Below are 576716 nucleotides of genomic sequence, written 5' to 3'. Positions count from 1 at the left end.
TAGTTGCCTTTGAGCAAGGACTTTGGTGCCAGGTTCCTTTCTGGGTTCAGCTTTGGGCATGCCACCGTTTTGACAATCTCACTCATTCTGATAAATGCGCATGGAAGCAGTTTTACTTTTCAGCAATGATATACTCATCCTGGAACAAAATTAGGAGGCAATTAAACTTTTTTAAAAATCCACTTTTCACATGCATCTCCGAGTGGTTTAAGAAGAAAAAACCAAATCATATAATGTACAATGTTTGAAACGAATGCTGCATATGGACCATACATTTAAAGCACATGACCTCTCCCAGATAATCCTAGGAACAGTAGTTTTCCCCCACAGAGCTTCAGTCAGGGATATCATTGGGGACCGCCTCTTGGTTTTAGGTTTGGGCCCTTATATCTCAAGGTCAGAAGCGTAGCAAGCCCAGGTGGCACCCAGTGCGGAATTTTTTTGTCACCACCCTCCCCCCCCCACGCAGCTCTGGCTCTGGTGAAAAGTGAAAAACATGAATTGCACAAAAACTAGAGCTTACAGAACAAAACCGACTTCAGATATGAAATCAGCATTGAAAGAACATATAAGAACAGTTGAAAAATCTCATGCAACAGGGGTGAAAATTGTTCCCCAGTGGGGGGACGCCGAGTGTCACCCCCCTACAGGGTGGCACCCGGGGCGCACCGCCCCCTTGCTACGCCACTGCTCAAGGTCTGAGATGTTCCTGACCAGGCCACCTCTATTCGTTGGTTAGCTGCTGCTTCACAGGTGGTAGAGGGGGAGGCGCTACATTGGCCTCATCTTGCTCCTTCCTCTTCTACAGCAGCAGCAACGTGTCCCACCAAATCATCTGTTACTGGGTGTAGCCAGTTTTTCTGAATGATAATAGCTGCCAAGTGCTGAGAAAGTAGGTAGTGTGGCATTGGCACACAGCAGTGTGCAGTGACAGGCACCAGTACCACAGGTTTTTCCCAATGCTACTGTGTGCAGGTGTGAACAGGACTTTAAGAGGACATAATAACTGCTTTGCTATAGCAAACCATGAACCATCCAGTTGAACATTCAGTCTGTGCCCATACTGACATATTCTTCTCAGATGTGTTGAGGTGTTCCCCATGCAGAAGCTCATAGGTTCAATCTGTAGCATCAAAAAACACCACCGGCAAAGAACTCTGTCTGATACACTGGAGAGCCACTGTCAGTCTAAAATTAGTACAGTTAATACTAGATTGAATGGACCAATGGCTATTAGAGTGTAGCTCTCCCAATTCAATGTAGAACAGCCAAAGACCTGGTAAACAATATGTAACCACGTCTATGCTTGTCCTGATTATCATCTCAAGAATTTTAACACACTTAACCTCTACTTGAGAGCAATATATAAATAATAGACTGCATTAGATTGTAGTGTTAATCTTTATTTTGTTTGTTTATTTAAATTTCTCTCCAACCCTTCCTCCCCAAGAAAGCCCATATGTGTGTGTGCGCATGTGCAAAGAGCCAAGAAATTAAAATGAAATAAAATAAAAACATATTTTAAGAATTTGAAAACATTAACAACATCTTCTTTTTTTAAAAAAAAAGTCACATAGACATTTCAAAAATGCCAAGAACAGTCCGTTTCAGCCATCACATGCCTGGGAATGTGATGGGAATGTTTTTAATACCTCTTTGAAGGTTGATGATGATGGGGAGAAACCCATTTCATCAAGGAAGGCATTCCACAAATGGGGAACCACCACTGAAAAGGCCCCGTAACAGGGCCTACAGGGAGTCAATACAGTTAAACTAACTTAAAAGGGCTGTTGATTTGTGACTATCACATACACATTCCAGTTCCCCACATACACATGCTCCAGTGCTCTCTCTCTCTCTCTCTCTCTCTCTCTCTCTCTCTCTCACACACACACACACACACACACACACACACACACACACACATGTGTTTGTATTGTACCATGCATGTGGATCAACCTGTGTATGTAGATACACACACACAAATTAATGATCAGACCCAACAAAGCCCCACAATTCCACAGATCACACCTCCTCCCCAACCGGCACACTGACTTCTACCTACATATGGTACTATATGAAGCATGTAAACCTTTTCCTGTTGAGAAAAGTAAATATTGGCTTAGTGTGCAGGCAAAGTAATACAAGTGGCATTTGTCCCAACAAAGAAGCCATTGCTTCTCCCCCACCCCACCCCACTACAAACAGAGACAAAAGGGACAGAAAGTAATGTGTCACACAACCACTGAAGCCTTGGGCAAATAAGCTCAGCTTGTTATCACAACAGTTTGTGCAACGGTGGCGCAGGCATCTTGGAACATGAGAGAAGGACTGTTGTTGTTGTTTTTTTGTCTTTATGGAGGTCCTTACTGATGGCCTGATCTGTATGGCAGATTTAAGAAAGCAAGAAATGAATCCAAGTATGACCAGAGGTGTGCTCCTTATTATTGCTCCTTATTATTGCTCCACATATCCTGAGCAGGGCTGGATGAGGCCCTAAGCTACTGAAGGTACCGTAATGGGGCCCTTTATATGTCCAGCTGTCCTTTGTCAACAACAAAGTGTTGCTGTTTCTTGTGCTGAATATATGCTATATGGTAATTTATGGACCTGGTAGGTATCTAAAGCCATTTGCACATAACAAAACACACCGTTGCTGTATGTAGGTTTTATTTTATTTGTTTTTTTATCTTATGTTTTTGGAAATGTACATCCAATTTTGTTCTTTTTTAAAAAATGGGGTGGGCAAGAGAGTGGGGCCCTAAGCTATAGCTGGTTTAGCTTATACATGAATACGGCACTGGTCCTTAGGCTGATCTCTGCCACTGAAATGAGATTCTGGGAATGAGATGTAGGAAAAGGCTCTGCTCCCACATAGCCTGTTTATTTTCTGGTGCTGATCTAAGGCCCTGCACTATCCTCAAGGCTGATTCACACATTGCAGGGGTTTGGTGTCCTCCATAGATGCTTGAGGGTATACCCATAATTGTGAGTGCAAAACCCTCATGTCTGCAACCTTGGTATGAGTGTACGGTCACACTTGGCAGTGAGCTGGGACTGGAGCTCTGTTGAAGCTCAAGCCAAAACCTGGGTTTGCTGCCATGCAATGTGTGCCACACACAAAAATGGGCAAAAGAAGCTTCACCACACAAACCAAGAGGTACCTCCCAGAATTCCTTATGGTGGTACAGATTGTGCTCCATGGTATCCATGAGTGGCACCATCCCAGCATCATCCAGTGATGTGGCTCAGTTGTAGAGCACATGATTTACATCAGCAATGGCCAATGTTGTCTCCTGCTGCAGAGGCTTTGAACTGCTGCACAGCACAGCTGGAGTGGTGAAAGTTGCAGTCTAGCAACATCCGGAGGGCACTAATGTTAGCTGACTGCTTCACATACAGATTGCGCCACACACTTAGTCTGAGTTCAGTCCCTAGCATCTCCAATCGGATGCTAAGACTGCTAGTGAAGACTATGCTCTGGGCAATCTTGGGCAAGGTGAACCAATTGTATAATGGCAGGTGTCCTTAATGCAGCATCTTCAAGTGGTCCAAATATAGATAGATATAGATGTGGATAGAGATAGATGGATATCTATCACACACACACACACACACACACACACACACACTCCTGCCGAAACAAGAGCAAAGGCAGCAAATGCAATCAGGACTCAGTCCTAGCAGTATGCCATAAACAAAAATGGAAATTCCATACATTCTGTCTTTCCAGTCCATCATTAGGGGGTGATGAGTGTCATGTCAATGAGGTTTTGAATAATAGCGAGAGAAGATGGGTTCCCATTACTGTTATCAAATTCAGGGTCCCTTTCTAAGAAGCCAGAGTGTCCCTGGTAGGCAAATAATCTGAAATCTCAGCTGTGACCGGACACTTAGCTATCTCATATGTTTCACTTCCTTTCCATCAAAACTGCAGGGAATTGACCATTTTCATGCAACAATGCAAAGCCCCTCATTACCATCTCCTAAATATGCATGAAGAAAATGCTGAATAATGACCAGCCAATTGTCACAGGAGATTGGCCTTTTACTGTCCAATACAGCAACAAATTCATCTCTCCCAGCTATGGCATATAAAAACTTGAAGCCTAGAAGGTTTTTTTTTTTAATATATAGAAAAATAGACAGGTGGAAAAACTAAGAGGGAGGAGGGGATTTCGAAATGCTAAATAAAATAAAGAAAATCCGTCATGTTGACTGACATTTTTAAACTCCATGCATCTTATCCAGGGTGAGATATGATTATCTGACTGTCATAGGATATGACATGACATATCCACCAGCCCTGCATAAGGAGGTGGACGGTGACTGTATTGCAGGTGGCTGGGTGACAATCTTGCATGTGATTTGATTCCTTAAAATATAAATAAATAAAGTATTGGCATTCGGTGCATTCCCAAGCAAATGGGGGGGGGTGTAATCCAGAATTAATATCCAACCCATTGTAATCAGCCCCTGAAGTGCTGAAAAGTCAAAACAAGTAAACAAGCTTTAATCTTTCTGCTTACACACCATTCCAGGCTATTGGGCCATTTTATTATTACTATGTTTTTATCAAGCACAAGCCCAGCATTCAGAATAGATGGATAGGGGTTCTCAGCACTATTAATTATTATAAATACCGTTATTTATAATAACTGCACCCCATAGCTGCACTCCAGTTTTAATTGCAAGAGGAAAACCCATTGATCTGGATTTCAACTGAATTATGGGGTGTCCAATTCTGGAGCAAGTTGTTTGACATTTTTGATGCACAAAAGATCAGGTCCAGATTTTTCAGCAAATGCAAGGTTTTCACACCTGGAAAGCTGCTTTGCCTAACACCCCAAATTCCATGTCATTTGCAACCATTTTCATATTCTCACATTTAGTAGTTTCATTATTCAATGACCATTCTGGAAAAGGATTTCTCCTTCCAAAGCCTCAACATATGAAAACACGGTCACATTATGGGTGCAGTCACATTTGAGATGCGTGCACAGCCCAAACATTTCTTTAAATTCAAATGAAAGGGAGAGAAGGGGAAATCTTCTAAAGAAAATTAATATATATTTATATTGAAATTTGCAAAGGGAGGGGGAGAAAAATATTTCCTCTGCCAATCCTCTTTCATTCTATGAACAATGATTTCTGTTTGTTTATTTTTCTGCTTTGGGAATCCACTTCACAGGTCCGCCTTGTCAGGATTGGAGGGGCGGGGGGGGGATAACACTTTGCCTCCTTTTCCCCCAAATCAAAAGCGAGCATTTGAAACTCATGTCCAAAGAGCTTTGATATGCTCAGAGTCCCCCTCATACGGCAGTATGAAGGGGAGGGGAGAGAAAATTCTCAGCTCCATTTAAGTCTCATGCAAAGAGCTTACAACTGTAATTAAATCATTAAATTCTTGTCTACGCTTCACAGAGCGTAGAGAAATTAACTTCCCACCAACCTCATTTTCTATTTGAACATGAAATAATGATTTTCTGCCAGTCTAATTACAAAGGCAACATCTGATCAAGCCAGCATCCAGAGGGGATTATCACGTGCGCGAGTATTAGACCTCATTACTAGCTTGAGTGCAAAATTATTACATCTTGTAATTGGATGGTGAGATTTATATACAGATCGGGCCGGTTTCTGTAAGATTATAATTACAAGCTTCGTTGGTTAGCTACTTATCAGAACTTTGCAGGAAAAAAACAAAACAAACGACTGGGCGAAATGAGGATTTCATTAACCTGTAACCCTACCATGGGGGGAAAACGAGTGTAACATTCATGTTATGCATTAAGGAAAATGGGTTCATCCATTTCTCGGTTGGCTTTGTGATGGCTGAGCAAAACAGTCTGTTTCATTTATTTAACCTGGATAATCTGGCACTGGAAGAAGGAGGGGAAAAAGAGTGAGAGAGAGAGAGAGAGAGAAATAAATGAATGAGCTGTCTCTTCTGCTAGGCTGGGCCCAATGTATCTATTACTTAAGGGTAACTGGCTGTGAAGCCATCCATTTTTGCAGGTTGCAAGGGGTTGCTTTTCTGCAAGCAGGAAAAGGGGAGAGAGAGGGCCATTGATTGCACACTGCTGGTTGGAGGGAGGGGGAAAAGGAAGGGAGGAGGAGGAATTAGATTTATGTCACAGAAACATTAACACAAACAGATTATACACACACACACACACACACACACACACACACACACACACACACACACCAGATTAGACAGAAAGACAGGCAAGTATTGTTATACTTGGAGGTTTCCAAAGCAGCAAAAGCAGAAAATGATAAGTCTCTGCCCCACGGAGCTTACACACCAATATTAGCATAAGGGTCTAAGGGATTTATCAATGAGCCGCGGCTTTACTGCATATGAAAAGGGATAATTTCTCTTTCTGCTGTTTTCAAGTCTCCAAAGAGCACTAGAGTTTGAGGTTTGGGCTGTATGCAAATGAATTTAAATTAAATCAGTTAATCGATGAGTTGGTTGAAAGGCCAAAGTTGAATCCATTGGAATATCTTTGAGCAGATGGCAGTCCTCAGACAAACAGTTCAGCAGGCAGACTGCAGATAGTCCAAATCAGCCGCCTTATCCTCACCCTCTCGCACAAGGAATCTAACAACAGGATTCTACCTGACTGTCTGGGGCTTACACCCAAGTAAGTATGGTTCGGAGGTCTGAAGCCCTCATCAGTGCTTCAGCTGATCTGATACCTTGAACTAAAATTTGAAGGTGCAGTGAGGGTGAGGGTGTGAGATGTAGCCAGCAGTTAGTCCCTTGATTCTGCTGTTTCTACTCTATAACCCCCAACATATAAAGGTGCCTAATCAATGCATCAACTGATCTGATGCAGAATGAGAGAGAGAAGGGGGCAGCAGGTTAAAATAATAAATAAAATTGTTCAATTACCAAGCAAACACAGGTTTTCTCCTTCCCCCCTTTCTTCCACCGCCCCCTTTCTATTCCGCCCCCTCCCCTCCTTAAACAAGTGATTCCACTGCGCAAATCAATGTTGGCAGGGCAGGCAGCCCGCCACTAATCTTGGCATTACGAGTCTCCAATCACAACCTGGCAGGTAATGGAGTTGTTATTGAACTTCATAGTTCGGATTAGATCCTCTGCAAAGATCAATGTGCTTCTAAAATAGGATTGATAAACCCTTGATAGAAATCTGAATCCCTGAAGCCACGGAGGGTGCCCTGGCCGTTTATATACAGGCTAGAAGGGGGGACGGGGACGTAGTGGAGGGGAAGGGGAGAAGGGACTGGAAGGATTGGAGACCCTTTTAGGAGAAAATGGATTCTTGAAGCTGTTGAAAGGGGTGTGTCTCCTAAGGAAAGTGTGTGCATGGGCATTCATGGCTCTGTTGCTTTAAATTTTAATGTACTGTCAGTCTATCACTACAGGGGGGATGCAATCTTAAGCATGCTTACCAAGAAGTAAGGCCACTGCAGACAGTGGGGCTTACTTCTGAGAAAACATGCATAGAATCAGGGTCCATGTGAGCTGCAATGGGTGGCATCTAACTAGCTGGTCCTACTGAAATTAGACTCATTGAAGTCAGTAGACATTAGTCATTCGTTTCAGGGGGTCTACTCTGAGTAGGATTTAGTTGGCTCCAACCCTATGCCCCTAGAGAGAGAGAAATGCCTCAGGAAGACCAACCTGATACTTTACATGTTTACTCAGAAGTAAGAGTTACTTACTCCCAAGTCATTGTACAAAGATGTTTGTATTGTTAGCGATCCCTGCCCAATTCCATAAGTGTGGGTGAACATCCTTTGGAGAGTTCAGACTGAGCGAAGCAAAAAAAAAAAAAAGGCTACTCTGTGCATGCTTAGATGCCCTTAATTATTATGTTCCTTCCAGCGCAGTGATTTCAGTGCACTGGGGTAAAGTTATCTTATAAATATTATAAGATATCTTATATATGCGCTCCAAATGGGCTGGGGCGTGTTTGTTCCTGTTATCACAACAAGGTAAACCTCCAGTTAAACCTATTGAGAAGTCAATTCCATTGTGTACAGTTTGTTTGTTTGCTTGCTTGCTTGCTTGTTTTAACTCCTTAGATGGGGATGCTTAGAGCTGCAATCCTCATTCTAGAATTCAAATAGAATAACTCCACAACAGCCTGAACCCCGGACTCTTTATCACTCGCCTCTCTCAGCAATTCGGGCGAATGTGGAAGAGAAATAGGAATCCTGGTTTGGAAATAAATATTATCTACCAGGCCGAAACTAAAGATTCCTAAGATGTGTATCTGTGGGAGACCGGCTCACACGTGCACGTGTCTGCGCCTTGCCTTTGCCTTGCGGTACCCGTGAAGACGGGAGGCTGAATGTGTGAATGGACTCCACCGAAAGGCATCGCGTTCAGCATCAGAGCGTTCTCAATCAACTGCGCTGTTCAGAGTTCTGATTACGGGTTCACGCTGGCTTGCAAGTCAGCACGTGATGTTGTCTTCAATGTGAACGTGTGAACCAACTCAGTAATCTCTCTCTGTGTGTGTCCCTCTCTCACACACACACGCACGCGCGCGAGAGATATTTGGGTCTCACGTTCATACACAACACACATACACAAGCAAACTGAACAAGACCCAAACAAAGCCGAGCATTTTAATGTCTCGTTACTTTTCAGAGGGACTGAACACATATTTCTCGTAGAAATCAATCGACTATAAAAGTAATCAGTGTTGGCTAAATCACACCCCGTGCCAATTGCTGTTGTTGTTTTAATATAGAATAATGATATCCGTCTTTTACACGCACCTGCAGGCACAATTCAACACAGTACCAGCACCCGAATCCGGATCGACATAATTCGGAGCATACTGAAGATCCCAAATCAAAAGGGCGCGATCTTATACGAGTCTACTCGAACGTAAGCCGCATTGATCGCAGAGGAGCTTGCTCCCAGGAAAGTGGTTCTAGCGCTGTAGCCTAAATATCTGATTCTCCAATTTCCTCCTTTCCATTTACACTACTAGTTCTGAGACTTCTAGCCGAGGCTATCAATGACGGGTGTCTTGCCAGGTTGAGAAACGCCTTTCGGTGTACAATGCATCCATTGTTTTAAAAATAAAATAAGAAAGATTATTTGGATTAGACAAGGGCCAGCCCCGTTTGGCAAAAAGTTCTTAACCTTTGCTTTAAGGGGGGGGGGGCAGCAGGCTGACTTGAGGGTAAGCCTTATTGAACGGAGTGGGACTCACTTTTGAATGCATTCGGCTGGAATCGGACCGCAAGACTGCAGCTTGGAAGACTCCGGCTAAAGGTGAGGTTCCTCTGCCTCCTTAGGGAACGCAACGAGTTTGCTTTCAAGAGAAATCTGCAATAGGATAAGGCTAGTAAGAACCTAGAATCTCTCCTTTTCTTCTTAGCTTCGGCTAAGTGGCCTTCACAGATTGCCCTGCCCTTGAAGGCAGGCGATTGAACGTGTGAACGGGCTGTCTCGAAAAGCCTCTCATTGGAGTTGATCAGAATGTTCTTTATGTGGTGCTCTAAACTGGGACAGAGAGAGGTGGTCCATCTAACATAGAACAGGCTCACTGACAATGACTTTCCAGAGTTTCAGACAGTCGTCTTTTTCAGATCTTACCTGGAGCTGTTAGAGATTGAATTTAGGACCTTCTGCGATATCTCTGAAGTTCTGGGTGCCATCTTCGGCTGAAGAGTGGGCTAAAAATCCTTTAACTTAAACAAAATACAGGTAAAGAGATACATTCCTATATGTGCTTCCTCATAAGGGAATCCCATTGAATTCATTCCTGCTTACTTTTGAGCAGAGGACATGCTAGGGCTGGGGCAAAGTCCATGCTTCCCACCAGCACCCATAAAACTGCATATTATGGGAGCAGCAGTAAACAATAGTGGTTAGAAGGTTGGACTAGCATTCAAATCCATGCTCAACTAGGGTTGCCAGACTCAATAGAGGACAGGACTTCTCTGCCTTTAATTGCCCTGCTCTCTTTTGAGTCTGGAAAACTTAAAGAGAAACCAGCAGACCCTTTGCTTGGAAATTAAACAAAGGGTCTGCTGGTTTCTCTTTAAGGTTTCCAGACTCAAAAGAGAGCAGGGCAATTAAAGGCACAGAAGTCCTGTCCTCTATTGAGTCTGGCAACCCTATTGAGTCAACCATCATAGGAGCCAACTCTTAGCCCCCCCCCAAATAAAATATTTGAGGGCCTTGGGCCACCCCAAAGTTGATGGGCATTGCCATTCAAATGGTGTGCCTGCACCACATCATATGATTGATTACCGGTATGTATGGCAGGGCTTGCCTGCCCCCCCCCCTCAATATTTTATTCAAGTTGGCACCCCTGTCAACCATCAAGCTGACTGGATGGTCTTGGGGTGGTCACTATCTCTGAGCCTAACCTACCTCACAGTGTTGTTGTGAGGATTTAAAAAAGGAGCCATGTTCTTAAGCTTATTGGAGGAAAGGTGTAATCGTCCTCTCTAGGCTGAGGCCTAGTGGCAATGTTAGGCCTACTGGTTGACACCAGCTTCTTTTGTTCTTATTTTAAAAAAAAATATTTAGACAGCCGGGCATGTATATCATGCTTACAGACTGCCATTTTATTATATGTATTTATTTTAAAAATAAACTATCGTTTTCTACAAGGGAATGGTACTTGTTTGAATTCGTAAGTAAATGTGCTCGCAGAAGCAAGCTCTGTTTTATTACTATAGTCATGGTGGTAATGCTATGATTTAAGTGAGCTTCCAATATGAAACTGCACATGCTCAGAGTCTGCTGTGTTTTAAATATCAGTGTTGGAAAACTGTTTTTATTTCTTAACATATCAAGACTGCAGAAGCAGATGTGAGGCGTGAAAAGCCTGGAGAGGAGGAGGAGGAGAGAAATGTTAATTGTTTGCTTCACAACTAAAGTGATACATTTGGTCACCTAAAATGGGGGGGGGGGGCGCACTCCATAAGGACCATTATGTCAAAGGTCTAAAATAACTGAGTAACTATGCACAGGATTGCAGCCTTAAGAAAAGCAACCCTCTCTGAAACCCACCCACTCACACACCCTTAAAACTGCAATATGAGGATGAGAGGCCAACCTTAGAGGGATGTTGTAAGGATTTCTGGAATATGACACATGACACCATTTGAACTCTGCAGCATAATTACTATCAGGTGGTATCCAATATCAGCTCTACTCAAAGAAAACCCATTGACATTACTATATTGTGTTTCATCAAAAGACCACAGGGTGGTTTATAACATGGAACACAACTGTCATCTATACAATATAAAAATCAAAATTGCTACATATATAATCAGATACTGTTTCTCATAAAATACAGATTCTCATAACACCGATGGCATATACAATAAGGGGGGAGACAATTCTCATGACAGTGTACATGACTATGTTGTTGGAAGCTGCCCAGAGTGGCCGGGGAAACCCAGCCAGATGGGCGGGGTATAAATAACAACAACAACAACAACAACAACTTGGGTCCATCAATTTCAACAGGTCTATTCTGAGTACAAATTTGTTGAATACAGCCATTATTATTATTCCACTTTATCCCTTATATACCCAGAAATTCTTCTGTGGGAGAGCAGAAGAGTTTCTCCCTGAAGTCCCTAAAAATATCAGAAGCCCACACCACTATTACTCCAAGTGGGGCCTTCTGTATGGCTGCCCCTCTTCTGTGGAACAACAACTCTGTTGAGATCCAAGAGGCACCCATTATCTGTACATTCAGAAACAGCGGAAGACATTTTTGGTTTGGACAAGCTTTTCCAGCTAGGTGAAAAGGTCTCTGTCTTTAGTGATCATTTTGTATAGGTTTTGAAACCTCTCATTTGCTGCTTTATGGTGTGCTTGTAAATCACCTGTAGACTCATTAGGCTGTGGGTACACACCATACATTTAAAGCACATGCCTCATCCCAAAGAATCCTTGGAAAATTTTTATTTTATATTATTATGTGTGAATCACCTTTCAGAGGAAGCTGCCTCAATACCATACCCTTAAAGCACACTTAAAGTGCATGGCTCCTTCAAAAGCATCTAGTTTCTTAAGGGTGTTGGGAACTGTCACTCTGTGAGGAGTCAGCTACAGTTCCCAGCCATCCTTTTGAAGAAGCCTTGTGTTTTAAGTGTGCTTTAAAGATATAGTGTGGAGGCCCCCTCGCCGGAAAGGGGATCCATACATTAATAAAATACTCAAAACAATTTGACAGTGGTGCCCTCACAAGACTTTTATGGATAAGTTTAATGTTCTGTTTTTAAAAGAGGTTTTGTTACAATCAAGTGGTATGTAAAAAAAAAGCAGCAAATAAATAAATGGTTGCAATTTAATTAGTGAAACAGCCGCATAAGGAAGAAGGAACCGTTCGCTTCTCCCGCGTCCTTTTTATAAGGGAGCAGTTTCGGCATCTGGAGGACCATTCGTGGGGAGATCTTTTCTCCAGAGCCTTTTCGGGAAACGTGGTGGTTGTGCCTGTGTCTCTGTGTGTGGATTTAAAGAAGCCATCGCGGTGAATGAAAGAGGCCCCGGTGAGCCGTCTGTCTCCTTCGTCTCCCTGGCCAGAGCCCCCGTTCCGCCTCCCCTCTTTAGCGCTTGTGCCAAGCGAGACAGGCTGGGCGCGCCTTGGCGGATCGATGGGCGATCGATGCGGGAGGCAAATCAATCACGCGGGTTTTCTTTACGAAATATTTAATTAAATGCGGTGGCAAATAACTCCAGGATTTATGGCTCGACGCTAAGAGCTCTGCCGATTTCCGCGCTGCTAAATTTCCACACGGGGACCCTCTTTCCTCGGTTGCGCCAGCTCGGGAAGGGATTAGCAAGGGACGAGGGAGGCCGCCCAAAGACAGATTCCCGATATATAATAACTTGTCTATGTACATGATTATGGACTCACGCGCCGCGCTTTAAATAAATCCCTTCTGCTGCCGATGACTCATTCCATTAGCGCAGAGAAATAGCGCGCCCAAAAAGTGCAATCCGGTTCAGAAGATCCTCAGTGTCGTTGAGGTTCGACGCTGACATTAGAGGGACTAGGAAATCCTCAACAGTGACAAGGAATCCAGAAGGTCAGGGCAGGGTTCAAATCACCGCCCCCCCCCTCATAAAAGTTCATGGGATGACCTCAGGCCAGTCAGTGCCTCTCAGCCTAACCCACTCCACAGGGTATTTGTGGGGATTAAGTGAAAAAAGGGTAGAACCATGTTGGAGAAATAGGTGGGATATGACTGTAATAAATTTCTGTTTATTCTGAAACATCTATACCTCTCCCTTTAGCAGAAAAAGCTCCCAGAGTAGCTTATTTATCAATATAAAAAACAGCACAGGCTTTGCCCTCAGGTTAACCATCTAAAGAGACATGACATAAAAAGAAAAGAGGAGGGGAGGGAAGAGGAAAACTAGCAAACTCACCTCCACAATTTCTTAATGTTGTAGTGACCACCAGTTTGGATAGGAAAGGGCTATTTACTGTTGTTGTTGTTGTTGTTGTTGTTGTTGTTGTTGTTGTTGTTGTTGTTGAAAAAAGAAAGAAAAACAGAATGAATGGCTTTATGGAAAGATATGTGCTATTTTCCTGCTTTGTTATTTTGTGGGAAAGCCGGAATGAAATATCTGCCTTCATTTTTCTTCTGTTTTCCATGCTGCTTGTCTCATCTGGATCGAATCTGAGATTGCAAGCTACCAGAGACAGAGACCTGTCCTTTTGTGCTCTTCAAACATGAAAGAGAGAGCAAAAAGACAGAGAGAAAGTGTTAATGACAGGTAAAGATACACTTCCCTTACATTTTCTGAGGAGAGAAAGAGAGTGCACTGGGGTTTAAAGGACAAGTAGGTCATTTTAGATGGAATCTCCTTGGGAGATATTGCTGCACTTAATGCCGAGGCCTCATCCATCTTAAGAGCGATTTAGTGAACGATTGCTTTGTAAGGAAAGAAACTTCAATAGGAGGGGAAAGTGCTCTCCTGCCGTCTGCATCATCTCCACCAACAAGCATGAGAGCCACCAGTGTTGAGCATTATGTGTCAGTGTCTCCAAATACGGAACAAGGAACTGTCCCACTAGAGAAGGCCAGAGCTTGGGCCAATCAGCTTTGCAGAATGACTGATTCAGTTCAGGCCTAGGTGGCAGTGGTGGGAATAGGACTACGTACTACAAATCATACATGTAGAGCAGATTTCTTTTCTCCTCACAAAGACCCCTGGAAATTGTGGTTTGTTAAGGGTGATGGAAACTGGAGCTCTGTGAGGAAGTAAACTACAATTCCCAAGAGTCTTTGGAGGGGTGTTCTTGCCATTTATTTGTATTTATTACCTTTATTTATTGTTACATTCCTTCATGATCAAAGATGTATCCCCTTCTCTGAGGCACCTTCTCCGAGGCACCTTCTCCGAGGCGCACAGCTCCCCCTTGCCATTTATCATCGCAACAACAACCCTGTGAGGTAGGTTAGCCTGAGAGTTAGTGGCATGCCCCAAATCATACGAATGAGCTTTATGGGTGACTGGGAATTTGAATGCTGGTCTCCCAAGTCCTTCTAGCCCAGCACACTAACCACCACACCACACTGACTCGAGGGGGGGGATGTTATCCTCACAACAACCCTGTAAGGTAGGGTGCACTTTAAACATGTGCTGTGTACTGTTGTTCACCTTGACAGGCTACTGCCAAGTGACTTCCCTTGTATGCCCTATTTGTAGTAAAATGCCTCCACTGTTCCTCCCAAGACACACGTACTCTTCCCCCCCACCACCACCTCACTTTCTTTCAAGGGAACAATCCTCAGGAAGAGCAGAAGGGAATCAATAGCACCTAACGATCTCATCTGACCTGCTTAAGAAAACAGCAGTAATTGTTATCAGCCACCTTCTAAAAAAAGAAAACCAGGTTTGTTTGCATATCTTATTTTAATGAACAAAATAAACAAAATTTTAAAAGCCATTTTAGAATCAAAGTGCTCTAGAGAAGGAAGGAGTTCAGGGTGGCCTTTGGGTGTGTCAGTGATTCCACCTGGATAAGTGGCCTTGATACTTGATATGAGAGAGAGAGAGAGAGAGAGAGAGAGAGAGAGAGAGAGAGAGAGAGAGAGAGAGAGAGAGAGAGAGAGAGATCTGCTTCACAGCAGGCAAAGCATTGCATGAAAGCAAGCCACAAATCAATACAGTCTGGGAAATTAATCTTTTTCTCCAGAGCCTACACTGAGACTGTCTTAAGGAGGTAAGGTGAGTTCAAGGGTTAGCAGCAGCTGACTGGTAAATAATATGCTCTACCAGGGGAACCCTTTGAGAGGTGAGAAGATGGAGAGAGGGAGAGCAAACTAAACTGACAGAGGCAAATAATAAAGAAATTACAACAGATAATATAAATACAGAGTAGATGGCTAAGGAGCAGAAATGGGAGAGGGATAGAGAAAGAGAATCACTGTGCTTAGTTTTACATAGGTTATAGCTTTCATAAGAAGATAGAAAGAGCCCTGCAGGATCAGGGGAAGAGCTCATCCAGTCCAGCATTGAGTCGCACAGATGCCTATAGGAAGCCTGCAAGCAGGAACTGAACACAGCCAGTGTGCTCAGAGCATTGGACTAAGACCAGGTTTGAATCCGCCACAGAGCCATGAAGCTCACTGGGTGACTTTTGGCCAATCACTGCCTCTCAGCCTAACCTACCTCACAGGATTGTTGTGAGGATAAAAGTGAGAGGATAACCGTGCACACTAGTTTCAACTCCTTGGAAGAAAAGGTGGCAAAAGAGGCATGTTTAGGGAAGCTTTTAATCTTTAAGAAATTAGTGTACAGTATTCTAATATTTCTGTTGGAAGCCGCCCAGAGTGGCTGGGGAAACCCAGCCAGATGGGCGGGGTATAAATAAAAAATTATTATTATTATTATTCAACAAACAACACACTGCAGTACTAACTGAGGGCACTCCCAGATTGGAGGCGGGATTTGCCACTGCAAAGGGTCCTAGAGAGGTGGACAGTCGAGGTGCCATTTTGAATGCCAGTCATGTCGTATGGATGCTACAAAAACACTTGCTTGCAGGCAAGTGACCCCATCTCACAATAAACAGCCACTTGGTTGCTCTCTGAGTTGGTGGGGGGTTGAATTTCATGTCCTTTGACCGTACTGCTTGGCACTCCTATTTCCCCTCACCAAAAGGAAAAGAAATGGACGGATCTAGGCAAAGAAGCTTAGAAAATAAACAAGAACTGGGTTAGATGAATAGAGAAGAAATCTTAAAAGATGAAAATTTGAGAATGGGGAGATTTGGGGGGTAGATTTTGATTTAATTTCTTTAAAATCTGCCCAGACTTTTCAACAATAACATTCAAGTGGATGGGTGGATATAGCTGGATCAAGGAAGGAAGGGAGGAAGATTGTCATAATTTCCAAGTATCACCTCCATTGCAAGATTCCCAGCAAAGCTGACCATAGCATGGGTCTTCCCAAATCCTTTCATGTAGTAACAAAGTAGTTCTGAATAGCCCAATAAAATCAGAGAGAGAAACTAACTTGAGTTTAGCACTTGCACCAAATTCTGTTCAGTAAGATGGAGAGAGGCAGTTCACTTGGCAGCAGAGCATTTTTTCTGCATGCAGACAGTCCCAGGTTCAGACCCCAGGCAGGCCTGGGGAAGCCCCCTGCCTGAAGCCCTGGTGAGCCACTGCCAGTCAGTGTAGACAATCCAGACTCTGCTGGAGCCCAGCTGCAGCAGGAACAGCATTCCAGCTGATCCCTTTGGGAAACCTGGGCAGGCAAGAAATGCAGCATGCTTGCACAATATCAGGTGCTTGAATGCCATGACTCCATGGATGGGAATCTTCCTGCCCAGGCAGCACAAAACAAGCCTATATTTTTCTGATGCCATTTTGGTGATGGGAAACAGATGGTGTGTGTTTGCGTGTTTGCTCTGCTTGTTATTGACATCACACCTGACTCCCATCCTAGAATTTTGTATAATTCAAGGCCTTCTTCTTCCTCCCTCCCTCCATGCTGCCCAGGCTCCCCTGCACCTGCTGAGGTTTCTTTCACTCGGTAACCTGCTCTGTCTTCCACTGCCTGCCTCTCTCTCCCTCCCTCCCTCCCTCCCTCTTTCTCTTTCTCCCCGGTTGGAGGCAAAAATCTCTATTGGAAATCAATGTGGGTCACGCTTTCGTTAATGATGGTGAGCCTATAAAAATTAGCCATGGAGAAAACAGTGTGGAGACTGGGGCAAAGGGCATCCACAGAGGCACCGTGGCTCCTTCCCTAGCCCATCTCCTAATCCGATTTGCTGTTCAGCATGTCAACTAGACCCTTTCCCTTCTCCTTGTACCTCTTCCATAGAGACAGGAGACAGAAATTCTGTACCATGTACAGGCCCAGTCCTACCAAGAATTGTTGAGTTGGAAGGGGTCCCTCAAAGATCATCCAGCCCAACCCCAGGGATTAGGCATCCCGCTGGAACACCATCCAGCCTCTACTGAAAAAAGGAGAGTTCGCCACCTTTGGAGGCAGTGTGTTTGCCTGTCAAGCAGATCCTAACATCAGAAAATTCTTCCTAATGCTTAGCCTCAATTGTTTGTTTGTTTGTTTGTTGTTATCTGAACCCAGAAAGTACTACCCTCTGAAGCACCTTGGGGTGAAATCCTCCACCATCAACATGGCAGCCCTTGAAGATGTTTGGGGGGCAGGCAGAGGGCCTTCTCAGTAGTGGCGCCCTCCTTGTGGAACACCTTCCCTTCAGATGTCAAGGAAATAAACAACTACGGGTATCTGACTTTTAGAAGACATCTGAAGGCAACCCTGTTTAGGGAAGTTTTTAATATTCTGTTGCGAGCTGCCCAGAGTGGCTGGGGAAACCCAGCCAGATGGGTGGGGTATAATTATTATTATTATTATTATTATTATTATTATTATTATTATTATTATTTGGCGGAAGGGCTGTAGCTCAGCGGTAGAGCATCTGTTTTGCATGCAGAAGGTCTCGGATTCAGTCTCTGGCTGAATCTCTCCAGGTATGACTGGGAGAGACACCTGTCTGGATCCCTGGAGTGCCACTGCCAGCCAGTGTAGATAATCTTGAGCAAGGTGGATCAGTGTTCTGACTCAGGCAGCTTCCTATGTTCCTATGCTACCTTACTGCCTTTTAACCGTCTCTTCTTCAGGTGAAATTTAGTCAACTCTTTCCAACCATTTTGGATAGCGCTGGATAATATGGGTTCCTTCTTAAACCACAGTGCCCATTACTGGACACAGATCTCATGATCTGACACTATACTTCCATTGATGCAGCTTAGAAGTGTATTACCCTGTTTAGCTGCTGCATCACACTGCTGGCTGATGCTTCTGGTTTGGTCTTTAATTGTCATGAGCTGCTTTGAGCTCAGCTTGATAGCTGGGAAAGCAGCATACAAATATTCATTCAAACAAATGTTTATTAAACACTGCTGGTTTTTATTGGGGGATTCGGTTATGCTGGGGTTTTATTTATTTTTAAAAATGATTTTTTTAATTATTGCTAGCTGCCTCATGGATTTTCTGAACTGCAAAGCTTTAAATAAATGTCACTCACACCAGCCCCCTCATTCCTTCAGGTCGACATTAGAGACCCTACTCTGAGTGCTCATACTTTCAGTGGATGACAGCTGGGGAAAAGAGCCTTTTCAGTGGTTGACCCCTGATTTTGGACTCCGCATTGAAGCAGTGGCGAAGCTGCATGCTCCGCTACCGGGGGCAGAGAGCAGGCGGGGGCGTGGCGCACATTCTGGGGGTGTGACACGCCGCCTGTGGGGGCATGGCGCCCAGCGCTTGGGGGTGCGTGTCCGTGTCTGGGGGGTGCGCCGCAATGGCACCCTACCAGAATAGTGGTACCGGGGGTGGTCCGCTCCCTCCACACTCCTGTTCCTCCACCAGTGCATTGAAGGGCTGCCTGCTAAGCACCTTCTTTAATAAACTTCAGGTGCCAAGCTAAGGGTGGTATCCAATGTGAATGGAGTTCTGCTCACACAGGATAGCTCTGTCAGTAGAGCATGAGAATCAGGGTCATGAGTTCGAGCCCCACGTTGGACAAAAGGATTCCTGTATTGCCAAGGACTAGATGACCCTCATGGTCCCTTCCAATTCTGTGATTCTGTGATTCTATTATTCGAAGGTGCCACCAGGATGTGCAAGGGGCTGGAGGGGGCAGGAGAGGAAGATGATGTTTGTGTACACAAAAGTATGCTGCATGAGTGGATATAGCCCTAGGATTTTTCTCCACCCCGGGTTTATTACTGCTGCTGCTATTACTACTATATATATTTTTTACTCCAAGGAGTTCAAGGCAGTGTAGGTTTTTCTCTCCCCTCTCCATTTTATCATGGCTCAGACAGCATCCTCCTGTTGGGTGGCCTCTATATATTTTGGACTACAAGTCCTATTTGCTCATGGCTAGGAATGATGGGGGCTGTAGTCCAGCAACATCTGGAGGGCACCAGCTTGGGGAAGAATATATTTAACCACGAAGCTCACTGGGTCACTTTGGAGCAGACACTGTTTCTCAACCTACCATACCTCAGAGGGTGGTTGTGAGGATAAAATGCAGAGGGAGAGAACAATGGATTCCACCTTGAGCTGCACAGCTTATTGTCATTGCTGGTTTTAAAAGTATTTTCAGGAAATTCTGCAAATATTGTGTGTGCATGCATGTGTCCATTTTGTTTGTTTCTGGTTGATTTCTTGGAGAGATCATAAGCCACCTTTAATTATAGGATGAGTATAGAATTCTTCTTTTTTAATGAATGAATGAGTGAGCTGTGCTGGTCCTCTGTACCTGAGCATACTGTGCAATCAGTTCTGTCCCTTATATGAGCAGCAGCACCTTGAAGATATTTCATGCAGCCCTGATATGGATCCAAGTCCTCGCCCGCCACACACACAAACACAAACACACACACACTCCTTCAACCTTGCTTTCTGCTAGACAACAGATGCAGCCTCTAATGCAAATATTGCCATTTCCCTGCTGAATTAGCCTTGTCACTTAGCCCAGAAGCTGGCAGTGTTAAGCCAGCTTGCATTTTAATTTGGCCCTGAAGTTACTTATTTCATTATTGATCAAACATAATGCTGAATCAATGTTCATCTTGTTACCTGGGCCATTTCCATGTAATACAGTGATAGCACTGCCTGGAGTTACTCATTCCCATCCCAAAGTGACTTTACCATAAAATCAATGCTTGTTTGTTACTGATATAAGGGGGCAGCATCTATGGAATGAAGTGAAAACCCAGCGCTTATATAGAGCAGGTGAGAAGGTCTCTGGCAAAGCCGCCCCCAGACAGCTCTGAGATGCAAACAGCAGCTTATCAGCATCAGAACCACCCAGGCCCAGCATCAAAGGCTTCAAAAATGAGAAATGTTGAGCCCCCCCCCTTGAGTGTTGCCCTGCACAACATGATGCACCCCCAGCTTGGGAGAAAATGTTTTCTGAGCCAGCCTGGCCAAAGCCTAGCAGATCATGTGGGATGGCAAAATTATGGGGCAAGGAATTGCTTTTCTTCACCTCTGAATAAAGTGATAAGTGAGAGTGAGTCCAAAATTCTGCATATATATATTTTTTTGTTTTTTTTGGGGGGGGGGGATACCAGATCCGGCATATATATTGAACTGGAGTGTTTTGCAATTCCATCTGCAAAATCTCCCACTGAAGACACATTTTCACAACTACAGTACCAGGGATCTCTAGGGGGCAAATAAATTTGCTTTTCGGCAGGGTGGAGTCACATTTGGCCCCTAACCAGTTGGCCAAGCCCAAGACAGACAATACAGCAGTGAAAGTGCAAGGTTAATGGTCACATTTATTGTAATGATGAAAGTGATATACTAGCAATCTCAGTTTTCACTATACACACACAGAAAGGAGAGATCAACAGGTATGGGGTAAACCACTGCTAACAGAAGTACAAAAGAACTTTAGGGGGGGAATTCAAGGAAAACAACTCCCTCAAATAGCAGCCAATGAAGAATGAGCATGCTCAGCTGAGGGGAGGGGAGAGAAAACTAGGAAAGTGGAATAAAATGCGTTGTCTGAAATCCAGAACAGAACAAGATATTCCACAATTTGGAGGCCACTGCTGAAAAGGCCCTGTTTCTTATACTTGTCCATCTGCTCTCACTTAATGGTGGAATGGAAAGTGATCCCAGGGGTCAGCCAAGGGTTCTCAAACATTTTTTTCTCTGGGCCACACTTGGAGAATAAAAATTTGCTCATGTTACACTAAATTTTTAATTGATAAGAAATACAATACACTGGAAAACAAAAAGAAACAACTCCCAGCAGTGCTTGATTTATAAGAGACAACACAACTACTTTATAATATATGATGGTGGTACCCTCAGGAAGTAGAAAACAATGCAGCTGCATAAGAACATGAACCATTCCCAAAATATAATACATGTACTGTATTGGTTTTCCTTGAATCTTCCTGCCACACTTGTCATCCTCTCCTGCCATACCAGTGTGGTATGCCACACCCTTTGAGAACCACTGTCCTAAGCTTAAGTCCAGATGCACACACAAAACCTTTTATGGGTTTATCTACAAAATGTGAACATGTGAAGCGGTCAGCAGCTGGAGGAGTAGAAGAAGAGAGACAAGAAGAAAGTTCTTAGGGGACGCCAATTCCCTTCCCAAAGCTACAATTCCCTCTTCACGGGGAACTCTGGGAACTGTAGCTCTCTGAGGGGATTCTTGGAGTCTCCTAACAACTCTCAGCACCCTGAACAAATAACAGCTCCCGGAATTGGGGGTGGGGCATGGCTGTTTAAAGTGGTCTCATGGTGCCTTAAATGTGTGGTGTGAACATGGGCACAAGAGCAGGAAGACTCTTGTAGAATTAGGTTTAGCTTCCAGTTGCTGTTGAATCCTGACCGCTTCTTCTAATCCACATCATTGAGTTGGAGCTACTGTTTAAACAGCAGCACCTGCATGGGAGCCAGCCTGAGCAAACAGAAAGCCAAATTTTGGAGGGGGCAGCGGCTGTTGTTGTTTTTTGTGGGGTTTTGCTTTTCATGCTTTGGTTTCAAAAGCCTCCCATTCCCCTCTTAGGGCCCTTGATCTCAAGGCTGGAAAATGAGTTTATTATGCCGGCTTCTCCAGATGAGTCCATAATGGAGGCTCAAGAGGCCTCAAGCCACTACCCTCTCCTCCCCACCCCAAGGTTGTGTTTACATTGATTAATTAACACGTCCCTGCAGTATTTGGCTAGAGCTGGCATTGAAGAGGGGAGAGATGAGAAAGAGAGTCTTCCTCTCTTTCCATTCCCCATGCGCACGCACAAACACACACACACACACATGACCATGTTCAACTCAGAGCAAGCATTGGAGTTCATTGGGGACACACAAGGGTAAATACCAAAATGGGGAGCTGTGAGGAGGAGGCAAGGCACAAAGAGAATAATCGGATTTAAAAGGACCTAATAAACCCCAAGAAGCCCAGCTCAGCCAAGATCAACAAGCTAATATTGACAAAGAAAGAGAATGTAGATGCCCAAAAGGGCATTCACCATACAAACACACACACCTACTGTCTCCATCAATACTCTCTGGCTTTGGCTTTTTGGTGATTGAATGCATTTGTAGGAGTTGTTGGGGGGGGGCAGTTCTGGGACTTGGGGTGAGCTGATCACTAAGCAACTTTCTCTGCTCCCAGTGAGCTCCTGGTTCACCCAGGCCAGAAGCATGGCCCTTGTTCCCATAGGGGGAATTGTGGCATTGAACCTGAATGAATTGCATGTGTTGTGTGTGTGGTCTGAAGGCACAAAGCACAGAAGATTCAGATCTGGTTTGTGCCTAGAAGGAACGCAGGGCGACCATGTGTCCTACTTTACAGAGGACAGTCCTCCACTGAAGAGCTGTCCAGTCTACATCCAGTTTAGATAGCAAAGGATGAACAGGATTGCACAGCAACAGTTAGCACCTGGGCAGCAGATGGAGGAGCAGCCTTACAGGTCACACCCTATCCATGGCAGACATGGGGAACCTTTGGCTCTCCATCTGTTGCTGAACTAAAACTCCCATCAGCCACACTTCCTGGGAATGGTGGGAGCTGTACTTCAGCAGCATCTGGAGGGCCAAGGGTTCTCCACACTTGAGCTATGGTCTTCTCCACTACAATGTGTTGTTGTTGTTTAGTCATTTAGTCGTGTCTGACTCTTCGTGACCCCATGGACCATAGCACGCCAGGCACTCCTGTCTTCCACTGCTTCCCGCAGTTTGGTCAAACTCAAAAGACTCCTGCTTCTTGGGAGAAAAGCAATGACAAACCTAGACAGCATCTTAAAAAGCAGAGACATCACCTTGCCGACAAAGGTCCGTATAGTTAAAGCTATGGTTTTCCCAGTAGTGATGTATGGAAGTGAGAGCTGGAGCATAAAGAAGGCTGATCGCCGAAGAATTGATGCTTTTGAATTATGGTGCTGGAGGAGACTCTTGAGAGTCCCATGGACTGCAAGAAGATCAAACCTATCCATTCTGAAGGAAATCAGCCCTGAGTGCTCACTGGAAGGACAGATCCTGAAGCTGAGGCTCCAATACTTTGGCCACCTCATGAGAAGAGAAGACTCCCTGGAAAAGACCCTGATGCTGGGAAAGATGGAGGGCACAAGGAGAAGGAGACAGAGGACAGGATGGTTGGACAGTGTTCTCGAAGCTACGCACATGAGTTTGACCACTACAATGTATTTCTGTTTAAACCACGGATAGGGAACCTGTGGCTCTCCAGATGTCATGAAACTCCAACTCCCATCAGTCCCAGTTAACATGGACTCCAAATGGTCAGGGATGATGGGAGTTGAAATCCAGCAACATCTGCAGAGCCACAGGTTCTCCATCTGATATAAATTGTAGCAATTATTTATAAAGCTAAATAAAAATCCATTAAATATTACATAGACCAGGCATCCCCAAACAACGGCCCTCTAGATGTTTTGGCCTACAACTCCCATGATCCCTAGCTAACAGGACCAGTGGTTGGGGAAGATGGGAATTGTAGTTAAAAAACATCTGGAGGGCCGGGTTTGGGGATGCCTGACATAGACATTTTAAAAGTTGTAGGGAGCTTCTGGTGCCTAATGAAGTCATTCTTATTCCAGCAAGCATTTTAACTGGTTTGATTTTATTTTTTTAACTGACTAATGATGGTGATGATGAATGATTATATTGTATCTTTGTAAACTGCTTAGAGACTATTGTACTTTACCAGTATATAACTTGTTAAAATACATAAAACTATAAATCACCTTCAGGGTCAACAATCAAAAAGTTTGATCAGAAAGCTGTTTCGAGGGGCTTCCATTTACTAAGAGTTATACAATGATTTTTAAATGAAAACCTTTTTTTAAGAACAAACTTCAGTCTAATTGGTGGGGGGATTTGGGGGTTTTTCTTCGTCTCTCTCTCTCTCTCTCTCTCTCTCTCTTTCTGCCTTCAGACTCTTTCCAGGAAAAGAATAAGTTTATACCTCTAAAGCAGGCTTCCCCAAACTGCAGCCCTCAAGATGTTTTGGCCTACAACTCCCATGATCCCTAGCTAACAGGACCAGTGGTCAGGGATGGTGGGAATTGTAGTCTAAAACATCTGGAGGGCCGAAGTTTGGGGAAGCCTGCTCTAAAGTTTAAAATAAAGAAAGGCAGCAGAAAAGAGGTGAGGAAAGACAACCTTCAAGGCCTTGTTTTTCCAAATCAGAGAAATATGCTTCCTTTGAAGTACTGAAGCTATTGGTCAAATTCTCTTATGGGCAAACTTCTGAGGGCTGCATACTGGCAATGGGTGGAGCCCTAGCTAAAAGTGGGTGGGGCCATCATTTTTAGCTTTACCTTCGTAGAGTAGGCTGATTTCTAAACATATGTACCTCTCTGTCCTCCACTCAGAGTTTGCCTGCAATGCAAAGCAGGGTGGGCAAGGAGTGTGGGAATGTTAAGGTAGGTCAGAGAGGATATATTGTTTTGATATTATCCCTCCTCACTCACGCTAGTGAGTAAACAGCAGAGCACATTCCCATTGCAACATACTGGAAGCAAGTTGATGATTTGTTAGAATCCTTAATTAAGCAATCCAGTCTGGCTTGTCCAGTCTGGATTGCTCCTGGTAAGTTTCCCCTTTATTTGCCCCCTTAAAATAATAATAACACAACACGGTCTTCTTTAAAAGTAAGAATAAAGGTTTCTCACATTCAGTTCACAGCAATAATCTGAAGGCAGGCTTTATATTGTGGTTGTGGTGGAAAGTAGTCTGAGCTACACCTCGGACTTTCTGTTCATGGGCTCCATCCTATGTGAAGGTTGAGCCATGCGCTGGCTAAGAGCCAGGAGACCAAGAGTAAGAGTCCAAAAGACCAAGAGAGAAATGATTGTGTGGCCTGCCATTTTATCTGGTCAGCCATCTACCTGGTCACACACAGGGGGAGGAAACTCCAGAGCAGGGAGGACAGAAAGTCCTCCCTGCCTGGAGCCCCATTCCTCTGTATGTCCATTCTAGGCAACAGGAAAATGTTGTACTTGACTGCTCTAGTAATAATACATCCCACAAGGAGTGAGGCCTGGGGAGAATTCCAAGGGCCAGGTTTGCCTCATTTGGCCCCTAGTCCAAAGTTTTCCTATTCCTGCTCTACTATGACAGACGAGAAAAGGGGACAAGAAACAGAATAGGCAGAATGCCCAAAGAGATCGTCTTTTGGGGCCTTCTGTACAAAAATATTTCCTTCAAAACAATTGTTTTAGTCGTATGTGCAGATTTAATTATTGCTCACTTTAGTCATCTATGCAGATTTAATTATTGCACTGTCCTTCTTTTGTCCAACTTTTAATATATTGTTTACTTTATTGCACTGCATTTGCAGGCCGTATCGCAACACTGATGCATGATTTATCACTGTCACATAAGACAATGCATCCATGCCCACGGATCTGATCACAAGCTCAAACATGCCATATGTTGAATGGGTACACATGTTGTACCTTTTATTAGGTACACAGGGAACCACCCTGGATTATATCCTCATCCCATTGGCCATATCTAGCTCTACTGCCAGGGCAGCTGCTCTCCAGGATTCCAGGCAGGAATCTTTCCCTGGTCTACAGGCTGCTTATGTTTATTAGATTTTAAGAAGCACTGGTCCTTATATTATGGCAATATTGTGGGATATGGGAGTGTTAAGAGCCAGCAGCAATATTACTTGCAATAGGGGAGAATAATACACACAGAACTTAAAGATGCTTTGGACATCTGCACATTTTTCTTGTAACTTGCTTTTTCTCTGTACAGGTACTTTGGCTCCCTTCTTCTCCCCCCCCCCTTAAATGGCTTAGAAAGCACTTAAGACTCCTGGAGCCGCTGTTGGCGAGTGTTTCCAGATTAACTAATTTCACTTCGATCCTATTAAAATGGAGGCTTTATAACCTTCAATTGAACTCCCCACCTCCAAAAGAAAATCCTTTTGCCTTCACATTTAATGACAGTGAGAAGCGCATGCTCTCTCTTTCCAGAAGGCTATCACACCATCTGGTTCCGGTCTCTGCTGCCCTTATGTTTTGCAAGATCTAAGGCGCACTCGTGAAAATGTAACAGTATGTCTTCTTCCACAAAGGAAGAAGGGAGCAGGAGTTAGCTCCCCTCAGATCTGATTGTTTATAATTTGAGGGTTTCACTTTGGAATTTGCAATGGGGTAGCAGGCATGGCAGGGCTTCTGAGAATGTGCAAAGGGCCTTTTCCTCACCACCTAGTTGTCACTGTGGTGATCTGCTCGTTCTGAGGCAATACCACTTCGGACTACAGCTTATATGGTGTAATGCAGGCACCCCCAAACTTTGGCCCTCCAGATGTTTTGGCCTACAACTCCCATGATCCCTAGCTAACAGGACCAGTGGTTGGGGAAGATGGGAATTGTAGTCCAAAACATCTGGAGGGCCAAAGTTTGAGGATGCCTGGTGTAATGCTACACACACAAGTAAACATTCCTATCAGGTGTGCCACACGTTTAAAGAAAACTTAATCCATTGATCAAAGGAGCTTTCACCAACTGAGCAATAACTAAATCTGCATATACGACTAAAGCAATTGTTTTGAAGGAAATATTGTTGTACAGAAGACCATATTATCATATGAGCATTCAATATGCAGTGAGGCCTCTTTGTGATAACTGGGCCAGCGTTTGTGAAGAGAAAGCAGAAGTCACCAACATTTGGGGGGCATGGGAAAGGCTGTTGTGCACACACACCACAACTAAGCACACACTGCTATTCAAGCTATTGGCAACAATGGGATGCTTTTTTCAAGTCTCATTTCAGTAGGGAGAAGGCATTCCACAGGCACCGGGGAAAGCCTCTGTGGGCCCCGTGTTAGAACCCCTTGAGAAAATGTGGTTTCCATGGTGGAAAGGGGGGCAGAACTGAACTGAACATTCTTCGGGATGCTTCCTTGTTTTGACTATAGTGAAAGACGTGGCAACAGGACCCTCTGAAGTCCCAGAATTTAAGTCTGAGAACTCATCTGCTATGATGAACCAGAGAGTTCAAATCCCTCCTTATCACAGCCCCAAATTATATTGTTTTGATATTTGATAAATTTAGATGCGGCATATAGAGGGGAGAGAGAGAGATTCTCTAGTGAAGGATATCAAAGCAGGGTACCCCAATCAAAGCAACAAATCCAAAAAACACATTGGAAGTGGATTTTCTTTCTTTTCTCTCCCCTCCCTCGCTTTCTCTTTCTTTAGGTTTCTCCTTTCTTCTTTGTCCTTTACTTGCTTCTAAGAAGACTAAGTAGCTGTTTTATCTCAGTGTAAAGATACTTTGTAATGGGTATGTATTTTTGTATATCTTTGAAGTACTGTATGTGTATGTGTTGGGGGGAGGAGTGGGTAACAATAATAAAGAATGTTATAACACAAGTGACAGTAATTACAAATTTAACAATGAGAGAAACAATTACTAAGCACTAGTAAATAACCAGGTTTTAAACTGGTGCTGAAATGAAAACAAGGTTGGCTTCAAGTAAATATCAGTTTGAGGGCATTCCACTATCTGGGTGCCACTATCAAAGAAGCACACACACCCCTTCTAAAAAACACTTCAGCAGGGCAGGCCCCCTCTGCCCTCTTACAATTTGAGCACTGGTCCCTACTCATCAAGTTCATAGGGCTATTCATTCATTCATATGGTTTTGAATACTTGTATTCCGCTTCATAGCTCCCAGAGGTTTTCAAAAGCAGTTTACAAAAGGTTACCAAACTCAAATCTACCGCAAATCTTCCATCAAGGTGGTGTAGATCAGGTGGTCTCCCACCCAAGCACTGAGTAGATCTGGACCCGCTTCAATTCAACAAGGTGGTAGCTTCAAATACCTTTAATGTGGTTTCTATATGGACTCATTTGGGACCTAGGAACTGGTTATAACAACAGTGGAAGAGCAAATCTCTCCCTCCACCTCAATTTATTGTCAAGACTCTTAAGTAAATTGGAGTTTATAGGCCCTTTGTTATTATTGTCATTAACTACCAACTCCCCGCTATTTCCCAGGGGACCCTTGCAGATTTTATAAAAACGAAGAGGAGGAGAAAAAGAAATCAACTGCAAAGGAGCAGCAGTAGACACAACAACCACAAACGTTTTCAGCGACGCCTCAGTCCTAATCGCTCGCAAATGAAGCAAAACCGTATTTGTTGGGGAATGTTGATCTCCGGTGGAAAGAGATCGGCAGCGCCCCCTTAGCCAAGAAAGGGGGACCGTCTCGCTTTGTGCTGGCTGTCCCGGATCAGACGTGACCGCAATTAACGAATCGTTGATCAAGAAGCCGAGCGCAAGATTGATCCCATATGGGATAAAGGAATGCAGAGAGCGCTATCTCTTCGGTAGCTTAAGAGAACGTCGGCGGGGCCCGGTTTTTGTTGTTGTTTGTTTGTTTTGAGAAGGAGGGCTCGAGCAGAAGCTAGCAATTGGGAAGGTGTTAAGTGACACCTCCCCGTCCCGACCTTCCTTTTCTTTTAATTACCTGTTGCTTGGGATGGCTTAATTAACACCTTTTAGCTTCACGTCGCTTTGGGGCGTTTACAGGGTGGATCAGGAAGCTGTGTTCCCTCCCCTCAAAGTTGTTAGAGTCCATCTCTTATCGCCCGCTCCAAGCCAGCATGACCAATGGTCTCAGAGGTGATGGAAGCTGCTGGAGGCCGACAGGAGCCCCGCGGTCTAGTTCAAAGCAAATTCCTCTTCCTCCATTATTATTTTTTTAAGGTGGAGCATGGACTTTTCCTTACTTACATATACTGTATACCGGTAGTCCGCCTTTCCTCCCAGGAGCGCAAGGAGACCTACACGGTTCTTCTCTGCCATGTTATCCTCACAGCAACCCTGAGAAGTAGACTGGCGCCAAGGACACACCCACTGAGCTTCAGAAGACTGAGTGGGGATTTGAATCCTTGTCCTCCAAATGTTTTGGACCACGGAGCCCATCATTTATGACCATTGGCTGCTGGGACCTGCCGCCCGAAACATCTAGAGGAGGATCTCACGTCGACTGCATCTGTGATGCAGGACCTCCGCTTAGCTCATGCTTGGCGCGCCAGTCCCGTTGCCTGAAACGTGTTTTTACTTCCGAGTAAACTTGCGTAGGCTGGAGCTGAAAAGCTATCATTCGGTGATCATTTGCTGATCACTGAGTGCAGAGGCATTTGTTTCATAGGAAACAAATAGGGCATGGCTGCAAATTAGCGATCTGAGCAGGATCCAAGCAAAGTTCAGCCGCAATTCTTATGTACAATTGTTAAGAAGTGTGCCCCAGTGAACAAAAATCAGAGTGTGGAGGCTGCGTTTGAATGACGTTTTGATAGAGAAGACAGAATGGCTGGATTTTGTAAAGGGGGGGGACAAATCCACCTTATTCGCCCATCTTCGCCCTGTGAAATAGACTCAACTCGCCTGCGACGGATTCTTTGTAGAAGAGCCTCCATATGCAAGAGCAGTATACCTCTCAACACCAGATGCTGGCATCGCTTCCTTGAGACATCTGGCTGGACGCTGTTGGAGGCTGGAGGCTGGAACAGACGGGCACCTTAATCTAATACTAACGGATCTCTTGACGTCTTGGGTGCCAACTTGAATAAAATATTGTGGGGGACCACGTAAACCCCGCCCCGCATAATCGATCACATGACGCAGTGCACACACACCATTTGAATGGCAATCCCCATCCATTTTGTGGAGGCTAGCCCCCCCTCAAATATTTTATGGTGGGGGCCGAAGCCCCCACGGATTCTAGCAGTTGGCTCCTATGCTTGACGTTAATGAATAGCTCAGTACCCCCGGCGAGATTTCCCCCCCCCATCCCCCGCTCCCTTCCTCAAGTATAGCAAGGGACATAGGAGCCACTTCCTAGGGGCTGAGGTCACTGAGGGTCTCCCCAATAAAACATTTGGGGGCGGCCCCCCAAAGTTGATGAGTGTTGCCATTCAAATGGTGTGTGCACACCGTGTCATGTGATCGGTTTTGTGGGCCTCCCAATATTTTATTCAAGTTGGCACCCCTGGGAAGGGTTGCTAAGTTAGGGCACTCCCGATGTTGTTGTTATTGTTTTTGGGAATTTGGATCCCATCAGTCCCAGCCAGCTGGCCAATGGTCAGGGCCCGGGGATGATGAGAGTTGTAGTCCAACACCTGGGGACCCCAGTTTGAGAAACACTGGGCTAGGACCTGGGAGACTAGAGTTCAGATCCTCCCCTCGTCTGTGAGGTTCAGTGGGTGACCTTGGGTCAACTCTCAGGCTAACCGACCTCACAAGGTTGTTGTGAGGATCATCTGGAGGGGCGGGAGAGAACAATGTAAGACATCCTGAGCTCCTTGGAGAAGAAGCGGGATAAAATGCCATCAAATAAATAATAATGTTAGGATTGTGCCAATTCCCTCCCCTATTTGCCAAATACCCACATTCATCGTTACAAAAAGTAAACAAAGCATAAATGTGTGGGGCTTGGGGGTGAAGCTTAGGGGAAGCATCTAAAAAAAACCCCGAATGGACTCCCCACTACTACCACCACCCATCCAAAGGCTATTTTTAACGGTTGCAGATGCAGGCAGGAATCCAACAGGTATATCTTTCATCTCAGCAGGGAGATGTTAACTAAGCAATTGGGAAATAATGAGTTCTCTGTGGAAATCCCACCAGCTGTTAAAAGCAGAGGAGCCCTGCGGGAAACAGACCCACAGGACGGCAACCCCTATAGAAACTGTGCCGCGCGAGGAGGGAGGACGGTAAAGAAAAAGGCTTTTCTCTCTTTGTCCCTCTCCCTCCTCATGCCCCCTTCCAGGGAGGAGAAGGCCTTAATATTTGAGCAAGTGCTTAAACCCGGGCGCCTGCCAGGACTCAGCTCCGCAATAAGAGGAGCAAAACGAGAGTATTTTCGAGCACGCACAGAATGCACTTCATTCATGGTCGAATAACCCTGACCTCTCCTCATGTCTAGAACTGGGGTGCGAAAGGTGCGGGAAACGTCCCCGCCCCAGACCCCAGCTCAGGTATGTAGAAGTAGCAATAGATAATATTATTACAGTTGGCAAATGAAGCCCTTAAAGTGGGAGGAGTGGAGGAATAAAAGTGGCTTCTTATTTAGTCCAGGGATAACAGATCAAGAAGCAAAGCTCTTGGCTTTTGACAGATCTCAGACGGAAGACACGTGTCGTCGGAGGGAGTTAGTGGCTCTGCCCGGGCTGGTTTTCCTTTTCTTGGCAGAGCCCGTGGCCGAGAACGGGGGAGGCCTCCTCTTCTCCCCGCCTCCTTGGCTCGCTTCTCTAAAATTTGCAGCTTGTGGAGGTTTTCTACAAACGCTTATCCCGTCAACACGCAGACATGACATTGACTCTGCCACCTTCCACGCCAGGCGATCGTTACCTTTGGCCCTCTGGTTGTTGCGGAATTACAACCACCACCATCGGTCATTCTCTATGAGGTTGATGGGAGTTCAGCAACATCCGGAGAGTCGAATGCTCCCCACGTCTGCTTCACAGGTTCCATCTTGCGCCTCCATGCATCTTCTCCACGTGCAATTAGGATTGCGGATCTTTCCCCTGCTGGGATCTTTCCACCCTCCACTCTAGCCTCGCCACCAGTCACCCTTACCGGCCTTCTGAGATTTCCTTCCTCTCTTTGCTCCCCGATTCACACAACCTCTAGGTACTGGCTTGTCCATTCCCTGCGCTCCCCATTCATTTTTCAACACTACAATGCCACTTCCTCTCCTCTCCCACCCCACACTTGCCACAGTCAAAGAGGGGTGCTGGTGTCCCCTTTTGATCTGGGAATGGGGAGAGACGAGAGACGGAAGAAAAACGGTTGGGTGGCGAAACTACAGTTCCCTTCTATCTTTGCTTCTGCTAGAAGCGTCCCGCCAGGCCAGCTGCCCCTCTCTTCCCCCGGGACCGTGAACCGAGGAAGGGAGAGGAGGGAGGTCGCTCAAAGTCCCAAGCCCTGCACAACACGTGGCTCTTTTCCTTATTAAGAGGCTCGACCTGTATTGAATAATGCTGTTTATAAAATTAATCACCCCCCCTTTCTTGAGAAAACCAAGCAGGGAGGGGAAAGTAGTGGGGAATTTCAGAACCCCGGAGGTTTGTTTCCACCTAGATGCTCTGGAGATTATCCGGGAAAAGAAGGGACCGTGGTGGCTCAGTTGGTAGAGCATCTGCTGCGCAGGCAGAAGGTCCCAGGTTCAATCCCCGGCGTCGCCAGGAAGAGGCGGAGGAAAAACTTCTTGTCTGAGAGCTTGGGAGAACCTCTAGCTACCTGTCCGCGTTGGCAATGAAACAGAGATGCTAGGGTTGCAAACAGGCACACAGGCGGGCTGTGGATCGCTCCCATGAATGAAGAGGTTGAGGATCACAATGCGTGCGTGTGACTAAAATCGCATTATTAAAAATTCGTGCACGATTTAATTTTAATATACCTCACCCATGAAGACACACACACACTTTTGACATATATAAAGTACACGTGCAGGCTTGCAAATATTCACACACACACACCTCCTCACGTTGCTCGTTTTTTCAAGCAATTAAGAAGGCGGCTTTTTTTAAAAGAGGAAAGGTTGACTGGAAAGGAAGGGGTTAATCGTCACACCACCGCCCGCCGGTCTTCCTCCTCCAGCTGACTGCTTTTCACTAAAGGAAAGACGAGGAAAGCCGTAGCAGAGAGGCTATTACGCGCATCTCTCGGGCACAGCGCCCGTTGGGCTCCGAAGCGCCCCACCAGCACCTCTCCGCACCCCGCTTGCAAGGCAATCTGGCCAACTCTTTTCCCCACGCGTCTGTTGTATATTGGTTTTACACGCCACTGAAAGGCGCCTGTAGTCAAGCGAAGGACGGCTGAACTCCGGTCAGGGCCCTTTCCAGGGTTCAAAGCGCCCCCGCCGATCCGTACGACAGTCCTGCAATGCAGGACAATGAGACGGCGGCTGTGAGAGGGGAAACACAGAATATCTGAAGATTTGAAGGAAAGGCGCGTGTGCGCCTGGACTATGGTATCCACAGCACCTCCAGGCTTCACACGTGTGTGTGTGTGTTTAACCTTCTAAGATTTCTTTAGGGAACTCCAACTTGAACGAGCTGAGGTCCCAATCCCAGTCTGATGCCAAGAAACAGAATCGGCAAAACCTTTTGCCCACCGCTTATTCTTCTTTGGGGAGACTGTCCCTTCTCGATATTGGAAGAGGAGGCAAAAGTTACTCGCGAGTAAATTGCACCGAGGAATAAGGTTTTCGACCGTTTCTCCCTTCCGGTTCCCCTTGGTCTCTAACCGACTTTTCCCGTCCTAACTCTGCCAGATCACCACCATCCTAACCCTATGGAATATACTAAATTCTTGAAAATAATATAGAACAAAATAGCAAGTAAAACGGGGAGCTGGCGTTTTCTCGTGAGGGTGCTTCTCTGTCTCTCTCTCCTCCCCCTCCCTCCCTCCCATATTTAATCATTATAATGATAATAATATCGAAACTCAGTTGAATATTGGGATATCCACCCATCACACGGCACTTCTAAAACTCCAAGAGGAATTTTTAAAAAAAATATTAGGGATGGGATACAGAGAAGACTGCATTAGATTAGCAGATAGGGAAAGCTATCAAGAGGAGCGTAATACGATTAGAGATGTTTCTTCGAGATTGCTCGCTATTGATTCCGAGAATTTTAATTCTGACTCTTGCTATTGGATATAATCCGCGTTTATTACAAGACGGGAGAGGTTTACGAGAGGAAGCTATCAAGGTCGATTTCTTGAACTGTATAATCCAACATGCACTTCATTTTAAAAAAAGGATAATAATAATAATAAATAGAGTTATAAAATTAAACCCAGACAGGACTGGAAGCTGGGGGGGGAGGAATGGGACAATGGACGATTATCTGAGAGCACTCAAGATATATTGTGGAAGAAGTTATATATCCGGCGGGAGCCGGGAAACGGAGGAGAAATTGCGATGCCAAGTTAACTTTAACTTTGAAACGCTTAGAAACTTTGTGGGATATTCCACAAAGTGAAAACGCATGTCCTCAGGTGGGTTCTGAGCAGAACTTTTTCTGCCGGACTTACTTCCCGGTAAAGGTGCGTAGGGGCTCCTAAACAGATGGCCAAAACTATAAATAGGTCCTGTGATGCATCTAATGGACTGTAGCCCACTAAAGGCTGACGCCAATGTTGCTAGCCCTGAAAGTGTCGCAAGACGCTTTGCTGATGTGTACGCGCGTGCACCGAGGCGACCATGTCCAGGCAGACGTGCGTGTGCGTGTATACTAAACTATGCGTAAATTAGGGCATGACCGTAAACTGAAGGCTGGAAAAGGCTGTCAAACTACATATGCATAATAACATATAAGAAATCTACACTACAGGAAAATTTGTGTGTGTGTGTGTGTGAGAGAGAGAGAGAATATGAAAAGGTTAGTAGAGTCTCATGAACAGCAAAATATTCTTCTCAAGAGAAGAAGCAATTTTGCCATCGCTGGGGGGGTGAGAGTAAATTAAGTCAGTGCGGTTGCAATATTTATATGTGGGACTCAGCCCCACTGAGCTTACCTCTGAGTAAAATACGTGCAAGTTCGCCCTGCCCAAGTCAATTAAATGCCCACGCATTTGCGAAAGAAAAATGGTGGCGATTTTCGGAACAACGTCCGATTATAACATCCAGCAATAATTGAACCAAAAGGGGGTCTTTCTCCCTAAAAGTTCCCCCGTCTCTTATGCCTACACACCCTCTTTCCCTCCTGCGATTTTCTTACAGTTTTGTCTGGTTCAGGTACTCAGGGAAGTGGTACCTCGCCCTTCCTTTGCGCGCACCGCTAAAGAACCCAGGGACCGAGCAAAACGATCATAAATTTCCTAATTAGAGTTTTAGCACCAAGACAAAAAGCTCTTAATGAGTTCCATTCAGATGCCTGTCATTGTCTCCTTGTCTGCATGTGTGGTGTCTCCCACCCACCGCCCCCACCCCATTTTTTCACACCGCTTATTTACCAACGGCCCACGGGGCTGTCCCTACGTCTCTTTTGTTAAAATTTTAATTTGCCTTCTTTTCTCGCCTTTGATGTCAAAATTCTGACCTACAAGCCTTTGAAGTTTCTTATTAGGAGGGAAATTAACTTCGCTAACTCCCCCGTCTCACTTTATTTCCCCCCTCCTTTCTCTCTCTCTCCACCTCTCTACTGCATTTTGCCCTACTGTGTTAAAGAAACTACTTTAAAATTCGGTGCGAAAAGAGAAATTCACCGTGGGGGGGGAGGGCGGTTCGCGAAAGAAAGAGAGTGAAAGCAGACTTTTAAATCTATATTAGTGTTCAGTCCAACAGCTCCAGGAATGAATGGGTTAATTTGCGCGAGGGAGGGGAGAGTCGAGGGAGTTTGGGAGATTAATTTTGTGGATATAATCAGCAAAATAATAATAATAAAACAATAACAATGGAGGGAGTCTGCGTGTGCCACAATTCTTCACGGATCCCTGTCTTAACTCTAGTTGATACATTTTGTTCTGAAGGGAGATTATTTTAATAATAATAATAACAATAATAGCAATAATATTTTTTATTATTATGTTTTAAGCAACAACTCTCCTAGACTGAGTTGAATCTTTGAACAAACCCCGAACTGATTGGCGATGGCTTCCACCAGATTTGAAAAGCACTCAAATAAAAGACGGCGACGTCAGTAAATGGAAGGCGTGAGTGGCGGGGGGAGGGAGTGAGAAAAGAGCCGGAGTGAGAAACCGAGAGCGAGAGCGAGAGACTGACTTAAAAGAAAGAGGAGGAGCTTCGAGAGAGAGACTCCGGCTGTCAATCAAAGGCGGGAGTTCCAATAATCTCCAGCAATCTGTTAGGACCTGACCTGGAGTCCACTCAGATCAATAGGAAAAGTGAAGGGAGAAAGAGACGGAGGATCGTTACGCAGCAGCGGCTGGAGGAGGAGGAAGAAGAAGACGAAGAAGAGGAAGAGGAGGAGGAGGCGGCGGCGGCAGGAGCAGCGGCAGTCCCCCCCCCCGGCCTCGCCTGGTCTCCCCACCCCGCTAACCCACCCGGCACCGCCAATGCCTGGCAGAGTTTCTGAGACGCACTAAAAAAGTGCAGGCGAGGCGAGCAAAGGGCGAACTACCGGGCTCCTTTTCTTCGCTTCTGCGCCTCTCTCTCTCTCTTTTTCCTTCCTTCCTCGCGCTCTTTCCTTTCGCTTCTCTTTCCTTTCCTCCCCCTCCCTCTTTCCCCTCCCCTCCCCTCTTTCCTTCCCCCCTTCCTTTCCCTCTTCCCCCCTCCTCGCCTCTCCCCCCACCCCCCTACCCCAACCACACACCACCCCGCCATGGCATTTTCCCAGTTGGGATACCAGTATATCCGGCCGCTCTACCCGTCGGATCGCCAAGGGAACAGCAGCTCCCGAAGCGGGGCAGACCTCAGCCCGACGGGGACGCTCTCCAACGTGCTCTCCTCCATGTACGGAGCGCCGTACGCGGCAGCCGCGGCTGCTCAGGGATACGGAGCCTTCCTCCCCTACACCGCCGAGCTACCCATCTTCCCGCAGCTGGTAAGGAGACGAGTCCACAGATTGCGCTCTTCTTTCTCTCTTTCTCTTTCTCTCTCGCTCTCTGCCACACACACCCCAACTCCAGATTTCCCTCTTTAAAAACCCGCAGTCCTCCTTTCCCCCCTTTCTTTCTCTTCTTGGAATCTTCAGCTTTTCTTTCTCTTCCAACTCCGCCTGCGATGTGACTTTGCACAGCTGCAGGCGTAAAGCGAAGACGCAGGGAAAGGTGAAATTGGCTGGCGGTGGTTTGCAAGTGAACATCTCGGTCTCTTGTCCCCCCCCCTCTCGATCTGGGCCCGGGGGTGCGCTAGGGGGCAGAGCAGACGGGGGGGGCTTAAAAAATATCTCTTCTGCAGATTAAGAGAATGCAAAAAACTCCTGCCTCGGCTTTATTTTTTATTTTATTTTTAAAAAAATAACTCTCAGAGTTTAGGACGCAGTTCGCGGCCGTCCCCCCCCGTGACTTTTTAAATTTTTATTTATTTATTTTAAAAGAGGCACCCGGATCCTTAAACCACTGCTTAGTCGGAAGTAATGGACCGTTTTAATTTCAATGCAGCTTGCAAATAATTCCGGGTGCGTGGAGAACTGAACTGAAGCAAGGGCAGCGGAGGGGGGGGGAGAGAGAAACACCTCCGCGAGTGCCTTTGATCGTCTTTTCTCAACTTAAGAACAATCGCATATTGTGCCTTTTCCTTGTGAATAACACGCACTGGATGTGACGGGGAGGGGGGAGTCGGAATCCCGCTTTAAAAATCAGTAATCATGTTACTATTAATAAGCCTTTGAAGCCAAAAGATCTGCTGTGGGGATCCAAACCTAGCAGAAAATAAAGTGTTTGGGTTTTTCATAATATAAGGGAGCCTGATTTCAACAGAGAGTTGTAGGAAGGAGTTACTGAGTCCTTTTGTTGTCCATATATCTTCGAGAGTTTGAATATAGTTTCAGAGCGCCATTCCTAGGCCCGTGTTTTCCCAATGAAAGTTGAAAAAGGGAAACAATTTCCCCAATACGGACACACATCAAAACACAAATGGGCGCCGGTATTCTCTCTCTCTCTCTCTCTCTCTCTCTCTCTCCCCCCTTTCCGTGAGGGGTTGATTGACAGTTCCATCTAGCGCACGGAGGAATCGTCAGGCAAAGGGGTGTTTTGTTTTTTATTTAAAGGGGTTTTAGCAACAACACCTCCGTTGTGTAAGTTGCGGGGCGGGGGAAGAGACGCGCAGAGATTTTGTCAAGTTAAGCCTGAGCGTTTCTTTAAAAAACAAAACAAAATCCAACTTCTGCAAAGTTGCAAGCGGTGAATTAAAAACTAGAGCCCCTGTCTAATAATACCCTGATCTGTTATGTTTTCTCTCAAGGAAACAAAACAGTGTAGGATCTCCCATTAAATGCACGCCATATGCTGTGCATCCCCCTCGTCTCCCCACACCACGTCTCATTTGGGGGGTTGTGTGTGTGTGTGTGTGTGTGTGTGTGTGTGTGTGTGTGTGAGAGAGAGAGAGAGAGAGAGAGAGAGAGAGAGAGAGAGAGAGAGAGAGAGAGAGAGAGAATATATACCTATACCTATTTTACTTCTGTCATATACATGATAACGTCCAGCTACTTTTCGAGATTGTGTTTCCCGAGTTCTGGAGGAGAGGACTGCATGCGAATGGCCCAAGAAGTTTAAAAAACGTGAGCGGGGTGCGCGTGTGTGCGCGCGTTCAACTCGCTATTGAAAAGTACTTTTCAAAAAGGACTGAGTGAGAAACTTGGCTGGGACACCTCTAGACCCTGTGGATTTAAGAAATAACAGACAACCTCCCAGCCCTCCCCCGCACACACATCAATCCCCTTTATAACTTTTGAAATGAGAAATTATTATGAAACTGCGGGCGGAATCGCACTTCTCCATATATATATATCGAACTTAAAAGGGCAAGCTTCTGAGTCTCACAGCGTTCTTCGTCACCCGGCAGAATGACAGCCGCGCAGCCCTTGATTCATTTGATCCTGTCGAATATATTGCTCGGCTTATCTTCCACCCCTTTGGGAGTCAAGAGGGCTACTGAACCGGAGTGGGGGCTATCTCCTCCTTGAAAGAGCCCATTTCCATGCCTAACACACACCCCTCCCCATTTTTTTCTGTCCTTCTCCAGGGAGCCCAGTATGAGCTGAAGGAGGGCCCCGGCGTCCAGCACCCGGCTTTTCCTCACCACCACCCGGCTTTCTACCCCTATGGGCAGTACCAGTTTGGCGACCCGTCGAGGCCCAAGAACGCCACTCGCGAGAGCACCAGCACCCTCAAGGCCTGGCTGAACGAGCACCGGAAAAACCCTTACCCCACCAAAGGCGAGAAGATCATGCTGGCCATCATCACCAAGATGACCCTCACGCAGGTCTCCACCTGGTTCGCCAACGCCCGGCGGCGCCTCAAAAAGGAGAATAAAATGACCTGGGCTCCGCGGAGCCGCACCGACGAGGAGGGCAACTCTTACGGCAGCGAGCACGACGAAGAGGACGGCGAAGGCGACAAGCGGGACCCCGACGACGAGGAGATCGACCTGGAGAACATCGACACCGAGAATATGGAGAGCGGGACGCCAGGGGCCAAAGCGGGGCAGCTTCTCCTGGAAGGGGAGGACGACGAGGAGGAGGACGAGGAGGAGGAAGAGGACGATGAACCGCCGGATGATTCGGTGCTCCTCCATTCCGACGCCAAAACCACCGACTCGGAGGGCTCCGACGGCTTCGAGGACCTGCCGGGAGCTCAGGAGCGCTTCCTGAAGGCTATGGAGGCCCGGCAGCGCGCCTCGTCGGGCGAGCTGCCTTCGCCAGCGGCTCTCCAGCAGCAGCAACAGCTGCAGCAACAGCGCCATCCTTCCTCCCCAGCGTCCCCCCCAACGGCTCCCAGCTCCGCTTTGGCACAGCAAGCGCAGCCTCCCAAGCCCAAGATCTGGTCCTTAGCAGAGACGGCTACCAGCCCGGATAACCCGTCGCGGAAATCTCCCCCCGGCGGAGGTTCCCCCCCTGCGGCAGCGGCCACCCCCCAGAGCCTCCAGCTGGTGGGAGCCCCCGCACCGCCGCAGCCTCCTCCGACGGCCCCGGGCCCCGCACACAGACTGGTCGCCTCTTGCCCTCTGGGCAAATTCGCTAACTGGTCCAGCCGGGCCTTCTCGGCCCACCCCCATCATCACCACCACCACCATCCCCACCCGCTCACTTTACTGAACACTCCCCACCTGCTGGGACTTGGGGGGTCGAACCCCAGCGCGGCCCCCAGCGCGGCGGCTATCGCGGCTTTCTCCAGACCCGCGGACCAAGCGCAGAGCGCGGAGTCCTCCGGAACAGGTAACCCATTCGATGGGAGGGAGGCGTATACCTGAGAGGGGGGAAAGGCAAGGTGGGGGGAGCAACTCGGCTGCAACCCTAAGATCCATGGGACTTACATGGGGGAGAGAAGTTTGAACTAGGGTGGGTTTGTATGTGAGGCTACACGTTTATTCCCTGAGACTTACGGTATGTGGCATTCAGTTAAGTTTCCTTAGACAACACTGAAATGAACCTGAAGAAATTTGAGTCCATTCATTTCAGTGGTTCTACTCTGATTAATACTAAGCTGGCTACCACTAAAACAACTTATAAGAACGCAAATGGTAGAAGGGAGGGGGGACTTAGAAGGAAGCTCCAGAATAGAGTAGGTGGAATAAAAAACGACGAAAGCGGGAGGTATTCCTCGAGGGTTTGAAGCCCAAAGAAGCGATTCATTATGGCGGGGAAAGACAACCAGACCCTCACTGTTCCCTTTTCTGGACTCTCTATATCTCTTTTCCCAAAAGAGGTCCAGGCTTTCTATTTGGCCTAAAGATTCAGTTTATATTTCCGACAGAAACATTGGCTGGGTCTCCCCACAACCCACGAACATGCAAGCCCCCCCCTTCCAGGCTGGATCAGTTTCTGTCTCCTATTCTATCGACTTCAGTGCCAGGCTCCCCATTCAGAATCACTTGGTAATAAATAAATCAGAAGGCCTTTACCTGGGGCCCTTTCTTTTTAAAACAACAACTTCCACAAATATTGCCTTCAAAACTGGGAGAGTTTTTTAGTTTTTTAAAAATGTATTCTCCCAGTTAGGGATACCCTAGTTGCTGTGGTCAGAATTGGTGTTCTCTGTATGGATGGTATCATCTGCCTATTTTAAAAAGCACATTTAACACCTCCACAAAAACAAAACAAAAAACCCTCTTATATTTGCTAGGAAAGAAATCCCCAAACTGAAATCAAAGGTGTGGGTCTTTGGTTTGTTTGTTTTTTTACTTCCATGTAAAATGGGTTTGGCAATCCAGGTGTTCTGTGACCTTAAGCACACACTCTGAAGTGATCAAGAAAATCCCACTGAAATGAAGCATTTTTATTTTAATACTGGACATGGTTAGGATCTGGGTTCTCTTTAACAGGTTTTCATTTTTTCATTTTTTAAAAAAGAATGTACTGAGCTAAGTTCTTAAGAGTGACATGAATTCAGGAACCTTAGAGAAGCAAATCCAAGGTGGGTTTTTTTTTAAGGAACTTTTTTTTCTTTGTTTGCTTTTGTTTGTTTTAGATCGATCTAGTGCCTTGGAAGTAGAGAAAAAGTTAATAAAGACAGCTTTTCAACCAGTTCAGAGGCGGTAAGAGATTATCTATGTCCTAGAGGGTACATTTAAAAAGGGAGAGGTATTTGCTTGTAGACCACTTCCCATTGACATCAATGGGACTTGCTGTCCTGCAAGATGCAATCTCTTGCAGACTTACTTGGGAGTAAATGCCAAGACTTGGACTTTCTTCCAAGTAAAGATGTGAGGCATTTGGGCACCACCATGTATATTTAGGACTGGGGAAGAATTATAAATGGCCAGTTTGGTTCCAGTCCCTCTGAGATTCATTTTCCAAGCCAGCTTTAGTGCACTTTTGTGATATTAGATTAGAGGACCAAGGAAAGATTGCAGAGTCAGTTTTCTAGAATTTGTAAACTAGTCCTTGTGAGATACAAAGGTCTCCTCTGCAACTCTTTAGAGTCTTGTTAAAATCAATATAGGGAAGCAGAAAATTCCCAGTCTGCTCAGCTCCTTTTTAATCCTCCAGTTCAAAACTGGCCAAATTGAAATATTGGTCTAGTCAATGAAATAAGGTGGACAGGCCAATGTAAACCTGTGGAGTTTAGGTGTGTGATATATCTGCATATATTTATTTGCACATGCACACCTATATGTATAATCTATCCTGGTTATGTACAAGTGTGCATTCACAAATGCATATAGATGCACCCTAATGAAATGAATAGCTTTAATTGTGTGGTTGATGCGTATACATACGCACATATATTTCTTTGGATATAATATCATGCACTGTGTCTGCACGTTGACTAGAAAGAATGTGTCATGATTGCATGTGAGAGAGGACACATGCCTGTGCATAAATGTACATATATTTCATAACTTGCCTTTATCAGTGAAATAGAGTTCAGTGCAAGGTTGCTTGATAGTGCTTTAAAAATGCACAGCACTTTTGCCTAAATAATAAAAAAATAAGTAAAAGGATTATGTCCCTAACATATTAGAGTGGCTATAAAACTGCACAGGGTTAGCCACGTGAATCTGCTGCAGCAAAACTAAGAAAAGATTCTCCTGGCACCTTAAAGACTAACATATGGATTGTGGCATCAGTTTTTATGGACTAAAGGCAAAGGAGCAGGCGGGTTAGTGCATTTCAGAACTCCGCAAAAGCTTATGTTGCAGTCAATCTGTTAGCCTTTAAGGGCCACCCCCCCCACTCCGCATAAAATTGGAGTAGTTTTTGCTCATGGCTTTTGAATGTTTTCAAAGACTTTTTGTTCCACGTTAAAGAAAGCATAAGCTCCGCTGCAGTCTCCAGTTCTGGCTGCATATTAGATGATCAGAGAAATCAGTATTCAATATATATATCTATCTATATATCTTCCTTTTTTTTTCTGTGTTCCTTTTCTTCCAGGCCTCAGAACCAACTTGATGCAGCTATGGTTCTATCTGCGTTGTCATCATCTTAGTTAATTTTTTTTATAATTATTGTTCTAATGATTGTAAAATAAAATTCTCTGTATAGTTACAACTTGTACGCATGTCCATGTATCAAATGAAAAAAATTACAAAAACCAAGAAAAAAACCCCCTGCTTCTGTGCTATCATCTGGATTAGCTGAATTCGTGAGGTTTTTTGGAAGTCCAGTGCGAAATAGGCGTCTTCATTTTCTTTTTTGTATATATAGTAAAAAGAAAAAAAATATGTACATATGTGTGAACCAAATTGTACAAGAAAGTATATATTTTTGGCTAATAAACTGTTGCCACTTTGACTACAATTTTCTGATACTTACGTGAATTATTATTATTATTATTATTACTATTATTATTATCATCACCATCACCATCAGCATAATCATTTCCTTTTGTCACTTTGGGAAACTTTTGAACTAACTTTGGAAGATTACCCACTATGCTTAGATTTACAGAAGGGTAGCCATCTTTAGAGGCTTCCAAATCCTGATTTTCTATAACTGCGAGAACGAAAACCAGTAGCAATCCTAAGTACATAATGCAACTGTGAGCTAGCTAGAAGAAAATGTGAACAGTGTGTGTTTGTGTACAGGGAAGAGAGGAGTGTGCGTATTCATTTGAATTAAAGAGAGCGGGGGCAGAAATCTGCATTTGGGACTTTCTGGTTACTTTGCTGTATTAATTTTTAAATATATTTTGGAGGGGGGGGGGACCCGCGTGTTTTTGTACTGTATTAGGAATCATTGGTGGGGCCATCGCTGCAGATCTGATCAAAACGCCTCGCACTATCCTGTTTTAATTTTGTGTGTGGTTTAAGAGGTTTCTGCTTGAGAGCAAAGTCCGCTGGTTTAAATGGCCCATATTTTTCAAAGTTGCAAAAAGAAAAGAAAAGAAACGTCCTTAGGAGATCGAATCGTCTTTTCGCTTTGCGGCTGGAAATCCTGGGCAATTTCAGGGGGTCGTTCAAAGCGCGCTCGCGTCTGTTTGAATTGCTAAGCGCTACGGGAATTTGTTTGTGTGTGTGATTTCCACCCCCCCCCCGGCCGCTTCTCCTTCCACGTTAGCGTAAGGATCGCACTGTATATTTGAGACAGCTGTTGGCTAGATCAAGTCAGGGGCAAGGCAAGTTGGGAAAGTCAGCCCCGTCGTATTCCTCCTTGTCCTTTTTCCACGGCTAAAGAGACACAAGGTCGGAAGGAGGTGGGCGGAGAGACGAAAGGCCCGAGTAAAGAGAGGAAGAGGAGAGGGGGTCTCTCTCGCTCTCCAAGGATATGTGGATTAAGAAGGAAAAGCTATTGCTGGCTGAGCTGGCAGCGCACGGGAGGGAAGGAGCAGGATCGCTGTCTCCCGTGATTATTTTATATTCATTATCCGGCCGTTTCTATTTATTAAAGGGGGGAGAGAAATCAGAAAGTGAGAGGGGGACGGGAACCCGCAGTCTCGGCTTCGGAGCGCGAGTGAAATCTGGAACTCGAGCGCCCTCTGCAGGCAGAAAGCCACATGTCTAGTGCGCATTACCCTGCTGGGAGCCAGCTAGCGTGTGTGTGTTTACTCGGAAGTAAGTTTCGCTGAAACCAGTGGCCACTTACTCCCGGGAAAGTTCGCATGGGAGTTCGGCTTTTTTCTTTTCTTTGGAGGAAGGCCTGCTTTGTTCGTTTCCCTTTCTTCTGACTTCCCTGCGTTTTCCCCCCGCCGCCTTTCACGGAAAATATGGGTTTTCTATCAGGCTCCAGCATGCATTTAAAGTTAACCCTCTCCCTAAACGTCCCTGGGAACTCTATAGTTTAATCGCCACGGAACTACAATCCCCAGCACCCTTCACAAACTCTTTGCGTGGGTGCAGGTGCTTTAAATATATGGTGTGCTTGCAGCCAAACAAAACCGATACATACCTTTAAAGCACATTCCAAGCAAATTTTGCCCTCTCAAAGAATTCTGGGCAATGTAGTTTGTCAAGCCCTGCTGGGAATTGTTACTCTGTGAAGGGTAAACTACAATGCCCTGGATTGTTTTGAGAAAGTGAATATGTTTCAAATGTGCTTTAAAGGTATAGTGAAAGCCTGGAGTCACATCAACATTCAGTTATTTTGGCATAAGCTTCAGTGAACTCCATGGGGCTTACTACAGAGTAGACATGCGCCCTTTTGGTCTATTTCTGGAGTGGTGGTGGTAGGGGGAATAATCTGGTTCAGGCTACCCCAATTAGGTGCCTTTCAGTTTTTTTATTACTACTACTACTAGTACGGTGGTAGTAGTAGTATTAGTATTTTGCCAAGCTACATCTCCCATCAACCTCTGGTCATTGGTCATTGCTGGCTGGGGCTAATGGGAGCTGGAATTCAACAACATCTGGAAGGCACTGGGCTGCTCTGGTTTGTACAATGCAGGGCAGGGGAACATTTTTGGGCTTCTAGAGCGAGCTTGGTAAGCGATGGGAGAAGTCAGCAGCAACTTTGACCTGCCTGCAAAATAATCTATGACGCCCCAAGGACCTTATTACCCCATGTTGTAGCTATTGATTAGCTTTTTGGTTAACCCACCTCCAACCCCAGAAATGGAGCAGCAGGCTCCTGGGGGGCTGGACTGGCGGGGTTGGGGGAGTGGGGAGAGAAAAACAAAACTAGGAATTTAAAACCAAAACAAAAAAGATTGGAGGAGAGAATTATCTTCTTAGGGTAAATGATATGGTGGTTTTAAAAAGTGCAAATGGTACTGCTTTGCAAATAAGGGATGCTAGCAATATTCACCATGTCTTTAAAGAGCGCAGCTGCCCCACCAAAAAAGAGAATCATGGGAACTGTAGTTTGTGAAGGGTGCTGGAAGTTGTAGCTCTGTGAGGGGGAAAACTACAGTCCCCAGGATTCCTTGGGGAAAGCCATGTGCTTTGGATATGCTTTGAATGAGTGGCACAGACCTGCGTTTCTATTGCAGTTCCTGTGGAGGAATGTACACAAGTGATGTATGGAAGACAAAGGCTGGGGCAGGGGGAACAACAACAACCACCCAAATGTGGGATTCTGTCAGTGTCACTTGTGAATGTGCATCCTACAATCCCTTTGCAAGAAGTGGTTTTTTTTGAAAGTTAATATGTAGAGGAAAACCCTACTGGGAAAAAAGCTTAAGGCCAAGGCTGCGTTGGTGCACACGCTTATTTGGAAGTTAGCCCCATTGAACTCGGTGGGGTATACTTTTGAGTTGAGTAAACATGGAGAGGTTCTCCAGCTGCCCACTTTGGAAAGGAAACAGGGTTAAGGCAATGATTTTAGTCCTCCTTAGGTCCGGCGTGATCAGTTGGAAAATGCATGGTTGGAACTTGTTGGGAAGGTTCCATTTGCCGAACACAATTGGCTAGGATGGAAAAACCTCACAGATTTTCATTCATTAGAGTGTATTGCATCAATTTCACTAGTTTGCAGAAAGGTGTATAGGGAAACAAATCTAATCTAGGGTATTACTTGTTACAGATACCCTTTAAAAACAAAACAAAACAAACAGCAACTATTGAGCTGCATTATCCAAAGTTAACACCCCTTCCTTAGTTTGTTAAGTGTGATGGGCATTGTGGCTTTGTGAGGGGTAAGCTACAGTTCCAGGAGTGTTTGAAGGGGTGTGTGCTTTATACGTGCTTTACATATATGGTGTGCATACGGCCTTGTAAGTCTTTTTATCAAATTTCTTCCAAGGAAGTTGCAGCAGGACACACAGGCAAAAAAGAGGGACCTCTCTCACAGCAAAAACCCTATGCCTATTTACTCAGTAGTAAGTCTCAGCTGCATTCAATGCAGCTTACCGTACTTCCAAGTAGGAAAAGTTACTCTCCTGTCATTTCTTCTACTTCTTCCCCTCCACCCTTTTTCAGAGAAAAAGCCTCCTAAAAATCTGGAAGGGGAAGAAAAATATAGGAAACACCCCTTCCAAATTTGATTGTAATTGGAAAAACCCACAAAGTTTTGCATGCGGATCTTTGCATGAGGTAGAAAAGAAATGAAAAGCAACAAGGTGGCGAATCAGCTCCATTTCCTTAGCAATGTTGAAAATTGGCCAGCTTTGCAAGAGGTCAAGCGGCTTAGAGTCACTTCAGTTTTACCTGCCGGTTTGAGGAGGGAAGGGAGTAATTTTTTTCTCAGTCTGAAAGAAGCATGGGTTTATACAAGGTGGGGGATTAAAGCCGAGCTGCCTTTGCCCATTAGGAAAATTAAAATTAAATTAAAACACACACTTTCCCCGTAACTTTTGACTCCTAGCTTCAGAATTCAGGAAGCTTAGCACAATCAAACCACAGCCATCCCATCTCCCCATTTGCTGTGGGTCCCTCCCCCCTCCTTTCTTTGGCAGTTAACTTCAAAAACTGTACAATTATGGGATATTAAAACTAACTACAAGTCAGGCCTGTTATGAGGTTGGTGCAGGGCCCTCTCAGATCTAACAAAGCAGCTTTTGGTGTGAACAAAAGGTTGCAAGATTATTATTATTTTATAAAAAAATCAGTTTAAAACACATAAAAAAGCTAGTAGTTGTGTTAGTCAGCAGAGCGAAAGGAGATCAAGGAACAGAAATAATAACCTCTTTTACGGGTTAACCAATTGTTGCAAACTTTGAAAGGCAGGTAACTTTCACCAGCGTAAGGACAGCCAGTCTGTTCATGCAGGCAAGCGTGTAGGAGATTACAAAGTGGGGTTTGCATTGTGCAATGAGGCTGACATCCAGCGGTTTGCTTTGGAGTAAGCATGCACACAGGATTGCATTGTAAGACGGACAGGGTGTGTGTTTGCTGAACTTTCTTTACAGCAGGACTCTTGTCATTTTAATTTAGGGTAGGTTGCTGGTGCGCGCGCTAACCTGTGACTCTTCAGAAGTTGTTCAACTCCCATCATTCCCGACCATTGATCATGCTAGCTGGGGCTGATGGGAGCTGCAGTTTAACAACATCTGGAGGACCAATGGTTAGCCCTCCTGATTTAGGGTCAATTCACATCCAAGGCAAAAGCTGTGTGCACATTTACCATTTATTCTGTCCCCAGTGTGCTCCCACCACAGGTATTGAAGCTAAGTACACATGACATGAATCTAGGGCTTGATGATCAGAAGGTCAGCGGTTCGAATCCCTGCAATGGGGTGAGCTCCCGTTGCTCGGTCCCAGCTCCTGCCCACCTAGCACATCAAAGTGCAAGTAGATAAATAGGGACCGCTCCGGCGGGAAGGTAAACGGTGTTTCCGTGCGCTGCTCTGGTTCGCCAGCAGCAGCTTTGTCATGCTGGCCACGTGACCCGGAAGCTGGCTGCAGACAAACGCCGGCTCCCTCAGCCTATAGAGCGAGATGAGCGCCGCAACCCCAGAGTCGGACACGACTGGACCTGATGGTCAGGGGCCCCTTTACCTTTTACCTTTACACATGACATTAGCCACAACCCATCTTTAACTTGTAGTTTCTTGAGAAATACCACCCGTTGATGTGTTTACCCTCAAAATGGCTCACATCTAGTTTGAAAATGTAAGCTGTGGCTAAGCTGAGATGTGCATATTCCAGACATCCACTGCACATGCGCAGATGATCATGCATGCACAAAAGGGTTCAGGAGGTTGCATGAGCAGGGAAACAAATCAGGTGATCTGTTAATGGTGGGCACAGGAAGGCAAAACATGATCATTGAAGCAGCAGGGGGAAATGACGTCGCTGATAGGGTTGCCAGACTCAATAGAGGACAGGACTTCTGTGCCTTTAATTGCCCTGCTCTCTTTTGAGTCTGGAAACTGTTTAATTTCCAAGCAAAGGGTCTGCTGGTTTCTCTTTAAGGTTTCCAGACTCAAAAGAGAGCAGGGCAATTAAAGGCACAGAAGTCCTGTCCTCTATTGAGTCTGGCAGCCCTACTCGCTGAGTTTTAAGCTGTTCATGTGCCCTAAGATGGAGTCGTGCATTGCCAAGAATGTGGAGCTATCAGCGGGAATGACATCTCTAGGTGGAATCCCCTCCTTCCATAATAAATAGTAAAAATTTCACGTTGAGTGTTTCCCCATTTTAATTTATGTGTTAGTTTATACGTCACTTTGAGTTACATTGGTAAAAAATGACCAATAAATTTAATTAATTTATTTATTAAGTACTGGTAGGTAAGTAAGTAATAATGACATTGAGACTTAGGTTTATGCCGGGTTTTTTTTAACTACACATTGCAGAAAAACTCAATATATTGATGCCATTGTCAACAACAGGCACATTCTCCTTGTAATACAGGCAACTCCTCATTTGTGCAGGACCGGTGATGCACAAGCTGTTTTCGGCACTGGAAGGGGGTGTGGCAGGACTGGAACAGGACAGGCTTACATGCGTCCCACTGGCACGTGCGGTGACATAGAACCTCCACCTCCCACGTAAATGGGGAGTTGCTCTACAACACCTCAACTTGCTATTAAGCCTCTTTGATACTATGTGAATGCATGTGTGGCTATTATTGATGCAGGATAGAAAGTCTGCAGCGTGTGTCCATTGTTAAATGGCATGTGCTTCCCAGGCTCTATGGGAATCTGTGGTCCCCCTGCAGATGCTGGCGGACTCCCACCAGCCCCAGCAAGCATGGCCAAGGACAATGGGAGTTGTAGTTCAGCAACATCTGGAGGGCCAGAGGTCCCCCACACCTGCTCTATGGGTTTTACATTAGCATTTTAGACATAGGAAATGCAACAGACAAAAGTCTCTTCTTGTTTTGTGCAAAATCTTTCCAAGAATGCATTTTAGGCTGGGTTATGCCCCTTGCAAATGTTGTTTGTGAGAGGCAAAACAGAGCCATTTCCCAATCAAATGTTTGGGAAATCTCAGTTTCTTAAGTTTGAATTGCAGAGTTAAGTAATGCAGAATGCCAATATTAGCATGGGGGGGCGGGGCGGCGGCTATAGTCATTCTTTCTCTCCCTCCCTAACCACCACTCCATCTCCCTATGCTTTCCTTGTGTGTTGTATAAACAAATGCCAATTTGGAAATTCAGTTGGGTTGCTGAATTTCAGTCGGATTGCATTCTCAAAGTACCCTGGGAATTGTAGTTTTGTGACTGGAGAGAATTTCCAGAAAGGACATATCTGCACGGCGAATTAAGACACCACCTTTTCAGAGATGTGGGAGGGGGGAAGGATCAAGGAAGGACTTAGAGAACATGGGGGAATACAGGAAGCTGCCCTATACCAAATCAGACTGATGGTCAGTATTGTCTATACTGATTGGCAGCGGCTCTGCAGAGTTTCTGATAGGATTCTCTTTCAGAGCTATCTGGAGATGCCAGGATGTGAACCTGGGATCTTAGGCATGCTCTACCACTGACCTATGGCCTTTCCCTATGAGGGGAGAAGGACAAGGAACGAGTGAGAAAGATGGGTGCTCCAGGACTCTGTGGAGGTACAGGCAGCTTCATGGGCAGAAGTTATTTTTACCAACTTTGGCTACTTCACCAACAATAGTGTTATTGGAAGAAGGCAGATCTTGCCTCAGTTAATAACATGTTTTGGTTACCCCCCCCCCCAGGTTAGATTACTGCAATGCACTCTACAGGGGCTGCCCTTGAAGATTATTTGGAAAGGTCAGTTAGTGCAGAACTGGGCAGCTAGAACACTTGTAGGGGACTAGGCATTATGTCCAATCCATGCTAGTTACATTGGCTGCCTATTTGTTTCCAGATCCAGCTGAAGGCGCTCTGTTATTGACCTTTAAAACTCTTGTAGTTAGGGGCCAGGCTCTTCCTGCACTTATATGAGCCTGCCCTGGCCTTAAGAACATCTGATCATCTGCCCTGGCCTTAAGATCATCTGAGGCCTTGCTCTGGTGAGAGTTTTCAGGCTGGCAAGTGTCAGAGACATTTGTAGTGGCTTCACACCTCTGGAATACCCTCCCTGAGGAGATCCATACAGCCCTTTCTTCACTGACTTTGCAGGAGATCCTTAAAGCCCTCCTTATTCCAGTCTGCATATAATTTTATGTAGATCTGTTTTAGCACATCTTTCTCTGGTGCCTTTATTTTCATTGTGCTTAATGCTAGTGCTTTATGCAATTACAAATTATTTTCAAAACATGGGGATTTTGTTGTACTGTGGTATTTCATATATATACAGTCATACCTCTGGTTGCATCCGCTTCAGGTTGCGTATTTTCAGCTTAAGTATGCAGCGGACCCGGAAGTAAACACTTCCGGGTTCTGCCGTGCGTACATGTGCAGAAGCGTTCTGTGCGCTTTGCGCATGCGCAGAAGTGCTCTATTGGCGCCGCATGCGCAGAAGCGCCGCTCCGGATACGTACTTTTCGGTGTGAGAACAGCACCCCGGAACGGATCAGGTACGTATCCAGAGGTACCACTCTGTGTGTGTACACACACACATATATACATATACATATACATATACATATACATATACATATACATATACATATACATATACATATACATATACATATACATATACATATATATATATACATATATATATGACATCACCTTGTGAGGCTATATAACTTGAAAGGTGGAATAAGCATCTCTGAGGCCCCCTCTGCACTATACATTGAAAGTAGTATCATACCACTTTCAACTGCCATGGCTTCCCTAAAATAATCCTGGGAACCGTAGCTCATTAAGAGGGCTGAGAGTTGTTCCGAGAGTCTTATTCCCCTCAAAGAGCTATAGTTCTCAGTGTAGCTTAACAATCAAACCCTCTTCCGAGGGCCTTGGTGGGTCCTCAAAGTTCCTGGTCTTGGTCTGACCTCTGTGTTTCTGTTGTAACTTCTGAATGGAATCCACATGTCTACACACTGTACATTTCCACAAATTACTGACTGTGCAACACAGATCCACTTTGAACATGTGTAGACTCTGTTATGATGAGCACATAAGAACATAGGAAGCTACCAGTCAGACCACTGGGTCATCTACGTCAGTATGGTCTTCACCAGGTGCCTCCAACCTTTTCAGACCCAGAACCCACATGAATGTGGGGACCTATTTCTTAACCACATATTTGAATGGTGGTGTGACCCACTTTGCATCAGGCCATGACCCAATAGTGGGACATGACCCACTAGCTGAAGACCAGCAGTCTACACTGACTGGTAGTGACTCTCTGGGATTTGGGGCAGGGAGTCTTTCCCCAGCCCTATCTGGAAATGCCAGGATTAAGTCGGGCCTTCTGCATCCAAATAACCGGGTGCAATCCTGATCCCTGCCCCTCCAATGTGTGTGTGTGTGTGCGCACACACACACACACACACACACAATCAAGTATTATAAATATGCTGTCCATACACATACTTTTCTTTGAAGAGAAGCAAAATGCAGACTAAAGTTAAATTCAGGCTAAAAACACAGAGGTGCCTTTTCTTGCTGTATAATTCTTAGGGCAGCTTTCAACAACCTGGCACCTTCCAGATGTCTTGGACTATAGCTCCCATCATTCCCCACTCAGCATGGCCAAAGGTCAAGGACGATGGGATTTGGAGTCCAACAACGTTTGGTTGGGGAAGGCTATCTTATGAGAATCGCAGAGAAGCTTCATCAGAAGAGCTGCGGTAGATTTTATTACCACTATCCTTCCTACGCTGCATCTCCTGCAGAACCGATAAAAGCTGCCGGGTGCTAAGAGTTAACACCAAGTTAAAAGTACCAACACACAGGAGCATCCAGGGTGACATGCTTCAAGTTGAGACAGTACAAGTTATGCAAATGCAAAAGGGGTGTGCGGTATTGACATTTTGAGGTCACAGTGATAGGAATGTATTATTTATAGGCCTGGGTTGCAGGAGGCCGATAAACTACATTTGAAATCCTCGAGGTTTGTAAAGCTAGAAGAAGAGTCCCCCCCCATTTCCTCTTTCCCTTTTTAAAGATGCACATTAGTAGGTATGAGGTCAACCTACCTAAAAATTCTCTATTTAGGCAGCCTTTTCTGTAAGACGGCTGGTTCTGTACAATAAAGGATGTGATGTAGAAATAAAAGTTTTTATATAAAAAAAATAAGAGGAAAACAATTGTCAGGATGCTTGCTTTATCTCTTGCTACCTTATTTATTTATTACATTTAAACAGAGGAAGCCTCCAAAGAGAGGGCTGTCCTTTGTGAAACAGGACACCCAGCTGTATGGGGAAGGTCACACTTTTGCTTAACTTAGGGATCGCCGATGAAGCACCGGTGACCTTGCCAGTCTACTCCGTGGCAGCCACAAACAGCTTCAGTAAACATCCCCTTCAACAATCAACAGTGCACGAGAGACTTTAGGATCTTTTATTTTTTTTGCCGAATTCCTGTGTGCAGCAGCTTGGCCACTCCTGCCCTGAGCACGCCCCCATGCTTCCATTTTGCTGGATGCTGGGATTAGACACCCACCTTCCCTCCTGTTCTGAACAGAGGAGAGGTGCAAAGAGCTTCTCTATGTAAGTGAGCTCTACTTGGCGATGTAGGTTACTTTTGATCGGGGGCAGGCAGGCACACACACATATATACATATACATATACATATACATATACATATACATATACATATACATATACATATACATATACATATACATATACATATACATATATATATATACATATATATATGACATCACCTTGTGAGGCTATATAACTTGAAAGGTGGAATAAGCATCTCTGAGGCCCCCTCTGCACTATACATTGAAAGTAGTATCATACCACTTTCAACTGCCATGGCTTCCCTAAAATAATCCTGGGAACCGTAGCTCATTAAGAGGGCTGAGAGTTGTTCCGAGAGTCTTATTCCCCTCAAAGAGCTATAGTTCTCAGTGTAGCTTAACAATCAAACCCTCTTCCGAGGGCCTTGGTGGGTCCTCAAAGTTCCTGGTCTTGGTCTGACCTCTGTGTTTCTGTTGTAACTTCTGAATGGAATCCACATGTCTACACACTGTACATTTCCACAAATTACTGACTGTGCAACACAGATCCACTTTGAACATGTGTAGACTCTGTTATGATGAGCACATAAGAACATAGGAAGCTACCAGTCAGACCACTGGGTCATCTACGTCAGTATGGTCTTCACCAGGTGCCTCCAACCTTTTCAGACCCAGAACCCACATGAATGTGGGGACCTATTTCTTAACCACATATTTGAATGGTGGTGTGACCCACTTTGCATCAGGCCATGACCCAATAGTGGGACATGACCCACTAGCTGAAGACCAGCAGTCTACACTGACTGGTAGTGACTCTCTGGGATTTGGGGCAGGGAGTCTTTCCCCAGCCCTATCTGGAAATGCCAGGATTAAGTCGGGCCTTCTGCATCCAAATAACCGGGTGCAATCCTGATCCCTGCCCCTCCAATGTGTGTGTGTGTGTGCGCACACACACACACACACACACACAATCAAGTATTATAAATATGCTGTCCATACACATACTTTTCTTTGAAGAGAAGCAAAATGCAGACTAAAGTTAAATTCAGGCTAAAAACACAGAGGTGCCTTTTCTTGCTGTATAATTCTTAGGGCAGCTTTCAACAACCTGGCACCTTCCAGATGTCTTGGACTATAGCTCCCATCATTCCCCACTCAGCATGGCCAAAGGTCAAGGACGATGGGATTTGGAGTCCAACAACGTTTGGTTGGGGAAGGCTATCTTATGAGAATCGCAGAGAAGCTTCATCAGAAGAGCTGCGGTAGATTTTATTACCACTATCCTTCCTACGCTGCATCTCCTGCAGAACCGATAAAAGCTGCCGGGTGCTAAGAGTTAACACCAAGTTAAAAGTACCAACACACAGGAGCATCCAGGGTGACATGCTTCAAGTTGAGACAGTACAAGTTATGCAAATGCAAAAGGGGTGTGCGGTATTGACATTTTGAGGTCACAGTGATAGGAATGTATTATTTATAGGCCTGGGTTGCAGGAGGCCGATAAACTACATTTGAAATCCTCGAGGTTTGTAAAGCTAGAAGAAGAGTCCCCCCCCATTTCCTCTTTCCCTTTTTAAAGATGCACATTAGTAGGTATGAGGTCAACCTACCTAAAAATTCTCTATTTAGGCAGCCTTTTCTGTAAGACGGCTGGTTCTGTACAATAAAGGATGTGATGTAGAAATAAAAGTTTTTATATAAAAAAAATAAGAGGAAAACAATTGTCAGGATGCTTGCTTTATCTCTTGCTACCTTATTTATTTATTACATTTAAACAGAGGAAGCCTCCAAAGAGAGGGCTGTCCTTTGTGAAACAGGACACCCAGCTGTATGGGGAAGGTCACACTTTTGCTTAACTTAGGGATCGCCGATGAAGCACCGGTGACCTTGCCAGTCTACTCCGTGGCAGCCACAAACAGCTTCAGTAAACATCCCCTTCAACAATCAACAGTGCACGAGAGACTTTAGGATCTTTTATTTTTTTTGCCGAATTCCTGTGTGCAGCAGCTTGGCCACTCCTGCCCTGAGCACGCCCCCATGCTTCCATTTTGCTGGATGCTGGGATTAGACACCCACCTTCCCTCCTGTTCTGAACAGAGGAGAGGTGCAAAGAGCTTCTCTATGTAAGTGAGCTCTACTTGGCGATGTAGGTTACTTTTGATCGGGGGCAGGCAGGCAGGCAGGCATGCTTGCTTCCACCATTTTGTGGTCCTGTTTCTTTTTCTGCTCTTTCAGATGTGACACCCCTTTTGTGCTTTGCCATGCCCCAAAGGAAGCTATTTTGTGTCATGCCACACATCCACAGCAGCCATTTTGTGGCGGGCACCCAGTGTACGTTCTGCGGGGTTGATGTGCCATTGGCTCCCTTGCATCACCTGACACACCAACAAATCAGAAGCCCGGGCATAGCACTACAGCCTCCAGATGTGTTGTGCCTGCAATACTGCCTCCTCGCCACTTGCCTTGGCAGTGCCCAAGAGCAGTCGATAATTTTCAGCATAGCTATGGCTCCCTCTCCTGGCAACCTACCTTGGTGACAAGGAACTTCAGTTGGCAGTGCCCCTGGTTTATCTCCAAGTGGCTGTGTAAATTAGTCCTCGTGATTTATGCCTCTGTTTTCATTGTGAGGCTCACCCTTTAAATCTTTCTCCTTCAGATGATCGCTGGTTTGCCAAAGCTCTGGCTAGCCAGAGAAAGCTTTTAGCCTAGCCCACCTGCCCCCCCCCCCGCTTCTTGGCTGCTCTTTCCCTGTCTAATCAATTATCTTCCTAGCTAGTCCTTCTCAAAGGTGAGAGCTCATTATGCATATTCATAAATCACAGTGCCCAGACCTGACACTGATTGATGTAATCATCTCTCTTCCTCCACAAGGGCTGGGATAGGGAAGAAAGGGAGCAGGGCTGTGTTGGGGGGGGGGCGCAGGAGATGGCAAGCGATTGAGATTTGCAAATTGTCAAACCAGGGTCCTCTCCAACTCTCTTTCCTGCTTCCTATTGACTGCAGAGCAAGGGACCCAGCACAAGCATCTTGAAAAGGCAAATGAAGAAATGCCAGCCAGTTGCCTTTGGTCATTTGTTTGACTTAGAATATCTGCAGGCTGCTTTTCATCAGTGCTCTCTGAGCAACTTACAATAAATAGAATGAAACCGTAACTGGGATATGGTGCGAGTAGGGAACCTTAGAACTGGGGGCCAACTGTGGCCCCTAGGCCCCTTTATCTGGCCCTCGGGACTCTTCCCAGAAAACAGCTCTCATTGGCTTTGTGTCTCACCCTCCTTGAGTGTTTCTGTCTAGATGAAATGTGTCCTTGAATGCTCATAATGCCTTTTGCTTGTCTGAATGGGGGGTCGGAGGGGTGTGTGTGTGTGTGTGTGTGTGTGTGTGTAGAAACCAGGCTACTGTACAGAGGTAAATTTTACATTAATTGTTCCAGCCACATTTATCTCTGGCTCCGCCCACCAGTGACATGTGCCCCTTGGAAGAGAATGCAGGCCTAGCACTCAGAGAATATGCTTGTGGTTAGCATGTAGATTGCCACCATAGAAGGCTATCAAGAACTACTAGCCATGATGGCTGTGCTCTGCCTCCTTGGTCAAAGGCAGTAATGCTTCTGTATACCAGTTGCTGGAAAGCATAGGATGGGAGAGAGGGTTCTTGTGCTCAGGTCCTGTGTGCAGGTTTCCCAGAGGCATCTGGTTGGTTATTATTATTATTATTATTATTATTATTATTATTATTATTATTATTACCTCCTTATGTTCTTAAAACCTTCTGAAGAAGTTTAAGACTTGGGCAAACATCCGTTTCCTCCTGGTGCTGAAAAGAAAACCAGTATGGTATTAGGTGCACCTCTTTGGGGAAGGGTTGCATGTTTTCTTCCTGCCACCAGAAGCCTGCCAAATCATGGCTTCTCTTGAAAAATCCTGGAGACTGTAGGTTTTTTTTAAAGAGTGCTGGGAGTAGGAGACCCTTATCTCTCCCCCCCCCCCCGGAAGAGTTACAATTCCCTAACATTCAATCTGTATTCCCAAGGAAGTCAAGTACTTGTAGCTCTGTGGAGTCTCCTAACAACTCTCAGCATTCTTAACAAAGAAGCCATTACAGTGGTACCTTTACTTACGAATTTAATGCGTTCCGAACGCACATTCGTAACACGAAATAATTTGCAAGTCGAATCCCATAGGAATGCATTGGGAGAAAAAATCCGTAAGTCGAAGCAACCCTATCTAAAAATTCATAAGTAGAAAAAATCCTATCTAAACTGCAACCAAGATGGCAGATGGAGCTCCGTTCGTAAGTAGAAACATTCGTAAGTAAAGTTATTCGTAAGTAGAGGTACCACTGTACTATTAAAGTGATGTGAGACTGCTGTGAGATGCAGATGTGGCTTCCATTTGTTTCAGTGTGGATGTGGCTTCCATCTGTTTCAGTGTTTCTTGTATCTATTAAGGGAGAAACCGACACTCCCAAAGAAATGCTGAATCGAAGAAGAGAAAATGCTCAAGGACCAGCCTGCTAATAAAAAGAAGAAGCTGAAACTTATTTTACCAACGACCTTGCTATTTTGGATGCTATATGTATTCCTTTTGAGATGGGGATAGAAACAAGCTTTCCACAAGGTTTGTTTCACAGCTGAAAAGCACACTCTTCCCTTACACTCCTTCATAAGATTACACTGCATTCAGGCTCTGCAGTTACGGTGCTGTGCTCAGACTCACAACAACAAGAACCATATTGTGTTGATTAAGGCATGGGCAGTCAACAAGTTGTCCTCCCTATGCAGTTGGACACCAGCTCCCATCAGTCCAAGTCAATGTTGCCAATAATCAGAAATTATGGACCGGGGGGGGCAGGTGTGGCCTGGGGAGCTTCCTGAGGGTCCGAAGAAGCTTGGAGGACAGCATTTACCCCCTCGCTGGCCTTCACCTTCTCATTTTTGGTACAGTACAGACAAAACTATGCTAGATGGACCAGTGGTCTGACTGAGTATAAGCCATCTTCCTATGTCCTTAAAGCATTAGGTCTATTATTCCAAAACAGATCCATTTACTTTCATGCATGACTCTGGAGGAGAAGGTTTCCATTCAACTTCTTCAAAAGATGTGCAGGTTAAAGGACTAAAAGTCACTGATGTTAGTGCGACTTACTTCTGAGTAGGCATGAATAGGACTGAACTATATTATAGACTATATTATAGAACTATATTATTGCCGACAAAGGTCCGTATAGTTAAAGCTATGGTTTTCCCAGTAGTGATGTATGGAAGTGAGAGCTGGAACATAAAGAAGGCTGATCGTCGAATAATTGATGCTTTTGAAATATGGTGCTGGAGGAGACTCTTGAGAGTCCCATGAACTGCAAGAAGATCAAACCTATCCATTCTGAAGGAAATCAGCCCTGAGTGCTCACTGTAAGGACAGATCCTGAAGCTGAGGATCCAATACTTTGGACACCTCATGAGAAGAGAAGAATCCCTGGAAAAGACCCTGATGTTGAGAAAGATTGAGGGCACTAGGAGAAGGGGACGACAGAGGATGAGATGGTTGGACAGTGTTCTAGAAGCCACCAACATGAGTCTGACCAAACTGCGGGAGGCAGTGGAAGACAGGAGTGCCTGGTGTGCTCTGGTCCATGGGGTCATGAAGAGTCGGACACGACTAAACAACTAAACGACAAATATTATAGACTCCCTGCTCACCATATAAACATTTAAGCTAGCAGTGTGTTTCACGCTGATGGTATTATTCATGTTTGTTCGAGCATAACCATGTTCAAACTTCAGTTTCCATGCTGAAAGATTCTACCCCCCCCCAAAAGGTTTGGGGCTTCTTCCTTTTCTTTGTTTTGGAAAAAAAGGAAACATGATTCTGATCAGGAGTGTAAGAGATGTTACCAAAGACCAATAATAAATCCAATAAAAGATATGTGCACCTCAAACCATGCCAGGGATATTACCAAAGAAAGTAACCGCTAATCAAGTGATTTTGAATGCCTTATCTCCCCTGTTAACAAACAGCTATAAGAAAATTAAGGCTTATAGCCTGATTGCTTTTTAATCTAAGAAAAACCAATAAAGATATCAAAGGTTCTTTATACTGAACGCTCTGAATGCAAAGCAGACTAACAAGGGCCTTGCTCCGCTTTAAGTAAGATTCTCCCCCCCCCTCTTTAAACTGCACAGATGTTAACCCTTACCTTTAAACAAAAATCCTCCAAACGTCACATTCCATAGCACAGCTGAGGAGAAATATTTAATTTTTATGGACAAAGGCCTTTGGAGAATACTGCCAGGACAAAACCTCCTTTTATGAAATGCCGAACAGGCGACGGCGCCCACAATGGCTGCTTGCTAACGACGTATGTCCAACAGGCCTCTTTAACTATTCAGCAAATGAAGGATATTAAACAACATTTTGCTTTAAGGTATGCTGAGGCCATCCCCATTAGGAGATGGTGCCATTCATTTATCCACATGTTAAGTGAATGTCCTTGTGGCTAATGAGCAATAATCAACAGTGACTCCACTTCATTCCTTCGCTTGCAGCAATGTTAAATACTCTGATGGAGCCTCTTTGCTCACACACACACACACACACACACACACACACACACACACACACACGAGAATATGGTTAAAGAAGTGCTAAAGGACATTCTTAGCAGTGAGGAGAGGAGGGGGGGGGGGAAGAATAGCCACACATCAGCAGACACAGGGAGAGATATTCCTTTATTACATAGCCTACCTTTCTTAGGTCCAGCACTTAGAGGCAGGACTGCGCAACTCCTTTTACGCCTTTCACTATTATTGTTCTTTATTAAGCTTATTTGTTGCCTTTTTGGCCAGATGCAACCCAAAGCAGCTTACAGCAATAAATAAATAACGCCATCATAAAGCAAAGTGTAGAAAAATCTAAAATGCATTCATATTTTTAAAAGGCAGAATAATTAAAACCAGGATAACTGAAAGCCAGAGGAAAATAAATGTTTTTGCCTGGTGCTTAAAGATATGTAATGATGGCATCAGCTGAGCCTCCCTGGAGGGAATGTTCCGCAATTGGGGGGGCCACCATTGAAAAGGCCCGTTCTCATGTTGCCACTGATTGCAGGGGCACTGTCCAGGTTCCACAGCATCTGTAAGGCTGTTGGATTGTTGCTGTTAACAGAGAGTTGTCTGTTCCAGGCCCGGCCCTACGTGCAGGCTGGGTGGCGCAGGGCACCATGGCGCCGGCCCGCCAGGAGGGCGCCGCGAGCTGCGCCCACCCGCTGGCCGACCGGTCCGCCGCGCATCTGCGCCTGCCTGCCCGCCTGCCGTGCAGCAGCACCTGTTGCACCCGCGCTGCGCGCGGCGCCCACCCACCCACCGCGCTGGGAACCGGGGTGGGAGGGCGCCGGAACGGGGCGGAAGGGGGCCGGAGGATCCGGCACACCACGGCGCAGGGAGCGCTTAAGACGGCACTGGTCTGTTCAGCTTGATAACTGGGGGGGGGGAGCTCAAAATGGTAAGTAGGATACGGGACATGCCATTTAATATAGAGACAAGGGATGGTCTCCAGGGTTTCAGGTAGGGGCCATTCCCAGGTCTATCTGAAGATGCCAGAGATTGAACCTGGGACTTTCTGCATGCAAAACAAGATGCTTTACCACTGATCTGGGGCACTTCTTCAAAGAAGGGCTCTCCTCCTTTGCACTCCAAGCAAAGATATTCCATGCATACTCTGAGACTTCCTATTTTTACAGATTTTAGGGCTGAACAAAGGCAATAAGGCCGAAGAAGTGACAGATTGAAATGCTCACGAGTCCTTGCTCAAATTAAATCCTGGCTGTTTAATGTTTAATTTACTCCTTCCTCTGCAATAATATATACACATCCAATCTGACACATCTTTTAGAAGAGAATGTTACTTCCACAGCACTTAATGAATCTATTTTATTGCAACATCCTCGGCACTTTCAGTAGGTCCATAAACTTAGTTAATATTATATATAATGCTGTATATCTATGTGCAGTTTTGCTCAGGCAACCTTCCCCATTGCTCAGTCGAGTTGCCCATTGCCTGGTTGTCTTCTGTGTCAAGTTTCGAAAGTCCGGGAGGTGTAAATGAATCATTTCTTTGCCATGATTAAGCTTAAAGTTAGAAATAAAATATGTCAATCAATCGGGTTGGAAATGTTCCTGCTGTCTAAGCTGGTTATGCAAAGCACTCGCAGGTGCATAGCTACAATCAATTAGGTCAAGGAAAGTGATGGCACTCGGAGCCATCAATGGGTGTCACTTGAATTCCTCATTATTTTTAGCACCGGTGGAAATGCGTGTCAGTAGGCCAGCATGCTGGGATGGGAATACAATTACTTATGAGCTATGCATTCAACTCAAGCTTCCGCCACATTAACATCTCAAAATTAAATTTTATTTTCAAGCAAAACAGCCAAGGTGGAGGGTATTTTTTTTAAAAAAGGGGGGTTGATGGTGGTGAAGAAATGCCTTCCATTCTATACGGTTGCACCGCTAGTCACCATGCAGAATGCCTTGATAATGATGAGGGCAACCATCCCAAAACAGCCGGATAATTGCTGCACTTAATCTATGACTGCCTGCATAAATAATCCAAGCAACCCCCCAAATGCTGGTGGAAAGGAAGAACAGGAATGCATGTGATATAGGAATTCAGAATGCAACCAGGTACAAAAAAAAAACACCAGCGAGAGGGCCATATATAGATCCCTCCTGCTTCAATGCATCATACTAGAACACAGGGTCAAATAATAATAATAATAATAATAATAATGAATATGATGGTGATGTCGCTCATCTGACTGGGTCATCCCAGCCACTCTGGGAGGCTTCCAACCAATTAGAACACAGTAACAAATTAAAACACAGTAATAAAACTGACTGGATAGTAGGTTCTTCATACAACAATCACAACACAATATTTACCACCCAAAGAAGTGGTAAATATTAGCATATGTAGATGATTGTTAAGAGGGTTAGACAAATTCGTAGTGGTTATCAGCAGCTACTAGCATCCTCCTCAGCTTTCCCAATCAGGGCACATGGCTATGAAGCTCACAAGGCCAATCACCACCTCTCAGCCTAACCTACCTCACAGGGCTGTTGTGGGAAATAATGAGGAGTGAGGAAACAATGTACACCACCTTGAGTTCCTTGGATAAAAAAGCTGGGATATAAATGCAATACATAAATAATACTGCAACTTTTGGCGGAGAAAAGCAGCTTTTGATTGTTACAGTACCACTTGGGATTGCCAGTGCAGCCTCCACCAAAAGACCAAGTCTAGGAAATGCAGGTCCATATTTTGTGAGCTCATCAGCAAGTTGCACCCATGATTATCTTTCTTTAATCCAGAGATTTTGCCAATTTAAATTTTGCTCAAATTCAAATTCAAATTGGTTTCATCTGTGTTCCCGTGTTGGAGCAAATGTTTGTCTCCTTGAATCTGTTTTCCAATTCCTGAGCACAATGGTCAATAATGCTGTTATTAACACCATCACTATTGCTGTTGGAAAACCTTTTGTGTGAGTTTACCAGGATGTTTTAAATGGTGCTTCAAGGTCCACAGATTCATATGACTTTTAGACTGCTTCAAAAGTGTTGTTGAAAACAACATCATTTCAAATTCCTTGCAACTCCAAACATTGTCAATAAGAGTTTCAATGCTTCCTTGACATCTAGATTCTTCTTCTGCAGCAGTGATGTTACAGGTTTAAACTATCCCAGCAACTTTAGCATAATTTCAGTAAGACAGGAAAAAGGAAAAACTGCTGATCAGATTGAGCAATTTAATAACCTCAGTTTTTAGATCACCAAATTTGTCACAAGGGGAAGATGCGCTGATTAATTTGGGCGTGGACATAATGAATTCCTTATCTGAAATGTAAACTGTAACTAATCCAAGCGTCCAGTCCATCATTGAACCAGCAGGCGTTTTAAAGAACTGCCTTTATAAATCTGAGCAACACACCCTTTCTTCAAAAGGTGTGTGCAGTTCACATGAGTCAAAATATTCCTTCATCTCAGGTATAGTCTCAGCTGCAGGTACTATTACAAAATGGAGCGGGTGATTAACAGAATGAAGAAGCAAAACATTTCGGTCAAGTTATTTTTAGAACCAAGCTTGAACAACACCAGATGTGCGAAAGGAAAGGAAAAGCAGGTGGTGAGGGAAGAGGGAAACCAACTCAGGCACCAGTTTTAACCTTGCACACAATGCTCTTACAAGAAGCAATTTGGCTGGAAACAGTTGAGGAAGGAGAGGAGCCTGATAGAAGTGATCTCTCAGCAGAGTTGCTGGAGTGGCCCTACTTCTCATCTCTCCCTCTGCTGCAGTCTGATGGAGTGGCTGCCGCCAGGTGACTCTGTTCGCTCTGAACCCAACCTGTTCTTCCCTCCCCCTATAGTGGTTCACGAGGCTTCCTTTCAATCACAGTTTGATGGTGGGGCACAAGAACTGATGCCTACCAGTGAGAACCGCTGTTTAGGTACATGGTTGGATGCTGCATGTTGTGAAATTAAAGCCAAGGCTGGCAGCAGCCTTCCTTCAAACAGGCGACTCCTCTGAATTTCACAGTGCAGTTCTTCAGCCAAGTAACATGTACAAAAATGCTTACGCTGGGCCAAAATGTGCAGTAGAATGCACATATAAATGAAAACAACATACAAAAATGCATTTTATTAGTGGAAATTGCTTTGCAAAAATGTGCATATTATAATGGTAATTATGATTATTAAATGTATTACCTGCCCTTGACCAGCAAGTCCCAGAGCGGGTTGCAGCAATTTAAAATTCAGAATTATTATGGAGTACAGTCACAGGAATTGGGGAGGCCCTGTAAACACACATCTCGAGTGTGAAAGATCAGAGTAAAGAGGGGCATCTTCAGCATTCATAGAAGCATAGAATTTTAGAGTTGGAAGGGACCCAAAGGGTTATGCAATTCAACCCCCTACCACTATTCACTGAAAGCTGTAAAGTTAAGAAGGTAGATCTGTGTGGAGGGAATACCACAGCTTAAGGGCTGCCATGGAGAATTCTCTCTCCTAGGCCAACCACGGCGCACCAAACACAGGAGCAGACTGCATCCAAAAATGGGAGAAATTCACCCTAAAATGCTGGTGAATTATCCTGAGGACTTAAAAGTAAAACACAAAACCCTCAAACTGATGTGGAAATGTGGAGAGCTGAACGTGGAAGTGGAGAAATGCAAAGAACCTGAAACTGGGAGGGGGTTGTTTATATGCTGGTTGGAGCAAGGCAACCAGCCATCTTAGGTTGTGTTGCTTCTTAAATAGTGCAAAGGCCTCTTGCTCATGCTGCTTAGAGTGGGGCAGGCCAGCCAGCTGCCACAGGTGAAGAGCCTTGAGCGCTTACCTTGCTGCCTTCTGCTCCTGCTCTCAGTTGCAGGTGGCATCCCGATGAGAGGCACGTTACAATAATCCAGGCCTTGAGGCCAGGAAGACAGAGATCCATCCTGATAAGGTCGATGCCTGGAAGTAAAGGTCTCACATTTTGAATTCTTTTGAGATAGTTTCAAGGGGAGGGGAGGGGTTGGGTTGGGGAGGAACAATCCAGTTTTTGATGGAGGCAAAAGATTACTGCCAGAAGCCAGTTTTCCACAGTCAGCTTTCCTTTGGTGACTGACCTCATCTCTCCGTGTCTGTCCAAAGGCGAAAAAGCTTCTTGCTGGGCTCCAATCCCATCTCCAGATAAGATAAATCAGCAAGAAGAGAGGGGAGCCCTGTCCCTTGAGGGGATCCTTTTCATCCGGCAATGGAAGCAACTAATTTTCTTGCGGCTGCTCCATTCAAATGGGTGAGAGACTAGGGGAAGTTTAATTCATCTGAATGGTTTCTACAAGGAGAGGAAGCCTGCCATCCTCCTGTAGACCCCTCTGACATTGGCATCTCATATGTGAGGTTTTGCACCCAAATCTGCTGTTGACTGCACAGCTGGGAAGCTATGGAATATTTCTGCACTACTCTCCAGTGTGTCCATCCATTTGAAAACAGATGCAGGAGGTCCTGGCAATGAGGGCTGTATCCACACTTGTCCAATGATGTTGTCGGTGGGCACATTTCAAGAGCACAACCACCACTTCCTTCTTCACTCACCTGGAATGTGTGGGTAGGGAAATGCTAAAAAAAAGGGGAGGGCTTTCAAATGTACTGTGTGTTCCCAAAAGCTTCTGTATCATTAGTCTGAATCAACATGAAACTGATGAATAGTGACATAATTTATATCCATCTGCTTGCTTAACCTCATTCCTGAGAGCAGGACTCCTCACCCCACTCTTTGGCCACTCATTGGTCTGAATCTTCTCCTGGAGACACTGCATCATTGAACACCAGCTCTCTGGAAGTCTAGGTTCAAGGTTTGCCACAATGGCACCTCTCAGATGTTGTGGTCTACAACTCCCATGTCCCCAGCCAGAGTGTCCAGTGGTAGATTCCCAGGGCGGTTTAACCATTGATCCCTCTCCACAGGGAACTATGGGACTTGTAGGCCTCTCAGGGCCATAGGGGTGTCCTTTAACATGCTAAACTTCCCAACATTCTTTGGGGGAAGCCATGACTGATATGATGCTGCTTTAAACATACAGCACAAGGCTGAGCCTAAGAATGAAGTGTGGCTTTGATTTAAATTGGGGCCAGGAGAGAGAGAACCAACCCAGGCCTCAAGAGTTTGGGGAAAACTTATATCGACTACGTGTGCTTGTTTGTAAACATATTTCTCTCTCGCTTCCCCACTCCCAAGATGTAGGTACCCAAAGCAGTTAACAAGAAGAAACATAAAATCAACAATAAACAGTGATGAAAAAATTCAGTTTGTAAATATTTTTTTCCCACTCTTAAGTCCAGTTCATCACATTTCCACATCAGCTTGCAATTTTAAAAAATCCTCATGAAAATTCATTAGCCAATTTCTCCAAATATACACATGCAATTTTGTCCGTAATGCACATGTTAAAAATGCAATTTAAAAATGTTATTTTACCAAAATATGCACATTTTGCCCCAGTATATGCATGTTTGTACACATAGCTCGTCTGGAGTATGGCATTGTAAAATCCAGAGAAGTGCAAATTTCAAAGGATGGCTGTCTTTCTGTTTGTGTATTTTTTTCAGAAAGTGCGAATTAAGAAGCTTCACTTTTAAATGAAAACTGAATCTCCACCATCAGAGATCACCAATGTCATACCCTCCGGATGTCACTGGTCTATAACTCCCATCATGCTTGACCACTTGCCATGCTAGCTCAGACTAATGGGAGTTGTAGTACACCACACCCGAAGGCCACCGCTTTGACTACTTGCTTAGACCATGGTTTACTATAAAAAAGCATTTTCTCCACTAGCTCTTTGTTGTTGGTGGCGGTGGTGCTTTGTGTATGTTTTTAAGATGCAACTGCATGCTAAATTAAACAACACTCGTGTGCTGAAAGGGCAAACGTTCTGTGCTCAGTGAGCCATTTTTTAACATACCCTTTATGAAAAGTTTCATAGGGAAAAGGATATCGCAGGAAGCCCAACACAGCTTTCTTGATAGACCAGAGTTGTAAAGTGCTTAGTTACAGTAGTCTCACCAGGGTTTTCAAGAAAGAGCTAATAGGGATGGTAAGTTAAGGGACTCTTAGTGAAGCCAGTGTGAACACCTGGGATGCCACTGATGGGATGTGACCTTGGCACATCTCTTTCTCATCTTTCCCTTTAAAGTGATGGCTGCAGCAGGGTACCATGCAGGAGACATTTCTTGTCCCCTTCAGCCCAGTTGCATGGATCTCAATTTTTACCAGGCCCAAGTGAGTGGCAGAATTGAGCCACATGAGATGCAGGGCTGGACTCAGGCAGAAAAAGAAGGTGGTAGAACAATGCTGAGGAGGTAGACTGGAACGCAACATTGCAACGGGGAGGGATATTGCCATAGCTGCCAAGTTTTCCCTTTTCTCGCAAGGAAGCCTATTCAGCATAAGGGAAAATCCCTTAAAAAAGGGATAACTTGGCAGCTATGGATATTGCATATTTACTTAAAACATTTTAGCCCCAAAGAAAGGCTCCTGGGGTGGCATAAAGAGGCGAGTCAGTAAGACAGCCCCTGCTCTAAGGCTTCCAATCTAGAAGACACGGCACAAAAGGGAAAAGGAATGGGCAGGGAGGAAGAAGAGAAGGAGAAGAGTTTGGATTTGATATCCCGCTTTATCACTACCCGAAGGAGTCCCAAAGCAGCTAACATTCTCCTTTCCCTTCCTCCCCCACAACAAACACTCTGTGAGGTGAATGGGGCTGAGAGACTTCAGAGAAGTGTGACTAGCCCAAGGTCACCTAGCAGCTGCATGTGGAGGAAGGAAAAGCCAGGCACCAGTTCTTAAAGTGACAGTTCTTATAGGGACCACTTGGGATGGAAACAGCCCAGGCAGACCAGAGGTAAGCAACAAGGTGTTGCTGGACTCCGACTCCCATCAGCATAGCTAATGGACAGAGAAGATGGAAGCTGTAGACCAACAATATATGGAGGCAGTAGCTGTCAGTGAGGCAGCATGTGCAGGGCATTGTCGCTCTCCTGGCGGCTTTCTAACATGGAGAGGGGAGGACAAGGCGAAGGGAGTACAGAGCCAGGGCTGGCCCTAAGGCAAGGCTGGGCATTGCCAGGGCGCTGGGCTGCCAGGAGGGTGCCGCGCTGCACCCGCCAGACAGCCACACTGGGAAACGGGGCAGGGGGCGCCGGAGGGATCTTCGCACCATGGCCCCAGATATGCTTAAGACGGCCCTGTACAGAGCAGAACCGTGTAGTGCACAGGGGCAGGAGTGCCCAGTTAGATCTGTGAACCATACTCTACACTGCACCAAGCTCCCTGCACCTCCCCTCCCCTCTGAGTAAGCACCAGTGACCCACCATATTGAGAATTTCGTGGTAATACCCACAGCACTCTCTCAAAATTGTGAATGTACCCATGGAATGAAAACCTCGAACGCAAGAAGAGCCTGCTGGATCAGGCCAGTGGCCTATCTAGTCCAGCATCCTGTTCTCAGAGTGGCTGACCAGATGCCTGTGGGAAACCTGCAAGCAGGATTCGAGTCCAACCCATTCCTTCCTCCTGTGAGTTCCAGCAACTGATGTTCAGAAGCACTGCTGCCTCCGGCTGTGGAAGGAGAGCAGAGCCATCGTGACTAATAGCCATGGGTAGTCCTCTCCTCCAGAAAACTGTCTAATCCTCTTTTAAAGCCATCTAGGTTGGTGGCCATCGCTGCCTCCTGTGGGAGTGAGTTCCATAGTTTAACTATGCACTGCATGAAGAACTATTTTCTTTTATCTGGCGAGAGAGAGAGAGGTCTCCAAGGAGAATCTTAACGCGCAGGGAGTTTTGTTGCTAAATTTCATTGCTAAATTTCATGATGATCTGTTTTGTGCTGGAAAAACAGCTAAAATGTATTAATAAATCAACCTTTCTTTGCCCCCCAATGCCTCTTTTTCTTCACAGGGACCAAAACCACACTTTCCTTGTATTTTTTTTTAAAAAAAATGAAATGAAATAAAAAGAGACAGTTGGGTAGAACTGTCAACTCCCCTTTTGAGGGAAGAAGAAGTAAATGGTTTGAGTTTGTCGTGGTTTCTGATTGAGGAGCCTTTGAAGTAATGATAGCTATAATTTAAAGCAACAGTTACCATATTTTCATCTCTCCCTCCCCTCCTTGCCCATGACAGTCTTTTATGCTGTTAAGTATAAACCTACTGAAAACTGTTGCTATGCTTGAACATACTAGCAGAACCCTTAGAGGTTCTGTCTCTAATTGCCATCATATGTAGCTAATATTGCAAACATAACTGCCTAATGATAAGGTTACTGCACATAATTTCTTGACAGAGGAAAGGGAGAGAGAGAGAGAGAGAGAGAGAGAGAGAGAGAGAGAGAGAGAGAGAGAGAGAGAGACTCAGCTTTTCTTTTTTCCTTACTGTTTGCTCGAAAATATCTTTTGAAAAGAAATTATTTCTCTTTCTGGAAGCAAGATTCTCCAGGCCTGGCAGTGAGAGTGAATTAGAGTGAAACGGGGTGCTATGTGGTGGTTTCGGAGTTGTTGTTTTAAGCTGTCTGTGCCAATCCATCATCCATGATCTGGGCTCATGAAAGGGTTTGGAGAACCTACTTGTGGCCTTCAGTGCATGCCCATGTGCCCTGCTTTGGGGAGAACAGTCTTCTAATTGAAGTGCTGCCTGGTCTAAGTTTGGTTTGAAGATTAGGCATCACAAGGAGGGAGAAGTGCAGGTGATTTCAGGTTGCCCAGCCACAGTTAGCACCTGGAGAACAGACTAAGGTGGCACACAGATCAACAGGTCATCATATTCATATGTCAAGATGGGCAAACTTGTCAATTATTGTTTCAGTTTTTCCAGTCTTAAATTCAGTTCTCCACATTTCCTTGCAATTAAAAAATATCCTTGTGAACATTCCATCTGATTTTAGTGCAAATATATTAGGATATACATAGGTTCGTATGCAATTTTGCCCAATAAGCACCTTTTTTGCACACTTTATGCGAATATAATGCATTTCATACGCTGTTGTCACACGTATGTATTTTAATGCGTCCTGTCCCCAAATATATGCATTCTTGTTTCACAGTTTTGGTTAGAGACCAGCTGCATCACAATATCCAGAGTTTGAATTTGGACAGATAGCTGCATTTTGGTTTATGTATGGTTTTGGGAAGTGCCAATAAGATGGGTTCTCAAACCGAGCCAAATTTCTCCCTCATCCCTACCTCAGAGGAAAAAAACAACCTGCACCCAAAACAAGCAGTAGGTCTGTATCTGGAATGTAGAACCTGTGGCCCTTCAGATGTTGTTGGATTCCATCAACCCCGGCCAAAAGAATGTGAGAAGAGCCAGCTGGATCAGGCCAATGGCCCATTTAGTCCTGCATCCTGGTCTCACAGTGTCCAACCAGATGTCCGTGGAAAACCCAAGCACAAGAGCAGTCTCCCCTCCTGTAGTTTCCAGCAACTAAAGGACCGAAGGCTGCTGTAGAACATGCTGAACTTGATGGACAGCCTTATTCAGAGTGAAACCATAAACTGGCCAAACCTTTCTCAGCATTATCTACACCAGCCTTCTTGAACCTCATGCCCTCCAGATGTTGTTGGGCTACGGCTCCCATTATTCCTGACCATTGGCCACGCTCATGGGAGTTATAGTCCGGAACAATTGGAGGCCACAAACCAAGATCATGGCCACTGGTCCCATCACCTCCTGGCAAATAGAAGGGGAAGAAATGGAGGCAGTGAGGGATTTTACTTTCTTGGGTTCCATGATCACTGCAGATGGTGACAGCAGTCATGAAATTAAAAGATGCCTGCTTCTTGGGAGAAAAGTAATGACAAACCTAGACAGCATCTTAAAAAGCAGAGACATCACCTTGCCGACAAAGGTCTGTATAGTTAAAGCTACGGTTTTCCCAGTAGTGATGTATGGAAGTGAGAGCTGGACCATCAAGAAGGCTGATCGCCGAAGAATTTATGCTTTTGAATTATGGTGCTGGAGGACACTCTTGAGAGTCCCATGGACTGCAAGAAGATCAAACCTATCCATTCTGAAGGAAATCAGCCCTGAGTGCTCACTGGAAGGACAGATCGTGAAGCTGAGGCTCCAATACTTTGGCCACCTCATGAGAAGAGAAGATTCCCTGGAAAAGACCCTGATGTTGGGAAAGCACAAGGAGAAGGGGACGACAGGGGACGAGATGGTTGGACAGTGTTCTCGAAGCTACCAACATGAGTCTGACCAAACTGCGGGAGGCAGTGGAAGACAGGAGTGCCTGGCATGCTATGGTCCATGGGGTCACGAAGAGTCGGACACGACTAAATGACTAAACAACAAGGTTAACGAAGGCTACTGTGACCCATTCATTCTTGACTGTTCTGTTATTTTATGTATTTCAGTTATTTCCTTTAAGCCCTTTTTGGATATGGTTTTCTTGTAGAAAATCAAGATACAAATATATGAAGCACAATAAATTCACATCAGGCTGCTTTGAGAGCCACACGACATACAAATCCTAGGTCAGATATGAATATATAATAACATTTATTTTCCACTGACAGCTGGCTAGTTAGTTATCAGTGAACAGATGAAGCCACTTATAACAAGCCAGCATTTAACAAGCCAGCATTTCTATCAATATCTGTCTGAGACAGGACTCTGCAACTAGGTGCTGATATTTCCCCTCACCCCAGTGCTGTGACCAGCTGTCCACTGCAATTGGTGATTGTAGTGACTGATACCCAGGCAAGGTTGAGCAATATCGATAGCAGATCTATAACATTCTACCGATGGAAGAATGGAAGACTTGAGCAAAACTTAAATGGAAAAGAAAAGGAGAAAAGGGTCATTAGCAACATAAATGAAATCTTTCTCTTTAAAAAAATGCATTAAAAAGGAAGTAAAGATTAAATCTTGGGAAACACTTAGGCTTTAGTTTTTAAAAAAAGAGGGAGGGAGGGAGGGAGTGAAGCAGGTGGAAGAAAATGGCTTTCCCTGTGGGAATAATGTACTCTCTACATCTCATAAACCAGCGCTTTTATGGGAAGTTCAGCCCCCCATTCGTTGCAGATATGCAGCAAGAGTGTAGGTACTTTATACAACATGAGTCCCTACAATAAGTCATGCAGAATCCAAAAGGTTGCTGACATTTTCGGTTATGTGTCTTTTCATTAAAGGTAACTACCACTTTAAGCAAATTGTTTCAGGGATTGGAATGTAGCAATGGCTGATCTAATTAGTGTAGGCTGTAATTTAGGAGGGTTCATTATGTCACAGACATTATGACTCCTGGGTATTACTAAAGGACTCATTTGTAGTACTCGAAATGAATTTCTTGTGAACGCATATAATGTCATCCATATACCTAGGATGCAGATTTAAGATGACTTGACATGTTTTAAAATCTCTTGAGTTTTCAGTGGAGATTAAGTTTCCAGACAGTTGTAAACAGATCTTCAAACAGCACAGATTTATTATTTTGCAAAATGCATTAAAGATGTTCACACAGTTTCCCATACTTTCTGGATGCAGAGGAAGAGGAACTTCACTTCTATATACTTCTGAACAAGATGCTCAGGACAGGTCAGGAAGGAGTTTCTACAACGAGAAACTTGCAACTGCCTCTAGACCCCTTTCCTCATAGCAATCACCTCTGGAGCAGGAATGGGGAACGGGGAACCTGTGGCCTTTCAGATACTCTTAGATTCCAATGAGCTTCATCCCCAGCCTGCATGACTAATGGTCTGGGATGGTGGGAGCTGTGGTCCAACAGCATCAGGATGGCCACCCCTGCTCTAGCAATGAGACTTGCATTTTTCCAGAATGCTGAACTCACTCACTGTTTAGTGCTAAAGGGCTCAACTGAGAGCATAGAACAGATGTGACCCGATTGTCACAAATGGAGTTGCTTTCATGCTGGAATTCTGTGGCAGAGTTTTACGTCTGTAAACCAAATCTACATTGACCCTGGAAGATTTGGTCTGTCTCCTGAGAAATCTCTATGTGGGACAAGAAGCTACAGTTGGAACTGGATATGGAACAACTGATTGGTTCAAAATTGGGAAAGGAGTACGACAAGGTTGTATATTGTCTCCCTGCTTATTTAACTTATATGCAGAATTCATCATGCGAAAGGCTGGACTAGATGAATCCCAAGCCGGAATTAAGATTGCTGGAAGAAATATCAACAACCTCAGATATGCGGATGACACAACCTTGATGGCAGAAAGCGAGGAGGGATTAAAGAACCTTTTAATGAGGGTGAAAGAGGAGAGCGCAAAATATGGTCTGAAGCTCAACATCAAAAAAACCAAGATCATGGCCACTGTCCCATCACCTCCTGGCAAATAGAAGGGGAAGAAATGGAGGCAGTGAGAGATTTTACTTTCTTGGGCTCCTTGATCACTGCAGATGGTGACAGCAGTCACGAAATTAAAAGACGCCTGCTTCTTGGAAGAAAAGCAATGACAAACCTAGACAGCATCTTAAAAAGCAGAGACATCACCTTGCCGACAAAGGTCCGTATAGTTAAAGCTACGGTTTTTCCAGTAGTGATGTATGGAAGTGAGAGCTGGACCATCAAGAAGGCTGATCGCCGAAGAATTGATGCTTTTGAATTATGGTGCTGGAGGAGACTCTTGAGAGTCCCATGGACTGCAAGAAGATCAAACCTATCCATTCTTAAGGAAATCAGCCCTGAGTGCTCCCTGGAAGGACAGATTGTGAAGCTGAGGCTCCAATACTTTGGCCACCTCATGAGAAGAGAAGAATCCTTGGAAAAGGCCCTGATGTTGGGAAAGATTGAGGGCACTAGGAGAAGGGGACGACAGAGGACAAGATGGTTGGACAGTGTTCTCGAAGCTACGAACATGTGTCTGACCAAACTGCGGGAGGCAGTGCAAGACAGGAGTGCCTGGCGTGCTTTGGTCCATGGGGTCACGAAGAGTCGGACACGACTAAACGACTAAACAACAACAACAAGTAGGTGTTGCATTTTTTTCACTGGACTATTCCGCTGTGGGACACGTATAGATATTTGTCTACAGCTACATTATTCTGAGAAGACGGAAGTCAACAGAGAGCCTTGTGTGTAAGGAAGTCAAACCTTTTAAAAAAAGAATAAAGTTTGTTGGATTCATGTTGAATTGTGTATTAGACAATGTTTGTTGAGGCCAGCACAGATCCAAGTGGACGTCTACCTTGATTGTAAAACACCACTGTGGGATAAGAAAATTCAACATTAACTATATTGGAAGAGCATGCATGCATTCTCTGTATTCTGGGGAAACCCACCATAAACAGACAAGGTGAACTTTAACATTGGCAAGATCATATGTTGGGATGAATCAATTATTGGATGTAGCTTTGACATCTGGGGCCACTATTGATCCCTTTGTTGCTTGATTAGCTATCCCGTAAGCTTTGTAACATGTACAAAAGAAGCAATTAGATAAGCTGCTTTGATTTCATGTTATTTTTAATTAATGCCCTGGCAGGCTTTCCTAATGCAATGCCCATATATTAAGACAAGACATCAGAGTGTGTTGAGAGTATTAAGAGGCTGGCTATAGGTTCTTTTGGTGCCCTGTTGGGCATACATTGAAATGAGCAATAAATTTTCAGGAGCAGATGGTGCAGGTAGGGTGGTACAGCCACCCTCCCAACACTGGTGTCATTACATGAATGCTGCAGGGCAGAGGCAGGGTGAGGTCAAAGTCAGGGCTGCGCAGGCACACTGGCACAACTATTCCAATGTTCTTGCACCCACATAGCCCACACCATACCACCACCTTGCCCATATGACCTCCAGGTAAGAAGCAGCAATGCCAGCACTGGAAGGGCGGCACAGCCGCACCCGCCTTGCTCACTTTGGTTCCTCTCTGTTGCTTCTAAAATAAAAGAGACTCGTCACCCACATGACTTGGCAGGGCTTGGGCTGCAGGCTTGAGGGGGGGGGTCCCCTAGCCACATGCCATTTTGCAGGTCTCCTCCTTCATCAGCAGGCCCCACTGGTGGGCTTATGGAGCAAGAGTGTGCCAGCGGCAGGTGCTTCACCATAGCAGCCCAAGCATTGCAGCACTCTGGAGGTTGTGAACTGACCCAGAGCCTGCGATCGTCACCTGAGCCAGGAGAGCGACAGACTCCATGCTACCTTAGTGCCAGAGAAAGTGCTATGATGCACCATCCCAGCTAGACAAAGCAATCTGGTTAGCCAGTAGAGGCTTGGCTAGTCTTGTACGTTCTATCTCTTCTGGGCAACCCTCTGGGAGCTGTGTATTTCAGGGGAGGATGGGACCAGAGAAAAAAAGGGGGTGATACCAATAATGTAAATTTTACCTACACACTTTTCCTATCCTCCACCCAGACAAACAAGAGGCATTATCCTGGCCAAGCAAAAATGCTCTGGGTGTGAAGCAGGGTCTGCGAGGGGGTATGGCCAAGGGAGGGTTGTGTGGCCTAGGGAGAGTTTTAAGAGCCAGATACAGGGGCTTGGTGGCAGGGCTGGATCTACTATGATGCTTAAGTTTCAGGCCCCCTAATCCTGGAGGGCCCCCAGAAATTACCATATTTTCCCGTATATAAGACTAGGTTTTTTTCCTTAAAAATAATGTCAAAAATTAGTGGGCGTCTTATACTCTAGGCCAGGCATGTCAAACCTGCGGCCCTCCAGATGTTTTGGCCTACAACTCCCATGATCCCTAGCTAGCAGGACCAGTGGTTGGGGAAGATGGGAATTGTAGTCCAAAACATCTGGAGGGCCGCAGGTTTGACATGCCTGCTCTAGGCCATCTCCCCGCCATTTTCTTAAATCTGAGTCCCCCAAATTAGGGAGCATCTTATACATGGGGGTGTCTTATAGATGGAAAAATACAGTACTTTAGTCCACATTGCTTTAAAATGTTTGCTCTAGTAGACCCAATTTGAGTGGCACTACTCAAAGTGATTAGTTATTTTCGTTGCATATTTTTCAACAATGACAAAGTTTGAGAGTCAGTAGCACAGACATTGTAAAGGTGTGGTAATCTGTTGTGCAACAACCCCATTAACAGTGGTTAGCCAGAAGATTAACAGTGGTTAGCCAGGCATTGTTGCTGGTTGCGAAGGGCCCCCCAGTCAAGCTTCAGGGTCCCCAAAATGTAGGTCTGCCATTCCTTGTTAGGCCAATTTTGTCCTGTAGACCAGAGGTTCCTCACCTCTGCCCCTCTTCAAGGTGGCATTTCCTATACCTACGGATTTTCAAAGAGAAGAAGCTGGTCTACTAAACTGGACAGAAGAAACCCCTTCTATTTGTTGCAGTAGCAAAATCCCTGTCTACTGCAAAATAATAAAATAAAATAATCTGTCCTAGACAACAGCCTAACTCTTGGACAACTGCCTACAGTCCTAGACAACTTTTTACAGTGGAGTATTGAGAAGGTCAACCTTGGATTTATTTATTTATTTTCTTTATATATATATAAAAATCTCTTTGGCATTTAGGATCTCATAGAAAGTTAAAAAACCTCCCTCGGTATGCATGAAACGTAAACCAATCAATTGTCCACGGGATGTGGTGGGTTTGCAAAAGTCCATTAAACTGATTAATAATTGGTTTGCTGACAAGTTAAGTGTCTCGTTGCCATTAAAACTAAGTATATTTTTAACATATCTGACTTCCTCCTATTATCTGTCATCTCCTCTGAAAAGATGGTCAAGTTAAAAAGGCTGATAATTGGAACCATGTCAAAGCTTCTGTATCATTAACATACTCAAGTTATTACATTAGACTTGCTCTCTTCCACTTAGAGCAATCTCACATGGCCCAAATCAGTCCCTGGCCAGCATCACCTGCAACAAAAAGTTACCTTTCCCCTCTTCTGTTCCACCCCCCCAAAAGGTACAACTCTGTGAGGCCCTCAGATTATCAAAGAGGTCTCACAAGAGGCAACAAATTGACTGTGGTCAAGGATGGCCAATGATTTGGGTGCAGGTCAATGCAAGTCCACTTTCCCCTATGTACGCCCATTGAAGAACTGCTTCTATCTGCAGAATTGGCACTGTTGGAGGTGCCACATAATACTTGTTCTGCATTTGCACAAAACCAATCTTCTCTTGTGGCAGCACCACACTTTGGAACTCCCTGCCTTTTGACAACAGGCAGACCCCTTCACTGTACACTTTATGGCACCTGCTAGAAACATTTTTGTTTAGACCAGCCTACCCGATATGTAGAATGTTGACAAGTGTTTTAATCTCCTTTCAGCTTATCACTATTTTTAAAAAAATGTTTTAAATTGTTGCTTTTAACTTTTTTTTTACCAATACCTGTATCATTTTATTCTTTTTGTAAACTGCTTTGAGGGTTTTTAATTTAAAAAAATCACGCAGTGTATAAATTTTATGAACTGACTAAATGAACACTACAGGTGTCATTTTAGTTTCAGAATTTTTTGGCCAGAAAAAAAAACTTTCTTTGCCATTCCCCACTAAACTTTTTAATACGTGCTTTTAAAAAACAACAACAAGTGCTGTATTTGTTTTAAAATGTTTGTCAAGAAAAATGAATAAATGTACATAAAAAGTGTCTGTCTCTGTGTGTTTTCTATTTATGTTACATGGGAAACAGAAAAGCAGCAGCAGCAGCCATGGAAAAGAGAGGCTATTTGAATTAAACTATTCTTTAAATTGTTTTCACAGCATTTTTCCAAGCTTAAGTTTGGTTCTCCTAGAGTTGCCATATGTCCGGAATTTCGCAGACATATCGGAATACTGCAGTTGGAAGCAGTGTCTGGGCAGAAATTGGCAAAAAGCTCAACAAAATTTCTGTCCGGATTTTCACCTTTTGAAATATGACAACCCTAGTTCTCCACATTTACACATCATTTTGTGATTTATTTATTTTTAAGTCCTCATGAAAATTCACCAGCATTTCTGTGTAAATTCCTCCTAATATGCACACATTTGTATATAATTTTGCCTGATATACCTATTTTTTTGTGTGCAAGAATTTCCCCCAAATATGTGGGGTTTTTTTGCATGCTATTTTCACTTATACATGCATTTTTATGGACACCACAGTATATGCATTTCTGCACACAAAACTTGACTCCAGTGCACTGCACCATTCTGAGAAGTGTGAATTTTGAGAATGTTTCAGTCCACACATTGTTTCAGAAAGTTCAGATTAGGTAAATTTGCCTTTAAATGAGAACTGAACCAAACCCCCTCCATCTTTAGTTAGGAATGAAGTCTGCATGGGCAAAAACAGCACACCTATTGCCTCCATCCCTCCTTGGGGTTCAACCACTCTCGGAAACTGGATACTGTACAAGTTGGACCTTTGGCCTGATCCAGTGGGGGCTCTTCTTATTGCAAGAAAAGGAAAGGGATGTCGCTTTTTTCAATAGTGAGAAAGTAAAGAAAACCATGGGAAACATTCAGTGCAGAAAGGCCCTCTTTTAAAGTCCCCATTTTTCACTTGTAATGCAAGAATGCTGATGTCACCCTCCCAGTAAATGAGATTGACAATTGCAGAAAGGAAAGAGAATGGTATTCTGTAGAGCAGACGGTCATGAGATACACTGGCAGGAAACTGTTTAGAGGTTCAAGGAACTTCCAGGAGACATGATGAATCCTCTGCTCTGAAAACAATCGTAGATTTGTTTTTCAACTGCCTTGTAGAAACATCTAGGTGTCTGGGCCCTCACGCTGTGCATCAATTTGCGTCCAAGCCCAGTGCTCAACCCCCCCCCCCTGCCACTTCTGCACATATTACTTTCTGTGCAGTTCACACCATAACAATACTCAGCCTCAAAGAGCAGTCTGAAAGATAGATCATGGTAGTGACACCACAAATATCTTGAGGGGGAAGGATCGAGTGACACCCTGCCTGGAGACCCAGTCTCCAGTTAGATGTTGCAAGGTAGCAAAAATTAAATTTGGCTCATTGTTCCCCCCCCCTTTCACTGTACCTATTCCCCAAACAGAATGACTGCAGCAATAGCTATTGCAAATGTGGAAAAGACCCTTTACTCACCCATATGGTGGAGTGTTTATCCCAATCAGTCTAGCACCTTCCTCCACCCCACCAGACAGGGACTATCACAAAACCACTTTGTGCATAATGGCTACAATCCATTATGAATATGGTGCTGGCTCAATGGAAGAAGACAACAGTCCGAACTAGAAGAGGTTGTTGCTATGTTGTCAAGGGCAATGTCTAGGATAGTTGTCCTTTTCTGTTAAGCCCGTGGCTTCTTCACACAACACACAGTTAAACTATGGGCTTTCCTACAGCAAAATGTAGCAATGTCCACCAAGTTGCTTTAAAATGGCATTAGAAAAATTCACAGAAGATAAGGCTACCAATGACTATTAGTCCTGTTGGTTGTGGAAGCACTATGTATCTAAACACCACTTACTGGGGAGCACAAATTGGAATTGTGCTCTTACACTTGGGTCTTGCTTGTGAGCTTCCCACAGGCATCTGGTTAGCCACTTTAAGAACAGAATGTTGGATCAGAGGAGCTTTGGTTTGATCCAGTAGGGTTATTCTTATGTGGAGGAGGGACATGCATGGAGCAGTCTTTTTCTAAACAACAACAATGAAGCCGCTTGCTGCACAAAGGATTGTGCCCCCACAATTCCTCTACTTTGTGTTGTCCTTTGCTCCCCTCTCCTGCCTCTCTCAGCTTTCCTGTTTCTGGTTCCTTATCAAGTCCACATCTCTCCCTCTGCATTTCTGCTTTATCTCTGCTGTGCGCTGACAGGAGAGGCATGCCTTCAAACCTGACCAGGCTTATTGCTGTCAGGGATTCCTTACTGAGGCATGGCACCCCCTCGCTTTCCTCTTCACAACTAACACAAGGCTGCAGTTTCTGAAAGAGCATGCCACAATAAAATCGTTAGTTTTTAACAGGATTGGTGTCCTGAAAGGTGGGGTGCAGCATGTGTGTGTGTGTGTGTGTGCGCGCACACACACACACACACACCAGGGTGATGACTTTTTTACAACCTCATTTCCCTGTATCATAATTTGATGAGCTTTCATTAAAGATTAGATAAAATCTTACTTTCAAAGAGATTTGATAAAAAAAACCCTCACGAACAAAATGATTTTTAAAAATTTATTTATCAGTTTTTTGACCATTTTTGAAGTCACTGTAAGCAGATATAAAATTGAACCCAAGCTTTAGAGTCACATATATACAGTACAACATTATATAGGGTCATCAAACACACAAGGAAGCTTTTTTTAGCTGCAGTAACAGTATAGACGCCACTAGAGGATGATGTTTTGCTACCACTCCTGTAGGTTCTTTTCCCAGCATGCCCGGCAGGGTCTGCTGGCTGAGTTTTTAGGTCCCAAAAAGGGGCTTTTACCTTTTGCAGGTGTGACATTTGTATACCCTATGTTGCTAAGAACACTCCCCATTGTGGAATGTGGTGTTGTGTCTAAATTTGATACAATATATATATAGAATTGTTAATACAATTTCATGAACCCGGCCAGATGGGCGGGGTATAAATAATAAATTATTATTATTATTATATGAAATGGTAAAACGGCATACAAAAAAATTAAAAAAGGTTTGTGCGTAACCTTTTTAAATATTTCAATGGAATATACCTCAGTTTAGCCATTAATAGGCAAAAGTTCATCCATTTGTGCTACAGGAAATAATTTTTGAGGGGAAAAAATATGAAAAAGTCATCACCCTAGTGCGCACACACACATCTATGGAAGCATAAAAGCAGCCTGCATTATTTGAGCCATGCTGGAGCATATTCATTTAAGGTAATATTGCTCTGCGGCCAGGGTGGGAAAGCTCAGGTCTAGCGGCTGAATGTAGCCACCCTGGATGAAGAATGGAGAGGGCTGTGTGTGTCCGTGCAGAAACCCGCCTACTATTCAAATATAAAGTTTATATTTGCTGCTCCACCCACTCTTGCCTCAAGCTCCACTCACCACGGGTTTGTGGCCCCTGAAATGTTGCTCAGAAGGGCATGTGGCGCTGGGCTGACCTTCCCCCACCCCCACCCCCTGCTCTACAGGAAATGGTTTTAGAGTTTGTAGCTTGCACCGAAGAGACCTTGCCGAAATATAAATCTATTGTACACACAGACCAAATCTATTCTCAAGAACTTGTCTCTTGTGCCAAAGACCTCACCAACAACTGTCCAACTTAACTCCTATCCAATCTGTTTAACATATACAACCCACTGCAGCTAACACAAATGATACGGCCTGCAACTTCCAATGATATGCCAAGACAAATTTCCTCCAGGATATTATATATATACATATGTAGAAATATATATCTCCTCAACATCCAACACAAACTAGTACTGTCTTCCAGATTTCTCAGTGCATGAAAGAGATTAGCTTCTGGGTGAAGAACAGCTGGCTCCAACTGAACTCTGGAAATCTAGGAGATTAGTCTCGATGGAAGAAAGGATCGCTGTCAGGAACTGATGTTTGATCCCAACCAGTCATCAGTTAGGGGGCCTTTAGCCGGTGCGCTGCAGTGTGGTGGTTAAGAAACTGAGCTATGAATCAATCTGGTTCAGATTTCACTGCTGCCATGAACTCAGAAGCAAACCACTTTTTCAGCAACTATCCCTTTCCCCCGCTCCCTCCGCCATATGGGAATGACAATCCGCACCTGCCTTACAAGATTGTTGTAAGGATTAGAAAGACATTGTAGTTAGAGTGTTGGACTCAAAAGGGGGTGCTGCAAGTTCAAGGCACCGCTTGATCATAAACTTCACGAGGTGACTCTGGGCCATTTGCTGCCCTAACTCTCAGCACAGCTCAATGGGGATTTCATGGGGATAAATGTTGTGTGTCTGTGAAAGATGCCCTGAGGTCCGAGGCGTACTTACTCAGAAGTTTGCAGTATTCAATGGGTCTCTCTTCAGGTATGTGTATAAGATTGCAATCTAACCATGTTTAAATATAATTAGGTACCATTGACTTCAACGGAATTTGCTCCTAAGTATGTATATTTAGGATTGCAACCTGAGCAACTGAAGTAGGGTCATCTCCTGTTCTCTAGAAATTATTAAGACTACATCTCCCATCAGCCCCAGCCAGCAGTGTCACTGGCCAGGGAAGCTTGGAGTTTTAGTTCAGCAACACCTGGAGGGCACCACCACCACGTTGGCTACCCTACCCTAAGTTATACAACACTGCTCTTTCTCTTGCTACCACACAAACTAACATCATTATTCCTCTTGAGGGAGGAGACAGAACTGTTATTTTCGATATTCTTTTTCAATCCAAAATGGATATATTTCTCCATCCCTTGTCTATAATCACAGTTTCTATGGAATGCTTTTCTAAGAAAAAGAAAAAGATGCCTTAAAGTCTTCTGGGCCAGTTACGAAACATGAAATGTATGCACGAGGTTTTGATTCAACCAGGCAATCCTGGAAAGCTTAATTCCACTCCCTATCCCCCCAAAGTATATTTACTGCCTCATCTGATAGATGGCTTGGGAAGCAGTGTTAAAAAAAAATTCTCCGTGGATTTTCAGAGTTTTCAATGCTTTTGCCAGATTATGATCTAACAACAGCAGGGACAAACATATAGCCACTTTGAGTCCAGTTTTAAAAGATTAAACGGCATTCTGCTGTTTCATCGGTAGCATTGTGGGCCCAGCTTTAGTGCCTCTGTCTTAAAACTAGATTTGCAACCTGATCTATGAAGTCCCAATTTTATTATTTATCTTTATTATTTATATAGGGCTCTCAACCGATTCAAGAAAAGTTAGAGTGCAATCACATCCATGATTATTGGGCCACAGCTTGCGTTGTGTTCAATAGTAAGCGCATTTAGGACTGCGTCCTTAGTTGATTAATCAAATTAGTTCTAACCAATTCATCAACAATTAATTGATCAAACCAGTGTGCATTTACTTCAATGGCCGCTGCTTCTCGTCTTCATGCTGCCACCGCTGGCCTGGAGCTGCTTCCAGCCTCCTTTCCCTCTGCGGCAGGAGAAGGAGGAGGAGCCAGAGCTATGGCCATGGCCATTGAGGCCACAATTTGATCGACTTCATGCTTAGCCTCCTTGGGAGGCCTTGGGGGGGGGGTGGCTCACTCCCAAATGTAAGGGGGGGAAAGGGCTCAGCTCCTAGGAGATGACACCCCTTTGCCACACTCATTCTGTTTTTGTAAGAAATTGATCTTTAAGGGGAAACTTTCTGACAGTAAGAGGCGTTTGACAGTGGAACAGTCTCCCGCAGGAGGTTGTGGAGTCTCTTTCCTTGGAGGTTCTTAAGCAGAGGTTGCATGGCCATCTGTCATGGATGCTTTAGCTGAGATTCCTGCATTGCAGTGGGTTGGATTGATGACCCTTGAGGTCCCTTTCCAACTCTTCTATGATTCCAAGTGTGGCAGTAGGAGGTATGGCCTGAGACAGGTCCCAAGGGATTGGAGGGCTGCATTTGGCCCCTGGGCCTGAGTTCCCCCACCTCGACCTGTACTGAGGACAGAGGAAGCTATCCAGCCATAAAAGCTATGCAATCATTTCCCCTTTCACCATGGAGAATTGCCTCCTTTGGCTTTTGGCTTTCCTGCATTTCATACACAGCAGCTCATAGGATCAGCCCAAGAATGTTGCGTCAATATCGTATGATCTTAGCTAGCATCCACCTTAATAGAGGTGTTCGGCCTGAGTGAGAAATTTGAGACGAAGACCATAATGCTTGCATCTGCGAGGCACAGAGAGAAAATGCCACAGGGTATGAGGACAAATCTGAAGAGAGAGAGAGAGAGAGCACAAAAATCCATGCACATTAAGTCAGGCATATAAAGAGACTAAGTATAAAAGACAGTTCCCTTGTAATATCCAGCTGTTTCATCTAAATATTTCCAATGAATCCACATATGTACATTTTCAGAAATATACCGAGAGGGAATATCAATACTTATGTCTGAAATAAAGAATTAAAATCCCCTCAGATTACCTCATGTTCTTTCTCTCCCCCCCCCCCCCGTCTTCTTATTCTACAGCTCACACTCAAAGCTGTCCAGATTGGAGAGGTGTTATTTCAGCACCATCCTAAATAGCTTCCCTACTGCCTTGCAGTGGACTAATCCGTTCCTCTTTTTTCCACCCTTTCTTGCTTTCCTATGGTCCAGCACAGATGTAAAAGAGATTAAGACTGTGTAGGGAGGGAGGTGGGGGAGGAGAGAAGAAAGTAGAAACCCGGAAGATTTCACCAAGCTCCTCTACAATAAAACTCGGGGCAGTGGATAAAACGCCTCAGGAGACTGTAGCAAAACGACGAGGGTCTTGACTGATCGCTTCAAGGGAATGACAGCTCAGCAAGTTCATTGTGTTTTGTTTTCCCTTTCGCATCTGTGGCATGGAAACTTCTGTCCATCCACAAGCCAAAACATATGTACAGTCAAGAAGAACCGCCGGCTTGTTTGTCAAAGCTCGCCTTCCTTGCTTTGACCACTTTCGAAGAGAACCTTGCCAAATAATTCATTACTTTGTCAAAAAGAAAAAAGAAAAGAAAAGATGCACAGAAATCAAAGTAGGTTGTGGAAAGGCCTCCACTTGTTCATATTTGCCTCTCAATTAGTTCTTAAACCTCCAAACGGCATTTCAGATAAGTTTGTTCTGGATCCTGGAAAGTTGTAGCTATCCCCAAATCTATATATTTAAAATGGTGACTTGGAGAGCAACCCTATGCACAGGAAGCTGGCATAAAGGAAGCCTGTTTAAGTTCAGCTGGTATAAAATACACTGGATCCAAACTCCGTTCAGGAGTGGGACTATGGCTGGCTGCGCTGTCCTAAGCCTGGCAGTCATGATTTAAAAATAATGTTTGAGTCACACCACCCTTTTTCTTAGTTTAACTTATGCCAGGTTGTGTGCCCAAGACTAGGATCTAGTCTAAGCACACCTGCCCAGTCCTGCCCCCACTGCACCTCTGGAAGGCACCTTTCAGGGCTTACACCTGTGTAAGATCCACTAGGCTCAGCCCAGCTACCTGGATCCCGGCTGAGCCATGACTGGAGATATACACCAGTGTGTCTCTGACTGTCTTCTAGAAGGTTTAAGCCAGGGGTCCCCAAACTAAGGCCTGGGGCCTGGTTGCGGCCCAATCACCTTCTAAATCCGGCCCGGCAATCAGCATGTTTTTACATGAGTAGAATGTGTCCTTTTATTTAAAATGCATCTCTGGGTTATTTGTGGGGCATAGGAATTCATTCATATTTTTTTTCAAAATATAGTCTGGCCCCCCACAAGGTCTGAGGGACAGTGAACTGGCCCCCTGCTGGAAAGGTTTGCTGACCCCTGGTTTAAGCAATGCCATGCCAATCCTCCTCCTCCTCCTCCCAATTATTACCCCACTGTTCTTCCCAAAGGAACCAAGGACAGCAAACACACAAGCCATAAATCAATTTAAACCTCTACAAACAATTCCAGTATAGATGCAGACTGGGACAGATCCCCACTTTAAAGGCTTCTCGGAAGAAGATCTTCAGCAGGCACTAAAACGATAACAAGCCTAACTAGTATGTAATGGGAGGGAATTCCTGCAGTGATCAATGGGGTATATAAGGGGTGAAACAATGTTTCAGATATACAAGGTAGAGCGTGAGACTTGTAACCTCGGGGTTGTGTGTTCAAGCCCAGCGTTGGGCAAAATATTCCTGTATTGCAGGGGGTTAGGCTAGATTAGGCTCATGGTCCCATCCCATTCTATGAGTCTATGATCCTACAATTCTAAGGGGTGAAATGTTTTAGGTATCTTGGTTCCAAGTTGTACAGTATGTTATACACCAGACCCAGCACTTTGACCTTAGCCACTAGCTAACTGACAGCCAGAGAAAACTTGAGAACAATGTTTTCAGATAGACAGAATACAAGTATTTAGGAAAAAATATGGCTCAGCTCCATTTGATATTTGGGGATATATTGTTAAGCATTTTCACTTTGTTTCCTTCCAGTGGCATATTATGCTGGTATAAAAAATATCACCACTGACCGCACAGTGTACACAGAGAGCCAAGACACTTGAGAATGGTATGTGACCACATCAGTAACCTCAAAATACATATTTTGCTGCCCACAGCTCTTGTGTGGCATGTTCTACACACACACACATACACACACACACCAACCAGACAACAACCCAGAGTATTACCAATGAGCGAGTGGGAGAGAGAATAAAACCAAGCAATAGTACAGGGGTCACCAACAAGGGTCCCTCTTGAGGTCATCCTCTGGCATCCACCATTGTTAGGCTGGCGGAAAATAGACTCCCAGAAATGCCTATCAGAACAAGCTGATAATATAAATCAGTATAACTGGATGCCCCAGTGTGAAGCTACAATGCAGGCATTTGGTACTGACTTCTTCAAATGTAGAAAACTGGAGCCTGGAACAGGGATGTAAAACACAATTTAAAAACATACACAAAGCAACCTGGGTTGTGAGAGTGCAGCACATGATATGGAGCTGATTAAGAGGTAGTTTTTATTTTATTTTTTACCAAATCTACATTTTTAAAATAGATTTGGCACCTTCTTTTTACAAAACGTCTTCCTTGCAATATCATTTCAAATTATCATCTTGGTTGTCCTCCTCTGTGCATGTTCCAGCTTGTCAAGATCCTTATGAACTGGAAACAGTGGTCCAGGTGGGTTCTGAGCAGGGCAGAATAGAGTGGTACTATTACTTCTCTTTATCTGGACACTAGACTTTTGTTGATGTGTGGCCTATTATTGCATTAGCTCTTTTTTTTTTTTGCCAACTCGGTCAATTTAAGAATGTAAAATAATCCAAATCTGAGAACTTCAGTATACGAGCAAAGGTACCGGCCTGCGTCCAGACAGTTGTGAGAACAGACCCAGATTCTTCTACAGGTCCACATTTCAGTAGAAATGTCCCTGGCAACATAGTTGACAGGAAGTCAAAGGGAAAGCTTTACAACAGCAGACAGCTCAACTTAAACAGGATATTAATATCATCATTAAAAAGGGGGGAAAGAAAATCTGCTTAAGGAAATAATATTTCCTTTCAATTCACTTTTTATTAGTGCCTTAGCACCAAGAAAAAGGCATCAACGTATAATTCCAGTGGCTCATAAGGGTCTCTAAATTTTAATCGCACTGTACAGAAAGTCACAGCTGGTGGAAAAATGAAGTTCTCCAGCTGTTTCACACCCTCCCTTGCCTCCTTCTTGCCCTCCCTTTTCTCCATGCTCCAGCTCGTTTCTTAAATACTGAATATTAGCTGACTGGTGATCAGCTAGCATATTCAAAGAATCAGTGGATATTAGCTTCTCCTTAGGCACCAGGAGGGAATGTTTTATTTTCTTTTTCTGATATGATCCGTCTTCCACTTGATGGGCACAAAGATTTTCTCTCTCTTTGCTGCAAAGGAGAGACTTAAGCACCTCATTCCCATTAGCCTTAACATGAATTACCTGTGTAAATCCCTAACACATTGAATGGAAAAAACAGACTCCAGTGATTTTGCACTTTCTCTCTCTCTCTCTCTCTCTCTCTCTCTCTCTCTCTCTCTCTCTCTCTCTTTTCACAGGGGAGTAGTATTAATACAATTGAGCCTGTTTAACATTAACAACTTATTGGTAAGTTCCTCCAAAGTTCTTCCCATAAATCTTCTCTTTTCTATGAGACAGATTTTTTTTAAGGGTTCTGGTTTCACTGATCTCACAGAAGAGACTTTTTAAAAAAGGGCAATCCAGAGTTCTGGGTATGATGATGTCTTTTAAAACCTTGCCACAGGAAGTACCTCTTTAAGGAAGCTACACTTCCTCTTTCCCCATTATGGAAGGGCAACGGGGCTTGCCCAGACAAACTGCCCAATGTGCATGACTTGCTGGAAACATTTTTCTTTGTGCTGTCATCTGCAACAGAGATAATCTAGGGGATTTGAAATTTCATTAATATCCCTTGCAGAGATGTAGCAGCATAAATTCCAGTTCACTCACATTCCAGATTCACACCACCCATTTATAGCACCACGATACCACTTTAATCAGTCATGACTTCTTCCAAAGAATTCAGGGACCTTTAGTTTTGTTTTGGGTGCTGAGAGTTGTTAGGAGTCTCCTCTTTCCCTTCCAGATCCACATTTCCCAGAGTGGATTAACAATTGTTCCCTCTTCACATGGCACTAATTTCATTCTTTCCCACATTTGGACCTTGTTCTTTCTTTTGAAGCAAAATAGCACAGGTACAGCAGAAAATCAGAAAGGACAAAATGTGACAAGAATGCCGTTGCAAACATTTGTGGTTGTCCAATATTACTGTATTATAGATCTCCAAATGGCTATAAATACACCAGTCTGCGTCTGTGTCTTTTGTTTACATTTCCCTCCTCCCTTTTCTTTTTGGAATCAATATAAATCACTGTGCTACATGGCAAAACCACGCTTCGTTGACAGTACATATGTAAGGCCTCAGTTAGTGGTTGATGTGAAAATGAGAACATGCTGTTGGCATTGCCTCAGAATGCCAGCCTTCTTAACCATAAGAACTGGCTTATAAACTCTTCACTCAAATGCATGTGTGAGAGAGAGTGAACCAACTTCTCCAATCAACTTCTTCCACAACCAACTTCTCCAATCAGATGCTGCTCTTTGAAAACCAGAGGCATATATGCATATTAAGTGCATTATGACCCACCATTACGAATAAATTATATTGTGGCATAGCTAACCTTTTGTCCACTTTTCAGCCATAAACCTCAGTTTTACTCTTTACACCCCTGATTTTTAAATTTACACCCCTGATTTTTTAAAAAATAAAAAACAACTCATTTCCACTGGAACATCTTGATGGCTCTTCTTCTGAACCCCCCCCCCCCCGCCCTTTTGTCCCTTTAAACATTTACACGTTGTTTAGGTAGCTCTGTTTTCACTTACAGCCACCACAATAGCCATAATTATGGACTACTTATCCTGTGCCAAGCACCTCTGATTTAACTTGTGAAACCCAGTTGGGTTTCCACTGTAGTTAATATCCCCAAACACTCCACAAGTCAAACATGCTCAATTAAATGCCATAGTTGAGGTATCAAATTTGGAGACAACCTTCTATTCTTTTCTAGAGGCGAGATCTAGATTTCCAGGCTACATGCCCAGCTTTGTCTGCAGGGATATCTTTTGCCAACTTCATGAAATGGCTGTGATTATGATCGGTGACTGGTTAATGCACCTAAAGTATAGGGTAAGATGAGTTTAAATGATGTCCTGGGGTCTTTAAGAGACAAGGCATCCCTCTCCCCCTCATCTATACCCTAAACCACAGGTAGGAAACCCTCTTCAGTCTGAGAGCCACATTCCCTTCTGGGCATCCTTGCAGGAGTAAAATACCACTGCTGGGCATGGCCAGAGGCAAAAGTGTCTGGAGCAATTAATGTGAGTCTTACCTCAGTCCATGAGGCTATTTTCTACACACACTCACAAACCCCTCCCTATCCTCCATCTAAGCATGCTCAGAGTTAAAGGACACATTCTAGGCAGGCATAAACACTCAAGGATGATGCAAAGTAGGGTCAGGAGAAGGTGTGGCTTGGGGAGGGGGTGTGGTACAAAGAGAATCCTGGGAGCCAGCTGGAGAAAGTTGCATTTCCCCCCCCCCAGGACCAAGGCTCCCCACCCCTGCCATAAATTAATACCAGCTGTTAACTACCATGACTTCCTCCCAAAGAACCTTGAGAACTTTTGCTTGGCAAATGATTCTCTGTTGTTATGCTGCATCCTCAAAATACAATCCTCAAGAGAGGTTGTATCCAACTAAATCCTCCTTAGAATAAGGTAAAGGGACCCCTGACCATTAGGACCATTAGGTCGCAACTGACTCTGGGGTTGCGGCGCTCATCTCGCATTATTGGCCAAGGGAGCCGGCGTACAGCTTCCAGGCCATGTGGCCAGCATGAGAAAGCCGCTTCTGGCAAACCAGAGCAGCACACGGAAATACTGTTTACCTTCCCGCTTAGAGCGGTACCTATTTATCTGCATGCACTTTCACGTGCTTTCAAACTGCTAGGTGGGCAGGAGCTGGGACCGAGCAACGGGAGCTCACCACGTCGTGGGGATTCGAACCGCCGACCTTCTGATCAGCAAGCCCTAGGCTCTGTGGTTTAACCCACAGCACCACCTGCATCCCAGTTCTCCTTAGAATAGCCCCATTGAAATGAATAGATTTATTATTATTATTTATTAAATTTATATACTGCCCTTCAAGAAACCACAGGGTGGTTTATAGCATAAAATCTAACCATAGATCTAAGCTAGTCATTTTAGTGATTAAGCTAGTGATTTTAATGAGTCTATTCTGAGTAAGTCTAACATTGAATACAATCCAAGTTTCCCCAAGCAGTTATGTGGCACCTCTGGCCATCCAGATGTTGAACTGCATTAGTCACACTGGTTAGCAGTGATGGCAACATCTGGAGGGCACCATGTCAGGGAATATTGCAGTAAAGCGATCTGTGTGTAGTTTGGTGTATATATAACTGGCAGTAGATTGGATCCAATAGTTTCCTTCTCTGAAGAGAACCTTTGGATCCAGCCCAAGAATGCTAACAAGAGAACCAAGTAAAGTTTTTGGCTGCATAAGGAATCTCCCATTCATAAACGCTAAATGCAAGTCATAACATTTGGACAGTTCCTAACAGCATTGGCTGAGATATAAATCATTATTGTCTAACTAACCAAAAGGGATGAAAACTACATTATAAATGGAAAAGGCACTTCAGTGATCCTGCCATGGAGTCTTCCTATTCAAGTATGAATGCCATGCATAGATTATTTACCGTTCCTCAAAACAACCCGTCCCTTTTCAAACAAGAAGCCTTTGCTTTCTTGGATTTATAATACCCTAGACCTGTAAACCTCATGTCAAAACAGATTTTATTTTAAAGAAAATATCCCTCAGTTGATGGTGCATACCAGGTTTCAACCATGAGGAAATGTTTATGCATGAATTACCAAGCCTAGAAAAAATACAGAGTTACAAGCGAAATGGAAACATATACAGGCTATTAACTGTAATGGCAGCACCAGGGCAGTGCTTAGGCACATATACATCATATTTATTGACTAGTTACAGCATCTTACCAGTTTCTAAAAGCTCCCAAAGTTGGAAAGTTTGTCATGTGATGAAGCCAAAGATTAAGGGCAGTATTTCACTGCGGAATTAACTTTTTAGAACCCAAGAATTTAGTGGGCAGGGTTTTACCTTTCAAAACCTCATGGAACCAGAGCATATCAGTGACCAGGAGTTTCAGGCCACACAGACATACTGTATAATAAAATTAGACATCCAGCAGCATTCAGGCCAAGCTAAAACAGTTTTTCTATATAGGCAAGCTACAGGTATTACCAAGGGCATTCTCCCTTGGCCATTGATTCTGAGAAGGATGAAAGATGATTCAGATGACCTCATTCTCTAGGACTACATTCATGCAATTCTCCAAATCATGTTTTTAAAATAATTTGCCTATTCTGAAATGTCTCCCCTTCTGGCTGATGTTTGGACACTACTTCCTCTACTTCTCTTACCATTGGCACACAATGGAAGAAAGAATAAAAGCTTTGGAATGCTAGTGAGCATCAAACCATAGTTCCTTGTTGTAGCCAAACATGGTAAACTATGGCTTAACCATTACTTGGTTTGCAGATGAAATGGCAAACAATGGTTAGTGTTTGATCATTCTGTGCTTTTTCACTAACATACAAATGAAGTGTAAAGCTCACTGCAGCTCATTACCAAGGCTCTAAACATAAAATCTTGCAGCCTTTGTGTGAAAGTCAATAAGGGACCATTGCTCAGTGGCAGAGCACATGTGGGGCATGCAGAAGGTATGAAGATTCAATCTGAGAGAAACCAAAACAGAGAGAAACACTTCCCTAATATTGAACTGAGGCCTAGAAACTCATTGCAATGTTTGTCAGTTGAGTTCAGCAGATTTGCTTGGGCTGGCAACTTTTTAGTGGGGCAAGAAAGTTATATAGGATCTGAAAATTGCACAGCAGTGCCTTCTTCAACAGGATCTCAAAGTGTGCACTTCTTGGACTGCACAGCACAGGGACACCAAAATGTCCAGCCCTTGAAATTAAATCTGCCCTCCCTCCTGTCTATTTGCTAACAGATGACAATATCCAGGAAGACTGTACTGAATTAACTTCAAAATAACCACTAAATGGCACAGGCATAATTTAGCAGAAGAATCCTTAAATATGTCACATTCCTTTCTCAGGGAATAACCTGTCTTATGTGAGACTTGAGGGTCTCCTTCTAACCAGCACCAACTCAGAGTAGGTGCCTAGCTAAAGCATACAAACTAGTTAAAAAGGTAAAGGACCCCTGATGGTTAAGTCCAGTCACAGATGACGCTGGGGTTGTGGAGCTCATCTCACTATACAGGCCAAGGGAGCCAGCGTTTGTCTGCAGACAGTTTTTCCAGGTCATGTGGCCAGCATGACTAAGCCGCTTCTGGCACAACGGAACACCGAAACCAGAGCAGCGCATGGAAACGCCATTTACCTTCCCGCCGGAGCGATACCTATTTATCTACTTGCACTTTGGGGTGTGCTTTCAAGCTGCTAGGTTGACAGGAGCTGGGACCCAGGGCCGGCTCTAGCTAGATTCCCGGTGGCGCAGTGTGCCAGGGCGCTGGGCCGGTAGGCAGGGTGATGCGCGGTGAAGCCGCGCGGAAACCATGCTGCGCCCTGCAAGGGTGGGGGCGCCGGAGCGATCTCCGCCCTTCAGCGCCAGGGCGCCCGACCTGCTCGAGACTGCCCTGCTGGGACCGAGCAATGGGACCTCACCCCGTCGCAGGGATTCAAACCGCCAACCTTCTGATTGGGAAGCCCAAGAGGCTCAGTGGTTTAGACCACAGCGCCACCCGCATCCCTACAAACTAGTTAGTTATAGATATATCACATGCACTATTGCTCCTGGCCTGCAGTTGGGACTGCAGGGCTCCTTCCCTCCTACAATCTGCAATAGCTTTACCATGTGATCTGCTGTTAGCAGTGACAAACATGGTGGGGTGGAGGAGGACATTCTTCTGTTTAGTTAGTTGTTAGGTAAAGGTAAAGGGACCCCTGACCATTAGGTCCAGTCGTGACCGACTCTGGGGTTGCACGCTCATATCGCATTATTGGCCAAGGGAGCCGGCGTATAGCTTCCAGGTCATGTGGCCAGCATGACAAAGCCGCTTCTGGCAAACCAGAGCAGCACATGGAAACGCCGTTTACCTTCCCGCTGTAGCGGTCCCTATTTATCTACTTGCATTTTGATGTGCTTTCGAACTGCTAGGTTGGCAGGAGCTGGGACCGAGGAATGGGAGCTCACCCCGTCACAGGGATTTGAACCGCCGACCTTCTGATCAGCAAGCTCTAGGCTCAGTGGTTTAACCACAGCGCCACCTGGGTCCCTAGTTAGTTGTTACCTATTTGCAAAACAGCAATACATTTGCAAGGGAAGAGGATGCAGAGAACACCAGAAGTTGAACACACCCCTGTAATCTTGCATTGGACACCCCCCTATGATTTCTTAGTAGCCCACCAGGTCTAGTGGGAATAAGCCACCTCTGGTGCTGAGACAACTCTTAGGAGACCCTTCTTCCCAACACAGCAGCGGTGTTTGATGGGATCAGTAGGGCGAAAGGCAGAGTGACCAACAGTAAGTATTGCCAGAGCCAGTGACAAGCAGAACCAAATGATTCTAGTTTTGTTCCCATCCTCATCCCTGCTGAATTCTCTAAGGGCAGCACTGAGGCTAAATGCATAGTGTAGATGGGCCTTACGTGCATTACTTACAATGAGCCTGCTCTCAGAAGAACTTAGTTGGCCATCACCCAAAATGTTAAAATGATATCTTTCTCTCATCTTCTCCCCCACCCAAGGAAGAAACACAGCACTCACACAGTTAACGGCTTAAATGCCATTTCTAATAAAAGACACTTCCATTTTTAAAGAAGTCTTTTGTGTGAGTTTAATAAAATAAATTTTGAATATCAATAAAGAACATTCTATTTTTCTTGGCATACCTTTGCTGCTCTATATCCTTCTGTTGCAGAAGCTGCCATGCCATGGGGCGGATGGCTCCTCCGTACTCCATTGAAGTCATGCCATAAAAGCTGGAGATGGTTTGCTAAAATGCTCCAAAGGTATTCAAATTTCTTTCAAGAAGAAATTCAATTTATTGCATTTATATTACAATGTCTGTCAGGAAGAAAGGTTATAATCGCCAGCATATTTGCAATTTACATTTTCTTCTTTATATGAGGTAATGGTATTAGAAGTCAACTCTGAGATTTAAAGCTGAATTGGGTGTACAGGCCTCTCTCTCTTTTTGCTCTCTCTTTGCCACTAAAATAGCATTTTTAAGCTTTTGCGGAAAAGCATGAGTTACCAGGTGTTAAAGAAATGCCAAAGGCCGGATGCCAGGTGGCTTAAGGGGCTGCAAAAGGCTTGTCCTGGTTTCCTGTAGTTATGTGTCAACTGGATGGGACAGACGGAGACAAGCTATATGTGCTACTATTTCTTGTTTTAGGAACATAGGAAGCTTCCTTATAGAGAATCAGACAGCCCATTTACAGTTGCACATGTGTTGACTGAACACGCTTATATATCATGTGTGAAACGATGAATGCATGATAACTTTTAGTCAGGTAATTGGCCCCTCTAGGCCACATCCACACCATACATTTAAAGCACTATGGCACCACATTAAACAGTCATGGATTCCTCCCTAAGAATTCTGGAAACTGTCATTTGTTTAGGATGCTGAGAGTTGTTTAGAAACCCCTATTCCCCTTCCAGAGCTACAATTCCCAGAGTGGTTTAACAACCAGTCTCTCTTCCCAGGGAATTACTCTGAAAATTGTAGCTCTGAGAGATAAATAGAGGCTTCCTAACAAGAGACAAGCAATGACAAACCTAGACAGCATCTTAAAAAGCAGACACATCACCTTGCTGACAAAGGTCCGTATAGTTAAAGCTACGGTTTTCCCAGTAGTGATGTATGGAAGTGAGAGCTGGACCATAAAGAAGGCTGATCACCAAAAAATTGATGCTTTTGAATTATGGTGCTGGAGGAGACTCTTGAGAGTCCCATGGACTGCAAGAAGATCAAACCTATCCATTCTCACTGGAAGGACAGATCCTGAAGCTGAGGCTCCAGTACTTTGGCCACACCATGAGAAGAGAAGACTCCCTGGAAAAGACCCTGATGTTGGGAAAGATGGAGGGCACAAGGAGAAGGGGGATGACAGAGGAAGAGATGGTTGGACAGTGTTCTTGAAGCTACCAACATGTGTCTGACCAAACAGCGGGAGGCAGTGGAAGACAGGGGTGCCTGGCGTGCTCTGGTCCATGGGGTCACGAAGAGTTGGACACGACTAAACGACTAAACAACAACAACAACAAGAAGAGATAATACATAGCCCAAATAGAAGAGAATTCAGTCAATCTTTACTGGGAAGAGGAGTTGTCTACCTGAACCTCTGCTTGAGGGCTACAGTAGAAGTGCTGTAAGTCAATGCATGCTGTATATGCAAAAGATTCAAGTTTCAGTTTCTGGCATCTCCAGGAGGAGTGGGGGAAAGACCCTTGTCTGAAACCCTAGAAGTCCATATAGACAATACTGAAGCGGGCAGGCCAATGGTCTAGGGCACCTTAAGAACATATGACAAGCTTGCTTCATCAGGCCCTTGGCCAGCATACTGTTCTCGCAGTGGCCAATCAGATGCCTGTGAGAAACCAGCAAACAGGACCTGAGTGCCACATCCCTCTCTATTTGTGATTCCTAGCAACTGGTATTTAGAGGCATAATGGAGTTAGTGCATAGCCATAATGGCTAGTAGCCATTGAGAGCCTTGTTCTCCATGAATTTGCGCAATCGTCTTTTAAAGCGCCCAAGTTGACGGCCATCACTGCCTTCTGTGGGAGCAAGTTCCATAGTTTAGTTCATGTGCTTCATGAAAAAGCATTTTCTTTGGAATCTTCCGAAATTCAGCTTCATTGGAAGTTCGTGAGTTCTAGTGTTATGAGAGAGGGGAGCAAACTTCTCTAACCACTTTCTTCAGGTGCTGGTCCATAGCTGATGATGTAGAAGAATATGCTTATTTTTACTTACTTATTCATATATCAAGTCAGTCCACACAACACAATCTATGCACTTAAACATAAAACACCATTGAAGACAGTATAAAAGAATCATTAAAGTGACTGGCTAATCATGAAAATTTTAAACAACTGTATAGGCCTGTCAGCATTAAAGCATCTTCAGGAGAAGCCTGGAAGTCAAAAGCTGGAAGAGTTTTCCGCAGTACTGGGCCACTAACACAAAATATTCGACTTTTGGTTGAGGTCAATTGGGCCTCTGCACCATGGGAGTCTACTACCAGTGCTTCTTCAGACAATCTCAGTGTTCAGGTTGGGATATCAGGATTCAGGTGCTACTTGAAGTATCCTGAACCCAAATTGCTCAAGGCTTTGCATATCATCACAAGAGCCTTGAACTTGGCCTGGTAACATAGGGACAGGCAGGACAGAGGTTTCAGCAAAGTTGTCACATGCTGTCAACCATTTGCCCCCACCTGCAGTCAAGCCCAGACCCTCCAAGTGTTCCTATTTTCCAGGGATACCCCCAATTTAGAGAAGCCTTCCCGGTTTCTGATTTGATCCCGGAATGTCCCACTTTTTCTTAGGATGTCCCTATTTTCATTGGAGAAATGTTGGAGGGTATGCTAGCCGCTAAATTCTGAACAACCTAGACCTTCTGGAACTTCTCTTAGAAACCTGTAGAAGGTGTTACTTAGAAGATAGAGGAAATCTGCAGTTCAGTAATGGGATATTACCTAGTACATTTCCATCATATGCATACATCCGTAACAGCATCAGTGATGCTTGCCTAAGTTAAACAAACTTACTACTCAGCAACGACTCATGCCTAATTTAGCTCCCTGTGTGTTGAATTTAGTACAGCAACTTTGTTTTTGTTTTTTTTAAAAGTAGTAGTTGTATAAAACAGGACTTTACATCTTTCCTGTTCTACACATATTTACCTTGAGTTTGTAAATTCATTTCAGATGATGACTTCAGTTTTTGGAACCTCTCCCAGTTATAGAAGCATTAAATCTCTTACATGGTTTATTTCCACAGTGTGCTAATTTTTCTACACCTCCTTGCCGCTAGTGAAATCAGCTATAGCTCCTCAGTATTTCAAGCAGATCTTTTGCTTAGAATCCTAAGCTCTTACCTGCACTGAGTGCTGTTGGTATTAAATGGTCACAAACCCACAGCAATTGAAAACTTCTTCTGAAGTAAGGCAGGGGGCTACTGAAGAGAGGACATTTTCTTGGGTGGCCTCCAAATCATAAAACCAGGTTTTTGATCATTGGGTTATAGTCTGTCACTTCTCCTGGACTTCTTGTGTCCTCCCACCCTGCCTAACTTCTTCTCTACTGGCCACAGATGGTGGTAGCTCCAGATGAATGGTATGGGGGTAGCTGACCACTTCTAAATTAAGAATGGCAATGGCCTATGTCCTTGTGCAAAAACAAACGTTTTGAATTATTGATCCTGCTGTAGTATTTGATAATCTTGAAAGCAGACAGATGCTACGAATTTCCCTGCAATGCATCCAAACAAATGGCAGTTGTTGTTTTTTCCTTTTGTGAAATCTGACTCGGTACATAAGTAACACAGTTGGAATTCAAGTCATGGCTTTGATTCTTGCTCAGTACATTGTCACAGAGTAAAGTCAGGCCTGAAAGTGAAACCCTGTGGATGAGTCATGCAGGCACTTTCCGTGCTATGTATGCCTGTGTTATTGCAGTCCCACATGCAGTATGAAGTGATTTTGTGGGAAAGCTTCTGTATGTCTCCTGTTAAGAGCAATTAGGCAAGTATTTTCGGCTGACCGGGAATACTTTTAGATATCAGATGGATTAATCCAGACCTGTGGCAATGAAAAATAAAGCATGGGGTGGGTGGGAATACTCCAGAACGAATTACTCGCCATTTCTCTTGTAGCTTGACATGGAGTGGATCTTAGTATGAGTGAGCAAAATGGGTTATAGTTGGGGATGGGGAAATCTATCTACTCCAGTTTCTCATCCTCCCCCCCCCAATCTTCAGTTCAGTTCTCCACATTTCCACTGTTAGTGCCAATTTCACAGATCAAAGTGGTCAAGTGGGTTTGTAGTTCCTAGCACTGGGAACCTAGTGCAGCTAAACTGGTTCCTAGTTTTTAAGGGCTGTAGATTTGTTGTTTCTCAAGGTTTCACTTATTTTCTGCTTCTTCTCCAAGTCAATTGGTGTTACTGTTAACTTCATGACTCCACGATGACCATGTGTAAGCTTGTACTCAGAATGGCTTTGTTTGCCATACATAATAAACTTTAAGTTTCTTCATTCTTCCAACCAGCAATCTTAACAGACTATTTATCTCTGCACTTGGAACAGTAGATATAGGTAGATAGATATAGATCACACTCCAACATTCTATATATGCTCTATTTACAGGAAAAAACGATGGGGGATTCAAGATAACGGAGTTATCAAAAAATTAAAGGAGTGGGGATACCATTGGGTCATGAGTTGGATGTGGTCAATGGGGCTCCCTATCCAGCCTGCAGCTTTGCCTCCTCCCTCAAGTGTGGCTTGAAAATAGCTTCCTATTTGAGGAAGCCTACTTGCAGCATGGAGGGGGGGGGGCATTTCCAGGGCAGTCACAGTCAGTGTGAGAAGGGTTAATGTCCACGACCCTGTGTACTGCAGTCTTCTTGCCAAAAGCCACCCTCATGCATAGACACATACGCCAATTGCTTTGGGGGGGGGGAGGAATTCCATCTACCAGCTCCAAAAGGTTCTCAGCAGGATATACCTCACATTAAAGCTACGTATGTGTCTGTTTTCAACAAGCAGCAGAACTCAAGCTGGAAATGGAAATGTTACATGCGTTAGGCATGTTCACCAGAGTTTCAGGCATCTGTTTAATAGAACTGTAATGAGGGAGCCTTTTGGTGACTCTTCCTTTTAAATATATAATAAATGCTCTTTGCAATTGTCTCTGGGCATGCAGCATGCATGCAACACACACACACACCTGTGATGCGTTGATCAATATCTGCAGAAATAGATTACCTGCTGCATAAATCATGTTTATATGTAACTGACAATCCATCCCCATTGGGGAAAAGAGATGGAAACTTAGATAGGCCAGGTGTGTTGGCTGTTAGGTCGCAGCATGCAGCTTGTAAGTTATTAGAGTCAGATAGGAAGAACACCAGTGTTTCCACTCTGCCTCCATTCCTAGAGGAGTGGCACATTCTAGTGGGCTGGCAGTGGGCCTGTGCCAAAAATGTACCAGGAGTCACATTATGGGCATTTGCATGCCCCAGAAAGAACTGGATGTTGCACAACGACTGCATCTTGGGATAGCTATCATTACCACACGCTTCCATCTCAAGATTGGAGAGCTACCGCTGTGTAGTAGTGCAGGCCACTCCTGGGCTGGATCCAGACCCAGACCCAGCTAATCACACTTGGGTCCCACACTTGGACTTAAGACCTCACCTGAAGTATATATTTACAGCACTATTCTACCCCTCACAGAGCTCCAATTCCAAGACTTGTTTAACAGTCAATCCCTCCAGGCCAGGCACCCCCAAACTTCGGCCCTCCAGATGTTTTGGACTACGATTCCCATCTTCCCCGACCACTGGTCCTGTTAGCTAGGGATCATGGAAGTTGTAGGCCAAAACATCTGGAGGGCTGCAGTTTGGGGATGCCTGCTCCAGACTGATGTATTTTTGCAGGTGTGTTCTGAAACATGCCATTGATTCAACAATTGCATTGCATTGGTGCAAAGGGTGTTGTTTATTCCTGTTAATACTGACTCCCCAAACTGGACATTCCCAAAATCATGTTTCTATTTTTGCATTAGGGATGCTGCATCTTTTTAAAGCAGTTTATGTGGTTGCTCCAGTCTTTCATGCTAGCATCACAATAACCCCAAGAGGAAGATAAGCTCAAGGTCACCTCCCATGATCGTGTGGCGATTCGAACTCAGGCCTCCATAGGTTGCCTCCAGCATTCTAATCACTCCATCACAATGGCTTTGTCAATCGTCATGGGCCAAAAACCTGTGTTCCCAATCGGATGGCATCCCATGAGCAAGCAAGGACCAGATCATAGGCACACACATTGTGCTGTCTCAGACCCTTGGTTCATTTAGCTCAGGACACTGAAAACAATGGCCCCTCAGGGTTTTAGGCTGGGGCTTTCATAGATCCACTTGAAGATACCAAGGATGGAAGCTTCTTCATGCTAAAAATGTACCTGGCCAATAGGAAACTGCCTTACAAAACACATTGTGGGCCCACCTAGTTCAATATTGTTTTCACTGACCAGAAGCAGCTCTTTATCGTTTCAGCCAGGGGTCTATCCCAGCTGGACCTGGAACTGTTGGGGACTGAACTTAGGGCAGTCTGCATGCAAAGGCAGTTGATCTAGCACTGAAGTGCAGCTCCCCTCCCAAAGTAGAAGGGGGAAGAGAGACACAGGGTTACAATCAATGTTTGCCACGACATTATACTTTTCACTGCATTCTGTTGAGTCTTCACATACAACTGTTTCTGTACATGAGTTTGCTCAGTGTTGGAACAGGGAGATTTTTTGTGACATCTTGTACAAACAAGATGCAATTTCTTCTTCTCGCACAACCTGTTGGATTTCTGTCCTCCACACCACTGCTTCTGCCTTGCAGAGGTAGGAGAGAAGCAGCTTTCACTTTCTTTCACATATCTGCCTTTCGTTCTAAAGGGGGGGGGGAGAGAAAAGAAAAGGTGAACCAGCAATGCTTTCCCTAACGTGATTTGTTTTCTAATGCACTCTTTTTTCTTTAAAAAAACAACCCACAAAACAACACAGTCTAAATTTAGTCACCTAAACAAACAAGTAATCTGTATATTATTTTTCATAAAGGTTTGCAACATCCTTCAATGTCTGTTCATTTTTTATTCTGTCTGGTTACTCAACAGCGAAGTCACAGGGGACTCTTATTAAAATTCAGTTCAGCTCCTCTTTCGCATCATGTTAATGTTGAATTTATACTTCCACAGAGCGTCGTGGATAAAGAGGGTAATGATACTTGTTTAGTACTTTGTCCACGTATGAAATTGTTGGCTGTAAAAATTCAAGAAGTATAAAAAAGGGATTGGGTCATTTAAAAGAGAAGCATAAAAAAGGTGAAAAAATTATTGAACTTTGGGGAATAGTCTGATTGCATGCTGCTGCTGTTTTTGCTTACAATGTACTCAAGACCACAAGTCTAGATAACTATATAGGAGATTATGTAGATTTCAAAATCTGCCCCATGCCATCTTCAGGCTCCTGATGAAACTTGCACAAGATCTATGTGGGATACTGAGCCCCTTAATTTATGAATGAACCAGAAATGATCCAAGTGCTTTGGTGCTAGAGGTGACAACCGAAATGCCAATCCTCCCTTGGAAAATAAAACAATATATTAAGACTGCATTCCCAAAAAAACAAATCTTAGGCAACATGTCCCATTGAGCACTATGGACCTTTCTTTTGAGTAAACATGCACAGCATTACACTTAGGGATAGGGGGAGAAATTCATTTCACTTCACATTTTAATGCAGAATTTCACACTTCCTGACATAATGTGTGAACCGAAATGCCCCTATCCTTCAGAATTTGCCTTTCTCTGAATTTTGTACAGTTCCCTAAAGGAAACTAGAACCAGAACCAGCATTTATTTGTAGGTGCCCCTTCCATAGTATACTATGCTCAGGGCGGTTCACAACACGAAGAATATTACATTATTCACTAAGATACAAAGTTCAACAAAATTTAAGTCGTCAAACAATAAGTGAATGGAAACATCACATTAAGAAATATGCAATTAATTTAAAGAATCCCCTTAAAATTCATAAGGCTGAAGAATATAATAACTTAAAACAAACATAATTTGAATAACAGCAAATTTAAGCCCTTTGTAAATTAAATCTTGGCCCCCAACAAAAGCCCAGAAACACCCCACCTTTATCACCTCTACAAAACTGAGGCGCATTAATGTAAATTGTAACTGTGATCTTTCTGTAATTCAGCTTGGGACTGTTTGGCAAAGGGGAGGGTATAAGTACAAATGGTTGATAAATAGACAGCTAGAATGAGCATTAAAAATCTTAACCTTGTTGTAGGTGAGAAGTTACAGGTTAGGACCATAGCTCAGTGGGAGAGCATCCATGTCGCAAGAAAAACAAACAAACAACCACAGGTTCAATTCTCTGCATCTCCAGGTAGGGCTAGGAAAAGATCCTTCTGAAACCCTGGAAACCCACTTCCAGTGGGTGTGTAGACATTACTCAGCTAGATGATCTGATGGTATGACAGCTGCCTATCTTTTCAATGTTGTTCCCACCACAGCTCAGTGATGTAGGGCAGGCTTTGCATGCAGAAGGCCCCAGGTACAATCTCTGATCTGAAACGTTGGAAAGCTTCTGTCTATCTGTGTAAGGAATGCTAGGCTAGATGGACCAGTATAAGGCAGTCACCTGTTCCTTTGTAAGTTTGGAAAAGTTGAAGGTTACTGGTCTAATAGTAGAGTCAATTCTGAAATGAAACAGTTCTTTCCCCCCTGACTATTGGATAACAGAGATGAAAGAAATATCAGGTGTCTATAGATGGACTGAATTATCTTTCCCCACAACTCACCTGGGCTGATGCTTATAGCTAAGGTGAGATCCCAAGATTAAAGAAAGATGTGTAGGAATGAAACTTTGAATGTGGGGCGGGGGGGGGGACAGACTTGGAAGCCCCGACATCAAATTTATGTAGTCTTCATTGTGTTTTAATCTCTTCCTTCAATATAGCTCCAATTAAATCTTTCCTCCTTTCCCTCATGCATATTTAGGTAAATTAATTCTGAATGGGGTGGGGGAAGAGGAGAGATCAAAAGGAAAATGTACTGCTATAAATTACTGGGTTCTCCTCCTCCAAAGACCAGTAATGATGTCAATCAATCAAAAGATCCTAGCCAAGATCCAACAAAACATGAAACCAGTTACTACTGAGAAGGTCTTGGACTTTTATTTTTATTTACACACAGAGAGAGAGGGGGGGGATGGGAAACTGCTCTTGAAATGTGGAGCACATCTACAACAGCACAGACTTAAATTGGCTTAACAGTAAGTCAAACTTTTTTTTCAGCTTATTGCATCTAAATATTTATCCATTATTTATCACTATTCCCTCCAGGAGCAGAAGTTTAGATTCCAAAATAAAATACATTTAGGCTGCAATCCTATGATCCCTGGGACGGTGTCCTGGGGGGGGGCATAGGATGCATCTCCTTTGCTGAGCTGAGAGAAAATGAGAGAGAGAAGGGGGAAAACTGGCCTCTCTGAGAGAAAATCCAATGTTGGACGTCCCCTTCCTGCTGCCACAACTTCTGCAGTAAGTTGGACCTTATTTATAACCCACCTTGAGCCCTGTCAGGGGAAAAGATGGGGTATAAATAAATATATTTTAATAATAATATTGATCAGGAATTCCCATGGCTTCTATTTAAATACAAAAATCAGACGTGTTTAATGTTTCCCTGCCTTTTGAAATCATGTATTTTTTACCCCCAAGCTGGACACCTAAAAAACACAAAAAACACCCCAAAATGTATGGGGAATCTTCAGCCATCAAGAGTTTTAGGAACATAGGAAGCTGCCTTAAATACCACTTCAGACCGTTGATCCATCTAGCTCAGTATTGTCCACACTGGCTGGCAGTAACCCTCCAGGGTTTCAAAATGGGGACATTCCCAGCCCTGCTTGGCAATGCTTGGGATTGAACCTGGGACCTTCAGCAAGTAAAGCGGGTGCTCTGCCACTGAGCTATGGCCCTTCCCTTTGTTGCAGAGTCTCACACAAGCAGTAAGGAGAAGAAACAAGCACTTCTTTCCCTGCACATTTTGCATTAGAAATGTTGCCCGTTAAATGACTCAGAGCCTGTGGAGCAAATGCCGGCTCCTTGCAACACACATACTGACATATCCCTTTGAAATTAATATAGTGGGCTTGGAATGTACCATATCATTAAGAAGGGATTACATAGCTCTGAGACAGCATAATGTAACACCGGCTGAGGAGCCTCTAGTCGTTAAGCTAATTGGACAGCCAGTGCTCTGATAACTGGGAGCTGCCATAAATAAGCAAAGAGAGAAGCTTTGGGAGGTGCTCCTTCGGAGTCAGCCCCTCAGGGAAGTCATTAAAATTTCCATTGCCACCTCCCACCTCAGAAACAAACAAACAAAACTGACTGGACATCCCTGAGATGTCGGGATCTAAGGGATCTCATCCTTAATGCTCCCGGAATTTTACTCGGAGCCCTCACCAGGGCCTCACGAAAACATTGTTGGTTTCCACTAATGGCGTCAACTTCCTGTAAAGAGGTGGGGGGTTGTTGTTTTTAAGCAGTTGCTGGGGCACATCAATTCCACCATTGCAAACCTTGGATGGTACTTCAGGGACAACGCGAGTCTTCTTTGACCTCCTGTGTATGCACAAACACCTTGAAGGATTGATTTTGGCATTTGTAACCTAAGCTCACTGGTATATGCTCAACTCACCGGTATAAGCTCACCGGTATATACATGGGTGGCGCTGCGGGTTAAACTACAGAGCCTAGGGCTTGCCTATCAGAAGGTCAGCGGTTCGAATCCCCGCGACGGGGTGAGCTCCCGTTGCTCGGTCCCAGCTCCTTCCAACCTAGCATTTGAAAGCACGTCAAAGTGCAAGTAGATAAATAGATACCGCTCCAAGCGGGAAGGTAAACGGTGTTTCTGTGTGCTGCTCTGGTTCGCCAGAAGCGGCTTTGTCATGCTGGCCACATGACCTGGAAGCTATACGCCGGCTCCCTCGGCCAATAACATGAGATGAGCGCCGCAACCCCCGAGTCGATCACAACTGGACCTAATTGTCAGGGGTCCCTTTACCTTTACCTAACCTCAGCTCACTGGTATATGCTCTGCATGCAGAAGGTCCCAGGTTCAGCCCTCGAAATCCCCGGCAAAGCATCACAAGTGGCAAACATGGACCGAACCTCTGCCAGAGGTATGCTGCTGGTTCAAGTAGGAAATGCTGAACTAGATGCACAAATAGTGTAAGGCATCTAGTACAAGTGTGTCGATGGATGAAACTTCCACACCCACGCCATCGATCAGGCATCTCCAAACTTCTGCCCTCCAGATGTTTTGGACTACAATTCCCATCATCCCTGCCCACTGGTCCTGTTAGCTAGGGATCATGGGAGTTGTAGGCCAAAACATCTAGAGGGCCACAGTTTGGGGATGCCTGCCATAGATTGAAAGCACCAGGATACCACTCCAACCCTGGCTTCCACCAACCAATCATGGCTTCCACCCAAGAACCGTGAGAGTAGTACTTAGTTAAAGGTGCTTGCTGAGAGCTACAATTCTCAGGGATCCCTGGGAAGAGGGATTTATTTGCTAAACCACACTGGGAATTGTAGCTCTTTAAAGGGAATAGGTCAGGCATCCCCAAACTTCAGCCTGCCAGATGTTTTGGACTACAATTCCCATCATCCCTGACCACTGGTCCTGTTAGCTAGGGATCATGGGAGTTGTAGGCCAAAACATCTGGAGGGCCGCAGTTTGGGGATGCCTGGAATAGGTCAAAATTCCATGCAAACATGATAAAACTTGCACTAAAATGCTTTTAAATAAAATAAAATAAATGCAAACTGACATGAAAATGTGAAGAACTGAAATTTAGATTGAGGGGGGGGGAATGAGAAACCTAAATCCAGCCCTAGATACCAAACACTAATTCCAAGAATGTTGATCATTCTTGTTTGGAAAGCTGGGTGGGGCACAGCAATTCTGTCCCTCATTTTTTCTTCCCTCTGCTTCCTACATGTGGGTTTCCCATTATGATGGATCTCTTTGGCAGCCCCACCCACTCTGCAAATTTGAAGAGCTACGTTTACAAGAAGACTGGGCCCAATTAACAGTCTGCATAGGAGAAGGATTGGGTCTAACTCGATTTCTTCCATAGCGGCCTCAAACTTTTTTTCATCTCATATGCTATGTAACATTTTTTTCTCATTGATGGAAATAAATAGATAAAGTGCAATGGGGGGGGAATTCTTAGGTCCTGCTACATCATTAATGTAGTTGTGATTGGCAGTCTGTAATAGGACAATCAGCAATCAATGCCAAAAAAGGTGACCTGCCATCAGCCCTCTGGAATATCAATCCATATATAATTCTTGCCAAAGAGAGCACAGTCTCTAGATTTGATGTTTCATCTCAGTGGGCGTCATTGTGGGATAAACACACTTTTAAATAAATAGCGCAAGAACATCAGGGGTTAGTTTAAATTACATCCATCTAGCACAAAGGTGAAAGCAGTTCCACTTGAGAGATCTTACTCTTCTGTCCAAAACAAAGTATTCTAGCCCTCCCCAACACCCCAACCCCCAAAGAGAAAGAAAACCACTCTTCCTTAATAACTGGCTAGTTACACGGTGCACAAGTTTGCATTGCTCTATATTCACATTATCATAAACCATTTCCAATTTGATAAAGGGGATCTCATAGTAAAAATGCAAGCTATTATAATTCCTTGCATATAAAACAGAAAATTGGCATGGAGAGCTGATTCGTTTGCTTGCAATTTTAATCGGAAAAAGCATAGACAAGTATTACTTGTCTGTAACATGAATTTTCATGAAATGCTCTCTCTCTCTCTCTCTCTCTCTCTCTCTCTCTCTCTGTGTGTGTGTGTGTGTGTGTGTGTGTGTGTGTGTGCATTAAAAAGACAGTTCCTCCTTCCCCTAACACACAAACTAGCATACGCACATGCATCTGCACACACACACACACACACACACACACATCTTTCTTTTTGCCTTAGGTCAGTGTTTCAGTAAACGATTGCTAAGTCATTTTGATGTGGTATACAATAATACCAAAAAAAATTCAAGACATATTGGTTTTGTCTGCTGCCTGATGGACAATATTGATTACTTGTAAATCAATTGGATCAAGAACACTTTATCTGCTATCTTTTACACCATCAGTTATTCATTGACTTTGCTCTAGCTAAGGAGGTAAGTGCTCTGCTTCACTGTCATCCTTCTGTGGTCTTCTGGTGGACACCCCAAGGTGCAAGAGAACAGTAGATTATATATGCATTGGAAGATAAGAAGCTGCCTTGTACTGAGTTACATCCATTGGTCCATCTAGCTTGCTACTGTCTACACTAAGGGGCAGCGGCTCTTCTGGATTTCAGGCAGGGTTCTCTCCCTGCCCTACCTGGAGATACCAGTGGGGATTGAATCTTGGACCTTCTGCATGCAAAGCAGATGCTCCAGGACTGAGCTTTGGTCCTTCCCCATGGCAGGCATGCAAAACTATCTTGTACTGAGTCATGCCCATCTATGCCTGTATGATTTGTTGTTATTTTTAAAATTCATCAGCATTTTAGTGCAAATGTCTCCTAATAGACACATTTTTACAAAGCATTTCCCCCCAATATAATGCATTTTGCACATTACTTTCACCAATGTATGCAGTCCTGCCTCCCTCCCCGCCCCCCAGTGTATGCATTTTTGTACACATTACTTGGATGGAGAACTGTACTACAGAATTCAGAGACTTTGAAAGAATGGCTGTGTTTTGGTCGTGTATTGTTTTGCAAAGTGCAAATTTAAGTGGATCAACACACTCCCCAAAGCCTATGCACTGCTGATCACAGACAGTTGACCTTGCCCTATTCAAGTTCAACCATAAGGACATAAGAAGAGTCTACTGCATCAGCCCGATAGCCCATCTAGTCCAGCATCTTGTTCCACAGTGGCCAACCAGATGCCTCTGGGAAGCCCACAAGCAGGACCTGAGTGCAACAGCACTCTCCCCACCTGTGATTCCCAGCAACTGGTATTCAGAGACATACTGCCTCCACTGACGGTGGAGATAGAATCTAAGCATGCCAAAAATTCATTCCTTCCTGATATTTACATATGCTGGAAATGGCTGCATATCACTTGAACCTGAAAGTAGTCATATCAACTCATTGCCTTTGGGATATTAGAAAAAGGATGGGGTTAGAAAGACAAGCAAACAGTAGCCAAGTGCTGTCTTAATCATTCCCGTCCACGTTTCACAGCTGCAGAAGAGGGAAGCACCCCCAAACACACCTGAAAGCAAACCTGCAAGGCAGGCATTGAAGTTTTGACAGACAGGGAAAGAAAACTCAATTAAAGTCAAGAGAGAAATTGACCGGGGGTGGATGGGGGGGAGAGAGAGAGAGAAGCAATTAAAGGCTATTTGGGGACACAAATTGTAAATAACTCCAACTATAAAATATTCATTTTTTGATATGGAGAGGGGTGGATTTTGAATATTTCATTGCTTTTCCTCTGTCCCCAGTGCATTTCTGAAGAGAAGGGCTCCACTTCAAAGGGTGGGAGGCCTTACTGGTGCATTCAGTCTGCTGCTCCATTGAGTCTCTGCATGTCTTTCAATGGCTTATAGCAGGCATCCCCAAACTTCAGCCTGCCAGATGTTTTGGACTACAATTCCCATCATCCCTGACCACTGGTCCTGTTAGCTAGGGATCATGGGAGTTGTAGGCCAAAACATCTGGAGGGCCGCAGTTTGGGGATGCCTGGCTTATAGCATGTTAGCCTTAGAGCCTCACCCTGTGAAAACTTGAAAGGTGATTGGTCCAGAGGAAATGAGTCTTGTTCTGGGAGCATCAAGCAACCCCATTGTGTCTATGGTGGAAACACCTTGAAGGTCTCACCACCTTAGGTCTTTTGTCAAGTTATATCTTCTCCCCACTTTTTGCCCCTGTAGTCATTTGGGTTTGGATCCTACTGAGTTGGGCCCCATCTGCAGTATCCATTTAAAGCATCAACATACCACCTTAAACAGTCAGGGACTGAAGCATCCTGGGACCTATAGTTTGTTAAGGCTTCTGAGAGTAGTTAGGAGGCTCCTATTTCCCTCACAGAGCAACAATTTCCAGAGTGGTTTAACAGTCAGTCCTTCTTCCCAGGGAACTCATGTCCATAGATTTCAATGGGTTGTCTCCAGCCAAGTTCTACTCAAACTAGACTGAGTGAAGTTAGTGAATCCAAGTAAGCCATGTCTACTATTTTCAATGAGTCTAATCTGAGCAGGTCTAGCAATGGGTACAACCCAGTAGTGTTACTCTGAATAGGAATACAATCCTATCCTGAATAGGAATACACCCTTTGCTTATAGGGTGTAATTCAAAGTACAGTACTGGTGATTACATCTAAAGCCCTGAATGCAGAAGCTGGTTGCTAGGGGGGCTGGAGCCACTACACCAGCTTCCCAGCAGGAGGGTTGCTGCTGCTTACTGGAAGAAGGAGGCATCAAGATAATTGGTGTGATGCAATAATCTGGAACTCCTGCATCACATACTAGGTACAATGCAGGTAACATTAGGTATATCAAAATACCATTGAAGCCACTAAGACATAAGTCGATATAGACTTCTGTGTTAGGAACCTAAAAAGCTGCCTTACACCGAGTCAGTCCATCTAGCTCAGTAATGTCTATACTGATTGCCGGCAGCTCTCCAGGTTTTCAAACACAGAGGACTTTTGCAACCCTACCTGGAGATGCTCAGGATTGAATTTGGAAACTTCTGCAGCTGAAGCATGCGCTACTGAGCTATGACCCTGCCTACACATCCAAATCCGGATTACGATTGTTCAAATTTTGTCACTCACTATCTCATAACTCATGCAAAGGGAGAGGATGCCCATCCCTCTGCCATTAATATAGGATCCCTGATTGGCTAAGTGAGCCTGTATGTATGTGGTATTTTCCATTGACTTCAACAAAACTTTGGCATACCCGGCTTCCTCTCTGCAGCTTCCAACTCCTTTCAAATTTATAAAGAGCAAAAGAAGCGAGGGGGTGGGAAGAGAGATTAAATATCAATAACCGTAACTCATTTGCAAATGAGACTCTTCACAATTTTTTCACATTGCGTATTTCAACAGACTTCTTGAAGATCGGGATGAGAACTGATTTTGAAATACACAGGCAAACCTCACCAGCTCCAGAGAACTAAGGAACTCGGGCTGTTTAAGGTTTTTCAGGGTCTGGAATTCTCATCAGAAGTGATTCTGACACCGTCCCCCTCTCCGGGTAACCTTGGAGCACCTCTTTAAAATTCCAAAACGCAGGGCTCATGTTTTCTGTGTCTCTCTTCACTCCCCATGTGATGAAAGTGAAAAAATAAAGAGAACGAGAGCCTCATAATGGCGTGCTTGTATCCCTTTCGTTCATCGGGTGTCAAAGGCTTAAAATGCGGCTTCACAAAACACACACACATACATACATGCTTAGCGGGTATTTCAAATACAGATAGTGAGCCCTGGAGGGACTTTGAAAAGTATCAAATTAGGGTTTGTCAGATGGGTTTCCTTAAATACTGCAGATGTGCACTACATAAACGGGATAATCTTTTCGGTGCTCAGATGCCCCTTAAAAAAAACTTGACAAGCAATTTATCAATAAGGAAAACATGCAAGGGGGGGTATACATTTTGGGACCCCCTTCATCGAAATATAAAGCTCTCAGCGCCAGCAGAACAATGTATGGTAAAATAACAGCATGTTGTAAATTCTCTTTAGCTATGCCAGTGAAGTTCTCCAGGCTCTGAGTTAGATGCAGAATTTTGGGGCTCATTAAAACCACCTCAAAGAGGTGAGCGTCATAAGACCCAGGACTGGCACTAAGGGTTGGCATCTTTCAATGGCCTACTGACCAATGCAGGGGGGCCTACTGACAAGAGCCCCAAGACCTGCTCCTGCTCCTTATTGCAATGTGCTTGATGGTCCCCCCCATCTCTTGCTCTGGGTCAGGGAACTGTGGTGGTAAGAGGTTTCAAATATATGCTCAGCCATGGAGCTCAGCAGGTGTCCTGGGCCAAAATGCCACCTCTCAACCTCAGCTACGTCATAAGATTACTGTGAAGATATTATTATTATTATTATTATTATTATTATTATTATTATTATTATTTTCACTCTAAGGTCTCAGGACAGAATACAACATATAAAGCACATTAAAACACTTTAAAACAACTTACAATCACAAAAATAAGGTGGTTCCTAAAAACATCTCAAGTGTCAAAAGCCAGGGTAGAAAGGTATGCTTTCAGCATTCAATGAAAGGTGCATAATGAAGGTGCCAAAGACATATTTGTCGGGAGGGTCTTCTTAAAGTCAGACTTGAGTCCTGCTGGACCACATTTGCTTCAGCATCCTCTTCTCGCAATGGCCAACCAGTTGCCCAGAGGAAGCCTGCAAGTAGAAGTTGAGCCCAACAACGTGTTCCCCCTCCTGCGGCTTCCAGCACCTGGTGCTCAGGGGCATCAATCGAGTTGGTACCTGTCCCAAGTGACTTGTAGCTTTTGGTAGCCTTACCCTCCACAAATGTGTCTAATATTCTTTTAAAGCCATTCAAGTTGGTGGAGATCACTATATCTCGTGTAATAATGGGTGATCTTTTTTTACTGCTTCTCAAGAAAAAGCTACAAGCAAAATACTTTATTACACCCAAATTCAAACTAGACAGGGCCATCAGGGAGCATTTTAAGTTGGCACAAGTTGGCCATTGCTGGTTTACACCAGGATTCTCCCAATTGGTCCCCTCCAGCTGGGTGGCCTTAAGTCACAATCATGGAGAAGAAGCCAGCACAAATGGCAGAAAGACCACATGTGTCATGAGGCAGTGTGGGATTAAAAGTTAGGGGACAAGCAGCAGGATGTTTCGTACTTGTGTGGATTAGGTGCAGAGAGAGGATTTAGAGCAAAAGTCACCAGTGCGGTATCCATGGGCAAAATGGAAATCTTCCCTGGACCCCTCAAAAAATCCTCTGCGCCCCACGTCATTGTTCTTCTGGCAATGAGTTAGAGAATGTGGTCATACTTTTCTCCCTTGAAGAATACACAGAGCTGAGAAAATATGTTGGAAGTCTGACCATCTTTCCCACTTCCTCTTTTAGCTCTATGAGCCTTCCATTTGTTGTTGTTTAGTCGTTTAGTCGTGTCCGACTCTTCGTGACCCCATGGACCAGAGCACGCCAGGCACTCCTGTCTTGCACTGCCTCCCGCAGTTTGGTCAAACTCATGTTCGTAGCTTCGAGAACACTGTCCAACCATCTTGTCCTCTGTCGTCCCCTTCTCCTAGTGCCCTCAATCTTTCCCAACATCAGGGTCTTTTCCAAGGATTCTTCTCTTCTCATGAGGTGGCCAAAGTATTGGAGCCTCAGCTTCACGATCTGTCCTTCCAGGGAGCACTCAGGGCTGATTTCCTTAAGAATGGATAGGTTTGATCTTCTTGCAGTCCATGGGACTCTCAAGAGTCTCCTCCAGCACCATAATTCAAAAGCATCAATTCTTCGGCGATCAGCCTTCTTTATGGTCCAACTCTCACTTCCATACATCACTACTGGGAAAACCATAGCTTTAACTATACGGACCTTTGTCGGCAAGGTGATGTCTCTGCTTTTTAAGATGCTGTCTAGGTTTGTCATTGCTTTTCTCCCAAGAAGCAGGCGTCTTTTAATTTCGTGACTGCTGTCACCATCTGCAGTGATCAAGGAGCCCAAGAAAGTAAAATCTCTCACTGCCTCCATTTCTTCCCCTTCTATTTGCCAGGAGGTGATGGGACCAGTGGCCATGATCTTGGTTTTTTTGATGTTGAGCTTCATGAGCTTCATGAGTTTTTTTGATGTTGAGCTTCATGAGCTTCATGAGCCTTCCATGGCTCAGGCTAATTCTGCTGGATCCAACTTGCACCAAGATCCCATGGGAAAGCAAAAGTGTGTGTATATACCGGTATGTATGCACTTTTTGTCTTTCTCTGTGTTGAAGCTGATTTGTGTGGAGAGAAGTGGCTGGTGGGGTGGGGTTAAAAAAACTGAATATGCCCATGGGCTTAAAAAGGTTGGCAACCACTGATTTAGAAACATAGGGTCCCACTGCTAAGAAATGCAGAGCTGGCCCTCTGTCTTAAATTAAAGAGAAACAACACAATCATGACATATTTGCTGATCCCCCTCTCCTAATTATAGCTTTAAAGAACTACCATTTCAGTTCCAAAGTCGTAAACATGTGCATGTATCTGGAAATGTTTATCTGGGGAGTGATGCTATCGCAAAGACATCTATTCACGTTCTCACAAAAGTTCTGGTATGCGTTTCAAAGAGGCTTCCCAAGCAGTTACATTTTTACATGTCCAAGGCGGAGGGAAAAACCTGTGTTGAAAGGTAGCTTTGCAATTCTGCGTCTACTTACTCATTTACCTGGCAGTAAACCCCCGTGTGTTGATTGATACTTAATGCATCATCTTGGATAGGCTGTTGGTGTAAATCAACACCCACAACTTTCACACTGGTTCATTTTATTTCACAGGGTGCGTGGTGTTTTTTCTTACCTAAACCCTGATGGGCAGTGGCTGTGCACACAGCCTACATTTGAAGCACATTGTTCCCCCAAAGAATCCTGGGAATGGTTGCTTCTTCTTCTTTGGCAACCACAGAACTACAACTCTCAGCACCCTTAACAAACTACAGCGCTTCTTTTGGGATTCTTTGGGGGAAGACATGTGCTTTAAATGTATGGAGTGTACACAGCCAACGGAGCATGGCTTAAAACTGTGACCAAATTGCAACAGTTCATTTTCTTTTATTCAAACCTTCTTCATTAAACCACAACGCTCTGCTTTTCTTGCAAATCCAAGCATGTTTGCTTTCCTTTCAGTTCAAGCTGTATTCACAGCAGGCCAGGTTCACCCCCCCCCCCCCGCCCTCCGCCCGACTGCCTCTTCTTTTACTATTAAAGAGCTTCCTTGATGCAGCGTTCTGTCACAGATCTTAACTCAAAATCATTTATTTAACATCTGCTCTGTAATCATTTCTCCAAGATTTACTTCCTTGAAAACACAACTGGGACACTTGATCCTCCCTTGTTTTCAATCTGTGATAGCCTTAGAAAAAATAATAGTAGAAGACGTTGTGAGTGGGGAGGGGAAAAAGTCAAGCTGACACCAATAAATTGTAATGACTCATTTCTTTCGCATTATTCCTGCTTGGGTAATTTCTGGGAGGAGGTAAGCTGCAGAGACACTCAGAGGCAGCCTTGCAGAATTACAGAGAAATCCATTGAATATGCACAGCAAAAATTTCTCGTGTGTGTGAACACTAACAATGAAAAGAAACATTAATTCAATTACTGTATAGGACCTGGAATACTGTGTATTCCATATTAATTCAGACATATGACCAAAATTTTTAGCCTTCTCATCTGGGAAAGGATATGGAAGTGATGGAAAATCGGGTCCTCCCTTAAAGAGGGCACGTAATGCGGTGAGACCTGGCAACCAAACCCTGTGTTGTGGGTGGGTAAGATTGGAAAGCCACAATACCCAATTGGTAGGCCCCTTGATGCAGGGTTCAATCGGGCCAATGGGACGCAGGCTAAACGTATCAAGGGACCTATATATACCCATGCACATGACCCAGAGCTTCCTCTTTTGGGCTCAGTGCATCGGAACACCCGCCCACCTCTCCCTACTTTTAGGGCTTGTGCGCTTGACCTTGTTATGCCATTGTGTGTCATCTGTTGTTGGGACAGGGGCACAGCAGGAATTTTCCCCACCTGGCTGATTGGCTGTTGCCATTTGGGTTTCGCCTGCCGCGTAGGAAATTGTCACAACTTGCAAGGTTGCAGATAGGCTCTGGTTCAGGTGATAGGAATGGGGGAATGCTCTCACCATCCCTATGTGAAGGGTATTCCGTTAAAGGAATCCAGGGACTCAATGGTTTGGTCAACCCTGTGAGGGGGTTGTGCCCGTGCCTGAGTTCAGGGGGACATCTGGGTGGTGGACATAGCCTGTTCCAGGCTTTCCGCCTATCCGGGTGTTCACCCTAGGCTGACCTCTGCTGGTGCCCTGGGTCAGCGCTGCCTGCAACGGTGCAGGGATCTAGTCGAACCAGAGCCTATGCAACCATTCACTTGCTGTAATTAATAAAGTTGTGGCCTAAATTCTGCCAAAAACCAAACCAAAATTTGAGTCTTGTCTGAATTTATTTAAGGGGGAGGTTTAAAGGTCTTAACATGCAAAGGTTCAGAAACTGGCAGCCTAAATGAGCGAGCGGCTGGAGCAAATTTTCCATGAGGAAATGCCGAAACATTTGGGACTTTTTAGTTTTGAGAAAAGGCAAGTAACAATGGGGTGAGAGGTACATGATAGTGGTGTATGAAATAAGGTATGTGTGGGGAAAGTGGGTAGAGAAGAGTCTCACCCCCCCCTCTACATAATGCTAGAATTCGGGGCATTGGCTTTGGATCCTAGAAAGGGTGCTCCTGAGAGTTATAGCACAGCAAATGTTCATCACAACTGAATATAGGGCCTTTTCAGTGATGGCTCCCATTTGTGGAATGCCCTCCCTAGTGAGGCATACCTGTCTCCATCATTATTAACTTTCAGGAGGAATTTGAAAACATTCCTATTTGCCCATGCATTTAGTGGCTGTAGAAGACTGAAACCCTGAGATAACTGGGTGAAATGATATGTTGAATTGAATCTGTTAACTAAAACTCTATTTAGATACCCCCCTCTTTTTAAATGTTTTTAACTGTAGCTGCTTTTAGAATGCATTAACTGTTTTTTATGATGCTTTAAAAAAGTGGGCACCTTTGCTGCCCTGGGTTCCTTTAGGAAGAAGGGCAGGATATAAATTTAATTGATTGCGATGATGATATTAATTGGCTGTAATTATAAGGGCTGTAGCCTTATAGTAATGGACAGGAGTAACTTAGGTCCATTAATTTCAGTGGGGCTACTTGGAGTAGAATTTAGTTGGCTAGATGCCTCTAACTTGATTTCATTGTAGTGGATGTTTAATACTTCTTTATATTGTAAGCTTCCCTGAGTTTCTGTTGAAGGGTGGGGTATAAAAAACGATATATAAAAATAGAATAAATAAATATCCCAGACTGAACTGCTGCCCTGCATTACATTATCTTAAAAGAAAAATTTGTATGCATTTCCAGCTGATTTCAACACTATTTTTCATCTGCCTTCCAGAAACTGAATATCAGCTGAAGGATGCGTCAGTTTTTATACTGCTGCTAAAAGAGAAAAATGTTAACAAATAAAAACAAACAATGATATAATTGACAATCAGTTTGCTTGACCTGAACATCTCTCCATAATGAGCCAGGATAAATATTCACAACACAGTCCCTATCCTGGCACACAGAAGTATATTTTATGGTTTCACATAACATATTATGCTGGCTGCCTAGAGTAGCATGCTTAATGGTAACTTAGACTCAGAGATCTTCTTATGCATTCCATCCCTGTGCCTGCCATAATATGGAAAATGTCATAATTTGGATAATAGGTATGCTGATATATAGAAAATATTGCCGTCGTCCAGTAATTTTTGCCATGCACCAAGTTTCAATGTGCTTATGGGATAGTTTGATCATCATTAATGTTAATATAGGGAGCCCAATTCACATGGGTGTTCCTTTGCATGAACAAATCAGGTCCTTCTGCTCAAGTAAATGCATGCCCACACATGTGCAAGAGATCCATTTGATCACATATCAATCTCAGGATCAGGGCACTTGGTCCTCATTTTTAACAATGCTTCTTCAAGACAACCTGCTAGCACACCTTGAAAAGCTGAACTACCCAGGTAAATCCAAAGGTCTACAAAAGTCCAAAACCATTTAAAACCCAATCCTGAAATAAGCAAGCCTCACCCATCTACCTCCAAAAAACTCAATTAAGATTGAGCATGCTCAGTGGTCTTCTTGCTGAGGAGGAAAACATCTGGAGAAACTGGAGAAACATCTAGAGCCCAAGAGGAGAGGAGGCAGCAATTCCAGCTGGTGAACGCCGCTAAAGCAAGACGGTTGACAGGGACAGACTATCAGCAGCAGACAACAGCTCCAATGCTCAAAAGTCTACACTGGCCTTCCATACAAGATGCAAGATTTACGTATAAGATAAACAAACTATAGCTTAGAACCCCACTCTCTTGGAGGCCCCCAAAAAATTTAAAGGAAAAAAAACCCTAGATGTACATTTCCAAAATATTAATATACTTCTTCTTAATTGTATTTTAGTTCAACAATTACTTTGAGAAAATACATATTTTGTTATGTGCAAATGGCTTTAGATACCTATTTGATCCATAAATTACCATATAGTGTATATTCAACAGAAAAAACAGCAACAATTTGTTGTTGACAAGGGACAGCTGGACATATAAAGGGCCCTATTACCTTCAGTAGCTTAGGGCCTCATCAAACCTAAATCCGGCCCTGGTCCTGGTATTTAGGTCCAGGATCCCTCAAGAAGCACCTAACCCCTTATATCCTTGCTGGATCACTGAGGCCTTGGGGGAGTCACTGTTAAGTGCCCCCCCGGCTTGCATACACAGGTCACATACACCTGTAGTACAGGCCCCAATTGTGTGGCACTCCTTTCTAGATAAGATCAGACAGGCATCCTCCCTGTTGATCTTCAGTGCCTACTGAAGACATCTTCTTTTTTTATCCCAGCAGGAAATTCTAACTGATATTTTATTTTATAGTTTTAACTGATTCTTCTTCTTAGCATTTTTTTTGTATTGTATCTTTGTAAACTACCTAGAGACTGCTTTAGTTAAGCTGTATATAAATTGTTTGAATAAAGGAGCAGAGGCGAGGGGATCTTTCCCTTTGCGGTTTAGCTTTTAATCACAATGTACACCAGACTCAGCAAAGCTAAACACATGCTACATTCACCTAGCCCATAGCTGCCATAGCTGCCCATAGCTCGCGAGGAAGCCTATTCAGCATAAGGGAAAATCCCTTTAAAAAAGGGATAACTTGGCAGCTATGACCTAGCCAGATCCTCCCTGGGCATCAGGGCAGGAAACCTGCCATGGTCCAAGGGTCCAGGCCCCAAGCCATAAAGAAGACTGCATAAGTGGGGGGGGGAGCAGGGCAGCACGATGGATCCCCAGTGGCTGCCTTGGGATGCCAGGTGCTGACACCAGGCTTATCTCTGGTTTTAAATTTGGCAACACTCAATGTGCTTGCTTTGCTTTTTATTCATCCACTATGAAATCAGACCCTCCAAGTGTCCCTATTTTCCAGGGACAGTCCTGGATTTACAGAAGCCATCCCATTTTCTGATTTGATCCTGGAATGCCCCGCTTTTCCTTAGGACATCTCTATTTTCATCAGAGAAATGTTGAATGGTATGGAGTTAGCCAACCCCCCCCAAGCCAGCTGTATAGGGAAGGTTTTTTTTAATGCTTAATGTTTTATTATGTTTATATATATGTTGGAAGCTGCCTAGAGTGGCTGGGGCAACCCAGTTCAGATGGGTGGGATATTGTTGTTGTTGTTGTTGTTATATCAATTAGGGTGTCCCTATTTTCATCGGAGAAATGTTGGAGGGTATGTGAAGTGTGTGTGTGTGTGCTGAGTTATGGATGGATTCCCACATCGCGGTCTGAAACCAGGGTGAATACTGTGTCATGTCAGACATGACTCTCACTGTATGAGTTTGAGGCCCCTTTCAACACTGCACAGGTATGGACAGACAGACTGGACTTCTGGAGAGCCAGCGTGGTGTAGTGGTTAAGAGTGGTAGACTTGTAATATGGAGAACCAGGTTCATGTCTCTGCTCCTCCACATGCAGCTGCTGGGTGACCTTGGGCTAGTCACACTTCTCTGAAGTCTCTCAGCCCCACTCACCTCACAGATTGTTTGTTGTGGGGGAGGAGGGGAAAGGAGATTGTTAGCCGCTTTGAGACTCCTTAGGGTAGTGATAAAGCGGGATATCAAATCCAAACTCTTCTTCTTCTTCTTCTGGAGCATTATTCCCAGTTCTCTTCTTGAGCCTGTGGTGCCATGCTGAGCTTTGGCACTTGTATCCCAGAAACTAAACTAAAGAAAAAACCTCCCATCGCCCCATTAGCCTCCATAACCTTTTCAGCAGATCCAGTATTCAACATCTTCCTGGCAGCTTTGGACCATCCTCCAATAAATGCCAACAGGAGGCAGGGATGGAGGAAAGGGGGGGGGAGAGCCCATTGCGCAGAGAAACTCCCCTCAAGCCAGAATGGCTCTGCCAAGTTCAAAAGGTGAAATAAATGAATCTTTACACATTATAAGAACAAAATCAACATTCTTCAGTGGCATAAAGTGCCTGGAAAAAGCAGCAAGTAAAAGCAGGTGTGAGGTGCTCCCTGTCAGCTAACGACTGCTGATAAGCTTCCCATGCCTGGTTCTGCTTCATTTCAAACAAAATTGGGGTGGGGGGGGGAGAGAGAAAGGGTGGGGGGAGAAAGGGAGAGTGGGGAGCAGTGGGAGGAGGAGGCAGAGCAGAAATAATTGCTGGAGCTCCGAGTTAGCTGAGAAAGCCTGGGGGCTAAGATCAGCGAGAGAGATTTCATCCTCTTCCTTTTATTTCTATAACCTTAAACGTTCTGCTATTATAAAAGTCATCCTGTCAGCTTCCCCTCAAGCTTCAACAGCGGGCCCGTTTTCAAATTGTATCAATTGGCAAAGTGCTGGGCTGAAGGATTTTCATCTTGATGTTAAGGGTTGACGCTTTAAAGATGAATATATATATATATATATATATATATATATATATATATATATATGTCCAATTCCAGCAACCTGATCTGTCAAAAGATGGATCCACAAGTCGCTTATCCCAAGGAGGTGTTTCTAATAACATATGGACATAAGAAGAATCCTGATGGATCAGACCAAAGACCTATCTAGCCCAGGACTTATATACTTACTCATTTCCGCTATTTATAGATGACTCCCCCCCCCCATGAATGGTCTCAAAGCGGTTTACAGGGCAATCAATAAAACAGTGCGTCAGTCAAATAATATGGGGTTTAAAGCAGTAAAAAACCATAGGTGGAATTGTGAAAGAGGTGTAATGCAACTTACCGTACTTAAAATGCCAGCTGGAACCAAAAGGTCTTTTGTCAGGTGCCAGAAGTTCAACAGGGGTTGAATAAGGGCAACCTGGGAGGGACTTCCACAGAGTCAGGCCCAGGGCAGTGAATCATACCTGGTGGATACAACAAGTCATGTATCTGAGCCATGGAAGACCACTTAACAGAGACTCCCGCAATGATCTCAGTGATTGAGCAGGGATATAAGGAATCAGGAGGTATCATGGACCCAAGTTGTTAAAGGCCTTGTAAATTAATACAAGAACCTTGAACATGGCCCAGTAACACATGGAGAGACAGTGCAAGCTTCTAATATTACATTCAGACATGGGGAATATTGAATTTGTTTTCCTGATTCTGTTTTCTAATGCTCCCTCCACACTGTGTCATACAATTGAACAACATGGCTACTCCTACTCCACCCTACCCACACGTTTACTTCAGCTCCCCCTTGATCTTCACTTGAAAACTATATATAAATGCTGGTACACCACCACAAATTTCACCACTGTACTCCCATTATTTTCCAGGTTAAGGGGGCTGCAAACAGATTTTTTTCTTTAATCACATAGCATGAAAATGAGTGATAAAATGCACAATATTCCATTAGTTTCCCAAAAGAGCCTTGTGTGCCCCGTGAAAGCTCAGCTATAAGGGAGAAAATTAACAGTTATGGAAAGATCAGGGAAAGAGAACAAACTGCTGTGTGAATGCAGTGTCAGTACATACAAACATGCATACGTAGTTTTATTTGTACGCCGCCTTTCCACAGATCATAACTTGCCCAAGGCGGCTTACAATATGAAAAAAAATATGTAACTACAATGTAACAAAAGTAGTCATAAGCAATAAATAAAACTAGAAAATACACAACCCAACTGAAGCATTTCCACAGAAATCACATGAAGATCAATCATAAAAACAACATCAGCAATAGCAGCAACAGCAACAAACCCTACCAACCAAAACACCTAAACAACACCCTTGTCTCTCAGATCCTAGCCAGAAACTCTAACCACTACACCACACTGCCTCTCTGTGATGTGTTTGTGGCACCCTAACAACTCACTTCCCATCAGATTGTCTAATCTTTCTTTCTTTCTTTTTTAAAGCTAGTGTTCATATAACACTCTCTACACATTGTCTTACAAGTTGCCTTGGGCGTTGCCAATGGAGAGGTGGCAATTAAATATGATGGGTCTGCTCTGAGTAGAACTACCCTTAACCTCTGGACAGGGTTTCTAGGAAGGTCATTCCCCCCTCCCCCAATAAAGTCCCACTTCATAAGGACAGAAGACGAGCCCTGCTGGATCCAGCCAAAAGCCCTCCTAGCCCAGCATCCTGCTCTCACAGTGGCCAACCAGACGCCATGGGAAACCCTCAACAGCAGAACCTGAGTACAAGAGCAATTCTCCCCACCTGGGATTCCCAGCAACTGGTATTCAGATGATGATGATGATAATAATAATAATAATAATAATAATAATAATAATAATAATAATTTATTATTTATACCCCACCCATCTGGCCAGGTTCCCCCAGCCACTCTGGGCGGCTTCCAACAAAATATTAAAATACAGAAATCCATCAAACATTAAAAGCTTCCCTACTAAACAGGGCTGCCTTAAGATGCCTTCTAAAGGTCTGGTAATTGTTGTTCTCTTTGACCTCTGGTGGGAGGGTATTCCACAGGGTGGGTGCCACTACTGAGAAGGCCCTCTGCCTGGTTCCCTGTAATTTGGCTTCTCGTAGCGAGGGAACAGCCAGAAGGCCCTCGGCGCTGGATCTCAGTGTCCGAGCAGAATGGTGGGGGTGGAGACGCTCCTTCAGGTATACTGGACCGAGGCTGTTTAGGGCTTTAAAGGTCAGCACCAACACTTTGAATTGTGCTCGGAAACATACTGGGAGCCAATGTAGATCTTTCAGGACTGGTGTTATGTGGTCTTGGTGGCCGCTCCCAGTCACCAGTCTAGCTGCCGCATTCTGGATTAGTTGTAGTTTCCGGGTCACCTTCAAAGGTAGCCCCACATAGAGCGCATTGCAGTAGTCCAAGCGAGAGATAACTAGAGCATGCACCACTCTGGCGAGACAGTCCGCGGGCAGGTAGGGTAATACATCCATGCCAGTTATCCCTTCCTAGTTTCTGATGCACATCCCTGAGAAATGACTGCCCCATTTTGCCACAGACGTCCTTTTGAAAACGTTGGTGGCAAGGATATGAGTAGTAGGCTGCAGGAAACTCACTTCCCTTCCAACCCTCCTCCCTGCCCCCCCTTTCAGTCACCTTCTAGAGTGAGTTAATGTGGCCAAATGTGTTTGATTTGCAGCTATTCTCAATCGAAGCGTTTAGCCTCACAATGGATCTATTAAATGTTCTTATGCGGTTTTTAAAAAAAGGAAATTATGAGCCTAACTAGATGTGGAACAGCCACATATGTTGTCTGCCATCTGCTCTATTAAATGTACAAAGCAGGAGGGAAGGTCTTTTTTATATATATAAAAAACAAAAACATCAAAGGGGGTCAACATTTGGGTGAAAGAAGTTGAATCTTGCCCCTTACCTGACTTCTATATCCCTGTAATCCATTGGACTGTGTGGTTTCCTCCAAACTTAGTTCCCATTTAGAGGAAGGGTCATAGTTCAGTGGCAGAGCACCCCAGGTCCAGTCTCCACGTTTTCAGGTAGAACTAGGAATTTCTCCACATGGAACCCTGAAGAGCAGCTGCCAGTCAGTTTAGGCAATGTTCAGCTAGATGGACTGGCAGTCTGAATTGGTATAAGTTAGCTTTCTGTGTTCCTATGTGAAGAGAACAAGGCTGGGAGAAAGTGATAAGGTAGTCTTGGTATATGAGGAAATTCAGCAATTCTTGGTCAAATTACTGCACGGGGAACTTTTTTTTATTATTCTTGAGGATATCTCAATAAAGGGGAAGGAATGCTTAACTCTCCCTTCCTTGTCCACTGTGGTGCTGATGAAAATTCACCCTCCCCGACACCTAATATTTATTTATTTATTTATTAAGCAAAACCCCACCATGTGGCTTTGCTCATGACAGCATTAGCATCATGTCTAGCTCATTCCGCAGATCTTTTCCAGGAAAAGAATTATCTACATACAGTAGTTCCTCGGGTTACAAACCCCTCAGGTTACAAACACTTTGGATTACAGACTCCACTAACCCAGCCAGATGGGCGGGGTATAAATAATAATTAATAATAATAATAATAATAATAATAGAACCGAAATCACGTGGCAGCGGCGCGGCAGCAGCGGGAGGCCCCATTAGCTAAAGTGGTACCTCAGGTTAAGAACCGTTTCAGGTTAAGAACGGACCTCCAGAACAAATTAAGTTCGTAACCAGAGGTACCACTGTACAGTACTAACGTTTCCACAGCATTGGTTGGCAGCAGTAAGGGGACGGGACTTATTCTGTCATGGTGCTCCCACCCACCTCAGGAAACCAAATCGTCAGTGACCTTCTGAAAGACGGTAAAGGTATGCCTTCTGGTGGCGTTTTTCTGTTTGTGAAAAATAAGGTGGCTCTAAGAGCCAGGACAAAATGGGTGCCTTGGGCAGAAGAAAAAGAGGTGACAACATTCTCCATTGGCCACTTCTGTCACTCAGCCCCCACCCCCCAAAGTCTTCTGAAGACCTTACAGAAGCTATTCAGAGAAGCTTTGTGTACTGAGTTTTATGACACGTTTGTTGTATTGCTGTTTAGTACTGTTGATAAAACTTGAGTTCTGTTTCTTAGGCATGTAACCCCCTTGTGTCTATGCGCCAGAGCACTGGTTCCCAAAATGGGTGTTTACCACCGGCTTGAAGGGTGGGCTATCTAGGGGACCTTGGAGGCATAAATGACTTTGAAAAGCTAGTATCACTGAATCAAACTCATCAATTTTGCTGCATTAATTAAACTAAATATGTGCAATTAATCGTCACTGTTTTGAACTTTGTTGTGGTATTCTCTTCCTTATTTGGTTGTGCAAAGCTCTCTTCTGAATAATGCATTCTATAGGGCAGGGGGCATTGGGGGTGAGTTTCTAGAACCAAAGATGGGGGGGACTGAAAAAGTTTGGAAACCACCATGTTCCCCGCCCAACCTAGTGCCCCCCACTCCAAGAATTTGGGGTACAAAATTCCCACCATCACTCCTGCTTATTGGCCATGAGGCTGAGGCCAAAGAGAGTGTCTGGTTGGAGAAGGCTGGGATAGAGAAAGCTGGCGAAGAAATAGAGGGATAGAGCAATGATTATTATGTAGATAAGCCCATTCTGTCATACCCTGGTGTGACCAAAAGACAGAACCAAGACTGATCAGTGCAGATGAAGAGACAGGCTACGCAAATAAAAAAAAAGTTTTGATTCTCCGTGGCTGGCATCACCACAGGAAGCAGGTTTTGGTTTCTCAAAGTGCATTCCTTTACTTCCTCCCAAACTAAAATGATTCCCACCCATAGGAACAAACTCCTAGGGGCCGCTCCCCCCCCCCCGTGGATGGGCATTGCCATTCAAATAGAGTGCATCATGTGACCGGTTATGCAGGGTGGGGCTTACCTGCTCCCCCAATATTTTATTCAAGTAGGCACCCCTGTTCCCACCCACCCAATCTAAAGCTCCATCTCCACACCACTTTGCAAAAAAATTTAAAGTCCTTTCAAAATCTGTCCAGGTTCTTTTCTTCTAATATACATATTTTTGTATGATTTTTTGCCTAATATCTTCTTTGGGGGAAATGAATCCCCCCCCAATATGATGCATTTTTGGTATGTTGTTTTCACTATTTTTATGCACCCTTTCCCCCCTAATATATATGCATTTATTTCATTTTATATTTTGCACAAATGATTTGTTTAGAGGACTGCACCACTAAACTCAGAGAAGTCTGAATTTGAAAGGAGAGCTGTTTTTGTTTGTTTCTCTGTTTTGGAAAATGCAAAAAGCAGGTTGACTTGCATTAAAATGTGGCCAAAAGCAAATTTCTACCCTATCACTCTCATGAGACTAGAAGCTGACCTTTACCTGTTCTGGCTATGTGTGGCAGCAATCCCCCTTTTTGTTTCCCCTTATGGTCCTTGCAGTTTAGAACATCTTCCTCTCCAACTGCTCATTTCAGTTTTCCTCACTCTGGCTAATGGTAGGGCAAGCACTATCAAAAGAAGTACAGAAGGTACTGGACTCTTACGCTTTTAAATGGTTGTCAAATGGGGGAAACAATTATTTTTTACTACTAGGAATGCTAGGAATGAACAATTCTGTCCATTTCAGTTTCTCTCAGTTTCTCATTTTTGTCCAGTCTTAAGTTTGGTTCTACACATTTCCATCAGTTTGTCATTAAAACAAAAAACAAAAAACCAGCCCTCGTGAAAATTCACCAGCATGTGAGTGCAAATTTATCCCAATGTACATGCTAGTACGCTATTTTGCCTAATATATACCTTTTTGCTTCACCCCACTATATGCAGTACGGTGTAATTGTTAGCATGTCAGACTAAGATCTGGAAGGCCTGAGTTCAAATCTCCACTCAGTCATGAAGCCCACTGGTGACCTTGGGCCAGTCACTGTCTCTCAGCCTAACCTACATTACAGAGTTGTTGCAGGGATTAAACAAGGACAGGGAGATTCATGTATGCCACCTTGAGTTCTTGGGTGAAAAATGTGGAATATCTTTTTTTTAAAAAAAATATTTTATTGAAAAGAAACTTTTAAACAATACGAATTACCAATAACATAACCAATTACACTCCCCCTTTCCCCCCTCCCCTCTTTCCCTCTCCTGCTCTCTCCCACCCTCTAAAGACTTCCCCCAACTCCCCTCTCAGGTTTGTTTGTACATATTATTCTCTGCATGTTATAAAATTGTACATATCATTGCTTTATCTATCATGTGTTCTACTAATAAATTGTGGGTGTTTATTCAAAACCTGCCAAGGAGTCCAAATCCTTTTGTTGTCTTTTTAAATAGTTTGTAAAAAGTTTTCATTCTTCTTTGAAGTCACGGTTGTCCTTCTCACATAGTTTATATGTCAACTTTGCCAACTCCGCATAGCTCATCAGTTTTTCTTGCCATTGTTCTTTCGTTGGAATTTCCTCATTCTTCCATCTTTGTGCTAACAAGACTCTTGCCGCTGTTGTAGCATACATAAATAAGTTCTTTATTTTCCTTGGCAGGTCTTGTCCTAGAATCCCTAACAAAAATGCTTCTGGTTTTTTTACAAATGTCATTTTGAACATCTTTTCCGATTCATTATATATCATCTCCCAATTTTTTTTGACTTCTTTACATTCCCACCACATATGATATAAAGTACCTTCTTTTTCTGTACATTTCCAACATATGTTCAACACGGTTTTGAACATTTTTACTGGTATAATATACCATCTGTACATCATTTTCATGTAATTTCCCTTCAAAAGAGAACAGACTGTAAATTTCAAATCTACCTTCCACAATTTCCCCCAATCCTCAAATTGTATATTATGTCCTATACCTTGCGCCCATTTGATCATAACTGATTTGACCTCCTCGTCTTTCGGTTCCCATTCTAGCAGAATGCTATATGTTTTCTTCAGTAGTTTCAAGTCTTCTTCTATCACCTCCTTTTGAAATCTAGAAATTGTATAGCTAAGCTTTTTTCAAAATCCTCCTTAAACATCTCATTTAATTGTCTGTAATGCAACCAACTCTGAAAATGATCTTTAATTTTTTCATAGTCTTTTAATTTCCATTTTCCTTCTTGATCTTCCAATAAATCTCTATATGTAGGCCACTTTCCCTTTTTGCCAAGCGGTTTGTGTAACGAAGCTTCTATTGGTGATAACCACCAAGGTGTTTTTTTTTTTGTTCTATTAAATCCTTATTCCTTTCCCACACTCTCATTAATGAGAAAAATGTGGAATATCAATGCAATAAAGAAATAAATTTTGGACACATAGCTTGGCTAGAGAACTGCATTGCAAAAAAAAAAATCAGAGAAGGGCAAATTTCAAAGGATGACTGTGTTTCGGTTCACGTGCTGTTTTGGAAAGCACAAATCAGGGGAGTTGCTTTTAAATGCCAACTGAAATAAAAATTTCTCCTCATTCGTACCTGTAACAGTTTGCTGAACTAAATAATAATAGTGCAACGTTCCTCCATAAACCTAGATGAGGGTTCCAAATCCAGTCATTCTGCTTCCTGATTTCATGCTTGTTGACAAAAGCGTAAACGCAGCAAAGCTTTTGCAAATTTAAAAAAAGGTGCCACATAAACAGTTTAAGTGGTACATACATAAACACCAACTCTAAAATGACTGTTGGGAACTCTGAGCTATAATTGGCATATTTAAAGTGTGCATTTGGGTGGGTGCAGTCAAAGCCTTAAATGTTAGCCTTGTTTTTCAGGGGGGGGGGGGAGTTTGATAGAGGAGGGGTTGTGTTGAGAATGTCGACAGATTTGACAGAAACTGTCTTCATTGAGAAACCTTGTTTTGAAGTTCCTTTGGAAATAAATGGACAAAAGGAACTGGCCTAGCTCTGACAGGAGACAGGGACCCTGGACTTCAAATGCAAACATTATGGGGGGAAAACAAGCAACATCTGCAAACAGTAAGTACTTATTTATATTTTATGGAGTGTGTGCTTGGGATTTTGACAGGTTTGGTTTTTTAAAAAGAGAGGGAGGGGGAAGGAGAGACCGTTCTTATATTGGACGCAGACAAAGGGGCGAATGTCCCTTTTTAAAAATGCATTATGCCATTGAAAAGCAGTTGAAGGCGGCCGTCCAAGCCTCAGGTGAGACGGCGTGACCCCCTCCTAACCTGGTCTAACAAAACACATATGCAGCCTTTGCAAGAGAACAGTTTACCGCTAGTTTCTCAAGGTCAGGACAAGGCAGACACTGGAGGGTTAGCATTCTGCAAGCTTTTTCCCCTGGCTGCCAGAGGCGCCTTTGAACTTTTCCCTTTTGAACAAATAGGAAGCGAAACTGTGAGGAAACAAGCGCTTGGAATCACAGAGCGGAGAAACACACACAAAGAGAGAGCGAGGACTAGAGAGAGAGAGAGAGAGAGAGAGAGAGAGAGAGAGAGAGAGAGAGAGAGAGAGATGGAGAGAGAAAATAATCTAACTTTCAAGCTAGCCAAAAAGAGGCTTCCCATTTAATTTGAGGTTTTAAAATAGGTCCTTGCTTAGCATGAAATGTTTACAAGTGCCACCCCTCTTCTCCCACAGGTTTATCCTTTTCTTTTTCAAATAAATTTATCTAGCTAACTAACTAACAACTAAGGCCACTTGGCAGGTATGCTGTGCTGTGTGCTATGAAATATTTAGTGAGGCAATAGCGACTCCCTGGGCAGCATAAGAAAACCACAATTATAGTTGGAGAGAAAGCCAGGAGAAAACAGAGGAAGTGGTGTGTGTGTGTGTGTGTGTGGAGGGGAGGGGGCATGGAGTACAAAGAGAGATAAAGGTGAAGCTTTCATCGGATCTTCCTGTCCAATAATACACTCAAGCTTGATCCATATGTTGTGCTGGCTGCAGTTTGCAGAGGGGCAAGGAATCAAAGTGTCACGGCTCTCCAAAATGTCAATCGCTCTCTAGTAAGGAATGTTGTCTAACATTTTCTCTTACACTGCTAAAGAATTTGCCTCGCGGCACAATTTGGAAGAGCCCTTTCCTTCCAAAATGCACACATCATCTACATATAGGATACATCCCAGCGAGGAACAAGGCCCACTTGTGTCAAGAGTGTGTAATATGATAACACAGTGGACTTCCCCGCTCCCTACAACAGTGGAAGGAAATGGATATCTTGATGAAAACGGGGTCCTTCGCCACACCTCTCAGGTTACTGAACCCTTTTCTACAAACAGACAGTGCCGCAAGCCACTTCCTGGTCAGCATGATCTAAGGGAAGGTTCGCCACCAAGGAGGGAAACTGGAGACGTCTCAGCTTCTCACCGTCGCTAATATTTCCCTAATCCTCCACCAATGACCCCAGGATTGGCTCACAAAAAGGAAAGCTAATTTTGCTGTGCTTTTGGCATATCTGTGCAACACATTGCCCTCCCCCTTGCATTCACCACCCATCTGCCTGATTTCAAGGCACCCATTTCTTTCTTTCTCTATCCACCCCTGGAGGTAGCCAATCTCTAAATAAGCCATTTATTGCAAAGCTGGTTTTGAAGTCTCCAACGCGGTGCCCATGGGCACCATGGCACCCCAGGCACCTTTTTTGGCACCCACCAAGGCCAATTATGTTTAGTTGAGGCAAGGGTGCTTATTATGCAGTGTAGTGGGGTCACGATGCTCACCTGATCTCTGGTCAGTCGTATTGCTGGTAGAGCAGGACGGGCGAGGTAGCAGCAGGATCAGTGTGGTGCAAATGCATCAGCAAGAGTATCCTATTGGCTTCGCCAGTCCATTTGCATTGCACCAACTTCACGGCAGCTTCACCCCTTCTCCTCTACTTCCTGGTAAGCAGCAACAATGCACCCAACCAGAAGCCAGGTTAGCACTGCCAGACCATCATGCTGTCCACTGCTGAGGACATGCCATCGTAGAATCATAGAGTTGGAAGAGACCACAAGGGCCATCCAGTCCAACCCCCTGCCAAGCAGGAAAGCATCCATTGATGGCCGTGATCAGCATCCATTGATGGCCTTGTTCTCCCTATTTTCGCAAGCATTCCAACATGTTTCATAGTTGGCCAGTTGTGTATTTGATGGCTTTCTCTGGTTTTTATAGATTTACGGGTTCTCAGTTGCTGCTTCTGTATTGATTTTATATGATGCCATGCCATATTGTTTTATGGCACGCCTCCCTAGGAAGCTTGCAGCAGAAAGACGCTTATAAATGTATTAAATCATTTTTTAAAGGAATAATGGATGCTTAATTGGGAGCTTGGGGAGACACCGCTGGGTTTGAAATGCTTGATCCGGTCCTGGAAGACCCTTTGTACAGTTTACTACTATCCCTTCTCTGGATCCAAAATGCCTTCTTGCCAGGTGATAGCCATGTAACATTTGCCTCCCCTCCTAACGCACAGGAACAGATTGGGCCACTAAAGAGTTCATATGGAATATTTAATGGAAAACTGGCACTATCTCTTTCCCTTCAGAGGGGGATATATCGTTCCCAGGTGGCTCTGAGTCCCCTCTAGTCACTAACAGTAAACAGCAACAGAAATCAAAAAGTCACAAGGGTGCAGCTGTCATTAGTATGTAAATTTTAAAAGCTCAGTCAAAACTATCAATATTTCCCACTTAATTTATTACTCTATGAAGATGGATGATAGTAAAGTGAAACATTGATTGTCAATGTTCTTTTGGGGAAAAAATGGTGATGAAGAAAATACTCAAGGACAGCGACCTCAAAAAAAAAAAGAGCATCGTCTCAAAATTAATTATTGTATTTCATTCCTCTCTCACTATTTTTTCTCCCTTTTTGCTGTTCAGTGCAATGCAGTTTGATTGCTTTTTTAAAAAAAAATGAAGAAAAGGAATATACCATTTATGTAAAGAGCCATTTGAACATTGATTAGATGTAAAGGCAGGTTAGCATTTTTACAGTATCGACAGAAAGCCATTAACGGAGCAACCTATGGACATGGTCACTGAAAGTTAATCGAAGGGAATAGTAATTCAGTAGTGCTTTGCATGACAATCATGCAAGTTGAGTCCATCTGAGTCAGGGAGATGGAGAAGGGACTGATCCCCAGCAAGCCGGCAGCCGTCCCTTTTCAGCACACTGCATGATTCCTTTTATATTATCATCGCTGGGTTTAAACCATCCTGAAAAATGAAGCGTTGTTGTACTCTCATTGTTACAACCCATGCATTTAAACATCGCAAACCGAATTCTAGGTTTCTGTCCAAGCTACACTGGGACTCCCTTCCAAGTAGATGTGCATAGGATGGAACTGATGGTGTTGAGCCACAACAAAACTAAAACAGCAAGGTAAAATAAAATCCTAAAACAGTATATGAACTGCAAACCATTTAAATCAACAGGATATAAGTAATCAAGAAATGACTTCCAATGTCAGTCGTACTCAGAGTAGACCCACTTTCAGTATTGATTATCACATAGGATACATACACATGCCACTTTCTGACAACAAGGCCCTTAAGGCAGTTACAGTGGTACCTCGGGTTGAGAATCCAATCCGTTCCGGGTGCCATTTGCACCCTGAAAAGTACTTAACCTGAGCAGCGCTTTAGCACATGCGCGAAGTGCCGATAGAGCACTTCTGCACACACCTGAAGTGCGCAGAACGCTTCTGCACATGCACAAAGCGCGCAGAACGCTTCTGTGCATGCGTGCACGGCAGAACCCGGAAGTAAACACTTCTGGGTCCACCGAGTACGCAACCCGAAGGTACGCAACCCACACTGTACTCAACCCGAGGTATGACTGAACAAGTTTGTTTTTTAAAAGGTATGCAATAAAAAATAATAAAGACAATAATAAAATGCAAATTGCTGCAAAAAATAGAAGCAACCAGGAAACAAACATTTGTGGCGGAAGGTTAATTAAAGCAAGCTAAACTCCTGGCAAAATTGCTCACCTTAAGACCAAAAGAAAGAGAGGGAAGCAGTAATTGTGTTTGTATGTACATGAGTGCCTGTGTTCACACATGCGAGCTCACAGCACATAAACATTATTAACTTGGGCCTTCCGATTTAAAATCCCAACACAGAGTATGTTGTCTGAGGGGGTCTGCCAAAGCTCCTGCATTTTTTGTGGGTGTCGCATGAGTCAACTGCTCAGCTTTCTCTATGCAATTTCAGTCACGAGTACTTCTTAAAAGCAAAGTGTTGGGTTGTGGGAGAGCGAAGCCTGAGAAGCATCACCCTTGTTGAAGTGAGAAACTGCTCGATTTGAACTCTGAATATGGGATGCCTGCTAAAAGCCTGGTGTGATTCCTCCCCACCCCACTTTTTAAAGAGAGCTCTCATCCTCTTCTATTTAAAGGAAATCAAAACTGGGAGGAAAACAACAACCAAGGATGCTAAAAGCTTTCAGGACACAAACTCAGAGGCGTTTAGCAAAGGTCAGCCCAGGCTGTGATGAAAGGAATGCTGAAGCATTTTGTGACTAGCAGAAGAAACTAGTATCAATGTATGTGGAACTAAGTTAGCGGGTTAGGACTGCAGTCAGGGAGAGAAACTTAGTGACACAGAGGGAAGAATGCATATATTAAGGGAACAGCTACCAGGAAGTGGCTCTGCACAGAGAGTATAGCAGCAGGGCAGGAGGGTCAGAGACGTCTAGGAGATGAATGCAATCTTGTTTCAAGTTACTTGATTTCTATGACTCCTGCTTGATTAATAATATCCCTAACACCACTTGAAACACTTGTGGACCTCAGACCACATTTGGCCCCCAACCCTCTCAATGTGCCGCTCGGGATCCTCCCTAGGCCATGTCTCCTCTCGGGGCCGCACCCTCTGTCAATGCTTTTGCCTCTCTGGAAAACGTGCCATTGAACTGTGACAACGCCTCTTTGCTTGCCTGGAAGGAGAGTTGAGAGATGTGTGGGTGTAGAAAACTCTGGTGTTTGCATGGCTGAAAGGTAGCCTGCAAGACAACAGAAGGGTCACATTCATTGCTGCAGCTACATTTGCCTCTGCTCCGCCCCCTTGCTGGTTTTTGGACCACAGAAGATAAAAGGGCTGCTGGCCCATCTAGTCCAGCATCCTGTTCTGATCAGGCCCTGGAGATTTGAATTCATTTAATGTGGCTAGGTGTTCCCTTACCACCTCTTTTCCAATATTGGGGTGCAACTCCCTCCCTGAATCATTTATTCTTTTATCACCAGGTTGGGCACTGCCTTCCTTTTGCGCAAGGACAGAGGCAAAGTATTGTGTGGGGCAGTTCCGCCATCTCTCTGTCACCCATCTCCTCCATGCAGAGAACTTACTGCTTGCGTGTTCTTCTTCTTGCTTTGAAAAACCTCCTTCAATACTTCTTTGGACCTGATTTTGTTAGTTTGGACTAACGTTAAGCCCAGCCAAACTGACAACTCTCCCTTCCGCCATTCTGAGCCCCTTCACTCGGTGGAATGTTCTGTGTGCTCACAGCAGCTCAGCCAATCAGTGTCAGAGTCTTCACTGCCGCATATGCAATCAAATATAGATCCTCTCCACCAGGTCTGGGTCGCCCCCCCCCCAGCAAAGAGAATTAATATTTACTTCCTCCAGGCTCTATTCTGCTCCCCCCACCCCCACCGCACCTGCCCCAATATTCAAAACATTTATTCAAGGTCCCTTATGGAATCAATGAGCCAGGCTTGAAGTTATTTGACATCTCAATTATTCCAAGGCCAATATAGAAAGCTATTTGGCTAGTGTCAATCATGGGCGCTTACGACACCTGGGTGGGGAATCAGTGAAAGGGGAAATTTGGGGTCTGTCACGTCTTCATGCAAAATATCACTGATTATAAAAACCATTTTCATAAGGCACCTTTTTCCAGGCACCTGTAAAGCCATTTCAAAGTTTATTGAAAATGATAACCATAAACATGGAACATGGTGTCAAAGCTTGCCTCCCTGCTAATTTAGCAGCATTGATTAAGTTATTTAGTGATGCTTTTAAATTGGATTGTCAGGTCTGGGCTCCAAGATGTGGGTATCGTAATTGCAAGCTTGTGTTGTCTTTTCACTAGACAGCTGAGCAGTATTAAAACCTTTCATTTCCACTCTAAAAAGGAAGAGATCACTCATATATACAATATTTTCCCACCTATAAGACGCCCCCATGTATAAGACGCCCCCTAATTTTTGACATTATTTTTAAGGGGGGGAAACCTAGTCTTATACATGGAAAAATATGGTATATCCAACTATGTCATATTCAGAGCAGACCCACTGAATACAATGTATGTATTTTAGTTGTGTTAACTGATTTCTGAGTATGACTTAATCTACATTCAGATAGCATTTTTTCCTGTTTTCCTAGCATTTCCTTCACTGATCATTCCTGCTTTTTATGTAATTATTCATATGTTGTAAAAGCCACTTTTGGAAATCTAGTGGAATTTAGTGGATGTTTAGCACTCATTTCCATGTTTGATTTTTCCGGCGGGGGGGGGGATCCATTTGCAACCCCATTAACTTGGAAAGTCTTGGGAGTTTTCCACTGTAATTTCATACAATAACATTTGGGGCAGCATCCTGCCATACACCTCTTTCCTGCTGCTTGAAATTTAGCATGGTATGGGAGTATATCCATCAAAAAGCCACAATTCCACAATACAACAGGTAATGGAACTTTAGGGTCAGCGAAATAGAAGTTCCCTCCTCCCCCTCCCCAAAATGATGGAGAGTCTCCAGAAAAAATAATAATGTAAAGGGTCCTTCTTATGAGGAGGGTATAAGGGGAAAAGTCCCAGAAACCTTCTCAGGAAAAAAACAGTTTTCTGAGAAATTTTGGCTAGTTCTTTTGGATCTAGATCTAGATAATGAGGGCAGAGATGATGATGATGAAGAAAAAACCCCACTAGCTTTAGGCTGCCAGCTTAACCATGTCTGTTCAGAAATAATTCCTGTTGAATTCAATGGGGTTGATTTCCAGGTAAGTGGGGGTAGGAATGCAGCCTAAGTATTTTTTGAAAGGCTTGCTGAGAGCTTTTTTTGACCTTTAACTACAGGCATGGAATTTTTCAGGGCAGACAGAAGCAAACCCTGTCATCAGTTCCATCTCATCTCCTAAGCTTAAACACACCTCACAGTGTCTCACCGGTTTGGGGGGAAAGCCCCCGGTATATTAAGGGCATCACACTTATTGACTTCATTTTTTAATATTAAACAGGTGGGACTCAGTGGCCCCCATATTGACACTCCTAAGTCCATTAATGACCCCTGGTGACATCACTTTAATTTACGCTTTGAAAGGGAAACGGCAGCCTTATGAGTCAGGGGCCAGGGAGAATATTGCTTATATTAAAGAGCTGTATAAAAAGAACATCAGCCCTGACCCGCTGAGGCAAAGTTGATCACTCCAAACAATATTTCCAACTCTGCTGTACAGGAGAAATAATATTATGAAACGTCTGGGCTCCCTTCCAGCCAGAAAGGTTGAAAGATCCCTATGTTTATCTAAGTAAGGTGATGAGGTCCTTAATATTTAGTTGGGAGCTAAAGGGAAAGCAGCCTGATTCTAGGCTAAGCTCTGCAGATAGAAACCGTATAATTGTAAAAGTCCCAGGCTGCCGAGCCGTGTGTGTGTTCACCTTAATGTGTCGGCAAACATTGGCTGATGGTTGCCCTGTCTGCACTTTAGATCTCTTGGCCAAATAATAGTGGGGAGGGGCCATAGCTCAGGGGTAGAGCATCTGCTTTGCATGCAGAAGGTCCCAGTGTTCAATCCCCAGTGTCATCTCCCAGCAGGGCTGGAAAAGCCTGTCTGAAACCCAGGAGAACTGCTTCCATCTAGACACAATACTGAACTATATGGACTAATGGTGTAACTTACCATTAGCAGCATCCTATGTACTCAAGGTGACCCAGGTGGCGCTGTGGTTAAACCACTGAGCCTAGGGCTTGCTGATCAGAAGGTCGGCGGTTCGAATCCCTGCGACGGGGTGAGCTCCCGTTGCTTGGTCCCAGCTCCTGCCAACCTAGCAGTTCGAAAGCACGTCAAAATGCAAGTAGATAAATAGGAACCGCTACAGCGGGAAGGTAAACGGCGTTTCCATGTGCTGCTTTGGTTTGCCAGAAGCGGCTTTGTCATGCTGGCCACATGACCTGGAAGCTATACGCTGGCTCCCTCGGCTAATAATGCGAGATGAGCGCGCAACCCCAGAGTCGGTCACGACTGGACCTAATGGTCAGGGGTCCCTTTACCTTTACCTTTATGTACTCAATACACCCAAGCAGATTACCAGTGTTGGACCAGTCATCAACGAATGTTCACTCACACACCTGCTGCTGTCATATAACAATCAAAAGCCCTAAATGGCTCTTATGAGGGTTGACGCCTTATTCCTGAAATGGATAAGCTGGGCAGAAGGCAGAAATTCCACTGGTGAAACTGCTAACACATTTGAATAGAAGGTACTAATCCCACTGGGGAAGACAGGAAACTGCCTTTATCCTGAATCAGGCCATTGCCTCAGCTAAGGGGCAAGGAACCTGTAGTCCTCCAGATATGGAGTTCAGTTCCCATAAACTCTAACCATTGGCCATGCGGGCTAGGGGTAATGGGGCTTGAAACCCAATAACAGTTTCCCCACCCCAGTCTACACTGATTGAGAGCATAGCTGCCAAGTTCTCCCTTTTTTAAGGGAAATTCCCTTATGCTGAATAGGCGTCCTCACGAGAAAAGGGAAAACTTGGCAGCTATGATTGAGAGGCACCACCCAGGGTATGTGGTAGGGGGGGAAAGTCTTTCCTGTCAACTTTTGCCTCCTTCTATACCTGTTTTTGCAAGCCATTTCCCCAAATACAATGCATTTTTTTATGTTATCTGCAAAAAAAGGTGCCATTTATTCTCACTTTCCCCTAATACAAATATTTTTGTAGCCACGTTTGGGTGGGAAAACTCCATTGCAAAATTCAAGGAAGTGCAAATTTCAAAGGATTTTGCTTCATGCAGTTGTAGGAAGCGCAAATTATGGATGTAGTTTCTCCCCCAACCCTGTTGGGTATGCGAGGGTTTTGTTTTGTTTTCATAATGTCCATAGTTTAACCTCAAATATCCCATAAAAATACAGGATTCTAGAATGACAGCCATGCTGCAGAAGCAAAACTTGCTGCTTCCTCTGACACCAGCAGCCTCAAAAAAGAAATGTTAACGAGAGGCTAAAAATGAACATGAATGCGAGTAATGAAACAAACGCCAAGTTAATGAATGAACAATGAAACAAATCCTCCACTCCATTAATGATTAAATGAAGATCTTTTAGGAATGAAAATGAATGGACTAATGGAAAGGGAATGGAATCTTGTATAGACCTAGATTTCCTTGGGCAACTTCTGATGGAGGCCTACTTCTGATGGAGGCTCTAACACTAAACCAAGCATCCCCAAACTGCAGCCCTCCAGATGTTTTGGCCTACAACTCCCATGATCCCTAGCTAATAGGACCAGTGGTCAGGGAAGATGGGAATTGTAGTCCAAAACATCTGGAGGGCCGAAGTTTGGGGATGCCTGCACTAAACTGAGGGTGGCTGACCTGTGGCCCTCCAGATGATGCAAGAGTCCACCTCCCATCAGCTTGAGCTGATGGCCAAAGGTCAGAGCTTATGAGAGTCCAACAGTACCTAAAGCAGTGGAGCCTAGTGCCCCCGCCACCACTAAACCATTGTTTAGTGTGTCATAGGTCCTTTTATGCATCATGCATTGGATTCCAATGTGCAAATGTAGTTGTAGTAGTAGTAGTAAATGATAATCATTTCCCTTTTTATCTTTTACAACCATGTAAAAGCCCTGCCCTTCCTTACATCATTTGCAGGGCTGGCCCAACCATTAGCCAGAGTGTGGCAGCAATGGCAGGCAGAAGATGCTGGGAACATCCTGCCTAGCTGTCTCCCCGTCAGAGAGGTGGTGCACCTTATCCTCACCTGTCGCTCTCAGGTGTAGCTGAAGAGCTGTTCCATTGCTAGTGTTGAAAGTAAGACTGTACTGCCAGTTCATTCAGCTTCTGTACATGTAATTGGAGCTGGAAGAAGAAAGCCAGGTACTACCTTGTCCTTTGCCTCAGGCTGCAAAATGTCTTGCGCCGGCCCTGATCTTTGATCACCTTATGCTCCACGTAGGCAAAAACATCTCTGTCCTTTCCCCCTTCGCCTCCCCCCCCTTTCCTCTCTTTTCCTGGGCACCGGCCCAGCCTGTTTCCGCAGCAGCTCCAGAGCACACAGTGCAATTTAAAGATATTGGCAGCCAGCTTTCAATAATTCCCTGTTAGATTACTGTCTGCGGAAGAGTATATATAACACAACAGCTACAAATGCTCGGAGCAAAATCTTCAATAACAACTCCGTGCTTATGATAACTTTCCCAATTTCCTGCGCCGACACCACCCCTCTCTCTTTTGCTCGCCTCCGTAGCAGCTTGTTTCTATATTGAACATCTGCCTTGGGATCGGCTGTCACAAAAAGTAATAAACACATCAATCCAAAAGAAAGAATATTGTTGCAGCTTCTCTCTCCAGCACCCTCCCTCCCCCCTCAAACCCTTCCCGAAACCAGCTACCCCCACCTCCTCTGACTACTTAACCAATCAAATTGGCAGCTGGCAGCGTGAAACTAAAGAGAGGAAGACTCAGAGGTGCATTTGAGCACAGGACATTCCTAACTATCCTGCACACCTGCTGCCATTTTGCACACTCAAAACTGCCGGCGCAATCTTAATAAGTTAATTACCATTTGAAGCGCCAATTATGGATTTCAACCTTTGTTTACAGGTATCAAGCAATGGGATTAATTTGTAAAGCTGTTGCTGAGCCAATATTTTGACAGCTATTCCTTTGATTTCATTGAGAGCTGCAGGAAATAAAGAGGGAGGTGTGTGTGTGGAGGGGAGGCCCTCTTTAATGAAATATAAGGGAAAAGAGCAATAAGCAAAAGCCTTGTCGCTTATTACCAATAGACCCACAACATGGTGAAAATGACAGTAATTAACATTGTTCTCTCTTTCCCCCTCAGGCTTTGGCAAACACAATGACAACACCTGAAAGGAACAACAAAAGCAATTTGCCATTCCCACTTATCCTAATATAAATATCCACAGATTATTCAAACGCGGTGGAGATCAAATCTAATCTTGCCACCCTGCTTGTAAATTACAGATTACATTTTTTTTCCCTGTCAAGTTTTATTGATTTCAGAGAAAGTAGCAGCAGCTGATCTGGGAGACCAATCCAAGAGCAAAACTACCTACGGGCATTTAAAAAAATAAAATAAATTAAAATGCTATTTATACCTTGAAACTCAGTAATACAGACATCTTGCAATCTGTGAATAAAAAGTGTGTTTACTTTTAAGGTGTGCACAAGCACCTGGGAATGAGGCTTTATTCAATGGGAAGCCTCTAAGTGCCTGTAGCAGCTAAATTGCAACAGCTGCTCCCAGCCATAAGCAGAAAGCCCTCTTCCATCAGCTGCTCGTCATTCAATTGCTCACCTGCTGCTGTCTTTGTTGTTACTCTACACTCCTGGGGTTGCCATCATAGCACCCATGGGTACAGTGGCACCTTTTGAGGACTTCCCCTGAAACCTGTAAAGCACCTGAGCCCTGCCACTTACTACCCCTTCTTCTTAAGATGGCAAGAGTGGTTACCTTACCCCCCCCTTGAGAAGTGCATAGAACTGAAAGAGGAAGCTCTTTTTCAGTTCTTCCTTCAACTTTATAGGAATGTGGAGCACCCAAGAGGGTAGGACGGAAAGGGGAGTGATCTGGAAAACTAGAAGGAGGAACATGAAGTGAATAGAGGAGAGAAAGCGAGGTGGCGTGGAATGAGTATTATGTGAGCAAGGGGATAGAGAACATAAGAAGGGATCTGCTGGATCAGGCCAATAGCCCATCTAGTCCAGCTTCCTGATCTCAGTGCCCAACCAGGTGCCCATGGGAAGCCTGAAAGCAGCCCTTCCTCCCCCCCACCTGCCCCTGATAGTGGAGGTAGAATAAAGCTGTCATGGCTAGTAGCCACCAATAGTTTTAGCTTCCATGAATTTGTCTAAACCACAGGTGGGGAACCTTTGGCCCTCCAGATTTTCCTGGACTACAACTCCCATCAGCCCCAGCCAGGGATGCAAGTCTGTATCAATCCTCATCATTTTTACAAGGGGTGCCCTCAATTTGTTGTTGTTGTTGTTGTTTAGTCGTGTCTGACTCTTCGTGACCCCATGGACTAGAGCACATCAGGCACTCCTACCTCCCGCAGTTTGGTCAAACTCATGTCAGTAGCATCGAGAACACTGTCCAACCGTCCTATGTTGTCTTCTCCTTGTGCCCTCAATCTTGCCCTCAAAGCCACCACCCAATCGCAGGTCACTGCTGTCACTGCAGACGATAAGCAACCTGAGCAGGTGATGCTGAGAAATTTCTCAAAATTCCAAATGTGCTTACTGGTCCAAGGAAACTGGTGACCCATGTTTCAAGTGTAGGCAATAAGCACAGGTGGAGGAACATGGGAGGAACGGCAGTAGTAGCTCTGAGGGAAAGTGTTGGAAGGGTGATCTCTGTCAGAACTGTTAGCTGCTACAGTCATGCAGATGCTTTTCCACCACATGCATCTTTGCTTAAACGCCTTACTAAGTGAGCGTAGGCTAAGGCAGCCAGGTTTCAATCTTGGCAGTTACTTCTGTAATGGGCCTCAGGGCAACTTGCCCCTTGGGTATACCCTAATCCAGGGGTCAGCAAACATTTTCAGCAGGGGGCCGGTCCACTGTACCTCAGACCTTGTGGGAGGCCGGACTATATTTTGAAAAAAAAAATGAACGAATTCCTATGCCCCACAAATAATCCAGAGATGCATTTTAAATAAAAGCACACATTCTACTCATGTAAAAACACCAAGATCAAGACAGGAGTGCCTGGCGTGCTCTGGTCCATGGGGTCACGAAGAGTCGGACACGACTAAACGACTAAACAACAACAAAAAACACCAGGCAGGCCCCACAAATAACCCAGAGGTGCATTTTAAATAAAAGGACACATTCTATTCATGTAAAAACATGCTGATTCCCGGACCGTCCGCGGGCCGGGCCTTAGTTTGGGGACCCCTGCCCTAACCGAATCTCATCTGACCAGTACTGGAAAGCAAAAGTTTCAATAGCAGGGGGACATAGAAAGCTGCTTCATTGGTCCACCACTGGTCTGTCTAGCTCAGTATTCACACATCTGACTCAGTTTTGTCTACACAAACTGGTAGTAGTTCCTCAGAATGGCTTTCCAGAGTTTTGGGCAGGAGTCTTTTCCAGCCCTACCCAAAGATACAAGGGACTGAACCGGGGAACTTTTGCATGCAAAGCATATGCTGTATGTAGCCCATTTGCCCTCTTCAGGAAGGCTGGACAATGAAGCAACTCAGAATGGGAGATTATACAGCAGCTGGAGGTTCCACCCCTTCCTGGACCTCAGCTACACCCTGATCAAAGAGGCACCTCTACGTACTTCCTGAGAATCCTTCTTGAGAATGAGTAGTAAATCTTGCTGGAAATGTAAAGATAAAGATGGTGATTTTTATCATATGTGGTGGACATGTGAAAAAGTAAAAAGATTTTGGGAAATGATATATAATGAATTGAAAAAGATGTTTAGGTATACCTTTCCCAAAACCCCCGAGGCTTTTCTATTGGGACTGATGGGAGAGGAAATAACAAAGGGAGATCAGAGACTATTTATGTACGCCACAACCGCAGCTAGGACTTTATTAGCCCAAAAATGGAAACTACAAGAGACACCGACGATTGAGGAGTGGCAGACGAAAATGATTGACTATGCAGAGTTAGCAAAGTTGACCTGCGGGATCCGAAACCAGGGAGAGACAAAGTTCCAAAAGGAATGGAGTAAATTCGTGGACTATATGGAGAAGAACTGTAGAAGCTTAAAGACACTTGCAGGACTGAAATAAATCCTATGAATTGGTTTTAACTAGATGGACTAAAAGGAACTGCGAGATAAGAGTGGGAAAGAAAACCGAATGATGGGAGGGAGGGAAGTCAAAGCTCGGCAAAGCAAAATGAACTGAGATAGGCGAATATAAGATAAAATGTAAAAAAAACCTTTTTTTGTTGTTGTTTGGTTTTGTTTATCTGGAAAATTTAATAAAAATTATCTTAAAAAGAAGAAGGAGAGAATCCTCTGGATAGCTCATCAGGCACTTGGGTGAGAGCTCTGCCTCACCATCTCCTCTTATCCTGTGGCCCTGGGGGGAGATTGCAGGGTCTCCTGAGAGCCAGCCAGGCACCTGGGCAGGTGGCATGGGGATTTCAAGTTCTACAGCAGAGATACCTAGATCTGATAACTCATCCAAGTCATTGGCAATGTGGAGATCTGCTGGAGGTCCCAATTCTTATTGCCCATCATCTGGGAAGGTTCAAAGTCTGTGCTGAACCCTGGCACTAAATTGTGGCCATTTCCAAGATGGAGAGTGTGGCTTTTCAGCAAGCAATAGGGCCTTAACTTGGTAATAAACACCAAATCCCCAGTTCGTAGTTCTCCTTCCCTTGAAATGGAGTTACTGTTTGGAATCCTAACTTTTTTTAAAAAAAGCGGATACTTACATACAGGTAGATCAAGGCTGGGATACGATTCTCCACTTTTCCATTACCAAGCTCCTTCCAACACGGAAAACATCAAAAGCAAAATTGCCTGTCAAAGCAGCTGTCTTCCTAGCAAGCGTGACACAGAGAAAGTCAAGTTGGAGTTGAGAGTCTCTCTCTTTTCTTTCTTTCTTCCCCTCCAAGGGAAGAAGGTGTTGCGTTTTTAATATACAAAAGCATGCCAATTTCCTGGAGCCGGCATGGCAGTCGAGGAGTGTGAGCAGTGCCTTCAACAACAATAGCCAGAGGGCACTTTTGGCTCCGCAACTCAACTCCCCGATTGGAGCTGAGAAGAACTACAATCGGGGAGATGAACGAAAAATAAAGTGCCAATTTCACCTGGAGCTTTTTCCTATATTGCAAAGACTCCACTCCTGCCTGAATTGGATTCTGTCATGAAACATTAATTGAGTGAGACAACTAAATATTAATAGAAGACTAGCAATAAATAAATAAATAAATAAAAGGCGCCCACCTTTTTGGTATCTGGGTGCGTAAATCTCTCCTCTTCCTCCCCATGTTGCAGGAGACCCCCAGGTTGCATTAATGGGGAGGAAGCACCTTCCTTTCCTTAGCCTAGGGGGCCTAGACTAAGTCCTCGCTGCCAGGCTGGCTCTGAATTGACAAGCCCAGGGACAAAGGAAGGGGCTCTGAGCCCAGCAAGTGTGCTATGAGCCAGCGTTGGGTGGGTGGCTTTAAAAGAGGATTAGAAAAATTCATGGAGGATAAGGCTGTGAGTGGCTTCTAGCCCTGATGGCTGTGTTCTCCCTCCACTGTCAGAAGCTCTACACTCCTGAACGTCATAGAATCATAGTATGGTAGAGTTGGAAGGGACCCTGAGGGTCATCTAGTACAACCCCCTGCAATGTAGGAATCTTTTGCCCAGCACGGAACTCGAACCCATGACCCTGAGATTAACAGTCTTATGCTCTACTGACTGAGCTATCCCAGCTTAGGTTTGTTCACACATTATACTGAACACAGGCAGAAGCTATCTTTGAACGTGTTAATAATGCAAGTTTGTACCGCTCAACCATGGTGTACACAGATTGTACCCTGGCCGGATGTTATGTGTGAATAACGATATGTACGAGTGCACAGCTCAGCTGATTCCTGCACAGGTACACAGGTGGTACACACACTCGATGCAACACTGATTTAGTATTCATTTTATTTACAGCACTCTACACATTTTCCATACTGGTACATTAAATTTTTTGATAAAAACCAGGGTTAAAAAGAAGCTAACCTTTTTTTACCTTTCTTTTTTTTACAAAATATAAATAAAACCAGCCATTATAAATATTCATTATAAATTAAAATTACATATTAAAATACATGTCCACTTTAGTTAAGGAGATAAGCGCTCTGGTTAACAGTCATCCTTCTGAAGCCTTCCAGTGGACACTCCAATGTGCAAGAGAGTAGAACATCTCTGCATAGGAAGATAAGAAGCTGCCTTGCACTGAGTAGGACCATTGGTCCATCTAGCTCAGCACACTGACTGTAAGTAGCTCTCCAGGATTTCAGACTGAAACACCTCTCAGCCTTACCTGGAGATGCCAGATAGATATTACAAAAGGGACTTTCTGCATGCAAAGCAGATGCTCTGCCACTGAGCTATGACCCTTCCTCGGTTCTAGCCCAAATATTGGAGCTTATGGGAGTTGTAGTCCAAAACAACTGGAAGGCACCAGACTGGGGATGGGAATAATGCTGGCATAATGCGTTATACAGTATTTTCAGGTGCTCTTTTTAAAGAATACTGTACTTTGGGTCTACATAAAAAAGATACAATGTGTGAAGCAGCCCTAAGAGTCTCCCTCCCTCCCTCTCTCATTTTCTCTCCTGTTGAGGGTCACCCACACGACCAGGGAGAGCGATACTCTCTTTCAGAGCACATTATCACTGATTGGCATTCAAAGTGACTTCATTGAGCGTTTCTCTGGCCTCCTAATGCAGATGAGGTCTAAAAACCTTTCCCCCATCTGCCTCCGAGGCTTAAGTACATGAGAACCCGGTGCCATTGCGCTAGCTTATATTTTAGCACTAGGCACAGCTGAGAAGATTTATGCCCCTCCACGTGACTGTCCCATCCATCCATCACTATTAGCCACAATAAAATCTTTCTCCTTGTTTTTAAAAGCCCTTTGAGTTAGATTCCATTATGGAGTTAACATATCACAGATGGTCAAGCTGTCATTCAAGGCAAAAAGAGAAAGAGGTGGTGGAAAGCAATGCTTTGCCGCCTTGGGATGCTGATCAACTAGAGATCAGGATGGTTGGCCCGCCCTCTAGGAGCTTCAACACATTGAGAGCTCTGCATGCAAAACCAGGGAGAATCCTCATCTGACGGGAATGGTGTTCCTGTTCCAAAAGATCAGATGCATCATGAGAGGATCCTGTTGGATCGCCCCAATGGCCCATCTAGTCTAGCATCCTGTTCTCACAGTGGCAACCAGATGCCCCAGGAAAACCTGCAAGCAGGACCCAATCAGAAGTGCACTCTTCCCTCCTGTGGTTTCCAGCAACTGGCATTCATATTATGACTCCAACCATGAAGACAGAGCATAGCCATCATGGATAGCAGCCACTGATATCTCTCTAGTCCATGAATTTCTCTAATCCTCTTTTAAAGCCATCCAACTTGGTGGTCATCACTCCTGTGGGAGTGAGTTCCATAGTTTAACTCTGCACTGCATGGAGAAGTCAGCCAGTGTGGTGTAGTGGTTAAGAGTGGTAGACTAGTAAACTGGTGAACCGGGTTCGCATCTCCGCTCCTCCATATGCAGCTGCTGGGTGACCTTGGGCTAGTCACACTTCTTTGAAGTCTCTCAGCCCCACTCACCTCACAGAGTGTTTGTTGTGGGGGAGGAAGGGAAAGGAGAATGTTAGCTGCTTTGAGACTCCTTCGGGTAGTGATAAAGCGGGATATCTAATCCAAACTCCTCCTCCTCCTCCTCTTCTTTCTTTCTTTCTTTCTTTCTTTCTTTCTTTCTTTCTTTCTTTCACCTGCCCTGAATCTTCCTACCTTCCACTTCATTGGATGCCCATGAGTTCTAGTGTTATGAGCGTAGGAGAAAATCTTTTCTGTATCCACTTTCTTCATGCCATGCATAATTTTAATCATGCCAGTTCTTGCCTTTTCTCTAAATGAAAGTCTCAAAATGTTCTATGAAGTGGTATATAAATTGTTGAAACAAACAAATAGGTAGTCAAGATGGTGTCCTCCAGATGTTGTTGGACTCCAACTCCCATCAGCCCCAGCCAGCATTGCCACAGGTGATGGATGATGGGAATTGTACCCTAACAACTTCCAGATGGTGTCATGTTGGCTCACCTTGGTCTACAAAAACTCAGTGCTGCATACATTATCTGACAGAAGCTGTCTAAGGTTGCAGATAGGAGTTCCCCCCCCCAACCCTACCTAGAGATTCTATGGGTTGAATACTGGAACCTGGTGCCCTATAACTGAGCCAAAATTCCTCTTTCTAAAATGGGAACATAGGAAGTGAGCATCAGATGTTTGAAGTCTCTCAGCCCCACTCACCTCAGAAACTTCACCAGTAGATGCCAGGGATTAAACTGAGGACCTTCTGCATGTAAAGCAGACTCTTTGCCACTGAGCTATGGCCCTTCCCTTAAATTGTTCAGCGTCAATGGGCTAATAGCAAAAGAAAACAATCGCCTTTGACGTCCACAAACGCAGGGCCTACCACACAGGTGCCATGTTTTACAACCCCGCTCTATCTTGTCATTCATGAGAGTTCCCCGAACAAATTGCCTGTCATATTTGAAGATAAAACCTGACAGTGGCAGAGCTGACAAGTTGTCCTCAACCCTGACATACAACACAGAAAACCTGAATTTCGCTCGACTCTACTGTGGATGGGCTTGTCTTCAGAGATTCGTGGCAGAGCAGAGCAGCAGCAGGAAAGAAAAAGAAAAAGAAAGAAAGGGAAGATTTCAAAATACCTCCAACTGAATGTCAGTCTTTATTTTATTTTTTAAAAAGATGGCTTTATATAGGGTTCTAAGCACTGGTTTGGCCTTCCTCATTTACTTATTTTACCACTCCCCCCCCCCGCTTTACATCCCGCATTGTATGTCTCCGTAAAAATAATAACACGGGCCTTTCAAGGAATGAAAACACTGAAGCAAAAAGGGGGGGGTGAGATACATTTTCATTACTCTTTAATACAGAAATGTATTTTCTTTTATAGGCCATTTCATTTAATATATATATATATCTATATATATAGGGAAAAAGCCCTCGAGGTATCCCTAAGAATATGTTCTATAAATAAGCACTAAACAGCAATTACCTGGCAGTTTCAGTAATTATAGATCTCATGCTTCCTCAGTGGCTTGCCTTGCGAAGCTATTGGATTCTGCCTCAAAAATTACCATAAAGATTCTGCCTTAGATAAACAGATAAGGTTACATCTATTTGCAGGAACCTTTCTAATTACCAGAGAGGATAGCTGGGGATTGCAAACTTAATGATATTTTGCTACTGCACATGACTGACAACTTAGATCTGTCGGAGAGTAGATGTGACCACTGATCCTTACGTGAACACAGGGCGTTGTCTTAAACCGAGTCAGACCATTGGTCCATCTATCTCAGTGTTATCCAACTAACTTGTTCTGTCAGCACAAGGATTTCCCCTTGCGCAGTGAAACTTCTCCCCCTCTCCTCACCCCAAAAATCTGCTCCGGAGGATTGCTGGAACCCCCCAGATTTAGGGGGCACATGCAAGGGGGGAGAAAAGCTCCATTGTGCAAGAAGAAATCCTTGCGCTGATGGAACAAGTTGGCTGGATACCACCCCATGGCTGGCAGCAGCAGTTTCAAAGGAGAGACATTCCCAAAGCTACCTGGAAATGCCAGGGATTGAACCTGAGACCTTATGCCTGCAAAGCTCTTCTACTAAGCTGTGGCATGTCACTAATGGGAAGGTTTTGCCTCCTGGAAGAGAGCAAAAGCAGATTTGTAAAAGGATCTATACTTACATTTAGGGTGGCCACGCCACCTAGAAAACAGCCCTCTGTTTAAAGTCCTCCAAGTCAAGGTTAAAGATAAAGACCTCTAAGACAGGTGAGTCAAGGCCTTGATGTTGCGTATTAAAAACGCTTTCCTTAAAAAGCAACCAGTTCCCAAGGGCCTGTTGGAATAAAACAAGGAGGGGCACAGTCTAACTTCTCTAGGGAAAGGAGTTCCAAAGTCTGGGAGCTCACTGTGGACAGAGGCCCTCAGCTTTAGATGTGCCATTCATACACACTTTAGGACTGTGCACACACCCTACACTTAATGCATATGGCTTCCCAGGCGACACCCCTTCCCAGGCCACACCCCCATCCCCAGGCCACACCCCTCAAAGGTATCACATTCACACCATACATTTAAAGCACATGGATCACCCTTAGGCATCCTTGGAACTGTAGTTTTCAATTTTCAGCACCCTTCAAAAACTAAAGTTCCCATGATTTTTTTTTGGGGGGGGGGGTCATGTCCTTCTAATGTGTGGTGTGTACACAGTCTAAGTCTGGCGACAGAGATGCATGAATAAAGATATGAGGTGACAACAACAAGAAAGGTCAGAAAAGGTCTATATTCATCCTGACAGTTCCCATTGTTACCTTGCGATGTGTGGCTTATTTCCTGAGTTCTTCTTTGACGTGTTTCACTTCATATATATATATATAAAGCAAATGCTCACTGTTAAGGAAGTTAAGTGAGGAGATTTAGCCTTATAAAGACATAGAATTTTTCAAGGGAGAAAGAAACAACACTGTTTTGGGGTTGATCAGTAAAGCAATATAGCCATCACCTTCTGGCATAACATAACTCTTTCCTGTCGAAGTCTATCTAGAGCTTGAAATATCTGTCTTTGTAAACACCAAGCACTCACATTCAAAATGAGTTGTAGCCAGAGGGGATGCAGGAAAGAAAATTTAGGGTCTAGAATTTGGTTGGTATTCAGAGAACGACAGCAGAGGCAGCTACGGAGGAAGATTTTATTCTGTGCAAGAAATTGCAGGTGCCAAGCTGATCAGTGCTTCACAGAGGCCCCTAAAAGAGCAGTGGGGGTGGGGAAATGGGGCACTGCCCCACCAACCACAGTCTGTGCTCAGCTAGCCCCCACCTGTCTACATTCTGAATTACAACCAGCCCAGAGGCTGGTACTAACTTGTTAATTACAACTAGCCCAGGTACTGGCACAGAGGCTGGTACTGGCTGACACCTTCTTCCTGCTTAGTCTCAGTGTTACCTTTGTAAAACTCAACTGGAAAGAGGATGTAACTAGAATTAGTTGGCTCTGCATGCCGTTGGATCTTTGGCTCCACCTACTGTTGGGCTCCCTGCCTTCCACTCTACCAGTCCCGTCACTTCTAAGGAAGTTGTGTGGGACCGAGTTGGCTTTTGCATAGGGCTTTGGTTATTATTATTATTATTATTATTATTATTATTATTATTATTATTATTTGTACTTCACTAGCAGATCTGTTCTTAATGTAGATTCATTTAATTTAAGTTTGATTTAATTAATCTTAAATTTAAATTAAAAACAGTTAACACAGATTAGACTCACATCTCAGGTATCAAATGCTAGGGTAAAGAAGAAGCCATGTATGAAGGCAATGCAAGTGCCCATTATTAAGACGACTATGTGCCCAGGCTTGAATGCCTAAGAGGCTGGATCCAAGCATTAGTTAAAGCACAATAATTTCTATAACTCAGCAGACCAGAATATTAACTGTGAGGACCAAGATCCCCTTGATCCCCTAAAGCCCAAGCAAACAGATGCATCTTCAGGCGACGCTGCAAGATTATCAATTGTGGGGGGCGGGGGCAGACAAGTGTTCCTATTTGGGGACTTCACAAATAGGGTGCCACAAGGCTTACAGTGGGATCCCCAACTGCAAGGAGAGAGAAAAGGCTTCCTGTTCCCTATCTTTCTAATTGTAGATGTTGGACATGGTTCCTGTTGGGTTTGCGGCAAGATGAAGGGTATGTACTTGTAACCAGAGATTACTAGCATCTCTTTGTTCAGAGGTGGGGAACCTGTGGGCTTCTAGATGCCCTTGGACTACAGCTGACCATGCTGGCTGTGTCTGATGGGAGCTGGAGCGCAGCAATATCTGGAGGGCACCAGGTTCCCTACCTCTGTTGCTCAAACTGTTAGGCAAGCCCAACTCAGAGGAGTCAGGTCACATCACATGATCATCTATGGCAAATCAGCATAAAGGAAATGAAATGGCTTCCTTGTCAGTGTTTCTGGTTTCAATGCATTTCAATGTCAGAATATAGGCTGCAGCCCCACCCGATATTCCTCATTCTCCAGTTTGTGTTTTTATGTAGCATTAGTCTTTTAATTTAGTGCCTGGGCAGAACGACCCCCTTCCGTCCCCCGACCCCCTTTTCTCCTACCCAGATGTGACCCGATCTACCTGCTTCAGAGACAATGGATGGGTTTTGACCCATGTTCTTGGAAAGGTCGTTGAAGAGCTCGTGCCTTGTGGAATGTGGTTCTTACCTCCGTGAATCATCGTAACTAAACGCTGTAATTATCATTCCCTTGAGCTGCATCAAATGTTATTTAACGGCCCGTCTTCTCATTGTGGCCTGTCTCTCAAAAGTCCTTGTGCCCAAGGGACTGGCAATCTATTACCGAAGGAACTGTTCTGACCCCATTAGCCAGGGAGGCAGAAGTAACTTTGAACTACAGACAATGGAGGTGCGGGAGGACCGGCATCGGCAAGGGAAGGAGATCAGCATTAGGAAACCATTGAAAAATGGAAGGCCAATGTTGAGCTCTGGCACTGCCTGCTTTATAAATGATTCTCCTGATGTTCTGCACACAGGAACATAGAAAGATCAGACCAAAGCTGGGTACTGTAGGGGCAGAGACTCAGGTCACAAATTTGCCTCTGGATAAATTGAGACTGTTGCTGGCTGAAGTCTAGGGATGGGTGAATCTGTCAATTTCAGTTTCCTACATGTCACATTTTTGTCGTCTAACAACAACAACAACAACAACAACAACAACAACAACAACAATAATTTATTATTTATACCTCGCCCATCTGGCTGGGTTTCCCCAGCTACTCTGGGCGGCTTCCAACAGAAAAATAAAATAAAATAATCGATTAAACATTAAAAGCATCCCTAAGCAGGGCTGCCTTCAGATGTCTTCTAAAAATCTGGAAGCTGTTTTTCTCTTTGACATCTGATGGGAGGGCGCCACTATCAAGAAGGCCCTCTGCCTGGTTCCCTGCAACTTGGATTCTTGCAACGAGGGAACCGCCAGAAGGCCCTCGGTACTGGACCTCAGTGTCTGGGCAGAATGATGGGGGTTGTAAGGGGGAAAGCTTATAGGGAACAACCACCCCCCAATCAGGTCGAGTTCCTCCCCAAGCAGTAAGTCAAGCACAGGATCAGATTACAAGAGCCAGGAAACAGAAAGGGAGAGCCAAGGCTCTGGCAGCATCAGACAGCCCTTGCTCCAAGGGGAGGGAGAAAGGGAGGGGGAAGAAGGGGCCGACAGTCAGTCGGTCGGAAGGCCATTCCCCCCCCCCCACGCCAGAATTGAGGCGAACGGCTTCCCGTCGGAGAAAGGGGAGGCGCTTCACAGTTCCCAGGCTGTTATGTTGAGCGCGAAACAGAAAGCCAGCATTGCGAGATTCTGACTCAGACTGAGGCAGACATGTTTTTGGACGCTTTACACTGTAAATAATATGCACCAATAAAAACATCTGAAAGACAAGCAGATGTGGAGGGTCGTTACTCAAGAGTAGCCACAACAACCCCTGACAGGGGTGGAAACGCTCCTTCAGGTATACCGGACCGAGGCAATTTAGGGCTTTAAAGGTCAGCACCAACACTTTGAATTGTGCTCAGAAACGTACTGGGAGCCAATGTAGATCTCAGAGTTTGCTAGAGATGTGCTAATGCAAACTCAAAATGGCCTCCTTTATTTTGCACACACACCCCCCCCCTCTGAATGACATGGAAGTGAGGGTGGTGTGGGACTGAAATTCAGGGCGGGGAGGAGGCCAAACTCACCTGCCCCTTATTTAGTGCTTCTTTCAAAATTATCTAGTGGACATCTTTTTTTTTGTACCTATTAGTTCCCATTAGTTCCCGTACATGATGCTATGTTATCACATAGCATTGTTCTCAGAGTCTGTTGGGAAAAAAAGATGGCAGCTATCATCTGATGGTCCCACAGATGGGTTGCCAGACTCAATAGAGGACAGGACTTCTGTGCCTTTAATTGCCCTGCTCTCTTTTGAGTCTGGAAACCTTAAAGAGAAACCAGCAGACCCTTTGCTTGGAAATTAAACAAAGGGTCTGCTGGTTTCTCTTTAAGGTTTCCAGACTCAAAAGAGAGCAGGGCAATTAAAGGCACAGAGGTCCTGTCCTCTATTGAGTCTGGCAACCCTAGTCCCACAGCAGTTTTGCCTTCACTAAAGTGTACCGAGAGTTATCCCCTACTTCAACTTGGGCCCTTTTCCATATTCACACTTCAGCTCTTTCATAGCACACTGAATATGGTACACAAATTTTAGCGTTGATTTGTTCCACGTTTGAGGCCGAATAAGTGGGAAAGTGAGGTATAAAGGTTTAAATGCAAACATTGCTTTCTAGCTCCAAGGGGTCAGTCAAAAACATAGTGATGTTTATGAAAGAGTTAATTAAAAACTCATAAGTCAAGGACTTTAGCCAAGCTAGGCATTTCGCTTATGCACCTGTTGTGTTTGGCAAAATGAAAGCAGAATCTGAGAAGCACCATATAGAGGCTGATCTGTACCTCCTTAGAAACAGTGAAGAGACACTAATACAGTGGTACCTCGGTTTATGAACACAATTGGTTCCGGAAGTCTGTTCATAAACGGAAGTGTTCATAAACTGAAGTGAACTTTCCCATTGAAAGTAATGGAAAGTGGATTAATCTGTTCCAGACGGTCCGCGGAGTAACCGTTCATAAACTGAAGCGAACTTTCCCATTGAAAGTAATGGAAAGTGGAGTAATCTGTTCCAGACTGGTCCGCGAAGTACTTAAACTGAAGCGTTCATAAACTGAAACATGGGTGTAATTGGTTCCGGAAGTCTGTTCATAAACTGAAACGTTCATAAACTGAAGCGAACTTTCCCATTAAAAGTAATGGAAAGTGAATTAATCCGTTCCAGATGGGTCCGCGGCGTTCATAAACCGAAAATTCATAAACCGAGGTGTTCATAAACCGAGGTTCCACTGTACCACCATGCAAAATCAAGCTTTCTAAGGAATACTGGGGGTGTTTAATGGAGCCCAAGTCATCAGACACACTTAGTTTCAAAGTTATGCGCCATTGCTTGCAGAAAGAAATCAATTGCCCAATATATTAAAAGCAAATCATTGCGGTTGTTAAAGCACTGGAATATTTTAAGCTTCAGATGCATTCAAACTAAATGAAATCTTTTCTTCTTCTTACTGTTAAAAAAAAAATAAGTTCCACTGATCAAGGCAATATGCATGAAAAACACCAATGAGTTGTGGCTTGGTTTTGTTTTGTTTTTAATGCAGGGGAGTTTGTAGGAAATGAAACATTCACCTCAGAAGCATTACCCTATTCAGTGTAATAAGAGATAACGGAAATCCTATACACCAAATTCTTCTCTCTCTCTCCTCTAATCAAAGCAATGAATCAATATTGTTGACAGAGAATAAAGCATCTGAAGATCCATAACATGCTGTGGTGAGGCCAAAATCCAGTCTGAGCCATACACAGAATTACTTATAGAAGCAAAACACAGCTACAGAGAGGGAAAGTCAAGAATGAATTAATCACTAGTAGAACGTAAGCTCAGTCCTCTAAATGCCAATGCAGGGGTGGGAAACATATTTCAGGCCAAGGGTCACATGCCCTCTTCAAGAGGTTGCATGTCAGTAGTGGGTGGGACCAAAGGCAAAAGTTGGCAGGGCCAAAATGTGAATTTTTTGGGTCAGAGGAACCTTTGGCCCTCCCCATGTTGCTGAACTACAATTCCCAACACCCCTAGACATTGGTCATACTTGCTTGGGTTGGTGGGAGCAACATCTGGAGGACCAAAGGATCCCCATGCCTGTGATGTGCAAATTTCGAAGGAGAGTGTGTTTCGGTTCACATATTGTTTTGGAAACAGCAAATCGGGCAGCTTTGCCTTTAAATGTGAATTTAATCAATCCCCCCCCCCTCCAGCAATACCAAACCCAAACATAATGTCAAATGGGCAAGTTGAACCTAAGACCTCATTTCAATCTCTGCCAACAAGAGATCATGGCTGTGAATAGTGAACTGAGAATTGCACCATCCAAAACCAGGGGCTTTCTATGGCAAACTTTTAAGAATGTCTGATTACTACTTCCGTCTTCAGCCTAGTGAGATGATAAAAGGATTTCATTTTCTGCCAACAATTTCATTCTGCTAATGTAAAATCACCTTTAGATCTGATTTTGTTTAGGCTTTTTGTTGTTCTTATATATAGAAAAGAGCCCCATTGCCTTGAGCGTTTCACATTTGTATTGGCTCCATGTTTAGTTGAGAGCTTTTTGTAAAATTGATGAATATTGTCTAAAGGCAAGTGCAGACAGGCAAACAGATCTGTATCTCCCGTAATCCATTTAGCCTGACACACATGTGCCGGGGACCAATTTTACTGCAATTCTTTCAGCGATGATGAAAAGTAAATGCAGGCAAAGTCGTGAACTTCATTTTGCAAGGAACCCTTTTGCAATCTAATGAAAGTTGCTAAAGAGAAGCATCTCTCTTCCACCTGACCCTGGCCCTCTGCACACAGTAAACAAACACCAGGCGTAGGGAAAGGTTTGTGTTAAGAATGCTTTTGTGCATCAAGTGATGTCCAGGTGGCACACAACTCCAGAAATTCTGAATAAAATATCTGCCTCATAAAGTCAAGTAAGTTGGAAGGAAGAAAGGAAGGAAGGAAAGAAAGAAGGGAGGGAGGGAAGTGTCTGTGTTATGAACTGGCAGGACTACAGGGAGGAAGAGAAGGAAGAGGATCCTGGTGAGGGGTGCAGCTGGGTCACATGGGGGCAGTATGGGGATGGGGAATGAGAGGTTGGTGTAGGTAGTACCCACAGAGTGACAGAGGATGACCAGGGGCCAATGCACGGGAAGCTGAGCAGCAGAACGCCAGAGAGGCCCCCGTCCCCACAAACACTGCGGGTCCTGAGACTTAAGGAACAGCAAGCAGGGCACTCCAGGAAGCAGAGGCAGGCCAGGGCCTGCAGCCCAGTTCACTAGCTGACCAGATGGGGAAGGAGGCATGTGATTCCTCAGCTGGGGAAAGCTGAGAGCAGGTAAGGATCACATGTCTCCTCAAGCCCAGATGCTGCACTCAGCAGGCACAGTATAAGGCATCAGAGGTGAGGTGCTGTGTCTGCTCAACTGGCCGCATTGAGCAGCTTCTCCTTGGACCATGACAGGTTTCTACTTCAGGCATGATGTTGGACTGCATCCTGACTCTGGACTTGGACTGACCCTGAACCTCATTTCCGGACCTTTGGCCTTTGATTTTGGACCTTGGACTGCGGACTATTGTATATTTTTGGAACCCATCTTATCTCTGTGATTATAAATTGTAAGTTGTTATAAACGGTTGTTAAACATTGCGATTTGTTGTAGCCTGCCCTGCAACCTCAGGGTGAGAGTGGGTTTATATATTATTATTGGGAAATTGTTAGAAAATATAGTGGAAATATAGTGGAAATCTAGTGAAAATTAAAATATTATTTTACAAAAATAACTGTACAAAGAATGCCTATGTGAGAGGCTGATAAAAGCAGGTGCTGGACTCTGTGCATTGTGGCAGGCCCAGCTCAACCAGATATAAACACCAGCAGGCTTTAAATGACACCGCATGGCAATGGCAGGCTGTCTGATATCATTGGACCATAGAATTGCAGAGTGGGAAGGTAAGCCAAGGGTCATCTAATCCAACCCCTTCCTTGCAATGTAGGAATCTCAACTAAGGCATCCATGACAGATGACCATCCAACCCCTGTTTTAAAAACCTCCAAGGAAGAAGAGTCCATATCCTTCCAAGGGAGTCTATTCCATGGTCGAACAGCTCTTACTATCATAAAGTTATTTCTGATGCTTAGTCGGAATCTCCTTTCTTGTAACTTGAAGCCCTTGGTTGCTTTTGTCTCCCTTGCTGGTGCACAGAGGAAGAGACAGAGTGGAGGGTGGAGAGAGCATCTCATCAGGAACTTGGGGTTGTATCTGCTCAGAGTAGACTCATAGAAATTAATATACCTAATCCAGTCATGCCCATTAATTTCAATGGGTCCACTTTGAGTCTAACTAAAACTGGCCTTGGGCTACGAGTTCTACTTAACTTTGCCCAAGTTTAGCCTTTACAGGACAGGGATCAGGAACACTAAAGGTCAAGAGGAAAGCCCATTTGGGTCCCTTGAGCTACCCACAAGCAAGGAAGGAGACCATGGAGCGAGGTGGTAGAGATCATAAAGGGAGACTTAAGGGTGAAGCAGGGGGTTCATGGTGATTATGTGACAAATGCACAATGGTGAGCCAAGCTCCCAACATTCCTTCTTTAGGAAGAAGGAACACTCACTGTCTCCTCTGGAGTAAGAGGTAGGCTTGAGGGTATCCAAAGGCTTTTTCATCTACCTGGACCTCAAGGATTGTGATAGTAACTTTGGCATACCAAAGGTTGATACTATATATAATTGTAGCAGCATAGGATATGTTATGCAAAGTATTGGAATCATCCAATCAATTGAATGTGGGGGAGTTAGAGGAACAGACTATAATGTCAAAACTAACTATATATTTATAGGAATGGAGGAAAACATAACAATTTTGTTCAATATTGATAACTCACATTGACTACTGGAAAAAGCTAACCATATACTTCAAAGATAAATTATGTAGATGAAATGCTATAATGTATGTCGTGTAAATTTTGGAATTTGTTTTGCATGACTAGAAAACAAAACAAATCTTATTAAAAGGGGAGACTGAGAGACAGAGAAAGAAGAGCAGGCAAAATGGACTGAGGCCGCAATTCCCACGACACACACTACGATGTACCCCAAGACATCCCCGGAAACCCTTACGCACAATTGCTATTGGAAGAGGTAACAGAGCCAAAGAGTAGGGGAATTTGCTGGAATTCTGTTCCAAGCAGAAGTCACAGTCAGATGGTGTTTCAAACCCAAGTGTGATCTTCCACAGTAGTTCAGGATTAAGCAGGACCACGGACAGCTCCATGGAGTGTATAGGCTAGAGACTACCACATAAGCACAATACACAAATGTTGGAGCCCTGGGACTCCAAGGACATGGGTGGCTCAACTGCTTTGGACCATGGAGGTGGTGGCATCAAAATGTGTCCATGGGATTTTGTATGTACCCTTCCCATGCCACATCCTCCTTGAAATTCTGGACTCATTTCCTGAAGCTGTGGAGTATAATCCTGGGGTCACACATGCAAGACCCACTCCTGGTGTCCCTGTGCATGGGGAGGTCTGAAGTGGAGCCAGTGAGCACAAGGATATTGGGGCTTGGGCTTGTGTGTGTCCTACTTTCTCTCCCAGCCTTCCTCCAAAGTTGCCCAGGGTGGCAAGCACGTCTATAATAAAATAGAGTAGATGGACTAGCACACATGGATTCAGACAAATGCCTCAACATCGCTAGAGTATATGTGCATCAAGGAAATGAACCAGAATAATCAAGAGCATAAAACCTATATAAGCAGAGGTTTGCTCGGAACTGGATGTGCAAGTATGAAAGAATTCAGTCGCAAATATTGACATTGTAATTGGTGAAGTACCACTAAGGAGATCTTGACAAGCAGATCACGCAAGTGTTGCTGGAAAAAACCCCTGTGTTTTAACCAGTGCTATTTTTCTAGAAAAAGAGGTGCTGGAACTCGTCAAGAATGCCTCCATTGTTCTCTTATAATGGTGCCTAACTGAGAGGTGCCGGAACTGAGTTCCGGCGAGTTCTGGTTGAAAAAAAGCCCCTGTTTTAGCCAAATTCTATTATATGCACTAACCAGGCTCCTAATGCAAAAGGAAATTAGCACTGCAGACAAAAAAAGCATTCAGTAGTCAGCCCCATTTGTCCCTTTCTTCTTTACAGAAGGCTTTCAACTTTCATGTGAACACCCTTGTTTTCCTGTACCCTTTATGAGTGTCAAGTGGATTTTGCCACTGCGAATCTCACAGCTTCTAACAATGCTTAATTAAAACAGAAATTAATCACAAATCAGCAGTAAAAGAAACACGATTGCTTTGTTCTCCACATTGCCACTTCAGTTTCTTTCAATCTGTTAATGTTTGTTTTGAGGCAATCACTGTCAGGACAGAGGGTAGCTGTGCTTTTCTTTTTCTTGCCCTGTGATTTTTTAAAAAAATCAAACAGTGTTTCTTAACCAGTGATCACCATGCACACAGTGCCAGCTAGTAATTTTTTATTTATTTTACTAAATGGTTAAATGAAGCAAACACAATAGATATTCAATGAATCCAAGTTTGGAGAACCAGTTCAACCACCCACCCACCAGTATATCTGACTTTGCACTCAAGCACACATATGCCCAAGGAAATATATTTGGGGGTGAGGGGTAATATATGTATTTCCCTTTATCTCCCCAGGGAATTTATTATTTCTGTTTTGACGCTATCCATTTTCAAGGGCTTAGAAGTTGATAATAAGACTGTAGAACAGGCACCCCCAAACTCGGCCCTCCAGATGTTTTGGAACTACAACTGCCATGATCCCTAGCTAACAGGGATGGTGGGAATTGTAGTCCCAAAACATCTGGAGGGCTAAGTTTGGGGATGCCTGCTGTAGAATATGAGCTAAGCATTTTTTTGTTTAGTAGGCCTACTAAAATGAATGGTCCCATGTGGGTCATGTCCACTAATTTCTATGGGGCAACTCACCTGTACACCTAACACTGGATACAACCTCTTGTCAATCAAATCCACGGAGTAAGATGATATGTAACATGATATGGCTTGCACCCAAGAGGAACAATATGGCCCAGATGTAAAACAATCCCAGGCTGGCCCTGCTTTTTTAGCCTGAGAAAAAGTCATGCTGCTGTGTGTACCTTCCTTGCCCTTCTGCTCCCCAGGTTTCATATTCTGGTTAGGAAGCAAGGATTAAGCCACGGTTTCCCAGTTTGGATGTAATGGGAAATGGGTAGTTTAAAGGAGCCATTTGGCTCCAAGGTCCAATCCCTGGTGGGATCTCCAGGTAGGGATAGGAATGCCCCCTGCCTGAAACCCTAGAGAGCTGCTGCCAGTCCGTGTAGACAACACTGAGCTCGCCTGACTCTGTATAAGGCAGCTTCCTATGAACATTGGCTCTTCTGTCATTTCTCCAAAGTTGAGCAAGCCACCTTTTCCACTGGATGTGGGTGATTTCTTTCTTCCTTTAACAGACAATATAGACAAGCCCCTTTTTTATTATAGCAATACAAGTGTAAAAATCCTGAATATGCAAGGAGGGAAGCTTCCTATCTCGGCAAAAAAGACATGGGTGCTGCAAGGTGCCCAGATGCCAACTGAAAAAGACCCTCAAAAGTTCAAGAGGTAAAAAGGGTGGGAATTGTGAACATCTGAGCACAGCTGGGCCTTCTTCCGAGTTAATATGCAGTTTAGTGTGAAGTAAATTCTTACCTTCAGCCTCAGTCTGCAGGCCCGTGAACAACATTTTGGTAACTCCTGACAAGGCCCGTGCTCCATTATCCTTTACTGACTATATTGAGACTGCAAGCATATTGTTGTGAAGCGTCATGGAATTTTTAAAGTGAAGGGTGGTATTTGAGATGCCGCAATGGAGATTTGGCTTTGTTGAGTTCTGCCCCACCCCCACCCCCCGGACAGCTGGTGCACAGAGCCTTCACAACACATCTTAATGGATGAGGAGAGCAATCCAGGAATACTCCCACTGAATTTGAAGTTTGAGAATGTCCTGATAAGAATATGAATTGGGGTTGGACCAATAGAGGATGAGGTAGCACATTTCATGAAACAAATAATCCTTGCATATCATCCCCACATTATAAAATATATGGGAGGCTGAGAAAAGGAGCAATCAATCAATCAATCAATCAATCAATCCTATTCAGAGTGAGAGTAGAAAGCATTGCCCTTACTCTGAATTGGCTTTGTGACAGCTCTATGTAGCCAAATCAGTATGGTGCTATAGCAACATGGTGTCCTAGGGTTGGTTACATGATTCCTGAATGTCTGACCCTGTAGTCAGAAGTAATATCTATCTATCTATCATATATCTATCTAACTATCTATCATCTGTCACCTATCTATATATGTACAAACCATGCCAAAAAAGGATGGGTGGGTGTTTTTCCAGATAAGATTTTGTTGGCCCAGAAACTCTCTTTTTGTACTGAAATGTTCAACCACAAAAAAGACTCAACCATACTAACATTTAGTATCTAGGTAGCACTTTTATTCTATTTAAAAGAATTCACATTATTATCTTAGCATAATCCTCACAACAACCCTGAGAGGTAGGTCAGTATTATTTATCATATGCATATTGCAGATGTGGGGCCTAAGGCTCAGTGTGACTTGCCTAGGTGAAATTCAGCCCAGTGACTTCCCAATAGCTTAGTCTCTTATGGAACAATCTTGGACAAGTTTCCTTAAAAGTAAGTCCCGTTGAGTTTAATGGGATATACTTCCATGTAGGCATGTAGAAGATCACAGACTCCGCCATACCCTATGCATGCCTACTCAGGCACAAGCCACATTGAATGTAACAGGACTTACTGCCATATTAAGTGTGTAAAGGATTGCAGCCTAAGGCAGGTTTAGTGCTTGCATTGGGTAATTCAATGTTCCTTTGTTTACCATCAGAAAAAAGAGGGGGGGGACATTTGCGCTAAAACAATTTGTAATTGGCTCTTTATTTCACTCATCCGATCTGAAACACAGCAGGGCAGTGGCTGCCTACCCAACTTGAAAACAAACCACAGATAATCTTACTTTCATGTTCTGGTGCTTGCGATGTACACTTTTGGTTAATTTCTTAACTGATTATGCAGCCAGAATGCTTCCCCCCTCTGGGCTGTTTCTTCCTCCACCCCACTCTTCTTAGAGAGATCTAGTGCCTCTTACAGAAGATGTTTCTTTGCGAAAGAATCTCAGTCAGTTCATGATCAGATTGCTCCATCTAGCACTCTAGAAGACTCTGTAGCTCAGCTATTATGTCTTCAAGGTTGAATGGCAGCGGCATGCTGGCATCGCCTTCTTGCCAATAAGGATGGCATTCTGGCTTTTCATCCTTCGGTAAATTCTCCACAAGTTGGGAATGGCACCTAAAAAAATAAAATAAATCTATAAGATTAAAAATGAATTAAGGGGATGCATTTAGGGATTTATTATTTCTCATGTTTGCCTATTAATGAAAAGAGGGTGGGGGGCACACGCTAAAGGACTATTAACCAATGAAGTCACAAGGGTCTTTTCTGCCTTAATGCAAGTTTTTCTTTAAAATAAATAAATAAATTCCTAGAGGAATATTTGAGAAAGCCCATCACAAAGAAAACGCAGCTAGTGCACCTTTCGATGGGGGAATTATTTTTTCATTATCTCCAGTCTTATTTGAAGTCAGTCAGCAGTCTATGCCATTGTCTGCGGGTTTCTGTGATACTACTAGATTATTGGGAGAGATTAAACCAAGTTTACTGCATTTAAGGTCACAGCACAGATTAAACAATATCGCAGAATGTGGTTTGCAAATCTGAGAGTTACAAATCCATCAGGTTTTGGGGGAAAGTAACGAGGAGGAGAGCTGCTGTTGAAAGATAGATGCAAATGAAGGTTAATAACAATTTCTGCTGATGAATAGATGGGCAAAACTTCAACAAAATTAAATTAAGAGGTTAGCGTTTGCTAGGTCCCCAGAGAAACCCTTTGAATTACAGTGTTTCTTATTAAATGGATTCCTCATCAATAGTAGTGAAGTCTAATTATAATAAGCAGCTAAAACTGCAGTCCGGCACAGGGAAATTTTACGAGTAGTAAACCAACACATCTTGTAAGATTACTTTGTAATAAAGACTGCCACTTATTGGTCCTGCATTAGTAAATTTGTAGCAGTTCAGTGTTTTCGGTTTCAGGGGTTTTTGTGTAGGTTGTTTGTTTTAATTTGCTGGTTAATCAGCTAATGTTTATGAAGGAGTGAAAGCTGAAGAGAGGTGAGTATTATTATAATATGATCAGCAAAAAAAAAAGGTTAAAAGAAAACTAAATATCACAAAAAGGAACTACTTTAGTAGCTCATTTGTTGTTTTAAGTTTTAAAAAGTAGCTATGCAGCAATTTAATATAAGGTAAGTGACTGGCATATACAAGAAGATATTTTATGACTGGGAGAAAATTGACCAAGTGATCAATGCATTCTGTTCAATAGGCTTAGCTACTGTAAAAACCAATGAAACTAAATTCCTGTAAGTGAAAGTATTGTCTTTTAAACATCTATTTTATTTATCACGTTCAAATGCTGCCCAGTAATAATACTGACTGGTGGGGAGGGGGCTGCTTAAACATGAAATATTAAAATACAACAACCCACCATAAAAGAAAAGAAAATAGCAGCAATTTACAAGATCGAAGAAACATGGGGAAATGAAAAGATGTTTGTCTGGCGACCTCATAGTTTGTACCAGGTGAGCATCTCTTGGGAGAGCATTGCACAGCCAGAGTGCTGTCATTACAAAGGCCCTTTCTCCAGGAGTCACCTGCCATACCTCACTCGGCGGGGGCACCTGTAGAGAATTGGAAGCTGCTGTATTCTGAGTCAGACCACTTTCCAGGTTTCCAGGTAGGAGTCTGTCCCAGGGATTGAACCTAGGACCTTCAGCATGCAAGGCAGATGCTTTACCATTGAGCTACACCCTCTGAAGATGATCTAGAGCAGGGTTAGGCAACCTAAGGCCCAGGGGCCAGATGCGTCCCAATCACCTTCTCAATCCGGCCCGCAGATGGTCCGTGAATCAGCGTGTTTTTACATGAGTAGAATGTGTCCTTTTATTTCAAATGCATTTCTGGGATATTTGTGGGGCCTGCCTGGTGTTTTTACATGAGTAGAATTTAAAATGCATCTCTGGGTTATTTGTGGGGCATAGGAATTCGTTCACCCACCCACCCCAAAAATAGTTCGGCCCACCACATGGTCTGAGGGACGGTGGACTGGCCCACGGCTGAAAAAGGTTGCTGACCCCTGATCTAGAGGTCCAAGTAGAGCTACATGGGGGAAGAGGTGGTCCTTCTGGTAACCTGCCCCCAAGTTGTTTAAGGAGTTAAAGCAAGAGGCGCATAGAGAGAGAGGAGAGGGAGTTCCATCGAACAGCCAAAAGTGCTTGCAGAACTATTTGCTTGGATGCTGCCCATTATTACTATTTTGTTGCTTATTCAATTCCTATCTCAACCATCCTCCCAAAAGAGCCCTGGGCAGTAAAAATCAGAGCGGTAAAGTAATACAATTAAATATAAAATAGTCATGTTTCAAATTTTAAACAATTAAGAACGTTCACAAAAAGCAGGACAGAAATGGTTTTATAAGTGAACACAAAATAAACAAAGCTGAGGTGGTTCCCTACTCCTCTTTCCATTCTATGCAATGCAGGGATGGATCTTAGGTTTATGAAATGTTCTACTTTTCACACGTACAGAAAATTTAATTCCCACTTCCCTTGGAATAGAGGTGTTAACTGAAACACATTTGTGGCTTCTCATCTTCACATGCTCTGCCACTTTATTCTAATGCACCTTTAAGATGCACTAGACTAAAGTGGCAAAGCTCATTCATTGCCATAATATATCCTTGACTGTTAATTGTAGGTAAGGCACCAGAGGCATTTAAGCAAACAGGAGGCTAGGAGAATGCTCAGAAAAGCAAGTGAGTTTGGAAAAGGAAAAAGGCCAGCAAGGGGTTGACATTTCTTTATGCATAAGAGATTAAGAAAATCCAAGAAAAGCACTGAAAATGTTAAACAACGAAGAACGTCCAATGAAAACAGCATGGGGAGAATATGGGAAAAGCATCTCTGCCTTAAAAGGCAATGCCTGAATCAGGCAAGCCAAAGAGAACTTTTTTTCCTCTTGCTGCGGGGAGGGAAGGAGGGTAGTGACAAATAAAACGTAGGTCGACTGCCACATCTTTGCATTTGCAATGGGGGAGATAACCGACTCATCTCAACAATTAACCGATTAATGCTTCCAGTGGCTGCTACAATGATTAACACACACGACTCTCTGGCCACTTCCCTACCCTGACCCTCTCTGAGGAAAGAATGAAAAAGCCCACACCAAAGAAAAGAGGTCATCTTCCTCTTGGGAATTATTGATGGCAGGAGAATCCCCAAGAGAAAACATACGTCAACTTTACACCCATGTTGGTATGCGGTTAATTGCGGCTCCAGCCTCCTCCCACACTCAATCCATCGTACATTACAGCGCAAGGACAGTATTAACACGTAACATTCCTATATATCTTCAGCTCCCCACATCGGCCCGTGATAATAGCATCTGTTAACATGCACTAAGCACTATTATGTAGCACATCACTTCATAAATAATAAGATTAACCGACCTCGGGCCCTCGGAGAAGAGTAATGTGTTCAAATGTTCTCATTATTTATTTAAAACAAGAATTAAAGGAGCACAAGCTACTTTTGACAATCCTCTTAGCATAAATATTAAACTGTTTGCATTGATAAGCCGCACCGTGTGGAAGAACGGTAGATTTGTTGGGCGGGCCGCCTCAAAACAGTCGTTGAGGAAACATAGTTTAGCGCGGAGGCCTCTCAGTGGTTCCCAGGTGATTCCGGAGCCCACTGCTGGAGATATTTCGCTTCCAACAAAATTGCAGAGAAAGAACTCAGTTATTACGCAGAGGAGACTGAAGCTGATTATAACCTCAAACAAAGAACTTGCTTTGTGTTCTCTCTTGGTTAGAAAAATATGAAGGTGTCATTTGCTGGGTGCTCTGGGTCAAAGGTGGGGAACCTCTGTCCTTTCAGAAGTTGCTGGACTACAACTCCCATCATCCCTAACCACTATGCTGGCTGGGATGGGTGGGAGTTATAGTCCAACAACACCTAGAAGGCCAGAGGTTACTCGCCCTAGCTCTAGATGAAGACTTTCAGTTGGTTTTCTATACATTACTATACCAATCTTCTGGAACATAGAGGCCATTCACTTGGAAGTACCTAATTCACCAGGTTGTCTTAGGGCAAAGGCACTATTTCTGAGCCTTAACTTCCCACATCTGCAAAATATGGATAATATACTGACCTACCCAACAGCTAGAGGTCACATTGAATGAGACTGCAACCAAACATTAAAATAATCAATAATAATAATAATATTGTACCCCGCTGATCTGACTGGGTTGCCCCAGACACTCTGGGAGGCTTTCACAGCTAGGAAGTCCACAGGGCAATAGCCATTTCCCACTGTTGGTCTATCTAAAATGCTTGGGTTGTCATTGTCAAGGGCTCAACCAGTGCTCCTGCTCTGTAGCAGCTAAATCAGGGGGAGGAACATAGAAAGTTGCCATATACTGAGCCAGACCTTTAGTTCATTTAGCTCAGTATTGTCTACACTGACCGGCGGGTCCGGGTTGGGGGAAGAAGCAGTTTTTAAAAATGGTTTCCTGTATCAAAACCCAATTAAAAATCTTGCTCCACAAGTAGTTGGCTCAACTAGAACCTTCCTTACTAATACACTCAGTTTTTCCTTCTTCCAGAGGGATTTACACAGTGGGAGAAATGGATTCCTCTGCCCTCCAGTCCAAACTGGTTCAGTCCACTCTTATCACTCCATTTTGTTGCATGGGTGGAACAGGTCTAAAATGGTGACTTCTCCTGGAATCTGGAGGAGACAGCTGGTTCCTTCCCCTGTGGCTTTACTTACATTTAGATGATTAGGGTGTCAACTACATTAGGAGACACTGGTCACAATGCTAAAATTAACCACTTTAGCTAAAGTGTGTGTTAATTATGGGTATGCAAGCAGTCAATAAAAGGTTAATGTAAGAGTCAAAGGGATAAATTTATTTCGGGATTGCATCACTCAAGAGACTAAAAGACTAACATTATGCTTGGTGTTTTTAATCAATAGGTTTTATACTAATGTGCTAACCATTTATTTTAAAACATTATTCTCCCCTCTTCCCCACCCCCCTTCTCCCTAGCTAAGATTTGCAGCTTGTAAGGGGGAGAAGCAGTAGGGTGGTTTTTCTCTCTCCATCTTTTTCTCTTCCTCTTAACAAATAGTTTATGTAAGTGTTTAGACCTCTGGTTTTTGGCTATTGTCTCACTTTGGCCCACCATGTAGACCATCTGAATTAACAGAGGTTTCTAACTAGGCTACACTTGTGCTATATGTTTATAGCTGTATCATGCTGCTTTAATGGCCATGGCTTCTCCAAAGCATCCTTGGAATTGTAGTTACTTAAGGGTTCTGGGAGGGGGATACCCCTATTCCTAATTCCCAGCTACAATTTCCAAAGTTCCCTGGGAAGAGGGATTGGTTGTTAAACTGTATCTCTGTGAGTTCATAACAACTTTTAGCACCCTTAACAAACTATAGTTCCAAGCAGTGTTTTTTTTTCCTGGGGGTACACATATCTCTAAACATTTTGTGAATCTTTGTACTTTTGTTCATTTGCTGTATTTATTTTTCCCGATTTGAACTATAAAATGGTGATTTTCTGCAGTCAAAATGAGAGAACCCCTAAACATTTTAAAGGGGAAAAAGCACTGTTAAAGTTCTTGCAGATGGAGGGATGGACATAAAAAGGTAAAGGTAAAGGACCCATGACAGTTAAGTCCAGTCACAAATGACTCTGGGGTTGCGGCGCTCATCTCGCTTTACTGGCCGAGGAAACCAACGTTTGTCCACAGACAATTGGACATGTGGGTCATGTGGCCAGCATAACTAAGCCGCTTCTGGCAAAACCAGAGCAGCACACTGAAACGCCGTTTCCCTTCCCACTGGAGCGGTACCTATTTATCTACTTGCACTTTGACGTGCTTTCAAACTGCTAGGTTGACAGGAGCTGGGACTGAGCAATGGGAGCTCACCCCATTGCGGGGATTCAAATCGCCAACCTTCCGATCGGCAAGCCCTAGGCTCAGTGGCTTAGACCACAGCGCCACCTGTATAGTCTAAAGCACTGTTAAAGTTGTTGCAAATGGGGGGACGGACATAATCAATTATATATAATTTGATGACTGAATGCATTAAATGTCTGAATGCAACAGCAGCAGCAAATACCGATTGTATTTGCTGGATTGATTTCCATTCCAGACATTGGACAAGAAAGCAACCATCAGCATTTTCTGCTTCCGTTTCTGTTTTCTTCAGAATTCTATGACATCCCTAGGCAGGGCAATAGTATCTAAAAAACTGGTCTTGCATAGTTTACACCCCCCCTCAAAGAGAGAACAGAAATGGTACTATTTCAGATATCTCTTTAGATTCTTACAAGGGACAACATCACAAATCAAAAGCATGGTAGGGAAATTCAAAGCAACTGAAGATTTGCCTTAAAAATAAGGGGGTTTGACCCTTTCAGTTTAACAGAGATGTTTGCAAGTCTTTTATTCTTGTCAGGCATATTAAACTTGGGTTATATATTTTTAAGGTGTACAAAGAGTCTGAACAATAAAAAATAGTTAACATGATACCATATGTTGGTAGGTGTTGTCCATTGTGGCATTAAGCATATGACAAAGAATGATATGCCTAATTTTCATCTTTCTTCTTTCCTCTAGCCAGTTGTCTGCTCAAACTAACTCTTAACATGTGGAAATTTATGGCAGCCAATTAAGGTTTAGGGTCCTCAAGTAGCAGAGAACAATTTTATACCCCAGGACTATTTGTCAGTATGTCAGTTACATAACAGTGGTGATGAATGAGCTACCTTGACAACTAAACAGTTAGGACTTCGTGACCTCTGATCTTGGTCACATGATAGGGTCACCTGAAACTCACTTTGCTCCTACCTGACTGCGTGTAACAATATAGAGGTCAAATGGCTTGGGTGATTATATGTATCATGTCTGAGGTGGCCCAGTTATAAGCTGCAGGGTATGGTCGTGTTGAATTCCACAGCTCCATTGCACAAAAGCTGTAGAACAACTTCAGAAATGCGCCCGACAAAAGAGATACGATTTCAAAGGAGGATAAAATAACTTTCCTCACTACTCACTAGAATGGATGCAGTGTTCTTCCAGAGCAACAATGAAAACAAAACACATCGGTTGCAATGGTGACTCTGCCATAAGGGGGAAATGGACTGCTGTGCTGCCATTGGTTTAATTTATGCTTTTCCTTCTCTAGAATATGAATGTTAATATGCGGAAATGATATCAAACAAAACCACTTTCCAATTTGTCCCAGGAAGCTCTTCTAAGCACACCAAGACACAGACTACAAAGCTTATGAGCTTGATTCCACTCAGTTCCCCCCCCCTTTCACCGCTAGCAGTGTTCAGAGACTGCCACAAACTTAAAATGGAGCCCCTGAACGGTCTCAGGTGAGTGTATAACTTCAGTATCTATTGTTTGGGACTGTGAACTCTCCCTGAATGAGGTTTAAAGCCAGTAAAATTGAAAACGAATTCAAGGTGAAAAATGTATCCGGGTATGTTCTTATTTAAAGCATCTGTATCCCACCTTCTCATTTATAGAGCATGGTCTAAAGCACCTTTAACAAACTACACTTCCCAGGATTCTTTGGGGGAAGCCATGACTATCTAAAGTGGTATGATACTGCTTTAAATGATGTATTGTGCCGATGAGGCCCAGCTTACATGGGTTTTTGCCTTGCATGCAGGCCTGTGGCTCTCATTGGCTGATGAGTGTGGATATTCCTTTATATCTCGGCAGTGGTGCCCGCCCTGTGGAACGCCCTCCCACCAGATGTCAAGGAAATAAACAACTATCTGACTTGTAGAAGACACCTGAAGGCAGCCCTGTTTAGGGAAGTTTTTCATGTTTGATCTTTCATTGTGTTTGTAATATCTGGTTGGAAGCTGCCCAGAGTGGATGGGGAGGCCCAGCCAGATGGGCCGGGTATCAGTAATAAAATATTATTATCATTATCATTATCATCATCATCATCATCATCTCATCAGGGCCAGTCCCACCATTAGAGAGAGAATGGCACCTTCCTCAAGAAGCAAATGGTGGCATCAGCCCCCAGCCATTCCCCCCGAGTCCCTTAAGTCAGCCTGTTCAGGACCCCTATGCTTTCCTGCTGCCCTCAGGTATGGTGCAGGATGTTGCCCCATTGAAGTCAGATCCAACTGCTAGTCTGGTCAGAATCTGTACATGGATCACTTCAGGCAGCAGAATGTCTATCCCTCCCATGTAAGAATGCCAGCAGGGTCTTCCTTGCATTTCACATCTGCCTGCTTCTTTTTCTGGGTAATCCACAAGGCAAGGAATCAAATGATAGACCTCGGTTTATTGGGGGTCTGGGGTGAGAGGGTAGTAGAATTCCATTTGACCAACACTGCTAAATGCCACAGCATTTGCAGATACATGAAGTCTTCTGTTCAATATAAACTGCAAACTTTACATTGCAGACCCTACGCAGGCCTGCGGGCTGTTTCTCTTCACAGAGTTTTACAATCATGCAAGTTGAGAGAATACATTTGGAATGCATGAGGGGATCGCGATACATATGCATGTGCACACCTCCACATAGATATACAGACTCTGAAGGTTTAATAAATTACGCATATATTTTTGGCAACACAGTTCTGGATTCCCACAAGAAGGTTCTCGCATCTGACCAGAGGGCTGTGCAGCAAATCCTTTCCCCACTCTTAAACCGTATGACTCTCGCATCGCAGGTGACCAACCTGGGTTTTTTGTCTGACTACAACTCTCATCGTTTCTGTCCATTGCCCAGGCTGGCTAGAGCTGATGGGAGTTGGAGTCCAACAACATCTGGAGGGCCACATGTAAGCCACCCATGTTGCATGATGGCAATAAAACGTATCTCAGCCTCAAATGTATAAGGAGAATATAAGAACACACAGAGAACCCTCCTGGATCCGGCCAAATGCCCACCTAGTCTAGCATTCTATTATTACTACTGCTGCTGCTACTACTACTACTATCTATTGTTTGGGACAATTTTGCGTATGTGAGGTGGAGCAGGCTTTGTTCACCATTTCCTTCCCCCTTTTAAATTGTTTTTATGAAAGATTTTCTTGGGTTGCAAAAGTACATACACTGCCTCTGTTTCCAGGTCACAAAGTCCTTTCTACAGATCAGTTCTATTCAATGTGAACCGTCGATGTTTTTATAAGGTTCATTTGGCATTTTAACGGAATTCTGGTTTTGTAGTTTAAACTGATTTGTATTTTTTATGGTGCTATTTGCGCACCACTTAAGGGATGGTTGTAATTAAGTTTGATATAACCCGTTGGAACAAACAAACAAACATACATGTGGGTGTCATAAGAGGCTGTCAGGGGGACGCCATACAGAGAGAGAGCCGCTCCCTGTCATTCTGACTAGCTCCTCACCCAGCGTCAGCATGAGCAGCGAATCAGGAGAAAGGAATGAGGAAGTCAGTGGGGTGGAGAGAGGGCTCTGGCAGGAATCGGAGCCCCAGCCCCGCTATGAAAGAGGGTCAGGGGAGGAGGAGTCTGGAGAGATGTCGGACACAGGGCTGCCAGAAAGGAGACCGTTCCCGCCGACGCTCAAATTGAGGCATGCTCCCACCCATAGGCAGAATCCAAGGCAGACCTTTTAACATCACAAGGCAGACCTTTTAACATCACAAGGCAGACCTTTTAACGAATCCAAGGCAGACCTTTTAACATCACAGTAATCCAAGTTTATGCACCAACTACCGGTGCTGAAGAAAGTGAAATTGACCAATTCTATGAAGACCTACAACACCTTCTAGAAATGACACCAAAGAAGGAAATGACACTCATTACAGGGGATTGGAATGCTAAAGTAGGGAATCAAGAGATAAAAGGAACAACTGGCAAGTTTGGCCTGGGAGTTCAAAATGAAGCAGGGCAAAGGCTAATAGAGTTCTGTCAAGAGAACAAGCTGGTCATCACAAACACTCTCTTCCAACAACACAAGAGACGACTCTACACATGGATATCACCAAATGGGCAGCATCGAAATCAGATTGATTATATTCTCTGCAGCCAAAGATGGAGAAGCTCTATACAGTCAGCAAAAACAAGACCTGGAGCTGACTGTAACTCAGATCACCAGCTTCTTATAGCAAAATTCCAGCTTAAACTGAAGAAAGTAGGAAAAACCACTGGGCCAGTAAGATACAATCTGAATCAAATCCCTTATGAATACACAGTGGAAGTGGGGAACAGGTTTAAGGATTTAGATTTGGTGGACAGAATGCCTGAAGAACTATGGATGGAGGCTCGTAACATTATACAGGAGGCAGCAACGAAAACCATCCCAAGGAAAAGGAAATGCAAGAAAGCAAAATGGCTGTCCAACGAGGCCTTACAAATAGCGGAGGAGAGGAGGCAAGCAAAATGCAAGGGAGATAGGGAAAGATACAGGAAACTGAATGCAGATTTCCAAAAAGCAGCAAGGAGAGACAAGAGGGTCTTCTTAAATGAGCAATGCAAAGAAATAGAGGAAAACAATAGAATGGGGAAAACCAGAGATCTGTTCAAGAAAATTGGAGATATGAAAGGAACATTTCGTACAAAGATTACCATAATCAAGGACAAAAGTGGTAAGGACCTAACAGAAGCAGAAGACATCAAGAAGAGGTGGCAAGAATACACAGAGGAATTATACCAGAAAGATATGGAGGTCTCGTACACCCCAGGTAGTGTGGTTGCTGACCTTGAGCCAGACATCTTGGAGAGTGAAGTCAAATGGGCCTTAGAAAGCACTGCTAATAACAAGGCCAGTGGAAGTGATGATATTCCAGCTGAACTATTTAAAATTTTAAAAGATGATGCTGTTAAGGTGCTACACCCAATATGCCAGCAAGTTTGGAAAACTCAGCAATGGCCAGAGGATTGGAGAAGATCAGTCTACATCCCAATTCCAAAGAAGGGCAGTGCCAAAGAATGCTCCAACTACCGCACAATTGCGCTCATTTCACACGCTAGCAAGGTTATGCTTAAAATTCTACAAGGCAGGCTTAGGCAGTATGTGGACCGAGAACTCCCAGAAGTGCAAGCTGGATTTCGAAAGGGCAGAGGAACCAGAGACCAAATAGCAAACATGCGCTGGATTATGGAGAAAGCTAGAGAGTTCCAGAAAAAGTCTACTTCTGCTTCATTGACTATGCAAAAGCCTTTGACTGTGTCGACCACAGCAAACTATGGCAAGTTCTTAAAGAAATGGGAGTGCCTGATCACCTCATCTGTCTCCTGAGAAATCTCTATGTGGGACAAGAAGCTACAGTTAGAACTGGATATGGAACAACTGATTGGTTCAAAATTGGGAAAGGAGTACGACAAGGTTGTATATTGTCTCCCTGCTTATTTAACTTATATGCAGAATTCATCATGCGAAAGGCTGGACTAGATGAATCCCAAGCCGGAATTAAGATTGCCGGAAGAAATATCAACAACCTCAGATATGCAGATGACACAACCTTGATGGCAGAAAGCGAGGAGGAATTAAAGAACCTTTTAATGAGGGTGAAAGAGGAGAGCGCAAAATATGGCCTGAAGCTCAACATCAAAAAAACCAAGATCATGGCCACTGGTCCCATCACCTCCTGGCAAATAGAAGGGGAAGAAATGGAGGCAGTGAGAGATTTTACTTTCTTGGGCTCCTTGATCACTGCAGATGGTGACAGCAGTCACGAAATTAAAAGACGCCTGCTTCTTGGGAGAAAAGCAATGACAAACCTAGACAGCATCTTAAAAAGCAGAGACATCACCTTGCCGACAAAGGTCCGTATAGTTAAAGCTATGGTTTTCCCAGTAGTGATGTATGGAAGTGAGAGCTGGACCATAAAGAAGGCTGATCGCCGAAGAATTGATGCTTTTGAATTATGGTGCTGGAGGAGACTCTTGAGAGTCCCATGGACTGCAAGAAGATCAAACCTATCCATTCTTAAGGAAATCAGCCCTGAGTGCTCCCTGGAAGGACAGATCGTGAAGCTCAGGCTCCAATACTTTGGCCACCTCATGAGAAGAGAAGAATCCTTGGAAAAGACCCTGATGTTGGGAAAGATTGAGGGCACTAGGAGAAGGGGACGACAGAGGACAAGATGGTTGGACAGTGTTCTCGAAGCTACGAACATGAGTTTGACCAAATTGCGGGAGGCAGTGCAAGACAGGAGTGCCTGGCGTGCTATGGTCCATGGGGTCACGAAGAGTCGGACACGACTAAACGACTAAGCAACAACAACCCACCCATAGAGCCAGGGGGTGGCGCTTTGGGGTGCCCAGGCTTTTATGCTGGTCAAGAACCCGGAAGAAGCCATTGCGGGGTTCTGACACGGACTAGGCAGTCATGCTTGCTGAGATCTTTGCACTGTAAATAATATGCACAATAAAACCTTGAAAGACAAGAAGGAGTGGAGTGTCTTTACTCAAGAGTAGCCGCAGACGCCTCTGACAGAGGCAAAGAGAAGTGAGGCACATCTACAATGACCAACTGTGATTATAGACATTAGTTGCATACACACATCCTTTTATTCTAGAATCAATGGAGACAGGGTGCTACTACGTAGTCCACACGCAATCTAGATCTATTACATCACCCCCTCCAAAAAAAGAAGCACTTATTGAGAAACAGGTTTAATTCTGAATTTATTTATTTATTTATTTTTTTTAAAAAACTCATTTCCCACCATGATGCTAAGTCAAGGGCACTATGGAAAACTAAAAGGGTGGCTTGTTCCTACTGCTTGGCACTGCTCAGAGTGGTAGGCTAAAGAAAGCAACAGTTAAAGGCTAGCTCAGTATCAGCATCAACTGGGGGCACTAGGGTCCTGGCAACAGCCCAAGGATGCCAGGTGCTGATGGCAACCCTGAGACTACTGCTGTATTAACCTTAAAATTGGTTGGCATTTTGTGAGCTTTGAATTTTAGCACCAATGCCTACCCCGCCACCCCCCCCCCCCAACTGGAACACCAGGAATCAGGAGAGAATACAGCATTAAGGATTTATACTGTGTTTGGCTTCTATTGACTTTGTACCTAGTACACCAGGATAAAATTAATCTCAATTAGCCCTGCTAATATAAAGGCAACCATGTTTTTCTTCACTTCTGGCTTGCAAGAGACCTGTGTGTTTTGGTTAGGGCTGGAGACAGATGAGTTAGGTGCCAGACGTTACATTTTCAAAAATGGGGGAAACAGTCATTATTTTTTGCTTTATCCCAGGAGACAAGGCACACCCTTGCATCCTGAAATCCACTCAAATCTGCATAACTGTTCCTGTGATGAACAGCTTTCTCACCACTTTGTAACATTTTGGCTGGACCTAGTAAAGGCATTGTCATATTGTGATTAAACATGGCATGTCCAAACTCAAACTGAAGACGTTGGGGTAAATGGGAAAATGGGTTGGGGTGGAATCCATCTAAGTGCTTCTGCTAGTGCATGGCCTTGTGGATCTGCAATGGACCTTCCCCTCCCTCTCTTCTCCTCACACACCCCCAAAATCTGTTCCGGGGCAGTAGGGTCCTTTAAGCCTCCAGTGCAGATCTAAGGAGCATGTGTGTTTGTGTATGTGTCCATGCGCATGCATGTTGGGATAGGAGAGGGAGAGAAGGTTCCACTGAACAAGAAGAAATAGTTGTTCTAGCAGATGCAAATAGCTGGACTTGTCCTAACACTACAAACCTTGGTGCTGATGTCTCCTAAGATTGCACAGGAAAACAAAAGGCATGCTACACACAGAGTATAAGGCATGAGTAGTTTCCATTGCCCCAATTATTGGCTTTATGCGCTTTCAAAATGTGTTTCCAATCTCCTTGTATTATCAGCCTGGACATTACTTCCAGAAATACAGATAAGGTTAAGGCTGAGAGAGCCTAACATTCAGGACCCATGCTTTGTTTTGTTTTTTTAATCATCACCAACATTTTTCTTCCTCTGGGTCATGAAGATAGCCTGGACAATGTTAGGATTTCTATTTTTTGCACCGGCAGCCAAAAGCAGTGACGCAAGAGCAGCAAGGGAGCTATGAACTTGCCCAAGTTGTTTTACTAGGGCTGTATTTACATTGGTCCAGAGACCTTCCTTTGATTCACAGGCTATAATGGAAAACAAAGGAGAAGGAAGAGAAAGAAGTGGAAAGAAAAACACAGCAGAGGAGATGATTCTTGGAAGCTGGAGATGAATGAATGATGTTGCTTTAGACCAGGGATGGGGAACCCGTGGCCCTCCAGATGTTGTTGGACTCCAACTCTCATCAGCCCTAGCCAGAACAGTCAATGGTCAGGGGTGATGGAAGCTATAATTCAATCACTTCTGGAGCACCACAGATTCCTCATGCCTGGCCTTAGACTAAGTCAGACCCTTAATCCATATTAGCTCAGTATTGTCAGCTCTGCCAGGCAATGATTCTCTAGGGTCTCAGACAGAGATGTGTTTTCCCTATCGCCCATTCAATCATTTAACTTCAGATGCCAGACTGAACTTGGGACCTTCTACATACTAAGCATGTGTTCTACTAATCACCCATGGTCATCTGCTCTACGAGCATTGAGAACTTCCTGAAGTCTTCTCCAGATCATTAATTTGATCATCTGTACAATCCTAAAAACACAAACCAATTGGATGAGAATAGGTTCTGTATGTACAGCTGGGGGCCCTGCAAATAGCAAGATCTCCAACTATGTGTACTCTTTACACACAGGTACAGATCAAACACTGTTACACTGTTGAGAGAATGCATGGAGATTAGAAAGGGGCTTGCCACCACTATCTCTTGTATGTTCATTGTTTGCACAATAGTCATGCTAAGAGGAATAGGGCATGATATGGTTGGTCAGGGTAATTCTAATTTTGAATATATGTTGTAAGACCTGAAAAACGTGTAGATAGTAGATCAGTTGCACCAAGAGCTCAGATCAGATAGAATGGGGTTTCTGGACAATCTTTCATTAACATTCCTAAAGTTTCCAAAAAACCACTTTTATCAGCTTTTGCCAAGCCTGCAGTCCTCATCCCAAAAGGAAGTCTAAGCATGTGGTAACTTCATTTTAGCATCTGGTTGTCCACTCTGGGAAACAGGATGTTGGACTAGATGGACTTTTGGTTTGATCCAACAAGGGCTTTGTCGTTTATCCTTTCCGCCATATGTCATCTCTTGCTTCTTTAATGTTGCAGATTGGCTAACTGGGAGGAAATGTGGATTTCCATCCTGTTGATTTTCATGACACACTGTAGCCCATCCATGGCTTGAGGACTGGTGTCTTGCCATTCCTGTGTTATGGTCAAAGCATTTGGACATTTTTAAAAGCACGTGGGGAATTTTCCAAGGCCCGCAAGCAGAAAGGAGCAGAAGACTTAAGGAGCTAATCTTCCCCTCTTCTTCTTTTCTACGAGAAAGCAATTTATATTGGTTTGCCTTAAAAATAAAATGAAAAAAATGAAATTCACATAGCACTAGTGAAATGCTGGAAAGCAGGAGGTCTAGGGAATTTAAAACTTCCCAAATACAGAGTTTACTATACAGCAAATGCTGTAAATTAATGTCCCTGATTACCCATGATCATAGCTGAGATCTGAAATGCTTGCTGCTTGGTCATAAAATGAAGAAATGGAAAGCAGATGCATACGTTATAAATACTGTCCACTAGTCATGGGGTGGAGGGATGCCTCAGTCAAAGAATGCAACCTCTGCATAGGAATATAGGAAGCTGACTTTTACTGAGTCACACCATTGGTCCACCTAGCTCAGTATTGTCTACACTGACTGGCAGCGACACTCCAGGGTTTCAGGGATCTCTCCCAACCCTCCCTAGAGATGCTGGGGATTGAACCTGGGACCTTCTGGATGCAAAGCAAATGCTCCACAAAATATGCTAAATTACATTAATTTGGTTTCAGAAAACCAACGCATTTGGTCCTGGGAGAAGACCCTGTTTCACATAAAAGCCTGTGTGCAATGGCTAATGAATTATTATTTGGACAATCTGTATACTGCTTAATTAGAATAGTCACTGAGAGGCATACAAGAGCCATAATTCAATCAGACTAAAAATGAGTTAAAACTATAAAATCAGAATTCAATTAAAATACTGGAATAAAAAAGCTGTCAGTAGGCACCAGAGATTCAGTAGTGAAGGGACCTGTCTAACCACAACTGGAAGGGAGATCCATAAAACTGGGCCTACAATATTAAAACACAAGGCTTTTGGTTGGATACAAGCCATACATCTGAGACATGAGGGAACACTAAGAGTGATTCCTCGAAGTCCTCAGTGATTAGGCAGGGATATAAAGGATTAGGGAGTCCTTGAGGTATCCTGAACCAAAGTTGCTAATGGCCTTGTAAATTAATATAAGAACCTTGAATCTGGCCTAGTAGTGTATGAGCAGCGTATGACAACTGAGTCATTCACCACAAGTCACTATGGTGGGACAATTGCCATATTTAGTTCAATAAGCCCACATATCCACATATTACAGGATGAAGATCCATTTGGTTGGAATTCCAGGCACTGCCTCCATAGAGTGCCACTCTAGAGTCTTCGGGGGGGAATCTAACCACTTGTTTTATGGATTCCTATATACAGCACTGGCTCTGAGCCATTCCACTACAAAGGCCTTTGAAGCTTTGTTCTATTTCACTTTAGGATGGTAAAGAACAAATAATGGCGAAGTCTTCCTTTACACCAGAGCTCGTCTGATGTCTGTCTACAGACACTTCAAACCTTCAATTTATGTCTTATGCTGAGGATTCGTGGAGAGGGGGTGGGAGAGAGAGTGAAGAGGTAATGTAATATCCCAAGATCTATGGAAGATTGAAATGACCTTCAGAGTAAACTTGGGTGTTGTTCTTAAAATTGCCCTTGCCTGGATTGAAATGACAAAATTGCTTTTCAATTGATGGCGTGCCTGGTTCTGAAATTCCGTGCTGGATGGAATCATTGGCACAGGGCATAACCTAATGAGAATAAAGTAGGTAGAACCCCAGGCGTAAACAAAGTGGCTTAGGCTGATCCTTTGTTAGTACTTATGAATGAACTGTGAATGAGTGTTATACTTTTGGTTTCATTCCCTTCCAGAGCAAATGTTCTGTTAATACATCCAGAGAACAGCCAGTTAAACTGGATAATGGAATCAGTCACAATATATTTCAACATGTTCTATATGTGACAGTGCTTGCGAGTGGGTTTTGGGCTTCCAAATATCCATACACCACATATAAAATATTTATTTATGGGAAGGGCCATAGCTCAGTGGGAGACCATCTGCTTTGCATACAGGAGGTCTCAGATTCAATCCCTGGCATCTCCAGGAAAGGATGGGAGAGTCCCCTTGTCTGAAACCCTGGAAATCTGAGCTTATTTAGCATTACTGAGCTAGATGGACCAATGGCCTGATTCAGTATGTTCTCATGTGAGTGTGCATCCATACACACGTACGACCTATTCATACCATCCATATCTTCTTGTTTGCAGCCCATTCATATACAGATATAACCCCTGTGGGCATCACACAATTCATGATGACTCTGGAGCAAGATTCCAACACTTGATGTCACACATTGCTGCATGTCCATATTAAATGTTGGCCAAAAGAAATTCATAAACGCAGTAAATAAAATCTAGGGGGGGAATTATCTTGAAGTCTACAGGCTTAATTTAACCACCAATTTATAAATACCTTCTAGTGTTTCTGAAAGAGGTCCAGAGTTCTGGAGCAGCCTCAGAGAATCTGTATGAGAGATTCTGTAACATCTCTCATTCTGACTCTGATTTCTCTTAATGCGCACGAGAGTTTTGGCAAACTAAGGCTATAAGCAGGAGTGTGCCGTTCATTGAGCTAAATAGTCGTGGCCATTGCTACTCAAGTACATGGTGAGACCCCAGTGCCTTGCTACAGATTTGACACTACGTTGCAGAGCTATGGAAGAACGCTGGAAAGAAGCTAACTACAAGTGCCTTCTGCTGCCATTAAAGCACCCCCATAACAAGTGCCATTTGTGCCACCACTGCTGCAGGTGTAAGGGGTTAACAAATCAACATTAGAAGAACCCTACTGGTTCAGACCAAGGCCCCATCTAGCCCAGCATCCTGTTCTCACAGTGGCCAACCAGATGCTTATGGGAAGCCTGCAAGCAGGACCTGAATGCAACAGCACTTTCCCCCCAGGTGATTGCCAGCAACTGGTATTGAGAGGCTTTCTGCCTCCAACAGTAGAGGCAGAGCACATCCACCATGGCTAGGAGCCATAGACCGTCTCATCCTCCTCCATGGATTGGGACAAACTGTGGAGCAGAGGCAGGCAGTGCTTTAGGCATGCCTAGCTAAAGGGTATCAGACAGCGATGGGAAACCTCAGGCCCAGGAAAGCATGAAGGAAAGCGTCACAGGTATCGGAGCTCCACCGCAATGCACTCCGAGTCACTCAACTTATATTGGGCGGCTTATCTATACAAAACATATCTCCATCAAGCCAAGTGTACCTTGGCAGAAACCTCCTTTTGGCACAAAGCTGCTTTTGAGACTTTACATGCAATAATTCAGAAATCCTACTTAACATTATCTACCACGAGCCCCGGTACAACCAGCCTATTCAGCAAAACACAAAAGGATTCTACTTAACTTCCTCTGGACGCTGCCGCTGCCTTAGCAGAGGTTTAAAGCTAATCGCATGAACGGAGGTGTTTTTCTAATTAGTAAAGGCCTTCACTATGTGCTAAGAGGCTTGGATGGATCAGGTGGAGGATCAATATTTCCTTCCCATCTGTGCTTTAATCAACTGCTGTGCACTCACGTACCTGAGGGCCTGGTGTGGATGCACAGGTTACATTTTCCAGAGACAGAAACAAATATCAGCAAGGCAAAGCCATGGTTGCTTTTGTTTGAATGGCAGGGGTAGCGGCAGCAGCAGCAGCAGCAGCAGCTACAATTAGGGCTGTCACCCAATTAAAGAAATCTTAGTTGATTCTTCAGGGTCAATTAATCAATCAATTGATTAAATTTGCATAACTTCCATTTCTTTATTTGAGGCACTTCCATCCCACTCTTCATTAAATTAAATTCCAGGATGGGATGCTATGTAATAAACATAATGTAGAAAGCATAATAAAAACTAATCATTCTTCCCTGTAATCTGATCTGTGGAACTAGCGCTTCCATAAGCACTGCACAAACCCCATTCCACATTGGTAAAAACTCTATATTTTAGTGTGGCAGCACCGAAATTTTGGAACTCCTTGCCCATTGACAACAGGCAGGTGCCTTCACTGTGCTGTTTTCAGTGCCTGCTAATTTTTTGTTTGTTAAGGCAACTCTACCCAGATATGTAGTTCACCAGCATTTGTGTGTGTGTGTGTATGTATGCACAAAATCTATGTTTTAACTGCTGGTTTTACCTATATAGTGTTTTTTGTCAACTTGTTTTAAACTTATTTCAATGTATATTTTATATTTTTATGTAAGGCGCTTTGAGGTTTCTACAACTCGAGAGCATACAATTTCTGTTCAATAAATAAATAAAAGAAGAGAAGCCTTCACCAATGTGGATGGCTTGCTTTAATCCTATCAGTAACAACATGCCCCCAAATCAGTAGACGGTGCCAATGATCTGAAATGAACTGCAGTATACAAATATTAAGATGCCCCCCCGCCGCCGCCCAGTCACATTTCTCAAGCTAACACTTGCACAAAGAGAGAGAATGAGAGAGAGAAGCTCTGTAGGTGAAAGAAAGCCCTGGCCGTGCCGTGTTCTCAGTTGCCTCTTTAAGGCGTCTTGGAATTGTGTAAACTGAGAAGGTCATTCTAAATCAAAGGACATCATCTGCCTGTTCAAAACGCTATTAACGGGGAAAGCAGTCTTGAGCAGTGCATTACGGCCCCAAGGTCACCTGGGAAACCACTGGGCCTCACTGGTTACCCCGTAACAGCTCTCGCAAGCAACTTGATTAGCTGAAATAACCCCCGTGCCCTTGTGACTGGACTTGATGGGAAGTCAAGTTTATCGGCAGACTGCTGAGCTGAAACTTGCACCTTCCTTCCTCTCTCTCTCTCTCCCTCTCTCCCTCCCTCCCACCACCCCCACAACTTCTTTTTTCGTCAAGAAAACAGCTTGGCTGGGAATTCAGATGACATATTCGGTGCTAACACAGAGCTAGCGTGGCATAATGGCAAAGAGACCAGGCTGTGAACCAGGAAAACGGCTGCTTCAAGTGACGCCTTGTCCATGAATTGACTTGCCAGCGTTAAAGATGATAATGTTCTCTTGCCACATCCCTCCATCCCTGGTGCCGCTGATACAATACAAGCATTCGTAATAACGGCCTGCCTTCCTGGGGCTTTTTAATGAGTATTTTTATTCAAATACTTTCTAAACATACCACTAACAAGCACCAGCATAAAACAGAATCACTGTACATATGTTGTAATATCGCTTACTATGAAGTCCAGCAGCTTAACTTAAGTCTCCCCACAGGTCTCTAAGAGTTGATGGAAGGATGATAGTATGGCTAGATCTGTTAGCGCATGTAATAAAAACAAAACCAGACAGTATCAAAGTATTTTATTTTATTTTTGCTGTTTTTATAGCCTTCAATCTTCCTGTTAACTTTTTGGCTGAAGCAAATGGCCAAATGTTTGCATAGCCCACCTGCCCATGCTTCTTACAACTTTCAAGGGATCCGGCCTTAAGTTATGTTTATACGAACAATTTTCAAACATTATTATTGCATTGGTATCCCACCTTTCCTCCAAGAAGCTTGAGGTGGCGTACCTGGTTTTGCCCTCAGAACCACTCTGCAACGTAACTTTGCCTGAGAGACTCTGACTTGCCCAGAGTCACCCGGCAAGCTGGTTGGGGATTTGAACCCTTGTTTCCCTAGCCAGCAGGATCAGTGTCATGCATGATCAAAGTTGTAGTCTGACAACAGCTGGGGACCAAGTTTGAAAAACACCACTTGGCCACTATACCACACTGGCTCTCTACATTAACTTTAAACAGCAATGGCTTCCCACGAAGAACCCGGAGAACTGTAATTCATTAAGGGTGCTGGGAGCTCATTCCTTCACTTCAGTAAGTGGCCCAGCAACCTGTGAGTTTTCCTCTCAACCGAGGATGGGGGACCTCAGTCCCTGGGGCTGAATGTGGCCCTCCAGACCTCTCAGCCTGACCCTTGGAGCTCCCTCTAGGCCTGGGTGTGAAGATTTTTAGATTTTTCAAATGAACATTAGGAACATTAGAAGCTGAGGTTTACTGAGTCATGACTGTTAGTTCATCTAGATCAGGCATCCCCAAACTTCGGCCCTCCAGATGTTTGGGACTACAATTCCCATCATCCCTGACCACTGGTCCTGTTAGCTAGGGATCATGGGAGTTGTAATCCCAAAACATCTGGAGGGCCGCAGTTTGGGGATGCCTGATCTAGATCAAAATTGCCTACAATGACTGGCAGATGTTCTCCAGGGTTGCATTACATAAGAAGGCAAGAAGAGCCTGCTGGATCAGGCTAATGGCCTATCTGGTCCAACACCCATTTCTCATAGTGGCCAACCAGGTGCCTGACACACACTGGCAATTAGCATCCGAGCACAAGAGCACTCTCCCCTCCTGTGGCTTCCAGCTGAGCTATGGGCCATCCCTTCCAAACTTCCTAACAGTATAGGTTGCTCTATAGTGGAAGAAGGTGCCTGGGGCAGTGGTGGATTCTCTTTTGCCAGAGGCAAAGATGGGACCTTCTACTCTCAAAGCAGCTGCTCTGCTACTGGGCTCCGGCCCTATCACGACTCTTGGTGGCGACTTAGCCATTCTCAGTCAGAAAGAAATCGTGCCAAATCCGCCAGCCATCAACACCACAGCAGCCTCACACTCCATCAGTATCCTAAAGACAGACAAGGGCCATGTGCTTGACTGAAATGCGCCCAGTTCTCGGCAGGGTAGCCATCAGCCTGTAACATGCAAGCAGTTTCTTCTTCTCCCCCCCCCCACCCCTGCTCTCTCGCTCTCTCTTTGCCTTTAGGTATCTCAGCCAGAAAAGAAATGTAACTATAATTTCATCTGACTTCAATTGTGTTCAAATTACAGCAAAAAAGGAAGCAGACAACAAGCTGTAAATATTTAAAGAGACAGAAAATCATTGGGAATCACGCCTTTATGAATATTTGATGAAGAAAGGTTAGCTCTACTGCTGGTAAATTACAAGAAATTATGTCCGTCATGTGACTCTTGTCAGCAGAGGTTAATACAAATAGGTTTGGATTTAGTCAAGATGACAACGGGGATTAAAAAAGATTTGTCCTGTCTTCACCGCAATTAGTTTTCCCCCTTCCTATTATTAGTGTAACAGAGTTTATCGTTAGGATTATGGCAGCCAAGCTATACCTCTCGGAGAAATCATTTTGCTTCTCATAATACTGTGGCAGTTCCACAATGCATTTTTCATCTCCGCTAATCTGGCTCTTAATTGTGCATTTCCGGAGGGAAAGAAAAGACCATTAACCCAACGAGTGCCACCAATTCTTGGCAGATAATTATTTATTAAAATTATTGATGCCCCTGAACTTCCATCATGGACAAAAACAGAAACCTTGCATTTGCTAACAACCTTTATAAAGTAACACCAATCAAGCAACTTTTTTAATAAAAAAAATACAATAAAACATACAAGTAGATCTACAAACCACTGCTGGATTATCAGGCACTTACTGAAAAGCACAGCTGAACAATAATGCATTTTTTAAATAAAAAAACCCTGCTGCCTAAAAGCATACAACAAGGTTTCCTAAGGCATGGAATATTCCATAGCCTGGGTGACACCACCAAGAAGTCCCTGTCAAATATTTACCAGGTTTAGGTTTCTTGAACTGGTGATTCCCGAACTCTACATTGGGGTACACCAATGTGCCATGATAAGGGCTGGATGCATCCTGTATAATCTCCCTGGCCTTGTCAACAGATGAGCAGTGGTACCATCCCAAAGAGTGTGGGGATGTGTCAGGATTCTGTGGTGCAGTCCATGCTACAGCAGACAAGAAATCCTGGAAGTATCTGCACTTTCCCTGTTAACCCTCAGTGACCAATTGTATGGGCAAACTTTTCTGGAATGGGAGGACAGGTCACCAACAGATACTTCTCCTTCACAAAAGAGGAAATTGTTTTTGTGGGGAGTGGTAGATTTTCCACAACATTTTCAGAGGGGCCACAGTTATCTACTCAAGAGTGGGAAACCAGGGCCACATTTCCTGGTGGGCAATGCTCCAGAGGTTGGTTGCCAGTGATGGGTGGGGCAATGTTTCTTGGAGACTATGCATACTGACCAGAGAATGTGCATATTGCCCAGAAAATGTAGGTAAGATATGCACATTTCTCAAGGTCTGTTGGGGATTATGTACAATGATCGAAAAATGTGCACGATTCCTTTTTATTGGAAAAATTATGTGCAGATTCTGTATGAGGCTCAGGGAGTGTGCCCAATGACCAGTTTAATGCACATTTAGAGGTCAGTTCAACATTCCTTTATTATTCACTCACCCAGTGCTATTTTTTCAAGAAAAAGATGTTCCGGAACTCACAATGAATGCTTACCTAGTTCTCTTACAATGGCAATGGTGCCCACCTGAGAGGTGCCAGAACTGAGTTCTGGCTGAAAAAAAGCCCTGCACCCACACTGAGCTTCCTATCTTTGGCTATATACATATTTTCTTTTATTTTTCTGCAGACATCCATGGAAAGGTACGGCACTCATTTGCCAATTAAACATTTTCCTTGTCGAAACTTTGCGGCGAAGACCTCTGAGGCACCCCTCCAATGAAGGAAGAAGTATAAAAGCGTGCTAAATCAAGTTGGGTGGAAAAATCAAAAGGTAACATGCAGCTGCAGACAAAAAGGGTTAACCAAGCAGCCAGCCAAAATGATGAATCGGAATTGGCGTGCCTGGCACAGTTTGATCGCAGGCATCGGTACTTTGGGGATTCCACTGAGATTTGCTTCTGCAGCCGCAGACTCTTCCTTCCACACTTAGAGCCACGTGGAAGGAGGACATTTAACACATCAGGGAACCTTGCTGGATTATCAGATCAACTGATCAATACCATTGACAATACTGCTGTCTAAAAGCATTGGGGCCTGCCATCAGAAATGTACACAATAACCAAACGTTCAGGACCTCTGCCGATACATTACCTTTGACCCGCTGCTTCCACAGTGGGCCCAAGAGGCCACTGGCTCTTCCTTCCTGAGCTTTTCCACCTAACTGATTTCCAGCTGCCTGCTTGAATCAAAAGCACCCCTTCATAGCAAACCGTGACCCGGGGAGGAGGAGGAGGAGGAAGGGTATGAGAAAGAATCTGGAGCTACAACCAGAGTCTCTGAGGCATAAAAAGCCCAGTGATTCAGGTCATTCCCATTGCCACTCGGAGGCAGTAACCTCGTCGTCTGCTTCCATCAGGCTTGTGTAAAATCTCATCAATGCACTCTGCATCACGGGGACTCGGTGGGATACAAATGGCTTCTTCGTGTAGTCTGCTTGCTCACAGAGATTTGAGTTACCTGCAGAGTTACTTTCCTGCTCTGTGACACACACCTGGGCCTCCTGAATAGACATCACGACAAATTTCAACTTGCTGGATTTAACGCTCTAAAAAGCAGCCCAGATTTTTATTGCTCCCGTTGAAGTTAACTCTGAAAGACAGAAGGACAGGGCTTCGTCGATCTGAAAAGACTTCAGAATGCATTAGGGAGACCCAAGAAGAAGAAGAAGATGATGAAGAAAAGGCATGAGGGGGAAGGGAGGAAAGAATACCCATTAAATCTGGAGCATCAATGCAACGCATCAGGTTTGACCGTTGTACTTGATGTGTTGTTCTTATGGGCGTCTCACCGTCAAAGAGGAGGGAGGGAGCAACCTGTTCCAGAGAGGAAACATCACTCAGATCAAATGTACTACATAGGAAACATGGGCTGGCAAGGAAAGTTTCAAAACAGGTGGAAAAACCCCAATGAACTGCAGCGACGACAAATACAGAAGATGTTCCCTTAAATGTGCAAACATCCTACAAAAGATCAAAAGTATCACAGGGTGGATGAAATGGGGCTGATTGATTCACAGCTGGCTTCTCAGTACGCTACAACCAGAAGGCTGCACGGGAGCATAGAAATACCGGAAGATGCCTTATACGGAGTCAGACACATTGGTCCACCTAGCTGGATTCTGTCTACACACTGACTAGCAGGAGCTCTGCAGGGTTTTGGACAACGGACAGTCCCAGCCCTACCTGGAGGGGCCAGGGGTTGAACCTGGGACCTTCTGTATACAAGAAGATGGTCTACCCACTGAGCTATGTTTCTTCCACTAGCAGGCAGCAGGCATTGTCCTTGTTTGTGGGAACACTGGTGCTGTGTGTAACTGATGTTGTCCTTAAACTACCTATTTATCTGTCCCATTTCTCTCCTGCTCTTCACCCCAAAGGAGCCCATTCTGAAGCAGTAATGTTCAGTTGTGGCTACTGCTGAATTGGTGGTTTTCTAGAGGGGGGGGGCAGGCATTGTGCATGCAATGAGACATTAAAGGTAAAGGGACCCCCATTAGGTCCAGTGCACGCTCATCTTGCATTATTGGCTGAGGGAGCCGGCGTATAGCTTCCAGGTCATGTGGCCAGCATGACAAAGCCGCTTCTGGCAAACCAGAGCAGCACATGGAAACGCCGTTTACCTTCCCGCTGTAGCGGTTCCTATTTATCTACTTGCATTTTGACGTGCTTTCGAACTGCTAGGTTGGCAGGAGCTGGGACCAAGCAACGGGAGCTCACCCCGTCACAGGGATTCGAACTGCCGACCTTCTGATCAGCAAGCCCTGGGCTCAGTGGTTAAACCCACAGCGCCACCTGGGTCCTGGAAGGACCAAATGATGTAATAATAATAATAATAATAATAATAATAATAATAATAATAATAATTTTTATTTATACCCCGCCCTTCCCAGTCAAGACCGGGCTCAGGGCGGCTAACAACAAATAATATCAACACAAATATAAAAGAAACAATTCAGTTAAAACAACAGAATAATACAATGTTAAAATTCAATTTTAAAATTAAAAATATACGAATAAGATAAAACCATTATAAATAAAACCTTAGGGGAGGGTAACCGTGGGGTCAGACTGCGTCAGTCCGAAGGCCAAACGAAACAGCTCTGTCTTGCAGGCCCTACGAAAAGATGACAAATCCCGCAGGGCCCTAGTCTCCTGAGACAGAGCGTTCCACCAGGTCGGGGCCAGTACTGAGAAGGCCCTGGTCCTGGTCGAGGCCAGCCTAGCCACCTTGTGACTCGGGATCTCCAATATGTTATTACTTGTGGACCGTAATGTACCAGGTCCTGAAAGAAGAAAGCCTGCAATTTGAACCGTCCATCTGCCATAAACTTGATGTTGTTGTTGTTTAGTCGTGTCCGACTCTTTGTGACCCCATGGACCAGAGCACGCCAGGCACTCCTGTCTTCCACTGCCTCCCGCAGTTTGGTCAGGCTCATGTTGGTGACTTCGAGAACACTGTCCAACCATCTCATCCTCTGTCGTCCCCTTTTCCTTGTGCCCTCCATCTTTCCCAACATCAGGGTCTTTTCCAGGGAGTCTTCTCATGAGGTGGCCAAAGTATTGGAGCCTCAGCTTCACGATCTGTCCTTCCAGTGAGCACTCAGGGCTGATTTCCTTAAGAATGGATAGGTTTGATCTTCTTGCAGTCCAACTTAGAGTTGGAAGAGACCACAAGGGCCATCCAGTCCAACCCCCTGCCAAGCAGGAAACACCATCAAAGCATTCCTGATAGGTGGCCTATAATAACAGTCATTTAACTTACAGGGTTGTTCTAAGGGTTACAAAAGTACATGAGACTAGCCAGGGGCCCATCTATTCCAGCACCGTTTTCTCCCAGTGGCTTATCAGATGCTTATGGGAAGCCCACAAGAAGTACTAAAAGCAGGGTCTCTTTCTGGTCCTCAAGACGCTCCCCAGGCAACACCCCTCCCCAGGCCCCTTCCATTACTGGCCCTCCTTGAGTGCATTCGCCTGCCTGGAAAGTGTCCTTGATATTAATGCCTCTCCCTTGCAGGGGTAGACGACAGAGGGTTTGTGCATGTGAAAACCTCTGATTTCTTTGTGGCTGGAATGCAGCCAACTGCAAAAGGCAAGAGTCACTTCCATTGTTTGTCCCATTACAGCCTTTGGCCGCGCGCACCACAGGGCTGTGGCCTTTGTGGAATGTTGCCCTTGAACTGAAAAAGGTTCCCCAGCCCCGAGATGGAGTGCTGAACCTGGACCTGCAGACTTGGGTTCAAATCTGCATGCATCCACACAGCTCAGCCAGCCGCCTTGGCCCTACCACTGCCTCCAAGTCTAACCAAATCTAACAGGCTTGTTGTGATGACTGAAAGGAATTAGTTCAGATAGACTACTCTTCAAAAAAAAAAAAAGGCAGAGAAACTGAAGTAAAATCAATGGGCTGGGTGTGTTTTCACATAGTGGCCCTGTTCTGTATTTTCTACCTGGTTCAGTTCTGGGTGGGTGGGTGTGGGGGAAATTCTGGCTTTCTTACTAGACTTGGCATTCCAAAGTGCATAAGAGTTTGTCACGGCAAGCTTCACGTGATATAAATTCAATTTTTATTGCAGGTTTATTAAAGAATAGTTGTTTCACCAACAGTTAATTAAATCGGCTATCTAAATTGAACAGAAAATTACAGGGCAGGCAAAGCTTGTAAAAGACTCTATTACAGATAAGGACATACTTGGTCATCTGAAGAGTTTGACATCAGTTTTGAAAGCAGCATTGTGTTCCAAAATTCCTCGGCAGTTTTCCTGAGCTCCTGGAAGCCACTTTTGTTCTTTCCTACCCATTCATTACCATGCCCCATTTGCTGAACAACTTCTCTGTTATTTTAAGGTTCCTCCCCACATCCCGCCCACCATTAATAAAGCGTGATATATATTTTTCTGCAGGCAAAAATTAAAATAAAAAAACTCTGATTCTCAGCCTTTAAAGCTGAGAAAGCCCTAAAATTTCATTTCGCTTTGATGGCACAGCGGAATACACTATGTTTTAAATGCAAATGGAGTAGTGAGTTTAGCATGTTAGTCCAAGGAAGAGCTTCAACCTAGATAAAGATGCAGGAGGAAGAGGAAGATGCAAACAGATCGCCTTTTCCCTGTCATCCTGCTCAAAGATGGGGAAGGGCTGTAGCTCATTGGTAGGACATCTGCCTTGCATGTAGAACGTCCCAGCTTCAATCCTCAGCATCTCTAGGGAAGAGATTCCCTGTCTGAAACCATGGAGAGCCATGGACAGTTGGGGCTCATCCACAATTCTGTTTGCCCCCGCTGTTTCCCCCTGTGAAAACATGCAGTTTAGCCCTGAATTGGAACAAACAGAAATTGGGTTTCCCATGGATCACCGTTTGTTCCAATTTAGTGCTAAAGAGTGGGTTTTCCGGGGGAAAGGAACAGGGCAATGGCAAAACTGCTCAGACCCATGCCCACGAAGCATGGGGCAAGCAGAAAACCACTCTAGGCATGGGAGAAGCAGAAGTGTGGACAAGCTCGATGGATCAAAGGTCTGTCTCAGCATAAGGCAGCTTCCTATGTGTCTATGAACCATTAGCTCAGGGTGGGAAGGCCTTTTCAGCCCCATTTCCTTCTCTGCTATCTTCCAGTGGAGGGAGGGGTCAGACACAAAAGCAGAGAAAGGAAGAATTTCAGATTTTAGATTGAACCGTTGGCTAGTTTCTACAGATGCTCACATATTCTATGAGTTAGAATGACAAAGACAGCTCACCATTGTCTTTGCCATTCCTGCTAATCATTACTGGGACATTTCACTGCACAACTTGCTTTACAATAGCTATCCCATTTATTCTCACCGCAATGTTGTGAACTAGGCTTAAAGGGACAGCAGATTTCTAGGGTCATTTAGAGAGAGTCATAGCGGAACAAGGATTTTAATGTTGGCTTTCCACACACAATGATGATGATGATGATGATGATGATAATTTATTTATACCCCGCCCATCTGGCTGGGTTTCCACAGCCACTCTGGGCGGCTTACAACAGAAAAATGAAATAAAATAATTAAACATTAAAAGCCTCCCTAAACAGGGCTGCCTTCAGATGTCTTCTAAAAATCTGGTAGCTGTTTTTCTCTTTGACATCTGATGGGAGGGCTTTCCAGAGGGCAGGTGCCACCATCGAGAAGGCCCTCTGCCTGGTTCCCTGCAACTTGGCTTCTCGCAACGAGGGAACCGTCAGAAGGCCCTCGGTGCTGGACCTCAGTGTCCGGGCAGAACAATGGGGGTGGAGACGCTCCTCCAGGTATACTGGACCGAGACCATTTAGGGCTTTAGAGGTCAGCACACACAAGAGCTGACACACTACCTACTGCTTCATATAGGCCCAGTTATAAATTATTGGTAATAATTCCTGTTCCTTACTTCAGATATTCTAGAGAAATTCTTCAGCACTCACTGGGGCTATGCACGGTTGGCATGGAGACATTGTGTGTGATGGGGCAATGCACATCATAGGGACTTTTGACAACCTCAGGGTCAGAGTCACATATTTTGGGGAAACTTCTGTCCTTCCTGGACTGTACCATTGTACTTCAGAGTAGAGGTGTGAATCTCCTTACATGTAGAAAATTAATTTGGGGGACAGAAAGGTTAGACACTTTCATATTGATGTGCTAAATTTCTACATGCAGGGATGTTTATTATTATTGTTTTCCCAAAGAAGAGCATTAAAAAATGCAACACCCCCCCCAATGCAATCTTAAATAGTATAGTTCAGGAAGGACTGCAACACATGAATCAATTTACTGACCTTGCAGTTTGAACCATAATCTTTCATTGTCATCAGGTTCTTGGGCTGATTTTCCACGACAGATTAAAGTGGCTATTTTGAAATTATTTCACCTTGCCTAATAGGGAAAAAAATGTTTCAGCTCCTGTCATGGATTGTTAAGCTGGCAAAAATATTTCTGTTTATTCCAATTAGTGAAATCATTTGCTGGTAGGAGACATTTCAAGATAGAAGGATCCACTTTAAAAATAAACCTTGCCCCACTGGGAAACTCATCCTTTGTCTGACAATTCAGGCAATGTTATTTAGAGATTTTTTAATTGCTCAGTTGATCTGTGGGCAAATCTCAATAATCAAAACAATATAAAAACTGGGCTGGATGGGTGATTGTCTTTTTTGAAAAATAATTGTAATAAAATGCTGGTAACATCTGGGGAATGATAACTTGTGCAAGATTGGCAGTGTCAGAATTTATTTTCCAATACATCTTTGTGTCTCTGTGTGTTTTCTTTAAAAATTATAACCATTTAAAAAAAGTTCTTGTTAGCTCTGGGAAAGACGGACAATGTGACATATTAATGTTCATCGAGACAATTGAGTCTTGCTTAACGATAATTAGCAGGGAAAGCAGAATGCAACTAGGTCTCCCAGAAGCATTGAATAACGTTTGCAATTTTTAATTCTAAGTCACCTACAGAATGTGAGATAGAAATATGAATAAACAAATAAAATAAAGGAGGCCTGTCATCCTTCAAGCCTGTTGTGCAAACTTCACTACAAGGGTGGGGAGGCAGAATGCAGCCCCCAGATTTTTCTACTTGGCCCCTTGGAAGCTCCCCAGCTATATCTTTTCTCCCCAGGCCACACCCTTCTCCCATCTTGCTTCACACCCTGATTGGCTGTTTCTGCCTGGCTGGAACATGACCTTGAAGTGCGATTGTGACTCATGCTTGCCTGGAGTGGGAGATACAGAAGGGCTTGAAAGTGTGTGTAATGGCAGTCATTGTTCTGGCCACCTTTGCCTCTGGCCCTGCCCACCACTGCCACGTGGCCCCCATCAGGTTGCTCTCAAGGGAATGTGGCCCTCGAGCTGGGGGGAAACTTCCCCACTCCTCCTCTAGTTTCAGACAGGGAGTCTCTCCCAGCCCTATTTGGAAATGACACTGAACCCAGGACCTTCAGCATGGAAAGCAGGTGCTCTGCAACTCAACTAGGGTCCTCCCCACACAGGAGAAGCACCATCCAATCTAGGCCAGAGCTGCTCTAATGTGCCAAGTCCACGCCTGACCTTTTGGTGCATGAAGCTGACAGGCGCCTCGTGTGATTCTCCCCCTGACCAACACTACGCAATTTTCTACTTAAATCTGTAATTCTGAAACTGGTTCCAATTATTTGGAGGGATGGGAAGGCAAGGCATGCCGTTACTGAGACCGAAGGCAACTTTCAAGAATGCCAGGAGAACACCAGCCTTTTATCTCCCTCCTGTATACGCACCGGAGAGTGTGGGTCAGAGGTTATTGTCCTATGTGAGCAGCATAGACCTTATCAGAGTAACACACATATCAAGCCGCCGATCAAAGCCCTTCTTAATGTGTGCTCAAAAGCACTCAAAAACAACAGCCGAAGCTTATTTTTCATGACACCATATGACTGTTGGACATTATGTATATTGACTGGGAAATGTGCACAATTCCCCCTTCATGGAACTATTATGTGTACATTCTCCATGAGACCTGGTGCACAATGTCTGGGTTGTAATGCACATTAACTGCTCAACTTGCATTCCTCTTAAAATATACAAATCATCTCAACAATTACAAACAATCATGAATCCCATCTGGTGTGCAGAAAATTAAAACCAAGAGTTCAACGTTCAGATAAATTGGGGGGGGGAGAGAGAGAGAGAGAGAAACAAGTTAAAAGCAAAGCTATAGACAAAGATCCATTAATTCCCAAACAGCAAAGGATGCAATCCTAATTGCATTTTCTTGGGGGATACAACCAATCGGGCTCACTTCCAAGTATAGACTGAGTGGTCAGAGTCCACGCCCCACAACTTGTGTTAATTATTTATTATCCATTAATTACTTCTATGTATAGACTGCTTACTATCTGAAAAATCTCAAAATGGTTTACAATAGAGAAATACGTAAGTATATATAATTATCATAAACACACAAGTGAATATGTCAATGCAGCGTGCCGCGGCTGTGCAAAAGGCAAATTCTATACCAGGGATCATTAGGAAAGGGATTGAAAATAAAGTGACCACTATTATAAAGCCATTGTACAAGTCTGTGGTGTGCCTGCCCTTGGAATACAGTGGTGCCTCGACTTACGAATTTAATCCGTTCCAAGGGCACCTTTGTAAGTCGAAAAATGCCATTGGAAACGTGATTTCCCATAGAAATGCATTGGAAACGGAAAAATCTGTAAGTCGAAGCAAACCTATCTAAAAATTCGTAAGTTGAAAAATCCCTATCTAAAACCGCCACGGTCCCCCTCCCGGATGTCGAGACATTCGTAAGCGCACAGCCATTACCCCCATTCGTAAGTCGAAAAATTCAGTTGTCAAGTCGTTCATAAGTTGAGGTACCACTGTACTGTGTACAGTTCTGATAGCTTCCCCTCAAAAATAAAAATAAAATAAAATTGTAAAGCTGCAAAAGGTTCCGAAAAGGGCAACCAAACTGATTTCTCCTTCTGCTGTAGAATGTTCTCCCCCTCTCCACACCACCCCCATATGTGTAAATGTGTTCTAGGTTAAGAAACTCCTCTGGAGCAGTTTTGCAAGTGGGGGTGGGAAAAGAGGGGAGAATTCCCATTGCGCAAGCAGAAATCCTTGCGCTGCTGAGTCACAGCAGTTGAATACTGCCCCTCAAATTCTTATTAATGTCAACCAACTCTTCAATATGGAAATTTGAATGACAGCAAAGAAACGACATCTGTGGGTCACCTATGATAATACGCTACTTGAGAGAGAAAGAAGGGCTACATTTTAACATACAGATGCAAAGCAGAATATCTTGCCGTGCCCTGGTATGCAGCTGGTTTATGAGTATCTGGAAGGGAACCTTTATGCTTGGTCACCCCACAAGCAGGAGACAACTGGCTCCTCTCCTGTAATATAGTACTTCATTAAAACTCAAGACTGTTTGGCAGGCACAGACGTTGAGCACGGCTTACAGTTCACATCTGTTGGTAATGACAGGAGGCTGAGTCTGTTTCTTCCCACTAAAGACCAAGTACACAACCCAGCGCAGTTAATCAATAAGATAATGGAATGAATCAATAGCAAAGATTTTTAAAAGGTCTTAATTAAAGAAACACTTGCAGATACAAACGACGTCTTCAATCTATTGATGGTACCAGGGTGAGGGGATAAGCACACACACACACACACACACACACACACACACACACACACAACTTTATTTTGCATGCATGCATTTTGCTGAACCACGCAATTGCTTTGGGGGCGGCCTGAGCTACCCAACTAATCAATGTCTTCTCCACTCCAGTTGGGTAAATGGCTCTACAAAGATATTCCAAAATGTCTTGCCTTTAAAAGAAGACATTGTGGTATGGTGGTGAACCCACATCTTGTGTTATTTGTTTTCTTGGACAGACTGCTCAATTACCTGGGTGCAGGATCAAATTGGCTGAACAGGCCCTTTTCGGCTCTGAGATGCAGATTCAGAATAATTAAGGAACACCTAAATTGATGGATCCTATTAATGCAAAGGAAGCCTCAGGCGGGCCCTCCAAGCAAACGTTGTCAATAGTTTTGATTCTTCCACAGTTGTGTGCCAGACACTGTTTTAAAGAGACATCAATCTGTAATGTCAGCATTTATCTAACGAACCTTCAAAAATCAATGTCTAAAACAGTCCATTACGTGAATACACCCTATTTGTACATTTTCCACGAGAGGTTGGAAAAAGCTAGATGTTAACCTCATAATTAGAACACAAGGCTGGACAGTCTTAAAAGGACCGAACAACATGTTCAGGGTGCCCTGGGAGGATTTTTGGCTTCTTTCCTTCCTTCCTTCCTTCCTTCCTTCCTTCCTTCCTTCCTTCCTTCCTTCCTTCCTTCCTTCCTTTCTTTCTTTCTTTCTTTCTTTCTTTCTTTCTTTCTTTCTTTCTTTCTTTCTTTCTTTCTGCAGTTCAAACCAGTTTGTGATACAGAGAACTGCTTAAAAAAAATCTCATTGGTCACTGGTATCCAATTCATGCCAGTAGGAATTAGAGGCATACCTGGTCAAGAGTAATAGTGCTCAGTCTATGTCTAATCATTTATTACAAGTTGTTTTTCACCATTATCATGTTATTATTATTAATTCGATTTGTTTGTCTCTTCTTGTCACTTGTAACCTGGAAATATCCAAGTGACTTAAATCACTGTTAAAAGCACCAAATAAATATTTTATCCCCTCAAACAGCACACACACAAACAAAATTAAGAAGTTATGGGAAATCCACCCCCCCCCAGTTCAGCTACAATTTGGGCTCAGCAAATTAAACTACAGTGGTGCCTCACTTAACGAATGCCCTGCTTAATGAAATTTCCGCTTAATGAAAGGTTTTTTCTAGTGGAGGTTGCCTCGCTAGACGAATGCGTTTTACGAAAAATTCGTCTAGCGAATCACGGTTTCCCATAGGAATGCATTGAAATTCAATTAATGCGTTCCTATGGGCAAAAAATAATAATAATAAAAAATTCAATGCATTCCTATGGGATTCGCTAGACGAATTTTTTGTTATAAGAAAAGACCTGTGGAACGAATTAAATTCGTCTAGCGAGGCACCACTGTATTGCCCATCTAAAATGGTGGGGGGGAGAGAGCAGAATTCTGAAATTCACACTCTGTTATGTTCCCTGTGGTGTCCTACTTATCAAGGAGCCCTGGGACATTTAGTTTCCAGGGCATACTAAAGACTCTGGGACCCTGGGAAAATAACATTTCCTAGGGTCTCTGGTGCCTGGAATTGTTGCCATGTTTAAGCCAGGAGGAAAAGAGCCACACTGGCTAGGATTATGAGCATTGCATGCAGAAGATGAGTATTGTGAGGATGCATTAAGAATGGAAAAAGTTTGTCTACCCTGACTAGTATTAAAAGTTTATAATTACTGAAGTTAGTGCAACTATTTGCTATTGTACTTTGCACTTTGCAGCTCAGGAGCTTAGCCAAGATGTACTCCTATGAGACCTTCGGGTATAGGGCGGTATAGAAATAATAATAATAATAATAATAATAATAATAATAATAATAAGCCTGGAAGGGAGGGACACTTAGAATTGCAACACAATTCACTGCACATCACCTTCCCAAAAGACTGGGCCACCTCTGTAGTACACAGAAGATTTAACAACTGCAGGGAATCAAGATGATCCCAATTATTATATGCTTTCCCACATCTCCCCTGCTAGACACACCAACTTGGTTTCTTGACACTGCCTTGGAAATATACCTGACTGTTGCGTTCTCTCTTTTTCCCTTGGCTATTCAGTAGGGAAGTCCACTTAGCTCCCCCCCAAACTTGTGGATGCTTCCAAGCTCTCTTCCTCCTTTTGATTTCTTGTTAGCATTTACTCTCCGCTCAGGCTCACTCTTCTGTCTGCGAGATTCCTTGAAAAATGATGTTTTTGACACAATGTCAGGCAGGAGGAAAAGGTTTGAGTTTGCTTCTCTTCTGCTTTTATTGTAAGCCGGCCCACATGATTGTCATAAAGCTGGGGTTCTTCTGCCTTATAACAAGGGGTGACAGGTATTCCATTCAAAGCTCTAGCAGATGGGTTGTCTTGTAATCTCTCTTTATTCCCAGTGACTCTCCCGCTCGCTCCCCTCTTCTCTTCTGTCCAGAGTGTTTACTCTAGTTGCTAGCATGTAACTGTTAGGCATGCCTGAGACAGTTCAAAGCACTGACGGCCTGGTGAATTAGTTGGGGTAGGATGCTCGCCGGCTTGATTGGGGAGGCTACTTCCAAGCAAGCCAATTGCCAGATGTCTGTCCAATTAAATAAGTCTTCCCCAAACTTTTGATATCTGAAGACCCCCCTCCCTTTAAATTATAAATCAGAGCCATGCTTCATCCTTCAGTTCAAAAAAGCAAACATTTAAAGGGTGCTGGTGTTAGCAGTCTGGTGTTGCAGGGGGCTGAAATCTCATCACTATTTCTGCAATGTCCTGGAGCTGACCAATCAGCATTTAAAAAGGGGACTTTCCAGCTGCTGTTTGCTCCAAAGGTAAGTATTTGGAAACACCGAAAACACAAGATGCTTCAGTGTCAAGAGAATGGTGGGCAAGTTCTGCCACGTACAATGGAATTTCATGGGAAACACAACTGAAGTCAGTCCAAAAGAAGATATTGGAGCACGCCAAATCATCTGCCCATATATGTGCATGGAAAATAGTAGGTCCAGCTGAAAGGCAACACGTGGAGATCGGTACTGATCATTGCACTGCATCCCTAATTATTATTATTGCAGAATTACAAGATTATTGTATAATCTTAGAAAGGGTGTAGCTGCGACTATCATAAAGGGACCCTGCAATCCTAAAATTCTCACTATGGTACTGAAAGTGCGTAAGTGTTCACAGGAAGCTGCCTTACACCAGGTCAGTTGTCTATTCAGACTGGCAGCAGCTCTTTGGATTTGGGGGGCATTCCCAGCAGGGAATACTGGGGAATTACACCTGGTGCATTCTGCATGCAAAGCAGATGCTCTCCTACTGGGCCACAGCCCTTCACCACATTAAAAAAAGAAGAAGACCTGCTATAATGAACCTGACCATGAGAAGAAGCCAGGCCCCCGAAAGATAGGTGAACCAATTGCATTGGGAAGACTATGCAAGCTGTGGAGGTGCTAAACGCAGACCAAAGTCCATCCAGTGAACCTGAGTCAGAGACCACTGAACTGGGACCCCCAGAGACAGTATCCTTTGACCCAGATGCTCACGAGGAACTGGTGCCCTTTCTACAATAGGCCTCTGAGACTAGGATGCAGCACCCTAGCAGGTCTTGACCCGCCAGCTGAAAACTGGTGCTCTGGGTGGATTCAGTACATGAGCCGAGGAAGTATGTAATGAACACAATCCAAAATCAATAGCAAGAAACATGAGCAGCATCTGAATAATATTTGGTTGAAATAGGCTGACGGCGGAGAGAGCAAGCCAGAGACATACATCGATAGCTGTAACTGAGTTGTCTACAATTTTTGTACAATAAGAATTTGAGTACATATCAATAGAGCAATTCTTAGGGTGAGCAATAATAATGATGAAAATCAATGTCGTAAAACAAAAAGTTAGCTCAGCAGACAAACTCTCTACAAGCTAGGCAGGCCTGGGCTTTGAACTGGAAGCAGTTCTCTCCAGTCTTTTAAATCTAACACCCACCTGTTGTTGTTGTTGTTGTTGTTGTTGTTGTTGTTGTTGTTGTTGTTGTTGTTGTTGTGATAAAACGATTAAAAACATATTTAATTTTTTTAAATTAAGATGCAGACTGGGAAAGATCTCAAGTGAAAAGGTTTGTTGACAGAGGAAGGCCTACAGGTGAGGCCTAAAGGACAATAGAGATGATGCCTCCCTAAGATTCAAGAAGAGCGAATTTCAAAGGTGCCACAACACTATAGACCCAATTCCTACACTGTGTGAAATGAACCTCCTGATAAGGTGGCATCTGCAGAAGGCCCTCACCTGAAGGATGCAAGCTCTGCTGATGAACTGGATGTAAAAGGGGTTAGATGATCTTTCATTAAGGGAATAGAAAGGAATGATAGGGAACCTATGGCCCTGCAGATGTGGTTGGACTACAACTCCTATTATTCTGACAGATGTTCAGAACTAATGGGAGTTAGAATCCAACAACAACTGGAAATTTGCAAGCTCCCCAGCCCTGAGCTAGGGGAATAAAATGTGTTCCAAATGCTCCAATACACAAATATTTATAAAAGCAGGAAGATACCGAAAGCTGGTGGAAATGGCACTCTTTATTTTATTTGCACTTTTAATTGAATTGTTGTTTACTAGGTGAACAACTGTGACCCAATGCATGCTTATTCAGAAGGAAGCGTTCATTAGGGTTTACTCCTGGGGAAATGTGCATAGGATTTCAGCTTCTCCTGTATCTATTTGCAATCCTACATCCATCCATTTAACTGGGAGTTAGTTCCACTGCAAACTGTGGCAATAAACTCTGAGCAATTATGCATAAGATGGTGATGTAAATTGGTTAAATTGATTCATTACCCCGTCCCAGATTAATGGGAAAGCAAATTTTTATAAAAAGTACTTCCAACAAAACCCCATGAGCAGTAAGTGGCATCTCTGAAGAGAGATCCACTCCTTCTCTCACATAGAGGCATAATGTCTCTTCCAAGATGTTAAAAGCCTGCTGGATCAGGCCAGTGGCTCATCTAGTCTGGTATCCTGTTCTCATAGGAGCCAACTAGATGCCTATTGGAAGCCAATGAGCAGGGTCTGAGTGCAACAGCACAATGGATTGTATCCAGCGCCAGTCCTACTCAGAGTAGACCCACTGAAGTTAATGGACATGGCTAACTTTGGTTCCTTAGTTGCAGCGGGTCTGCTCTGAGTAGCCCTTAGTTGGATACAACCCAATAATAATATATGAAAGGCGATATATGTATTTCAAAGAAAGAAACTGGGCCTGCAGCAAAACAAAAGAAGTGGGACCGACATGGCAGCAAGCTTGTTCAGGATTCCAGCCAGCCATGCTCATTACCAGAATATGGCATTCCATCCTCCCTCCTCATTTTCTGCCATCCCTTCCCAACAGCATTGTGTGCCCACTGAGCATGCTCAGCATTCACCAATCTGCTTTGGAGTCCCCCACTCCTTGGGTTGATCTGCCCCTGTTGTGTGTGGGTGTGGGCTGCCTTGTCTACATAAGGATCTTATTGGTATACATCTGGGGTGGGTAACCTTTGGCCCCACAGACGTTGCTGAACAGCAACATCAGCTCCAGCAAGCATGGCCAATAGCCCAAGAGTTGCTGTTCAGCAACATCCGGGGGGCACTGGTTCTCCACATGATAAATAAATTAACGTGCTCCCGCCAAGAGTTTGTGAATTTTGTCCCCTCACTTAACAGAGAGGGTTATTGTGAGGATAAATGGGCTAAGCATCGTAACGTGTACCTGGCGTGCTCAAAAGGGCTGTTGAACGTGAACAAATAATCATCAAAATGCAAGGGACGCTCCATCAATGTTGGTGGCTCCGACCTGCATTTAAAAGGGGGTGGGAGTAGGAGAAGGAGCAGCTTAGCCTTTTGAACACCTGAAGTTGGCTGCCTTGTTTGCATTTCGCCGAAAGTACTATTGAAAGTAAACAAGAAGCTTTGGTGAATTATTTAGCATACAAATAAACCAGGAGAAAAAAATCAGGCTAAGTAGGCCACTATGCGCTAACTTGGATTGAAATATTCATCTGTAAATAACTCCTCAATCTGCTGCTTTCACGTACAAATACTACATGGAACATTAGCCACAAGTAGCTTCCAGGGATATTCAGGCTCGCTGGAGAGCAATTTTTATGTCTAGTGGCATCTGTGGGTAGTGATATGGACTGAGTCTTAATATAACCAACATAAAATTTATGGGAACACTCAGAGCAATAGCAACACACCGTCAGACAGCTGGTGGCTGATGCGTAGCACATGCGGATTTTATATGCGCTGCGTAAACTAACCTTTGCAATAAAGATTTAGCAGGTTTATTAGTTTAGGAAATCGCTATAATTAAGGATAATTCATAATGGGCACTTATCCACTCTACGGCAATCGCAAGCTTAATTTGGGCTCCATTTCTTTGAGCCATAAATAAGTGCGCCGCTATCTTCGGCACAGATGTGGCATTCAACCTGTTCAAGTTGGTTGGTTTTTGCTTGTGTTTTAATCAAAAGAATTAGGAGATAAGCCAATAAAATGCAGTGTGCTTGAAATGAATTAGCGAGAAAACGCAGAGTGGAAGTTTGCAAAACTCCACTAAAAAGTAATGTAGCTCCCAGGCTGAACACAAACATTGCAAACATTTCTATGTATGGAGAGCATCCTTACCATATATTTTCCGATCTGGGGAGAAGGGGCATATATGGCTGGAATAATTAAGGAAGGCAGAGGGGAGGGGAGAGAAATACGAGTTTGACCTTTGTGTGCCATTTCTGTTCCACGGCACCAGTAATTGGAGGTTTGACCTTTGTGAGTACCTGGCAACTTCCTTACGTTCTTTTGCCTTCCAAATTGCCTGCACACAAAGGAGAGTCCCAGAAAGTACTCCTGCTTAAGTAGGGATGTGTGAACATGTCAATTTCGGTTCATGTCAATTTCTCATTTTTCCAATCTTAAATTCAGTTTTCCACATTCTTCTAGATCGGTTTGCAGTATGTGTGTGTGTGTGTGTGTGTGTGTATAATTGAAATTCATCAGCATTTTAGTATGAATTTCTCCAAATATATACTTTTTTGCAGTTTAGACTAATATACACATTTCTTTACAAAGCAATTTCCCCATTAGTATTGTATTTTTGTATGTTATTTGCACCAATATATGCATTTTTATGCACCCCTTACCCCAGCAGAGGCATTTTTGTACACCCTATTTGACTGGAGTACAGCATTGCAAAATTCAGGAAAAAAGGCTGCGAATTTCAAAAGATAAACATGTTCCAGTTTGTATATGGGAAATGCAAATTAGGCAGGCCCACCTTTAAATGCAAACTGAATTGATTTCCCCGCCTTATGTGTGTGGTAATGGGGAACCGAATTCTGTGCCCAATACCTCCTGCTCTCCAAATTCAAAGACCAGAATAATTCAAAAGTTCTACAGCAAAGATCAGCCTGCAAAGTCCAAAATGGCTTCTTCTGCCTCTGAAGCTGAGTGAACTGTGTTAAAATAATGCCAGTTTGAAACTCAGAGAAAACACAGCTCTCATAAGGAAAATACGGAGTTCATAGGGAATGAGCAAAGTGCATTGTTTTCTGGAGGCAGGGGGAGCTATTCAGAATTCATCTAGTACTTTCCATTTTTTATTCAGTATCATGGAAATTTCCAGTTTCCCGATGTGGGGATGATATGGAATTTTGCAAGGCTCATGTTCTACCATGTCTGGGGCTAGAATGGTGCAAAGCTGCCATGGGGGAATCACGGAACGTCCTGATTCATTTATCATGACATTTTATATACAACCTTTCTGCCAAAGAAGGTAAAAGAAGGTAAAATAGGTGCCCTGCCTCCCTCCACCCATTCTGTCCTCACAACAATCCTGTGAGGTAGGTTAGACAAAAATGCAATGGCTGGCCCAAGGTCACCCAGTTGCCCATAACACTCACTAAAAAAAATCCAAATACGCCCATGGGATGAAAATGGTTGGTGAACTCTGTGCTAACTCTTCAACGATACTATTTAAATATAGTATACCAACATTGCCATTTGGATGGCACTTGTATGCAGCAACCATTGGGGCTTACTCTCAGGTAAGTGTGAACAGGATTGAAGCCTTAACTACTGCTAGACTATGATTATGCCTCATCTACCTGATTGCTCCTAAAATGCCTGATGCAATGATGCATAGAATCACTCTCTCTCTCCCTCTTTTAAAAGTATTTGAAACAGAATAAGAAAATTGTCTTTCTGATTTGCAAAATCCCTGATAATCCTTCAACAACATGTTTGAAATAAATGAAGGGGAAAACACGAACACATTTCTGAGTTCATCAGTTAGGTACTGGCACCTGCAGTTGTAACGCTCATTCATTTCTCCTTCCTTTTCAGTCTCCTTTCCTTTCATTAGATTTGCAGATGGGGACCTCTATTGGTCTAAATAAAATGTCTCAAAATAATAAAAAATGCCATTAAGACCAATGGGGTAAATATGGCTAAGATGAAGCAGGTTGGAGGTTTAGAAAATTATGACTGATGGGGAGAAAGTTGTTCCCCCACTTGATCTCATTAACTTAGTGCTGTGCTGAAATTTGTACTCCAGAGGTTCCCATTTTTCTGCCTCGATCCCAGAGAATCTCTTCTGAATCTCAACAGGTTACCATATCATTGCAGGGGGGGCCAAGGGAAGTGTATGAGTTTTCCTTCCCATTTTTTCCAGCACTCTACAGTTTCTGCAGCTGCCTGAGCTTCCTGACCTGAAAAAAAGTTGTCCCGTGATGACTTCCTATGGGCTTTGATTGACATGTGCAGTTTTCAGACTCCTGGTGAAATGGTTTGTAGAAGGAAAAAAAGGGCACACACAAAACTCCCACAAAAGGCCGGTAAGTGCATTTTCAGGCACAATTTTGTTTTCCCTTAATTCGCAGCGTATGGCTAGTGGTGGTGGGGAAACAAAGGAGGATATTCGGCACAGCACTAGAATTTGGTGCAACTGCAGTACATGTTTGTGCCCTAAAGGCCAGGGATGGGGAACCTGTGACTGACAGCAGCTCTCCAAAATTTCAGACATGAGTATTTTCCCGTCCTACACGGAGGAGCCAGGGGTTGAGCCTGAGACCTTCTACATGCAAAGCAGGTGCTCTCCCACTGAGCCACTGTGCTGCCCATCCCTTTGCATACCAGAAGCTGGAAGCAAATAACAGGGAAGACGATTGCTGCCATTTGGGGCTTCCTAGGGGCATTTGATCTGGAGCTTCCTAGGGGCATCTGGTCATTTGCTCTTTGAGAATGTTGGGTCCTTGTTCTGATTCAAAACAGGGACCTGCTCCTAGATGGTAATAACCTTAATGATATTAATTTGGTTCAGGTTCTAATTCAATCTCGTGTTGACCATTTGAGAGCAGAAGGACTACTGACACGGAGAACAAGCGCCAGCATTTTCCTTGCACATTTTAGGCCTGGGTGCAGTTACAGCTCTGCAGCTATATAGCTATAGATGCACATCATAAATAAATATATAAAGCTGCGGAAAGAAGAAGGTGCAATGGTGTACATTAAAGTTAACCTTTTTCCCGCAGTCGCCTGGGGCCCTGGTGCTCCAGCCTTCATGTATCTATGCAGTATTTTAGCTCCGGACTGACACATTTCTGTGTTGCGCTGGATTTTCAATCCTTCATGACTATCTATTTGTCACTTGCAGGTGAGTGGTAGCACTCAGGTTGATCCCTAGCCACTTTAACAGTTACTTATCTGTCTTTATGGATTCATCCGGTGTGTCAACTTGGTGCATAACAGCATTACTGTCAGGGTGACAAAACTGTCCCTAGAGTGTCACAAATGATTCCCCTCTCTGGGTGGATGCAAGCAGGTAGAGACAACGCACAGGCAGAGTCTGGATGCCCCCCCCCCAAAAAAAACCTTCCTATTGCATTCCCACCTTGGGTTTTAATTGCTGCTTACAAGCACAGACCAAATACCCAATTCAGATTAAAATAGGACTCTCTTGAAATGAATGGGACTAAATGAGAGAGGGGATGGAGAGAGAATCTGCACAGTTAGGCTGGTCGTTCCTTGGTGGGATTCCCATTTACTGTATCTTATTATGAAACAATGTAGTGTAGTCTTTTTTTCTTCCTTTCTTTTAATAAAGGGAAAACCAACAGGCAGAACTATCCTGTCATGACACTAACGAAGCTAGTAACAGGAATAGAGCTGTTAATGCCTCCTTTTATTTGAACTACTCATTCAAGTGAGTATTCTTATGGCCTTACTGCACTGAGTTCTCAAGTTTTACGCGAAACCCATTGACATAAGAAAGTCAGGGCACTAGCGAACCGCAGCTTGAGCATAATTGGCTACAGATGGAATTCTTACCTATGTTAAACAAAAATAGCTGATCAATTATCTGCCTTTTAGCCGATTAAGTGGTTATCCATAGTTTACATCCTAGCTATGGTTTGCTGTGGATTTGCAAATCCTGCTAGAGGTGCATTAACCATGGCCAGAGCTGGTGCAGCAGATGTTTCACAGAATCACGGGGAAGCAGCAGGCATAGATTCTCAAGTATCCTGTCTTGCAAATCAAACTTTGAAGGGAGCTAACATTCAGGTCTACACTAGGTCGAAGGACTATCCAAGACAGAGACATGTTTTTAAATTTAAAGAAACCCAAAACCCAAATACAAATATTGCTGCACTAAAGGGGGGTAATGGAAGAAAGTAGCAGAGTAGTAGTAGTTGTAGTAGTAGTAGTGCAATTTTACATGCCAGCCCACACTGCACTTTCAACTCCCCTTATATTTACCATTTCAGTACACTTCAATTGGTTTTGAGGTGATACAGTAAACACACGTTGAAAGGTGAGGTAGGTGTACCCTGGGACAATTCATACAACTTCTCCAGCACATGGTGAACAGGGTATGTACCCACTCAAAAGTGTATCTATATCATGCTAAGTGAATGGTGAAAATGCCCCCCCCAACTGGGTTGAGCAAAGCCATTTGAGTGCCTGACCAAAGCTGGTGCTTTCACAGTTCTCTGCTTCCACACTTGTGATGGGACTCCAACTCCTACCACACCTGAGTGCAGCAGGCTAGATTGAAGGATGCAGGGCAGACTGTGCAGGACACAGAGCCGGGTCCTTCAACACCTTGCTGTTGCTTACTCATTGTTCTCTCTAGCTTCTGCGCAAATGCTGCAATGTCGGGTCAACTCATGTGCATACTCTGGGGTGGGGAACCACATTCACTTCTGAGGGCCGCATGCCAGTGGCAGGGCAAGAGGCAAAACTGCACAGAGCAAGGAGTGCAGATTTTCTCTTTGTACAGTAAGCTAGTTTCTACACACACACACACACACACACACACACACACACACACACACACACACTCTCTATCCTCCATTCAGGCAAGAAAGAGTCATTATCACAGATCAGTCAGGCAAAAAACACTCAAGGAGGGTGAGAAGCAAGATGGTTGATGGGTGTGGCCTGGGAAAGATTCCCAAGGGCTAGAGAGAAAGGCCTTGGGGCCCCTGGGCTTAAGGTTCTCCACCTCCTGAAATGTGTGGCCCATCTACCTGCCTTTCTCAGTCACACTGCTTGTGATTCCTTGGAAGACGGTGACATGGTGAAGCGACCAGACAACACATGCCAGCTATGCAAGAATTGCTAGTGCCAGGACACGAGGTTAGGAGGATATAGGAATGGCTCAGGAGGACTGGACCAATCTTCTGTCTGAGGCAGCTGCCTCACTCTGCCTAATGGTAGGGCCAAGCATGACCCAAAGCACTATTTTAAAGTCTGGTATCATTCATATTCTAGCTGAGAGTAGGGACTCTGGAGCAATGGTGGCAGCAGAACAGCAAGGAGGGGGAGACTGTGGTCCTCCAGGCATTGCTGGATGACAACTCCTATCATCTCTGACCATTGGCCATGCTGGCTGGGGCTGATGGGAGTTGGAGTCCAACAGCATGCAGAGGGCTGCAATTTCCCCACCTCTGGATTTCAGCATCACCCTGAATTTGTTGGGACTTTTTGTGAGCTTCCATTATTTTCCTTTGCAAAGTGGTCTGGTGTGTTTCTTTTCTCTCCCCCCCCTTCCTGAAAAATGGGGGAAGGGGTGGTGGAGAGAAACCACATCAACTAAACCTAGAAGCAATTTAGCAAAACACCTGCCCGTGAAGTCAAAAAGGCAAAATATCTAAAGCTTCTCATGGAATCTCTGACCTCAGAGGCTGACACGGTTTGATAGGAAATTTAATGTAATAGCCGGAGAAAGCCAAAGGGTCTATTGTCAGCAATGAAGTCCAAAAGTTAGCAGAATTAATATAAGGATACAATGGAAGTGCCCTCCAGGGACAAGGCCGCAGAACCCAAGTCACGAGTAAAGGCGGGGTGGGGGGATGACTCTGGAAGTCATTTCACTATGACATTCTGTCATTGTTGCTAAACAGAAAGTAAAGAAAAAAGAAAATCGCCAGATGCTTCTGTGTGCATTCTTTCCTTATCTAATATAAACTAATAACACTGACGTTCCAACGCCCCACCTGAGCTGGGAAGAGATTCTCCAGGGACTTAGAGCCCCCCCATGCCCCCAATCGCTGAAATGCAATAAGAATAAGTGTATCTGGGAGTCTGTTTAGCAGACAGCAATGCTAGCACTGCAGCCCATCAAAACTCAATAAATCTCAATGTTTCAAACAAGAGACGAAAATGATTCTCTCATCATTTTCATGCCAGGGACGAAATCTTTTCTGAGCCAGAGCCTCCCTCCTCTCTCCATTTCTTTCCCTTTTTTTGCACATGATTTATGCCCAGGACAGATAAGTGCTTAGTAAAATAGGAGGGGAATAAATGATGAACAGAAAGTAAACAGAATAAGCACTGTGGCGGCTCTTAGTTATATATGAAAAGTGTGTCCAATTGCTGGGGTGTGTGTGTATGCCTCTGAAAAAGTGTGTATATGTAAAGTTTAATCAGATTACATCTTAATTCTTGAAAATATTTTGGAATCTATTTATATAAGCCGGTCCCCTTAATTTCATCCACTCTCCCAATATTCTCTCATGGTCTAGGTTGCTATCTGCCTAGGTTGCACCACTTAATTTTTCAGAACAGGTGCATCTTCTTTTAAAGAGAAAAGCATGGAGAAAAGTACATGCCTGGGTAGGCCTGCCTAAACAACAACCATTTTCTTTTCGCAGGTGCCGCAAACAATACAGCGAAGGTGTCAGACGGATAACAACATGCAGGGAGTTCCAGAGAGTAGATGCTACCACACTGAAGGATCTATTCTTTGCAGGTGCAGAACGAGCACTTGTAAAAGTGCACTTTTTGCAGAGGGAAGTGGTTGAGTGGGTGCATAGAGGGGCAGGGTTGCAAGATGTTGAGGACTTTATATACCAATAGTAACACATAGGATTGCTACTACTAGCAACACCTTCAACTGAATTCTTATGTGCCATTTTCAGAAGACATCTGAAGGCAGCCCTGTTGAGGGAAGCTTTTAATGCTTAATAGATTATTGCATTTTAATGTTCTGTTCTGTTGGAAGCCGCCCAGAGTGGCTGGGGAAACTCAGCCAGATGGGCGGGTTATAAATAAATTATTATTATTATTATTATTATTATTATTATTATTATTATTATTATTATTATATTATGTTGATGCAGGTATCATGTTTTTGTAAGGAGGAGAATTCTAGCAACATTTTTTGCGGCTGGGGACACCAGATGTGGAATACTCTCCCCAGGGACCAGATACTTTTTCCTGAGCTGTTTTCAGTGCTTAAGTGACGGCCTTTTTGTTTTCTCAGACCTTTTAAATAAGCATGTTTTAAAGGTCCGGCTTTATTCTCTGTTGCAAGGTTTATGCTGCATTCATTTTCTTCCTCTTAGGGCAAGGGAATTTTCATGGCAAATGGTGCGGCACCTTTTTGCATCTTTGAACAGGTGCACAAGAGATGTGGCCAATAGAGTTCTGGATGAGTTTGGGGTTTGGGGTGAGTGGGTGGCTCAAAAGCCCCACCACGCATTTGGAACGCCCTGCTGGATCTTTGGTATGATCTTCAGTCATCAGACCCACAAACCAGTGCTTCACTGAAGGCAGACAATTTTCACATTGATAAAGAACTTCCAACTGATTTGGATGGAAGTCAAGCTTCTAGTCCCTTAGGATGGAGAAGGTCACTGCAGTGGGGGTGAGCACACCAGAATTTGCATTCAGCATGGCTTGGAAAAGCAGACCAAATGCCCAATCCTATGCATGTTTACTCAGAAGTGTCGCTGCATCCGGTGGGGCTTACTGTGAAAGTGTGCGCTGGGTTGGAAGCTAAATTATGCAGCATTTAAAATAAATGAATAAAGCCGAGATTCATATGGTTGCTGTCAATGTGTGTTGTGACTACTCTTGAGTAACGACCTTCCACATGCTTGTCTTTCAGACGTTTTTATTGGTGCACATTATTTACAGTGTAACGGATTGCTCATTTCATGTCTACCTGCTCGAGTCAGATTCTTGCACTACCCCCCTCCGCGTTCGGGACCAGCATAAAAGCCTCGGAACTGAGAAGCGCCTCCCTTCCCTCCTCCTCCGCAATTCTGGCGTCGGGGGGGACGGGTCTTCTGTCTGACCTATTCCTGTCCACTCTTTCCGCCTCCCTCCCTTCCTGCCTATGGAGCAGGGGCTCTTTGATGTTGCCAGAGCCCTGGCACTCCCTTTCCGTTTCCTGACACACCCCTTCAGACCCCTCGCTCTCATGACTGCTGGGAGACGGGCTGCTTCTGATGAGGGGGGAGGGTTCTCTATATCTACCAGAGCTTTAGGGGGGGGATTCCTACTGCATTCCCTTGCACTCCACCCCCCACTACGAGGTCACATTTGACAGTTGTGGGGGACGGGACTGTGTAATGCAGCCAGAAGGAGAAATTTGCAGACCCTCCCACTGTACACATGGAGATGTTTAATTCTGCATCCTGGCTGCTGCACCTTTAGTCTACATGGTGTTTAATTCATACTGATCGCAAACCCCAGCTTTTCCCGGGGCAAAATTTAGGCTGCGTTAGTGCCTTGCATATAAAGCACTTCCTTCAACGACGTTTCTGTGCCCTGCAGTGATTTGCTGGATTGCAAGAGATGCGGAAGGGAAGGAAATCTGTATTCTTCAGGTGGATGTAACCGAAGAAACTGCAGGGAGGCCTTGTGAAAAATAAGCAGATCTGAGTGTTTGACTAAACAATAAGGTAGCGGCAAAATCAGTCGAGCTGGAAGTTGGCCTTTTATTTAAGATTGGTTGGTTTTCTCATTTGCATGTGGGGGGGGGGTGAGAGATGGTCCCTCTCTTCTTTTTAGTTTTTAGGGATTTACTTCCTATAGCCAGCCATGGAGATGGAGAAACAAGAATCTAATTATCCTTTTAAATGCCCAAAATACCATGTCCACCAAAAGCCCGCTGCCATTAGCAGTAGTAATTAACTTTACAACTGTCAACACAGACATCGCGCGAGCTGACAGATAGATAGTAGCTCTGAGGGTGCTAATAAATCCGGAAATAACAACTTGACACGCAGATGCACAAAAGGATGCAGGTGATAAAGAAATGTTGACATCAAATCTAATTATCTTCGAAACGGCCAACTACTGCCGAATCCCCCCAGTAATGCAGTGTTATTGCTCGTGATCAGCCCCTCCGGAACAGCTCTTAACTGCAGCATACAATAGAGCTTTTACAGCCCCTTGTCATATCAATTGAGGACAATATCAAAAAGGAAATTATGAGTGTCATGACCTCTCTCTCTCAGTAATATATATATATATATATATATATATATATATATATATATATATATATATATGAAGATCTAGTGACGAGTATAGGCTCAGCAAGGCATAGCAGATTACCCCCTTACCGAGTTTTAAAAGACTGGATGATATATGACATTTTCATCAGGCACTTCGGGAACGTCACCCGAGAGGGTAAATAAAGGGTCTGAAAAGAGACGATGAGGTGAATTATGCAACTGTAATTGCCGATCATAACCTGATATGAGCTGACAATTGCTCTGTTTTCATATTGAGATTGCCGGAAATTGTCAGAAAATGCAATGGCTCCTTAATGTGGCCTAGATCAGGCTAATATTTTGATCATTTTTCACTCGGCTGCTAGGTAAATTCGGCTTCCTTAACACCACTCGCACTGGCCCAGGGCAATTGCGGGGCCCAATTTTACTCTGGAAGGGAGACAATATGTGTAAACTACAATTTTTCATATTTTTCTGCATGCATAAGAAGATGAAACATCTTTATCATGTGTATTGTCTGGCTCAGCTTATACAAAATATTAGTTTATCTCCCTAGCTTGGGTTGATTCCATAAGCAAAAGACATAGATCTAAAGGAGAAGCAATATGCTATATACAAAATAGAGCCATATTTTATGCAGCTTCATTTCTACGATTCTTAGGAAGCACTTTGGAAAAAGCAAGCACTGCAACCATTATTTTTTCTCCCACCCGGGGGAGGGGGCAGGGATCCCTCCCCCTCAAAATGCATATACCTTCCTTGAAAATCTCTGCAGAATTCAAACCACAGCAATCCACTTTAAGGTACTTCTATGGGAGATGTGGTGTTTTTACGTTTTTTAAAATTAAAAATAATAATTCTGGGCAGGGGATAAAAAAAAGAATGTCTGTAAGGCAAACAACTAATTTCCCCACTTGGATGGATATTGGTTAATAAAAGTCATTTGCAAAATTGAAAATAAAAATAAAATAGAAATCTACACTAAAATAATGGGATGGAAATCTTGGTACTAACCATTTGGTGATAATGATCAGCAATAATACCTGGGGCGGAAAGGTCAAAGCCCTTCCAATTCAGGAGAGGGAGTAATTCATTGTACATGCCTGTCTATAAGAATTAGTTTGATCAAGTCATTATCTAGACAGTTAGGTGTTGTCTGTCAATTTGACCTTCCTCCAAATATGAATCAACAAACTTCCATGTGGACAAAGGACACTTTGATTGCAGATTCAGTTATTTGGGCATCTTTGCTAACCTGACAGGCCTTCGTGGGGAAACAGGAGCATGAGAATGTACAGGCATGCTCATGGACTGTGAAGACACACTCCCGCTCATTTCTGGCTTTTGTAAAGCAACAATAACAAAACTAGGACCAAACCTTTATTGAAATGCAACTTGATGTTGTCCCCCTTTTGCTTTAAATGTCAATATTTCAATCGGAAGTAAACAAGCAAAAAAAAAAAAAGAGAGAGAGAGCAAAGGGGATTAAGTTTCTTTGTTAGCATTTACATTATCTGTGTTTAATTCCTTATATATCCCCCACCTTATCTTGCAGCTTCAACGCTAATTGCAAAGCAGCATTGGTGTGGAGTAATGATCCTCTGCACTTTGGAAAAACCCAGCACATTGCTGGCTACTAGAGATAAGGGCTCCCTTTGCAAAGTTGAATATATATCTCGATCAACTTATTTCAGGCTTCGTTTTACATGCCTGGCCTCCCAGAGACCAAGATTTTGCACCAAATTGTGTAATGTCAGGTGATACCTGCTCCACTGAAAGAATCTTAACCCGGCTAGTTTTCAAAGGTTTTGGAACTAGGGATCTGCAGTGTTATACAAAAATACTAACACTTTACGAGGTTGCTCGTGTTATCCAGCTATTTGGAGGGATATCACACAGGAAATAAAATCATCTTACTTAATGTGGAGTGATCTCAAGCACCCTGTTCCTAAATCTATTGATCAGTGAGAACGGTACTATGAATTTGCCAATTTCAGTTCCTGTCAATCTCTCATTTTTCCAATCTCAAATTCAGTTTGTGATTTATTTATTTTATAACATACGTAATGAAAATTCATCAGCATTTCAGTGTCAATTTCTCCCAGTGCATACAATTTTGTATGCAATTTGTCTAATAGTATTATTATTATTATTATTATTATTATTATTATTATTATTATTATTAAATTTAATACCCACCCTTCACCCTAAGGTCCCAGGTTGAGTTATAGCATTAAAACACAATAAAACACTCCTGTCTTCCACTGCCTCCCGCAGTTTGGTCAGACTCATGTTGGTAGCTTCGGAACACTGTCCAACCATCTCGTCCTCTGTCGTCCCCTTTTCCTTGTGCCCTCAATCTTTCCCAACATCAGGGTCTTTTCCAGGGAGTCTTCTCTTTTCATAAGGTGGCCAAAGTATTGTAGCCTCAGCTTCAGAATCTGTCCTTCCAGTGAGCACCCAGGGCTGATTTCCTTAAGAATGGAAAGGTTTGATCTTCTTGCAGTCCATGGGACTCTCAAGAGTCTCCTCCAGCACCAAAATTCAAAAGCATCAATTCTTCGGCGATCAGCCTTCTTGATGGTCCAGCTCTCACTTCCATACAACACTATTGGGAAAACCATAGCTTTAACTATACAGACCTTCGTTGGCAAGGTGATGTCTCTGCTTTTTAAGATGCTGTCTAGGTTTGTCATCGCTTTTCTCCCAAGAAGCAGGTGTCTATTAATTTCGGTACTGCTTTCACCATCTGAGGTTGCTGATATTTCTTCTGGCAATCTTAATTCCGGTTTGGGATTCATCCAGTCCAGCCTTTCGCATAATGACTTTTGCATATAAGTTAAATAAGCAGGGAGACAATATACAGCCTTGTCGTACTCCTTTCCCAATTTTGAACCAATCAGTTGTTCCATATCCAGTTCTAACTATAGCTTCTTGTCCCACATAGAGATTTCTCAGGAGACAGATCAGGTGATCAGGCACTCCCATTTCTTTAAGAACTTGCCATAGTTTGCTGTGGTTGACAAAGTCAAATGCTTTTGTGTAGTCAAAGAAGCAGAAGCAGAAGCAGATGGTTTTCTGGAACTCTCTAGCTTTCTCCATAATCTAGCGCATGTTTGCAAAACATAGGATAATGCATTTTGTATGCTATTTGCAGTAATATATTCTTATGCACACTTTACCCTATTTGCATCACTGTCCACATAACTTGGCTAGGTCATTGCATTGCATGATTCAGGGGAGCACAACTTTCGAAGGGTGGCTGCTTTTTCGTTTCAGTATTGTTTCAGAAAGTGTGAATTAGGTAGGCTGACCTGTAAACACTACTTGAGAAATGAGAAATTGCAGCTGACATATTTGCCCATCCCTTCCTCCTAAAAACTTTCATTTCCCAATGAGTATTTTGGAGAGGCGGTTAGGTTGAAGGCATGACTTCTCTGTGGCCATGTAATAATGTGTTTCACAGTTGAGTTGGGGTGTGTGTGTGTGAACTTGGGCTTCTTGTGTTGCCTTGGCTTCCACTCAAAGATACAGTACTTGGACTCTCGGCTCAATTACTGCCAAATATTCCAAGTTTTACAGCAATGCCTGAATATGGATCTGGTTATGAGATATGCACCTGCAGCTATAGAAGAGCTCTAAGGTTCATGGCTAGGCATAAGCTAAGACATTGTATCAACACTTTCATGCCTCCTGAGCTCCCCTGCTGAAGAGCAAGGTGGGCACAGTCATTTGTGCTGTTGTCATCCCGAGCTTCGGGACTGGGCAAGCCAACAGACACTCCTGTGAGTACGCTGGGTCTGCTCGTGTCATCACAGCTGTTGTTGCATCCTGGTGCAGTTGACATGACTGGTTCACTGTCTGATCCAGCCTCATGTGCCTCGCCAAAGGCAAGGGGAGCTATGATGTTGTGAGGTGTAAAATCAAGTCAGGAGGCCCCTCCTTGGCTCTTGGGAAGTCTGGTGATACTGAGGTTCTCCTTTGCCTGACAAGTCGCTCCTCGGTGTCCAGACTCACACCTCCCAAACTGCTATGCCCTTCCCTGGGATCTGATTCCACAGCCTAATCTCATTCCTTCTTCCCTTCGGACCAGGCCTGCCAAGACGCCTAGATGGGGCTCATAGGTGTTTCAGGACAACCCCTTAGGCCGGGGGGTGGCTAAACTGTGCCCCTCCAGATGAACTACAACTCTCCATCATCCACAGACCATGATGGAAATTGTCATTTGGCAGCATCGTTGTTCTAGACACTAAAAATATTGCATGGGCTACAAGCAAATTGGAGCTGTATGGGGAAAATACATTTAGGACTGGGGTGTTGGCTGGGCATAAAAGAAAACAAACTGGAGACTCATGCCAAAATTATTATGACTCCTCTTACCGAAAGCATGTGATATCAGTTGCTGTCTATGTAAGCGACCTGTGTAGCAAGGGTGTGGACATTTTGAGAAGCCTTTCCTATCCATTTTATACTCAGGCTATCATCACTGTGAAATGTTGCAGTTTCCAGTGCTTCTGTTCAGAGTTCCAGCCAGCCATACTCCATTCTATTCCCTCTCCATCAGACTTTCCATGCCCCCAACAGCAGCCAGAATTTGGTACCCACTGAAAATGTTCCGTAGTGATTGGGCTGTTTGGGGTACCCTCCATTAGTCCCCTCCCTTTTTTGCACCAGTTCAAAATTTCAGGCTCCTCACAGTCTGCTGATACCTCCCTCCTTTGTGTAGCTGCTGCTGTTTTGGCTATGAAAGTATCCATGCTTGGAGTTTGCTATTAGTATATATTTTGAAGGGTGGTAAATGTTTTCCCATTGTGAAAAAGATCTCTCATGCTTCACCTTGGGTATATATGCATAGTTCCTTCTTGCAACTGGAGTAAGTAAAGTGCTTATTTTGGGTCTGGGTTTATAGAAGCTTTCTCTACAGACAGAATAACTTGACAGGTGTTATAGTCTCCTAACCAAGTCACAGAAAGTGGGTTAATTTCATCTTTTTGTCTCTGTATCCCCCTTCCGGAGACTTAGAGAGTCTGCTGGTGCTGCGGTTGCCCAGCAACTCCAGAGCAGCAGCACATCACCAATTTGCTAATTGTTCCCAGCGTTTTCAGCACTACAAATCAGGACATTGATGGGATAAATAGGAAGCAGCTGGGACCTCCAGAGTATGTTCTACAGACTGAAAAGTTAGAAGATCAAGAATGGGCAGGAAAAATAATGTGCAGAAACAACAGCAGTGGTCAGCTGTGGGCAAAGTTATGGACTTCTATGAAGCTGACTTTGAGTTAGATTAGGTGCAGGGAACCTCAGGCCTGGGGCAGTGCCAAATGTCGCCCCCCTAGCTTTGCTATCTGGCACTCTGGACCCTCCCAGTCCACACCCCTCACCAGCCTGCTTCGCGCTTTCTGCATGTGTTTCTGTCTGGCAGTCCTAGCCAGCATGGCCAATGGTCAGACATGATGGGAGTTGTAGTCTTGCAACATCTTGATGGCTACAGCTGTGGAGAATCCATGCCCCTGCAGATGTTGTTGAGACCCCAACTCCCAACTTCCCTGACCCACATTTACTGAGACTGATGGGAGTTGGAGTCCAACAACATCAGGAGGGCCAGAAGTTCCCCTTTCCTGCTCTATAGCTTCACCTAAAGATCAATCCAGTCTTGAATGAACATAAGATTCACTTGCATCCCTGATATTTTTCAAAATCCCATTCAAAGAAACCCAAGACCACAAGTCTTTTGAGCTGCTCAAAGTTAATTCAAGATCTATTCATAATCAAATTTCATCCCGGATTTTCTGGTTAGTCTAACAGACTTAATTCCCCTAATGTTGCTGATTCGCGGAAGAAGTCTCTAGCGACTGCGCCAACCTGGGATTCTGAGCAGCTGTCAGAAGGTACTCAGAGGGATTCCATATTAGCTGGGATGCAACCAGGCAGAAAGCCCATTAGATGGTGCTAAATATACTTAATCACATCTATTAAAGACAAAAATGGACTTGGTAATTACAACAAATAACCAAACTATAAGGGATTATAATGGGATTCAGGGTTGGGGCGCCTGAACCATCTGAATTTGTCAATGGAGAAGAGGCTTCTCGTCATAAAGCCACATATCCCCTCCCATACCTGTGCATCCTGCTAAATTCCCTTCCACACCCCACCTCTTAAAGAGAAGGAAACTTTTCATACCGGTTTCAGAAACACATGTCCCACACAACCCCTATACATTTTCATGATATGACTGCACCATAAACCCATTTATTATTTGGAAATATATAATCGAGTGGGGACATGGATCCCACATATATAAAGTCCCATTAAAGGGGCTACATTTTCTCTCTGCAACCATAAAACACCTCTTAAAAAAAGAACACAATCCCTTTGTTTCCAAGCCAAGCACATATAACTAAGACAGCTTGCCTTCTTTTAAGTAAAAGAAAAAGAAAAGATGTGTATTGAATAAAATGAAAGATTGCATGTTCTTTGTAATTTAGCAATAAAGCACATCGGAAGACATGCTTACTGCAAGCTGACCCTTGCCTTTGAGGTGTCAAAAGTCAGATGCTTTCAATGATTCAGAAACAGCATAGCAATTAAATGCAAAAATAAACCAACCAACCAACTAACTCCTACGGTAGAGTGCATCAGATACAATAGGAATCCCAGGGCCACAATGATTCATAATCATTAAAGGTCCCCTGAATTCTCACTGAACAAAAATTAGGGACAATGTACAGAAATCCAGTCAAGGGGTGCCTCTGGACTGTCAGTATTTTGGAGGAGAGATTAAAGGGCGTATTGGGAAAATAAGTTCACATAATTAAAGCAGATTAAAGTGCTTTAGTGCTCCAGCACAGCAAATCCAAAGGAAGGTGACTTTTTGCTGCTAGGAAAGTGACGGGAAAATGCAGTGGAAAGTGCAGAGTGAAAAAACAATTAACGGGAAGACATATAAACACCCTGTAGGGAGTTTCGCATTGTGCTATGGTGAACACCCCATAAAATGCTTTGCAAGCAAGAAGCCCTCACTTGCACTGATGGGACTTGTTTGGTGAATCCCGTCCATGGAACCAAATAAAAAACTCAGTTTTGTACGGAGGGGATTTCCATTCATTTTGCCATTCCAAGCCAACTGTTTAAATTATGCTTTATGTTCCTCCTTTCTTTTGCGGGGGTGGTTATAAATATTTTGATTTAATTGATGCTTTTCACTTTAGGCACTATTTTGGTAAGTGGAAAGACAAGAACAAACAAATAAAGTATCAGGTGGTTAACATTCTTACTGATTCAGATGAAAGAAGCATCAAACACAAATGATTTCAAGGATCCCGGGTAGAAGTCCTCCCAGGACTTGCTTTCTTAGACCCTTTAACATAAGATACAGTCATACTTTAGTTTAAGTATGCCTCGGTTTGAGTATTTTCAGTTTTAGGACTCCGCGGACCTGTCTGGAACGGATTAGACAAATTCGTGCAGGACAAGTCTCACAATTAAGGGTGGAGAAGCCTGCCAATTTCAATGCCATTTGCCCCATTACTGCACCCATTTGTTATGCATTGTGTGCATTTTTCAATGCACATTTCTGTATGCAATTTTGCATAATATGATGTATTTCTGTGTGCTATTTTCACTAATAGACTCATTGGTGTATGTAATTTTGAGATGTAGAACTCGGCTGCAAAATTTGGAGCAAAATTCAAAGAATAGCTGTGCCAAAGCACTACGCAGCTTGGATCCTGCCTCATCTCTATGGCATAATGTACCTTGGTTTGCACATTGGTTCAGGAAAAGTGCATTTTACAGACCCTAATCAAAATGTGAACAAACTCTCCCCACCCCCCACGCCAGTCTCCATCCACACTCTCAACAACAAAGGAGCAATTCAGAGGCAGATCCAGGAGAATGTTTACTCCACTAGGGTTTCTAGGAGCAACTCTTTGGCCATCACTGTAGGTAGAGGGATGAAGTGGACTGTCTTCTTGATCTGCTTCAAGCATGGCAATTGTTATGTTCCTAATATCAGACAAGCCACTCATGCCCTTGCACAGCGTGAATCCGAACTGAAGGAGTGAAATAGGTAATCACATTGCAGGTTTTTACTATTTACATTTCAAAAGATTTGACTTTATATTGTTTTAATTCTATTATGGTTTAATTAATTGTATATGTTTTAGCTTTATGTATTTCATGTATGTTTTAATTTGTGTAAGCAGTCGAGTCAAGGTCTGGGGGAAAAGTGGGATGCTACTACTACTACTAATAATAATAATAATAATACCACCTCATCAACCACATAGATGTTGCAATGATAGTCTTACTTATCATTCAGTTTGCTGCTGATCTGTCTCAGGTGCTAACATAAACCTGACAGTTATTCTAAGCCAGTGATGGCCAAACTTGGCTCTCCAGCTATTTTGGGACTACAACTCCCATCATCCCTAGCTAACAGGACCAGTGGTCAGGGATGATGGGAATTGTAGTCCCAAAACAGCTGGAGGGCCAACTTTGGCCATCACTGTTCTAAGCACTTCCTGAGCAAGACTTGAACCATTTTTTCAAACAAGCACATAATAAAAGACATCACATTCTAAGAATCCACCCTCCACCTGGTAACCCATTTACTAGGACATCATGTTCTAAGAAACTATCCCCCACCCCACTCGCTTGGTTACCCACTTGGGGTACTTTGGGGTGGGGTACTTTGTATCCTTGTTTATGCCAGTTAGCATTATTCTATGTTTTTCCCCCCATAAAAGATCTACCAAAGTGACAAGCACTTGTCGGGGTGGGGGGCAGTCTCACCGGCAGATTTGCTAAATTACATGAGTAATTAAGTATGCAGAGCTACAGCTGTTGAACAATGGTGGCTTCCAACAAAACGATACCCAAAAAAGGAAAATAACCAGGCATCTGGTTTCTCTATCGAAATATCTTTCTTAGGGTCTGGATCTTAATTTTTTACAGTTGACAGCAGTATTATTTCAGCCAGTCGGCGGCATCTGGATGCTAGATAAACACACACACGCACACACACACACAGAGCGAGCGAGCGAGAGAAATCAACAACTCTATGCACTTTAATTAATTGTGGAGAGATTACATGGTCTTCCAACCGTGTAGTCTGTCATCAGCAGGCATTACAGATTTATATTAGATGTTTCTCTACGGTGTCAAGAATAATTAAAAGGGGGGGGGGAGTGATGCCAGCCAGCAATACTTTACATCAGTGGCAATTCCGGAGGAAAAAAAAAATCACCGCTGCCAAACCATTTAAAAAGAAGATGTCAATTTTGGTAGCCTGACTGTGCGAGGAATAAATATTAGGGTGGTAAAGCAAGCCAAAATATTTAACCACCTTGAATAATGAGAGGCTCATGTTTAATCTATCAGACCCACCAGAACTGGAGTGACATGTCAGAGTTATTAACGGAGCAGCCACCAAAATACAATAACTAACATATGTTTTCCTTTTCTTTTTCCTGAAACGATTTCTGTCCAACTGCTTCTTTTCATTCGTCGGAGAAGCAGAAGTGCCAAGTGCACCCATGCATCCTAGCTATTTTCAATTGCTAATTTCCTTCAGTAGAAACTAACCAAGCAACAACAAGCAAGCTTCGATTTCAAGATCTCTGACTCCCTGACACTTATGCGAAGGCCCCCTCTGCACAGTATATTCAAAGCAGTATCATACCACTTTAAGCAGCCATGGCTTTCCCAAAGAATTCTGAGAACTACAGTTTGCTAATGGTGCCAAGAGTTGTTAGGAGACCCCCTACTCCCCTCAGAGAGCTACAGTGCCAAGTGTCCCCTGCGAAGAGGGATTGAATCTTGGAACTGTAGATTTGTGAGGGGAATAGGGATCTCCCAACAACTTCTCAGCAGCTTTAACAGACAACAGTTCCCAGGATCCTTTGGAGGAAGCCATAACTCTTAAAGTAATATTGCTTCAAATGTGTGGTGCAGAAGGGGCCAAATTGAGCAGGCCTAGGTTTAGCATTTCAGAAGGGAGTGCAGGAAGGAAGGGTCAGAAAATCCCCTAAACCTGAAAGAAGTGGGATGTGAAAACTGAGAAATCTCATATGTTGCCTCTGACTTTCTTGAATGTTCCTTGCAGAGCTGAGAACAAGTGCACATTAGTAGTTAAGAGTATTTGGTCACATCCATACTGTCAGAGGGCCTGATATGGCTACTCTAGAGTAACGACTCCAGCATGGTCTTTTTAGGCTTTTATTAGGTGCTGATTATTTACAGTGTTCAGAGCGGTAAATATGCATCCTTAAGGTGAGGTGTCAGAACCTCCGAATGGCGATTGGCGCGTTTTCTTCCAGCACAGAAGTCTTGGTAGACCCAACCTCTTCCCCCTACGTTTGCGTCGCAATTCGGGAGTTGGGGGGATTGGCCTTCCCCCCGGGCCCCCCACTTCCTGTCCCACCTGGTGCATGGGCTCCACAACCTTGCCTGAGCCTCGGACCCCACTTCCTGACTCTCCGCTGGAGGCAGAGCTCTCCCTACTCTCTCCAGCGCTTGGGGATGGGCTGAAACTTAAGATGGGAGGGACTTCCCTGTATCCCTTGTCCCTCACATCCACCCCCCTCCCAGGCTCCTCTCCCCCCCTCCCTAAGGGCTCTCCGCTTGCTGGGGACGAGTGAAACCCCAAGAAGTCCGTGGTGTCAGAGCCTGTGGGTGTAAAAATTTCCCCCCAATCTGGCGATCTTTCCCTCTCCCCCTGAGAAGACTGGAATCCCAAAAAGTCTGTGGCGTCAGAGCTGGTGGGAGTAAAAATGTTCTGCCAGTCTTCTCCTGCCTCTGACGTAGTCGACCTTGGTGAAACCCACACCTCTTCTTCCGTATCCTCAAATTCCGCTTCCCATCTCCATGGAGAGCTGCTGCCTGCTATCCCTTCCTCCCACCCCTCCCCCTCCTCCTCCCTTTCCATGTGCCAGGGCTTGGGTCTGTGGGGGAAAAGGGCGTGGAACTCTTCCACTAAAAATTCCTCAGGTACTTCCGTGGCCGGTATCCACTCATTGTGGGACGGCGGAGTGTCCTCCCATGCTATAAGGTACTCTAGCCCTCTCACCCCTCTCCTTGAGTCTAAAATCTCAGTTGCCTCATTGAGTCGTCGGGCGTCTCCCGTCTCCCCCCCTCCCTCTGGAGGCTGATCACTGTCCCGCAACCTGGTGCTCTCTCTATACGGCGACAGCAGGGATCTATGAAACACTGGGTGCACTCTCATGTCCTCTGGCAGTGCTAGCCTGAAGGCTACCGGGTTGACCTGTTGCGTGACCGTGAAGGGGCCCAGCCTCCTGGGTGCTAACTTCTTGCATCGCCCCCTGGTGGGAAGACCTTCCGAGGACAACCAAACCCTGTCCCCCACCCTGATGACCTCCCCCGGTCGCCTGTGGCGATCTGCCCCCTTCTTGTACGCTTCCTTGGCCCTCTCCAAGTGTTCTCTGAGCTGCTGGTGCACCGTCTCCAGGTCCTCTGCCCAATCCTCTGCCTGTGGGCCCTCTTCCTCCTCCTCCCCCTCCCTCTCCGGGAAAGATCTGAGGTCGCGCCCGTAGTTGGCCTTAAAGGGCGACACCCCTGTGGAGACGTGCACCGCATTGTTGTAGGCAAATTCTGCCAGTGGCAGGCGATCCACCCAGTCCGTTTGCCTCTGGCTGACGTAACATCTCAGGTACTGCTGCAGAATGGCGTTGACCCGCTCCGCCTGTCCATTGGTCTGCGGGTGCCGAGCCGTAGACAAGCTGACTTCCACCTGCAGGAGGTTCATTAGCCGCCGCCAGAACCTGGAAACAAATTGGCAGCCACGATCCGAAATAACTCTTAAAGGTAATCCATGCAGTCTGAATACGTGGTCAACAAACAGTTTGGCCGTCTCTTCTGCAGAGACCGCCCTGGCACACGGTATAAAATGGCACATTTTGGACATGAGGTCCACCACCACCAACACTGCGGTCTTGCCCCTGGACGACGGCAGGTCTGTGATGAAGTCCATGGACACTACTTCCCACGGCCTGTGCGGTGTGGCTAATGGCTCCAGCAAACCTGCTGGTGGCGCTCTGACCACCTTTGCTCGCTGGCAGGTGTCACAGCCCCTTACATAATCCCGAACATCCTCCCGCACCCCTGGCCACCAGAAGTGTCTCATGACTAGGTGAGTGGTTTTGTCCCTTCCGAAATGACCCGCCGTCGGGTTGTCGTGCATCTGCTTGAGGACCTTACCTCTTAGCTGTTTGGTGGGCAGGTACAGGGCTCCTCTGTAAAAAAGCAAACCCCTCCTTTCCTCAAAGTCTTTTGCCTGCTCCCTCCCCCCTCGCAGCTCTCTGAAGATGCGGGTGGCGAACTCATCTGCTGCCGTCAGTGCTGTGAGCTCTGCCTCGCTTACCACTGCTGCTCCGCAGGCCCATGCTGATGGGGGGAAAATGTGCCGGGGTGCTGGTGGCAACTCCTCCTCCATGTACTCCGGCTTGCGGGAGAGGGCATCCGCCCTGACGTTCTGCTCCCCCGGTATGTAGTGGATGGAGAAGTTGAAGTGCGAGAAGAACTCTGCCCACCGTATCTGCCGCTGGTTGAGCACCCTGGCCGTTCTCCAGAACTCCAGGTTCTTGTGGTCCGTGCACACCTGAATGGGATGCTTGGCGCCCACAAGGAAGTGTCTCCAATGCTGGAACGCAGCGTGGATCGTGGGGAGCTCCTTATCAAACACCGTGTAGTTGCGCTCTGGCTGGGTCATTGGAGTAAATAAGGATGTCATCCAGGAAGACCAGGCATTTCTTGAAGAGGAGGGACCCCAGGACGTGGTGCATGAAGGCCTGGAAGCATGCTGAGCCCCCTTGCAAACTGAAGGGCATCACCAGATATTCAAAAGAGCCCAGTGGCGTGAACATCGTGGTTTTCCACTCATCGCCTTCCCGGATCCTGATCAAGTTGTACGCCCCCCTCAGGTCTAGCTTGGTGAAAATCTTGCCCCTGCGTGCCGCTGTCAGCAGATCATCCACTCTGGGCATTGGGAAAGCCACCGGTTCCGTCATGGAATTGAGCCGTCTAAAATCCACCACCAGACGGCGCCGTTGCGTGTCCTTCTTGTCCACCCAGAAGACCGGGCTGCCCCCTGCTGCCTTGCTTTCTCTGATGAACCCCCGCTTGAGGTTCTTGTCTATGAACTCCCTCAGATCCTCCAGTTCCTGATCTGACATGGAGTACAGCTTGGCTGGGGGTAGCGTGGCCCCTGGCACCAGGTTGATTTGACAGTCAAAGGACCTGTGTGGGGGTAGGTGGTCGGACTCCGCTTCGCTGAAGACCTCCTGCAGGTCCCAGTACGGTTTGGGTATTGCCTCACCCCCCTTGATGTGCATGGTGGCCACTGTGGCGATGGGAGGCCCCTCCCCAGGTTGGCGCTGCATGCAATGCTCCAGACAAAAGTCCGATCCAAACGTGATGCATCTCTGGTGCCAACTGATGGAGGGGTCATGGCGCGCCAGCCAGCTCATGCCCAAGACGATGGGGGGGTCGGAGATGGTGGTGACGTTGAATGCCAGTGTCTCTGAGTGTCGTCCCACCGTCATTCTCATGGGGGGGGTCTGGTGGGTGATGGCCCCCCCCAGTAACTCCCTGCCGTCAATGGTGGAGACGTGCAGGGGGAAATCCAGCTGCAGAAGTTGGATCTGGTGCTCTTCTGCAAAGTTTCTCGAGAAGAAGTTGGCTGATGCACCACTGTCAATTAACGCGAGTACTGTCAGGGGATAGCCATTTGGGAGCGTTAGCGTCACTTCTAGAACCACCCCTGCTCTGGGGTGGGGGGTGGGCTGTCGCTGCTCCTCTCTGTGCGGGTGGGCGGGTTGGGGCCGGTTTGTGCTAACTGTGCCTGGCTGCTGCCCCTTATCTCCTGCAGCCAGGCTGTCTCGTTTCCCTGCTGTGGTGCTGCTTCAGTGGGGGAAGGTACAACCGTTCCCGCCTTTCCTTGCCACTCCTGCGATGAGGGCAGTCTCTGACGCGATGCCGGGGGGAGTTGCAGAGAAAGCAATTCCCGCCTCTTCCCTCCTTGCGTCTTGGCGCCGCCGGGGTTTGAAAAGCCCGCGCGCGCGCTCCACCGATCTCCATCGGTTCCGGCTCTGGGCTTGGTCTGGGCGGGGCTGGGGGCGGGCCCTGGGGTGGGGTTTGGTGATGTGGTCTGTCCTGGGAGCGTGGGAACCAAGGTTTTGCTGCGCGCGTCGCTTGTTTGTCATTCCATCTGGATTCCTGTCTCACCCCCACCGCTAGCGCCGCTTTGCTTAACTCATCCATAGTCCACGGTTTAGGACCTCTCGCCAGCTCATCCTTAACGTCTGCGTGCAAACCCAGGTAGAAGGCTGATTTCACTGGCTCACTTTGCAGATCCCACCCCAGTTTGTGCACCAGCATGGTGAATCTCGCCCAGTAGTCCCTAACTGTCGATTTTCCTTGTGTTAAGTTATGAAGCTCCTCTTTAGTGGCCTCCATTTCACTGTCACTAGCGTACATTATTTTTAAAGCTTCTAGAAATAGTTTTGCGTTCTTCATGCAAGGATTTTTTTGCGCGATGAGCGGTCTTACCCATTCTCGGGCGGCCCCCGTCAAATGCTCTATGATAAAGGAGACTCTGTGCGCGTCATCTGGGAATTCTGCTGCATGCAATTCCAGCGCATTATTTATTTCTGTCTCAAATCCTAGGTACTCCCTAGGGTCGCCGCTAAACTTGGTGACTAGGCTCTGTCCCCTTCTCACTTGGACTAGCTGCGGCTGGGGCGCCCCCCCACCTCTAGCGGCTTTCTCCTCTTCCAACTTCTTCTGCAGGTCCAATACCATCACCCTTAGCTGTTTCTCAGTCTCCTCTTTTGTCCTCACCTGGTCCACCAGCTTGTTCAGCTCCTCCTGCGCCCCGCGCGCTTCCTCCTGAGCGGCATGCAATTGCTGCTGTGCCTGCGCTGTAAGGTTCCGTAGCTCCTGCTTCGCTGCTTCGGCCTCCAGCCTCCAATGCTCAGCCTCTTGCGCGCTCATCGCGGCACTCCAAAGTAGCCAAAAAAAGATTCGGAGGTTGCTGTCAGAGGGCCTGATATGGCTACTCTAGAGTAACGACTCCAGCATGGTCTTTTTAGGCTTTTATTAGGTGCTGATTATTTACAGTGTTCAGAGCGGTAAATATGCATCCTTAAGGTGAGGTGTCAGAACCTCCGAATGGCGATTGGCGCGTTTTCTTCCAGCACAGAAGTCTTGGTAGACCCAACCTCTTCCCCCTACGTTTGCATCGCAATTCGGGAGTTGGGGGGATTGGCCTTCCCCCCGGGCCCCCCACTTCCTGTCCCACCTGGTGCATGGGCTCCGCAACCTTGCCTGAGCCTCGGACCCCACTTCCTGACTCTCCGCTGGAGGCAGAGCTCTCCCTACTCTCTCCAGCGCTTGGGGATGGGCTGGAACTTAAGATGGGAGGGACTTCCCTGTATCCCTTGTCCCTCACACATACCATATGTTTAAAGCCCATGGCTTCATCTATAGAATTCCGGGAACTGTCATTTACTCCTCACAGAACTACAATTCCCAGCACCCTTAAAAACCAATGTTCCCAGGATTCTTTGTGGGAAGCAACATGCTTTAAATGTGTGGTGCAGATTAGCGCTTAGTCTAAAACAAGGAACGCTCAGGTTCAAATCCCCTCTCAGCCACGCAGATGAACTATGATCAACAATCACCACCTCTCAGACTAGCCTACCCCTTACGGTTGTTTTTGTGTGTGCAAACCATCAACACTATCCTGAACTGAGTGTTATTGATTGTAACATATCAATAAAAAGTAAAAACTGCTGTGGAGGAAGTTGGCCCCGCTCCCCTGCTAGAGGAAGGCCTTAAAAAAAAACAACCCTTGCCTCCAATTGGAAGATTTATCCAACTTACTTATTTGAAAAAATTCTATACCACCAACATTATCTACACCACCACAATCAACAATAAAATTGCATTCATAAAACAAATACAAAATACAACATCCTCGTAACTGATCGCCATTTATTGTGGGAAGGGAGTGCAAACACACACGTCAAATGTTTACATTGAGAACATAAGAGGAGCCCTGCTGAATCCAACCAAAGGTTTCTCTCTCTCTCATAACACTAGAACTTGTAGGCATCCAATGAAGCTCAGTGCAAGACAGAGCTGTTCCACCTGGCCTTTGGGCTGGACTCAGTCTGACCCCTATGTTTTCCTCCCTTATGGTTTCAATTTGGGCTACTTTAAAATGAGGCTACATTTTAAATCTAAACTGTATTTTAACCTGTGTTTTAATTAATTGTTTTTCTTTCTTTTTTCTTTTACATCTTATCGTAATTTTACTGGTGTCAGCCGCCCTGAGCCCGGTTTTGACTGGGGAGGGCGGGGTATAAATAAAATAATGATGATGATAATAATAATAATAATAATAATAATAATAATAATAATAATTCTACTACTACTACTACTACATTTTACACGAACCAAGTACTCGAAGCGTCTGAAGTGAGGGCAAGAAAGGAGGAAGGGTGGAAAAATTCACATGCTTTTATGCCGTGGTGCAAGAAGGACAGGAAGTTTCTCCTGTGTTTGATCTCACCGTGACAGCAGTGGTGCATCGCCACACACAAATATGTCATACATGCCGTAGTCTGGTAGGTGATTTTTGCACACACCCCACCTGGGCCTTCACCCCCGCGGGAGGCAGCTTTGCCAACTCCTAGCTACACCTCTGCAAGCTGCAATGTCTATGCTCTGCCTCCAGGGTCAGAGACAGTAATACTTCTGAATACCAGCTGCTGGAAACTGCAGGAGGGGAGAGTGTTTTTGTGGTCGGGTCCTGCTTACAGGTTTTTTACAGGCATCTGGTTGGCTGGACTAGACATGCCATCGGCCTTTTATTCTTCTTATCTAATACTGCATCCTATTTCCCACAGTGAGTTGCCAGATGCCTCAGAAACAGGGCCTAAGCGACAGGAGGTCACTTCTCCCCAGCTTCAGTTCCTGACCCTCTTCTCCAAATCCCGGAGGTTGCATACAACCATCATGACTGGCAGCCATTGGTAAGACTAACCTTCCATGCCTTGGGTCTCTGTGACTGCTCAAATTGCCAAAATTAAGGGCCACCAACAAATCTTGGGTAGCAAATCCCATAAATTAATTCCACAATGAGTGAAGAGGTATTGTCTTTTGTCTGCCCTGCCTCTACCAAACACCAGGCCGTATCAATTTCTTCCAGGACAGTGAGGAACAGAACTGAAACGAAATGCGGGAAGGGAGCCAGCTTGGATGCAATCCATAGTCTACTTCTGCAATATTGGAAATGGTTATACAGTACACACACACACACACATACACACACACATCACAGAGTCATACATTAACCTATAGTCTCAAGAATGACCTGGAAATTCAGATACCATGAATGTGTCTGGGAAAACGGCCTTTGTATCCGGTTACCTTGTCCCTTTTTCTTCTGCGGTGCAATGACAAGTTGGCACCGGGAGCCGTGAACAAAGCTAGGCGGTAGCTACTGAACCCACCCTGGCTTTGATGATGGCTTTGATCAAAAGTGATGTATCATATTCATTAGCGCTACAGAACACCTTAGTCTCCCCATTCTCTGTGCGTGCACCAGATGGAGGGGGTGTCTGAGCGTTATCTGCCAGAGTTCTCTTTTCCAATTATCGTTTCTCCACTGGAGAACTTATACCTTGCAATGTAACTTTCAGGTCCGACAAGCCAAGAAGTGACAACAATGCAGCCTCTGTTAAAGCTTCATTTGTACTGATGGACAAACGTGTTACGGTTCAAACAGCCTACCAATTAGTCCGCTCCTTATCACCGAGCTGGGAAGAGGCTGAGATGAGAAATATCCTGCTGCATGTCCTTCAGATCTACCTCTCCTTATACCAAAAAGTTAATTATTATTTGTATGTTAACATATATGTGGATGGAGGTTATGATTCTATGATTCTTTTTTTTAGCCTAGTTCCAATGTTCTCTCCTAGCAACCCCTTGTTCCAGACAGAACCCGGGTTCAAACTTTCATGGGATAGATGAAGGAGGAGAATGCCAGCCCCCCCCCCCAAATAGGGTGTGGCAATGACATTCCACCACCTTGAAAGGAGGGAGAAGGCGCTAGTAGGCAACTCAATGGAATACATACATACATACATACATACATACATAGCTAGGATTTAGAAAGCTGCCTTATACTGAACCAGACCACTGGTCTAGCTCAATGCGGACACGGACTGACAGTGGCTTTCTGGGGTTTCAGGCTGATCCTGCAATCTTCTGTATGCAAGACATGTGCTTTGCCACTGAGCTACAGTCTAACATTTATGTAATGTGGAGGGGAAGAGACAGGAGGAAGCAAGGGGAAAACATCAGAGGGTTGCATACCTTAAGGGTGTAACTTACAAAATAGGAGGAAATGGAGTCAAATGAGTGTTGAGTTTCTTAGACATGTCTTTGGCTGAGGGTTACTCAGTAAAATTTCTAATGGTGGACAAACCTACCTGAAGCAACATTTCTAAATAACAACAGCAACCTTTGACAAACCAGGAGTCAGAGGCAAGAGAAATGAATGAATGAATGAATGAATCCACTAGCTAAACGGCTCCTGAAAAAGCCAGGCCTTGGCTTCCTGCCAGGTGAATTGTGGAGTAGGGAAATGACACATCTGTGTGGGGAAGGCATTGCATGGCATTGTTGTCACAACTGGAAGGGCCCGGTTCACAGTGGATTGCTGCCATTTAAGCACAAGGATGGTCAAAAATAGCACTCTCATTCTCATTCTATGTGCAAAATTGGACTAGACAGGCAGATGGAACTGACTTCAACTGTTGTGAAAGAGAACTTCCTCTTCACTGTGCCCAAAGCACCAGGCTACCTTAGAAGGCAGGTAGCATAGAGAAGCTCTGCCCTTCAACAGAAGGAGGGACGGAGCGAGATGCTCAGAAGGAAGAGGCAAGGGGCTGTCATTGCTGGCCACCAGCCTCTGCTGCCTGAGGTGGTCACCTCACTTTGCCTAGTGGTAGGGGTGGCCCTGCATAGGCATCTTCCCTTCCCTTGCACAATGGACCCGTAGTACACACTTAGCATCATCAGCAACACGTAGGAATTCAGTGGCAGAAATACAGGTGCAGGAATTAATTAATTAATGTCACTGATTAAGCGGCTCATGCTTTCAGCCCTGTTATTGGAAGTTGTGTACCGTATATCTCTAGGAGAAATTGCTCATTAAGTTCAAATTACAAAAGCTTTTTGACATTATTAACCAACTTACTTTTAAACTTTTTTAAAAAAGCTAATAAGGAAACATCGAATTACTCATATTACTGTGCACTGTCATAGCAGTGTATGTATTTTCCCTCTGGCGCAAAAGCGAAAATAATAATTGTGTGTCAATTAAAAATAATATACTTCTTGTAAGGTTAACCGAGCGCTGCTAATGCAGGAGCTCTGTTTTGAGAAGAAATAACAGTGAATTAGCCCCATTAGCTGTTCTGGTTTGTTCAGTTTTTCATAACACTCTTTTAAAAACCTCTACCCTACCCTAGTGGGTCTGAAAAGACACTTAAAATGCAACAATAAATCACAACAAGGAGACAAGCGAACGGGCAAGCAAGCAGTCCTTTCATATTTTGAAGGGGGAGAGGTTTGGGTGGGGAGATGTAATAGAAAAAAGAAAAGTGAGGGCCAAGCCAAATGCTTTCATTTCAAAGGAGATTGGATGATAATGCAAACAAGATTTTCCAGACCGAGCATTCTGTCTAAGCAATATTTTGTGACTAATAACAGCTATATATACTTATTGAAATCCCAGGCTCAGCAGCACCCCAGTTCATGGGAGAGTCACCCTTTAAAGCAGTAGAGATGCTGGGAAAGCTAGGCAGATCCTCTCCCCCCACCAACTGCCCCACAAAAGGTAGAGGGATAGTTCTGCAGTGGTGAATGTATATATTGCAATGCAACTCTCAAGCAGTGAATCAAGGAAGCAAGCCCCCTCCTTCTGCAGAGAAAAACCCACAGCACAATCCTTTGCATGTCTACTCAGAAGTAGGGATGGCAGAGAAATTTGGTTCCATTCTCTTGGAAAGGCAGGATGACCTAATCTGCACTTTCTGGAATAATACGCATAATGAAATATAGCCACCCTTCGAAATTTGCATTTCTCTGAATTTTGCAATTCAGTTCTCCAACCAAGCAATGTGTACAATGATGAACGTACTTAAGTAACGTGTGCATAAAAATGCACAAATAATTGAAAATAGCCTGCAAAAATGCATTCCATTAGGCAAAATTGCATCCAAAGATGCATTTTTTATACCTTTTCTACACAGGTGTGCCATGCTCCTGCCTTGCAGTTCACCTGGTCTTTTTGAATGTGTGACAGGCAAAATTGCATACAGAAATGCACATATTAGGAGAAAACTGCACTTAAATCCTGGTGAATTTTCATGAGGACTTTTTTAATGCAAACTGAGGTGGAAGTGTCAAGAACTGGAGTGGAAAAACTGAGAAATTGAGAAAAACCGAAATGGACAGAACCATCTATCCCTACTCAGAAGTAAGTGCCATAAAAGTCAGGGGAGCTTACACCCAGGTTCATGGATGTATGATTGCAGCTGGTTGCAGTACCCATGGTATGGTTTTACTCCTTCCTTGCCCAGCCAGTTAAACAAACAAACAAACAACACCAATGTGCAGAGGTGCATGCGCACTGAACGTGTGAATGCACAATATAAGAAAAACATTGAACCTGGATCCATTTTCATACAAAGCAGATGCTGTACCACTGGGCTACAGCCTTTCTCCCAAGTCCGCATCTTGCATAATGACTGGGCAAAAATATCCAACTTCTTTTAGAAGTTAGAAACCGGGGCAGAAGCGCTAGTGGTATGACCAGGGAAACTACTGCAATAATCCCTACATCTGCATCTGCCCTAAGTGATATTATGCCATTTGGGGTCTGTTGCTTATTGAAGAATGAAAGGCCTGACCTTCTCTTTGGAAAGCAATTCCTACATTTGCAATATTCTACACCCTCCCCCCAAACCTACAATTGATAGAAGGCACAGTATTAATGTAAAGGGAGATCGAGCTACCTAAAAATAAAATGAAAGAAACTTACAATGTCATGATTATATTATTGGAGTGTATCTGGGATGGGAAAGGGAGAAAGGACGCCATTTTGATGTTGTAAATGAATCATCTTGTGTGGGAGATTTTTTTTAAACACACACACACACACACACACACACACACAAATTTGGATTCAGAAACTAATTTAGGTTTGGGGTTAAAATGGAAAATCTGACCAACTGAGTCCTATCCCAACTTTCCATAAGCAATTTAGCATTTATTAACACTCCGAGGCAGGTAAAGTTTGTTACAGAACCTCTGTTGGAGTAAAACCACAGAGTATATAAAAATTGCATTTAGCAGTTAGGAAATAAACACCTAGGATTTTATTTGCTCGATTCAAGAGGCCCCCAAACTTTCGCCTTGATGTGCTTTTATGCCAGAGGCCCTTGCGACACACCTTTTAACCTTTCAGCACTCAGAAGTACAGCCGAGAGGGCTAAAATGTGGGTGGGTGGGTGGAAATGTTGTAAAACATGGGACACATAATAAATTGACTTGCAGGATAGTGCCAATAAGAGCACTGAGGTAAGCTTCTATGGAAAAGGGGCAGAAGCATTTCATACAACATACCCACTATTTTTTAAATACCTGTGCATACTGTGGAAGGGCATCAATGGATTGAAAATAAGGAACAATTTTTAAAAAAAATTATTTTAAAAACACGCCTATATTCCACAGTAAATTAGGGAGAGGCACAAATATCTGCAGAGGTCAGATACCTGGGAGGTCGGATGCCATAGCTGAGTGGTAGGGGCGAATAGCAGTAAGGCAGCTCCTTGCAAATTCTAATACAGCCTGATCTGATCCGCACCTCCCGGAAAAATACATGGAGATTAACCTAGTTATGCACCAGCTTTTGAGCTGCTCCAACAAAGATCTGGACTAATATCTATCTATCTATCTATCTATCTATCTATCTATCTATCTATCTATCTATCTATCTATCTATCATCTATCTATCTATCTATCATCTATCTATCTATCTATCTATCTATCTATCTAATCTATCTATCTAGTGCACACACACATTTAGAAATGTGTAATTTGAGAGAATACAGGTGGTAGGTTTCCCATAAGCATAGGGTTGCCAGACTCAATAGAGGACAGGACTTTTGTGCCTTTAATTGCACTGCTCTCTTTTGAGTCTGGAAACCTTAAAGAGAAACCAGCAGACCCTTTGTTTAATTTCCAAGCAAAGGGTCTGCTGGTTTCTCTTTAAGGTTTCCAGACTCAAAAGAGAGCAGGGCAATTAAAGGCACAGAAGTCCTGTCCTCTATTGAGTCTGGCAACCCTACACAAGCATCCAGCTGGCTACTGTAAGAACTAGATGCTGGACCAGATGGGCCATTTGCCTGACCCAACAGGCTCTTATTTTGTCACTGGCAGACAGGGATGAGTTAGAGGGTTCAATGATCTGACAGAGTATAAGGCAGTTCCAATGTTAACCTGAGCAGCCCTTAACACATGCATTCTTTATTTCTCATTCTGCACCCTCACCTTGGTTTCTCTCCCATCTCCCTGTGCATAAGGTCAAACTCTTGGAGCCCAGACTTTAAATTAAATCAAAAGGTGCATGCAGCCCAGCTCTCCTTAGCAGGATGTTGCATTTGATACTGTTTACTCGGCAAGCAACTTCAAGGCTTCCTTGCTTCGGGGCAAAAGCAACTACTACACAGTGTCAGATAAAGTACTTTATCTGTCAACAGCACTCTTGTGAATTAATCATAATTCAATAGGTTTACTAATCAAGATTGGAGATGAATGTTCTGATAAAGCAATCAGATTTGTCCCATCTATCATGAGTTGACAGCTGCCGGAGGCAGAGTGCTCACTTGGCATTACTACCTGGTTCTGATCATCGAAGTGTGGCCCAACCAACCACTAAGCACTGTTCAGGATTATAGCAGTGGGCCTCTCAGCATATACTAATTGATTCCTCTCTTGTCCAACCAGCCCCCTTCCTCCTAAGCATGCAGGGCTGTCTGGGTGGAGAAGTGCCCCGATGAAAGGATCCTCCCATCCTGTAATGCATCGTCGCCACATTTTTGAACAAGGAGTTCACTGAGAAATTCTCCCTTTAAATAACAGAGATAGGCCTAACCTGTTGACAAAACTGGGCTTGATTTATGGGCAAGGTAGGCAAGCCTTGCAAGGAGCTGGAAAGGGTGGGGTGGAGTGGGAGTGGGGTCACCGGGACAGAAAGGAGATAGATTTAATATATTGTTAAATGTTACTAATTACAAAGCCAGTCACGTCCAATGTCACTAAAATTGTTCTCTCTTTTGCCCGCTTCTGCATTCTTTGGGGGTAATTTACAGCACCGCTCGGAGCGCTCTGCTGAAGTTGAAAGCATAAAATGAAAGCTTTCATTGTCTATTGACATATTTTTCTTGTTAAGCAACATTTAAAGTATCAGGACAAGATGCTGTAATGGTGGGTTAGTCTACCAAGTGCAAGTTCAGTCTGTCGTTGTCAATAATACATTAGCGTGGGAAAAAAATAAGAGACGGATTGATTGGTAGGAGTGTGTGTGTGTGTGTGTGTGTTGTAGAATTGTGTAATGAAACTGTTCATCAAGATATTGAGGGGTGGGAACCTAGATATTGAAAAGACTACATGTTCCCACATGAAGCTGCCTAGTTATTAGGATTATTGGCAGCGGCACTTCTCCAGGGTTTAAGAAGGTGAAATGACCAGCAAATACGTTGTGTGTGTGTGTGGTGGCACTCTAACTCTGAAATTATTATTATTATTTAGGCATGTTGGTTCCTTGTTACCCAAAGTGACTTGCTTTCAAAGTCACTCAGTTTCATGGCTGAGTCAAGATTGGAACCCTGGTCTCCCAGATCCTAGCCCAACGCTCTAACCACCACACCACACCACACCACACCACACCACACCACACCACACCACACCACACCACACCACACTGGCTCTCTATCTATCAGCAAAAATGCTCACGATAGACCATTAAAGTAATTCATACAAAACAACATTCGTATGTAACAACAACCCAACCCATAACAGACACAGGAAGCTTTAGCAGCACAGTGACAACAAAAAAACTGCATCATTTCAGTCCATGAAAATCTTGTAAGTCTTCACCTTGCACTGAAAAGATGTCAATGAAGGAGCCTGGCGGACCTCACTAGGGAGAGCATTCCACAGACAGGGAGCCAGAACTGAAAAGGCTCTCTTCTTTGTCACCACCCTTTGAGCCTCCCTCCCAAGAGGCATCTGGAGTAGGGTCTCAAAAGGCCTACAATCCCTAGGACATTTGCAGTGCCAAATAATAATTTTATAAGAACTAGCCGGCACTTTTGTTTACACTTTTTATTCAACAGTCCCTATTGTCCGCTGAAATACAAAACACTTTTGAAACATTGGGGTTTTTTTTTTCCTACCTCCCCACCCCACCTCACCCCACCTGGAACTCATGTGTTTAGCATGGATAAGAGGAGACATGGTGGCTATCTAAAGGATGTCACATGGATGATGGAGCAAGCTTATTTTCTCTTGTTCTGCAGTGGACCTTAACCAATGGATTCAAGTTACAAGAAAGGAGATTCCAACTAAACACAGGAAGAATTTTCTGGTGGTAATAGCTATTTGACAGTGTAGCAGACTCCCTCAGTAGGTGATGGGCTCTCCTTCCTTGGAGGTTTTTAAGCAGAGGTTGGATGGTCATCTGTCATGGATGCTTTAGCTGAGATTCCTGCATTTCAGGGGGTTGGACTAGATGCCCTTTGAAGTCCCATCCAACCCTACAATTCTATGATTCACCCCCCACACACACTATTCATACCAGTTGTCAAATTGGGAGAATCCCTTAGTGTTGCATAAAGGAGGATCCACATCATTTAAGTCACTAATAATGAGAAGGCATTTATTAAGCTTACAGAAGCCTAACAATTTTACAAAAACAACAACCCAAATATAGTGTGATCATTTTTGTGCCTGTACTTTATTTATCTTCCCCTGAATCTTAATTTTTTCACCCCCACTTTCTCTCCCTTCTTCTATTTCCAAACCTAGATTCTCTTAATCAATCGTGAACCACATATGGGGGTCAAGGGAACCTACTTCCTTCTCTGATAGCCTCCAGTGCTTCCACTCTCAGGGATAAAAATGTTTTAAATGGAGTTATATTCTAGCAAAATCAATATGTGATTACTGCAAAGATTTGTATTGATTCTCCTGTTGCACTGCAAAAAAAAAATTCCAGAAATGGACGAAAGGGGGAAAAAACCTTTATGGTTTACTTCCCTTCTATTTTCCACTTTGCAAATATTTGGGCAAGCTCAAAAGAAAAGGAACTTGATTTCATAAACCAAACTGCTCTTCATCCAATCCATCTAGTCCAATCCAATCCAATCACCTGCATGTTTTTTCTCTCTGAAATGATTTGATTTTCCCTTTGAGTTCTTCTTTGATAAAGCCTGACATTCCTGTTTTGAGTCAGGTCTCTGAACAACTACTGTGCCACAGCTACTGATTTGCTTCTAATAAATAACCGCAATATGGTCTAGCCTAGAGATGTGAAGGCCTGGGGCAGCAGCCTCTTTTGGGGGGCAGGTGGGTTTCTTTCTCTCCAACTCTTCCACCTTCCTCCAAAAAGAAATTAAAAACAGAAAATGTTTTCGTTGCTTTTTCCAGGTCTTCATTTCTAGTCTAGCCTGTCTCTGAGCATCATATCGGGATATCCATTTATTTCTCCTAGTGACCTTGCATTTGTTCAGTTGGGTTCCATTTTGACTGCTGCAACCCTCTATGGCAGAAGAACTGATTTTGGTATTGTGTGCCTTTCATGTTCATTTGCTTATTCTCTGTAAAGACAACAAAACCCAAGCGGCAATGAAACTGCAAGCAAACCAGGAATATACAACCTGGGGCCACTCTAAAAAGGCATATTGAGAATACAATATGCAAATTGTATGAGATGAGCTAATATGCATGCATGGGGATAATGTGTGCATCTGAAATTACTAACCCATTGGCTTTACACATGTATTCTGACAGACTTCTTTGCTAAGCATTTTTTATCAAAAACATTAATGTACATATATTTTGAAAGAGGAAACTTTAAAAAAATATGTACTAAGGAATTTAAAGGGAAAAATTTTGTGCAGATTAAAAAAACAAAACACCACACATATCAATAGAGAAACAGGATGAAATAGCTTTATGGGTGAATACAACTGCAAGTAACATGGACCACAAACACGACTGATTCACCTAGACAGGAGGGGATCACAGTCAACATTGTGATTTGCAAATTCTAATGCACTCCCCTCTCTGCCAGATGTTGTCTGTATTGCAAATCTCTCTCCTTCTCCTAAACATTTTGCCCATCTCACCATTGTCCATATATTTGTAGTAGACACTGTGTAATATCGGATTAGGTAGATGCCCCTCCCATCCACCGTGGAAAGAACATGTGCGCTGAATGTTCACAATGGTACCCAATGGTGTAGCAGTCTCATTTCCTCGAGAAAAGGGAAATTAGTGCCTTGTATTATTGTATTAATTTACAAGGCCTTTACCCATGGGCTCAGCCAAGGGGGGTGGGGGAGGCAGCTGCCTCCCTAAATCAAGTAAATAATAATAATAAAACATATTCTGGCTACGTTCCTGCTTGGGTTCAGGATGCCTCAAGGACCCCCTAATCCCTTATATCCCCACTCAATCCTGGATGTCTTTCGGCAGAGTCGCTGTTGGTGGTCCTCCATGGCTTCGATGCATTGCCTGCATCCACCACCAGCCATTCATACAGCACTGTGGGCCCAATTTTATGGAACTCCCTTCCATAAGGCAAGGCCCACTCCCTACTGAAGAGTTTTATAATTATTATTCCAGTAGGCATTTTAATTGGATTTTATAGTTGTAATTGAATTCTTATTGTTTGTTTATTTGTAAACTGCTTAGAGAGGTGTAGTCAGCGGTATATAAATTGCTTAAATAAATTTTAAAAACTGCATGCAGAAGGTCCTGGTTCAATTCCACAGCATGTCCAGATATGGATGAGAATCTGAAACTCTGGAGAACTAGCGTAAGTCAGTCTTGACAACACTGCAGACAGTTGAACAGTTTGAGGTCAGCATAGAGGCAGCTTCCTATTTATCCATTATATATATATATATATATATATATATATATATATATATATATATATATATATGTAGCATGAGTGGGCTTAATTGTGGAGGAATACTTGGATCATTAAGTTCTTGGAGGGAATGGCAAAGGTTGGAGGGTGCTGCAATGGAGCAGTGGGGTAGAGCTCTGGTGCTTTTTCCATAGCAGGTACAATGACATCATTATCTACTGGGATAAACTGGAGAACTGGTCTGGCCTTTGTTAGGTAGGCTAGGCTCAGAACCTGACTGACCCAAGAAGATACTTTGAACTGCATGGTTGGTCAGGGATGTAAATTCAAGTCTCTTCAACAAAAGTTCAACCATGGCATTGTCTTTTGCCAGTTCACCATTCTATGAGCCTCAGATGAACTTGCTCTTGGGAAATTATTTATTGCCAATTATATCCCAACTTCTTTTCCAAGAAGCTCAAGGAGGGGAACATGGTTACCCCTTCATTTAATTCCCACCACAACCTTGTGATGTAAGTTAGACTGAGGCAGTAGCTGGCTACAAAGATCACCTTCAATGACTTCATAGCTGAGTAAGGATTTGAATCCTGGTCTCCCAGGTCCTAGTCCGATACACTAACCACCACACCACACTGGCTCTCTAGCTATTGGGACACAAATGCTCACATACTTTGGACTCTCCATGGGGGAATGGCTATTGGCTATGGGTTCTTTGGGGGGGGCACAGCAATGGGGGCTGTCCTGATGAATGGGAGCAAAAATTTATATGTGCCACTTCACCACTGGGTGACTTAGGATTCACTTCTGTAAGCACACTAAAGATGGATAGAATGGCAGCGAAAATAATATTAGGCAGCCTTTGATAAAGAAAAATAAAGGGGTCTTCTGTTTGTGGAGGTCTGGAATGCGCTAACCTACCTGCATTTTTTGCACAACTAGTTTCAGCTGCAAGGTAGCAACAACAATGTGTGACTCACACAAAAGAAAGCATCCTCTTTTCCTTCCCGATCTTCATCACATTATTTCAAAATGAAAATTTAAATGTAAGGAGCTCCATTCAAAGACTCATCCACCCCATTTCCACAATCCTTTCCATCAAAAAGCCAAATCCATTACATTAAATGTGTAATATAGAAGCAATAAGTAGAAAAATCTCATTTTTTACACAGTAGGCATTATGGACTTGCCTGCCTGATCTGTGAATCAAAAGAGGCCATCATTCCATTCCCATTCAGGAGCACTAAATTCCTTGACGTACAAACTGTATATATTTTATTAAATAAACACAAACTAGGATATAATGGCATGCATTTGTTTTCATTACAAGTCGTAATGCAATATTTCTCCAAGGCTTGCTACATTAGCATGTCTCTCCACGTTCCTGGTGCCTTTGAACTTCCTGAAAAGCTACATCTGTTTGCTCCCTTGTATACAGCAGAAAGTTACCAAGCGAATTAAGTTTTAATACAAATTGCTTTGTTCCCTATTAAGATTGATGTTGGACACTGTGTACTGTAAGTTGCAAAACTTGCAATTACAGTTCACTGCAATTATCTCTGGTTGTTAATAGCACAAGATAGCATGTCACTTTCTACCCAGTGTATAATTTATCATTTGCTTTTCTCTCTCTCCTTCTCTCCTTCTCTCTCTCCCCTCGCCCCCACCTCCTTCCCCTCCCTCCTTTCCCCATGAACTCTTGTGGTATTTCCAAATGTATAATCTTGTTGTATTTATTTCCCAAAGGCCCAACAAAATGAACACAAGTGCTGACTAGAACAAACTAAAAAGCAGTGCTATTGACAAGCCGTCAGTTGTGTAGTAATGAACACCCTGCCTCGACTTTCACCTCGCCAAGCTAACAGCTTTAATTTATGAATAAAGCAAACGAGAGACAACCTCCAGTTTTTATTATACCCTCAGTGCTGTTTCAAATAAAGTAATTAGAAGGTCAAGATGCAGGGCGAGGGAGCCAAATAGAAAAGCAACCTTTCTGCACTGGCTTTCCCCCCTCTTAAATAAAATCTTGAGTGTTCAAAGAGCATTTTATCCCTCATTTCCCCCCCCAGCAATAGCACCGCAACTCAGTTCCTTTGGCCAATGTCACCAATCCAAAGCAGTGGCCGTTCGATTGCTTCGTTTATTAATGAGCTCCATGTGGAAAATAGCCACGGTGCTTAATGGACATCACTTTCAAGGTTCTCTGCCTTTGGTGTGTGATAGCAAGCAAAAGGTGGGTCTGTTGCTGAAAATATGGAGGAAACAAGCCAAGCCCCTAGCAGGGGAATAGTTGCTTCTGATGTGTAGCAAAAAGAACTATTGATATGGTCCGAGAGGAGCAAATTCTAGATTATTATTAAAATCTGGAAGAGACTGAATATTAGGGCCCAGTTTAAAGCAGGCATGTTAAGACAACCTTCCCAGGATGTTGTGCAAGCATTCTCACATTTAAACCAGGAGCAACACATCAGCACGCCGGGGGGCCTGGGATTATGCTTCACTGATATGCTAATGCAATAACACATTGGTGCCATTGGTCCAGGATAAATGGAACCTCACAGGGTATAGGAGCAATGCTGGAAAGGGCTTTGGCCTGGGTAAAATCCCGAGGCCCAAATAAAGGAGGCCTGGCGGCTCCCCAACCCTGAATTAGGGGAAATAAATTACCTCTTTCTGGAGGGCTTCTGAGCGGATTTTTCCCCATGAGATTGTTTTTAATGGAAACTCAGTTACTGTGTTGTTATCTCTCTGCTGTATTTGGATTACATTTATTTATGGCTTGTTTTACAGGGTGACTGCATGGCAGGCAAGCATTCATGTACAGTGCTGGCTATGTGGTGAATCAGACTGTTTGCACATCCATGTGCTCCTGCATTACCAAATATTATTTCTTGCGCAGGTAACATATCCCTGGATTGAGCTGCTTTGCTAAAGTTTCCGCGGCAAAACGTATCTCAAGCATGATAATATTCGGCAATATGTCCTGGAGACTGGACAAATGCATCTCTCGAATACAATATATTCTTTCTGCATAATGCACATACGATTCATCCATATTATGCCAACAGAAGTCATGCTTTAGCGTAACTTCTGCAACATAAGCACTTATGTCAAAGTTCAACTGCACGCTTGTGCAGAACTTCGGCACCAAGTATCGATTTTCATATGTGACTGGACAGTCACAGGCTTACATCACATGTTGGATTTTCATACACATAACTTTTGTCACAAGGTCTTTTTAGGGACTAAAGGAAGGGCCATAGATCAGAGGCACATTATCTGCATTGCATACAGAAGCCCCCAGGTTCAATCCCCGACATCTCCAGGTAGCTGGAAAGTTATCGTGGGATGACTCAGTCAGGTAAAGCATAAGACGCTTGATCTCAGGGTTGTGGCTTCGAGCCCCACATTGGCCAAAAGATTCCTGCATTGCAGAGGGTTGGACTAGATCACCCTCAGAACCCTCTGATTCTATGACTCCTTCTCTGAAACTCTGGAGAGCTGCTGCCAGTCAGTGTAGACAACATTGAGTCAGATGAACCAATGGTCTGGTTCGCTAAAAAAAAGTAGCTTCTTGTTCAGATACAGGTTATCCAGTGAAGTACCAACAGATGTGAGCCATTCAAAAATGTGTTCCTGGCAAAAAATAAAGTTCATTTTAAAGTGGTCTCTGATTATACTGAAAATACTATATATATGGTCTCAACCTATTCATAAAAATCCCTTATTCAAAGCCTAAGCCTGCAGCTTCCTCAAGGAAAGGGTTAAACCCAAGCTCATATGGGCATTTGATTGAAAACTGGTTGAATATTATTTCAAAGGGCGGGAAGGAGGTGTATTTTAAGAAATTCCAATTACAGATAAGTAATTTGCTTCTCTGGCTTACTAAGCTCCATTTCATCCTTCTGTAATTTCAAGTGCCAAACCCTCTCCCCCCCTCCTTATTTCAACAGATATTTTGAGGATGAGAATCTGATGTCAAAACTTAGTCAAACCCTTCATGAGGGTGGTTTTTTTTTTTTTAACCTAAGTTAGAATTCCGTTTCTGAGAATAAACGGATATGGATCAGAAAGATTTTTCTACCAGCTAGCCTCCCTTTCTGGATACAAGTTCACAAGCAATGCCTTTAATCATGTTTTTGTTGATTATTTATTAGTTTCTGAGGGAAATCAAAGGATGGACAACCTAAAATATGTCTTCCATAAAATATTTCCTGACTCACAAGTTGTAGTAAAGAATTTATAGGAAGTGTCTTTCATGTGCCGATATGACCTGATTGAGGGATAAAATATATGTCTTCCGCATGCAGGCAACATGTAAATGAGATATGGTCCCTAAAATGGAGCACTATATCATGAATATCTGACTGAGTAGATGTTAGCCGCTCACCACCTGAGTAGGTAAATCTGTTGGGGTTACCTTGAAAGTCTGAGCAGAGAAGATTTCCATCCTTTTGGAGGAAATTAGAACATAGAACAATAATGTTAATTTAAACCCGAAAGCGAATCCTCAAAAACAGTACATTTATTTTTTTTAAGGAACAACTGGTAATCTGGACAATTCCTGATGATGATCTATATACTTCTAGAATAGAATCCAGTATTAAGAAACTCTACAGTACTAACAAAATCTTTAATCCACCATCTGCTCAATTTGTGAGTTAGGCTTTGAGAAAACACTAATGTACTTACTACCTTGATTGGTAACACGACACTAATTAGGAGAATTAGTAACATTTCGTTATAATAAAATTAAAGCACATTGTTCGTTCTTAAGAGAAATCTTTTACTATAAACAAAGTAGTAGATGCATCTTACAGGGGTTTGACAGTCAGCCCCTCTTCAAGGGGAACTCTGGGAATTGTAGCTCTCTGAAGGGGATAAAAGGTAAAGGTAAAGGGCTCCCTGACCATGAGGTCAAGTCGTGACAGACTCTGGGGTTGCGGCGCTCATCTCATGTTATTGGCCGAGGGAGCCGATGTACAGCTTCCAGGTCACGTGGTCAGCATGACAAAGCTGCTTCTGGCGAACCAGAGCAGCACACGGAAACGCCGTTTACCTTCCTGCTGTAGTGGTACCTATTTATCTACTTGCACTTTGACGTGCTTTCGAACTGCTAGGTGGGCAGGAGCTGGGAACAGGCAACGGGAGCTCACCCCATCACGGGGATTCGAACCACCAACCTTCTGATCGGCAAGCCCTAGGCTCTGTGGTTTAACCCACAGCGCCACCCGCGTCCCCCTGAAGGGGATAGGGGCCTGCTAATAAATCTCAGCACCTATAACAAACTACAGTCCCCAGGATTCTTCGGGGAAAGCCATGACTGTTTAAAGTGGCACCATAGGGCTTTAAATGTATGGTATGAATGTGCCCTTAGCCTGCGAAAAGGAGCGGGAAGGCAGTGAAAGCTTGCCCTTTAGCCAGAAGAACTCCTTTCTCCTGGTGCCCAGGTTGCCAGATATTTTTCTCCAAAGCTCATGCCGTCAAATATCTATTTAACTCACATCTTAAATGTGTTCAGGGTCAGATGACTTCAGTAGCTGTAAGGTTTCTTTTTCTTGTGTTTTTTTTTTAGCATTCAGTAAAGATTTCTATAAAATAACTTATGGAACAATAGTGAGTGATTTACAGCTTTGAGTCACACCATTTTGAGGTTTGGGTTGGGTTTTTCTCCCCTTTTACAAAAACAGGTCATTACTTAATTCCTAGGTGTGTTTGTGGGAAGGAAACAAAGATAAATTTGTTCGCAAGTGAATCGGCGCCCCAGGTAAGAGCCCAGGTGTTCTTTCAACTATGCTGTGAGACTAATTTCTTCCTGGCCCTCCAGGAACCAGTTGAAGATGGAGACCAGCTGGCCTATCTTCAAATCTTACATACCAACATCTTTCCCTGATTCGTAGATTTCCTTATAACCCCAGACGTTCCACCCATACTTAAAGCTGGGGTGTGTGTGGGGGGGGAGAGAAGGACAGAATTTCAAAGACAATGGCAGTTGAAATGCCTTCCTTTACAGTCTGCTGTAACTCAGACCTTGGGGTGTAACCCTGGTGCACTTTGTGGAATTTATTTCCATGAAAGTAGACTTGCAGCAAAGTTCTTCCAGGGAATAGGCATGGTCTATCCCATTTCGTCGCCTGAGGCGAAATGGGAAGGTACCACTCTCCCCACCACAGGGTTGTGAGGCTGCAGCTTCCAGATTCTGGAAAGATCTTGCAAGAAGTCCATGAGATCTCTCCAGGCCCTAGAAATGCCCCACCACCACAGAAGAAGTGAGGCAAAACAGTGGCAAGATCTCATTGTGAGGCAGTGTCACTTCTCCCGAGCTTCTCCAGCTGTCTCAGCCTGTCTCACGGGGGGAGGGCCCTTTCTAGGATATTACCTGCATGGTAGTCAAGAATTTTGAAGGAAGTGCTTCTGTCAGGGAATTGTCGATCCTGCTCCTCTAGCCCTAAGCTGCTTACATCCTAAGGGCAGAGGGAAGACCTCATGCTGATCAAGAAATAAATGCAAGGGAGAACTAAAATGATTTTTATAAATTATTATTTTTTAACACGGAGATAGACAGACAAGGAAAAGGCTAAGGAGGCAAACACAAGATCAAAAACAGTGAGGATATTTTTTCCCAACACAGAGAGGGAAAATCCATGCCAACCTGACCAGAGGGCAGATCAGATCTGGAGAGCAGGATAGCTCCTCCTCCTGGACGAAGGAGCCATCTGTAGAAGGAGCCATCCTATTAACTAGATGTCCTCAAGTCCATTCTGGCAAACTGTTCATGGAACATTCAGTCATGAGAACCCACCTCCCTTGCAGAGTGAAATGGTATAGGCTAGAGACGCAATTTTAAGGAAAGATTTGCAGCTTAGTTGTAGAGCATCTGATTTGCATACAGATGGCCCCAAATTCCATCCCCAGCATCTCCAGGTAGACATCTTTGTAACCATGGAGAGCTGCAACCAGTCTTTGTAGACAAGACACTGAGCTAGGCAAACCAATGGTCCGACTTGGGAGTAAATCAGCTTCTGTTTACTGCCTTATTTGCTGTTTGAAGAACTAGGCTGATTTCACCAAAGTAAACATATTAACACTGTTTTATGTTTTGTAAATTTTACATTTACACAAGCCCTTTTACAGCAATCGAAACACATACACTCTAATTACGTGATTACATGCCTTCATCTCACTTAGGTTATTACATGCAATTATTATTACTAGTCTAAAAGTGCAGCAACAACAAAACTTCTACAAGAAAACTTTAATTAGAAGTCTATTAAACATAGGAGACACACCTTTCAAAGAGACTGACCTCATAGCTGGCAGTGGGGATGGATGAACCCTATAAAAATCTGTGCTGCAGTATTGCTTTATAGTTAGGGCTCTATGTGAAAGAAAATCCACACACTCACACATACATACATACACACACAGAGAGAGAGAATTGGGAAAAAAAGATGTGCCATAGATTATTTTTATGTTTATTTCATTTTAATTACATTTTCCCTCCATATATATATATATATATATATATATATATATATATATGGTTATCCCCATGTCCATTTTAACTTTACAACATTACACATATTAGGTACATTAGGCTGAAAATGTAACTGGCCAAAAGTGGGGATCTGAATCCTAGCCCAACACACCATTCTTTACACCTCCCTGTTCCATAAACAGCTGCCCATAACAAAAAAAAAGCTACAGTATTATTACTATTATTTTCTGGAAGCATTTTTGTTAGGAATAATAGGAGGAGAGATTAGAAAAGAAGATCAAGTATTGTTTATGTATGCGACAACCGCGGCTAGGACATTGTTAGCTCAAAAATGGAAATTACAGGAATTACCAACAATTGAGGAGTGGCAGACAAAAATGATGGACTATGCTGAACTTGCTAGGTTGACTTGCAAGACCCGCGACCATGGTGAGACGAGGTTTCAAAAAGACTGGAGTAAATATGTGGACTATATGGAGAAAAACTGTAGATCTTTAAAAACACTTGCAGGATTGAAATAAATCCTACGAATTGACTAAAAAAGTCAAAAAGGAACTGCAAAAATGGAGTTAACAAGAAACCCGCAAGAAGGGAGGGGGGAAAGTTACAGCTCGGCAGAGCAAGATGTAAGATGAAAATATAAGATGTTTTGTATAAAAGATTGTTGTTTTTTTAATTTGATAAATTGGAAAATGGAATAAAATTTATTTTAAAAAAATATTATTTTCTGACAAGATACTACTTAATTATAGTGGTGCACCGTAAGCTTAACAAATGCAACATACAATCTAAGTGTAACAGTAGAAATGACTTTAGAATGCCTCTTCAAATAATAAAAAGGTATTTCATCAGTATAACTGAAATGTATTAACATATCCAACTATGCTCCAGCCTTTATTGTATGTGTTTGTGGTGAATGATGGCTGCCTGGATCTAAAGCACAAACCATTTTGACATAAATCAGGGATCGCGGATCTCTGGCCCTCCAGATGTAGCTGGACTCCGAAGACCCATCAACTTTGATGGTTAGACATGGGGGTGGTTGGAGCTGGAATCCAATCACAGATTCCCCATCCCTGGCATAAATGAGCATGACTAAAGTTATGGCCATGTTACCCAGAGTGAGTTCCCACCAACATGTCTACTGAGAAAACTGCACTGCTAATTCTTCACTGCTGCAGAGCCTGTTTACATTTTCATGTAATCCTGCCTTCCCATCTTCCCATACAGCTGTTTGCCGTAGCAGCTGTTAATCATAGAACTTCAAGAGATGCTCATATTACTGAATCACAGGACTGCAACAAGAGTGCCTCAGTAGAACATTAGAGACCAGCCCACATAAAGCCTGGACTGCAGCAACATCACTCCTGCTGAAAAGAAAATGCTATTTCACCATCACAGATTCTCCCGCAGAATCTTGTTTTCTGAGGTTGTCAAGAATGCTATACTAGAGATCCTAAAAGCTTGTAAACAAATCAATGTCCACACCCTGCCAACATTCATGACATTCATGCATTGATTGCATAGAAACACATGTTTAGACACTCATGGGTACACATCCCTTCGCAGATATCCCTGTTCAATGGTCAAGTGTTGGAGCTCACAGGGCGTGTGTCCCTACTCTGCCCCCACATGTTAGCCCTATGCACAGAGGCTAACAAATGGGGATTCTGCCTTTTGACAGAGCTACACTTTTTAATTTTTTTTTTAAAAAAGACTTTATTTCATTTCTTTAAAAAATTTACATGATAGAAAAAAGGAAAAAAGAAAAAAACAGACAAAGGAAAACAAATATGAACATAATAATAACAAGTCCTTTTAAGTTAATCTAAAGCAAAAAAAAAACTTTAACAAACCTTACAAACCTAAAATCATCAAATCAGAATTTACAGAATAAAGCATACAAAAACAGAACAAAGAAAAAAAACAATAATAAAATTAAGAATTAAAAAATGACTCCCTACTATTGATAATACTGCTTCCCTCTAAGATAAATTCCTCTTGTCTTGCATTATCTAAGTTTAACTTATATAGATTCACTATATATTATTTCTCTATACTATTCTCTATAGTATAGAGGACAGAGCTACACTTTGTATAATGCTTTGAGGGCAAGGGCAACGGTTTTAAATGGTAGCATAAAGTTTTAGCAGACGTATATGCCACGGGTGGAAAGGTCTTTAGTAAATTGGCTAGCTGTCATGCAACATAATTTGCATGCGTGTTCCAAAGACCCTGGCTCAGGTCCCATGTCTAAACTGCATATACACATACACCCTTCCCTACCGCAAGAGTTCAAATTCCATCCTAGTAAATTCCAGGTTAATAAAGTGACTCCAGCAACCAAACCACATTTTGCAACATTTACTCAAGCAAATTAGCTCATAAGCCTGCTTAAAACCAATTGCTCCTGGAAGAAGAACTGTTAGCTGCTTGACAATATTGCCTTCGTGCTGCTTAGGCATCTCTGTGATGAGAAGCAGATGCACGCAGGCCACTTCATTTGATTGGGAAGAAAGAGGTCTCCGGGATATATGACAAACTCAGGGAATGTGGCTCCTTTAACACTAGTCATTTTGTAGGCAAACTTTCATTAAGAGCAAAGCAAAAAGTTCTCTGAATATTTGGGGCAGCGAAAGTCCCCTCTGAGACAGCAATTTGGATGGCAGAAATAAGTGTCTGATTTTTCCTAATTGCTAGGAATTGGCTTGAAAGAAGGAGATGGAGAACAAATGTTCTACAAAAGTTACAATAGGAGCCAATTCTCTGAGATTACAGGAAGCAAGGTCTGGTCCAGAGATCTGGGCCCATGGTCACATCTTTCATCTGCTGGGAACTGGGTAAGGCCACCAGGGTGCAGATGCCCATCACTATAAAACTGTCCGGCTCACATATTTGTCCTGGATGCCTGTTGCTGGGAATGACAAGTGTAGAGAGTGCTGTTGCCTTCAGGGCCTGCTTTCAGGCTACCCATCGGAATTGGGTTGGCCACTGTTAGAACAGGAATGCTGGACCAGATGGGCCTTTAGCATAATCCAACGCTGCTCTTCTCTGACACTCTGCTGGCCCTGTTTAGACAAGCATTCCCCTGGACTTGAACTTTCTGATCTAATTGTTTTAATTTTTCTTTTCCTTCTTTATTTTTGTTATGCTTTTGAGCACACTTGCTGAATTGCTTATTTTCAGTATGGTTTTGCTTTCTTGTGCATTTTCATTATTTGCGGATATTTTATACCTGGAAATCGCTTAGAAGCTATTTTGACATGTAAGCAGTATATAAATTAAATAGTGCTGCTGCTGCTGCTGCTGATAGCAAATTTTCATGATGAAATGATTTTTAAAAATCTGGAAACTGATGAGGAAATGTGAAGAACTGAACATAAGATTGGAAAAAGGAGAAATGGAGAGGAACCGATATTGGCACAATCTCCCATCCCTACTGTAACGGACGACCCCTTTAAGGTTGGTTTGTGGGCCGGGTGGAAACTTGTTAGAATTCCCAATATAATGAGCTTCCACACAGCTGTCTCCTGTCAAGGCTTTGAGGCCTGCGTTGAAAGGTGATGAGAGATATGTGAGGGGTAAACGCCCATTATCAGCATTCTCTTAAAGTCTGGATGGGAGGAGACTCTCAACAGCCACAGCCAGGCCAAGGTCAGTGTCCACTGAGACCTTTGAAGATATCTCGTTGCTCAGTCTCTGTGATTTAAGTGTAAGAATTTTCTTGACATAAGGCAGTTTTTGTTATTTTAGCTTCTGAGCGATTTTAACCTATGTAATTATTTGAAGTTTTATTCTTTCTGGCCACTATCCAGGCGGAGTTTACCTTCCTCCATTCCAGCATTCCTTCCATGCCCATACCGCTGTCTTCTTCACTCACCATTATTATATCTACTTCTGGGTCGAAAATAGTAATGTTCATTTCAACCTCCTCCTCCTACTCCATATTATTTAAGAATCTAACTCCCTCCAGCCTTTTCTACCAACGTTCCAACTATCCAGCTGGCTAGAAAAAATAGCACACACGCCTCTGAGCATTCAAAACTGTGTATTCTAAATTTTGCTCAAGAGTAACTGAACCTACTCCACATTTACCACCATGTGATGGATGACCCTTGCTTCGAAAAGCTCAGTCAAAATAGAAAGAAGGCTCAAGAACTCAGACCAGATCAAATTTCACAAAATCACACCCAACTTTACTAAAACAGAACTCTTACAAGAGAGAAAAGGGGGTAATCTCACCACACTTGCGACTAACCTAGAGAGCTCCCTGGCTGAGTGGAAAAGCACGTCACGCCTTTTTAAGTAGGCAATGCCATCCACCATGGGCTAGAGGAGCAATGAATGTCTCAGGAAACAGCTATCATGAAGATGCTTATGCAAGAAGCATGTGATGTTCTTAGAGCATCGTCACTGGCAGAAGCATCCTAGATATTTATAGTTAAGGCTGCCGCTCTATACTAATTCCCACACAGGTTGGAAACCTGGGGCTCCCTATGGGAACATTGCACTTCTCTTCAAGCAGCGTCTCCTCTCTAGCCTAGAGGAATTCACTGTACCTCCAGAAAGTCTCTCTCTCTCTCTCTCTCTCTCTCTCTCACACACACACACACACACACACACACACACCACCATCACATCCAGATACTAGCTCTGGGGAATAGTCATACTGTCCCTGCACTTGTCTTTTTTAAGGATGCTAGTTTACTGTACTTTCAGGACAGAATCCACTGCATTCAAGAGGATTCTTAGACTCCTTTTTCTTCTTCTTTGCACATTTGTTTAGTGAGGTAATTGCAGCCCATATGTTTGCAAAGATCCAAGTCCATATGGCAGCACAGGAAAGAACCAGATATTCAATTAAATTTTTAGTATTTAAATTTAAATTTGGAAGAGGTCCATTAGGGCCCTTGAGTCCCGGTCTTGTTAGTCCTCTTAATCTTTCTTCCCTTTTTTGCAAGATGCTGGGAAATTACATCAGTGCTCCAGCATCTGCACAGGCTCCATATTCTCCTCCAAGCATAATTGAGGCCTCTGGTTATAGCCAATAAAGCCCTAAAGATGGCTTAGATAAAGCATATCATAAGCAACAGTTTCCTTCTATGAGTCTAATAATTATCCCAGAGATTGATCAAGGGCGCCCTTGTAACCAACTCCATGCAACTCTCCATTGCAGAGGACCATACTTATGTGAGGGACCCAGTTAACTAATCCTTCCTCATCAAAAGGAAAGAGGTTTGCGCAAATGCACTCATCAGAATTTTGCAATGCAGTTCTCTAGCCAAGTACAGTAATGTATACAAAAACTACATCAACTCTGGTAAAGTTTGCAGAGAAATGCAGAAATTAGTGGAAATAAAATTACATTGGGGGAAATTGCCTTGTAAAAATGTGCATATGATGATGATGATGATGATGTATTATTTATACCCCACCCATCTGACTGGGTTTCCCCAGCCACTCTGGGCAGCTTCCAACAAAATATTAAAATACAATGAGGCAAAAAGGCAAATATAAATGTGTATAGTAGGAGACATCCGCCTACAAATGCTGATGAATTTTCACGAGGACTTTTATTTTTAAAAATAATAATAATGTCAAACTGGTACAATAATGTGGAGAGCTGAACTTAAGACTGGAAAAATGAGAAACTGGGAGAAACAGAAATCGACATCTTTGTCAATCCCTGCCACAGAATCAGTTACAAACACCAAATGTTAACCACACAAAGTTATTTTAGTTACAAGCTTGTACAAATGAAAGCACCATATACAGTGGTACCTCTACTTACGAATTTAATGCGTTCCGAACGCACATTTGTAAGTCGAAAAAAAAATGTAAGTCGAATCCCATAGGAATGCATTGGGAGAAAAAAATCATAAGTAGAAGCAACCCTATCTAAAAATTCGTAAGTAGAAAAAATCCTATCTAAACCGCATCCAAGATGGCGGAAGGAGCTCCATTCGTAAGTAGAAACATTCTTAAGTAGAGTTATTCGTAAGTAGAGGTACCACTGTAGAAGCAAGGAAAGTATTCACTAATGTAATGCTGTGAGCATTCTGCTCTCACATGTGTGAAGATTCATCTTATCACAGGTTCCTGTGTCTCCTGCATTACCACACAATCAATGAGTGCTCATGTGACCTCTTCACAGAGGACCTTGAAAGATTAGGGGATGTTGTCCCTTATTTATGAAGGAGAAGAATGGAAACCAAACCTCTTCTGAAACCCCTTTTTGATATGCCCCTCATAGTTCTCCTCTACAGAAGGTGATCTGAGAGAGCTATGCCCCCAGACATAATTGATCCAGCTCTCAATTAGTGGCTCTGCCTAGGCTTTCCAGTGATGAGCAACAGCCAGTTCTGCTGCTGTCAACTGAAAGAACTCTAGGTCCTTGTGTTCAATCGCTGGTTTTGTGTCACTTTCCAGTGACAGCGGGGGGGGGGGTAAGGATGGATCAGGCTTCAATTCCCTTTCATAGTTCTCGTAAATTGATGGGGAATGGCAAAACATCAACAACACACGCGCAACACACACAAGCAATGTTCAGCAAAGCACTAATTCAAATGCTCCCAGCTTTCATCCAATCTGCTTTTATAGCTTCCTTTCCTGTATCTGCTACTTCTTAAAATTTATTACACTTTCATTAAATATCCTTGGCTGATTGGAGTTCAGAGGTGAGAATCTGTTTCAGGGCAATAATAATAATAACTTAATGGAGACCCTTGTTAATGAGGTATTAACAAGGAGGTCTCCAATCCTTATTTCTCCAGATTTAATTCAACCCATGCTACTGTTACTGCCATGTCACAAAGAGTGGGGGGGGGAGCCCTCAGATCATCCATTATTATAGCTATCTGAAGATTTACTGGCCTGTCTTATTAAAATAATCAATTAATGCAGTCGTAATGCCAAGATCTAGGCCAACCTTGCAGGCTAAAGGGGGTCAACGCCTAGTTGATAGGTGGTTAGCTGACCTCCAAAGTACACCTAAGGTTTGGCATGGAAGACAACAGCTGGGGCGTAGGGGGAAGGTTACTCTTGAAATAAAAGTGGTTTGGGTGTTAAGAGGGATATGATAATATATGTAGTTACTAGTAGGACAATTGAGACATTCACATTTTTTTTTATCCCAGAGGGGGGAAACAGAACAGGGACAGAACGGGTAACACTGGAATTGAATAGGCACATGATTTTTCACAAAAAATCAGCAAGCTGAAGTTTAGATCCTTGTCTTCAAACCCCTGTGGATTTTTCATTCCAATGGAATTGCATCATGCCCTTTCTTCTGTGAAGAGGAAACATTACATCAGGCTTAATCCTCCCACTTCATGGAACAAATGTAGTGACTGGGTTTGGGGTCATGCAGTGGCTTTCATGGCTGAGTGGGAATTTGAGCCCACTCAGTCATACACTGTAGTCCTACATATTAAATACTATGCCATACTGGCACTGCAATTCACATCAGTTGTGGTTGCACCGGGGGTGGGTAGAGGTGGGAATCACTACTCTAAAGATGGGGAAATTCAGATGTTGTTGGACTCCAGCACCCACCAGCTCTACCCAGCATGGCCAACGGGGAGGGGCAATGGGAGATGGAGTCGAGCAACATCTGAAGGGCCACATATTCCCAACACTGCACTACACAATGGTCTGGTTCATTAGGTGAGTTGTACTAAATGATACAAACAGGGGCTGGACACATATGAAGGTACCATATCCTAAGTGAGATCACTGATCCATCTCAACCAGCCATCCCAACCTGCTGCCCTCTAGATGTTGTTGGATGGCAACTCCCATCATCCATGCCTCAGTAGCTCAGTGACACAACATGAGGAAAAAAGGGTGCAAGGTTCAGCCTCTAGTGTCTCTAGGTAGGGATGGGAAAGTCTCCTGCCTGGAGACCTACTGCCAGTAAGTGTAAACAATACTCAACTAGATGGACCAATGGTCTTGCTTCATATTAGGCAGCTTCTTACATTCCTATTTTGTATGATCATTGGCCATACTGCCTGGGGCTGATGGGGAATGCAGTCCAAAGCATCTGGAAGGCACTGATGGAGATGGATTGTGGATTAAATTTATAAATTAAAATGTAAACCTTCTGCCCCACATGTGTGGGAGAAATATGAGAGTATACAGGCTGCGTAGCCCTTTTAGCAGAGTGAAAAAGCTCACCACAGGAGGCAATGATGGCCACCAAATTGGATGGCTTTAAAAAAAGGATAAGACAAATTCATGGGAATAAGGTTATCAAAGACTACTGGCCATAACGGCTATGCTCTGCCTCCACAATTGGAGGCAATGTTGGACTAGATTGACCATTGGCCTGATCCAGCAGCCTCTCCTTATGTTCTTATGTTTTCATACTAAAGACCTGGCTGTCTGCTTCTGTTGCAACCCGAAGTTAGATTCTTGCTTCTCAAAGTTTTCCTTCTTCTAATCCTCCTTGTTAAAAAAACAACTTGCTATTTTTGAGTCTTTTTCTTTTTTCACTCCCCTCCTCCTTACAGCTTCTGGCAACCAGCAGCATGCCAACACTGGGTAGCCCATCTGAACCTTACTTCAGAATCAAACAATTTTCTCAGTCTCGCAGAGTCTGAATCGCTCAAGCTAAATCGAGAGGATTTACCTATTGAACGCTCAGGCAGGCTCCCTTTCAACTCTGAAAGAAGGAAGAATTATGAGACTGGAGTAATTCATTGAGAGCTATCTGTCCTGGCACTTAATCAAAGGGATTAGGACTTGGAAAGGAGTGGGGGGGGGGAAGCCCACAGGTGAACCTCCAGGAAGCATACCAAGCAGTTATCAAAAACATACAAGTTCAAAGCAGCTCAATTTTCATATGTTAAAAGTATGTGGATGGAGCCCGGGGCTTGTTTCTAGGTAAAGTGCTGTGTTAAAGCTGTTTGTACTTGCATATTTAACAGACAAGGGGAATGAAGCAGTGAGTGGCGGAGCGGTATTTAGGGTCCACCTCGCCCCTCTTGCAATGCAATAAATCAAGCCTGGTGAGACGTGAACTGTTGCCGCATCCAAGTTTCACATGCCCTCTCCCCGACTTTGGCAGTCACAACAGATATTCATTTACCTCGTCAACAACGGGGGCTGTCATAACACACACAGGCAAAGATGTTATATGCTGGGGTAAAGGTTGGAGCTGGGGAGAGGGAAGAAGGCCTTTCCATAATTGTTATTAATCGTGTCACTGGGGCTGGTCTAACAGCTTTATTTAAACTCGCAATGGAAAAGGCTGTGTTTTCTTTTCTTTTCAACACACACACTTTCTCTTCTGAATAGAACAGTGGCAAATGGTCTAAGTTAGGGCATCATCTGAGCCTGGGCTGATGGGGGGCTTAGACACCCAACCTGTTGCCAATGCTAGCGCTCAGAGATGAGCATACAAAACAAATAGTGGTTAGACCCAGGCTTTCCATCGTTTGGTGTCCTACAGCCTTCCCCAACCTCTGGCACCCTACAGCTTTGGCCTACAGCTCTCATCACCCTGTTGGTGGCTAGGGCTGTTGGGAGTAGTTGCCTGGCAATAGCTGGAGGGCACCAGGTTGGATAAATCGAGTGCTGTTTCCCCTCAAAAGCTATGCCCATGAGGTGTATGGGGTGTTAGGGGAGGGGTAGTACCTCTGGTGGGGGAGAAGTTGTGATCCTTCTGGGGTAGTTTGTCCAATTTTAATCCCCACTCTGCACTCACTTGTGGCTCCTAGAAGCTGTCAGCGACAGCCGCCACACCCCAGGAAAGGCTTTGACTGGTTGGCCAATGGGTCTCAAACCCTCAGTGAATTAAGGTCTTCTCCTGCATGCCAAGACAGTCTCTGGAGGATTGAATGGGCATGACCAATTGTGGGTCCAATGGTTTCTGCATGCGCTGTAGAGGGAAGTGGGGGGGGGCAGATGCGGCTCCGTCAAGGAGAAGGGAAACACCAATCCTAAACCTCCACTGCCTTTGGGAGAAGAAAAGGCTAAGGAGTAAACCCTACACAAATCTGGAGTGGAGTTCCTAAGACGGTTGGATGGCACCTTGCATGCCTTCTTCCAGCAACTCCAGCAGCCAAGCTGGTGCCAAACTATGGTATGGGCACCAGGAAAGTCACTTTGTGCACTGTCTCTCAAGACGGATGGATGCCAACTTGCCTGCACACTTGATTTTCAGCAAACTGAGTCGCCGAAGTCACTTGATGGGAGTTGGAGTCCGGCATCATCGGGGGCAGGGGGACAGACTTGTTCCGCAATCCTGCTTTACAGACTGCACCCATAGTATGTTGCTGATGCTTCTTTCTCCCCTCCCCCCCCAAAAGCCAAACAGGAAGGGAGAGAAATAATCCTTCCCTCTCCCTTCCTCCAGCTCTACTATATATGGGAATGAAGGGCCATCTAAAGGTAGAAAAAAGCAAGACATTGCTGACATTGCTGCAAAACTTGCAGGATGGGGTCACTTTCTTCTTTCCTCCCCATTCTCCATGGAGGAAGGTTTTGGTCCCACCACGAGCTTTACCATACAGTGCCATCCATGATGCCTTCTGCTGTCTCCAGCACAAAACAAACAAACAAACAAACAATAAAATGTGGGAAGGGAAGGGAAGGGGGAAAAGAGTTGTTGTGACACAGACATGATGCAGAGCAATCTGAGAGATTCATTTGCAAATATCATAGCAGAGATACACAGAAACAAAGATCACACTTTGTAATTCAGTAGAAGGGTGGCGTTTAGGATCTTGACACTTCAGGAATCGCACGAGAAGATAATGTTTGATAAGCATGACAGTGAAAGTTGGCCTAAAGACAAAGCCACAGAATATGCCAAGGTTGAGCTGAGGTCCATAGCTTCTCACAAGGACTGCAGTCAAGTGGCTCAGCATGTAGAAGGTCCTTGGCTTCTTCTGTTAAAAGGTTCCCAGCAAAGTTGGAAAGACCCCCTGGAAAGATGCTGCCAGTTGAAATAGACCACAAGACCAAAGTGGCACCCTTTAGATCGGTGCTTCTCAAACTTGGGTTTCCAGCTGTTGTTGGACTACCACCATCCCTAGCTAGCAGGAGCAGTGTCAGGGATGATAGGACTTGTAGTCCAACAACAGCTGGGGATCCAGGCTTGAGAAACACTGCTCTGGATGTTGCTGGGACTACAACTCCCACCACCCCATGCTGCTTGGGGCTGGTTGTAGTCCAGAACATCTGGAGGTCGTCAGGTTGGCTTTTCCCAGAACAAAAAATATTAAGACAGATCATCCAATGCCATGTCATGTTCTACGGCACGTTCCTCTTTCCCATTTCATAGCTTCAAGTGCTTTCAATGTGTGGATACTATTGAATGCAGAGCCAGAGCTGATGCTGGAGACCATGCAACTATCTTGAAAACCTATTCAGCATTTCCACCACTGCCAGTGTCCTTTATTTTAATCTAACGTCTCAACAAGCAAACTTCAACCCAGTGAACTCAGGATCCCACAAGTCCAAGTCCACCCATTGAGTATTGAATTTTCTGTTCTTTTGCTTGCTTCTTTGCCTTTTAAATTGGTGTGCTATTTAAATGAATTAACATATGCAAATAAAGATTGACAGAGCTCCCCTCCCCCCACAAACCCAGAAAGCATTCCTCCGAAGAGAAAAAGGAAAGTATTCATGTGTCTTAATTACTCAAAAACTGTGTCTTCTATTTAAAGCCAAACTCATAAATAAAAGAATTAGCATATCATTCATTTTGTCATTGCTACTCTCTTCTAGGAATACACAGCTTTGTTTCCTTCAGGTTCATATAAGTTGTGTGTGTGTGTCACCTTTATTTTTTTTAAAAGAATAAATATTGGCTTCATGGTTGCAAAATTTTGGATGGGGGAGAGGAGGGTGAAGGGAGGGCGTTTGCCTGAAAGAAAATATGGCTTTAATAGAAGTTTTACATCTGTGTGGTATTACGTGCATGTAAAACAGATGTAACCTAATTACATTTTCATTTAAATTGCTAAATAGCTACTTCAGGGTTTTTTTTGGATTTTTTTAAAAAGAAAAAGCTAACATAACATACAAACAACAGTTACTATAATAACAAGTGTACTTAGAACTAAATGGGATGGATCAAAGAGACATCAGACAAAATTTGAGCTGGTCTTTGAAAAAGATACAGTGACATAACAATGCTGTATTGATTTACTTAGTAATTTAACGTCTCTCTAGCTCAGCCAGAAGACACAGCTCAGTTTAGCAGAGACACATGGAGGTAAATCCGTTGAGTTTATATAAAGACTTTGAGTTGCATGAAGATTAGATGTACTCTACTGGAGATTATGTAGCAAAACCCCAAATTGGAAATTAGAATGCTAATGCAATACAATCAACATGATTACAGTTTGAATAATGTTACAAATCGGACAGCAGCTACAGCCTTGCTATTTCGTTTCTTTTTATGTCTCACGAGCAAATTCTAAGCATATTCTCCTGGCTCAGGTTATAGGAGGTCATCTGTTTGACTGTTGCTAGCATAATAGAGCTTTCTCCGCCATAAAAAAAAATAAAAATAAAATTGCCCCTTTTGACTAAGAGTGAGTAGAAGAAAAAAAACTAGGGATGGGTGGCTCTGTCGATTTCTCACAGTCTCTCATGCTCACCATCTTAAGTTCAGGTCACCGTATTTCTGCAGCAGTTTGCAAATTTATTTATTTTTTAAAGTCCTTGGGAAATTTCCTCAGTATTTTAGTGCATCCTTCTCCTAATATAGACAGAATTGTGGAGTTGAAAGCATTAGGAAATGGAATTCCTTTGTGAATGAGAGATGTAACTTGTAGTCAGGGGGAATGATTTTACCCGGGAAGTATTTTATTTTATTTTAGTTCTTCCACCCCAAAATCAACTTTAAGGTGTCCAGCACAAAGGCTTCCATATCTATTTGCCTGCAATTTTGTAGGTTTTATTCACTCTGATGAAGCTACCATGCCTGCAAATTTCATCCAATTCTGTCAAAAAGGAGGGGAATCCTCTTTTTCATTTCTCAATATTTATCCACCCTCTCCCCCCAAGAACCCTTCCAACAATGCCCTAAACTTTGCTTTAATTCCCAATTCTCCCCCATCCCCATTTGGGGCTTGAGAGTGAACATGGCAATGGACCTGATGAGGATCCAGAGTCATCAGAGGAAAGCCCAAGTAATGAACTAGTAGAGGACCAGGTAGAAGAGGTCCTGGTAGTGATTATGTAAGTCACCTCTTTGCCAGGCATATAACTCCTATTTCAGCTTCTTAATCTCCAGGTCTTCCTTGATCAGTTTTAGATGCAACTTCAATACCAGGTAGGGGTCATGGACACTTGAAATCATCCTTCAGCTTTACCTTTCGCAGTTATTTTGTGCCTTCTTACACACCCACACCCACACACACCCACACCCACACACACCTTGTAACTTAGTGCATGTATGAAAATGTGAAAAAGGCAGGAAAACTTGCAGATGAGAAGGTGGACAGCAGACCACTTCAAGCAGAAGCAGAATTCAGAGTGAAGTTGGGTTCCGTTTGGTAGCAACTCTAAATTTAACAACTGGGGGAAGCTCACTTCCATCACTTCAGTTTGCAAAGTATTTCTTCATCCTGAGCTTTGGTGGTCAAGCAGCCCAAACTTAAACATTAAGAACCGTGAGACACCAATGAGCTTTCATGGATTGACTGAGCACAGCCTTGCCTTTGCTCGTCCTGACCAAATTATCTTTATTAAAAGAAACACAAGTTAACTCGTCTGGGAGATGCTATTCCGGTGGTCCGGTCCCTCTTTTGAAAACTTCCATCTTTAATACGAAGAAGTCTCCTGCATCACTATTTATAGAACCAGAACTCTTGTGATCTCTTGAAACAAAAAAGGAGCTGTGTGTGGGAGTGTGTGTGTCCCCCACCCCCAAATTGGCAAAAGCAACAGAGGCGTTACTTTATCATGAAAGGCTCACTGTTTGCAGTGATATACATTAAAACACCGACACTTCTGAAAGATGAACAAATCCTCTGACCCTGTTTTGAAGTGCCAACACACTCCAGTGTTTGCCTCTTAAAATATTTATTCCCTTCATAAAATATCTATGTGCTGATCTCAGTCCCTCAGCAGTAAATATTCTTATTTTTCACATTAGCAGAAGCCCCAACGAAACTTGAGCCGGCAATCAGGAAAAAAAACAAAGATGGTTCCTATTTAAAATATTACTGTTTTATTACCAGTTGCTGTCTTCAGATTGAGAGGACTATTCACTTCCATATAAATGCAAACCTTTTGCTTGAGGAACATATGAGCCTGCTGGATCAGGCCCATCACCCATCTAGTCCCCCATCCTGTTCTCACAGAGGTCACCCAGATGCCTATGGGAAACCCACAACCAGGACCTGAGCATAAAAGCACTCTCCCCTTCTGTGGTTTCCAGCAGCTGGTATTCAGAAGCATTACTGCCTCTGATCATGGAGGCAGAGCACAGCCATTGTAGCCAGTAGCTATTGATAGCCCATTTATCCATGAATTTGTCTAATCCTCTTTTAAAGCCCTCCAAGTTGGTGGCTAACGTTGCCTCCTGTGGGCGTGAGTTCTGTAGTTTAACCATAAGTACACTGTTATCTCTGTCCTGAAGGCTCAGCCAGTCTCAACCTTTGTTGGGGCAAGTTGCTCATTCACTTGGTTCCAACAAGCCTTCCTAGCTGGATAAATGGGTCTTTGCCACAAGTGCCTGTTTTGCATTGTTTTAGTCTTGTTTTAAATGCATTGCCTGGTTCAGAACATGAGACAGGCTCACCTTTGCAGCAACTGCATTTACAGTAAGCCATGAGTTCCATTCCAAAACCTTTTGATATTTCAACTTGCTACAAAGACAGGTGAGGTTGCTAAACAATGAGCCTCCATCAACAGTCGTTCAACTGTCATATTTCTTTACATAGTTCTTTTTAAAGAGGCTGCAACCTGCTCATCCCCGGAGTAAGGTGAAGTCTCCTCCTCTTTCAGATAGCATTTGTGAAACTGGTTGCACTAGCTGTAAGAGTCCTAGAAAGGCACCATATGACGATTTCACCTGCAGGAACTCTGTACCTGGGACAGGGAGCCTGTGGCCCTACAGAATGCTGTTGGTTTCAAACTCCCAACAGCCCCCAGCAGCATGGCCAGCCAGGGACTCCAACAGCAGCAGGATGCTCTGTCCCTCTCAGTGTAACATACCTCAATGGTTTGGGCAAGTAACCCCAAAAAGTGAGAATTAAAGACACAATAACTACTTTTAACATGCATTTTAAAATGGCACCCTGTCATATAATACTGGTTTAGATTTAATTGCAAAACACATTTCGAACCAGCAATTGGAATACACTTTGCCCTGAGAGCTGCCCAGGCGAGAACATTGCCAGGACCTAGTTTCCAAAGGCTTGTCTGAACGGGGAAGGTCTTGGCCTGCCAGTGCAAAGATAACAAGGAGGGAGCCAGCCTAACCTCTCTTGGGAAGGAATTCCACTCCAGTATAGTTCCCCCCCCCCACTTGCTGAATTAATGCACTTTGCACATTGACACACACTTCACAATCTGTGACACACACTTCACAATCTGTGCCTTTGTAACACATTCTGGACATAAGCCCCACTTTTAAGCCTGCACTGTTCCAACCCTCTATGTGATCACCAAGGCCACAAGTCACCCATCTGCATGAAAGGTTTTGATTTCCTCATCCACGGGATGCAGGGGAAAGAAGTGGACACTCATTATCCACGCTAGGCTTGGAGATCCTGAAGGCTACAGAACAGCCTCAGGGTAAACAACTGAGCTTCCATTAAGCCCGGACTGTACCGCTGGCTGATTTCCTCTAGCAATAATATCCAGGGTCACACGTGCAGAGAATTCTGAGCTGAACGCTGCTGGAAGAATCCCGACCAAACACCACAGCTGCATTTCCCCATACTGTTTAGTATGATGTTTTGAAAAAGAATAGCCATCTCTCTATTCAACATGAGCACCAAGCCCCCCACAAAAATAAAATAAAATAATACTTAGGTTACTATGGCTGTACCAGGGAATTCCTGGGGGGCATTTTTCTCAGTTACTCAATCTGATTGTTTTTATATAATAATAATAATAATAATAATAATAATAATAATAATAATAATTTATACCCCACCCATCTGGCTGGGTTTCCCCAGCCACTCTGGGCGGCTTCCAACAGAAAAATAAAACACAGTAATCTATTAAACATTAAACGCCTCCCTGAACAGGGCTGCCTTCAGATGTCTTCTAAAAGTGTGGTAGTTGTTTTCCTCTTTAACATCTGTTGGGAGGGCGTTCCACAGGGCAGGCGCCACCACCGAGAAGGCACCGAGATGTGCAGTTTTTTTGGGGTTTTTTTTTTTGAAATATTCACTTGTGCTGTGAAATACTCAATACCATACACCCTCTGGGCATTAGTATAAAGGTCCAAATTAAAAGAAACAGTTTGACAAGTGGGAACTGGGGGGCGGGTGGCAATGTGGGGTGCTTCTCTCCATGATCTCAGATGCTCCATTTTCTCCCTCACTCTCATTTTCATCCCCACCCGCTTCAACAGCCAGCATTATTTGAGCACTGAACACTGATCCCCTGGGGCATTTGGGGGGGGGTCCTTTTCCTCACCCCAAATAAACTAATCTACTACTTATACCCTACTAATACCTGCCTCTTATGTACATAATGTTCTGCTTGAGCTACATAGGATCTGCCGCTCAGAGCCTTGGGTATGTGAAAGATCAGACAAACCTGGTACCCAAAATAATTAATTTGTAGCTGCAACAATGTAAATGGCTTGGGCAGCTTTGTTACCCCCGCAGCAGCAGCAGCAGCCTGCTTGCAAGAACTGGGATCCTCCTTCAGTCACTAGTGGGCAAAGTTGCCATCTCATGATACAGAATCGGAGATGGAACAGCAGTGCAGAAACTGCGTCCAGCTGTCTAGGACTAAGAACATAAGCCCTGCTGGATCACATGAAAGGTCCATCTAGTCCAGCATCCTGTTTTCTACAGCAGCCAGCCAGATGCCTCTGGAAAGGACAGAAGAAGGGAAGGCCTTTCCCTGGCATCTCCAGTGCAGAAAAAGAAGTCTCAGATAGAAGTGGTAGCAAAGATCCCTGCCTGAGAGACTCTGAATTGCTGGTAGAACAGAGCTAGATAGGCACTACAAAAGTAGCTTAATGTGCACTCAAGAGGAAAGGTTGCAGCATTTGTCACTTTTCAGTTTCAAGAAAAGGCAACCAAGAGCTGACATTGATAGAAGTTGGCAAAATCATACATGGGATAGGGAAAGTGGATAAATGAAAAGTTTTCCTCCCTCTCTCATAACACTAGAACTCCTGGACATCCAATGAAGCTGAACATGGTAAGATCCAGGACAGATAAAAGAAATGATTTCTTCATGCAGGGCAGTGATGGCCACCAAGTTGGATTGCTTTAAGAATAGACAAATTCACAGAGGATAAAGCTATCAATGGCTACCTGCCATGATGGCTTCTTCTGAATACCATTTGTTGGAAACCAACATCATTTACATTCATTGCTCTGCTCGCTTTTGCCTTTGGTCCCAGCCACCACTGGTGTGTAAACCTGAGAAGACTGGCCAGAAGGGAATGTGGCCTCTTAGGTTGAACAGGGTTTCCCATCCCTGATCCACAGGGTTTCAGCTTTGAGTTCTATGATGATTGATCTGGAAGCTGCTGGTCAGACTCACAACACTGTCGACTTATGCAGGGTCTCATGCAGGTCTTTCTATTGCCTCTTCTCTGCTCCTTTAAACTGGAGATTGGATGTGAATCCTTCTGCATGCAGGGCCTGTGCTTTGCTATTGAGCTGTGGTCCCTCTCTGCTGAATCTTGCGGTTACATTTTAAAATGATGACTTTTCCAATAATACTTTTGGAATCTGATTTGGAAGAAATAATGTGCAGGCAGAGAGAAGATATAAAAGGAAGTAAGGGTGGCAAACATAATTCCTTCTGGGACCATGAAAAGTTTTATGAGAATAGCCTTGTGGGGGGAGCCCTGGACATTTTGACTATAAAGTAATTGAAGCGATTGGATCTTTACCTGCATAAAATCATTATGTTGAACAATTAAAGCTTTCACAAATGTTAATGACCTAAATTTAAAGATGTGCCCTCCCCTATTAAACTGAAACAACACCTCATGCTGTTTAATCAATACTGACAGGATGGGAGCATTAAAATAACTTGGCACTTCAAGGCTGGCACAAACAGCTACTGCGGAAAGAAATCTGGGGGGTGGTTTTTCTTTAAGTATCGAGACTCGACTCTCTGTTCTGCTTACTGGGTGACAGAAACAAGAGTGAGAGTAGATTTTTAAGAAAGGAAAGCACTGCCGCATGTGTATGCAGCTTGAGGAGGCTTATTTCATCATGCTGGCTTGGGCCGGCATCTACACTAAATAACAACACTATATTAAAACTCCGAACTCACAACTCCCAAGAAGCCTCAGAGTGACATTTAAAATAATCCAGTTATCACCATTCAGTACATGAGCAGAAAATGTCAGTGACAAACCCAGAGCACTTAGAAGCGCCAGGTAGCCATCGCCTTTGAAAATGAGCTTGCAGCATAATGTCAGCAGGGATCCATCCGCTACCCTAGGGCTACATTTTACCCTTAAGCAAGCTTGGCTATTTTTACACAATTAGGGAATGTGTTCATACGGGACAAGTGGCTTCATCCGTATGAACAACCCCTCCTTTTCCAACAACAACAAAAGAAGTTTAAGGTTAGGATATGAAGGGGTTACCTGCTTTGATCCTCATGTGCTCCCACTTCACTTCAAAGGAAGGCCCGGTGGAATGGATCACATTTGCTCAGGTGAGTTGAAGCTGCTGCTTCGTTCTATCACTAAAATTATGCCATTTATTGTTTATAAGGTGTTCTGCTGTATATATTGGTACAAACTGCCTTGGTATCTTATGATCTGGCGGTATATAAATATTGTGATGAAACAAATAAACAACGTGCACTGCTCAGGCCTGATACACCATCACGGCCACAGTGGGATGGACGAGACAACACCACCAACAGAAAAGGCGGGGGAAATACCTTTTTTATCACTGACCCTTCCCACCCACTACACACAGTGCTTCTAACTGGCATCAGGATTATGAGCACCAAAAACCATCTCCCCTAGGGATAGTGGAGGTTCTGAGCATGCATGTGGAGGAATTTTGGGGTGCAGGAAGGGACATAAGCTGAAACTTAATCCTGATGGGGAATTCCGCTGATCTGAATGGGGGGGGGACAACTGGTTTCTGGAGGGGGCTACACCCCCCAAAAGAGACAAGTACTGTATACAATTACTAAGTGTGCAATATGCAGAGCTGCAGATGGTATTGGTGGCCACAACTACCTCAGAGGTGCTTGTTCTGGTTACATCCTGACTACATTACTGTAATGTGGAGTTGCCTTTTCTTTTCTCTTGTCTTTCCTTTCCTTTCCTTTCCTTTCCTGTTTGGAAACTTCATCTGCTACAGAGTGCAGCAGCAAGAAGATTCATAGGAGCAAAACCATCAGAGCATATTGCACTCATTCTACCCCACTGACACTGACTGCCTATTTGTCCGCTGCTCCAATTTACAGTGCTATTGGCCTTCAAATGCCTAAATGGTTTGAGAGCACCTAAACGGCCACTTGCACATCTATGAGCCTGCCTGAGCTCTGCAATCAGCCTCAGGGTCCCTACTCTGCTAGCAAAAACTCAGTGCATGGATCCCAAAATGCAGGACTGCACAAAGCATTTAATACTTACACTGTGTGGAAGTATTAAGATTCTCATCCTAATTTTCCATGAATTTTGTAAGAGCAACTTAAATTTTCCATGGATTTTGGAGCATAAATGAAATTTGTAGGAGCATTTAATCTTAAACTGAAGAGTTTCTGTGGTGGTGGTGGTTGTTGCCCATGAAGCCACGATGTACAAAGTTTCCTGTGTCCAGCAAATCCATTCAAATAATCAGAATAATTTATCCCTAAAATTGCGCAAGTGTCTCTCTGAATATATAGTGCAGAGGATCGATCTAGATCCAAAAAGATATATTGTTGAGACAGAAAGAACCTTTAGTCCAAGACAAAGGACAAAGCCTTTATTTTAATTAGCCAAATTTATCCTGGGGAAAAAGAACATCAGGTATATAACATAGAAGAGTCTTTTAATATAAAAAGGACAGATGGCGACATCACTCCTGGGACTTGCTTTGACTGCCCTAAGAAGAAGAAAAAGCCCATAGTTTTAAAAGGCTTTGAGAATTCCCGAAGGATTGTACGTCTAGATACAAGAAAGCTTGAACAGAACAGATCACAGTCCATTTCAGCAATGTTTTTCTGCTCTTCAAGAAGTGGCCAATGAGTGCCATTTCATTAAAGCCTGAAACTTTTGGCATACCAGGATGATATCTGTCAGTGGAGGAAGGGGCTGACAATGCAGAAAGCATAGCTGCCAAGTTTTCCCTTTTCTCGCGAGGAAGCCTATTCAGCATAAAGGAATTTCCCTTAAAAAAAGGGAGAACTTGGCAGCTATGGCAGAAAGTTGGGGAGGGCATTGATGAAGGTCCACATTGGTGGGTGCCCAGATGCATGCAGGCACCTGCCCATTAAGTATTTGTCTGCAAAAGTTAATGGAGAGGGGATGCTGTGCAGATCCACAGCGTCCAGTCAAATGGGTAATCCTTTTTTTAAATAATATTTTTATTAATTTTTACAATAGCAAAGCATCACATTAAAAAGAAAAACCATACATCAAAGCCTTAAAATAATTATCTATAAAATCCACAATTGCTCCATAACCTGGGACTACAAGAGTCCCATGGTTCCCTTGTTTTCTGTTATTCATACATGGCCATCCATTATTTACCTCATTTTACATTCCAATTTTGTACTTGGTAATCTCTGAACATGTTAAAGCCATGTGTGCATTTAATACACATGACTCTCAAGACTGGTTTTCTTGTGCTAACTGGAATCAGAATGCAAGGTTGCATAATTCATAAACATTGGATAGAGAAAGCCCAAATGCACACAATAAAACACAGAAAGCTGCCTTATACCAAGCCAGACTATTGGTCCATCCACCTTAGTACTGTCAACATTGACCGACAGCAACTCTTCAGGGTTTCAGGCAAGGAATGTTCTTTGTCCTTCCTGAAGATGCTGTGCATTGAACCTTGGACCTTCTGCCTGCAAAGCAGAGCTACAGAAACACTCTTTCTAAAGTTTTTTTTTTTAAAATTTTTAAAAAAATAGATGACGGTTTGAGAAAATAAATGTGCAATGTGTTTTGCAGAACACCATCATTCAGACTCATGCTCTCAACTTCATGGGGTTAAGGTTAGAGGACGCTGAACGGGTCTTCTGTACTCAAGAAGCTACCTAATGGGTCCATGGCTGAGCTGGGAGATACAGACCCAAGCTTGATAGGCTCCGAGACCACAGTGGCTCTCAAACAGTCTTTGCTCAGGGGCAGAGAATCTGGTCTGCGTGCTGGAGGGTCCAGGTACAATCCCCAGCATCTCCAGGTAGGGCTGGGAGAGAACCCAGTGTGAAATCCTAGAGAGCTGCTGTCAGTCAAAGGGGACTGAGTCAGGTGGACCAATGGTCTGACTCTGTGTAAAAGAACTTCCTATGCTCAAGTCCTTCACCCATCTCTAATGTAGTTTACAGTGCTCCATCCATGGCATTTTGTTTTGAATGCTGCGCTAACCCTAAATTATTAAATTGTCCACCCCCATCGCTAATTTTACATACGCAGATTATAAAGTGCGGCGGCGCATGCGCACCCATCAAGAAATGATTTGCACCCTTTTCTAAATTAATCCAATTATTCAAATGTCAGTTAAAACTGTCAAAAAGCCAGTCCTTGGGCTGGACCAAAACTGTTAAAAATTAAAACTGTTTTACTTCGTTTAGTCTCTCTGCCTTCTTAATGTAAAACCCATAGTCCTGACAAAAAGATGTGGGATTTGACACCCAGTGCAACACAACCCTGCTTCTGTCATACATGCATAATTCACTTTGGAAATGTGTGCTCGCTTTTAAAATATTACTAAAATATACATGTAACATATGCTAATCTGGCCTCTTTGGCCCGCCGGCGAGAGCCAATAGGTTAGATGTAAACTTTGCCAAGTGCATATACTGTACATAAAGGGATTATAAATGAAAGGGAAGAGAGCGCTTGTCCCTAGCTCTCTGTCTTCAGCTCCGGCCAAACTGACAGCCCCAAATCCCTGCAACATCTAACATGCCCTTCCTGTGGCGAAGACAGCCTGTTCTCTGAGTCTTAATTACATCCCAGCTGACTGCCCAGCCTTGCCAGAACCGCGCAACAAACGACGTACCTTCGCTGGCAATATGGTCTGCTAAACAGGCTCCCAGTCACACAGAAATAAAACTTTCAACAATGAGGAGGAAGAAGGGGACACACCAGCAAGGGAGGGAGAGGGCAGGCAGCTATCAGGAGGATGTGAGAGGAAAGAAGAAGGGGGTTGTTGTTTTTTTGGGGGGAGAGAAGCTTTCCCCCAGAATCCTTCAGGACTGGCAAGTGGCAGAATGCAAGTCAAGAAGGCAATCCCTCGCTCGCTACAGAGGCCTCTTGCGCCAAGGACTGCTGTTCTTCAAGATGGGCCGCTGTTACGAAGACTCGGTAGATTAATGATTGTTAAGGAAGGCTAACCAACCCCACACTGCTTAGGCCATTATAATTACAGGAGAACAGCAGGCCACATTCTGCAATGGCAAATGGTATCATATGTTTCCCTGGCTGGTTTGCAAAAGAAGCTTCCTTTATGCAGGCACTTCAAGGTTTAAAGCTTTCCCTTTCCCTTTTCTTTTAAAGGAGAGGGAGACCTTAAAAAGAATAATATAATGAAAGGATTAGAGCAACACTTTATTCTTTCAAAAAACTGCTTTCAGGCCAAGGTTTAATATTCAGAAGCTTTCTTGACAACTATTTAACCTCAACAATGGCCGTGCTCCTAAATGTATTTAAAAGGCAGGACAACACACTTCCTCCCCAATTCTAGCCTTATTATGAAAGTGTTGTATGAAAGGCATTGGGTAGTATCCAGTGCTCCTCCTACTCAGAGTAGACTCATTGAAGTTAGTGGACATGAATAACCTCAATTTATTCTACTCTGTGTAGAACTTTGTTTGATACAGTCCATTGATATTTTTAGATGTCATACTATTTGTGAGTCTGTGAAATGAAGTGTATTTAAACAAATAAAAATATAGCTCTAAAAGTCAAAGAGGGTTACTTGTTACTAAATTCACGGAGCCAGTGGCACTGCAGAGATGTTTAATTTCTTGTATTGCATCTTTGTAAACCAGTTAGAGACTACTTTAGTTAAGCAGTATATAAATTGTTTAAATAAAGAGAAATGATCTCTCTCCATGTGTACTTCATGTCCTCCTCAGATCTGCTCCAGGTGGTTGAAAGAAACCCCAGAACAGATTTTTTTGGGGGGGATCTATTGTGCAAGCAGAAATTCTTGCACAAATGGAACAAGCACTACTTTGGACACAAGCAAATTCTGAGTGGTTTAACGATCAAGTCTTCTTCAAGGGGAACTCTCAGAATTGTAGCTCTGTAAGGGGAAGAGTGGTCTCCTAACAACTCTCAGCACCCTTTACAAACTACAGCTGGGATGGCTCAGTTGGTAGAGCATGAGAGTCTTAATCTGAGGGTCGTGGGTTCGAGCCCCAATATGGGCTAAAGATTCCTGCATTGCAGGGGGTTGGACTAGATGACCCTCATGGTCCCTTCCAACTCTAAAATTCTATGAAGCTACAGCTTCCAGAATTCTTAGCGGGAAGTCATGGCGGCGGCTGCTGCTGCTGATGGTGATGATTACAGTTTTAAATCTTATATTTATGTTTTTGTACCATTTTAAAAACTAACCTCTACCTGTTTTATAGTACTTTAGTAAATCACATTCAGATGCATGTGAAAGGCTACAGTATTAATAAATTAATCAACCCAATATATAAATAGCACACTGAAAATTTGTGCTGTTGATGGAAGTTGGGACTCAAGCACCAGCCGGAGTTTCATGAGGCTCCTCAAAAGATGAAAGGACAATAGTGTAAGGTGGGACCATTTATCTGCTCGGAATGAGTACTTATCTTTTCTGCAGGAGGGGGATTTTAAAATGTCAGTTGCTCTACTGTTTGCCTTCTCTGGAGAACTCCAGGTTTCTTGGACTTGGGGATGGCGGAATCAAATACAGGAAGCTAATTCTGTATTTAGTTCGGATGTGTTATTGTTGGAGCCAACACACAGGAAAGTGAACTATTTCCCCTGTGGATTTTGGCAGGATATTGTTCCCGCATTGCGTTGGCAAGGAAATGTTTCCTCCTGGGCTGGACATCAGATGTGGCACCCCTAGTGGAGCTGCTGCATGGCTTTTACGTGCCTAGCGAGGAAGCAAGGAATTGGAAGGAGGGAAAATGTGAGTAGTGTGGCAGAAGGATACCAGTTGCTGCCTGTGGATTGTCTGCAACGAGAGGGGCCTGTTATGCAAGACACAAACAGCATTTGCTCTGAGACATGCCTATTGGGCATAGACAAATGTGACACCATGCAAATGGTTGGGGTCTGAGAAATAGCACTTTGGCTGGGGATATTTTAATTTTTTAAATACCAGAACTTAGGGACATGGGAAGCAGCCTTATACTGAGTTGGACCATTGGTCCAGCTTTCTCAGTACTGCCTGCACTGGCAGTGGCTTTCCAGGGTTTCAGATGGACATACCGTACTCACACCCAGCCCTATCTAGAGATGTTGCAGGACTGAACCTGGGACTTTATGCTTGCAAAACAGATGCGGGCTTTCCCAATTACTTCTTGTCATTGGCTGCAATGGGCAGGGAGATGGTCCAAGAAAAAAGAGAGAAAAATGTGTTTATTCCATACACAGCCTAGTTGACCAAAGGAGCTCAATGCTGTTGGAAGCACCATCTGGGGAGTCACCCAGGACTATAGATTGAAATATGCTGCTGTCCTAAGCAGAAAAGCAAAGATGGGGAACCAGTGGACCTATAAATGTTGCTGGACTCCAACTCCTATCAGCTGAAGCCGACACAGTCAGGGATGATGGGAGCTGGAGCCCAACAATACCCTGGGGGCCACAAGTTCTCCATTCTTGCAAGGAAGGGTTTCTAGGTACTGGAGTGACTCTGCACACCCACGCTGGCCACGGGGTAGTCTCTGCTATTGAGGGTGGTAGTTTGCTTGGGCAGATCTGGCCTTCTTAGCTCTTGGTGTGTTTTGACTTCCTGACTTGATCCGTAGCCCTCTGGATCTTAGCTTACATTTTCATTAAAAAAAAAGTAGAGATGTGACCAGAGAGGCATAAATGCATTAAAGTGAATGTCAGTTTATCATGAAAGTGAACCAAAGCTTCTTGTGATGGGAGTTACCACTGTGACTGGTAGAGCAGATATCAGGGGGGAGAAAAGTAAGATTTGGCAGCACAAAAGGCTAGTGGAGGTAGAACCAATGATAGGCAGAGAAACCTAATTCTGGTTTTGTCCCCATTGTCCTCCCTGTTAAATTCTGGTTTTGTCCCCATCTTCCTCCTGGTAAATTCTGGTTTTGTCCCCATCTTCCTCTCTGCTGAATTCTAGAAGGGCAACGCTAAGAGGACTAAAAAGGAGGAGGCTGGTTGTAAGTAAGAAGGTAGGTAGATGGGGACTGGCTGAGGACAGACAGAGTTGGTGGGGCAGTGTCAGACATGCCCAAATAGACCAGCCTCCACAGAGTTCAACAACATCTGAAGGACCACAGGATCCCTGTCCCTGGTTCAGAAGTCATAGTAGTAGTAACTCTATTCATCCTCCACGAAGGAAATGCATATTTGGAGTGGGGGGGGGGAGAGAGAAAGAAATATTCCATCACAGGTCTAATCATGCACAGAAGTACAATCTCAAAAGAAGCGTGAGATGGATGCTGTGTTCAACAGGCACTCATAAATCAAACTGAATAATGTTAATACCTGTTGCAATTTCCTCCAATTTATTATAGGAAATAACAAACATAGGAAGCGATTAGAATGAAGGTGGTGGGTGGGTGGGAGGGAGGGAAGAGATGAGTTCAGGTGGTGCAGCATTCGTTCAACATCCAGGATCAAATGTCAGCGCACATTAACAAATTTTCATTCATTTTTATCCACAGCAATGGAGACCCGCCGCAACCGGCTTTAATAGTTTGGAATGTCAGTCAGTTAAATGACTTTGTAAAGGCACTCGGGTGCAGGCAGACAGCGACAGTTTAATTAGGCAGTTTTGCTATAATTCTATCTGGGAGCTGAAGGCAGCAGACTAGGAACAAGTGTAAAACTCTGCTTGGTCCCAAGTAAGAAAAGCAGGGAAAGGGAGAGAGAAGATACTTTTGATGGCAGGTCCTTTCATTTACTCTGGCGTCAGGTTGGCTACAGGTGAACGGGAGCAATGTAACCGCTACAAGAAGAAGAAAGGTGAGGTTAAGAGACCAATCACTTGTCTTATATTGATTTCGGGACACTATGTCCCAGATATTTTTCCAAGATAGAATGACAGCTCTCGAGCCAGGCTTCGTGCTGGGAAGAGATGAAATTGACGAGGGCAGTGGGGACCAGCGCTCAGGAGAGGTTGGTCCATTAGGGCCCCCACCAGCCTCAGTCAGCCCCCACCTTCCTAATTATGACCAGTTCAGGGGTTGGCACTGTCTCCTTCTCCCCTTAAGCATTAGTCCCCTTGTAGAAATAGCAGGTCAGGTGGGCACAGACTAGAATTGTTCCTTACCCAGAGCTACAATTCCCAGAGTGGTTTTGACAGGGAACTCTGGGAATTGTGGCTCTGGGAGGGGAATAGGGGTCTCCTAACAATACCCTTAAGCAACTACAGTTCCCAGGGTTCTTAGGGGGAAGCCAAGACTGTCTAACGTGATATCATAGTGCTTTAAAGGCATGGTGTGGATGTGGCCTAGCTGGTTCTGCCTATCACTGGGTCTGGCTCCACATACTGTTTGGTCTCCCTGCTTTCTGCTCTATCCATCCCAATGGGCACCAGACACCATTCACTCCATTTGTTTTTATTACACTTCATTTAATAAATATATTGCACTTGGGTTTAAAATGGGGGGGGGGGGACATAGATGTGGAAGAAGCTAAAAATATTTACCATGCTAGGAAAAAAGGGAAGGGTTGGAAGCAGCACTTAATCAGCCTATTTCTTGTCACTGCCACAAATCCTGTGAGTTAAGAGGTCAGAATCAAGTGCAAGTGGTCCTTAAAAAAATATCTCAGGTAACCCCACATCTCTGGTAATTGAACCCATTCTGCCCAGTCAGAGGTCCTGTGAACTCATATTCAGTGTCGGTCATTACTGAGAAATATTTCGTGACATGTTACACTGAGAGGAGCATTGCAGCATGACTCAAAAGATTCCCCTGGCACCAGAGGTAGAAGACAATGGAAGCTCTTTTCAAGATTGGCGATGTTTAACTTCTCTCTTTTTAACTTGCTGGTGCTCTGATTAGCCACCAAAGTATTTAGAACCTCGTAAATGGCAGAAGTTTTTTTTTAATACAAAAACAAAAATGGGAAAGCTCTAAAGGGACCAGCAGACAAACCACTCTAGTTTTACATATCTAACATAAAAGAACCTATTCTCTAGGACTATCATCCTAGCTTTTTAATGGATGATCTGGGGCACCTAACCAAATGAAAGACAAGCAACCATTTAAAATAATGTAAAGCTTTGCTGCAAAGAGTTTAAACCCTTATATATCTTTCAAACAAAATTCTAGTGGGATAAATACATGGCTAAACAAGATATGAGACAAAGTGTGTCACTATTAACTTCACCCATTTTCTGGCACAGGTTTAGCCACCTCTTGGGATATTGCCACAAACTCAGCATGAAGGGGTTTTTTTTTATGTAGAGATGGGAACTCTTCGTTGACATTTTGATACCAGACATGATTTTGAATCAAGATGGCAGACTGGCTTTTGCGTGGCTGGAATGTAGCACACTGTGCAGAGGCAAGAGGGACACCCCTTGTCTGTCTGTCTACTCTTGCCTCTGGCCCTGCCAACCAATGGCATGTGGCCCCTGAAAGGTTTCCACATGAAGAAATGTGGCCCATTGACTGGAAAAAGGCTCCTCTTCCTCAGAGTAGGAAAAACTGCAGTTTGCTGGACAAAAATAATCTGCATCCACCAATATTTCCACCCTTAGCTCTGCTTCCACAAAGTGTCTCCCAATCAAAGCTAGAGAAATCTCAACAAGCACTACCACCACAGCCCAAGGATCATAATTAATGGTATTCAGGCCTTACAGCCTAGCAGGGGGGGAAATGTGTTGTAACAATTTTTCTAATGCTGAAATACCACACCGCCAAATGTTCCTGTCAAAGAGCGGTTTAATTACTTTGGCACCCACGCCACTTATAATCACCTGTCATTAGCAACAACGCTTGCATCTGTTTACACGTCTGTCAGAATCGGCAGCCCAGCTGAAGCCAACGGATGCAAGACATCGCTTGCTAGGACATGGCCCCAGATGGGCAAAGGTCAGCTTAAGGTTATCCACCCAACCCTCCACCCGCACTTGGCCCCGAGTGGGATGCGAAGAACTTCTGAGAGGTATAGAAGCATACGAGGGGACACTGAAGCTGACCTCCTCTTAAAAGAAGCGCAGGGGCTTATATTCAAGCTAACACCCCTGCAACTATTTTACTACCCAGATGAATGACTTTAAAGAGCACTGTCTTCTTCGGAGCTATGGGGCTCAAGAGTTCCTTATCATTATGTAGGGCTGAAATGTGTGGGCAGAGGCGTTATTCAGCCTCACAGTCATGTGGGAGCAGCCCTGGAAGGAAGAGAAATCGCGTACATGAGCCTGAAGAAGCTCACTTACAAGAAACTACTCCCATTGTGAAAACTGCAGTGGTAGAGCCCCACAAGCTGGCTGTACCACCTCAGCTAATGAAGGTCTTTAACTATAACATACCATCTAATATTTTAGGGAAATTTATGCTTAGGACATTCAATCAAACAGATCAAAGGGAGCCAACCCCAGGGCAATTTGGGAACCTGCTACAACAACATCCCTCATAGGTTTTAAAGAGCTTTAAACAATTTTATTGTTTTATTCTCTCTGTAAACCACTTTGAGGTTGTTGTTTTTTAAAATCAGATAGTGTATAATTTTTATGAAATAAATAACCTCTGACAAAGGAGAGTCCGCCTCTTTCTAAGGTGGCCTGTTCCACCATCAAAAGGTTCTCCCATATGTTTAGTTTAAATCTTTTTTCTTCCCACTTAAACCCACAGGTTAAGGTGTTGGTGCTGTTATATCGCTTTCTACACAATCATCTCAAGGTAATGTATAACAAAAACAGCAAAAGAGCAGTTAAAAACACAAAAAGTGCAGGTGCATTTAAAAGAAAACTAAAACCATTTAAAGCAGACGCTCGTGTTATATACCCATCCATCTAGCTCGGAAAGCCTATCAGACTAAAAATGTCTTCAAATGTTTCCAGAAAGTGCAGATTGTGGGGAACTGTCGTATCTTGGCAGGGAATGCTGTTCCATGGAACAGGAACAGTCACACTAAAAGCCCTGCTTCGAGTTACTGTGGCTTCTGAGATCTTTGGAACTTGCAGGAGAACTGGTCCTACGGTCCGCAGGGATCTACTGGGTACATATGGGATAAGGGATCTTGCTCTATTATCTCTGTGACAGCCCCTCAGATATTTTAAGATGGCTACCACTTTGGCGTGGATGCGGGTGGCGCTGTGGGTTAAACCACAGAGCCTAGGGCTTGCCGATCAGAAGGTCGGCGGTTCGAATCCCCGCGACGGGGTGAGCTTCGGTTGCTCAGTCCCTGCTCCTGCCCACCAAGCAGTTCGAAAGCACGTCAGAGTGCAAGTAGATAAATAGGTACCACTCCAGCAGGAAGGTAAACAGCATTTCCGTGCGCTGCTCTGGTTCGCCAGAGGCGGCTTAGTCATGCTGGCCACATGACCTGTACGCCAGCTCCCTTGGCCAGTAAAGCGAGATGAGTGACGCAACCCCAGAGTTGTCTGCGACTGGACCTAATATTCAGGGGTCCCTTTACCACATTGGCTCTTAATTTCCAGGTTAAACTCACTTAACTCCTCCAACCTATTTCAACATAAGAATAGCCCTGCTGGACCCATTGAGTTCAACACCCTGTTCTCATCGTGGTGAACCAGATGCTCATAGGAAGCCTTGCAAGCAGAACCTGAGCAGTACAGCACTTTCCCCACTTGCAGTCCCCAGCAACTGGGACTCAGAAGCTTATTGCCCGACAGTGGAGGAAGAACTTAGCCATCGTGGCTAGAGGCCATTGACAGCCTTATTCTCCATGAATATGCCTAATCCTCTTTGGAAGCCATCTAAGTTGGTGGACATTGCCACATATTTTGGGACCAGACGCCATAGTTAAATTACGTGCTGTGTGAAGAAGTAATTTCCATTGCCTCTCCTCACAGGACTTGGTATCCAAGCCTCTTATCATTTTCAACACAACTTTTACCTCCACTGTTCGCATCGTGATACGCTCACGGAGCTACATCTCTGGTTTTCATTTGGTGGAATTATGTGTCATTATCAAGGGCCAAGATGTCTCACCCTAACAGTCTGCCTAAGCTCCCTGCTACTTGCTTCAAATTTGTCCACAGTTGTGGCTGTTCTCGGAGTTAAGGATAACTCATCTTCTTAATCGGTTGCAATACATCCTCAAAGCCAGCTCTTTTATTTGCTTAAATTAAGTGCTCACTGGGAATCCCTTAATGATGGGCCTAGGCTTTCAAGGAATGGAAATACCAGCGTGCTTACATTACATCTTGCATTATAGAAACGTCTGCAATTGTTAAAAGAAACATGTGGCAACATTTGATGCTAAATTTGAAATGCATTTTCTGCCCCTGTTACTCACCTGAAACGGAGCCAAGATATCTCTTTGCTTTGCATTATAGTGAAATCCAAACTGGTCTGAATGACTATAAATGGTTAGTGTTTGTCTTGGCTCCTACCTGTATCAGATTCAGACTAAGGAATCTTAGCAAAGAAATTACATGGGATAAAATGGATATTTCTAAATTACAACCCAGCAATTCCAGGGCCCTGGTATATCGGTTTTCTGTTTCATCTAATCCTGCTGGAGAGAAAATTGTGTGGATCTGACAACAAAGGATCGAAAAGCATTTGCTTTCATGGGCCAAACGCTCCTTGTTTTGATTATATTGAAGATTTTAAAACAAAATAAAGATCAAGATCAGTTACAGCTTACTAACGAATCAAACGGTTGTAGGTTTGAAACAGTGGGAAACTTGGAAAAAGTTTAAAATTCGGCATTGTGGCACTCTCTCAAGGCCAAACTATAAATTGTAAGGAACAAGGGGCTGCCAGTGAACACACAGTCCTCTGTCAAAGTCCCCTCTTCAAAACGTATTGTGCAATTTACACTTTGTGTTCCAAATACACATTACCTTGGTTTATTTATTTATTAATATTCATCATCACTGAGTGTTTGGCCACCCATCAGTGGCAGCCAGTGGGTTGGGGCACAGTGTTAACCATCATTTCTTTGTCTTTATTCACAGGGAAATGGACAATGTCAGCATCAAAACCCGGGGGGAAGACTACCCTCCAGGGGTTGGGTCTAGGGCAGGCATCCCCAAACTTTGGCCCTCCAGATGTTTTGGACTACAATTCCCATCATCCCTGACCACTGGTCCTGTTAGCTAGGGATCATGGGAGTTGTAGGCCAAAACATCTGGAGGGCCGCAGTTTGGGGATGCCTGGTCTAGGGATTCATAGCTGGAGAGGGAATTGCCCCTCGGGGCCAACCCCAGAATTATTTTTGCATGAAGAGCTTGTGATGCCAGTGCCCCTCTGGCCTTAGGATACCACCATGTTCTCTTCCAGATGAGAGGGTCCCAACTCAGATCACAGTTTCTAACAGAGTCAATGACTGCTAGAGCAATTTGAGCCCCTTTAAATGGTGAGGATCCTCCCAGCAAATGCAGAACTATAGTTAGAAATTTTGATGGAAGCGCCCAGAGTGGCTGGGGAAATCCAGCCAGATGGGTGGGGTATAAATAATAAATTATTATTATTATTATTATTACTATTATTATTCTATTTCAGGCTCAATCCAAGGGCTCCTGCTGCTAAAGCAACATCTGAGTTCTGCCCTCATGAGGTCTCGAACCTGAGCCCTGCATAAAACTGTCTAAGGCAGGGTTAGCCAATGTGGTTCCCTCCAGATCATCCCTGGCTATTGCTCATGCTTGTTGGAGCTGATGGGAGCTGTAGGCCACAACATCTGGAGGGAACCACATTGGGTATTCTTACCTCGCCTCTGCTGAAGTCAGCACTCACAACAGAACAATCAGTGTCCATTCAACAAATGGCATTTGTGTGTGCACCATTGTGATCAACCCCACCCCCAGGACTGCAAACTTCATCATCTTACAATGACAGGGATAAACCCTGCACCCAGGTCTCCCGTCAAAATTGTGGCATGGACTATACATGTAATGAAAACAATAATACGGCACTGAATCGCTGAGCAAATGGAAAGGATGTGCCAAAGGCGCTCAATGGCTCGGACGCCATTTGGTCTAGGGCTGGCCCTGGTGCTATAAACATGGCCATAAGAATAAAAAGCACTAAACACAACAATGACTTGGGAATGTTAGAAAATCATGCTGGAAAAGTGCCTAGATTCCTCTGTTCAACAGAACTGTTATTTTATCACGGTCATAAAAAAGCATTTTTTTTCCTTTAGGAAAAGAAGAACAATTTAAATGAGCTGTGATTAAAGTAATGAACCCCGGAGCCGAAGCATTTCAGATAAAAGATACATTTGGTGTTTGGAGAGATAAATTACATATGGAAGCGAAGTGAACGTCTCTGCAGCAAATGCATTGCCACATGACGGTGCAGGGGTGGGGGACAACATAAAGAAGTTTCCACTTGCATCATTAGCTTTCGCTATAATAAACGAGGCGCTCCATGTGATGTATAATACAGAAAAGAAAACACAGCTGCTTTGCTTCGGCAGGGGAAGTGCATAGGTGCGATGCACCTGAGTCTTCGCACACTTAATAAGCCCTCTATAGCGAGGCTGGCGAGCTCATAGCATCTACTGCTGAAAACCATTATCTATGGATAATTAACTATGTCAGGACACTGAGGTCCTAACATGAGGCCCTCATAATTCCCCACTAAGGGAGAGACAGTATAACATTATTGTAATATATTACTAATTTTTAACAATAAGGCTGTATCATTGTTGTCTTATTCGGGGGGGGGGGGCTGCTACAAAACGGCCCAGGTTTTAAATGAACGATGTTTTGCTTCTACGGTTTGTAATTCTGCTACCTCCTCTTCTCTGCCTGCTTTTATTTTTTAGTATAGGGATTTCTATCCCACCCTTCAAAGAGATTCCCAGGACAGCATACAGTATAAATAAAATAATTTAATAAATAAATAAATTATTATTATTATTAGTAGTAGTAGTAGTACATATCTTGCTGTACATTTTTAATGTCAATTCAGAAAAGGTTAATCAATTATAGTAACTGTCCTGTAATACAATTATTTTGATTTTTAATTATGTTGGGGTGTCCCCCCCATTTTTTAAACGTAACCGTTCAAATAATAATTTAGATTGAGAATCTTTTGATATGACTCCGAGGAGGGTGTAAGGTTAAACACTGCCTTGTGCCGTGTTACTTCAAAGCATTGTGAAGACATTCCATTCATCGCCCATCAATTATCTGCCTTCGTTTCTTCTCTTCAATTTGACAATGTTTTGTCAATTTAATCATAAATACCATCTTCCAAGCACTTAACAGCCAGTCTGTTAAAGGGTGTGGATTGTATCCAACATCAGAATAGACTTGCTAAAAATCAGCGAGCATCACTAAAGTCACTTTATTTAAATGGGTCTACTCTGAGTACAATTTACTTGGATACATCACAGTGGGTTTACTTTACCCATACTGATGACTCTATGTACCTCCTTTTGATTGCTAATGACAATCATACATTAAACAAATATTAAACATTAAGCAAACATGGAAAAGAAAAAGAAGTTTGCAGTTTTGTTACTTTGTATATGTGTGCTCTATTATTAAATATCATGATTGTTTAGATTTGTTATATTTGTAAACAGTTTTCTTATATGGTGGTCCGATTTATAAAACACGGTCCTAAAAATTATACTTCCCTCCATTCAGATAACAGTAAATCATCAATTCACATTTATAGATGTTGACTTTGCAATCCACTTTATCCTCTCAAAGCATCTCCCTCTTTTTTGGAGGAAGGGAATGTTGGAGGAAATTTAATAAAAGTAAAATAAATATTTTAATCACTCAATGAGAAGGCTTTTTGACACGTGGAGACAAAAGCTTGAGGACATTTATTAAGAAGACTGCCTACCGTGTTGGGCTTTGTGCTACTTCATAATTAAAATTGCACCTGAGCAGAGCCATCTGTGAGTGTGTATTCAGTCTCTGCGAAAGCAAGAAACTACCCCCCCCATACACAAATGACAACACATTTCTGCATAACTCTTATGTGAAATAATACCAACCCCCCTCCCCACCAAAGAAATCAAATAAATCTTTATAGAAACCCTTATAGAGGAATAAAGGAAGACTATTGACTTGATGGCAGGATTTCAATAAACACTCACACCTTTATTAACATTTAAAGCAATAAAAGAAATGATATAGAACATTTAAAACAATAAAAGAAATGATATAGTAGATTCTTAAGAAACAGCAGTATGTAACAAGAGGGAAACAAACCAGAAGTGGAAGTTGGGGGAAGCCCAGGAGGAGAGGGAAGAAGTGATGAAACATAAATGTTATTGATATGAGATGTATGTAATGACAGAAAAAGAAAATTGAATAAAAATTTAATTAAAAAGGAAAGAAAAATAATAGATGGATAGATAGATAGATAGATAGATAGATAGATAGATGATAGATAGATAGATATAGATATAGACAGACAGACAGCAGTGTTAATCATTCTCAAAGTAGACCCACTGGACATGGCTAACAGGCCCATTAATTTTAACTGGTGTACCCTGAATAAAAACTTAGTTAGATGCAACCCCACTAAAGCAAACGGTGGCCATTCTTAAGACTAATATGTGGATCAGAACAGCTAACAACTTGATTATATTTCACCAAATTCTGCGGTGCTGTTTTGGTTTGGTGTACAAAAATGAACCAACTAATTAATTTGAACTTTGCCTATGATCCCAGGCTCACTTACTGGGGGGGGGCATTGAACTCAGTGGAACTTACATAGGATTGCTCCAAATGTCATGGCTAACTTCACTAGGATTGGGGCATCTGTTTGTCCTCTGTTCTATTTATTTTATATGCAGTATGACCTCGTCCATCAAACTCTCCTTGAGCTGGATAGGGGCTCAAATGAGACCCCACAATAAATTAATGTCGCTCATATGGTGATATAATGATATGGATCTGCAATTGCTTGAATAATGGAGAACTGTATCAGGGGGAACCTACAGTATACATATTTTTAGCTGCATGCATGTATTCAGCATCAGAGGGTATTTTTATTTCTGCATGTCTACAATTTATAAGTGCCTTTCTTGCTGACTGAAGGGGGGTTGGGTGGGTAAACAAATGTCAAGACAGATCTCAATTTTGCAATCTGCAAATCCATAAATAAGATCCTATACAATAAAACCTAGATCTCAGTTAAATCAATGGAAGTTCTCTCAGGGCCAAGGTTTCTCTCTATAAAGGCAATTTCCCAAATGCATTTTTGACCTGGTACTGACCCTACCTTGAAAATGCAGTTTTCTTCCAGGATTGTTGATGCAACAAAATACAACAGGGCTTTTGGAATCATTCCCTCTTTGGTCTATTATTTCCTTCCATGGCATTTGCCTCCCCCTCCCCATTCTTTTTTTCAACACACACACACACACACACACAAATGTATGCATTTCACTGAAAATATTTCACAGTTCACATGTGCCAGCAAGGTGCCCACCAGCCAAGTTTTAACACTGACTTTTAAACCAGCAAATTTTAGTATTCTCCTCCTCAAATAGTAGTTAAGGATTACAGAGGGGTAACTGAGGGAAGGAGTAATAAGAGCATGTGCTTGGGGCATAAAATAGGCATCAAAGATCATGCACTACACTGACAGTTATGAAAATAGTTACAGGTAGGTAGCCGTGTTGGTCTGACGTAGTCGAAGCAAAATAAAATAAAAATCCTTCCAGTAGCACCTTAGAGACCAACTAAGTTTGTCACTGGTATGAGCTTTCGTGTGCATGCACACTTCTTCAGATACACAGTTGTGAAAATAATTATTAATGGATGTAATGGTTTTATTAAGCACCTTTTTGAGGCAGCCAAGGAAAAGCCAGATACTGATAGAGTGAGGGGCTTAATGAGGGAAGTAGAACGGCTGCAGCCTAGCACAGTAAAGCTCATTGGTTTGTTACTACCAGTACTAGTGTAGAAGCAGAAAAAATTGAGAAATGGGAAAGGAGACTGCAATTCTGCATCCACTTAACTGGCAGTAAGTTCCATTAAAATCAATAGGATTTCAATCTGAGTAAGACTGGTGTAGACACAGGATTACATTTGAGCAGCTATGGGTGGGATTGAGCTGTCAAAACTGTTTGTTTTTTTAAATAAAATTGCATTGCATTTCCAATTTCACAGAACTTTATCTTACATTTTGTTGAACCAACCTTAAAACTGATCTCTCATAAGGTATTATTTTACATAAAAGTCCTATATTTAAATCAGAAGGTATTATCTTTCCTGGTTGGAAAAATACATTGCAATACTTTGGGGGGGGGGGGGGACACAATGAAACCTAGGATTAGTTTACATCTTCATACCGGTAATTCATGTAACATTTGTTCATCAACACTTAAGTATGTCTCCTTTTCTTTTCGTAAATATAGATCAGTCAGCATTCGCTGATTTAGACAAATCTAGACAATTTGTAGACAAATCCTGTTGGAGAACATGCTATGATTATTAAATACATAGTTTGCTGAACATTACCTTGCTTTGATAAGCCACTGTGTGTCTGTGGAGGAGATTTTAGCTGCTTCCCCCCCCCCCAGCTAATAAATAGCTAGAAGCCTTGCACCTGATGTTGCTGAGTAACTGTAAGAAGCCAAAGTAACAGTGAAGTTTTGAAAGGTTCAGTCCTCCATCTTGATTCAAAATGATGTATCGAAATGCAGACAAAATCCTGTTTTTGAATCTCAAGAACCATCATGCAAAATTTATCCATGTTATCTTAAGAGGTATCCAAATACACAGAGGATACACAAATAAACAACTTTCCAAAAAGATGGCTATAGTTGCCGTGCTTTAATGAATTGCATATTATAACTCCATATTGTTTGTTCACAGATGCTCTTCAGTTGGATATTCACCCCAGACAGCTAAATTCATATTTATTTACCTTGAACTCTGATATAAAAGTTGAGAAAATGAAAAGGAAGAAAACACACCGCTATGAGAGACAAAAGGTTTGATGCCCTCCCCCCCCCCTTAAGATGCAACAAAGGGGATGAAAATACTTCACTTTGACTATTATAAATCCATGATACCTGAAACTTTTCCTATGAACTAATTTTGCAATGAAAACTCACCCCCCCCCCCGGCAGAGTGCGCAAGAAAATAGAAGTGAACAGATGTCCCCCTCCCCTCTAAACCCATTCCTCCCTACAATTAAACCAGCAATGATTTTACAGACCAGTGAGTTGCTCCAGCGTGTGAGCGCGCATCTGTGTTTGTGTTTACGGGGCTAATCACTCGTGTCTTCGAGCGACCCCCCCCCCCCGATCCTGACTCTTCCTACACCCCTCCAACTCCAGTACATAACCACTGCCATCAGACAGTATCAAGTTCGTCTCTCCCTCTCCCTCCTTTTCTCTTCCTGCACTTTGCAGATGATGCCTCTAACCATCATGACAACAGCAAAGGCAGGAGGGAGGTCTCCGTACCTGCCTACCTAAAACAACTTTCTGTAAAGTAATGAATAGAGACAGCTTGGGGACCATCCACCTGCACCAGCCTGCCTTTTACTGCTTGAAAAGCAAAACCACGAGGGATTGGCAGAAGGTACTTGTCTGACAGGGCCAGGACAGGCTTCCTCCTCGGTGACAGCCCGGGCCTTGCCTCTTAAACCTGACCCGCCATAATTCCTTCACAATGCAGCAGCAAAGCAGCTGACAGTAGCAGCTGCATCTCCTAAGCGAGATGGATGGAATTTTCATAACTAGTTCCCCAAGTTGCATTTTACCTTCAAGATAATTTATGAGCCGCTCCAGAGCCTTGAAGAGACAATATGCTTGCCATAAAATTAACTGTAACAGTCTTGTAGGTTATAATTAACACTGGGAGGGTAGCACCAACTGGGTGAAACACATGGCATAATTGATAGTGAAACTGGAAATTAAGGGGAAGCTAACAGTATCATTACTGTGCACGCCGCTTGGGCAAAACCAACGCTTTCCAGGGGTTAATTGCACTCTCTTTCCAATCTACACATCTCTGATGGGGAGTAGATGTGTGTCCCGGGTAGGAGGAAAAGGCGAAAGAGGCAGGGACACTTGGCAAGTCCACTGTGGCACCTGGGCTGGTGGATTTGCATTATGGCTTCCTGACAGGAAGAGACATATGCATGGAACATGGCAGCATCTAAACATCTGGCGCCAAGGACACCACTGATGAATGGGGAAGCCTCACCAGATATTTCATTGTCTCTATAAATGGTGACCTTAATCTGCTAACAGTTCTCCTCAAAAGTTTCCCTTCCTGCTAGGTAAATACACCCCCCACAAAAAAACCCGTATGCCTAATGGGACTGGTAGAGTGGATGGCAAGGAGGCCAAAAGTAGATAAAGCTAGAGGTAAAACAAAGCCACCCCTGACTGGTTAGGAGAAAGAAGTAAGGAGGCCAGCCAGTGGGGATAGCTGAGTGCAGACTGCCGATGTGCTGTATTTGCCCGAATGGAGCTGTTGGCCTCCATCTTGAGCAGCAGCTCAGACTTGATTCTGACCCAGGCAAGTGGGGGCAGCCAGATTAGTTGGTGAACCTGCCCTGGAGGCAGAGTTGTTGTTTAGTCGTGTCCGACTCTTTGTGACCCCATGGACCATAGCACGCCAGGCACTCCTGTCTTCCACTGCCTCCCGCAGTTTGGTCAAACTCATGTTGGTAGCTTCAAGAACACTGTCCAACCATCTTGTCCTCTGTAGTCCCCTTCTCCTTGTGCCCTCAATCTTTCCCAACATCAGGGTCTTTTCCAGGGAGTCTTCTCTTCTCATGAGGTGGCCAAAGCATTGGAGCCTCAGCTTCAGGATCTGTCCTTCCAGTGAGCACCCAGGGCTGATTTCCTTAAGAATGGATAGGTTTGATCTTCTTGCAGTCCATGGGACTCTCAAGAGTCTCCTCCAGCACCATAATTCAAAAGCATCAATTCTTCGGCGATCAGCCTTCTTTATGGTCCAGCTCTCACTTCCATACATCACTACTGGGAAAACCATAGCTTTAACTATACGGACCTTTGTCGGCAAGGTGATGTCTCTGCTTTTTAAGATGCTGTCTAGGTTTGTCATTGCTTTTCTCCCAAGAAGCAGGCGTCTTGTAATTTCGTGACTGCTGTCACCATCTGCAGTGATCAAGGAGCCCAGGAAAGTAAAATCTCTCACATGCCTCCATTTCTTCCCCTTCTATTTGCCAGGAGGTGATGGGACCAATGGCCATGATCTTGGTTTTTTTGATGTTGAGCTTCAGACCATATTTTGCGATTTCCTCTTTCACCCTCATTAGAAGGTTCTTTAATTCCTCCTCACTTTCTGCCATCAAGGTTGTGTCATCTGCATATCTGAGGTTGTTGATATTTCTTCCGGCAATCTTAATTCCGGTTTGGGATTCATCTAGTCCAGCCTTTCGCATGATGAATTCTGCATATAAGTTAAATAAGCAGGGAGACAATATACAAGCTTGTCGTACTCCTTCCCCAATTTTGAACCTGTCAGTTGTTCCATATATGGATATGGAGGCAGAGGTACTAGATACCAACCCCTGGTACAACATCGCCTGAGCCAGATCCTGGTGGTCAGATGCCTCTTCAGTCCCAAATTGGGACTTCCAAAGGCAGTAAAACTTATGCCTCCTGAAGAGCCAGATTCCTCACACCAGGAATGTTATGCATGTGTTCATTGTTATGTACTCATCCCTTATCCTCACTACAACCCTGCGAATTAGGTTAAGCTGAGAAACAGCGAATGATCCATGCTCTCCCATTGAACTTCATGGCTGAGTCAAGATTTGAAGCTGTCTCTCCTTGGTCCTCATCCAACACTGGCTCATTAGGAACACTGGTTGCTAGGAACCAGAGGGTGTGTGTGTGTGGGAGGGGGATTACTTTGTGGTGGGAACAATGGCATGGATCCTAACTTTCCTTTCATGAATGGAGTAGGGCTTTGCTATCCCCTTGCAGAAAGTACCAGGTAAGACTGCAGTGCCCTTGGGAATGATATGGTGATGGGTATGGTGAGAAGATTGCAGGTGGACTGGGGACTTTATCTGGACTGGGGACTTTATCTTGTTGAGGAACAACAAGGCAAAGTTTAAGGAGCACAACAATGGGTAAGGATGGATCTGTTTTTAATGGAACACCCCATTTGGCACAGTTTGAGCATACAGGAACATTTTAACTTCTCTTAATGTAACAACCCAACCTGGCTGTGAATTAAGATATGCTAAGTGCATGTCTCTCCCCCAAAAAAACAATTCTGCTCTATTAACAGTTGCCTTAAGAAATGCTGAAGTGCAATTATCTTAACATCTAATTCATCAAAGGAGGAAAAACAAGGGAAAATACTGATGCTGCAGAGTTGATGAACAGAACCAATTTTATAAAAAGGCAATCTGGAACACCATCCAACCACTTACCCATTCTCTAGCAAGGACCAGAAACTGAAGGTATTTATTTGTGTCTTTCATACACACCTATATATATATATACACACACACACACACACACGTCCCTGGACAAGATATTGGAATATGGTTTGATAAATGATGGAACAGTGTCACCTACAGGCAAGATAAGCAGTTAATAAACCGCCTCCATCCTCAGCCACTTCCCCAAGCTGACAGCTGAATTTAGACTTTATCTATAACCAGGAAAATACATGGCAAAGGAAATGACTAAGATACACCGGGGACACCCCTAGTATAAAATAAAATTACTACTCTTCATGTGTGGCAAATTGTCTTCTTAAGATAAACACACTGTATAGCTAGCGATTAATCCATTATGGGGCGGACAAATTGCTAACCTTTCCTCTCCAGGGCATTTCTTCAAATCAACCTTGACCATGATGGTCAAAAATCATTCTGATTAAAGGGCTAACACGGCAGCTAAAGACAAATTTGGGGGTGTCAAAGGTACACTTATCTCTCCTTAACATCAAGCAGAACGCCTACATAACTCATAAGCTTTGTGGAAATGTTATCCATGAATCTACCAGCCCAGAAACTAAAAATATGTACTGGCCAAGCTTATTATAAGTTTGGGAGCAAAGTTCAGAAAATATATGAAACCAAAACACCCAGCTAGCAATTATTCAATAGCTGTATTTACATTCTGAAAGGAGGTTTTCACTGGGTTACTATGTTCACTAGATTAGTGTAAATCTTCATGAGCATCTTGGATGAAGATGGAGATCCTAATTTGTACAGAGTTATCACCTATCCTAGGATGTCAGGGGAGTGCCAAAGAGCAATGAGTGTGTTCACTGCAGATAATGGCTGTTTCATGTCCACCTTGAGATCCTAGGCACTCAAGGAACGTATGGATAGGCTCAACTATCTTCTGTATGTCTTCTGCTTTCACAATACAAGCCACAAAGGAAGTCCCATTTTGAGCTGGTAACAATAAATACTCATTTGGGCCACCCTAAAGAAGACACATGCAGCAATGTGATCTCTTCCAACTCTTTCTTTAGGGTTGTGTTACAGCATATCCCTTTTTATAAATGGGCATCTGGTGGTCCCGTTTAGTTGTGATAGCAAGGAGGAGGCTAGGAAGGCAAAAGGTTCCCAATACTAGAATTTGTTTTTTGCCAATGTACTCTAGGTTTGTTCTAAGGTTTCAAACTTATTTTGCTTAATGCTTTCTTATAGAACAATATAATTACAAATGAGGGCTACTCTGATTCCTTAGATATTACCCTGCTTTTACCAGTCTTCCATTTTCTTTTGGTTCTTACATCCCTATTCCTTAGTGTTGGTATCTGATATTGTCTCCAGTGTGGTGTAGTGGTTAAGAGCAGTAGACTTGTAATCTGGGGAACTGGGTTCGCGTCTCCGCTTCTCTGAAGTCTCTCAGCCCCACCACCTCACAGGGTGTCTGTTGTGGGGGAGGAGGGGAAAGGAGATTGTTAGCCGCTTTGAGACTCCTTCGGGTAGTGATAAAGCGGGATATCAAATCCAAACTACTACTACTCATGCATGTTCAGTGAGTAGAGACGGAGAGAAAAACTGTTGCATTTTAATGAGAAGCTACCTAAGTTGTGCTTCTTGAACCAAGACACAAATTGAAACAGCTGTCTTTCAAAATTTGCATTTTCCTGAATTTTGTTATTCAGTTCAGCAATCAAACAATATGTACCAAAATGCATATATTCATGAATATAACATACCAAATACCTTACATTAGGGGAAATTGCTTGCAGAAATGTGTACATTAGTCAAAACAGCAGGCAAAAAAAATTGTGTTTATTAGGGAAATTTCTCACTAAAGGGCTGAGAAATTTTCATAAGGATCTTTTCTTAAATAAACATGCACAAATTGTTGAGGAAATGCAGAGAGGTGAATTTAAAGTTTGGAGAAATGAGGAAGTTGCAGAAGCAACATTGACAGATTTGTCTATCTCTACCCATAAGTGAGTCCCAGTGTGATCAGTTTGTTTAGGAATGCAGTCTTACTAGAATTCCACCTCTGAAGCAAAGAATATCTGGGCTCAGCCAAGTGTTGGGAAGCACCACTGCTGAGCTCCCCGAAGAAAGTATGGGTTACAAATGGCTAAATTTGAAGGAGGCCATTCTGAGCCACTGGGTTGTATCCAACTAAGTTTGACTCACGACAGAACAAGTTCTAGTTCATTTCATTTCAATATGTTGAAATGAAACCTATTCATTTCAATAGGTCTACTTCAAGTAGAATTTGGTTGGAATAATATTATTTGCTTTTGCAAAAAACAAAATGTAGACTACCTATAGCAGCAGTAGCCAAAATGGCATCATTATCCATATGTTGGACTCATATTAGCCATACTACTGGTAGTTGAAGCTCATGGGGGCTGTTGTCCAACAATCAGTGTTAGAAACCGAGATATGAAAGCTAGGAGCTAAATGGCACCTTAAACCCAGGTTATGGGTGCAACAACGGAATGTCCAGGCACACTTTTTTATAACAAGAATACAAAGTTGAAAATGTATGAACTGCAGCTGAAATATTATGTTCATTTTTCACATGGTCTAGTCCCTCCCCTGCCCACCCCCCTAATATTCTTAAGAGGGTCTCTTCTCCAGTCTTTAGGGAGTAGCTGGAAGTGGGGAGGCAGAAAAAGGTCCTCCATTACTTCCACTTTGCCGTTTTAATCTGAACCCTTAGGCGCAGTACTGTGCACACTAGAGCTCAGAAACTGCTCGCACTAATAAAATTCCCCGTCGCAAAATGCGCCTAGAACAATGAGAGTTCCAAACACTTCCAACAACATCCAGAAGACATCATGCTCCCTAACCCAATCTACAGAATTGTCTTCAAAGACTGTCTGCAAATGTTAACTAAGAATGGTCTTATGTGGGGTGATTTTACAGATTATCTTTCAGAGCTAGGGGGTACGAGCTGATCCTCAATGGGATGCCAATGTTCTAGGTCCACAAATATTTTAAATTATATGTTCATATTAATTAAAGGTAAAGGGACCCCTGACCGTTAGGTCCAGTCATGAACGACTCTGGGGTTGTGGTGCTCATATCGCTTTATTGGCCGAGGGAGTCGGCGTACAGCTTCCAGGTCATGTGGCCAGCATGACTAAGCGGCTTCTGGTGAACCAGAGCAGCACACGAAAATGCTGTTTACCTTCCCGCCGGAGCGGGACCTATTAATCTACTTGTACTTTGATATGCTTTTGAACTGCTAGGTGGGCAGGAGCAGGGACCAAGCTACAGGAGCTCACCCTGTCACGGGGATTTGAACCACCGACTTTCTGATCGGCAAGCCCTAGGCTCAGTGGTTTAGACCACAGTGCCACCCGCATTATATTAATTAAGTTAAAGCATATTAAGAGGGGGGTGATTTGGAGGTGCACATAATTTTTTTAAAATAATATGATACATAAATCTTGTTTAATAAGTAAATAACATGGGGGAGAAAGTAGAGCGGGTTTGAAGGAAGTGCAGAAAACAGGAAGTGACTTTACATCCACTAAAAAGGGGAGTGGTTTCAAATCCTATTGAAAATAAGTGAATGGTATGCCACAGTATCCCACCCCAATATGAACACCAACCAGCTTGGGTGGGGAAGGAGGGGGCAGATTCCACACCTCTCTCTCTCTCTCTCTCCTTGTCTCCATCTCTTCATCCAGCTACATTATTCGTACCTTCTCTCTCTGCCCTGTACCTTTTGTGTCCTGCCTTTTTAGAGTGTTAAGCTTGTGGACAAGGACCGTCTTGTTCTGATTGCACAAAAGCTGCACAGGGAACCTCTTTAGTGAGGGCACACATGCTCTAAATAAATACATACATTTCATCAATAACTTCATTAAGGTCTTTCACTTCTCAATTTTCCAGGTCCCATCAATGTTGCCTTTGATGGAAGGAGGTGAGGGGAGCGTTACTAACTTCAATCTTAAAGTTAACCCTAAGGGCTAACTCTATGATCACTGGGTGGAAGACTTTTTTTAAAAAAACACACACACAACACAATACAGAACTGCTTTTAGAACTCTGTAACTTATTTTAGGTTTTTTTATAAATAAAAATGAAATTGTTTATTAGAATGTTTGTTTTGTTTTTGTCTTAAAAGATACATCTGTTTGCCACCCTGGGCTCCCAAGGGAGGAAGGGAGAGAGATAAATTTAATAAATAAATAGAATAAAATAATATTTTAGACTGCTCTTTTTCAGCAGCAATCTAGGTAATTTTGCCAGTATTCTAGGGATTTCCTCAAAAATACTCAAAAGCAATACGAAAATAAAAATAAAATCATAACTGGGGGGGGGCAGTATTAGGATGCAAGGTGCCAATGGGACCTAAGAGGAGAAGAAGCATTTCTTCAAAAGGTTACCCCTCTCTGTAGTCATGGCTCTCCAGAAATTCCAATGGGTTATAAAAATGCTGGTCTTCCAATGTCACCTTCTGCCTCCTCCCTCTTCCCTCCTGCAGTTCTCATCTGTTGCTATAAATAATTTTTCAGGGGTCACTGAGATCATTGCTTTAAAAGTAACATCTTAACAGAAAGAACCATTACCCCAGACCAGAGTATGTTGACAACCTAGCTTGCACCAGAGATTTCTTTGGCGGCCGCTTCTTTGTTGAGAGCAGCGACTGCATGTGTGCGTGTGTGTATATATTATTCCAACGGGGAATTAGCTGCGTGCAATTCTAAGCAGAGCACATGTTTGAAAGCATCTTGTTTTTTTATTGTTGTTACTCTTTTAAGGAGATAAAGCAGAAGCACCCTTAAGAAGGGTGTGGTAGGGCTCACACACTATGAATCAGAGACCATACCCACAAATATGTGTGTAAGGGGGAGGGCTTATAGGGAACAGCCCCCCCCCCCTCATCAGGTCGAGTTCCTCTCAGAGCAGTAAGTCCAGTCAGATTACAGGAGTCAGGAAGCAGAGAGGGAGGGACAAGGCTCTAGCAGTGTCAAAGAGCCTCAACACCGAGTATAGAGGGAGGAAGCTGGGCAGGAAATGACGGGAGAGCAGTCAGAAGGACAGCCCTTCCCCCCGATGCCTGAATTGAGGCGCACGGCACCCCGTAGGGCAAGAGGGAAGCGCTGTGGGGTTCCCAAGCTGTTATGTTGGGCGCGAAACAGAAAGAAGCAATTGCGAGGTTCTGACTCAGACTAAGCAGACATGTTTTCCAGACACTTTGCACTGTAAATAGAATGCACAATAAAAAAACCACAGGTGTGGAGCATCATTACTCAAGAGTAGCCGCAAGAACCTCTGACAATGTGTCAGTCGTTTGCATACCAAATAAAAATCCCTACCTTTTATAAAGCTTGTGCTCTTGTTCACCTGGAAGCAAATTTGGCTCATTACGGAATGGGTGGGATACCTGTGCCCCTCCAGATGCTGCCAGGTGACACAGCCCATCATTCCTGTGCTGGCTGGGGCTGATAGGAATAGGAGTCCAGCAATAAGGACCCAGCTGCACTACTCTGGTCCGAACTTCAAAATGGAAAGCGTAATGCTGGTGGTCAACAAAAGAGGTTTAAAGACTGTCTCAAGGCAAATCTTTAAAAATGTAGTATAAACACTGACAACTGGGAAACACTGGCCTGCGAGCGCTCCAGTTGGAGAACAGCCTTTACCAAAGGTGTCATGGGTTTTGAAGAAACTCGATCTCAGGACGCAAGGGAGAAACGTGCTAAGAGGAAGGCACGCTTGGCAAATCCACACCCTGATCAACTCCTGCCCGGAAGGCGTGTGGATCCAGAACTGTGGAAGGACGTGTGGATCCAGAATTGGCCTCCACAGTCACTTACCGACCCCTTGTTAAAACCGTGTTTAGGGAAGACAATCTTACTCGGCTACGAGTGATCGCCAAAGAAGAAGAAAAGATACAGCTAAAGCAATTTCATAGCACTTGGAACAGGGAGATCGCCTTGCCCCATAGATGCCCACTTGACTGCTTCAATCTGCGGAACTGGCACTGTTTGTAAGAAATCTATGTTGTAGTGTGGTAGCACTTACATTTTGAAATGGCATCTCTATTGCTATCAGGCAAGTGCCTTCACTGTATTCTTTCTGGTGTCTGTTAAAAAGAAGTTTTGTTTAGACATGCCTACCCAGATATCCGGAATGCTGATGTGTGTTTTGATCTGTTTTTAGTTTACTGCTGATACTATTTTTTTCTAAATGTTTTAAATTGTTGTAAACCTCTTTGAGTTTTTTTTTTAATTAAAATAAAAACCGGTTCAAGTAGTGTATAAATTTTATGAAATAAAATTAATAAATTAAACAGTCATGGCTCCCCCCAAGAAAAGTATTATGGGAACTGTAGTTTGTTCATGGTGTTGTTTTTAGGAGGAGACCTCTCTTCCCCTCGCAAAGCTGCAATTCTTAGGCCGGTTTTGCAACCAATCCCTCTTCACGGTAAACTCTGAGAATTGTAACTCTGTGAGGGGAATTGGGTGTTTTAACAACTCCCAGCATCCTTAACAAACTACCATTCTCAGGATTCCTTGGGGGAAGCCATGACTGATTGAAGTAGTATGAAACACACACACACACACACACACACACACACACACACACACACACACATATATATATAGGAATGAAACATCCTTGTTACGCAACATACAGTCGTACCTTGGTTGTTGAACTTAATCCATTCTGGGAATCTGTCCAATTCCCAAAATGGTTCGAAAACCAAAGTGCAGCTTCTGATTGGCTGCAGGAGCTTCCAGCACTCAATCAGAAGCCGTGTCAGATGTTTGGCTTCCGAAAAACGTTCACAAACCTGAACACTCACTTCAAGTTTGCGAACGTTTTTCGGAAGATCCTGGTTTGCAGCATTCGAGAGCCAAAACGTCTGAGTACCAAGGCATTTGACAACCAAGGTACGACTGTATAGCACACTAACTAACAAATCAACTAAGATTCAAGCCAGACTAAAGAAAAATGAAAATGGTCATTGGATGTAAAATGTAAAATGATGGGAAGAAACAGGAGACTTGAAAATCCTGCATGCGTTCTGAGGGACAAAGCTTGTCCCTGACTTCCACAGCTTCTAAATGCTTCATCATTTATGAGGGATACCAAGCTGGTCAGCTGAGATCTTTTACTGGATTGGGTTCCATATCCAAGTGCCGGAGTTATCTTGATGGAGAGCTGTGTGACTCAAAAAGGCAGCAACTCCCTTGCCAACAAAGGCTGGCCTCATAAAAGATAACACCTGATCTGACATCCTCTTATACAACACAGGGCCATATATAACTTCAACCTGGTATCTGATTATCCATGCAAGTGGTACAAGGCCACTAGAAGGGCAGATAGTTAGATATTTACACACATAAATAAGTGATCACTTAGATCATCTGGGGAAAATTCTACCCTGCCAAAATATTATAGGGCGGTAATTTTCCACCATTGTGCTTCTACTATGGAATGCCCTTCACTCTGGCACAGCAACCATCAGCTGCTTCAGATGGATTGTAAAGATACATCTTTTTGCCCAGGTTGTCCTTAATCCATAAGATTGGACCCTATTTCTTTGTGTGGATAACTAGATCAATAATAATAATAATAATAAATCAAGCAAAAAGTCCTGAATAGTCTGGGCCAGAAGCTGGGCTTTTTCTTTCATCTGGCACTCGCAGGAACTCAGTTCTGGCACCACTGACATTCTAAGACATTCATTAGCGACACCTAGATCACAGAAGTCATAGAATCGTAGAATTGGAAGGGACCCTGAGGATCAGGTAGTCCAGGCATCCCCAACCTTCGGCCCTCCAGATGTTTTGGGCTACAATTCCCATCATCCCTGACCACTGGTCCTGTTAGCTAGGGATCATGGGACTTGTAGGCCAAAACATATGCATAGCTGCCAAGTTATCCCTTTTTTACAGGGATTTTCCCTTATGCTGAATAGGCTTCCTCGCGAGAAAAGTGAAAACTTGGCAGCTATGCATCTGGAGGGTTGGGGATGCCTGAGGTAGTCCAACCCTTTGCAATGCAGGAATATGCAGCTGCCTCACATGGAGATCGAACCTGAAACTTTGGTATTATCAGCACCATGCTCTAACCAACTGAGCTATCCAGGCTATAAGTCCCTTCTAGAGAAGGCTCACTTATCTCCTTTCTTTAGTCCTCACATCAAAACTTTGCTTATCTATTTGGGGTATGTGAATCTTTTGAGAGGAACACATAAAGCTGTCTTATATTGAGTCAGGCCATTGGTTTATCAAGATCAATATTGTTTACACTGACTGGCAGTAGATCTTGAGGGTTTCGGACAGGTCTCTCCCAGTCCTAGTTGGCGATATTGGGGACTGGAACTGGGATCTTCTGCATGTAAAGCAGATGCTCTACCACTGAGCCACATTATTGAGTTTTAACACTTCAACAGGGCTAATATGGGCACGTGTGAATCGGAACGAAGAATTCATAAAAGGAAACATGAGTTCAGAGTTTGAATGGGGCAGCTGCAATTCTGGTTTGCTAACCTAGATTGTCATATGCACTTCATCCCCCTTTAAAGTTATTATGAAGTGCAACAAAAGCGCCAAAGGCCCTACCAGTTCTGAACACCACCAAGATTATGGGGTCATTTCTTGGGAAGGTGAAAAAATGTAATCCATCTTTGGGACAGTTTAAATCCTCAACGTCTATTTTTTATACACAGTTTCACTTCTTGTGCTCAGTATGTGAGCAGGTTTTATGGAGATTTGCAGTTACGAGGCATAAAGGATGTTCAGGAAAAGGGACCTAAGAAAGTATGGATGGATGGATGTCTTGGAAATCAGAATCCTCGACAAGCAGATTAAAAATAAATATTGGCTATTTCCTTGTTCCCCAGGGAGTTGTTGTGTATTCCCAGTTGCAACACCAATTTGGTACTTGAAAACCAAGCAAGAGTCGCACGCTTTCCTCCTGCACAAACCGGCTGCCTCTGGCAGACACCATTGTTTTTAACAGGCACGATGACAGCTGATACTAATGCCACTTTGTGGGTCAACTGTCAGATGGTGGAGCTAACACTCTGTCTTCACAGATTATACATTTTTCAGTCCTGTGATGTGCTGGGCTTCCGCCATCCTACGCAGCCAGGAAGCCTGACCATTTCAGTTTCCCTCCACTTGCAGAGTCTGAGTGGTAAGAAAAGTGGTGGTGGTGGGGGGGGGGAATGTCACCAAATTACCAGAATTCCAAGCCAGCTCTAACTATCCTTCACGTACTACAACTACCAAAGCTGGTGTAAACAAGGAACACAGTCTGAATTCACGTCATGGATTACAGAGTTTGGAATTCTTGCTGGGAGGAAAGATTGTTGAGGTGTGGAAGGCATGTTGTTCTATGTTAGAGATTCAAAAATAGGGAACTGAAGAAAGAAAGAAAGAAAGAAAGAAAGAAAGAAAGAAAGAAAGAAAGAAAGAAAGAAAGAAGGAGAAGAGAAGGAATCCCATCAGTGCTGATTTTTAGGGTGTATGGTCACATCGTGAGTGGGGAACCTGTTGCCCCCCAGAAGTGGGCTCTAGTAGTGGTAAAACAAGAGCTGCCCAAGGTTCTGCTTGGCCTTGAACTTCTGTAGGAGGTCCCACTCATACTACAAACACCATCCATCTACAGCAAGGAAAGACAATCAGGTGTGTCCCCCTGAAGTTGCTGGACTCCAATTCCCATCATCCCTGACCATTGGTCATGCTGGCTGGGGCTGGTGGAAGTTGGAGTCAAACAACTTCTAGAGGGACACAGGTTCCTTGGTGATATCCCTCCTCTCTCAAGCTCTGGCCATTTCTACAGTCTGCTTGGTTTTGTTTCTCAGAAAAGAGTAGAGTGGGGTGGGGTGTCTTAACTTTCTAGAAGAACTAAGGTAAGAGAGTGACTCAGAAGCTTAAGGAGCCCCCAATCCACCTTGAGATATCTTGTTGGCAAGGTGACCCAAGGCAGGAACCCAAGTTCTTGGCATAATTCACCCTAATTAGCTTCACTATTTGGAACATGCACAATCCTAGCATTTCCACTTTTTTGGGTGCTGAGGGGGTTAGGTATGGAAGAAGAGTCCCTCTCAATCTTACTAGCTGTTAGCAGCCACAAGAAACTGAGAAGTGACAGATATCAGAGGGACAAGGAAATTACTGACAAAATACATTTCCCCCCCTAAATTGAGCATAAAGGCAATTTAATTTAAATCAATGTTACCATTCATATGACACTTTAGCAAACTGCTACAGTAACCAAATCTATAAACTATTTGTCTATTGTGTTAAATTTATTATAAAACATGGGTGGGTATGTGTTTTCGTTTTATTATTTCAACTAGGCAATAACCTCTGATTAATTCCTGTTTGGAATCAATAGTTTGAATCAATTAACATTTTTCCACTGTATAAGATGAATACAAACTATTATTATTATTATTTGCCTTGGGCCATGGTCTTTTATTATCTGTTTTTGTGTTTACGCCAGTGATGCCTAAAAGCCTGGGGATGCCTAAAATGTTCATTGTGCACCAGCATCAAAGTTAGAGAGGCATCTTAACTCCAGAATGTAGAGACTAGTCTTAGATTCAGGTTTTTGAAGAAGCTTGCAAGAGAACTGATAAAGAAGTTTGTTCAAGAACTAGCAAACACTTCACACAGAGACACTCACCTTTATCAGAAGTGTTTTACCAGCAACAACCATTTCAATGAGTTCGAAAATGTTGTGAGGTTTGTCTCCTAAATTAAGAGGTGCATGTGATATCATACTGAATTCTTTTCCATAAGATGTCTTCCTAAGCCACAAATGGAATTAATGCAAAGAAGGGTCTACATGCCTACATAGAGTACACTTTTTAAAAACAGGTAGGTAGCTGTGTTGGTCTGACGCAGTCAAAACAAAATTAAAAAATCCTTCCAGTAGCACCTTAGAGACCAACTAAGTTTGTCATAGGTATGAGCTCATACCTATGACAAACTTAGCTGGTCTCTAAGGTGCTACTGGAAGGATTTTTTTTTAAAACACACACACAGAAATACATTTTATCTTTTTAATATCTATCCACCACACTAACCCCCACTGAGACACATCTTTCATGGTTATGAAAACTCTAAATAGCCCTGGTGCTATATAAATGAATAGCTACAACCAGCATTTTGGCATAAAATATGTACTCTTTAAACAGTTAAACAGCAGAATAATCTGCCCCTTGCCATGTTTGATGAGAAAAGGCAGAGAACCTATTATTGTTGATTAAAAAGCAGTATGGTGAAGACTCAGTCCTCTGCATGCTTACCTGGCTGCAAGACCCATTAAAGTCAATGGAACCTACTTCTCGACGCAGATAGCATAGGATTACACAACTTTCATAAACTAAAGGAGGGATGAGATAGATACTAAACGGCACTTTCCCCTGTCTTCTCTTTGTCTCGTCATGGGTTCATTTCTTCCATGGTCGCCATTAACTCTTAATCTATTCCAGCTCTCCTTATGGGTCATTGATTCTATATGTACCGTGGTTATTTTTAAATGCTTCCCTTTGGTCAAAGGGGGAGAGAGGAGAGGAGAGAGGAGAGGGTGGGGGGAGAGAGTGCTGCCTTGAGCCAGATGGGCGACTTCACACTTCATTTATCAAACCCAATAGACTAGGCTCCATCTCCCCATGCTTGCTTATTGCAGTTAAATTTCCATACAATTTGGTAATAATTTTCATTATCAGACAGTGACCCTAAAATACAACGAGCTTCCTTCCCCCCTCCCCACTTTTTCTTTTTTTTGGGGGGGGGGTGTCTTCATGGCAGGTTTGAAATTCACAGCCGCACTCTTTTAGCTTCCCGACTCTACAGTAGGACGTGAGAAGCTGCCTTTACTTTATTAAGAGAAAGATGACCTCTTGTAAGCAGAGGTCAAGAAGAGGTCAGCTCAAAGGCCTCAAGAAGCTCTTTAACAGCTATAACAATCTGTCCATCAGACCCTATCTCACAGAATAAACAAACGGCAGCCTTTAGGAACCTTTGGTTGATTCTGTTAACACTCTGAGCATATTCACATCCTTCCTCCTTCCCTATTTATATCCTGTTCTTTTTCCTATAACTGCTGTTGCTCTGTGTACTGGGTTGCTAACACACCAAGTCTGCTTTAAAACAACCAACAAACACTGGGCAGCTTGATCCTCTTTAGATCCAGACAGGGATGCTGCCGGACGACTTCCATCCCCCAGAATGCTCTCTGCCCTGCCAGTGCAGAAAATGATCTGAGATGGCCAACTGATTGGATAAGGAACTTTACTAGGATTCAAGGGCTGGGTCTTTCATAAGCGCATTACAAAAACCAAGAGGATTTCTAAGAAATAAAAGACACATATTCAAGAAGATTCTAATCATTATGATGATGATGCATTGCAGATTTAGCCAATTAATATCAGTTCTTGTTCAATTCTATAGGAAACGAAGAGCTACCATTTTAACGCATGAAGTCATCTGCTAAGCCATGGTTTGTTTGATAAACTATGAGTTAACCATGGGTTGTAGCACAGGCAGGCAGGCAAAGAAACCATGGCTTGTTTCTCCAAAGTCTGGCATAGTTTCCCAGCAGCTCTTTTCCCATGCCTTTGCAGTTTGGTGAGCATTTGGTGTTCAGTGCTCAAACAAACCACAGTGAAGGAAAGGTGCTGGATACTCATATAACACCAAACAGTGGTTAAAATAAATTGAAGTTCAAAAGCCAACAACAAACCACATCTTCACATCATGGTTTCTTGGCAGTAAACAAACCACAGTTAAGTGACTGGGCAGGGTTCATGCATAAGACTAAATCAGGGTTTAATAAACCACAGTAAAACAAACCTGGCCTGATAATATGGGCTAAGCAGGTCACTGGCTGCATTTGCATGGAGTTTGCATGGTTTAGTACTACATGGAGAAGCTGCAGCAAACCCAAGTGGAACATTGTGTCTGCCTCTTCCTCCTCCTATGCACCCAGGAGGACTTCTGTGGAAATTCTATACATTTTCAAAGGAAGTTGACTTGTATTGTATGGACAAGTATTCTGGCTTATATCAAACTTCACGGAGTAAAGTTTGCAAACAAGACAACTTCAAACCATGGATTAGAAACTGGCTTGTTTAATTGGGGACCTTCTGTGCAGCGGCATAGCGAGCCGCCGTGACACCCAAGACGGCAAATTGGCATGCACCCGGGGGGGGGGCGTCGCTACGCATGTGTGTTACATAACGACACATGCGTCGTTACATGGTGGGGTATCGCCGCCGCCCCACGCCTCCAAAGCCATGTGCCTCCAGCGCCAAACTCCAGGTAAGAAGCCAGCTTGGCGTTGAGATTCCTGCACTGAAAAGGGTTGGGCTAGAGGACCCACAACTCTACAATTCTCTGAAATCAATCAATCAATCAATCTTGGAGGAGGCAGAGAGAAGGTAAAAGCTGCCCTCAGCACCCAGCTCAAATGACTCCAGCACGTGCAGGACCCCAGCTTGCCAACATCTCCATGGCTTTAGGAGGTTGTGCTACTCTTAACTTCACAGTGTGAAGAATTCAGTCCAACAGAGCCACAATCCCACTACACCACTGGATTCAAGCACTTCCCCAATAGGGGAGCGACCCTTCCATTATAGGAGGCTTTCTCCAGTGGGCCTTTGCCTATGCTGGCTGGGACGTGTGGGAGTTGTAGTCCAACATCTGGAGGGCACCGCATTGGCCAACCCTGCTCTTTAGCAGGCATGGCTAATTGGTGGCTCTCTAGACAATGGAGGACTGCAACCCACGTCTTCCCTGGTCATTGCCCGCACTAGCTGGGGCAGATGGGAGTCAGAGGCCAACAACTTCTGACAGCCCACAAATTAGCTACTCAGGGCTACAGCCATTACTTGAGTGTCAGGACAATATAGGGTGAAAACTCTGGGGAAGAAAAGGAATATGATTTAGTGGGACACACACTTCTCAAATTTCCAGTTTTACATGGGAGCTCACAGCCAAAACTACAGTACTTGTATAAACCCGTTAAATATACACACAGACTTACAGAGTCTCTCCCCCCCCCCCCGCCCAGCTCTGGCTGTTTTCCCTCTGATCTACTTGACCTAAATTTCTCCAAGTTGCATTGTTCATAATATGTCTTCTCTAATGCACAACGTAAGGTAATTAGAGTCATCTGTATTTAACTTCCAGAGAAGGGGAAAAGGAGAGAGAAAAAAATCTATTATCTAATCTGGCTGATCCCCTGATGGCTTGCTGAAAGTAAAATACTATAACCTATTGCCTGGCCTTTGACAAGCGCTAATTATTTCCTGTCGAAGCACATTTTTCTTGTGTAATTCCAAAGTACACAATAGGCTGATCTCTAAAACACAGGGGCTGCTCCTCCAGAGCCTCGGCGGATGTTTTATAACTTTCACCACCCTAGCGAACGCTTGACGGCTACTATCGTCAGCGCCTCCATTCCAGACATCTCTCCAAACCTTTGAAGAGGTAAAAAGTGCGGGGATATGGTAACAGTCTGTTTATGTGGATCATATGGATGGGACATTTTAAGATAGGTCAGTGTGATGAGAAACATCAAATGTGAGTCAGAGGAGAGGGGAAACCGATTACAGTTATTTAATACTCTGGGGGCACTGTCTTTTCTAAGGCTTTCAAGACACCATGCTCTTGAAATTTTCTTTCAGGTGTTTAGTTTTAATGAGGCCTGTGTTTCGTCTGCTGCTAAGTCTCTCCTCACACATGCCCCCTGTTCCTCCCCTTCCCCACTCCACCCTGAAGCCTGCAAAGTACTTACCATTTTTGTTCTAGAAGCTAAATTATGCCTGTTGGCTCCAGCTTCTGACTAAATTGGTAGTTGTAAGGGAAAAGGCCAGAAAACCGTGTAACTAGATTCTTTCCAAGAGGGAGTCCTCTCCCCCTCATCTCCCTACGGTGCTGCTTGGTGATTATTTGTTCTGCTAAATTGATCCACTCACTGAGTTACATTTGTTATGTTTTCTTTAAAATACCCTGACTTTTCCATTTTTAGTTTGTTACATTTCTAACCCACAGCGCTCAGTCTAAACAGAGGAGGTATTCGCTGCTAGGCACAGACCCTATGGAACTGAAGGCGAAACTTCTAAAACCTCAAATCTGGTGGGTGGAACCCAACTGCACCAAGAGACTCAGTGAGAGGAATCCATTTAACTGGTTTGAGGAAACCAACATCTGGTATGGTGTTGTCCCCAGAAAGTGGGCATTTGCCACTAGTTCGAAACACAGATGCACTGGCTCAATTTGAAGTGCTTTTTTTTTTTTTACACAGAAAGCCCAACCCAGCTCCAGACCTCAATTATCTTTCAAAGTGGCTCTCCCATTATGAACCTGTTTGGATTCTTTGGACGTCTTTTGAGGTCCTCCTCTGGGTGCTCCCTATAAAATTTTTTTGGAGGGTAGAAACAAGGCATAGTCCTCCTCCACTGGGGCTCCCAGTTTGTGGAATCCTTTTTCCAGTAAGATCTACCTGATACCATCATTAACATTCTATTGGCACCAAGTAAAAAAACAACAACACCCTTATCACTTCTCCCAGACATTTGACAGAAGATGATGATTTGCTGGATATGTTTTGCTGCTTTCCCCCCTTTTCTTTTTTGCTGTTGTTTTACTGGGTCATATCAGTTTATTTATACACCACATTTCCCACAAATTTGTGCTCAGATCTGTGTACTGTATGCCCCAATCTCCCAGCCATATAATGTTGTCCAAAAGTGTCAAATTCTTGTTTTCATTTTGCTCATGCACAAAAATATATCTACAGTGCATGGCCCAACACACAAATATGTTTTGCAGACAACCATTTGTTTTGAAAATGCAACAGTAGAGGGATGGCCAAATAGGGTAAATTTTCATTTTTTAGGAAAAGGAAGTGAAAGTATCAATCAGTATTTAATAAAATCTCACTTTAAATGCAACAGGCAACCCAAATTAAAGTTTCGGCTGACAACAACCCTGCAGTGTGCCTTTAGTCCCTTCTACCATCACCACCATCAACACATGGTGAGCTAAAGTCAACTGAGAAATAGGCCAAGTTCTTTTGGGGGTGGGAAAAGCAATTGGTGAACTTCAGGTCAGGGATGGGGCAAACATAACCGCATACACAATGCAGCTCTGTAGAAAATAAAAACGTCCCTGCACTTAGAAAACTAGACATCAAGGAGAAGAGTTCTAGCCTTGCTTGGGACATGCCAGCTTTCTACGTCTTTCCAGCTCTCAAAGAGCATTCCATCAAGTGAATCCCCACCACCAGTCTAAAGTAGTACAGGCCAGAAACAGGCTTATCACCTCCTCAACATTGAGGGGGCCTGACCCCTTTAAAACAAAAATGGAAGGGGCTGAGGTGCCGTCAGACCCCTAAAATAGGCACGCCTGCATCACGTCCTCACCTTGCCAGCCAATCCTGCCGTAGCTCCTGACGCTCTTCAAGAATGGACAGGAGGCAGCCGATTCGTTCATTCCTTTGTTCCTCCGCCTGCTCCTCTTTCCTGAATTCACAGAGCAGTAGGCTTGTCTTGGGGAGCAAGGGTGAGGGGTGGGTTGGAAGAAAAGAGAAGGTGGGGGGGGGAGAGAGGCCATAAACATTACAATCCAAAAATAGGAAACAAAGCATAAAATTAATTAAAAAGCCCATAAGCAAATAGAGACAGTAAATCAATGGCCCTTCTTTCTTTTTTTATTACGGTTCCCCAGCTCCCAAATCAATACAGTAAATGATGGTCCAAAATGGCCACCATCTATCTGGTTTTTAATCAAAGTACATGGAATGCAAGGTAAAACATCAAAGCATCGTTGCCCTAAGTAATACCACAGACCAGGCATTCTAGGTGTAATTTTCACATTTTTGCCAGACAGAATTGCTTTTCTTTTCTCCTTCTGTGGGTGAATTGTTATTAGAAAGTGTGCATGCGGCTTGCTCCCTTCCACCCCCACCTCTAATGATTGCGGGCGGAACGTTTTAATTTTTCTTGAACTTCGCCTGTTACAGACAAGAAGAAGTAGAAAATCTCTGTAATGCTGATTTGTATAGAGATTTCCTACTTCTCCTTTTTAACTGCTTCTTATTATTTCCCTCCCTTTGTTAATAAAATGAATCATTCAGCAAAATAATGTTTGCATTGAGAAAGACACAGATATGTCTCTTTTAAGCAATTTTACAGCTATGTAAAATGGTAAGAGAATCTAACATATAAATCACTCTTATGGCCAGATACTATGCATTTTTTTACACAGAACTAAGTCCAGCATAATTCACTGAAGTGCACTCCTTAGTGGGTATGCAGTGGAGACGTGTCTTAGATAGTTGAAAGGAACACTGGAAGCTGCTTAATACAATATCAGACATTGATCCATTTCACTCAGGATTGCCTACACTGACTGGCAGTGGCTCTCCAGGGTTTCAAAGAGGAAGTCTTTCCTTAGCACTACTTGGAGATGCTGGGGATTGAACCTGGGACCTTCTGCATGCAAAGCAAAAGCTCTTAATACTGAGCTTCTTCTATGACCCTTCACCAGTGTGAGTAAATGGACACAGAAGTTGCATGTAGATACTGGAAGCAAAGCATGACAAAGAGATGTTGGGAGCTGTACCTTAACAACATGTGAAAGGTCAAAAGTTCCACACCTGGTCTGCACTGACTGGCAGTGGCTCTCCAGGATTTCAGGCAGTGGTCTTTCCCAGATCTACCTGGAGATGACACTGCCAAATGCCCAAGACCCCATGTTCCCCTGTTCTTGATTACTTGAGAGACCAACAGGTCCGCTAAGTGAGTAAAGGTAAAGGTAAAGGGACCCTGACCGTTAGGTCTAGTCATGGAAGACTCTGGGGTTGCGGTGCTCATCTCGCTTTATTGACCAAGGGAGCCGGCGTACAGCTTCTGGGTCATGTAGCCTGCATGACAAAGCCGCTTCTGGCGAACCAGAGCAGCGCACGGAAATGGCATTTACCTTCCCGCCGGAGCGGTACCTATTTTTCTACTTGCCCTTTGACGTGCTTTCGAACTGCTAGGTGGGCAGGAGCTGGGACTGAACAACAGGAGCTCACCCCATCATGGGGATTTGAAACCGCCGACCTTCCAATCGGCAAGCCCTAGGCTCAGTGGTTTAGATCACAGCGCCACCCGTGTCCCTTGCTAAGGGAGTACCATCTGCTAAATAAAGGAGTTTGAGACTCCCAGGGATCAATTCTTCACTGAGATGGGATAGGGCTTATGGGAGCTGTCCGGGCTTGAACAATCATACAAGGCTCAACTTTGCTCTGGAAGTTGTCAGAACAAGTTGCCTATTTGAAGCAGTCCAAGCAGTCCAAAACCTAGCATCCAACTGACCATTTTGTTTCAAGGGGTGGGGAAACTGAAGGGCCCAGTTTGCATTTAGTGGACTTTTCTGGAATTTTCCCATTTGAAAGGGGGAGAGATGAGGTCAGAAAAAAAACCTGAGTCAAGTTGGGGAAAGTCTCAGTGGGTTTGCCCAACCCCAAGCAAAAGACAATGTAGTAGTAGTAGTAGTAATGCTGTTGTTGTTATATCCCTCTCTCCTACTATCCTTAATTTATTACTAATCCTATTAAGCAATTTCTTAAAAATAAGAATGGTCCATATATTATAATTAACACAAAACCAAAATAGCCATGTCTATAATTAGATGGCTGCACCCAACAGATTCCAATAGACTTTTTTGCTGAAACCGTGGGCAGGATTGAAGCCTAAGAGAAAAAATATGGTTCATTAAAGGGTTTCCAATGTTCATCCCATTTTAGGAACCTGAGTTAAATAAAGGGTTAGAAGGTGAAAAGATGTGCCCTGACAGTGAGAGGTCGAGAGTTCAAGAAATGTGGTCAAAGATGTTATCAACTGGGAAAGCCATTTCCTCAAATCAACACTGATTTTTTTTTAAAGGAATCCATCAAAAAGTTTACTGGTATGACTCCTGTCCCCAGAAGATGGGAGAGTCTTCTTCTGAATGCTTTGGGCGCTATCAAAGAAAGGTCAACTCTGGGTTCTTCGTCCATGTAATGATCTTTAATGACAGATAATTGTCTACAGAAACTTTGTTTTACCCAATGTTGAGTGAAGCCTTCTGATTTGAAAACTGGACTCAGCTTTGGTTCAGGGCACCCCTCTTCTTCCCGCAAGATGTGCTTGGCACACAAGGTCAGCAGAACAAACAAACAAACCCTGCAGGTCTGCTTTATCTCATCAGTCTCTCAGCAGAGACTTTTTGGAGGGTGCTAATGCTTAGGACCTGATGAAGCTATCTTTCCTCTGCTCCCTATGCTGGTGAAAGCACATCCTGAATAGGCCCCAACAGAGATAACAAGACATTGCTTGCTATTGGAAAGTCCCAAGCAGTGTTTTTTAGGATCGTTATTCTCATCAATTAACTTGGTGCCCTGATAAAGCTCTGGCCTCCTGTCACGGCCATTCCATTTCCTGCAGGACAGTGCCATGATTCCACATATTTCATTTCTCTCTGTGTTCTGGAAAACAAATACTCCAGATTTAAACCAAAGCAGAGGAGGCTGTTCCGTTTTCAGAGTCTTGCTTTATTTTGTCAACAAATGAGGTTTTCACCAGGAGATCTAATGCACTCGTTAGTCTTTCCAAAGAGATTAGCAGGATAAACCTCTGAGCCCTTGCTAAGCTCTTCCCACTTCAAGGAAAGCAGTCCAACAGCCAATAATCAATAGCAAAGAGAAATGGCGGTGGGGATAAGACATGTGTTTGCAAGCAGTGAGATTCACCTTCTGCTAATTGTCCAGCTTGTTTTAGTTTTTTTATGGTGGGAAAATGACAGTATCGTGACAAGAGTTGGATGCAACTAAAAGTATAATTTAACTTGAGATCTCGAAGGCATACATGTTGACTAGGACTTGGATGGTGTATATCAATAGTAGCTTGTATATCTCATCGGTATACACAGCATGTAATGGGGCCATGTTGGCAATTGCTATGGTGAAAGTGGCTGGCATGTTTTAAGTTATCACCCAGCAATTTGGACATATTACGCTCAAACACTGGTCCTATTTTGTTTACAGTATGTCATGCTTGATACCCAAGTTTCACTCAACAACTTTTTTGGTGCGGAGGGGGGACCATGTTGAAAAATGGTACTGTGTTTGTGGAGTGGAAGAAAGCAAAGGGAGGAGAGCAGAGACGTGATGAGGAAAGGGGAGGGGGGGGAAAAAGAAATTGTTTATAAAATCCAGCTGCTCAGCCGTTGGCGCCAGAAACTTCTCATCCTGCTACTTTTACGCCTGCAACCCCTTTTACCTCCCCACCCTTCGCCTTGCACAGGTATAGCTAAAATGTTGACTTCAATGCTTCGGAGAGCACTCAACTGATTCTGTAACATGATTAATTGCCGAAGACACGGAGGACCATATGGAACAGGGAACGCATCAAGTAATTCATACTTCTGTATATGATCATTTTGGCCCCTGTTGTTTTAATGTACAGGAAAGAGCTAGTATAGCACAGACCTGGTGTCTTGCCCTTGACAGCCCATTAAGAAATCTCAAAGCACCTAGTTGAAGTTATGCTGTTGGCTTTTCAATAGCAGCCCAATAAAACAGGAGCAAAGCTTTTCCAGCGAGTCTTAAATCTTTCACATATAGTACATTAACCACTGCTGCTAAAAACAACTGGTTTCTTATGATAGGAAATGGGATTTGATTTCTAGCCTCTGCATACTTACCAAAAGCCTTTTTCTGACCTTTGCAGGGTTTACAAAATTGTTGCTTCTCTCCCCACCCCACCCCCACCCAAGCCTTTTTCTTTCCTTTCAGCAATTTTCCAAGGGTTTCTTTTTCTTTTTCCTTCTTGGCTGCGGTGAGCCTAATAGACTTGTTTAAAGCTCAGTACATTCTACTCTTACAGTTGCGATATGCAGCCTATACAATGAAGACAGACTCATGGGAGCTAACAGGCAAGAGATTATTATTAAGAGCTTTCTCCCCCGGAGTCATAGAAATCATGACAACAGGTAAAAACATCAGCTCCCCTCAAAGAACCTATAAAATAAACAAAAATAGAAATGGGGTGGGGGAACTTAATGAAAAATACAAAACGCATACAGGCTTCCTATCAGCTGAAAGGACAAATCATAAGGCTTCGTTAAAGAAACAAGATCAATCTATTAATTTAAGAAGCATGCTTCTCTGGAATTATGTTGCTGGAAGATTGACTTGTCTGGCTGTATCCAACTAAGTCCTACACAGAGTAGACCCCTTGAAATTAATAGGCTTAACAAAGTTAACCATGTCCATTAACGTCAATGGGTCTACTCTGAGTAGGACTCAGATCAGATCTTACTTATTCAGCTACACATGGAGGGTAAAATACTGGGGGTCAAATAAGACCCCACACATCAGGGATTTTTTTTGGGGGGGAGGGGGGAATGAGATGAACTTGGCAATGACTCTAATTTAACCTAAAATGAATTATGGAATTTTAGATTGTTTATTTAAAGCATGGTGATATCACCCTCCAACTCAAAATCTCAAGTGGTTTGCAAAGTTTCCAGAGGGGTGGCCCTATTAATCTGTGATGAAAGCAAAAACAATGAAGAGACTTGGGATACCATGAAGCTTTCATAGAGTGGAGTACAAATAAAACAGCAACAGGTAAGCATAGCAAAGGGAGGGGAAGCACATCAAAAGGTTAGAAGTAAGGTGCTTCAGTCACAAAGGCCTCCCCCGTATTAAGGAATATTATTTGAAAGACAGCATGACAATGGCGTGCTTAACTGTGACCTGGTGCCAGACACCAAGTCCTTGAAGGATGAACCAGACCTACTCCACAGGTCAAGGACCTTGATGAACAGGAAGGGTTCTCCTGGAACCAGTACAGAGGACCCTCCAGAAGAGCCCTCTTGGAGCTCTGAGAGGTGGAGAAGGTGGAGCCACCCTTCAGTCTTCAAAGTGCTGGTGCTGAGAGGTCCAGGCGCAGGCTAAAGCATAAGGAAGTCAAGGAAGTGGGGGGAGGTGCCTACTCAACATAGATGTCAAATTCCAAAACAAAAGTGTCTCTCTTTGGGTCCCTCTGTTTTGTGTTGAATTCATTGCAACAGTTAAAACGGCAATCGAGAAAGAATACTGTTTCCCTTTGAAGCCACTTAATATGACAATGCCAAAGAGTTTAATCCTCTCCACAAAGCTCTTTTGGCAGCATCCGACATACATCGGCAGAAACATTACTTTTGGCACTTTCCATTATCCAAAATATTTACTTAGCAGCGTTTTAAGAAGTCATCTTATATATACACTGTAGGTGTCAATATTACTTTTGCTTCCCTAAAGAAGAGTATGGTGGGAAATCCCATTTCCACCTTGGTGGGGGATTCCCCATAAATAGAAAAATCTATAAATACCACCCCCCTCAGTGGAAAAGTTGGCTTATTCAGGTTATGTACTTTAAGAAAGTGGGAAAGACAAATGAGAAGGCCTTACTCCTAAAGACGTCCACACAGAAGGACATTCTGTCTAAGTCTAAATAGGTCAACTAATCAAAAAAAGGTAATGTCCACAGAATGGGGGATGGCACGATCCCCAAGGAAGTGATCTATGGGGAGCTGCCTTCAGACACCAGGCCTGTTGGCAGACCAACTCTGTGTTACAAAGCTGTCTGCAAACATTAACCCTTCCCTGTGGGAATCCCTTTTGGACGGCCACAGTGCCTGGAGACAGACAATGTGGTTGTGTATCCACAGCAGTGGAATGATCTCTGGGAGGAATGCAGAAAGAAAAAAACACCATGGTGTACCTGCAACGGGACCCAGGTGGCACTGTGGTTAAACCACTGAGCCTAGGGCTTGCTGATCAGAAGGTCGGTGGTTCAAATCCCTGTGACGGGGTGAGCTCCCGTTGCTTGGTCCCAGCTCCTGCCAACCTAGCAGTTTGAAAGCACATCAAAATGCAAGTAGATAAATAGGAACCGCTACAGCGGGAAGGTAAACGGCGTTTCCGTGTGCTGCTCTGGTTCACCAGAAGTGGCTTTGTCATGCTGGCCACATGACCTGGAAGCTATACGCCGGCTCCCTCGGCCAATAATGCAAGATGAGCGTGCAACCCCAGAGTCGGTCACGACTGGACCTAATGGTCAGGGGTCCCTTTTTACACCTGCAACAGCACAACTGGATACCTTCCTCCGCTCCAGCTGCAACAAAACATGCCTCTCCTCTACAGCCACAGCAGGCACTGTAACTCTCCAGTGGTTTGGCTTCACCACCAAAGGTGCACACTTACATTGTCTCCCGAGACAGACAGGTGCCAACCGATAAAAAAGGTGGTAAAAGATACAGCAGCTGTCCACAGAAAACCTTTACTGACCTTTAAGCAAATATCCATCCACACTGGGCCTCAGCCAAATAGCTGTTTCAAGGAAGGATCCCTCATTTGGGAATAAGGGTTGGGCTGGGTCCCCTGATCATCAGCTTTAAAAAATAAATTCAACTGTACACACACTCCTGATATCTCCCCACACCCTCCAAAGCAGAGCTCTGTTAGTCGCTGCTGAGGCATTTTGTGATTGGAATTAGAGCAGCACCTGGAAGGGACCCCAAGATATAGAGGTCTTCCAGTTTCAGAAAGGGGCAGGAGGGTCTCTTGGACAGTGATCCATGAATTGGTAGGAATGGGGTAGAAATTCAATTCATTTCAGATTTAATGATGATAACCTACCTAATTTCCAAGCAGTATGTGAACCAAAACACAGCTATACTTTGACGTTAGCACTGACCTGGATTTTGTGCTGCAGTTCTCCAGCCTAATTATGTGTACCAAAAAAAAGGTGCAGATTAAAGAAACTGCACTTTAAAATGGCCGTATTACTGAAAAGAACATATAAATTGTATTATTTTATTGCATTGCTTGAAAAATGTCGGTAGTAGGGGAAATTTGCACTACGATGCTGACTCATTTCCATGCAGACGTTTTGTTTTCAAATTGCAAAAGGGTGCAAAAATGTGGGGAACTGAACTAAATGCTGAAGAAATGAGAAACGGAAATTGGCATATTTGTTCATCACTGCGTTGGTGGCACAAGTTTTCTGCCATGACTTTCCATCCCAGTGTGAGAACCGAGCTGGAAAAGATGCTCCAGTTGGTCAGACCTGGCCTCGTACTGTCAGATCTATGGATGAACAGGATTCTGATTTGCCTGTGATCTCCCTCACCTCTCAAAACATCAAAACCATCAAAAGCTGTAGTGAACCCAGAGACAGAAGATAATATGAAGTGTAAATAACATTCAGGAATGTGTGTGTCAGGGTGGTGGTGAAAATCTCTTTTGAAAGCAAGAGGACACAACAAAGAAAGTCTCGTTTGCAAAAGGATCCAGCTGAGGGTCTAACTTTTCACAAGGGAAACAAGTCACCATATTTGCAATCATTCTGAAGAGAAGGCTATAGCATAGCATGTGTTTTTGTTCCTCAGCCTCTGTATCCTGAACCCAAAGATTGCCTATTAAGGCTGAACATATGTTCCCTATGCAAGAACTAAGTCAAAAAATTCCTTGTAGAATACAACGTCCCAGGTTCAATCCCAAGTATATATCCAGAATTGTCTCCTGCCCAAAGCCCTGGGAAGCCACAGCCAGTCCATGTAGATGGACTGATGGTTTGACTCAGTATAAGACGGCTTCCTGTGTTCATACTTGTGAGCTCATGAGTATCAGCCAACCTTGCCTTAGCTATGAGTCAAAGCAACCCTAAGCTCATCCAAAAACTACTGGAAACCAAGGTCAGAATGCCAGATTTTGCAGGGTCGCTGTTTCAGGGAAACGGCCTAGGCACATACAAACTGCATGTCTCTATTCTCTGTGTAGAAGAACTCATGAATTTGCAAAGGTCGGGGTGGGGGGAGGTGGTCCTGTTTCCTAGCTTCACACATTCAGTATTTCCACTCTGGATGCCAAAATAGGAATCCAGTAATTAAGTTTCCATTTCAGAGATCTATACCTGGATTTTACTTCAACTGCAATTAGGTAAACAAACATGAACAACAGAAAGAGAGAGGTGCTTTTGTTTTTTCACCCTGATTAATGCAATTTGAAAGGGGGGGAGGGGCGAGACCACCGTAAACTGCTCTCGCTTCTGGCATGAATCCTCACTGAAGTATAACTTGCAGTTTTTCAGAGCAGTGTTCTGCTTTGATAAGCATATATTATTGGCTCATCTTCTAGAGATAATAGCTTCCTTTGCCTTCCTCGGTATATTTATACGTTCCATTTACACAGAGAAACAATTGCAAAATGAAGCTTTCATATAAAAATACCAAGGGCATATTCCTCAGCTGGGTTTGCTAAGAATGAGCCAGTATGTCTTTCAGAAAGCACACTTGAAACACATCAAGGAGTTTGGTGGTTCTAAAGCAGAAGCCCGAAACCCTAAATTCTTATTTACATTCCTAAATAAAACAAACTTTCAAACTTTTTAAAAGAAAAATCGGGGTTGGGGGGTTGGGGGGGGGAAAGCATTTTTTTTAATGACCTGGAAACATACAGAACTGCCATATGACTGCACAACCTCAGGTTTCAGCGGAAGAGCTTGCATTGATAAATGACAAGGTCCTGCAGGAGCAGAGATTAACGTTGTGACCCAACCTGGCCAGTAGTCAGAGCCCAAAAGGTTGGACTGGATGACCTTTGGGATCCCTTCCAACTCCACAATTCTATGATGCTATTACTATAAAAGGCTAGTCTATTCAGCATATATTCAAGCTCCAATTATCACCGATTGTAATATTTGCACCTTCATTGCCATTCAACTTCCACCTTATTATTTTCTCCTCTACGTTCCTGCCAGCTAAGAATTCTCACTTCATGCATCTAAGGAAGTGGACGTCTTAAGCAGTACTAAATCTGTTAGGCTTTAAAAGGTGCCACAAGACTCTCGGATTGCTTTTGCTGCTAAGAGACTAAACAACATGGCTACCCCTCTGGGAATTGTTTCATTTGCGTGTCCCATTTCCCTCGTGTTACAAAGAGATTTTATCTGGTGGCACATCAGGTGTTAAGGTATGAAAAAGGAATGCAAGCAGTCTGTGCCCACCCCCACCCCCACCAGCACCTTTGGGGTGGGCCCGAAAACAAGCCAACCTTAGCTATTCCTACTGTTTTGGATGTATTAGAATAACAAAAGTTGTCTTAAGAAAGGAAGAAAGAGAGTGAACCTGTAAGGTCAGTAAGATGTATTCCAGGTCAAAAGATCAACATGCCACACAAAAGTCCTCTCCCTTGGCAAATCAATCAAGCGGCCTGCACCAACCCACCACGAGACAAGAGACAAAAAAATATGCTTTCTTTGGTCCTCCCTCCTTTTAACAATAAGTTATTTAAGTAATGTGAAAGCCCCCTTGCCTTGCATTCTGCCCATATACTACTCTGGATCCGTATTAATGAAAACAAAAGGGGGCCATTTATATTGTAGCCATGCCAAGGGGTTAAGCATGTGACCTCGGAGGATGGCGCACTTGTGCTCAGGGAAAAAGCCTCTTGACAATATAAACAAGAATTACTGCTGTCAAAGAAAGGGGAGACAATTAAAAACAATCCAGGATGTTTGTCAGACAGCTGTTCGAGTTTCAGCCCCATCTGACCTCTAAAGATGTGGCGTGTTTCACTCCGGCAACTTGAAATTTTAGGTTTTTATTAAGGGGGGGAGAAAACAAAACAGAGGGAGAGAGCAGATTGCCCGATTTATGCCTGGTAGTTTCTGATAAATTAGGCTGCGTCGTGATACCAGGTATCACCATCTGGGCACCTCTTTGTGGCTTTTGCATAGTCATTTTTAAACATGAGCCACTCGGTTTGGCAACAGAAAAGAGTAAAACGGGGAACACAAGAAGAGCATTGGCCCAGCCGGTCTAGCATTCTGTTCTTATAGTGGTCAAGCAGATGCCTGTGGGAAACCTGCACGCAGGATCGAAGCATGAGATCGCACTCCCTCCTCCTGTGATCTCCTCCAGCAACTGGTGTTCAGAAACATTAGTGGCTCCAGTTCTGGAGGCAGTGCATAGCTATCATGGCAGCCCTCTCTTCCATGAATTTGTCTAAACCTCTTCTTATAAAGCAATCCAAGTTGGTAGCCATCACTGGCTCCTATGGGAGCAAGTTCCACTGTGCACTGCATGAAGAAGACCTTCCTTTTATCTGTCCTGTATCTTCCTACATTCAGTCCATGAGCTTTAGTGCTACAAATGAGAGGAAGAAAAGCTTTTTGGTTGCCCTATTCTGAACACTTTTGAACTCTGCAATTTTCTTTTCAAGGTGAGGCAACCAGAACTGTACAGAGTATTCCAAATGCGGTCACACCGTAGATTTGTGTAACAGCATTATGATATCGGCAGTTTTATTTTCAGCTCCTTTCCTAATGATCCCTAGCATATAATTTGCCTTTTTCACCGCTGCTGCATCTTGGGTTGACATCTTCATGGAGCTCTCTGGATTGAGTGTGTCTGCGTGTGGAAATAAACAAAGGCTTACCGTACATAAATGTTGCTTTGCTCAGGGAGAGAATTCAAACAAGAAGGGCACAGGAGCTTGCAAGCTGTTTAGCCCTCCTGGCTGCTGAAATAATAGCCCAGGTGATGTATTTTTGGACTGCCACACACACAGTGAAAATAGATCACCAATTCCTGAACTGTCTCAATTTATACACCACTTAATTACAATAGTCCCTAAATGGTTTACAAAGATACAAAAAAAAATATATAGGAATCAGTGAAGACTATAAATTCAAACATCAAGTGAAATGCCTGCTGGATATAAAAAAAAGTATTTGGCAGGTGCCAGAAGTTCAGGTGCAAGGGGGTTTGTCTGACCCCAGCTGGAAGGCAGTCCCATAAAATTGGGCCCACAATACCGAATGCATGGTTTCTGGTGGATACAAGCCAATGTGGCCCACTAACACAGACTCCCCTAAAATCTCAGTGATCAGGTAGGGATACAAGGGAATAGGTGGTCCTTGAGATATGCTGGGCCCAAATTGTTAATGCATTGTAAAGTGATGCAAGAATCATGAGCTAGGCTGCTAATGTATAAGCACCAAGTGCAAGCTATTGAGCACTGCAGTTATGAGCTGGCGACAGTCTGTCCCCATCAACAGTCAAACTGCAGCATTTTGCACCAGCTACAGCCTCTGGGCCAGGCCCAAGAGTAGCCCCACATAGAGTGCCTTGCAATAATAGGGTCTTGAGGTACACCTGTATGGGTGCAGAGCTCCTTCACAAGTGTGGGAACCCTGGTTCAGCAAGCCCCCACTCCCACACAGAGGAACTCTATACATGTAGACCAATGTGTATTCAGAGCCACTTTTGACAAGCGGAATATGGGGGTGTAGCTGCTAAGTTCTCCCTTTTTAAAGGGAAATTCCCTTATGCTGAATAGGCTTCCTCGCGAGAAAAGGGAAAACTTGACAGCTACGTGCTGGGGTCAGAGCTAGCTTTGTGAATTTTTTTCTGTGTGGGGGGCAGGGTCTTCCAACCTCCCAGCCCAAGTATCTTCAAGGGGTCGAGGAAGGGAAAATATTGTGTGACACAGGACAAAAACATCCATTGTTTCCCTCTACCCTGTCTCTCTTCTGTGGCAGAGCCCTGGAAGGGAGAAAAAAATATGATAGGAAACAAGCAGAACTTCTAAGCAAGCAACAAAAGATATTGGCTACATTTCTTAAACCCGGCATTCGCCTGCCCGTTTGATCCTCCCACAGCCAGCTGAACCTACTGATACTCCTACAGAAATGAGAAGCAGTCACGGGAAGCTATTGGAAAGCAGCATTTTCCTTGGGGAGGTAGCACAACAAAAGGAAAGTTTGTATCTGCCACGTGGGCTTACAATTGGTTTTAAAATGAACAAACCACTGCACTATCATTTCGCTTTGTGAAAAGTGATACTTCCAACTTCTTCTCCCTCCCTCTCTTTTTCCCCCCCAGGAAGAAAGGAAGCCGTGTATAAACAGAACAAAGAAAAGAGGCAACACAAGTGAAGCCACTCATAATAAATATTACAGTGAAAGTTTTGCTCATCAAACTAAGATTAAAAACATATTCTAATCTCCGGAGCCACCTCGCTTTGATGTATGCTGAAACAGAAAGCGTATGTATTTTGTAAGATTTACAGCATTCCCAGTGGGAATCGTTTCACGTTTCATTCCCCCCCCCCACCTTCTCTATTTGAGATTAAGAATATATTAGGTGAATTCAATCTCCTGATGTTTATTGTGTCAGATTGAGAATTTACTCAAAGGACAGGATTCAGAGTTTCTTTGCACTCAGCTATACCGGCAATATCGGGCTCAGAAGTTCATTTTTCTCCCCAGGAACAAATAGTTTGAGTATATGGGGAGGGGCGTGTGGTGTGTGGATCTGGAACACAATGACAACCAAGGCCTATTTAAAGAGAGACAATGGTGGAGAGTTTAAGATGGATATATTATAAAATGGATGCTTTGAACTTTCCACAATTGTATTTTTTTATTATTTCAAAAGTCTAAAAATGAGTATTTTTCTGCTTTTAAGAAAATAGATTGGTTTAAAAAATATATCAAGGAATGAAAGGAGGACTTCAGAATCACAGTCGTTATTGGAGCAGAAGTTCTCCATGAATATGGGTCCATTCCAGGAACTGCTGCCCTGAACACCAGGAGGGCACCAGGTTGGCAAAGGAAACCGAAGCAGCTGCACATCGCACACTGCTTCCCTGTTTACCCGTCTCTGCTTCCCTCTCCTTTCTCCATTGTTTCCTGTCTGCCATATTTTAGACTCCTACTCCATGAATCACACTGATGGTTCTATAGCAGGGCTCGGGACCTCAATCCTAGGGTCCAAATGTGGTCCTTTGGTTCCTCATCAGGTCTTACCCTCGACGAGTGTTTTTGCTGGCTTGAATGTGTCCCTGAACTGTGACAATGCATCTCGCTTGTCTACAGATGTACAGATGGGTGTGTGGATGGGGGCACGTCCCCATATTGAAACCTCTGGCTTTTATATGGCTGGAATGTAAGCTATTATACAAATGCATCTGGCCCCACCCACCACAGGCACGCCCACAAGGGAATGCGACCCTAGCACTTTAAAAGGTTCAAGGTAGGAGGTGGAATTCTACATGGTGCTAAAAAGATCATTCCATCAGCACAAGCATTCCCGCTTGCACGTGCAGCAATTTCTCCTCTCTGCACCCCACACCTCTGGGGGTTCTCCCAACCCTCGAGAGCGGATTGGGCGGAGGCACAAGTGGGGAAGGAAAGGGGGCAGTCTCCTGCACTAGCGGAAGTCCTTGCACTGGCTTCCAGTAGAGCACCAGGTTATCTGAACCCAGCCCAGTGACAAGAGAATAAGGAACACTTCCGATCTCTGTAACAGAGAGAGCAGCTACCGCTGCCCAGAACATATGTCCACATCCCAAGTACAGCTGACTAAGGTTGCAATCCTAACCCCACTTACTTGGGCATCAGCCCACTGAATTCAGCAGGATCTGCTTCTGACCAGGCATGGTTAGAACTGCAGTCTAAATGACCCATTGTGCTTTTTTGCGGTTTGGGGAATGTCCTTCTTCTTACCTCTCTTCCCCTTCTTGAGAGGAAACAATAGAAGCACAGATCACTCCTTTAAGAGCTCGAGTGAAACTAATGATATATGATGGAAGATTAGCAGGAAAAGAAGGAAGAGGGGTGTGGGTGTGGGTGTGTGTAACAAAAGAAAGAATGTCTCATATTTGTATAAGAGAACTACAGCTAACCACAAGCCAACGGTTGACTGGCAGACAGCAGTAAAACAACCTTAAACAGAAAGTCATGCTGAAAGCCACAATGCCATATGCATGGATATGCCTTAAACACAGCTAGGTAGAACAAAAGGTGGTGGTTGGGAAGCATCTCTGCTTTCTGTCCTGCAAAGTGAGGCTAATTGTCTGACCTGCTTCAACACTTTATGTCAAGACTGCTAACTGTATGGGGTTTTCCTCTGCTTTGCAGAAACAAATGACAAACACACACACACACACACAAAACAAAACAAAACAAAACAGGGGGTGGGGGAGAGACAAGACACAATACACAAGCACAGCAACAGGCCAGAAAAGCTGCTGAGAGACGGGTGAGCACTGTGAAGCTTTCCTTGGATTGGCCCAGGAATTCCCCCAGATTCCCAGGGTGGAGCAATTGAGAAGATGAAGATGATGATGATGATGACGATGATTCTGGAGTCGATCTGCACACTTTGGAAAACTGTTGGCATGGGCAGTTTGTCATCTCAGCTCTGCTTTATCCACCTACGTCTGGTGCCAATTCTTAACAAATTCTTAACAAAGTGTGGTAGAATATGAAAGATACAGCAACTTCCAAAAACAAAAAGGGAAATGCTTGGCCTAAAGAACCTCAAAACTAAACATAGCCAAACAGGAACACACACTGAACACCTAAGGTTGGGGGGGGGAGAGATCTTTAACCACCATCATCACCATGCTGTTGAGCCAAATTGGGTGTTAATTGTCATAGGATTAACACTCTTTGCATCATAAATAACATAACCAGTCATCAGGAAATTGTAACACCTCATATAAGCAAGACTCCAGCACTGCTTAATGGCACAAACAGTGGGAGATACTAGGAAGAGAAACTCTTTAACATATTGTGCCAGTTTGAAAGGACTGAATCTTAAGAATAAGACATTAGAAAGGATGGTTTAATATTTAAATGCATGCACATTTTCTCTAGCTTTAACTTCTTTTCCAAGCTTATGCTTTATTCAGAAACGCTCAATACCTATGAAACTTTGGTTGAAAGACAGTTGCAGAAATTATCCAGCTATATCCAGATTATATTTAAATCCATTATCTTTCCCTGTACCTTAAAGCTAGATTCCTGCCTCTCGGAGACTAAAACAATAAGGTTTGTGGTATTTAGACCAAAATTACCTCCTTTCTTTACAGGTAGGTAGCCGTGTTGGTCTGGATCGAAGTAAAATAAAAAAAATTCCTTCAGTAGCACCTTAAAGACCAACTAAGTTTTTATTTTGGTATGAGCTTTCGTGTGCATGCACACTTCTTCAGATACAGTGAAATGGAAGTTTCCAGGCACTTATGTAGAGAAGGGGTGGGGAGGGATGGGGATGGGGAGGGGGGATCACTCAGAAGGGTGGTGGAAATGGGTGATTGACTGACTGATAGCTGTTGATGACCGCAAACGACTGCAAATGGTTTTGCATGAAAAAGCAAGGGTTGAGATGGCTGAAGATCGCTTATCATGTATAATGAGATAAGAATCCGATATCTCTGTTCAAACCAGGTCCCTCCATGGTTTTGAGCTTGGTGATAAGTTGCAATTCAGCAACTTCTCTTTCCAGTTTATTTCTGAAATTCTTTTGTAGTAAGACAGCTACTTTGAGATCTTGTATAGAATGTCCTGGGAGATTGAAGTGTTCTCCTACTGGTTTTTCTGTCTTCTGGTTCCTGATGTCAGATTTATGTCCATTTATCCTTTGGCGTAGGGTTTGGCCTGTTTGTCCAATATAGAGAGCTGAAGGGCACTGTTGGCATTTGATGGCATACACAATGTTGGAGGATGAGCAATTAAATAGTCCTGAGATGGTATGTTGGATGTTGTTGGGGCCAGTAATGGTCCACCAGATAATACAACCACCAGACTTAACATGGACACTGGTACCAGAGCCTGCAATAAACCCAGATGCCAACTTTGCTGCCACATACACCCAGACAACACCATTACTGGCCCCAACAACATCCAACATACCATCTCAGGACTATTTAATTGCTCATCCTCCAACATTGTGTATGCCATCAAATGCCAACAGTGCCCTTCAGCTCTCTATATTGGACAAACAGGCCAAACCCTACGCCAAAGGATAAATGGACATAAATCTGACATCAGGAACCAGAAGACAGAAAAACCAGTAGGAGAACACTTCAATCTCCCAGGACATTCTATACAAGATCTCAAAGTAGCTGTCTTACTACAAAAGAATTTCAGAAATAAACTGGAAAGAGAAGTTGCTGAATTGCAACTTATCACCAAGCTCAAAACCATGGAGGGACCTGGTTTGAACAGAGATATCGGATTCTTATCTCATTATACATGATAAGCGATCTTCAGCCATCTCAACCCTTGCTTTTTCATGCAAAACCATTTGCAGTCGTTTGCGGTCATCAACAGCTATCAGTCAGTCAATCACCCATTTCCACCACCCTTCTGAGTGATCCCCCTCCCCACCCCCACCCCTCCCCACCCCTTCTCTACATAAGTGCCTGGAAACTTCCATTTCACTGTATCTGAAGAAGTGTGCATGCACACGAAAGCTCATACCAAAATAAAAACTTAGTTGGTCTTTAAGGTGCTACTGAAGGAATTTTTTTTATTTTACTCCTTTCTTTAGTTCAACTTGGACATGCGGGGTACGACCTACAAATAACTTAAGCAGAAATATTCGTACTCCTGACCTATTTTGACTTGCTGACGTGGAGAGTTCACACAGGAGCTATTGAAAAAGCCTCGGTGTGACCCATGGGGAGCCTATTGTGACTGTAGCAGCTACCAGTTCCAACAGCTGCTACAGCCACTTTTGGAGAGCCCCATTCCTACTTTCTCTCAGCATCACCCACCCACTAAATTACACAAGACATCCCACTGTGAAACGGAGCAAGGGTAGGAAGACAGAGAGAAAATACATTTTTGTATTTTGCTTCTACTTTTTATCTGTAAAATTTCCTTTCCTACTCCCCCCCCAATAATTTAAATACAACATGCTGTTGATTTCTAACCTCAAATGTGGATCCCTTTCCCCAGCTCCCAGTGCCCGAGGCTGATCCAGCTAAGCATAACCAGGTGCACATCCTATGTTCGGCTCTTTTGGAACGCAGTCTCCTAACACCCCTATTGCTTTCAATGAAATGCATGCTCAGATGTACCTCTGTTTTCTGAAGTCAAAACTATCCTCTCCGAACCATGCATCAGCCTTTAAACTTCAGAGCAGTCTCACTTGCAGTTTAAAGGATCCACTGGGTGAGCTTGGAAAAGGTGTGCTCCCTCCAAGCCCAATTCCCACCATCCCCGTCAGGCTGAAAGGCAGTAAACAAGAGGATGGTTGCTTCCCTTAGGTCTAAATGCCAGCCCTGGGTGGCTGAGAAGTGGTGGGCGAATGCTGAACTTTCCACTGGCAACATCGCAGGGGCAAACTGACATTTTATGGGTGCTATTTGCTGATTTTATTCTTATAACAGGTTGCATACCCCTTGAGATACATATGCATACATACATACATACATACATACATACATACATACATATATGTTTGTGTGCATATGTGTATGTGTGTACATATGGACTATAGATACATCAATAAATACACACAGGGGCAATGTGTATGCAAAGCCTTCAGCAACTTTTTCTCTTTCTCATATCATCAGGACACACCTGGTGCCCTCTAGATGTTTTGGGCTGTACAACTCCATCTCATTGGCCATCAGCTATGCTGATGTTGGGCTCATACAGCTGGGAAGACTGCATTGGATCTCAGTGTCACCAAAGGAAATAGATGGGCAATAGATTCAAGACAGACAAAAGAGAGTGCTTTATGCAATTACTATATGGAACTCACTTCTGCAAGGTGCGGTGAGGGTTGCTAGCTTAGGCGGCTCTAAAGGAGGGTAGCACAGATCAATGACCATGCTATTTTCAGTAACAAAATCAGGATGTCGCAATATCTGACATGGTTTTCTGGGCTTCCTGGAGGCCTCTGAATGGCCCTGGTGGACAGCAGAATGCTGGACTAGGTAGAACTTTGGTCTGATCCAGCAGAACTCTTCTAATATTGGACAAACACTGGGGAGACCTGGGTTCGAAACCCCTTTGCTCTGTTGTGAAGGTCATTGGATGGCTTTGGGCCAGTCACTTTCACTCTCTGCGAGTCATCTATCTTATAGGGTCATTGTGACAATAAAAGCACCCTGAGTTCTTTAGAAGAAAAGCAGTATGAAGACAAATAATTGCACAACCACCATCACGTTCTCCCTGCACTGTACTCCATCACTTATCTCTGGCTGAAGCCTGGAACTAGGCTGAAGTCAGGCCCATCAACTCCCTTACAGCCATTGGCCAGAGTTGGTCGTGTGACCTGCAGTGACCCACTCTCTATAAAAACTTGCTCACTTTTCTGTCCTGTAACCAGTAGACCTGCTCTGGCTGAATATAGACTGCCTTCCCCTGCCTTTAACCTCATCTCACCCTCAACTAACGTAAGGGAAGGAGGAAGCCAGGAACCAAGGAGCACTCAGGAGCAGAGGGCAATCCAGAAGGCAGGAGCAGAGAACAAGGCAAGAAGCAGAAGCAAAGTGCAAGGCCAGGAACACAAGACGCACCAGAAGTCCGACAGACCTTGCCACACAGCCAAAATTTCCACGAGACAGGAAGTTCACCTATAGAACCTCCTGCACCAGGAAGAAACCAGTGGCCAGCCTGGGCTCAGTCGATCTGGGAGGTTGCCTGCTCTTGATGGGGGTTACGCTGCCACTGAAGGAGCAGGTTCATAGTTTGGGGGTACTCCTGGACCCTTCGTTGTTGCTTGAGGCTCAGATGGCTTCAGTGGCCCGGAGTGCCTTCCATCAGCTTCAGTTGCTGGCCCTGCTACTGAGGGATAGGGATAGCCTAAGTACTGTTGTCTATGCTCTGGTAACCTCTGGTAACCTCTGGTAACCTCAAGGTTTGTTGTTGTTGTTTAGTCGTTTAGTCGTGTCCGACTCTTCGTGACCCCATGGACCTCAAGGTTAGATTACTGCAATGTGTTATACGTAGAGCTGCCTCTGAAGACGGTTTGGAAACTTCAGCTGGTACAGAATTCAGTAGCCAGGTTGCTCACCAGAGCAAGACGGCTTGAGCATATTACACCAATCTTGCTGCACTGGCTACCAATTAGTTTCCGGGCCCAATTCAAAGTGCTGGTTTTGACCTATAAAGCCTTAAACGGCTCAGGACCACAATACCTCAAGGACCGCCTCTTCCCATATGAACCTACCCGGACCCTGAGATCATCTTCTGAGGCCCTTCTTTGTGTGCCTCCTCCTTGAGAGGTCCAGAGGCTGGCAACATGAGAATGGGCCTTCTCTGCGGTGGCTCCCCATCTGTGGAATGGTCTCTCTAGGGACGTTCGTCTGCCACCTTCACTACACACCTTTAGGCGCCAGGCAAAAATGTTCCTTTTTAACCAGGCCTTTGCCTGACCTACCCTTTTTAAAATGATGGCTGTTTGGGGGGGGGTTATTGGGTTGTTAATGGACACGGATGGCGCTGTGGGTTAAACCACAGAGCCTAGGGCTTGCTGATCAGAAGGTCGGCGGTTCGAATCCCTGTGACAGGGTGAGCTCCCGTTGCTCGGTCCCATCTCCTGCCAACCTAGCAGTTCGAAAGCACGTCAAAGTGCAAGTAGATAAATAGGTGGGGAGGTAAACAGCATTTCTGTGTGCTGCTCTGGTTCGCCAGAAGCGGCTTTGTCATGCTGGCCACATGACCTGGAAGCTATACGCTGGCTCCCTTGGCCAATAGCACGAGATGAGTGCCACAACCCCAGAGTAGGTCACGACTGGACCCTTTACCTTTACCTATTGGGTTGTTGTTTCTATTTTGATTTTATGTATGTGATCCTTTGTGTGAAACGCCCTGAGACCTTTGTGTATAGGGCAGTACTGTATAGAAATAAAATAAAATAAATAAATAATCTGGAAGATTCTTTACTGAGACTCTACAGTGGCACAACTCGCCACAGGGGCAGTAGTCAGCTGTTCCCAAAACCGGGTCTAAAAATGTGTGACACAGTCCCTAACAATGAAATAAGGAAGGCAAAGGGCGAAGAACCCTTTTCAGCCCAAGGGACGCATTTCCCCTGTAGGCAGTCTTCTGGGAAGTACATGTGAGTGGTTGGTGCGGCCAGAAGCAATAGTGCTCCTTACCTTTTTCTGACAATATATATTATAGCCACACGAAAGCCAGAAGTTTCTACATAGACACACTTCTCCATCCAAGCGAACCAGAGGCATTATCAGAGTTCAACAACTCACTCCAGTGAGGCAAAAGGCATGGGGGGTGGGCGGGCGAGGGGGCTATGGAGCAAGGCCAGTGAGAGGTGTGGCCTGGGGAGGGTCCCAAGGGCCTGCTAGAGGGGCCTCGAGGGTTAAATTCAAAATTCAGAGTGGAGAGTTTCCCACCCCTGACTTAGCCTCTTTCTTTGGGACTTCATCAAGGAACAGGAAAATAAAGAGGGTGGCTACCACCGGGTTTGTTTGTTTGTTTTTAAAAAATCTATTCATTAAGATTTAATTGTTTAAAATCCTGCAATTAAATCACAGCAAAGACAGCCCAAGAAAATGAGGAGGGGGGGGGATGTTTGCTTAACTCCAGTTTTTAAAGTAGCAGAGAAAAAGAGACAGAGAGCGCGTGGAGACAAAAAAGAAAAAAGAAAAGAGTGTACGAATGTTTAATCCCAATGGAATAAACTGACTCTTGCTAGACAAGCTGAAAGCTGATTAAAATATTTCTCATCCTTTGGGTATGCAACAGCTTTTGATGATGGAGAGTGTATTAATATTCAGGCGAGCCGCTTGTCAACACTTCAGACAGGTCCCAAGAAAGAATCTGAAATTGACCAGGTTTTCTCACAGTGCCAGAAATCTTTATGAGACACACAGCAGCACCCTAGCACCGGCAGAAGCAAAGATAAGCATTAGGGCTTGCCTTTTAGACCTTTTTCTACACACACACACACACACACACACAGAGAGAGAGAGAGAGAGAGAGAGAGAGAGAGAGAGAGAGAGAGAGAGAGAGAGAGAGCTATTTATTTAAAAAGGTACCAAAGGATGCTTTTCTTTTCCATTCTGACTTTGCATGTGCAAAGGTTTAAGAGAGACATTTCAGCTGTGTTAAACGGGGGAAAGAAGAAAGGCATTTTGATTTCGGCCGACATCAATGATGCTGTTATTGCCTATTCAGTTTAAGCCCAACTGCCCAAGCTGCTTCCAGACACATAGACTCCAAAGTTAATATCGGAGAGAAAAATCTCTTAACAGTAATTGCTGGAAGAAGCTGAGCTGAGATGGCAAGGGCTGGTCCCTCTTTCTGCTTAACTGCTTCCTTGGCTGCATCTTTGGAAGGACGGCAAACAAGATGCCTATTGGCTGGGGCTTCAACAGGGAGGGCAAATGATCAGGATGTGCCAGCTTCTCAGCTTCTATGTGGCCAAAGAGACACAGGAAACACAAAGCACAGCAAAAATGCCTCAAAAAATTATTCTGTGGCCAGATATTTATTACAGCTGTGGTCTTCCCAAAGGCATCAGGCTGGCCACTGTGACAAGAGTGATTCTTACTGAAATTTGTTTTGTTTTTATTAAACTCATTTATTGGAGTTCTCTCCCCACTCCTGTTAAGCTATGGGTTCACTCCACCCCTGCTGCCCATACAACCAAAGCTGAAATTAATTTCTGAATTACAGGATCTTTAAAAAAAAGTTAGGTAAGTTACAGAGCACTAATGGTAAAAGTTGATTGTATTTTCACATTGCTACTACTAGCATCCAGACTCGAAAATGAAAGTAACGTCAAAGTTAATATTGGAAGAAGAGTCTCCCAGCTGTCCGAATTTTCCAAACTCTAACAAGGCTGCACTGCAAACAGCCTCCTGTGTAGGGTTGTTCTCTTTCACAGTGCAAATATGTCTGTTTATATTTTCACTCTGAGTTTAATCTTATACTACTCTATGTTTGGTAGCGGTGGTGGATAGCTAAGAGGAGGAGGGGGGAGTATATAGACAAACACACTGCATGGATCTCTAGACTTCGGTCAACAATCATAAAGACGCCTAACCTTGGATGAATCCATATAGAAGTTGATGGGGCAGGTGAGGAGCAGAGGGTGGCTGAAAGAGAGTATCTGTAGATCAAGGATTCTTAAACTGTGTGCTGGAACATACTACAAAGGCCAAATATCTATTGAAAAACCAAGCCACCATTTTGGATGCATCAATAGCTACAATGCCCATCACAGATGGAAGGTCCATTAACTTCCCACGCATGAAACGGTTTTAGGGAAAGGACCATAGCTTAGTGATGGAGCATATGCAGAACGTCCTGAGGTGCAATTCCTGGCATCTCCAGGTAGGACTGGGAAAGAGCCAAGTCTGACACACCAGGGAGATGTTGCTGCCAATCAGTAGGCAACACTGAGCTAGATGGACCAATGGTCTGACTCAATATAAGGCTGCTTCTTATGTTCCTATGACTGTGGTATTATCCCTCGGGTGTGGGGGAAGTGAAGAGCTACAGCTGACAAGCACAGAGAAATCCCAGATGCATCATCCAAGACCTAAGGAAAGTTTCAACCCCTGAGTCCAAAATGAGCGCGCAAAAGTGGCCAACTGAGATGTCATGAGGCTACTTTAACAGAACTTCCTTAAGAGTTGTAAGGATGATAATGCCTGCCCTGGAGCTCACCATGAAGGCATACCCATATGCAATTTCCCCACTGTTAAAAAGAGTGAATTTTGAATTTTGCCTCCAATTTAGTGCTAAAAAAGAAAGAAAAGAACCAAGAACTTTTGGCTTGCATTTTCAGTAGCAACTGGGTAGCAACGTGTGTGTGTGTGTGTGCGCGCGCGTGTGTGCGTGCGTGATAATATTCTATAATTTGTCTTTTTTGCCACCACACCCACCAGTTGCCCAGTGGTGGCAATGCAGTTCTTCCCAGCGACCACTGGCTGGTAATTGCCCTTTCTATTTCTCATCATCCCTTCCCCACTCTGCAATGACACGTTGCTGCCACTGGGACAATGGGGTTTGGAACGTTGCGCTTGCAGAAAAACGTAACACAGCATTGCAGAGTAGCTGGAGGCGACTTTACTAGAGACGCAAGGCGGTGATAGAGACTATACACAGCAGTATTACAATTTCTTTAAAATGCCAAGCACCTCAATACGAGCTGGTTAGCAGATATGGAAGGCTGGTCTGAATAATGCAGGTTTTAGAAGAGTTTTAAAAACGAGCAGCGGTGACTCCTGCCAAAACACCATTGGCAAGGAGTTCCACAGGGCAGGCTTGGTTGCAGGATGAAAGGCCTGGTCCCTGGTAATCGGCCAAAGTAACCCCAAAAGTGACACACACACCCCCCACCAGAGGACCTTGGTGATCAAGAAGCATGTATGTTTCAGGCATTTACTATTCCTTGTGCAGAGATCACACAGTGTTGCAGTTGTTGTTGTTGTTGTTGTTTCAGATGGGGGTGGGTGGGTTTGTGGTGCTGATCAATTCCAGCTCAAGAAACAGGCAGCGCTGCACGCAGATGTAGATCTCTGCACATCCACAGAAGGGTTAAAAAAAAGAAAGCAAGTGCTATCCACTGGTTTGCTCTGATGTTCCTGTAGATATTGTCACTGGATGTATCCTCCGTAGAATTCTATTCAACACCTCTGTCTTTAAGTACAAAGCTGTAGGCTGTAGCAGCTTTAGGAAACATAAGTATCCTTTTTTTTTTACTGCACAGTATCTGTGTGTGAAATTCTCTAAAGGGGTTTAAGTATTTACCCTGAACACTATCAGACAGTTTCTAAAAAATTTCCTTATCCTATTGCAAAAAGAAAAAAGGAGGAAGGAAAAAAAACCACTTCAAAGAGAATCATAAACACAGCCCTTTGTGCTTTGAGCACACATTTTGTTTTGGAAGCTTAGCTTTGAATTTGCTCAGAATTGTAAATATATCTATATGAGGGAGATGTGGAAGACAACTATTTTATTAAAAAGTAATAGTCATTCAGCAACTGGAGAGTGCTGAATTTTCTTCCACACTTATGGAGATTGACAACGCCGCAGCCTCAGCCATAAACATATTTATTAGGAAGTAAGCCCTGCTGAAATCAATTGGGCTTGTTCCTTGCCGAAACGTATTTCAAATTGCGCTGCCAGGTAGGAGAGGAGAGAGAAAAAATGTCATGTCCTCAGTTTAACTTTTCAATTAAGGATCTTTTTTTAAAAAATAAAAAAAAAAGATTACTGCGTCCCTCATATGCAGAGTTTAGCTTTATGTTCAGTCATTTAATTCTATCCCTCCTCAGAATTTGAAATAAGCAAATTATTAAGTTATTCCTGCGAAAAATGTGAACCTATAAGGAACTTCAACATTATAGATTAGATTTACCATATAATTCTAATTACATCCATTTGACAATAAGTGACACAGCAGCCACCCATACTAACTTTATGTACGTGTGGTGTTGGGGTGCCAGGTCACTTTCTAACAGCACAATCCTAACCATATCTACTCAGAAGTAAGTCCTATTGAATTAATAGGCTTACTCCCAGCTAAGTGGGGTTAGGATTGCAGCCTAAACTGCTAGACAGGTGGAAACTGGCTACACCTTGTCCTCTCCAGCACGGCAATTGGAAGTTACAATAAGAACTAAATTATAAAAAGCTGCAAATGTTATTGTTGTTGTTATTGTTGATGTGGCTGTCAACAATTACATGTTACTTAAGTGGCCTAAAGCTCTGCATACATGACTATTCAAAAAAAAAACTGAGTAAATGAACTTTGCTTAATTAGTACGAATTTCTTTCACTAAAAGCTATTCATCAACAAGTATCAGGGAAAAGTTCACATTTCTAGTAAATTATTGCCCTACTGCTGTGGTTATTTTATAAAACAGAATTGGCTTTTGCAAAATAATAATAAAATTGATTGTTTTTGTTGTTGTTGTTGTTGTTGTTGTTATTATTATTATTATTATTATTATTATTATTATTATTATTTTCATCGTGCTTTTTCAAAATTTGGAGATGTGTGCACTGGAGCTCTAAGCTGCTTCTAGGCTTGAAAAGCTTTAACAAAGACTGGTTTATTTTGACAAAAGTGCCTCCTAATCATACAAAAGCTCTGGTGTTTCTTAAATGGTAGCAATGACCACACAAAAAGAAAAATCTTGCATCCAAAATAATTGGACTAAAGGTGAAGAACCTCACTTATAACTGGGCAGCTGTCCTTAGCAGTAAAGAGTGTGATGTTCACTTCTTACCATGGACACTCATATTTATCGGTTCTTCCAAACACCAAGCTGGGAGGAATGGTGCCTTTCAACACCCCTCCAAGGGCTCCTTAGACTGACTCTTGGTGTTGGTATGCAAACGGGAAAGTCAAAAACGCAGTTTTAAATGCTCTTGCTAGTATCAGGTTTTTTAATCACTTGAGAGCTTATACAAGGAGGTGGTTTTACGGTGACATGTCAGCCTTCCTTAGTCTTTGGTGCAACTAAACCATATCAAATTTGTTGCTCGTTAGCCAAGCAAACTATTTGCATACACAGACAATAAAAACAAAGTAGCTACATGTGTGTGTGGGGGGGGAAACGGAACCCACATTAAACCAAGAGGGCCAGTTCAGTTTGCTGGGAGACAAAATTCCATGGGTTTCATTGATGGTGGTCAAATTTCTATCGGTGGCAGCAAGAATAAGGAGGCAATTAACCTCTTTATGGAGTTAGAAGGATTATTTCCAAGGGCTTACCTGAGGTTATTTGCTATTTTGCATATAACCAAGCTGCTGTTATACATTTTGGCACTGAAGGTTTTGGTTTAAGTAATGATGGTGATGAATTTATTTAGTCGCCTTGTGCCAAAGCCCCTGGGATGTACAATAAAAATAACCAGAACAGTATAGTACTTGCTTTGGTAGCACATATACTAAAAACTTCCAGTATGCACAACAACAAACGTGCAAACCAACCACCACGACCAGACGTAACTATAAAGCTACAGAGTCCATATCCCTGCAGACACAAAAGCAATCATTTTTCTTTTTTTCCCCCATAAAGATTTAGCATTTGCTCCCCACCCCCAATATTTTAACCGCTTCTCTCTTTCTACTTTAGCATCTCTTTAGTCACTATTAACAGAGGTCTGGCTCAGGGATGAGTTCCCAAGAGAAACAGACTTCCCCGAACACCCACACTCCTCTCCCTAGAAATCACACTTTCTCACTTTTGGCTTAATTTTTTTATTCGTATAAAACACCCGAAGCTCGGGCCATGCCTCCTCACAGCCTCTTCCCCCACAGATCATTCTGATGGGCCACCAAATACTCCCATGCGCTCTTAAATGCTTGTACCGCAAAGAGCAAGAGAGGATCCTCAAATGTGCTTATACTACCCGACCCTGAAGGATGAATTGCCAGATGCCCCCTACTGCTGCCCACAGGACAGAGCCAACTCCACCATTCTTGATGTGCCCAGAAATCACCCTTTGCAGACCGACCTCCCCTCCTCTCCCTTCTTCAGCAGACCTAGGCTGTATACCCAAAATACATTTAAAGCCAATGGCTTACCCCCAAAGAATCCTGGGAAGCCAGAGCTAAAATACCCAGCACCCTTAACCAGAGTTCCCAGGATTCTTTGGGGGAAAGTGGTGTGTTTTAAGTGTACAGTGGTACCTCGGTTTACAAACGCAATTGGTTCCGGAAGTCTGTACTTAACCTGAAGCATACTTAACCTGAAGCGAACTTTCATTTTGAAAGTAATGGAAAGTGGATTAATCCATTCCAGACGGTCCGTGGAGTACTTAAACTGAAGTGTACTTAACCTGAAGCGAACTTTCCCATTGAAAGTAATGGAAAGTGGATTAATCTGTTCCAGACGGGTCCGCGGAGTACTCAACCTGAAGCGTACTTAACCTGAGGTATGAGTGTAATTGGTTCCGGAAGTCCGTACTTAACCTGAAGCGAACTTAACCTGAAGCGAACTTTCCGATTGAAAGTAATGGAAAGTGGATTAATCCGTTCCAGACGGTCTGCGGAGTACTTAAACTGAAGCGTACTTAACCTGAAGTGAACTTTCCCATTGAAAGTAATGGAACGTGGATTAATCTGTTCCAGACGGGTCCGCGGAGTACTCAACCTGAAGCGTACTTAACCTGAGGTATGAGTGTAATTGGTTCCGGAAGTCTGTTCATAAACTGAAGCGTTCATAAACTGAAGCGAACTTTCCCATTGAAAGTAATGGAAAGTGGATTGATCCGTTCCAAATGGGTCCACGGAGTACTTAAACTGAAAATACTCAAACCGAGGAGTTCCGGTTTCCGCCTGCAGGAATGGCGGACCTGTTTTCCATCTCTCTGACCTTCGTAAGGAATTTGGCGGTTGCTAGGGGAGTAAATGGCAACCCCCTACCCTCTCCGGGGGTTACGGAGAGGGGCCGCTGGCCCGCGATGCCCCCAGACCCACTCCGACTGTTTTTGGAGTGGGGGGAGCTTGGGCTGAGCACTTACGAGGGCCAGGACTCCCGGACGCTAATCTGCATGGCGGGGATTTCCATGGTTAAAGAAGATAATTAGGCTTAAATCTATGGACATACTTCAGAAGGAGGGGAAGAAGCGCTGTTTACTGCTGAGAAATTTATGCTGCTGAGGGAGAGGAGTCAAAGATTGTACAGCATCTGGAAGAAGGATTGATGGGGACGGAGCGATAAGGGAAGTGAGTTTTTATTTTTATTTTCTTCATATTGTTGCCTCGTACCTTCCCGGACGCGATGTCCTGGCTTGTTTGGAGTGAAAGAGAAGCAAAAGACTGTGTGAGTTGAACTTTATAACTGTTGTTACTGAGCATATTTTTTAAAGATGTGGAGTTGCCGATGAGAAAAGCCCCCCCCCCTAGTCGGACGGAAGGAGTTCTGGACGCGTTCGGAGGATTTATGAGCTGTGACACACTTCAAATTGGAGCAGCGACCTGAAGCTAAGTTCAGCTATAGGGCAAGGAGATCCATTAATTTACCAAGAGTTTATGGTTTGATGTTTGGGTCTCCTGCCTGGAAAAGCTGTAAATTCTATAATGATCGTAAATCTTCATGGCTATGAGAGGAAACGAAAGTGATTTGAGTTTTTTAAGATGGCGCTGCTTCGTGCTGCTTCGACGCAACAGGGAGCTCCATTAAGAAGATTTATGGGGAGGCTGGACTGATTAACTCACACAGGAGAAAGAACATCTGTGAAACTTTGTTTGATATTCATCTCAGCAGCTGGGAAACAATCGGATGAAAGTGGAAAACATCTATGTGACTGTAAGGGGAAGATCTGGATTATTATGAACTTGGAGGACGATTTGAACTTTAGAAAAAAGACGGCAGTGGACAGTTGCGAGGAATTCCCAATTTCTTGAAGCATGGGAACCCAAATAAAAAATTCTTTAGATGATTTGGCATAACATTCGGTTTGATTGATATATATATGTGTATAATTTGAAATATTGAATGTGATATAATTGGTTTTAATTGGAAAATTAATAAAAATATTTTTTTAAAAAAAAAAAAATACTCAAACCGAGGTGTACTTAAACCGAGGTATGACTGTATTGTGTATATGGGTATATATGAAACAAGGGTTCAGCCTTGGTACTGGTCAATGCCATCTTATTTCCCTTCTGTCTTCCCTTGACGGAGGGCAAAGAGGCTGGCTCTTCTCCAGCACAATGCATTATTTAATCCTACCCAGCCATAGTAACCAGCAAAGTCAAGCCGGCACCACATGTTGCTCTCTCATAACCAGAGGCACATTCAACCCTTCCCACTCGCTGTTTCCTTCTCTCTTAAACTTCTTTACTCGCACCTCCTGCAACCCCTTCAAAAGAGAATATACTTCGATGTTTTTTTAAAATAAAATAAACAGAAATGAGTTGAACACTGCTGTAGTGAAAGTGACAAGGCTTTCCCACACATTTGTCAATTTCACTGGTGAGCGGAAAGGAAGGAAATAGCAACAAGTGAGCATGTAAAATGTGGGATGATGCACAACAACCAACCATTCCTCCATGCAGGGCTGGCTCTAGGGGAAGGCTGGGTGGCGCGGGGCACCAGGGCGCCGGGCTGCCAGGGGGGCACCATGCGGCAGCCGCGCGGCACACTGCGCCCGCCAACAGCCGTGGCAAGAAACGGGGCAGGGGTGGCAGAGCGATCTCCGCACCACGGCGCCCGACATGCTTAAGACTGCCCTGCCTCCATGCGAGGTGGGACAAGAGCACTATATCAGGTCACTCCAGGAAGCTTTGTGGTAATATCACAATGGAAACTATAAAGCTGCAACCTATTGACCAAAACAGAGGAACTGTTTCAGGTGGGGATTAATGCCTGCTTTTTCCAAAGAGTTCAGAAGGTCTGGGTGCTGAAACACTATGAGATCAATTTTAGTTTATCGTTAATTTTAACTATTTTTGAATGTTTTAAATTGTTGGGTTTAACTAGATTTTTAAATTTGATTGTTTTATTCTTTTTGTGAACCAAACCAAACTGGGGGGGGGGGGTGTTGTTGTTGTTTACAGCCAAGCAGTATATAAATTTCATGAAACAAACTATTAACTGTATTTACTTATTTATTACATTTATCTCTCACCCTTCCTCCCAAATGAGCCTAGGGAGGTACATGTCTCAACATAGCATGAAGCCAAGCTGCTTTATTATTAGAGGAAGCCACATTGCTGTAATAATAGTTGAATAGGGGGCTAAGTTTGCATTTTCCTCTACACTCAGCACAGTATTAAATAGGAAGCAAAACATTTATGTCCTGGGAGATTATTGTTTAGCCAAACCTTTGTGTATCTTTCTAAACATCAGGAGCACAGCCCGCATACCAAATTTCTCCAGAAATGGTTGGGATTAATTGGAGCTTAGCCCTACCTAGCATAATGAAAAATTGTCGAGATTTTGATACTGCAAGAAAACAGATCCGTTTTAATAATAATTCTCTACGCAGTGGAGTGAATGAAGGTCATCAAGGCCAACTGCATTCTAAATACACAACTCTATTGTTAAACGGACTGTCAAATGAAGGAGGGGAAGCTTCATACAATGCGACATGATTTGCATTTTTAAAAACACATATGAAATGGAATGTTAAAAAAAAAGAATCTGCAGAAATGTGTCATTCGACGGTAAATTCTTTTTAAAAATAAAAATAAAAATCAAGTTTACTCCGCAAACAAACTACATTATTTCTGCATCATTTTATCTTGCATTAGGGAAGAAGGAAACGGTTGAGATTCTTCTTGGATTGTTTTTCTCTTCTCTAATTCCCCCCCCCCTTTACATCTTTCCTCGTTCCCTCATCTTCAACGCAAACGTTAAAACATTTTTATAGGTAAAATAAATGTCAGTTTTGCGGGGTTTTGCATGAGACCAGACCCTGGGAGACAAATTGTCTGTGTGCTGAATCTCAGAACAGCTTCGGCAAGAGCTCCCTGGCATCACATGAGATTTCAGCCTTTCAGAACAGACTCTACCCAGAAAGCAAAGCTTCTACAAGCCCTTTCAAATGGTAACTCTGCCTTTGAATTCGCAGAGAACTTTATCTTGATGTTGAGCATGATAACGTGCTAATCTTGGGCAACTAAAATTAAATATATAGATATACACACAAATACGTGAATTGCTTTCATATAGTTAAACGGGTGGGTTGGGGGAAAACAGAAAAGAAATAGAGGACACACAAACTTTAAACTGGTTTGCCTTTCAATGTTCATAAATTCATGCAGTAATAAGCAGGGGGAAGGGATGGAGAGAGAAGAGAAGGTGGGAGAGAATGTGGTTTTATCAGAATGTCATTCAAATGAAAGGTTTAACATTTACATCACAAGAGTGAGCTGTGAGGGGAAACTATCCTTAGGGGAAGAAATGCCAAGAACAAACATTAGAAGATACACACACACACTAATACACACAGAGACAGTAATGTCACACACACACACACACACACACAAAGACATCCATGAGCTACAGACCCAGCGATGTAAACTTTTTGTAGTATGCTTCTGTTAGAATACTCAGGAAATTAGTGTTACCATGAATGAAATAACATTCCGAGATTTATTTATTTTTCAAAAAATCTACAAAAGAAGCAATTCTCAAGAGTATCTCCCATTAGAAAAGATCAAAGGCATAAATATGAAAATGAACGACAAAAGTTGTTCACCTCAGACAAGAGAAGGAATTAATTCTGCCTTAATGGTTTTGTTTTTCCTGTTAGTTACAGATTTCGGAGAAAAGCAGAAATGGTTTGTATATATTGGGGGGGGGGTGTGCTAAGCTTGTTTTGTCTTTATAATTTAAACAAATACATTATCTTTATGTGAAACATCTAGAATTTTTGTTTTTGTTTTTTTTAAAATTAGCTTAATTTTACAGAAACCAGATCTGTCGCAACACACTGCACTTTTTTCAAATGCTAAATTGCTGTTGAATTTGTTAGCCCACAATTGATTTCCTGTATTATGGAATCTTAGAGATTATGCTTAACTTGAAGAAACAGGGGTAAATTTTGATACTTATACCGACATGTAGCTGCATTATTATTATTATTTTTTCCCCAAACGGACTTGTTGGAAGCCTACCTGAACACTAGCTCAACAGTGCCCCCTGCTGCCCAACAGCTAGTGTTTTTAAGAGTTTGGGACATGAGATAGGTATGAAAGGAATATGACCGACTTGGGGAGGGGTGAGTTGAAAGAGAGTAAATCTGAATCCCAACCATAATAAGCACCCAAATTTACTTAGAGACCCAACAAAAACAACAGACATTACCTATTAACATTCTCTTCTGTCTCCCTCAATAGCTCAAATTAATTGTGATTAATGTGTTAGGAGTCATAAACATTAAAGCCATTCTTTTTAAGATTTAAATTAGAAGCAGCTTCTGTCTTGGCCTCCAAAAAAGCCTTGCAAGCTTGCTGATAAATATCGTCCCAAGTCCCGTTGAAAGGAGATACACTTGACAGCGCCGTGTTTCTAATTAGAGACACATGGAGACGTCACACCAATTGCAGACAACTCAGCCCTTGAGAATTCTCCGGGTTTGCAGGGTTTTTCCATGTCCTCAACACACAGCGGAGATAAAGTAGCAACGGAACCATCTTGATTTCTGACCTGCTAAGCGACGCAGCTAACTAGGGGGAGAAGGCTATGACTGTAGCACCAACAAAGACAAAACAGAAACAAAAATCCCAAGGGTAACCAAGAGTGAAAAGGGAAACCGCTTAGATCAGAGTTTTTCAAGCTCCAAACAGCTGCAGGACTACCCACACCCTAATTTCAAATTTGGCAGACGTTCTTATTACACTCAAAAACTGAATTGAATGCAACAGTAAACTATTGATTAACATTATGAGGATGAGGCACACACACACACACACCGGCTTGTGCACCCCCCACTCCTTCTCCTCCAGCGTGGTCATAAGGAGGAGAACAGAAGCTTTGGATCTGATCTGATATGTGGACTAAAGAACAAGGGGAGCTTGGAGAGCAGGGAGCCTGTGCTCTTCAAATGTGCTAAAATACGGTTTAACTTGACATTTCAACCAGCTCAAAGAGTACCAGTCACTGTGCAAATGAGTAAGAGTAAGAATTACTGACCCTCCGGGTGTGCCATCTGATGACGGGAAGAGGCAAAGCCCTGAAGACTAAATCACGCACAGAAGGCAGATCCCTCTGTGACCTCACTGCATCAGCCCTGATTCAATCCCACATACAGATGTGGCAGAATGACCTAGCCACAGCAAAGGCCCTTTGAATAGGGACATGTTTTCCTACCGTGAGTTGGTACGATGGACACCTGAGGGTGGCATGGTTAGCCAGGTGGCACGTTGGGTTTCAGATAGCACCAAGCACGGTATGGAGCTCAAGCGGGGCCTAGCACTCTGTCAACAAGAACCCCATATGAACTGATCCAGACTCTGCGATCATCATCTGAAGCCCTACTCCACGTGAGGTCCAAAGGGTGGTAACATGAGAACGGGCCTTTTCAACGGTGGCTCCCCATTTGTGGAATGCTTTACCCAGGGAGGCTTGCCTGGCACCATCATTACATATCTTTGGGTGCCAGACAAAAACATTCCTGTTTTTGCCAGGCTTTTGGCTTTTAAAGATCTGGGGTGGGTGGGAAGTTTTAATCTCCCTGTTAAAAATATGGATGAGTTTTAGATTTTTCTATGCTTTGTTTTATTACGGGTTTAATGCATATTATTTATTTAACCAGTCCTCCGTAAGAAGAACCCATAAGGTGATGTGGGGGTCACATATCAGCACCATGGATAGCTCTGAGTGCACAACTTTCTCTGGCAAAAGCTGGGGCCTGACTGGACCCTTGGATGTCCCTCTGTCCACCTTTCCACTCCTAAGTCCCTGACCGAGATTTCAAGGGGCAGCCACCCTTGTCTTGAAGGCAAGAGTTTTTCCTCCGGCTCTCTGGGGCTTCTCACCTGGTACCCTCCCTGCACCACTGGGTAGGTGGTGTCGATTGGGTGGGTTTAACCTCCCAACAGGAAGAAAGGGCCAAGCAAGAGACATGGAAGGCAGCCTCCACTGTGTGCAGGGTGGCACTGGGCTCAAAACACGCCCTTCATTATTCAGACCATCATGTTTTATGTTGCATGGGAGGAGGTCACAGCACAGTTTGAGAATGACTAAGGTTTCCTAAGACATGGATGTATTAAGCACCAACCATTAACAAAAATAGTTTAATGATTGTCTTAAAACTAAAAGAGGGGAAAGAAGAAGAAGAATAAAGAAGAAGAATGAAGAGGGGGAAGGGGAGGGAGAGGGGGAGTTTAAGGGGGAGGAGAAAGGCTTCTGGGGAAAGTTGGGTTAAGAATACGAGGAAGAGGAGTGGAAAAGAAAACCCATAACTTGTTAAGTAGCTGCAACTCTTTCACCTGTGGACTGGCAACAAAAGGGCAAAACAGCATCCCCGAGGTGCAGGATTAGTCCAGGGCCAACTAGTTTCCCTTTCAAAACAAGCTTAATCAACTGAAGCCTAATTGTCTTAAAATGGAGCTGAGAGCTTTAAGGTGCCATCAACTCACCAACCCACAGCAACTGGGAAAATTGGGTGCAGAGTATGGTTAGGAGGCATGATGCCAAAAAATGGTACATACCATGAGCTCCAGCTTCCTCCAAAATTCTTCCAGCGCAGCCATTGGTTTGTCCCACCAGTCAGTGCACTTCCTATAACGTTTACCCTGGAACCAAAATTGTCGAATCCACTCAAACTCAACCTGCAACAAAGACAACATGGATTTTTTTCCCCCTTAAAGGAACGTTGGAAATTTTCCCAAGTGGATCTTTTCTGCCTATGCAGAAAAACAGAGGAGAATCAACTGTACAGTGGTACCTCTACTTACGAATTTAATGCGTTCCGAACACACATTTGTAAGTCGAAAAAATTTGTAAGTCGAATCCCATAGGAATGCATTGGGAGAAAATATTCGTAAGTAGAAGCAACCCTATCTAAAAATTCGTAAGTAGAAAAAATCCTATCTAAACCGCATCCAAGATGGCGGACGGAGCTCCATTCGTAAGTAGAAACATTCGCAAGTAGAGTTATTCGTAAGTAGAGGTACCACTGTATAGGAGTAAACAAATGTTTACAAAAAGGCTAGCTTAGGTTCAGCAGAGCAAGACATGCCTCTCTCTGCCTGCCACTTCCAGCTCTCACACACAACTCTGGCAACTGTTCATTTACCTTCTATTATTATTGTTATCCTTCTGGACTTAGTCTGTTTGGGTTTCAGAGACTGGAATACTGAAAAACTTGGATGCAGGCTTGCAGGTTTCCCACAGGCATCTGGAGGGACTAGGTTGCTGGACTAGATGGGCCACAGGCATGATTCAGCAGGCTTTTCTTATGTATAGCATGACTTTATGTTCTTGGAGCCAATCTGTACAATCACGACCTATGTGACATATCTATAGCTGCACTTTACTATGGCAGACTGCATGGAGGAAATCTCAGGGGTGGGTGGGTGGGTGGGTATAACACACGCACACACGCGCGCGCACACACACACACACGAACAAGTAATATGCCAAGAAATAGGTTCCAGTGAGCTTTCTTTGTAGAAATTATTTAATATGGATTAATATTCACGTGAGATCACCCACCTGTAATCTGAAATAGTACAGCCCATTGACAGTTTTATCCTATCTTATAGCTTGCATCGTAAGAACGTCAAAATGTTGCTACGGTAGATCAGACCGAAAAGGTAATCTATGTGCAGGGGTTCAACCCAGCAACAGGTTCACCAGACAAGTGTGCTGATCATGTAGTTCGGCTCGTCATCTCCTAGCCTGCTTTCATGCAGTCAGGGACGTGCTGCAAAAGTAACTAAATCTAAACCGTGTGCCCTTTAATGGCGTCTCCCCACCCTTTCCTTTGTATGCTCCCTTCCAGTGGACTCCACCAACATCTGATGGTGCCTTTCAAAATGACATGAAGGAAAGACACAAAACCTTTCAGCATCTTGTGTTGCCACTACTGTAGTTAAGGAGCAACAATGCAACTTCAGAAAGCTCGTTGCTTAATCTTCAAGCATAGTTCTTTTTTCTCCTTTTTCTTTTGTGATACCCGGATCCCACTCTCTTTTATTCCCTCTTTCTTCCTCTCTCTCTCTTTTTTATAATTCAGTTCTGGTCAATTGGAACTGTGTATTTATCTTTGTTATGGTAGTTTGTGTTTTATACACAGGCTTGAATCCCGTTTCAATCTTCACCTGAGACCACAAAGAATTTTGTTCTGTTTACCCTGACTGAAGCTATGATGGGCCAAACAAAGAGAAACCTGTGGATGGAGCAACATTGAACCCCCTCCCCACCAAAGTCCAATGATTAAGTTCTCACCTGATAATATTCTCTTCTTTGCTGCTGCTTCCCCCCCCCCTCCAAATCCTTCACTGCTTCCTCCTCCCCCAGGCAAAACAGATCAGATACAAAAGTCTGAAAGTGATTTTAGTTGACAGTCGCTAAACGCCCGTTTGATGTGTGTAACTGCTTTCAATAGAAGCTGTTTAAACAAAAAAGGCTATAGATAAAATAAAATAAAAATTAAAGACAACCCTGTTGGTAAAACATATTGGCAGGATTAGTGGACACCGGTTAACAGAGGTACACCTTAGATGTTTTGAAAGAAAGGTTACACAAATAGTTTAACTTCTCTTAGTATACAGGCTTAATAACACATGTCCTTCCCTAACAGGAGTTCAGCTAAAGTTGAGTCATCCTTCCCGCACAAGCCATATATATGGGTCTATAGTGGGACTATAAAGATGGGCCACAGGCATGATTCTCCTGTGATTCAGATAGATAGAAAGATAGATGAAAGACAGATAGCCAGACAGATCTGCAGTACCATTCTAGTAATTCGGCAAAGGACTCTATCAGCTGATCCCACCAGGGCCTATTAAGTTCTAGCTGCAAAGCTCTGAGCAACTTGTATTGCTAGAGAAGGTCTTGCCTGGCTAAGCTCATCTTCCTTGCCCCTGTACTGTTGTTACAATTTGGAATGTCACCTCCTGACTGACTGTCCATGGCAGACCCATAAATGGGTGAATTGCCACAGCAGGAGTTGAAATGCAGGGCTTCCAATGTAGGCTGGAAGGGGGAAGAGGGAGAGAAGAGGACGGAACCACAGCAAAGTGAAGGCAGCTTGCAGGCCTTCCCTGCCAATGCTTGATGTAGAATATTCACATATTTGTACCTGGATTCTGAACAAAGCTAAGTTTCTTTTTTTAAAAAAAGTTTGGTTGTGGCAGTGTTGTTCTTTCAATGGGGAATCATTCATACCAAAGCCAAATCAGGCCACGGCAGTAAGCTGAATGGCACCACCCCAGAGTGCATTGTAAAAGCAGAACAACATAATGCTGCACACTTTTTTGTCTTGATCTCCCTCTGTTTGCAGCACTGATTTACCCCCAGCATCACATCCAACTCTTCTCCGCTCGCCCTTTAAGCTATTATTAAAGGCACACTTTGAGAGTTACAGTCGATAAGGCACAGGGAAAAGGCCAGCGGACGCTGGCTGACATTTGGTGAGGCGGATGGGGGGTCCTCCGTTAATTATTTAAAGGCACTTGGCTTATGAAATGCCACCTAGGCAGGTGATCTATATTTCCTCTCTTCAACGCCAGCTGGCCGCCGACTGCGCTGCCATTTCAGTGTAATGCGCGAAACACACACGTTAACCTTACCTTTGCTGTGTACATCGACACTCTTCTAAGCGGTGACCTAACAGTCTGCCAACACAACACCTTTGAGGTGGGCGTTAACCTCAGGTAAGCCATAGGGACATAGGAAGCTGCCTTATACTGACTCAGACCATTGAGTCCATCTAGCTCAGTATGCTTTACACTGACTGGCAGTGACTCTCCAGTGTTTTCCAAGACAGGGCTTTCTCCCAGCCCTTACTGGAGATGCCGGGGATAGATCCAAAGACCTTCTGTATGCAAAGCAATATGCTGTGCCACTGAGCCACGGACCTCGCCCTAACAAAAACCCTTCACCTAGAAGCAATGCAAACTCGCTTTGTAGTAAGGAATGTCCAATGCACTCTATAGCACTGATACTTAGTGCTGTTGAGAGGGAGAGGGAGAGGGAGAGGGAGAGGGAGAGGGAGAGGGAGAGGGAGAGGGAGAGGGAGAGGGAGAGGGAGAGGGAGAGATGACCATCACCATGATCCTAGAAACTGAGTTCTACTCCCTAGCCAGCAAGCTCAGCTACCCTGAATCCAGCATTTTGGAACCACATTGTTCCAAACCCTAAAGGGCACAGGGTTGTATCCAATGTTAGCTCTACTCAGTGTAGAACCACCAAAATGAATCGGCACAACTAACGTAGGTCCATGGATTCCAATGGGCAGAACTTAACTGGACACAACCTGTATTTTGCAGAATGCTGACACCCATTGAGCAGCCCTGGCTGGGCTGGCCTGGGCTTATGGGAGCTGGCACTCCAGAGGCCGCCATGTTGGCTACCAACTTCATGGGCAATATTGTGGGAAGTAAATGGAGGGAAGCAGCTGCACGCAGAAAAGATATAATTGTAATTAACAATAGTGAGATAGGAGTTCCGCTTGGATACTTGCTTTACCATGGTGCTTTTGCATTCCTGCAGACCTGCGCAACTGATTGCAAACTTATTTTATCTTCCCTGTTTAATGCTATTTACTCATGAGTGATACCCCCCCCCCCAATCTCTGTACACCATTCTAGACACATCCCAGGAGCTGAATAAATCTCTAGCGCTGGCCAGATCAACAGCTCAGCATTCATTCAGCAGTGCCAGATCATATATTTCAGGGTAAATTACTAGTGACCAAACAATCACCTGATTGCTTGAAGGGGTAATTTGAGTCGTTCTGTAACAACTGTGTGTGCTGTTGCCTTTCTTATTATTGTAAAGATGGCTGTACCTCAGCAGAGTTGCCCCAAGTACTCCAATAAGCTTACCACACTCTTTGCCGACCTACGTAACACTAGCCAAGTGTTTCAGGCACAGTCTGTTAATTTTAAGACAGGAGAGCGAGACACATTTGTTAATCTGTGATGTTTTTATGATGCTCTCAATCTAGCGGTTCTGTGCCCTGTGCAGTCCAGTCAAGCTCCAATTAGAGTGCATTATTGGGTTCAAGTCAAAGGCCTGACAAGTATCAGGATCACAAGTGGAGCCAGATGAAATCCACAGATGGACGGGGACAATCTTTCAGGCTGTCAAGGGAAAAGATATGGAGTGGGGTCATTGCCATTCTGGACACAGCAATATAAAACTGAGAAGGGTAGGAATATTTTTTTTTTCAATCGGTCCAATTTCTACTGCTTAGAGGGCTCATGGTTCAGAGAACCTTCCCCCCTTCACACACGGACTGCCACTGCCTTGCAACCTGGCAGCAATAAGCCAGAATCTTGCACAGAAAAGTATTTATGCGGCAAGCCCACTGTGGAAGAGTACCCGCTGCAGTTTATGGACATTTCCCCCCATCTCCACATAGATCAGGACTACGGAACCTATAGCTCCCCATATATTGTAGGAATCGAAGTCCTATTCTGAGCCAGCAAGGCCAACAACCAGGGATGATTGGAAGTGCACTCCAAGATCTAATGGAGGGGAACAAGTTCCTCACTCCGGACATAGATCAAACTTAGGGGAAACCTGTTCTGCTTTGAACCAGAAAGTACAAATTTGACAGCGCTGATTGGCTGCCCTTTGTGGCAACCACAAAGCTGATTTGCCTCTTCTATGGAGCCCAGCTGTCTATTGCACTTCTTGGCTAATCGTTGCATCAGCCACTAAGCCCTCTCCCCTCCTTCTCAGAGCAATTTTTGCCCATAAAGCCGCCACCCCCTCCAAGAATGTCTGGCCATAAGAGCATAAGAAGAGCCTGCTGGATCAGGTAATGGTCCATTTAGTCCAGCATCCTTCTTTCCCAGTGACCAACCATATGCCTGTTGGAAGCCATCAAGCAATACTCCTATTGCAATTTCCTTTGTTCTCGCCAGCAAAAAAAATCCTGCACTGAAGAAAGTTCTGGGGGACTGCTGAGCTATCTCTAGGACTTCGTATGTAAAGCTGAGATTTTCTTCCAACATATGCCTCACAGATTAAGAACATACCAGTTGTATTAGGCCATGAACCTACCAGGCATTACTCTATAATTAGTATACAAAAGGCATGTGGTCCTTTTTCTCTTTTCTTTTTCTTTCTTTCCCTCCTCCTCCTCTTTTTTTGTTAAGGGAGAATCAAAGACCTGCATTAGCACCGCAGATGTCTAGGCTTCCCGTTTACAGTGGGATTCAACAAAGAAATGTGTCTCTGCAGCAATGTAAACCACAGATAAGTTGCCCACATGTGTGGCAGAGAGGAGAGACTTGTCGGAAGGAAGAGAGGGAGGGGGAGAAACCTGCTGTTGTGTGGAATTAGCCCACTTTCTGACTGAAAAGCTAATCCTGGGGAAAGGGGCTGGGAGGGTGGGATCAAAAGCTCATGAGCGGGCAATTCCAAACTCTCTTGCTTTATCATGGCATGTAGAAATTGAGATCTATTGTTGGGGTGAGTATAGGGTAAAGGAGTTCAGAGCGTAGGGAAGTACTACTTCCTGCCAGCCGGTGTCTGAGAGAACAAGGAGTTGAATATGGAGGGCAAAACTGGCCCTTTCTCAAGACCACATAGTAAGCTTCCTTATACCTGTTCAAGCCACTTATTATTTATTTATTTATTTATTTATTTATTTATTTATACCCCGCCCATCTGGCTGGGCTTCCCCTGCCACATTAAAATACATCAAATATCACAGATTAAAAACTTCCCTAAACATTTTAGGTATTTTCTAAATGTCAGGTAGTTGTTTATCTCTCTGACCTCTGATGGGAGGGTGTTCCACAGGGCGGGTGCCACTACTGAGAAGGCCCTCTGCCTGGTTCCCTGTAGCTTTGCTTCTCGTAGTGAGGAAACTGCCAGAAAGCCCTCAGCACTGGACCTCAGTGTCCGGGCAGAACGATGGGGGTGGAGACGCTCCTTCAGGTATACTGGACCAAGGCCGATTTAACACTTGTCAATTTAACCCAGTGTTGTCTACTCTGAACTGGTAATAGCTTTCTAAGGGTTCAGACCAAGGTCTTTCCTCCCACCTGATACCTGATCCTTTTAACCGGAAACACCAGGACTGAACTGGGAACTTCTGCAAGCAAAGCAAGTGCTCTACCCGTATGAAATGCAAATTCCATACTCCCTGTGCAGCTTTTCTTTCAATGTAAACCTTCTTCTCACCTCATTATGGGTTTCTTCCACTCGCTTTATGTCATCGGCATCCAGAGATTGCAAAGTCGGACAGCTCAAATGAGTATCGGTGCACAAGTTCTGAAGTGCTGCATTGCACTGGTCCAAAATATAAGGCAGGGTCCCTTGCGAGCACTGTTAGAAATCATGAATGCAGAAAGAAAATGTAGCCCCAAATGGAGTCAAACAAGCAAAAAAGAGATTCCAAAACCAACTCCAGTCACTTAAGAGACTGGTACTATATTAAAATATAGGTATGCACGCCCTGATTTCAATTGCTGTTGTTGTTATTATTATTACTACTGCTATTTTGTAAGTCACTTGTTACCCAAAGGTATCCAAGTGACTTACAAGATATTTAAAACATAAATATAAATACATTATACCATAAAGATATCAAAACAACTGTACAGTCCCAGGAAGCTTTGGCAGCACACTAGTAACAAAACAACATTAGCTTAGTCTGTCAGAAAGCCCTTGGGGAAAAAACAATGGTCTTTGCTGACAACCAAGGCGCCAGGTGGATATCACTGGGGAGAGCATCGCACAAATCAGGAGCCACAAATAAAAAGGCCCTACTCTCTTGTCTTCACACTCCAAGCCTCAACTGTGAGGGAGAACCTGGAGAAGGGCTAAAGGTCTAGGTAGTAATAGTACTAGCACTAGTAGTACCTGATAATAATGTTTAATAATAATAATAATAATGATGTTTAAGAAGTCCTCAATGGCTGTATGGCCCACTTAGATCAGAATATGAGCAAAATAAATGAGTATAATGTGATGTATTTAGCATTGGGATCTACCACTTCAGGCTTTTGTTGAGGATTCTAACATATACCCCCTGCAGACACAGAGTTGTCAGGGTAGACCTTCCTTACTGGCATGCAGGTTTTGTTCATATTCCCCACCCCACCCCCTCCACCACACTGCATTTTGATCCCCTGCCTGCACTAGGTAACAGTATAGCCCAGCAACAACAAAAATGCTGCAACTGAAATTCAAGGTAAATAATCCATGCTGCTAGCTCAGTTCTAAGAACTGTTGCAACAACAAAGAAAAGCTTAAGATCAAAAACACGTAGCAACATCTTTGGCAGCTTGAAACATGAGAGAGAACCAGTGTTGCCACAACACTGTGCTGGCATCGGAGACAGATATGCTTGCACAGGTAATTACGGGTAGAGAGCTGAATTGCCTCAGTGTTTATGATTGAAAGTGGGCAGCTTCTTTAACAATTATCTAAAACCCTCTCTCTATTTCCCTCTCGCTCGCTTTTGTTTTGTTTGTTTTTTAAAAAAAGTTTTCGTTTCTTTTCTCCAAGGAGCTCAAGGTGACACACGTGGTTTCCCACCCTCTCATTTAATCCCCACAACAACCCTGTGAGGTAGGTTAGGCTGAGAGTTTAGGCAAGATCAGGGGTTTGAACCCTGGTCTACCAGATCCTAGTCCGACTCTCTAACAAGTACACCACACAGACTGATGTATGCAAAGTACTCTGAAGCCTCCTTACGATCATGAACATAACAGCATAAGAAGAACTTGCCGGATCAGGTGGCTGTGGGAAACCAGTGAGCAGAACATGAGCACAAGAGCACAACTGATATTCAGAAGCATTACTGCTTCCAACTGTGGAGGCAGAGCATAATCTTGATAGCAAAGGACACTCGACTGCAAGGAAGCTCTTTAGCTCATTCTGCCAAGTGTGCTTAGAAACACCTTTCAGGCAAGACTTTTCTCTAAAAACCTGGATAAAGGCTGCAAGAAAGGGTACACCAGCCTTCTCCAACCTGTGGCCCTCCAGATGTTCTGGACTACAATTCCAATCATCCTTCACCATAGGCCATTGTGGCTGGGGGAATGACGGAAGTTGGAAGAAGACCCAAACACCTGGAAAGGGGGATTGGGGAACCCCATTTGGGAAGGGTAGGGTAGGTAATACTGAGCCCAGTAAAAATAAAACTAGCCTTATCTCTCGCTCTGTCTCTCTCAGAGTAGGGTCCCATCTGCACTATATATTTAACCACTTTAAGCAATCATACCGGTAGCTTCCCCCACAGAATCCTGGGAACTGTAGTTTGTTAAAGGTGCTGAGAGCTGTTAGGAGACTCCCGATTTCCCTCACCAAGCTACCATTCCTAGTGGATGAACAATCAATCTCTCTTCCCAGGGACTTCAAGGAAGTGCAAAGGAGGGCCTAAATCTACACTCCAGGGTTGGCTCAAATACTACAGTGAGCTTCTTGGAGTAGCAGTGAAACTAATTTAAACATGGAATAAAGTAATTGGTGGAAGTTAGATCTATCAATGGTTTTGAGCCACAAGGGACTTCCATAAGGAGCTTACAAACACTGGGTAGGTGAGGGGACAGGGCAGTCTCACAAGATTGTGTGGGAGGGTTGTTGTCTTCATGCACTGCTTGTGGTCTAGAGGCATCTGAGTGGCCATTGTGGGGGAAACAGGATGCTAGGTTAGCTCAAACTTTGTTCTGATCCAGCAAGGTTCTTCCCATGTTCTTTAATTAATATGCAAACTGGGGTGGGGACCTCAGGTACAAACATGCCTATGGAACCCAAGACTTTGAGGCGGTATGGGGTTCCTTGCTTAATTCAGGGCCCAGAGGGCACCACCCTTATGCGGGAAACAAGCAGATGAAAAAAGCCACACTGCAGATGAAGAGAATACACATGTATGCATTGGAACATCATCTGCCCCCTTTCACAGGAAAACTCTATTCTGGACTGAAAGAACAAACAAAACATGAAATAGACTTTTCTCTGTGGGGAGGGGGGGTGGGTGTTCTCACACAATGATGCGTCTACATCAGGATCTTTTTCAGTTAAATATTTATAAGTGCAGCTAAATCCCCAAGAACAGCCCTGAGAAAGGACCCCTTGGTGCTATGATTCTTTGTATTGAAAATTTCAATACTATATAATGTGAGGTTACAGAGGTTTATGAAAACAAAGCAGGGTCTTCTAAAGAGGAAGCTTCTTCTCCTTTTCTTTGTGTGTGTGTGGAAGTAAATGTGCATTTTAATATCAGAATAACAGAGTGTGGGGAGCAGGGTCAGCGAGTTCATTCTTTACTGCAAAGGACAAATAACAAGCCTTTTAAGTGATGTTTAGAACTCTAGACTAATATGGGTATATTACTATGATAATAATACATAATACTATTACACTAATGTGTGTACATTAGATTGCTTATTTTAAGAGTCTTAGCTTGCATGGTTTCTATAATTATGTTTTATGATGGCCGTACACAAGTCTGCGGGCTGAGTTCAACAAAATAAATGTGAGAGTGGAATGACTTCTGCTTGCGTGGCCAGACTTTTGCCCCGCTTGCCCTGCACTTTCCCTGAATTTGCTCTGGAAGGGTTGGGGTGGGGGTGGGGGAACCACCAGAATGGATTTAAGGGGCATGTGGGGAAGATGAAAGGGGGCAGTCTCATTGCAGAAGTCATTCTGCTCGCTCAGAGCATTACTTTGAATACAACTCTGTATCCTACTTTTTCTGTACTGCTTCATCAGGGTGGGCAGAATAGGTCCCACCACAGTCTCACTGTGCTAATAGCCCTGCACAGGTAACAGGGTGTTCATGCAGGTTTCACTGACAATAAATCAACCAACCAGAGTTAACAACAAGAGTGTTCACCTGAGGAACAATCATATCAATGAGTTGTAGATTTTTCTCTGTTTTGTTTTATGCTGGTTTTAATGTATGTGTGATTTATTTGTTGTTGTAAGTCACTTTTGAGTTATTATTGATTTTTTAAAAAGCAACGACTAAGTTTAGTAGATATGTAACGACAATGAAAACAAATTCACAGTAAACTCAGAGGTGCATGGTTAGAACTAGTAGCCACTTCCGCCCATTCCCACCCAGCTAATCCTTCCCCACCCCTCTTCCCTCTCCCAAATGGCAAAATTCCCATCCCCTGCCCAACTGCTCCCTTGAAATCCCCTTTCCCACTTATCATAGCAAGGCAATCTCATCCCCCTTTCTTGCCAAACACAAACCTCAAGCATGATTCATTGTGAAAGACACCTCTTTCTCGCTGCTATTTTTGTTGGAACATAAATGGCCATTGGGGTCCTACAAGACTTCAGAATAGGATGAAATGGTTTTTAAAAAACCACTCCACCTGCACCACATCATAGCACCATTTAAAAATGCATGCAATGCAAGCTACCCATTTAAAGTAGAATGTAGTTGGGCCCTCAGAAAAGAGCAGCCGAGATCAAACCATTATTGTTCCAGAAAAAAACAAATGATTAAAAACCAAACCCACAAATTCTCTGTTACTCACTTCTGCCACCCTATGAGTAGAACTGAATCTAGGCGGCGAGCCAGCCAGGACACAATGCTGGTGGGTCATGTTGAGATCATCTGTGAACGTAAAATAAGAATTATAGTCAACTGTGGAGATGGGTACACAATATAGCTGCAGCAGAGGAAAGCAAGGTAATGTAGGAGCAATGCAGATGTTGCTGGACTACAACTCCAATCATCCCCTGACCACTGACTGTGCTATCTGGGGCTGACTGGAGTTGGAGTCCAAAAGATTTGGAGGCCACCAGGTTGGCCGTGTGCCCATCTTGAGGGTCTAGAGATGCATATCTCCCCTTTGCTCACTGAAAATGTTCCTGACGTGCTTTTATGATCACGAAAGCAAACCTTCATGTTCAGAAGTAGTGCAACTCTTTGAGCACCAGTTATCTGGAAGTTGGACAATCATGAAAGGGCTACTGCCTTCATGCCCTGCTTGCTAGCTTCTCAAAGGCATCTACTGATGATGCAGGATGCTGGTCTAGAGGGAGCTTTGCTCTCATTCAGCAGAACTTCCTCTTGTTTGGTTTTAGAGCAGGAAAAAAGCAAACAGCCACTGTAAAGAGTAGATCCATCTGCAGTATACATTTAAAGCAGTATCACACCACCTTAAACAGACGTGGCTTCCCAAAGAATCCTGGGAACTGCAGCTTGTTAAGGGTGCAGAGTTGTTAAAGGACCCGCTATTCCCCTCACAATTCTCTGAGCTACAATTCTCAGAGTGGTTCATCAGTCAGTCCCAAGGAACTCAGGAAGTTGTAGCTCTGTACAAGGAATAGGGAATAGGGAAGTTTCCTAAGACCTTGCAGCAGTCTTAAGCTACAGTTCCCAGGGTTTTTTTTGTGGGAAGCTAAGAGTTTACAGTGGTATGATACTGTTTTAAGTGTATTGTGCAGATGGGGCCTATGGGGCTCAGTCCTAATAAAGAATCATTTTGTAACCATCAGAAAAAGTATGCATTATGTGTGTGTTTTTGGGGGGAGGGAGAGGTGGGGCTGGAGAACCTTACATAATTAATTAGCAGACAAATGAACAAGATGTAGCAGATTTACCAAACTCGTATGATCAAAGTTTAGCAACAACAAATAACTTTCAGGAGTTCATGGCCTTAGCAAATAGAGATACACAAAGTATGTAGATCAAATGCAGGGGTCAAGTTTCAGAGGCAAATTAACTGGATGAAAATATGAATGAGGCTCACGGTGCATATGGAAGGGTTTTGCTTTTCCATTTTTTTTCCATTTAATGCTGCAAATCTCCAACCACAGACCATTCAGCCAAATCTACACTCCCAACTTCTAGTTAATGAAAATAAATTTTTTTATGCTCCTTGAAATATATAATTTGCTCGGTCCCCTTCCCCCACGAACTCCTCTCTCCCTCCCCCCGCCAGAAAAAGAGGCCACTGAATACATCCTCATGCCGTGTTTAAGCCCCATAACCTTCAAGCAACATTTGATCTATAGGAAACAGCTGTGGAGAAGCAAGTCTTCCCTCTTTGAACAAGCCCGAAGTATATTTTGCTCCAGTGTGTTTTGAAGTCACGGTAGGCAAAAATTAGTGACAATTGTAAATCTGCTTGGAAAATCTGGTCATGTCTACCTCTTAAAGATTAGGGGTGGGGGAGACTTCTATTTAATGCAAAGACCATGACAACCTCAGTTAAGCATGCTGTGGGGCATAGCAGATTGGGGCATAGCCCCAATTGCCTGCCACGTGCTATGGATTTACTGCATGCCCCCCCAATACGTCTTGTATCAGACACCCCTTTGATGGAGTACTGGAAGCGGCAAAGTTCAGCCCAAACTCCCTCTACAAGTGTGTGTGTGTGTGTGTGTGTGTGTGTGTGTGTGTGTGTGTGTGTGTATTGAGCTAAACTGTTTCTCTTTCATAGGACATGAAGATCAGATTTCACTTATCGTAAAAAGCTTCTGTCTGGGAAAGGAGAACACCGTTTCCAGATAACCCATCAAAGTCTATTTTTGATATTAAGAGGAAAAGGTGACGATCAATTTTCAATGCAAACTGCACAGTTCAAGGTGTGGCTTAATATTCACCTGAAAAGAGAGGTTGGGGGGGGGATGGAGACAAGAGCTTAAGAAGCAGGTGTTGAACTAACCTTTAAAATTTCAACTTTAACACCTTCCCCCTTAAAGCACAACAAAGAGTCTTATTATATTCTCCAGCACCAGAGCTCAGAAAGACCTCAGGAATTCTTTTGGAGGGGGAAAAAAAGAGAGCAATAAAATACTAAAAATGCACTCACTCTTTCCAGTTCTTTGAAAGAAGTGGGGGTTTCTGGTTGCCCATTTAACTTGTCTTAATACATCATTTATGGCATCTACGATGCAGAAATATTTGAGGAAATAATACTGCTTCCAGAATTAGCAGAGGCTCTAGCAGTAAAGTAGGCACATCCTGAGTTCATGAATTAGGCCAATTAGTGCAATTTCTGTTGCCGAGGGGTGATGTGGAAACATGCCTTTTGCCTTCCAGTTTTGTTTATGTGGGGAGTACGCTGTGGAAGATAGACCCCATTACCTATTCAAAAACTCTGCTTCTTGGGAGGGAACACTTGGTGGAGGTTTCACCATCAGTTTGCCATGTCACAGTCTCCTTGGTCAGATTTTCAAATAATGATTTGTTTACCGGTAAATATCAAAATATCATTGTCAGCACAGGGGTTGCCCTCCCACTAGCTATAGCCAAAGATTTCTGGATGCTTTGTGAGAAGATTGGATGAGTGCAGGGATCATTCACATATTTTCCAAGTTTCATTAATGATGATATTCCTTTTATGTCTTATACCTATTTTTCGTTTACAGTCTGGAACCAGACTGTTCACAGCCCGCAGTGTAAATAAACCAAAAGTTTATTTACGCTGTGGACTATGGTCATTACACAGAACACAGGGAAGCTGCCTTATGCAGAATCAGATTATTGGTTCATCTAGCTCAGTATTGTCTTCACTGATAGGCAGCAACTCTCCAGCGTTTCAAACAGGGATTATATCCTGGCCCAGCCTGGAGATGCCAAGGATTGAACCTCAGGATGATTGGCATGCAAAGCAGCACTGACCTTTCCCAAATACAAAAAGAAGAAAAACCTTATTTAATTCGCAGCAGCAGCAGCAATGTTAGATGTCCCTTCATTAATTGCATTTTTAACCTGCCTTTCTCTCAGAGAGCTCAGGGCACCCGATATGTTTCCCTCCCTTCTAGCTTTGCGGCAATCCTATGAAGTGGAGGTAGCTTAAAGACGTGACTGGTTCAGGGTTACACAAAGAGCATTATGGCTAAGTGGAGATTTGAAGCTGGGTCTCAGCAGCTGTAGTCTGACACTCTAACTGCTATACCTCCAGATGCTGCTGGATTACAAATCCCATAATCTCTGACCATTGGCCATGGTGGCTGGGGATAATGTCCAACAATATCTGGAGGGCCACAGGTTCTCCATCACTGCTCTGGGGTGAGCAATAGTAGGTCTTTGAAAGTAGAAGATGGCTAAGTTGGCTGTTCACCCAAAGAATAAAAAGCATTTATTTATTTGTTTGTTTACTTCCAGTGTAGATACAGAAACCATAAAGTACAATGTACATTGCTGAATCATAAAAAAACAGATTCAAACTCAAGAACTTTAAAACTCCTAATGAAATAACAGACTCTAACCCCACACCAGGATGCCTCAAAAGCCCAGTTGGGTAAGTGCCTCTTAAATGGACAACTCCACAGGGAGGATGACTGACACACCATTGGGGTGGGGTGGGGGGGTGGGGAGGGAGGCGTTTCCCAAATGGGGCACTACCACAGAGAAGACCCTATCCTGGATCACCGCACAACAAGTAACACCAATCAGTGTGGCAGCAAGAAGGGTTGAGCTGCTGTGAAGCTTTCAAGGGGCAGGTCAGCAGATTAAAGCTAAAGAGGTTGAATTCCAGAACACAGCTGAGCACTCTCCAGCTCAACTGAATTCTGGATTTCAGCCTCTGTACTTTTACAAAACTGTTTTAATGAGCCAACGGTATATGTGTCCTTCAGGCTTACAGGAGGTTAACTTGGGTATACCAGATTGTAAGCTAGGAGTACAGAGGAAGCTCAAAGCTCATATAGGTGGACTGAGCATTCATATATTTTAGGTTTTTTTCTAGCAACGATGTAGTAGCTACTTTCATAAGCTTTTGTTTTTTAAAAAGTAGAGCAACGTTGAACCCCCCCCAAAAAAACCCTTTGTCAAATATTACAAAAAAGGTTGCAAGTGATTTACAAATACAGAAAGGAACTTGTAACCCCCACCCTATAAATATCCAAACCAGTTGGTCCCTATAAAGTACTGGTCAGAATAAGTGATTTATACACTTGAATTGGCAGAGAATTTAATATGTCTCCACATAAACATGATCAGGATGTTGTTACGGTGTAAAAATAAAATAATATTTTTTAAGCTGTTCTTTATATTGCATTTCCAACACGGCATGAGGTGTAGTATATTAAGTTAAATATGTATCAGGGGAAATGAGCCAAGCTCACACCGACCCAAGGTTTGGTTTGATGTGACTGGAGAGAATTTAAGAAGCACAGAATTCCACTACCCGCATGGGCTGATTCTTGCCAGTACAATCAACATTGAGGCAGGAGAGCACATTAAGTTAAGTGTGGGGAACCTGTGGAACTCCAGGTGTTGCCAGACTACAACTCCCATCATCCCTGAGCCCCAGCAATGCTGGCTGGTGCTGATGGGAGTTGGAGTTCAACATCCAGAGAAACACAGGTCTCCCACCCTGATTTAAGGGGTTACTGTAGCTCTGTTCAGCAATCACACAAGGGGGGTAGCAGAGCCATGCTTCCTGGCCCCGGCCCCACTTCCTCACTGATTCCATCTGTGCACTGAAGTGCAAGAGCCACTCCACACTGGCTCTCATGCATTTATATACAAGCATTGTTTGTACATAACTCCCCTCCACCATGTAATTCAACAAGTGTCCTCCTGTATCTTGCACATTAAAATATTTTTAAACAACAACAACTCTTTTGATATTGTCTCTTTTGGTCATGCAAATAAAAATAATAATGAACTGTGCATATTTTTCTTCTTCCCAATCTCTAGATGTGAAGGCTTACAGTCTACCCCCTTCGCCTCCTATAGTAGTCCTTTTGCTTTTGCTTTCCCCCCCTCCTGCACATATTTTCCTTTCCTCTTTTTTTTAAAAAAACTGACTATTGGTCTCCTTGTTTTCCTGCCCCTATCAAGGAGGGGTGAGAAAGTGGAAAATAAATAGAAATGGGTACCATGTTTGCTTTTAGATACTACCTAGCATAAAGTAACAGTCTCCCGGGTAAAGGGGTACAGCCAACCCCGGGTTCTTTATGTCCCAAGCAACTTTCAAGCCAACATGCCAGACAGCTGGGTCTCTCCCACTTGGACCCTTCTCCTCAAGAAGATCAGCGGCAGGTTCTGAAAAGCAAAAGCAAAACAAATAATTTAACAGACATGGAAACAATCTCATTTTTTGTTAGGGAAGAAAATCTCTGTTCCCCATCAACATGGTCATTCATGAGAGATCGGAATGGCAAGAAGGTGAAGGACGATTTGACCTCTAAGCTTCTAACAGTCTTTCACAACGCAATATTCCATGGGCTGCTTTGGTGCCTGCTGTAATGGTGCATCATCGAAAAACAAAGTGGGTTTCCTTCAAAATTATTGCTTATAGCTGCATGCATTTTAAACAGATAAATCAATATGGTTAGATGACAAAAAAATTCTGAAACAAACAACAACTATCTTTGTTGCTGTCATTGGATTGGAAAGGGGCTTAGCAAATGATCTCTGCAAAGCCGTGTGGGGAAGGGTCCTAGCTCAGTGGTAGAGCACAAGCTTTGCATGCAGAAAATCCCAAATACAATCTCCAGATAGGACTAGAAAAAGTTTCCAGTGTGACATCCTGGAGAGCCACTAGCCAGTCTATGTAGACAATTCTGGACTAGACTCAGTATAAGGCAGCTTTCTATGTTCTACAAGACATCAAGAAAAACCAACAGCTTTGCCACAAACTCTATAAAACATCAAAATTGGATAAATGTGTCAATTTGTTTGTCCATACAAACAGGTGTCAAGTGCAAGTTTTTCTGCAAGTTTTTATCCTGATCAATTTTCAATTTCCACCCCCACAAAAAAAACCACTTTAGGGTGGGAGAACAGATTTATAACTTTCATTATTCCACACACCAACCTGTGGACCAACACTGACCTCCTGGCTTCTCAATATTCAAGCCATCCATCACGTGAGGCTGTAGCAATGTTTATTTAGACTAGGGCTTTACTAGTCAGTCATAAAATATGAAAATGATTTCCCAGCTGATTTGGTACCCAAACACACTCATCTTTCCCCACCCCCTTCTTTTAAGTATGCATGTGGGCCTAATTCTCATAGTTGTTCCTTCCTTCCGGCGACTCTTGATTGTGACATCAATAAAATAAGCAATGGTGGCAAACAGCTTAAAAAGCAACACTGCCAGAATCAATAATAACTTGCTTTCAAGGGCCTTTAATATTTTCTACCTCCTTTTGGGAAGAACTCTTAGCAATATTAGAACAGGGGAGTTTCTGAAAACGGCAGATAAGAGCTTTCAATGCAATCTGACCCAGATAGTGTAAGAAAGAGGTAAATTTTTGAGGGTTAATTTTGTCTGTTAGGTTGCTTTCCGCTCATTTGTGCTGTTCACAATATGGCCTCAATAAAATATGGAACTACAATCAGAGACAGCAATTTCAATCAAAGCTTCCTGGGGTGCCCTCATAAATCCAGCACCTTTGGAATGCACTCGTTAAAGCATATCTCTCTCTCTCTCTCTCTCTCTCTCTCTCTCTCTCTCTCTCTCTCTCCCCTCTGCAGTTTGATCATTTTCTCCCCTTTTATTGCTTAAGCATAGAGTTCAAATATAGCTCTTGTGCTGCCATTCCCGTTCCTCTCAACTAACGTGACTTATAATTATCACCACCAATTGAAACAGATTACTCCCACTGTGCTATTTTGGAAACAATAGAAGAGCAAGCTGCTACTTGCTTTCAAAACGTCAGTTGCTCCAAAGTGACTGCAACCGGGTAGCGGTGACGATGGTGTGCATGCAAAAGTTCCCATGTTCCATTGCCAGTATCTCCAGATTGGGCTAGGTACTGGATTTGCTTATCTGTGTGTCACCTTGCTCCCAGTCGTGGAACGCAAGATGGTTTAAATGGTGTTTCCAGGAAATTCCCCGTTCCAGCATGGAGATGAATGCAACAGTACATGTACGCCCCTCCAGTAGTGTGCATTCATGATGGTTTGTGCTCAGGATGCTATTGGAGGAGTTACATGCAATCTCCACTTTCAATATTGTTGGTGTCTGCCAAAATTTTGTGGTGGACAAACTGATTTGTTTCCAGTTGGTGCATGTCCCGTTACATTCTACTGAAATCCTGTAACTTTTCACACCACAAATGGACGGTGGTAATGGTGTTTATCCCACTTCTGTTGCACTGAAGTGAAAGAATGCCCCCCGTTGACAGCAAAAATGGACTGGAGAACGACTTATAAAGTGGAATAATGGATGGATGGTCCAGTATAAATCCACCACGACAACTGCGTCAATGAAATGCTGCAGAATACACCTGCAAAAAATTACTAGACCTCCAACTTTCTAGCTTATCATAGTGTATCAACCACTTCACTTGGCTCCTCCCCTGCAGCAAGTGGGATAAACAAATCAGGATAAATGAAACAACCCCTTGTGTTATGTGCAAACCAGGGATCTAGTTTCTTACACCTTAAGAAGCCATGATCAGCAAGCCAACAACAAACCATAGCTTCAGGTTGGCTAGTAATCATGGCTTGTTAGGCCATAGAGCAGGCTTCCTCAACCTCAGCCCTCCAGATGTTTTGAGACTACAATTCCCATCATCCCTGACCACTGGTCCTGCTAGCTAGGGATCATGGGAGTTGTAGGCCAAAAACAGCTGGAGGGCCGAGGTTGAGGAAGCCTGCCATAGAGTATCTGTTTTACATGCAGAATTCCTGGTTGAAGGCTGGGAAAGACTGAAAAAGCTGCTGTGCACACGGACCAATGGTCTGACTCAGGCAGCTTCCTATGTTCCTCAGTGGCAATGAAGCACGGTCCCCGGTTCATTATGCCAAGCATTCCTAACTTGTTTATCCTGCTCCCACCAGGGGAGGAGCAAAGTAGGAGTGATCGGATAGTATGCTTGACTAGTGCTCGTGATGCTATTGGGGAGGTCACAAGTAATCTCGTTTTCAATACTGTGCGCCTGCAAAAGTTTTGGGGTGGTGACACTACTTCATCTCCAACCTATGCATATCCTGGAACTTCCTGCTGAATATCACAAATCTTCTGGCGTCTTTTTTGTTGCACTACAGGCCCGCCAAAGAAGCAAGTATGTGAGAGTATTGGGGAAGCATTTCAAAACAAACTAAAACAGTATAAATCAACCACTTGCACTATTATTGTGCCAAGAACTTGTTGCAAAATACACTCGCAATAAAAGGGGTTCTACATTGCCCCTGTGCTCTCTTCCAGAAGTGTCAACAACGGTTTCTTTTCCAGCATGTTTTCTGTAGTTGAGGAAGATGCCCCACAACAGTCTTGGAAGTTAGTGGCCTTGCTTGCAAGGATTACCTCCGGTTTGTTTTGTTTTTTTTCCTCCCAGAGGGTGACGTCTTTAAACTCATTAGTATTGCTAGGAAAATCTCCAAACACAGTTCCTTGCAGGCTGTACAAATTACTGCTAACTGACCTTGCATCTATTAAGCAGCAAATAGAAGGGATTACTGGTCAATTATCAATCCACGGGAACATTCCAATTGGTTTATAAAGTCATTAGCAACGAAGAAGCTGTCAGCTCTCGCCCAATCACAGCTGCGGTGGAAATGAAGTAGCAGTTGCTCTGCTTAGCCAAGATATATATATATATATATTTAATTTAATAAATATAATAATAATAAAGTACTCTGTGTTGGGGTGGAGGGACAACACAAATTGTACATTATGAAAGTCAGAAGTAATAAGCCTTTCACGATCGGTCACCATTGCAGTCAATCACTGGTTTGTTAGCCTGTTAAACATTAACTTGTCAACTAACAGATCCAGTTGTTTATTACTCTAAGATTTACACACTCAGGCAAGTCTTAAGAGGCAGCAGGCCAAGAACAATACTGGTGAAAGAATCCACAGAAAGGAAAATGCTTTCTCCGCAGTAGAACAGCCTACCTATGTTACAAAGAATAGAAAGAATTGAAAACACACACTACGAGAATGTTATAGCAATTATTCATATATGTTCATCTATATCCACTTTCACGAGTCACTGATAACTAAATTTAGGGGATAAGTTCCAGGATCTAATATATGCTCACACACCAAAGCCCATCATCAAGCTTACATCCCCAGAGTGGCTGGGGAAACCCAGTCAGATGGGTGGGGTAAATTATTATTATTATTATTATTATTATTATTATTATTATTATTATTTGGTTACAAATACATGTACACCACCTTGAGCTCATTGGAGGAAAATGGAGAGATATAAATGCAAAAGATCAATCGATCGATCAATCAGATAGAATAGATACATAGACACTCTGGGCAATCAGGCCAGGGTATCTCCACACAGATCCTAGGAGTAGAAATAACTATTACGGTATATGGGACAAGGCTGCCAGAGACAGAATTTCACTAACTGATTCAACACCAAATCTCTGCCTTCACATTCTGGGTCACCGTACACAGCAACCTAACCATATCAGAGTTAACGCTCTCTGCAGAATAGAACTATTGCCCCCTGCAGAACAATGGTGGAAAAATCTGTTTGAGAACAACAGGCTTGGACTGTCAAGACTAGCGGTGACGGGTAAATATTAAATTCACGGTTCTCCATCCTAGTTCTCAAAAGATTTACAACTTTAAAAGCTATTAGCTTAAGTAGACTAGTGAATTCCACCTGTCATGAGTGTACATGAAATAGGAGGCAGCCTCCAACTGCTAAGACTCAAGTTATAAGGAACTACATAGATCAATGTCAACAAGTTTAATTGTATACCTAAATGCAAACAGGAAGTCGAAGCAGCTGTTGGGAGAAAACTGGTGTGACGCGTTTTCAGCAGCAAGCATCGGCAGTGTTAAGGATCAAGGTGCTCCACACAAAGGTAAACTGGCAGAGACCTTGCTCTGGGAATCTTTCCTTGCAACAGGTCTACAGTACACATGTTGTGACAGCATTCCTTCATTGTATGAAGGACTCAATCATCCACCCAAGAAGGTCTTGAGATCAGGTATTATATAGCATTAGCGGTACACATTTGGCTCTTTGCATTCCAGAACTGCCTCCAACAGCAGTCATTGAGTCCCTGCTTGGAAAAAAACCCAATCATGGCTTTATTCAAATGGTAATTTAGCCAAAAGGTGCAACACTTTAAATAGTATAAAAGATTGCTGAATCAAGAACTCTGTACATGCACAGAGGCTATGTCATCTTAAAAAAAGAAAAGAGAGAGAGAGAGAAAAGAAAAGGGAAGTTTTAACTAAGAGGTGACAAAGTTATGCTCTGCACATTAAACTTAAATTCAAATTTCTTTATGTAAAATTGGGAACCATTAAGGGAAACGCAATGAGAATTACCCCTTTTGCTTAGGTTGCCCAAAATCCTTGCCCTAGTACAGAACCATTGAGAACCATCAACTGTCAAGGGGCTGCCAAGTTCCAACCTAGCATGCAAATTCTTTTCACAGCTTTCCCACTGAGTTTGTCTTCTGAGTAGTTGTTTTTTTGTTTTAAAAATGGATTTTACTGAATTTTATCAGGTTTTGCTTTGTGAGTACTGTATACCTATGCATTTTAGGAACAGCATTTCCTGACAGAGATTTTCACATGAAATAATTTTCCCTTTCAACAGGATACGTGAACCTCTAAGAAGACTCAACCCCATTAATAAAGTGTTTGTCCCTTCTTTTCTCCCACAGCACCAAAAAAAAGCAAAAAAATAGAGTAAAAGTGAGGGGATACAAACAGTAATTTAAATATTCTATATCGGAGGTTCTCAGAAAATTGCATTTGTATTTCTTTTTTTCTTTCCTTCCTACAGTCACTTTCCTTCTGTTCTGTGAAACAAGTGTGAATCCCTGCTATATTAGTTGACTTCCCTCTATCTCTTTGTGTCTTTGACACTTCTCTTAAGTTACAAATAATCTGTTTTCATTTATTAAATCAGTTTTTCCATTATGTCTATGAAATTAATCGAAGACCTTAAAATTCTTATAAGAGAGGTGAGACTGCAAGGCCCCCTTCATGGGCCTGACTGGGATCAATTGCCATTTAACTCTTCCCCTCACTGGAAATCATTCCAACTGGCTGCCTCAAAGAGGTGAGACAATGAGGCTCCCTCCATCAACTTGGCTGGGGCCAACTGTCATTTAACCACTCATCTCCCAGGACTCATTTGGCAGATGTGATAACTTCGATTTGTTTCTCTTCTTCCTTCCTCCCAGCCCCTTCCCCCTTTTTGCACTGTCTATTAAATTGCAACCTAAAATCCAAAACTACGAACCGCACTGAGATCATTGGCAGAAATCTAGCAATCTGTGAAGCATATAGACTGGAACAATGGAAGAGAGAGAGAGAGAGAGAGAGAGAGAGAGAGAGAGCACAAATGTATTAACTTCCATGCTTCTACAATTAGCTCTGTGGCAAAGGCTTCTTGAAAATATTACAAAGAAGGAAGGAAAGAAAGAAAGAAAGAAAGAAAGAAAGAAAGAAAGAAAGAAAGAAAGAAAAATGCATGTAGAGGATGCCTCTTCTGACCACTGACACAATTGCCATAATGGTCCCACAGAAAGATACAAGGATCATTATGACATTCTATTCAATAGGGCTAATCGCCTCTGCTTAATCAACCTATTAGCAAGTAGCAACAGTTCTGAAAAGTTTCCTTGGATTTTCAAAATGAATGGGTTACCGCCACGTTCTGCCAAGCAGAGAAACACAAGGTAGCTATTGATCAAACTGTTCAGAGTAAATTGGGAAACAAAGGCACTTTTGTAAAGGTAATGCTATCATATAACACTACACCAAGCACATATTCTGCCACGTTCGCTCCCCTGCTAGGGAGATCCTGAGCTTCTGGAGCTCCCAATAAGGGCCAGACAAACTGGAGAGATATCAGTATTTCTCAGGAAGCTCTCAGCACCTTGAAAAACAGAGTCGCGATTTAGCTGAAGTCACCTTTTTAAAGGTCTGAGTGTAGAAATACTTCAGCAGAGCAGAGTCTCCAGTTACAGGCTTCATAAAGGATCACAATTTACATAGGCATTGAAGTTCCAGCTTCTGCAATCATTAGGACAATATATGAACCCATTCACTTCTGAAGTAGTCTTTTTTTAGAAGTGTACCGGTAATTGCATATGCTCTCTGCTTTCTCTTCCATGTTAACTGAGAGACCGAGTCTCTGCCTGCACTCCTTGTCACCTTTCATATCAGTTTTCTCCTCATTATCTCAGTGCTGATCTTGGGCTGAGGTGCATCAGCTTCTTGCAATATTCACAGTGAAGTCACTTACAAGGGCTTCTCTCTAGGACCCCTGCCACTGAAGAACCCCACACAAATGGGAACTATAAAAAGTGTGAGAGGCAAGAGGGGTGAGGGTGCCTGTAGTGAAGAAGGAACCTGAGAAACATAGAGAGCTACCTGCCTCCATGGAAGTTGTCCATCTCTAGCAGAGATGGAGAAATCTGTGGTCCTCCAGATGTTGAGCTTCAGCTTCCATCAACCCCATCCAGCACGGACAATGGACAGGAACTGGAGTCCAACAACAGCTGGTCGCAGATACCCCATTCCTGACATATAGAATATTGTCTCTTTTGGTGTGGTTCTACAGCAGGGGTTGTCAACCTGGTCCCTACCGCCCACTAGTGGGCGTTTCGGGATTCTTGGTGGGAGGTAGGGAGTTCTACGGCACAAGCTGAATCCTCCTTCCACCGAGCACTGATGGGCGGTAAGGAAATTTTACCATCAAGAAAGATGCATTAGTGGGCGGTAGGTATAAAAAGGTTGACTACCCCAGCTCTACAGTGTCTCAAGGAGAGGCCTTTGCCATCGCCTGATGGTACCTGGTATGAAGCTGAAAATCTTCAGCATGCAAAGCATGTGTTCGGCCACTGAACTATGGTCCTTCCCAGTTGCAATGAATCATTGTGCAATGCCAGTACCAACAGAGACACCTAAAATGTTTGTTTCAGCTGTTAAAGGGATGTTCCCACTTCAGTAGCGTCTACGTTCTTCGGCTAATCCATTCCACGTGCTTATGAATCATTCTGCATAGCCATACGTAACCCTTCCACAGCAATATGTGATGAAAATCTAAATGCTGTGAGAACTTATGGTCCTTCATGCAGCTTAGTCTAATAAATGGAAGTAACAAATACGTCATTCCTTGCAGAAAGGGTGGTTGCTGTTTCAGAAATAGTTACAAATCCAACAAAATTGCTATGGAGTGGGTAAGCTGGCATTCTCGAGAAATGGTTTGGTTCACAGTACCTTTGGCCAAGTATTATCTGAAGTCATGGAAAGAGTGCTTCTAAAATTGCATGTAGAAGCAAGCGGAGCCATTGGCTCAATTCGGACTTCGCACCAAACCATGGTTTATGCTAACCACCATCATGGTTTATGATCCCATACATCCAACAGACAAATTGTGGTTTAAAGCTTCTTGTCTGCTTTTGTTTTCCATTTTGTCATCCATATGTTCACTCCAGTCCAAAGTGCAACAGTCTCTTGAGGAATGGCCATTGTTCATTTGTTTGTGAATCTAGACACAACGCAAGCCACAGCTAGCACAAACTAGCTTCAAAATGTGGTATGCTATCCTGGCTTGGCAACCCGTCGCAAACCATGGTTTAGTGAGCTTACATGGGTAAAAGCAAATCATAGGTTTGGTGTAACACCTGAACATAACAATTAATAGTTAAGATGCCCCTCAGGCAGAGGTTTATAGTCCTTGCACTGCACCAACCTTGCTACCACCTCCCCCCCCCTCCGCCTCCTGGTAAGCAGCAGCAATGTAGGCAATGAGAGGTCAGGTGAGCCCCACCAACTGCTACTGTTCAGGCTAGAGACCTTCTTCTGTGCTGAGAAGCATGCTAAATCCACCCCTTTCACCCCTTGTGGAGGGTGACTATTTGAAGCAGGGAGCCCACTGTAATCATGTAGGCTCCCTGCACATTTAGAATCCTGACTGTCCAGAATTTGTATGAATCCATAGCAATGCAGCTTTGTTTTTGTTTTTTTTAATCAGTGTTGTATAAGTCGCATAAAAAGCCTTTTTTAAAAAACAAAAAAAACAGAACCAACATTCCACATTACTTTCCCCGTCAACAGGGATGCTACATTGGAAGGTGAAGCATCTGACAGGACCATAACAGTTTAGCACGCCTGGGCAAGAATCTGTGCAATGTTGTGAAAACATGTAGAAATCTCCTTCCAAAGTCAGAGTAGCATATTATTTACAAAGAAAGGACAGTAGGAAAAAACGGTACAGAGCTGAACCATGAATTCATATATGAAAAAATGCCCCATTTAAAAGAGAGAGAGATGTCAAATCACAGCTTTAATAATAATAATAATAATAATAATAATAATAATAATAATAATACAGGCTTGAAAATGGGTATCTGTGGGAACCTGGAGAGCAGAGATTTGAAAGGTTTTGCTTTCTTGGCTCCCGATCAGCAGGTTAATTATAGCAACTTTTCAATCCACTTAAAGTGCTCCTGATAAGGGAAGCTGCAGCAAACATGGCTGAGCTCACTTGCCTCTCATTCTCTCCCCACCCCTCCGATATCCAGAAAGATTGAGAGGGTCAAATACAGGTAAGTGCTTACATGGGAAAGTGGGGTAGGAGGCACATACGGTTTTGCATATGACACAGTAAACCTGCTAACAAGTTCCAAATTTACAAGCAGGTATGGGTGCCTCTTTTGTGCACCAACCCGCTTAGCCTTAGGGGTTTTAAAACTGCACTTCAGAGCGAGACCCGGTTTTCGTATTTGCTTTACCCACCTTCACAGCTATAACTGTAGACAGCCACCGTTGACCCTTCAACTAGATTTTCATCATGGTGCCAACTCACAGCCATTTTCCCCATTCCAAAATAAGGCTCTTGTTTCAAGAATGACATTTGTTGTGGATCCATATAATTTAATAAAGACAGGTTGTAAGATGTTCTCTCTTTCAGATGGCTATGGTCATTCTCTGGGACATGAGAAGGGCTTTGATCTTGCAGAATGGACCCCATCTCTGTAATGGAAGTAGCATAATCCTGCTGCCTATCGATGACAGTATCTTCCATTCCTTTTGTTTCGGCCAAATTCTGCTCTTGCAAAGCCTGGATGGATTCTCTATGCAAGTAGCAATTAAGTTTGATTAATGCCTTGCAAGCCTTGGCTATTTCAGGATGGGAATAATTTATTTCATAACCTTCCACAGGCCAGGGGACCGTAAATAACCTTGTGTTCAAATATTTGTAGGTACATCCTGGGTTTCCAACTAATATACGAGATACTGGGGTAACAAAATCTTTCCCTTTGATCCTTACAAGATCTTGGAAAAAACAACCATGCTTTTGCAAAGTCAAAAAAGCTTCCTGAACTTCTTCATGGACTTCTTTGGGAATCTTCTCAGCAGTTCTGAGGACGAGTTTTGAATATTTTGTCTTCCACTAAAAAGAAAAGAAAAATCATGGATATGTTATAAATATAAAACAGTTGCGTACTTGAGGTGTTAGTTATGGCTTATCAACCAAATAAATAAATAAATAAATAGAGATACTTCTTTGCAGGAAGAGGATTGAGGCCTCAAGAGAAACCACACACCAACTTGGGGGAGTCATCAGTAGTCCAAAGGCAGCCTGAAGAGTCCCATCTCACCAAAGCTTTTGACTCCATTCTAAGCCCTGCCTTGATCCCTGATTCTCCTTCATTGCCACACACACCACTGACCTCAGAAGTGTAGGCAGCAGTAGACTTGATGGACAGCTTAAGTCACCCAAACGTCCACCTGGACAATCGACACTCAAGAGTCTACTCAGGAAAAGGGAGAAGACCCAACTACAATCAGTCGCCCAGTAGAAGCAGAGCTGGCAATGGGTGGGAAACCATTTCAGACCGAGGGTCAAGTGCCCTTCTGGGGGACTCATGTGAGTGGTGAGCAGCGCCAGAAGCAAAGGTGAGCAGACCAATGGGTGCAAATTTTACTTTTGTAACATAGCCCAGTTTTGTACACACCCCTCTCTACCCTCTCTATCCTCCAAAGAAGAGATATTATCAGATCAAGTACACATTCCAACCAGGTGAAAACTCAAAGAGGGTGTGAAGTAAAAGCAGTGAGGGGTACGGATGAAGAGGCTGTGTAGCCTTGAAAGAGTCCCAAGGGTCAAACAGAGAAGCCTAAGGGTCACATTTGGCCCCTGGGCCAGAGGCTCCCCACTCCTGCTATTAGTTTCCTACTCTCCTCTGGATTCTGCTAGTTTTTGAGCTCATTAAATCTCCAGCTCATTCCTGGCAAGGCTCCCAATCTGACTCCAGCTGCACACTGGGTGTGAGTCATGGGTTGGTATACCACCTTAATCCATCAGTACTCTTATTATGTTGTTACAGACTCACATTTAAAGCATCTTCATTTTTCAAAAAAAAAAATATCAAAGCAATTTATAACAAACATACATATATACAATAAAAACCGTGTCAAAAATTAAAATCAGAGACCATCAACTACCGGTAGCTATCACAGACTGACATTTTCTTAACTAGGTGCATAGGCTTGGCAGCCTAGAAAAGTTTTCAGCGGAAATTTAAAGATTAAAGCCAAAGGTTCCTACTGCATCTCTACCAGCAGAGCATAGGACTGGGCTGGTTTCTTACTACTGTCACAAATGAGCCTCGTCAACTCTGGGGACAACCAGCAAGGCTCCTGCAGATGACTGCAGTGACTGAGCTGGGATGCAAGCATTTAGGCAGTGCCTACGGTACCTTTAGTTGTTCAAGTCTTCGTAAATTAATACAAGAATTTTGAACCTGGCTTGATAGTAGATGGATTTAACAATGGTGTCACATGTTCTCAGCCATGCGCGCCACCTGCAACTTGGCTGCCACATTCTGACCAGCTGGAGCTTCTGAACCAGGCCTAAGGGCAGCCCTACATAGAGTGCACTGCAGCAATCCAGCCTTGAGGTTACCCACCCATGGACTACAGTGGTCCCCACCCAAGAACAGCCATAGCTGAAGAACCAGGTGGTGAAAGGCACTGCTAGTCACAGAGGACACTTGTATCCAGGAGTACCCCCAAGCTACACATCTGCTCCTTTTGAGGGAGTGTAACCCCATCCACAGCAGAAAATGTGCCTATCTCCCAGACTGCTGGAACAGGGGATTAAGATCTAGAGATTTTCAGCAATGGCCAGCAATCTCGGCATTTGTTGGCCTTGTCCCACCAAGGTCCACAGGGTCTTTACTAAGAAGACAGCGGTTGTGTGAATCTTGTCTCAAGAAACAGGAGGAATGACAAGAAGATAGTGTAAAAACAAAGGAAAAATCTGCAATGACACATCTATGGGGAAAGCATGCCATGCTTGTTCAAAGGCTGTAATATTTCACTCTCCTGTGAAAACTGGGAGTTAATGTGTTCCACATTTTAATGCCAGCCTAATGAGAGGCACATTACCTTTTGGCTTGTGAACTAAAGATTACATGCTTTGAAAGTATTTTATCAATATATCTTAAATGGTGTCTGAGGGGTTTCTGCTCTTTAAAAGCACCCTAAAAATGTTGTGCTTTTTTATTTTAAAAAAATCACACATTAGTATCTCAGAAGAAGAAGAAGGAAAAAATTCAGGAAATGGAAACACATTTCCAACACATCATCTCAGAATACCGGTCGGTCTTCTTTAATTCTCCAGCCAGTCATCCTGCTATGTCCTACATCAGGAAAGCATTAAGAGATCAGAAGACCAAGAAAGGGGAAAAGAAAAAGGGAAAAAAGAAAAACCCCATGGAACTCATACTGGACACTTTTACTGATTGAAGGAACAAAACAAAACAAAACACCAAAAAAAATCCCGTGTAGTTTGTGCTTTATCTCTGACAGCTAATATTAAAGGTCACCTCACTCGTCATGCAGATAAAAGCAGTTGCATGACTGGACACTTCCAAAAAGCATACAAAACATTTCATGCTTTATTTTTTAACATGTCCATTATCCCAGAACAAAATTTAACACACCCATAGAAACTTGAGGCCCTACTACATATTTTCAGCAATCTACAAATCATAAAGCCTGTGCTTGAAGGAGCCAGGATGACCTCGTCACTCAAGTGACAACGGCAAACCGCAAACCAGTGAGGTAATCTCTGGATAAACAAGTTGGCACTTCAATTCTACATTATAAGATAGTAACATTTCACTCAAAGAAGACATTTGTCTGGTGCTGATGTTCCTAAATGTGTGTTCCTCTTCAGAGACTCATGACATAGTTCCAAATATCACTGAATCATCGTGCTAGGCTTTGAAGAGGTTTCTTCTGAAACAACTTCTTTTTTTATACAAAATTCATTGCTGTGCCCTATTGCTGCATTAATTTTCTCTACTGAAAACGGGCCACATTTGCACATAATGACGGACTATGTTTTAGTGCAATGTGAATAAGCCAGAACAAGCTGCAGTGAGCCCTGGACCTACTGGTTTGAAATTTGATTTCAAACTGGCTTCTTTGAAGCATACCATAGTTAATGTTCACTGTAGTTTGTCAGTCTGGACAACACAATAAACTACAGTTTAGGTTTAAAAAAAAGTAAAAAAGTAAAAGCTTTTGAACTCCTCCTTCGGGCCACACAACAGAAGGCGAGGGAGGTGTGAAAGCCTGAGATTCACTGTGAATCATTATGGTTTGTTCATGTCATATTAAACTATGGTTTTGCACCACACACAAATACAGCCAGCCTTCCAAGGAAACCAGCCCACCGCTGTCTTCTTTTACTGCTCCAACAAGAACCTTCAATCCAATTCTATTCCCATATTATTCATATTATTCCTTGTTGCTTTGGGACATTTTATGTGGTAAGAAGAAGAAGAAGAAGAAGAAGAAGAAGAAGAAGAAGAAGAAGAAGAAGAAGAAGAAGAAGAAGAAGAAGAAGAAGAAGTTGTCATGCCCTCTGTCTAAGGAACACAAGACAACTTACAAATAAGAGCACAGCTTTCTATCACACCCGGCTATTTGTCTACTCTTGACTAGTCTAGGCCAGGCATCCCCAAACTTCGGCCCTCCAGATATTTTGGACTACAATTCCCATCTTCCCCAACCACTGGTCCTGTTAGCTAGGGATCATGGGAGTTGTAGGCCAAAACATCTGGAGGGCCGCAGTTTGGGGATGCCTGGTCTAGGCTATCAGACTTTTTCACATCACCTTCTATCCCAGTCTTCCCGAAGCATGAGTCCCCATATATTGAACTACAACTCTCAACACCTCTCACCATTGGCCATCCCATCTAAGGATGATGGGGATTGTAGTTCAACAGCATCCGAGATCCAATGACTGGGGAACCTGTTCCCTTTTTTAAATGGAGATGCCAGGAATTGAAACTGGGACCTTCTGAATGCAAAGCATGTGCTCCACAGTTGAACTATGGCCCTTCAACTAAGTTGTTTGTGGTTCAGTTCTACAGCACTAAGTTTGAGATAAGGGTATGTTTTAGCAGATAAAACTTGGCATGGAACAGAAGAGTCACACACCAAGTTTCAGAGTTCATAGTGTTCCCACAACACACATGCACACACACCCTTTGCTCTGCAACCCACAGGTGTATATGGGCTGGGTGTCCATGCAAGTCCAACTTCATTCAGCTGGTCCGCAGCAGCGTATTTATGAATTTGTTGTTCAGAGGCAGCACATCCACTGAATTAAAGATTCCGATTGATTTTTAATTACATTTTCACTGCCTCTTTGATTTCTTGTATTTTATTGTGTTATAATTTGAATTCTATGGAATACACTGTATAAGAAAAAAGAATTAAAAAATTTCAGTTAAACCTCATACTGCATCTAGCACAGCGCATTACAATGGCTACAGGCAGAAAAATCACTACAGGCAGAAAAATCATGCGCCAAGACCCTCAGCTATTTTCAAATGATCCATGAGAAAAAGCAGTTTGGGAACCACATCTCTACAGTATTATACTTCTGTTGTGGTTTTATTGTTAATTTTTTAAAAAATTCTATGTCTTGTTGTGAGAACTGTGTTATAGGGAAACCTATAAAATATTATAAATAAACCAGAACAAGTAACAAGAACATAGGAAGCTGCCTTTTACTGAGTCAGACCATTGGTCCATCAACTGTGTTCATGGAAGACAATCTTACTCGGCTACGAGTGATCGCCAAAGAAGGAGAAGAAGACCACCAGTTGTTCCCAAGCTGCTACCCTCCAGATGTTTTGGATTCCAACTCCCATCAGGCCTAGCCAGCATGGACAATGATTAGGGATGATGTGAGCTAGAGTCCAAAACATCTGAAGGACACCAACTGATCTACACTAACTCAGCCAAGGGAGTTGGGTTCAGAGCTCACTGGCAGCAGTTCTCAAGGTTTCAGACAGAGGTCTTTCCCAATCCTGCCTAGAGATGGTGGGGCTAGAACCCAGGACCTCCTGCATGCAAAGCAAGTGCTCTAGCACTGAACTACGGCCCTTCCCTTGAAAGGCATAATGGATGTCATCTGAAAATTTAGTGCTCTAACTCAGGGAGATGTAAGAACCTTAACCTGATTTTAACAATGAAATAGAAAGGTACAGAAACTTCATTTCCTTCCTGTATCAGTGGGGGAGAAAATGAGATTATTATATTTTTTAAAGATGCTACTTCGTATGCATCTTTCGGCCACATGTCAATACAAGAACGTTGACATGGCTATAATGTTGGAACGCCTGCTGAAGCTGTTCAAGCTAAATAAGAGATTCCTTTTTATGTCTTTCATCTCACTCAATATGTTCCAACTTAGTTTGACTGAACTCACCCAAGTCTTTCCATGTGTTTCTCATTTGACTGGGGTATTGTCGAAGAGGGACTTTAGGATATTCTTCCGTTTCTTTAATAACAATCCTTCTCTATAGCACTTTGGATTATACTTGTGCGTATCATTTTCAGGCTGGATTTTCTTTTGTGTGTGTAAGTCACAGAACTGCATGGCTGGGAGGGCCAGAGGGTTATCAAACTCAAACCACACTGTTCTGAAATATGTTCCACCTCCAACACACACACACACACACACACACACACACACACACAGAGAGAGAGAGAGAGAGAGAGAGAGAGAGAGAGAGAGAGAGAGAGATCAACCCATATAATCCATATCATAGGGCATCTCCCAAGCAGATAACAGAAACAAACATGACATACTTACCACAATACTTGAAGAGGGCAGCAAGTAACGCCCATAAAGAGCAGTTGACATGGTGAAAGCACACACACACACACACACAGAGAGAGAGAGAGAGAGAGAGAGAGAGAGAGAGAGAGAGAGAGAGAGAGAAACAGAAAACTGGGTGTCAGGAAGCCTGACCTTTGTAAGTGACATGGATTAAGTCTTTAGGGCCTTGTCATCGTTCTCCAGGAACTGAATCTGTGTACTCTAGAACACAGCCTACACTCACCTGAAGCTGTGCAATTTCAGAGAAAGAATGGTGGTAGCATGCACCTCCTCATCCTCCTCATCCTCACTGGGTACGACTCAGAACCAGCATATGCATGCCAGCTTCTCCTCAGTAATTTTGTCTTCTCTAAGCAATGAACTAAGGAATTCAAGAATAAAAATAGCAAACCATTTCAAGTAGTAAAGGAATATTTCCCCGTATATAGAACACAAATCTTTTGAACTATTACCAGTTGATGGAAGCCATCATCCTTGGGTGTCAAATATGGAAGCCAGCTCTCTCCAAGTTCATCAAGGAGTTTCCGTTTCTAGAGATGCAAAAATAGATAATTTACATTGAGTTTTGGGTTTGTTTGTTTGTTTGTTTGTTTAAGTCATAGGCTTGCTAGGTATTAGAACTAATGTACTGCTGTCCAATACTGGATTCAAGTTTTGGAGGGGTCTTCGGCAAGAAACCTCCATGCCACACCTTCTTTTGTGAGTCTACCTCCTCACCACCATTGTCACCAGCTGTTCCTCTTCCCCATAAATGCTACCATCTATTTGCTGGCCACGTAGAAAGCCACTGAGAAAACAGATAGCAGCATCTACTGCTCCTCCTCACCACTACTGTCATCTATATGCCAAAATAAGAATTAGACGAAGAACTTGTAGAGGAAGAACAGGCTCAGAAGGCTCTTGTCTTGTCAGTGTATCTTCTGCTGGGATGTAGGACCTTGAAAGATGATTGACCATGCCCACCTGCCCTGCTCCCATCCATCTTGGTACATCAGAAGTAACTCCTGGTATTGTTCAACTACCTCTTAATGGGGAAAGAGAAGTGAGTCAGAATCAGATTTTGTAAGCTCCACTTCTACTTCCAATTGCCACTTAAAACAAACAGCCTACTTGCTGACTCCTCTGGGACAAAAAAAAGAGGGATGAGGTAAAACATTAAGACTACAATCCTAAACATACTGGCTTGGGGGTAAGCCTCATCAAAATGTGGGCCTTGCTTCTGAGTAAATGTGCACAGGACTGGACAGTGAAATCTCATATAAAGAGGCCTTGCAACGCAACCCCTGTGAAAGTTTACTCGGACGTAATCCCCCTTGTGTTCTATAGAATTTGCTTCTAGTTGAGTGTGTATAGTACAGTAATATTGGAGCCTCAGTGTGTGCTGTGTTTAAAGATCCTTGGTTGCAATTTGGGTGAGTGGGGCTAATCTCTTGTTATGCAAAAGAGTAAATGAAAGCAAAAACAAAAGCTCCTGTTCATGACGAAGGATCCAACCCAATTCTTCCCAGTTTACATCTATGGTTTTGTTTCACATTCCTTTGCTTATCGTTATTTTCCGCATCGTGTTACAAGACTAATGGATTTTAAACTTTTACAGTACTTATGGAAATGGCATTTCTCAGGTTGAGTCATTAGCTCAGAAAACCCTGGTGTTGCCCTATATGCATTTCTTACATAGCCTCCACCAGCTCCGTCCACCAGAGTGGGAGGGGGTGTCACCCAAAAACCATGATCATTTATCCGCTCTAATCAAAATGGTCTTTGCCTCATGTGGTTCAATAATTATATGCTCAAAGGAAATTTAGCTTTTGCATTGCATGTCCCAATCAGGCTTTGTTTTAACTTGGTAAATCACTAAAAACTGGCTGGAACAATGTAAATTTTTCTATGCAAGAATGGGAAAAATTGAGTATGAAAATAACAAGATGAGGACTAGCAACACAGAGTGTATTGAGCATGCACCCTGATTTGCTTGCAGTTTAAGCAGAGGTTAGCCTATGTCTGGTCTTTATTGAGCACTCTGATTTGTTTGCAGGTAGGTAATACAAGACTAATTTAAATGAAGCCATCAAAATAGAAACAGAGTTAAATGTACCCTTCAGTCTTAAAACAAAAGAATATGAAGCATTCTAAGATATCTCTATAGTACAAATGTGTATCGTTTTCATATCAATTTATCTATCACGGGTTTTCCAAAAACAACAACAACCCGGGAATTACCCGGGAATTACCGTTTTGCAAGGGTGCTGAGTATTTTCTTAGAGCACCAGTCATTTTCACAGAATGACAGAGTTTCCAGAGATCCCTGAGCAAAGTGCACAACGACTGGCAACACTAGCCTATGCATATTTACTGGGAAGAAAGCACCACTGTGTTCAGTGGGGCTAACTCACAGGTAAATGTGCACAGGATTGCACCTTAAATCTGTAGTGGAGATAGTCCCGAAATGAAATGTTGTGCAGTGCACTCAAAACACAATTTGCCATAAAATGATGGTGGTGGTGGTGGTATTTAAAACATTGGGGGCGCATCCTATGCCCTTTTAAAATGAGGCTCTTTGGGGGGGGTGTTATTGGGTTGTTGTTTTTATTTTGATTATATATATTGTGGTTTTTATGTTGATCTTTTCTGTGAACCACCTTGAGACCTGTTGGAACTAAAAAGTAATCATCTGCCAGTGGAAGGACAACAAGGAGGGAGCCAGGCTAAATTCTCTAGAAATAATAATAATAATAATAATAATAATAATAATAATAATAATAATAATTTTATTTATACCCCGCCCTTCCCAGTCAAGACCAGGCTCAGGGCGGCAAACAACAAAAATATCAAAACAAGCATAAAAGAAACAATTCAATTAAAATACAGATTAAATACAATGTTAAAATTCAATTTTAAAATGGGAAGGGAGTTCCAAAGTCACCTAGATGCAATTAGCTGCAATCACATTGTTTTTCTCTGCTTAACTGCCACTATGGATACTGGAGGTTGGGCCCTTGTGGCCATTCAGAGTTCCAGGAAGAGGAAGTCTCCCACAGCCTCCCACCGCCACCCCATTTTTTTTCAAAACCAGTACATGCCAGCACAGCCAACAGAACAGTTAGACTTTTTGAACCACAACCAGGTAGCATTGAGTAATCCATCCAACGCTCGCTTAACTGCAGCTCACTGATTCTAAGTGGACTGACAACCACAGCATTAAAATTTATAAAACAGACATGTAGCCTGATCTGGCTGAGTTTACAGACTTCTTTGGGGACACATTATGAAAGTGACATGGAGTTGCTGGTGAAACCAAGCGGAATGTAACTTTAGATTAAGCTGGCAGGCAACACATTAGTGCATTCTGAGATTTCATATACTGCCCCTCAATGAGGCCAAACTTAGATTCACAAAATGTTTAGGGGTACACACACCCCTGTGTACCCCCAGGAAAAAGCACTGTATGTCTGTGCGTGCGCGCGCGTGCACGTGTGTGTTAGTTTTGAAAAGTACTGCAGTTTAGAAATCTATATTTATACATGCACACTTGGATGTTTGCATGTAGACACAGTGAATGTAGCTATATTAACATTATTTATGGCATTAAACACACTGAAACGATAGGTCTGGTTTTGCTGAGCCTCAAGCAGAGTTCACCAAAACTTCTTTTTTTAAAAGGCTTATTCTCCTGTTTGAACAATAAAAGGATGTTGAGCTGGTAGAGAAAATATAATTCAAACGCATGGGGTAGCAATATATATACTGACAATTTCTTTGTCAAATGTTAAGCTCTTGGCAAAAGCACACAGCATTAAAATGCACTCTGGAGTGGAGGTAGCATCAGCTCACATTTGATTGTCAGATCTGACTAAGCGAATGCTCTCCTGCTTGATGTGCAGACAAATACACACACAGCTGGGTGGTACAACACACATCTCTTCTCATATACACGGAGCTGTCACACACGTGTCAAATACATCAAGTTACTTGCAAATTCCTCCAAAACAAAACGAAAAGCGGGGGTTGGGAATAAAGGGGAAAGAAGAGGGATGTGTGTGGGGGGGTGCTTTGCCAACTGACTGAGCCAGTGCTTGAAAGTGTGTTGTGTTTACAGTAACCTCAACAGGTAAGTAAAGAGCTTGCAGAAGTGGCAACTTCCCCCACCCCCAGAGAGACATGAACAGACCAGTTCTGTGCAGGCATTGAGGGAACATGAGTAATGGGTTAAATATGTGTTTTAAACACATCTGGGAGCACACAAGGAGTTACTACTGAAGAAGTGAGGGTGTGGCAACCAGAAGACAACCTGGCGTATGTGTATGTACGGCCCCGTGTGTGCACTTGACTAGATGGTCTCTTCATCCCGTCTAACTCTATGAGCTGCTCTCTCAGAACAAAGCCCACAATGGTATCTGCAAGGGGGTAAAAGACTTGTTCACACAATGCATAGTTAACTTATGCAATTTGTTCCCACAAGATGTGGTAGTGGCCCCAGGGTTACATGATTTAAAAAGGAGGTATGGGGAAATTTATGAAGGTTAAATGCATGGACAGAGGGATGTTGCTAGACTTCAATTGCCATCATCATTGGTCATGCTAGTTGGGAATCCAGCACCACCCAGAGGGCCACCGCTTCTCCACCTCTGACCTACACCAACTAGCAACATCAATCTCGGGTATTGGGGTGGGGGTGGGGGAATCTTCCCCCAACCCTGGTTGAAGATGTCAGGTATTCATCCTTGGACTTCTGCAGATCCCCTCCACTGGGTAGTTCAGCCAACACACACTTCTTACATTCTCAATCAGGAAAAACAGGCGTTGCAAGGAGAGGCAAATTCCTTTGCCCAGGTGCTTGAAACAAGAGACTCAAATCACCATGCAGATCATGGGTGAGGGCTGCTGAGACTTATAGCCCAGCAACTTCTGGAAAGCCACAGGTTCCCCACACAGCAAACAAAAACATGTATTAATCCCAACTTGCTGAAATACAGCCAACAGACACTAAGACAGGGTGAATGGGCAATGTCAAGCTTTGCTCAGGAAAAACTGCCATGGGTGAGTCTAGCGATGTGCTTGTATTTCACTTGCAGACTAGAAACACCGCTGGCAACAAAATGTGTGTTGTTCCTTCTTCTCCACACCCCCTCTGAAATGTAAAGACTACACAACACAGATGTGAAATGCACCAGAATCTGTTTGCCAACATTTGAAATGGATGAACACTTGCTTCACCTGTGCAAACAAAGCTATAATAGAAAGCCAATAAGGCTGCTTCAAGACTTGGAGCAATGTCTTGGCCTAACTCAGTATTAGCACACACATTTTTACAGATAAATAATACAAGTAAATGGCTTAGGTTCTGCAAAATCCTTCTCCAGGAAGAAGCCAGTGGAAGTTTGTTGTCAGGTATATACAAAGCAAGATTGCCGGGAAGACGCTGCTTTATGCTGTTGGATCTTACTCAGGTGTGGAGAACATTTGGCCTGTAGGGGAACTGGTCGCACTTGCAGAACTGGAAACTGGGATAACCTCAGAGGAGCAGAAGCTAGCAGTGGGGCTACCGGTAACAATCTAAAGCTGGAGTGAAGAAGCTATGGCCCTCCATATGTTGGTATTCTACTACTCCCATCAGCCCCAACTGATACAATTGTTTCAGGGGCATCACATTAGTGAAGGCTGATCTATGATAAAAATGTTTGGCAGAGAAATTACAGTGAGGGGAAACATAACTTCTTCCTGCTAGGATCGCTCTCCCATTAGACCACCCTTCGCCAACCTTGTGTTCTCCAGATGTCTTGGACTACAATTCCCATCATGCCTGTCCATACTGACAGGGGGTCAGAGCCATTTGGCTAGGGTGGACCACCACTTCCATCATTCCTGACCACTGGACAAGCTGGCTGAGGATGATGGGAGTTGGAGTCCATCAGCGTCTGGAGGGCCACAGATCAAAGCAGGTATGAACTGTGTCAGATGCTTCTCAAGCAATCTGCATAGAATGAAATCTACATAAATTGCCAAGTAGCATAGAAGCAATATGTTCCAGGACACAGACTGAGAGACACACTCCAGACCACAATAATAACCCTAAAGCAGTTTTCAACAGCATATGCACCTTGAATGAATGAATGAATACACACACACACACACACACAGAGAGAGAGAGAGAGAGAGAGAGAGAGAGAGAGAGAGAGAGAGAGAGAGAGAGGGAGAGAGAGCGCTTAAATGAAGCATGGCCACAATCCTAAATCATTGAGCACCTTTTCCTGCCTCTCTACAGTCCACGCAATCCAAAACTACAGGTATATTGTTACCAAATCACAGTCTCCACGGTTGATTACAAGGTGAAGCGACTGTAGAATCCGATGAATATTAAGCAAATATTTTTAGAAGGAGACGTGGCACTCACATTTTATTTATCTTCACACCAGAGAGTTCCCAAATGGTAACAAGCTCGCATTCTGCCGTGATGGCTTCTTGGCACAGCTACCTATTACGGTAATGAACTTCATGTGTAATTTTGTCAGCTTATGTTTGATGTTATTGCAGAGTGTGTACTTTGTGTCCTCCTAGTTTACCCTCTCTGTTCAGTAACTATTGAAAATGTACTTGCACCGGCTTGTCTGATGGAAAGTCAATCATGCTAATAGCAGAATAACTATTCTGCATATTGAGATTCATTGAAGCTTGCAGGCTAAGTACATCACTGATTGACTCTTGTTACAACGGGCTATAAATACAAGTTGCTAACCTGTTTTTAGTTCAAACTTATTTAAAAAGAAATCTTCCAACTTGGGAGGGTTGGGGGGGCAGTTCTGAAGCACATTCTCTTACACAAATGTATGAAGGAGATGCTTTATTATATCAAGTCAAACCATTGGACCCTCTATTCCAATTTTTTTTATTTAATAGGTGAAGAATTTCATACCCAGGGGTCACCCTCCAGACCTCTCTATCTGGCCCTCAGAACTCTGCCCAGGCCACAACCCATAAGAAACCGGAAAGGATCTGAAAGTAAAACTGTTTGGGGAACTCAGAACTTTTCACTTGGGAGAGAACTTCCCAAGTGCCTCTATGCTCTGTAGCATGAATGCATACATGCACACAGGAATGACACTGTTTTAGGGAAGCATCAGAACATTTGGGGTATCAGCAGACATTACACCAATCTCCACCCTCCCTTCAGGGCTAGCTGCATGTCTAGTAGCAACCAACAGATCAAATATTGAGGAAAGTCTGCCATGCCTATGGAAGAAAAGGGTATAGAACAGGAAAGGATCTGCTGTTTTACACATTACAAGGTACAGAGATGAGCCAAATCTAGCACAGTTAGTACAAAAAGCACATTCCTACCATTTGGTGGCCATCTTGCTAAGAAATCTAAAGCATCAGCACTTATGGTGGAGCAACTATCTACCAACTGCATAACATACAGGGATAGAATAGATTTGCTTCCCCTATTTCAACTCCTCACCTCATAAATCAGCTGGCCCACTTTCTGGTTTCCACTGAGATACACAGAGAGAAAGAAAATTTCTAATCATCCATATATGCACAATTTGCTTGCCCTACGTAACTGTGCAAAGACTTAATTTATGCACAGAAACAGCTCTGCTACACGTGAAAAATGGTCTTCATTAGAAGCATTCTTTCACAGACCCTTGCCTCCGCAATGCTGAAGGTCCCCCTAATTGCCATTTTTTAAAAAAAAATCCAAAAGAGATGTTATTTTAAACGCACATACACACACAACCTGGCACATAACAGTAGCCATTAATGAAATGGAATAGCCAATCTCCTTGTCTAGCCAAGTGTTAGATTCGTCACGTTTGATTTAACCATCAAAGTAATTATAGTACGGTAGGAAGCTAACAAATGATAAACCATTGAAACATGGCCTCTCTTTGGTGTTGCCCTGCCAAAGGATACCCTATAAAATTAAACTACTGGCAGGACCATGAACGCCTTGACAGCATCATCTGTCTTCAAGATCAGAAACTGGTGGCCTTAGCCAATCACCACCCCTGCCCCCAGTATCTCTCTCTCCAGCCCCCGCCTCTCTCACACTTTCCCACATACCCCTAAGGTAGCAAACCAAAGGCAAAAGGAGTGTGTGGGGAAAGTGACTATGGGTAACTATGGCAACAAGCCTTGCTAGGTTGGTCCTCTCCTCCCATCCTTAAAAGCAGTCCTCTTATGAAACTAACTAATGTTGACTTAACAGATTTAATGGAACAAAAAAGAAAAGATTATTGGGGGGGTACTTTATAGCCTAGGCCTCACAACAACCATGTGAGGTAGGCTTTGGCTGATAGAAACCAGCTGACCCAGCGCCACCCAGTATGCTTCAATAGCCACTTCATGGAAGAGTGGAAATTTGACCCTCTCTCTCCCTGGTCCTAGTCTAATACTCCCAACCACTATACCACATTACCTTGGAATTGTGTCAAGGAATAAAATGAAAAAGGCAGAGAAGACCTCTGTGTACTAAAGTAGTATGCCCAGAATGGAGAGCCCTCACGAACAACCTCGTTAAATTTCTATGCGATTGTCTATCGGGGTTGGGAGTTGGTTCCTTTATGACAAATATTGTAAATACTGCTTAGAGGTTTCTTACAAGTAGTGTTTTTTTATAAAAAAATTGTTAAATAATTAAATCAAATTATATAATTTAGAGAATTATATAACTTAATCTCTCCATTAGACACTTCATTCTGCCCACAGTATTCCCCCCCCCCTCTTCCTCAAAAATGGGATAGGAGATGCACACCAAACAACTTCAACTTTCATCATAAAAGTTTGTAAATTCTAATTGGCACACCAGTGTGTTTGGCACATGGAAGAGAGCGTTCATTCTTTGGAGGGAGAGAGAGAGAGTCAAATCTCACTCTGAAGCAACATAGCTTAGAGTTGGAGGGGGTGGAAATACTATGTGCCGATAGCCTTCTGTCAAATCAATCCTGACATACTGAAATTATTACAGAGATGGAGCCAGGCTAAAAGATTAATGCTCAAAGAAAGTTGACTTTTGGCAACGAAAAAAGCGTGATGAGTCCTTACACTAATGTAAGACTATTCTAAACAGTGCCTCCACTGACAGTTAGAGTTCAGAGGTAGAGACAATTGAAAACAGGAGCCTGCTTCCAATCTTGCACTGAAATGGAAACAAGAAGCCCCTGTAAGGGGGCAGGGTGGGGTGGGGTAGGGTGGGGGAGAGAAACAAGGCAAAGAAACTAATGGAAACCAAAACTGCTGAAAGATGAATAAGTACCTATAGCCACCACCGCAGTATTATTACCAGGTAATCTATGCAATACATGTATGCCTTGATCCAGCCAGGGCCAGCATCAGTACCTGACATCCCCATAGCCCTGCCACTGAACATCAGAACATAAGCAGAGCCTGTTGGATCAGGCCAATGGCCCGTCTAGTCCTGCATTTCATTCTCCCGGGGGGCAACTAAGATGCCTGCAAGAAACTCACAAGCAAGATTTGAGCCAAAGAGCACTCTCCCCTCCTGTGGTTTCCAGGGAGTGTGGAGGCAGAGCATAGCCATCATGGCTAGTAGCTATCAACAGTCTTCTACTTCATGAATTTGTATAGTCCTCTTTTAAAGCCATCTAGGTTGGTAGCCATCACTATCTTCTGTGGGAACAAGTTCCATAGTTTTAGCTATGTGCTGCATTAAAGACTTTCTTTTATCTGTCCTTGGTTGCTAGATATCTAGTCACTCCTTTAATTCAGGCTACGCTGGCTGGGGCTGATGGAAGTTGTAGTCCAAAATATCTGGAGGACCCAAGTTGGGGAAAACTAGGCTAGATGGATAAATAGTCTAAGGCAGACGTCTACATTCTTAATATCTGGCTTTTCAGATCCCCGTAAACACTTACTTGTAGTCCAAACTGTTATTTAATGCACAATATTTATTACACAGCACAGATAACAGTGAAAGGAGAAAGGTATCCTCAAAGACAAAATGACCACTAAATGATTTAAAATAGAAACTATCTCTTAAAAAAGAGGCTTGAAACATTCCTAAAGATAGCACTGATACCATAAAAAAATGATGTTCTGTAAATTCTTTGTGCATTTTAAAAGCCTTCTAATTGTCAGAGTGCAGTTTTGCAAAGTTGTCCTTGATGGCCGCTCTAAAGATCTTACATTAGCACTAAGGCCAGGTGCTAAGTGCTCAGGCTTGGGCCCACACCATCGGCTAAAGAGAAGATCAATAAGTAGCCAGAGCATTAAATTTCCACATACTGTAGCTGTCATGCCCATTACATCGAATTTGAACATCTTCACAGGCGGTTACAAAATGGCTACCTCTTGACATTTTTCACTATGAAGCAAAATGTGAAATCTCCCCAGTTTATGCTTCCACCGTGAGGTTAGACTGAGAGATGTCACAAATCTAGATCTGCGCAGATAACTTCACAGTTTGACAAAAAGAGCAAGGCGGACCATTTATTATTTATTCCTCTATGCTTTCCTCTCTTCTTCTTCTTCTTCTTCTTCTTCTTCTTCTTCTTCTTCTTCTTCTTCTTCTTCTTCTTCTTCTTCTTCTTCTCAAGGAGACTCCAGTGTCTCTTTACTTTCCGCATGTGGGGCACAGAAAGGCCTCATTCAGGTACAGGAATCCATTATGAAAATGAGCAACTGTGGGCAATGAGGACTGGGCTATCCTCCATCCCCCAGTGACATCCAAATTTGGACAACTGTCATTTATGTGGGCAGAAAGTGAAAGCTTTCTATCTCCTCTCCTCACGGTTTGTAGAACAAACAGGATTAAGTAGCCAAAGAGACCTGCCAGCAATTTTCATGCGGTCCATGAAAAAAGGGTTGAGTTTGAAAACCATTCACTAAAAGCTTGTTTTGTCCCATATAAAGCCACATAAGTTTTAAGACTCCTCCTGGAGAGCTTAAGCGGGGGGGGGGGGTACTCCTTTGGGTACCCCCACTGTTCCAGGAATGGGGAGAGCTACCCGCAATACAGCTTTCTCCGTAATGGCACCAACACTTTGGAAATCCACCCAGGCAGGTTTCATTGCCTCTCCCCATTACGTTTTCAAAACCCAATGAAATCTGTGGGTTTCTAGAGAGCAACTGAGAGCCACTAAGCATGCACTTCCATGACTGCTTTTCCATGGAATTCTGTTTGCTTCTGGTTTTTTTGTTTACTACTATTTAAATTGATTAACTGGCTAAGAACATAAGAAGAGCCTGCTGAATCAGGCCAATGGCTCATCTAGTCCAGCATCCTGTTCTCACCATGGACAACCAAATGCAGGTGGGAAATGAACCACCATGATCCAAGCACAAGAGCACTCTCCACTCCTGGAGTTTCCAGCAACTGGTATTCAGAAGCATTACTGCCTCTGACCATGGAGGCAGAGGATAGCCATCATGGCTAGCAGTCATTGATAGCCTTAACCTCCATGTTATTAAAATATTTGTGTGTGTGTGTGCTCTAGGTTTTAATTGTTTTAATATATATATATACTTGGTTTTTTAAACCTCACAGAATTCTCCTGTGCAAAACAGATGAATATTTTAATAAATAAAATACACAACTCAAACACTGTATTTGTACCAGGGAGGTTTTAATGAACACTGCACAGTCCATAAAGAGCTGTTTTAAATGCTTGGCATCTACTTTCTGTTGCAAAAGGAAATTTTGGGGGAGGATTTTCCCCTTCCTTGTTTCTACAAGTTCCTTAGGTCAAATATTCCAAAAAGAGTAACAGCAGAGTGCTACAGAAGGCAAGAAGACAATGGGACATTGATCTATTATGCAATCGTTAGAGAGCCGCAAAGCATGTGCTACAGAGGCCAAAAGGAGACACATTCCACAAAACAAAGAAATCACTCTTCTTCATCAACAGTAACTTGCTTGAAGAATACCTTTGTTGTCACAAAACAACTTAGACATTATTGCTTTCTTTGGCCCATTGATCCCAGTAATGGATTAAGGGGACGGAAAACGAAGATATCATCTTGAAAAATAAAAATACTTTCATTTTCAGACATTTTGTTTCATTTTTGAGAGTAAATCTTATCTATTTGATTCATAGGCTGTCCTATTACAAGGGCTCAGGGTAAATAAATTGAGCACAAAACTCCTCATTGCACTGATTAAACCCAAAATAATGTGCGTCAAGATTCCACTGGAATCTTGTAGAAGGTGGAACCGGGTGCAGAATTCACATTGCTGAAAACCTCAGCTTTACTTCTTTTAAAAGCTTTCTAGTTTTTATGGCTAAGGAATGCTTGAAAGTACATGGACAATATCTGTGGTGGCTGGATAATGATTCCAGCAGTTTCTAATTTCTTCATCACCTGCACAGTGCCCAAAAAATGTTATGAGAGTTTGCTTGGTTTGCACACTATGTGACGATCAACCAATTGTTATCTTCTTAGCCAGGGGTCCCCACAAACTAAGGCCCGGGGCCGGATACGGCCCGCGGACGGTCCGGGAATCAGCATGTTTTTACATGAGTAGGATGTGTCCTTTTATTTAAAATGCATCTCTGGGTTATTTGTGGGGCCTGCCTGGTGTTTTTACATGAGTAGAATGTGTCTTTTTATTTAAAATGCATCTCTGGGTTATTTGTGGGGCGTAGGAATTTGTTCATATTTTTTTTCAAAATATAGTCCGGCCCCTCACAAGGTCTGAGGGACAGTGGATCGGCCCACTGCTGAAAAGGTTTGCTGACCCCTGTTCTTAGCCAAAAAAAATTTGTATACATTTAATTTGGCACAGAGGTTAAGTTCCATCTTGGCCGACGCCTGGCCACCAAAAGCTTGAATTATAAGGTCACAACTTTCATTTTAGATGCTTGGGGGCCCACAAACCCTGTACAAAACAACTAATTATTTTCAATGGCCATCACTCCAATCCCAGCTCCCAACTTCTGCTGTTGTACCAAATGCCCACAGGCCAAACGTAGTGCCCAGACCATCCACGTGTCCCAATTTTCCAGGGACAGTCTTGTAATTATGAAAGCCATCCTGGCTTCTGATTGATCCCAGAATATGAGCCAGCACTTGTCCCAAGCAATGGCAGCAGCTGTGAAGGAGCATCCTGTTAGCTCTCCATGGTCATTGCTGTCAGCCTCCTCCCTGCGGCAGCTCATAGTGGCTGCTGGAAAACGGGGGGGGGGGGGAGGAGGAGGAGGAGGAGGAGGAGGAGGAGGAGGAGGAGGAGGAGGAGGAGGAGGAGAGGCTGCTGCTGCCAAGGCCCTGCTCCACATAATGTGCCGGCTTTGAGGGCAGTGCCACCTTGGTGAGGAAGAAAGTGGGAGTGGATCGAGCGCAAGGTGTCCTGATTTTTCAAAATAAAAATAAAAATGCTTTGTGCATCCATATCTAATCTCACCCCTTTTGGAAATTTATTTATTGGTGTGTGCTTTTCTTTTTGTAAATCTACCAATGAACATAAAATTGGGATTAATGGTTTTTCTCAGGGCAGTGGAGGGTGTGTGTGCTGCATCCCGTTGGTGTAGTCATGGTGGCGCTCACCCTTCTTCTGATAGGAAATGTTCTGCGGGGGGCGGGAGGCCACAAAAATGGGGGAGTCAAAGAGGGTCAGTTGGGCGGGGGAGAGAGAAATATCCCTATTTTCATCGGAGTAATGATGGAGGGTGTGCATGCCCAATTTTTCATTCAGAAGAACGAATGAAATGAATTGTGGGTGGGGCAGGGGGGAGTGTGAAAATAAAATAATGCAAACTATGTGTTTGGTGTTCTCAAAAGACAAGTCTCTTGCTCCACATTCCCCGCCTCCCCTCACTGATTTCATTTATTTATTACTTTATTAATAAATATATTAAATAGGGAAAAGTCTCAAAGCAACTTGACTTGATTTACTGCAGGTTGATGTGTTCACTGGCCAAAGTAAACCTACCTTGCCAGGTTGTTGCGAAGATAAAAGGGGGGAAGAAGAGGAACCATGTAACCTTGAGCTCATTAGAAGGAAGATGGGTCATAAATGCAATAATAAGTAAGTCATAAAGAGGGACTAGTGTGTAATGGTTAGAGGATTGGACTAAGGCTGGGGAGACCTAGGTTCAAATAATGACCTTAAGCCAATTAGTATCAGAAGCAGAACAGCAAAGATAGGCCATCAGTGACCCTCCAGATGTTGCTGGACTACAACTCCCATCAGCCTCGATCACTGGTTACGCTGGCTGGCTGGGTATAATGGGAGTCAGAGTCCAATATCTGGAGAGTCATCTGTTCCCCATCCCTGCAGTATAGTAATCACTAGAGCATTTAATACTATACCAGGTTACATTCTGGGGACTAAATCTGGTATAAAATTAAGATGACAAAAAAACCCAACACCCAGTATTGAAAGATATATTGACAAAAGTAATGGATGATGTTGCTTCAACAATCATTTTCCAAAATGCTTGAGCTCTCAAAATGCCCGAGCAATAAGAAGGATTGGAATTGGGGGGGACCTAAGGAGAAAGGTCCATTCTGAGCACAGGGTAGGGTGTCCATCCCTTTTCTAGGACACTAAAACATCCCGGAAAGGAACAAAATGAACAGATCCGTTTCACGTCAATGGCTTTGGGGAAGAGGAAGAAACATTAACCACTGCCGTTTTAATTATATACTTCAAGTTTAGAAGCGGTGAATCTTAAACAACTCTTGAACTCTGAAGGTGGACCCAAGGTGGGCAGGCCCTGATGCAACAGCAAGACCCAAAGTGCTACTGTTCCTTGCACAGCTGGCAAATATTATTTCAGAAGCCAAACTTAAAACTCCAGGAGGCATCCAACACCAACTAGAGGAAATCAATGTTTAACTTTAACTCAGAAGTACAGCCCTTGCTTTGCAGGCAAAAGGTCCCACGTTCAACCGCAAGGTTCATTTCCAGGTAGGGCCATGAAAGAGTCCTGTCTAAAACCATTGACAGCTGCTGCCAGTCAGTGTCTATACAGAACAGTGAGCTATACAGAACAAGTCTAACTCAGTGTCAGGCAGCTTACTGTGTTTCAAAATCACCCATTGCCTGAAGGCAGGGCTGTCGCAACCCCAGCTTGGGGAACTGATGCAGCTGCCCAAGCAAAGTTTTCTGCCCTCACAAGACGTCCCAATTTTATCAGTGGTCACAACAAATAATTGAAGTAGACGCTGAGACATTTAAACTTGCAGGCCATGCCATGCCCAGCACCCTTATAATCAGGGAGAAGGCAATTTGCATCCCTATCAGTTGAGGATGGGAGTTCCCATTCCTTCCCCACTCATCCTCTTCTGCTCAGTTCAGCTCAAATACACATGTATTTGTCCAGTATGTTTGGGGTGCATGTCTGTGTGAGAGAGAGGGGGGGGAAGAAAATGCACCATGAGATTGTGGAGCTCCCACACAAACAATTGGCATTCTACCGTGTTTCTCCGAAAATAAGACACCGTCTTATATTTATTTTTCCTCAAAAACAAACAAACAAACAAAAAACCCACTATGGCTTATTTTCAGGGGATGTCTTATTTTTTTCCTCCTGCCGCGGCCGGCATTGCTGCTGCGCCATCACTATGTCTTATTTTCGGGCTATGGCTTATATTCCTTGAATGCTATGGTTTATTTTATTACTACATCTTAAAATAGGGGGAACAGAGTACTTCCACACACAAAGTCAGCCACAGGCAAATGCAGCCCTGGTACCACGGCTGCCTTAAGAATACAAAGGCAATGACATTTTAAAGCAGAGGCCTCCTAACAAGAACGCTGCAGTAGTGTTTTCTACAATGTCAGGGTGGGGGCTGGACTTGATGACTTTTGAGGTCCCTTTCTGCTCAACAATCCTATGACTGAAAGGCATTCAAATGCAGGCAGCAATGGATCCAATTAACTCTATCTTCTAAAACACCAAGTAAAGGAAGGCTGCTTGTAGTGGTGTTTGGCTTTTCCTGTTGCTAAAAAACATTATCAATGGTGCAACACGTGAAAGTTTTGTTCCTGAATAACCTAAAGGTGAGGTGGGGTAGCGTGCATGTAATCTACAGTATACCACAACAGCCTTCTTACATGTTGGAAGTCCCAGTTGGAAGTCCATTCTCTTTTTCTCCCATAGCTATTCATTTATTCTCTGCCTTTCACACCCAAAGTTGAACAATTAACAGCATCGTGTTTGCAAACCTTTCCCAGCCTATTGCTCAAAAAGCTTTTTTTAAAAATTGTTTGCATAAGACGTTGCGAGGATCCAGGAAGAGGTTAATGTACACCCGCTCGAAAACAATTGTGCGGAAAATAGCGGTGTCGTACAGGGCTGAGGTTTTGACCCGCTTAACTTTATTCACAGAATGCGCAATCCGTCACGTACAAAAACACAGAGGAAAAATGTGAGGCGTTGGTAAGTGCCCCTGTTAGTGAGAAATTCTGCTAATTATTACACCAAATAAGCATAGTTAACAGGCCAGAGCTGTGAGAGGGCCATGTTTCAGGGCATTAAATGGCTGCCTTGGATGGAGATGAATATATTACACTATGCCCTTTAACAATAAAACAATTTCCTTGACACCTAGAAACCAAAGCAGCTGAAGCGGCAGCAAGGAAAGGCTCGAGACTCCGCTGAGTTCAGCGAAGTTGCAGTGCCACCTAGCGATGTGCACATAAATTTCATCTTCTCAACCCAAGGAAGTTGCATAGCTAATTTAGTCAGTGTAGCAAAGACAGGGTACAATGCAACATTTGCCTTCCCCCACCCTTCCGAGACTAGACAACGTTAACAGGGGTATTTATGGGAACAAGTTAACCTTGAACTTACCTTTCCCATGTTGAGGTGTGCAACATGTGAATAAGAAAACAGAGACACACAGTTACGGCTCTGCAATGCTGTGCCTCATAGTGTTTTGCTACAGTTCTCTGTTACATCTGAACTCTTGGAATTGTGGTTTATTTTAACCAAAGTAAACAACCCCACCCCCCAACTAAGAGACATTTAAGAGATCCTGGGGAAAAAGCACTGATCTGTTAATTTTCTAAAAAATTTGTCCACGAAAGCAAACAAACTTAGTTGGTCTCTTAGTCCCCCCCCCCAAAAAAAACCCAAGGTAGGTGTAAGAGAGAGGAACAGAAAACTAACATCCAGGTAGGTAGCCCTGTTGGTCTGACACAGTCGGAATAAATTAAAAAAATGTCCAGTAGCACCTTAGAGACCAACTAAGTTTGCTTTCATGGACAATTTTTAGAAAACTAGTGCTTTGTTCCCAGGATCTCTTAAATACATTTCCTAGGGGGTACGTGGCTACTTGTTAGCATAGGTCAGTTTCTAGACTGGCCTCCCCCCAAAGTTCAGATTCTTCCTTGGGGACCAGTCTCATTCATGTGTATGGTTGCTCCATGTGCATCTATCCCTCCACCTGGCAGGTGCTGGTTTGTGCTTGGGCCGGGTAGGAAGGGGGATGCTCTGAAAATATTCATTTGCTTCTGATATCAGCACCAGCATCATAATCCCTAGTCACTGCAACCAGTAAGAACATAATTCTGGAATATGCTCCGGCTAGGCATTTGGAATGTTCTCCAGGAGAAGTTCTAAAATTTTGGAGAATAACAGAGTTTCTCTATATACTGTATGCTAATAGCAAATGGATGTTATGCTGATATGAGTGACGGCCGCAAAAACTCCATACTGCAGCCTTCACACTAAAAGCAGGCAGTGAAAGTTCACTTTTGCTCCCTGACACAGTAAGTGGTTTTGAGGGAAACAGATGGAACCAGGAACACCCCAAGAGTAAATGATTGCATGCCCAATAATGCAAAACACTATCATGTCTATCTTCTGTAGAATGTATGGTTTTACAATCAGGGTTATTTTAGACTTCATCTAGCCTTAACTGGCACATCTGCATCCACTCTCCATGGATCGCCAGCCTCCACGAGTGTGCAACACTGTGTAGACCCAAAGACTTCAGGGTATGGATCGGGTGAAAAGGAGAGATAGGGCAAGGTATCACAGCTCCCATGCACTTCTGTCTACAACACATAATGTATGGGGGAGGTGTAATGGGACTAATATTTAGATAAATCACAGGATATGTGCAATGTAACAACAGTCTGGATTGCAATTAATGTCAGGAAACTCAAACATTCTCTGCAATCCCCATTCTGCATCGAAACATCAGTCGCTCTCCAACTCCACCAAAACAATCTGACTTATTATTAAGAAAAGGGGGGAAATAGTTAGCAACCTCTGAAACAGCACACCATATATTAAATAGCTATAGGGTTTTTTCTTCCTCTTTTGATGTCAATGGCAAAAAATGCATTAAGAAAGAATAACTGTTTCATGTCATTCTGCTTCAGTATTAATAACTTGCTTTTAATTGCTCAACATGACAGATCATTAAATCCAAACAGGTTTATCACAGTGTAACAAACTTCATGCTTTAAATAAATAAATCTAATTTACCTATCCTGTTTTTTTAGAATTTATTTTTCTATAAATCATAATTGTGTGGCATGTTTATACAATATGCCACAATTTATGTTCTCCAGATTTACTATTTTTAAAACAGGCCATTATGTTACACTTCCAATATGGTAATTTCCACCAAAGTTTCCATAACCAAGAATGACCTATTATCAGGGGAAAGAATTTAGAATTGGACGACCTCTGGCAGGAAGATTAGCTTGCAAATGCCTGGGGACAGATGTCAGAGTAGGGAATTGTGTATGCATAAGAAGAAAAACAGCAGAAAATATATGTTGCAATGTTATATGAGAAAGTGGTAATGTACCAGGGTAGCAAATACTAAGACTATTGCGCTGCTACCACAATTGAGATAAGTGACACTTGCAGTATTCACATTAGTCAGAAAGGTACTCACTCTCCTTTCACCATGGAAGAAAATATCCATTACAGATTTTATATCCCCTGGGACATAGAATGAAGCTGAATTTTCTGATGAAGATGAAGGCCATCAGGCATAAGTTGCACCAACCTCGCTCATACCTCACTCCCATTGACAGGGAGGCTCAATGGGCTGATTCGGACATAATGCTAAACCATAGTTTAGCATTACAATGAGTCTAGGTGAGTTTCAGGCTTGTGTGTTGTCCCCTCCCCATCCTCATTCCAGCACAACTGTGAAGAGACAGAAACTTTCCACTTTAAATTAACTAAACTTCTGCATGGCCTCTGAACCCAATAAACTGTTATTAATGTTAACCATGGTTTGCTTAAACAAGTCAACTTCAATTCATACTTTAAGAAGTTTGCTTTATTTTAGCAACCCATAGCTATGACTACACTTCAGGCTTTGGACATAATTTTAAACTGTCATTAATCTAAACTAGAAGCTACCAATCTCCTTTAGAAGGACATGTTCATGATGCTGGAGGAGCAGAGGGGGGAGGGGAGCATGCAAGCCTGAGACAAATAGTGCTATGTCTGAACCCTCATTATACGATGACCCTATTTTGCACTGCAAATTCTGCTTCACAGTATATCCTTGTGGGCATGAAATTCCCAGGGGCTGAGCATCACCACAGTGAAAGTAGCAAGAGGGCTAGTTTAGGCTTAAGATGACACTATGGTCGTAACTCTGCAACAACATGGATACCCAGCACTTCCTACTTTTTGAACATCAACAGCAGCAAGAAAGGGACCGATCCATGCCTCAATAAGCTTACAACTTGATTTATTTATATCATATTCACCTAGCCGTTTGCTCTCTTATGGGAGTCTCATAAGGAGAGTATTAAACTTTTTTTAAAAAGTAATGATAATGATTTCAAAATGACATTTCAACAAAGAATTAAAACCTAAATTCATTTCCTCCACCAAAAGTCTGTTGAAAACAAGGAAATCTCTTTCTGAAGTTATTATCCATCTTCCATTCTCCTTCCAGCTCAAGACTGACATACATATGTTTGCTGAAAAGGGCCGCTATTCATTTCCTTATGCAGGAAACAAATAGACTATACCCCTATAAATCTGAAGGCTCCTTCTGATTCCAAGCCTCTGGGTGTGTATCGCCAATGAGTGCTCCCAGCATTTTACACCACAGTTTCAAGTGATTATTAACTTATCCCCAATCTTCAACTGTTCCCAACACCAAAGGATTCATTTTAAGAGGCATTTCCTCATTTCTTACAAATATAGTTCCCTGGTTATTCAAGGAAAAGAAAGGCTTACAGAAGCAGCCAGCAGAGCAGTTGGCTCTATTCAACTTGACAATAAGCACACCGTCTCTTTTCTCCTGTCAGGATGCTCCCTACACATGTAAATATTTAATGCTAATACCATCCTTCACTCAGGGATCGTATTGTCTGATCAAGCATCTATTTCTGTCTCTTAGATACACTGGAAGATAAAGAACATTTTTCATGTCTCCTGCTCAGTCACACAGAGCCTTGGATTCTCAAAAGTTCTTCAAAGTTCAATAATTCATTAAATGTCGTGCACAAGGGCCAGTCTCATTCGCTGAAACACACAACTCTAGACTATGGGAAAACTATTTAAAATGTCTTGGTGATTTTTTTTTAATGACACTGCTCCCAAGAGGTGCTATTGTGTGTTGTCTACAAAGGAGGAGCCCATGACATTTCTGTGCACATATTTACCAAGTCCAATGACTGCATTACCCTCAATGTTCAACATCTTGGTAGTTTGTTTTGCTGAGGATCTAAAAGCAAATCAGCTACCACAATTCTGCAGGAATCCCAAAATTCCAGGCAGCAAAAGTTCACCAGAACCATGCTTTCCTTTATTATGTAATAATTACATTTATTATGCAATAAATAAGGGCATAATTCACCAAGGACAGCTTTTGTACATATTTCAGTAGACCAGAGGGGATTTTCACATGTGCACTCCTGTGCAAGCCACATTTGTTCAAATTAGATTTGCTCAGGATATATTCCTGGAGGATTATGCCTTAAATTGTTTGGTGATGGCAACCATTTTCAAACGGGTTTGCAACAGCAACCGTACAGAACTCAGCGGCTCGGAGCTTCTTTCAGACTTGAAATGGGGGGTGGTGGCAATTTTCACCTTTTGTTCCCAGGTACACAAACCCATGTTCAAAATAACTGAAATGTGAAGGGTAAAATGTCAGCTCTCAGGAAATGTAAGACTCCAGGCAGTCACAATCCGGTAAGGTGGGAGAGCTGGGTGCTACTTTTGGGGGGCCAAAAGCAGTTACATGGCCCAAAACAGGAAGAGGTCAGATACCAAAGCAGCAACTGAAGAAAGGGCAGAGAAATTACAAGGTCCTAATCCAACCCTCTGATCATTATACCATTCAGGATCTCTTCCTTCCCTTCATATGTTCTTGACCTCAGCAATGGGAAGAGATCACCAAACACACATCCCAATACTGGGAACCAAGATTTACAAGACTGGACCATTCAAGCTATTCTTGTTTCCATGAGGGATTGGGTTTCCAGGTAATTGGAGCAGGACAGCAGGCGTTATTAATGAAGAACTTGAATTTGTTGTTCACTCTCACCATCTTCTACATTTTTCAACTGATACATCTTTCATGGTAGCAATTTATTGACTGTCTTCCACCAATGAAAGATTTCCTACACCTGCATACCAATCACGGTTGCCCCTCATTAAACACTGACCCTTCATCTCCTATGTAGCAATACTAAACATAAATTACATTTTGTTGTAGCCCAAAGGTGAGAGAGATGAGAGGAGTATAAACAAGGAATAATGCAAGAGCCGGTTGGGTCAGCCCATCATTATAGTCCTTTCAGAAGCTATTGATCTTGCGCGTAGTCAGTGGGCTGAAAATAATTACTTCTCCTAACCTATGTTGTACACAAGGCAGGCAATAACAACAGGTCAGGAAAGATGCATATAATGTTTGTTTCCTGTTTAACTGTTTTAAATGATCTTTCCTGGACACTGTTGAGTGTGATGCTTCATTTCCCAGCAAAGAAAAAAAAGAGGTATCAAAAAGAAATATGGGACTATAATCCACCCTGAAATTTAATGGCACAAACAATGAACAAACAATTCTGAACATGTAGCACACAGACATCATCACTGTAATACAAAGAACTATTCTAATGCTAATGGTCTTAAAGGTAAAGGTAAAGGGACCCCTGACCAGTAAGTCCAGTCGTGACCGATTCTGGGGTTGCGGCGCTCATCTCGCGTTATTGGCCGAGGGAGCCGGCGTACAGCTTCCAGGTCATGTGGCCAGCATGACAAAGCCGCATCTGGCGAACCAGAGCAGTGCACGGAAACACCATTTACCTTCCCGTTGTAGCGGTACCTATTTATCTACTTGCACTTTGACGTGCTTTCGAACTGCTAGGTTGGCAGGAGCTGGGACCGAGTAACGGGAGCTCACCCATCACGGGGATTCGAACCGCTGACCTTCTGATCGGCAAGCCCTAGGCTCTGTGGTTTAACCCACAGCGCCACCTGCGTCCCTGCTTAGGGGTGGTTAATAAGGGGCAGTATCCAGCTGCCATGACCTGTCAGTGCATGGATGTATGCACTATTCTACCCACTGTGTGCACCCTGGTTACCACATCTGCTCCAGGCTAGGGCTGGCAAAAACCCCAGAACAGATCGAGGGGCGTGGGAGTTCCATTACACAAGAGGAAATCCTTGCCCAAGTTGGATACCACCCATGCTTTTTTGCCTCATCCCCCCCAGCCCAGCCCAGCCCAGCCCTTTGAAGTCACGGGCTTCAATTTCACCAGGCTGCATCAGAGGGAGAAGTGAGACCTTCTCCATCAGCCCAGTTTGGACAAGCTGCATCCTCTTCACCCAGAATGGAATCCACCAAGAGGGGGTAAATGAGACAGCAAAACAGCATCCACTGGCCTGCCTGGGACCATCCCTGCTCCTTTTGGACGCATGGGACTAAGAGATTTGGTTCTTTGCTTCGATCCACTTCCTCCGTTCTGCCAGCCTGTATCCTGGTCCCTCAGACCAGCATCCCAGATTCTTTGTGATTTTCTTTCCCAGCCTCCTCACCTACTTTGCTGAGTCTTTGCCTCAAGTTGCAACGGACAACTGTCTCCTCCCACCCTGGAGCCATGTCCACTGCATTTTTTTTCCTTTTTGCCACCCAAGGTGGTAGGGCTTTTTTTGAGGGGGAAGGGACATAAAAATGCCTGGGGGCCCCCAAACCAGGGATTAACTACCACTACTTCATAGCTTAGCCTTAGTGCTGCATGTGAAAATAGCCATTGCAGGATCATTACCACAAGAGCTTCCAGTAGCTGCTGCTGCAGCAGCAGCTACCATTTTCAGCCTGGGAGCCACATTTACTCACGGGAAACCTTCCAGGAGCCACATTCCACTAGTGCGCTTGGGCCAGAGGCAAAGAGTGTGGGGCATCACATGAGTCTTAAGGGCTAGGTAGAAAGTTCCAGTCCAGATGTTCCCCATCTGACATATAATGCAGCCTCCGTACCAAATGCTACTTAAGACTAAGCTATTTCACTGCAAAGAAGATAACCTGCATTCTACCAGATGCAAATAAGGACCATCCACTGTTCTGTATGCAAAAGTAGCCAGCCCCATCCCTTGGATGTTCATAGGGAGCGCATGGTGACAGAGGGATTTGACAATATTCAAATGAGCAGATAACAATAGTGGAAAGGTAACTATCTCACCAGCAACCTGCCTTTCTTTTGGTGCCTTGGAGGCCCATTATGGTAAAAGTTGCTCAGCTGGAAGCATATGTAAGGAAATGCCTGTCACAGTCCCAATGCAAATTTAATTACTTCAAGTTAAAACCTTCCATCTTGTCTAAGGGTCCTTTTTTTTTTTTGAGGGGAGGGAACCCTTGCAACTGTAAACAAGCACTACATTGCAATCAGGTGTCAGGGGCTTATTTGATCTCTTGCAAAATATGTCACAAATCACTGGCAGAAAGTGGGTCGAGTGAGAGAACAAAGGAAAAATCTGTCAATGGACTAGGTCGCTCATGTGAGTTTGCCTATTAGTGCACCAGATCTTTCTGCTCCTGTCTAATGCTGTCCATATAAAACAATCCCAGCCTGACAGTATTTTGTTATCTTGCATTTGATGTAATTTTGCTACAGTAAGCAGAAATCAGGGAGGAGGGAGAGGGGGACAACTGGTAAGTAACGCTAAAAGGCATCAGAAATGTTGCACTGGGGGGGGGACACCAACTGCATCTTATTTGCTCACTTTGCCATTTACACACTGCTACTGTACACTTAAAAAAAAAAGTGCCTTAAGACAATGCCTGAGAGGAAGAAGATAAAAACCACACACCCAAATGGCACTTTGTGCTGTCGAGCAACATTTCTCCATTTGTACTTTTCGCCTTTGAGCCACACATCTCAGGGAAGGAGCGATCCTAGGGAAGCAGTCGCAAGGAAACACATCCACTTTCATTAATCCATTACATTTCTGCAGCAACATAGCCTACCTCCTTTGAACTGTGCCCTAGCCTAACATATATCAGGAAGACTGGGGAAAGGCAATGTGAGGGATGCCCAGGTGTTCAAAATTAATATATGGGCTCTGGCACCTTCGCCAAGCTGGTTTCCTCCAGATGTTCTATATTACAACACACATCAGCCCAGAATATCCTGGGGGGGGGGGAAGCAGGTTGGCAAATGCTTGGCTATGCTAACTAGGCTTTGGGAAGGAGCCCTTGTGCCTCCTTCCCAATGCTGCTGCCACCCTGGCAGCTGATTCTGCAGCCCCCATTCACTGGCAGTGAGATATTGGGGCACCCCAGGAGCAAGGTAGAATGCATGGCAGCTGTAGGAAAATCGTGGTCATCCTGCTTAGCGGCACTTGGAGGGTATGCTAGTTTAGCAATATTTGTGCTTATATGGGCCCCACGGCAGCAACATGTGGTTTCTCTCATCTAGGCACTGACCACACCCAGGCCCTGCTTAGCTTCCTCTAGGTAGCAGCTTCATGTGCCTTCAAACCATATCCTGGGACACTGTTTTAGCATCCTATTTTGCACATACCAGATGCTTCTGACAAGCTCACTAGCAGAGGTAGAGAGAAGCAAGAGAGGCCAAAGGCCACTCCTGATCTCACGCTACATAAAATCTCCAGAGCCAAATAGTGCTTTAAAATGCCTTTGCATTCACAACTCGGTGCATATAAATTTCTGGACTGGGTTATTTGCCTCTTGAAAAACCATCCCTTGATTTGTACCACACGGGAGGTAAAATGTGAAAATTTGCTAACCGTTATTCTGACATGTTTAGCAGATCTAATGTCTATGTATCTTTCAACCTTCAGAAGCACATTAATCACCCAACATATTGATAGCCACTTACAGCTATTACAACACACCTGCTTTATTAAGTTTATAAAATGGATGTTCAGACTTCTTTGTTTTCCAACTAAGAAAAAGGGAGGGGAGATAGCCTGTTTGACTATGCAATTCTGGATGTGTTTCATTTATTCATATACTGCAATACCACTATGGGGACAGTATGCTTCCTTGGTCTGGAACAGACTTCTTTTCCATTCTCCAGCTGCTTGCTAAACTGAATTCATTACGAGACGATTGCCAGTTCTATTTATCCCATTCCATGGAAATTTAAACATTACATAAAATGTTACCATTCCCTGCATTATAAACTCGCATATGAAGTGTATGATAATATTAGCATTAATGTTTTCATAGCCTCTGAAGCAAAGCAAATAGGGGATGAAGTAATTCTGTCTATTACTCAACTACAGTTGCAAATGAGAAAATTACAAGAGGCATATTGAGTGATAATAAAGAGCCCAGGCAATAACTGTAACAATATATCTACTTTGTCATCATAGTCTTTATATATTTAAGAAAAGCTAATCTGCAGTTTTTCATCACCGATATACATTAGCTCCCCTGTTGAATTTCAGACCATTAAATTATAGCCTATATGCTTTACTCACTTCATTTGTTGGGAGGACAAAGACAAACACACCATCAAACTAGACAATATGCCGCACTTACAAATTCCATATAACACTTTGCAATTACAAAAGGAATCATTGCAATTTGTTGCATTGCTACATTAAGGGAACTGTGCCACATCAACTATATTTGCTTCAGGTTACAACTAGCAGCGTGTCCTATGTCCTGGACCTTTCCATTGTCGGTAGCTACAGATGTGATATATGCTGTTTGCAAGCTCCGTGGCAGAAAGCCACAACAGCTGTCAGCAAACGTTCCAAAAGGTTTCTTGTTAACATTTCCAGACATTGTGCGACCCAAAGCAGGGGAAAGAGCAGTTGATGCCTTCCTCAAAACAGAAACTGATATGGCATTCTGATTTTGTTTTGTTTTAAGAGGCATATACATTTTCTCCCTTCAAAACACCTCAAGTGCCGTGTGATCCAATCCCATGCTCATTTACTCCAAGGTTAATGTCACTATTGCAGCAGGAATTACTCCCAGACAATTGTGCACAGGATCGCAACCTTGAACATTTAATCTGCACCACTTGGGGAAGCTGTGTCCAGCTAAGCTATACTCAGAGCAGACCCACTGGAATAATGAAGCTAAGTTAGCCATGTCCATTAATTTTAGTTGGTCTGAGTAGGATTAGCACTGGATACAACCTACTATTATTATCATTGGCAGCAATAAGCAGCAGGGAGCTGTAGAGTGAAATGATTTCCCAAAGTCAACTGCAAGTCATCTGAAAGAAAAATGAAATTCCAAGCAATGGTATTCAAAGAGCTCATAATATCTGAAGGGTAAGACATATCAGGGGCCAAGCCCAAATCATGTTTAAGCCCACAGGGGTCCAGTTTCATGTACCACTGAATGCCTGCAACTACAACACACTTGCAGGAAAGGGCTATTCCTATAATGCCCTGCATGTGGTCTTCTTGGATGCAGCTGGTTGGTTGCCGTGAGAAAGAAGAAGTCGATGTGGATGGGAATCAACCATTTATCTGATGAAGCAGGGCCCTTCCTGTGTAGCTATGTTTCCAAACGGACGGAGGCTGCGTAGGCTCTGAAATTACATGCTGACACAGAAGAGGGAACTCTGAACAAGAATGGCAATACTTCAGGCTGGCTGGGAAGGGGGACTGACCGTTAAATCATTCTGGGAATTGCAATTTTGTGAGGGGTTCACGGTTCTCTAACAACTCTCAGCACCCTTAATACACTACAGTTCCCAGGATTCTTCAGGGAGGAAGCCATGGCTTTTAAAGTGTTCTTTAATGTGCTGATGGGGCCTTAATCAAAGCCAACACCACCTCTTATATTAGCAACTTGTATATAGCTATGTCCTTTTGTCTATCCTGAATCTCTCTACCAGATTTCCAAACATGCAGGTGGGCTTTCAGGGAGTTCAAATAGGAGGAGGCACCCAAGTTACTCTGCATCACTGATAAGACATCAACGGTTTCTCCGTAGTATGAAGTGACTCCTGCACCACTGAGTCATTGTGAAAACTTTGCTTATGGCCAAAGTGAAGGTGAACTAATGTGGACCACCCCATATGAGATTTGTCCAACTCAATTTTGAAAGAAGGGCAGTAGCACTGGATGGCAACACATAAAGCCACACAGTGACTGATCTGATCACGCCGTTCCAATAGCAGCAAAAAAGGATGAGATAAAACATTATACTGTAATGGACGTACGAGACCAACAATAAAATGCTGCACTACGGAGTGCTCAGGTTTAGGGTTTAGCTTCCCAGTTTCCCCACTCCAACAGTCAGGTGGCATTCCGTGTTTACTGAGCATGCTCAGTTCTCACTGGCCCATTGTGGGATTCTACAAGGCCACATAAGGTCACAAGGATGAATTTGCTATCAAGCTGGGATATAAGGGTTCAGGTAGTCCCTGAAGTACCCTGGACCTAAGCTGTTCAGGGCTTTGTAAATTAATAAAAAAAATATGGAACCTGGCTTGATAGTAGATAGGCAGCCCATGCAAATGCCTTAACAATGGTGTCATATGTTATCCAGATACCCCGATCAGCAATCTGGCTGCAGGATTCTGCCATCAGATGGAGGTTCTGAACCAGGCTCAAGGGCAGTCCTACACAGAGTGCATTGCAGTAATCCAGCCTCAAAGTTACCAATGCATGGACTATAGTGGTCTTGCTTCTACCCCGTGAGTATTATTATTTTTTTACCTGTAGCCAGATCATAGAATCATAGATCATAGCTGTCAAGTTTTTCATTTTCTCGCGAGGAAGCCTATTCAGCATAAGGGAAATTCCCTTTAAAAAGGGGAGAACTTGACAGCTATGTCATAGATATGTCAAATGTTTTTATAGGAAGCAGAAATATCTCCGCCTATATCACACACACAAATAAACACGTATACTAAAGGGTTGAGGGGGTGACAGTATCATCTGCCTTGAGCTACTCCATCACAGTCATTCGCCTTCTTTCAAAGAGAACAATTACATCATTTTATATCTGCAGCTGCAAAGAAGCCAAACTAAAAACAAGTACCCTTGAGGTGTCTTAGTTTCTATTTTACCCAATACAGACATTTTACTGTAAGCGCATTAAAGCTGATGGAAAGGCAAAGATTTGTGCCCTCGGAAATCAGCACTACAAAGGTCTCAACCTTTCTAACATGCCAACATTTGTAGTGCAATGACAGTGCAGTTGACAACAGACCGCTTCCCTCAAGATATCACCTTTGGTTTGGTGCTAGAGGCACAACATAGTATTATGTGTCTTTGACCTCTCATAAAGGGGCGGACACTGCTGATTACTTCTTGAAGAGGAGAGCAAATGGAAGAATGGGAGATGCCTGATGAATGGGCAAACAATCTCTGGAGTGTCCTTACTTGAGACATGTCATAACCTAGAGGGTGACAGCGGACTCTAGTAATAATCAATAGTGTATAGCACAGTTTTAATGTTTGGATAAAACACATGCAACATACAGTTTTTTTTAAAAAAAAACTCGCTATTTCAAAATCTGACAGTGTACCACCAATGGATATCTTCCATTATTATTTGACTAATGGTGTTTCCCCACCCCACCCCCCATTTATTTAACTTAGGATGAATATATTCCACCTTTATACATAGTTTTCCCTGGGAGTCTCCCATCCAAACACTAAATAGATCTGAACCTGCTTAGCTTAAGCAAGAAGACCGCATCCCGTGCCCTCTGGCCACACCCTTCCTCTGACACCTGCTCACACTTATATTTTGGTTATTATTGCCTCTGGGGACCAGGAGATCTGTCTGATTACTCTGGGCAACCATGGTGACTATTTTTCCTCAATTAATTACTAAAAATGAGAAACTGTGACTCTGTAGTTTGATTCCACCACCAGTATAATGGCATAGTTCTCAGAACCTACATAATGTTATCTGTATAGGCAACTCCCTATTTATACAGGGGTTGTGTTCCGAGGCACCGCACATGCCACTGGCTGTGCACGTGCCGAACGCATGCAAATGGGGAGTTGCCTGACTTTGATTTGAAATTGGTTTTATATAAATTGCTATTGATGGTGCTTCAATTATTGATCACTTTGGGGGATTAGTCATAAATGGCTGGGGGGAGGGGTGTGTAGACAAGGCCAGTCCATAAATCTAGGCCTCTGGTCCAATTCTACACCAGACCATAAAATCTTACTCTTTTGTAAACCAGTTAGAGGTCCTCTATCAAGCAATCGGTGCATACGTTTTGTTAAAGAACATAAATAAAACTCAAGCTCAAAAAAAAAAGCAAAACAAATTTACAACTCATGGTTGAGCTGGTAAATGGTAAATATTTTTGTAGGGCCAACAATACCATACAATATATATTAGGCTGCTGCAGTTAGTATGTAACTTTTCCCTACTAGAGATTTGTACTAAGTTGCACAACCACTTAAACAGGATAATGTTTTGCCAGTGTAACAACTAAAAGGATACTGTATTCTCAACAAACTGTTTCACAGCTTGGGAGTACATATTCAAGCGGTGTGCCACTGGCCATAGTGGCTGATGCCAATGGAGGGTCACATCTACAGGGTCACAAGTTCCTCATAACTTGCATGTGGCAGTGGCGAGAGCGGTGGGCTTGAGCAGGGAGCGAAGGAAGGCCTAGGTTCAAATACAAGCTTAGCAAGGAAGCTGACTATTTGACCCTGAGGCAGTTGATCTCTCTCTCTCTCCTGCCTAACCTATCTCAAAGTTTTGTTTTGTTTTTTGGGGGGGCAGGGGTGCTACTAGATGCGCACACCATCCTAACCAGTGTGGAATACAAATAGAAATAAACCTCAGCCAATCAGGTTATTTTTAATTAGTTAAATCTGAATGCATTTGCAGCTGAGTACATTTACCCATTTGCACCAATGTGATATGTGCCATCAGCAGAGTTTTAAAAAAATTTAAATACTGTATGCACTTTCGAAGCAGGCATGGGCTTAGCCGGGGGGGGGGCAGGGGGAACAGCTAACCACAAGTAAATACAGTAAATAAAAATACTAAACCAACTGACCAATTGCATAAAAGATAGGTCGGTTCTGCCCCTCTAATGTAACTCCAGCACCCCTTAACACAAATCCTGTCTACACCCATGGAACCAGGTGACTTGAAGGAACCCTTGCTCTTCCCCTGCCTATCCTGTGCTTGTCATCAAGGCCTTGAACTTTCAGACCCCGCTAAGCACTGTTATCTACTCTTGGGTTTCTTTTCAAAAGCTGCCTGTACCACTTTAAAATTAATTGACTACAATTTATTCCGCTTCTAAAACTGGGGAGCCCTGGAAAGAGAAAGAGAGGAAAAGGGAATCAATAAAGATACCAAAACTTGAAGCAAGTACTACTTCTGCCATTTTAAAGTGTTCACAGAATTGCACAAGCTTGACCCCACATGCGTTCTTTCTCTCCCCCCTCCTCCTTAGATCACATTACTGAGTCCTTCAAAATGAACATTCCACTTTGACAGCTAAGCTCAGGCACCACTGGTCTAGTATCTAGCTACTTACACCGACAGCTAGAAAGCTGATAGGATATGTAAGTGAAGCTGAGAATTTAACTGGCAGAGCTGCTCAAATCTCAATCGTGTGCCGTTTGAAACTTAGACCACAAGAGAAAACAGTTCACTGCTTTCCCCCAATACACACAGAGATTTCTTTCCTTTCCTTTTCTTTTTTTTCTTTTAAAAAGCACTACTCTGGCAACAGATTCAACCTCATGGCCCCAAGAAAGCCATCCGAATACATTTAGCAAGTACGTGCACCAGGAAGGCATAAAGAAGAAAAGGAATATTCCAATGATGTGACTCAAGATGTATTCAACATGCCTATTTTTCTATGCACATTTGGTCATCCCATTGACAGCCCTGGAAGTTAAGTAATATGGGCTGCTGCACATAGGTTTCAAACCTTGATGGAACCCAATGGCAAGCTACTCTTGACAGTCAAATAATGACAAGCACGTTGCAGGCCGATGCCCGTCAATTCACGAACATCTCGGCCTGCTCCAACCGTTGCACGGCGACTAAGCGGAGGGTCAAAGGTTAAGCTCAGAGAAGACAGCAATGAAGGGCAACTGTCATGCTCCGTTGCCTGCGGCAAAACAGCAAGGAGTGGTTGTCTTTGGAAGAACATGCAAAGTGCTCTCATTCTGTCCAGGCAGACACATATCCGAAGGTCCTAAATGAGACCACTGCCAATTCATGAACAGCCCAACTGACAGTATGCCATTCAAGCTGTCTAGCTCAAGTGGGGCTATGCGCAGGGTGGGCTTTTTTCCCCTTCCTTTCCTATTTCAGATTACAAATGCATGCAAAGTATACAGTTAAACAAAGTCTACTGGCAGCTTTCCCCTCCACCTTTAGTCTCTCTTTCGTTTGAAGGAACAGAAAACTTGCTTTCCAAAAACTGATTTATTTTAGAAAACAAAATGTTTTTGTTTTTGCTCTCAGCAAAATAATAATAATAAATCTACATTTTCAGCAAGCAACTCTGATTATGAGGACCACATTTCATCACAGGCAAAGACCAGCCAAACAAACGTAAAATGCAAGGTGGATAATTCAGTTGTTTCCCTGTTGTTGTTCCTTATTAGAAGTAAACTTTGGTAACCTATGTGTGCCTACTCAGAAGTAATCACCACTGCGTTCAATAGGATGTGCGCTCTGGTAAACAGGATTGTAGCCCGGTCATTAATGGGCCTGAAAACTATATGAGGAGTTTGTCACTGATGCCACAATCCAAGCATGAAACAAGCAGCACATCTTGTCAGCAATTGTGCATTAAGAATCTATCTCAAGCATTGTCAATGCTACACAGTAAATAGCATACTTCTTTTAAAAATCCCATTAACGTGTCATTTCTTTGCAAAGAGAGGAGAGGGAGATCAACCTGAACTCTGGCCTGCAACAGTCAGGGGCAAACTTAGTGGTGTGACAGAATTTCAACTGCTAATGACCTACCCAAGGGTCCACACCATTTCATTATAGATTGACTGATATTTATATCTCACAAGGAGCTCAGAGTGGCATATGCGGTTTCCCCACTCCATTTTATCCTCCCAACAGGTTTAGGCTGAGAGGGTATGCCAGAGTGACTGACTCAAAGTCACCCAGTGAAAATTCATTGCTGAATGGAGAGTTGAACTTGGGTCGTCACAATATGGGGCCAACGCTCTAACAACTACACCACACTGCTGTAAGTCTTAGAGCAGGGCTGGGGAATCTATGGCCCCCAGATGTTCTTGAACTATGAATCCCAACAGCTGGCTGGGGCTGGTGGGAGCTGGAATCCACCAACATCTGGAGAACCACAGACTCCCTACGCCTGTCCCATTGCAATTCACCTGCTTCTGCATGTGAAACCTCTTATGCAAGAACTACCTACTTCCTTGCATTTGGTTTGAATCTTCATGCAAGGCTTTTAGCATGAGGGTGTTAAAAAGTAAAAGAGAACCTCTTTTTCCATAAACCTGGCTAATTCTTATATTGTTGGAGCTCTGACATGGTGAGTGAATGTGTTAAGATTAGAAGATGGCCTTATTTATTACAGAATCGAAGCAATGTTTTGCACTGTGTTGTTGTTGTTGTTGTTGTTGTTGTTTTAAAATCCTAATAATTTCAATTAGAGATTGCATCAACAAGCTTAATTTAACTACCACTTTCCCCCTCCAAAGCAGAGCTTGGAAAGAATGATGATTCCTAGCAGATGATCAAACACAAAACACCACTGCTTTGCATAACCTTATTTTAAAACCATTTGCAGCCAAGGATCTGCATGCTTGTGGTTCACATTTAAGTGATGTGAACTCATCTACCTTTGCCTGCATTAACATATAAAATACTTGCGGGAGGGGAGAAAAGTATCTTGTTTATTATATAAACATCACTGCCTTCCATCCTTTGTATCAGTCCAATGTATGCCCAACACTAAATTCTAGCCAACAAACAAAATGCTAGACCTTTATGAGACTTCAAATAAATAGCCCATCAACCTTGATTATGTGTGATGAAGGAGGGAAGATAGTAGGAAGGCAAGTGCTGGCAAGGATATTTATAAATACATGAATATTTCTTCTGCATCAATGCTGTTCTTCAGTTTCTGATACTACATACTACCCTGTGTGCTGATAGCAACCCCAATCCCTAAATACCCATCCTTCCTACATACCGAACTGATTCTCCAAGGACCCATGCTAATTGTGAATTCATTCCCTAAGTATCTGCCTTTCCTATATGCTAATAACAATCACAATCCCCAAGTACCCACAAATCCAATATACTAATGTCACACTGACAACTCTAGGTCCGTAGACACAAGCTACACTGTCACTCTTTAATCTAGACCTAGACCCTTGGCACCAGCATTCCCCAAGATCTGAGGGGTGGTTCCACCTCCTCTTCTGACAGCTCCAAGGGTTTTTCAGCAGATCTCCCCACAGGGGAGTCCCTCAAGGGGATCTTCAGCCTTGGTTCCAGGAGACCCTGTACTGCAAGAGCCTTGGGCTACAGAGCATCTAGTGGTTTGTTCTCCAAGGACTCAGCATCTGGCACAAGATCAGAGTTAGGAATGACACTTCCCTATCCTAAGCACCTCCGTGGTGTTTCTCTATGTGCAGGGATTACAGAAAGGAACATTTTAAGGCATCGGTCTTCAACAGGGACCCAATACAGCCTGATCAAAGGTGGGTCACAACAGTAGCACAACAACCATACACATATATAGTAGAAATTAAGAAATGGATCTCCCAAAGCACTTTGGGTTATAACAGTATATCCCGAGTCCGAAAAGGTTGAAGACTACCAAGTGAGGTGATGCTCACATGCACGCTAAACCACCTTCATGAGAACCAGGTCAGCGTCCCCCACAAACAGCAGTAACTACTTTACCACACGAGGTATCATTTCAAGCATTCAGCTCATGAAGCACCGGTTGCCTCAGGGTCATGAAATAATACTCAAAACTTTATAATCATTCATTGATTTAGTTTTCAGCATAGTATATCATTTGAATCCAATGGGAACATAAAGAGCTATTTGTGAGGTCAACCACAGTACAGTCAGAGGCTGACATGATATCGATGGTGAGGTAGAAAGAAATTGCCAAATACAGCAGATCAATACCTCGTTTCACCGTTACAGCCTTCTCCTGACATTATATATATATATATATATATATATATATATATATATATATATATTCTCTTTACAGCTACGAAAATAATAATAATGGAAGTAGGAGATAAATGCTTCCCTCCAGCTAAACTATTTGATTAGCTGAGGGCAGAGGTGACAATCGCAGTTGCAGTAAAGTAACTTTATCACCTTAAATAAAAGTGGTGGGATGAGGAGCTGATAAAAAGAGACAATGAAACTGAGCAAAATTCAAAGAGAATTGATTCTTTGAGGAAGTAGAGATGCACGTGTAATGATAGCACAATGGAGGAAAAGCTGCCAAACTACAAACAATGCACATTTTCCCTTACTTAAAAACTTCTGGAATTAAAAAAGAAAAGAAATAGGAACACGGAGGCCGCATTTGCATGATACACTATGATACCACTTTAAACAGTCATGGCTTCCCACAAAGAATTCTGGGAGCTGTAGTTTGTAATGGGCGCTGAGAGCTGTTAGGAGGCGTTCTCCCCTCCTCACCACGCAACAGTTCCCAGAGTTCCCTGGGAAGAGGGACTGATGGTTAAAACATTCTGGGAACTGTAGTTCTGAAAAAGAAATAGGGGTCTCCTAACATCTCTCAGCACCCTTAACAAACTACCGCTCCCAGAATTCTTGTGGGAGGGGGACCATGACTGTTTAGTGGCATCACAGCGCTTTACATGTAAGGTGTGAATGTGGCCAGAAGTAGCCGCAAGGCGAGTATAATTAAGATCCTCGTCAGAGACTTTGCTCTGAGTGCCTTTTTGGAAGATCCTTTTTGGTTGAACACCCATGGTTTTTCTGTGGGGGCTTTTTTTTAGTTAAGGAAAAGGTGAGTAAGGGGGGGGAAACATGATAGAGGTGCATAACATAACACATAGTGTGGCGAAAGTGGATACGGATAAGTTTTGCCTCCCTCTCTCATAGTACTAGAATTTGGGGTCATCCAATGTGGTCCCAGGAAGGCTGTCCAATGTGGCCCTCAGGCTGAAAGAAGATTCAGCCTGCCTCCCTGCTTTAAGGAATGGAAAATAAAATTAAACAGGTTGAACAATACAAACTCACCTTTTCACACAATGCATAATTAATATATTCAGTTCTCTGCCATGAGACATGATTATGGCACTTTCTTAGAGGCCTTTAATAGGCATTAAGCCAATTCATGGAGGGTGTCCAACAATATGGATGACACGAGCAGTGATAGCTATAGGCTTCCTCCAGATGTGGAGGAAACATACCACACTGAATTCAATTTGAGGGGACTGTTGGAAGGGCAGCAACAGAGATCATTCCATGTGTGCCTTAAGGGTTAATTCTGTGGTCAGCAAGTCCAAGAGGGGGATGGGGAAAGGTGTTGCCTAGCAACCGGAGTGGCATGATTCTTGCTGGGGGGGGTAACTCGTACTCTGATTGGCTGCGTAGTTCCAAGGCAGCTTTCCGGTGTTAATGTAGTTGTATGTCTCCCTGTCCTGCACAGGGTCTGAACTAAGAAAGACAAAACATATCTGTTCCTTTTTCCTCAGTTTACACCATGTTTTTGTTCAGTTTGCTCAATACGGTGTTATCAGGGCTTTTTTCCTTTGGACTCTATGTTCATGTGTTATTTCAGTGAGTTCTCCAGCGGGAAAAGCAATAGCAGGAGAAGGCTTTTGCAATCCTGTCCTGCTTGCAGACTTCCCAGAGGCAGCTGGCTGGCTAATGTAGGAGATGCTAGATATCCAGCAGGGCTCATGCTCTTATACTGCACTGCAATACTAACTCTAAGGTAGATTTTCACGCATTAGTCTAAGAAACATTATCCTTGTAAGACACAATTCAATAAAATGTGAGGGAAACATGCAATATATATATTTATTTTAAGTACCTTACATCCTCAGAACGTCCAGATAACCCTTGTATCCACAGGTGTTTAAACCTGGGCAAGATGCATCCTGGCCTTATTTACAGCGCACAAACACATAAACACACAGGTTTACATCCAGTTTTATATTTAGCCTCTTCATAAATCCGAAGCAACCTAAAGCACCAACATAATTCAGGACTGCCAAGACAGACACTGCTCTTTAATTAAGTGGGTGATGTTCTGTTTAAAACCAGAAGACATCCTTGGGCTATAAGTGAAGATTAAGTGTCCATTCTCGCAAAAGAAGATCCAACTGTTATCAATGTTTAAAGGCCTTAAATCATGAAAAATAAACGATCTAATGGCCTGTATTCAATAGCAAGTAGAAAGTCAGGACACAGGCTGATTTGGATTAACACATTTTCAGTTATAACAAGTAATTTTACAGAGGATTAGTATCTTGATGGGCTGATCAATACGTGGCTCTGCTGCTATTACAGATGAAGAGAAAATTACCCCGCTGGTAATAAAGTGTGTGTGTGTTGGTTCTCCTTCATTTGCAGAGGCCATTACTGTAATGGTCCCTGCGTTAACAGCTGGGGCAATTTGAACCAGCGTCGGTGTGATGAATTTTAAAGCAGAGAACATTTGCCACGCTCTCCATCTTATGTTTCACACGCACCCCTCCCCGAATCTGTGCACCGCTTCCAACATATAGGTAATGCATTACATCAAACACACACCATTTCTCAATAAGCTGTCACATTAATAGCATTTGGAGGCCAATAATGCCCCATCGGGGCCCTTCCCACCGGAAAATTTTCATTCACAAGAGCATCTCTGCAAAATACTTCCCTGGACAAAAAATCGTAATGTGGGAGAAATTTATGCTCAGAAAGATAGGGAAGAAAGGGAGTGAGTCCCAAGGAAGACTGGAAGACTGGGGAGGTTACGGCCTCGGTCCAGTATACCTGAAGGAGTGTCTCCAACACCATCGCTCTGCCCGGACACTGAGGTCCAGTGCCAAGGGCCTTCTGGCGGTTCCCTCGCTGCAAGAAGCCAAGTTACAGGGAACCAGGCAGAGGGCCTTCTCGGTAGTGGCACCCGCCCTGTGGAACGCCCTCCCACCAGATGTCAAAAAGAAAAACAACTACCAGACTTTTAGAGGACATCTGAAGGCAGCCCTGTTTAGGGAAGCTTTTAATCTTTAAGAAATTAGTGTATTTTACCGTAATATTTCTGTTGGAAGCAGCCCAGAGTGGCTGGGGAAACCCAGCCAGATGGGCGGGGTATAAATAATAAATTATTATTATTATTATTATTATTATTATTATTATTATTATTATTATTATTATTACATAAGGCGATGTGAAGCTGTTTGCTCTCCTACTTAAGGACTGTCTACTCCAGCCTTCCCCAACATGGTGCCTTCCAGATGTTGGACTACAACTCACATCAATCATGACTAGTGACCATATTGACTGGGGCTGATGAGAGTTGGAGTCCAACAGCATCTGGAGGCCTATTTCTGGGTCTAGGGCAGAGATTTTTCCTCATTTGGTTTGTTTTTTTTAACTGGAGATGCTTAGATGGGGTTTGGAACTTTCTGCGTGCAAACTGTGTGCTGTGTCATCAAACTATTCTGAGACATAGAATCATAGAGTTGTAGAGTTGGAAATGACCACAAGGGTCATCTAGTCCAACCCCCCTGCAATGCAGGAATCTTTCTGCTCAGTGTGGGGCTCGAACCTACAGTATAACCATGAGACTAAGAGTCTCATGCTGTACCGACTGAGCTATCCAGCATGTCTAAAGAAAAAAAGCTGGCTGAAGGTTGTAAGAGATACTACATGTGTGTGCAAGGGCCATCAAAGGTATTACACCACAGACTGAAACCGTCTTGCCCCGGTAAGCAACCTGGCTGCTGAATTCTGCACCAGCTGAAGTTTTCAAACAGTCTTCAGAGGCAGCGCCACATATGTTTTGCAGTAATCTAACCTCGAGTTTAGCAGAGCATAGGCAACAGAAGTTAGGTTACCCTTGTCCAGCTGGGACTTCAGTCAAAGCTTATGGAAGGTACTCTGTGCTACCATAGTGAAATCACTCTTTGAGCCTGTGAGGCTGAAATCAAGTGAATTATTATAGGGAATAAATTCCAATTAAATCAGTGGGATATTTCTAAGTGAACAGCAGAGTAAAATGATGGTCTGGGTGTCTGACTAGGAGTTGGCAAACTCAAGTTCAAATCCCCATTTGGCCATAAAGCTCACCCAGTGATCCTGGGCCAGTAACAATCTCACTCCCTAGCCTACCTCAAAAAGTTATTGCAAAGATAAAAGCACAGGGGGGGCAGGAGGAAGAATCATGAATAACATCCTAGGTACCATGGGCAAAGAGCAGAATATAAATATAAGAGACAAACAAATACAAAGGATTTGTTGCAACAAGGTTGCAAGACTACGCATGTTTATCTAAACCAACTGTATTTATTTGTTTTAGCAATATTTTATTATGATATTATGCTTAATTTGTTTTAATTATTGCAACTATATTTTGTTTCATACCAGCCTGGGCTCCTTTGGGACAAAGGATGGGGGGGAAAGTATAATAAATAATCGTACCAATAGTTTTGAGGCTTATTTCCAAGTAAATATACATAACACCAGGCTACATCTATATAGAATCTCTGGGAATACAGCTCCACCTCAGCTGGGAATACACAGCAGCAACAATGTAAGGATTTCAAGGACGGGACAGCAGATAAAGGCCAAGGAATCCATAACTGAACATATTTAGACTGAAACATGCTGTGAAAAATATTAATAATTTGAGCTCCCCATTTGAAATCCTATGAAGTTAAATAATATAACAACATTAATAGAAATCACTAATGAAGTTGTTATTTAAAAGATTTAATACATCAATTGAAATGTAATTTGAAGTTAATAAGAATACGAATCGCAGTAATATAAGAACTGGATGAATGCACTGATCACGGAGTGTGGGAAACCACTCTAAATAAATCTTGAATTAATTTGATATTAATTGGTATTTGTATAATTGGGGTAATATTAGGTAAATATTGGAAAACTAATAAAAATTATTTATTTTTTAAAGATCAGGCTACAAAGTTGCAATCCTGAACTCAAAGTTAAGCCCCATTGAAATCGGTACATACACAATGATCGAAGAGTAAGGTAAGTGGTCCATTGCACACTTACCTGAGAACAAGTGGGGCTTACTTAAAAATAAGCATGTACAGTGGAACCTCGGTTTATTAACACCTCAGTTTGTGAATTTTCAGTTTACGAACGCCGCGGACCCATCTGGAACGGATTAATTCACTTTCCATTACTTTCAATGGGAAAGTTCGCTTCAGTTTATGAACACTTCAGTTCATGAACAGACTTCCGGAACCAATTACACCCATGCTTCAGGTTAAGTACGCTTCAGGTTGAGTACTCCGCGGACCCGTCTGGAACGGATTAATCCACTTTCCATTACTTCCAATGGGAAAGTTTGCTTCAGTTTATGAACGCTTCAGTTTAAGTACTCCGCGGACCGTCTGGAACGGATTAATCCACTTTCCATTACTTCAATGGGAAAGTTTGCTTCAGTTTATGAACGCTTCAGTTTATGAACAGACTTCCGGAACCAATTGTGTTCATAAACCGAGGTACCACTGTATTAAGATCTGCGGGCCTTCTTTCCAAATGTACTATGCAGAAGCTTGTAGTGTGTTGTGCGATGTACATTACAGTGGGGAGCAACTCGGAGCCGGTGTGGCGTGGTGGTCAGGCTGTCAGACTAGTATCTAGGGGTTCAAGTCGCCACTCACCAGTTAACCTCGGGCCACTTTGAGCCAAACCTACCTCACAGGGTTGTTGTAAGGATAAAAGGGGTGCGGTGGGGGAGAAGAGAACCTTGTGCGCTGCCTCGAGCTCCTTGGAGGAAAAGTGGGGGATATAAATGTGCAAATGCAAGTGCAATGAGCAGATAAGCAGCTCTTGGCTATGAGAAAAGAGGGGAGATGCAATTTTCCAATGTTAAATATTTCCACCTGCACAGAGCTAGTTGTGAATTACCTTGACATCCTTCTCTCTTTCCCCTGCTCCTCTCCGCTTCATGCCGTTCTCCTGCCCGGGCTGCGCACTTTGCCTCGCATGCAAAAGGCCCGCCCTTGCGAAGAAAAGCCTCCTTCCTTCCGGACAAAAAAAAAAGCATAGCCAGCTTGGCTTGGCAGGAGGAACCACAACTCCCACAATGCACGCTGAAACTTTCGCTCACGGTAATCTGGGTGGGTGGGGGGACTATCTAGGAAGCGCACACTTTGAGTAGTTCTCAGCCGCTTCACGTTCGCAAGGAAATTCTCCTCCTTAGAACTACTACTCCCGGCAGGCTCTGCGGGGAGGGCGATGGTGCGGCGGGAAAAGGCGTCCGCGCGGAAGCCCCCCCCCCTTTCTTTCTTTCCACGCCTTCCCTTGAACGAGAACGGAAGTGACTCTGGAGGGATAGCAACGGAGGCGGTTGCTAACGTAGGATGCGGAGAGGGCGGAGGCGGACCGGAGGAGAAGAACTGGGGGGACTGGGCAGCTGTGAGTTGCTGAATTGGGGCCTCCAGGGGAGGGGAGGTATGTCTAGGAAATGGGTGGTTTTGTAGGGGGTTTGGCTCTGAGGTGGCAAGGGGATATTTCTATGCAAATTTAAACTGCAATGTATGTAAATGTATGCATATTTAGGCTGGGATTTGATATGGTGCTTGTTTTTGCATAGGGTGATTTGATAACTGGTACCGCTTTTTATTTTTTAAAAAAAGGAATTGGCTTGCATTTTAATGATGTTTTTGCTTTTGATATTTTAATTAGATACTGCACAACTTACTGGTGAAGGGTGGTTTAAAAATCGAAATAAATGACTTCTTATTTAACTCATTTGAAAAGTTTTTGGATTTTTTGTTACCCTCCAAATCCCTACCGTCAAGCCATTCTAATGTTGTATACTGTCAGTTATGAAAACAAAATGCTACCGGTATCAGTAAAAGGGAAGGATGTATTTGTTGCTCATTGTTACTATTTAATGTATTTTACAATACTTTTAAAGAAGGGGAATCCTCCCAAGGTAGCATACGATTAAAATGCAACACCGTAAGGAATGAGAATAAAATAACTGAAAGCTAACTTTTATTTATTTAACTTCTTTTACCCTACTCTTCAGCAAAAAAAAAACTTCCAGAATGACTTGCATATAATCATTTAAAACAAGACTGTTTAAAAAGCTTTATTGTCTAGCTCTGAAAGCAATTGGGGGTTTCTTGCAGCTAAGCAGTATATAACTTTTGTTCAACAAAATGAAATGATACAAAAAGAAAAATGTGAGGAGGGAAGAGGAAATGAGCAAACTCGGGCATGTTTTTTAAAGTGAAATAGTGGGGGGGGGAGGTTTCTCTAGTGAACAAGTATCAGTAAAAATAAATAAATAAACATCCAGACACTACCACCATATAGTTCATAATTAGAGCAAAAACAATCAGAAGAACAAAACTCCCCCCCCCCCAAAAAAAAACCAGGCACAAGTGAGTGTTCAGAACTTTCATACCGGTAGGAATATAGACCCATTGGTCCATCTAACTCAATATTATCTACCCTGACTGGCAGCAGTTCCAGAGGGTTTCAGGCAAGGGTCTCTTTCTATCAATGTGGCATAGTGGTAAGAGTGCCAGACTAGGTCCTGGGAGACCAGGGATCAAATCCATGCTCAGCCATGAAGTTCACCAGGTGACCTTGGGCCAGTCACAATCTCTTGGCCGAACTTGCCTCACAGGGTTGTCATGGGAATTAAATGAGGAGGTGGGGAACCATGTACACCACCTTGAAGTCTTTGGGGAGAAAGGTGGGATATAAATTCAATAAATAAATAGTAAATAAAATAAATATCTGGAGATTCAAGGGATTGAATTTCTACATACAAGGCAAATGCTCTGCTACTCAGCTACAGCATTTTCCTTATTATCTGACATGTTCCAAGATATATATCGTGATCCCATGCTGCATTTTTTTAACTCTCCTTGTCACACAAACATATCATGCAGCTAAAATATTATTTCTCACTCAGGTATTTAAACTGTGATTTTAGTAGTTGTAAAGCTTATGTCTCTTGTTTTATTATTGTATTTTTACTGTGCTAAAATTGGCAGTACAAAAACCTAAATAGGCTCCAGGTAGTATATAAATGTTTCAGATTACCGTAAGTGGGTGTGAAGCCTAAAGCAAGCAATGTGAATAAACAGCAATTTAATTAAAGCAATTTAATTAAAGAAATGGTGTAAAGTGTTTATCTGGCACTTAAGAAATTGCAATGTACCAGGTGAGCTTATTGCAAAGGAGATAGGGCACTAAAGTTGAAAATGCCCTCTCCATGTTTGCAGATTGCCACCTGCCTTGTCTCTGACACCAGATGTATCCAGCAGAGAGTACTGATACAGTTCTATCCCTATGTTATATAAAAGTAGGGTCACCCGACTGACAAAAATTGTGCCATTTGAATCTGTGCATGTTTGCTCAGAACTAAATCTAATTGATTTCAGTGGGACTTAAACCCAAGTAGGTTTGCAGCCACAATTAATTGTATGAAGGTTGCCGTGTAATCCAATGTGTGTTTTCTCAGAAGCTAGTCCTCCAATCAGTGGGGTAGACTTTCAGGTAGATGACTCTAGAATCTCACCCTTGATCTATTAAAATTGTGGCTTTCTGGAACCTACTCTGCATTGTGCAGTTTCCCAGTACTGTATGTCTAAACATAAGAAAAGTCCTGCTGGGTCAGACCTGCCTGCTCCAGCATTCTTTTCTCACAGAGGCTAGCCAAATGCCCGTGGGAAAACTATCTGCAGGACATGGGCACCATAGCACTCTCATGCTTGTATAACCAGCAGATTAGGTCCAAGCTTATTGAAGCACAATATTGACTTGTTTTGTCTGTTGAAACTACAAGCCCTTTGATTCATGTAGACCTGTTGACATTTTTTTACAAAATCAAGTACACTCTACATGGGCATGCATACCTGGAATTAAGAGCTGCAAAATCTACATTAAAAAAATAAACTATATGAATGAATATGATTATATGCAAAACAACTTTTAAAATAGAACTTTATGATGCCCCTGGTGTTGTGGTTTCTGTGTGGTGAAGATGAAGGGAAAGAGTTCTGCCAGAATCTGTCATTACTTTTCACTCTCATTTAATCTCATGTAATTTACAGTGTGTGGTGCTTGTGCAATTTTATGTTACAGAGAGAATCTTTCTTTGGGTTTTGTCATCTACAGCTCAGTCATGTCTGCTGCAGCTGACGAAACATCAGAGGATCTACCGGTGAGAGACATAGGTCTAAATCTCATAGGGCTGCAAGGTTTGTTCCACTTCTTACACGTTTTAATCAGCTGGCTCCTTTGAAAGGATAAATTTATCCAGAGGGACAAGGATACTGAAAAGAGGGTCTGAACTGAGCACTCCTGGAGAGCATACCTAGGCTTCCATGCCTGGGGCTGCTAGTTGTAATACAAAACATCTTCAGCTTGTGGAAGCTTGGCAATACCATAGAGTCTGGAACACATGTATTCACACCAGTAGTAGTAGTAGTGACAACTATCTGGGCTCTTCCCACTCCCTGGGGTTTTACTTGCCAACCCCCACCCCCACCAGGTCTGCCTGGATTTGCTCTACACTGGTGACTGAATTTGGAATGGCTCCCTGCATTCAAAAGAAGTTCCCCTGAGCACATGCAGAGCAACTTTTCCTCCCCCACTGGGTAAAGAGCAGCCAGCAACAGGTCGGCAAGGCAGGTGAATTGGACCAGGGAACTGGCAGACTCTCTCACTGATTTTGGCTGATGTCCTTCAGTCCCTACCTTTAGAACCTCGCTAAACATTATGGCGACAGTCTAGTGCAAATATACTATAGAGAGAAATCATTTTATACCATTTTGTCTTCATTTGGCATTCACAACAATCAAAACTGGTAATAGAGACTGTGCTGTAGAATTAGGTGCTATCACAGAATAGGCCTGTTGGTGCATAGCCATGTGGTGGACTTCAGAAAGCTGTGGCACAGTGAACAGGTCTTGCTCCAATTTCAGGAGCAGCCTTAAATGCATCCTCACATAGAGTGCATTACAATAACCTAGTCTCTGTGGTTACCAATGCATGAATGGTTCATTGTGGCCAAGTTATCCCTGTCCAGGAACAGTTGTAGCTGGCATACCAGCCAAAGATGGTCATAGGTGCCCCTTGCCGCTGAGGTGACCTGGGCCCCTAGTGCCAGTGATAGATCAAGGAGCATCATCATACTACATAACTTGTTCCTTCAGAGAGAGTCCAGCCCCCATCCGAATGTCCCTTGCCTACAGGGCCTCCAATTTAAAAGAATTCAGCATGTTTATTGACCCTCATTTAGTTCACTACTGCATTCAGGTCATGCACAGTCATTCTTGACTCCTCCTCAAACAAAGGAATGGAGCTGTGTGTTGTCACTATACTGATGACCTCATGCCCCAAATCTTTTAATGACTGTCTTTTGCTAGTTACACTCTAGTCATCTTCTGATCACCCAGGGCTCCACAGAAAACATGGAGCAATTTATGTTCCAACAGCAACTGAGAAAATGGTGGTAGGGCCCACATTCAGCAAGTTTCTGGTATGGACATCCTCTCTGTTGCAGAGCCATCAATGGTCCTAAATGTCAAGGCTCGACATGGGATTTCACGAATCAGTCGAGAGGAGCTGGAAGACCGATACTTTCGCTTGCACGAGGAGAACCTCTTACTTAAGCAACATGCACATAAACAAGAAGATAAAATTAAAAGGTCAGACTTCCTTCTCTTCTTCTAAAGCAAAAGTTTGGGGACCTTTGCCTCTCAGTGAAATGGTAAAAGATAAGTTTGGGTTAGGTAAGCTGTTTACATACTTTCAGCTATTATTAGGGTTAGGGTTATTATTATTATTATTATTATTATTATTATTATTATACATTTATACAATCCTTAATACTAAGACAATTTTGTAAGTTATTCTTATAATAACAATATTATACACACAAACACACACAAACACACACAAACTCATGTGGGATGCAGCACCCTCTCTGCAACTTAACTGGTCTTTAACCTGTTTTCTCCACTTTTACAATTGGCTTTGATGCTCATTCTCATTGTAAACTGATTTTTCTTTGTTTCTGCTACACATTTGAGAACAGCCTTGGGTTTTAACCACTCTCCTGGTTGCTGTAGCCTACTAGGAATTTCCTCCCATGAAATGAGTGGGCTTCCACAGGAGGGAAGGATCACTCAGTCTCTCTTCTATCAAGCTCCTGCAGTACAGTAGCTCAAGATCCTAAGCATCCAGCATAAGAACCAAGAGGGCTGGCTGCAGAGAGAAGGAGCACTACTTTCCTCCGCCACCAGCCTGTTGTGTTTCTATGCTAAACAAACTGCTGGCAAATCCCCAGGGTGTCTAGTGTGGAGATATGGTGAGCTTGGGGTGGAGATGTGGCGCAATCCCTGCCTTTGCTGCCAGCTCTCTGGGCTGGGCGTGCAGGAGACAAAGCCCCATACTGAATATACAACATAGAATTGAGGGAGTAGGCGACTGTGGCTTTCTCCTTCCACTGCCAGTCCACTACAGTTCTGTGCTGGGTGCACAGGAGGTTTGACCACCTGGCTGTTCACTTGGAACAGACACCAGACAGAGCAGGGGGCACTGATTCACTCTCCTGCTTCTTACTCCTAAGAGGAACTAGCCTAGGCGGAACAGAGCATTCCATCCACCTTGTACCAGCCCCTCCATGAGTAAAAAGTAGGTGATGAGGAAAGAACCAAACAAAACACAAGCTAATAACTTTTGGGGGCTATTTTACAAGGCTGCTTTAGATAATAGCTTACAGGCGAGTAAGTTATTCTGTGACATCTCAAAGCTATTAACTTGCTCCGCATATATATGTTTGTTCTTTCAAATAAGAAGATTGTCAGTATACTGTACAGAAATAAAGTACTGTAAAGCATTTCAAACAAATGAAGTGCGTCTCTATTTTCAGTCTCCCGTCTAGATATCTTAAAATGAAAAAAGCCTCCCTATAAAGTAGATACAGCTCTTGAAGATGTGCGACCAATTTTGTAAAGTCTTGAACTTCTCTCTTCCATCAAAGCCACCTTTTCTTTCTTTGTATGCCAAGTCCTTCCCCGACACCCCACCCCACCCCACCCCCACCCTCTGCAACCCTATTCATTGCTGGAAGTGTTTTCTGCTCTTGTATGTTACATCACCCCCCATGTGCCCTCTCTGTCTTTTGTTCTGGCTTCCCCATGTTTATCAAAACTAAGAGAAATCAAAGGTACAACTCTTGAGATGCCAAAAGCAAAATTTGTATCCTTTTAAAGCTAGATGAAAACCATACCTCCTGCATCCAATTATATCCCATGGCTAACTGTTAAACCTCTCTTAAGCACGCTGGTATTATTTGCTAAGCGTAAGATGTAGCAAGGCAACATGAGCCATTAAAGGCCTGCCTTTGAGCCTGCCCACCTACTTGTTTTTAGAACTGAAATTTAGGGGGGGGGGTGTCCTCCACTTTTGCACTCAAACTGGAAGCACTACATCAATGGAATGTGTTACATATTGTAAGCATGCGTTGGATAGCTTAATATCATATGGGACTGAAGCTTTTATACGTGGCCCCACCACATCCCCAATCTGTAACTATACTTAACAGCATGCAGAGTTCCTCAGGAAGGTCATGCGTTCCAAATTTGAGCAGCATATGGAGTAAATATGCGTCCCTCCCTTTTACTAAACTTTAAATGATAAGCCTTAGGAAACTGTTATTTGTCAGTGCTATAAAGCAGATTGCTATCCAGTGGTTTCAATTATCTTCAAAGAGTTCTTCACAGGCAGTAATAGTTATATCAAAACCTGAAATTTATTATTCAGGTTCTGCACTGAAGTCTTCACAGTGATTATGTTCCTTTCAACAGAATGTTTTTTATGCTTAATTCCCCCCGCCGCCACCACCACCTTTTTCATCTTATATAAGTTGTATTTTCCCTCTCTCTCTCTCTCTCTCTTCCACCCCCCCTTTCCCCCACAGAATGGCCACCAAGTTAATTCGGCTTGTTAACGACAAGAAAAAAGCTGAGCAGGCTGGTGGCGGCCCCAAGCGGTTGGGTCACGACGTGGAGATGGAGGAAGTGATTGAGCAGCTGCAGGAGAGAGTTCGGGAACTGGAGAAGCAAAATGAAGCTGTCCGCAACAGGCTTATTTCAACCAAGCAGCAGCTCCAGCTTCAAGGCCCGCGGCACACACCCTACAGTTATGTCCAGGCACGCATTAATACAGGTCTCAAAAAAGCGGTGGAGGGTGTTGGTGTCCAGGAGCGCGCAAAGAAAGGTACATGAGAGCCAGAAGGCGGGAGCACAAGAACAGGCCTATTCTGACCTTCATGGAATTCTCTCCCCAGGAAGGCTCACCTGGCTCCTTCTTTACATTCCTCTTCTCCCAGGCCTTCGGCTAATTATACCATCTATGGCCTTTTTAGCTGGAGGGTATTGATTTGTTCATTAATATGTGGTGTATTTTCATGTTTTTATACTGTAAGCCGCCCAGTGGTCTTCAGATGAAGGGCAGTATATAAATTTTAAAAACAAAGAAAACGACTTTTGATACAATGCAAAAAAAATTAAATCAGTATAAAGCTAGAACAAAATTAAAGCTAAAAACATGATAGACGTAAAAAGAAGCCTAACAGATCTCACCCACTAAGAGAGGACAGGTATCAGACTATAGCCCAGAGCACCAGGGTTTGGATACCCACTCAGTCATGAAGCTTAATGGCTGACTGTTGTGGGAATAAAATGGGCGGCAGAGAACCATGTATACCGCTTTGAGCTCTATGGAGGAAAAAGTGGTGTATAAATGTAATAAGTAGATAAATGAACGAATGGGTTCATTCGAAAGCTTGGCTGAAAATGAATGTTTTTGCCTGGTGCCTAAAAGCAGCCAGTAGTGGCACCAGGTGTTTCCCCCTGGGGAGAGCATTCCATAGTTGATTAACCAATTGAGTGAATTTACATAAGTCAGCATGTGGCTAGAATCAAAACTTCTGAATCAGAAGATGTGGCTTGTTTCCAAACAGCACACTCATTTATCAGAGCAGGCATCCTCTTACAAGAGGAATACTCTGTTGTGTGGGAAGGATTAGGAATGTCAACTTAAAGATGGTCCTTGGCATCTATGCTTTGTAACATTAAACCTTTGTCGTGATTAATTGGAGCAAGCCCTAAATCAAAAGGGTTTGTTTGTTGGCTTCTCTCTTTTAAAGATTTCGGTCTACAGAGGGACAACGCTGGCTGGGGCCAATGAGAATTGGTGACCAGCAATATCTGGAGGGCCACAGGTTCTCCATCCTTGAGAATGAAGGCTTGAAATTTCTTGGGTCAAATAGTATCTAAGCATAAAGTGCTCAATTTTAATGTGGAGTTGGCTTCAGCACACTTATTTGCAGCTGCTCCTAAAATCCTCAAATCTTTATGGGTTCTATCCAACAAAGTTTATTCAGGGTAGTCTCATTGAAATTAATGATCCTATGTTAGTTGTTTCCATTAACTTTGGTGGGTCTACTCTGAATAGGACTTGCATCGGATGCCACCGTATATATTTACCTCCTTCTCATCTGTCAACCCATGAAAGAGATAAAAGTAGGTTCTTGGAAAGCAAGACCCTTGAAAGCAAATTAAAATTATCTCAGCTATCACCCTTAATGCAATCCATTTGCATAATTTACTTTCTTGCTCTGATATTTATTTATTTATTGGCACACAATTATAGGTAGCAGTGCCTAATAGTTACAGCCAGGTCTGCCGTTATATCCCTGCTTCCATGTACTAGGAAATTTCCTATTATTTTTATCAAATGAATTCTAGCCTCTTGGGATGCATTGGGCAGACTGTTTGCCGCCTCTCATCTTTTTACTTTAATTCCCTTTTCTCCCTGTTTGGAGGAAAGCCTTTGCCCAATGCATGCCAAGTTTTTGTAAATGGAGGAAACATAGCATTCTAACATCACTGTCAAGCACTGGATAGGCTAATACAACTGCTTTAATGCGAATTAAAATCTCCATGAGCTTCCAGAACTTGGTTGAAATCAAAAGTAGTAACCCCATTTTCCTGCAAGCCCTTCAGAATCTGTTCTCTGCTAAAACTGTGGCCTAAAACAACAGTGACTTCTAACTGTAATGAAGAATGTATGCTGTTATGTTTAGAATTTAGACAAACTGGCCAGGATCCAAAAAGCTACTTGCTGCCAAAGGCATGAGTATACTTACTGGGTTTTGTTTTACTTTTTCTCCTTTGAATAGCAGCTGCCCTCCATGCCATGTTGCCATAATGTTTGTGGAACACCCCTTGACTTCAAAAGAGGATTGTCAAGTAACATTGCAAGGAGGGGGTTGTCATTTTAGAGGAAACAGCTCCAAAACTCTAGTGTGTATGCTGTGAATGAATCTCACTGGCCTTTGGATCCATGCCACCATTTTTAGTAAGCCTATTTATTTATTTATTTAACATAGCATACATTCCACTTGATTGTAAATGAAACCTTGAAGCAGTTTACAAAGGCTATAACATGCATTAAAACTGTCAATAAAAAGGTTAAGAACAAGTTTAAAAAACCAAAATATGAATGAAGTCAAATCTTTAAAAAGGTATAGATGTTCATATTAAAATTGTTGTGCTGAAATGAATGGACTTGACTAATTTAAGTCCATCAATTTCAGTGCGTCTCATCTGGGTAGTACTTACTTGAGTACAGCCTTCAAATTAAAATACATCTTGACATCTAAATGTCCATTATGTTTAGCAGTATAGCAGTTGCTCTGTATGTAGAAGGTCTTAGGTCCAGTCCCTGGCATAAAGGAAGGCTGGGCTTGAAAAGGTTCATGCCTGAGGCCTTGGTTAATTGCCACTGATGGTCAGAGAGGAAAATACTAGGCTAGAGAGACCAATGGCCTGAATTAGTTCAGCTTCAAGAATAAGGGGAGCCGTGGTCCAGCAATAGAGCTCTGCATGCAGAAGGTCATAGATTTGGCTTTGGTTCTTTGGCATCTCAAGCAAGAAGGGTATGGAGGGGCAGGGCTGGAAAAATACTTTTGAGTGATGCCCTGTAGAGCTGCTGCCATTCAACTGACAATTTTGTCCAGATGGAAGAATGGTCAGACCAGATAGATTGCAACCCCAAATGAAGGCACTAGGTTATGGGCCATCTCCATAAAACAGGGGTATTCAAACCTGTGGTCCTCCAAATGTTGTTGGACTCCATTTCCCATCGACCCTTGCCAGCTTGGTCATTAGTGAGGAATGATGGGAATTGTAGTCTAGCAACTTCTGGAGAGCATCACATTGGCTTTCCCTGGCTTAAATTCAAGGCTGTTACAAATATAGTAAGATAATGCTCAGTATGTGTGATTACTGCTTATTTTTTCTCTCCTTTTAGTCACTTACCTTTCAGTAAACATACTTCTCTGATTTTTCTTATTCCACCTACTCCCTTCTTCTTTTAGGAATGAGAATGCAGGATGTAGAAATCCGACCTTTGAAATCTCCACAAGCGTTGCCCCCCAAGTATGGACACAACTTACTTGAGGAAGCAAGAGCAGAGATAAGAAACTTGTATGACTTTTCTATATTTCTTTATTTTCCCGACATCAACTGTTTGCTTGGTGTCATCAGTTAACTGACAGTCTAAAGCAGGCATGGGCAAACTTCGGCCCTCCAGATGTTTGGGACTACAATTCCCATCATCCCTAGCTAAGAGGACCAGTGGTCAAGGATGATGGGTATTGTAGTCCCAAACATCTGGAGGGCCGGAGTTTGCCTATGCCTGGTCTAAAGGGAATTAAAACTGGACTGCATACTACATCTACACTGGGCATTCCTTTAAGGCAGGGGTGGGCTCCTTTTCTCTATCCAAGGGATTCTGGATAAAGATGAGCAAGGAGTTGATTCACCCCTGTGATGACTCATGAATACTAATGCCTTTGGGCGGAAGAATCTTGTAGCAGCGTACCTTGGATAGTCAAACTTTCATGAAACAAAAGCAAAAAAAATAGAGTGGGTTGTGGTTTTTTTTAAAAAAAAAGAATGGACTGTTAAAAAAAGAAAATGCCACACACACCCAGTTTCACAGCATTTGAAGTTAATAACCTCTCATATTGTTTGATCTCAGCTTTGAGCACCTGCGTCAATCACCTTCAATAGGAAAACATATGGTCACAGGAACTGGGGGCATATATAGGCTAGTCAACTTAATAGGTACCAACTGTAGGCAGCTCACAAAATATTTTTAGTGTGGGGGAGAGTACAGTAAAGAGAGATAACAAGACACTGCCTCTTGAAATGCCGTGGAACATTTTTTAAAGTCTCCTGTTAAGAATATTTTAGGAAATAAGACTTTCACTGGTCTTCTCATATTTTGCCAATGTGTTGCCTAGGGATAATAAAGCTCATTTTCCTGCCCTGATATTTTTGTAATAACTGCTCCCCCCACCACTGCTTTGTAGCTTAAGTGAATGTTAAGTATTCAACCCCCCCCCACACACACACACACATTGCACATCTGCTGATTTTCCAGTTGCCAGGACTTGAACTCACAACACATCTTGAACCACTGACCAGGGGAGGATTTTATCCGTACACCTCTGTGGAGGTTAACGAAGCTGCATATAAGTTACAAAAAAAATTCCAATATAAAAATGTATGTAAAACAGATCTTAAAATATCCTGAATAAAAACAGCAGCATGTAGATAATAACTTATCATAAAATGAATAATTCAGGCTCAGCTTATTATTATTTCCCTATGCATTATCCTATGGATAATTGTTATCAATTAATAGTTATCAAATTGTTCAATGGTACATGGTAAACATCTTAAGCCTCCAATCCTATACAGACTTATGTGAGAGTAACCCTCTGCAACTCTAACCATGTCTGCTTAAACTCTAACCATGTCTACTTAAGTCCTGTTGCATTCAGTGGGGCTTACTGTTCTGCTTGCAGCCTAACTCATTGAACTCAGCAGGGCTAACTATTGAGTAGGCATACACAGGATTGCACTGAGATTTATTTGTTGAATTGATAGTTGCACACAGTATAAACATTTTCATATCCAGTGTTGCACAGTTAGTTTCAAATATGTACAGTTCTACAGGCCAAGCACGAATTTATTACAATACAACTCAAGAGGCTAGTTCAAAATAACCGTGTCTGATGAAATCTCAATAATGAGCATATAACTTACATGAAAAATATGTGGGTGACACTATGCCATACAGTGAATTTATGCATATTCAGAAGCATTACAATTTATTAAATATCTCTTAGATCTTAATATCCTAATTATCTCTTAGAAGCTCCCATGGAGATCCCCCCCAAGACCTTCCATGTTTAGTCTTTCCAAGCTAAAATAAATGTTATTTGAAAAGCAGCATGGAGACTCATCTTGAGATGCCATGGAGTGAAACGAAAATACTTTGTACATGCAATTGCTTGTTTTAGCAATCAATTGTAATTATTTTGACACAGTGTAGCGGTGTTCATTTTTTTCATAACTGGGAGCTAGCAAAGTGTTTATTTTATTTATTGGGGATCCTTACACCCCACCATTTGAAAGACAAGGTCCTCTCAAGGCAGCTTACAAAGGAGGATAAAGCACCACATCCATCAAAACCAGAATGTGTTGCAGTTAACAAGAGCTTTTTAAAAACACCAGTTATAAAACATACTAAGGCAACATGCGACCAATTGGAAATCAAATTTTTAAAAGCCTTCAGGGTCTGTCTAAAAAGAGAAAGAGTTGGGACTTGGGAGTGTTCCTTTGAGAAGGAATTCCAAAGGCATGAGGACACTATGGAAAAGGCTCCGTCTCTGAGGCCACCAACCTCATCCTCCCTAATGGCCTTCAAACTGTGTTCTGGAGAACTCTCCACTTTTTCTGATAAGTGTCAAAGTGGGTACATTTATAAAATGAATAAAAAAATTAAAACAAAAGTGGGTTATCAAAGCGAACACCAGTAATGATGGAGAAACCTCCCTAAAGGAAGATCAGCTGGGTCTGGTGCGGCTTTTCCTGGACTAGGAGAGCTTGACCACGATTGTTCATGTGACTTCAAGGCTGGGTTTCTGCAATGCACTCTTAAGTGGGTCTTTGCTTGCACTTGATTCAGAAGCTGCAGTTATGGCAAAATGCTACAGCATGGTTGCTGGCAGGGAGTAAGGCCTTGTCAGCATATAGCACCTCTGCTCAGAGATATGCACTGGCTGCCCATTGCTACTGGGCCAAATTCAATGTGTTATTATTGGTAAAAGCATGGGACTAATTTACCTGCGGGATCACTTTACCCCATATAAGCCCATTTGACGGCTTCAATCTGCCTAACTGGCAACATTACAGTTGCCACATAATACTCATTCCGCACTTGTAAGAAATTGATCTTTTTGCGTGTCAACACCTATACTTTGGCACTCGCTACTTATTGACATCAAGCAAGTCCAATCACTGTACGATTTTAAGCACCTGTTTAAAACATTTTTGTTTTGGCAAGCCTATCCAGATGTGTGTTTTATTTCTTTTCAGCTACTATGTAATTGGTTTAAATCACTTTTTGGATATTGTTGGATACCCGTTTTTAATTATTTTGTATCAAGTAATGTTAATATTTTTTTTAGTTTTTTTTTTAAGCACTTGGAGGGTTTGGAGGGGGGTTGTTTGTTTGTTTGTTTGTTTGTAAATAAATAAGGGCTTGTTCACACTACTGATAGATCAGTGTGGAGTCACTATTAACTGGATTTACCTCACTGCATTTGTGAGGCCCAGCACTTGTGAACAAACTTGACGCCCCAGATCAGAATCCTCTGTGACATGAAGAACTCCCTTAGAAAAAAGTTGCCCTGGGAAGAATTCCTAAAGGATGCAGGTGTAAATTTTGGGTTTTCAATTTAGAAAGCTTTGTTGCCTCAACAAAACCTGGCCTGTCATACCACAGCTTCTTTGCCTCTTTCATATAGCCTTCTCAACTTCGGGTGGCTTCAGTGGGACCAGTAAGAAGTAAACCTCTGATAAACATTTATATACCTGGCAGAACATGTGTTTCATTCTAGTTTCCCATTATGTTAAACATAAAGTTTCCACTTTTTAACTGGTAAACTCAAAGCGCTTTGAATGTTGCAGGGAGAATGTGGTTGAGTCTCAACGGGCGCACAATGAAGAGTTGGTGCAAGCAGTGGAAATGCTCAGAAGCGAAATACGGAAGAAGGAGGAGGAGTTTGAAGCAGCTCTCCTGCAGCTGAAAGAGCAGCAGGCAACAGGCCAACGGTAAAATGGAATGGACATGCTCTCAACTCATAAGTTGTATCCAATCGTGTGACAGTAAAGTTTGGTTTACTTGCACTCAGTTTTCTTGTGCTGCTCTTGCAAGCATTTGCATGGGGAACATCAGGTATTACTTTACCCGTTACTGGCCAGTTGATATAATAGGGTTGCTGTCTTGATGACAGAACTAACAGTGCCAATGAAACCCAATTAATTACATGCAAATGAATGGACTCCCATCATGTCTCCAAGGCTCAAATGTGCATGAACAGGGTTGCTTACTATATACTATATGGATGGGGGGGGGGGGAGTTATGAGAAGTGAATGCTGCCAATGGTGGGGAAAACTGGAACAAGGATTTTACAAATTCCTGCACTGGTACAGTGTCTACAGCAAATTGGCAGCAGGACCTGATAATACTAGAAATGCAAGCTCAGAGCCCAATATGTATTACATGCTTGTTTGTTGCCACAGCAGCTCAAAGTAAACTGCTGCAGGATCTCCCCCTCACACATGCACACTTGCACAGCAAAAAAGAAAAAATCAACCTTGGATCATCCCAGCATGAAATCTCACCAGGACCATGCTGTGCAGAAGAAGCAATCTGGGCAATATGGGTTGCATGTAGATGGCTCGGGTCATCCCAGATTGTTCGGAACAACAGATGTTTTCATGTTGGAAAAACATGGCTCATGAATTGTCCATCTGGAGTCTTGTTTTCTTAACAACATTCCTAGGTTCTATCATTTGCATAGGTACTTGTGCTTACGGTAATATATTTTAATTCTGCTCAGTTCTGTTTTTGCCTTCCCTAAGGTCACTTAATCTGCAACACTTTGGGTCAGGATGATTTAGGCCAAAAACATAGAAAGGCAAGATGGGAATATTATCCAGTCAAAAGGAAAACCTCTTAGTTTCTCTGGTTTTGGATGGCTAGCACTGGTGGCAAATGCTTGCAAGAAAGGGCAACTACAAGCCCTGGGCTGTGTCATTGTCTTCCCCCATTTCCTTTACCTTCTTCTTTTGCACCTTTAAAGAAGCGATTGGAAGCTACTTAGGCAAACTTGGTTCATTTAAAGCTGGGGGTCCCCAACAGGGTACTCTTGGGCACCATAGCTCCCTCATGTACACTCCTTTGGGACTACCATTCCAACACCCTCTGCTTTTCTTTTCCTATGTTTTGGGTCATTGGGAGCTGCCCTACTTTTTTTGTTTGTGCTTTATTTAGGTGTTTGTCTGTTTCAAGTTGTGGGAAGTTCTGAGTAATGTCAGTTTTCTCTTTTTTCTTTTAATGGAAGTTTGTGGTATTTCTAAGATTTTCAAATGTACCTCAGGCGCCAAAAAGTGGGGAGCCCTAGCTTAAACTCTGGTTAGTGACAACAAACCAGAATCTGAAATAAATCTGTATGGTTCTGACTTTTTCTCACCAACCATCGTCTAACAAATGACTGTTCCCCTAGTTTAGGTGTAATGGGAAACTGTGGTTAGTTTAAAGTCAAAAGAATAAGTTTTCCATCTCTTCCCTCCTGGCATGGAAAAGAAAAGGAGAGGGGGAGAGAAAGTGTGTGAGCCTCAGACTCACTGTACTTTGTTCTCCTGGTGGGAGACCATGGTTCCCCATTAGGTCTGAACACTCAAAGAGTTAGGCACTGTGGTACATACTAGTTAATGTCAATTGTCAGGAGACATTTGGCTTAGATCTACATGTATCATAAATGTCATTCTTCTCAACTCCTTTTATTCTCAACTCCTGAAAAACCTCTTTTGAAGCCAACCCTGCTATTTGTTTGATGTGATGTGAGAAACAAGATTCATAAGAACATGAAATGGCATTGGAGTTTTTAGTGTTTAGCATCAGGCAAAAATGTTTCCTCTACTTGCTACATCTATTTATATGAAGGGTGCAATAAACTGGATTCCTGGTTTGTGAGCTTTTTAATCTTCTCGGTAAGGACAGATGACTAGGTAATGGCAAAACACAATGGACCCTGAGTTTCAAAAGAATTATATATTTAAAAAAGGATTTCAAGTTCTCAGCTGGTTTACAGATGTGTAGGCTTTGTAGTCTATTTTCTGGTTCCAGCATGGCACTGGGACAATTTTTCCAGTCTGTCTATAACAGATAAGTATTAGAGGAGAAACAATGTATTTCAAGATGTGAGATTCTGTTCTGATGTTTATCACACTTTATTTGGCATTAGCAGTTAAGATCAATTCAGGGGTTTCCTTTAAAACATTTTTTGGTTGAAATACATGCAAAAACAATAATAATGAGATCACCTTGCACTGTTCAAGGGATAGGGTTTTGAAAGTATATCTGTATTTATCTGCGTGATGACTTTTAACAAGATTAAATAGTGAATTTTCAATTGAATCTCGGCAGGGAAAATATATAACAGAATCTTAGCCATATAGAATTTCGGTCAAGATGGTCATTGTTAAGATACATCTGCAGCTAATTTGAATGCCAATCTCGGGACATTATCTGTGTAAAATGCTAAGCCGCTTGCCTTGGAAATACTTGGAAAGGGGTTACGTTCTTGGATAATGCTCCACTAAATAGTAATTCTCTAACACAAAAGTTTTGGAAGAAAGTGTTTTTTTCTCTCTTCCTACTGTAAGTATAATACTGCTCCTTTCACCACAGGCTCCACCGAAGTTTGATAAGCATAAACCAAAACATCCAAATAATGAGTAATGTTCAAATATCTTCATACTGTAAAAACATGTATTTATTTAACAACCTATAATGTTTATTTTAAGGAAATGAATTGTTTTAGTTGTTATACACACACCTCTCCCCAGTTGTGTTTTGGAATTAGGAAGGTGTGAAGAACCCATTTTAAAGGGTTTTAAGTTTTCCAAGGCAAAATTAACAAGGTGACTCGACTATTATTGTACCATAAACCTCACAATTACTTTCTTTTTGAACATGCCATTTTGTAGGTTAAGCATTCGGGACAATGTTGAAATGATCAAGCTCCACAAACAATTGGTGGAGAAAAGCAATGAGTTTGCAGCAATGGAGGAAAGATTTCTTCAGCTTCAGGAGGTAGGCAAAGACTTCAGCTAGAACTGTAAACTTGTTCACCAGGAAGTAGACCTCATTGAACTCCAGGTGGGGTTATGTATGGAATAAACTTGTTTAGAGAGGTACTTCTTTCTTCACCCAAAGTATGATACAGATCTGGAAATTTAAGACTTCAATCCTATATACACTTAGCAGGAAGTAAGTTCCCTTGAACTCAGGGCAACTTATTCCTTAGTAGACGGCATGATGATTGTGCTGTAAATGAAGGCTAGCTAAGAATGTTTATACAGTTCGAAAGCACGTCAAAGTGCAAGTAGATAAATAGGTACCGCTCCAGCGGGAAGGTAAACAGTGTTTCCATGCGCTGCTCTCGTTCGCCAGAAGCGGCTTAGTCATGCTGGCCACATGACCCGGAAGCTGTACGCCGGCTCCCTCGGCCAGTAAAGCAAGATGAGCGCTGCAACCCCAGAGTCGGTCACGACTGGACCTAATGGTCAGGGGTCCCTTTACATTTACCTTTAGGAAATAAATGGGAATTTATACTAACCTTGCAATCCTATACATGTTTGCTCAGAAGGACGTACTTAAACATTAGTCCAATTTCAGCTGTAATTAGCACAGAATCACACTCTTCAAGTGCTGAATGGTCTTTCACAATGTTAAGGTGCCAAGAGCTGCCGAATGCATAGTTGGTCTATTTGTCCATCTTCTTCAGTAAAGCCTACCCTTTGCAGGATGCCCTTCAGTAAAGCCTACCCATTCACCAGCCTTCAAACTGGAAATGCCAAGGAATTGAATTGGTAGGAGGTTTCTCTCCATAAACCATGGCCTGATCAGCAAATCCAAGTGTAGCATTTTAGATGCTTCCTATACCTTCAGCTTAGATCTGCTCCCTCCACCAGAATTAATGATGCAGCCCACATTTGCATGCAGCTTTTGTGCATATCTCACCATACACAACTCAGCATATGCAGACCTCTCTACCAGCAATACTACTGTTACTTAGGATGGAAAATGTGGATTTTTTTGCCCACTGCTTATCATTATGGTAATATGACATAGCAGACGAAGCTGAAGCACCACAGCACAGCAACCGCACTCATTTGTAAGGGAGTTATAGAGTGGAATTATTTTCAGAAGATTTAAATGCTTATCAAATCCTTGCAAATTGTGGTGTGTGCAACAGTTTCCAAAGCGAAATAAACAGAGGTGCACGTTTTTGAAATGTTGAGCGCAGCTCGATAGTTGAGATGTCACACAGAAGTGCAGAATCAAATTTTAAAGAGACACAGAATTTCTTTTAATTAAATCTTAATGCAGCTCCCTTGGAAAGAATTAAGAAGGCAAACGAAACATCAGCTGGTGGGTTAGCAGCAAAATGACAAGAGCTGCATGGACATATTTGTGGTCAGGTTCATTTTTGCTTGCTACTGTAGCGTTTTGGGTCAGCGTGTCCAAACCACAAGAACCACAGCAAAATACTTTAATTGCTAAACAGATGTCTGTCTTGGTCCTGCTCATCACAGCTGAACTGGGTGTGGTTAGCATGCTGGAGGAGGGAGGAACACCCTCCACCCTCTTTGTTGCCGACATTGTGTCAAAAACATGGCAAGAGCATCTCCTGTCGACTGGATTGAGATTACATTTTAAAGGTTGCTGGAGGAAACCTTTTGACTCTGAATCCATAGCCTGCATCCAAGAATAGTGGTCGCAGCCTAATGTTACTCACCCAGACCCAACTTCAGCTGCCTTCTCTCGTCTCCTCCACAGAACCAAAAAAATCTTAAAGCAAGCCACAATGCACTCATGGCAAAGGGGGACGAACTCAATTTGCAACTTAAAGAAGAACGTTCCAAGTGCCTCCACCTCGAGAGTGAGTTACAGGCCACAAATTTTTCAAAGCGACGATTAGAAGAGGTGAGATCCTTGGGGTTGGGGGGTTGGGAAGAGCACAGTCTTTGCACAATCCTTTAAATTGGGCTAGAGAAACTTGCGTCGTATCCCGGACCAAGTCGTAAGAGGACTCCCAATAATTTAAACATTCTGGTCTTACTTGGCTTATGACTGCACAGCTGGTGGATATATTGCACTTAACGCTCTGTTGTTAACCTACAGTAGTATTTATATACCTCTGAGCAGTCTTTGAACACCCATGTAAGATCAAGTTTGCAGTCGGACCATTTCAAGATGCTGCATTCATCCTATTACATGATGATTGCATTAAAGGTGGCAAACACCATCTAAATTTCATCTATAGACAGAAGCAGCTTGCGAGATGGGACCAAGCTAGTACACCAGCTTTCTGGCGGGTGAGTCGTTGTTACTTACTGGGATGAGGAGGGCACCGTGGTGCAAACACACCAGCAGGAGTGCCAGATTGGCTCCATCAGTGCTTTTGCACCACGCCAACCTTCCCACCGCTTCACTCCTCCTCCTCCTCCTGGTAAGCAACAGCCACCCACCCCCACCTGCCAAAAAGGCAGCATAGCAGATCTGCCCCCACCTCTTGAGCCATCTCTACCTATAAAACAGGTGAAATGAGTCGACCCAACGCACTAATGCTTGGTTGATATTAAAAAAGGAGAAAACCTTACAAAAATGAAAACGTTTTGCAAATCTTGATTTTTCCACCGTCCCAATTGGCCTTGCTCTTTTGTGACATCAGGGCATTCACTGTAATGTCAAAGCTTACCAGCCACTGACTGCCAGAAAGCACAGCCATGCATGCAGCTATTCAGAAAGCTTTACTAGTGTCGGTAATGTTGCTTTTTAATTGCATCACTTACAACGTTTGTCTTCATTCCAGCTTCAAGATAGAATTAATGATTTGGAAAAAGAGAGGGACCTTTTAAAAGAAAACTATGATAAATTATACAACAGGTAAATAATAACTGATAACAGAACTCTTTTAACATTCCATTTCTCAGTTTATGTATGGGCTAAAATAACCAATGCATGAGTAGTGGCAATTCAGCTGCAAACACTTTTGGATAAAACTGACCTCTTTCAGTCTGGGTTCAAGCCTGGTTTGGGGACTGAATTGGCCTTAGTCGGTCTGATAGATGACCTTATTCAGGAGAGATGGTGGGGGAGTACAGCCCTGTTTATTTTCCTGGATCTCCCTGCAGCTTTTGATTTCATCTGGACTGATGAGGGTTAGACGCACTATTATACGGTGGCTGTGGACCCCTGGCAGTTAACCTGCAGAGTATGATTTTTGTCCCCAGTGCTATTTAATATTTATATGAAGCCACTGGGTGGGAGTGGCCCTTAGGAGATTTGGGGCAGTGTTGCTTATATGCTGATTGATACCATTTTGAGGTTTTCTCCTACCATTTTAGGCAATAAAACAAAATACCCAAAATTAATTCTCTGTAGCATCTGAATTTGGAGAGACTGTACATGTTCAAAACCAGTGCCTTGATAAAAACATGGGCTGATGGAAAGCTAATAAACTACACCTGCATCCTAACAAGATAGAGACCCTATAGATGGCCAGTCATTGCCTCCTAACCTAACCTAACTCACAAGATTGTTGTGTGGATTAAATGAGGCAGTAGAAAACCATGTGCGCCAGCTTTAGCTTCTTAGAGAAAAAGGCGAGATATAAATGCAATAAATAGATGGAAATATTGATTGATTGATTTGCATATTATAATTATGGCCTCTCAAAGTGATTAATAAAGTAGCTCTTGGGATCCCAAGACTGGGACCACACTCCTAAAAGGTCCTGTGCTATTCCTGTTGATCTTTTCTCCTGCCCGTCCCCTGCCTGCCCCGTTTTAACTGCTGACTCTCTTCCATATCACAACCTGCTTTTGTAATGGTATCCAGTTTCTAAAGTAGTTTGCTCCACTGTGTGGTAGGTAAAATAATCTTTTAAAATCCCTTGGACTCAGTGAATTAGTTTTGCAATTCTTTTGATCCTGGCCAGAGTTGAACCTGCACAGTTTCTAACAAAGGGTCTATAACGTTGGGTGTTGTTTTGCAGCCTTGTAACAGAAGTCAGCTTAAAACATTTTTGCAGTCAGTTTTGGCAGTACTTCCCAGCTTTAACTCATTAGCACACCTGCCCCTTTATGCTGGCCAACAGACAGCATTGTCATGATGCGATAGCAGATTGCAGTGGGCTGGTAGGCGTCTTTTTTTCTTTTCTTTTACTTCCAGCTTACACCTCAATGTCTCAATTTCTTTTTTTTTCTTTTTTTAAATGGACCCCAATCAAGAGCAGCACAGGGCGTGACTCTAACTTTTTCAGGTGCCAAAACGCCTTAGGCTGGCACTGTGACTGCACTTCATATTTATGTAAAGACGCTCTGAGGTAATAGTCTGTGTAAATTCTGTCAGCAGTGCTTAATATCACATAAATAAAAAATTAGGAGGCTAAACCTACTGAACATGAAATGAGACAGGGCACTGAATTCATTTTCTGGTGCCGAACAGAAAATTGAAGCAATTACAGTCAATTTGCAGAGGCTTAATGAGGAAACACCTGATCATGGAGTCGGTGGAAGGAGAACCCTCCAGCTGTAGGAGTGCTTTTGTTGAAAAGAGAGCGCAATTGTCATTGCGTTTTCTCTAAGGGGGAGAGAATAATATCCAATTCTTGGGGAGCAGGGATAAAATCTGCTGTGGCTTCAAAGTGCCATGTCCAGTTTAGCTGTCTGACTTGCTGATTTCGGGCATATTCATGCCATGCATTTACAGCATTATGGCACCATTTCAGGCAGCTTGTTCCAGTCATATTATGTTGGTGGAAATTCCACAAGCCGCTCCAGAAGCTATAAGCGCTTGACCGTGTATCCCTCTGACCCTCCGTCCATACTGGTATTAAGAGCACAGTGTGGTGGATGGCCAGCCATTTGTACATTACCCAGATGGCTTCAAAATGCAGCGGGGTGAAGTAAACTCCAAAGACATTCCAGGCAGATTCCAGTGGAATGCTGTCCTAACTGCGAAGGAGATGATAGCTGAGCAGTAAATTTCAGAAGAATTTTGTATGCCTTTAAAGTCAGCATTATGCGGATTTGGAATTCTACATTGCTCTAAGTTTAACCAGAGTCAAATTCTGAGGTGGTTGTTGGAAAATGTACAAATGTACAAACTTTTCTGACAAGTGAAAACTATACATATCTGTATTTAAACAGTGTAGCCTGTAATTGAAATCTCCACACTGCAACAGTGATGTGGTAGATGCAGTTGTTGGCCCTCAAGGGCCTAATATGAAAGAATGATGATGATAAGCATTATATTTATAATTGCAATTTATTTAAATTTGTGTCAACTGAAACAGAGTCTTTAGATGACTTAAAATACGCAAAACAAATGTATGATTTAAAATATGTAAGTACAAATGCATATCTTATAAAAAATCTCAGTAACCTGCCTCTCCATTATAGAAAGCTGTGTACGAGAAAACTTCCATACTAAAATCAAAGTAGCAGTTCCAATGGTCCACATTAAAACTATTGACAAGAATGAGGTATTGGCTCAAACCCTAATAACTTAACTGCTGTTAGCTAATAAAGATGCTAAAAATTACTAAAAAGACTGGGATGGGTGGGAACAAATGTCTTCACCTAACATAGAGGGCAAGCTCCCCTAGGGAATGCATTCCATTGACAGGGGCTGCCACCCCAAAGACCCCTTCAATTGTTGCCCTCCCTCCACACTCCCTATAGATAGGGCACCCTGGGGAAAGCTTTTTTAGATGATCTTAAGGCCAGCATAGTCTTATTTGGGAAGAGCTAATTCCTTCAGGTATAGGTTAAAGGTAGCAATTTGAATTGGGCCTGGAAATGCATTGGCTTCCAGTTGGATTCATTTTGTGATTTTGCTATTTTATATTGTTTTGAAAGCACTTTTGTTGAGTTTTTCATTTGTATTACTATGCTATCCATTGCTTTGGGACGTTTGAATCAAAAAGCAGTATATAAGTAAATCATAACATAGCATTTAAGCATGCAGTCTATTAAAATGTTTTAAAGGATCGAGCATATTGTTCTCCAGCCCATTTCTTTATTATATCCCTCTACACCCTGTATTCCATTCCTCCTGAATTCTAGTTTAACTAGGGAGAATATATGAATATGAATTTGTGGCATGCACATTTTGCCCATTTGAATATTTCCCTCCTCTTCACTTGTAAAGCCCCTGCAGACCAAAAAAAAACAGAAATCTTGAGGTGATCATACACATACGTGTTCTGTGCAGAATGCAGAAATTAAAAAGGCTGATATGTGGAAGGCTCCAAATTTATCAGTTCCTTTGTCCAAAACCAATAATTTGAAACTTGAAAGTTTGGGAAATAATTCTAACAAGGAGACCTTGAAAGGCATCCCTACCAAGTCCCGAGATCTACTAGCCCCTCTGGAGGAAGCTAAGTCAAGCCCTCCTCAGAGCTGCATGTGATTCTGGAACCACTGCCTCCAAAATTGCAAAATTCTGTTAACATTGAACCATAGCTGCTACATTTACTGGAAATTGAGCATTGTAAGACCCCTGTATGGGGTAGTTGTTGTCGTTTGAGACCCCCGTATTAAATGCAATAACATTAAGTAGAAGAGGGGTTGGTAATAATGTCGTTCTGTCCTTAGTTCTGTTATATCTGAAATCAATAAAATATGGTAAAAGAAAAAGTAGTATTACGCACCATGCACGCAGTTTTTTGAACTGTGAATCATTTGATAAACACTTCCCCCTCCCCTTCCCCCTCCCTCCTAAAGGCCATCTTCTGTTCCTGGTTAACAATGTTAACATGTTAACTCATGTTAACAATGCAAGTTTTTGGTTTAAGGGTATAAAGTTGGCTTAAGAGTACAAAGATTTTTACTATGTTTCAGAGGGGCTGTTTCATGATAGGAGAACCGCTGTTCTGTTGTAGCCAACATTTCTTTGGACAGACAACTGCCTCTGGGCTTCCTTCGCTCCCCCCCTTTCCCCTCCCTAGGTCTTTAAAACGGATCAGGTGGGTCACTGCAGGGTTGTACACGAAAAGAGGTTTAAATGTGCAAAGGCTGCCCATGTTCGGAGTCTGTTGCTGAGGTTTCGAGTAGCAGATTCCTCTGGAACAGGCCTCCGGATTCCTTCCCAAGTCCCCACAAACCTTCACCCGCTGCCAACTCTCTTGGCTCTGGAGCTCTAAATTGAGTCCAGCCCCGTTGCTCATCCCGCAAACCCTTTCATGTCCCACGACCGCAGCCTGAGAGAGGCGCCTCGGTTTCAACAGCAGCAGACCAGCATGTGTTTACTTAATTCCTAAGACATGATGACAATGATCTCTGCCACTAAAATCGCTTTCTCCCCGCACTCCCCTCTTTATTATTTTCTGTTAAAGCCTATTTCTGAGTTCCTTACATGCCATATGTTGGTCTTTAATATAATTCTTTTCTGTTCCCTCTCCCTCTCTCCCTCTCCCTCTCTCTCTCTCTCTCCATTTCTCCCCTTTTAATTCCTTAGTGCCTTTGGCGTGACCCACGACCAGCAATGGAAGTTAAAGGAGCAGCAGCTGAAGCTGCAGATTGCTCAGCTTGAGGCTGCTTTAAAGTCGGATTTAACAGATAAAAACAACATCTTGGCCAGAATGAAAGCAGAACGAGGTATATTGCTCTGAAGGACATTGCAAGGTGTGCAAGCGAGTTTTCCATTTTTTACTCAGCTGAGAGCTTTGCAGAACATCAGAAGCTGCCTTGGCTCAGGATGCTTCCCCCCCCCCCCCGCCAGCCCAGCATTTGTCTTCTGTCTGGAAGCTGCTCTCCAAGGTCTCTGGCAGAGAGAGGACCTTTCTAATCACCCAGGAACTTCTGCATGCTGTAGTTTCCCACACTTTGGTCTTTTGGGGAAAGGGCCACAGTTCAGTGTTGAGTATCTGCTTTGCATGTTGAGAGTCTCTTCCTGCAAATAGGTTGCATCCCCTTATGAGTTCCATCAGGCAAGCAGATTCTCAAGTCAACTGGGCTGGCAGTGGATGGAGTCATCCCTTCTCTTTCTGCCACTGCCTTCTCTCTCCTTTGGCATTCCCACCAGTGTAGGGGAAGGGCTTTAGCTCAGCAATAAATCACCTGCCTTGCATGCAGATGATCCCAAGTTCAATTCCCAGCATCTCTATGTAGAGCATGGCGAAACCCCTGACCTGAAACCCTGGAAAGCCACTGCAGTGGAAAGTCAGTATAGATGTTTGTTTATAAAAAAATATTTATATCCTGCCCTCATACAATATACAGCAGGCATCCCCAAACTGTGGCCCTCCAGATGTTTTGGCCTACAACTCCCATGATCCCTAGCTAACAGGACCAGTGGTCAGGGAAGATGGGAACTGTAGTCCAAAACATCTGGAGGGCCGAAGTTTGGGGGTGCCTGATATACAGCAATACAATACGTATTTTAGATGGACCAATGGTCTGACTGTATAAAGGAACTTCCTTGGCACAACTTGAACTAGGCGCACACACTCCCTCTGGTGGTGTATCTAGATTCCCCTCTCACAAATATACTTCTACTTATTTTAAAATGTAAAAGTGTGTTGGAGTGCTAACATACATGTTTTTTCATAACTCTTTGCTAGTCCCAAAGGCAAAATGGGGAACTTCTGGCCTTCCAGATGTTGCTGGACTTGAACTTCCATCATCCCTGGCTGTTGACCTCGCTGGCAGGGACTGATGGCAGTTGGGAGTCCCAACAACATCTGGAAAACGCTAAGGTGAGTTGAGTCAGGCCATAGACCAGCATTGCCCTGAATTCTGCTTTCAACATTGGCTGAGCAAATAGCCCCTAAGAGCCAATGAATGAAGCATGGAGTTGGTACAGTATAAAAGAACAGCCATTAAGCAATGGTGCAATGGTACTGCTGGCGTTAAGTGACAGTACAGCAGAGGAAACAGACCTGTTCTCCGAGAGATACTGCCTTGGATCATGAAGGTTTGATTTGGCAATCTTGGCAAGTAGTTTTTCGTAGGCCTATTGTAACCCTCGTCTATAAACACTATAAAAAACACACAACCCTTATTTTAAAATCTAATGGATTTAAGGATCACTCTGATTGAATCTGTTTTCTGACTCTTTCAGCCACAATAGTACCATTTTCCTCTTTCTTTGTGTCTGAAAAGGACTAGAAACTTTAAAAGAAGCAAAGAAAACTATCCAGATCAGGAATCTGTCCTCTGTGGGCAAAATGGAAGCAGTACGTGAACTGCATATGAGCTGTGGGAAAGATGTCAGGAAGAGTGTTGATAAGCAGTGTGGGTCTTGGAGGCAGATAGTTTTCTCCACAGAAGCTGATTTTGCAAATCCCGTTTGTTTCTCCTGTCTTTTTCCTTGGCCTTCAATTTACCATTGGTAGGCTGCCCTTTGAAAAGGCCCATGTGTTCGTTTAGATAACGCAGAACTGTTTTGGTTCCTTGCTTGCTTGCTTTCCTCCACCCCCACCTCCCTGTTCAATGTGCAGATTAGTTTCAGGTTTTGTGATCCTCTGGGTTAGAACATTTAAAAGCAGTTTAATGTTTAAATTAATTGCAGGCTTAGGAGCCTCTTTATTCCAATTCTTTCCCCCCCCTTTTTCCCCCTAACATGAATGCGTGGGTCAGCACCCTGTGCATATTGATTACAGATGATGATATTAGCACAAACGGCTTTTGACAGCTGTTTGTTTTACCAGTAGATTATCTTAATCTTTGTTTTCTTAAATCCCCGTTCTTTTTATGTGAGCAGGCAAACACTCCGTGCGCACAATACAGAATCTTGTTTAAGTTAGACCAAAGGCACAAGTAGCTATGTTGTTCCATTAGAACAGTCCCACACAGAGTGAAACAGAATATTTCCATCTTTAGGTTGTTACTACAAGCTGCAGCCTGAGGGTCTTATCATGTCCAAAAATAGCTTTTGCTCCAGCCTTTGTTTGTTTGTTTGTTTGCTTGCTTGCTTGCTTGCTTGCTTGCTTGCTTGCTTAATACTCAACCCCGAAAAAGAGAAGAACTCAAAAGCTTGCAACATAGTTTCAGGGGTTGGGGTGGAGAGTCTTCAGTGTATTCTTTATTCTTCCTGCTTAAGTTATATCATTAACGCCCAAGTCTTCCCCACAGAAAATGCTTCCAAATAATTACATATATCTGGTCCAGTGGGCTGGTCCAGAGGGTTGGACTAGGACCAGAAGACCAGTGTTCAAATCTCCACTCGGCCATGAGTGCCCTAACATAAAAGACCCTAAAAGATTAAGCAAATGAGTTTTATGTTCTCCTCAGTGATAGTCCTGTTCAGAGTAAACCCACTGAAATTAAAGGACATTGCATCCATTAATTTCACTTGGTCTATTCTGAGTAGAGCTTAAGCTGTACACAATCACTTGACGACTCTGAAGGAAATGATTTCAGTTGAATGTTTGCAGATTGAGTTGACAATGTACAATATTTATAAACATATAGTTTGTTCTGTGTGTGTGTGTGTGTGTGTGTGTGTGTGTGTGTTTTGGAACTGAATGCATAAAATCATCATTAAAAAGAGATTGTTAATGTTCTAAAAACATTTATTGAGAACATTTAACGTGAGGGGAAAACAGCAGCCCAAAATAAGCCAAGAACAAAACAAACAACCTGGGTATAGATATGTAGCTGCTTTGTGGGTCTTTAGACTGTAATAAAGAATGTGTGTGTGATATGTAGCTGCAGGAAAGCAGGTGAGATGTCAGCAGAGAATACTATCCAGTCTACAAGATACAATGTGTAAGAGATCAATAAGCAGATCAATAAAGCATTTATCTCTCTCAGTCAACAATATCCCACAATCTTCCCACCTCACCAACTTATGAACCTAGTTACCCAAACATGACCTGTCAATAGAAGGTGGGAGCATTTATATTGATATTCATTCTGGGGAGGCAGAATAGAAATCAGGCTTAGGTGAAATAAGGATATGCTGCTGTTTTATTACTTGTCCTCAAGCTATGTCATACATCAACATTGACTTTAGTAAACACATTTGTAAGCACATGGCTTATCCTGAGATACCTCCTTTCCATGTCTCTTATAACATCTCTACCTCTCTATTTCTATGCCCCTTTTCTGTTAATATTATTAGTAATAATAAAAGTAGGAACACATGACAGATATATATTTGGCAGTCAAGATCTAGCTTGTGGGCAATCAGTGCCTGCCCTCAGCATGGCACACATTAAAAGTGTTCTCTGGGGTCCCATTGCGTTGCCTAAACATGCTTGTACAGTCACAGCAGGAATGTCCAAATCCAGTGCATCTCTTCATATAGCAGTGAGAAGCCACTGCATGGAATTCCTTAGTTTTTACAGTCCTGTGGGGTAGGGGTGTTCTCTGCATGGGTAGAATTTTATTGCTGGCTCTCTGAATCCCACTTAATGAATGGGAAAGAAGGGGGAGGGGGCGGTTCTTTGTTTGAAATGTATTTGCTTCAAGTAAAATAGGTTTGAAGATCATGATGGTCGTTTCTAGGGTTCTGCATTTAAACAGAATCTGTAATTTTCTTTCTTTCTTTCTTTCTTTCTTTCTTTCTTTCTTTCTTTCTTTCTTTCTTTCTTTCTTTCTTTCTTTCTTTCTTTCCGGAGACAAAAATGAAAAGCTGGCCCAGGAGAACAATGAGCTGCGGTTGCACTATCTAGAGCAGAAGCAACAGCTGGATGACTTGAGGAACCGCATGAAGTTTTTCACCAAGGTGAACTTCTTTAGGAAATGATAGAAAGTGGGGGGGGGAGGTAAAGCTTTTCTATATTTCATGCACAACGCAAATGTTCCTTTCTTAAAAGCAAAAGAATTGCAGGGATATGACAAGAGTTTACTTATTCATGATATCCAGCAAAATGCCATGTTTTAGCGCAAATGCACTGTGTATTCTCGGTGTCTCACTCCATTATTCATTCCCGTCGTACAATGCCATCCTATTGACTGTGTCTGTTTCAGGAGAGTGACATTGACATGGCCGAACTCAGCGAGGCCCTCGTGCTTATCAAGGTAACTTGCAGGAACTGTCGTACGCCGCTTCCCCCCACCCCAAGCTCTCCAGTCCTCTCTCAACACCTGGTGTTTCAAGAAAGGCTTTTCTTGTGCTGCTTTTGCGAGCTAATGTGTCTTGCTTGTATGAACTGGGTATGCTGCTGTTCAATTTCCGTAAAGCAGGAGACAGACAGAGAGAAGATGGCAGCATAGAACTTTTTAAGGTTATGTACATATTTCATTGCAACATCAGAAGTAGATTAACCTTAAGCCTACATGGATTTGCTTTAAAGCTTCTCTCTCTCTCTCTCTTTGTGAGAGTGAAAACAGTTGCTTTTCGTGTTATCACATTGCCCCAGTACAGGTCTGATCAAAACAACTTTTTGTTTACAGATTCTGAAGGATATGAAAAATAATTCCGAATGATATAAAAGCAGGTGCAAAGCTAAAACGTTACACTCTGGAAACATAAGCATTTTCTTTTCTCCTCAGTAGCTGAAAAACCTGCTAGTTGTTTATTTATAAAAGCACTAGAGGGAAATTTCAGTTTTCTCCTTGCACTGCTTTTATCGTTTTTTCTGTTTGCAGTACTGCAGTAATGTGAAAGAAAAAAGAAGGAATAGAAAATGATCGGTTTCCTGCCTTAAATAATTTTTGTCAGTCTCTCCCTCTCCAACCCCCGCACCTGTAGCATTTGTAGTTTCTGTGAACAATTACAGATTAATAGCATGCACATAGAAGTGTGCATGCACACGAAAGCTCATACCAAAATATAAACTTAGTTGGTCTTTAAGGTGCTACTGAAGGAATTTTTTTAGATTAATAGCACTTTTGCATAGAAAATAGTTCTCTTTCCCCATGCCTTCCTTTAGCATAATGAAATGTATATTAAAATGCATATTTTGGAGCAGGCCCTTTAAAGGGCGTGAGAGATCCAAAGGCCCTTTGAGGTGCCCTTCTCACTCGGTCCTGTGTCAGTGTCCCAGAGTTTCTCAGAGAGTGCTATTTTTCACTGTTCCATATGGTCCCCATCCCATTTGTAAGACCCATAGCTTTAGCTTCCCTGCATTCTCTCCCCACCTTCCCCTGATAAAAATGTGCATACACGGGGACCTCTGGACAGGGGTACCTCTGGTTACGAACTTAATTCGTTCCGGAGGTCCGTTCTTAACCTGAAACCGTTCTTTACCTGAGGTAAGCGATTTCTGTTCTCATCCTGAGGTAAAGTTCTTAACCCGAGGTACTATTTCCGGGTTAGCGGAGTCTGTAACCCGAACTGTTTGTAACCCGACATACCACTGTATTAGAGAGTGCTCTTCCAATGTTGGTCACAGGGAATTGAACAGGAGGAAAGTAGTTTGTAGCACAGGTATCCTTTGAACCAGAGACTTCTTGCCTGCTTTCGTACTCAGGCTACAGTATTGTGCCACTTTTCTGGGAGTAAGTTCTGTTACAGCTTGACTTACTATACCAGCTCTTGTTGAAATTAATCCCAATGAACTCATTAGAATGTACTTCTGAGTAAAGGCTGCAAAGTCAATTATTAAATGGATCTGAGTTGCTTTTGTTCTTTTCCATGGAACTGAAACATTTACAAGCTTGGTCTCCAAGCATAGATTTATTTTAATGCCAGAAAGTGACAGGTCCATCTGTTTCAATTATATATATATATATATATATATATATATATATATATATATATATATATGCTAGCTAATTATAATGCTGTCAACTTTTATGGCTCAGGTTCGTAGGCAGCAAGCAAGCGGCGACCTCATGTTCTTGGAGAAAGTAGAAGATGACAACCATAAAGACTTGGAACGTTCTATGCGTGAGCTCCAGGCAACCCATGCAGAAACTATTCAAGAACTTGAAAAGACACGCAATATGTTAATTGTACAGCATAAAATTAACAAAGACTATCAGGTATTTAATTCTCTCACTGTGCAGTTGACTGCTGGTATCTCTGTGATTATGCGTTTTCCTTTTTTCCTTTTTGTAGAATCTGATATATTAAGATTAATGAATCTATGATTTTGCATGATAACCAGGTCTTAATGAGCTGAAATCTATCAGACTGTGCTATTGCGATGAGTTCTTTATTGTAAGATACGTGTTGTACCACACATCACCAAGAATTCCCCCCGCCCTGAAACCAGTCTGTTGTACCTGCTGAAATACAAAAGTCCCCATCAGTATTGGCATTCTGCCGGCTCTTGAAGACACACCTATTAAAACAAACATTTCCTTGATCTCATTTGAACCTTCTGCTTTGATTGTAGTTTTAGCTGTTAAATTATTTTAATGGACTTGTTGATCATTTTAATTAGGGGTGTTTTAATGTGGTTTTAATGTGCATTTTAATTAGAGGTAGTTGTATTTTTATAACTGATTTTATTCTTGTTATTTTGCTGTTCGCTTATGGGTTTTTTGTGAACTGCCTTGGTATTTTTTCTGAAACCTCTACAAAAGTTGCCATGTGATTTTTGCAGAGGTTAGGCATCTAGAAGGAACTCTCCCCAAGACCCCAAATTTGTTAAATTAACAAATTGATCTACTGTAGTCAAGTGAAAGGGGGAGCTGTTTTTTAAAGGGAAGAGGGGGAAATAATTAACATAAGACTGAGGCTGTATGGGGCTAACAAGCATAAAATATATTTTTCTTCTTCCTGAGCCTTGTTTGGATTACATTTTCGCTAACGTTTATACCAGGATAAGATCAGGCATGGGCCTTCGTCTCTTGTTTTCCCCTCCCGTGGCTCTCCCCATTTGCACCATGGGGAGGAGTGAACAACCAAATTCAATCTCCCTTACCGTGGGCAATAGGACCTCCTTAATTTGGAGCTCAGTAGAAGAGCATGTGATTTGTATGCAGAAGGCCCTAGGTTCTATTCCCTCTAGGGCTCGGGGAGATTCCTGTTTGATACCCTGGAGAGTCATTGCCGGTCAGTGTAGACAGAACTGAGCTAGATGGACCAATGGGTCTGACTCAGTATAAGGCAGCTTCCTATATTAGGGGACCTGGGCCGCAGTCCTAACCCTACATACATTTGAGAAAGCCTCACTGAATTCAGGACGTGTTTCTGAGGAGAACTGGTTAGAGTAATAATTGTGACAGAGTCAGTGAAATTTTGAGTGCTGTGACTCTCAGTCCACATCTCCTTGCAGTGAGTGGAATTTGGAGAAGAAACCAGGGGCCTGTTTTTGGTTTCTTCCCACCCTCGCCCCCACCACCAGAGAATTAATACCATGGAACATATTATCTGAACAGCAGATACGTCCTGTCCCATCACACCCCATAAGCACCTTCCACACAAACGTTACACGAATAAGGGCCAATTTCTTCCCCAATAAGTGTGTGTGTGCTTTACTCGCTCCTTTACATCATCAGGCAGAAGTGGAAGCTGTGACACAGAAGATGGAGGCTCTGAGGCAGGATTACGAGACAAAACTGGAACAATATGTCCATCTTCTTGACGTTAGGGCTGCACGTATCCGGAAACTGGAAGGTACGCTGGTCAGGACTCTGGTTTCAATAGCAGGAAATATCTTGGGTCTGATTTGTATCTGGTTGATGGATTAGGAGAGTGGGAAAGTGTCAGTTTGAGATCAGGTTCCAGGTGCAGTCCTGAACACTTGCTTCATAATTAGTTAGCTGAAATCCGCAGGGGGTTAAAAGTAATATTCTCTGGGATTGACCAGGTCCAGTCCCTCGCATCTCTAGTTCAAAAAAGGAGTCCGCAGTTGATGTGAAAGAACTCTGCCCAAGCCAATGTTTGTTGGAGCTCGATAGCCTGACCAGGTGTTAGACAGCTTCCTGTGCTCCTGTTCTTGAGGGCTCCTTTCCTCTGACTGGCATCCAGAACAAAAGGGAGGATATCCTCCAGTGCTGGGCTCCAGTCAAAGATGAATGGGGCAAAGGAGGATGTTCTCACTGGGAGAGGCCCAGCCAGAGCTGGAAGAAACCAATGACATGAAAGTAAGAAAAACTCCACACAGGCAGATTTTGGAAAGAGCATTACAGGCACCCTAATAGGTCTTTGTGGGGACTCCAGTTATAAAGGAGGCACACAAGCATATTTCAGTGCTAGTTAAGTTTTGTATATAGACTTAATCCTTTATTTCCCCATGTGTTGTTTAAGAATGGGGTCATGATTGTTTCGCTAGCTTTTGTATTTGTGTACAGCAGACCCCTCCTTTCGCCAGTCATCACAAAGGCCACCATGAGGCTCTTTTCCCCATTGTATTGTAGGAGGACCAAAGCTCAGAGAGAATGGCTCACTCAGGTCCACAAGGTGACTTATGATTAAGGTGGAATTAAAAATACAAATATCCCAAGACAAAGTGCCCTGCTGTTCTGTTTACATTCAGCTGCAGATCAGCTGAATTTAGCGTTACTTGCTCCTATAGTTACAGGTAGGTAGCCGTGTTGGTCTGAGTCGAAGCTAAATAAAAAAATTCCTTCAGTAGCACCTTAAAGACCAACTAAGTTTTTATTTTGGTATGAGCTTTCGTGTGCATGCACACTTCTTCAGATACCACTTCAGATACAGATACTTCAGATACATTTCTTCAGTATCTGAAGAAGTGTGCATGCACACGAAAGTTCATACCAAAATAAAAACTTAGTTGGTCTTTAAGGTGCTACTGAAGGAATTTTTTTATTTTGCTCCTATAGGTTTATAAAGTGGGACCAGATTTTTAATATTAACAGTGATTCTGGTTATAATGTGCATATATCACAGGGCAGGTAGCCAGTGAAATTGTAAAAAGCAGCAGAGAGGACATTAATGCCAACAAGCAGAGTCATATCTACTTCTTATTGTTTGCATTCCAGCCCAGCTGAAGGATATTGCTTATGGTACCAAACAGTACAAATTCAAACCAGAAATCATGCCGGATGATCCAGTTGATGAGTTTGATGAAACTGCTCACCTAGAAAGAGGAGAAAACTTGTTTGAAATTCACATCAGCAGAGTAATGTTTTCGGCAGAAGCTGCCAAGTCTTTCGGTGATCAGGAGCCCACGACTTTCTGTACTTATGCATTCTATGATTTCGAACTACAGACAACTCCAGTCGTCCGTGGCCTTAGCCCAGCCTATAATTTTACTTCTCAGTATCTCATACGGGTGGATGACTTCTTTTTGCAATACATGCAGAAAAACTCTTCCACGTTTGAGATCCACCATGCCTATGGCTTGGAGTTTGAGACAGCAGCAGCCTGCCAGCTGAGATTCCATGAAATATTGGAGAAGAATGGCAGAATCTACAGCTCAGCCATGTTAGTTGGTGAGTCTTGGTAATGTATGTTGCAGTGTTGAGCTTCATTGAGTGGCAGCTGGTACCCATTGGGACTGGCAGGGCAGGAAGCAGGAAGTAGGCGGAGCCAGAGCCAATTTTAGCTTTGTTCTCCTTCTGCCTTCCTGCTGAGTTCTACAAAGGCAGCTCTGAGATTAAGGAGGAGGTAGCTGACAGGCAGTGCCACCCCCTGGCCCAGTTGCAAATAAGAGAGCAAGCAGATGGGCGCTGACTGAGGCCAGACTGCGGCTGGTGATGGTCATACATCGTTCAGGAATGGGGTACCTGTGGCCCTCCAGTTGTTGCTAGATTTGAGCACCCATAATCTCTAACCATTGGTCATGGTGTCTGCGGCTGATGGGGATTTGGAGTCAAGTTCCCCATCTCTGGACAACATCCACTTTTTAGTTCTGTGATCTGACTGTTTTTTCACATCAGAAAGGAAAGACTCAGTAACTGCAAACTTGTGTAGTTACATTTCTGTGAATTTCAATAAAACTAGTTCATGAATTAGTGTCATTTCACATATTATGTGGCAACAAATGCCTGCTTGGATACACATAGTGAGGGTCGTGTATTTTGATGTAAGCACTGGAAATTCCAGTTCAAGCCACCAACAATGTATATAAGTTTATAGGTGGCCTGAATGGGATAGCAAATGTATGTATTCTTATGTTTTCTTACATTTGTATCCGCTCTTGCCTCTGCTGTGGAGTCTAAGGTGATGTATGTGTGGTTCCTAGACAATTACTCATCCAGGTACTGATCAGACCCAGACCTGCTTAGGAAGGTGGTGGCCTTAGGTGCCTTCAGACCATACCTTAGGACCTTATAAATAAATTCCTTTGTTAGTAGATCAAGAACCAGTTGTCATGCATATTGGTAGATCTGAGGTCACTGCAAAATGCAGTATTATTGAGACATCAAAAAAAGATAAACAGATGTTTCTGCTTGTTAATTATGGATTGATCAATATTTATGTCAGAACATTAAAGGTGCAGGCATAGTTTTGTTTCAATAATTACCATGAAAATATCAAATTCCCATTGTGGTCTACATATTTATTGGCTATTGATGGGTCATGATGGATTTTCTTCCAACTAAAGCTGCACTAAAAAAAAGCATTAAAAATATTATCTAATCGAAAGCATGACTCCCATTACCAGTAAATCAGGATTGGACTTTTACGTTCACCATCCAAAATGAGTTCCTCCTGCTACTGGTATATTGATTTAAAGGGAACTATGCAGGCTTAAATTCATAATCTTAGCTGCAGCTTTTTACAAACAACTGCTTTGACCACAGAAGAAATCAGAAACGAGTCTTGCTTATAGCACCCCAGAAGGTGTGGTGGGGAACAGTTTTCACTTCATGTCTAAACACCATTAAGAAAGGAGCTACCCAGCTTTCCCAAATAAGGATTTCCGTAATGTTGGCACCAAAAGAGATGTCATCTCTTGGACATCCATGAATCTCTCTGTCGAACATAAAACAGCATGCTCCCATTATTACACGGATAACCTTTGCAGATACAGCACTACTAATTTCTAACTAGGGATGTCGGACCTGTGGCCCTCAAGTTGTTGTTGTATTCCCATCCGCTATAGCCAGTGTGGTCAATGGTCAGGGCTGATGGGAGTTATGGACCAGCAACATTCCCCATCCTGCTCTAAATCATGGTTAAGCAGCTTCCAATGCTGGAGCAAAAGGATAAGGGGTGATCCAAAAACTGCCTTTGTATACTGAATACCAGATCGTAACAGCATCAAGCTTTGTATGAAATTAGGATCGCAAACCATATTGAGCAAGTCCATTGACTGCATTATCCAAATCAAAAAGATTGTTGTTTTTATTCTTCTGTGCCAGAAAGCTGGCATAAGCCTGAAAGCTGGAACACTTGACTCTCTAACTTTGTGTGATGCATCACATGTTTTATGTTTAGGAGTTGGACGAAGTGTACGAAACTATGGTACTGTGGAATACTGGGTCCGGTTAAGAGTTCCTATGGACCAGGCAATCAGGCTGTATAAAGAGCGGGCAAAAGCCCTCGGATACATAACGACAAATCTAAAGGACCAGGCAAGCTGAAGAATCTAGATTTATTTTATTTGCCTTATCGTTGTAGCCATAATTCTGTTTCACTTCATGTAACTGTATGTTGTAGCATTTTGTTTATATGTCTTTGCTCCATATGATTGTGTTCCTATTGAATTTCTGGTTTTGCCTTAAATGCTTTGCTAAGATGTGGACTCGTAGATCTGCTCACACGTGTCCCAGGTGATCCTCCAGATTTATCACCCTAGGCAATAATCCATGCATCCATTGGTTATAGGAGGATTCAGTAGCATAGCTCCATCCTATGCCAACAGAACCCAAATCATGGACACTGGGATGAGACTGTGGGAAGAAAGTATAACAGTGTTTAGACACATTGATGGAGGATAATGCTATCGATGACTACTAACCATGATGGCCATGTTCTGCCTCCACTATTGGAGGCAATATGTCTTTGAATTTCAGTTGCTGGGAATCACAAGTGGGAAGAGTGCTATTGTGTTCAGGTTTTCCTAGTGGGCTTCCCATAGGTATCTGGCTGGCCACTGTGAGAGCTGAGTACCAGGACAAGGTGGGCCCTTGGCCCGATCCAGCAAGGATCTTCTTAGGTTCTTACAACAAAGAATAACAAAGCTTATGGTGGGTCACCAGTTTTCCTAGTGGAATTGGCAGGAATAAGGAGGAGGAGGAAGGGACTTCAGAACCATCAAGGAACAAGCACAAGATTCTTTTTGTAGACGTCCTTAGTTTAAAACAAGGACTTCCAACTTCTAGAGTTTGCAGGACTAGTTTATTCTTGAATAAGCTGCTTTCATGACATCATCAGTCCCAGCAGGAAGATGCCTGCTTCCAGCTTGAGAAAGTGACTGGGAGGAAGACATTGTTCTGCACATCAGATAATGAGGGTGCCACAGTAGAAGCTGCGACCCACACTCATTAATTCTTAAAATATACCGCCTCAAATTTATTTGTGCCATTTTTATTATGCCCTCCTTCCAAGGAGCTCCAGGCTGTGTACGTGGCTTCCCCTTTTTTAACCTAACAACCATCATGTGAGGTAGGTTAGGCTCTGAGTGGCTGGATCAGCCCACAACCTTCATGGCTGATTAGGGCTCTTTGAACATACCTCTCGCCAGTCCTAGCCCACTACATCAGAGTTAATGCCAGTTCGATCTTTGTGTGCATTTCAGCTTGCCAATATGTCTATAAGTCTCTCTTCACCTAATTAGCTTTCCCCCCCTCTTGTTAAAACAGCCCGTGCTCAGTCCTGCCCAAGTCAACACTTCAGCAGATGGAAACTTAAATGAGCTTTACATTACAATAAAATGTTGTAGCAACCTACAGTGCCGAAAGAGAAACCTCCAGCCAAATCCTTATGTTGTCTACAAGTTCTTTGATTTTGCGGATCACGATACCGCCATCATTCCTAGCAGCAACCACCCGGAGTTTGCCGATCATATGTGCTTCCCAGTGCCAATGAATGCAGACCTCAATTGCTACCTAAAATCTGAATCCTTGAGTCTGTATGTTTTTGATGACAATGAAACAGAAGATGGGGTTTATCTAGGAAAAGCAAACGTGCCTTTAATTTCATTAGCACACGACAGATATATCTCTGGTAAGAACCTGTCCTTTTGCTAAACTATAAAATTAGCTGGTATATTTAAATTTAAATTGGTATATTGTGTTGAAAAACCGAGCTCAGCTTGGTCGTTGCTTCTCTGCTAGCTTTTAATACCAGCATCCTGTCCACGTTGCAGCTGTGTTGTGTCTTTTAAATCTTTTGAATCTGTTAAATAACTTTCAAAAAACTCACTCTGGCTTTCTCTCTGCACAACCTCTTCTGAAACAGTTGTTCAAGAGCCCCCGCACAGGTCCCATTCATTCCCATGTAGGTCATGCAGGAGAACTTCTAAATGTGTGGTCCCCTAAGACCTCTGTCATACTTAACTTGGAAGTAATTTCCATTGGGGGGGGGGAGATGGGGCTTACTTCCAAGTGCATACGTGTATGGGTGGGATCTTGGTGAAAATTGGTTCCACTCCTCCATGCTAACTGATTTACCAGTGTAGTTCATTGCTGTTATGATAGCAAAGGCCCTACTGTACAATTACCGCTTGTATAATTCTGTTAGACTGTGCCTTTTTATCCAGTAATTTACTTATTTATTTTGCACTTCCATTCTTCCATCATGGAACCCAAGGCAGCATACACATTGTTCCCAGGTGCAGTGGCCAGGGCCAGCCCCGCAAGGTGGTGCTTAGTCAACATACAAAATATTAAGTAGACCAGCTCATATATTTGCTCTTGTACTTAATTTCAGGTACCTTTGAGCTAACGGACTATGAAGGCCACTCCACTGGTACAGTTAGTGTTGAACTAAAATGGAAGTTTGCCTACCTCCAGCCAGCTGGTTTGATTGTTGCTGCAGACCTAGCAGATTACATCCAGAATGAGAAACCAGTGAAGGGCCAAGGGGAAGGTCCCATCCTGGCTCCTTCTTTCTCGTCGGCACCAACGGTATGATGTTTAAGTCTTCCTTCTTTTTTAAAACTAAAGGGTATATATGTGTCTCCAAATGAAATGAAATGAAATGAAATGGTGGTTGGATACCCACCCAGCCCAATTTTCCATCACTGGATCCCCATGTCTCTTTTTAAAAATGAATAAAGCTAGACAAATGCGTACTACTGAAACATATTTTGATGGGCAAGCTTCTCCCAGCTTACCACAGTATGGACTCATCTCAGTTGCTCTGGCTCAGGCTCAGTTCCAATTTGGCATTGCATTAATTCTTTTAAGCTCAGACCATTCCAGTTGAAGGCCCTGTCACACTCCTAGTGTGATGGAATTGGGAGTCAAGATCCCCAAAGACACACACATCCCAACATAGAGATATAGGAATCTGTCTTATAGCAGCTCTCCAGGGTTTCAGTCGGGGGAACTTTCCCAGCCCTGTCAGGAGAGGCTAGGAATTGAATGTGGGGGCCTTCGGCATGCAAAGCAATTGTTCTGCCACTGAGACACAGCCCTATTAGGGAATGGTTGTTGTGAAGCTTCCCAGCGTTTGAAGAACTACTGGCCCAATCCACTAAGTGGGAAACATTGAGAACTAAGCATCCATTACAACTAGGATTCCTGGGGGATGAAGTTTGCAGTGCTTCCCAGCTCAGTAGTTTGGACCAGAAAGCAGATCTGCATATTCCAGGCTTGTTAACTCTTCTGAATTCGGGGGGTGGGGGTGGAAGACAGTGCATCTGAACCCAAACTGGCTTATCAGGAACTTTGCTGGTACTGCTAGTTTTTGACTCAAGCCTCTTTGTTCCGTAGAGGCCACAGCCTAAGCCAAGACAACGCCCAGCTGCAGCAGATAAGAAAGTATCTTTTGTGGAGATGCACACGTTTCCAGTTCCAGTGAGTCTGGACTTTTTCTCTCTCTGTGTGTAGAGCCCGTTTCTCCAGGCAACCTAGAATAGGCTCTTCAAATAGCTCTGCCTTTTCTACTGAGGGACTAGAAGATCTTAAGGTCTATGAGATCTCCAAGAACTAGGGGACGGAAAAAGTGGGACTGTCCAATCAGACAGAAACAAACTAGCTTCCTCAAGTCCTTTTGCCAAGTATTTTAATGATAGCAAAACTTCTAGGGTACGGTATTTTTTTAAAAAAATAAAATATTAAGTTCAAAAATAAAAATGTTATAAATAGCATCATGCACACAGCCAGAATAGTAAACTACATTAAAATGCTTGGAAAAATAAACATTTATTTGGCTATTGATGAAAGGATATTGATGTTGGGGTTTTAGGGATAGAATTCCAGAAATGGGGTGCCACCACCAAAAAGGATAGTTCCACCTCTCTCTCTCCCTCCCTCCCTCTCTCTCCCTCCCTCTCTCTGCAGTAGCTTTTTCTCATATAGGATTACACTTGTGTTGTCTTTAGATCTAGTTTGTTGATGTCCCATGACACTGACTGTCTAATAAACAGCTGGTGTTTTTCCCCAGGATCAAGTAGTAACTCTCTAAGTGATGTCTTACTATGTGTTTGTCTGTTTAACTGAAATGGTTAGCTGCTTAGAGTATAAATATCAAAAACTGAGTAGAAATATGCTGAATATTTTTATTCATTCTTAAAGCTTTAACAATATTTGTATGCTGCCCCATAACAAAAAGTTATCTGGGTGGCATACAATAAATAAGTATAAAAACAACTAATATACAAAATGAAATTTATACACAAAAACCATAAATACAGCAAGAAAACAAAACTCTCCACAACTCCCAAAGCTAAAGCACAGATTTAAAGACTGAGAACCAGATTGCATTAATTATTTTTACAGGACTGAGTGAACGTAAAGTTCACCTCCTGGCACTAAAAAGATTACAGGGTGAATCTCTTGGAAAGGTTGTTCTATAGCGGAGTGCCACTACCAAAAAGGCCTTCTCTGTGGTGGCTGCTGATTTTACCTGTTTAAAAAGTGACCCTTGAGTTTTAAGAAATGTTGTCTATATTTGGCTCCTACTAACTTTAGAGTTCCATTCCTGTAAAAGAAGATCAAGAGACTGAGCAGAAAACTAAAGATGAAAGGCCCGATGTTTCAAACATTCCACAGGTACAAAGAAATTTAAAATCCACTAATTCAAGATTTTATTTCTAATTTTATGTGGTGCTGAAAGCATTAATTGATTGTGCAATCAATACATTTAATTTTGGATTTGAAATGATGGCTGTAATTTAGTTTTAGAACTATACCATGGATGGGGAACCCTTCAGATCCTGTTGGACTCCGATTCCCATGAGTCCCAGTCAGTTGATGGCAGTCGTAGTCCTAACAGGGTGGTTGGAAAACATTTTATGTCTCTGCATTCAGGGAGTATATGTTGGATGCCTTTCCAAATAGTGCAAGGCTTGTCTGCAGTGTTTAATAGCAAAAAATATAATAGCGTAGTTAAACCCTTTAGGTAAATCACCTTTGTGGCAGGGTGATTGTGGGAACTCAGCAGATCGATCAGCCTGGAGTAGGCAAGGATGCTGCAACTATAGCATTCCACTTAGATAGTAGACTCTCCATTTCGAAGGAAGGTTAAGGGATTAGACTGGTTGTTCTTAGTTACAGGAAAGTAATTCTCTTTCCTACTCTCTCTCCCTGGATTGGTCATTTGACAAGCTGCTCTGAAATGAATGGCAAAAAATCTACAGGGAAAAGAGAAAGCTAGGCATTGCAAATTGAATGCTTTAGTGAATGGCTTTATACAGGTTTACAAGACATGTCATGTTATATATTAAAGAACCAAGAGTGCAGTGCCAAGATGGATTAGAGTTCATGGAGTCAGTCTCAATAGCGCTTCCGCTGTGGGCCGCTGTCCAAGTTGGAAGTTGCATTCACAGCACAAAACATTCCTAACGTGAGAGTGTAGGGTGGGAAATTCTCATACATCTGACCTGCTCCTTACGCTGGATGCATTTGAATATATCAAGAACTCAACAAGCAAGTGAAACTTACCCTCTACCCCCAACCCCGCCCAGATTTCAAACCTCTTTTATAGAAGATGCATAAATCTCAGCTGTCGAATTTAGCAAGTTGGAAATCAGACCTTAAAGAAACAGATTTTAAGTTTAAAAACCCTGTTTGTGTAAAATTAAATGCTAACAATAGCTTTAAAGGTACCATGTGTGAAGGCTTCTGTAATCCTTACTCCAGCTCATGCCAGAAACACAAGCGGACAGAAGAACAGGAAAACCCACAGCCACATTTCAGCAGGAACAGGAGGATCTTTCTCAGCTCTCTGAAGGTCAGTTTGCTGACCAGAGCTCAGCTACTTCAGGAGATGAAACCGAAATTACTGAGGAACTGGAACCAGAAGGTAATTTTCTGCTTAGACAACATACCTCTGCTTCGCTCCCTATTAGACATACAATGTTGACAGTACAGGCAGCCAGATCTGTCAAAGTTGGTTTCTCTCACTTCTCTCACTTTTCCAATATTCAGTTCATCCCATTTCTCCCCCAGTTTGCAACTTCTTTTAAAAAAAAGTTTGCATGAAAATTCATATGCATTTTGTGCACATTCCACCTAATATACACAGGTTGGTGCACAGTTTCGCCTACCATGTACATTTTTGTCAGCTATTTACCCCAATCTTCATTTTTGTTTGCTTGCTATTTTCACTAATACAGGCATCCTTGTATCTACTTTCCCACAATTATGCATTTTTCTTTGTGAACTATATCACAAAATTCAGGGAACTTTCATTTTGTGAACTGATAGGACAATGGGGGTTATAACAGGGGTAGTCAGCCTTTTTCTACCTACCGCCCACTAATCCATCTTACTTGATGGTAAAATTTCCTTACCGCCCACCAGTGCTCGATGGAAGGAGGATTCAGCTTGTGCCATAAAACCCCCTAACGCCCACCTAGAATCCTGAAACGCCCACTAGTGGGCGGTAGGGACCAGGTTGACAACCCCTGGGTTATAGTTTGTGTATTGGGTTGGGAAATGTGAATTTGGTAGTTCCAGTTAAAAGGCAAACAGAAATAATTTCTCCCCATCCTAAGTTGACTGCTCAAGTAACTTCAGCAGAGGCCATTGTTCTGCTCTCTCACATCTGTAGCAAAGTTGGAGTAGTTGGCGTGTTAGACTAAAAGAATAACTTCCAGCTTTGTAATAATTGAGAAAGAAGGTGGGAGGGAGTTTCCAACCAAGTTCCATGGAATATTAAAGGACGCTGGCTTCTGTTTTAAAATGTTTTTATATTCTCTCTTCAGAAGAGAGTTTCCTCTTTCAGAAGAGGTGCTGTTCTGAAGACTATTTTGAAGTGTGTGGTCCTTTTGTCTGGAGATAGCAACCACTCATAATGTCAAAGAGAGGGAGTCTCAGACAATAAGAGGCTAGTGTATGACCTATCACATATCTCTGGATGAAAGGAGCTAGAGGCATCTTAATGCAAAGAATGCAAACATCCCAGGTCATTACTATTATTAGTATATGCTCACTGTATAGGAAGTGAACAGAGACCTTCTGTTGCAGGCCCAGATTCCATTCAAGCGCCATTGAAATGAATGGTGTTGCAGGGAGAACAGCGGTTTCTGAATTCCAGTAATGACCAGAAGCATAAATTGTCATGTGCCACAAAGCTGTGTTGCACACAAGGGACCTATTCAGACCAGAATTCAGTGTTCAGTAGAGGCCTGCAGAGGTGATCAGCTGAACCAGTGACCATATAAGGAGAGCATGGTCTAGCTATTCCATGCATGTCCATCACTTGATAACCTGCAGTATTAGTGGGGGTGGGGGGGTCACTTTGTATGTGTGAATGGGCCATTGGGGTTGTAGCACCACAAACCTTCATATCAATCTAGGGACAATTTAGTTCAAAGGTGTTGGTTCACAACTTCTGCTGCCAATTGTGAAGTTTACAGAAATCTTGTTGGGTGGTGGGGTGGGAATCAAGCAGTAAACACATCTGTGTGAAATAGCCCCATTTCCTTGTATCCCCAAATTTCCACATACAACTGCATTTATGTGGACAACTCATGAGTTGTTTACAGGGTGATGATGATCGACATCCCATTCCTACAAAACATTGCAAAATGACTAGTCCACAGGGCCTGCATGGTCAGTGTAACTGCTGTGAAATGCATTGTTTGTGAACAATTTCTACAAGTTGGGTAGTGCTCCTGGATTGGCACATGATAGTAAAAACTAATTTGTATAATCATCCAATAAGCTATTCACAGGGTTGCAATAGCCCCAGTGTGAATGCCTCCCTGGAGTGTCACCTTTGTTAACTCCTTTGGTGGTTAAGTAATAAATCTTCATTCCTTTGGCAAAGGAGACCCATAGATGTGATAGAAGCTGTCCCCAGCAGATTATACAAGTATGTAAATAAGTTATGGGTAAATAAACTGGAACCTGCACACCACAGGGAAGCCTGGCATATGGGATGACAACTTGATCTCAGTTCACCTTTTGAACTGACAGGGAGCAGCATTATCCCCTGAACAAAAGCTATATGAATGCATGCAAAGTCACAGCAAACTTAATATGAATTGTTCAGTATAGGCTTGGGGTCCATACAAAATATCCAGGGTTTGGGCTTTCTTTTCTTTTCTTTTCTTTTCTTTTCTTTTCTTTTCTTTTCTTTTCTTAATAATCTCTTACTATGAATGAATTGGTAACACTGAATCTCTCCAAGTGCCAAATCAAAGTGAAACGAGGCCTGAAGAGGAATCGGGTGATTCTGCAGACCATTTAATGATAATTGATTGGCCAGTGTCACATTGTGTCTGCAAGGAAGAGAAATCGTACACCACCCTGTGGAACTATTTCCATTCGCTTTTATACCATGTGTTTTAACAGTTTTCTTTGACCATCTCAACTGGACTTAATACTGGCTATGTGTTTGTTTGTTTGTTTGTTTCTGTTCTGGTTGTTTTCACAACAGACCAAGATGATAGACAGGCAACTGATGCTGTTGAATCAGTGACAGATAGTGATGACTGTATTGTCCCAAGTTCAGTGTCTACAAGCCTTAAGCAGGTTAGTCTCTTTCTGTGTGTAATTAAATTCTTCCATCTATACCTTATCAAAGACTTTTTAACCCCCACCCCCACCCCACCCATTGATATTGGACTTAGAATATCAAGAAGGTTGTTCAACTTCTAGTTAGTCCTTTGTGAATACTCTTAGAGAACAGAATATCCATTTGTGGTGTGGGGAGGGGCAGTGGTGATGTTTGATGGAGGGTGTATGTGTCTGTATACATATATGTGACAAAGAGTGTGGGAATTTCCTAACTTATTTCAGGCTTCTTAACATCTTTCTTCAAAATCTGGCCTTGAATTTTTAGTGTTGTGCCTACAATGATTGATATCAGCCTGATTATAATGTTTAGGCACTAGCTTAGAAAAGAACGCATGTGCAACATCTTAGCCCGTAACCAGGCACATTAAACAATGTTTCGTGCTTGATTGGCTTCTTGTCTATTCATCATCCCTCACAGGGATTTTGAAATTCTGCCACCTATCTAAACCAGACAGAGAGAGAGAAATTATTTTAATAGCTGGAACTGTATTATGATTAACTGCATATTCCATGCCATCAAATTCTTTTAAGCTGTAACAATGTGAGCCAAATAGGAAAATTACTCATTGCCAATGAGCCCTGCAAGAATGCAGCTGGGTCTACAAATCTCTAGTATTGTTGCACTCTATTATAACCAGAATGATTTAGGAGGACTTAAAATATCTTGCAGCCTCTAAAGAGCTTGGTGCGTGGATCTTTTATTCCTATCTTTCTCCACTCATCTGCCCAAGACGAAATGTAGCAACTGGTCCAAGATGGAGAGAGAAATCTTAATTATCAAGGGCACAGTCCAGTTCTCCATAAGTGATTCATGAGCAGCGGCTGCCCTGCTCACTTCAATGTCAGGGGCAAACTGGGATTCCAAGATGTCATTGCAGAGTATTGCTGCCACATCTGTTAAACTAAACTAGTGACAGTTCTTTGGGCATGACCTGTCACCTGTTTTAAGGGAAACCTTTGTGCTCAGTTCACATTGCTGTGAACAGAGAAGTCCTCACATGCTCTGGAGCGCCTGTACATTTAGGCATCTGATGGACTAGGACCGTTAAGTTAAAGTTAAGTCCCACTTGAACTCAAGAGATTTGCTTCAGATTAATGGGGATAACCCAGCCACTTCAAAAGTCTCATTTGTTTCAATAAGTCAGTATTAAATATGTGCTTCACCTCTCCCTTTGACTTCAGTGGGACTTAGGCATGCTTGATGTATGCTGAATTTGGAAGGAAATCCCACTGAGCTGAAGATGACTCTTAAAGGGGGCGAGGGGACTTTCTCCTACCTAATAGCCCCCATCCAGCAGTTCTTTCTACAAATGGGAACTCTTATACTCACAATGCAATTATTATCGGATGTTCAAGGCAGGTGTTGGAGACCCATGACCCTATGGATGTTGCTGGAATACAACTCCCATCATCCCTGATAACTGGCAGTGCTGATGGGGCTTGTTGGGCTGTGCAACATCTGGAGGGTCATATGTTATCCAACCTTGATTTAAAGGATATATTAAGAACTGCCACAAATTCACTAATCTGAGTGCTGGTGCATGCATAGAGATGTACCATCTATTTCAACTAGCAGCAGACCTTTGAGGTTCCTGGCCTGCTACTTGAGGCCTTTCTTGTGTGTCATTTAAAGCAGAGATATCATAGCTTAAATGCGCTGTGCCACTGGGCTATGGTTCTCCCCTTGAAATTGCTTCTGTTATAGCCGTTTGCCGAAGTGTTTGCAATATCAGTTACAGCTACGATCAAAATCTGTAGGTGGAAGAAAGCCGTTACACCAGAAATGCCTAGTTGGTTGTAGGAGGGGGAAAAAACCTAACTAAAACCTTTGTTCAAGATCCAGCTTCTTATTTTTATCAGTGAGATAAATATCCCCAAGGCTGTTCCAACGCTGTAAACACAACTTCCGATTTTATTTAGAGATTGCCTTGCTAATTATCCTGTGAATCCAAATGGCAAGCCACATGGTTTCAGCCACTTAAGATTATGCTGTTCCCTTCTTGCAGGTTGCAAATCAAACAGTCCATGGTTATTTCTTAGTTATGTTGATCATAAAAGGAATCTTAACAGATATTTTTTCCACCCAGGATTTAACTATACCACTTGCTTTTTCTCCTTCTTTTTCTTCTCTGTTATGTATAATTAATCATAGATTACTTCATTTTGTTTCATTGCATTTACAACATTTATGAGCTTCGCTTTGTCGGTAGGAAATGCTTGTCCCCTTCTTTTTCCTTTCCAAAGTGGCGTAATTAGTGTTAGCATCTTTTTTAACAGGCTACATAAAGTTTAGTGGCTGGATTAAATCATGTCATTAACATAATGTGCTATACAATTTGCCCCTATCTCTTTTCGTTTCCACTACATCAAAGTGCCACAGAGTGCCAACGTAATTGGGCCTTGCTAGCTTGTCAGGTTGAGTCAAGATGATGACTGGTGCTTTTGCTAAAAAAGCTTCCAGGCATGATAATTAATGGAAGGGGGAGGTAAAAAATCAGGGAAATGTAAAACTTTGGATGGTTCTTTATGAATATTTCATACATTTGAATAATCAGAAGTTAACATTATCAATTTGATGTATAATACATTGATTAAAAGCCTTGTTACAGGCCCTCGAAATAGACATCAGAACTGGAAAATTTGCATTTTCTTTGGCGAAGTCTAAAAAAGAAATAAAATAAAATTAACAATTGCTTGCTCTCATCTCCACCTCTGCACTTGATCATTTTGAGTAATACTATAGCTTTCAATTATCACAATAAAATTTAACTGCTGTCAGCTCCCAAGTTATCTTCAAATGTGCCCACAAGGCAAATCTTAGCAAAACCAATTTATTCCGTGGTGGTCTCATTTTCCTCTAGGTGTGTTTACATCTTTTCTCCTTCATTATAGATAGTCTTTGTGTGCTTTTCTTGCACTAATAGCAGTTTAGTGAAAACTGTCATAATCACTTTCCTTAAATTAAGATCTTAGGGTTCTTAATTAATTTGGACATTCGGCATTCTTTAAAGAGCACAAGCCAGGCTTTCCAGGTGGCTGTGTTTCTGCAGAGCACCATATGTTGTAAAAAAAAGAAGAAGAAGACACTAAGTTAAATTGGGGGTCCTGGAAGAGAAAAGAAAAAAGCTAGCTTTTGTTTTTGGGGTTTTCTAATATATGTATTTTTAGACTTTATAACTACCCGGTCCACCTGGGCTAGATCATGAGCTTCAGAGGAATTCTTTTTTTTTTTTTATGCGCTCATGAACCGCAAGAAAGCATGATTTCTTGGCTTTAACTTTAATTCCCCTCTAATTACGATAAATCAGTGTTTTTTTGTATGCCTCTTTGAAAGCTGTTCAGCTGAAAATGGCTTACAGGGACTGCATTCAGATATGACGCTCAACCATGGTTTAGCGTTATTAGAACGAGCCATGACAAGCCTTTGGGTTCACGCACTCCCTTCTCCTCTGAGTGTGAGGGGAGAAGATTGAATGCTTCCATTTCTAGTTGTGAGTAAACTGCAGTTAGCCATTAGAGCCAAAACTCAGGGAAACGGTGGCTTACTCTAATTGTGGTTAAGTCAAAGAAAGCAAGATCAGACCATCCTTTCAGATCCAGAACAAGCCACATTTTCCTGAGTTCAGGAAGGGGTAAAGCATGTGGAAAAAGGCTGTGTCTCTGGCTCCATTCCTGGTGATGCAGTTTTCCACTACCCATCCGCACGTTAGCATGGGCATCCATGGGGAGCACTTGGTGTGTAGATCTGCTATATGCATAGCCTTCCCCAGATCACTCAGGGTTCCAGGGGCCAAGAAAAGGCTACATGCATTGGTGTGAAGACTTCCCTGCCTCAGGCATCAACTGTAATGCATGGTTGGCAGAGCCAAGAGCCGCCATGCTTTATTGGTGGCAGGGCCTACAATGCCATTTCTCTTTACCTCATGAGCTGTGGAGGAGAGGGAACCTAGGGGAAACCATCTCACCAGGGGACTGTCTTGTAATGTTAATTTGGTTTAGTGTGATTTCTAAACTAGTCCAAATTCTGAAAACGCAGTGGTACCTCGGTTTTCGAACGTCTCCATTGCCAAACATTTTGCTTTTCAGATGGTGTAAACCCGGAAGTCAATGCTTCGGTTTTCAAACACACCTCGGAAGTCGAACATGCCACACAGCTTCCGCTGAGTGCAAGATCCAGTTTGCAACCAATTTGTTTTTGTGACTGTCCGCCTAGGTTTTCAAATGTTTCAGAACTTGGTCTTCCAGAACGCATTACGTTCGAAAACCAAGGTACCACTGCAACAATATTGAGTTGCATCCAACCAAGTTCTGTTCATGGTAGGCCCGCTGAAATTCTAAGTTAGTCATTCCCACCCATTTCAGTGGGCCTACTTTAAATAGAACTAACATTGGCTACAGCCCATTGACGTTTTGGGCCTACCCAGGGGTTCTGTATGTTGTCCTATGTTCACACAGCAGGGAATCTGATACCGGCTCGTTATTTCCTGCATTGACTGGAAGTACCTCTCCAGGTTTGCAGGCTGGGGGTTCTTTCCCTACCTTCCATGGGGATTGAACCTGAGACCTTTTGCACTCTTCCACCAAGCTACCGTCTCTCCCTTGCAACAGCAGCCCTCACCTCAGTACTCCCTTTAGCTCAGGGTGGGCAATCTGTGGTCCTGCAGAAATTGTTGTACTATAGCTCCCATCATCCGTAACTGTTGCAGCGCTGGCTGGGGCTGATGAGTGTTAGAAGTTCAGCAACATATGCAAGGTCACAGGTTGCCCACTCCCCACCTTCAAGGACCATCCTTCAGCATTCTGGAAGTGCAGTCCTCTTTTTCAGATGTCTCCAAAAAGACGCTAAGCCTCATGCTCAATGTTTATCATACAGATTTCTTTGTTGGGCCATACCATCCAGCCCTGTGAATTTATATGCCTTGCCCATTCCTGTTGCAAGCCATTTCTTTCCTTAATATAAAACAAGTGTACTGATTATTTTCTCCATCAAACATTATAAAGGGTCTCCTTTACATCCATAACTCCGACATTTGGACTTCATTTGTTGACGGCCGTCTCAGCATGAGCCGGTTTTGACAGTCGAGTTAAATATTTGGAGGGGAATGACTCTGAATTTCACTTAAAAATACCCCTAATATATCTGTACAATAGAAGGCGAAAGGAGTTGTTTCCGAAGTAAAATTAGACAATAGAGGCAATTTCATTTTTTATGCATGTGAATGTAGAGTGCTTGAGGTTATTAGTTGAAACTGAGTAACCTTTCCAGGCTTTCATCTCTTTCTTTTCAAATTTGAATATGAAAAGCATATTCAAGTCAAAGACCATCACTTTAATGACATTTGGCAGTCATTTGATTTATTAGGTTTTTAGAAAAAAAATTCCTTTAAATATTTCATCATACTATGCTAATCCTAGTAATATTGCCAGCTGAAGCCATGTACCTGTATTAGCGGAGACAGAATGGTGTGGAATTTTCTCTGTCATCCTAGTAAAATTTCCATGAATCTACTGAATAATAAAACAACCTTATTGAAATATTCAGATTTGGGTTTTTAGTTAAAGTGTCTTAGGATACATAATAAAAGAAAATGTCTTTTGAAAAAAAAGGTGGGGGTAAAGTTACTTCATCAAATATTGAAAGAGGTTGACAGGAATGAATATTGTTCTTTATTAAGGACGCTCATTTATTTATTTTTTATTTACAGTGGGGTACTCAAGCTTTCAATTGATTAATTATAGAATATATTTTCTGAAAAACGCATCGACAATTGCCATGTTGAGCTTGAATATTGTATTGATTTGCAATTTGAACGCCAGCCCTCTAGAAAGCTGATCTCCCTTTCTTGTTATTCTAATTCTGTAATTATTACTGCGAGGTTAGTGATTTGAATTTACAACCAAAAGCCTTCAAATTCCACACACAGGAGAAATAGTCTTTAATGTAGAGAGGGAGCCATAAAGAGAAAAGTTAAGCAGAACTTGACAGCTGAGATCTACAAGGTGCTAGGTTTGCTCTTTGAAGAGCAGAATCTCATGCTTTGAATGTTCTTCTGTGTAGCCTAATTTTGAAATCACAGTGGTTATGCATTCTTTGAAACCATTGACTTATTCAGGAAAATGTTTGTGTGCTGCCCTATTAGCATTTGACATGAAAACCCTTCCCAAATAAGGGTGCAGTGCCTTTCAAACCTTAAACACACTTGTATACTCATAGGTCACAGTCCCATTCTACATTTAAAGTGCCTGGCTTCCCCCAAAGAATCTTAGGAGCTCACAAAACTGCAATTCGCAGCACCCTTAACAAATCTCATAATTATTTTGGAAAAACCATGTGCGTTTATATGTCTGTTAAATGTACTTTAAAAGCAAGGATTGGTCATGACCATAGATGCTTTGCTTTGGCAGTTTTGACATGTAGGGAAATCACCATGAAGTTACTTTTCCCTTTCATCTTTGCATGGTGAAATCATTTTTAAATGCTTCCCCTTATGGTAAAATGGACATTTTTCTTCATCTTGGAAAAACCTTGGGTTTGTTTGTATTCAGCTTAAGTTCTGGATACATTGACCCATTGGGTTTACTCTGAGTAGAGCTAACATTGTTGTGACCCTTGCAGTCCCATCACATTTCATGCTGCACTAAAGGGACATTGGTATTTGTGGCAGGAAAATCTGTTACTGTGCAGGAGAGATCCATGCCTCCAAAAGTTTGGGCTTGTGACTGACACACCAAGTTTTGGATGCAGTTCTCAAATACTTGGTGATTGCATGCTTGAATTTGCAGGCCTTCCCAGCACATTTAATGTGTGCATGGATGCATTTTCACCCCATGAAAATTCTAAAGGAAAGTTGCCTTGTGGCATATTTTTGGCACATCAAAAGGGTTTGAATGAATGAATGAAACTTTATTTGCATCAGCCATCGGCCATAGCAACAATAGAACATTGCGATATACACAAAACAAAATAAAAAGTTGATTATATAAAACACAGTTTAGGATTTGCAAGTAACATTCAACCATTGTTTAGTGTTTAGCCTTTGTAAGCATGAACAAACCATTGGGCTCCATCACTCGCCCCACCTCCCACACAGCCAGGAGGAGGAATGAATTTATTTATACATTTTATTTCACAGAATGTGCAGACTGCCTAATCATAAAAGCCTCTAAGCAAAATACACAATACACATTAACATTATCAATAAAGTACAGCTACAAATAACTATTCAGTAATCCATTGTTTGAAGTTGGCTTCTTTTGCAACTCAGTATTTTAAAACCATGAATTTGTACAGGAATTGAGGGAAATGAAATTGAATCATGGCTTATTCCTCCTCCCAGCCTTGTGGGAGGGGGAGCACTTAATTCCAAGGCTTTGCTGCGACTCTCAGAGGCTTGTGTGCGTAGTGGAAAGCCATAGTTTAGCATTACATACAAACCAGGGCTTAGTTTCTGTTGCACGGACAAACCTTGGGCCTGTGTGCCCCCCTCTCCTAGTTCAGCACAGCAGCAAGATCAGAAGCTCCCACTTGCAACTAACCACAGATTATCATTTTACCTGAATCAGGATGTTCTTGCTTTAGACTGTGGTTTGTCCAAACAAGCCAAGATCAAACTCTACTTTCTGATCCTGACTTGTTCAAATAAATCATAGTTAAAACTAATGGCACTTCCCGGTTAAGATTAAGCAACACTTGTGAGTTGAGAACAGTACATGTGGCCCAGAAAAGTGTCTTTGCGATGTGAAGCAACAACTTGCATCAATGCATGTTAAAGGTTCCAGGTTCAATCCTCAACCATAATCAGCAGCAGGGCTGGCAAAAAGTTTTTCCAGCATAAAATATAAATCTATAGGTCTGTTGCAATGACAGTGTTAACTACAAATCCCAGTGCATCAGGACCTCATTGTCTCTCTGTCATAAACTATCAGTCATGTTTTATCATCCAAAACATCTGGTGTGATGTGCAAGTTTGTTGTGACATTTTGGCATTGCAAGAAGTATATACTCTGCTACTTTTTCTTTCTTTCTTTTTGTCATAGTCTGGTGAAAAAATCCGGATTGAAATAGTATCCCTCAGTCTAACGGAATCCCAGGTTGCAATGGATGACACAATAAAACGCCTGTTTGTAGAGTGCAAGTTCTCCAACTTCCCAGCAGATGAAACCCCAGTGTCACTTCCTAAACCGAGAAGGGGACAACGGGTCTACTACAATTATAGCCATGGTATGTGCTCATTAAGTATTATTCTGTTATGTTTCCAAGTCACCAGTGGTGTGGCTTCTTTTAAAATGATTCCAGTTTGAATATTAGCAGGTAGGCATTTGGTAAGTTATGCTTCAACTTTCATAAGTAAGGCCCATCAGGCCAAGCTTCCATCTCTTCTAGGATCCTGCTTCCTGGAGTGGCCAAACAGTTGCCATCAGGTAGCTTGCAAGTGCCTCTCACAGAAGTGACTTGGTGTGAGGTCTAGTGCCCAGGAGCCAAGCCACTAATTGCTCAGAGGGTCAAGCTAGTGGATTAGTGGATCATCAGAAAAATAAGCAGGTTGGTCTGCAGACAAGTGATTTTTTCCCCTCTCTAGACGGAGGAGCCAATCCAGAATCAGCAGCGAGGATCCAATGAGATCCAATTGGCTTCTTCCATATCACCCTTCTGGGCTGGAAGCTGTAGCAGCATTCCCAGCTGTAGTGGTTGTTTTCTCAGCTTACAAGCTGCCATGGTGTTGCAGGGACTAAGACTCTTCAAGACCCCTGAAACCTTATACTTGGTTGATTAAAGCAAGGATAGGCAAAACATAACCTATTGTCCACTTCAAAAGTGGTTAACAGGGTGCTCTCTAGATATAGCTGGACTGTGTCTTCCCTCAACTCCAGCTAGCATTGCCAGGAATAATGGGCTGTAGTTCAATAACATCTCGAGTTAACCACCCCTGTTCTACATGCTCTCATCCAAGGTACAGAAGTGTATTGCAGGAAGAACACCAGTTTTCATTAGGCTTGTTTAAAGGGGGAAATTTCTAACAATTGTTCCAGGGATCGTTTTAAAAATAGGATAGCAAAAATTGATTAAATTAGAAACTAGGCAAAGGGGGGGGAACCTCACTAATAAGTAATTTTCACAATTTTAGAAGAGGCTTTCCTCATATTTTCCAATATGAATTCTATAGGAAATATTCTATAAGAAATAAGCAGAACTGGTCCACCAGTGAATGAATGAAGTTTCACAATGTTCACAAGAATCATATCCAACTTGCATTACTTTGGACTTTAATTGTGATTGAATATCACCCAGGATTTAAAAAATAGCACTGACAAGGCAAACAAATGGAGGAGCATCAAACGCTCAACCCTGCTTCAATTCAGTGGTGCTTGTCGGGAATCAGCGCTTGGCAGATTCTACCCCCAATCATTTTTATACATAACACTAGAGTGTCGCGTATAAGCAGATGAATGCTGTTTGTTATGCCAAGCTGTAATAAATTTTGATGGCACATTGTCATGCAGTAAAATACAGAAAACATCTGTGGATTCGTTAATCCCCAGGATTTCACAAAATCCAGCATTCAGACATTCCCCATTAGAAAGCTTAGAGTTAAAACTTGCACTTATCCTTGGTACAGAGCGTACTGTTCTAAGTGATGTAGCTAATCAGGAACTCATCCAGTTGTTGGTGTCAGTAACTGCTGTTATTTGAGAGTGATCTTATCTAGTCTGTATGTTTTCTGTGTCAGAAGGCTGAAGTTGGGAGTGAAATTATGTTAGCAGCCAACTTGGTTTATTATTATGGCATTCATTTTCCATATAAAAAGTGCTCTTTGTGACTTCATTATTCCCCCCCCCCCAATCCTGGGCTTCAAAATTTATTGCGCAGCAATTCAGACTTGAAAGCTGGAATGCACCCACTCAGCTTTATTAAAACTTTTAATCCCAAAAAGAAACATCCCACATTTTAATTCTAGCAATTTGAACATATTATTTGAACTGATGTCAGGCGGTTCTTTTTAACGTATTATTTTTTTAAGAAGGAAAAGACAGTTCATATCGCTTCCATGGCAAAACCAGGACTCACATTCAAGCTTTAAAGCAAGTCAACTTCTTTACACTATTCCCCTGTTCCAAGTGTCCTGCTACAGGTTTGACATCTCCACCTGTTACTGAGTGGTCTAGGTTGTCCTTTGCCTGTATATGCCAGTCAGCATCCACTTGTCAGATTTTTTCTCTAGCACAGAAAAGCAAACCCCACCCTTACGTCACATGCCTAGGGGGCAGGACTGTGCATTAGAAATGGAAAAAGAGTTCTGAAGCCATTGATGGGGAATCTGTGCCTCCCCTCTGCCCAAAGCTGCTAGGCTCCAACTCCCATCAGCCCCAACCAGTGGGAACTGGAGGGCCAGAGGTTCCCCCAACCCATTTTAAACTATTTGGTTGTGTCATATTCTTTTTATGCTGAACCCCATCTGTGAGGCAGCCTGAGGGTTCTGTTTGCTGCACATTCAGGCATATACGGTAGCTAGGAGTACATCATCCACTCTTCCTCTTGGGAAACATTTTTTGCTGTAATTGCCACAAAGCTATAACTCGCCACTAATTTCCAACATGGTTGCTTTGTTCTTCCTAGAGAATTGCTTAAATAACTGGCCATCTAATTTCTCTTTAGTGCCAGCTTTTCTGGTAAGGGAACAGCATATCAAGGAAGTGCCCTAATGAATTTGCTGTTTGATAATGTCAGTGAGAAAGCCAATAATCTAATAGTAATGAAGTCAGAATGTGTGTGTTTACTATAGCTTTACTCCATTTCTTATTCATGCCTAATTAGATTTGGGTATGTAGAATATTAGGGGTTAATTGAATATTTTCTTTAATAAAACTGAGATTTACATGATTGGCGAAGGAAGTGTACTTTGAGCTTAGAGGGAAACTAGCAGTCCCCTAGATTTTGCATGGAAAAAATGACGATAAATCCAGATGTAATTTGAGAAATCATTATTTCTTGGTAAATAATACATTCTTTTTATTGAGTTCTCATTATACTTATATCTTAGCACTGTGACTGGCTTTAAAAAAAACTGCTTTACATCCTAGCTGAGACAAAGAGATCTTTTGGAATTCTGGCATAATAAGCAACACCTAATGTAATGATTTAGTGCTCTCAATTCCTCAAGCCTGTGTTTTTAAAATATATATAGGTAGAAGCAAGGTAGTCTTACAATTAATAAATTAAATCTTATTGTTATACTACGATGGAGCCAAGTGGTGTTTTGGTTCTTCTTATGTGGATCAATCTATCCATGTAAAGAACTATATATAGCTCTGTGTTAAGTGAATTTAGGGAAAGATGGAAAGGGTTCAACTATCTAACATCTATTCTCCTTCATATTTAAATGTCCTGCTGAAAGTGATGTAAATCTGCCAGTCCCATATCCAAACAGTCCTTCTCCATCTTGGTTCCCTCCAGAAGTTTCGAACTACAACTCATATCTGCCCCCGGCAGCACAGATGTGCTACCTGGGGATGATGAGAGTGCTAATCCAAAACATCTGGAACGCATCAGACTGGGGAAGGTTGATGTATAAGGACAGTTAAGTCCTTATGACAGTTGTATGTCAGATGTATGACAGTTAAGTCATACAGAGAAAGGGGAAATAAATTTGAACACTTCGTAACCATACACTATATACACACCCACACTGAGTTTAAACCCCTTCCCTATGTAATTCTCCTGATCTAGGTCTTAGACATGTCCCCAAGCCAGCCCTGTATCTAGGAGGTTTGTTGCCCCAAGCTCAAGTTGAGATATCACTACCACTAGACCCTATCTTCTGCTCTTTCTGGCAAGTGGCCATCTCCAGCTGTACCCCAGTAGGTTCCTCCAAACATCCTTCACAATTTCATAGGAGTACAGCTGCTGTTACCTCCAGCCAGCATGGTCTATGGCCAGGGGTGATGGGCACCATGTTGGTGTATGTTGGTTTCAGTATCAGATCCCTGGGGTAGAGCAGGGATAGCCAGCTTGGTGCTCTCCGAATGCTGATGGGCTACAGTTTTAATCATCCCTGAACATTGGCCACTGGGGCTGATGGGAGCTGCTGTCCAACAACATCTGAATAATACCAGGTTGGCTGCCCCAGGATAGGGCCTCAATGTGGGTCAGTTTTAAAATAACTTGATCTGCTAGCGGTGAAAATAGGAAAGCAATAGTAAGCAGGCGAGTGTCATGCTCATGTTTTCAAACTCAACCGAGTGATGATTCTAACTTTAAGGGGGAAATATTGTAGATGCAAGCAAACTGACCTTATACTTTCCTCTAACTCAAAATAGATAGTTACACCGTTGGGGTCGACTCTTAATTTCACCTTGACAAAATGATTTTTTTTCCCCAGACAAGGCCACCATAATTGAAATAACAAAGATTAAGTTCAGTTGATAGACACTGATAACAAGGAAATAGCATTTATATTTCATAGGGCTGAGAGAATATTGCCATGAGAATGCTGAGAAGGCAAGAAAGGGGCCTGGAAATAAGATTAATGATCGAGGGCCTAAAGAATGTTATCTTGGCTGTATATAAACCTGCTTGGGAATTGACAATAGAAAGGGGCAAGATTAATGAAATCTTCCAAAGTTTTTTTTATGAGACCTATATAGATCAGAAGCCTTTGGCTCTGTGGAGTGAGTAGTTGATTATTTGGACAAATTGTAGTTACCTGAGGCAAGGCGAGAGAAGGGGGGGCGGTAAGAGAGAATTGATGTCTAGATGCACTTTGGATTCTGAATAGGATGATAGAGGAAAGGAACTTTCCATGTTCGCAACACAGAAAATTCTTTTTAAGTTCTCTCTCTCTCTCACTCTCTCTCTCTCTCTCTCTCTCTCACACACACACACACACACATATGTTTGGGACCTGTTTCAGAACAAGGGACAGAAGCACATCCCCAGTGAACAGATTTTGGCACATCTGTACTATTCTGAGACCATGTCAGCATTCAGGTTTAGAGAGAAGTGTCTTTCTAACCTTCATGGCTGTAGAAAGCAAAATGCTGAAAGGTCCAGAAATCAGGACACCAGTCAAATCAATCACACCGTCACAATGTTTTCCAGCATCCCTTCAGATCAAATACTGCTTGATTGCCCAAATTATCCTAGTTTATAGGTTAGTTTGAAAGGCATTGGCTGCATTCAGAATATTTTATTCCAGCTTAAGATGCCACCTACTTCCTTGACACAGGGCCCCTTTTCGAGCTGCAGTTAAACCAGGAAACTCTAATTAACCGTAGTTTCCTCTTTTATCTGACGTGGGAAATTATGGTTACCAGCTTCGGAACTAGCCAGGCTATTAAACTGACTTCAGACCATGGTTTAATATATTGGTTTGTTCTGAAGCTGGTAGCCATAGTTCCTTGCTTTGAAAGAAATGAGAAACTAGGTTTAATTTAAGACTTACTGCTTTATGCCACAAAATGGGGTGCTTGTGCAGGTGAAAGACACATTCATATCTTATTAAGCTTTGAGATACGTTTCCCTGAATATGGAGAGTGTGGTGGTAAGAAATAGAGAGACCTGGCATCAGTAGGTTCACTTGGGTAACTAGTAGGGAGACTCCAGGGGTTTGATGGGGGAGCCTTGGATAGAGCATTCCACCTACTCACTTACATGATTCTTGTTTCCCATTCATCTGTTGGTTTCCTACGTACTGAGAGAGCAATGGGCAAGGGTGGTAGGGATCTTGCCATAAGATCTTTGGCTCATAAGAACATAAGAAGAGCCTGCCAGAAAAGGCCAATGGCCCATCATAGATGAGCACCCCATTCTCATTGTGGCCTATGGGAAGCCCACAAGCCATAGCTGCCAAGTTATCCCTTTTTTAAAGGGATTTTCCCTTATGCTGAATAGGCTTCCTCACGAGAAAAGGGAAAACTTGGCAGCTATGCCACAAGCAGGATCCGAGTACAGTGGACCCTTGTTCCTGCACTCTGTCGAAAGCCGTGTCAGACGTTTGGCTTCTGAAAAATGTCCGGAAACCGGAACACTTGTTTACTGGTTTTGGGCGTTCAGGAGCCAAAACGTCTGAGTACCAAGGCGTTCAAAAACCAGGGTATGACTACTACAACATTCTCTCTCCCACTTGTGATTCCCAGCAACGGGTATTCAGAGACTTGTTAGCTCCAACAGTACATCTTTTGCTCAGTATGCCCTCCAATATCCATGGGCCCTTAAATATTAAACCCTTTCAGGGCTTAGAGCAGATCTCTCCCTGATACTGTATAAGGCTCCACGCTCCCCACCCCACCACCCCCCAAAAAAACAAGTTTCCTGTAGATTTTTTTTTAAATTATAGTTTTCCATGTTTGTGCCTTCTTGCTTTGGTTCTTAATCTAGACATTCGTGTTCCGGGAAGCTTTAAAACTGGTGAAATGAGAATTGTTGTATTTTGCTTTTCAAAGAAGCGGGAGCATGTAATACTTCGCAGAAGAGATCAGAAGTATAGCACATAAGATTTAGTGTGCAGTGTGTAGGGAGGAAAGGAATTTTCTTCATCTGACTTTTGTTAAGCAGTACAGTGTGATTCCTCAATATTATCCCTATTCCAAGTTAGTGGGTGGCAGCCTTATGGGAATTTGGATGAGAGTGGTCGTTGGGAGCAGGCACAAATATTTTCTCTGCTTAAAATATTTATATCCAGAGTACAAACCATAGTTCTTGAGGAAGCTTACAACATTAAAAAAACAAACTAACACAGAACAGCATGTAACAATACATCGTAAAAACAAGTAAAATATGTCATAAAAACACAGAGCAAAAAGTAGCAATATGTCATAAAAGCAAACATCAGCATAATAATACCAAGAAACTCCCCACAGATTAAAAAGAATACAAAACCCGAGATTAATCAACCACTTAAAAACCATTAAAAGCCTGGGTAGTCATAGCAATATAGTACTCAACATTTGGCCTTGTAAGGTAACTCGGCACTATTATCCCCCATAGGACAGAGGCCAACAGAGAGTTGCTTCCCTAAGGCTACTTAATGGTTTCATTGCAGAGGCAAAGTTTGAAATAGAGACGTCTTCATATGTGCCCCAGTCTGCCCTCATTTACCCATAGCTGGTGTCCCCAAAATCCTGTATCCACAATGTTTTATTTATTTATTTAACAACTTTAACAAATAGAAAAGAGAGAGAAAATATGAGCTCACATTAATGATAATGACATAACAGGCTAATTAATACTAATTTAAGGATATGATAAACCATAATATATCAATAATATAATAATATTATTCCATTAATAATTGAAGAAAGAAAACATGAGCTCAAACTATAGATTAAGAACAAGAAACACCTTTATATTTAAATTCATCCGAAAGCACAAAAAGGGTTTAAACGGCTCAGTTAAAACTAACAAAGGTGAAGCCAGTTTAACTTCTCTAGAGAATGGATTCCATGGTAAAGATTCTACCACAGAAAAGATCCTGTCCTTATCTCCCTATCCACCTCAATTATCTCCAACAACTTTTGGTCAGGAGTCTGGGGCCGAGATAAAATTTGGTTGGCATCTCTGGTCCTCAAGCCAACAAGAGCTTATATTAATAATACAGTGACCATCAGTCAACATCCACCTCAGTTTTAAACATGTAAGTTGATATGTGTCCTGATAGATATCCAAACAAAATTGACATTTATAAGAAATAGGCTTAAACGTTGCAAGGGCAGTAAGGTCCTCAGGCCATTGCATAATATATGTTGGGTGTTTCGTCCTTCCAGGCTCGAAGTTTAAGTCTCTTGGCTCCCACAACCCCCTCTTCGTGTCGTGCTGTAAGTCCCATACAAGATGAATATAATTTAAAAGTGCGTGAACATCTGCAGATAACAAGGATTTATCCAATACAAAATTAATGCGGACAGTAGCTTCAGACAAAAAGGGAAATATCACTGGACATGCCCGCTGCATTCTTATCAATTATTTCCCCATAGTATCTGTAAAATCCAGCTCATAAAAATTTGTCTTAATGCTTACATTTGTAACTTCATGTACGTTCCTGTGATACTGGAAGATGCTCCAAACCGGTGTCCACATTCGTAACCTGACTGAAGGATTTTCGTTTTTTATTATTTTATTTGGGATATAAAGAGATGAATGTCAGGCTGTAGCTTTCCCCACTCTGCTGGTCTAAAAGTCTTTCTTATTGCCTGTTCTGGCAGGAGAGGGGGATTAAATTACTGGGGCTGTCAGAAAGGACAAGCGCTCTGCCATACATTATCGCTATCACTGACTTTCACTGGGCAAAAGAAAGAAACCACCGTAAATCCCCTCCATTGCGAAGCAATAAAAGCCACTGGCTTTCACAGTCGTGACTGCCAGGGCCATTAACAGGAAATGACAACTGTGTGGCATTCTTAGATGCTGCCTGTATCTCTTCTGACAGTGTGAGCATAAACCTGCCAGCAATATGACAATTGGATCACATGACTTCCATTCCGGCTTTCATTGTTGATTTTCCTTAGGATGCATGGAAAGAGGCAGTTAGTTCTTCCCCCACCCGGTTCTCTTCCCCCACTCCCCAAATTATTCCCTTTAAAAATAGTGTTACACAAGTTTAACGTACCATAGGTTAACTTTTCACATGTCTTCTGTTCTCATAGCTAATTTCACAAACTGGTATTTAAAAAGCTATTTATTTATTTATTTTTGCGTTCCTTTTACAAGGCAAATTTAAATAAAGAGTTAACTGGATATATAGGCAATTATGGGAATGCCTCAGATTAATTGTCCCAGTATTTCTATTTTGTACCACACCATTTGATTTATTGCACTTAATGTATTTGTATATTTATTTTTTAACTGCATTGAACTTTTTAGGAAAAGTGGGTGATAAATGTTTTAAATAAATAAGAGATGTGCTCCATCCAGCAGTCTATTGCAGATCTGAGTACTCCAGTTGAACACACAGAACATCCCCTCCTGCTTTTACCCAGAAAAGCTTTCCCTTTCATTTTGAGAGGGAGCGCGCCATTACATGCAGCTGAATTGCAATTAAGAAATAAGCCAACATGCACAGGAATTTGATCTGTGTATCTGCATGCATGCATGGTTCTGGATTGGAATAGTGGGGTGGAATCTGCATGGATCCTTTTAGGCCAAGCCAGCCCTATTCCATAAGCCATCACATGAATAATAGTAGTAGTAGTAGTAGTAGTAGTAATAGTAGTAGTAGTAATAATAATAATAATAATAATAATAATAATAATAATAATAATACTTTTTACCCCGCCCATCGGACTGGGTCTCCCCAGCCACTCTGGGCGGCTTCCAACAGAAGGTTAAAAATACATTAAAACATCAGTTATTAAATACTTCCCTAAACAGGGCTGCCTTCAGATATCTTCTAAATGTCAGATAGTTGTTTATTTCTTTGATATCTGATGGGAGGGCATTCCACAGGGCGGGCGCCACTACCAAGAAGGCCCTGTAACTTTGCTTCTCGCAGTGAGGGAACTGCCAGAAGGCCCTCGGCGCTGGACCTCAGTGCCTGGGCTGAATGATGGGGGTGGAGACACTCCTTCAGCTATACTGGGCCGAGGCTGTTTAGGGCTTTAAAGGTCAGCAGCAACACTTTGGATTGTGCTTGGAAATATACTGGGAGCCAGTGAAGATCCTTTAGGACTAGTGTTAAATAGTCCCGGCAACCACTCCCAGTCACCAGTCTAGCTGCCGCATTCTGGATTAGTTGTAGTTTCCGGGTCACCTTCAAAGGTAACCCCACAGAGAGCGCATTGCAGTAGTCCAAGCAGGAGATAACTAGAGCATGCACCACTCTGACGAGACAGTCTGCGGGTAGGTAAGGGCTCAGCCTGCATACCAGATGGAGCTGGTAGACAGCTGCCCTGGACACAGAATTGACCTGTGCCACCATTGAAAGCTGTGAGTCCAATAACCAGCAGATGTCTTGTAAGTGTTTGGGAGGAATTCAACACAGCATTAATAAGATTGCTCTGTCAGTGCAAGCATTTCTGCCTGCCTGATGGAAGGATCTCCCCTCCAGGTGCTATTCTAGAATTTCTCCCATGCCACCACTGAGCCAATCGGGGCAGATGAGGTGGGAAGCCCCATTGCACTAGCAAAAGTCATTGTGTGGGCTTCTGATGGTTGGACCCATGAGTTGAACCAGTCTCTTATGTCTGTGCCCCAAAAGAAATGCCCCCTATGCAAAAAGGGGGGCATTTCCACTGCTTTCCTGTGCTTCCTGTTCCATGTTCTATATTTACAGTTAGGAAGTGCTTCCTTACCTTTAGATCAATGTGCTTCCCTGTAGTTCAAGGACAGTGTTTTTCCTAGTACCACTTGCTGGGGAGCAACAGTGGAATCTACCTGCCCTGCTTCAAAAGGTGGGTCACTTGGAGAATGTCTTCAAAGACAAGGTAACTCAAATGTGGGAGCCAGTGTTTTACACTCAGTACCTTGCATCAAGAGTGCTCCAGGAAACAGATAATAAACAAATGGAAATGGTTGATATAGTACATTATTTATTGCACTGCCTACCATATACCCATCGCAGAAAAAAAAATATGGTTATCTTGTGTCACAGTGTGAGTGGAGATGGGTGAGCAATACAGGTAATAGTAACTGACTTATTTTCTGATGAATGCGAGTATATATCCTTTCAAGTTGCACTGTTTCCAATTGCTGCAAAGAAAATCCAGCTGCAAATCTTGAACCAAACGCCAGTGCTTTGTAGAAGGTGGCTTGATAATTTGACCCAGTTAAATCTAGGAGTAATCCTAGAAAGTTTTAAGTTTTTTTTAATTTTGATTACATTTTGAACAGAGAGTCTATTTATCCATGTTTTATGTCCATGCTGATAGGGATTTTACTGTATTTGCAGTAGCCTATGGCTACAAGCATTAAGTATTTATTAGATGTGGGTGGGGGGAATCCCCCTCTTTACCACATTTCAACCAACTCTGTGATATGCACAGCTGAGCAGTTAAATGTATTTAAGACTCAACAAAATCATTATAAGGGCCCTCAGACAAAAGGATTCTAATCCCACAGGTATTTCTACATTTTGCTTTCCTTTTCTAAAAGTAGATACTTCTCTGGATTATGTAGCATTATGTCTACTTTCTGTTCATCTACACTACACTTTCTTATTTATAAAATTTGCAGTTTAGTGGGTTCTGGTTTTTAATTCTATTCCTCAAAGCAGGGCATTAAGAACTATCCCACAATCCTTTCCTTCAGTGTGAGGGGGAGAAATTGAGTACAGTAAAAGGATTTACTTACCCTCATCAAAGGATGCATATGATAACAACTTATACAGAAGCAGACCTTTGGTACATTTAAACATTTGGTACATTCTACTCCAGCTGAAATGAGCTCTCTTACTTAAAATGTTGGGTTAAGGCAACCTTCCCCAGTCTTGGGCCTCCAGATGTTGGACTACAACCCACATCATCCCCAGCCAGCATGATGGGAGTAATAGTCCAAAAACATATGGGGACTCAAGGTTGGGGAAGACTAGGTTAAGGGGGCTTTCCCAGCCCAATGAACCTGGGGGCTTCTGCTCCCCAACTCAGCTGTGATCCTTCAGCGTTGTCCAGAATGAAAGAAAAATAAAATAGAATCATGTCACATCATAATATACAGTCATCTAAGCCATAAACAGGAACTGTTCATCATGGACATTGGCTGAAGGAATATTTGAATACAGGTGTGTTCCCATGTAGTGAGAATTTATACCACTGAAATTTCATAGTGATTGGATACCTGCCTTATCCAATGGACCCCTGTTCATCAAAAAGAAAATAGCGTTACTATAGAGTCTGTAGCCATTTTTTGCCTTACCATGTCATTCCTCTCCACAGCTGGGCTTTGTGGGGTGATACCTGTTTCGATGACTTAAAATGAAAGGAAGTTACCTTGAAAGCACGTGACTAGCAAAGCAAATTGTGTTCATTTCGTTCATTGCAAGTAATCGCAGACATTGCCATTTCCTGTTGCGTTTTTCAGTAATACATGTGGACCAGGCAAACAACAAAGCGAAGCACGATTTCCTCAAGGCCATGCTTCGAGGATCAGAACCCAGCCCCGGAAGGTAAATTTTGCAGCAGAATGGGTTTATCACATTTCCATGTGATAAATGCTACATGTTTCTTTCAAGGGTACATGATGTCACATAGTAGCACCTGAATTTTATTTATTATTTATCATTTTCATCCCCCCCCAAAAAAACAAACAGAAAAGAACAACAAGCACAATATGTACCATTTTTTTCCCTTCTACAGGACAGTCATTCTCCTTGTAGAGGAGTAATTGATCCATGCCGTTTTGATTGTGGTTCAGAATAGCTGCTGGTTCAGGTAGAAGTATAAGGGCTGCCAGTCAGCCTTTTGCACACTTAAGTTATCCATATATAGACAGATAAGGAGTGCAGACCTGAGGGTAGTACTTGGCAATAAGACGGTAGTCTTTGTTTTCTCCATTTTACTTTAAAATTGAGCTTCATATGTTGGCTGGTGCACAATTTTTTAATGGAATCCGACAGGAAGTGCCATAAAGTGATCCCTTAAGAGCAGGCATGTATCACATCTAAAGCACTTTGAAGTTCAGAAAGATTTTTCTTTTCTTTTTTCATTTCTGCAAACAAGGAAAGGACTTCCAGATTTACTGCATACATTAGTAAGATGGATAACATGCTGGTGCGAGCAGAACTCCAAATAAAGTTACAGATTTCCCAATAGTGCCATATTCTGTGTCCCGATCGTTGTTTCACAGGACTAATTTGAGTCTAATGACTAAGCAAGATCTTTTGCTCAAATGCTGAAATTCCACAAACATTGGCATGCTGCCTCTGTACAATCATTGTTCAAGGTTAAGTCCATGTCATTCCAAGGGTAGAAGATTAAATCCTTTCCCACTGAAATCTTTCGAAAGCCCATGCATGAACGCGAGATAGATAACCTTTTCCTCGTGTTCTGAAATGATTCTCCTCACCTTCAAGTCTCCAGGGAAAGTCCACAGATTCTTCAGGAAGCAAATACCATTGCTCAACCATTCACCTTATGTCACAACCAGCAGTTAGTAATGCTCAAGTCTCATTTATTTCAGTAGGAATCCAATACACATAATTGTGGGCATGTGTTGGATTCATTTCCTATACATGCTCACAATTATACTCTGTCCTGGGGTTACATTATGAAGGGCAAGTTATAATTTCTTAAAATACATTTTTTTAAAAAAAATAATTCAGATTGTATATAATTTCAAAATACAGTGTGCTAACTTGTCATTCAGATCCATTCCTGCTTTATAGCAGGCTCACTAGAAACATGTTTCCCTTACTGCTGACATCTTAATCATGTGGAATTGGTGTACATATTCCATCACCATGCTTCAAACATGCTTTTTACCATCTAGAATTAGGTTGAAGGAACTAGATCTATCTTGATCCAATTTGTCTTGTTGGAGATTCTTCATCACTCTCTTGTGATTGTCCTTCTTGAATTATATAGGGTAGCTCAGTAGCAGAGCATATGCTTTGCATGCATATTCATGTTCAATCTCTGGCCTCTCCAGTTAAAAGGATATCAAGTACCTTCTCTGAGCAAGACCCTAGCAAGCTCCTGCCAATCAGAATACATGGTACTAAGCTGGGTGGCTGAGTCATCTGAGTCACCATAGGTTGTGCTTATCAGCTCTTGCCTTATGGTAGCCAGAAATGGACACCGTACTTCAAATGAGATCTCATGAGTAGATTCTGTTCCAAACCATATAAATCTGTACCATGCCCTCATTGCAAACAAGATGCTCACTTCTTGTTCAGTTGCATTTAGTCATTCATTTTGAAATCCCTACCCTCTTCCTAGAAATCTGGTTTTTGACCCTTGCAGTTAAAGGTACTGTTCCATGTGCATTTCAAAAGTGTGGCGCATCGGCAGTAAATAGCAATTCATGCCCTGCTGTGGCATCATAATTACCATAATGCCATGACTGGCACAACCAGCTTTCTACGTGGATCACTTGCATATCAAGCCAGGACGTCTCCTTCTGTGGGAAATTAGTATGCCAGCTCAGCACGTGGCCGAACACACACGTCCACATCCACACAAAAAGCCATCTGCATCTGCTACAGTATCCGCAAAAGGCTTCCGCCACATGGAAGCGTTTTCCAGAAGTTACCATCCCACCTCCAGAACATCAGAAGCAAGCCTTGCCGTCTGGGCAGGCTCATCCATAAAGCCTCCTCACTCTCATTCCACCTTTTAGAAGTTGGGCCATCAGGAAGGGAGATGTAGCCCTCGAATGCACAGACGCAGCACATTTTGAAGTTGGCGTATTGCTCCCTCGGCACATGTTTCCTATCACAATGCCTTATATAATAATAATAATACCAGAACTTTTTTTCTCATTTGAAACAGGAACTAAACTTTAAAGTTTAGGAAACCAGAGGACCCAGGATAAAAATATCATTCCAAATTGGCTGCACATGGTCTAGCCATAGCGATAGGATAAATCAGTGATAACGGAAATGAGGACTAAAATTGCGTAACTTGAACACTGAACCCATACTTCTCCAAAGGCCTCCCCTCCTCAATCTCTCAGCAGTAGGGGCAAGGGGGACTGTAACAATATTGGTCTATTATCTGTTTGAAAGGAGTGCAGAAAGTTTGGAACTCTTGAAATGTGTCCTATTAATGCAGAGTTTTAGTAAGATGATAAGAAGCGCACATCGGAACCAAACCACCCACCCAGATTTTATCTTTCAAACCCTTTGATTTAAATCTGAGATGGCTAACCTGTGGCACTTCCGTTGTTATTCAGCTACAGCTCTCATCAGCCCCAGCCAATAGGAATTATGGAAGTTTTAGGCCAACAGCATCTAGAGGAAGTTTGCCATCCCTGGTTTAAAGGCTCTTCCCACAGACAAATCAAGTTACAGTGCATCCCTATACCTCTTCACTGCAAAGTAAGCCCCACTGAGTACAGTGAAACTTTCACCTGGCATAAAATATTTAATATTTTAATAAATTAATTTAACATTTGGTGGCCTTTAAGCCAGCAAGGGTTTCTCTAAGCCTAACACCCCGAAGAGTGAAATGAAGGGGGAAAGAATGAGATGTTGGTTTTGTTGGAGCAGTTAACACAGGTAACAAGCGCACTCACAGAAAATCTCACAGAACAGGGTTCGATCAATAGTAATAACCCCACTTTAACCCACTGATATTTCATGAAATGAAACCTGGATTTGGCTTCAGTCCTGTCTTATGTAGAAAGGTGCTTCCCCTTACCATTCCCATTTTGATCCTTTAGAAGCGAATGAGTTTTCTAAAGCAGCATCTACAGTATCAACAGTGGGATTAATTCTCACTGACGTTGATGTTTTCATAGATGTCATTTCTTGACATACGCAGCATACTTTGACTGTCTACAAAGCCAACATTCTGTGGTCTGGCTAGACCTCCCGATTGTGGCATTGATGAAGGTGCCAGGGAAAGTTAACAAGTTACATGTGTCTCTATGGTTTGTACTCTTCTGTGTTTTCAAGTAAACAAACGCAGGCGAACATAGCAGGAGGAGGTAGCGGGAAGTAGGCTATTTGTCTGCTCCTTAAAGGATAATGTACTTTTAAATTTGCCCCAAATAGTATATTAGTTTTATTCTGTATCCTGACTTAAGCGAATGTCGCATTCCAAAGGACAGTTCGTTCCAATTCTTTGTACTTAAGTGGATAATTTTATTGGCAGAACTTACAGCGCGTCTTAGCATTGTGACTAAGATACTTTATGCTATGAGGAATGCGTACAGCTAGAGGACAGTCTCATATTTTACATATGTGTTTGAAAGCTCTGTTTAAGATCATGGGATCTTCTCTTGCTGACAAAAGGTTTTTGTGGTGTGGGGGTTTTTTGAGAGAGAGAAAGACAGAGAGAACAATAGAGATACAGAGGGAAAGTTGTCTCCATGTGTACATATTAAAAAATATAAATACAATTAAAGCCAGGACTCACAGTGCCATACTTTCTGCAACTTAACCTTGTTGCATGTTCTTGGAAGGCCACATAGTTGTTGTAATTTCCTGTGAACTTTCTGGTGAAAGAAGGGCACTGCGGCCACCACAGGCCCTGGCCGTGTCCCTGATTTTTGCTCTTTGAACAGCAGAACCATGTGGCCTGTCACAAAGGGGCTTGACACTCAGGGTTTCTTAAAAGAAGAAAGAAAACATTTGCCACGCAGCATGTCAAACTGCTCTTCTTGACCTTCAAATCCAAAACCTGCAGTTCCTTGCATCCTCACCATCGGCTGCAGACCTCTGAATCCATTGGACGGCACTGGGACAGGATTCAAAGAGCTACTTGTCCAAGTTTGTCCAAGGCCTTTACGGAGCCAAGTGGGATTTTTTGCCTCTATATCCATTTCACCCACACCAACGCAATGTTGCATCATCAGCTGCTTTTGAAACTCCCTTGAGTGATGGTTTGTCATTCAGCAGAGGAGTGGGGTGGCGGGTGCTTTAGAAACACAAATCCCGAAGCTGCCTTGAGCATATACATAAGCATATGCTTAGGGAAGGACTGTTGCTCAATGGTTATAGCATTTACTTTGCACACAGAAGGTCCCAGGTTCAGTCCCCAGCATCTCCAGGTAAGGCTTGAAAACATCCCTCTCCGAAACCCTGGAGAAGCATTTCCAGCCACTGTGGACCATACTGAGCTAGACGAGTGCAATGGCATGACTCGATATTAGGCAGATTCCTATATTCCTATGCTCTTTGCATCCTGGTACTTCACTGAGTGTGGTGGGAACCTCTCAAAAGTGTTGTAGCCCTTATAAAACAGGAGGAACAGAGCAAGGACATAGGAAGCTGGTCTAAAGCTGTGCACGATGATCTCAAAATGAGACTGCAGCCTAGTTTCCTGCTGAAAATGCCATACACACCTTGGGCTGCCAATTGCCCCCAAATGTGCTATTTACTGCAAATGGCACTCTGGATAGGAAATAGCCACAGGCAGCAATTTCTGGCAAGAAACTGGTGGATTGGAGCCCCGTGGCTGCTTTCTCTTTAAGCACCCAGTTCTTAAAAGTGTGAATAATATGCAATTGACCCTGAGATTCTCCAATGGAAGTTAAAACTGAAATACCAAAAATAAATATATGAGTTTATTACGCCCCCTTTTTTCTTCTTCTTCTTCTCAGCATACGATTTACAGTAGTAAGTGACCCTCCAGAGGATGAGCAAGATCTTGAGTGTGAAGATATTGGCTTTGCATACATCAGTCTAATGGAGATATTTCGGAAAGGGCAAGACGTCATTGACCAAGACATCAACAGTGAGTTTCAGGGCATTTTCTCTTTAGTTTTACTTTCTCACAGCTCTGAGGATTGTATCCAATGCTAGTTCTACTTAGAGGAGACCCACATACATTAATGAACCTTAAGTTATTCAGGTTCATGTACATTTGTGAGTCTACTCTGAGTAGCACTGGCTATAACCCTCAGTTCCCAAATTTTTCCCAGGTTTGTTTGGGCTTCCACCCACCGCCTGCTTGGAGAGGTGGAATTTTTATCAGGTAGTCCTACCAAAAGAAAGATACCCTGTTTCTCATATTTTAAGACATACCCATAAAATAAGCCATAGCAGGATTTTTAAGCATTCAAGGAATATAAGCCATACCCTGAAAATAAGTCATAGTGATAGGCGCAGCAGCAATGCCGGCCGCGGCAGGAGGAGGAGGAAAAAAATAAGACATCCCTTGAAAATAAGCCATAGTGTGTTTTTTTTTTGAGGAAAAAATAAATATAAGACGTGTCTTATAATATGAGAAACATGGTAGCAAAGAAGACCCAAGTCACTTTGCATTCCATGTGCAAAACACAGCCACTGCAGAGTGTTCCCTACCGTACCTGAGCAGAGGCCATGTGACACATACAACTCTATCTGTTCCAAGCCCCTCATCACCTGTTGACTGAGGCAGCCACTCTACCTAATGATAGAGCTGGCCCAGATAAATATTTTTGTAAAAGTGGATTTTGGGTTGTGGCAGTTCTTGGAGTGCTGCCCCAGACCTCATAAGTGAAATATAGTTATAAAAGGTGTATTAGCGGCTGAAGGTATTTGGGCAGAGTTTACTTCAATTCCTAAAACAAGACAGAACCCAGCATCTCCCTTACATCTTAGGTACATTCTTCTGAACCAGACATCAAGCATTTGTTCTTGAACTGGTCATCTTAGGTCACAACTAGATTGTTGTTTTGGTTGTTTATCCTGGATTTTGTCCGTATCTTTGCAACAGCTCAGTTAGGTTAGGGCTGAGAGATGAGTGACTGGCCCTGTTTTACCCAGTGAAGCGATGTGAAAACTTGAACGTGGATCTCTCTGCACCATGCTGGTTTTCTGTGTGATTGAAGACATGTGTTTTAGAAGATCCAGCTTTCATATTCTGGATTGTAAACCAAAATTAAGGCAGTTTTCCATTTGGGATACGCTGGGAAACTGGTTTAATAAACAGCAATGGAAGTACTGAGCTGCGGGTAGAGGGAAAGGATTAGGATGGAGGACATAGGCATAGGGCTCCGTTTTAGTCCAATAAACCATGGTTTATTACGTCAAGATTGTTACAGCTACCCTAAATTCCCAGGATGATAAGGTAAATCTTGGACAGTCATTAACCTATTAGTCACGGAGAGGGACCATGTCAGGCCAATTTGGAATGTCTTTTTTAAATGTAGTGTAATCTACCTAGGAAGAGCTCTCTCTTGTGCAGGAGAGCAGGTTTCATCTTCCTCCACCATAAGAAGGTGATGGCAGTGGTCCTTCATCTATGTGTTTGTAGTTGGCGAGAACCCAGGACTTTCCACAACTCGTATCTCCTTCTACCTGTGTTAAACGTATACTCCGCATCTGGAGATGTGGTTAGCTCATGGTCTCAAAAGAGCAACTGACTGCGGTTCTCAGATGCACTTACTTGAAATGGCCAAGAGTTCTGTTACTACAACACACATACACACAATCTCTTTGTGCGTGTGAATGAAGGGCCTTTGCATTTCAGCAACCGAAGTTGAAGCTCTTCAAAGGTGTGGAATGCGAGGGTCTGTGAACTTGCTATTGACATTGCTTTCCCTCTCTGCTTCTTTTCCAGTTTTTGATTCACCAGATGGTGGAGCGGTAATTGGGAAGCTCAAAGTAACAGTAGAAGCTCTCCATGCTCTGCGCTCAGTCTATGAGGAGGTCTGAAAATGAGAGCCTGTGTCGACAGATGTGCTTTCTCCCCGCATAACCAACACACAGGCTAGATCTAGGAAGAGAGAGAGAGAGAGAGATGCTACAGAATATTTAATGTATAATTTATATGTGAAGGATGCACAATTTGCAGCTGTAAACTTTGTATATTTTCCTGTCTGTTTGGATTTTCCTTTTTATACATTTCCCTCCCCAACACACACCCTTAAGGCTACAGCCCCTACCCCACAATGGACACCAGCTTGTAAATAATTAATACCTACATGATTGAATGATGTGCTTTATTTGCATTTTCAACATGATGTTTGCCTTAACATAAAACAGTAATAAAAATGCAAGTCAAATTTTTAATTTTTAATAAAATAAAAAAACCTGATTAAAAATAAAAAACTGATTAAAAATACTTTTATGTTATCCCTAATCACCCCACTAAATGGAATGCCTGCGATTAGCCTCATTAAGGATTTTATACTGTGAAGCTTTTATTAGAAGCAATATATGAAAATTACTTGGATTAATGTGTTAATCTGCCTCTTTAAAATGCTAATATCCATTTTATGCACATTAAATCTCAGTATGCATTTTCTTTGATGCATGCCGTTTCTATCAATTAAATATAAAGAAGGAGACTGGTCCCAAGACTTATTAAATTACTGCAAGCTTTTATAAAAAGAAACACACAACTTTTGCCCTTCTGCTAACATTATAATCAGTTGTTTGTGATTATCAAGTTTTTTGAAGGGAGAGGATTGCGTAAACCTCCCTTTTTTGTTTTGTTTTGTTTTTCATCTGCAGGAAAAAGAGATTTACATATTTCAACTAATAGCTATCAAAGTGCAAGATGAAACCATAAAAGAATCGATCAGATTATCTTACGCTCCAGGCTGGGCCTTTGGTTCCCTTCTCACCCTCACCCCCCCCCCCCCCACCACCACCACCACACTTAAAACTTCTATAAAACATGAATAACAAATAGTTTTATCCTGATAAACAATGATTGAAAACAGCCTGGAAACTCAATTTTCCAGCTTTCAACCAATGTTGATGAAGGATTTAATTGATTTTTTTTAATTGAGCTGTGGATCAGCCCCTCAAAAAAGATAGAAGTTTCTAGATAAGATTCATTTGGAATAGCTTATACTTTTTCCATTTCTGAATATCTTTTTAGTGTATTTTAAACGGGATTTTATAGGTAAAGGGGCCCCTTTGCCGTTTACAAAAAAACAGGCTATATTTATTTCGTAAGCATATGTAAAGTATTCAGAAAGATAAGTAATTTATTAAAATCTACCTAATTTGCCGTGATATATTAAATCTCTGCTTCAGTGATCACAGGCCATTTCATTTACAGAATTAGGCATTCCCTCTTTGTGTGATTAAAGCTCTGGAAAATGAGTTCTTTGCTCCTATTTGTGAACATTCAGAGCCTGCTAATGGCAAGAAGATGGAATAGATTATGAGACAATTCATTACAGTTCAACAGCGCAAAAAAAAAAAAGCCAGACAAAATGCAAAAAGAAAAAGCACAACTATGAATATCTGCATATAGTTTGAACCATCTGTGCTCTAATGGCTTCAGATACGCCTCTTCACCTTGAAGAGGCTTTGAAATGGCAGCCATACAATATTAATTTGTTGATGTACATCGAGAAGCCATCAGAATATATAAATTTTTGACCACAGAAATCTCTGAATTCTGCCATTAAATTCCCGTCCTCCTCATTTCCAAATTTTAGGGGAGGACAATCTCCAAGGAATACATTTGGCAAGTTCTCACAACAATCTAATCCTATGGAATGTTCTGGAAACCACAGATGGTGACATTCCTTAGCCCCCTTTCCATTCCCAGTCAACAGGCACATGTTTGTGTTCTCACTTGCGCTGCTTCTTAGTTCATTTCTTGGCCCATATTTCCCAGTGTTCTTTGGCCCCCCACAACTATATTGTCATTAAGACTTCTTGTTATACTTTACAGTAATTTAAAACAGCTAGATTCAACACCAAGATTAATAAAGTGGCTTTTCGGAATTGGAGTTGCGGCATTTAAGCAGGAGGTTTGCATTATTCACCTAATATTTTGCAACCCAAAACAAAATCACTTCCTTATAAAGAAGTGAACATGAAGCCACACACACACACACAAAAACACCATTTGTTGAGGTTCTGTAGTGTAACTGATTTTCATGGAAAACTTAAAGGACACATCAGTCAGGAATCCAGGCGAGGACTTTATTGTCCTCAAATACAAACACAACAGAAATAGGAGACTTCTGGATCCTATGCTATCTGGTAACTAAAGCTGCAATCCTAATCCTGTCTACTCTGAAGTAAATCCCATTGAATTCAAAGGGGTTTGTTTCCAAATAAGATGGGGTGGGGGTAGGATTGCAACCTATGCCATAAAACTCTGCTTTCCACACACCGATTAACAGGAATGGGTTGTGTTCAGTGTTAGTCCTAGACTCTTTGAAATTGATAAACATGATTAACTTAGATCAGACATAGGCAAACTCGCCCCTCCAGATGTTTTGGGACTACAACTCCCATCATCCCTGACCACTGGTCCTGTTAGCTAGGGATGATTGGAGTGTAGTCCCAAAACATCTGGAGGGCCGAGTTTGCTAAGGCCTGACTTAGGTTCATTAATTTCTATGAGTCTGCTGTGAGTAGAACTTAGTTGGACACAACTTTATTTTCTGAAATAAACTTTTTAGGCTGTACTAGATGGTAAAATTGGGAAGTTGTTAATTCTCATTTTGCTTAGGCACCTGCAGTTTTAACCCAATGTCAGAAGAGCCTGCTGCATCAGGCCCACCTAGTCCAGCATCTTGTTCCCAGTGGCCATCCAGTTGCCTCCGGGAAACCCTCAAGCAGGAGCTGAGGACAATTTAAGACTTGGCATTTAGCCTTTGCCAACTGAAGGTGGAAGTGTAGAAGTCATAAATTCACCTGGAGCAAAAATATTGCAGTGCATTGTGGCTGAGTGGTTGGTTGGCTGGCTGGCAGGCAGGCAGGCACCTGTCTGTCCCGTTGAGACAATGCAGGAGTACACCTTTGAGAGGTGAAGTCAAACTGTTGGAAGGTCACAGTGCTTTCTGTGGCTGAAGAGACTGATACAGGAGAGACATATTTTGTTACAGCTGGGGCAGATGAAGGCATCTGGTTGTGCTGCTGCAGGTGCACCACGGCATTTCTTCTCTCCGCCACTGCTACCAGCACTGCTGTGAATGCACAACTTGACTGGTTGCCTCATATTTGCAGGGAGGACCATAGTTCAGTAGCAGAATACATGTTTTGTATGCAGAGTATTCCAGGCTGTGTCTTTATCATCTCCCGATAGGGCTGGAAAAGACCCTTTTGGGAATCCTTGAAGAACCTCTGCTAGTCATTTCAGGAATAGGAAATGTGGTTATCCAGATTATATTTGACTACAACCTCCGTCAACCCTGATAATTTGCTGTATGAGCTGGAACCAATGGAATCCAACAACATCTGGAGAGCGGCAAGCTCTGCTTTCCTACTATAGACCACTGGTCTTTGGCAGATGGGTTATAGTTCCCAGCTGGGTCATAGCTTGGCCCTAAGGTAAAAAAAAAGAGACATCACCTTGCCGACAAAGGTCTGTATAGTTAAAGCTATGGTTTTCCCAGTAGTTATGTATGGAAGTGAGAGCTGGACCATAAAGAAGGCTGATCGCCAAAGAATTGATGCTTTTGAATTATGGTGCTGGAGGAGACTCTTGAGAGTCCCATGGACTGCAAGAAGATCAAACCTATCCATTCTTAAGGAAATCAGCCCTGAGTGCTCACTGGAAGGACAGATCCTGAAGCTGAGGCTCCAATACTTTGGCCACCTCATGAGAAGAGAAGACTCCCTGGAAAAGACCCTGATGCTGGGAAAGATGGAGGGCACAAGGAGAAGGAGACGACAGAGGACAAGATGGTTGGACAGTGTTCTCGAAGCTACCAACATGAGTTTGACCAAACTGCGGGAGGCAGTGGAAGACAGGAGTGCCTGGTGTGCTCTGGTCCGTGGAGTCACAAAGAGTCAGACACAACTAAACAACAACAACAAAGGTAGTTTGCAACAGCAGCAGCAGCACTATAAAAGTATATGGTTAGAAGAAGTGGACCCCCAAATGCATGTTTAGCTTAAAGATTGTTGAAGGGTACTGCACACAATGCTGAACCAGGTGAGCCAGTGCTTTATCTTGCCCTGCACTGTTTACCCCAACCTGGTGCCCACCAGATGTTGGGCTACAACTTCCCCCATCTCTAACCTTTGGCTGTGCTGGCTGGGGCTGATGGGAATTGAGAGTCCCAACAACACCTGGAAGGCTGCAAATTCACCACTCCTAGGTTCAGTATTTCTTCATATGACTTCCATATCCTTCATCTACTCTTTCTGGCAGCAGCAATCTGGGATTTCAGACTGGGTGGGGCCATTCCTAGTCCTACCTAGAGTGCCGGGGATTGAACCTGGGACCTTCTGCATGCCAAGTATGTGCTTACCACCAAGCTACAGCTCCCCTAAACGCTCCCCTATGCTCAGCAAAGGGAGCTAGGGACAGAAGCCCACTTGCAGCTGGGATGTGAAAAACATTTGTGTTAATTACCAAACTTTGCTCTTTGTTATGAAGAATAATTCCCAGCCACCAACATGTAAACAGAGAGACCCTGACAGCTATTATGGTTTCCAAATGCGGTTTATTCAGATTATTTTTCTTCAGATCGTTTGCAGTGTTGCATCTTCCAATTTACAACGGTTTGCTATTGCTTTCCTTATATCAACTTAATAAAGGAACCTGGAGAGCCCAGATGAATGGAATTAAATTCAGTGATTACTATCAAAGCTTGACTAGGCCTAGACTTCACAGTTTAAACTTGAATAGTGCTGGTTTGTAGTGTGCTTGCTGTGTTTAACTTTCTATGCCAATAAATGAGGTTGGTTAGTTGGTTGGTTGGTTGGTTGGTTGGTTGGTTGGTTGGTTGGTTGGTTGGTTGGTGGAAGTGTGTGTGTCTGAATAAATAAACTCTCTGTTTACACAAGAGGAGGCTCTGTAAGACGCAGGTGGTGCTGTGGGTTAAACCACTGAGCCTAGGGCTTGCTGATCAGAAGGTTGGTGGTTTGAATCCCCGCGACGGGGTGAGCTCCCATTGCTCGGTCCCAGCTCCTGCCAACCTAGCAGTTCGAAAGCACAACAAAGTGCAAGTAGATAAATAGGTACCGCTACAGCAGGAAGGTAAACAGCGTTTCTGTGTGCTGCTCTGGTTCGCTTTGTCATGCTGGCCACATGACCTGGAAACTACGCCGGATCCCTCGGCCAATAACGCGAGATGAGCGCCGCAACCCCAGAGTCGGTCACGACTGGACCTAATGGTCAGGGGTCCCTTTACCTTGCTCCTCATTTCATGGCACAGGCAATTCAACCCCAAAGCCTCTGATTAGTTAACTAGAGTTCCCCATCTCCTTTTTTATCAGGAAACTATGGTTACCAGTTTTGAAACAAACCAGTGAATTAAACTATTGTTTGGAGTTTCAAGCCCTTCACATGTACTGAAGCCGATAATCAGCAGCGGCTTGCGCATGGTCACAGAGGCAGTGGTAACTTTATGGTGGTGGCATGCTTGACAGGAATAGGGTGAAACAAAGGAGGCTGGGGGGCCTCTGGCTTGCGGAACCCGCTGTCACCAACTCAGAGCTGTCCTGATCTCATCACTGCCACTTCACCCATCCCAGGAGGCCACAGCTGCTTCTGCCTCCGCTGATGAGCCACCCGTGCAAATAGTCTTTGCTTTCTGGTTCGAATGGCATAGGAATCTGGTTAACTGGAAACTTCCTAGTTGAATTGTAGCTTCCACAAAGGGAGAGCTGAAAGGGACACACAGCCAAAGGCTTGTGAAGATCCCAGTTTTGTGAGCTGAGCTATTATCGTCCGGACATGGTCAAAGTGTGGACAATCCACACAGCTCCATGTATGTGAAGAAAAAGGTAACAACTCTTCTTAGCAACGCGTATAACTCTTCTTCCGCGAAACGGCACTATTGTTTGCAGTCCAACATCAGTGGTTTCAAACACAAAACATCACTTACACATGTTTGAATAACAATCCGCCCAGGATTTCTGTGGATTTAGCAAAATACAGGGTTTTCTCCCCTTAATGTATTCAGTCAAACTGGCACTGTGATAGAATGTAGAATTATTTCCTTATGTAGAAAGAGAGAGAAAAGAAAATAGTTTTCCCCCCCCTCTCTCTCCAAAAGGAAAGCAAAATCTCATTCTGAAGCCAACAAAGGGAAGCCTCTGGATTCTGAATACTCGGGGCCAATCAATAATAGGCAGAGTGATCATTTTTCTATACGATAACAGAGCCATTCCTGCAGGGTCATTGGCCACTGAGACTAAGAGAAATGTGGTATATGATTGATTTCAAGTAATCTGTTCTCCTAAGGAAATCCAAGCATGCTTCTGTATATCTCAAAACAATGCCCTAACAATGCTATATTTGCATGTATATTAGGAAGTAAATCATGCTGATCTCAATAGGCCTTATTCCAAAATAAGGATGTGCAGTAATGCAGTTCTGAGGTGTTCTGGAGAGGCCTTTCCATAGATCCTGCCACCCTCACAGGAAGTTTTGATGAGGACATGAGGAAGGGCCTTCTCAGTGGCTGCTCCCAGATTGTGGAGGCTTTCCTTTCGCCAGCAGACAATTACATTCCTCACCCCCCAGGCCTTTGGCCACTAATGGGCTGCTCTGGCAGAATCATCTGAGGTTCGGTGTTGCGCTTTTCTGTGTGCTTTTAAAATATTTTCAGTGCTGTTTTTTATAGGGTTGCTTATTTTATTGCTTTTTTTAAAAAAAAAAATTATTGTGTGTGTTTTAGTCATTACTAGTTTTAAGTTATGCTGTGAGCCACCTTGGATTGTGCACTGGGAGAAAGGCAGAATAAAATAATAAATAAATAAATAAAGCAAGCAAGCAAGCATACAGTGGTACCTCGGGTTAAGAACTTAATTCGTTCTGGAGGTCCGTTCTTAACCTGAAACTGTTCTTAACCCGAGGTACCACTTTAGCTGATGGGGCCTCCCGCTGCCACTGCGCCACCGCCGTGCGATTTCTGTTCTCATCCTGAAGCAAAGTTCTTAACCCGAGGTACTATTTCTGGGTTAGTAGAGTCTGTAACCTGAAGCGTCTGTAACCTGAAGCGTCTGTAACCCGAGGTACCACTGTACTAGTTAGGAGTGCATACAGACAATAGGGGGGGGGGGTTATTTGCAATAGTTGTATTTTATTATTACCTTACAGTTTGCATTTTACAAATATTGCACTGTTATATGCATCCACTGTTTATTTGAGCACATCAGAATCAACCATCATTTGGAGCTATTTCTAATGGGTTTGGCTGTGATTATGCCCCTAAATGAGATGGTATTTGTTCTTTCAAAATACCCACAAGTGTTTGTCTAATTAAACAGAAGCATTATCAGGCGGCTTTATTAGCTTACACTAAGCATAGATTAAGCAAAAGCATACCGCCTTGATATTTCTGTAACCAAGAGAGCATGTATTATAATCATAACCAGTCACTATAAATAGACATTGATCTTTTTCTTAAGGTAGGAATAGATGTTCCATTCAGATCTTGGCATTATGCTTTGTGAGGGGGTTTCTACTCATGGAGCATCAAGTGAAGGAGTGTGGGATACTCGGCCAATGTTTTACCACACCTTGGTTAAATTTCAATAGGGCTACCAGGGTGGGGACACACTCTAACTCCTAGTTTGGGGTTTTCAACTACTAGAGGACTGGCACCAAAACTGGGTTGTGATATGAGCTCTGATTATTCCCCCAATAAAACAGCCTCCCTCTCCATCGTCTTTTCATTGCTGAGCAGGGGTCAGCAAACTTTTTCAGCAGGGGGCCCGTCCACTGTCCCTCAGACCTTGTGGGGGGCCAGACTATATTTTTGGGGGAGAAATGAACGAATTCTATGCCCCACAAATAACCCAGAGATGCATTTTAAATAAGAGGACACATTCTACTCTTGTAAAAACATGCTGATTCCCGGACCGTCCGTGGGCCGGATTTAGAAGGCGATTGGGCCACATCCGGCCCCCCGGGCCTTAGTTTGGGGACCCCTGATTGATAGAGTAAAGCAGAAGGACTGAGAGGTCTGCAACAAGAGAAAGGGAGGGAACCAAAAATGAAGAGAGAAAGGATAGCATATATGTGTACAGCGGAAGGGGGGGTTGTCCTATGTAGACAGAGGCGTGCCAGAGAGGGGCAGGGATGGGGAAACAAATGCCTTATGCTGCCTCCAATGTTATCCTACTCAAAATAGACCCACTGGAACAGATGAATCTGACAAACAAAGTCAGTATGCCAAGTTCAAAATCCAAGGGTTGATCCACACAAGCGGAGTCCAAAGGTCAGGAAAGAAGGTTCAGGGTCGAGCCAAGTAGCCAAAGTCCAAAGTCCAGCAGTCAGGATACAATCCAGAGTCAAACCCGAAGCACAATCCCCTGGACGTCCAGGGGCATCCAAATTAAGGCCCGTTGACATGGGCAGTTGAGCAGACACAACACCTCAGCTCTGCTTCCCTTTTATACTTTGCCTTCTGACTGCAGGATCTGGGCTTGATGAGGCATGTGGTCCCCACCTGTTCCAAGCCTGCTCCAGCTGAGGCATCACACACCTCCTCCCAGAGCTAGCAAGTCCCACCTAGCCAGCTAGGGAACTGGGCTCTGGGCCCTTGCCTGCCTTGGCCTCCTGGAGCACCCCACCCGCTGCTCCCTAAGCCTCAGATCCCACCATGCTCATGGAGACAGGGGCCCCTCTGGCTCTGGAGATGGGTCCTGCTGCTCTGGTTCCTGTGCACTGTCCCCCCCCCCCAATCCCCTCGCTGTCCTCGGTCACCTTGTGCTAGTACTTCCTTCCCCATCCCCTTCTTGCCCCAGTGTGGCATTCTTCCTCCCTCCCTGTTGTCCTGCCAGTTCACGGCACCCAGGATTCTTTGCAGGAATCCATGGCTTAAAATGGGATAATGCTGCTTTAAATGTAAGGTGTGCATGTGGCCCTGCCTTCAGGTACGGTGGGTGATATGGTCCCGTGAGGAGTTATGAAGTAAGATTCAACTTGTCCAGTCCGATTCCAGGTGTGAAATGGGAGGGTGTCACCTTCTTCTTTGCCTCAAGTAGCAAAATGTGTCAGGTTGGCCCTGTCCACAAGAAATAAATTTTGCGGGATTTGCTTCTCTTCCCCCTCCCCCCCTGCACTGCATCCGGGAGGGCAGGAGGTTAGTCGCTTCTTTCCAAGACAACTCCCATCATCAGAGCATGGGAGAACAGAAGCTCTGCTGAAAATTTCCCAGCACTCCTTCAGTGGGATTTGGATGCTTGCCTCAATACATTTTGCCTTCCTTACAGTTAGTGTCTATATTATAATCAGCCTTTAATGACATCCAGAAGGTTCTGCACTTTCAACAAATCATTCCCACCACTCCAAAAAATGTGTCTCGAATTAGCCTGTTTTGCCATAAATCAATAAACTAACAGATTCCACTGCAGTCTTGAGTTCTCCCCAACAGGGGGCTCAGTGCATGGACAGTATTTCGGGGGGTGGACATAGCTCAGTGGTGGAACATCTGCCTTCCATGTAGAAGGTCCTAGGTTCAATCCTGGCTGGATTTGTGCTCCCCCCTTTGTCTTAATTACTGGCATGGCTGCAGAGAGTCTGACCAGTTCTGCATGGGTGAATTGGGTTTATGGCCAGGGTTAGGTGTCAGGAGCTGGCATCCTTGGGCAACTGCCAAAGTCCAGGATCCCAGGATGACCCACTTACTTACCTATGCCCTGCTGCGGAGCAAGCAACAGCTACCATTTCCTGCCCTCTTTCTAAGGGGAAGGTTCCCCTAATAGACACACTTTTGTACATATCGCTTCATAAACTATATTGCCTTTTTCTTTTAAAGTGCTAATTTCAAAGGACAGCCATGTTTCAGTTCCCATACTGGTCTGAGAAGTGTGGGTTGCGGAGTTTCTCATTAAAATGCAGCCAAACAAATTGCCCCTCCATCCCTACTCCCAGGGATGCAATGCTAGAAGGGAGAAGCTGGTTATATCTCTTCATCCAATTCCCTGCTGGCTGGCTTGCACCTGCAGAGTGGAAGCAGGGGCAAAAGTATGCTTCTCTTTTACAGGTCGGATTGTGGGGCATGTTGTGGGACTGGGAAGGTGCTGCATCCTTTGTGCCCCCGCCTTCCTTTGATTTACCCACAGGACACAACTTTTTGGGGCCCAATTGATGTATTTTGGACTGTCGCACCAGGATGGGATCTTGAGCAGAGAAATTATTGTAGGGAAAGAGTGGGGGAAACGGTTTGATTTGCACATACCCTGTACATTTAAAGCAAATGGCTTTCCCCAAAGAAGCCTGGGAATCAGGGCTGGCCTGTTCATGAGGCAAACTGGCAGCAGAATCCAAGGGGCAGCATGCCCTGTGCTCCCCGGTGCCTGGAGCAGTGAGGAGAAGAGGTGGGGGCTTCTGGGTTCTGGCGAGATCTCAAGGAGCTCTCAAAGCTGTGTGATTCTGTATGCAAGGCTTTGGTGGGACAGCTGGGGAGGCAACTTCCTATATCACCTCAGGCAGTGAGACTTGATGGGCTTCCCCTGCTGGGAATGGTAGATTATAGTGGGTGCTGGGAATTGAGGGGTAAATTAAAGGTAAAGGGACCCCTGGCCATTAGGTCCAGTCGCGACACTCATCTCGCACTAATGGCCGAGGGAGCCAGCGTACAGCTTCCGGATCATGTGGCCAGCATGACAAAGCCTCTTCTGGTGAACCAGAGTAGCACACGGAAACGCCGTTTACCTTCCACTGTAGCGGTTCCTATTTATCTACTTGCACTTTGACGTGCTTTCGAACTGCTAGGTTGGCAGGAGCTGGGACCAAGCAACTGGAACTCACCCCGTCGCAAGGATTCGAATTGCTGACCTTCTGATCGGCAAGCCCTAGAATCTGTGGTTTAACCCACAGCGCCACCTGCGTCCCAACCTTGGTAAATTACCAAGGTTAGATTACTGCAATGTGTTATACGTAGGGCTGTCTCTGAAGACGGTTCGGAAACTTTAACTAGTGCAGAATTCAGTGGTCAGGTTGCTCACCGGAGCAAGATGGTTTGAGCATATTACACCGATCCTGGTCCGACTGCACTGGCTACCAGTTAGTTTCCGGGCCCAATTCAAAGTGCTGGTTTTGACCTATAAAGCCTTGAACAGCTCAGGACTGTAATACCTCAAGAACTATCTCTTTCTATACAAACCTACTCAGATCCTGAGATCATCTTCTGAGGCCCTTCTTCAAGAGGTCTGGAGGGTAGCAACACGAGAATGGGCCTTCTCTGCAGTGGCTCCCCATCTCTGCAATGCTCTCCGCAGGGAAGTTCACCTGGCGCCTTCATTATACACCAGGCAAAAGTGTTTGTTTTTAACCAGGACTTGGGTTGATTTGATTGACATCCTATGCCCTTTTAAAGTGTGTGTGTGTGTGTGTGTGTGTGTGTGTGTGTGTGTGTGTTTGGAACAGGGAGGGGTTATTGGGTTGTTTTTATTTTGATTATGTATTTTGTGGTTTTATATCTTTATTTTATTCTGTGAACCACCCTGAAACCTCAGGGTATAGGCCAGTATATAAATTCAATAAATAATAATAATACCATTCCCATGATTCTTTGGGTGAAGCCAGTGCTTTTTATCTTTTAAAAAAATGTTTAGGGGTACTCTCATTTTGACTCAAGAAAATCACCATTTTATCGTTCAAATCAGAGGAAATAAATACAGTAAATGGACAAAAGTAAAAAGATTCACAAAATGTTTAGGGATATGCATCCCTCTGCATCCCCCCAGATAAAAAGCACTGGGTGAAGCCATGTGCTTTTAATGTGTGGTGTGTCTGTACAGCTATGCTCCATTCACCTCTGGAATAGGCAGGCTGTGTGAAGCCACTGGATTTTGTGAGCCAGCCATACATACCAGAATGTTGGCCTTCTGCCTTTGTCTGGGCCATTGGAGGTCATTGCTGGACATATTAATAGCTGATAACAATTACTTTTCTCCTTTGCTTCTAATCTGTACTTTGGTTGAGAATATAACTTTTCCTGAGGGGTGGACTTCAGTATTTCCAGTTTCAGCAGCGCCCAGTGCAAGCCCAAAATTTGGCACCCTTTGCCTCTCGCCTTTCATTCTATGCATGCACTATGTCATAGTTGTGACAACTTGCCCCCCCCCCCCGTCAGCTCAGCGCTGCCCTAAATAGATCTCTGTCCTGAGGTTTGCCACCTTGTATCCAATTCCCTGGAAAGAAGACACATTGAAATCAATGGGACTTATTACTGCCTAAATGTGTGAGTAGGCATGGATTGTAATTATGCATGTCTGAAGAAGAAGAAGAAGAAGAAGAAGAAGAAGAAGAAGAAGAAGAAGAAGAAGAAGAAGAAGAAGAAGAAGAAGAAGAGATAAAACAAGGAATATGTGGATAAATGTATGTCCTGGTAAGTGTTCTTGAATGCCGAATGCCTTGTTCAGATAGTTCTGTCACAAAGTACTACCTCCCTGCCATAAAGATGGTGTTATGGCTCCATCTACAGCCAAGATAAAATAAACTGCAAGCTGTGAAGCTCAAAACTGCCTTTGTATATTTCGGCTGCAATCCTATGTATGTTTACTTGAGAGTAAGTCCCATGGCACTCAATGGGAGTTGCTTCTGTGAAGAGTTGTGTGTTTTCATCCTTTCATTGAAAGGTGTCAGTCTGTCAGATCAACAGGAATTTAAGTCATAACAAACTTTTCCCTTCTCTCTACAGCACATGCAGAAACCACCTTCTTGTCTGTTGGTTCCACCATCGGTCTGATCTGCTCAATCCACTGGAGCCTGTCTTGGTATGCAGGCAAAGTCCCTAACTCAATGAGGGTTTGAAACCCATCAGCTGCCCTCACCTGGTTTAGCCAGCCAGTCAAAGCCATTCCCGGGAGTGTGGCTGCTGCTGCTGCATGCTGACAGCCTCTAGAAGCCACAGGTGAGAGCTGAGTGCAGGATGGGGACCAAAGGTGACGAACTACCCCAGAAGGAGCACAATGTGTCCCCCACCAGAGATACTATCCCTCCCCTAACACCCCATACATCCCAAGCAGAAGTAACACAAGAGTCCTCTGAATGCACCACAAATTGTTGAGAATTTTGACTTTGGTTTTCTTCTCCATCATTGCCAAATCAAAAAAAATTGATGTGCCAGTTCTGGATGTTCAGTCCTGGTGAGTTGGTGTGACAGTTTATGAATGATTCCTTCCATTCGGAGTGTCTAATCTGGGAGCTGCATCCCAGTAGAGGGATAAACCAAAGTAGGTGTGGCCAACCCTCACTCTCTCTCACACACACAGAGAGAGAGAAACCCGCCCCCTTCAACCAATTCATGAAAATCAGCTGAGAATTTGGGTTTCTCCACTCACCAAATTCTTGATCTGATGGCCACAGAGGGAGCAACTTGCATCCACATTATTGAGGCACTGAGATCAACCCACCCCAGTGCCATTCCTGCTTTATTTTTATTTTATTTTTCTGCTGTCAACAAAATTGGTAGGGTCTGAGGGGTGTCTTGAGAAATTTGCTTGGGGGAGTTGAGAACTCCCAAACGAGAATTAGCCACCCTTGCCCTTCATAAATTACACCCTGTGCTAATAAAAAGCCAGTACATCAAGGAGGAAAAGTTCTGCTTGCGGAAAGTTGTTTATTATGAAATATATTGTTATGCTTAATAAATTAAAGAAGGTTTATATTCGGCCATGTACTGTATCCAGGACGGTTTACATAGTATAGCTATTTACGTATTGCAATGCAACAGTACATTGACAACAGCATCCTATTTTGTTCTGCATGAGTCTTAACAAGCTGTAAACCAGCTTAGGATCACAAGCTTGTTCAGCTCTGAAGGATAATTGCATCATGAATACCTTGTTCATAAGTTCACTGTGCCTCCTTACTAAGCAATATATCCTCATTTTTAAAAAATAATATTTTTGTTTGATATGAAACGCTGGCATTTAAAGATATCCAATGATCATTTAAAAAAAAAACCCAACTTCTAGATGATAGGCAGAAATTATTACAGATGCAAAACTTTCCAACTCAAACAAAGCTACTTAGAACTCAAAAGTACTTAAGGTGACTTTAAAATGAAAATGGAATACATCTCCATACGTTTTAGAAGTGCAGTAGTAGAAAACTGTAGAATTGCATCCGATTAATTTCAAACACAGATTTTATGCAAGGCTGTTTGATTATAATTTGATTACCTGACCTCGTAATTAAAGTTTACCACCATTTCCGAGCTTATGTGTGTCCTTCAACACAATACGCAATCCAAGACACTCATTGACTTCCTGGTTTTGCATTTAAAGGGGGTGGGGAAATACGGTAATAACATGACAAACAGGTTTGGGGTTTTTGATCATTAATCCTGCTAAGCAATATTCATAAATTCAATTTTGAATAAGTTGGATACTCCCCCCCTTTTATTAGTTTCAGTGTTATTAAATGAGATTGTTTCTGACTAATATATTTTGCGACTCAAACTGTAGCTCCGAGCTGTTATTCAAATCAAATAACATGCCCCTTACTGGTGCCTAGCACTAATAAATGCCAAGTTTTGATACATTTCCCGGAGACCGTCACGAATATTAAAGGAGGCAATAATGCTGCTAATATCTCATAAGTAAGCTGATTTTTCTAAAGGGCTAGAATCAGCCATTCCAGCTTGGTGGGGGAGGGGGAAATATCTCTCGACAGAAGACTAAAGCTTTCTTTCTTTCTTTCTTCTGTTTAAGACACCTCAGCTTAGCATGATTGCTGAAGAGGTAAACGATAGCAAAAGTATAACAGGAGAGAACGAGCAAGGGAATGTCTAATGTCAGAAGCCATACCAGGCAGAGGCAAGCCAGGGGCAACCATTGCAGGGCAGGGAAAACCAGAGACCTAATGTACTGGCCCTGGCCCAAGACGTTTTCTTCTTGAGACAAGGCAGCAAATGGTCCATCTTTAAAATCCATCCAAGTCAAGATCCATGATAGTACCCGACCAGCCAGTTTATTTTGGCACACGAAAATCGGTGCAGGGAAAATCCCACATAGCAGGAAAAATCCCACAAGCACCTCTTTCGCACACACTCACTGGCAATAATCATTATTATGTAGTAGTAAATAAAATAGTAGCAGCAGTTGTAGTAGCAATAGGTTGTATCCAATATAGTGTTGAGTTAGAGTCTTATTTGTATATTTGTTCAACTGATGAAATACGCAAAGAAAAATGTGGCACCATTTAAAATTCCTTTGCAATGCAGTTCCTCAGCCCAGTAATTTGTGGAAGGAGGCGTATACTGCATATATGCATATATTAGGGAACCTAACATAATGCATATATTAGGGAACATAACATAAAAATGCTTGATATTAGGCCAAATGTATGTAAAAATGTATGTATGTAAAAATGTACGTATTAGGAGCTCCAACATGTGAATGGATTTTCATGAGGACTTTAAAAAACAAAAACAATAGGCAAACTGATGCGGAAATGAGCAGAACTGGGGAAATGAGAAACTGAATGAAACCAATGTTGACTGATTCACCCATCCTTACAGCACTGGACATGCACACACAGGCCGAACATGGACCCAATAGGACATTGGCCTTGTGTTTTTTCAACCAAAGTAGTGCGAGAACTTAGCACTGGACCACCTGCCAAATAACCTCTCCATTCTCACTAGGAAGTAGTAAACAGAACCCTAAGTCTGGCCCCTTCTGGTTTTTCAATGGTGAACTACAATGATCCTGATGGCACACATATGTAGGAATGGCAAAGTCTGGCTGCCCACTTCTGTTCAGCCGCGTGGTCCTTCCACCTGGCATGCCAAGGGGGAGTAGCATCACTCTGAACAAGGCCAGGGTTTCAGAAAGAGTTGGCACAGGAGCTCATCCCAAAATTAGGCAGCAACTGAAAGGCCTCCAGATGTTGACCCCCTGTTACTGGTACAAAAGATGTAGGCAGTTTTAGAATGGATTCAACCAAGTATTTCCGCCATTAACTTTATTTGTTTTCGATCCCGGTTCATTGGCAGATAGCCCGGTGAAACTAGTTTACCAAAAGGGGTTCAATGTAGGATGGGTTTGTTTGGATCCCCTCTGAAAACCTACCACATTGATTCCACTTGGTTCCTAACACATGCCGATATCAAAGCATGTTGCCAGTTTGCTTTTCTGCTTGTTAATTTAATTCCTCTTAAAGCTGGGCTCGGAATGGAAAAGCCCAACCTCCATCCATCCCATACCACACACTGAGAACACAAACTTTCATCTTCTTGCTGGGGTGTTTAGACCTGGCACTCCAACTTTATGCCATGTTCCTTCCAGAGCTGGCCCAAGACATTTTGCTGCTTGAAAGCACCCCCCGTTTCCTATATGGGAGCCGATTTGGCTGGTGGCTGAATCTTATTTTGACGCTGGTGATGTGCTAGTGTTTTCCTGAGATCTTAGGGGGCACAGGGCAGGCTGTCCTCCAAGCTCCAACACCTTGCAGTTACTGCCTGCCCACTCTACCTCCCCAGGCCGCCAGTGCCTGAGGCTGCCATCTTACTCTCCCTAATGGCAGAGCTATGCCTGGCTCCTTCAGAGTCGCACCCCTCCCTGCCCTTCCCACATTCCTTATTCTGATCATTCCCCCTTGTTTTCATCTCCACCTTCCCCCACGAGCCTGTTACTGATGGAGCAGTTGGGGCTCAGGCAGCTTAACTGTTATGTGGAATGACCTTTACTTTTAATATTAATATATTATTGTAAAGTCTGTGTGACTCATGAATGCAATTTTGGAATTCAGATGAAATGCCAAAGTGCCGAACCCTCCGCAAGATCCACCGCCGCCCGTCCCCTCCCCATCCTGCTTCGCGTGGCAAATGACGAGAATTAATATGCATCCTATTTCTTTCCCTTTTATTTACCCAGCAAGGTTTGCCGAAGCAACTTTATCAAGAGTAACATTATCAAGAGCTTTCCGGCGAGCTGCTTTATCATATTCACATCCGTGTCTGCTCGACACTTGTCACTGTCAATCAAACCGCAATAAGACGCAGATGATTTGCTCATTTGGTTTAATAAAATCTCCCTGCTTATTTGCAGTGCAGTCATTATGCCACATAATTGCTGCACCGCGGAGGTGAAAGGCAGCCCGTTGCCTGGGGGATAAGATGAGAATCTGACTATATGAAGGGGTTGTTTCTTTCCTTCTGTCTCTCCCTAGTCACTCATATCCCTAAAATTAATATTGTATTTGAATCTGCTCCTGCAATTCCTATGCAGGCTAACATTGTTATTACTTATTATTTGGATGTGAAGTCATTTATTTTTAGTTTTGATGGCAAGGCTGTCAAGCTTGATTGCATCGGGGAACGCCACATGCAATTTTTAACTGCCATTTAAAAACCTACTTTTGGAGATCCCGAGTTATGAAAAGAATCCATTCAAAAGTTAACGGGGCTGAAAAGATGCTGAGCCAGAATCTTAGCTTTCCTAGGAAATCAAAGATTTTCCCTTCTGTTGTTATTTTAAGCACATGAATCATTAGTTATCTACAGGCTGGCTGGTCACTGTGATTTCTAGAAGAAAACAAAAAAGAGGAAAAATTATGCATGAGAGTTCAAAAGTTTACGAGCACTATCTTCTTAAGAGGGTGGGAGCCAGAGAAACAATTCAGGCTCAACCTCAAGGCATGGTTTGCAACACCAACTCATGGTTTGTCCTAAAGGCTGAACAAACACAATCCAACAAACAATTCACAATCCAACAAACTATGGATGTAGTATATCCAGATTTTAGTGAGGCTTTTGACAAAGTCTCCCATGATATTCTTGCGGAGAAAGTAGTAAAATATGGACTGTATGTTCAGTGGATGTGTAGCTGGTTGACAATGAGTGCTCACTAATGGTTCCTCATCATCCTGAGAAAAAAGTGACAAGTAGGGTGCCGCATGGTTCTGTCCTGGGCCCGTTGTTGTTCAACATCTTTATAAATGACTTGGATGAAGTTATTGAAGGGATGCTCACCCAATTTACAGATGACACCAAAATGGAAGGGGTAGCCAATGCCGCAGAAGATAGAATCAGGATTCAAGATGACTTTAGCAGATTGGAGAACTGGGCCCAAACTAACTGAATGAAATTCAATGGAGACAAACGTAACCTTTGACACCTAGGCAAGAAGAACCAGCTACACAAAGAAGAATCAGATGGGACACCTGGCTTGCCAGTAGTATATGAGGAAAGATCATCAGGTCTTAGTAGACCACAAGCTTAACATGAGTCAACAGTGTGATGCAGCAGCAAAAAAGCTAATGATATTCTAGGCTGCATCAACAAAAGTATAGTGTCCAGATCAAGGGAAAACATAGTACTGCTCTATTCTGCCTTGGTCAGGCACCACCTGGAATACTATACTATACAACAAAAGTATAGTGTCCAGTTCTGGGCACCACAATTTAAGAAGGATATTGACAAGCTGGAACATGTGCAGAAGTTGTTAAGCAGAGGTTGGATGGCTATTTGTCATGGATGCTTTAGCTGAGATTCCTGCAATACAGGAGGTTGGACTATATGATTCTCAGGGTCCCTTCCAGCTCTACAATTCTATAGTTCTATGGTTTGCAATTGGCTGCCTCAGCCAGTACCTGAAACTGTGGTTTGAGGGTGGCCTGGAAGCCACAATTTGGGTAAACTGTGATTTTGCTGTTACATCTGATCCCATGGCTTGGGATCTTTCTCTACCCTCCGACAATTGTTTAAGATAACATCCAGGGATTCTCAAAGAAGGCCAGGAAAGAAGGAAGCAACATGCATTATAGTTGGTACGTGTGGAACACAGACCTGGTTTGGAGCTAAAGCATGGTTAATCCACACTGGTTTGGTGCAACATCTGAACTAATCCATGGCTAGAATCAAATTTTCACAGTAAACAAGGCTCTCCTGATGTTTTTGGGAAAGATTGGCAAAACTCCCTGCATCCACTCCTGAAAAGAAAGAAAAAACAGCATGGGCTTGTGCCCATGTTTGTCTATGAATGACGGCTATGTGGAGAGTACAGCCTGTAGGTTGAAGCTAAGTGGTCCAAGAAGGTGTTTTGAACTTTTTGCTTACCTCATTTCTTCCATCATGGAACCCAGAACAGTGAAGGTCACCCATCTAGGAGGTGACCAGAGTCAGACTTGCTTAGCTTCTGCAAGGTAGTAGTCCCATGTGCCTTCAGATCATAGGTTGTCTCCAACCAAGTTCTACTTAAATGAGCATAGCTATCTTTTAATTTCAATGACTAACATTGGGCACAACCCTATATCTGTAAAGTAACTAAATACCGTAGTAGTAGTAGTCATACTCCTTGTAGAATAATTTTGGTGCTTATAAGAACCGTAGAGGGCAAGATGCACTCTCCCTTTTCTCACATACGAGGAGGGAATGCCTCTTTTAAAATGATGCCTGCTTTGGCACCCATTGGCATCGTGTAAGAACAAAGGAAGTCTTTAGGCGGATAGCTATTTGTACCCTTAAATTACCAAATTTAATTGAGAGACTAAAATACAGGTGATTAATTGGCCAAAACACCTTTTAAACATACTGAAACCTAAGAACATTGAGCGTAAGCTTCTCCCCAGAAGTTATTTTTCATATCTCTCTTCAACCCACTTCGAAGGAAAGGGATCTTCACAATAGCTTAGCATCCGTGCCCCTTGTGTTGTACCAATTTTGTTTCCTTGAAGGAAACCCTTCTGCTTGTTCATCAAATCTTTATGCAGTGCTTCTGCATAACACTGACTGCCTTAGGCGATATAACCTTTTTTGCCCATTCTGATTAGCAATAGGATGTCTGCCAAGGGGGGAAATGAATATTAAAGGCTCTATAAAAAGTTCAGACCAGTCCCTTGGTGGGTTTGTGTGCATGTGTGTGTATGTGTAGTACAGCAGTAGCTGTAGCTGTAGTCCTTTTGCATCATCATGCTGTTCTTAATAGGACTGTCAGCTGATTAAATAGATATTTATCAATGAAGCAGTTGGGTTTTAACAGATAAACTGGCCATAGATTCACCTGTGAAAAATTATGGATTCTATTCAACCAAATCCCAACTCAGAACAGACCCACTGGAATGAATGAACCTAAGTTCATCATGTCCATTCATGTCAATGAGACTGCTCTGAGTTGAACAAGCATCGGACACTTCAGTGGCTGTGGAGAAAAACTGCATTGGGGTAGCTAATGTTGCGTTGCCCCAAACACAGGCCATACTGGCTGGGGCTAATGGGAGTGGGAGTCCAGCAAAATCTGGAGGCTACTACAGCAAAGGCTGCCCCTGTTTTTTGAAGATGCACACACTCGGCATAGCATACTTCGTGGAGGAGCCATGACCTACTAGAGGGGTAGGGACCCTGTGGGCCTATTGGACTGACAGCTTGCCTGAGCCACAGCTAGCATGGTGGTCAGGGATGATGGTGGTGAGGGAACTACCAGAACACCCTTGGAGCTGGATCTCAGTGTCCGGGCTGATAAAGAGGTTGAAGCGCAAGGAGCTCTAAACTCTGGGGCCCTCCGGTCATCCTTTTTATTTTGCATGCATGGTCATTGGAACGGTTCCATATGCTCTTGTTTTGAAAACTGCTTGCAGCTGGAAAAGAAGTATCAGGGTGGACAAACTGCTTCGTTTCTGACCGTGCATACCCCATAACTTCTCCTGAAATCCTCTAACTTTGTACAGTGGTACCTCTGGTTAAGAACTTAATTCATTCCGGGGGTCCGTTCTTAACCTGAAACTGTTCTTAACCTGAGGTACCACTTTAGCTAATGGGGCCTCCCAATGCTGCCGCGCCGCCACTGCACGATTTCTGTTCTCATCCTGAAGCAAAGTTCTTAACCTGAGGTACTATTTCTGGGTTAGCGGAGTTTGTAACCGGAAGCGTTTGTAACCCGAGGTACCACTGTATGCCTCAAGTATTCTATGAGTGTTGCTGTTTTGTAGTACAAGAGCGCCCCTCCTGGCAGCATTGGGAGAGAATTGTAGGACAGCTAATAGAGTGGAATGAAATGTGGGTGGCCTTGTATGAGTCACTAGATTTGCATGATTACTGTATAAATGAAAGGTTGCAGCCCCCAAACCCCACACCGCTCTGAATGAGCCCTATATTGATTTGGGAATGACTACATTGACCTAGACATTTTCTTTTAGTATCTAGAACTGGTGTTCCAAATAAACATGATTTTGCTGTTGTCGCCCACCCCACCCCTTGCCTATTTATTCCGAGTCCATCGTTTTTACATTTCAATATTTGGTGCTTTGATCAGCTGAATGTGATTTTTTATGCACTTCCCCCCCAAATTATCAAGTACTTACAAACCTGTTTAATATGTCACTACACTGGGGAACTAATAAGGAGATGAAAGCAGGCTTGTGACTTTTGTGTGAAAACCTGGCTCCCTATGCAAGTGAACACAAACTTTAAACAGAAGATTTTAAAAGTTGCATTACGTCTGATCATCTCCAGAATTATGTCGGCAATTTATTTTCAGGCAAACAAATTAATTTTCACTTGGAACATAGTTTCAAATTGGTTCCCAGACTGGCTACGACCCATCACACAGTACAATCACAGCTATAAATAAAAGTCGGTAATTATATTATAGAAGCGGCTGATCAAAGGTTGTTTACAAGGGCTGCTTTCTCTGATTTACCAAGCTTGTAGCTGATCAGACTGTAATACAGGAGCGGGTGGGGGAAATTCTACAAGCCGAGCCAATTAGTCTAGGGTCCTCCATTTTACTCTACACAGGGTTAAATTTTAAAATATTTTTAGGACAATTCCTTGCGCATTTTCCTGGGAGTGGATATGCATATCATTGTGCTGTTAATTTTTAATTGGCTATAAGACCCTTAAAAATTGACAAAAAAAAGGATTTAGTGTAATAGAGCACAGTATTTCTTTCCTATAGCTTAAATAACATGAACCATTTTATATCATTTTCTGGAGGTCATCCGGTATTGAATTAAGGCAATAGTCAGGTGGGTGATTATGGTAAGCATCTCCTATGCTTCACAAACTTCTGATATCTGAGAGTTACCAGGTGATGCATAAGTAACCCCCCCCCGCCCCCCTGGAAGTAAAGCAAGGGAGTTAGTCTTAGTGCATGTCAAAAGTAAGAATGCCCCAAATGCAGAGAACCCTGCACTCAGTTATTTGGGTTATATTTTCTAGGATGGCCCTGTGTCCTTCCTCAACGTCAGGCTAGGTGGGCGGTTGGCCTGATCCAGTGAGGCTTTTCTTACATTTCATATTAGATTCCCCCCCCCCAAAATATGTCAGAAATTGCTGCAACTGAAAACATATGTTTTACTCTCTGCCAATAGGGCAGCCACAGAACGCCACCTAGTGGCACTTTTATTTCCTAGAGTCAAAAGCAATATATTTGAAAGCACCTTTGACATTTCTTTGCAAATTGGGACACATAATCAAAGGGCATTTCAGGCAGACCAGAAAGCAGGTAACAGACCTTCTGCCTCCCTTTAGCACTTGTAATTGGGTTTAAAGGGAAAGGGATCTACGGAGCCTGCCTGGCTGAACTGGGGTGCCATTCATTTTATGGATCAGTTATTAGGGCTGTACATCAACAGAAACTTCCTTCCTTTTTCATGTTACCTTTCAAGGTTTCTGAAGATATATACACATGATAACAAGAAAAGTTGAAAGTTTTTTTTATAAAAATTGTCTGCCTTAGTCATGTGCTATTTTTGTCATTCAGCCTCAATATTCCTCACCTTTAAAACAGGAATATTAATTGTCTATTTCTAACAACATTTTTGTACAGATCTGCTGGCCAGTTTTACAATTTTGGGACAAAAGTTGCAGGAAAGTGTGTCCTGCAACAAAATTTTGCAGTATGTTCTCATTCACAGGCGCTGTTTTGTGCAGGATCCCTCCCAGCTTGTCATGTCCTTCCAGGCGGCCCTCACGCCTCACAGCGGGGCTGTGCTGTGCCGGAGGCTGCCCGCCTGTCCATTGCTGGATTGAGTGGGGGAGGGACGCCGCTGCTCCGTGCGGCCTTCCTCCCTTCTCCCAGCGGGCCGGGGTGCCTGGGCAGGCCGGGCCGCGCTAGGGCCTTCCCGGCCGTCTCCCGCAACTCCAGCGCTTGCTGGGTCCACGGCCGTTTCATTCCCGCCAACAGGACGCCGCGTTTCATTGGTAGAGGTGCTGCCATGTGGCGTTGCCTCTACCAATGAAACACAGCACCAGGGTGAGGGATGACCCTGGCGCTGCAGAGCGGAACATGGTCCTAGTGCCCCTGTTCCACTCGCTTACCTCCCTGCTCTCCCGGTGCAGCTAGTGGAGGGAAAAGGGAGGCCGCCGCGCAGCTCCCCCACTTGCTGGGGCGCCCCTCAGCGCCCCCTGATCGCCCAGGCACCCTGGCGCAACGCACCACTAGAGTCAATGGGCGAGCCGGGCCTGCCCATATCCTCTGGCCCTCCAGCTTTCCATTTTTCTTTCTTAACTGCAAATATATGTCCTGCTCATGGATGCCACTAAGCATTCTCAGTTGTCATTCAGGTAACCTTCCCTCCCATTTTCCAGACTCCGGGACTGTGGGCCAAATTACTGGACTTTTTAAATAAATAAAAAATTCTGACTCATGTTTCTGGTCATTTTTCAGAACCTGACCTGCGGGTCACTTACTGAGCAGATTTTTGGGATCCTAGCTGCTGGGCCACATTTTTAGTTATTTTTCAGCACCGTATCCTGCCGTCATATTTTTAGCCATTTTTCAGATTCTTAATCTGTATTCAATATGTCAGAAATTGCTGCACCCGAAAACGTAATGTTTTACCCTCTGCCAATAGGACAGCCACAGATCGCCACCTAGTGGCACTTTTTGCTTCATAGAGTTAAAAACAATACTGTACTGTAGATTTGAAAACATGTTTAACTTTTTTTTTTTTTTTTGCAAATTAGGACACATAATCCAAGGGCATTTCAGACAGACCACAAAGCAGGTAACAGACCTTCCACCCACCTTTAGCACTTGCAATCAAGGTCAAAGAATCTATGGATCAGTTATTATGGCTGTATAGCAGGCATCCCCAAACTGCGGCCCTCCAGATGTTTTGGCCTACAACTCCCATGATCCCTAGCTAACAGGACCAGTGGTCGGGGAAGATGGGGATTGTAGTCCAAAACAACTGGAGGGCCGAAGTTTGGGGGTGCCTGCTGTATAGCACCAGAAAGAAATTTGCTTCCTCTTTAATGTTAACTTTCAAGGTGTCTGAATATATATATATGTATATTAAGTAAAGTTGCGCTCTCTCTCTCTCTCTCTCTCTCTCTCTCTCTCTCTCTATATATATATATATATATATATATATACATATATATAGGTAAAGGTAAAGGGACCCCTGACCATTAGGTCCAGTCGTGACCGACTCTGGGGTTGCGCGCTCATCTCGCATTATTGGCCGAGGGAGCCGGCGTATAGCTTCCAGGTCATGTGGCCAGCATGACAAAGCCGCTTCTGGCAAACCAGAGCAGCACATGGAAACACCGTTTACCTTCCCGCTGTAGCGGTTCCTATGTATCTACTTGCATTTTGACATGCTTTCGAACTGCTAGGTTGGCAGGAGCTGGGACCAAGCAACGGGAGCTCACCCCGTCACAGGGATTCGAACTGCCGACCTTCTGATCAGCAAGCCCTAGGCTCAGTGGTTTAACCACAGTGCCACCTGGGTCCATATATATATATTATATAATATATATATATATATATATTATTTGGCGATCACTCATAGCCAAGTAAGATTGTCTTCCATAAACATTGTGTGTGTGTGTGTGTGTGTGTGTGTGTGTGTGTGTGGATCTGCCATAGTCAGTGCCGGATTTATGTATAAGCTAAAAAAAACTATAGCTTAGGGCCCACTCTCTTGTGGGCCCCCCCCAAAAAATTTAATAATATTTTTTATTAATTTTAATATAAACAAGACAAAACAACACATAACATACATGATCCGTCCCCCTTCCCTCCCTCCCCCCACAAGTCCACTTCTGCCACCAGTAGGCCTTGCGGGTGTTGAGAGCCAAAAGGCGGTCCATTTTAAAGCTGAGTTTGTCCTCCCCCCTCCCCCCTGACCCCCCCTGCCACCAAGAGGCCTGGGGTGGAGGGAGCATTGAGGTTTAGATTTCCAAAATATAAGATAAAAAACAAATGAAATAAAACCTACATAAAGGTAAAGGGACCTTTGTTGTTGTTGACAAAGGACAGCTGGGCATACAGGTATAAAGGGCCCCATTACCTTCTGTAGTTTAGGGCCTCATCAAACCTAAATCCGGCCCTGGCCATAGTCATGTGCTGACATTTCACATTTCGCTTCAGTGTTCCTGGGAGAAGCCCAGAAAGGATTAAAGTTGTGACAGAATATTCAGAGGACTGCTGTTGTTGTTGTTTAGTCGTTTAGTCGTGTCCGACTCTTCGTGACCCCATGGACCATAGCACGCCAGGCACTCCTGTCTTGCACTGCCTCCCGCTGTTTGGTCAGACTCATGTTGGTAGCTTCGAGAACACTGTCCAACCATCTCATCCTCTGTCGTCCCCTTCTTCTTGTGCCCTCCATCTTTCCCAACATCAGGGTCCTTTCCAGGGAGTCTTCTCTTCTCATGAGGTGGCCAAAGTATTGGAGCCTCAGCTTCACAATCTGTCCTTCCAGTGAGCACTCAGGGCTGATTTCCTTCAGAATGGATAGGTTTGATCTTCTCGCAATCCATGGGGCTCTCAAGAGTCCTCCAGCACCAGAATTCAAAAGCATCAATTCTTCGGCGATCAGCCTTCTTTATGGTCCAGCTCTCACTTCCATACATCACTACTGGGAAAACCATAGCTTTAACTATACGGACCTTTGTCGGCAAGGTGATGTCTCTGCTTTTAAAGATGCTGTCTAGGTTTGTCATTGCTTTCCCCCCAAGAAGCAGGCGTCTTTTAATTTTGTGACTGCTGTCACCATCTGCAGTGATCATGGAACCCATTACTTTCTTGGGTTCAGAGGACTGCAGGGACCTACAACTAAGCTTGAAGTGTACAGACAGACATCTCCTAGAGGCATTGATTGCGTAGGAGAAAAAGGAAGCTTTGGCTCATCAACATAATGGCAATCAGCTATAGTTTGTCAACATCATTTACACTGTGTACTGTGATGAAACAGAACGTAGTGTGCTTGTGGATGTTTATGTGAGTATAACAGCATGATCTCGGCCCAGAGGGATGGCCCAGTGGAGCAGCAGCAATGTTGACATTACAGTAATACATGACAATTAGGCGAAGTGCCCAATCCCTCCAGGATATTTTCTTTCTAGTTTACCTGTCATCCAGGTGCTACCAAACTGGCAAGGACACCAGATGTTCTTTGAATGAAAGAAACTGGGAGCAAAGACTGAAGCAAAATGAAATGCCTGCTTCAGCGGGGGGAGGGGGGAGGAGCTGGTTGACGTTAAGATCGGCCAGGTGAAGGCTGGACCGGTTGAACTTAGGAGACGTAGCTTAGTTCATGAGATAAGAAATGGCATCAAAAAATTATCAAAAGGAAGAGAACATTGGAAAGGGCTGTCGCTCAATGGTAAATCATCCTCCTTGCATGCAGAAGGTCTCAGCTTCAATCCCAGTGGCATCTTCAGGCAGGGCTGAGAGAGACCACTGTTGAAACCTCGAAGAACTCCTGCCTGTTGGTGTGGACAATTCTGAGCTAAATGGACCAACGGTTGGACAGCTTCCTGGAGTCTTGTTTCGTTGAAATTGTAAATTTGTAGTGCACAGAGGTTTCGTTGCACCTACTTTACTCTCAAGGTTGCCAAGGGGTGTTTGTGAGTGTGATTTCTTTCATTAGACAAATTTCTCTGGTGTTGTTCCTCGACACAGCCTAAAAACAAAACCATGACATCCTTGGTGGGTGCACAACAGTTCAGTGTAAGGCAGCTTGTTGGACCAGATGAAAGGTTCTTCTCTAACCCAGCATCTGGTTTCCAAGAGTGGAGAGCTAGATGCCTTTGTGAAGCCTGCAAGCAGGGAACAAAGCCAAAGGCCTTCATCTCTGTATTACACTCAGTGTTCAGGGATAGACTGCCTCTGACACTGAAGGTTCTGTTAGCCAAGAACTAGGCTAGAAATTTAAGCTAATGAAATCCGGATTAGATTCTCAACGTTTCACACCCACCATTGCCTCTTGCACTAGAAACAAGAGGCACCCCACCTCCCACGTGGAGATTAAAGAGGGTGTTGTAGGGCATGACAAAGGCATTGGTTTAAAATGTGGCAAAGCACAATGATAAGATTTGGAAAAGTTTTTGAAAATATAGTATTTGTTAATAGGTGGTTCCTGGGTTAATAACTCTTCATTGCTGTATTGGGTCATCACGGGGTGACACCATCTCCTACACTACCAGAGTACTGCAGACAACCCTCAAAATATTATTCATTTGTTTAATTTTTCATCACTTCAACTTGAGCCACCCCAGCTGTCAAGTTTTCTCTTTTCTCGCGAGGAAGCCTATTCAGCATAAGGGAATTTCCCTTTTAAAAAAGGGAGAATGACAGCTATGCCCAGAGCCAGTGACCCAGAGATTTTCTTCTGAAATGTTCTTCTGAAATCCAGTCAAAATTTCCATCTTTACAAATCGATGGTCATGGGCCAGGAGTCTGCTTCACCTTCTGAACAGCAGCCTGAAGGGGGAGAAGGCAGCATGATTCCACCTGCAGCTGCTCAGCCCTTCAGGAACAGGAGGAGAAGGGACTGATGAGAACCAGCTGGCTTCAACCTTCTTCAGCAGAGCTTCCAGCAGCACTCAGAGGCAGGAAACAATGCCTGTGGTTCCTGGTCCCACCTTGGTGCTTCCTGCCCTCCATCTGGACTGTTGGCTCTGTTATCACCTGGGTTCCCTAACCTCTGGACTGTCTGACTTTGCATGTGGATTCTGCGCTCAGGCAAGTGTTCCTCGGAGATTCCTTTTATTTTATTTTATTTATAATTTTCAGGTTTATACATTTCAATTATTTTTAGTTATTTTAACATTTCAAAACTTGACTTCCTTCCCCCTTGACTTCCTTCCCCCTTGAATTTATTTTCTGCATATCCAAATTAACTTAACTTGTTCATTTATTCATCTACTTTAAATATATACTCTTATGAAACTGCAGGTTATTACAATAAGCCTGCCAGTGTTATCTGTTTACAATTTATCTGTAAATATTCAATAAACCATTTCCATTCTTTTATAAAAGTTTTGTTATCTTGATTTCTTATTTTTCCAGTAAGTTTCACCATTTCTGCATATTCCATAAGTTTTTGTATCCATTCTTCTTTTGCTGGGACGACTTCTTTCCATTTTTGGACAAGTAACATTCTTGCCGCTGTAGTATCATACATGAATAAGTTTCTGTACAATTTGGGTAGTTCTGTCCCTGCAATTCCCGAAAGGAAAGCTTCTGGGGTATATTATTATTATTATTATTATTATTATTATTATTATTATTATTATTATTATTAAAAATTAAAAATTAATTTTAAAAGTATGTGCAATGTCTCTTTTCTCAAGTTACATATTCTACAGGTCAGTTTCATTTGTTGAGACATTAGTATTACATTAGGAAGAAAGGAGGGGAGAATTGGAGGGGGCCATGGCGGTGGGTTTTTTTTTACATCCCTCAGAGATTCCTAGCCCCTGCTTGAGAACTCAGAAGGGGCTGCAGCATCGATTAGCATGTGCAAATTTGCTGCTTTGGGGCAGATTCCAATGTCATTTGTATTTAGTGTATGTGAGAAAATTATTTTTTTTCTCCCTTTTTCAAAATACTTTAATTCAGGGCCATCCACTGAAGCTCAGGGCCATCCAGACAAAAGGAAGCACTTCATCACACGACACACAGTTAGACTGTGGAACTCACTCCCACAAGATGCAACTTGGACTGCCTTAAAAGAGGATTAGGTCTATTAAAGAAGGCATTAATATCTCTGAATACAAACTGCTGGGGCTCACAAATGCAGAGGGTGCTATCATCCTTGTGGGATTCCCACAGGCACCTGAGGAGCCGCTGTGAGGATGCTGGACTAGGTGAGTGTTTGGTCTCATCCAGCAATGCTCTTTTAATGCCTTTTAAGGGTTTAGGACGCAGGTGGCACTGTGGGTTAAACCACAGAGCCTAGGGCTTGCCGATCAGAAGGTCCGTGGTTCGAATCCCCGCGACGGGGTGAGCTCCCGTTGCTCGGTCCCAGCTCCTGCCAACCTAACAGTTCAAAAGCACGTCAGAGTTCAAGTAGATAAATAGGTACTGCTCCAAGCGGGAAGGTAAACGGCGTTTCCGTGCGCTGCTCTGGTTCGCCAGAAGCAGCTTTGTCATGCTGGCCACATGACCCGGAAGCTGTACACTGGCTCCCTCGGCCAATAACGCGAGATGAGCGCCGCCACCCCAGAGTCGATCACGATTGGACCTAATGGTCAGGGGTCCCTTTACCTTAAAGCTTCCAAATAAGACAAATGGAAGTGTTTCTTCAAACACCTAATCAGCCACAAGATGGCATTGTTGACTGCTACTACAGAATATTAGATTAGAAGAAGGCATGGAAGATGGTTAAAGATCAAAATAAGGTTGGTTAAAATGTAGCTTCTAGGTTCAACTGCACGGTAATTCTGAGTATCAGATGTTGATACACTAGGACAGCCTTTGGATGGCAGTTTATTCTGTTTCCCCACCATTTCACTACCCGTGAATGCTTATATCTGAGCATTCACACAACATCAAAGCCAGAAATCTTGCAGGATGTAGTGGAAGCTAAATGCTCAGTTCTGTGTTAGTTGCTTCTATTAAAAAAAAAAAGTTTGCAACTCCATTAACCCAGGAGTTCATCGTAATAAGGTGATGAAATTTGGGGTGGTATCCTGGCATACAGTTCTTTCCTGCTGTTTTCATGGGGGAACAGAAGCATGCAGGTGTATGTTGTTGTGTGAATGAAATTTAGCACAACCTGAAGGTATATTTGCCCAAAAGCCACAGTTCTGCTATGCAGTAGGTACTGCAGTGTGAAAAAAAAATGATAGAAATCAGGACAGAAGTGCTAGAATTCTAATGAGGAAAATGAGTGCAATATCCTCCATGTCTGAATGCACCCATTCACCACCATCACCCTGGTTATAAACCTCCCTGGAGCCTCCTTCTGCCCAATGTCAGACTGAGCAGTCACACAAGTCTCCTGCAAAATAAAAAAATTCCTTCAGTAGCACCTTAAAGACCAACTAAGTTTATATTTTGGTATGAGCTTTCGTGTGCATGCACACTTCTTCAGATACAAGTCTCCTGGTCACTCTCTGTCCCATTGCGGAGAGCAGCACTATATTTAAATGATAGCAACCAGTTCTACATTTGCATCTTTACATATAAATTGGCAGCTGCAGATGCCATAGAAGTCTCTGTCCTCATTGGTCCTGGTGATGAATTTCCTGCGCAGTGCAGAAGAGGACACCCTGACCAGGGTCACCATCACTTCCTGTTTGAGAAAAGCAATCAACTCAGCAGATTGTTTGCCCCAGGAAGGGCTGCAGCTCAGGAGTAGAGCGTCTGTCTTGCATGCAGAAGGTACCCGATTCAATCCCCAGCATGTACAGGTTGGGCCTGGAGGGACTCCCTGCTTGAAGTCCTGGAGGGCTGCAGCCAGTCAGTGTGTAGACAATACACCTGACTCAGTATGAAGGCAGTTTCCTATTGTTCTGAGGAAAGAGAGAGGCTGGATCAAAGCTAGATAAAGTTTTCCACTGAAACCTTTTGGCAGGATATGTCATGGCCTGTTCTGCTGCATGCCAACTGTGCTGTCGCATCGTTCTATGGAATGACTCTCTCGCCACAGATACTCATCTCTTCCCTGCCCAGAGGGGGGAAACCCTTTTCCCCCAGACATAAACTTGGCCACTTCTTGGGGCATCTTGCTAGGATTTCTAGCTAGGAATGCAACTGAAATATACTCGGAGTCGAGAGTGAATTTCATGCTCTTTATTCAGCTCATAGTCATCAAGGAGGAGAAGAGAAGACGAATGGCTCTTTTCCCAAAACCATCTGCTTATATACATTATTTACACAATGGGCCTTGCGTGATTGGCTACTTCAGGGCTACACCTGAGGGCCAATTATATTGTGGATTGACTTCTGCCTGCAGCCTGATTGGCTGCTCCTACAGGCCAATCAGGTAGCAGATTCACTTCTGCCAGCCGCCTGATTGGCTGCTCCAGCAGGCCAATCAGGTTGCGGATTCACTTCCACCTGGAGTTGGATTGGGTAGCTCCCGCTGATTCTGAATCCTATTGTTCTAGGATTCAGCTCAGTACATAACACCCCTCCCCTCTAAGTTCCAGTCCTGCCCGGGAAGTTGCATTCGTAGTCCCCAAGGTCTGCTGGCCGCCTCCGTGTGCGTTGTGGCCTGGGGTGTTGTGCTGTGCTAGAAGAAATGTGGCAAGGCGGTATTCCCAGTCCCCTTGTGTCATGCGGCGGAGGCTGTCCTTGGTGGTCCGCACCATGCGCTCCGCTTGGCCATTGGTGGCAGGGTGGAATGGTGCTGAGCGGATGTGGCGGATGGCGTTCTGCGCTGTGAAGGTCTGGAACTCCTCTGACGTGAATGCGGTTCCATTGTCCGAGACGAGGGTGTCAGGGAGCCCGTGGGTCGCAAACAGCTTACGTAGTACCCGGATGGCTGCCGCTGTAGAAGTGGATGGTACCAGTGCGACCTCCAGCCATTTGGTGTAGGAATCCACCACTATGAAGAATGTTTTTTCCTGGAAGGGGCCAGCGAAGTCCACATGCAAGCGTGACCATGGATGTCGGGCGGACTCCCAGGGCTGGACTGGGGCCCTTGGGGGATCCGGGCGGGATTCTTGGCAGGTCTGGCAGTGTTGGACCCAGGCCTCTATCTCTCTGTCAATCCCCGGCCACCACACATAACTCCTGGCAAGGGCCTTCATCCTCACTACCCCTGGGTGTGTCTCGTGTAGGGCTGTGAGGACCCTTTTGCGGAGGGGCTGGGGAACAACAACCCTGCTTCCCCATAACAGGCACCCCTTGTGGGCCGACAGTTCATGTTTGCGGTTTGTGTAGCCAGCGAATTCTGGCCCGGGGCTGCTGCTGGGCCATCCTCGCCACACCCAGTCCAGGACCCGGGAGATGACCCTATCTTTTGTGGAATGGTGCGCAACTTCTTGTGCCTGAATGGGTCGGTCGGGAAGCAGCTCCAGGGTCATAACCTCTTGTGCAGGCGCTGGGTCGGGGCCTGTTTCTGGTAGTGGTAGCCTGCTGAGGGCGTCTGCGTGGCCCATCGCCTTCCCAGGGCGGTGGATTAGTGCATACTGGTAGCCGGCAAGGAAAATTGACCACCTGAGGACACGTGGAGACAACACTTGGGGGGTCTGCTTCTCAGGGGCAAACAGGCCAAGCAACGGCTTGTGGTCAGTCACTATGGTAAAGGGCCGCCCGTACAAGAAATCATGGAATTTTTTTACGCCCTTCACGATTGCCAGACCCTCCTTGTCAATCTGTGAGTAGTTTCGTTCGGCTGCAGCAAGCGTCTGGGAGAAGTATGCCACCGGCACCTCTCTTCCATCCGGGAGTTGGTGTCCCAGGACAGCGCCGATGCCATAGGGAGAGGCGTCGCATGGGGCCGTGAGAGCCTTGTTTATGGTGCATTTGTAGTCTGCACAGATGTGGACCGAACCGTTAGGCTTGACGGGTGTGACAATTGGAGTTTCCCAGGGGGCGTTGGGCACCGGCTCCAGCACTCCTTGCTCCACGAGCCGGTCCAATTCCTCGTCTATGCGGGGTTTCAGGGCGAACGGGACCCGGCGGGCCTTGTGTCTGATGGGTCGTACAGCGGGGTCTAGCTGTAGGGCAATGGGGGGTCCTGTATATCGTCCCAATGCCCCATCGAAAACCCCTGGAAACTCTTTGCATATGGCGTCCACGTCCACTTGTAAGCTAGTGCGGTTCACCCCGGTAACGGCTAGCCCCAGAGGTCCAAACCATGCCAGTCCCAGTAAGCTAACGTAGGGGCCCTTAACTACCAGCAAGTCCAATTGTTGCTTTCGCCCTCGATATTGCACCCTGAAGGTCCCCACCCCCATAGTAGGGACCTTACGTTTCTGGAAGTCCCGGAGGGTGAATGGGGCCGGCCTTAGTTTGGGACCCCCATTAGGGCACAGTTCCCTTAATGTTCGGGCCGAGATTATGGATAGAGTTGAACCCGTGTCCAGCTCCATGCGGCATGGGGCTCCCTCTATCTGTACCTCTATATAAATTTTCTCTGTGCTGGGATGGGGCAACTGGAATACCTGGTAGTCCGTGATCTCCGTTGAGTTGCCTTGGTGCATGGTGCCGTGTGACCTGGGGCTCCTGGGTCGGTCATCTGATGCTTGTCGACGGGTGAGTCGAGCCCGACACACCCGGGCGATGTGTCCCAATTTTCTGCACTGCCTGCACTCTGCGTTGCGGAAACGACAGGTCCTCCTCTCGTGGTTCTCCCCGCAGCTTGCACAGTTCCCTCCTTCTCGTCGAGGCTGCTGTGGTGTGTGTGCTGCTTGAGTGCGCCGCTGTACTCGGTGTACTTCCTCCCTGTCAGATTCGGATTCATCGGTGAGGTCTTCGTGGTAGACCCTCGGTTGGGATGGCGGGGCCGGTCGTGCCTCTTGCGTTGACCTCTCGGCGGCTTCGGTTGCCAGGGCTTCCTCCAGAGCAATCTGGAACGTGAGGTCTTTTTTGGCGTAGAGGCGTCGTTGCAACATCTCGTCCCTCAGGCCACCGACGAGGCGGTCACGAAGCATGTTCTCCAATTCTGAGAAGTTGCATAACCGGGCGGCTTGGCGGAGGGAGGTCACAAACCCAGTTATGGTTTCCCCCGGGGCTTGCCGCTTTGCGTAGAAGGCATTTCGGCAAGCTACCACCGAGGGCTGTGGTGAGAAGTGCTCCTTCAGCCATTCCATTATTGTTTTGTAAGAGACGGTAGCGACATCTCTAGGTGCAAGGAGAGCCCGGGCGATTTCAAACGTCTCCTCTCCACAGACGCTGAAGAATGTCGCCCTCTTCATGGCATCGTTGGTGACTTCTTTCGCTTGCAGGAGGAAGTTGAAACGGGCGGCGTACCCTTCCCAGTCTCCTGATGCTGGTTTGAATGGTGAGAAGCTGCTGTCGGTTGCCATTCTGGGTTCCTTGGGTCCTGGAGCTGAAGCCTGGATGCACGGTGCGATGCAGCGGTGCAGCAGGTGGCGGTGCTGCGGTGCAGTGCGTGGTGGCGGTCAGCTCAGCAGAATCCCATCCTCGTCGCCAGTGAAATATACTCGGAGTCGAGAGTGAATTTCATGCTCTTTATTCAGCTCATAGTCATCAAGGAGGAGAAGAGAAGACGAATGGCTCTTTTCCCAAAACCATCTGCTTATATACATTATTTACACAATGGGCCTTGCGTGATTGGCTACTTCAGGGCTACACCTGAGGGCCAATTATATTGTGGATTGACTTCTGCCTGCAGCCTGATTGGCTGCTCCTACAGGCCAATCAGGTAGCAGATTCACTTCTGCCAGCCGCCTGATTGGCTGCTCCAGCAGGCCAATCAGGTTGCGGATTCACTTCCACCTGGAGTTGGATTGGGTAGCTCCCGCTGATTCTGAATCCTATTGTTCTAGGATTCAGCTCAGTACATAACAGCAACCATGCTGCATCACTCAATTTGACTAAAAATCATTACAATTGCTTTTTTAAAGTGCTAGCCACTTGTTACGCAAAAAGGTCTCTTAAGTGACTCACAGCACATTTAAGAGCATGAACCAAAGTGCAAATACATTACAATTAAACACAGGTTTTGGCATTTCCCCAAGCCTTCCTTACTAAATGGCCTCGGTCCAGTATACCTGAAGGAGCGTCTCCCCCCCATTGTTCTGCCCAGACACTGAGGTCCAGTACTGAGGGCCTTCTGGCGGTTCCCTTGTTGAGAGAAGCCAAGTTGCAGGGAACCAGGCAGAGGGCCTTCTCGGTGGTGGCGCCTGCCCTGTGGAACGCCCTGCCATCAGATGTCAAAGAGAAAAACAGCTACCAGATTTTTAGAAGACATCTGAAGGCAGCCCTGTTTAGGGAGGCTTTTAATGTTTAATAGATTATTTTATTTCATTTTTCTGTTGGAAGCCGCCCAGAGTGGCTGGGGAAACCCAGCCAGATGGGCGGGGTATAAATAATAAATTATTATTATTATTATTATTATTATTATTATTATTATTATTATTATTATTTATTACTATTACTGTGGAAGTTCCTCCACCATGCCCCTCACTGCCTCTACTGGCGCCACTTCCCTAGGAGGTCTGTCACCTTGCTGAACAGCTCTAAGCCTTGAGGAGCCTCTCTGTGCAGCCAAAATCTGCTTCCCTGGAATTTCTACCCATCACTTTGACATAACAGCATAAAAAGATCCTGCTGGATCAGGCCAATGACCCACCTAGTCCAGCATCCTGTTCTCGCAGTGGCTAGCCAGATGCCGGTAGGAAACCCTGAGCACAAGAACAGGTTTCTCCAGCAGTTTCCAGCAATGAGAATTAAGAAGCTTTATTGCTTTTGACTGTGGAGGCAGAGCATAGCCATCGTGGCTAGCAGTTCTAGTCCTGCCCTCCAGAGCAATAGTGACCATGTCTGTTCCATCAACTGCATGACATCCCTTCAGATATTCATTCCGCTTGTGCAACAACAGACTTAAGAAAATGTAAGTTATGGTGCCTGTACCTCCCTCAAGCAAAACAGGAAGACGTCTTATTCATTAAGTGCATTTATATTCTACATTTTCCTCCAAGGAGCTCAAGGTGACATGGTTCTCCTCCTCATTTAATCCTCACAATAACTCTGAGAGGTGTTGACTGGCTCAAGGTCACCCAGTGAGCTTCATGGCTGAGTCAGAATTTGAACACTGGTCTCCCACGCCCTAGTCTGAAGCTGTAACCACTATCTTACTCTGGTTCTCAATTGCCTACACTAACTGGCAGTGGATCTCTACAGGCACAGGTGCAGGTCTTTGACATCACCTGCAGGGATGGGGGTTGAAATTTGATTAATTTCGCATTAAAAGGTGAACTTACCTAACTCTCATTTCCCTAAATGATGTGGGAAACAAACCAGGGCTGCTCTTTGGAGTCCGCACTTCTCTGAATTTTGCAGGGCAGTTCTCCAGCCAAGTGAAGTGTACAAAATGCATCTGCTAGGCAAAGTGTACATAAAAACACAGGTGTTAGTGAAACTAACATACCAAAATGCATTGGATTGGGGGAAATGTAAATATTAGGCAAAAATGTGCATATTCGTCAAAATTGCACACAAATGTGTATATATTGGGAGGAATTTGTACCCAAATGCAGATTAATTTTCATGAAGACTTTCCCCCACCCCACCCCCCAAATAGATTGCAAACTGATGTGGAAATCTGGAGAAGTGAATTTAAGGTTGGAAAAATGAGAAACTAAGAAAAACAGCTTTTGGGCTGTCAGCAGCTTTTGGGTTATCAGTAGCTCAATGACAGAGCATCTGCTTTGCATGCAGAAGGTCCCAGATTCAATCCCTGGCATCTTCAGGTAAGGTTAGGAATGTTCCTTGGAGAACATACTGAGCTAGATAGACCAAAGGCAGCTTCCTGTGTTCCTAAATGCAAATATTTTATTTTTTTAAAACCAGCTGTCTTTTCCTGGACACAGGCGAAGGCCACAGCACCTAACAACCGACTCATCCAGGTCTACAACTGCTATGAGTAGGCCTTAAGTCAGGAATTTAGCCTCTCCCAGGCACCTGTTCTGAGCAAGCGGGCGGGGCGTCACCTTGTCGGCATCAGGTAACACCCACCGATCAGCTTTCCTTGGCTCCATCCTTGGCTTGCGAGGGAATGTGAGGCTTGGCCAGGAAACACACAGCAAAGCGGCAGCCGCAGCAGCAGGTCCTTTGCTAGCTGCCGCTTTCCTTCGCCGCCTGCCCCAGCTAAGATGGGGGCAAAGCACTTGTTCTCCTTGATCTTCCGGAAAGGTGCCTCCCCGCTATGCATGAGCCGGAAATACCAGCCGGTGGGCAGCAAAGAACCAGAAGAAGAGGTAAAGCGGTGGCGGGGAATGTGTGTTGTTGCTCCTCGGGAATGTCACTGCCTTGGAACAATGTTTCTCCCGAACAAGCCCTGTAGCTCCACTTGCGGAGGGTGGGCCTGTCACTCTGGCAGGTCCCTTGGGCCATCTCCAGATACAGAATGGTAATCGAGTGCTGTTAAGTGGTGGTCCTAACTTTTGGAATCCCTTGCCCCTTTTCTCTCTCTCTTTTAAAAAGCTTTAAAACCTCCCCCCCTTTCCCTTCCCTTTACTTTTTTACTTTGCTGGTTGCACTTTGCTGTTTGCTGAGGACACTGCTCCCCGTCTTACAGAGCAAGCTGCTCTGTACAGAGCCAGACCCATGGCTTCATCTAGCTCAGTATTGTCAGCACTGACTTGCAGGCGCTCCCAATGATTTTAGGCAGGGGATCTCTCCAAGCCCTACATGGAGATGTCAGGAATTGAACCCGGGACCTTCTGCATGCAAAGCAGATGCTCCACCACTGCGCTACGGCTCTTTCCCAATTTTCACATAGCCAAAGGTGTCACTCTATACACGCTTAGTATTTATTGAGTGATAATGGTTGCCCAATACAAAAATCAGTTTCCAGGTGGCTTAAAAAGAGGATAAAAACACAGAGGCTGGGGTGGGGAGAAAAGGTTGCACCCAATTTCAAGGGTTGTATCATGCTCGGAGTAGACCCACTGACATTAATGGCCATGGTCAGCCACGTTGTCTTTAAATATAAATTAGCATATGCACACCTGTGCCATAGGATTTGTGCTTAGAGACCTTTATCCACCTTTAAAAATGCTTCTGTGGACTTTCCAAGTTTCCTTGCAGACATAGCTCAAGGGGTGGCTATTCCTGCCTTCCTTTCCTGCTTTCTTGCATTGTGCAAAACTTCAGTAATATTTTTTTAAAAGAAGCACTTAACTCTTGCAATGCACTTTCAAGTGTTTAAGGTGCTTCACACACTTGGCCTAGATGCCCTCCGTACGCCAACCCTGCAAGGCAGCATTTGCTGGGAGTTGATCGGCAAAGTGTGCTGCAATGTAAATCAGTATTTATTATCTCGACCTATATTGCAGGTGGGGGGACTGGGACTGAGAAAGTGGAAAGGGTGGGGTAGGGGAGAGAGAGATTTGCCTTAAGGCTCCTTGGGAGCTCATGGCCAAGGTGGGATTCAAACTGGACACTTCCCAATTTTCAACTCAGTCTCTTACCTGCTCCATTGCAACATGTATTTGGCCACATACATACCATTCTTTTAAAGCGTATGATCTCCCCCTAAAAAGAACTCTGGGAACTGTGATTTACTAAGAGTGCTGGGAACAGTATATCCTGTGAGGGGTATACTACAGTTCCCAAGATTCTTTGGACAAAGTGGTGTGCTTTAAATGTATGTTCAGCCTCATCAATCTGCCTCCCACCAGACACTTTACGGATAAGAGCCAAGGGCACTTGAAGATTCTGCACTTCTGCTCAGTTCTCCAGTTAAGGGTTAATCCCTGAGCTCAAGACTCCCCTATCCCAGCTACAATTTTTTGTATTCCTTTCCCTTGCGACAGCCTGGCCTGGATCGTGCAGGAGGGTGTGCTAGTAGTAACAGTTTATGCTTCTTAAGAATGCTTAATCTCCCAGTGGATCTGACAGAACAGCTTTTACAGAACAAATACCTTCGCCCATATTTTCTATCCCAGCAGGCAGTTAAAGGGACACTTGGAACAGGAGTGTTGTGCTAGCATTGGAACTCTCCCTCCCTCAGCTCAGTTATTTAAAGTCTAGGGACCTGGGAAAAGAAGGGTGCTGAAAATTCAAGGGATATACTATTCCCCTTATTATTTTACTGGTGGTGAGGAATCCATTTCTTTGGAAGATTTATACAAAATGGGGAACCTCAGGCCCCCATCTTAAACTTCAGGCCAAATGCCTCTCTAAGCTGGTCCTCAGAGCTCTTCCTAAAATCCCTGTAGCATTTTTAGAATTGCAAGAAGACTGCGCCAGAAGTTTAATATCCTGCTGAAGAGGCAACCCTCTGAGTTTGCTGAAGAAGCAAGCTGTATTTGAGAATGCCCAAGAACCCCCAGTTAGAGGCAGCATTCTTTCCCAGTGCAAGAGCCACACCCTCTTCCACCAGGCAACATCCCCCACCGGCCTTGCTTTGCACCATCCTTGAATGTTTTTGCCTGGCTGGAAAGTGTCTTTGAACTCTCAGAACACCTCTTGCTTGCCTGGATGGAAGACAAGGAGGGGCATGAGAGTGTGCATAGAACCTAGCCTATGGTTACCAAGGCAACATTTACATCTGTTGCTCCACCCACTTTTGTATTTGGCTACACCCACTACCTGCATGTGGCCAGAAGGGAATGCGAACCTCAGGTTGCAAATCCCTGATTTATGCTATACTTGCCATTCTAAAGATTCTCTAAGTCTATGGGGTTTACAACAATTTGCAAGTACCAAAGCAACATCTCATAGAACTGCAGTGCTGTAGCATTGAAAGGCACCTCAAGGTCCCTATCCCAACTCCAGCCAATTGCAGGAAATTCACTCCCACATACTCTCTTGTATACACACACACACACACACACACACACACACACACACACATGCACCCACCCACCCACCCACACACATATGCACCAGAGAAGGAGCCGCTGCAGAGAGCTTCCTCCCCCACCAAGCACCAAACAGAATGATTTTAATATCTCATCAGGTGGCGCTGTGGTCTAAACCACCGAGCCTCTTGGGCTTGCTGATCAGAAGGTTGGCGGTTCGAATCCCTGCGACGGGGTGGGCTCCCATTGCTCTGTCCCACCTCCTGCCAACCTAGCAGTTTGAAAGCATGCCAGTGCAAGTAGATAGACAGTTATCGCTGCAACAGGAAGGTAAACGGCATTTCCGTGTACACTGGCACTCATCACGGTCCTCTGTGCCAGTAGCACTTTAGTCATGCTGGCCACATGATCCCGAAAACTGTCTGTGGACAAACGCCGGCTCCCTCGGCCTGAAAGTGAGATGAGCGCCGCAACCCAATAGCTGCCTTTGACTGGACTTAACCATCCAGGGGTCCTTTACCTTTACCTAATATCTCATATTAGGTGAATATGAGGTGAATATTATATTATCTCATATTAGGTGAATATGACCCAGGTGGCGCTGTGGTTAAACCACTGAGCCTAGGGCTTGCTGATCAGAAGGTCGGCGGTTCGAATCCCTGTGACGGGGTGAGCTCCCGTTGCTTGGTCCCAGCTCCTGCCAACCTAGCAGTTCAAAAGCACCTCAAAATGCAAGTAGATAAATAGGAACCGCTACAGCGGGAAGGTAAACGGCGTTTCCATGTGCTGCTCTGGTTTGCCAGAAGCGGCTTTGTCATGCTGGGCACATGACCTGGAAGCTATACGCCGGCTCCCTCGGCCAATAATGCGAGATGAGCGCGCAACCCCAGAGTCGGTCACGACTGGACCTAATGGTCAGGGGTCCCTTTACCTTTACCTTTAATATCTCATAGCTGGGGTCACTTAAAGGCAGGCATCCCCAAACTTGGCCCTCCATCATAGCTGCCAAGTTTTCCCTTTTCTCGCGAGGAAGCCTATTCAGCATAATGGAATATCCCTTTAAAAAAGGGATAACTTGGCAGTTATGCCCTCCATATGTTTTGGGACTACAACTCCCATCATCCCTAGCTAACAGGATCAGTGGTCAGGGATGATGAGAATTGTAGTCCCAAGACATCTGGAGGGCTGAGTTTGGGGGTGCCTGCTTAAAGGCCTCAAAGCGACTATTGACAAGAAGTGCAAAGCAAGCAGAGCCATCAAGAAAACACAACACAACAATGCATTAAGGTTAAGCAATGCACAGGCAGCATCACCCAGGCCCCCCCCCCCCAGTGGTCTATGGCATTAGATACCCCTATTGATTTTTGTCTTCTTATTGCTCTTTTAATTTCTTAGGCTGTATTTCATTGTGCCACAATTTGAATTCCGTGGAATGCAAATCGTATTATGAAAAAATGCAATCCAAGCAGTAAAAGGAGCAATAAAAAGCCAATTAAGAATCCTGCAGCATCCAGTACAGCCCATTAGAGTTGTTACAATGGGCAGAAAAATCATTAAGCAGGTCCACCAAGACCCTCAGCAATTTTCAAGTGGTCTTTGGGAAACCAGTTTGGGAACCGCTCACCCAAGGCATGTGTAATCATGCTCACAACAAAATAGGAACAGCGTGTCGCCTGAGACAGGTACCAGAAATTAAAATCTTCCCCTTGCCAAACCATCATGTATTTTTTTAATAATAACCCTCTCTTGGCCCTAGTTGATGAGATGCAAAGTCCAGTCAGTGGCCACTAACTGCTGGAACAGAACTTGGGAGGCTTGTATTTCCAAGCCCGCATGATGCCGTCTCAGGGGAGTTTCTCTCTAAAACACATACACACACAGCCTCAGTTTTGCCATCTGTAAAATGGGAATAGGGACATAACTCACAGGCTGTGAGAACAAAGTGAAGATGGTAAAGAAGTGTTTGCATTCTTCGTAAATTATTAGGATGAGACCAGCCTGTGTGCTCACTCAGTCAAAAGGATAAAGCAGTCAATGGCTACTAGCCACAATGACTTTTTTCCTTTTCTTTTCTTTTCAAATATTTTTATTGATTTTATACATATAAAGACATAACGCACTTATGCAAAAGTGCAAACAACATATATTTACAATAGAATATTACACACCATGTCAATACATAAATCTTCCTTTTAACTTTCTTCTACCTTTCCAACCCTTGTTTCTGGGACTTTCCCAGGTCCCTCCTTACTGATTTCCTTTTCAAATCGGCTTTAGCAGTTCTTACTCATTACTTTAAGTATTTTCCATAGCTATCCCATCTTCTTTACCTCAATCAAGTAAATTAAAATCATTTATCTAATTTTCCTCTCTCCTTCTTTCCTCCCTAATGCCTTAACAGCAAAAAAGTTTCCCATAGATATTCAAATTCTTATACATCAAAATATTTCCCTAAATACACTTTAAACTTCTTCCAGTCTTCTTCCACCGTCTCCTCAGCTTGGTCTCGGAGTCTTCCTGTCAGTTCCGCGAGTTCCATAAAGTCCATCATCTTCATTTGCCAATCTTCTATAGTTGGTAATTCAGTTTTCTTCCAGTGTTTCGCAATTAAGATCCTTGCTGCCGTAGTAGCATACATAAAGAAGGTAACATCTTTTCTGGGGATTTCTTCCCCTATTATTCCTAGTAAAAAGGCTTCTGGTTTTTTTTCAAAAATGTATTTTTCAATACTTTCTTCAATTCATTGTAAATCATTTCCCCACAATGACTTTTTTTCTACCTCTGTGGCTGGTGGCAGTATGTCTCTGGGAGCCAACTGCTGAGAACTGCAGGTGGGGGGGAGTTGCTCTGGCGCTTAGATCTTGCTTGTGGGCTTCCCATGGTTGGCCACTGTGAGATAAAGGCTGAGAGTTTGTGCTGAAAAACAGCAGAGCTTGGGCAAACAATGTACCACATATGTGATGCATAATCTCCAAAAGTATGTGGACGGGCATGTTGCATTCATTTCCTTGCTTTTGGTATGCACTCTCACAAAGTTACTAGTCCATGCCATTTTCTAAAATCCTCTGTTTCTATAATACTTCAGGTATAGGTTTATGACAGCAATGGCATATACCATGTTGTATCCTTCAAATTTTAGGAGGGCTTCCCCCCCTATATGTTATCATTCTTGTATGATAGTTTGTATACCCCAGTTCTCTGTGTTCTTTCATTTTGTTTTATATAAACTGGATAGAAATTAAACAAGGGTGCAGATTTGGAATATGTTGTTCTGCTTTTTACTAGGCTTCCCAGTTGCTTACATCAGATATTTTGGCATGGGGATCTGGAGGTAGAGCCCTCTGGGTCAGGGGGAGAGCTGAGAACAAAAGCTGTCTATTACCCTCCCCTCAAGAGTTTTGAGAGGGAGGGAAAAAATGATATTCCCTCTTTTTCTTTTTGATAACAGTCTGCAATGAATGAAAGAAAGAAAATATATGTTCAGGGCTACCTACTATGGCAAGGGGAAGGGAGAGGAGCAATGGAAATCACTGTTTCCCACCCAAAGATGAATCAAAGTTATAAGCATCTCTTGGTCCTGAGAATCCCTCAAGGAAACGCTCATATATATCCAAACTGTGAGGACTAGAGACTTGCTTTTCAAGACAAACAAGCCAAAGTTCTTGAGATCCTCCAGAATCCTGATTCCTGCACACTGCGCCCAATTTTTCTGCTTGCCAGGCAGGCTCATAGCAGGGTAGAATAAACACAGCTGTTCTCCTGACTTCGTTTTAAAACATCTCTTGTTTCGTAAGAAACACCCAATGCCTGCCAGGCCTGCCAACTTTGCTAGGGTAAACTAATGGTTTTATTTCCTCCTGGTGTACCTGTGCTAAGCGTCATGGTGGTTGTTGGTTTTTTTTTACTATGTTTAACGTGTCTTTCTTGTAAAAAGGAAAAGGAAAAAAAAAAGAGGCAAAGTCTGGAAAAGGGCACCGGGACCCAAGATTTAAATGCAAACATGCCAGCTTCGCTGCCTCTGTTTCCTGGTCTTATTAGGTTGCTCTTCTGCCTGCTTGGCTTGCTTTGCCATCAACAATAACTAAGCCACTTATCCTGGAACCACTTCAGAAGAGGTTTTTTAAGGGCAGTGCCTGCCTTGAATCGCAAAATCGCAGGGCAGTAATCCTGTTTCCTTCTCAGAAGATTAGAGCAGGGATGGGTAACCTGTGGCTCTCCAGAGGCTGCTGGACAGCTGTATAAAAAGGGCCTGCTGGATCAGGCCAGTGGCCCATCTAGTCCAGCATCCTGTTCTCACAGTGGCCAACCAGATGATGGTGGGAAACCAGCAAGTTGGACATGAGCACAACAGCACTTCTGCCCTAGTTCAGTTCCCAGCAACTGGTATTGAGAGGCACAGTGAAGGAAGAACATATTGTGATTTTATGTTTTAGCCACCCTGAGACCTGCGGGTATAAGAAAGTATATTATTATTATTATTATTATTATTATTATTATTATTATTATTATATTTTTGGCCATCGTAGCTAGTAGCTTTTGATAGCCTTGTCTACCATGAATTTATCCAATCCTCTTTTAAAGTTTAGGGGGCCATCGCTGCCTCCTGCGGCAGTGAGTTCCATTGCTTCACTATGTGCTGCGTGAAGAAGTATTCCCTTCTATCTTTCTTCATGGCCTTATGGCCAAGACCCAAATTTCATTAAGCCATTCTTTCCAAGACAAGAATAATATAGCTTTCCAATTTTGAGCCAATGACAATTTTGCAGCTGTTAACAGATAGAAGGTACGCTTTCTGTGGTTTTTAACTCGGCTGCCGTTGTTGCGCTGTTTTAATTGTACATCATCTTGAGACTATTTTGCAGAAGGCAATTAGTAAATTAATGCTCGTGATAAACTACTCCTCGATGTTCCATTGGGTGGCAATGGAACAATTGCTCTAGAACCACTTTCTGCTCCTTGGCATAGAATCTTATAACGCTAGACAATCTAATGTTGGAAGATTCTGGACAGATTTTTTAAAAGTAACTTTTCACATAAGTGCATGAAATGTGGAACTCGCTCCCACAAGAGGCAGTGGTGGCCACCAACTTGGATGGGTTTAAAAGAGGATTAGACAAATTCATGGAGGGGGAGGATGCTAGAAGTGGCCACTAGCAATGATGGCTGTGCTCTGCCTCAACGGTCAGAGGCAGCAATGCTTTCAAATACCAGTTGCTGGAAACCACAGGAGGGGAGAGTGTTCTTGCGCTCATAACCTGCTTGAGAGTTTCCCACAGGCAACTGGGTGGCCATTGAGGGAACAGGAAGCTGGACTAGATGGACCATTGGTCTGATCCAGCAAGTTCCTCATGTGTTTTTAATAATGATATATATATTAATCAAAATTGCCCAGTAGGCAGCAAACCATTTCAGTCCAGAAATACTAAATAGAGATATTGAGAAGCCTCCGTGGAGCAGAGACTTGGCTGGCTTTCCAGGATTAAAGCTGCTTCCCTTCCCACCCCAAGCAATCAATTCATGTCCTCCACAGGGATGTCTTTTATTTCCTGTTGATAAGGTTGTGCTCTGAAATCTCAAAAAAGAAAGAAAAAGAAAAAAAGAATCCTCTGGGAAGTCAATGAAAAGAGACCGGCTTTACAATCCATATGTGTGTGTGCTCCTTCCAGCTATAAAAATCACTGGAATTCTGGAGTAGGAAACTTCTTTGCTTCTTTGCTTTAGACCTTTCTATAAAGAGTTTTTACTGTGGCACTCAAAGCGATGTTGGAAATCATGTTTTATTGTTCCTATCCTCTCACTTTCTCTTTTCTTCCTCTTCCCCTTGGTGTTGAAATATTTTTCTTTCTTCTGTGCTCAGCCTTGTTTCCTTTTTAACATTTTCCATTAACAGTATCTTAACAGTACAGTAGAAGGGTGGGGAACCTATGACCCTTCGGATCTTGCTGGACTACAATTCCCATTGCCCCTGATTATTGGTGGTGGGTGATGGGAGTTGTAGTCCAACAACATCCAGAGGGCCACTGGTTTCCCGCTCCTGGTGCAGTGAGTTCTATAACTGTGGCAACAAACCCTCTCCCATATTAGAGCTCTGATTTACTGTGTGTGCCTTTTGCCCTATTTCTTCCCCCTTAATAAGTTCCTGTGTGAGCTAGTTCATTAGAGCAAATGGGGCACTGCCCCTCTTACCTTACTTGCCTGCCCAGGGATTGGCACTGCTTGTCACCTTCCTCCTCCTTAATCTCAGTTTTGTCCTTGTACAGCTGAGCAGGGAGGCAGACGATGGCGACAAAACTAGAATTAGTCTGTTATGCCCATCATTGGCTCTGACTATACCCACTTTGGGGCTCTCTGCCTTACCAGGCCCAAAGGAGCCACCACTGTTAGCATGGTCACTTAAGCAAGATGAGTAGAACACAGAGGGAAAAGTCCTGATAACACATTACTGAGCAAAAACTGTGTGTAATTTGAGGAGAAATGAATGGAGGTTTTGTCTTTCTTAGTTCAAGCCTCATATGTACATAGCAGGGAGACATTCAACCAAATACACAGAGTAAAAACTCCCTTCGGAGTCAATCGGGGCACATGCTACCTCAGCAAACATCATGGCATTCTGTCTAGTTGCTAAGCAACACTTCCACCAGCCCGCCTCTTAGCTAGTGGCCTTTAACACTAACAGAATTAACTATTAAGTTACAAACTGGATGATACCTGCTGTGGCACTTCCAACAAGAAGTATAGAAGGAAGAGCCTTAGACATGCCAGGGATCACCTGATGTTCCAGTCAATAAGGCACGTATGTGTGATCTAGGCCTGAGCCCATTTTCCACTGTTCCCCCACTTAAATTTCTGGTTTAAATGGTTGTAGACAGTCTCATCTCTTCCTCTTTCTTCACCACCTAACATTTTATTTGCATTATGTAGCCTGAAGAAGAATCTGAACTGAAGTCAGTGGAAGAAGAGAAAGAGGTTACGGCCCTTCCTCCCAAAGAGGCTTGCAAACGCCATGCAGAAGAGCTGGCAAAAATGTTACAGGTAAGAGCCATAAAACCACAACAGAGACTTTTGAGAAACACTTCAGAAGAAAGAGGTGCAAGTTAGAATCATCTCCTTGTCTCTTGTCTTGACATGTGTTCCTGAAATGATCTAATATTCACAATATTTTCACAATGCTGCCTGCCATTGGAAAAGCTATGATGAGGTTAGAGAGTGTCGGCAAACGTGCTTAGCTTCTCAGGGTAACTGTGTCAGCAAAAGACCTCTGACAAGCCGTTGCTGTTTCAACTGCATCAGAGCATCCAGACAGGTGACAGTTTCTGCAGGAGGGGGGGCGGCGGCATGGGAGTCATTGGCCCCATTTATTTATTTTTACAATTGGCATGAATTAACTAGGAAAAGTCAAGGGAGTTGTTGTTGTTATTTACTAGTGGGGAGCACCCAGTGCTATCCAGGAATATGTAGAAACCAGCAAATAATGTGTCGGTTGTGAGCTTGGACCCATCACTCCAAAAATGGGCAAAGTCCTGTTGCGGTCTGCCATCTTGATTCAAAATGGCGGCCAGCAGCCAAACATCAACAGTGACTGCTGCCTCCACATCAGGAACCCTTGTATTGAAATTGGTGACAATATCTTTGAGAGGCAAACAAACCTATAGAGCAGACAGACAGATGGATGGACAGACAAACCACTTTCCAAAATATATAGTAGAGTATTACATTTATATCTCACCTGTCCTTCAAGGAGTTCAAGGTGACATTTGTTAGCTCTCTCCTTCCCTACTAGCCACACATTCAAACCCCTAAATATAGGTAGATTTTTATGCTGGTATTATGAACCCAGCAACTCCCAGCAGTAAGGGGCTTCCTAGTTATGGAGCAGATGTGTTTGGATATGTCCCTCGTCTCTGAGGGAACTTAAAGAGTGCAGAGGGGTGTGTGTTTGTGTGTGAAACCTTGGAGAGAAAGAGAGAGAAAGTGGTTGGCAGAGGAAGAAGGGAGAAAGAGGGTGCCCCACTCACCCCAACATATTACCCGAGGGAACTTTAAAAAGATTCCCCACCCCTGCTTTATGTTGTTTTTTAAAATACACTGTTGTCTCTTCAGGTTGATATACAGAAGGGACTGTCTGAAGTGTCAGTGCTTCACCGAAGGATCAAGCATGGCTGGAATGAATTTGTAATAGATAATAAGCAGCCAGTGTGGAAGAAATATCTAGACCAGGTAAAGAACGGGAATGCTAGTGGCTAGCGGCAAAGGGTTTTGTGGATCATTGGATCGTTGGGTGTATGTACCCTGTCTCTTTCTCCAGGGTTATGTTGAGTAATAACGTTCAATTTAAAACAAATATGTACATCTGGCATAGGAGTGGGTGTGTATATACACACACAATTACCAGGACGTTTTCCTGCTCAAGCTCCCTTCAAATGGTCCAAGATGCTAATCTAACCAGCCCAGACGTTTGTTTGACACGATTAATGTAGCCTGCAGATCCGTGGAGGCTGGTTCTTTAGGGCACTTTGGACACCGCCCCAGCAGCCTTGGCCTGCCTCCACCTGCCTGCAGTCATAACCAGTCCGGGTTGCTGCTTATTGGACTTCTCCTCCTTAGTCTTAGTATTGCCATGAAAGAACTTAGCAGGGAGGAGATGGGGACAAAGCTGGAATTAGTTGGCTCTGCCTGTCTTTGGCTCTGGCGCCCCCTCCTGCTGACCTCCCGCCCCAGGAGAGTGATGGAGCTTAGCTACACTCTCCATTCACTGAGCTCTACCTTAGCCACCTGCCAGCTGCTGTCTCTTTTATCCAAGCTCCGCCCCCTGACCCACAAGTCAGTGCCCCTCACCTTTGATGCTCTGGGGACATGCCAGTGGTCAGAATGCTAGGGCAGGGGCAACAAAGCCTTTTCAGCCTGAGGCCTGCATCATTCTCCTCCAGGAGCTGCAGAGCAGTGGTGGGCGGAGCCAGAGGCACACGTGGGTGGAGCAAAAAAATGTAAAAGTTTACCTTTGTGTAATAGGCTAGTTTTTACTCACAGGTGTGTATCCCCCTTTATCCTTCATACAGACAAGGCAGAGGCATTATCTGAGTTCAAGGGGTCATTCTAGTCAGTCAAAAGCATTCCAGGAGGGTGCAAAGCCAGTGCAGTGAGGGGTATGGCCTGTGGAGAGTTCTGAGGGCCAGACAGAGAGAGTTGGAGAGTCCTATTTCAGCCCAGGCTTGAGGTTCCTTACTCAAGCATGAAGTGAAACTGCTTGGATCAAGCAGAGATTATTAGTTCTGGGCATGAATTGTGTGACAACTTTACTCCCACTGTGAATGGCAAAAAACAAACAAACCTTACTTCAGTCAAAGGAATTTCTCCTCCTTCTTTCCCTTTAGTTTAAGAACCCCCTGATCCTTTTGCTGCTGGCCTCTGCTTTAGTAAGTGTGGTCACTAAAGAATACGAAGATGCCGTGAGTATTGCAATGGTACGTGATCTGTTTTCTTTGGAGTCCTCATTCTTGGAGACATCAGAACTAAGGGACTATTTTCAACTGTACTGAATAGGGGAGAAGAAAGGGGGGATCAGGTTTCTAGGGGGTGAAGAGAACCACTCATCAACTGATTTCTCTAGGTTAGGGGTGGGGTACCTTTTGGGGGGTAAAGGGTCCCAGTGGAAGACTGCGGGGGGGGGGCTGCATCTCACTCCAAACCTACACCCTTAATAAACACAGTCTCTTTCTCTTAAGCACACACAGAGAGTTATTTCCCTTAAAATCTTAGTAATTCTGTTCAAGTTTCACATTTTTATTTGTTTGTTTTCAGTTTGCCTAGTTTCCATGTATGCCTGAAATAAATATCCAGTCTCCACTGGCATGTGACGTTACGCTGTCTTTGTTTATCCACCCCCATTTTTATTTTTTTAGGCTGTCATCATCGTGGTGACTGTGGCCTTCATCCAGGTACAACCTTTTCTGATAACTGACCATTGTGGGTTCTCACCCATTCAGACAAAAAAAACCCCGTGCACTGACAGCGATGTGCTTCTTTTCTCGCAGGAGCACCGCTCTGAGAAATCTCTGGAGGAACTCAACAAGTTAGTCCCGCCAGAGTGTAACTGGTAAGCTTTTAAAGCATCCACACATTTTAAACCTTTGGTGTAGCACTAGCCAGATGCCTTCTTCGTGAATGTATGGAGGCACAAAATGCTTGTGTGTGTTTGAGGGGTGATGGTTACAATTGCAGGAGAACCCCTACCTCTGCCCCCCACCTGGAGCTGATACTCACACTTCCAATTTACAACTGTGCAGGTTAGCCTCCCTACTATAGGAGAAGCAGATCAGGGCTTAAAGAGGAGAGGGAGAGAGAGAGAGAGAGGGAGGGAGAGTTAGTTTGCTTGCTGGCTTGCTTGCTCAGGGTAAACCTGTGTCTTTACAAATGATAAAAATATCCTTTATTTGCCTATTGGTCATTTGTGCTTTATTTTACCGTGTGTGTTGAAATGTTTATAAATGTTCAGTTCTGGAACTGATGTTCATTTCCTTCTTCACCAGAAGGACAAATACCTGCTCCAGCCTTGCCAAAGCAAATATGTAGTACCTTTTAGTGGTTTTAATTATTATGTCCAAAGGGGTGGCGTATTTGTCTTCCAAGGTCAGAGAACACTTTGATCATTTCCCCCACTTTCCCTTGTTCCTTCCACACCCAGGGACACTTTTTAGAAAGAAAGTCACCAAATTTCTTGAGGCCACATGCCATTGGTGGGCAGGGCCAGGAGCAAAAGTGGGTGGAGCAACAAATGTTTTAACAGATCCAAACAGTCTGGGAACTATTTTTAACCATTTTTGTATGTGGAATTGTTTTTAAATGTTTTTAATATAACAACAACAACAACAACAACAACAACAAATTATAATAAATTTAAATAAATTTGTAGACCCGCTTCATAGCCCAAAGCCATCAAAGTGGCCTACTAGATAAAAAAACAAAATAAAGCACAAATAGACAAGTTTTAAACGCAATGAAAGCACTTCAGCAAACTCTACAAACAATAGAAAGGTATTTGCAAATTCTAAAAACGGTAACACAATATACAGTGGTACCTCGGATTATGAACTTAATCCGTTCCGGAAGTCCGTTGTTAAACCGAAGCTGTTCTTAAACCGAGGCACGCTTTCCCTAATGAGGCCTCCTGCCGGTGCCCTTCCACCGTTCAACTTCCATTTTTAGACCGAGGTAAAGTTTGCAAACTGGGACACTACTTCCAGTTTTGCAGCGTTCGTAAACCGAATTGTTCGTAAACGGAACTGTTCTTAAACCAAGGTACCACTGTACTACATTATCTGTCTCATTGTCCACTATTTAACATAAGCTATGCAACTTGTTGCATTACATATGTAACTTATATTCATTTCAATGTCGACTCCAAAGCAATGTTAAAAAACATCATTAGTTACAGTACATGTTGTTTGTGAACTTACTGTAAAAACAACTTCCTGACTACAGACAAACATACAAGCGGTAGCAATTTCTGCTTCCCCTTCTGTTGCCATTGGAGGGGTCTGACATCCCTGGCCACCGCAATGCATCTTCTCCACAAACCCTTTGGCAGCTCTGCTTTGCTCATACGATGCCATTTCTTTGTATTTATCTCCTTGTGGGGGGATACTAGCATGAGAGAGGGGAAACTGCAGGTTCTTCTTGCTCGAGAGCTTGTTCCCGGCGACATTGTGTGCCTTTCTATGGGAGACAGGGTTCCGGCAGACGTCAGGCTCGTAGAGGTAAGGGATGGATGATGGAACAGTACCATGTGCATTCCATAACTGGGTGCTCCCATTATGAAACTCAGTGTAAAATTAAACATGCCATCTCGTGATTCAGTTTTTATGCTTCTGAAGCTTTGACAGAGGACAAGTGCATCCATCCTCACAAAACCCATTTCCACTCATAGCTGCCCGTACACTTTGGGCACTTTCCGAAGCCCTTCTCTGCTTGACCCTGTCATAGGAGATGCGGTGGCTGGCAACCAGAGACAGGGCCTTCTTGGTGGTGGGACCCAGATTGCAGAATGCTCTCCCCAGAGAATCTCACCTGGTACTTACTCTGTGCTAGGCAAAGACTAATGATGCTCATTAGGTGTGTTGAGAAAACCCTATGAAAAGATGCAATTGTGTGTTTGATGACATCAAGACAATTTTTGCGGGGTGTTTTCGTAGGACGGAATCATGTGACTGCTTTTGGGGGGGGCAGCATTCTATTGATGCTTGCATGGGGGGTGGATATGTGGAAATAAGTGAAAACCGTGCCAATCTGCACATGCTCTAGTTCCAGAATTAACTGTATCAAATCTTCAAGTTAAACTTTAATGAATGAGGAATGGGAGCGTAGCACCAAAACAGGAAAGGGATGGAATTCACGGGAGTCCATTTATCCACTGTTTTGTCAGGTTACAGATCTCTTAGTGGACGAATCCAGTTTCACGGGGGAAGCAGAGCCCTGCAGTAAGAACGATGGTATCTTAGCAGAAGCTGGAGACCTGATGACCCTCACCAATGTTGCATTCATGGGAACTCTAGTACGATACGGCAAAGGAAAAGTGAGTGGTAAATAACCTCCTTTTGCTAGCTGTAAGTAGCCCATCATTAGGCAATGATACATAAGCTTGTTGTATGTGCTGGCAGCAGCAAATCTAAACCTGCGTGCTCCTGATATTTTCCATGCAGTTACAATCCAGCACTTTTTGAATGTTGCTGTGCAAAGGCACAAGGGACGTGGGTGTTGCTGTGGGTTAAACCACAGAGCCTAGGGCTTGCCAATCAGAAGGTTGGTGGTTCGAATCCCTGCGACAGGGTGAGCTCCCGTTGCCCGGTCCCTGCTCCTGCTCCTGCCAACCTAGCAGTTCAAAAGCATGAAGTGCAAGTAGATAAATAGGTACCGCTACAACAGGAAGGTAAACAGAGTTTCCGTGCGCTGCTCTGGTTCGCCAGAAGCGGCTTAGTCATGCTGGCCACATTACCCGGAAGCTGTACGCTGGCTCCCTTGGCCAGTAAAGCGAGATGAGCACTGCAACCCCAGAGTCGGTCATGACTGGACCTTTATGCAAAGGCACACACACAAAAACAACAAATTCAAGATGTGCCCACAACAAAGGAAGTCATGTGACATGAGAATACTGGCCCACCTGTCAAAGTAGCCCATTAGGGGTTGGCTGTTCGCCTATATGGCTAATATCAGCTTTGTGGAGCTGTTTAAGGCCACATTCATACCATATGTTTAAAGCGATATGATACCACTTTAAACAATTGTGGCTTCCCGCAAAGAGGAGCTGCAGTTTGTTAAGGGTGCTGAGAGTTGTTAGGAGACCCCCTATTCCCCACCCCTACAGATCTACAAGCCCTCCTCACTCTGGGAAATAGCAGTTCTGTAAGGGGACTTCCTAACCCAGACTTCCTCTTTAACTATTAAGGAGCTATCATCACCCGAAAGATACAGATCATCTTCCTGACTTTGCATCTCTTGTAATGGGAAAAAGGTGAATGTGTATTAAACCAAGCTTTAACTATGGTTTATTGACTGTAGTTAACATTAATCATGGCTTGGCATTATGTACAAACCAGGTCGTTGTGTCTCCAGCTGTCATTCAGGGGAAAGTTTTTCAACTCTGGGGAATACCATCAAAATCTAAGGAAAAAGGCAACTTATTCTTTGCGTTCTTCTGCTTGTTCAGGGCATTGTCATTGGAACAGGTGAAAACTCACAGTTTGGGGAGGTGTTCAAAATGATGCAAGAAGAAGAGGTGAGAAGAGGTCCGGGGGAAAGTGGGCCAAGTTCTTAGTAGGGTAACATGCATAGGGTTCTATTTCAAGAGGGTTTTTCTTTCTTCCCTTTGCTGTCAATTAATGCATCAAGACCCCCAAGACTCCACTCCAGAAAAACATGGACAAACTGGGGAAACAGCTGACTCTCATTTCATTTGGCATCATTGGTGAGTTTTGCGAAATACTTTAAACCCCCTCCCTATTAATGACCTATTGCATATTTTAAGAACTAGATCCTGCTTATCAGAAGGGACCATCATTTTGGGAGAGACTCGCTATGTGTGTAGCAGGAACAGGGAAGAAATTTGACTCAGATCGGATTTCAAGGCAAAGTTACTTACTGGTAATCTGTGCAACTGAAACACAGCTGTCCTTCAAAATTCACAGCTCTCTGAATTTTGCAGTGCAATTCTCTAGCCAAGTCATGCGTACAAAAATGCAGTTACGAGGGCAAATTATCCATATGCTGGTGAAATAACATGGTTTTTAAATTATTATTTGGGTAAAATTGCTTGCAAAAGTACGTACCTTAGGCAAAATTGCACTTTAAAATGTGTACGTGGAGAGAGATTTGTGCCACAATGCTGAGGACTTTAGAAACAAAGAAGCCCCAAACCTGTACAGAAATGTGGAGAACCAAAATTAAGGCTGAGAAAATACAAAATGGACAGTTTCACCCATCCCTAGAGTATAGATTTGTACAGTAGAAGCCTGGAGTTAGGCTGTGAAAATGTGACTGCCCTAAGGTCCCAACACACTAACCCAGGGTTTCCCAAACTTTGGTCTCCAGCTGTTTTGGAACTACAACTCCCATCTAGCAGGACCAGTGGTCAGGGATGATGGGAATTGTAGATCTAAAACAGCTGGAGACCCAGGTTTGGGAAACCCTGCTCTAACCACTACACCACACTGACCTTAGTTTGTACTAAGTCCTTGTGCATTTTCATGTTCACGTATGTACCTGAACATGCCTGTGGTGCCATCAAGATAGCATCTGTGTTTTCCTCTCCTGCAAGGTTTACTTATGCTGATTGGCTGGTTGCAGGGGAAGCATCTTCTTGGCATGTTCACCATTGGAGTGAGGTAAGAGCTGGAAGGACATTTTATTGTCACAGTAGAAGAACAGAACAGAATGCAAACATGCTGATCAAAAACATTCTAGTGTATATTTCCTGCCTATCTCTAGATTGAGCAGGGGTGGGGAACCTTAGGATCTGGGGGCCAATTGTGGCTTTGCAGGCTTCGCTATCTGGCTCAAGGACTCTCACCAAGCCATATACCTCCTTGGCCCTCCTTGAGAGTTTTTGCCTGACTGGAATGTGCCCTTGAACTAGGCCTCTTGCTTCTCTGGCTGGAGGTTAGAGAGGGGTGAGTGTAGAAACTACCCTAGAAATTACATTCATTTCTCCACCTGCATTTCCTTCTGCTTAATAATAATAATAATAATAACCATTTATTTATTTATTTATTTATTTCGTTATATCCCGCCCATCTGGCTGGGTTTCCCTAGCCACTCTGGGCGGCTTACAACAGAAAAATGAAATAAAACAATTAAACACTAAAAGCCTCCCTAAACAGGGCTGCCTTCAGATGTCTTCTAAAAATCTGGTAGCTGTTTTTCTCTTTGACATCTGATGGGAGGGCGTTCCACAGGGCAGGCGCCACCACCGAGAAGGCCCTCTGCCTGGTTCCCTGCAACTTGGCTTCTTGCAACGAGGGAACCGTCAGAAGGCCGTCAGTACTGGACCTCAGTGTCTGGGCAGAATGATGGGGGCAGAACGATGCTTGTCCTTTGCATGTGGCCCAACTCTGTGATAGATAGATAGGTAGACGGACAGACAGATAGACACACATACGATATTTCCTTTTTTAAAAAATGACTTTTGATTACGTTGTACAAAGGGTAACGCAGGTGGATTCTGGAAAGAGATTAGTTTGTAACCAGAGCCCTCTCCAGGTGTTTAGGAGAGCATGTGAGGACTCAAACTGTATAGGGGCCATTGCCCCATTCCCTACCCCTTAAATTCTGCTGCCTGCAGTGACTGCTTCAATCTGTCACATGGACTGGCCAGTCCTGTAAGACAGCCAGTCTAGAAACCCAATCTTCTAGCTGCTCAGGCCTCTGAACAAGGGTGTTGAGGGGCTGTAGCTCAGCAGGAAGGCCCCTGATCTGCATGGAGGAAGCCTCAAACTCTGAACAGCAAATCTCCCCACTGCCCACTGGCGGAGGAAAGGGGGGGCGGGGGGAGCGCACCGCCCCTAGCACCATCGGGGAGGGGGGTACCATCGTGGCCAAACACCCCAGACACGTGCCGCATACCACTGCACCGGGAGCCAGGCCCCCGCAGGCAGCGCGTCACGCCCCTGCGGGCAGTGTGCCATGACCCTGGGGTGTGCATCTCACCCCCGGGATGTGTGCCAGCCATGCCCTTGCCTGCTCTCCACCTCTGGTGTTGGAGCGTGCAGCTTCGCCACTGCCACTGCCCTAAAAGAAAAAAACATCCATTCCACATAATGCTTTGGAAACTCCCCAACAAGGTGATTGAACTATCAGAATCTGATGCAACCATTTTTGTCAGCAGCAGTGGAGAGAGAGCTCTTCAAGCAGGACAAATGGTAGCACCAGAACCCAAGAGTTTAATCCCTGTAGCTGTTGAGCTTCATAAGCACTTGTGCATGTGCTGATGACGGGATGGGTGGACACAGCATGCCCACCCTTCCCCACCAATATACCTGCCACGAAACATTTGCTTCTCTCTGTGCAAATATTAACCTTGCTGGCCATATCTCCCTTGTTGTTTGAAGGCTGGCATTGTACATCCTTATAGTTTGCATGGCAGGCCGCCTTCTTATCAAATGACATGCGCCACCTGTTCAAGTATCTGGAAAAGGGATCCCTTGGCATCAGAGGATTGCAATGTTTGTATTACTGCCTGGCGGCACGATAAAAGCAATGTGTGGGAAAGTCGATACAGATAAAGAGAAATGGTTGAGGACTTGGAAAGGAAAAGGTTTAGGCTAGGTATAGAAACAATAAATAATAAATAGATTGGAGTCCTTGGAGAGTTGAGAAAATCAAATGAAGAAGATTCCAAGAGCTCTGGCCAGGTAGTAGATTAATTTTTAGAAAGTTTTAAATTGAGAATAATAAGACAAAATTCCAGTAGCAATCCAGTTCTGGTACGCTTTGACCTTGAAAATATGAAACTAGAGCTGATGAAGAATAAACCGAAACAGGGCCTTGTCCTGGGATTTCTAAAAACTGGATTGCTACTGGAATTTGTCTTATTATTCTCAATTTAAAACTTTCTAAAAATTAATCTACTACCTGGCCAGAGCTCTTGGAATCTTCTTCATTAGGTATAGAAACAAGGCAGGCAAGTATCAATGGAGGGTAGACGCTGTTGAATAAAAGTAACACTAAAGTGGACCAGCCAGAGTTGTCTTCTTTTCCTGCACAGTCCCTCTGTCCCTTGAGGGCTATGAATGTTGCCTTGCTCTGTATTCTCTTGTTCACCAATATTTGCGCCTGAAGCATAGATCAGGGCTTTGTCAGTGGTGGCACAAAGGCTACAGAGCTCTCCACCAACAGACCTCCATCTGACCCCTACACTTCTGTGTTTTGATGGCAGGCAGAAAAGTATTTTCATACTAGTCCAGGGATAGGGAACCTCCAGCTTGTGAGCCAGATCTGATTGGCTAGACCCTGGAATCCAGACCCTGGTGCTTTTTGGAGGCCACGCCTCGTTCTCTGCACTGACTGACTGATGTCTCACTTGCTCTGTTCACAATTGCCATAGCAGGCAAAGCAAAGTGTACTGAGTGAGTGTGTGAGAGATGGGGGAGGAAGGGAGGGGGAGAGAGAGAGAGAATGGGTTGTGCATGTCCCACTGATATAAAGCTCTGACTATTTTCTCCCAAAATAATGTGGCCCTTGGGTGGGGCAGGGGTAAGGTCCCCCACCCCTATGATGGAAAACCTTTCCTTCCTCTGTTATACATAAAAAGCTCAGGGTCATACAATACAATGGATTGGCCAGAGATTTAGGACAGAAAAAAGAGAGAGTACTTCAGAGTCAACATACAAAGAAATTGGACCAATTGGTTAAGCCCAAATGAGGCTTTGCATTCTGCATTCTGCAAAGCTGGCACCAGACTGCAAACAGCTCTGCCTCCGATGGACGTCTGCAAAGCTCCACTGGGCATAGGAACAAAGGAAGCAGCCTTCCATGTGGAGATGATTGCTCCCTTGAGCTCAGTGAATTGTCCACACTGACTGGCAGCGGCTCTCCAGGGTGTCAGACAAGGGCCTCTCCCAGCCTTACTTGGAGATGCCAGGGACTGGACGTGGGGCCTTCTGCAGATGCTTTAGTGTCCTTCCTGCAACGGAGCCAAGAGCTCAAGTGTTGAAAGAAGCACCCAGGGCCCATGAAAAGGCAGGTCTTAATGTGTTTCAGCATCAGGGCCCTGGAGCAAGTTGATGCTTGCATATACTTCCTTGCAGGAGTTAGTGAGGATGGTGGTGTGTAACACCAGTGGTAAATGATTCTGTGTGTGCAGCTTAGCGGTGGCTGCAATCCCAGAGGGCCTCCCCATCGTGGTCACGGTGACCTTAGTCCTGGGCGTCTTGAGGATGGCCAAGAAACGAGTCATTGTGAAGAAGCTGCCAATTGTAGAAACTCTAGGTAAGAGCACCGCGCGCATGAAGGCGGGTCATGGGGTGGGTGGGTGGGTGTAGAGCAGGCATGTCAAACCTGCGGCCCTCCAGATGTTTTGGACTACAATTCCCATTTTCCCCAACCACTGGTCCTGCTAGCTAGGGATCATGGGAGTTGTAGGCCAAAACATCTGGAGGGCCGCAGGTTTGACATGCCTGGTGTAGAGCCTTCCAAAACTGGATTTGCTATCTCTGTGGCTGATTCCACTGTCATTGTTTCCACCCCTTCATTTAATGTGAGGGAGGCGTTTCCCTTACTCTCTCATAATACTAGAACTTTGGGTATTCTAATGAAGCTGAATGTTGGAATATTCGGAGCAGGCAAATGAAAATACTTCTGCACACAGCACATAGTTAAACTGCGGAATTCAGTCCCATAAAGAGCAGTGGTGGCCATCAATTTGGATGGCTTTAGAAGACTATTAGATAATTTCAATGGCTACTAAGCATGGCGGTTCTACCTCCACTGTTGGAAGCAGTATATGCTCTAGATTCTAGTTTTCAGGGAATCACAGGTGCAGGGATTGTTGTTGCACTCAGATCCTGCTTGCAGGCTTCCCATGATCATCTGATGTTGGAGTAGATTGGCCCAGGGCCGGCCCTACGGCCAGGCTGGGTGGCGCAGGGCAGCTGCGCCCACGGCAACCGCGCTGTGCCTGCCCGCCTGCCGGCCGCGCAGCAGCACCTGTGGCAACCGCCCTGCGCGCTGCGCCCACCCGCCCACCGTGCTGGGAAATGGGGCGGGAGGGCGCCGGACGGATCCGGCGCACCACGGCGCCAGGGGCGCTTAAGACGGCCCTGGATTGGCCTTTGGTCTAATCCAGCAGGTCTCTTCTTCGGTTCTTATCCAGTTCATGTGAATGCTTAGCAGCATGCACGCACGCCACGCACACACACACACGCCTGTGAGCGCAACCTCCGTTCTGACAAATCCTCCTTTCTCCTCAGGCTGTTGCAATGTTATCTGCTCTGATAAAACCGGGACCTTGACAGCCAATGAAATGACTGTCACTCAGCTCGTCACCTCGGATGGATTCAAGGCAGAGGTACAGTCAGCGGATGTGCGGTTTGGACAAAGTTGTCAGTTGTATACAAGACAACTCTGAACCTATAAGCCTCCTTGGTTGATAGCACTCTGATCTTGTCTTTTTATAAGATGATAAGGGTAGCAATGTGCTTTTAAAAAGTTTCAGTGCTGTTTTAAGTAGGGTTACTGATTTGTTTTTGGTTGCTTTTTTTTTTAGAAAATACTTTCATTTGTCATGTGTTTTCAGTTGCCTATGATTTATGCTGTGAAATGTCTTGGGTCCTGCATGAGGAGAGAGGCAGAATATAAAATAAATAAAATGAATATTAATTTGATTTATTTGTTGCCTAATCCAAAACATCTCTAGTAACTGACATACATAATTTAAAACAACCGTCGAGCTTAATAATAAAGCAACAGTGCCCCCCTCCAAAAAAAATGTAACACAGAAAGAGCAATAAGCATAATAATAATAATAATAATAATAATCTACTCTCAAATGCTTGAGGGAACAATCATGCCTTAATATGGCACCCAAGGATGTTAATGTCAGTACCAGATGGGCCTTGATAAGGAGAGTATTCCATAGATGGGGAGGCCAAAACTGGAAGATAAAACCCTCTCCCTTATTATCACTCATAAACCCATAATTTTCACTTCCAGTGGGCTACTGATTCACTTCGCCAATTAACTTCAATCCATAAATGCCGGTATTTCTGCCCGCTTTCCTTAACAAGATATCAATGTCTCTGAATGTACCCTCCTCTTTCCGACATTAAATAATGTCAGCTGGCCACAGAGTTGGATCTCCTCTGCAGGTGTCTTCTGGATTTCTGTTCTTCCAGGTGAGCGGGGTTGGATACAACAGAGAAGGAGATGTGTGTCTCTTACCCTCCAGAGAAGTCATCAAAGAATTTTCAAACATCTCTGTGGGGAAATTAGTGGAGGTAAGTTATTTGCCGGGGTTATTATTATTTTGTAGGAGGAGCAGAATAGACATGATGGGCTAGACAAGAGACAGGGCAAGACTTCTGGTGTTGAGGGAAGAGGGGTGGGCAACCTTTTGGCTGCTGAAGGCAATCATGCCTTGGCAGTAACTGGGGCGGCAGTTGCATATTGGCAAGCAGTGATAGGTGGGAGTCAAATTAGGTGGGACCACCCCTTCTCTCTCTCTCTGTGACTCCCCCTTTCTCTCCCTACCCACTGAGCTGATACGGAACAGACAGATCACTCTTGGCAGATGTCTAACCTGATCACTTGCAGGGGGCTTTGGAATTTAATTTATTATATGTGGATTATTTATACATATATACAACCTGAGTGTATGCAGCATTAACACCCCAAGAGGGCCTTGCTTCCCCCCTAGCCAGAGTCTTAGATTCTAACAGAATCTCTCTTTCCCTCTCTCCAGCTTGCTGTTTTTCTTGTAGCTCACATCACTCCAAACTCTCTGTTCTCAGCTCTGTCTTTGTCTTTCTAACTACCCGTGAATGGGGGGGGGGAGATACCCATTTACTGTCTCACACAGATCCACTTCCTTTGTTCCCTTAATAACCCAGGCAATCGACCCGCCTTATATTTTAACACTCGCTGGAGCCAGAGGTTAGAAGGGTCTCTGCATGCAGCCTACTCAACCCAGACCCCCAAATACATCACACTTGCAAACGAGCAAACTCTGAGCCCAGGGCTTAAGCATAACAGTCATTTGATTCATTTCCCCAACAAATGTCACAAAGAGGCAAATCTCTTTCAGGCTGGCTGTGTTGCCAACAATGCAATCATCAGGAAGACGACTGTGATGGGGCAGCCAACTGAAGGGGCCCTGATAGCCCTGGCAATGAAGGTAGGGTGGCTGCTGCAAGCCCCACGTGCTTATTAAGTTTTAGATTTAATCGGCTCTGTTTAATTTGTAATGGCTTAGCAAGGTTGCCAAAAAATGAAGGTAGGATTTAGTCTTCAACTGATCCGGTAGGGTATCTTACCATGGTTGCCAAAAATGAGAAAGAGAATTTAGGATTCAGCTGAACTCCCCATTTATCAACAGCAGAATTGAAGCAGAATTATAGTATTATAAACCCAAGGCAGCCAGAGAGCAACCTGACCTAGTGATCTTGGCAGTGATCCTCAAAACTAAATAAGTGTAAGGAAATGTGCCCAGTGGAAATATTTATTCCAGCCTCCTCCTTGGAGCATGTCACACAGTAAAAGTGGTTTTCCTTCATCTCCTTGATATAGGTCTTGCATTGGGCAAGCTGGTATTCTTAGGGAAGCTGGAGGAGGATTCCTTTGTTAAGTGGAGGAGTGAGTGATAGCCTGGGATGGTTGGATGTTGGCAGCGGCGTAGCTAGCTGCTAGGGTTCCCGGGGTGGCGTGCATGCCCTGCACCTGGAGGTGGGGCAAGCTGCCCATTGGTTGGGGTGAGCTGGGGCAGGATGCGTTGTGCAAAGCCTCGCTGCCGCCTCCCCCTCAGCTGTAGGGGGCTGTGGGGGAGGTGGCAGGAAGATGCAAACCCAAGACTGCTGTTTTGGGCAGCGCAGAGCCTGCAGGTGCCCAAACCACTGTGTCACTTCCAGGACAGACACCTGACTTGGGTGCCGGCCCCGCGGTGTGGCGCCCAGTGCTCCTTGCCTTCCCTAGCTACACCTCTGGGTGGTGGTTCAATCAATGGGTTAGGAAAAGGTCTCTTAAAAGCTGGGTGTCCCTCTAGAGCAGGCATCCCCAAACTGCAGCCCTCCAGATGTTTTGGCCTACAACTCCCATGATCCCTAGCTAACAGGACCAGTGGTCAGGGATGATGGGAATTGTAGTCCAAAACATCTGGAGGACCGAAGTTTGGGGATGCCTGCTCTAGAGTGTTTTGAAGGAAACACATGGGGAGGATACCTCCGTCCCATGGGGGAGGATGCTCCAAGCCTCTCTATTTGGCCCTTGGCTCAGTCAGCCAACCAGATGTGTATGGGAAGCCTGCAGGCAGGGACTGAGCACAACAGCAGCTTTCTCCACTTACAACTCCCAGAACCTGGGGTTGATGCAACTGTATTTAAATATTGCCTGAGTCACACTTCAAAAACACCAGAACTTAGAAGCCCAAGATGCTGCCTTAAACCAAGTAAAACCATTGCACCCATCTAGCTCAGTATTGTCTGCACTGACTGGCAGCAGCTCTTCGGGGTTTCAACAAACATTTCGTTGTTAACACTCAGCATATGAAAACCTGTCAGATTTCAAATTGAATGGTAGCCATTCCTTTTGAACTCTATAAATCATGTATGTATAGAATTATTAAGTGCTAAAGCCCTGCTCCTCTCTCTCCACGCCCCCCCCCTTTTTAGATGGAACTGAGTGATATAAAAGACATCTATATAAGGAAGAAGGAGATCCCATTTAGCTCAGAGCAGAAATGGATGGCAGTCAAATGTGCTCTAAAAAACCAGGTAAAAAGCAATCAACTTGTTTTTTGTTATCTGTGATTATTTAATTTTTTAAAAAAGAATAAGGATACGCCACTGGAATCAAGTTGCGATCAGTCAGTAAACATTACATTTTTATCCTACTCTCTCTTTCCCTCATTCACTCACCACAGTATTACTCTCACAAGAAGCCTGTGAAGGTGCTTGGACTCAGAGAAATTGGAATACCTGTCCCAAGATTACCCTATGAACGTCATAAGGCTGAGAGTGGATTTGAATCTAGGTCTCTCTTCCATCCATGTCCAGCATTCTAATCACACATGGTGTGGTATTGATGGTTGGAAATCATCAACCTGTCTGTTTTTGTGTGTGTTATGTCACTCTGAAAAGCTCCATAAACATTTTTGCAATAGGTGCAATAGACCAGATTCACACCAGGCATTTAAAGCACTATGGTACAAGGAATTTTGGGAGTTGTAGCTCATTAAGGGTGTTGAGAGCTGTTAAAATACCCCTCACAAAGCTAAGATTGCCAGAGTTCCTTGTTAAGAGGGATTGATTGTTAAACCACTCGGCAGATTGTAGCTCTGAAAGGGGAATATGTAGATCTAGAAAATGATAAAGGTAAAGGTAAAGGGACCCCTGACCATTAGGTCCAGTCATGACTGACTCTGGCCAATAACGCTCATCTCGCGTTATTGGCCAAGGGAGCCGGTGTACAGCTTCCAGATCATGTGGCCAGCATGACAGAGCAGCGAACCAGAGCAGTACATGGAAACGCTGTTTACCTTCCCACCGGAGTGGTACCTATTTATCTACTTGCACTTTGACGTTCTTTTGAACTGCTTGGTTGGCAGGAGCTGGGACCGAGCAACGGGAGCTCACCCCATCGCGGGGATTCAAACCACCGACCTTCTGATCGGCAAGCCTTAGGCTCTGTGGTTTAACCCACAGCGCCACCCGCGTCCCATAGAAAATGGTAGAACTAGGCAAAACACAACACACAGAGATTTGTTGTGATGAGTTCCAGAAAGATATCTCTCTCTCTCTCTTTCTCTGCCCCAACCTGAAGGTGCTGAGGACTGAACTCAGGACTTTCTGCATGCAAAGAAGATGCTCTACCACTAAGCTATGTCCCTTCCCCAATTGTTCTTTTCCTTGTTTCATAGGGGCAAGAAGAAGTCTACTTTATGAAGGGGGCCTTTGAAGAAGTGATGCAGCATTGCACCATGTATAACAGTGGCGGCATCTCCCTCCCAATGACACCGCAGCAGAAGTCCGTCTATGTCCAGGAAGAGAAGCACATGGGATCACTTGGCCTGAGGGGTCAGTTCATGGCTGTACCTCATCCCACCCCTATACTTGCTTGAGTCTTGTGTGGGTTGACAAGCTGGGCATCCGAACTGCATCCCTTCCAGCTTGTTATTCCACACACACAAACACCAGGCACCTGAATGCTGAAGGACAGAGGAAGCCACCTTATGCCATGTCAGACCCTTGGTCCCTCTCTGGCTCAGAACAGTTGACACTGACCAGCGGTGCTTCTTCAAGAGCCATCAGTATCATCCTTACATTCTTCTGGGTCTCAAGGCAGATCACAAAAATTAAATACAGATAAAACACACATAGCTAAGAACATGTAAAAGGTCATGGTTAAAAAGTAATTGAACAATGTATGGGATTTAAACAATGTGGGTGGAACCATACCATTAGGAGCTATTTCCTTAAAAGCAGTCAGTTCCCCAAAGCCTGCCAGAATAAAACAGTCTTCACCTGTCGACAGTAGCAGAACAAGGAGGGACCCAGCTGAGCTTCTTTAGGAAGGGCATTCCAAGCCTGAGACCAGCCACTGAAAGGCCCTCTCCCATGTTCCCATCAAACATGCCTGTGAGGGTGGCAAGACTGAGAGAAGGGCCTCAGAGTCCAGGCAGGTCTGTATGGGAGAATTCGGTCCGTCCTTCAGATAGTCTGGACCTAAGCCACATGGGACATTTGCAGCCCCACACAGAGATGCCAGAGGTTGGACCATTTCCCCCTGAGCCACAGCACAACCACATTGCCACCTGGAGCCTGTACCGCTACACTATGCCTTCCTATCTTATGCTGTGGTGTAGCTTCTGCCCATTCCAGAAACACCTAAGAACCAAGCACTTCTTGACTTGGTATATTTTCATGCTTGTGTTCTTTTAGCTTAGGAGTAGCCAACCTGATGCCTTCCAGATATTGTTGGCCTGCATGCTCATCATCCATGGCCATTGACCATTTTGGCTGAGGCTGGCGCATGTTGTAGTCCAACCACATCTGGAGCTTTCTTATACAGAGTCAGACCATTGGTCCATCTAGCTCAGTATCATCTTCTACACAGACTGGCACTGTCCGTCCAGGGCTTCAGGCATGGACTCTAAGCCCTACCTGGGGATGTTGGGGAGAGAATCTTGGACCTTCTGCAGATGCTCTACCACTGAGCTATGCCCCTTTCCCTTTCTGAGTGGCAGTGTGAAATAACCTGGTCTGTGGTCGCTTTCTCTGCTCCTTCCTAGTGCTTGCCCTGGCTTCCGGTCCGGAACTGGGCAGGCTGACATTTTTAGGTCTTGTGGGAATCATCGACCCGCCAAGGCATGGAGTGAAGGAAGCTGTTCGAGCCCTCATTGAGTCGGGTGTTTCGGTGAAAATGATAACCGGAGATGCCTTGGAAACAGCCCTCGCCATTGGTGAGCAAGATAAACCGTGCCACTTTCTTGCAACATTTTGGGCTTTGGGCTTTAGAGGAAGGACAAGTAAAGGAGGGAGACATGAAAGAGGTGTATGAAATTATGCATGTAGGAGAGAGAGCAGCTAGTGGGGAGTTGGTTGTTTTCTTTTGCCCTCTCTTATAATACCAGAACTCAGGGCCATTCAATGAAGCCAAAGGCAAAAGGAAGGCCTTCTCTACACGGCATGTAGTTAAATGATCGAAATTGGCCACCAACTGAGATGGCTTTAAAAGAGAATTTGGACAAATTCATGGAGGATAACACTACCAGTGCCAGGTAGCTTCAGTGGCTATGTTCTTCCTCAACTGTCAGAGGCAATGTGCTTCTAAATACCAGTTGCTGGTGAGCTCAAGTGGTGTGGATGCTGCTAGACTCAGGTCCTGTTTGCAGACTTCAAAAGGCATCTTGTAATCCACGGGTGCTGGACTCAATGGGCCATTGACCCAGCAGGGCTTTTCTTATGTTCTGCTTACACTGAAACACAATTCATTGTATCGCGCTGAACATCACAGCTGATTCTCTCTACTGTCCACTTCCCTTCTTGCTGTACACTTTTTTTGTATCTCAGATATCTGCCTCAGCTCCCACGAGGCTGGATTTGCCTTTGGCTGTTCAAGATGCTCCAGGGGCAATGCTAGGTGACAACTTGGTGACCTAGAAATAGACTTTGGTGGAATGTTTCTGTCACAGTTACCAGAAATCCCTTGTCAAATGCCATATCTGCCTCAATTGGGATGGTCAGCCACATCCTTTCCCTTCCCTTTCCTTCACAGGACGAAATATCGGCCTCTGCAATGGGAAAATGAAAGCTATGTCTGGGGAGGAGCTGGAGAACACCACAGAATCAGCACTATCATCAACCGTCAAAAATGTAATGGCGCTTTGAAGGGGTTCCAGAACGCATGGTGTGTGCTCATTCTTAAAACCCCAGCCATCTCACATAGATCTGCTTTCTCTCTCTCTCCTCATCATCCAGGTTTCCATCTTCTTCCGAACAAGTCCAAAACACAAACTTAAAATCATAAAGGTATCTGCTGACCCCAAACAAGCCACAAGTCTGTCCCTTTACCGGAGAAGCTAGTTCTGATTTCTGCACCATGGTGGTCACTACTTTGCTTCTGATTTGCCCACTTCTGTTCAAATTACATTTTCCTTCTATAGCTTCTCTTTTCCTGCAACTCGTTCTGGGAATCATTTTCTGCTGGTTCTTTGCCATAGATGAGGGAGTCGGGGAATCAATTTCTATAAAGGAGAAGTGAAGCAGCAATTGCAAATCAAGGTGTATCTTCCTTGCCTTTCAGTGTTCAGAACTACAGTGGTACCTTTGGTTAAGAACTTAATTCGTTCTGGAGGTCCGTTCTTAACTGAAACTGTTCTTAACCTGAAGCACCACTTTAGCTAATGGGGCCTCCCGCTGCCACCGCGCCACCGAAGCACGATTTCTGTTCTCATCCTGAAGCAAAGTTCTTAACCCGAGGTACCATTTCTGGGTTAGCGGAGTCTGTAACCTGAAGCATCTGTAACCTGAAGTGTAACCCAAGGTACCACTGTACATATTCTAGCAATAACCACCCCAAAATACAGCTGGAAAAGTCCAGTTGGTTTAGGCCAGGCTTCCCCCAATCCAGTGCCCTCTGGATGCTTTGGACTACAATTCCCATCATCCCTGACAATGGCCATACTGGCTGGAGCTAAGGGGAAATGTAGCCCAGTAACACCTGAAGAACAACTGGCTGGGGAAAGGCTGCACTAGGCAGTGAATTACACCATTATTATTTATTAAACTTATTAGCTGCTTTTAAAAAAAAACAATAAATTGCCAGTGGAAATGCATTTAATGTTTCCTGAAACTATCTGTGCATTTCCCCCTACTCTTCCACATCCCTTTGTCTCACGAAGGGGAGAAATGAGTCCTGCCTCTCTCCCTGTTTTGGTGGTTGCTGCTCCTGTTGGTTGACATCAGTACAATTGTCTAGCCAAGCACAGTCACTTCCCGCTTGCTGTGATTTTCGACAGTTGGGTGATTTGCTGATTTGTCATTTTGGCCATGTATTGTAAAGATCATGAAAGTGGTAATCAAGTGTAGGCATGTCTTCATTTAAGTGAGCCTCTGTAAGTATCCTGATTTGCTGGCCTGGGACTATTACAGGCAGCATAAAATAATAAAAAAATGTCTGCCCTGATTGGCTGGTCTGGAATTTTTCCTAGCAACATTCAACACTTCTTCATATGATTGGTTGGGTTTGATCACATTTGCATGAAGATGCATCCTTAAATTAAAACTGATTGCATGAGCAAAATAATACCTAATAAAAGCTTGTTTCTTAACCAATCTTCATTTATCCTTTCAGCTAGAATTGTTAATTCCCACTGCTGCTGAAAGACCAAATTCTAAATGGCTAATATCTCCAGATTGTCTTCCTGTGTACTGCATTTTGTTTTTAATTTACTTTTTTTTTCTTTATTGAAAGTTAGAAAAATACTGTGTTTGACATTTTATATTCTGGAGAGGCCAAGATGGATACATGCTGAATTTTGTATCCATTTGCCACTTCACAGGCTTTGCAACAGACTGGCGCCATCGTGGGGATGACGGGAGATGGAGTGAATGATGCAGTAGCTCTGAAATCTGCTGATATTGGGGTTGCAATGGGGCAGGCGGGCACAGATGTCAGCAAGGAGGCGGCCAACATGATCCTTGTCGATGACGACTTCTCAACCATCATGTAGGTGGCTCTTAAGAGGCACACCACCGGACATCCCGGCGTCTCTGATCTTGCTCTGCCTTCTACATTCGTTTCAACAGGGGAAGCTGATTTACTCATTCACTATATCTATGAGACACCTCATAAAATAAGTTCTCTAGAAGAAGAGCACAAAACATGAGCGACAGCATTCAAACCTGAAAACAGAACCAGCATGATAAAACATGACATACAGCACAGAGCACAAACATCCTGGACCTGCTATTGTTGTCATTTGGCTGGATGGAGGGGCTGGGTGGGGGCAAGATGAGGGCTAAGCGCACATGCTGGTAGGACCCCTAGAGTGACCATCAATATCAAAAGCATGATTGGTGGTCCAAAGAGTGAGAGTCTTTTCTGTGGCTGCTCCCCTATTGTGGGTTTCTTTCTCAAGAGAAGTTCTAGTTACAGGTAGGTAGCCGTGTTGGTCTGAGTCGAAGCAAAATAAAAAAATTCCTTCAGTAGCACCTTAAAGACCAACTAAGTTTTTATTTTGGTATGAGCTTTCGTGTGCATGCACACTTCGTCAGATACACTGAAACAGAATCAACCAGGGGTGGGGGTGGGGAATGGGTGATGGGCTGATAGGAGAGGTGAACCTGTTGATGGCTGATAATGACTGCTGATTACTGCAATTGGTCCTGCGGGGGGAGGGAGCAGTCCGTTGAAAACCCAAATTGCTGTTTGTTCCAATTCAGTGTTAAAGAGCGGGTTTTCCTGGGGAAAGCAGCAAGGAGAAAAAATTGCTCAGACATAGAGCTTGAAACCATGGACCTCTGGCTGTGCCTAGAAACAAAGTGTAGATGAGCCCTTTCAGCAGCACTGCCAGTTCCTGGTTCCCCCAAAATCCAGAGTTTGGTTGTCTCATGAATGGATATCTATTTACACACTATTTCTTTCCCCCCAACAGGAGTGCAATCGAGGAAGGGAAGGGCATCTTTTACAATATTAAGAATTTTGTTCGGTTTCAGCTCAGCACGTAAGTCGTTCTTGACTTAAACCCAGGGGTGGATGAGGGGGGATGCAGTGGGTGTGGACTGCCCTGGATGTCATCACTGAGGGGGGTAGCAAAATGCCAGGCAGCACTCACTGTGGGGCTTGTAGCACGCCCAAGCCACACGTCCCTCCTGGGAGAGACGCGGTGGCTTGGGTGCCCACAGGCTCCACGCTGCCCCGAACGGTCCACCCACCGCCTCCCCCTCAGCTGTAGGGCGGCTAAGTGAGAGGAGGCAGGCAGACTCCTTGGAGGCCCCGCAGAGTGTCCTGCCCCTATGGGCGGTGCCCCAGGTGCCCAAGTGGCTTCCTCCGCTGCTGCTTAAACCACATAAGAATCAACCACCATTGGGGCCACACAATATCCATGAAGACTTAACTCACTCACTCTTTGTGTTCATGGCAGGAGTATCTCAGCACTGAGTTTGATCGCTCTGTCAACAGTCTTCAATTTGCCGAACCCACTCAATGCTATGCAAATCCTGTGGATCAATATCATAATGGATGGGCCCCCAGCCCAAAGGTGAGGACACAGGAAGATTGGCGGTGGGGGGGGCAGGATTCACACTGGAAGCCATCGCAATTCTCTTCTAAAATCCTTAAGGTTCTTGGGAGGGCACCCAACAGCAGATTTACCTCTCCGACAGCTCTGACATCAGGAGGAGGAGATCCAACATCGGAGACTCCGTCTCTGATGGCACTGGCTTCTCTGATGCCCTGGAACAAGAAACCTTGAAGGTCTAATGATAGGGCCAAAATTTGGTGTGGGTGTGTTAGAAAGTAGCTAGGTTCCAATCAGGAAAAGGATGCTGGAGATCAGGTAATGTTGTTAGACCAGAGACAAACCGTTTGGACGAGTGATTGGACTTGGTGGGTAAGGATTGGCTTTTGGGATTCAGCTTGCTATCTGGGCTGACAGTGCTGTAGCCCAACTGGTGTCCTTGAGTCACAGAACTCAGAGATTCCAGAGGAAACAGAATGGTCAGTACAGGCCATTCACTGGATACTTTACATTGTGGTTTCCTTGTGCAAGTTGCCTATTTCTTCCCAGAAAAATAAAATAGCTAATGAACCTGTGCTAATAAAACAATGGCTTAGTTTTTTGTGGTTTTTTCTGGGCCTGGCAAACAGTTTGGGTGTTGAACCGGTGGACAAAGATGCCATCAAGCAACCTCCAAGGAGCATCACTGATACGATTCTCAGCAGGTCTCTGATTCTGAAGATCTTCCTGTCAGCCACCATTATAATCAGTGGGACCATGTTTGTCTTTTGGAAAGAGGTGAGACAGAGGGTGTGGCCCTTGCATCTGTGCTTCAAACAAGCAGTAACTAAGGGCAAATTAACACCATACATTTAAAGCACCATGGTAGCACTTTCAACAGTCACAGCTCCCCCCCCCCCAATTCTGGGAGCTGAATTTGTTTAAGGTGTTGAGAGTTGTTAGGAGTCTCTCTATTCCCCTCCCAGGGCTAACAGGGCTCCCTTTGTTAGAGGGACTGTTAACCCACTTTGGGAATGAATCTCTTTGTAGAGTACTATTGATTTTAATCATCTTTTGAAAGTGTTGAAATACCTTTTTTTAAAGTGTTTTTAATTGATAATTTTAGCATGCGGCTTTAGTGTAAGCCACTTTATTACAAATAAGCGGCGCATAAATTTTGTTATAACAAAATAAGCATTCTTAAAAGTTGCCACTAGTAGAAAAGGTTTTCACCACCTTTTAAAGAAGGTAAGACAACAGGAGTTTGACCAAAGTGCGGGAGGCAGTGGAAGACAGGAGTGCCTGGCGTGCTCTGGTCCATGGGGTCACGAAGAGTCGGACACGACTAAACGACTAAACAACAAGAAGAAGACAAGGTTATAAAGGGTTACTAGGCATGATGGCTGCAGTCCCTCCAATATCAGTGGCAGTGATTCCTCCAAATACCAGTTGCTGGGAATCACAGGTGGGTGGAGTGCAGTTGTGCTCACATCATGCTTTGGGGCATCCCTTAGCTATCTGGCTGGCCACTGTGAGAACAGGATGCTAAACTAGATGGGTTTTTCTTCTGTTATAGATATCTCTTCCAATCATGTCTCTCACCCTTGTAAGGCAACAGCACACACTGCAAATCAAAGTCATAAGGTTGCAGTAGAAATGGGCTACAGAACACTCCTCCTCTTCTTTTTTCGCCTGGCTTCTAACTATTTCCCTGTAGCCCATCAATCATCGCATATAGATTTAAGGCTCCTTGGCACTGCAGGGCCTTCTAATCTTCCCTCTAAAAAAGAAGAAAGGCCAGCTTTCAAGGTGACTGTGACTTTACAAACAAGGGCTCATTGTGAGATGGGAGGGCTGACTTTGCACATTCTCCAAACATCCACACTCCCTCCCTCGTCTCTCTTATGATTGAGTTTTCTCACTTGCGTGTTTTTTTTTCAGATCCCGGAAAGTGGCATAACGCCACGGACCACAACAATGACTTTCACTTGCTTTGTGTTCTTTGACCTCTTCAACGCCCTGACATGTCGTTCCCAGGTGAGAGAGCTGTTGGTTGCTAAGCCCAAAGAGGGGTGTGTGTGTCAGCAAAAGAAGATGCCCTATTATTTATGCTTAAAGTGTTAGTAAAGGGAACTCCCCCTCTCAACCCAAGGGACAGACAACATCTTTTTTAAAATATAATGATTTTTATTTGATTTTAAAGGATATAAACTTATAACAAAATCAATTAAAAATCCGCATAATGAGATTACTCTGAATCTCATGACTCCCTTCCATCCTCCTAATGTCAATATTTACATCTGCATATCAGTCCATTATCAACATTTTTTTATCCATCTAAATTGTCCATAGTCTTTGCTACCTTACAAGTGAGATTAAAATCCTGCTAATGTTTTCATCTGCTTACAATGGTCTCCTAAATAAATAATAAATTCCCCCCATTCTTTTTTTAAAGTTATTGTCTTCTTTCATTCCTGAGCTTTCCAGTTAATTTTGCCATTTCAGCATAGTCCATCAGCTTGGTTTGCCATTCTTCCCTGGTTGGGGGCGGGGGGTGGGATACAGACAACATCTTAAATGGGTGGTACTAATTTCATATCGATGACAAAGAGGCTTGTAGAACCTTAATGACTAACCAATTTATTAATTATTGATTATTAATGACTAACCAATTTATTACAGCTGGGATGGGGAAACCTTGCATGGACTACATCCACTTTATTTTTCATGCAACTGATGAAGTATAATTACCATACATCAAAGGTTAATCGAGCTAGCAGAATCGGCTTATAAAGACCAGGATGTCTGTGTTATCAATACAACTGTTGTTGTTTTGTCAATGGACCTCCTGCAATTGACCCCAAAGTGGCCATACTGAAGCAAAGGAAATTCACAGGGATGTAAAACTGCAATGTAAAACCAGCAAATTACAATTAATCAACATCTACCTATCAACATTGGATTGAATTGGGGCAATGCATGTTCTCCATATTTAAGGAGAGACTGGATGGCCATCTGTCAGGGATATTGTAGTTACATCCCAATTTGCACTTGGACAGAAGATTAGGCTAGTTGACCTCCAAGATCTCTTCCAAACTCTATGATTCTATCATATGAGTTTGCCCAAAAGCTGCTTTGAGAATAACAGGCTAGATTCATGAAGGAGAGACCTGTAAAGTTGGATCTATTTCCCAATTAACTTTTCTGTTTTTCCTCCTCCAGACAAAACTGATACTAGAAATTGGTCTTTTCCGAAACCGCATGTTCCTGTATTCTGTCTTGGGGTCTATTTTGGGTCAAATGGCTGTTATTTACATCCCTCCACTACAGAAGATCTTCCAGACTGAGAATTTAGGAGCACTAGGTAAGTCTGATGGCTGAAGCTCTGAAAGAGGATTGGGATTTTTCTTCCAAAAGATGATTTAAGACAAGTGCATAGCTCTGGCCGACAATTATTCCATCTTTTTCAGGAGCTTGGAAGGTTGGCCCAATAGCAGTGGGAATATATGGGTCTTGTTAGGGGGCAGTTGCAGGGGGCGGTTTGAGGGGGCACAAGTGAAGCTGTACTTGCAAAGGAACCACCAGTAGCAGACTCTAAGGCAGGCATCCCCAAACTTGGGCCCTCCAGATGTTTTGGACTACAATTCCCACCACTGGTCCTGTTAGCTAGGCCAAAACATCTGGAGGGCTGCAGTTTGGGGATGCCTGCTCTAAGGCTTTACCTGTTTCACACCTGACCACATATGATGGCATGATGATGAACAGAATCCTCCCCCCTCTGAGACTTGGGAAACCAAATTATCCCCACCCCTCCAAACTCCCAGAACCACCTAGTTTCTTCTGAATGCAAGCCCAATTGATCCCTAATTACACACCCACCACAAAAATAAACATTAGAGGGAGCACTCATACCCCCCCCCTTGTGCAGGGTTGAAATGCCCTCCATATTATCGGACTGCAACTCCCATCATTTCTGACCATTGGCAGTGCTGGCTGGGGCTGATGGGAGTTGGAGTCCATAACAGCTGCATTGGCTATAGTCAAACCCTTCCCCCCCCCAAGGGAATTGTACCTCAGGAGAAGTAATACGAGCCTCTTAAAAATCCTCAGCACCTTAATAAATGACAGCTCCCAGAATTCCTTTGGGGGGAAAGCCATGACTGTTTAAATCAGGGGTCGGCAGCCTAAGGCCCATGGACCCCCGCTACCCACTTGGGGACCCCCACTCGCTCAGTTGACTCCCATGCACCTAAACCAGCGCAGAGCAAAGCAGGGACTGCCTTCCGCAATGCTGGCCAGCTTCCCATTGGCTGCAGGTAACTCCTGCAGCCAATGGGAAGCTGCGCATGCCTCCTCCGCGCATGCGTGTGCACGCACACACACACACACACTTTGGCCTACCGCGGTGTCTGCGGGACCGTGAACCGGCCAAAGCCACAAAAACTTTGCCGACCCCTGGTTTAAATGTACAGTGTGAATGTGGCCCTTGCCTGTATATCAGCAAGAGATTGAATCTTTTCCCTTCCCTTTTCTATCCCCGATAGACTTGCTGTTCCTCACGGCCCTGGCTTCCTCGGTTTTCTTCCTCTCTGAACTGATCAAAGTGTGCGAGAGATATTGCTGCGCCCCATCAAAGACGGACAGCAACATCCAACTAGAAGCTGTGTGACCAAAATAACTCAGACTTCCCTTGTTGTGGAATGTGTTGGAATGGAACTGTGATCCAGGACAATTCACAGGGGACAAGTGGATCTTTTTATACACCTCTCAAAATTCCCAACCATCTCTACATCCCAGCCCTGTCACCCACTGATCAGATTTCTTCCATGTCACCATCCAGTCCATTGTTATAGTTTTGAAAGGCGGCTTGTGTTGCTCCCAGCTATCTCTCAGCTTACAAGAGTGTCTTCTGCAGGGCCAGAGAATGGAGCAGAACCACAGCACCATCTTTATTTATTTAAGTTGCAATTAATTCTTTTGTTAATAAAATGTGCCTTCTAGGGGCTAATATGGCGTAGTCGTTGAGAGCGTTGGACTAGGATCGAAAGCTTGGGGGGGGGGCGTGCAGGGAGACACAGGTTCAAATTCCCATTGAGGTCGCCGAGCAACTTTCGGCCAATTACCATGTCCAGCCCAGCCTACCTCACAGGGTTGTTGTGAGGATCAAATGAGGTGGGGGCCTAGAGGACCTATGTTTGCAATACTGAGCTCCTTGGAGGGAGAGGGAGAGGAAGAAGAAAGAGAAATAATATCAGGTAAATCTTGTTGAGATGGAAGGCTTCAGTCACACCAGGGTTCGGGTTTTTTCTCCAATCTCACGGCTACGGAAGAAGGTTCCATCACAGGAATCAGTTTGGAAGATACCTTGGGAGATTATGTAGTGCAACGCTGCATTGACATGGCAGTTTATTCCATTTCCCTGACGATTCCCTGACTGTAAATTTCTGCATTATATCTGAGCTTTCGAATGATATAAAAGCCACTTCCAGGAAACTAATGGAACATAGCACATATTTAGCATTCATTTCCATGTTATTTGATTCTTGGGTGGGTGGGGGAGACTGTTTACACCCCCAGAAATCTTGGAAGTGAAAACCCAGAAAATCTTGGAAGTGATTAAATTTGGGTTAGTATTCTAGCATGCAACTTTTTCCTGCTATTTTCGATTCTAGCATGCAACTTTTTCCATGCATGCTCTAAAGGATACGGGACTTGCAATATTGTCCAGTGACATTCATTGTTGTACCACACCATGCTGACTGGTGTGAATTTTAGCATGCCATGTCATTATATCAGTCAAAAAGCCATTTTCATAACACAACAGTGTGTGGGGTTAAGAGAACGTAAGAAAATTGGGCAGAGGTGACAGCATAATAAATCGGGGAAATTGATGCAATATTACCCATATCTCAGTGTGGGGATTCTTTGACCCACCAGATGTTGCTGAAATACACCTGTTGAGGCTGACGGGAGTTGTAGTTCAGCAACATCTGCAAGGCCAAAGGTTCTCCACACCTAATGTCTAGCCCAGGCGTGGGCAAACTCGGCCCTCCAGATGTTTTGGGACTACAACTCCCATGATCCCTAGCTAACAGGACCAGTGGTCAGGGATGATGGGAAATGTAGTCCCAAAACATCTGGAGGGCCGAGGTTGCCTATGCCTGGTCTAGCCACTTGCAAATGCAGCATCCCTGACAAGACACCCAGCCTCTGCTTAAACGCCTCCATCAAAGGAAAGTCTCCTCCCTCCCTCCCTCCCTAGGCAGTCTATATTCCATGGCCAAACAGTTCTTACCATTAAAACATTTGCTGTTCGTTAAAACAGCACCACCCAAATGTCCACACGCCAGCCACACAGGTTCATGTTACAGGCATGCCAGCGAAGATGTACTGTTAGTACTGTTTCAGCTGTTGCGTTGAATGGCTATCCTGTGACCGAGGCCCCTCTCATTCCAGCAGCCCAGGTGGTCACCGGCCCAAGACAGAAAAACTAAATAGCTGAAAAGCATCTGATGCTTTCGAAGGCGCACCTGATTCCTCCCCACACAATTGCCTTTTGCTAGGGTAGGTCATTGTGGGAGGCAACCGGCAGGTGGATATCTGTAAAGGGAAGAAGGATAAGACAGATAGGGATCCCACACCCCCCCCCATCCTCAGCCATTTCCATCTACCCCAATTCCAAAATGCAGCAAGATGTCCCTGTGGCTCTTTCACAAAGGGGACCGAACCAACGCCCCACAACATTTCTTTTAGGGAAAAAAACCCAGAAAAGCTTAAAAACAACAAACGTCGTCCTACGTTAAGGACGGTCCCTGGTACTAGGCAATGGCTAAGAACAGGACATAGGTGGGTGGGACCATTTCATCCCAAGGATCCTGCCCATTCTTCTTGTGCGGGAACCATCCAAGGGCTATATGCTAGGGGTGGGCAGGGTCAGAGGCAAAAGTAGGTGGAGCACTTTGCACGGTAGGCTACCTGAGTCTTGCCTTTGGACATTCCAGTGACGCAGGCGTCAGTGGTTTCTACAGACACACACTCACCCCTCTCTAGCCACCGTCCAGGCAAGCAAGGGGCATTATGGGAGCTCAAGGACATATTCCAGACAGGCAAAAGCACTCAAAGAGGGGGCATGGCAAGGTAAATGAGGAGTGTTGGTCCACAGAGGGTTCTGAGGGCCAAGCAGTAGTGAGAAGGGCCACATTCAAAGATGGCGAACCTCAGTCCCAGTGGCTGAAACCCAAATAAAAACTTAACTGAAGAAGCTGCAGAGAACAAGGGTTATAGAAAAGAACTAGAACGTTTTATTTGTTGCAATTAATTTGGTACATGCAGCTGGACGTGCATTATTATAATACTGCAGCCTTATTGCTGATAAGGGTCCTTTAAGTTGCCCCAAGCACAACAGAGATAGTCAAAACGACACCGGGGTTGAGTTCTTCCAGAGAAAGAATTTTATTTCTTATTAATAAGAGACTCAAGGTGGCTAGTTCCACGACATGAGTAAAGAAACACAAATTGCAAAGCTCTCTTATACACTTCTTTTGGGCTCTTTCCCCTCTGTAAGAGTGCGCAAGCAAGGGGGTCACGCATGCAAGGGGGTCACTAGTACACGTCCTGTGCGTAAACACATGCTGGCTTAGGCAGTGGTAACATAAACAGGACTATAGGGGACAATGGTGATTTGCGCATCTCCCCCCCCCCCTTCACATCATCTATGCGTATTGTCAATTACTGTCGAATTCATATCTCTGGCTGGCCCTGGTGCCCTTGGGTAAGTTCCGTGTCTTCGGCAGCTAACACATCATTCCCTTTGATAAGAGGAATGTTTTCATTTTACAAGGCTGTTCTGTCTTCCTGTCAGTTCTGTGCAATGCCTCCCTCTTACCCTTTTGGCCCACAGAGAGAGGCAAAGAAAAAAAAGCATTTTATGCAAGACATCCCAGGGCTACAGCCTATACAGTCAGAATTCATACAATGCAGGCAATGCAAACTATAGGATCAGATCTAGCTCAATAATACAATTTGCAAATCACTCTCTACAATACCACTCAAAAGGTGTTAAAAAGAAAACAAAAGGGAAAGAAATAGCATCATGAACAGGAGCAGACTCTTCTGTGCTGGTCTCTGGCCTAGATAGTTTCTCTTCTTCCAGCATGGAACATCTCCCTTTCCTTGAAGCTGTATTCCAAGTGTTAGATGTGTTGCCCAGCTGCATTTCCTACACATGCTATCTATTGCCTGATCTACGCCACAATTTTGCCCTCCGTGAATATATACCCGCCGTTATATATTTTAAAAAGAGGAAAGACAAAAGGATGTGCTCAAAGCAAGCTCACAGCCATCACCCTGGAGAAAAATAATGCCAACTAAAGAAGATGGAAAAGTCTACAATTCTTCCAGTTGGCTGGAACAAGATCAAAAGGAAAAACCAGGGCCACCCCCACCTTTGTCCATGGCTTTCTATGCTTGACGGAGTTGCAAAGGGTTATAAAACATCCGCTATGGCCCAGTTCCCTTGTGCTGAGCAGTGCTTTGCTTGATTCTCCTCCATCCAGCTTCCTGGTCCACAGGAACAAGGGCGTACTATCTTCGCTGTCAGTCTGTGTCTCTGAATACCAGCTGCTGGGAATTGCAAGTGGACAAAGTAATCTTGCGATCCTGCCCTGCTTGACGGTTTCCCACAGGCAGCTGCTTGGGAGAACAGGATGCTCGACTAGATGGGCCCTTGGCCTGATCCAGCAGGCATTTTTATGCTCCCACCGCAGGCAAATGCAATCAGCTTGGTGACCTCCTTCAGCACGCTTGCTTCCCTTACCCCAGGGGTGGCTAACCTGTGACCTCCCAGTTGGCACTGGCGATTCCCCCTGACGGCTGGACCATCCTGGCTGGTGCTGATCAGAGTTCAACATCTGGAAGGCCACAGGTTAGTCTCCGCTGCCGTGCACTGATCGATATCTGCTAGAAAAACTTACATCTTAAGCCAAGTCAGACTAATTGGTCCATCAAGCCTAGTACTGTCAGCCGTGACTGAGCAGGGTCTTTAAAGGTCTCTCTTGCGGAGGGGGTGTTTCTATCAACACCTACATGATCCTGCTAGCGGGAGCTGCCTGGGTCACACTTCAGCCTTTTCGCCTACCAAACACATACAGTGGTAACTCGGGTTACAAACACCTCGGGTTACAGACTCTGCTAACCCGGAAGTAGTAGCTCAGGTTAAGAACTTTACCTCAGGATGAGAACAGAAATCACGCAGCGGCAGCGGGGTGAGGCCCCATTAGCTAAAGTGGTACCTCAGGTTAAGAACGGTTTCAGGTTAAGAACAGACCTCCGGAACGAATTAAGTTCGTAACCAGAGGTACCACTGCATTCTACCCATCAGCTAAAGTCCATCTATCCCAAAGTAGGGGATCAAGTGAAAATCATCCTCTGGCAGGCCTCTCTTTTGATCTACTTTTGAGGGGAGGCTGGTTCCAGCAGCAGGAGAGGCACTTGCGCCACATAAACACCATACATGTTAAAATCCTGTGATACCACCTTAAACAGTCATGGCTTTCCCCCAAAGAGTTGTTTAGAAGACACCCCCCCCCCAATTCCCCTCACAGACCTACAATTCGCAGAGTTCCCTGTGAAGAGAGACTGATTGTTATAGACTCTGAGAATTGCAGCTCCAGGAGAGGATGGATGAAGAGCTTGACTCTGTAAAAGGCAGCTTCCTATTGCCCCTATGAAAAAGAGGATAAAAATAGCTAGCTATCATAGGCTGGATACACAGCAAGACACAGCATCTATCTACACAGATAAGCCATCAATCAGGACAGAAGTAGCTCTTTCAGATTAACATGCAGATTTTCCGTTTCAAGCTTCTCTTGCCTTGTCTCATAGACACTATTCTACAGAAAGAAAAATGACTGTGAGCATGATTTAATTTCTGATCTGCGGCCTGTCCCTAAGCATTTTTAGGTAGAAGCCCCACTGAATTCAATCAGATAAGACTCCCAAGTAAGGGTGTAGCAAGATTTGAGGCCATCTGGCTATAGGGCAACATGGAAGGATTTGCTATCAAAGTATAGCTGCCAAACAAGAAACACCCCTATGTATCTTGTAGTTTTATTGCAACAAAGCCGGTGGAACAAAATAGTTCCTTCTAAGGTTACAGGCCTTAAACATGATGTCACCAAGACAGAATAGTAAACATAAAAAGATGCATTCACAAGCTAGATCGGTTCACTCAGAAGACCAGAACAGATCCAGCTACTGTGGAAATTATGCCTTTGCAACTTGATCAAATATGTCAACAAGCCAAAGGACACTTCAATTTCCAACATACTGTTTACCTCTATAGACCACTTTTATTTTATTGTTATTCCTCACCTTTCAGTAATCTGCAAGGCTCAAGTGGAACTATAGTGGAAGCTAATACTTGGTGTTTTTTTTACACTTGCAAAGGGAATGTCAGTTTTAGATTCCTTGCTTTGCATACTTAATTTTCTACTCAAAAGTTCACTACCTTAAGACTTAAAAAAAAAAAGAGGAAAAAAGTTAATGACTAATGTTATGAATACCAAGCCTCGGCAAGCAACTTTTTCACACACTTACTTTTCTTAGCATGATAAGAAGTTCTGAGTAGTTCTAAAGTGTGCAGCTTATGTTTCAGAGGATATCATGGTATTTGCCATGTGGTTTGTGCTGCATAAAGGTGCAGATTTGCAAAGCGGACAGGCGCATGAAAATCCAAGGTAGAACCCCGTCTTCATAACCCTTTATAGTTCCCTACTGAAGGCCTACTGAATCCTGAAGTAGGCCTTAAACTGAGGACTTGAAATCATTTCTCGACAATACCTAGCAAAGAAAATTGGGCCTTTGGGTTTCAGACATTGCTAAGCTTGGCTGCAACCAATGTTTCATCCTTCAGACTGGCGCCCCGTCTTACAGCCTGCATCCACTGCTTCACAGCATGATTTAGCATTGATTCGTGCTGATCCGGTTAACCTGCAACTTGCCGTCAGCAGCTCAAGGATCAGCCCAATCTCATGCATCTTAAAGGTTCTGGTGTAGTGATGCCATATGCACCCAGAAATTCACCAGGGGGGCGGTCTTTTGCTTGCACTCCCAACACTGGCCTGTGCCTGCACCACCCTGGAAATCTGACTTAGTTCTCAGTCCTATACACTTATGTGAATGGTGTCTGGGAAAGCAGTCTAAAAGCAGCATCGATCAAGTGTTCAGTTCTCTGGCTACTGCCTTTACAACATTCAAAATGTGGGTTTCCTAAAGCAGGGTCTGTGAATGTTCAACACTGAGTTGAACCAACTGTCCCCAACAAAACTTGCTTCAGCATGATTAGCAAAGGCCCTCTTGAGCCAACAAGCTGCAATTCGTTCAGGAAGCTGTTTCCCAACAGGATTCTTGAATCCTCCCTTGCGCTGCTCACAGATGAAATGTGTGACTAAATAGCGGGTGCTAACACTGATCCAAAGGAGGGGGAGGGACAAGGACCTGTCTTCATTTATATACAGCAATACCCTTGATTATTAAGAACTAGCTAAAGCATGCAATCACCCCATCTGCCCACCACCGACAAACCATCCTGCTACACTTAGGATTTGTCCCCTAACCAGACAACATGCAACTCTAGGAAAACACATTACACTTGAGCGGTTTGTGTTATCAAGTTTTGACATGCGGTGTTGAAGAGAGATCAGAGACTGCTCTGCACAAAGCATCAGGCAAGAGCTTCCAGGCCTTGTTCTCAGTTGTCGCCCCCGTCGCCATCGGCAGGATCCCGAAATCCGTCACTCTTCCGGCTCTTCCCGATCATCTCCAGCAAAGCCTGGGCCTCGGGGTCTGTGTCCAGGATGCTCTTCTGCCCTGCCCCCTAAATAAAAACCCAGAAGGCAGGTTGGAATGCCAAACAAACCAAGAATTCAAGAAAGGGAACAGGTCACGGCCAACCCATCCTGGGGCCCTTTCGTTTTCACGTCAGGTCTACGTTAGAAGGAAGTTGTTGTTGCTTCCCTGTATTACCTCTCCCCCCCCCCCCCCCGGCCATCCCTCTGCAAACAGCAGGACAGGTTCTGCGGCCCCCACCCACTTGCCAGCCTACTTTGTTGGTCCAGTCAAACAGGTTGGGCAAGGTCACAGAGCTTCCTGAAATGACTGGAGACGGGGAACAATGTCAGAGCGTGATCTCTGATCGCTAAGAGGAACCCTTGGGGCACCGCTGGGGGAAGGAAGGGAAGAAACACAAAAAACAGCACAAGCACCCACACCCACCATGGCATTGTTGCCAAGAAACTTAGCAGCTTTTCTGTGCCAGGAAAGCAATACGAAAATGCCGTTTTCCTCTCCGAAACTTTTAACGGACGATTAACTCTAGTCTTGCTTTGAAGGGGGGTGTACCTGTCTCTGCAACGGCTCTTGTTGCTGTTTTGATTGTCATTTGGCAATTAGACCAGACTTGTCACTCTGGTGTTAGCACTGAACAGAAGACTTTTCTTTTGCCTTTAGCCTTTTCATACATGCACGGTGCTATCATAGAAAAGGGCTGGCCTCCAGAAGCCACCCCCCCTCTTAAGGGGAAACACATCTTGTGGCCCATGACCCCAAAAGAAATAGTACAGCCATGCACAGCAGCCCATTGTGGCCTCAATAAATCTGTTTTATCTGAGAGGATGTGACACAAACAAGAGGACATGCCACATCCCCTCACTCCTCACAATACTGATCACCTGTATGGCTCAAAGGAGTTGGGGGGGGCGGTTGAGAACATCACAGCTTCCTGTCCACTCAATCTCCTCTCTTAGAACTGATAGCCTGTTAGGTGCCATTTATACAGCACAATGCCATGCCTGGACCATGGGTGCTTCTTAAGGGTTTCCACCCTCCAGCGCAACATCCTTTAGTGTTCATAGGGATGGAAGTTTGCAAGCCGTTTTGACTCAGAGAGTTCATGTGTGGGTTTCAAGGGGCTACTGACCCACTGCCCAGCTACCTCAAGGTTATTGTTTTGCTAGAGAGACAGTCACAGCGGTCACTTACGGCAGCACTTTCCGGGAGGTCTCCCACCGCCCAAACCTCCATGGCGTCCAACGTGAAGTTCTCCTTGGCCGACAGCTGGGGGCTGTTGTACGTGGTGCATCTGGGCTTTGCTTTGCTGTGGCCCTTCCCATAGTTGCTGTCGATCCACAGGCCAAAGTATTCATATTGTCCGCCCATGCCCTGGGAAGGAAGAGCAAAGGGGTTTGGCCGACGCACTGCAGCATGCAGAGTCTGCTCCTTAACTGAATGACCCTATCAGCGTTGGGTGGGGCTGGAAGGACACGCTATGGCAGGCATCCCCAAACTGCGGCCCTCCAGATGTTTTGGCCTACAACTCCCATGATCCCTAGCTAACAGGACCAGTGGTCAGGGATGATGGGAATTGTAGTCCAAAACATCTGGAGGGCCCAAGTTTGGGGATGCCTGCGCTATGGCAATCCACCCAGAGGCAGGCGTCCTGGCCCCACCAACACCCAACCCATCTAAAATGGGCCTTGCTGGTCACACATCCTGCTTCTTGCAGTACTCAATCGTCAGATACCTCGGAGAATCTCACAAGGAGGGCAGGAGGGTGACAGCTCATCCATGCTACTAGTCCTCAAGAACTGGCAGCACATTACCTCTGAACAGGGAGGTCCTGGATAGCAACCATTATTAGTCACCCTTTAACAGGCCTCTCTTCTTCCTTGACTTTATCTAACCCACTTCCGAAATGATCTAAGCTAACAGCCATCATCACACCTGTGAAACAGTACCTTTCTTTATTGTTCAAAGCCATAGGCTGCCACAGTTCAATACAGAAATAGCAAGACAGAATACAAGTACAAATCAATTTCACTTATATCAAACAACACGCCATTTTTTAAGTCAAACTACATACTGAAGGTGGAATACCTAAGAAGAAAATGCTGACAAAGAAGAAGCAATGAAGAACACGTCTTCCTATTCAATACGATTTGGGGAGAAAACTCCCAACAGGCTCTCCTCTGCTGAACTTTTTTTTTTTACAATAACTTTTTCTGTATTTCTATCCTTTCAGCGTATGTATCCATTGCTATTTTTTTAAATGGTTGCCTACATTTCATTGTTTTTTATATTAAGAATTTGTAATTGTGGAATCATCTGGCTCCCCTTGTTCTCTGTATTTTGCCTCGTAATAAATAAAAGCTCAGCTAAATAAATATAGGCTTTCAGTTAGATGCTCAGCAAAGGCCATCTGGCCAACCACACACACACAAAATCCTGGACAAGCAGATCAAGCACACAATCTGCCAAACCCACAATCTTTAAGTGGTGTGATCCAGCAAAAACTGACCCTCACTGCACAAGAGGACTAGATTCCCCAGGGTGACTGAAAGTGCCGTATTAGAAGACAGAGCTCTGTCCTTCAACTGTTTTGTACTTACAAGGCCATTCGGCATTGTCTGTTGCCCGTGATTCAGGTACATGTAGTGGTCGTTGTAGCCGGTGTAAGTGAAGACCTCAAGCGAGGGGGAAACAGAGAACAGAAAGCATCCATTGTTGCCTGTAAAAAGAAAGTGGAAGGAAGAAGGAGCACAGACCAAATAGCAAGGAACAGAAAGGAAGGCAATCTAGGGACACAGAACAGAGGAACCTGCCTTACACCGAGTCAGACACTTGGTCCATCTAGCTCAGTATCGTTGACACTGACCGGCAGCAGCGGCTCTCCAGAGTTTCAGACAGAGAATACTCCCAGTCCTGCCTGGAGATGCCGGGGATTGAACCTGAGAGCGTTTATTTAAATGCACAGAGAAATTTTGAAACGCCAGCACTCATTGCCAGAGGTCTTCCTGGCCCAAATGATGGCGCTTAAACTGACACGTAAAGCCCTGATTGGCCTGGTACCCAAGAACTTGAAGCAGACGAGGGCATCCTAATGGCCCCTGCATTGGATGAGGCACCCCATAACCCTACCGCTTCTACTGCTAATTTTCGCCTGCCACCTGTAGGGCAGCCAGTATTAAAGAACCCTCTATACACCCTGCATGGAGGTCTGGTGAGGCAGAGGCAAGAGAGATGCACTGGAACAAAGAAGCCTGCCTTATGCCAAGTCAGACTATCAGTACATCTAGCTCAGTATCCTCTGCACTGAGTGGCAGTGGTTCTCATGGCCGTCTTACCCATAGGTGCTAGGGGTGCAGGGCACCCGGGCGCTGGGCTCTCAGGGGTGCCAGGCCAAGAGTCCGGGGCCCGAGAGTTGAGTCCTGGGAAGAGCCTGCGCATTGGTCGGAGCGTCACAGTGGGCTCTTCTGCTGCGGGAGGTTCTGTGCTGCTAGTTTGGAGGTGACCAAGCCAGCAAGACGTTGAGGTGGCCGGCTGGCTCCACCCTCCTGCACACCTGGGACTGGGAAACCTGGGACTGGGGGCAGGCGGATCTTTGAACCCCGGCATTGCATACGCTTAAGACAGCCCTGGTGGCTCTCCAAGGTTTCCTGACGAGAGCCTGCTAGATCAAGCCAAAGGCCCATCTAGTCCAGCATCTTCTCCTAACAGCAGTCAAGCAGATGCCTCTGGGAAGCTCACAAGCAGGACATCTGAGCAACAGCACTCTCCCCATCTGTGGCTGCCAGCAGCTGGCAACCAGAGGCATGCGTTTTTCAGACAGGGGTCTCTCCCAGTCCTGCCTGGAGATGTCAGGAAATGAACCCTTGACCTTCTGCATGCAAAGCTACAGCTCTTTCCCGGAAGAACACATTTGCTCTACGTCCTAGGCGTTTTGATCTGTCCTGAGAATACTCTCCACCTTAAAGAGAGTTAGTTCTAATCTCGGCAGAATCCAAAGCAACGGCAAGGTCGCCATCTAGTGGGGAAACAGTAGCAAGTCATTTTGACAGCATGCACATTTTAAAAAATAAATAAATCTGTGAAGTCTGCAATTCTGTGCACACTTGCCTGGGTCTCCAACTTACTAAAACCAATAGGGACTTAAACTGAGAGCGTCAGTGAGAAGACCCCGGGCAAAATGTGGTGTTGGGTGCAAAATTTCATCTTCCCCAGAAGTTCGTGTGACTCTTGTCAGTGAAGACAGGCTTGAAAGAGTGAGAGTCAGGGGAGAGAAGCATCAGGCACAGGGAGAACATGTGGCCCTCCAGGTCCCTCTCTCCGGCCCTTGGGACTCTCAACAGGCCACACCCACTCTCCATGGGCCATGCCCCTCACTGGCCTTGCTAAGCAAAAACGTGTGCTTGAACTCTAACAAAGCTTCTTGCTTGCCTGTATGAAGGACAGAGAGGGTTGTGGGGGAACCTTCCTACTGTGCAAAAGTAAAATTTGCATGCATTGTTCCACTTTTGCCCCTGGAACATGGTCCCCGATAGGCAATCTCAGCAGGGAAGGCAGGCTTCTGGCAGGAACCACCACCAACCCTCCTGCCCAGCGAAGGGAAAGCCAGCTAAAATCTCTGAAGAATATTGGGAAGATGAGATTTCCAGGAGCCATGGAAATACGGTAAATTGCACGCTTTGCCCAATTTATACAAATGATCCTGCTTTCGTTGGCAAAGAATTTGGGTTGTCTAGATCTGTAGAATTTTTTAGACAATTGTTTTTAAACAGGATGTGCACAGGGCCTTGCCCCATAGCACCTGCCAGAGGAGCAGGGTTGAGATTTCATGAAATGTGAGCTATAGGTGGAAAGACCCAACAGGCATTCTTACCTTGAAACTGTGGTTTAACTTCCCAGGAACACGATGAAAAGCCACCAAAGACGTAGCCATCGGTGTCCTTCAGAACCAGCACGCAGGGCCCCTGGTTGACAATGTGCCCACACAGCTGCGTAAAGCTCTCGCCGTGGACCTGGGAGGCAAAGAGGAGCCTCCATTTGTGCTGGAGCTCGGGAGGCAGGTGAGAGTTGATGTAGGTGACGGTCGGGATGTTGAGGAGGCTGACGAAGCGGCTGCTTCGGACCCCTTGGCACTCTGGAAGCAAAGGGAAGCTCTCTTGCTCTTGGTCCGGGAGAGAGTGCAGGATGTGCAGCCCCTGCTGGACGACCACAGTGAGGAAAGCGGAGACCTGTGGAACCCGGAAGACCCAATCCTCAATGCTGCTTACGTCACAGATAGTGTCCAGCGCCTGACCACCCTCAAGCCTCTTCCCATCTGCAACAAGAAACAAAAGTTAGAGGTAAGTAGCACCAGGAAACCTGGTCGGGTCCAAAGGAGCCACTGCCAAACCTGACCACTGGATCCAAGGGCTTTAAAATGGATCAGGACTAATGGACAGAGGAGGAAAGGTCTATTAGTAGCTATGTTGTATTTCAGAGGCAGGAAACCTCATGCCCGAGAGCCAAATGCAGCTCTCTGAGCCTGTCTCGTCTCCCAAGCCACATACCCTATGGAGCTCACAATGGCCACTAACCATTGCCAGGGCCTACGACTAAACCAAAGCGAAAACGGACATTCTGCCACTCACCTGCCGATTTCAACTCCGACATTAACTGAGACGCCAAAGCTTTTATTCCAATGGTTGAATTCTGCATAATCTTCAAGTTCCAGCCCTTCAGCATCTTCCTGTAGCTCAGGACGTGAACCACAGAGCCAACCAGATCCTCTGCAAACTTCAAGATTTTTTTAAAAAATTCTTAAATGGCAGGTGCACACACACAAAAAGGAACAGAAAAGGATACTAACAGGGAGTAGTACGATACGAATAACTACAGCTTCCATATGGAGAAAGACAGCATCTGCCTTCCTTTCCTTGTGCTAAATTTGCAAACAATTCCTGGCTTCTAGCTATTGATTCCTGGCTTCCCACTCTGGGTTCCCAGATCCATCACCTTGCCCTATTTCTGCTCCAGTCCCTCTTCCTCTCTCTTATAGGCAAATGGAACACATTGGATTTCCCCCCCCCCTCTTCTTACCTCGATGATCTGACTTCCCTTCACGGTGCTGTCCGTGTCCGATATCATTTTCATGACGATGCCTTTCTTTTCCTCGGCGTTGCCTTTGAAGAGTGCCGACATGAAAACGACAAACTGCTCCTTCCCCACCTGCCCGTTGGACCCAGGAGACTTCTCGGCCAGCGGGATGCTCTTCATCCCATTGTACAGCCGGACGACCATTGATTCAGGGAGGGCCTCCTTGACGTGGGCCTAGAGACAGAAGGAAACGCAACAGGGAAGTTCAGCCATCCTGAAGGAACAAGCTGTCTCCAAAGTGGCAGGAGCTCACCCTGCACCAAAGGCAACGCATCCTGATGCCAAGGGTCATCTCTTCTCTGGCTCCCCTCGCTGTATGTCTCTTGCTTGGGCTAACAGGCAAAAGGAACAAGCCGGCCGCTTGTTACACATTCAGCAAGCCAGGGATACTTTCACATTTCAGATTTCTACCTCTGGAAATCGGCTCTTAACTGGCTTGGGAAAAGGCTTCCCACCCACCATTCTGAGCCAGATGGAGCCACAGTTTGATCTGGTATAAGGCAGTTTCCCAGGCTCCTTTCTGGATAGCTTGGTTGGTTAGAGCATGATGTTCCAAAGTCGCAGGTTTGATCCCCGTATGGGACAACTGCATATTCCTGAATTGCAAGGGGTCAGAGTAGATCAGGCATCCCCAAACTGCAGCCCTCCAGATGTTTTGGCCTACAACTCCCATGATCCCTAGCTAACAGGACCAGTGGTCGGGGAAGATGGGAAGTGTAGTCCAAAACATCTGGAGGGCTGAAGTTTGGGAATGCCTGGAGTAGATGTTCCTCCGGGTGCCTTCCAACTCTACAATTCTATGATTATCAGGCTGCTGCAACTACACTTTTTAATTATTTGCATGTTAAATTTCTATCCCACTCTCTTCCCAAAGGACAGCAAGCCACAAAGCAACATAAACTGCAGGCATGCTGGATTAACAGTCAATACAAAATAATTCCCAGGATTTGCAGGACGGGGAAGAAGCCGCAGTGGCTCAACTTGAAGAAAGCCAGAAGGCTTTTTGTTTTTTATTTATTGCATTGATATGCTACCTTTTCCTCCAAGAAGTTGGAAGGTGCTGAACATGGTTCTCCCCCTCCTCATTTAATCCCCACAACAACCCTGTGAGGTAGGTTAGGATGAGAGCCAGCCACCGGGCCAAGGTGAGCTTCATGGCCGAGTGAGGATTTGAACCCTGATCTCCCAGGTCCTAGACTGGCACTCTAACAACTACACCACCACTCCGGCTATATTAATCTTTAAAAGTAAACAGTATAGTATCACTCATGCAACCCACCCAATTTAGGTTATGACCACTTTTGTGCTGTAGCTCATTACTGGGAGACCAATGCATGATTTCCGGAGGGGGGGGACCAGTGGACTGCAGCTTCCATCCTCACCAACTACTGGACATGCTAGCAGGGGCTGATGGGAGTTGGGAGTCCAACAACATCTGAAAAGCTACAGGTTCTCCACCTCTGTGTAGGAGCATCCTCTGTAAAAACAACATCACCACTACAAGCCCTGTCTAATCTTAGGAATATAGGAATCTGCATTATACCAAGAACTTTTAACTCCATCTAGCTCAGCATTGTCTGCACTGACTGGCAGCAGCTCTCCAAAGTATCAGGTGGGGGGGGGGGCTTTCCCAGCCCTACCTGGAGATGCCAGGAATTGAACCTGGGACCTTCTGCATGCAAAGCAGATGTTCTACCATAGAGCTGCAGAGTGGCCAGGAGACTGAGACAAAGCTCAAGGAATCAAATCTTGCCACTGCTGTGAATTCAGTAGATGACTTTAAGCAATTCATTTAAGGTCATCTGCTCTATGCAGGGCTACTGCAAATATTACAATAGGACCATGTCCACAAAGTGCTGCAAACACAGAAATTATCTGGAAAGGCTAAGCATGTTAATTGTCAACCAAGTTTTGTTTCTTGCCTTGAGCATCGCCAGAGTCACATCCTTCTTGGCTGGCTTGCCCCCCTTTCCTCCAACAGCCTCCCCCGACCCGGATAAGGCAATGAAGACGCTGTCAATGTCGGCTTGTTCATCAGGAAGGAACCTTGAGAGGTGCTTCTGGTAATGGCTGCTGCTTTCCACGTTCCCCATCTTTTCCAGCAGATGGTGGAATCCTACGAGGATGATGAAAGGGAAAAAGAAAGAGACAAGCATGAAAACGGCAGCAGGGCTCAGAAGGTACCAGTCCCAAGCGGTGTTTCAGGAACAACCAGGAAAGCCACTGAAACAGGGGCACTGCCAAGTTGCAGCAGTGGAGGGAGGGGCAGACGGTTCAAAGTCATTTTGCAAAAGCACAAAGGCTTCACAGTCCTGATCAAAATGGAAAAAACAATATGGTTAAACAATCAATTTGACTCGTGAAGAATTAATAACGCCTGGCTGCAAATTGAAATCTATTAGAAAGTGTCAAATGACCCAACAGCTCACGGATGTATGAGGGCTGAAGGCCCCACTTTGTGACTGGAAAGTAATTCTGCATGTAGTATGTGACTTTGTGTGTGTGTGTGCGCACGCATACATGAGAGAGAGAGAGAGCAACAACTAAGAGCATAAGAAGTTCCCTGCAGGATCAGGCTAATAGCCATCTAGTCCAGCATCCTGCTCTCACAGCAGCCAACCAAATACCTCTGTGAAGCCCTCAAACACGACCCAGACACAGGAGCCCTCTCCCCTTCTGTGGTTTCCAGCAACTGATATTGAGAAGCATTACTTCCTTTAACAATGGGGGAAGCATAGCTATAATGGCTAGTTGCCACTGATAGCCTTATTCTCCATGGATTTTGTCTAATCCTCTTTCAAATCCATCCAAGTTGGTAACCATCACTGCCTCCTGCTAACCTGAGAAAAGAATCTGCTCGCCTTCCAAAATGCCCCCAAAGACTAATGTTACAGTAGAAAGCCTGGAAGACTGAAAGCCACAAGGTTGTAGACTGCCGAATATTGGCTTGCAATTCTATACTAAAAGACCACAAGAACCCACCCCAAAGCATATGCTGGAATCCACTGATATTGCATTAAACACTCCTTTGGAAGCAATGTAAAACCTGCAACTGCATGCTGTAAAAGGTGCCTAGAGAGTAGGAACTCCTCATGACACCATCATCATCAACAACATCATTGGTTTGCATAGAAAAGGCCCAGAAGCGGAAAGTTCTTTGTCAATAATTTTGATACATTTTAATAGAATTTTTTAGCAGTTAACAAAAATATAAAACAATCAAGTGGGATATACATTTTGTAAAATAAATAAGTTGACTGTGTCGACAAAGGGGCTGTTTCCATACCATCTTCATAAATCTGCCTTCTGAAATCATGCTTCAACTGCAACCTTTCAAGCGCTCTCTCTTCATTCCTTTGAGTAATCCCATTGGGACATAATGAAAGAAATATTCCCAGCAGCATCAAACACACACGGCCCAAGCTCCCACTCTCTCGAGGTCAGGAGCATAAATGAAAGCCTTTTTTTAAAACCAAGTGTGAAACACAAGTGCTTTTCATTAAACGAGCCGCAGTGATGGAAATACAAATTAACGATCAAAGCCCAACAAGTATGAATTATTCACAAAGCGCAGTTACCTAAAACCTGTCAGAGAAAAACACACACACATACATATCAGGAGCAGCAGAAATACGTTTTGTCATCAAACAAGGTGAACATTAATCTGTTCTTGTTTAGGGCAATCAAGCCAGCACTCCCATATGACATTCAGATCAGGACAATGAGACGGACGAGGCAGTGCTTGAGCTTAGAGCTGTAACCAGCTCAGTCCAATTCAGAATATATCCACTGAAATAAATAGACCTAAGTTAGCCATGTCCAGTAATTTCAGTGGGTCTACTCTGAGTAGGACTGAGTTGTATACAACATCAGGTGGGGAGAAGCACACTACTGAACACCTAGTAGACATCAATGGACTTCTCTTTGCTCACCTCTTATTTTCAATAGAATGCTCCAAATACAGAGGTGGGATCTGGCTTCAAAAACCCCTTCTACCACAAGGTTCAGACTAGCCTACCTCACAGTTTTGGTATGTGGATACAAAAAATTAACCAAGGAAGGAAGGAGCAAGATCCAAGTGCAGGAAACAATTGGCCTTTGACTTCATAAGCTGACTGTTGCAGCAACTGCTAAGTGTTGCAATTTGCTGTTAACTTTAAGCACCACTTGGTGGAAAAGAAGGTTGCAAGCAAGCCATGATGTATCTTCACATTATTCATTCAGCTATTTAAACAATTTCTATACTGCTGAACTACAATTGTCTGCAAGGGGTGATGTATGAATTCATAATTAAAATCACTCAGTTACTTTTGAATTACAATTAATGAATTGTTAAAGATTAACATTATTAATAATGAAATAAATATGACTCGTTCCCAGCCTCTGTGATATACAGCTATACACACAGAGAGATAATTATATATATAATTCTTTATTTAAACAAAATATATACTATGCAACTACAATAGTCTCTAATATAATGTGTGCATGTATAATATATACATAGCTGCCAAGTTTTCCCTTTTCTCGCGAGGAAGCCTATTCAGCATAAGGGAATTTCCCTTTAAAAAGGGAGAACTTGGCAGCTATGTATATAAAACACATACATACCTTCAATTATACTCAGGTTCACAAATTCATAATCGGTGACGTCCTAATTGATAGTCACACGTGCCACGCCACTTATTAATATTAATGTAGGCCACGCCCCTTCGTTACTATTCATATTTGGAAACCCCCCACCCCACCGCGGAAATATCCTCACTTGTCAGCGACGGTTCCTCAGGCGTGGACGCTCCCCGGACGGCCGATGTTCCTCAGCGGTGTCTCCTCATTCCCGCGGCAGCGCCAGCACCGCCGCCACTCTTGGCCTCTGCGGAGGCCTTCCCTTGAAGTACCGCCCCGCTGGCCGTTTGACTGACAGAACGCTCAGCCAATAGGGGACGCCGAGCTATCTGCAGAGGCGGCTACTAAAGTCGGCATCATCGCAGCTGTCCGCGTTCTGTACAGTACTGCATCATCAACTCGACAGACTTGGCATAGAGATAGAAAAAGGGAAGAGTGGGTGGAGCGTGCTCACGAGAGTGGTGCTACATGGGCTCCTCCTCCTACCATTCCCATCTCTTTGGTGACCCTTCCTTCGCTATGCATTGTCCTGGGAGCTAAAACGGAAAAGGGTTCGACCTAAGCCGGAAGTTCTGATTAAAAACGGAAAGGGTGGACGACTCTTCATTTTAATCTCTCTATGTTGAGGTGAAGGCCGGGATGGGTTCTCTCTCGCGGGAACTTCCTTCTAGGTGTCCCGCCCCCTTTTGTCGTTGTAGCCAATGGGAGCGTTCGTGGAGTAGCGGGAGCGCCGGGAGAACAAATGAAGGCGCTGGTGAATTACGGGTTCGATTCCCAGGTGCGCTTGGATAGTCAGACTCTAGCACCAAAAAAGAAACTGGGTGGCATTTCTTGACGTTTTTACCTGGCTTCAACCTGACTAATGCATACATTGCCACTGTTAGCACAATATGACATGTGAAGTTGGGCAAGAGTTACAGGCACCTATTGCATGCTGTCAATCATGCAGGGGCAATTAACTTACACATGAGTGCATGATTTTCCCTTCGCTGCTATAGTTCCCATAACTCTTGGGGGGGAGTCATGTGCTTCAAATGTGCATTGGGTGTGCGTTAAATGTATGGTGTGGATCTGCCTGTGGTGCCCTTCCGCAAGCCTAAAGTTAAAACCAGCATTTTGAATGGAGGGTGGCCACAAATTGGAGGTGTCAAAATCAGGTGTCTTGTCACCTGGTTCCCATCAACTCTCTGCCTGCAGCATCTGGCATCAGCTGCACATTCTGAATAATCTTCACAGGCAGCCCCACATAGAGCATGTCACAGTAATCCAGTCTAGGTAGTACCACAGCTGCTTTGATGTGTACAGATCCCCTGACGCAACATGATCCCAATGTCCATAAGGTGGCAGTGCAATATTTATTACCATTAATGCACAACCTAGTCCAGGAACTGGACTCTTTCAGCATGTATTTAGTCGCTTAGAGCCTTAGACCCTTAGCCATTTCTTTTATTTTAATGAAAGCTGGAAATCTATGGAAGCGGAATACAACCAATACAGCAATCTGTGTGTTTTGTTTTGTTTTTGCCCTGCATTCCTGCAAAATTGTGGTACTGTATCTTATAGGCTGATGTGGGCGTATGTTTTTCCACCCTCTTTTCAAATGGAAGGCAAAAATGTGAAGAGGGCGGAGAAAGAAGAAGGGGAAATTGATTGGTGCTCAAACCATCCATCACTGCTTAAACACTAGCCAGTATATTTCATCTGTTCTTCCTCTCCATCTAGCCTGATATAGAATTCTGAACACTCAAAAGCTTACTTAAGGCATAGAATGATTATGTTAATGATGCATATTCTGTCACATCTTGGTCAACCTAGCAAAGTCATCGTCCTAATGTGGCTTTTTGGAACTTACATTCTTCTGGGCCAACACAGCTACTTTTACCTTTTTGTGACAGTTGCAACAAGTAGATACACACACACACTAAATAATGTCAGAATCCTACCTAATTGCTTGCTAAGAAATCACAAACTTAAGGCTTGATTCCTAAGCAAACCATCTGGTGGACCTAAATGCTGGAAGATTCAGTGCAGACCAAATAAAAGCACTTCTCCACGCAGAACACGGTTGAAATTTGCTCCTACAGGAGGTACTCGGTCGCTAACTTGGATGACTTTAAATGAGGATCAGGAAAATTCACAGGGGGGGGGTGTTGGCTCTGATGTCACATGCAGCATGCCTCTCAATATTGGCTTAGCACTCTGTTCTCACCGTGGCCAGCCAGATGGCTGTGAGAAGCCTGCAGGCAGGAGTTGAGCACAACAGCATTCTGAGCAGAATTAAAACACAACCACTGCAGCAGTAGCCACTGGTAGACTTCTCATCCATAAATTTGCCTACATCTTGCAGGAGTGAATCCCACAGTTCCACTATGTGCTGCTATGTGAAGAAGTACTTTCTTTTGAAAAATGTGCCCCTTGATTCCAGTTGCTGGGGGTCCCAAGTGGGGAAAGTGCCACTGCACTCAGGTTCTGTTTACAGGCTGCCTTTTTATTCACAATATATACCGTATATATTGTTTTTAAAAAAAATGTCCAGTAGCACATTAGAGACAAACTAACTTTGTTCTTGGTACAAGCTTTCGTGTGCATGCACACTTCTTCAGATACACAGACAGACGTAGCCAGCGGAGGCTGCAGTCATAGGAACATGGGAAGCTGTCTCAG

The 576716-nt window shown here is 43.7% G+C and overlaps 5 protein-coding genes across 14 annotated transcripts; 3 read left to right on the top strand and 2 right to left on the bottom strand.

Moving 5' to 3' along the window:
• The first annotated feature begins 36268 nt into the window (after positions 1-36268).
• IRX3 (iroquois homeobox 3) lies at positions 36269-44422 on the top strand. 2 transcript variants are annotated; one of them, XM_035120685.1, is made up of 4 exons: positions 36269-37053; positions 39195-40386; positions 41639-41705; positions 43045-44422. In XM_035120685.1, exons 1-4 carry the CDS (start codon positions 36832-36834, stop codon positions 43097-43099), a joined length of 1536 nt encoding a protein of 511 aa, XP_034976576.1. In that variant the 5' UTR covers positions 36269-36831; the 3' UTR covers positions 43100-44422. The 2 variants fall into 2 exon arrangements, with proteins under 2 accessions (XP_034976576.1, XP_034976578.1); XM_035120687.1 differs by lacking the exon at positions 41639-41705.
• Positions 44423-159855: 115433 nt separating this feature from the next.
• Positions 159856-409379, bottom strand: FTO (FTO alpha-ketoglutarate dependent dioxygenase). 6 transcript variants are annotated; one of them, XM_035119015.2, is made up of 9 exons: positions 409276-409379; positions 369297-369374; positions 362430-363087; positions 352642-352785; positions 347315-347394; positions 342999-343142; positions 336341-336460; positions 301792-301916; positions 159856-160736 (listed from the first exon to the last, which is right to left on the bottom strand). In XM_035119015.2, exons 1-9 carry the CDS (start codon positions 409315-409317, stop codon positions 160592-160594), a joined length of 1536 nt encoding a protein of 511 aa, XP_034974906.2. In that variant the 5' UTR covers positions 409318-409379; the 3' UTR covers positions 159856-160591. The 6 variants fall into 6 exon arrangements, with proteins under 6 accessions (XP_034974906.2, XP_034974914.2, XP_034974909.2 ...); XM_060276061.1 differs by lacking the exon at positions 159856-160736 and adding an exon at positions 242362-284380; XM_035119023.2 differs by lacking the exon at positions 301792-301916.
• A 323-nt stretch (positions 409380-409702) lies between these two features.
• RPGRIP1L (RPGRIP1 like) lies at positions 409703-482116 on the top strand. 4 transcript variants are annotated; one of them, XM_035119297.2, is made up of 26 exons: positions 409703-409785; positions 412510-412592; positions 413900-414044; positions 416321-416619; positions 419786-419894; positions 423453-423596; positions 426541-426646; positions 428396-428542; positions 429432-429505; positions 434084-434223; positions 438192-438298; positions 438544-438594; positions 440323-440502; positions 441967-442084; positions 443413-443865; positions 445817-445953; positions 447184-447547; positions 448253-448449; positions 449260-449343; positions 450460-450540; positions 451630-451792; positions 454376-454470; positions 462553-462736; positions 474521-474605; positions 479705-479838; positions 481648-482116. In XM_035119297.2, the coding sequence occupies exons 2-26, from the start codon at positions 412517-412519 to the stop codon at positions 481740-481742; spliced, it is 3768 nt and encodes a 1255-aa protein (XP_034975188.2). In that variant the 5' UTR covers positions 409703-409785; positions 412510-412516; the 3' UTR covers positions 481743-482116. The 4 variants fall into 4 exon arrangements, with proteins under 4 accessions (XP_034975188.2, XP_060132041.1, XP_034975189.2 ...); XM_060276058.1 differs by having other exon boundaries at positions 409712-409785; positions 412477-412592; XM_035119298.2 differs by having other exon boundaries at positions 409712-409821.
• Positions 482117-518771: 36655 nt separating this feature from the next.
• On the top strand, positions 518772-556457 carry ATP2C2 (ATPase secretory pathway Ca2+ transporting 2). Its single transcript, XM_035117919.2, has 27 exons — positions 518772-518989; positions 528461-528571; positions 529640-529756; positions 530911-531000; positions 531439-531474; positions 531571-531632; positions 533184-533292; positions 533958-534107; positions 535239-535307; positions 535421-535496; positions 536346-536412; positions 539889-540013; positions 540994-541091; positions 541918-542019; positions 542826-542915; positions 544405-544506; positions 545652-545808; positions 547023-547193; positions 548009-548106; positions 548212-548262; positions 549795-549961; positions 550890-550958; positions 551379-551495; positions 552104-552251; positions 553395-553490; positions 554676-554817; positions 555998-556457. The coding sequence occupies exons 1-27, from the start codon at positions 518885-518887 to the stop codon at positions 556120-556122; spliced, it is 2850 nt and encodes a 949-aa protein (XP_034973810.1). The 5' UTR covers positions 518772-518884; the 3' UTR covers positions 556123-556457.
• Positions 556458-558881: 2424 nt separating this feature from the next.
• MEAK7 (MTOR associated protein, eak-7 homolog) lies at positions 558882-574566 on the bottom strand. Its single transcript, XM_035117920.2, has 8 exons — positions 574192-574566; positions 571349-571542; positions 569370-569600; positions 568922-569066; positions 568168-568608; positions 565898-566016; positions 564492-564671; positions 558882-563328 (listed from the first exon to the last, which is right to left on the bottom strand). Exons 2-8 carry the CDS (start codon positions 571517-571519, stop codon positions 563203-563205), a joined length of 1413 nt encoding a protein of 470 aa, XP_034973811.1. The 5' UTR covers positions 571520-571542; positions 574192-574566; the 3' UTR covers positions 558882-563202.
• Positions 574567-576716: the final 2150 nt, after the last annotated feature.

Source organism: Zootoca vivipara, chromosome 6 (assembly GCF_963506605.1).
Source record: "Zootoca vivipara chromosome 6, rZooViv1.1, whole genome shotgun sequence".
NCBI classification, from domain to species: domain Eukaryota; kingdom Metazoa; phylum Chordata; class Lepidosauria; order Squamata; family Lacertidae; genus Zootoca; species Zootoca vivipara.
This window is presented reverse-complemented; position numbering and strand designations above follow the sequence as displayed.

Excerpts from the sequence above, each read along its gene's own strand:
- IRX3 (XM_035120685.1), top strand. The coding sequence starts at position 36,832 with ATGGCATTTTCCCAGTTGGGATACCAGTATATCCGGCCGCTCTACCCG. Across the intron at positions 37,054-39,194 it reads TACCCATCTTCCCGCAGCTG|GGAGCCCAGTATGAGCTGAA; the intron begins GTAAGGAGACGA and ends GTCCTTCTCCAG. Across the intron at positions 41,706-43,044 it reads TTTCAACCAGTTCAGAGGCG|GCCTCAGAACCAACTTGATG; the intron begins GTAAGAGATTAT and ends CTTTTCTTCCAG.
- FTO (XM_035119015.2), bottom strand. The coding sequence starts at position 409,317 with ATGAAGCGGAGAGGAGCAGGGGAAAGAGAGAAGGATGTCAAG. Across the intron at positions 363,088-369,296 it reads ATGATGGCTTCCATCAACTG|TGGAAGACAAAATATTCAAA; the intron begins GTAATAGTTCAA and ends TTTTCTTTTTAG. Across the intron at positions 160,737-301,791 it reads CGGCAGGATTGGCTGGCAAG|GTGCCATTCCCAACTTGTGG; the intron begins GTGAGGACGTGA and ends TTATTTTTTTAG.
- RPGRIP1L (XM_035119297.2), top strand. The coding sequence starts at position 412,517 with ATGTCTGCTGCAGCTGACGAAACATCAGAGGATCTACCGGTGAGAGAC. Across the intron at positions 414,045-416,320 it reads CAAGAAGATAAAATTAAAAG|AATGGCCACCAAGTTAATTC; the intron begins GTCAGACTTCCT and ends TTTCCCCCACAG. Across the intron at positions 454,471-462,552 it reads TGTCTACAAGCCTTAAGCAG|TCTGGTGAAAAAATCCGGAT; the intron begins GTTAGTCTCTTT and ends TTTTTGTCATAG.
- ATP2C2 (XM_035117919.2), top strand. The coding sequence starts at position 518,885 with ATGGGGGCAAAGCACTTGTTCTCCTTGATCTTCCGGAAAGGTGCCTCC. Across the intron at positions 535,308-535,420 it reads AAATGATGCAAGAAGAAGAG|ACCCCCAAGACTCCACTCCA; the intron begins GTGAGAAGAGGT and ends TAATGCATCAAG. Across the intron at positions 554,818-555,997 it reads TGAGAATTTAGGAGCACTAG|ACTTGCTGTTCCTCACGGCC; the intron begins GTAAGTCTGATG and ends TATCCCCGATAG.
- MEAK7 (XM_035117920.2), bottom strand. The coding sequence starts at position 571,519 with ATGGGGAACGTGGAAAGCAGCAGCCATTACCAGAAGCACCTCTCAAGG. Across the intron at positions 566,017-568,167 it reads AGTTAAACCACAGTTTCAAG|GCAACAATGGATGCTTTCTG; the intron begins GTAAGAATGCCT and ends TTCTTTTTACAG. Across the intron at positions 563,329-564,491 it reads ACCTCCCGGAAAGTGCTGCC|GGGGCAGGGCAGAAGAGCAT; the intron begins GTAAGTGACCGC and ends GTTTTTATTTAG.